The sequence below is a fragment of the Lontra canadensis genome, unplaced genomic scaffold, assembly GCF_010015895.1.
Source record: "Lontra canadensis isolate GAN:19392208 unplaced genomic scaffold, GSC_riverotter_1.0 scaffold7, whole genome shotgun sequence".
Classification (NCBI taxonomy): Eukaryota; Metazoa; Chordata; class Mammalia; order Carnivora; family Mustelidae; genus Lontra; species Lontra canadensis.
Genome location: NW_022631001.1, coordinates 35,593,742 through 36,170,457, shown reverse-complemented (window position 1 = coordinate 36,170,457; position 576,716 = coordinate 35,593,742). Strand labels below are relative to the sequence as shown.

At 46.0% G+C, this 576,716-nt stretch overlaps 3 protein-coding genes across 17 annotated transcripts in view; all 3 read right to left on the bottom strand.

Moving 5' to 3' along the window:
• The window catches only part of ARNTL (aryl hydrocarbon receptor nuclear translocator like), a 103,699-nt gene extending 77,703 nt beyond the window's left edge, over window positions 1–25,996 (bottom strand). For 4 of the 5 annotated variants that reach the window (XM_032853517.1, XM_032853511.1, XM_032853512.1 and 1 more), the window contains exon 1: window positions 25,871–25,996. The gene's annotated coding sequence lies outside the window, so the exon portion shown is untranslated. The remainder of the gene's footprint in view (window positions 1–25,870) is intronic. The other variant, XM_032853510.1, reaches the window with a different exon arrangement.
• A 231,592-nt stretch (window positions 25,997–257,588) lies between these two features.
• Window positions 257,589–259,417, bottom strand: RASSF10 (Ras association domain family member 10). The gene has a single exon (XM_032853509.1). It carries the CDS (start codon window positions 259,187–259,189, stop codon window positions 257,693–257,695), a length of 1,497 nt encoding a protein of 498 aa, XP_032709400.1. The 5' UTR covers window positions 259,190–259,417; the 3' UTR covers window positions 257,589–257,692.
• Window positions 259,418–312,389: 52,972 nt separating this feature from the next.
• TEAD1 (TEA domain transcription factor 1) lies at window positions 312,390–565,803 on the bottom strand. 11 transcript variants are annotated; one of them, XM_032853499.1, is made up of 15 exons: window positions 565,416–565,482; window positions 564,621–564,767; window positions 481,043–481,298; window positions 382,239–382,303; window positions 379,778–379,840; window positions 379,626–379,688; window positions 366,560–366,571; window positions 365,600–365,734; window positions 364,393–364,439; window positions 363,579–363,640; window positions 362,319–362,443; window positions 345,764–345,937; window positions 323,838–323,978; window positions 319,282–319,434; window positions 312,390–312,869 (listed from the first exon to the last, which is right to left on the bottom strand). In XM_032853499.1, the coding sequence occupies exons 3-15, from the start codon at window positions 481,197–481,199 to the stop codon at window positions 312,756–312,758; spliced, it is 1,311 nt and encodes a 436-aa protein (XP_032709390.1). In that variant the 5' UTR covers window positions 481,200–481,298; window positions 564,621–564,767; window positions 565,416–565,482; the 3' UTR covers window positions 312,390–312,755. The 11 variants fall into 11 exon arrangements, with proteins under 11 accessions (XP_032709390.1, XP_032709396.1, XP_032709389.1 ...); XM_032853505.1 differs by lacking the exon at window positions 564,621–564,767 and having other exon boundaries at window positions 565,416–565,803; XM_032853498.1 differs by lacking the exons at window positions 564,621–564,767; window positions 565,416–565,482 and adding an exon at window positions 496,835–496,938.
• Between the last annotated feature and the right edge of the window lie 10,913 nt (window positions 565,804–576,716).

The following is a 576,716-nucleotide window of genomic DNA, read 5'->3' as shown; positions in this document are numbered from 1 at the left end:
CGCACTTTCTGCCACTCTCCTCCCCATACTCCAGCCATGCTGGCCACCTTGACACTGTGGTTCCCACTCCCTGATGCCCTTTCCCCAGTGACACACACGACTTACTTCTTCACTTTGTTCACTATGACATACGCTCTGCTACAAGTTCACGAAAACCCATTTCCTTTCTCTTGGGGGCACATGGCTAGACCCTAGTTCCCAACAGCCTCCCCCGCAGGTAGAAGCAAACACGTGACTGAGTTCTGACTAATGGGTGAGAGAGACACAGACTTCTTCCAGATGGACCCATAAAAACGCCCTGACAAGACCCTCTCTGTTCTTACTTATCCTCCAGCTGAATGGGAAGCAATCTAAGGGCCTTGAAGAAGGCAGAGACATAAGATACAAGGGGCGGGGGGTGTCCCTCAATAATCACAAGGAAGGAGCAGCCACACCAGACTCTTTCTGTACGAGGGAAATAAAGTTTTACCGGAAACGAAGAAATGAAGTCTTCTTGAGTTGATACTCTGGGATTTGGGGCTGTTTGATACCTCACCTAATAGTTTGGTCTCCTCCTCAATGAGACTTTCTTTAACTACTCTAAAATTCTCCCAACGCGTCTTAGACAACCAACCTCTTCGCTTATCTCTCACCATAGTCTTTATTATCATACTGGGTAGTGTACATTTTATTTATTATTTTTCTCCATCTCCCAATTTTGAATGTGAGCCAAAGGCAGGAAATTTTTGTGCTTTTTTTCCACCCTTTGCTGTATCCCCTGGGTCTAGAACAGTGCTTTACCATGTTGTAGACAATCACTTGATGTTGAATGAACAAATACATGAACGTATGAATGAAGTACCTGGGCTCCAAGCTCAGAAACGCCTCAGGTGAGGCCCAGCTCTGCCACCGATTAGCTGTGTGACCCAGGACAAGCTGTTCTACCTCTTTAATATGCATTTTTTCATCTGTAAAGTGGGGCAAGTAATAGTACTTTCTTTATATAGAGACTGGGAATAATTGAGATCATGAATATAAATCCCTTAGCACAGGGCCGGGTAACAGCTCAGTCTCCGTAAATGCTGATTGCTACTCTTATCAGCTCAAGAGGACAGGACTGGGTGTCAGGCCCTCACAAGGTCATTGGTAGGAGTTGAATGGATATATACATGCGCAAACTCTTCTGGGAGAAATCGTGACAAACACCGAGGCAGTGAGATTTAAGAGCTGCCTAAAAGTTCCCAGTAAATTGCCAACGATCAGAAAAACATGACAACTGGTGTCAGGGGTGATGAAAAGTGTGTGCAGAGTCTGCGGAGAAGTGCGACTATGGAAAGAACACCACCCAAATGATGAGAGATCACTTTGTGCCTTTTAAGAGACAATTTTCACAGCAAAGCTCAGAGAAAAGAGAGGCCTCTTGCATCATGGGGACAAGGTAATAAGGTTATAAAAATGGAACTCAAATAAACCACACACAGGGACCACATGGGCCCAATTTTCCAGAAAAAAACAGCAATTGCTACTGCATTCAGATAAGGGAGTCACACTTGGGCCTTGGCATTGCCAAGAGCTTTCAAATACCATTAGGCTGCAGAAAAGCTACTGGGTTTGCCAGATTAGCAGAGCCAGCTCTCACCTGCCCCTCTCTGTTTCTACTGACACGAGGACACAGACAATGATACCCAACGCCCGTGCCCACTTCCCCACCTTCAACACACAGAACCATCCAGAATGGACAGCACATCGCCATCTGCAGCTGGCTGCCCTCTCCAGAGGCCCGCCCAGCTCTCCCCTTGCCTCAGACTTGCTCTTAAACCTCACCTCCTGGAGCGATGCTGGCCCTTGTGCTGGGCCCTCTTGACAAACCCCCTCCTTGAAGCTCTTTTCTTCCTGTGGCTCCTCTCGCTCTCAGCAAACTCCCCCACCCTCACCCCTGCAATCCCTCTCATCTCCACCCTGAGCAATCTTCCACCTGTGTACCCCTGATCACTGGCACTCCAAACCTCTGGTTCTAGTGTCTGCTTTCCCCCTCTATCAGAGGCAGGACAGCTTTGGGGTTAGAAGCAGAGATTCTGGAGCCAAATCAACCGGGTCTGATCTTCGCTCTACCGCAGCATGGTCTTGGGCAGCTAAAGAATTCCTTTATGTCTATTTCTTCATCTGTGAAATGGAGGCAATGATAGTACCTGCCTTGGGTCACTGTAGAGATTAGATGTGTTAATAGATAGAAAGTGCTTAGAACCATGCCCGGCATCTGATACAGACCCGAACACAACAGTTTCAGCCAAACCCTAGACATATTCTCCATGTCCTTCCACTTACATCCCCTCTATCCACCTTTTAGCTTTGCTGGCAACGTCCAGTCCCCATATCAGCCAGTCCTTTAAGGTGCTGACAAAAGCATCTCCTCCACAACCCCTTCCTTGACCCTCCATCTACCACCCTTCCCGGCCTTTCCCACACTAGCCTCCAGAGGAGGTGGAACTCAGCCCTTCCCTAGCAGGGTGAGGCTGACTGCCCTGAACCCTCTCCTTAGCTGCCCTTGAAGGATCCTCAGTTTCGACTTCTTTTATCCTTCCCACTCCCAGTTCATGAGCTCCTCAGAAATAAGTGTGGTGCACTGGGTTTTTTCTTCCCCAATTTTTATTCCCCGCAACCTTGTGTGCTGGGAAGACTCAGCTGACATCTGCTGGATTAGGTTGAAACGGTCCACGTACTCATCAACCAGACACTGAAATGGCAACAACAGATCATCGGGGCCCAGGAAGCCTTCCCCGCCACCCCAAAGCCACACGGATTCCAGGCTAAAAAGAGCACTGGGAACCACGTTAGTGACGCTTGTTTGTTGGTTTCATTCTGGTTGTTTCCTTATGACCAACAGAAAACCAAACCCTCTCGGCAAGCTTGCACCTGCTTCCACTGCTGAGAGCACTTCCTGTCGGGCTCACTCTGGCTTAAGGAGACGTGTTTGTTTGTTTGTTTGTGAAAATCCCATTTACTTTTTCTTGTTTTAGGGCATTTCTTGAAAACGTCATTAGGAAGGGATCACTGTTTATTTTATTCTACTGTTTTAATCACAGCATCAAAGCTATAGGGATACGGAATTCCTCAATTTAAGCAGACAGATTACTCCTTAAGACAATGTACTGGCTCACCTCGACACTTAGGAACAAACAGGTCAGGTATTAATTGCAAATACGTAGCCTTTCTCTTCTGTCTCATCGCACATCGCTGTTGCCCTACTTCTTTGTTCATGGAAAACACAACAAAAACATTCCTGGCATTGAAAAGTAAAATTCAAATATATCTTCACAACATTTTTCTTGAAAAAAGGAATTCCGATTCTTTATCTGATCTTGGGCCATTGCCACTAACTAGATGAATGCCAACCTAATAAAATGATTCTGGAATACACAAAGACGGCTAATGCAGCATTAGCCGAAAGAACAAAAATTAAAAGCAACCTAAACGCCGCATAACAAATTCACGGTTTATTAAAAGCATTCCCTTGATAGAATATTACACAGCCATCTTAAATGAGCATGATAAAAAAAAATGAGGGAGCCACGTGCAGCAGGCTGAGGATACAATCTTGAGAGTCAAGGGAGTGCAAACATGCAGGCATATATGCTGATGCCCCAGGGGGCACATCAGGCCCAGACTTTGAAGTCAGATGCAAAGGAAGATAGGAGAAAGGTTAAGAGGAAATCTCACACAAGGCCAGAGAGAAAGGTTGCAGCCAGACAAATGAGGCCCCTGGGCATAGGGCATGGTTAGGAGAGCAGAACAGGAAATGGGAAAGGCTCCACGAAGCCAAGGTCATTTTAGGAATTCCATCCCAAAGCAGGTGCGGGGGATGGGAAAAGAACCCTCCCTAGTTCTGCAGAAGGAATCAGTCCCTGGATGAGAGAACAATGTTCGAACCCCAAGACAAAGTCACGACTAGTCCTCTCCACCCTGCGGACTCCCACCTGATGGCTCAGCCCCACCCAGGCCTCCAGGGCTAATCCTGACCCCAGGCAGGAGGGATTTAAGAGGCTCTAGCTTACCACCCAGGGACTTGGCGTGGTGCTAAACTGGCAGATAAAGAAAACAAACCCCTAAGAGAATGGGTATCTTGACCACGGGCCCGCAGAGAGTTATGGGCTGTGCTCACACTTGAACCTGAGTTTGCCAATCTCTCGGTTTAAGGTCTGCTGAAGAGCACGCTGTAATTTTTTGTTGTTGTTGTTGTTTTTTGTGTGTGTGTGTGTTACCAATAAAGGTTTTATTTTGCTTGCAGTAGCTTTTTGTTAATTGCACAAAATCATGTTTTTGCCATTTAAACATTATCACACAATCCTATTCCGAAGGACAAATGTTCATTAAAAACAAAAAATTAAAATTCACAACCTTAATTACCTAGATTAGTCATTTAAAGGAGGTTTAAAGGAAAAAAAAAAAGGGTCATGGAAGAGGGGCTTTCTTACAAGCTTTTTCACAAGTGTCACATTTTCTCCTAAAAGGGAAGGATTTCAAAATAAAGGTGAAATAGCTTAAACAGAAATACTCATAAAAAGAAACTTTACAGAATTGTCAACAATATTAAGACAACATTGACTAACCAGGTTCATTACAGTATTCTGAAACATTTCATTACAGTATTTACAAAACTGACTGAGGAGTCGGGTTGGTCGGCCCAGCACAAAGCGTAGGCACCTGGCTGACTCCAGAGAAACAGTGATTTATGAACTGGTGAGACCACCCAGCGCAGGGCAGAAAAATCCAGTGACCCGGGGACACCAACAGTTCCCCTCGAGGAGATAAAGCTCGCTCCTGCACCTAGTCCATGGTGAAGCACCACTTCTAACTCCTCAGTCCCTGTACTTTGTTGTCTCAGCTAAAGCTCTGCTGTCCTGTGGGTGCCAATGCTTGTCCCTAATGGTACGGCCTCTGGCACTGGTATGCCACCTGTGGTCTCACAAGACAACTCCCTCCAGACAGGAGACAATGACTCCAAAGCTCTTCCCCACTTCCCCTGACACCCTTGATTCTTAGACCTATCCCATCAGAATCCCTAATCTGGACTCTTCCTGCCAAGTACAAGAGGTCAAACTCATTGCCCCGGCATTTACGGTCCTCCCTCACAAGGCCCAAATCACCTACCAGCTCACACCTCCCAAGGCACACTGTTGTCCCCGGACTGGCCAGGGACTACTCTCCAAAAGCCGTACTCTCCCAACACCAGGCTCCCTAGGAGCCAGTGCAAGCTCTCTCTGCTTCTCCCCTGCCTCCTCCAAACTCACCAGTGCTGCTCACATGGTCCCCAGGGGAACTAGTGTAAATTGAATCACACTGTCTCCTTGGGGCCGGAACAGCCAAAGGGCCAGACTCTCATGTGTGGAACTAGCAAGTCACCCAGCCACCATCATTCAAAGGACGAGGCACAGGAGATCCTCTGCTCCCCCAGATTTGTTCTAAAGATATTATTAGAGATTTCATCACTTAAGTGGTTGTCAAACTCTTGGTGCCCCTTGGGAGGGGGAGCACATATGAGGCAGCGATGCTGGAGCCACGACCACACGTAAGGGCTTGCTGAGTCCCTTGCGTCTGTCATGGCTGCCAGCAGCAGACACTTCCTGAGCGCCTACTCCATGCCGCCCCACAGGTGTGGGGTCCTTAACACACAAATCCCAACAAGCCCGCCTTCACACCACAGGACTCTGGGCTCATACAGGGAGAAGAGTGAGACAAGTCCCACTAATGCCACAGAGGGAAGGACAGTGAAGAGCAGAGGAGGCCATGATGCAATCTGGCCTGAGGACGGCGGTCTCTTCCCCTAAAGATGGTCAACACCAACCATGAAAACAACTGCTGCTGGGACTCACTGGGTGTTTCCTACGTGCTAAGCCAATATACCAGACCCTTCACTTGCTTTAGTGCAAATTTAGTCACACATTCAATAGCCAGCCCCTGCTCTCCGCCAAGCACGGTCTGAGGCTCTGGGGAGACAGCAGCGAGTGAACTAAAGGCTAGTCTCCTCTCTCGCAGCTTGCAGCTTACCTTCTGTCGACTAAGAGACCAAGAAACCAAACAAGTAAGTGAAATGTAGACTATGTTAGATGATGGTAAGAGCCGAGGGGGAAAATAAATCAAAGGGGAAACAGGAAAACATCTGGGAGGCAGTGGGCTGAATCGTACAACATTAAACAGGGTGACATTTGAGGAAAGAACTGAAGGAAGTGAGGGACCACGCCACACCAATAATCTGGAGGAAGAGCATTCAGGGCCGAGGGAGCCGTCAGAGGAAAGGGCCTGAGCCCGAAACAGGCCTGGCAGGTTTGCAGAACAGCAAGGTCTCCAGTGTGGCCAGAGTGGAACTAGAGAGGCGCAGCCAAGATTGTGCATCCGGCCACATGTGTTGTGCACTGCATAACTTGGGGGCAGGGTGGCCACCCACATGCTCCACAGTGAGCTCGGCACGACTCAGCTTGCTTGGTTACATACCAGGCCCTGGGGTGGGAGATGAGGTCAGAGGGGCACTGGGCAGCCTTGTGGGCCACACGGAGGATTTAGTTTTTTCTTTGAGTGAGACAGGAAGCTACTGTCGAGAGGGTTCTGAGTCAGGGTATGACTCGAATGGACCCCTCCTCACGGGGTCGCTGGGCAGAGAGTGTACAGGGCAGGGCAAGGTTGGAAGCAGGAGACCAAGGCAGAGGCTTGCACTGATCATAGTCTAGTGCATCTCGTGTTTCCTTCCCAGTCCCATGAGGTGGTTCTACGATCACTCCTTCATAAAGGAAGAAATGGAGGCTCAAGAGAGATCTGGTAACTTACCCAAGGTTACTGGGTGAGGCAGTGGCAGAACCAGCAGGATTGGGAAGCAGGGGAAGAGAACATTCCAGGTGCAGTGAGCATCACCAGCCATGAAGCAGGAGCTCAGCAGGGCCTGGCACACTTAGGGCAGGCTCGTGGTGCAGGGAATCTAGAGCCCCAGGGCAAAGGGCAAGGGCAGCCAGTGAAGGTCTGTCAGTGCCCTGTCTGCTCACACAGACGCCTCCCCGCAGTGTCCGAGCCAGCCTGGCTGCCTGGCCCAGAGCCCCCAGCTCCTAACCCATCCCTCTGCTCCATGCTTATCCTTCCCATGTCAGCCCACAGGCAGCCAGGAGAACCTTTAAAACACAGAAATCATGTGTTATTTTCTTGCTCTCAATGCTCCAGTGGCTTCCCATCATACCAGACACACAGGAGACCCTCAATGAACAGTGAACAGAGATGGCTCCCTCATTCCCGTAGACTCGCGCAGGCTGGTCCTGCTTCAGACCAAGGGAAAGCACGCCTTCTCTGTGCCCTCCTTAGCAGAGGGAGGCAAAGCCATGCCCAGGGGCCAGGGGGGCCTGCCAGCCACTAGTGACCGGGTCAATGAAGCCAGGCCGCTGTGCTAACCAGATGAAACACAGGAGCAGAGAGGATAGCCATTCAGACCACCCCAGAGGCAACTTTGAGATTAAACTTGGTTTAAATAAAACTGCTTATTTCAAAGCAACCTGGACTCACTCCACCGTGCTAGGGCCAAGTGAAGGAGGCCCGCAGATGACCTGGGCCATCATGACTGTAACAGGTGCACTCCAGACAGGAGCCTTGGCCCTGAGGCCTCAAAGCTCCAGTCCTCGGTGAGGACACTGTGTAAGAGAACCCGGGGGCCTCAGAACCACGGGCACTAGGTGGGCAACGGAAGGCCCTCCTCACTGAGTCTGTGTCTTTAAGGGGTGGATCCAACAACTGCCTCCTCCGAATGCCACAAACCCTGAACCCCAAAGCTCTCCCAGGACCAGGGAGACTATGAAATGAAGGTTGAAACAAAACTTTACAAAGTTCAGCCAGTCGATATTGGGACAAAAGGATATATGGCCCCAAAGATCATGACTACTCCCGGGGTTTAAATCCAAGTCCTGTGAGGGCTATCTTCATGCTGAAGACCTTCACTATCTATAGAACTATAGAAACATGCATACACACACATGCATTTATGCAGATATATTTTTAAAGGAATGGGAACACCACGAAAAGGATGAGAATAGTAACAAGCTTCCCCACTCCCCAAGAAAATTGATTTAGTAACAAAGAGCCTTCCTGTCGGCCCTGGTAGGAGTGTTAGATAATCACAGCATGAATGACTTCTTCTCTGGTTCAACATCACAGCTCATGGGTGGGAGAGCAGTTGAGGGGAGCTCTGGAAGCCAAAGTGGGTCCCAGACCCCTCTGGGAGGCAGGGAACTGGAAGCTTCCCATACTGCATCAAACCAGTATGAGGAAAGCTTCAAAGGCTTTGTTCTTTGAAGCGGAAGATGGGAGGAGAAGGGTCAGAAAACACAGTCACTAAGGTCTGCAGGAGGAAGGGTGTTGAGTTTCCACAGGAGTGAGGGTCGTGTTTGTCCTGGTTTTTCAGAAAGCCGGGGCACAAAGAGCAGGACAAATTGCCCATCTGACAGAGAAGAATAATAGAAAAGAAGACTCAATAAGGAAGCTCAGGAAAATCACTCACAACTACCCAACTTCTAGCTTTTCTGGGCAGCTGAAAGGGAAGCAGAGAGTGATGGCCAAAGGCCCTGTGAGCGTGGGTGATCGAGAGCTGCGGGAAGGGCCATGTCACCCAACATGGCCTAAATCCACACAAGGCCAGACTCTGAGCCCTCAGGAAAGGACCAGGGGTGGATAGAGGATGGGGTGGCAGGGAGGAGCTCATTAAAACAACAACAACAACAACAACAGAAAATCCTGGCCCTTAAAGGAACAGTAGTCCAGCATCCTGCTGGAGGGACACGGAGAGGCTGGTCCTCACCAGAATTTGCAAATAAGGGCGAAAACACAACGCTTGGCCTGGGACAGATGGGGACTGCTTTATGTGGACTGGCTCATCGCTCTGTGGGAAAGGAGGATGTGTGCCTGCAGCCCAGAGATGGGCAAGTGGAATGACCCAGAGGGTCAGCCCCGGGCTTGGGCATTGTTTGCTCTCCCTGCGGGTCTGCAGGCCCACACCTGGCCCCAGGCAGACTCAGCTTCCCTGAGATACCTCCCGATCTCTTCCCTCCTCCCCATCTCCTCTCCCCCGACGAAGCACCAGGGACATAGAAGGTGCCAGGCCTTGGAATCATCCCAACCCCAGCCTGCCTGTTCCACTACAAAAGGGAACAGGTAACCATCTCTGATGCCATTCTTACAATCCGTAATGAGCTTCATATATTTCTCTGCAAACCATTTCTCTCACCCACGGGAATGAAAGCTCCATAACGGCAGAGGGCAGGTGTGCCTTGCTCATCACTGTACCCCCTGACAGCATCTAGAACGGTGACAGCCACATCACAGGACAGCAACAGATCAATGCAGGGCTTCCGACACCAAGCTGTCATCTGCGGGAGCTGTGCCAGAGCGGGCCCTGCCACGGTCGGGCCAAGTGCTCGCTGGATGGCCCAGTGGCTTCTCCAAGGTTCTGCAGCCAGCTCAGTATTCCCACCCTTCCCCTACGGTCCTCAGCCCTCCTCTTCATTCTGTCCCAGGAGCACAGCTCAGGGCACTCTCCTGGGCAATGACAAGGGCAAGGAACACGTGTGATGGGGAAGAGAACAATTACTTCTCTTCAGTCTGCAAACGTGGTGGTGGGAAGAAACCACGACCAAATCTATAGTCACAAACAGATGGCGGGGAACAGGCATGGAGGACATAGGAATTGCAGGGCCTGAGAGAAAAAAGGACAGGGTCCCCCAGTCCCAGGAAGATGGAGTTGGGGGTCCCTGAGGAGCACAGGAGTATAAGAGAAAGGAAAACAGTCCCACGGTGGGTGGGAAAGCTGCAAAGTTCATTTCCATAATACAGGCTGGTCAAATTCCAGGAGCGGAGTTCCTCAGGACCTCTTTCCTGACATATTACAAAACAATTGCTTTCTGTGTTGATTTCCACAGGGAAAACATCCTCCTTCTAACAAATCCCTTAACTTGCAGAAAATCACCTGACTAGGTCTAAGTTAACATGAGAGCTTATAGTACAGGCCAGGTTGCCAAGAATAAAAATTCTTGATTTGGCTGGAGAGTATTAATTTACGAGACCCATTTTTAACTAGCCATTTATGATTATAAGAGTAACACAAGCTCACTATTGAAAAATAGAAAACCACAGAGAAGGCGATGAGAATAAAAATCACCTTGAATTTACGAGATGAGAACCACTGTTAACTTTTTGGTGCTTTTCCCTCCTTCTATGCATGAAGCCTTCAACAGAGGCAGGAGCATACTGTGAATGTAAGCTCAAGTCCTGCTTTTTCCTAGTAAAGTCCATTTAAAAATACTCCACTGCATTCCAAGAAAGAAGGTCACTCTTAGTGAATAAACAAATTAAATAACAAAATGAATCAAAGTTAAAAATTTTTTTTGATTATCCACTGAGCCCCCATTTCTCCAGCAAGAGAAAAAAAAACAAAACAAAACAAATCATTCTGACCAGGATAGAAACACCCATAGGATGGAAACCATAAGCTTATCTTTGTAATTGCTTACCTCTATCATATTTTCAGTAAACATTTATTGTTTTGAACAAGCCACATTTTTTTTTTTTTTCAAATTAACAGGGGAATTTTACAACCCCATCTTATGACTTTGAAGCAAGAGGTTAAGTTCTGACAGCCTTGGAAGGCTTCGTCTTCCAATCTGCAGGCAGGCCAGACTATTTAAAAATGATCAGTTCGGGGCACCTGGGTGGCCCAGTTGGTTAAGCAACTATCTTCGGCTCAGGTCATGATCCTGGAGTCCCGGGATTGAGTCCCTCATCGGGCTCCCAGCTCCATGGGGAGTCTGCTTCTCCCGCTGACCTCTCTTCTCTCATGCTCTCTCATTCCCTCTCTCTCAAATAAATAAATAAAATCTTTAAAAAATAAATAAATTAATTAATTAAATAAAAATAAAAATGATCAGTTCTCATTCATGGACCATGACATCCAACTGTAAGTCCTAGCCTGTTTTGTTGTATTCAATCACTTTCTCAGTGGAATAAGCAGATGGCCTCACCATAGATGTATTATGTGTCTTGCACTACCAGATTGGGAGCTGCCCTGAAGGCTGCCCACATCCCGGTAGGGCACCTGGTTGTACACGGAGGTCCAGACTGTGGCCAGTAGAGAGCAGAAGAACCGCTCTGCCCAGCAGAGAAGACCACCCGGGATCAAGATCTCTGCACAATGCACTTTCTTTCCCACCTCTCACATTTCACACATTCATTCACATTTCACACCAGTATGTCCATGCCAGCCCTTAGAGCAGGTGCTGGGGACACAGGTGAGTAACAATGACGCAAGGCCGGTTTCCACGGAGCTGCAGTTTGCAGAGCCCTCCCCAGTTCCATTACTCTCACCCTAAGCCTGGACGACAGGAAAGGCCATCACCGTTATTCCCATATTGTAGATGGCAAAGCAAACGTTTTTCAAAGTATTTTGCCCCGTGTTCTAAAGCAGAAGAGGCTGGACTCAAACCTAGGTCTTCTGGCTCCTAGCTCAGTTCCCTGTCTACTATACCACTTACACTGATGAATCTTCCTCTAACAGACGACGGAAGTCTTTCAGATTATTCATATTCCTTCTGGCACCTTGGCTTTACCTGGCTGCCTAGTTTCTGAGCCATGAGTTGCCCTGAGTTCCAGATGGCCGCACATGTCCTGATTTCTCTGTGCCTGCCTAGGTTCTGACCCTGGGCTCAGGCATCTCCCCAGCTCTCAGGAGAGCTTCCAAACTCTACTGAATCCTTCCCAGGGATACTGCAAGGCAGCACACCGCAAGCTTCTCCTAACGTTCAATCTCCTCTCCACTATTAAAAATAGATTTTGCTGGACTCATGACCTCCCACTTAAAGATATTTCTCAGCCTCCTTTTGTAGTTAATGAAGCCATATAACTAAGTTCTGGCCCCTAGGATAAAAGAATGTGCTACTGCCAGGTCTTGATCTTAAAATGACACCCCCCCTTACCCCCAGGAGATGTTCAAATTAGAAGCTTCCCCCTTCAACCACCAAGTGGAAACCACGTGATGAAGACGGAAGGCCGGAACCACTACCTACTATGGACTAGTTTCAGCCGTTGTGGCTGTGGATCTCTTTAATACAGGAACTTACTTGGTATCCCAACCAAAAAGGCTTGAGTGACAACAGTTGTACATTCTCCAAGTAAAGCCCCTGGCCACCAACTAAATACTTCAAAGAGGAGGTTCAAAACTACATAAGGAAGTGTTCCATTCAGGTTTATTTAAGGGAAAAATTCTAAAAAGTACAAATACCAGGACCTCAAAGATGATTTATGTTCAGATCCCTGGAAAAACTGAAAGAGCCCACAGAAGCAAATCAGCCCCCTCCAATAACAGGAGGGGAGAGCACTGTAAGTGATAAGCACGACCAGTCCTCTCTCCTACAGCGGCTCACTCCATTCCTGGAAAAGGCACCAAGAGCCGAAATGATGTGAGCCAAGGCTAATTTCTCCATGGAAACAATGTGATAACAGGAGCTTGTGTTCCTAACCGAGAACTCGATGGTCAACTTTTAAAAGACATTACATAAATTCCATGTTTGATCATCTATTAAAGCCTTTGGACTCCTTTTTTTTTTTAAGATTATATATATATAATATATATATGTATATATATATTATATATATATATTTATATGAGAGAGAGATAGCATGTGGGCGAGGGATAGTGGGCAGAGGGAGAGAGAGAAGCAGACTCTCCACTGAGCAGGGGGCCTGATGTGGGGCTTGATTCCAGGACCCTGGAAAGACCTGGGCCAAAGGCAGATGCTTAACGGAATGATCAGCCTGGCTCACTGAAGCCTTTGGGCTTTTAAAACTAGAAGGGCTTTTGGTCTAATAGTCTGCCACAAAAGATATAGGTGTATTCTATGCCAAAGAAAGCAAGTGCAAATCAACTAACCCAACACAACCATCAATTACGTGACCTTTTATTTATTCTGATTCGCTAACAGTGTATAGCACAAAACACTTCACTTTAGTAATTACTGCGGACTTCTGAATACAGTAAGTCAGATCAATTAACATCTTTCACAGAGAAAGCAAAGAGAAACTTGAGAACAGAGTAAAAGTTACAGTCAGTAAAGCAATGTGTTAAGTCCTGGCTGCCACCGACTAGCTTTGGGACCCGGGGCAGTAGTTTAAACTCTCCAGATACTTCATAGCCTACAAAATGAGTCTTTATAACACCTCTTCTCATGGGGCCATGGTGAAGACTAAACAAGACAATGCATGTAAAAGCTACTTCATAAAACACACACAGAGGTAAACGGTACTATCAGAATCATGACATTTGCAAAGACTTTGGTGAGGAGATTTTGACAAGCCATCATAATGAATGCTGAGTGGACTACAAGCTACCTGGCCACTTTCTGAAAAACTGACCCAGAACAATCCTTTTCCCTGCCTTTTGCTGCACTTTAAATTCCCACATGCATGAGAGGGCAAGAGTTCGTCAATCTGCTACCTTCAGGGCCGGCATCCATTTGTTCGTGAGCTGTAAGCAGCCAGCGAGAGCTGCTCAATGTCAGCCATGGCTATGAAGGAAAGAGGAGCCACAGTGAGGCCACTGTGTAATGTGTCATTTATTGACCAAAAATGCCTTCTGAAGATCTGTGCTGTCAGAAACCTCAAAATCAGGGGCAGGAAGCATGTGAAGTACCAAGGAAAAAGGAGAAAGAAGATGATATCGGTTGAGAGTGCAGGCTCCAGAGACTGTCCTGGGTTTGAATCACAGCTTTCCCACCCACTGTATGTTATCTGAAGCATCTCTGGGTCTCAGTCTCCCTAATCAGAAAATGAGACTGACAGTGTCCACCCCACACGGTTACTTATTAAATGGGCAAAGGCATATAAGCACTTTGCACAGTTCTTGGCAGATGGCAAATGCTGAAATGTTAAGTAATAATGATGATGATGATGATAATACCATGTGAAACTAACAAAAATTAAGATCTGGCACATCTCCAATCAAGACTTTTCTACAGGTTTTAGAATCAGGTATTACCTGGACAGCATGCTGGCTCACCCATTAGTCCCTAGACTAATCAAGGTTCTTCTGGATTTCTGCCTCATGCCCCAGGATAGGTGAAACATCCCAGCATACCCAACTGGCTGTCTAGATCCTGACACTTGTTTTCTGGCTCACAGCTGCCCATCGCTATCCTGAGAGGTGTGTGCAGAGAACCGATTAAGGTGAGTATCTGCGCCTAACCCTTCCAGCCATGCGCAGGCTGTGGCTCCGCATCTCTTTTTTTTTTTAAGATTTTATTTATTTATTTGACAGAGATCACAAATAGGCAGAGAGGCAGGCAGAGAGAGAGAGGAGGAAGCAGGCTCCGTGCGGAGCAGAGAGCCCGATGTGGGGCTCGATCCCAGGACCCTGGGACCAAGACCTGAGCCGAAGGCAGAGGCTTTAAGCCACTGAGCCACCCAGGCACCCCGCTCCGCATCTCTAAGGGTGAAATATATCTCCACCTTCAAAATACGGCCCTACCCAGCAAAGTGAGGCCCGTCAGCACCCATCTGGTGGACAGCGCCGCATCCCTAAACATGCCCTGGAGGCGGGAGAACTCCCTTCATTGCCCTCCAGGCTATCTCTGCAAGGCCAGTACTCCTTCACAGTGAAAAATACAGCTGCAGCTCCCTGGGCTCCCTTGAGCCCTGGAGCAACTTTACAGCTTTCAAAACCTTTATTCCTTCCTTATCTCATTCCAGCATCAGAACAACACTGTAAGGGGCTGGGCAGGAACTGTTACACCTGTTCCACGGATAAGGAATCTATCAGCCCGTTTGAGACATTTAAGTAATTTGGCTCAGGCTCTCTGGTGCTTGAGTAGCAGAAGCAGCCCAGAATGCAAGTTATCTGGTTCCTCATCTGGTTCTCTTTCCAGAAAATGTGGGTATTTGTTTTTAAACATTCAACTTTCATAATGGTGCTTTGCTTCTGGAGAATTCATTAACCAAGGCAGCTCGGTCACAGTACAGTGAAGATTCACATACTTGAAAGACACTCACACAGGCAGATGTTCCCTGCACTCTAGAAATCTAAAGGGTGACGGAAAACAGCCATGCCAATTAACATAACTGACAATTCCAGCTCTGGCTCCCGCTAACTGTCTGGATTCAGCTAGCAGCCTCCTATCAGGTCCCTGCTGTGGCTAGTCCTTCTCCGCTCTGATCCAACTGAAACACTAACACTGGACTGACGCTTCAGGATAATTATTTCACATCACTGAAATAGTAATCAGAACCACAGTAAAAACCAATTCTAGTGGTTCTCCCTCCACTGCTGACCAGTCTCTACCTCACCAGGTAAACTTTGACTTGCCACTTAACCTCAGAGTTTCCTAATCTACAAAATGAAGGAGTGGGCTAAATAGAGCCTTGTCTATTTCCAACTCATGACTCCAACACCCCCAACCAAATCCAAATCCTGCATGTGGAAGACACTGGGAGACAGCAGAGTCCAATGGTCAAGAGCTTCCAGGGCCCAGTTTTAAAGCTTTGATCCTCTGCTTTTTAGCTATGCTGACCTTAGGGAGGTCACTGGATCACTCTGTGCTTCAAAATCCTCATCTCTAAAATGATGCTAATAATCATAATACCCCTTCATGGGGTTTTACAACACATTAAATCAGATCATGCATGTGAAATGCTAAGGACATCATAAGACATGATGTGCTTCGTGTTTAGGCATTGACTGATCTTCCAAACTTAAATTTCCACCACTTTTTGAGAACCCTCCATTCTACGCAAGTCTCTGTTCCTGTATACAGGTTGGTCATTCCTACCTCTATGCTTTTAATTGTGCTATGTTCCCACCCATCTACCCCCTGGAAATACCTGCTACCCCCTGTCTGTGACTCTAAATCCTACCCATCCCTAAAGGTCTGGACTAAAGCTGATCATTTCCATGAGGCCGCCTTCTTCCCATGACAACTCACAAAGAGCTCTCTGGTCTCTGAATTCCTGCGGTACTTACAAATAGTCTAGACTACTTCACTGCATTATACATGGCCTTGGGTATCTTCCATCAACAGATGAAACTGCAGGCTCCTTGGCTATAACAACTCATTCTTCTTTAAAAATTTTCAAGATTTGGGGCACCTGGGTGGCTCAGTGGGTTAAAGCCTCTGCCTTTGGCTCAGGTCATGATCCCAGGGTCCTGGGATCGAGCCCCGCATCGGGCTCTCTGCTCTGCTCTACAGAGAGCCTGCTTCCTCCTCTCTCTCTGCCTGCCTCTCTGCCTACTTGTGATCTCTGTCTGTCAAATAAATAAATAAAATCTTAAAAAAAATTTTTTTTCAAGATTTTATTTTTGAAGTAATCTCTACACCCAACATGGGGCTTGAACGTGTAACCCCAAGATCAAGAGTCACATGCTCTTGAGTCACCCAGGAGCCCCTACAACTCTTTCTGCTTTCTTCCCTCTGGGTTTAGCCTAAGTGCCTGGCATCTGGCCCCTCAGATACATGTTGACTAAATAAATAAATGTGTAGTACTTATGCCCAAAGAAATACACAGTAAGTTTTCTTTCCATCAATGTGGCTCAGCTATTGATTTGTTGTACTTTGAGGCCAATTAAAGATAACATAAAGATGAACATTAGCCAGGCAAGGACAACCATGGCCAGTTAAGTCCTGATCATCAATCAAAGATACTAGTATCTGACCAGGCTGAAGAAAAAGAAAAGCACAGATGTCCAAGGAAGTGGTCACCTAAACTCTGAAGTACACTGTGAGACCAAGCTCACGAGGCCTAGACAGGGAAGGAAAGTTGAGGTTTTCCCAGGCTGAACTCATTCATTTGGTAAGTACTTATTAAGCGACTACTCTGTGTAGACACTGTCATAGTTGTGAGGATACAGCCAAGAACAAAAGAGACACAATTCCTGTTCAGAGTCTAGCATCTACGGAGGAAGGCTAGGTATCATACCACCTTCCAGCTGCAAAACGAAATCCAGCAGAAACTTCTTGCCCCAACTCCTTGCTATGCCTTCATGTAAGGAAAAAAGAAAAAGACAAAAAACAACATCTCATTCACAACTGACCACACAGAAGCCATGCTGAAAGTGCTGTTTCAATCCCAAGAAGGCTCCCCTTCTCGAATCTGGGGGGGGATGTCTGCAGCAAAGTGCCTGCGCCCTGGGCCATGTGAGCTCTAACACCCTGTGTCCCAGAGTCCTTTAAAAGGCAAACTTGTCAAATAGCAAATGTGGCTCATGACACCAAAGTGAAACAGAAAGGGGCAAGGAGGAAGGGAGGGATGGTCGTTAGCTAGCTTTCACCACCGTAAAACCTGAGGCTCTTTTCTCCTTTGGAGCAGAAACCTCTTCTATCATCGAAAGCCTTAAAAAAAATTTTTTTTTTCCTCCAGCAGGATACTGAAAATAGCTTTGCATTTAACATTTAAAATTGTTTTTGATCCCACACTCTTTCAGCTCTGCTCTCCTGCAAATTCATTCCATTCCCTAAGGGCACTTAGAAGTATAATTCATAAGTAACAAACCATAGTCACCATTTTTATCCCTAAGAGTTAAAAAGAAAAACCAGTTTACATAATTATATGGAAGATAAGTTGGCCAAGAACACAGGAATCTTATCTGGACCGAAAGTTCTAGGACAAAATTTCTTTCCACTCATTAAGAAAGATAGCAGATCAGCATGAGGGTGCAGACGGAGTGGGCTTTCTAACTGCGGAGCACCATACCCGGAACTTCTGGAGCTCCTCATTATTTGAGTACATCTACTTCTTCAAGAAGAAAGTGGAGGCAGCCATTTGAGGGTAGGTTGGAGCAATGAAATATGTGTTTTCCCACGGTGGTGAGAAAACAGGCTTTTATATTCAAGAAGGACCTGAGAAGTCAAAGCTCAGGGAGGGCAGCTTCCTCCAAGTTATTCAGCAAGTCAGGGGTGGGGCCGAGACTGGGCCCCTGGTGCTCCCAGCTCCCAGGGCAGGGCTCTCCCCACACTCTGCATGCCACGGGCTCATTTATAACATGGGGAGCTAAATCTTGAAGGCACGATGGGAAGAATTCCTTTCATAAAACTTTTTTTGGCAGACTGGAAAAACAGGAAGAGATGGGTCCCATTGATGCTAACAGTAAATGACCTAGAATGCCACATCTAGATGAGGGGGTCCAGCTGCAGAAGGCGTAATTAATGCCGTGAATACTTTAGCGCTAAACAGCATGGCTTCAACCACAGTCAGCACGAAATGACGTTTTGTGGGCTTGCCTGGGAATTAAGCCATCAGTCGGTTCATCTTTTTCTATAGAAAAATTCATCCCAGGTTTCAAGTGCCTTACAAATGAACCTTTGAAGCAGACCTGCTTAGAAGATGGCTGCACATGTGAAACCGATTTCTGAGGGCTGAAGCCCTGCACCAAACACAATGAAAACAGCAATCGCTGATGAAACGTGCTAGGGGCACATTTATGAGAAAACCCTTTGAACTGTTAATTTATGTGCGATATAAAGTTTTATTAAAAGCCTTCTGTGCAAAGTCTAGTTAACTGCTCTTTATACAAGATATAACTAAGGCCCAACGCTCCCATCCTGTATGTGAGTATTTACAGGGATTTTTCTGGCACTGGGCTCAGGTTACAGGGAGGATAAAATATCTGCATATAAGGAACATATAAACTGGTTACCAGGCCTTTACCTTCCTCAGAAACAAGCTCCTTCCAACCTCAGGGCCTTTGCACTTGTTGTTCCCACTTTTGGGGACACTTTCCCCGGATCTTCCTGCAGTTGAGCTTCAATGTCACCTCTTCAGAAAGGCCTCCCCAGGGGACCCAGCTAAAGCAACCTCCCTCTCACCATTCATTGTCACTGTTGTTTTACTCTATGCAATTGCTTTCCTTGCATCGAGAGCATCGACACTATCGGAAGAGAATGTCTTCAACTGTTCATGATCTCTCTCTAGCTGGGACTCTTGTTTTGTTCCCTGCGGTATCTCCAGCGCCTGTTAACGGTGCTGTGTACACAGTAAGCACCCAATCCACTACACTGAAGGACTGAATGAGTACAGTTGGAGAATGGGAAGTGAGAACAAGATACTTACTTGGGAAATGATTAAAAAATGAGAGAACTGGCCATCCCGATTAGCTACAATGTGATAATTTGCTAATTATGAAGCACACTGCTTCTGAGCAAATGGCTGGCAATCGAAAGTGACAAAGAGAGACAGAGTGCATATGTGAAGGGGGCAAATGTCACCAGAGGCGGCTTCACCAAGCAAGAAGTGCAATTTGAGGCAGGCTAGGACAAAGGTGACAGGCCCCTTGGGTCAAGGGGGAGAGGTGAGCAAGACAGACAGCAGGGAGCTGTAAGGCCTGCACGCGGCTGAGGCAGGGGAGGGCAGAGCTAAGCAGCACAGAACCTCCAACCTCCGGCTCAGTCTGGCAATGGGGGTTGGGGTGGAGAAGCAGGGCCACTGAGGGGGAATAGGGTCCGACTCTGGAGAGCCTGGAGCACTGAACATGGGGGCATCAACCACAGGCCGCTGGCAACAGGGCTGTTTCTGGAAGGCAAAGTTGGCCCCGTTGTATGGAAAGAACTGAAGGAGGCAGAGAACAGAAAACAGAAGATACCCTCACTGGTCTAAGTATAAGGGGCAAAAAGAGCTTCTTCCCTCTGCTTGGATATGAGAATAACATAAGTAAGCAAGATGTCAAGGAACTCCCTCCACCCCCCCCCCCTTGAAAAAGACAATTTCCAGAATCTTTCACAATAGCATTCCATGGCAGATTCAGGTCAACTTCCCATACATCCTACACTTGGATCACTCAAGGACGATAACAGAGGTTCCAAACAATAGCTCTGAGGGCAGAGCATGTCTTTCCAGGCCTTCCAAATCCAAGGTTAATTACATTCAGTATAGCCTGTGTTTATTATCTTTCTATTCTTTGGGGGAAAAAAAAGAGTGGTATCTAATTCCACTGTGCCGTATATATTTGAACATTATATAACACATTTTTATGTAACAGGTTCTTGACATAAGACAATGTTTCTCTTACTATCTAAATGTATTCAGAAAACAACTGGTATTAAAATATATATATATACACCAAGGCTGTTGATGCCTGCTTTGGGTTAAAAAGCTGGGGAGAAGAAGAAGAAGGTGAGAGACATTGAAAAGGTCTCCTCCCCAGTGAGGAGCTCTGCAGATGGCTAGAGGGAGGCAAGGGGTACCAAGCTCCGTTGGAAGGTTCATCCAATGCCCAGAGCTGCCCAGGGAGGGGCTGGCTGAGCCTGGCAAGGCCCATGTCAGAGCAATGCCGCAGAAGGGCATGAGGAAGCAAGAGAGACAGACATGCGTAACACGATGTGAGAAGAATGCTCGTGAACTCTTGGAACTGCTCCTCGGGTGAGATCGGAATGGGCATCGTGTCCTGCCTCAGAGGACTTCAGTCGTGATAAAGAGAAGGTGTGTGACCACACGCATCAACAGTAAGATGGGTTAGCAACCCCCGTGGGCCTGCTTGCCTTCCAGCATGGTGTTGGGCACCGCACACATAGCGTTTCAGGTAGTGGCTCCTCCCTGGCCCCCGTCCCCACCAGCAGACCCTGGCAACAGTGCTTAGAGAATAGACTCTGGAGTCCTCGGGCATAGATCCTGCCCACCCCACACCAGCTGAGTGACCTCGGGCAGTCTCCAAAACCACATCACTTGTGGGGAAAAAAAAAAAAGGTAATTACAGTACCTACCTCATGGGGTTGTGATGAAGGTTAAACAGGTTAATAAACATAAGGTGACTAACATCTTCGCGGGCACACAGACAGTGTTCAATAAACATTAGCCACTAATGCCACCAGTACTATTATTTCTGTTTTGCAAATGAGGTTAAGTGAGACTCAAGCTAATTAAGTGGCCCAGGTCACACATTTCAAACAGCAGTTGAAGGCACAAATATACGCAAACGTTTTACTTAGTATACGTACAACATCCAACGGGTATTGTATTAATCAGAATAGGAAATCAGGCAGACCTCCATCCCCTTCTTTAACCTGGCTGGATGAACATGAGTTTATACTATTTAAAAGTACAGCCCGTATGAACGTAAAAATCATTTCTCATCATATGCCAGCACTCAACGTTCTCCTAAAGCAAAGATGACTAAAGCTTATCCAATCTTATCCCCCCCAACCACTTTAAGTCCCAAACTCAAACCTCTCTTCCCTGTAGACCTAACTGTTCATGGCCATGTCCAACGTGCATCTCTGATGCAACCCATTCCAACTCCTCCTCCTCAAAGATCACTAACTGATCAGATTGGAAAAGCACATCCTGAAGGCTCCCTGTGCCTGTGATTTGGGGAAAGCAAGATGAACTCCCCGCAAAGTACTTGGCCCGAGCAAGCAGGGGAGACAGTCCCAGAGACAGCCCAGCCCAATATAGATGCAGCAGTACTACGAATTCAAGCTAAACCAAGGGCCAGGGGGCAATGCTGCCAGGTGTCATGGAGGGGGAAGAAAAACACAATGAAGAAATCGTTCCTGGAGGACCACGCACCTGAGCTGGGTCTTAGAGAAGAGTAAGATTTTGATATGAGAAAGCTGGAAGATGGAATGGGCCAAGGGCTGGTCCAGGAAACAGACAGCTTTTCAGTTTGACTAGATAGTCCCTTGCACGTGGACAGGCAGGCTGGGTACGGAGAGGTGAGAAGGAGCAGAAGTACCAAGACCTAACATTCACTGAATGCTCACTATGTGCCATGAAGGGCTTCATGTATTTTTTAATAGTTTTAACTCATTTAATCTACACCACAGAGATCCCAGTCTTATAACTGAGGTTACCAAGACACAGCGAGCAAAGCAACTTGACTACACGTCATAAAGCTGGTAAGGAACAGTTAGGATGTGCGATCTGCTCCAAAGTCTGCACTTTTCACTGCGCCAACAAACTGCCTCTCAGGACAGCTCAGCGGTGAGGGGGCACAGGCACGGGTGTGTTATGAGGATGAAATGAGACAGTGCTTGCAAGCAGTTTGCAACCCAGAACTCCAAAGTCACGAATGCCGGCTCTCGGCTGCCGTTAACAACTACAATGAACCTGCCGGCAGCTGAAGCAGGAGAAACAGATTAGGATTGAAAATGGGCCAGGACAAAAAACTACCTTTATGCTATGCAGGAAGGGAACCAAGAAAGCATCATGACCCAAAGGCTGAAGAAGAAGGGAATTTCAAGAAGGATGGAAAGAAAGTAGGGGAACAGCTGCACGGGGGCCAGGAACGACCATTCTGGACTAAGAACAGGCCCCTGGAATTCAAGACGGAAAGTTGGCGGAGATGTTTGAGAACTATAGAGAAGGTGGTAGATGAGAGCAGGCAGAGGGAGGGAGCTAGGGACAGCGCAGACGAGAAAGTGGAAGAGGTGAACGTATACAGCCCTGTGAGAGGCCTCTGGGCAGGGAAGAGAGAGGCATACAGATTCAGGGGTACCATGTACAGACAAGTCAAAGCTGCCTGCTGCATCGCAGGCCTGCAGAAGGGCGATGTCCTCCCCTTCCATCCTTCCTCTACTAAATTGAGATGAAGGTATCTCTGGGTTTGTGAGGAGGCTGAGGACAAACAGCCTGGAGCATTTTCAGGGGGGCAGGACCACGGCAGCACTGGGAGGGAGTGGCAGCAGGCCCTAAGGGAGGGCTTCCTGTATGCCAGGCATTTGACAAGCATCATCTCTCTTGACCCCGAAACAGACTCTGTGAGGCAGGCACTGTCACTGCACCACAGAGGAGGAGCCTGCGGTCAGAGGGATCAAGCCATTGTCTAATCAGAACCCAAGTCTCAGGTCCTGCCACTGGAGGCTCAAGTCCCAGGCTCCTGCCCAAAGGGAAGGTCCGTGGAAAAGAAACAGATGCAAGATCCAGTTGCTTTTTCTGAACTGGAAAGAAAGGAGGAGACCTGGGGGTGGGAAGGTGAAGACAGGACATTCTGAGCCGGAAGGAAGAGATGCTGAGGGGGGCTGAGCAGGTCTTGTTCTGAGAGAGGAAGAGGAGAAAAGCCAGGGTGGCTGTTTGGGGTAAATCTGGGGGTCGTGACAAAGTGGCGAAGTGGCAATGAGGTGAGAAAAGACTGCAGAAGGGTGACTAACGTGCCTGTGTTACTGGGCGACTCACTAAACCTCAAGGTCTAGAGATGAGTTTTACTTCCCTGCAAGTACCAACCATGATGCTAACTAAAATCCCTCCGTACCTGTAACATGGGAAGGGGCAGAAATTGCTTCTTTTGAGACTCTCTCTTACCACCCTCAGAGCTGATGTTGCAATCACAAACAGAAGACAGCTCACAGAAGGAAAGCAACTCTTACACCAAAGAGAGATATGAAATATTTAGTTTCTATAGATTTTCATGCAGTTGTGTTAACACGGCCAAGTCTTTCCATGGGGCTTGTTCACTGTTTAGTATATAAATTGCACAAAGATGGTTGGCATGGAAGGAAAAAAATCTGAAAACACGGCCACTTCCCTTTCTTCCGTGTGGTAGGCAAACCTCTTCTGCAGAAGGCAGACAAACTCCTGAGTCGTCATCATTTTCTAAATCATTCGAAATGGAGTCTTTAAAACCCCATCTGTTGTTCTGTTTAAGTTTCCTATGAAAATAGGACTTCAGCTCAGATGTTCTGGAGGGAAATTAACAACCTGAACTCAAATGTATTAAATATTTAAAGATGCAGAGAATTCTAGAGCAGAAGGAACCTTTCAGATCACCTAGTTCAACTGCCTTACTTTCCACTTGGGGCATATAGAACCCAGAGAGGCTCAGTGACTCACTCCCAGTGGCACAGCCATGAACACCAAAGTCTGGGCCAGAACCAGCAAGTTCTAACTCTCAGGCTAATGCTCTTCCACCACCTGTTCCTTTCTCTCTCCCTCTTTTTAAACTTTAGGAGTTGGAATAAGGCACAGATTTAACCATAGTTTAAATTATTATTATTATTCACTGGCTACCATCAAAACCAAAATATCTCCACAGATCCCGCTTCAGATGATACAGGCAATTTTGAAGGCTTCTAAATAGGTTCAAAAAGCTGTTTTAAAGGCTTATCAGTAACGCAAACTCAGTAACAGATCATGGACCAAAAGATTCAATTTTGTGTTTTTAAAAAATATTTTGGAGTTTCATTGATATGGAAATTTAATTTAACAGCAGTGACTCCCCCCCCCCCACCTCGCAAGCACAAAGAGCATGAGATTATTCAAAACTGCTCAGGAGCAGCAATGATTATTTTAAGCTCATGATTCAACCAGTACATTAATTAAAAACTCCACCAACCCAAATTGACAGATCCTGATATCAATGGGACCAGAAGAATTAAAATAATAGTTGTCATATAAAAATAGATTAAAACGGGGAACAGCAGCAGATGTCAGAAGGACAAGCCTGCGTTGTGGGAAATGAGATGCAGCTAAGGGGCAGCTTTTGTGGATTTCTTAAAGAACGAAGACCCTGGAAATACAGGTACACTCAAGAAATGCTTCCTCACAAATACCGAATCTTATTTCTGGAAGCTGGGTGAGAAAACTTGGCTAATAATTCCATGCCGAGGAACAGCTCTGTAAGCAGGGAGAAGAGACTGGCAAGCGCCAAAGTGCCCAGACAAGGCTACTGGACCGGGAAGGGGCCAAGGGGCTGAAGCGGAGGGGGGAAAGGGGGATAGGGAATGTGGGGCGAGGGGTGCCAGCCTGGTCCCTCATCGGCCAGCACCTACAGTGACATCCGACGCCAATGCCCAGTGCAACCCTTTCTTCTCCTGCACCCACCCTCCGACACCTGCCTGCGCTCCACAGCCCGCTCTCAAGACCCCTCGGTCGTTGAGAGGGGGTGGTTGTCTCAAGCCCCGCAAGGTCAGCATTAATTTCTGCTCTTCCACTTCTATCTCCGAGCAAACGAGAGCACTCCTGGCTGTCAACGCCCGGCAACCGCGAGCGGGAACCTTTCTTTTCTGATATCTGTCAAACCCGGTGCTAGAGCCAGCCTCGCTGCGCCCTCCGCGGGGCTCCAGGGCTTCTAGGGCGGGCGGTGGGCCCACATCTGGACGCCGGGCGACATCCCCGTGCCGTCGGGCACCTGCTCAAAGACCCAGGGAGGATGCTCCCGGGGCCGCCGAGGACCCAGACGGCGCAGGCCGGACGAAAGTTCGAGTCCTGCGGTCTACCCCATTACGGGCCCCGGATTCCCGGGTGCAGCGCTAAGGCCCGCGACAGGGCCGAAGGGGCGAGCAGAGTCGCACTCCCCAAGCCCGACGGAGACGCCCTCCTGCCCCCTCCCAGCCCCACAGGCTCCCTAAAGGGAAGTGGAGGAGATGGGGTGGAAGGGCAGAAGAGGCATTGCTTGCCCAACGCCCTTGGAGTGCAGCCGTCAAGAATGGTCCTCTCGAGGGTCCCCCCAGCTCCCAGGGATACATCCTAGGACTCGCCCTGAGCCGGATCATCGCTCCCAAAGGGTGGAGCTGGCCCTTTAAGAGGAAGCTGGCTGCTTCCTCCCCCCGTCAGGTAGCGATGCCCGCGGAGGGGAGGTGGGTACTCCCGCGGACACTTTCCCGGTCCCTTTAAGGGCGCCTGCGGCACCTCTGCCCGCCCTATCCTGCACCGCCAGCCCCCGCGAGAGAGGATGGGGGCGGCCGGGCGCGGCGCCTTTAAGGGGCGCAGCCTCCCCGCGGCTCTGGTGGGGGCAGGGAGCGGGCACGGGCCCTTTAAGGCCGGCAGCGGGCACGTCGGGCAGGGTTCCCCGGCGGCCGGGCTGCGCCCCGGGCGGCGGCGGGGGCGCCGCGCCTGCCAGGGTGCTAACGGCCCCCGACGGGGTGCCCGAGGCCGCGCCGCTGGCTGCGGCCAGCCCAACACTCACCGTGGCTCGCGGGAGCGCCCGCGTCCGCGCCCCCACTCGGATCCCGCGGCGGCGGCGGCGGTGAGTCCGGCGCGGGTAAACAGGCACCTCCGTCCCTGACCTACTTTCTGCCTTCCCTAAATGTCGCACCACTAACCTACTTTCCGACCAATCCGCTCCCCGCCGGCCCAGGCCCGGCCCCCCGCCCACCAATCGCTGTGCCCAACCCCCCCTTCCCCGCCCACCAATGGAGGAGCCCCGGAGCCCGGATACCTGCCTCTTTCCACCAGCCAATCCGAGCGCCCGAAGGGAGCCGGTCTCGGCGGTCGCCTCCAGCCAATCCGTGCGCCGCTTGGCGGCCCGCTGCCCAGTGGTGTAGCAGCTAGAGCGGCCGCTGACCAATGGCGAGGCGGCGGGGGCCGGTTTACCTGCTCCTTTCCCCCCACCAATCGCTGGGCACACAGAAGCGCACGCCCCGATGAGAGGACCAATCGGCGCTCGTTCCCTGGATTTCCTCGCCCCTGCCCTCTCCCCTCCCCTTAGGTCTCCCGCTCGCGGTGGCCACTGCGGGTGCAGACGCCGCACTCCTGGCGGCCGGCTGGGTTGCCCCTCTTCTCGGGGTCCCCGGCTTTCTCCGGCTCACCGGTCTCACCCCTCCTCCTCCCCTTCCTCCCTCGGGCACCCTGACAAAAAGCAGCGTTGCCTCCCTCGCCTCCCTCCAACTCCATCTAGGAAAGCAATTTTAGGAACGCCGAGTGCCAGACCCTTCATGAAACAGCCGGGCTTGCCAAAGTCCAAACGGGAGAACGCGCACTTCGTGTTTCTAGAAGGCTGCCCCATCCAAGTTTCTTACGTTCCTGTCGTTCGACTTGACCTCCAGGCGTCCCGCTGCAGCTGTCATTCTCGCGGCTGAAAAGACAACTCGAGCCCGCGTTGACTCCACTGCACTTCCTTCCCGCGGCGGGGGTTTGACCACCTACTGTTCCGCCGACTCTGTCCCGGCAGCCGCGGACTCTGCCGCGGAGAGCTGTCCAGGGAGTGAGACGGAGGGAAACAAATAGTTACCAAAAAATAAGTATTTCATAACAGAACACATCTTGGGTGCTGAGAAGACAGCGAACCCGTCTTATTTTTGTGTCTCAGGCACTTAGCAGAGGGCCTTTAGCACAAAGATCTCTTAATCTTCTAGATGTGAACCTCCCTGAACAGGAGGGCGAGGGCGGCGTCTTCTTTTTTTCTCCTACTCACCCGGCTCCCCTGGATCTCCTGATGGGAGTGAGATGGAGGGGCGGGGGCAGGTGTCTGACCCCAGCAAGTGCTTGGGATGTGTTTATTGAGTGGATACAGCAACAAATGGAATGAAATCTCTTCACTCAATTCTGTGATCCAGACTAGCCCCTAAGATTCTAGAATTCTAGCCTCTTTCCTTGAACACACACAGACACTGCGTTTTAATCCTGGTGAAACCCTTCCTGTCCCCAGCTCATTGCGAGGCACAGAGTGGTGGCTCAGTGCGCACTTGTGGCCTGAATGTTGACTGTTCTCGAGCTCAACCAACATCATGGGTAGCTTACTACTTTCCCTAAATTGATATGCTAGTGGAATCATTGCTGTCTACTTTGTCCCTGCCCTGATTTCACAAGGAAACCACTCTATATAAGTGGCCTTTTAGCAATACATTTCACCAGATTTGTGGGCAAGATAAAGAAATCTAGGCCTGGGTTCTAGTATAATTAATGGGACCAATAAATTCTTAAGTAATCCTAGCCAATAGATGCCTAGTTAATGAATCTATGTTGACCTGAAGGAAGGTTGGGGGAGGGATCAATATTTGTGCTTCCTCAAATATGCTAAATGCTTTCTCACATCTTCTCTCTTAATCCTCACAACCCCAAGTTACAGATAAGGAAACCCAAACTCAAAACTTCAACCAGCTAGTCCAATCGCACACAGTAGGTGGCAGAGCCATAATTCAAACCAGGTTTATTTGACTTCAAAACCTTCATTCCATACCACTTACCAACAGAATGATAGAAGGCTTTCTCTGGGGTTTAGACTTGGGACTTTTATCAGTGTTCTGGATGAAAACCCAGAGGACTTACATCACATTTCTAGATGACACAAAACCAGGAGGGGAAGAAATGCCATTACATAGCATAAGCCAAATGCCATTTGGGAGCAGTGGGCTAGCTCTTCAAGGGATTTTAAATGTGGGGGTCCCACCATGGGAAACTAAGTGCTGAAACGCAAGGAATCTTAACAGATGCATATAAGAGCAAAACTAAAGGGTCTCAAGTGACAGACAATTCGATCTGAGTCCTCAGTATGGCTGCCCAAATAGATGAATGCTGTCTTAGGCTACATCGATAGAAGTCTGACATATAAAGCAAGTTGCGTGTTACAGTACGACCCAGTGTTGGTCGTGACATACATAGAGTATTGTCTCCAATTAAGGCTTTGCAAAGGAAAAGTAAACACATGCACAAGGAGAGGAACCAGGATGTCAAGAGGCTGGAAACTACATCATATGAGGAAAGATTAAAAGAAGTAGGTTTTGCCCCAGGGGGTACAAGGTAACTGTCTTCATATATTTGAAGGGCTGTCAAATAGAAGAGAAATTAGACTCGTCCTTCAGGGACCTAAAGGATGGAAGGGGAACCTGCAGATAGAACCTCTAGAATGAAACAATATGAAGAGTTTTCTAACAACTACAACTTCCTCTGCCTTGATAAGTAGAATTTCCTGTCACAGAAAGTGTCTACATAAGAACTGGATGACCAGAGGCGCCTGAGTGGTTCAGTGAGTTAAGTGTCTGCCTTCAGCTCAGGTCATGGTCCCAGGGTCATGTCCTGGGATCGAGCCCCACCTTGGGCTCCCTGCTTATCAAGAAGCCTGATTCTCCCTTTCCCCATTCCCCACTTGTGCTCTCTCTCTCTCTTTCAAATAAATAAATAAATTTTAACAGAAAAAGAAGAAGAGGAGGAAGAGGGGGAAGGAGAAAAAAGAAGAGGAGGAGGAGGAGGAGAGGAAGAAGAAGGAGAAGAGGAGGAGGGCAGGGGAGGAGAAGGAGAAGAAGAATTGGAGGACCACGTGGTGGGAAGGGGCCTGGAACAGGTGTTCTTTTAGGACTCTGCCTCTCTGAAATGACATGGTTTTACCTTCATACCTTGGTTCTCCTCTCTTCACGTTCATCACCCGGACTTTTGCTACCCTCAGTGACCAAGCTACTGTAAACTCCATCTTTCACTGGTACCCACTTCCTCTTTATTTTCTACCTTCCAGAATACTGGTTTTTAATTCTCTGGGCACTGTTAAGGTCAAAGTATTGTCCTCAAACTAAAATTCACTGGGGATGAATAAAAGAATAAAATCACATAGATAAAAGGAAGGGAAAGGGAACATTTATTGAGCACCTACTGTATATCAGATGCTTTAAATACATTATCTAATATACTATGCTCATTCATTTCTAGCAGTTGATATGCTCACTCTCCACACTTGCTAGCTGAATGAATTTTAGCAAGCAAAACTAGTTTCCTCATCTGTAATATGGGGTTAATCTAGTATCTACTTCACAAGATTGCTGTGAGAGTTAAACGAGACAATAGATAGAAAGCCTTTGGCATAGTACCTGGCACACAGTAAGTATTCAACACATACAAGGTTAGCAATTCTATAGAAGAGGTATTTACTGCACGGACTTTATAGATAAAGTCAGTGAGGATAAAGAAGTGTAATCCACAGTCGTTTCCCAAACTCTGATCCAATGGTCAGGTCCATTAGAATTCACTGAGGAGTTTTTCTTTTTATTTTAATACAGATTCTTAAGTCCTAATTTGGAAGATTCTGATTCAAAAATCTTTGGTATCTGAGAGGCAGTCCAATTTGGGAACTGCTAGTCTAATGGAATAAGCCCAGACCCCAAGTTAAACAAACATGAAATCAAATTTCAGGACTGCTGGACTAAATGGAGCCAATGACAGGACCTGGAAGTTAGGTAGTTGTGTTCTCTTTGGAAAGAAGCTGGGAAGTCCTGGGATCGATATGTTAAAATTCTTGCAGAAAGCCAGGGAGGAATGTGTTGCTACAAATAACAGTAATAACAATATTTACTACAGGTTTCCAATGTGTAAAGTGCTATTCTAAGAGCTTTATATGCATCAACTCTTTAATTCTCACAAACCCCTAAAAGGTAGATACTTTTATTATTCCTATTTTACAGATGGGAAAAACTGAGGCAGAGAGGTCCTGAGATCTCAAGCCAATCAGGCATCATGAACCCAGTGCTCACACTCTTATCTACTTTAAATAAAATTGTCTCTTCCTTTAGACAATTCCTTTGGAAAACGAAGAAACTTCATATTTTAGAGACACAGATTTCGGCTCAGGGGTATCGCCTTACATTTAGGGAATGCAAGAAACAGAAGCCTCTTCAACAAACTGAAGCCCAAAAGGGGAGGTTTATTGGGAGGAGACAAGAATCTGTCATCATGGTAAGAAGCACAGCTAGTCCTCCAAAAGGACCAGAACTGAGGTGCCATTGGCACAAAGCAGTTCCCATCTCCTCCTCTCTCCAGAATCATGTGTCCCCGGGACTTGTCTTCCCTCTGCTTCTGTGCTTTATGATTCTTTCTCTGTAGCTCTTCACCCTCCACGCCATTTACACATGGCCCCTCATGAATGCTTTCAACCGCTGGGTGAGAAAGAGAGAGCAGGAGAGGTTCAGACAGGTCATTCTTGAAGTCTAGGGTATAGGCTGAGCAAGATTCCCCAGAGGTGCCTACTGCCGTGATCAAAGAGTCAGAACAGGAGAAAATAGAGTCAGAAGAGCAAAGGAAGTGAGAAGTGAACAACTGGGTTTGGGAGACTTCCGAGAAAGTCTCAGCAACAAGTTTAGAAGATCAGGGAAACTTACACTTGAGACAAAGGTTTTGGTTAGAACACCAAAGTGTTTGACTATAAGAAAGCTCTTTTACTAAAACTGCTTCTACCAGAAGATCTGCCATAGGAAATTAGGGAAATCACAGGCGGGAAGGAGTGGAGACAACATGGTGCCAGGCAGTACAGATCATGTTTTGAAGACATTTGTTATTTTAGGGGAAATTAGAAAAAAAAAAAAATCATAGCTCTCTCTTTGCAGCTGACCCAACTACAAGTGGTTTATGTTTATATGTGTAGGTGTGATTTTGTTTTCTTAAACAAGTTTGACTATGTGGGCATACAAAAAAGGAACTTCTAAAAATCAGGCAGCCTGATTTTTAGAATCAGTCATCCTGGTGGGCTGACCAGTGTTTATAACTTCCAGTTGCTTTTGAAAAGATCTTCCTTGGCTCTTTTTTGAATGGGATGGTCATAGTAGCCCAGAAAGGGAGAGCAGTAATACCTCATTTGGAATGTGTCTTAGACCATGTAATTGGGCTTTAGCCTAGATCCTGCTTGTGGACATCGCCAGATTCCAGAGATCTTGGTGCTTAAATGTTAAAGGGGCTTTTCCACTTGGCTGAGGGGTGTTTGTTAGAGGGAGACAAAACACCAATGACCACATCACTTCTCGACAGAAACCCTGAAGAAAGACACTGTCTTCAAAAAACTGGCATAATTTTTGCCCTCCTTTCTAGAATGAGCAGCACTAAAATTCAATCTCTGGATAATATATATATATATACATATATATGTGTATATATATGAATGTGTGTATCTATATATATGTATGTATGTATCTCCATTTGCATTAGTAAAGCAAAGTGAAGTGTTAAGTCATTTAAGAAATGCATTAACTAAAAAAAAGTTACAATATGCTTTTGAAAAAGAAAATGAGATGGATTTGGGGAAATTGAAACATATTATCAAAGCATGCTATAAGACCGTAGTAATTAGAATAGTCTGGTATTGGTTTAGAAACAGATCAAGAGGGGCACCTGGGTGCCTCAGTGGATTAAGCAGATGCCTTAAGCTCAGGTCAAGATCTCTAGATCTCTCTCCCTTTCTCAAATAAATAGTTAAAAAAAGAAGAAGAAGAAACAGATCAAGAAATGAATGAAAAAGGATAGCATCTAGAAATAGAAGCAAAAATCACAAAAATTGAGTATAATATAAAGGTGACTTAAATTTTTGAGAAAAAATGTAGAGTTTTCAATAAATGCTATTAAAACAACCAGCAAGCCATATGGAAACATAAAGTTTGCTCTCTATCCTAACCTTACGCTAAAATGCAACCATTATTCAGGATTTAAATGTAAAGAGTGAAATCTATCAAAACACTGGAAGAAAATAAGGGTAAAATTTTTACAAACTCGAAAGACCTAAGCATAACACAAAATCCAGAGACCACAAAAATAAAGGTGGATTACACAAACGCACACACACTCACCACGAACAAAAGAAAGGGTCAACCCAGCAAACAGGTCCACAGCATGCTATTAAAGAATGCATCATACACATTCCAATTAAAAGGTCAGAAGTTGGGTAATGAGATATAAGCAATGTTTCTAGGGACATTATTTAAACCTGTCATTTGTAATAGGAAATTTTAGAAAAATCACTGTGTGGGGGGGCTTGTTTTTTTTTTGTTTTTGTTTTTAGGGGGAAGTTGTGGAGGGGCAGAGGGACAGGGAGAGATAGGGGGAGAGAGAATCTTAAGCAGATTCCACACCTAGTATGCAGCCCTACTCGGGGCTCAACCTCACAACCCTGAGATCATGACCTGAGCTGAAAATCAAGAGTCTGTTGCTTAACCGACTAAGCCACCCAGGCACCCCCCAAGAATTGTTCTTTTTAAAGCATTACTCCTTGTGAAGTTTTATTTCATTGGCCCTCTCTTTGGTTTTTTTGGTTGCTGTTGCTGCTGTTGTTTTGAAATAAAAGTCAATAATCCCCCAAGATTATCCCAAGCAACAGAGCCCGTTTCTGGGTTCTTTACTTCAGTCATGTAACAGCTACTGATTCAAAACCTCCCTGAGGATAACTCCCATTTGTACAAGGATGTGTGTGCATTACAAGAATGATTGCTGCTTAAATTTCTCCTTTCTCTTTGCAATTAAAAAAAAAAAAAAAGACAAAACATCCATTGCCTTTTTTTTCAGATGATAAAACTAATACATTTTTGTGACAAAAATTTGGAGAACACATGAAGAAAATAATCTATAATCTCATTAAGCAGATATAACTCATTAAAATACTGGTATATTTCTTTGCCATATGTTCTTTGTAATTCTATTGTGACCTAATTTTTATCACACTGTATTTTTTATCATCATCCTGCTTTCTAAAATTGATCTTTTGTGAACATCCCTCCATGCCATTCAGCCTTCTACAGCATAATGTCTTAATGGCTATGGTATATTCCATTGAATGGAAGCATCATACATCGTTATGCAAAACTCTCATTTCTAATTGTTCTTCACTATAAACAGTTTTGGATAGACTATAGGCTTCTGAGATGGGCCCACAGCTTTCCTACCCTATAGCATCATCATACCAGCTTTCAAAGAATCAATCAGTATAGAAAAAGAAAAAAACTGACATATTTTTCCTTGATGGCGGTTATGTTTTCTCCTCCTGCCATTGTTTCTTCCTCTCTCTGCCATAAATCTTATGTTAAAGACACAAGAAAATTTATGTGCAGTCCAATTAAAAACAAAACTGGAAATGACTCTAGCTTGATAAGCAGTCTTTGTGAAATTTATTACCCTAATTCTGTGTTTCAAAGGGCACTCCAGCTATCGAAAGGATTGATTTTCAGAAGAACTTACTGTAAATAAAGATATCCAAACCTTGGGTACAAACAGAGTCATTGAGTTTTGATAGTATCATTATTTTTTCCTTTGTGCTGTGTCTTTCCCTTTATTCCTCTACTGCTAAATAATTTCCCTGTGCATTTGTACATTGGCCAAAGAGAGGCAAGGAAATATAATCAAATGCTGTTTCTTCCTAGCCCTTGGGAGATCGGATAGGTGGCAAAGTTGAAACTCATCAGCAAAACAAAGCTGTACAGTGACCCGGTGCTTGTAAATCTCCCTCACTCTCAATGCCTTTGTCCACATTAAGCTGGCTCACACCTGCTTCTCTGCTTAAAGGTCACTTCCTCAGGGAAGCCTTCCCTGACCTCCCAGCCATAAAAAGCACCCGGTATTTCCTCTCTCAAAGTGCGATCACACTTGGGATAATTTCTTGTCTTTCCATGGACTCTGTGAGCCCGATGCCATGCCTCTACGGTTCACTAACCTCTCCCACAGCTATCAAAGCAGCAGCACATTTGCAAAAATGAACACTGTTTGGATGAATGCATGAACAACAATGAAGAGATGTAAAAGTGAGCTGTATTTTTCCCATGCACATCTACGTGTCCTTTCACAGACAAATGTAATGTAGGAGTCACTCCCTCCAGTGACCACCCCACACCAAAGAAAACTTCCCAGACCACCCTTTCTGAAATAGCAGCCTCCTTCCAGTTCTGGCATGAAGAAGTCGCAAGGAGGAAAGGCACAGCATAGGGATCAGGGTCAATGGCACTGGAATAGTGTTGTACGGTGACAGATGGCACCCGCCCTTGTGGTGAGCTTAGCATAAGGTATAAATGTGTTCAATCACTCTGTCGTACACCTGAAACGAAGGCAACTGTGTGTATCAACTAGCTTTCAATACAAAAATACATAAAATATAGCATTTTTAACCCCCAGCACTGTCCTTCTCTACCCCCTTATCTTCTTTACTTTTTTAAAAAAATAATACTTACCACTACCTGACATTGTGTTATGCACTTAGTTATGGTATGTTCTCTGCAGTGAGGTCTGTGAATGAAGGGGCCCTTTTGCTGCTCTTTCTTCTACACCTAGAAGAGTCCCTAATAAATGTCAGCAGAATGAATGAATAAATGAGTGGGTGGGATTTCACAGTGTAGCCCTACTGGGCCATTGTGGCTTCTGAATGGCCATGGATTTCAGTAAAATTCATTACATTATAAGGCAGGGACAGATGAATATGCACATTTTTTTCATTTTTTTTCTTTTAATCAGTTCACTGTTCTGCCATGTATTAGCCATTTCTACAGTTTAGCTACCAAAATTTTTGTTCTATCACCTGATAGCAAATTGATATTATGTTCAAATAAAGTATTTCATAGAGTATAAAAAGAAACCACAGCATGGGGCACAGTATGTTGAGAGACAGACTCTTGATTTCAGCTCAGGTCATGATCTCAGGGTCATGGGATTGAGCCCTGCGTCATCGAGCTCCATACTCAGTGCAGAGTCTGCTTGGGATTCTCTTTCTCCCTCTCCCTCTGCACACCCCCACCCTCCCCATTCATGCTCTCTCTCACTCTTTCTAAAATGAATAAATAAGTCTTTTTTTTTTTTTTTTTTTTTTAAGAAACAACAAGAAACTTGTCTGAACGTTATGGGGATGTTTTTCCTTTGGGTTGTATTTTTACTTTTTTTTCACTTTTTACTTTTTTATTTTTACTGTTTTACTTTTTGTCAGTCGAGCAAGAAGGGGTAAGACATTGATTTGCCTTTGAGAAAATATGTTATTTTATCACATGGATAAGCTATTGTGCCCTCCTTTAAAATGTGAAGTACTAAGTTAGAACATAAATACAAAAAAAAAAAAAGGCAAAGAAAATAATGTTATAATCAATATAATGTGAAAAGTTAGACCCCCATCACATACAGAGCAATTAAAATGTTGCAAGGAAGATGTATGCATATGGACAAATTTGCAAGTGTTCATACAGATATGTCTATAATTTTATTGAAGAGTTTATGGGACAAACTTTCTGCAAAGTTGTTTATAATAATAAAAATGATTTTAAAAGGAAACCAGGAGAACTAAGTGTTCCAGAACATTTCATGTTTTCTCTAGCACCATTTCATGTTATTCTGGTTTTCTCTCCTTAAACTCACCAGTTATCCAAATTGCACAGCCTTTGAGATAACTTGCCCTGGCTGAGCTGGGATCCCTGGAAAATTCCAACACGATCTGCTCTTAGGTGTTAGAGCCCCCCTTTTGTCTCAATAAATGAACTGAGAAATACCAAGAGTCACATTTTGAATTGCCAGTTCCAAGATGAAATTGAAAATAACTTACAGTGTATTTGTGGGGTTTAGCATGATTTTTATTTGCCGATATTCTCCAGCCTGAAGCCCTACTCTGGGGAAGACACTATACAGTGCGGAAACTAAGAGACCTGCTAAAGGACTAAGGGACGTCCACACTATAAGACCACAATCCCCACCCCTCACACAAGGTCATTGCCTTCTCCAGGGGTCCCAGTCTGGGGCCCAAAAAAGAAGTTATATTTTTTCCCAGAGGCCATGGTCTCAGAGACTTCATGCTTCCTGGGGACATCAAGTTTTAGAAAAGGAAGGTGACTAGCTCTACTCATATAGCCCATACCTTATTTACTCTTCCACTCCCTTCCCCTATCATGGGTGCCATATTGGCATCTTGAAGGATTGGCCATAATCCCTGGCTCATTAACCAGCTTAGGAGTTAACCTTTCCAGGTAGGTGAAGCTAAAAGAGTTGGCAACCTCCCTGTTAAAATCATATTTCCTCCCCCACCCCTGCCTAATCCTGGGACCTAATGATATATCTGATAAACAACAATTTCATTGTAACCAGGGGGAAAGAATACATTAAGACATTCAGTCTATTTAATACTTCAACCCAGGTTTTAAGCATCCAACTGTGTTCATTCACAAGGCATTAAATATTTTCATATTCCACAAATGGGGCTTTTTGACAATGATGAATGAATGAAGTACAATGCAACTATTTTTAGCACGGTAATTGTAGTTAAAAGGCAGTGGTATGATAATCTTGCCCAAGCATGTCTGAGATCTCCCTTCCATTTTCTCAAAACAATGCTTGATATGTGTGGTTGCAGAGACTTGCTGCTTGTTTTCCTTCTGGTGAAGAATAGGTAACTCTTGACATTCCTCTAAAGCAAAGGGAATGGCATGTCTGAAATTGTGGTTTTGGCCAGACAGAACCTTCCTTTTCTCTATTTCCTCATTTGCTCTTTCTGGGGGGTGAAATTTCTTCTCCACATACGGTGGTACGTTACCATGAACCAAATCAGTTTCGTAGGAAAGTAATTATACTACATATCTGTACATTTTTTTTTCTAAGAAGAGACAGGAAGCATACCTAATAACATTAATGAACACTTTTGCAGGGGTTTCTACATAGTTTCTGTGTATTGACTTAAGCCAACACAATCAACACAACAACTCTAGAGGTAAGTTTCTATTTTATCTTCATGTGATAGGTGAGGAAATTGATGCATTGAGAGGTTAAGTAACTTGCCCAAGGTTCTTAGCAAGCAAATGGCAGAGCCAGAATTAAAAACTGGGCGTCCGGCTCCAGACTCTGACCTCAGTCTGTGTACTGCACTCATAACAGTGTCCCTGGCATCTGAGCCTTACCTCTACTTGATGGGTGAGGCCACTGAGACTTGGAGAGGTAAAGTTATTTGCCCAACGTTGCAAAACTGATGAGCAGCTAACCTAGATTTCAACGCAAGCTTCAGGTCTCTTTGGCTCCAGTGTCTGTGTTCTTTCCAACCCCAAAATAACGCTGCCCTGATACTTTTTATTCCTATTGTCCTTTCAAGTATATCATGGCCTAACTAGACTCGTGTGGGCTGGTGTGAAAATCCAGTCATCACCAAGAACTTTCTTTTCCCCTTAGAAATGTTTTCAAACTTCCAAAGAATCATCTTAAAAATGTCTAGTTGCCATTCATTACCTCTACAAGTTAGGGATTAATCAAGATTAGAAAATAAAATCGAACTCTAAAATGTTAGACAGCACAGTATTTTTGAAAGGTAAACGACTATACCACTTGGTTTCTCATTCTGCTAAGGACCTACCAGGTTGGTTGAACTAGCAAAATACATTTTCTCTAAAACAAAATGAAGACTATAAGAACAAAACACGTAGGTAAGGCTTTAATTTTTTTCTTGATCAGTTACTAACCACGCGTCTACACTGTGCTTATCCTCTGCAAAGCAAGTAGTAAGAGCCCATTAACTGCAATGCAGAAAGCTTCTCTTTTCTCTTTCTTTTTTTGAGATTCCCTCTCCAAGTTTTTGTTTGCAGGGAAGTCCTTGGTGCACACTTGAACACGCTGGGGAGACCGCACTAGATGAGCTTGCCTCAAGAATGAATCTAAAGATAAAAGCTCCTTGAAAAACAAGCAGTCAAACCTGATTATCATAGAACCCCATAGCATAACACATCGCTGATATTTTTTTACACATGAAGACCCACAGGGCCTCGTGTATGTTTTTATTTCTGTTTCAGCAAATTTTAAGCTGAACTGTGACTTCCATGTTCAGAATTAATGAGGCTTTTGCTGTGCTTTGAAATTTGCTGTCAGCCACTTCCTGTGTATTACTGGTTTTGAGACCAATTCGGCCAACGGCAAGTAAGTCCTGCTTGCTCTCTCTCCCGCCCAGGTCCTTAGAACCTGATTTACTGAACAGTGGCCTTCCTGTCCCAAAGTGCTGCACAGTAAAATGGACTGCCCTTCAAAACAGCTACAGACCTTACAACAGACACATTGGAAGTGTTGGTTGAAAGAAGATGCTTAGGAATCCCTTGGTACAGGAATGGCTCTTACAGTGAAACATTGAAATGAGCTATATGTGTAGCTCAGCATTTATTTCACAGAATGTAGAGGAAAAAATTGTTGGACTTTAGATATAAGAATGCCTGGTACTTTGTTAAAGTTAAAACCATTTCAAATACACACACACACACGTAGGTATACACATAAACACATGGATGTCAATGGAAATATTTACTTTCTGTAGCTACATTGTCCAACAGAAAATTGCCATTCTCTCTCTCCCTCATTATTGTTGACACGCTTCTTAAAAGAAGTGATCTATATTTGTGGCCTCCTGTACTTCACTTCAAAATCCTTCCTTATCTTCCTACAGACCCATTTTTCTGACTGACATCCTAAAGTCAAATGGCTTTTCCTCTGTCTTCGGTCTCTTTGACTTGAGAGCCACGCAAATGAACAGAGTTTAATGTTGGAAAAATAATCATCAAAGTTGATTTGACATATATTAAATGATTGATAGGCAACATAGTATTTTACAGCGAGCTCCCAGCGAACACCGTAAAGAAGTTTAACTGAGTGTTACTGTTCCCAGCCCAATCAATTTTTATTTTTCAGTTGTTCTTTCTGCTTTATTGGATCAACGATTGAATTTTATTTTATTTTATTTTATTTTATATTGTCCAGGCACCACGCACCATGCTACACACTTGGTACATATTATTTTATTTAGTCCTCACATACATGCTAAGATTATTGTCCTTATTTTACCAGTGATGAAACAGAGGCCCAAGAATGATTAAGCAACTTACCCAAGATTATAGGGCTAACCGTGGAACAAAGATCTGAACCCACCTTGGTTAGACAAGAAAGTACTTGTTCCCAGTTCTCGAGATCTACACATCCTATCAGTCACGATCATCTTTTTCTGGGGGCTCGGACATTTACACACTCATTGTGCATACGCATGTACCCGATGCATGGGCCTGGCACTCAGTCAACATTTAAGTGTTAAGATTCCAAGATAAAGAAAATATTCCAAGATAAAGACACAGTCCCATCGATCAAGACATTCATGGTGCAGTGGGGAATACAGGGCAGTAAATAACTACACAGTGCCACAGGACAGTCACCACACTAGAGACGTAAGAGGTGCCATGAAAGTGGGGTCGACAAAATCCACCTGGGGAAGTGAGGAAAGTTGTTGGAAAAGGGCTTTGGTTCCAAGAGAGATTTGAAGAGCACAGAGCAGTTTGAGGGCAGAGAGGAAACAGGCGAGGCTCGATGGCTTCTGGGCTCTGGGCTCTGGGATGTGACATTCCTATGCCTTCAGGCCCCTCTGTCCTCCTGAAATCTCTGGACTTAGGGTACTTAACTGGGATACCTCTCAGCTCGTCCTCATCAAGAACAGCTTGGTGTAGAGGTAAAGGTATCAGGTTCTTTTGACTTAATACTCTTTTAATGCTCTATCCCTGTTCCTCCTTAATACTCTAGTCCAGTTATTTTCAAAGCGGGGTTCCTGGACCAGCAGTAGCACCTGGGAATTTGTTAGAAATGCAAATTCCTAAGAAACAAAAATGAGCAAAGGGACAAAAAAAAGAGAGAGAGAGAGACAAACCAAGAAACAGACTCTTAACTATAAGGAACAAACCGGGGGGGCGGGGGGATGGATGAAATGGGTGATGGGGATTAAGGAGGGCGTTTGTGATGAGCTCCAGGAGTTGTGTATGTAAGTGATGAATCAATATATTGTACCCCTGAAACTGATATTATACTGTACATTAACTAACCGGAATTTAAATAAAAACTTAAAAAATGCAAATTCCTAGACCCCACTCCAGATTTACCACATCAGAAACTCTGCAAGTGAGCCCAGAAATCTGGTTTCACAAGCCCTCCAGGACATTCTGAAACACACTGGAGTTTGGGAACTGCGGCTGTATACTTACTGTCCTCTCTCTGCTTTAGCACAGCGGGGCCGAGTTCTCCGAGGAGCTGGGAAGTGGGGTACATCTCTTCTGTTCACGCCTGGACACCTAGTACTTGCACCAGCATTGGACACAGAGTAGGTGTTCAAGAAAACATTTGTGGAAAGGAAGAATGAATGAATGATTACAAAATGAATTCCACAAGCAAACAGAAAGCTACAAGTACTGATACTTTTAGAAGAGCTCATATAATTTCACTGAATTTTAAGTGTCTGGTTAGAATGGAAGGAAGCAGACTGTGGGAGGTCTTGGGAGGGAAAGAGAATGAACGTTTGCTCAGCACTGTCTCTGTGCTGGGGGCTTTTCAGAGGCTTTCCAATAACTCTCAGCGACCCCAGGAAGGAGCCGTTGTTGTCTTTGCCTGGAAGACTAGAAACTGATGCTCAGAGAGGCAATGTTCCCAGAGGCACAGAGCTGGTGGTGGGTGGTACGCAGCCAGCGCGCCATGACTCTCTCTCCTCTCCATGGCCCCTCTATAGTCCACCAGGAGCAGCCAAGGAGTAGACACAGGGAAACAGAAAGCCCTGGGGGGGAAGACAAACTCCATGAACCACTTTGCCCAGCATCTTCGCCATCACCGCTACACATTTGTCCAGGACGCTGAGCTAAGCAGAGGCTTTAAGCTGTTAGGGACTGGTTCTTAGGCATTCTGTACCATTTTTGGTCATCTTCAGGACTCTCGTCCCCTCCACTGGCAGCGACATCATACCATCTCTCATCTTCTCCCGGCTAAATGTGCCTTTTCAGCCACCTTCCCTGACCCTGCGAGGAGAGGTCAGTTCACCAAGCCTCTCCGTGTCCGGGCTAGAGGACGCCTCCCTGGCTGGGGTCCCGTCCAGTGCAGCCTCCACTCCTGATGCTGTCCTACGTGAATTTCAGCTGCAGCTTTACAATCAGACTCCCCCCAGAACCTAGAGACTCTGGTTCCCACCAGTGGGTCCTCTTTTCCCTCTACCCATTAGAGACTTCTTCCTTTCAGAGAGCCTCAATGACATTTCATGAGTCTCCAGGCCCGGCCAGGCCCCGAGCTCCCCTACAGTATCTATCTACCAGTTAGCTGTTTTGCTCAGGTGTTCACTTTAAATACAGCGTGTTTGAACCGAACTCATCAATTCATTCTCTAACGCTGTGCTTCATCCCAAACTGCCACTGTCTCTGTTGTTGATTCCACATCCAATCAATCACTCGTCAGGCTTTTCAATGACCCACTTGAGTACTTAACCCCTCCCTTCCTTTGTAGCCTCTCTCTTCCCCTCTCCCTCCCTCTGTCCCTTCCTTCCCTTTCTCTCCTCTTCCTCTTTCCACAAGTAGGTCCTCAGCCCTCGCTCTGTGCCAGCTCAGGCCTTGTCTTCACCTTCCTGGTGCCTCCGTTCTAGGAGAGCAAGAAAGCCGACAAGCAAGCCAATCAACGAATTGTAGCTTGTGATAAGTACAGTAAAATAAATAATAGGGCGCTGTGTAGTGTGTGGTGATGGGAGAGACCAGGAAAGGCTTCCTGGGGAGGTGACATTTAAGCCGAGACTTGTGAGGAGCAGTGAGCCGGGGAGGCTGGGGTGAGGCACCTGTTGGGACCGGAGCTAAGTGAACGGGTTGGGGGAGGTGGAGCAGCCAGGAGCAGGCAGGGGCAGGCCATGTGGGGCCCAGAGGACAAGTAAGGAGCTCAACTTCACTCAAAGTGCCGTGGAAGCCCTCAGGAAGATTCATGGAGGGGTGGCCCAGACTAATGGACACCAAGAGAAGGTATGGAGCGCACAGGGATCTTTCCAGCTGCTACCTCTAAACGTCTTTCTGATAGAACATCCTTCTAATGAGCACCGATGCTCTTTGTCCCACCAAAATGGTGAGAGTTACATTCTGTACCATTCAGTCGCAATGTTTCAGAAAGAGGGGGTCTTGGGTATTTGTAATGAGTGACATCATCGTCAACAACAATGATATTAGTAAAGCTTATTGACGGTCACTTTGTGCACTCAATTGGAGTACTCACATATATCATACGTTTTAATGCTCAACAGTACTTGAAGGGGTATATAGTTACCTTCAATTCACAGGTAAAGACAGAGAGGTTCATTAACTTGCCCAAAGTCACATAGCTGTTAGGACAAAAAAAGAATAAAGAGATCATCTTTGAGCAAACATGGTAAGGCTTTGACTGTTTTCTCCTTCCTGTTTTCCCAACTCCTTTTGGGAAACTCAAATCACTCAAAGCTATACAAAGTAGGAAGTTAAAGCTCCCCAAAATCCTGCCCCATCATGTGACTTTGAACTTTCTTTGCAGTTTTGCTCCAGAAATGCTGAAATGTTTCGCATTGGCAGTGCTGAAAGGCTCTCAAATACCATGCCCTGTGAAGGGGCTGGTCCTCCTGGAAGCTGGTGCAGAGACAAGGCGATGCAGAGCCACTTTCTTACCATCTCTGCTACAGGAAGTGGACGCCAGACTGTTCTGTCTCCAAAAGGAGCCGCACCCACTGGGGGTCAAAGAGCTTTAGCCAGTTTCTATCACTGCTTCGAAGGACAGGCCAAAAACAGCAGGAAAAGGACAACGAGAGGTTACCTACACCCACAACCAAAAAAGAATTCAGAGGCCAAGTCTGGTTGTTCATTTCAAATTTTCACGTCTCCTTAAGACAGATCATGTGCGTTTCCTCTGTCATGAAAACGACAACTTCAGCAGGAAAACTAATCACCCCCGAGTAATATTCTGGTGTCATTTTTATCATTCTGAATAAAAGATGGAGGTGTTCAAATTTCTAAACCCCGCTGGACAGAAGGCAGTTTTCCTAGCAGGGCGAGGCCATGCTAACTGTTGAATAGGAAAACCAATTAGCATCCTGTGTGAATTATCTTGTCTTTTTTTTTTTTTTTTTAGACCGGAAATCGAATGGGAAGGGTTCCCTCCTGTTCCAAGTGAGTTCCAGAAGAATTACTCATGCTCCTTAACCTATGAGTCAGACAGGAATCTAGGAGAGTGTTTCCAAAACAGGCCGACAATAAGATAAACAAAGCAATTGATATGTGACAGTGTGGAGAAGCTGGGTGGCAACTGGCCAAAGCAAGGGACGGGGTCTAGTGCAAGAGTACAGCAAGCAAACCCGGGATGGCCGAGTTGCCCAAGACACGCTCCGGAGTACTGGAGCTCTGCAGGCCAGCTCAGAGCATTTCCTGAAAGTGAGCGTCCACCCAGAGATCTGTCTCCAGAGCCTTGCTTCGATTTCATTGACTTTGTATATGGAATTAGAGCATCTTCCCCTCAAATGACTCTAGGGGCTGACCACTATCACCCAGCACCTCCTGGCTCTCTAAAAGCTTTGGCTAGCCATGCGTTTTGACATTTCACAACACAGGATATTAATCATTTTGGGACTCTGGGCCTGTTCCCAGTGTCCATGTTTGCCACTGTTGATCTATAGCCCAAAAAATAGCTCCTCAATGAACAGAGGCTTCCCTGGATCGAAATATAAATTAACCGAGAATGCTCAGCTTAGGAAATAACCCAGCACCGAGCTGGATTCTCTCTTGGGAATGGGAAAAAAAAAGAAAGCCTTCTCCCTGCTCCCTCCAGGAGGGGGTCTGAAGCCAGATCTCGGTTGGGCCTGCCTGAGGCTGTGAAGGGCCTACAGGTGTCCCTGAAACAGAGGCGGAGTGGTAGCTGCCACCTTTTAAGGATCCTGCCCCTGGGCCCGAGTCCTGTCATCTGCAGAGAAAACAGCAGGGTGGGTGTGCTGGAGGAAGAGCAAGGCCTGACAGGTGTTTTTCTTCATCCCTCGTCGAACCCACAGAGGCAGGCTGGGCTGTGGGGCGGGGGAGGCATCCATCTTCCACAAGAAGTCAATGATCTTCCCGAACACTGCCCAGATCACCTCCCGCTTCCTAGAAACTCTGAGAGAACTGTCTCCCCACACACAGCGTCAGCAGAAATTCCACAGTTCCTCACTGCTGTTCATGGCCCTTCCCTCCCTGACTCCCTGCTTACTGGCCATCCCTCCTGGGTCTTCCCACATTTGCCTACTAGTTAGTTCCTAACCCCACTGTGTGCTGTCAGCTCAGGTTTCTCCTTCCGCCTGGAATGCCGTCCTCTTGCTGACTACTTCCTGCCCAGCCCTCCAGCATCCCCTCTGCTGGCAGGAAGGCTCCCCTCCCCAAGTTCGTTGCTCCCAGCCTGGCTCACTACAGGCAGGCTCTCTTCTGAGGGGGATTAGCTGCTGGGGGATTGTGCCTTGCGCGTCTTCCCTGTGAAGACTGTGAGCTCCCTCAGGGCAGGCACTGGGTTTGCTCCTTCCATCTTGGGCTCTTGCAAAATCAACCACGTCTCACTGAAGCAAGATGAGTTTTCCGTATCAGTTACCGTTATTCTTCGCTTTTCAGAGAATGGCCAGCAGTTTAAAAGAAGCATGCCCAACAGCGGTGAGGCTCTATGCTTTTCTTCCTTACAGCTTTCTGCAATTTCAATTTGACTTTCAGTAACATTTGGCTTGCACCCCAAGACTTATGGTCTTCAGTTTTCGAGGGTAATGGCTTCGGGGTGCACTGATTTCTGTGATTAATTAAGATAGGGACAAATGGCAAACACATATCCCACTCCAAATCCTCCTCTCACACACACATACGCAGTCCACAGACAGAAACTCCGAACAGTATGTGAGGACGGCTGATGGTACAAAATTCAGCGTATAATAAAAATTTTAAATGTCACTTAATACAGAAAGCTGTTTAGTTAATAGGTGTTTAGAGGAAGGCACAGTGGGTTCTCGGCAGGGTTAGGGGCCATAAAGGGCTACCAAAGGGGGCAAATGCATATTGATATTGTGGAAAAGTCTCACTGGCTTGTCTTTCAGTGTGAAGCAAGCTTTTTCTCTCTCAGTGTTTGTACAGGCTGCTCTCTCTGCCTAGAAAGCCTTTCCCCTTCACCTCCAGCCCCTCTGTTAAGTGCCTTCACCCTTCAAGTGTCAGCTCACACAGTACTGTCGCAGAGGGGCCTAGACTCAATGTCCTGGTACTCTCCCTTCCCCTGTTGTTCGTATTTTCCTCAAAGGCCCTGCTGCTGCTGCTGCTGCTGCTGCTGCTGCTGCTGCTGCTCCTGCTGGAGATGATTTTACATCTGCTTCTCCTGTTAGACTGAAAGCAACCTGAAAGGAAGAGGATCTGTGTGGTTTTATTTATTAATTTATCCACAACACAGAGTACGGGTTCAATAAATACGTCTGGGTAAATGAGGGTAGTCTAAGCCAATGTTCCACTTGGCAGCTAGAGGGAATTGGCTGGTTTCTCGGATCAGCACCTTTCCTTGCCCACTCAGCTCCCTGCCCGCCCACCCCCACTCCCCTGAACCTGCTTCCCAGAAGTTCACCTCCCTTATCACCTTCCCCACTCAATACATTCCTCCTCACTTCCGGACACCTTCTCATACTCCCCCCTCCATTGCAACACTCTCCCTAGGCTGTCTCGGTGACTCCTGCTTCTGGGCTCCCCCAAACACTTTGACTTTCTTCCGCAGTTTCTCATCTTCATTTCTTTCTTTCTTATTACAAAAACTAGAAGGTACTTTTAGAAAACCTTGAGCAAACATCAAAGAGGGGTGTAGCGTCAAAAGCGAAACTCTCCCTTCCCCTTCTCAGCTTTCCAGTTGACCTTTGGTACCACGGAGTTCTGTCCTCTGCATTTACAAGCACATTTTACATCTTCTCTCTTAAATAAATTAAAAAAAAAAAAGGGGGGGGGACCATTGTATACTTTTAGGAAGTAAAAAACAGATCAGACAATACTGAGTCATGACATTTTTCAATGACTATGTGTTATTTTTCTTTCCACATGAGAATAGAGGGGCCTTGCTTTTTCCACGGCTGAGGGTTAGTCCATGTGTGCCTATACTTGCATTGTAAAAAATCAGTTTCTTCACAACTGTTTAGGTGCTTTCTATTTTTGTGAATTGCCAGCAGTCCTGAGTACGTCCCCTTACACATCTGAGTGGCTATTTCTCTGGACCACATTCCTAAGAGTGGAGTTGCTGCATCCAATGGCCTCCCATTGGGGGTTTTGACGGCTATCGCCCGACTGTCTGCTGAAGAAGCAGTGCCCCATGCGTGGCGTGTGATGCGCGAGCATGTCGGGCTCTCACAGCCATGCCTAGCTATTGTGTCGGTGCTTTACCTTTCTTCTCTCACTGCTCCAACTTTTCCTGTCCTCAGCTGTTGAAGTTGAATAGATTTTCCCTGCCTCCGTGCCGTTCACCCCTACACTATTGTTTATATCCTTTGCTCCTCTGCTGATTAGATGGTTCAATTTCATTTTTTACTCATTTCTGCTGGGTGTTCTTTTTTTTTTTTTAATTATAGTGAAATGTACACAGCACAAAATGTGCCATCTGAACCAGTCTGAAGGGTCTCGCTCAGGGGCATCAAGTGCATGCTCTTTGTCACGCATCCATTCCCACCACCCAACTCCGGGGCTCTTCATCTTGCAAAACTGAATTCTCCCTTTCCCCCAACTCCCAGCCCTGGGCAACCACCCTTCTCTTTTCTGTCTCTATGAATTTGATGACTCTCTGGCTTTTAAAATCGTATGCATATAGGGGCACTTGGGTGGTTCAGTCGGTTAAGCTTCCAACTCTTGGATTCAGCTCAGGTCATGATCTCATGAGTCGTGAGATCGAGTCCCAAATCGGGCTTCATGCTCAGCTGGGAGTCTGTTTGACATTCTCCCTCTCCCTCTGCCCTCTCCATTCTCTCTCTCTCTCTCAAATAAATAAAATAAGTAGCAGGCATATAAACTTCTGTTTGTTGTAGAGGTTCAAAATGTTTTTTCCAAAAACCTTAGCTTGCCTTTTAACTATAACGTCTCTTGTCACATAGAAGGTGGTCCTTTTCTTAAGGTTCACATTTTTATGTCTATAAATACGATCATCTTTTGCTTTATGGCTTGTAAGTTTTATGTTTTGCTTTGTAGAATCTCCTCAGCCTCAAATAATCAAAGTGTTTTCCTGATTTCTTCCAGTAATAAAATTACCGCAGTCACTGCCTCCTTCGCCCTTTGCTGTTAGGTCTCACCCCTTCTTGTCCCTCCCTCATCACCATATTTAAATTGAATTCTTAAAGCCATGGTAATCTAGGCCCTTGGTTCTTGGCTCTCCTTCATCTCAGCCTGCCATATTCCGCCGCAGCCTTGGACCGTGCCAATGCCCTGCTTATTCTTGAAAACGTCACCTTGACTCTTGCCACTCTATGTTTTTGCTCTTCCTCCCACATCTTTTGCTACTCTTTTAGCTTATTCATTCAAAATGTTTTTATTGAGTATCTGCTATGGACCACAGCTGTTAGGTGCTGGGGACACAGTTGTGAACAACACAGGCATTGTCATGGACCTCTGGTTCCTTACGGCTTAAGAGGGCAGATATAAGACAGTCGTATATATTCTCTATATCAGCCACCTGTTGTGCATGTGTATGTGCGTGCACACACATTTACATATTTGCAGAGTGTTATGAAAGTAAATAACAGGGAGGAAGGGGAGAGAGGAAGTCAAGGAAAGACAACTTGAGGAAGTGATTTTTAAGCTGAGCTCTGCAGGATGAGAAAGGGCTAGCTGGCTGAGGAGTGGAGAGTTTGGAGGGGGAGCTTCCAGGAAAAGGAACGAAAACTGGGAAGACACTGAGGTTAGTAGGAGCTTGGCAAATTCAAGAAATCAAAAGAGGGCCAGTGTAGCTGGAGTGCAGGCAGCAAGGTGGGAGATGAGGTCAAAATCATGAATAAAGAACTAGGTCATACCAGGTCTTATGGACACGTGGAGAGGGCTGGAGATTTCTTCCCAAGAGCAATGAGCAGCTATTAACAACCTCTCTTCTCCTGCCTGTTTCCCCACTTTGGATACCCATCGTAGATGAGTCTTTGGTGCTCTGCCCTCCTCTTGGCTCATTCAGTCTTATGGCTAAGTAATCATCTCTCTGTGGCTTACTCCTGAATCCTAATAACCTCCTGGATTCTAGTCCTTTTCCCACCGACCTCCTAGGGTTATTACTAAGGTGTCTTGATGGGTTCATGTATGTAAATGTTGAAAACTGTCCCCAGTTTCCTTTCCAAAATCTTTCCTTCTCCTGTATTTCCCATCTTGATCAACAGCAGTTCCCATGCACCCCCATTTTCCCAGATTGGAAACGTGTGTCTCCTTGACTACCTCTCCCCTTATTTACTCAATCATTTATTCTGAGGATACAGCAGGGACCACTGGTGAAACTTGCATTCCATGGAGACGACCAACAGGAAACACCTATGTGTATTATAATGTCAGTAAATGATAAGTGCTATAATAAAAGCAAAGCACAGAGAAAGTGATGGGGTGGGAACGCTGCTTATTTTCATCAGAGAAGCTCTCTTTGAGAAGGTAGATTTGAGCAGAGGAAATAGCAAATGCAAGGGCCAGAGGTGGGAGCAGGCTTGCAACGCTGCAAAAAAGATCATAGCTGGAATGCATCAAATGACAGGTTGAAAGTAGTGAGAAGAAGCCTGAGAAGAGGCACTTAGAGACTACAGACTTCAGGAAGGTATGGAAAGGGGATTGGAACTTAATTCTAAGTGAGGCGAGAAACCTTCAGAGGGTTTGACATGATCCTATATGTAAAGATCAGAGATCTGTCTGGTGCTATGTGAAGAACAGACTGCGGGGGCAGAGGGAAGACCACACAGTCATCCAAGTCCTTGCCACACTCGCAGGGTTTTGCCCACACCCATCCCCCTCCCCTATCCTCACAGCTACTGCCCTAAACTAACCCCTTCCCTCTCATACCTGAACCACCCCTGGGGCCGCATTAATGATCTTCCTGCATCCTTCTGGATTTCTCCTCCAGTTGCACACATCTGAACAAGCCCTTTCTTTGTTCAAGTCTTCAGTTGCTCCCTACCCCATACAAATGGAAGTACAACTTCTTTAGCCTTGGGTTCAAGGCCACTCCTTTGTTCCCACTGTATTTCCCACTCCTTCTTTCACACAGGCCAAGCTCAAGTCACTTCACTACTCAGTTCCCCATAGAAGCTTCTTGCCTTCCATGTCCAAGCTTTAGCCCAACCAGTTGCATCTCCCCATAAAGCATTCTCTCACCATCCTCCATCTCTGTAAGACCCAGACTTCCTGAACCTTTCCCGATGGCCCAGGCAAAGGGGATTCTTCTTGCCTTTGGACTTTTACACTTTTCCAATGACACTAATCACTCTCTAAATGGCTATAATTCTTTATTATACACATCTTATCTTTCTCATGAAATTATAAGTTTCCAGGGGTCAGGATCCAAGTGTACTTTGTATCCACACTGCCCAGTCCAATGTGCATGGGGAGACACCCCAGGCATTCGTCAAATGGATGGACTGCTGGCTCTAGAGTGTTTAAGCTATCTATTTGGGGAGACAACCAAGTCCGAAGTTCATTCAAATGAATAATACAAGACTGTATAAAATGGGAGGGATACCTCAGGTAACACGCTCTACGGACTGTAGGGATTCAGAGGGGCAATCTCTAGAAGATGGCTTGGTCAGGGAAGGGCTGGTAACAGCTGATGTTTCTGGGATGCTTGCCATGTGCTGGGCTCTCTAGGCCGAACACTTTCCTGCATTGTCTAACTCCTCTCCACTACCCTATGCTACTGATATCCCTACACACTGATACGATACCCCCCTCCAGACGAGGTAGCAAGGTGAAGTGATTTTTCTCAAAGTCACACTGTTACTAAATCTATAGACGTGGGACCTGAACCCATGCCTATCTGATTGGTTAGCCTGTATCAATCCCTCTAGTAGTCTGCCTTTGGAAAGTCTCTGCGGTGAAGACAGGGTTTGCGTTTTATCTCCTGCCTCATTGCAAAATGGCTCTGAATGCGTTAAATCTGAGCTGAGCTGTGCCAGAGGAGATGACGAGGATCTGCAGATGAAGTAGGTGGTTCGGGTTAGGGAAATAGCTACTTGTAGGCTATCAGGCAGACTCGTTCCTGGATGGAAGCAGAGTGTGTTGACTACATTGGAGGATGTATCTGGAGTCTTGTTGGAGGCTAATGTGTGGAAGGTGTTGAGTGCCAAGGAGGATTGTTGAATGTTAATGACTTAGGACACCAGGAGATGTTGAGGGTTTATGAGTAGGCCAGGGTAGAACTCCATTCAGAGAACATTCATTGGTATAGATTTTGCACTAAGCTGATGAATGGAAAAGTACGATTCACTGAGTAAACACTTGCTCTCAAAGAGTTGATCATCTTTTGGGAGATACAGCCCGTAGGAGGCAAACAAAGCACAGTGGGGGCAGAGCTAGGAGAGAGGGTTTGTAAGAAGGAGCGGGAGAACCTCCTAAGGTTGTGGCATTTGAACCAAGCCTTGCAGACAAGTGAGGGTGGAGAACAGTAATGGTGACTGCTTCTGGATCAGGGGAAGGGGGCGAGAGTGGGTTTTATAGAAGGTTCCCCGGTAATCATACATAGGCCGGGTCATAACACATATGTCTAACACATTTCTGAGGGGGAGATGCAGTTAAGGCTAAAAATCCCTCTGCACAGGCAGCAACACCCGTGAAAAAGACTCAAGAGTCTCAGCAGTGAGCAAGTTCAGTAAGAGAAAGGGATTGCTTGCCTGTCAAAGGAGCTGAAGTCATCAGGAGCTTCCTTAAAAGATGGTCCCGGCTGCACCACTGGCTCCCAGACTCTAGCCCGAGAATTGTGTTAATTCTGGGGGCCACCTGCTAGAGCAGCAATTCACAGTCAGGGGTGATGTTGACCTTTAGGAGACATTTGGCCATATCTCGAGACATTTTTGGTTGTCACACTGGGAGGGGCTGCTACTGACATCTAGTGTAGAATCTAGGGGTGCTGCTAAGCATCCTACACTACCCAGGATGCCCCCCCCATTCTCTGCAACAAAGAATTACCCAGACCAAATGTCAGCACCACCAAGCTTGAGAAACCCTGACCCAGAGGATGGAGCATCCACAGCTGGGTTGAGGTTCTGACAACAGTGTCCTTTGAAGCAGTTGAAGTAACTGGGAATGTGCATCCTGGAGATTTAGGCACCTGATAAATATCTTAGAAAGGCAGGTTGTTCAGAGCAACCACCCCCGCTTCTATCATCACTCACCCCGACTACTGCTATCGGAGTCCAACCAGACCCAATGTTTGGAAGATTAAGACAGTCATCATAATAGCAAATGCTTACATAGCATTTACTGCATTTCAGGTGCTAAGGAAAGAGCTGCACCTATGCCAACGCACTGAATGGTCCCAGCAAACCCAGCTCAGCCAGTTTTCAAGTGGGGAGACTGAGACACAGAGAGGAAGGTAAGTCACTTGCCTAAGATCACAAATCTTAGCGGGTAACAGAGCCAGAATCTGAACCCCGGCAGCTGTGCCCTGAAGCACTGTGTGGTATTTGTGATGCTGCTTTGGAGAGAGCTGCGTTTGCAAGACACAGATCCAAGCTCCAATCCCAGCGTTACCACTTACGAGCTGTGGAACCACGGGCAGTTTCTACCCCCTCATCGCAGGGACAGTAAGATGATAAATGGCAACTAGCTCTTCCACAACAACTCCAGGAGGTACGTGTTTAATGCCCTCGTTTTACATAAGCTTGCATTATGTGGCTTTGAGAGGTCGAGTGACTTGCTCAGGGTCACCCAGCTCGAAAGTGGGGAGTCAGGATTTAAACTCACATATATTTGATCCCAGAGCCAATTTTTGACGACCAAGCCATATACTCAGAAGCTGAGGGTGAGGGCAGCCGGACAGAGCATATGAAAATTTCCTGGAACGTAGAAAGCAATTAACAAGAGCTACTTGTTATTATCATAGCAATCCTAGCTTTGATCTTCGTGACCAGCTCACTCAGGTATGCATGGCAGCCCGGAATTCTGGCCAAGAGAGCAAGATCAGCAGAAGATGAATGATATGTGGCTTATGTGCAGATCACAAGCCCGCAGCCGGCTATCCCATAAGCCTGAGCTTCGGTCTCTCCGGTAAGGTGGTGTCACTTTTGATCCATTTGTCCTGCTCTCTGCACAGTCTACTATTCATAGAACAGGAGTGGGAGGAGCAGGGACAGCGTGAGGCTAATTTAATGTCAAGGTTCCATAGCCCATACACTTCATAGATTCCACTTAGTCATTAAAAAAAAAAAAAAAAAAAGAATGTGGTGCCTTGTGCAAAACCGGAAAAGCCACCCCACACTCACATCCAGCACTGGAAATAGAACCACAGCTCACCTGATGGTTTAATTCCACCCAGGAAGGATTTCATTTCCAAACAATTGCCTGATTTCATTGTAGGGAATGCTGTGTGAGCGTTTTCCACAGAGAGGGGGTGGCCTCTGCCTCGCTGGAGGGCTGGTAGCACATGGAATCTGCCAGCAGTGGATTCTTAAACATGGAATCCTGGCCAAAGGGACACCAGACAGGAAGGGACGGGAGAATTACTTGAGTGACAGACATGCGCACAAATGGCCAGGGGAGCCCTGGGCCATGGACCACCAACTGCCTAGTTGGGGGAGAGTGGTCAGAGAAACTCTCACAGTGGGGGATATTTGAGTTGGGTCTTGAGGGATACATAGGGATTTGCCAGCGTGAGAAAGGGGGACGGTATATTGACACAAGAGACCAACAGTCCTGTGAAAGCTCTGTGACCTGGGAGAACATAGCCACTCCTATGCTATGTGGCTGGTTGTGGCAAGAGTTCAGGGAGAGAGGGGCATGGAGTGAAGGAGATGAGGCTGGAAATGTGGACTTGAGTCGGCTCATAAAAGGCCTGTAGGTCTACAATGGCTTCTGGACAGCTTGGTGTAGTGGAAAAGATTTCTGGCTGTGCCGTAGGAGGAGAAAAAAACAGGGGTTTGGAGTGTGTCAAACCTGGTTTTGAATCCAAGTTCCATTATTTACTGGCTACATGACTGAGATCACATTACCTTACCTCTGAGTCCCAGCATCCACGTTTGCAAGATGGGGACACGAAGCCCACCTCCCAGAGGTGTCATTAGGATGAAACAAGGTAAAGGGCAAACTCCTGACACAGTCAGAGCACACCACAGGCTCTTGGTGAGCATTATTTCCCCCTTTCCTGGACAGGGAAGAGTTTCAACTAGATCTCTGTTTTAGAATGGTACCTCCAATGCATTGTTCTAGGGGGAAACTGACAGCAGAGAGAAGACTCAGCTTTGAAGGTGGAGTTTTAACAGCTTCAGTTTCAGGGCTACATCCTCATTATAGGTACCAGATTCTGGGGCTACAGACTCTGGTTCCACTATCTGAATCTGTCTTTAAGAAGACTGGATAATGGGGCACCTGGGTGGCTCAGTGGGTTAAAGCTTCTGCCTTCGGCTCGGGTCATGATCCCGGGGTCCTGGGATCAAGCCCTGCATCGGGCTCTCTGCTCAGCAGGGAGCCTGCTTCCACCTCTCTCTCTGCCTGCCTCTCTGCCTACTTGTGATCTCTGTCTGTCAAATAAATAAATAAAATTAAAAAAAAAAAAAAGCCTCTGCCTTCGGCTCAGGTCATGATCCCAGGGTGGTAGGATCGAGCCCCAAATCAGGTTCTCTGCTCTGCAGAGAGCCTGCCTCTTTGCGTACTTGTGATATCTGTCAAATAAATTAAAAAAAGAGAAGAAGACTGGATAATGGGCTGGTTTAGCGGCTTCAGTTTCCTAATGTTGTTTGAAGGGACACCATTCAAGCAAGCTTCACTTTATTTGGCCACAGACAAGCTGTCCTGCCTCTTTCTTCATTTCATTTATTCATTCATTCATCTGGCAAATATTTACTAGTGGCCCACCTGCATGGGTGTTGGGGATACAACGTCCTCTCTCCCATCTGTGTGGTTATATAAGGTCAGAACTTGAGGAAACAGATCCCTGAATCTAGACCACTGTCTCTTCCTCTTATGGACCATTCTAAGAGCCAAAAGGTCTGCCAACTATGGGTCTGCTGAGCCATCCATTTTCCATGGTGTGCTAGGTCTGCTCTCTCCAGAAGGAAAGAAGGATCCCGGCCCCTTTCTGACTCTCTGACTCCCTCTGGGGGAGTGTCAGGCAGTCAGCTGGGAATCGAGGCTGCTCCTACCTAAACCCTCCTGAGTTCCACCTACCAGCTATCTCCTTATTTCACTCAGTATAAATTATTCATCAGGACAGGATGGGGACCAATGGTGTTGAAGCCATGCCCCATAGGGGTAATGAGGTTGAAACTAGCAGAAAGTTTTTGTTTTTGTCTTTAGATTTTATATATTTATTTGTCAGAGAGAGAGAGAGAGAAAGAGAGAAGGAGAGAGAGAGAACAACATACACAAGCAGGGGTAGCAGCAGGCAGAAGGGGAAGCAGACTCCCTGCTGAGCAAGGACCCTGATATGGGACTGAGTCCTAGGACCCTGGGATCATGACCTGAGCCGAAGGCAGATGCTTAACCAACTGAGCCACCCAGGCATCCTGAAACCAGAAAAAAGTTTAAAGCTTATTTTTCAGGGAACAGTTTCCCCCAATCAGTTATTGTGTCTTTTCAGACCTCACTAATAAACCCACTGGCTGTCTCTGCAGAAGCTTGGGCTCAGGGTCAACAGATACATTTCCAGCCTAGGAAAAAGCAAGGCCCTGTATTCCTTACCTGATCATGAGCCAGAGACCCCATCCAGTTTATACCAGCTCTCAGAACATGCCCAGAGCCCCTTCCCCTTGTCCTGAGATAACCTCCTGATGTCAGGGGCTGAACCTTGCCTCTTTCTGACGCTGTCTCCTCCCGCCCCCCCCCGGAAGTGAACATGTGATGTATGTTACATTATGTTTGCTCATTGCGCATCCTCTTTTCCTCATGAATAGTCATAAGTTCCCCTGCCCTTTTCATCAATACATGTCAGCTCCTAATGTGAATTTCCCCTTTAAAGCCCCCTGCTTGATCTTTAACCTGGAATCTCAGAGATGGTCTTTGCAGGTTGTTGTAGTCGGGCATCCTCTCCCCAGGTTGCTGACCTCCTGAATAAAGCAACCTTCCTTTCCAGCCAACACTTGGTGAGCGGCTGAGCTCGGGTGCTGAGCTCGGGTGCTGAGCTCGGGTTTCTGCAACACTGTAGCCTTCTAGTTTAGAGTTATCTTCTTCTGCAACCCCATCTCCTTCACAATCCAGCTCAGTGCTCGTTTCTGCCAGAGACTGCTTCTTGCCTGTCCCTCCAGAGAGCCAACCACTCCCTCCACCCGTGGGGTCACCTCTGTATTCCAAGGCCTCTCAATGCGTTTCCGTGTTGTGTTATACTTGATGGAATTCTGTGTCTTCCTTGCCTGCAGGGACCCTTTACACACAAGGGCACAGACCCTGCCATGCACAGTGCCCAGCACATGACAGACAATTGCATATGGGATTTTTATAGCTCAATTAAGTAAGGAAATGGAAGGGAGGGGAATAGATATCCCAAAATAGAAGAAAAGGAAGTAAGTCCGACCAAATCTGTCTCCTCCACAAAAAGTCAACAAAACTTCATTGCCAGGAGCTTCATTGTCCACCAGGGCTGCAGACGGGGCCCCGAGAACAACAGCCTTTTCCCTCAAGGAGTATTCCTTAAGAATGTGGGCCTTGGAGCCAACCCACGTGGGTTGGAAAGCCAGGCCTGCCACTTGCTTTGTGACCTTAGACAAATGACTTAACTTGACCACACCTTGGGTTTTCATCTGTAAGACCAAGGTAATGCCAGACTTCAATCACCAAGTTTTGCCGTGAGGACAGATGAAAAACTCCTCGTCCGGCACCTAGAGCAGTGTCCGGCACCATGAGCACGGGATAAACATCAGCTCCTATTAACGAGTGCGCCATCAGGCAAGCTTGAAGCTTGAGTGTCATCACTGAGCCAGCACGATTTCCTTAATAGAATCTGCATGCTCGTCTGCAGAAGGGCCCAAGATCTGCTGGTAGATGCTTTGATGAGATGCTCAAGGATGGAGCATTGCTGCTGACGCATGATTGGGAAAGAACAGATTTGGTGGTCGAAATGCTTTTTAGCCAGCTCTGGAGTTTTTGTGGGTGACTCAAGGCAATGCCTTGCTGGGAACACCACCAAGGAACTGGTGGTCTGTGACGAGAAGAGGTCAGACTGTTCTTGCCCATGCCCCCCGCCCCCCAAGGGAAAAGAGCTTTGTAAGGCAAGTGAGTTTTCAAAGCCGAGCTTTGGATCTCCCTTTTTGCTGTGTGTGATGCAACACTTTCCTCGGCCTTCCCATAAGGTCCTCATGGAGTCCCTTTCATGCTGACTGCTGCTGGAGTTGGCTTCCCTTCTACCCTGCCCAGAATGTGGGTTCTGGCCTCAAGGTCATTGGTGAGAGCAGTGGTGCCCCCAGGGGGCCAGCCAAATTGGGACAGATAACTGCAACCCAGTGTGAGAAGTTCCACGAGAAAGATGCTTTGGGTACCCTGAGGTAGAAGAAGCAAAAGAAGCCTGGGGAGCAGCGGGAAAGGATCCCAGATTGCACTTGCTGACTGTATAGTTCAACAGTGAGATAGAGTCAAGTTCTAGTGCCTTACACCCACCCCTCCAGCATGTCCGCTTTAGATAAACTAATGCTAAACACTGTATATCTCTGCAAAGTTCCCGTCACCTCTCATGTTATATCCAGTCATGCTCTTTCAAGCGGGGACAGGGAAGGAACACAGCACCTGCCCATCGAGTTGGCATGGATAGCTCCATGTGTCTGAAATGCCAACAAGGGCCAAAACCACAGCCCTGGAAAACGTCCAGAAGCCTCCATGATATTATACACTAGGTCAAGGATTTGGATGCCCTAACTCCAATCTGAGTTCAGACCTCTAAGCCCAGTGACTTCTAAACATTGTTCAGTTTTTCCTTTTGTGGCTGACAAGCTTTGAGCGCTTACTACCCGCCAGTTGCCACGCTACATGCGCTCCTGGTGCCACGTCTGTTCCTCCTCCCTGAAACCTAATGGTTCAGTGAAATGATCAACAATCTGCTACAGATTAGAAAATTGAGGCTGAGGGAGGTTAATTGACCAGTACAAGGTCACACAGCTTCTAAGTGGTAGAGTTGGGTTTTGCACCCAGCCAGGTCTCTTGGAATCCAAGACCTAAGATCTTAATCACCATGTTAATTGGTTGGGAAGGGACACAATGTTATCCAGATCAATCAGTTGTATGCCTAGAGGGTACAAGTTGCATTGGGAAGTGCTTGAGACTTGCCTTGTCAGAGACACCACTGCTGTGCCTCACTGGGCAAGTTACTAAACCTTCCTGGGCCCCAGTTTTCTTTTCCAAGAAAAGGGTAGGAAGGACAGGGAGGGGAGGGCAGGGGAAGAGAAGAGAGGGGAAGAGAGAAGAGCAGAGAGGAGGAGAGGGGAAAGGAGGGGAAGAGAGAGGAGGGTAGGGAGGGAAAGGGTATGGAGGGGAGGGGGGAAAAGGGTAAGGATGGGAGGATGAGGGAGGGAAGGGAAGGGAAGGGGAGAGGAGGGATAGGAAGGGAGGGGGGAAGAGTAAACCCCTCTATCTTCCTCATAGGTTTGTTTTAAGGAACTACTGTAAGTAAAAGCCTAATATAAGGAGTGGAACAGAAGGAAAGGCACCACTTTGTCCTTCTAAACAGACAGCAGGCATATCCTAGTCATCCTTTATGGGGTAGCTAATTTCTGGTACATCTAGCCAAATGTGATTAACAAGGAAAAGTTTAATATAGAACCACTCCCTTTTCTGACTCACTAAAAAAATGAGATAATCTTGAATATTGCATTAAAATAAAGAATTTAAAAGTTGAATTTGATTTTTGGCTGCTCTATGCTGAGCATTTTCATATGCATTTAATCTCCAGTTATACAGAATGAGGCTCCCAGATGGTTAAGTAATTTGCCTCCAAACACACAGCTAGTAAGTAGTGAGGATTCGAACCCAGCACTGCCTGGTTTTACCTGTAGGCACTTTTCCACACAGCAAGGGCTTTAGCGCAGATTCATTTGAATAGAGAAGCAAACAATTCTGTCTTCATAGGACGCCTATGAAGTCACCATAACATCCTGGGAACACTCCCAAAATGGAAGAGTTTCCTCTGCCACGTCCAAGTCTAAAACCTTAGTAAAATCCAACCTCAGCCAAACAAATTAACCAACCTCAAAATGTATAAAGAGCCAACAGACGATAAAGATATAGAAGGCATATATAACTTTCAAAGCCATGAAGTAAAGGAGGAATTCAATTTTTAAAAATTAAGGACTAGGTGCCTTGGTGGTTCAGTTGCTTAAGCGTCATGATTTCAGGGTCCTGGGATTGAGCCCCGAGTCAGGCTGTCTGCTCAGTGGGAAGTCTGCTTCTCCCTCTCCGTCTATACTCAAGCTCTCTCTCTCTCCTTCTCTCTCAAATAAATAAATAAATAAAAACTTTAAAAATAATCTCTCAAAAAATTAAAATAAAAATAATTATAATAATTAAGAACACTATAGTGTGAAACTTACTCAAAACAATGGCATGAGGGGCACCAAGGTGGCTTAGTTGGTTAAGCGTCTGCCTTTGGCTCAGATCATGATCCCAGGGTCTTGGGGTCCAGCGGACACCGCAGCTGCGTGGGTAGTCCTGCTCAGCGGGGAGTCTCCTCCTCCCTCCCCTCCCTGCTCATGCTCTCTCACTATCTCTGTTAGTATCTCCGTCTGTCTCTCTCTCTCAAATAAAATATTTAAAAAAAACCCAAAACAAAACCAACCAACCAACCAAACAAACAAAAACCAGTGACATGAAATTAAAAGGTAGATAACAAACTGAAAAAATATCTATACCAAAGATGATTAAATATTGAAGCACGTGATATACATATATGAAGAAGTATTAAATTTTAAAAGAAAGAGACCAAGACCTCAGTAGATCAGTAACCTAAGGACACAAAAAATTTATCTAGAAAACAAACAAATACTAAACACTTTATCCTGGTTAACATTTTCCTGAGTAGTAATCAAAGAATTACAGTTTAAAATAATCTTTATCGTCATAAGAACATGTAACAGTGCTATAGTTCTTAATATTTACTAAGTACGTCACATCTGTAACTTCATTTAATCCTGAAAACTGCCTCAGGAGACGGTGCTATTTCCATTTCACAGGTGAGGAAATTGAGGCCCCTGGAGGTCTAAAAACTTGCTCAACTCAGAGTGAAGTCTACTTCTGTTTAAGAAGTTCACCCGCTGGGGGTGCCTGGGTGGCTCAGTGGGTTAAGCCTCTGCCTTCAGCTCAGGTCATGATCCCAGAGTCCTGGGATCGAGTCCCGCATTGGGCTCAGCAGGGAGCCTGCTTTCCACCCTCCCCCCCACCCCCGCCTGCCTCTCTGCCTACTTGTGATCTCTATCAAATAAATTAAAAAAAAAATCTTAAAAAAAAAAAAAAAAGAAGAAAGAAGCTCACCCACTGACATGTAGATTGGGGGAAATAATTCAACAGAAGCAGAAATCTCTATGAAGGCAGTTGTTCACCTAACTGCTATCCAGCCCCGCCCTGTCCAATATAAAAGTATTACACACCACATATGTAATTTAAAATTTTCTAGGAAACGGGACACCTGGGGCCTCAGTTGGTTGAGCATCTGACTCTTGATTTCAACTCAAATCATGATCTCAGGGTCGTGAGATCGAGCCCCATGTCGGGCACCATTCTGAATGTGAGGCCTGTTTGGGATTCTCTCTCCCTTTCCCACTGCCCCTCCCCACAACTCCCCACCCCCACACTGCTCGCATGTGCATCTTGCTCTTGCTCTCTAAAAAAAAAATAAAAATAAGATTTTCTAGGAACCATTTAAAAAGATTTTTTAACGTGAAATTAATTTTAATAATTTACTTTCTTTAATCCAATATATCCAATAATATAATTTCAGCTCAATAATCAATAGAAACATTTACATTACTTTTCCAGTCATAAGTCTTAGAAATCTGGTGCATATTTTATACTCAAATCACATCTCAACCCAGGCAAAACATACTTCAAGTGCTCAATAGTTATGTGTGGCCAGTGGTTACCTATTGGATAGCACAGATCTAGAATAGCAGAATATAGAAAATACCCATTAGTGGGGAGAATGGTTTAGAAAAGTACAGTGGATCAGTCTCTGGAATTGTATAAGGTCACTGCCAACAGTAATAATAAAAGCCACAAAGAAATATATAAAATGCTTATGCTTTGTTAAGTACAAAAAAAATCTAAGAATACAAAATATTAGGTTATTAGATATTTAAAATGTGTCTCAATGCAGGCCACAGATGAAAGAGAATGTGCAAATGTTAAAATAGTTGTGTTAGCATGCTGGGATTTAAGGTTGGTTTCTTCGTCAAATTTCCTTTTCCTTTAAATAGGCATTCAACATTTATTTCTAGTAAGAAACTTTCCTAAACAGAAAAAAGACAGGGAAGGAATCTTTCATACGAAAACACAAATATTTGGATGTATTTCATATTTTCATAAACCAGATATCCTCATAAATTCCACACACTAGCTATCATATGGGTTTATTCTTGATAAACCCCAGTATTTTTTGACATGGGCGTTGGATTTTGAGATTGCTGGTCTCTTTCTTCTGTTTATGTTAATGTTCATAAAAGAGCTGAGTTACTAAAAAAAAAAAAAAAAGGAAAGAAAGTTCATTTACAAACCTTTGAATAATACACTATCTGGACAACATGATGCTAGGACCATTGTTTACATCTAATACACCTCTTTTAATAATACGTTCTCCTCTTTGACCTATGAGCTATCCTCAAAGCTCACCAAAAGCCAGGCCATTTTCCTGTGGATTTCTAGAGTTAGAAAGGAATAAATAAAACCCCAGCTCCTGCAGAAAAATATAGAAATTTTGATTTCAGTTTTCATGAACATGCCTAGCTCAGAAGTAGAGTCCGGAAAGAAATGTGTGAGTTAGATGAAAAAGGATGACTGGAATCACAAAAGTGATTCCAGGATGGAATCCAGATTCATCCTGAATTCAAAAAGATTCCAGAAATGGATGGGTTTGATAAAGAAGGATGACTAGCATCACAGATGGTCCTGATCCTGAACTTGGAGAGGCAGCCTCCTCCAGGCAGAGGACAGGAGTTTGGGGTCAGAGAAGACAATTCTGGCTCTGCCTTCCTCTGCTCTGGAGAACCGCATCTTTTTTCCAAATCTGTAGAATCAGAGGTCATAATCTCAGCCCTCTAGGTAGAGAGGTAAATAAGAGAACCCACTTCTCTAAAGATCTGGGATTCTCAGAAATCATTAATTGCAGCCTCTTATTTTAGCAGTGTGGCGTAAACAGGCTCAGAAACCAGCCAGTTTGCCTTGCTGGGTTCTTTGAGCACAAAGCCCGGGAGTCCAGGCTCTGACATCAGGACACTGAATTACAGTGTCAGCTTCCCCAGCTTCTGACGTTTTGACCTTGAGCAAGTCATTTATGCTGTCTCAGTCACCACCCCTGTAAAGTAAGGACAATCATTGTGCCTAATTTAAGATAGATTGTGGCGATTAAAAAAAGTCCAACTCAGTAAAGTGTCTGGCATATTGTAAACTCTCGGTGTTACCTATTAGTAGTAGTACTGTCTGAAACTTTCTTTGAATGCTTTCCGTGTTTGCAAACCGATTCTTATGATCAGCCTTATTTTGTCATCAGCATTCAATATGCTTTGCTCCTCAACTGGTAGAATCTTTCCTTTACAGTGTAAATGCTAAGGAATTAAATTTTGATATTTCTAGAAAATAAAATAAAGTGGGGGGGGAGGGTAGAAGACCACCACTAGAGGGAGTATTGGCAAAATTTTATCTCAGTTTCTGAGGCAGGGCGGTTCTGAAGTGGGAGATGCACCCTTGGAAGGAAGGGAGGGAGGAGATCGGGTGTTCAGATGGGCTTGGAGGTGTGGTCCTGATGAAGAAGAGTGCGCACAAAGTGAGCAGGAAGGCAGTGCTGCACCCTGGTAATAACCATCATTTATTGAGTACCTACTGTATGCTAAGCCCTCATTCTTACTAGCTTGTTTCTGGAAAATGGGAGTAATAATAGTACCTCCTTTATCAGCGCAGTTGTGAGCACTTGAAGAAATACTATGAATCAAATATTCTTGACACAGAGTATAAAATTAGTTGTTACTCTTAGATGGAAACCCTCATGTTTCAGATGAGGAAGGCTAAGTAGGTAATCCTGCCTCAAACCAGGGAGCTACCAAGTGGCAGAGATAGACTGCGGTCTGATTCTGAAACTCTTAATTCTGTAGAGCTCACGGCCCTCCTCCCGCCCCACCCAGCCCCACCCCTCTATCTCACAGCAATGTCAGCCTGGGCTCTGCCGTCACACGGACTGGACTGGAGCCCTCATTCTGCCTCCTGCTGCTTCTGTGACCTGGGCAAGTCACATCACCCCTCTACAACTCCATTAGCTCATCTGTGAGGCAGGAGGTTCTTTAGCTCACAGGGATTTTATGGGGATTTGATAAGGTTTTCTACTCTAAGCAGAGTGCTCAGCCGGGTGCTTGGCACGGGAAAAGCACTAAGTGGATAATAAGTTATTATTGTGAAGTGGGCACCAGGGCTCTTCCCAACCAGAGCACCACACCACTGGTATTTCCATGCTTAACCTTTATTCTGGAACAGTCTGTGACAAAGGAAACATCTCGAAAGCCTCAGCTTTGACAGCTCGCTCCCTCTTTGTAATATGCCATTTTCTTAATTCAGCGCTGTGTGAATCAACGTGGCCATCTCTTCTGGCCTCTACATTCATTGATGGCGTCAGCTGGCAATGAAATGCCAGGGCACTGGGATCCAACCATCCCCCTGCTGTTTGCTGGCTTTCCCTGGGTGAATGGTAACATTTTCAAGTGGATAAAAATCTCCAGCCGACGTCGCTCTCCTCCTCCAGAGCAGATTTATTACCGAGAGCTTGGCATTTGTCAGTGTCACATTCATATGCATTCTTAGGTGTCTATACATATATAGGCATAATTTAAACCTCCAGTGAACAAAGGCTATTTTTCTAGCTTGGAGACCTTCCAAAAGATCTTTGCATTTCGTCTATTTTTAAATGTTTGTGTGATTTAAAAGCATGGTAACATCAAAGGATACAGAGGAGGGCTGGAAACTCAGCTTCCAGCAACTGATCACGTGCCACAGGCCCTTTTATAGCCAATATTTACCTAACCGTGGGGTGGGTAGGCGTTATTCTCGGTCTACAGGGGAGGAAACTGAGGGTCCGCGAGATGGGCTGTTTGCTCCAAGTGGCACATGCTCAAGTCCCGCGCACTGAGAACGAGGAGGGCGGCGTGCCCACCAGTCCGGTTCCATATTCCATGCTCCTGCCGTTTGATACAGCTGCCTCTGCAGGGAAACACTCACTCGGGATCTTAAAAGCTGTTTCCTGAGCATCTACTGTGTGGCACTTTGCGAGGCTCAGGTCAGATCGCCGTGGGAAAAAGTAAGCACAAATTCTTGCCTTCAGGGAGCTTACATTCGAGTGGACAACAACACAGATGAGTCCTGGGACTTGGTTTTGTCTTCACTCGATGACACGGAGATAGAGGAACAAGGCAGAATGTAACCATTCTGAGGGCTGGTTTCTGTTCTTTCCCAGATCATACAGGCAGAGGACGTGGGTACAGGGCAGGATTTGGGGGAAAGACCGAGGAGAGTGAGGGGTATGTAAAGCGGTACCAGTACCTGCCCAGCCTCTGTTCCTTCCCCTGTAATACTTAGCTTGATCCCTTTGGGAGCTTGGGGTTTTGACAGCAGGCATTGCTCCTCTAACACAAATAGAGATTAGGTAAGTGGGGCAAGGTGTTGTTGGGATGGGGACAATAGAGAAGGAGTTCCAGAATGCTGGGAGCAGGTGCTCAGAAAAGCAACAGTGGCCACACTGTGACCACACACACTCTTTTCCTCACAATTTCAGAGGGGAATCAATGGGAAAATAATGATTTCTCCTCCTGATTATCTTTTCAAAAGCACTGTCATCAGCTACTGTCCATTCAACAATTCCTCTGGGTCAGGCACTGTCCTACAGTCTTTGTGCGTGTTGTTAAATTTAATTCAAAACAAAAAAAGAGAGGAGGAAAGAAACTGAGATTCAGAGAGGCTAGTGGATGGAGAAATTGAGATCTGAAGCTGAATTTGTCCAGCTCTAAAGCTTTTGTCCTTCCCCCCGACAGACAGCTGCCTCTGTGGTTCCCCACAAAGCTTTAAGGAGAATGTGGGATTCATCTGTGATTTGCACTGCGTCTTTTATATCCTTGCCCACCACCCGGGAGCTTGTCAGAAATGCAGAGTCTCAGGACCCAATGAACCTGAATTTGCTTTTTAGTGGGACTCCTGGGCACATTCAAGTCTAAGAAGCGCTCCCCTAGACCTCTTGCCAAAAGATATGACAGAGACCCTCTGAAAGGTAGTGGATAGTTACTTCTCTCTGGTTCCCAATACCATTATTTCTAGAATTGAACTGATGACTGCTGTTCAGTTTAATCACGAAGTGACAGTTTTAAAACCTGTTTGGGTGCCTCTTCAATCAAATTGGAATGGAAGAAGTGCTGAGTGATTGAAGAAGTTAGTTTTAGAAGGAGGATTTCTGTTTCAAGGATATTTCTATAGTCTTTCTAGGGAAGAGGTGCTCATCGTTAATGACTTTTTTCCCAGTGGGGATTCAGATCGTACAGACAGCGGAGGATGAATAGGATGTGGGGGTGCGGCCCACTAACCTGGATATAGGACAAGATGCATCTTTGCTCTCACTCTATGGTCTCATGCAAATCGTCAAAGTCTCTCTATTTATCTAGTGATCTCAGTCTGGAGTATCCAGAGTGATAGCTGGGTGTTTTCATGCCATTATAATGATGATTACGGAAACTTGTTTTTAAGGCAGGAAAATTATGTGGGTTAATATTCAAAGACCTCAAAAAATCATAGGACTTTACAAATTATTTGTTAGACCCTTCCAACAACCAATAACCCAATCAACCAAACCATTAAAAAATATTTATTGGGGAAGTTGCCACGTGTCTTGGAGAACAAAGGGATTAATACTCCTGGTGCAGAAAATAGTAATTATGAATCACTTTCTTCCTGCTCTCTGTTCCACAAGAACTAAGCACAGTAATGAGTGTAAGAAGCCGAGATGACAGGCCCTGGGCACGGGGGACTAGGTGGGTGGCAGGGAGAGGACTGTGGTTCTCTTTCCATTTTCCTATTCACCCTGAGCCTGACCCCTTGCCAGGCATCCAGAGCAGAATCTCCAAAAGCCTACTGAGCATCTAGCCTGGGAACAGAGTTCAGGCACCATGCTCGCTCCTTCTCTCTCACTTTCGTCTCTGATCCCAGATTCCTAACCACTCGACCTTGGGAATATCTTTACCTGCCCTCCGCATTCCATTCGTGAGCCCAAGCCCTCTGGAGGCTTCCTAACATCCAGAACAAATCAGGTTCCCCAAACAACCTTTAATGGCTCCCATTGGCTTAGAAGAAAATCCCACCTCCTTAGTCTGGCATCAGTGACCCTCTGTGATGTGGCCGCACACTGCCTTTCTAGCATGTTGTTTCCCTCTTTTCCCAGTCTTCAGCCAGAATGCTGGCCCCACGCTGTGCATGTGCGCCGCCCCCGACACCCTGGCCCGTGCCTTGGTCTAGTCATTGTACTTGGGCTGCTCCTTCCGGGCCACTCTCCAGCTCTCAAAAATCATCCCTCTCCTTCAAGTAGTTTAACCCTTCAAGTCCTTGAGGACTGTCTTAGTTTCTACTTATTACTTGTCAGAGTCTGGGCATTTGGGCTTATCAAGATGTTTTCTTCCTTTGTTGGGTTGTGGTCATGTTATAACCATCTTTGTGTCCTCAGAGGCTAATCCAGGGCCTGCTTCTTAAAGGAAGGAGGTGGGTGAACGAGGGCCAGTACCCACAGATGCTAAAAGGATATACTTAGTTTGAAGAAGTGTTGGAGGGTCTCTTCTTACTAAGGCCGAATAGCTCTATCGCTGACCAGCTGGGTGATAAGGGGGAAATGAATTAACTTTTCTGTGCCTCTGTTCTCTTTGATAAACTGGAAATGACAGTAATGTCTGCTTCTCAGGGTTGCTGCATGGGTGCAAATGAATGTCAGTTCAGGGGCATGTACTTGCTGCTGTCTCAACATTGCCACTTCTGCGATCTTTGCCCTTTCTTCTCCCCGTTCCCCCACCCCTTTTCACTCGACTTCTCCCACATCCCTATTGAGATGTCAATAACTACAGCAAGACAAGTCACATCTATTGAGCTTTAGTTATATGCTGGAAGCTATATGAGATGTCTCTCAGGCACGATCTTACTCAATCCCCGCAGTGACCCTTTGAGACAGGTGTTGTTGTTGTTGTTATTATTATTATTGTATTTTTAAAAATTTTTTAAATTTTGGGGCTGCCTGGGTGGCTCAGTGGGTTAAGCCTCTGCCTTCGGCTCGGGTCGTGATCTCGGGGTCCTGGGATCGAGTCCCACATCGGGTTCTCTGCTAGGCAGGGAGCCTGCTTCTTCCTCTCTCTCTACTTGTGATCTCTCTCTCTGTCAGATAAATAAAATCTTAAAAAATTTTTTTTTTAAATTTTTATCTTGTTTTTATTTTTGTCTTATTTTTATTATTGATATTATTATTATTCCCATTTTACAGATGAGGAAACAGGACAGAATAAATTCAGTAAATTGTCCAACACCACCCAGCTGATGAGTCACAAGATGGGGATTCAAACACGGCTCTAAGTCTGGCCCCATGTTCTTCATACTATACTAAATGCCCTTGGTACCCATGCCAAGCACATTCTGGAATATGCAAAAACAGACACACAAAACCAAAAATGCAAAAAACTAAACCATGTTTAAAACAAGTGCTTAGTAACTTGATAAGCCTTGTAAGTCTCCTCCACCATTCCTCCTTTCCCTCCTGGGGTGGGGGGTTCTAGGGAAAATAAAAGAAGATCATCGCTCCCTGGTTTGCCCAGTGGTTGGGACTGCGCAACTCTGCTGTAGTTAACTGAGCTCATTAGAAACCCACGGAAGTGAATTAAAGAAACATGACTTGTACCAGCCTACCTAGCCACATTTTAGGATCCTGGGGCATATGGGCACAAGCTCATTTAAAAAGCATTTTTAACAAAAGCACACAACAGAAATGTTCAGCATATGTTAGAGTAGGTAGAGATTCATGGACTCCTAAATCGACTTGCTTTTTATAGCCGCTCAGAGAGGGGCAAATTAGTGCAAGCCATTTTTCCATCAGCGCACATGAAGGAGAGGCTGGGTGGGTCAAGGAACAGGTGGAGATGCCAGAATAAGTTTTGTGCCTCGGAGGGTCCCAAGCCTCTGGTACCCCCCCGCCAAAAACAATCTACCACTCCCTACCCTCCCTCCCTCCCACACAACATGAAATATACCCTTACATGCTCATTCTCTCCAAGGCAGTGCCAACTCTAAGAAACTCCCCCAAAACGTGGTTTTTTTTTTTTTTTAAGAGATGACATAAATAATACATCTCAATTAGAAAAGAGGCTTAGGGGAAAAAAAAATGATCCTCACTCCCACTTTTCCTAAAGAAAACATTTTGGTGTCTATCCTTCCAGGGTTTCTTTGGGTTGTTGATAATATATATGATATTATATAGACACACATATATATACATACGTATATACACATTTATACACATGTGCATATATGTACGGACATTTCGTGTTTACTTCCTTTACCAAACCATGATTATATTCAATGTATTGTAATTTGCCCCCCCCTTGTAATATCACCATTTCAAATCCATAGTGCACGGTACATCATTATTATATAAATAAATATATTTATTTTAGTTCTATGGTATTCTGTGGTAAGGTTTATCGTAATTTATTTAACCACCCAGTGTTGTTGGATGTTTAAGTTGCCTAACCAGGTGCTGTTGGCGACAACACCTCCAAAAGCACCCACATACATCCTGTCCCAAGCACCTGTCCCATTATTCCTTAAAACAAATTCCCTAGGCACTGTATCTTAAAAACAAATTACTCATTACCGTTGGGTGTTGTAATCACTCCTTAATTGCCTGGTCTGAATTCACCCTAAGGCTCCTTTCTTTATAACTGTTATGAGCCCTGACAAAAAAGGGGGTTTGTTGGAGGTGGGAGGGTGTTAAGGAGAAGAGGGGGACAGGAGAAAGAATGGCTTGGGGATCTAAGACATTACCAAAGAGGAGTAGGACTTGGTGCCGTGGGACTAATTAGAATTAAAAGGTCAGACTGAAGATGTTGGATTAAAAGCAAAACAATGCAAACTAAGAGCCAGAAAGCAGAGATGGAAAAGGCTCCCACGTTTGCCTCCCTGCTCTGCAATTTCACCAACACTGAATCCCTGGCATAAAATCATGGAATGGCCACCTATCTTGGCCTTTTGGAAAATATTTGGGCAGTTGAGACCCATGAAGGTATTCATACTAATTGATTCAGTAGTAGTACTTCTGGAAATAGTACCAAGGAATGAGCACCAAAGAAAGTGAAAGCCATGTGTACAAAGTTGAAGAAATGTCTTTATGTACAAACTTACTTAAAGGAACAGGAACTTTAATTCAGTGAAAAGAGTCAACAGTTAACTAAATTATGGTTCAGCTACTGGATAGGGTAGCATACAGCTATTTGGTACTAGCTGTGTGATCTCAGGCAAATTATTGAACCCCTCCTATCTAGTAAATGGGGGTACTCATATTCATTATTACAGGCTTGTTGCCAAGATTAAGCCAGATAAATTTCAAGGCCCCTACAATGGTACTTGGAACGTAACAGGCGCTGAATACATAGCAGCTAAATATGTAAAGAATACATTGCGCTTTTGGAAATGAACATGATATAAACCAAAAGGTGCCCACGAAAGCAGACAAATACTGCTTTGTCATGGGGAACCCCGGGATCTGGAATTGTGTATCTCTGTGTCTCAGTGTGGACTTGGTGGCTCTTCTGTTTCTCGACTGGAGACCCAGTCTTGTCAATGCTTGGGGATGTCAGGCCCCAAGGATCTGTCCTTACTCCAAAATAACAGAAGTCTGAAGGGGGCACTAGAGTTGCAATGTACTGACTTACTTGGAGAAATATACATGTCATGTGGAACAGAGATTTCTGTCCCAGCGTGGGATGCTTTCTCTTCCTAGAGGCAAAGAGCAGAGTGAGGCCCAGCAGAAGCAGAAGCCATGATGTGAGCTGAATCACAGGGAGCTTTAAACCCTAATGAGAGGAACAACCCAAGTGTCCATCAGTGGAGGAATGAACAAACAAAATGTGGTTTACACACACAGTGGAATACCGTCCAGCCTTAAAAAGGAGGGAAGGGGCACCTGGGTGGCTCAGTGTTAAGCCTCTGCCTTTGGCTTGGGTCATGATCCCAGGGTCCTGGGATGGAGCCCCACATCCAGCTCTCTGCTCAGCAGGGAGCCTGCTTCCCCCTCTCTCTCTGCCTGCCTCTCTGCCTACTTGTGATCTCTGTCAAATAGACAAAATCTTAAAAAAAAAAGAAAAGAAAAAGAAAAAGAAAGGAGGGGAATCCTGATTCACGCCAAAACACAGATGAACTTGAAAACATGCTAAGTGAAATAAAGGAGACACAAAATGAAAAACATCGTAGAAGTCCACTTACATGAGGCAAATTCATAGAAATACAAAGTAGAATAGAGGATACCAGGGGCTAAAGGGGAAAAGGAACAGGGAGTTATTGTTGAATGGGTCCAGGGCAACCATTGGGGAGGATGGGAAAGTTCCGGAGCTGGATGGTGGGGACAGTTGCACAGCAATGGGGAAGTGCCTAATGCCACTGAGCTGGACACAGAGAAGGGCTAAGATGGTATGTTTTGTATAGATTTAATCACTAAAAACAAACGAATAAAACCTCCAAATCGAACGAGAGAGGAAATACAGCATGGGGGTTGAGAGTGTGGGCTCAGCTGCGCGGCTGTCTGGGCTCACCTTCTGCCTCTGCCTCTTTGCTAGCCATGTGTCATTGGGCAAAGTACTGATACTCCCCCTTATATTTGTGAAATGGGGAATACCTACTTCCTAGAGTTGTCATGAAGATTGCAATGAGTAGACCTAGGTAAATTTCCTTGTCTTAGACTATAACTGGGCACCTAGTGAGTCCTATGTAATTCCAAAAAAAAAAAAATAATAATAAAGTAAAATAACTTTCCTGGTTCCTTTTGAGAGTGTTACTATGAAAATCAGAAAAATTCAGTCACTGAGACTGGAGCATTCTTTGTGTGGGGAATCTACAAGGAGTCAGTCAGTCCTTAATTTGGTTTGTAAACATAGAACCAGAAGAAAAGGGTCAGAGAAATTATGTATCCATTAGTATCCAGCTAAGATACCCTGATATCATCACAGACATTGTTCTGCCAGAAAAACTGGAAACACTCAAAATCCATTGACCGGGCTCTGTGTCTTCTACAAGGGGGCTGGTCACAGTGGCTGGGGCTTTTTTGTGCCACTGCCCTTTGTCTGACCTTCCCAGGCTGACCGGTTCCTCTCCAAAGCAGGTGGACACCCCGTGTCCTTTGGGTGACCTGCCTCTCTGTGGCCTTCATGGAACACATACTATCTTTAGGCTTGACTTCCCCGAGAGACTTCCATCACTCTGGAAGGAGACGCAGAACACTGACAGCAGCCCGCTTACAGCACTGTGGATGAAATATTTGAGTTCTGTCACTAGAGCTATCACGGCTGTAAAAATCTTAAAAACAGATTTTACATCAGTCCTCGTTGCCCAGTATTTTCCCCTTTGTAAGCGATTTTCAGCTGGATGTATCTGGTTGCTCTGTGCACTGTGTGCAGCAGGAATAACGAACGTGAAAGGGATGCTGGTTCATGCCACTGGGTCCCATATTTGGTCCAGCCCATTACCCATCTCTGGGTTGTCCTCAAACACTCAGTGAACATAATGAGGGGCTTGATGTGGTGTCTGAATGTATGATGAGCCCCATTCATTTGCTTTTACACTCCAGTAAACAGCTGCTGAACTCTCTCTGTGTGGTTTATTCTTAGTGTTCTACAGATTCAACTAACTCAAAAGCCAGCAATGCTGTGTTCGCATCCTGTGTCTGCACATCCACAGCCTCCTGGGCCAGGAGCTGCTGCGTTTCATCTTTGGGTGGAGAGGGGGATTCCCGAATGTGGCTCCATCTGAATGAATGGTTGTTATATCTAACCTCACCCTAAACAGGGGCTGTGAAGGACTGAGTTGGAGCCTAGGCTGAGCTCTACGTCTTGCCCTTGGCTGGATGGGAGAGGGAGGCACCAGCCTCGCCCGGGCTCCCGTAAAGCATGGATTAGCAGACCGTGTCTGTCTGTGATTTATGTCTGTCCAGTCTATCTGAGACAGGGTGCATGGGCCAACCTCTCTGTGTCTGTGTGTCTGAGGGTTTGTTTTTATTTTTTTTTCCAGAGCAGCAGGAGGCTGGAAGTGCTGGGGAATGAACACTCCTGGGAGCAGCTATCAAGCAAGGATTCTTGGCAACTGGGGCATAAATATCTCAGCTCCCTCCCCACTTTGGAGGCATACTTATGAGGCTTGTGTTTTCTATTGTTTCCTGGATTCTTTTTCCTGTAGAATGAAGCTCTAGTTGCCTGTGGAGGTCGCTGGCTGGATATGCACTCCCTATGGGCTGCCCTTGTCCTTGCTGTGCTGCTTCCCATTCCCCACCACTGGCCCCAGAACCTCCCATATAGACCCACTGTAGCTGAGTCCCTGTCTCACAGTCCACTTTGGGAGAACCTATGACAAGATGCATCAAGAAAAGAGCACAAGATTTAAAAGTAGGAGTCCTGGGCTTTGTCCTGGCTCTGTCACATGTCACATGACTTTAGGTAACTGACCTCAATTTCTCTGAGTTATAAGTCCCTTACTTATAAAAACTGGAGCATAATAACACCTGCTTCATTCACTGGGCCATTTGTAAAGCCCAGTTGAGAACATATAAGAGGAGAAACTGCATAGGATAAAGTTCCTTAAAGATGGTCATCATATTGTTTTATGTGGCCCCTCTCCTTCCCCTATTGTCTGCAAAGTGCCCCCCAATATTTCTCTATGCTCTTCTTATCCGTATTCATGCTAATAACCTGTGCACAAATCATGATGAGAAACTCCAGCTTTTCAGTATTTTTGCAGCTAATTCCTTATGATTCTTTTTACCCCTTTCTTATTATGAAAATTTTCACCAATAGACCAATAAAGCTTAGAATTGGATTCAATAACTATAAACATTGAGCCATATTTGCATCACCTGTTGGTTTACCTATATCTGTAATCTATCCTGCATAATTTTCAAAATCAATATCTAGACTCCATGATGATTTATCTCTAAGTACTTCAGTCTACACTTCCAACTTCCCACAATATCCTTCATGCACATAAGCAGTTTAACCTTAAATGTTTAGTATCATCTAACATATCACTTATATTCAAATACTCCAATGGTCAATTGTATCAGCAATGCTTTTTATACCATCTTTTTAACAAGATTTTTTATTTATTTGAAAGAGAGAAAGAAAGAGAGTACATAAGTAGGGGAGGGGCAGGCAAAGGGAGAGGGAGAAGCAGGCTCCCCAGCGAGCAGGAAGCCTGACGTGGGGCTCCATCGATCCCAGGACCCTGGGATCATGACCTGAACCAAAGGCAGATGCTTAACCGACTGAGCCCCCCAGGTCCCCCAGCATCCTTTTTTTAAAAGCCAGGATTTGCTCTAGGTTCATTGCAGAGTATCTATGCTTAGAAAAAACCATGCTGGCTCTGATTGTGTGTGTGTGTGTGTGTGTATGCGTGTGTGCACATGTGTGCAAGAGTGAATGTGTGAGGACGAAGTATGCATGGGGTTGTCTGTCCCTGAGCATCCTTATTCAATGAAACCAGATCAGTGTTGTGGCTCTTTGGGCCTTGGGTGACAATGGGACAAACCTGAGTCTTGTCAAGACATTGGATCTTGCCTGGTGAGGTGGCCCCTGCCAGCAGCGGAGGGTTCCAAGAAGGTGGCCCCTGCCAAGTCCACCCGGCCACCATGTCAGGGCTGAGCTACCCACCGCTCGGCCACCCTCGGTGATCACCAGCCACTCACAGAGAACCGCTGCGAGCGACATCAGCTGTCAGCTGAGGAAGAAGGCATCCTGCCCAGTGATGTAGTGAAAGATAGTTTTTCTCCTTTTGGGGGAAAAAAATCCAACTATTTGGCAGGTAGCATGCCTATTGAGACGAGTCAGCGTGGGCTGTTATTCCAAATTGCCAACGTTCTCCTGTCCTTTCCTGTCTTCAAGGAGATGGTGAGATAATGGAGACAAATGATGAGGGAATTGTGAGGACAAGCAAGAGAATGGACCAGAATAACAGTAAAGAGTTATAAAGTCCTGGATACATACTTATTAAAAAATGAAAAATGAATGAATAATAGAAGCAAGCATTGGTAGAAGGCCTCCACAGCAGCATGCTGAGATAAGTGTTACATTTCCCTTTTACAAATTAGGAACCTGGGGTTGCCAGCTGGCTCAGGACCATGGTGGTGGTGGAGCTGTGATTTGAACCTGTGTCTCTCAGATTGAGCCTCTATGCTCTTTAAGCAGAGCCCCCAGCGGTAAGTGCTGTGCTAGCCTGTACCATAAGCATCTCCAGCCACAGATGTCACTGCTGCCTCTTGTCAGCACCCAGCACAGTCCACACTGCACAATGTAGGAGTTCGGGTAGTGTTTGTTGAATGAAGGTCTAACCCGAGATATGCATACAAAAGGTGAAGATTAGCTAGATTCTTAAGGCCTCCATTAATTTTAGTGACTCAGAAGTCTCTACCCAGTTCCTCTTTCTTTGCCCTCCGTGTCATTGTCTCTGAGTACTCTCCTACTTCCCCCAATTCTTCCCCAGCCCAAAGCAGCATCTTCTTTGCTGCTATTTTCTGCTAAAATGTAATACATGCCAAATACACTAGGTACTCGTATCCCTAGTTCTCCCTTACCTTTTTCCCCCAACAAGCCTTTCGCAACAAAATGCCTCCTTGCAGAAATTAGACAGAAGTGTTCTTTGCAGGGTCCAGAAGCTATGTTCTTGGTTATTTATTCGCCCAGGAGGACCCTTCAGAGACTTACCCAGGAAGAATAAAATGGAAGATGCTGTTATCTCAGATCTGGAAAAGCCACCGTAAGAACCAAATCTCTCCCAAGGAGTGAATCAGAACCCAAACTCTGCTTCATACTTAAGATCCTATAAATTCTGCTTTCCCAATGAGTGAAAGATTAGCACAATTCATGAAAGTAAAATTGGAAAGAGTAACAGCAGACAATTCGCTCTCATTCCCCTTGGGAGGTGGAGAGGGAACTTTGAATGTCAGCCCTCTTAAGTTTGGTGACCCAGAGGCTGTTTCGAGCCCTCTCCCACTCCCCATGCTCATCTACTTCCACCTGAACTCAGGCTGAGACATGAGTGACAAAAGGTGCTTGGTGGGGAGGCAGGAGTCTAGGCTTCAAGGCTGGGCTTAGCACTTGTCTGGGAACATGGCAGGAAACCACAGGTATGGAGAGAGGACTACTTTGTAAGCAGAAGCATGAGGTGCTTGGCCCCTGCCTTTGTGAGCTTACAGGCTCTTGGAGACTTTTGGAAGAGATAGGAATCACCAGACAACTATACCACCATGGTGCTCCTAAGATTTGGAAGTCAAGAGGGCCATAGGAGGACATTAGGGAGGGCTTCCCAGAGGAAGCAGCATCTTACATGGCAGTCGAAAGATAAATAAGCATTAACTGGACCAAGCTAGAGGAGTGGAGCAAAGTGGAAGAATGTTCCAGGGGGAAAGAATAACATGATGGAGAAGGGCTGGAACCTAAACCGTGAGGCAGTAAGGAACATGTGATAAAGCTGGAATGGAGAGAAGGGGCCTGAACAGTGGCCCGTGGGCTGGAGGCTAGAGGCTTGGAGGGCTGTTGGAGGCTGACAAGTGTGTGCTTTTGACGACAGAGATAAGGAAGGAGATGTAGGGCAGCTGAGTTCTGCATGTGTAAGGGGGCTGTTTAGCTCTCCTCGGCACCCGCTCCCACCAGGCCAGTGGTCTCCATCTAGAGCCCCACAACCATCTTAGCCTCCTGCTCAGATCCGACGTAGTGGATTCTTCCATGTGTTTCTGTAGTGTTCTGCAGATAATGCCATCGTGACCTGCTTCACTGTCTCTGCACTTATGCATCCTTCATTCTTTTACTCACTCAGCAAATGTTTATTAAGCAGCTTCTATACACCAGCCACTGTGCTAAGGGCTGGATAGAGCGATGAACCCGACAAAGTCCCTACTCTCGAGGAGCTCAAATTCTTTTCTGTGTGAGTGTGTGAATGTGTGTGTATGTGTGTGTGTACCCAGTATATAAATAAACATACAATTTAATGTCAGAGGGAAGAGAAAACAAAGCTTGAGACAAAGCAGGGTGCTGTTTGAGCTAGGTTGGTCAAGTGACCTTTGAGCAGAGATTTGAATGAAATGGAGGAGTAAGCCAGGCTGACATCCGGGCGAGGCATGTTGTTGGCAGAGGACACGGTATGCAAATGCCCTGTGGCATTTATGAGGGATATATGAGGAGTAGCAGGAAGTGAAGGAGGCTGACAAGGACTGGATGAAAAGGAACCTATCAGAGTCAAGGTCAGAGAAGGAGCAGAGAGAGGGGCATAGCGTCCTGGTTCTTCAGGAACAGAATAAGGGTTCTGGAATGATTCTGCATGGGCAGAGAAGTGTTAGATGTATTTTGTGCAGAGGAGTAACATAATCTGCTTTGTTAAAAGCGTCAGGCTGACTTCTGTGGTGAGAACAGACTGTAGGGACAAGGGTCAAGGCAACACTGCAGATGGACTTGATGGCAGGACCCGGGTGGTAGCTGTGCGGTGGTGAGGAAAGGACGAATTTGTGACATGTTTTCAAGGTAGAGCCAGGAGGATTTCCTGACAGATTGGATGTGGGGAGAGAGAAAATCAGTCAGTCGAAGGAGACTGCAAGAAATTGCAAAACTGCATCTTAATGATCCTCTCACATGCCACTCACCACCTCCTTCTAGAACAGTGGTCCTTAGTTGCCCCTCCCCGCCCCCACTTCTCTTAAATTCTGGATGCCTTTGAGAATCTGGTAAGGGCTATGGATTTTCCCCCTGAAAAATTTGCCATGTGCTTATACATAAACAATTTCGTCTATAATTTCAGATAGTCACAGACATTACGAATCTATTCCATCCCCAACCCCGGAATCTAGGTGTGAGAGTCCTGCCCCTTCACTGTGGGCTCCTTGGAGCCGGCTGCCCCCAATGACCTTCCTTTCCTGAACAGAGTCACCTGAAGATAGCCGTAGCTCAGTAAACGTGTTACAATAAACACGTGAAAAACAGAGCTGTCCTGGTGATAAGGAAGCATGTCCCATTCACACCCCTTCTAGTAATCGGGACTATTATTATACTAGAACAATAACCCAACCCAACCAACCAACCAACCAACCAATAAAAAGCTGGGGAAAGGTGAGAAGGAGAGACTAGAAAAGGGAATTACAGCAGAAAAGCATTTTTTTTTTTAAATGTTCTTTTCAAAAAGCGTTGGTGGAGATACACCAGCGAAGAAAACATGTGAGTAAAAATGTAATCACTCCGCTGGTAACGTTGGGACATTTCCCACCTCAGCTGTGGGCAGAGGGAGGAGCCTGCTTCAGAATTTCTGCACAAGGAGAGAGAGAGCCTGCTTGCCACTGAGCCCCAGGCCAGGCACAAGGAGGGAGAAGCACTTTATCCTGAGCAAACTCAGCTCAGAGCCCTTGGGTGGTGGGGGGGGGGGGTAGGGGAGTAGGGGAAGGGCTGACAGAGAAAGGCCTGATGGGATCCTATAACAAAAGAGTTAGACACCATAACAATAAAGTGACATGAAAGTGTCTCTGAATGGTGCAAATTGGGTTCATTTTTCTGAATCTGCCACGGAACATAACTGATGATTTCCGTTCAGCGGATGTGCGTTGAGTTCCCCCGTTACAGGTGGAAAACGGAAAATGGGAAGCTTGGGGAAACGAACACCCCAAAGCGGAGGAGTAAGAAGCAAGACCAGATGTTGCCGAGTCCAAGTTTCAATTCTCCCATTCAGAAGGCGGCTTTCTGAAACGCCTGCAAGCTCAGCCGGGAGGAAAACAATTAGCCCTCTTTTGTCCTGTGAGTCAGAGGGAGGTTGGAAAGGGCTGTCTGCTCCCCCTTCCCTCCAGCTGACACATCTCCCAGAAGAATGCCACGGGAGCCCCAGCCCTGGGGGAGAGCCAGGCTGGGGTGGGAGGCTGCCGGGGAGCTGGTTCGGCTGCCTGGGTCCCGCCGCTGAGGTCTCTTTGCACCTGGTTCCTTAGCTCCTGCTTGAGGAGCCAGCCTAGCTAGAACACTGCGGCCATTTGGGGACAAAGAATGTTCTCATGGTGCCCTTCCCCGGGAGGAGGTGTCTGGCCCGGCGGAAACATAGCGATCTGAGCAGATGAAATCCACATCTTGTTCATTTTACTACCTTTGCCCCAGGGCTCGAAGACTGGTTATAATTTTGGTTTTCATTTTCCAGACATGTTTGCTTCTCCTCTAAGTGTGAAAGGGCAGCATGGACTTTCTAAAGGATGTGAGGCAAAGAGCAGGAGAAGGAGGAGGGGCGCTCTGAAGAGAAAACTACCTACATCTCGAGTGTGTCTCTTCTGAGCTAAGATTCTTAGACCAAAGAGAGCAGAGCTCCCAGACAGGGTAAAAATCCTAAGAGGCTCTTGACAGAAAATATGCCGACACTTGTCATCTACCCAATGGCTCCTAATCCTCTTCCATGAACTGAAATCCCCTTGAATTGGATTATAAAATTCCTCGTGGTGGAAGGCACTTCACTTAAAAATGCAAAGCCCTTGATTGAGAAAGAAAACAAACACTAATTTGAAATTTTTTGCCTCCAGGAAGAAGGGGGCAGACGTGTTGCAGGAGCCTGGCTCCCACCTTTTGACCTCTGGGTTCCCCGATGTGTAAGGGCACACACCTCTCAGGATGGAGATCATCCCTCCCTCCACCCTCTTCAACTCAGTCACATTTCCACGGGAGCTGCTACTTGGACTTGTTTTAAAAAAATTATTTTAAGCATTCGGCAGAGGGAAAAGAAAACCCAGTTTAGAAGCCAAAGGGCCCTTTCGAGTGACCCATTAATTGGATCAAAGCTTCCCTCAATGCGGGGATAATTGCTTGTAACTGGCTGAAGTCTCTGACCTGGAATCTGGACTGACAAATGTGAGATGGCAAGTCAGGGAGAAGACTGGAGATAAAGCACCAGCTGCAAATGACCGGGGGCAGAGGCGAGGGCACTTGCTGGGGAAACAGTTCTCCCTACTGGTTGCAGCTCAGGTTACTCCCTTATGGACTCTCTGATCTTTTCCTGGACCTTTCTGTCCTCGCCAATGACTCAATCCTGCACTCTTTCGTCTCTCGCTCATAGCTCGGCAGGAGCGTGTCTCGGGATTTTGAACACGATTCCAGGGTTAGAGGTGAGCCTGGGGCTCTGCTGTGGCTGGGGGTGGGACGTGGGGTCTAGGAAGAGCCTGGCCTCTGTAAGGGGCAGAAGGGAGCCCCTTGCCTCCCATGCCAGCACCAGGGTACTGCCTGTGGGGTGCTGTTAAGCATCTCAGCGCCCCACCCTGGGGACGGAGACCCATGGCTGTTCAGTCACTGTGAGCTTAAGGTCGTGCAAGTTTTATAAAGGGCTACCAATCATGTCCCTGCTTGGGTCAGTGTGCTTAGCATCTGCAAAACTGTGGCTGCCTCCCAGGAGCCTTGGAATTACAAAGAAGCAAGAATGTGAACGTCAAGGAGCAGATGGATGGGTCAAAGGGTCCCACTCACACTTTATTTCCTGTGAAGCTCCCTGCCAAATACTACCCAGCCTTACCCACGGCTTCCAGACCTCAGCTTGGCCCCCAGCTCTGGCAGGGCCAGAGTGGAAATCACTAACTCATAGTGACACAGCTTTCTCTTGCTTTATCTGACAAGGGATGAAAAAGTCTCTTCCTGTTTCTCAAAAAATTTCAAAGTCAAGCAAACAAAGAGGGACTTCCAACAGAGGATTTGCTGTCCTTACTGGGTCTCTTCTCTCAAACCCTATCCGCAGCCCTCCTCTGGGGAGAGCACATAGACCTGTTTGAGATGCCTAAGGAGCCACCTTCTCGTGTGTCCCCTGCAAGAAGGAAAACACTATATGGCAGAGCCAGGAGACTCTGGATCCTAGCCTGGGGACATGCCCAAGAGTTGCCAACTCAATTGGGACAAAATGGATGAAGAACAGGGGTTTAATTTCAATTTATTCATTTATTTTTTAAATTTCTCACATTCTTTTGTGCTCATGATGCAAACTTTGAAAGATCCTAAAGAGTAGACAGTGAAAATTAGGTCTTTTTCCCCTTTCCTGGGCACTAGTCTCTGTGGAGGCAACAGTGTATGGGAGAGATTATGACTAGGAACCAGGAGTCAGGCACTCAGCTCAGAGGCCAGTGGAAGCACCTGGAAGGGTGTGAGGAGGGAGGGTTGGCCATTGGGAAGGAATAGAAGCCGCTGGTATGACGTGACTGTGGAGGAAGAATGGGCAGGACTTGGGTGTTGATTGGAATTGAGGAGCAGGAGCTGGGTGCAAAGTCAGAAACGGGGATCCTGTGACTAGAGTCATCTGTGGAAGGCAGATGAGAAGGCTGGCCGAAAAGACAGTGGAGGGATGGAGCAAGGCCCAAGTTGGGGTTCTGAGAAGTGCAAAGGAGGCAGAGGAAAACCTTACCAACGTGGGGTTTGGTTTTCAAAGAGCAGGTGGAGTTTTGCTGGGTTTTGAAGGTCAAATAGGGTTTATCTGTGGGTGGACAAGAGAGGGAGCCATTCTAGAAACGAGAACTGCATGCAGGGTTAAAGGTCAGAAGGTCCAACTGAGGGATAATAAGGGTGGGCTGCCATATCAGAGAATTCCAAAAAATAGACTTGGACCAGATTACAGACAACTTGGAAAATGGTCCCAAGGAACTGGACTTGAGATGAGACCAATAAACAAATTTGAGAAGATAAGGAAAGTAAAAGAAGGGGCTTCTAAAGAGGTTTTACATGTGTCCCACTCACGTCTTCTTCGGGCATCTCCTTGGTGAAGTTTCTTCATCCTTCTCTCCAAAAGTTAAACCTTAATCCTGTGCTGTGTATGAACTTCTGCTTTTCTACCAATCCCCCCGTGTTGTCATTAGTCATTTGTATGCCTGCCTTTCTGTTAGATTGTCTTTCTTATGTCTCATTCTTGTATTTCTGGAATCTCCAAGAGCAGCAATAATATTAATTAATATATTATTATATTATCAAGTAGACTGGCTTATGTATCTTACAATGTTATCTCAAGAAGGCTCTTCAAAGCCCTATGAAGTCGGTAGCTACTAGTAACCCCATTTTAGAGATGAGGAAACTAAGGCACAGGGAAGTTACTTGTCCAGGGTCACATTGCTGGTAGCTAGGGGCCAGGATTTGAGTCTGAGTGGTTAAACTGCACAGCCTGCACTCTGCATTATTTTCATAAAGGTAATAACACATAGGAGACATTTGGAAAGGACCAGACATGGAGCAAATTGTTTTACATGTAATAGATCATATAATCCCTCTCATTACTATTCCCTTTTGGCTGATGACAAACTGGGTTCTTGTTTTAATTTTTAAAAATTTTTTATTTAAATTCAATTTAGTTAACATGTAGTGTATTATTAGTTTCAGAGGTAGAGTTTAGTGATTCATCAGTTGCATACAACACCCAGGGCTCATTACAACAAGCACCCTCCATAACGCCCATCACTCAGTTACCTCATCCCCCCACCCACTGCATTTGGTTTTCAAAGATTTTTTTATTTTTATCTTTAAGTAATCTCTGCATCCAGCTCCAACCTGAAACTCACAACCCTGAGATCAAGAGTTGCACGCTCTTCTGACTGAGTCACTGCAGTGTCATGGGGAACTGTTTTTTTTTTTTTTTTAAGATTTTATTTATTTATTTGACAGAGAGATCACAAGCAGGCAGAGAGGCAGGCAGAGAGAGAGGAGGAAGCAGGCTCCCTGCTGAGCAGAGAGCCCAATTCGGGGCTCGATCCCAGGACTCTGAGATCATGACCTGAGCCGAAGGCAGCGGCTTAACCCACTGAGCCACCCAGGTGCCTCGGGGAACTGGGTTTTAAGCCATGTCTAAGTCATGGAGGAAGAAAGCAAAGGGCCTGGACCCATGTCCCCAAACTCTTAGATACGTTCTATACTCCCTCCCAGCACGCGGTGTGTGCTCATTTGGTATTTATGGAATAAATAAATGGCTGAAGTAGAGGAAGGAGGAAAGAAGGGAGGGAGGAAAGGAAGAAGAAATGAAGGGAAGAAAAAGGAAAGAAAGGCATGAAGGAAATAGCGGAAAATAAATCCAACAAGATGTAGCAATCATATGTTTATAAAAAATTAAAAAAAAAAGATGTAGCAATCAGCTATCTCGTGAGCTTGGCTGGCACCGGTGATGCAAAGATTACATTATGTAAATATTTTGAAAGAGGACTCTGAGAGTAAAACCTCTAAATCAAAGGAAGCTTCATGAATGGGAAACTCCACCACAACACAAGCTGATGGGGAAATCCTTGAGAGTAGAAAGGGCTTCTTGGAGCGCAGGTATAGAAGCCAGGGATGGCTTTCCTCCCGGAAGTCCCGACACACTTCCTTGGAATAGCAAACTGTGACGAATATGCGTTCCTTAAAATCAGCCACACTCAAGAGGTACCTTCTTTTGAAGTACTTGACGGTGTTGAGTTGTTTGTAAGGGACACCAAACGTCTCCTCTATTATTCCCTGACCCAAACTGACTGACAAGATGAATGAGAACTCAAATTGATTTCTTTCTTGCAGAAGGATAGTATTTGATTTTATAGACTTGTGTATGTGTATGTGTGTGTGTGTGCGTGTGTGTGTGTCCTGGGTTTCTCTACTGCTGTGTGCCCCAGGAAGGGGATGTGAGGGCGATCTGGGTGTGACATCTGTCACCCCACTGATCGTCACAGGTGATTCGGCTGATCTGGCTGGCCAGGCAGGGGTCCCCTTTCTCCCTCACTGCTCCATGTGAGTCCCTCCCAAAGCGGCATGCTCTTTTGGAGAGGATGACCTTTGCCAATAGGGGAGGACTGCTCTTCCGTCAAGGGTATACAAGTAGCTGTGCTCCCCAGCGAGAACCTCCAAACAGGTTCATTTGTAGGAGAATCTAGGGTAGTCAGGCTTCCAAGACTCGAGACACATCCAAATGAGGCACTGCATGTGGCAGTCTGCCTTTCTTAAAAAAAAAAAAAAAAAAAGGAAGGAACGGCATTTCTGCAGGGTAGCCCAGCCTGCTGGAGGTACTTTTCTTAGGGGAATCAAGCCAGGCCCGGTGGATTTCTCTACCACAGACAGGAAGTCCTCAGTTGAGCATACTGATAGAAACCATATTTTCCAAACCCCAAACAGGGTCACAGCATCAGACCGAGCACTGAGTTTTGCTTTATGAATGTAGTCATATGAATGTCTCACCATGGCACAAAAATGACATCATCTGTCATTACCCCTTTTACGAATTGTCTTTATGGAAGGTAAAATGGCCAGATGTCAGGACCACCCAGGGCTAAGGGGACAAGGGATCCTTGTCCCCGCCCACCCCCAACCCCAGAGCCCGTGGTCTTTGAGGACAGCAAGGTGCAGTCACAGGGATGGGGCCTCTCTGCCCCACAGACACAGTGGGCCTTGGGGACACGGCATGGCTCACGATTCCTGTGGTTAATGAGCTCACCCTTGAGCCGCCGGCTGGTCTGCTCCTAGCTAGCTGCCAGCCTCTCAGCGGGGGCCGTGAGTCAGCCCTGGGCTGTCACACTATCCAGAGGGGACACAGATCTCGGGAGCCTCCCCAGACCCAGAGCTGCAGCAGGAAGCCTGCTCAGTCTCAGTGCCCGGGGAAGCGCCTCCAGGTGGACTGGAATTCAGAGCATTGTTGAGAAACCCCTTGTCACACCCACAGCCAGCCTGTCCCTGCTCTACAAGGGGACTCTGCCCACACAGAGTGTCTCTGAAGCGCTTCAGAGATATTACTGAATTAATCTCCTTTGTCCTCCACATAATTCCAGTGGAATTAGTCAGCTTTAATGGGTAGCATCTCATTCTACCTCCCTTTCTGCTTAGACGTATAGCACCGGCGTCTTCCTCCAAGCCCTTGTCTGGCTGCTCCTGGTCTGTGGCTGTTGGGCTGTGCAGTTAACTGGGGCAGAGCCACAATGGTTGAGGGGGTGGGAGTGGGGGGACAAGGGAAAGGGATATGACGGAGGCCTAGTAAGACATGGGGGTGGGAGCCTCCTCATGTTTTAGCCCATGGAATCTTCCTCATGGTCCTCCAAGGTAGGAATTACTATCCACTTTCTAGAAGAAGAAACTGAGGGTCAAGCAAGTTCATAATTTGCTCAAGGTCACAAAGCTGGTAAGGGGCAGAGCACTGACTCAAAGCGGAGTCCGTGTGATTCTATTAACCAGCCTGCAGGAGGCTTGTTTGGAGGAATCTATATTCCTCACATTGTTCTTGCTTATTATAAAAAAAAAAAAAAATTCCTCCCCAAACCCCTCACTTTAGGAAACCTCCTGGACCACATGACCCTGTTCCCAGGCATGGGGTGATTCTCGGTAATATGATGATACAGTGTTGCAAACTGCAGACAGGGTGGGGTCACTCACTTGACCGGCGGGGATGATACAGAGATCCTACAGAAAGCCCGAGGTCAGGCACTGGCCTGCCTTCCAGCGCTCTGAGTAAAAAGAACAGTCACTTACCAGGTTTGTCTGGCTACCGGCCCCCTCACTCCCCACTTCCCCACCCTCCTCACTTAGGTCTCCTACCCCGGCCCCCAGCTTCTCCACTCTGTGCTCTCTCCCCCACAGTCTCTCTACTGGAGCTTTCTAAACCAGCATGGACTCAACACAGCACCATCTTCCTTTTAAAGGCTGCCATGTGACCCAGCGATTCCACTCTGGGTAGACACCCAGAGGAAAAGCAATCAGGATCCTGAAGAGCTGTCTGCACTCCCATGTTCGGTACTCACAACAGCCAAGACCTGGGAACAACCCAAATGTCCATCAGTAGGTCAGTGGGTAAAGGAAATGCCATATGTACAGACAGCCGAGCACCAACCGGCCCGGAGGAAGAAGGGAATTCTGGCCTTTGGGACCATACTATGCTAAGGGAACTAAGCCAAGCAGAGAAAGACAAACACCGTATGAGCTCACTTATATGTGGAATCTGAAATAGCGAGACTCACAGAGTAGAGTGGTGGTGGCCAGGGGTCTGGCGGGAGCGGGGGAAGGAGGAGGGTGGGGGCAGCGTGGGGCGATGTTGGTCGAAGAGGACAAACCTTCAGTTACAAGATGAGTAAGTCCTGGAGATCAACCGTGCACCGTGGTGACCACGGTTAGCGGTTCTATATTATACCCTTGAAATTTCTTAAGAGGGTAGATCTTGGGTATTCCCGCCAAGGGGAAAGAAGAGGGTAAGTATGTGAGGAGATGGGGTGTGAATGGGCTTGGTTGCGGTGATCATTTCACAACGCGCATCCGAACATCACATCGCACAACTGAAACATACTCGGGTTTTTGTCAGCTCTCTGTCCATAAACCTTCTCTGGCTCTCAAACCATCTTCAGGCGTTTCCCCTCCAGGCACCAGATTAAAGCCACTGCAGAATGGGCCCCCATCCCTGACCAGGCAGCACGAATTCAGGCCTCTAAGCCTTTGTTGGTGTTATTCCTTCTACCGAGAAAGGCCTTCCCTCCCATTCTGAACGGTGACCTCCTTCAGAGCTAGTTCAAACACGACTTCCTACGAGGAGATGTGCGCTCCCCGTAACCCACTGTGGGGTCCTGACCGTGCTCCCGTCACCCCGCATTAGTGTCCGTCTTCTCCCAGAGGCCCTCAGCCTTCAACCCCAGGGCAGGGTTCGCTGGGGTGTTGCACGGGGAACCCAACAGGGTAGCAAGTCATCGGCGCTATTAATAGTAAAAGCACCAGAGTTTTTGAACGAGCTGCTTTTGTTATAAATTGGAGTGGATTCAAGGTTATTCTTACAACAATATCATTTTCACTTACTTGCATGTTTTCCAGAGTAGACAAGAAAGGGGTGGGGTTGCACCAGCATCAGCTTTGCTGATAACTGTTCCAAGTGTTGGAGAAAAAAAAAATTGAGAAAGGGTCACCCAATCTGAAGGTGCCTTATTGGGCTGCGGCAAACCCGTGAAGCATGCACTGTGCGTGTCTGCACGTGGAATTAGTTACTTAAGGATGTGTATGTGGGTAGACACATGCAGGTATTGGGGGCAGGGTGCTCTATTTATTCACGCTAAAAAATACTCCTGGGTAAGAGCAACAATTATTTCCACCAGGTTGAAGGTTAACTGTGATCAAGATGGAACAACATAGAAAATACGTGACATAATGTGCAAAGGTAAAAAAAATGAAAATCTCCAACTATGTGTACATTACAGGTACACAAAAAGTCAATGCAAATCTGGCAGGGAGGCAAGCTAAGAAACTGGTGAGCTGGGATTTGTGAGGTGATAGGGTTTAAGGTGAAGTTTTTTCTTATCATGTTTTGACCAGTATCTTTATCTTGAAGATCCATCTCCTGACTACGCCGTGTGGTCAGCAATGCTGCGGCTGTTACTAGCCCATCTAGCTTGATGTTTCTAGAGTTGTGGGGGGTGGGGAAGTAAGAGACCACCCCACCTGAAGTCAGTAGATCTTGTGCCCACTCTCCTCAAAAAGGTCACTGATACAAACTCCTCCATGCTATCTATCCCACTTTTAGTCAGTAACCTAAGTAATGCAGCCATTCTTTTACTAACGCTCCATTCTTTCCGCCATGTCTTGGGCCTCCTTGCCTTTGACCCAGCTCCTGACCTCCCAAACGCTCATCACCGAGCCCTCTGCAATTGCTTGTTCCACAGCCACCAAATCCCAGGAGATCTCCCACTTTTCCTCCAGTGCTCCTCCCCATTCCCTCATAATGCCAGCCAGCTTGTCCTGAGGACACCACATACATTGTACCCCTCACCAGTCATGGTTGTTCATCTTCCACACCCAGTCCCAGGGCTGGAAGGTGTTGTCACTGTCCTTGTTCCCAAATGCCATTCCCACAATATTGTTTCTCTGCCCCTTGAGGTCCATGCCTTTGAGCAACACTGCTTCCGGGATTCCCCACCATGTTGCCTCCATCTTCCAGCTGCCATCGTCCCTTTCATCCACTGAAGATGTGGGCACCTGCCTTACTGCCTGCTTTTACTCTCGCATCTCTGCTGTAGACCTGGTTGATGTCAGCATCTGTGTGGATGGCTCATCCACCACTGTGGCCCCATCTGTGTCTTCCCCTTCCCACTTAAGCTTCTCCCAAGAGTTGTCGCTACTACTGTCTCCATTACTCTCATTCCCCTCTCTCCCCTCAGCCATCCCAAACAGGATGTTGGCCCTGCATGCCAACAAAGCAGCTCCAGTTTTGGTCACCCATGACCCTTATGTCCTCAAATCCAAGGGACATCTGTCCAGCCTCATTTTACTTGCCCTCTCAGCAGTGACTGACATGGTTGACAATTCACTTCTTCTGGAAACACCCTTCCCTTGGCTTTGAAGATAAACTATTCTCCTGGTATCTCCACATCCTCTGCCAGTCTACCCCTCTCATTCTCACTATCAGGTGCTGATGTCCCTCTCCCCTTCGCTCTCCACAATCTCTTCCTAGGTGATCGTGTCCTTACCCACAGCTTCAACTCCATGTGGGGAACATGGATATGTCCATCTTCACCCTCAGCCTCTCCTTTGAATTCCTGGCCCACAGAACCAATTCTTGACTTGATAGTTCCATGTGGAAGTCTCCAAGGCAAATTAAACAGGTCCCAAGCCAAATCCTGTCTCTCCAACATGTCTGGTCCTTTTGGTGTTCTCTCACTGTCCACCTAGTTGTACAAGCCAGAACCCTGAGAGTCATTCTTGGTATTTCCTTCTCTTATACACCTTATCTGCAATTTATCGGCAAGGGGTATTTCTTCTCCTTTGTCAAAGTTTCTCAAATCCATCTACTGCTCTTGATCTCCAACTCAGTGCCGTAGTTCAAGTCCAGAGTACCATTTGCAACACCCATCACTGTAGCTTGGGCTATCCTATATTGAATATGAGTCTCTCCAATCATCTTCACAGAGCACCTATAGACGTCTTTGTGAAATAGTCATCTACGTTACCTCTGCTTAAAACACATAATGACTTTCCACCTTTTTAGGAAATGACAACATCATTAATGTGGCCTACAGGTTTCCTTTCACTTTTCCCTTCATTTCATTCATTCTTTCCTTCTAGCCTTCTTTCCCTTCCCCCATTCTCCCCTGTTCCCCTTCACCCCAGGGCCTTTGCACAGCAGATCCCCTTTCCCTGAACGTTCTCCATACCCTTGGCTTAATTAACTTCTACTTACACTTCACATATTATTAGTGCAGACATCAGTTCCTGGGGGAAATCTCCCCTGACCTCCCAACAAGGGCAAATTTCCCTTTAATAAAGTTTCATAACATCATGCATGTACTTCTTCATGGCACTAATAGCAATAGACATAGACAGTTACGCATGGCATGATTTGAGTAGTGTCTCTCTCTCACTCTCATTAAAGTTTTGCGGGGGGAAGGAATGTCTGATTTTGATCAACATTAGATCTCTAGCACATAATATAGAACAGGAGCACTCCATGTAAAATAACAGCTTTAATCATGATTTTTTATAGCCTTATTCTTTTACATAGCAGTTATAACCACTTGCCACACATGTATTTATTTGTTTCTCATGTACTAGATTGAAAGTTCCACAAGTGCAGAGAATTTGTTACGTATTTATTCCTAACACCTGACACAGTGCCTAGCATGGGGCAGTCACTCCACCAGTATTTTTGCATAAACACTAAGTGCTTAATAAATGTTTGTTGAAGAATAAATGTACTCTTGGGGCGCCTGGGTGGCTCAGTGGGTTAAAGCCTCTGCCTTCGGCTTGGGTCATGATCTCGGGGTCCTGGGATCGAGCCCCGCATCGGGCTCTCTGCTCGGCAGGGAGTCTGCTTCCCCCGCTCTCTATGCCTGCTTCTCTGCCTGCTTGTGAACTCTGTCTGTCAAATAAATAAATAAAATCTTAAAAAAAAAAAGAATAAATGTACTCTGCACAATAACAAAATAACCACCTTCCTCAGCAACAGTATGGTATTCAATTAGCCCATCTAGTTATTATGTCCTTGCATGCCTATATTTGCCATAAATAAATCCACTACATAAAATTATAATGATAACTACCAAATTTACCAAAATAGCTACCCTATCCTAATTAAGATATTAATTGAAAATTTACTATATTCAGCAGTAACTTGTTTATTTGCTTATCTACCATTAAAATAATTGCCTCCAGAAAAGGAAATTCAGATAATGATAAACATCCCATTCATAATTGCAGAGTAATATTTTAAGTAACTATTGAGTTATTGCTTGTCTCCAGGGTGTGTTCTCCTTTTCACAGGCACTACCAAATTTCCCTTCCAAAGGGGTTTACTAATATTCACAGCCACTGGTGGACATGGAAATGCGCGTTTCTCCCCAACAAAGGATGGGTTTTTAAAGAACAAAAGTGGCCATAGTGAGGAGTGGTTTGAAGCAGGTGGAACACGGGCGGCAAAGCCAGCAATCTAAGAGCTGAAATCCTAGAGGAGGCCACTGATACCTGCCTTTTTGTCTTGTGCCACAGCAGAGCAGGGAAAAGAGGCTAAGGATAAGGCTCCCACCCTCCCAGATTCTCCAAAACCTTACCTTACCTCTTCCTTTGGCGGTGGTTGAAGAAATATGGGTCACTTGCGCCACCTGCTGTCCAGATTGGGGAATGGCTTGCCGACGTCCATGCCTCCGGAGGATTTTTGTTTCAATTTCTACCCAGTTTCCTCCCCGTGCGTGACTTTTCTCCTTTCCTCCAAGAGCACACCTTCTGTGATATGGATGGAACAAGGGCCTAGCCTGGGAGGTTGCCTTTGGGAAAACGGGCCCAGAGCTTCCACCCGTTGTTCTTATTTCTGGCAGTGTTTTAGGTGATTGTTTCCATTCAGCTCTCTGTTAGGCTCTGAGCAGGCCCTCAGGAACAAAGATGAATGAGATGAGATTTCTCTCCCCAAGGATGTCATAGTCTAGTGGGAGTGTCAGGCACGCAAACGAATAATTAAAATGCCGGTGTCATGGCAGAGACAATTCGAGCTGCAGGGAAACGTAAAGCACCCCGCAGAATCCACGGAATCAGGAGGGCTTTCAGAGAAGGGACGAGATGTACCTGCTCTCTGAGCGCCGGGCGGAGGCTCACAGGTGGGAAAGATTACTGTTTGGGGCAGACCAAACTGGCAGGGGCGCCTGGGCGGCGCAGCCGGTTAAGCCCCCAACTCTTGGTATTCGCTTGGCTCTGGAGACGGAGGCCCATGTTGGGCACTGCGTTCCGCATGGAGTCTGCTCACGATTCTATCTTCCTCTGCCCCTCCTGCTCCTGCTTTCCTGCTCTCTTTCTAAAATACCTAAATCTTAAAACAGAACAAAACAAAACAAAACCCAAACCTGGCAAGTTGCAAAACTGGGGCAGTCGAATATCTACAGACTGTTCTGGGAGCAGCAAAAAGTTGATAACTACTATGAGTAGTTTGTTATAGAGATTTTTAGGCTTTTGGTTTGTTTTTAAGACTTTATTTATTAATTTGTCAGAGAGAGAGAGAGTGAGCACAAGCGGGGGGAGCAGCGGCCGGCAGAGGGAGAAGCAGGCTCCCTGCTGAGCAAGGAGCCTGATGCAGGACTCGATCCCAGGACCCTGGGATCATGACCTGAGCTGAAGGCCGACAAACGACTGAGCCACCTGGGCGTCCCCTTTCGAGCTTTCTGAGATGACATGTTATGTGTATATTTGTGGATGGATATTCATATGTGTCTATGACTTCTTTCCTTTCTCTAAACATTATATTTTTAGACATCTCTCCATGTTGGCGAATCAAGACCTACCTTATTCTTTTCTCTTCTGCATGGTGTTCATTTGTGTTGGTCCATCTTATCCCTCTTTAGTGGACATTGAGGTGGTTTGCAGTTTTTCACTTGGTATATCTCTTTATGGACATGTGCAAGGATTTCCTAGGAGGGAAGTTGCTGAGTCAAAGGGTAACTACACTTAAACTTTTAGCTGATATTACTTAATGACCTTTGAAAATGCTTCTACGGATGTATACTCCTCTTAGAGTAGCTAAGGTTAGTCATGTAAGCTAGTGAGTCCTTCGAATCTTTCTGGTTTAATCCATGTGCATGTTTTGCTCCCTATAAGAATGATCCTCGCAATAATCCTACAGGTGTGGAGTGATCTGTTTTTCACGTGGCGATAGCCGTCATCCTCTAACACTACTAGTATGTATAGAAGATGATGAACCGAAGCTCAGAGGAGCTGGGGTCTTGCCCGCAGTGCCCCAGGTAGTGAGGACCAGAACTAGAACTCAGACCTCCAGAATCCTAAAGCTCTCTCTACTACCCTGTTGCTAGGCAACACTTCTTCCTTTTGATTCTTGTGCCAATGCTACTTGTTGCCATGGTGCTGCTGGGACAGGGAGCAGTACATTGTCATTAAGCAGTGAGTTAGAATCTTAGCTCCTAGCAGGCAAAGGTCTTTATGCCCCTCTGTATGGGTGGCCAGAGAGGGGCCACTGGACTTAGCTGGCTCATTGTCATGTGTGTTTCATTGGGGGCCGATGTCTGTCTTCACCTCTGTCTGCCAGGAATGCCTGGGCAGGAGTGCTATGTCGCCACGAATCAGCATCCAAGTCCAGTGTGTGCCTTCCCTCCTCAGTCTAGAAGGAATAGGGGTGACCTTGGTAAATAGCACCTTGCTGTCATCGAACCTGGGTTCAAATCCTGTCTCTGCCACTTTGCTGGGAGTGACTTACATTTCCTGATTTTCGGTTTTCTCATCTGGAGGGAGACCAGTTGTGCTCACCTCATCATGTTCTAGATGTGGATTGAATGAGCTCAGGGACATCAGTTACTTAGCCAAATGTCCAACATTCACCAGCGTTTATTAAGCATTCAGTACTATGTAGCTAATGCAAGTACCGTTATGTTTATCACCCACCCACCCAGTCCTCTTGGGAGGCTTTGCAGCAGTCAAATGGGTTCCAAAACATCTCGAGTATTCCATCACTCAATACCGAGTGCAGGAGTACAAAAGCTCGTCGTGTTCTCGTCTTTAAGAACGCTCATAAACAGGTTTTCAAAAGATTTCATGGAGTGAAGTTCTGTGCCTCAGAAACGCATTATTGGCCCCAGGAATGAGTCATCTGTAGTAGGAGGAAAAGTGAAACTGTTTTCCAAAGACGGCACAATGGAAATTGCACAATTCAAATGACTGCAATTGCCTTTACAGCTGAATCCAGGGAAATTTTTTCTTTCATTCACTTGACTTTTTGAACGCCTATTATGTCAGGCTCCATGCAAAGGGTGGAAAGATGAATAGAACATGGCCCTTGCCCCAGGGAGCTCGCAGATTAGCAGGGGAGACAGGCATTTAAAATAATTATAGCAATGTGATAGCTGCCGGTGATGGGGTCTGGGGCTGGTGCTGCGGGGTGTCTGGGGCTGGTGCCACAGGGGCCCAGAGCAGGGAGCCCTTACGGGTGGGCTGGGGGAGTGTCAGGAAAACCTCCCCAGAGCTGGAAGTGGCTGAGCAGGCAGACAGGGGGCAAAGGCACTCAGTGGGGGAACACGAAGGGGAGGCAGGGGAGAGAGTGGCGTGTTCAGATGCGGCCACAGGCTGCATGCAGGGTGTGCTGGGGACAGACGTGCAAGAGGCAAGCGTCTTCACCTCATGTCTGTGCCGTGGACAGGCTTCCCGCAGCACGGAACTCCCACTGCCTAGACGCTCTCCTTGCCCACTCCCCTTCTTGTAGTGCTCACGGCTCTAGATCTGAGCCCCCTGTTTTAACCTCTGCTGGTGCACCCCCTCCCATTAGCACAGAACCCAATTCTGGTTCCGAATATGAATGTTCACCCCCAGGGCAGCCAGGAGGCGTTGTCTCCACGACGAATAGTGCTGATTGCCTTTCCGTAGCTGTGTCCGGGGGACCTAGCTTCGCTTTGAGACCTCTGATGAGGGAACGACCTCGTGTTTTCAGGTGAGGCAGAGCAAATGGCATTGTCGGCCTATGGCTGGCCTGGGAGGGAAAGACACCGGCCATCCACACCTGTGGCTTCCAGGGGGGTCCCAGCTGCACCTGGGGGCGAGGTGCCATTTTTGGTTCTTCCACCCCTCGTGAGGAGGAGATACCAAGTTGCCTTTCATCAGTTCTCCTGAGACATCGAATCAGCCAGCAAGTCCACAACGTTGTCCTTGCTGGCGCGGGGCTCCTCCTTGGAGTGACCCCGTCTTCTCTGTGGGCGCAGCTCCAGGAAGGATTCTGGACACAGCCTCCGTGAACTGTCTCAGACCGACAAGAAGGACGGAGGCCAGTGTGTGGCTGCTGGCCACCCGGATGCCACCCGAACGAATCTGCCCTGGCAGCCCCAGACCGTGCATCACAGAACTCGCAGGAACACTGTGCCCAGGGACTAGGGTGCCAAGGTCACCTGCTGGAGTGGTGCGACGCAGCCTCTCTGCCCCAAGGTCTGGGGCTGGCCCCCAGCAGGGCTGGGAAGGTACATATGCGTGTGCGTGTGGACAGAGCGGGGAGAGGAGCAGAAGACTACAGGGGCACCACATATGCCCCCTCCCCCCTTGCCACTGATGGTGCCTGCATGGTCAGTGGAGGGCTTTGGGACATCAAGGACTGTTGTGAGCAGACTTCATGTTCTAATACCTGCATTTCCAGCCCACTGGGGATTGCTTTCAAATTCTGTTGAGTCTGGATGGACTCAGCGCATGAAGTTTATCACAATCAGCCTTGTATTTAACCTTGCTGGATGGAGGCTCGGCTCTCGTCTCCCTCCTGGAGCTCCTAGTCTAGAACAAGATGAGAGGAACTGAGGAACTCCCCTACCCTTCCCTCACTATGCACAGAAATGCTTACTGCTAGTAACCTACTATCAGTGGATAGTGTTGGTGAACCCTAAGCTCCCACTGTCTTACGCTTTGGAAAGCGCCCAGTCAGGCAAATGTGTGGTAGGGGAGTGAAAAGAAGCCCAGGAGTCCTGTTGCACAGATTCGAAGGAGATCAGGGAAACTCTGTGGTAGCCCCTCTGCCGCCTACCGTTGGATCGTGGGCCAATGGCGAGAGTGTCCCTATTCTCAAACAGATCTAACAATAGTGCCTATTTTAAGGTTGTTTCCAAAATTACTGAGATAAAACACACGTAAAATACTTAGCACTCTACCTTGCATAAGTCAGCTCTCGGGAATATTAGCTATGATGGTAATGCTTTACTTGTATGGACAAAGCATTTCTAAGAAGGTGAGCATTTAGAAGAAGGGAGTCAAACACAAACACAGTCTGGGGCAGTGGCCGTCACTACCAAGCACAATCTGGGCTAGGTGCTGACTAACTAGATACACCCCTCAGCCCCATCTTTGATTTTTAAAACGTGCAGATTGCAGTGAATCCAGTGAAGACTTCTTCAAAAAAAAAAAAAGCCAGGAGTGGAGTGATTGTGGTCGGCATTTCTCAACCATCAGAGAAATAATGGGTCAAACCAAACCTTGCTTTTCCATTCAAGTCCTGAGTTAAGGTCAGCGGCCCCACGGTGACCAGCCAGCCAGGGCGGGTCCACAGGAGAACATCGGTCTTTGCATGCACTCTTTTCTTCTTGGGAAGACCCAACAGCCGTGGAAATTCTGACCATAAATTTAGCCCTGCACTGAAAGGACAGAAGGAAAACGGGAAGGTATACCCTATTTCCTGTCTGAGATCTAAGCAAAGGGCTTTTATTTTAAGATCCTGAAGGTCAAGAAAGCTTTCTTTGCACCACTCCTGGGTTGGAAGGGTTGGAAGTTGAGTTCTTCCTACTCCCAGGACAGTTATGCTCGATTGTCTATTGGCAGCTGACCACATTTTAGCAGTTCCCCATTTTAGCTAGTCTACCCTATTGTGTGAGGACGGGAAGCCTAGGTCCTAGAATATTCCAGAATCCCCTGCCAGGGTTCTGTGTCCGATTCCGCTCATCAGAGGTACTTGCGCAAGATTTGGAATGTGGAAAGTAGGTGGAGGCCATTGTGCTGTTCCTCTGGCAGTGACAAGCAGGCGTGTGGCTTTTGCAGATGTGAGGCATTTCAGAGATCCAGGCTTGCCTCTGGGGATCACTGACCCTGGGGCTGCAGCCAGCTGGATGATTGCTGGTTTCCTCTGCCTGCTGCGATTTCCTGCTTCTGAGACCCAGAAGGAAGTCTCTGAGCCAGCCATGGCTTCCCCTGACTTTTGATCCTTTGGTCCTTTGTCGACTGTTCCGCAAGCATCAAATTCTCTGGACAGAATCCCTTCTGCTTAAAATATCCAGAAAGATATTTCTGGTTCCCTAACCAGTAGAAAGTGACTAGCTTGAAATGTCTTATTGGCTAGGCTGAGAATTTAGGATTTAGGGTTTTCTTCCCCCCTGCATTATTGAGTGCTTGCTAAAGAAGTTCAGGCAAATGAATAATCCTTGAGACTTATTTCTGCTCCAATGACCTAAACGTGTGCTTTATTCCCAGGAAGTAAAAACAGAAACCCAAAGATAGATCCTCAGGCTTTCTATCAATTTAAAAACATGTTTTAAATCTGTAAATACCTATTAGGAAACTAATCCTCCATGAGTTACTATGATTTGATAATCATCGCATCCAACCCACCACTAATACCCTTTTGGGAAAAAGCCTAATTTAATTTTATGCATAAAGACCATTATAAATGCATTACCAGGTACAGAAATGAAAGAAAAAGCACACCCTGAAAAATCACGTTGTTTTGATTTTCTTGTTCCTGCTCGTCTTATCCACAGGCATACGTAATTTTACGTATTACTAACGGTCACGCTAACTCTTGTGAAAACACAATTTATGATCCATGTTTTGCACTTAAGAGTGCATTAATAAAATTTCCATCTTGTTATACAGACTTCCTGTCATGTTTAATTACTTCGTTACCTTTAGTTGAGTGAATTGATCATAATTTACTAACCTTTTCCCCCATGGCTGAATATTTAGGCAGGTTCTAATTATTTTGTTAGTATGCTTACTGCTTCAATGAACATATTTTTGCTTCTGTTGATTAATCTTCTCAGGAAAAATTCCCACGAGTGGAATTTCCAGGCCAGGAAACCTCATTTACACGTCTGGAACGGATTCCCACTCTCATCTCACCTCATCGCCCTAGATTTTATGCTCAATTAGTTATCTGAATAGGCCAGAAGGAAAATGGGAGGAGTTGGAGAGCCTGGAGTTCTTTTAAAGCCAAGCAGAGACTGGGAAGAGACTCCAGGATCCGGAAAGATACAGACGTCACTGCAGTCTCTGAATTAGTCAGAAGCAGCGACAAACAGCCCCAAACATTTTACATAATGAATATGTTAATTTCTCACGGAGCGATAGGCGGGGCCAGGGACTTCCAGAGTTACGCAGGCTGTTCTTCCTACACCCTGCCAGGGCGGTTGGCACCCTCTTCGCGCAGCCAGCAGATGGAGCAAGAGAGCGAGAATCACGTAGGGGAGTGTTCAGAGGCCGCACCTGGGAGTGGTCTCCGTTCTGTTCACATTTCCATTGCGCCAGTCACAAGGCTTCACTTAACTGCAAGGTAGGCTGGGAAATGTAGTTCCGGTGTACGCCCAGGAGGAAGCAGGGAGTGCAGATACTGACGTGTAGGAGCGGTCTCTGCCATAGCCTTTTTCAAACTTTAGCCAAACAAGCCTGAGTACAGAAAGGGTCCGGCACCAGAGAGCTGTGCACACGCTTTACACGCAGGATAATGAAACAGAATGTTCCTATCCAGAGGCTGGCAGGGCGGTGCTTTTTTTGTTGTTGTTGCTGGTGGTGGGTTTTTTTTTTTTTTTTAATGAATAAATTGATTTTATCCTCCTTTTTAAAAAGCTTTATTTCATCAAGTCTTTTTATTAGTTTCAGGTACAATACACAGTTCAATACATTATCCAGAGCTCATCACAGCAAGTGCCCTCCTTCATCCCCATCACCTGTTTCACCCATCTTCCCACCACCCTCCCCTCTGGTGACCATCAGTTTGTTCTCTACAGTTTAGAGTCTATTTCTTGTTTTGTTTTTCTCTCTCTTTTTTCCCTATGCTCGTTTGGTTTCTTAAATTCCACATATGAGTGAAATCATATGGTATTTGTCTTTCTCTGACTGACTGATTTCACTTAGCATTATACTCTCTAGCTCCATCCATGTTGGTATAAATGGCAAGATTTCACTCTTTTTTATGGTTATGTTCCATTGTATATTCTTTTTTATGGTTGAGTAATGTTCCATTGTATATGTATGTATATCTATCTATCTATCTATATATATAGATATATCTATATATCTCTATCTATAGATATATATCTCATATCCTCTTTATCCATTTATCTATTGATGGACACTTAGGTTGCTTCCATAGTTTGACTATTGTCAATAATGCTGCAATAAACATAAGGGTGCATATAATCCTTTCAAATTAGTGTTTTTGTGGTTTTTGGGTAAATACCCAGTAGTATGATTACCGGATTGTAGGGTAGTTCTATTTTTAACTTTTAAAGGAAAATCCAGGCACGCTGTTTCCACAGTTTGCATTCCCACCAACAGCATACAAGGGTTCTGCTATCTGCACATCTTTTCCAATACTTGTTGTTTCTTATGTTGTTGACTTTAGCCATTCTGACAGGTGTGAGGGGATAGCTCATTGTAGTTTTGATTTGCATTTCCCTGGTGATGAGTGATGTTGAGTATCTTCTCATGAGTCTGTCGGCCACCTGTATGTCTTCTTTGGAGAAATGTCTGTTCATGTCTTCTGCCCATTTTTAAATTGGGTTATTTATTTTTTGGCTGTTGAGTTGCAGTGATATATATATATAGTTATTTATCAGATATGTCATTTGCAAATATCCTCTCCCATTCCATAGGTTGTCTTTTAGTTTTGTTGGTTGTTTCCATCACTGTGCAGAGCCTTTTACTTTGATGTAGTCCCAATAGTTTATTTTCGCTTTTGCTTCCCTTGCCTCAGGAGACATATCTAGAAAAATGTTGCTATAACCAACGTCAGAGAAATTACTGCCTGGGCTCTCTTCCAGGATCTTTATGATTTCAGGTCTCACCTTTAGGTCTTTAATCCATTTTGAGTTCATGTTTGTGTATGGTGTAAGAAAGTTGTCCAGTTTCATTCCTCTGCATATAGGTGTCGACTTTCCCAACACCATTTGTTGAAAAGACCGCCATTTTCCCATTACATATTTTTGTCTCTTTTGTTGACAGATGCTGGTGGTTTTAAGCAATGGCTACAGGGTCACACAGATCCTATGATTTTTTTTCCCCCCATAGTCAACACAGGAAGAGGAACAAAGGAGTCACTTTTGACTCTTCCCTGGATTTCAGGGGAAGCAGACACTAGTAATATTATTCACTAACCTCCTACTCTTTTTCCTTCCCTCACTACAGCCTGGTTCCTTCAGCTCTTAAACTTCATCAGCTCATTCTGGCTCCAGGTCTTTGGTCCCATGTTTCCAGTGTCCTCATCTCAGACCTTCCTTCTTTATTTATTCGATATTTACTAACTGCTGGTCTTTGTGTTAAGAACTTTATAAATGCAATGGGAAGAAAAACATATTGCTGTAGTTTGAGCTTGTCATCCTAAAATGGTGCCAGAGACCCACTAAGAATTTAACTTAGTTAACTTAAAAAGTAAACACTTTTTGTTCTGGATGCATCTTAACGGGTTCGTTTGGCTATAAAGGCAGAAGCTTTGCAGAGCAGAATCAAACGGGAAGAGCTTTAGCAACAAATAGAAACTGGGTGGGGTTGGGAGAGAAAGAAAGAATTGCTCTGGGAAAAGGAAAGAGTGTAAGGAGAACTTGGAGCTGTTTTTTGGTGGGTCCTCAAGAAGTTACTGGAGATAAATGTTTCTGTCCTGGCTGTGATTTAAAATTACCTGGGGTGGGTGGGGAGTGTGCCTGGGTGGCTCAGTGGGTTAAAGTCTTTGCCTTCGGCTCAGATCATAATCTCAGGGTCCTGGGATCGAGCCCAGCATCGGGGTCTCTGCTTAGCAGGGAGCCTGCTTCCTCCTCTCTCTCCACCTGCCTCTCTGCCTGCTTGTGATCTCTGTCTGTCAAATAAATAAAATCTTAAAAAATAAACCTTTAAAAAAATAAAAAAATTACCTGGGGGACTGTGACTTCTAAGGCTTTAAAACATAAATTAGAAAACTTGAAATCTACTGAACTTACAGAAAATTACACAAATCATATATGTGTGCAGCCTGATGGGTGTTCACAAAGTCAGCACACCTATGTAGTCATCACTCAGATAAAGAGCAGAAATATTACCAGTATCCAGAAGTCACCTTCCTGTCCCCTCTTAGCACAACCCTATTCCTCCAAGATAGCCACTATTCCCACCTCTAACACCATAGTTCAGTTTTGCCTGCTTTTGAGTTTTATAAAAATGAAATAGTAAACTATGTATATATTCTTATTGGGCTTCTTTTTTTCAATATTACTTTTTGCAAGATTCAGCCACATTGATGCAAGTAGCATTTTTAATGCATGTACAGCATGACTCTAGCAAGAATCTCTAGTATGGATATTCCTCAATATTTTCGTCCACATTTGTGTCGTTTCTAATGTTGGCTATTTTTCATATTGCTGTTTGAATACTTTTTAAAAATGCTTAAATTGCAGAAAAATATATATAACCTAGAAATTGCCAGTGTAACCATTCGAGGCATATAATTCAGCGGCATTAATGACATTCACTGTCTACTATCTACTTCCAGAACATTCTTTCTTTATAACGACTTTATTGAGATTAATTCACATACCATACAATTAGCCTATTTAAAGTGCGAACTTCAGTCGTTTTCAGAGTATTCACAGAGTTGTGAATCATCCCCACAACCAATTTTAGAACATTTTTATCACCCCCAAAAGCAGTCACTCTCCGTTTCTGCCTATCACCCCCTCCACCCACCCACATATCTGCCCGAGGCCACCACTAACCTACTCCTCTTCTCTATAGATGTATAAATGTTTCTATTTTGGACATTTCCTATAAATAGAATTATATATGGTTAGGTCCTTTGTGACTGGCTTCTTTCATTTCATGGAACGTTCTCAGGCTCACCCATGCTGTAGCGTGCCTCCGTACTGCCTTCCTTTTTATCACTGAATCATATTCCATTGGATAGATAGAAACTCTGTATTTATTCGTCCGTCAGTTGATAGACATTTTACAGATGTAGATGATAGGATCTCGAAAGTCAGTTTGTTCTATAATAATAGATTTTAAAAAAACAGCCCTGCCCCCACCCCACCATATTCACACCTGTCCCCAGAGATCTGCAGAGGGAGAATATCCTCGGAAGAAGTCAGGCTGGGGGCACTTTGAAGACTAAATTTGGAGCCCTGTAGGGAGCTGTAGCTTCTTTAGTGAGGGTCTGTGGTCGGCCTCAGGGAGTCGGCTGGAAGTGCGGTCAGCGTCTCTGCGTGTTTCCCTTACCCCTCACTATTGCCATGAGCTTGTTCCATCAGCCATGCTATGAGGTCACGGCAAATGCTCTCCATGCAGGCAAGCCAAAATCTTCTTAAATGTCACCCAGGAGAAGGACATCTGTCTATGACTCACAGCCTTGCCGACCTCCATCCTAATGGCCCCTGCAGACACCCCTGTGGTACCTGCAGGCCCTTTAAAATCAAGGGTGGGTTTCTTAACAGGCCAAAGGGTGGTTGTAGCTTGGAAAAAACCTGAAACCCAGCACACATACTTGGGGGAGATGAGACGGCAGAGGACCACATTCCCATTATATAGATGGGAAAACTGACGTTTAGCGTGGTTAAAGGATTAGATCGAAATCACAGGGATAAAAAGTGATGGATCGGTTGCTTTGAGTACCAACCCTATGTCTTCCTTCCTATCCACCACGCCACCTGACGAGTTAGTGGTACAGGTAGAGGAAGGCCCCTATACTCTAAATTTTTCACACAGCCCAGTGCAAATCTACTTTAAACCCATCTCCACACTGCTGTATGCTTTTTTTTTTTTTAAGATTTTATTCATTTATTTGACAGAGAGATCACAAGTAGGTAGAAAGGCGGGCAGAGAAATAGAGAGGTTTGGGAAGCAGGCTCCCTGCTGAGCAGAGAGCCCGATGTGGGGCTTGATCCCAGGACCCTGAGATCATGACCTGAGCCAAAGGCAGAGGCGTAACCCACTGAGCCACCCAGGCGCGCCCGCTGTGTGCTTTTTGAGGCTGACCTTTGTGGATTGCATCAGAGGGCTCCTTGGGTTTCTGGCTTCTAGTTGTGCTTGGCCAGTGCCAGAGGCCAGATGGCAGGAAGGGAGCGAGGATGGGTTACTCATTCCCTTGAGTCCCCTTCTGCCAGGTGTGGACTGGCTAAATCTCTAGGCGGATAGCTACAGCTCTGCTCCTATGTCCCTTTCCTACAGTATTCTCTCTGGGTCTGCAACCGTCTCCCTTCCCTTGTCCCTTCAGCTTGTGGTAGCAATGCTCCCTTCCCCACCACTCCAGGACGCTTCACCATGTTTGTGGTTTCCGTTAACTCTCCTCAATAAGCCCTTCCCTCACTCTCTTTATTCAGCCTGCTGGGTGGAGGGTAACATCCGCTCTTTCTTGGGACCTGAACATCCTACCCATAGCCTCCGTGCTCAGTCAACTTGGCCGGGCCCTGGGATTGGGCCAGATTGAAAACTAGAGGAAGAAAAGAAAGGGAGGGACCAGATTTCTAACCGGGACACAGAATTTGCTCTGCTGGGAGCAACGCTGTCCAAAAGCCTGACCAGCAGCTCCTCGGTGGGTCTCCAGCCCCACCACCCGGTCCCAGTCCTCGCTCTACACCTTTCTGTCCTCACACAGCTGCAGCCTCACCCACCCCTGCTAGCACCGGCCTAGACCTGGGGAGTCCCTGCTGTTCCTGCTCAGCAGGTGTGGGAGGGGGACAGATGACACAGGAGGACCTAAGGTCTGGTTGGAACCTGGGGTTGGGTGGGTTTTTCCAGAAACTCTCTGCATATATTTTGGTCACAACCGTGTGGTATTTTGGATACTTTCAATCAAGAATAACGTTCAATAGTAAATGAATTTTGTGGGTGGTTGGGACCTAACATTGTTCCCAGGATGACATGTTCCGAATACAGGCCAACCAAGTACCAAAGACAAAAAAACGTCCTCATTTACCAGGTGAAGACAGAACACAGGTAACTGACGTCCTTGTCATTTACACCAACTCAACGCGGGATCCTCAAGTTTCCTAAATCACATCAAAGCTGCCCCGATCCTTCTCTCTCTCCCTCTCTCCCTTCTGAGGAGACCTCCCAGCCACTCTTTGACAGCCACTTAGGGACGAGTGGCATGGGCCCATCGGTCAGATGATGAACTGTGCCCTAGTGGCCTTGGTCAGACTTTGCTGCTTCTCCTCTGGCGATCTAGCAGTGGAAGTGCATTGCTTGGAGGCTGCCTGGTTTCTATCTTCTCTGGTTCTGTTGAACTCCTCCAGCAACACCAGTCCCGGGAAGTTAAACATTCACACAGTGTGACGTCAGATGTGCCTTCTAAGTGGCCCCGGCTCCGTGATGCTATTCATGGACAGCACTTTGGGCCCGTGGTCTGCCCACCCAGCTGACTGGGGAGGGGTATACAGGACTAGAAGGCAGGATTGCAAAGTCCCAAAGCTGCTTCGAGTCAGCATTTGAATGGCCGTCTTGTCGTTCGTGTAGGTTGTGATGAATTTTGTGTTTGAACGTGTGTCTGAAAGGGCTCTCAGAAATGAGGATGGGTATCTATAAATATATAGATATATCTGCTTCATAAATTGTCAGGTTATAAGCAAGTTGGAGGCACTGTGGCACAGAGGAAAAACTGTTAGCTTTGGCACCAGACAGCCAGGATTATGATCTAGAACTTTAACTGGTCTGCTATGTGTCCCTGGCAAGGTTACTTAACCTCTCTGAGCATGTTTCCTCAACTGTGAAGTAGAAATAACGACACTTTACTTATGTCATGAGGCTATAGGAAGTTTGAATTCATCAAGCACGTAAAGCATCTACACATTGCCTGGCATTGTTGAAGGTGTTTGTAAATGGTAGACAGTACAGTCAGGATGTCCGCTAAAACATAAAATCAATCTGCGGATATTGGCTACGTTGACTATGAAGAACAGTAGAGGGCAGACTTTACAAGGTTATTTGCTGTCTTTCAACTCCCGTTCCAAGAGGCAAGCCAGAATTCCAGAAATGACTTTCTTAAATGCTTTGGCTGAAAGATGCCTCTATCGCTACTTATAATTTCTTCACAGACCCTGGGGCTGTCTTGTTTTGCAAGGATCCCAAAGGGGAACATGGGGCAATATTTAACCAACAACTTTGATCACCAGGACATGTCCGCCTGGTCTCCAGATTCCAGTGGAGCATTTTTGACGGGTTACTCCGACCATTTTTCTGCCTTTCATAGATTTAATGATAAACCGAGGAAATAAAAGATGCCGACCTCATTTCAAATTGCATCATGTCAAAATAGCGTGAAGTTTGTGACTAGAATCCTCATGGGATACGGAAAGCCAACTGGCTGTGGACTGGAGATCAGGGTCCATTTAGTTCACAATTAGGATTGTGGTGGGCGTGAATTCCATTCCATGATGAGAGAATAAATGGGTATTTAATAAATATATGTGGAAATCGGGAGACGTTCTGAAGTGTGAACGTTTGTTTCATTCTATGCTGCCGCCCTCAGTGCCTGGGGAAATTAGCCTCACTCATCCTTCATAGCATAAGTGATTCGGTCGCTTGACATTTTTAATAATTTGGAGATGAAAAAATGGCATCTCGAGTTGCTTGCAACTGATGTTTCTTTGGTTCCCAGAGATGAACATTTCTCCCCTCCCTGCAGATTCGAACATTTTTGAATACTAACCACATGCTATGTGATATGCTAGGAAAATGACAGGCAGAGAGATTGGGTCATGTATGTTTTCCAAGAATGATAGCAATGATTACAATGAACCTCTTGCAGAAGTTAAGGAAAACAAACAAACAAACAAACCATCAGTACCCTAATAGAAGATTGAGCCAAAGATATGGTCATCGACCAAAGATTGATCTAGATATGATCAGGTGTTTCTCCTTTTGTTCTATGATAAACAATGTTGTTACAGGACAGAAAGGCTAAATTGCATTTTTATGTATGATTCTATCCCCCCAAGTCATGTAATCCAACACTGCACACCCCGCCTCTCTCTCTTCCCTACTTCTCCCCTACCCCCCCATCCCCCACCCCACTCCCTGCTCCAGCAGCAGGTGCAGAGGCTGGACGTTTTGCTTTGCTGAGCTGGGAACTATGAACCTGAAGGTATGAGCAGTTTCCTAAGCAGGTGGTTGGAGTTGCCCCAAAGGCACAAATTTCAGAGAAAGGGTTTGTGAGAGAAGAAAACAAGAGAGTTGAGTTTTGGAAAGATGGAGAAAGAGGATTAGAGAGGTTTTGAAGAGAGTTTTGATGTCTAAACCAGGGCTACACACACTGGTTGTGGGCTATTTGTTGTCTGTCTGTGCTGCATTAATTGCAACAATCTTGAGCAAGCATTTAGAAACTTGTATGGAAATTTGACATTGCTGCGAGACCCAGTGTCTCGTTGAGCAGAGAACAGGGTAAGCCACATGCTAGTCTCTTGCAGAAGGGCCACATGACAGTGCTCAATATTCCAAGGTTATCTTATCAACTGTAACTCAAAAGTGCATAAAAATTGGAGAAAAATGAAAGATTATAAAAACGAGCTCTTAGTGTTTCTGAACTATTAGAAGTAATTTGGGCCAACTTTTTTTTTTTTTTAAAGATTTTATTTTATTTATTTGTCAGGGACAGAGGGAGAGAGAGCGAGCAAGCACAGGCAGACTGAGAGGCAGGCAGAGGCAGAGGGAGAAGCAGGCTCCCTGCCGAGCCAGGAGCCCGATGTGGGACTCGATCCCAGGACGCTGGGATCATGACCTGAGCCGAAGGCAGCTGCTAAACCAACTGAGCCACCCAGGCGTCCCAATTTGGGCCAACTTTTAAAAGATGTGAATTGGGTAACCAGATTTGCGTATTCATCTGATATTTTGACAATTTCGGTCATCATGATACTCTCATGCAGGGAGATAATGCAGCAAATTTTTTTCAATGGTAGATCAGAGTAAGGGGCATTAAAAAAAAAGAAGCTTAGAAGAACAGTTTCCACTGATTGTTAGGGCATGTTTCATGTAATAACACTGATCCACCAAGGGCTGATCTGTTACTGCACATTTGTGAAAAGTTATCACTTGAATACTTGTCAAATATGAAAGTATGTTTCCAAATGTTACTTTCTATCAAGTGAAAGCCTATGCAAAGGCAATGCACAGATTTATTATATGCTTTTTATCAAACTGTAATTTAAATTTAACCTCAACTCTAAAGGATATTTCATTGGAGATGGCAACTGTTGAAGGACTGAAGATGAATTTTGAAAATACATCTTTGCTTACCTAATTTTGCGTGAAGTTAGAAACGAGTATAAGGTGCTCCCTCAAACCGCCTTACATTTCTTCCCCCATATTGTCAGCAGACCCCTGGCAGAATGATTTCTCTATTACGAGTGCTAGAAAAACAAAATATAGAAAGAGTTTAGGTACACATTATCCCCTTGTGAAATGTGTTCTCAATCTAACCTAGATCAAATAAATTAATGAAGAAGAAGAAAGTTCATTTTTTACATTAAAAAAGCAAATATTTACACTGTTACATTGTTCATTTAAGGTGTGAGTATAGAAGATTAATAGGAGTAAAAATATGGGTAAGATTGCTATTTTACTTACAATTGCTCATTTAGTTACAATTACGGAATGACTAAACTTCCAAGAGTAAATGATTTTTTTTGTTAATCCCTAAATGCACAATTTCAATGTTGCAAAATTCTTGTGGTTTTTCCTTATTGCCCGTGTTACTTTAGTTCTGATGATATTTATTGAAATTTAGTGTTTGTTGAATCTAATAATAAAAATTAGACTTGTATGATATGGATTTTTAAATTTCATTTTTCTAATTGCTCATTTTTATTGCATTTTAACCAAAGTGTCAGTCCATGAGGTACTGGAGATTTTAAAACCCTGGTCCTTCAGTACAAATGGTTCGAGAAGCCTCCATGACACTACTCATGAGGGTCTTCATGAGAAAGCTCAATAGAGAGCGCCAGTGAGAGCCTGCGTTAGCAATCAAGGCTTCGGGAAGGCACTTATATTTAATTTCTGCACAAAGGAGAAGCAGCCAGGTTTAAAAGCGGCATCACACATATTGCCATTCTAACTTCAGACTACAGTTAGTATTAATTCTTCAGAATGCATCCAAGGAGTGGAAGGCTAATACATTACATAAATCAATTTCAAAGTCGGAAATTTCAAAGTAGAAATTTCCAGAACGAACTCCTGTGCTAACTGCCTGCCTTCCTGGCTCTCTTTGGGTCTCTGCTGGCTGCTACCCTCCCCCTCCCAAGCACCCTTGTAGCACCACAACCCCCCGCAACCCCCACTGCCAGCACCCAAGTCTTCTGCACAGACCAGCGCTGATGCTCTCTTTTGCCTTTGGCGACCTCTCCTCCCACTCCTGACTCCTCATATTTTTTTTTTAAGATTTTATTTATTTATTTGACACAGAGAGAAAGAGAGATCACAAGTAGGCAGAGAGGCAGGCAGAGAGAGAGAGGGAAGCAAGCTCCCTGCTGAGCAGAGAGCCCCATGTGGGGCTCGATCCCAGGACCCTGAGATCATGACCTGAGCCGAAGGCAGAGGCTTAACCCACTGAGCCACTCAGGCGCCCCCTGACTCCTCATTTTTAATCTCCTTCACCCTCTGCCTCTTTTCTCTCTACCTTCTCAGAAGGTATTCTCTCCCGGCTCCTCTTTCCCATCCCCTCCTCAGGAGCTCATTCAAACTCACAGGTCCCAGTGCCCGCTCCTCACATTCATCTAGGTCTCATAGCAGCAGACCCAAGGTTTCCAAAATTCTGATTTTCATTTCACAGATCAAATTTTGATAACGATTTTTTAAATTAGTTGGTTTTCTTGAAGTGAGAGGCTCACCGTAGTCATGAATTTTCAAGAAATTGCAGAATACCTCGCTCTGAATAACAATAGTTTGTCAAGACTTCAAGTGGTTCTTCATGGAACAACCAGCTCATAGAGATCTTCCGACAAGTCGAGCCATTGTACGTGTGTCCTTTTCCCGGGTGTGCAGCGTCCTTATGCGCCTTCTTCAGCAGGGTCATGGCTGAAAATAATCTGCTTTGTCTTTACATTTAGCTTCAAATATTCCTAGTCTTTGGGCCTTAAACTGCGGTGACTTTATTTTCTGAATCTCAAATCAGAATCCATGGTTTGAAAAAGGATTCTTTGTTTATTTTAAAGATTTTGTTTTTTTATTTGTTAGAGAGAGAGAGAGAGCTGAAGCAGGGGGAGTGCCAACTGAGGGAGAGAAGCTGGGTCTCCGCTGAGCAACGAGCCTAAAGTGGGGCTCAATCCCAGGACCCTGGAATCAGGACCTGAGGCAAAGGCGGGTGCCCCTTGAAAAAGGATTTGTATGCCAATTTGAGGTACAAGAGGCACGCCAAATGGTATGTGTTTCTATGGCTTTGATAGTGTGACTGACCATACAACATTTGAAATTGGAACTCTTAAAAATCCCCGACAGAAGCTACCAATGATGCTGGCCAGAGCCGAGTGCCTCCAGGAAGGTAATGGCAAGTGATGGGACCACGTTGGTGTCCCACTTGAAAATGGGGATGCAACTCCTTGAATGTCAGATCTAGCATCATTTAATTTAAGCTGACATTCCATAATGGGGCTGCTTAGAACTGCCTCATCAACTTTCTCAACAGGCACAGAAATACCAAGTCAAAGAACAGTCTGGTAGAGACCACACCTGCTCTACTCCTTTGCATACACAGGTGATGAACACTTGTACTAGAAATACTGGTAGACTGTGTGTTTGAGAGGTGGATCTGATATGATCATGTGATCACAGGTACCACCTGTTGGGGAGACAAGACTCATAATTAATCCATGACTGGGGGACAGGTAAAAAAATGCGGGCATTGTCGAGGGAGGGAACTGATTACAGTCCTTATGCCTCGCCCAGCTGGATGCATGAAAACACAGGCACGCCCCAACATATGGTTACTAGCTTGAGGGAAGGGAGAGGATTACAAGATACAAACGATAAATGGACTCCACAGCTTCCCTGCGTGGTCAGTATGGGAGGAGCTTAATTTTTAAGTTTTCTTAAAAATGTTCATGGTGAGGGGCACCTGGGTGGCTCAGTGGGTTAAAGCCTCTGCCTTCGCTTCGGCTCAGGTCATGATCCCAGGGTCCTGGGATTGAGCCCTGCATCGGCTCTCTGTTCAGCGGGGAGCCTGCTTCCCTTCCTCTCTCTCTGTCTGCCTCTCTGCCTACTTGTGATCTCTGTCAAATAAATAAATAAAATCTTTAAAAAAAAATGTTCATGGTGAAAGGGGTCTTTTATCTTTAGTACCAATTTTGTCTTTGGGACGTTTGAGGATCTGGCCAAACATGCCACTGCTTTATTCCCTCAAACAGGAATCATGAATATTTCTACCTATTTGCCTTCTTTCTTCTTTTTTTTTCTTAAAGATTTTATTTTTAAGTAATCGCTACACCTAATGCGGGGCTCAAACTTATAACCCTGAGATCAAGAGTCATGTGTCCTACCGACTGAGCCAGTAGAGCTCCCCTGCCTTTTTTCAATATATGTATATTAATTGATGTTTGATGACAGCTTGGAGATAATATATGTGATAATATATATTTATATATTATTATGATTATATATTAAATAGATAATTGTATATTATATATAATTTATAATGATATATAAATACATTTATATAAATATTTATATATTTATATTTATATAAATAACATTTATATAAATATATATACCAATATATTTGGTATATTCTAATGTCAAGTGACATTTAGTGGGCTACTATGTGTTACCCATTTTAAGTGTACTGCTTATGTTAACTCATTGAAGTCTTGCAAAATCCTACAAAATAGGAACTATTACAGAGGATAAAACTAAAGCAGGGGGTAATGAAGGGACCCATCCAAGGGCATGCCACTATAATATGGCATTGCTGAGCCTACCTGACTGTTTGATTCCAAAGCCTGTGTTCATCCCCATTTTGCTTTACTGTAGGTAACATGGGAAGAATGTAAGACAAGATAAGACCCATGTCTATAGCCAGCTCCATGGTGGAACTAATGTGTGACTTTGGAAAGGCATATAATCCTTTGGTGGTAAATTTTCTCATTTCTAAAACATATAATACCTGCCCTACTTAACTCTTGTGGTCGGTGAGGATAAAAAGACTATGACCTCCTTGAGAGAAGGAACTGTAGGATTTATAACTGTAATTTGAGCCCAACCACAGTACTTAATGAGAATATTTTAATGATGACACACAAACATCAATGAATGAATGAGTGAGCCAGTGATTATATGAAATGATGGATGTGAAGACACCTTGAAAAACTGTAGACCATATTATATGGGCTTGTTCTTAACTTGTCTATGAAGTCCTGCATGAATATTTTTTCATGAAGTAATTTGTTAAACTTTTTAATTTGAGGTCATTGTAGATTCATATGCAATTGTAAGAAACAAAGCAGAAACCATCCCATGGTTTTCCTCAATGGTAACATCTTGCAAAAATTATAGTATGATGACACAACCAGGATATTAACATTGATACAGTCAAGATACGGAACATTCCATCCCTACAAGGATACTTTATGATGCCCTTTTAAGACACATCTACTTCTCTTCTGTTCCCATACCTCCTTGGCAACTATGAATCTGTTCTCTATTTCTGTCATTTTGTCATGTCAATAATTTTATATAAATGGAATCCTACAATATGTAGCCTTTTGAGATTGCCTTTTTCAGGCATAATTCTCTGGATTATATCTTGAGATTTTAATATAAATTTCCTAACGGCTAATAATGTTGAATATCTTTTCATGTATTTACTTTCCATTTGTCTCGTCCTCAGTGAAATGTCCCTTCATGTTTTTTGTGCATTTTCCAGGAGGATTTTCTTTAACTGTTGAGTTTTGGGTGTTCTTTATATATTTTAGACTAGCCCCTTATCAGATATGTGGTTTGTAAATATTTCCTCCCAGTCTGTAACTTGTGTTTTCATCCTCTTCAGAGGGGCTTTTCTAGCATAGAAGTTCTTAATTTAAATGAAATTGGTTTTTTTAAGATAAGAAATTTGTGTTGTTTTAAGCCACTTAATTTGTAGTGGTTTGTCACAGAGGCAAAAGAAAATGAATACAACATTTTCCCATCTTTTTACTTTCAATCTGTTTATATCATTCTTTGAAGTGAGTTATTTTTAGGAAGCATATAGTTGAGCAATGTTTTTAAATCTATTCTGCTAAATCTTTATCTTTTAATTGTTGTATTCAGACTATTTATCTTTAATGTTATTATTAATATGTTAGGGCTTAAGTCTGCCTTTTTATTTTTTATTTTCTGTTTATTCTGTTTTTCCATTTTTTGTTTTCTTTTCCTTTCTTCCTATGGATTACTTTGATATTTCTTTAAATTCCATTTTATTTGTACTATTTTGGTCTGCACCTGCTTGATAGCTTTTTTTTTTTTTAAGGATTTTATTCATTTATGTGACAGAGAGAAATCAAGAGAGCACAAAGAGGGGGAGGTGCAAAGGGAGAGAAAGAAGCAGACTCCCTCCTGAGCAGGGAGCCCAATATGGGGCTCGATCCCAGGACCCTGAGATCATGACCTAAGTCAAAGACAGATGCTTAACTGACTGAGCCACCCAGGCACCCCGGTTTGACAGCTTTTTTAGTGGTTCTAAGTATAACATTACATATATAACCTATGGGAGTCTACTGTGTCATTATTTTACCAGTTTGAGTGAAATATAGAAACCTAACTTCCTTTTACCTTCCTCTGTTTATAATATCATTGCTTTAAATATTTCCTCTAGTATAATTAGGACTATATCAGACAGTGTTATGATTTTGCTTCAACGATCAAAGATAATTTGGCAAACTAAAGAGGAAATGCCAAGTTTATTGTATTTACCTGTATTTTGCTTACATATTTATCCAAAATACAGAGAAAAATCATATTCTTTCTTCCTTTTTGATGTTCAAAGATTCTTCTATTATTCTTTCCTTTCTGTTTAGAGAATTTCCTTTAGCCATTCTTTGGGATAAGTGTGCTGGTGACACATTTGTTAGTTTTCCTTCAACTGAGAATGTGTTGATTTTCCCTTCATTTCTAAAGGATATTTTTGCTGGGTATAGGATTCTGGATTGACAGTTCTTTTCTGCCAGCACTTGAAAAATACTGTGCTCTTTTATTTTAGCCTTCATAGTTTCTGATGAGAAAGTCACTGTTATTTGAATTCTTTTTCTCTTATTGATAAGATTCTATTTTTCTCTCCCTGTTTTCAGAAGTTTTTCTTTGTCTTGAACTTTCAGCAGTTTGACTATTATGTGCCTTGCTTTGAGTTTTTTCCCCCCAGAAGTTTACCCTAGTGGGGTTCACTAAGTTTCTTGCATCTATGGGTTTACGACTTTTGCCAAATTTTTGACGTTTTCAGCCATTATTTCTTGGAGTAACTTTCATTCCTATCCTCCTTCATCTCTTCTTATCTAATAACAAAACTGTTCAAGTTTTTTTATAATGCCACAGGCCCCTATGGGTATGCTAGAAAGGACATTCAGTAATTGATTTTGTCATTTCAAAATCTTTCACAGATTTTCCTGACAGTTTATTTTAACAAATAGTCCCCTCCTATGACAGCCCCTCTGCTAGGTACAGAGCTGCAAAAATGCACAAGACACACTCTGCATGTAGAAAGCCTATAGTCTCCTGGGAGAGTCAGACACAGGAACAAAATATCCTTATTACTTATCTGCTAAAAAATGGTATTCATTTAAACCAGGGATGGGCAAAGTTTTTCCATAAAGAGACAAATAGTATTTTAGGCTTTGTAAGCCAAGTGGTCTCTGTGATGACTATTAATTTCTGGCATTGTCATGTGAAAGCAACCATAGATAATAGATAAGGGAGTGTGTATGTGTATGTGTGTGTGTGCTCTGATAAAAACTTTATTGGAAAAAGAAAAGACAGTTGGCTTTTTTAGTCTACTGACTGAAGCTTGTTGATCCTTGATCTAGTCTTTATTTTATTCCCTTTATGTCTTTCTATGCAGAAGAAGGTGGTTATAAAAATTCAATGAGTTAATATTTGTAAAGTGCTCAGAACAAGGTCCCACATATATCACACTGAAGTTTGTATGATGTTGGTGTTTAGCTCTTGTCTCCCATCCAGCCCCCTGCTCCAGTCACATGGCAGACCTGAGGGTTAGGTGTAGGTCACGATGAATATATGCTCAAAGACTGAAAGGGGAACCATTATCAATGGGTGTGTTTATTATTTAGCTGGTCACTTCAACAATAACCTAAATAAAGAGCTTACCAAGTTCATTGCCACCTAGAGTGTCCATGATTCTGTGAGCATCCCTCTGCTTTCATCTTTCCCAGAGAGGAGTGAGGTTGGGGAAAGAGAATTTGTCCTGGAGTAAGAATCTGTCCTCCACCCATTTAGCTTCACCTCATTGACTGATATATCCTTGTGTTTAAATTGAGAATGATGGTCCAACCTTCATGGGATGATTTCAGGAATTAAATAAGACGATGTGTACGACTAGTACTTTGCAAACCACAAAGTACTTTGCAACTGCTGGTAATTATTGGCATTATTAGGCTATACAGACTCTCATTCATTCATGAGTTCCTTTCCCACAAAGTTTCCAGCCTCTGTGGTAGGAAGGGTGGCACTTACAGAGGCACTAAAGATCTGATACCCAAGGAGGGAAATGGAGTCGTTACTTAGCAAGCCTTTGTTGCACTAAATGGTACCTCTGTGGCTTTCCGAACTTTACATGCTTCAGTGTAGTCTTGTCCCGGTGTGTTATAGAATTGTCTGCTAAGTGATAGCAATTGAAAGAAGGCTGAGTTTGCAATGTGACTGAAGGACAGCTGCTTCAGCAGTGTGGCTGATTCTTACAGTCTGGGACCTAAAACAGGAATCCTATTCAGTTCAATGCAACTCAATTCAACTCAATTCAACTCAATTCAACTCAACTCAACCCAACCCAACCCAATCTAGTCCAATCCAGTCCAATCCAGTCCGATCTTATCCAATCCAATTTGATTTAATAAACTGAGCTTTGCTATTTGCCAGGCTGTGTGCCAGGAGCAAATGGAAAAAAAAAATGAATATGACACTGGTGCTGCCATCTCGGAAATAATGAACTCCAAGTTATAGTGTGAGAGGAGCTAGGCTAGGGGAAACCTTAGAGTGGGAAAGAAGACAAGGTTTCTTCTTCAGGGGATTTGTTGTCACCTCAGGAGCAGGACAGCAGGAGAGGTTTCCAAGGGTGATGAGAAATAAGACTGTCTTGCTGTTTTTCAGAGTCACATTCCTAGGGGTGGGTCACTACCAGCAGGGACTCTGACATTAACAGGAACCTAGAGAGGGTTCTTTTTTTTTTTTTTTTTTTTTTTCCCCATTCCAATATGTCTCCACCTTTCTAATGACTATTTTTGTTTCTTCAAATTGAGATGCTGGCCTGATTTTAAAAACACTTATTTTTAACAGCTTCATAAATGGGAGCTTTATGAGGTGAGTTTTGCTGACCATTTCCTTGTTTGAAAAGTAGAAGGAAGCAAGAAGGTTTACTGGTCCAAGATTTACTTCTGCCAAGAAAAGTTGTCAAAATGCTTTAAATTGGGGGGAAAAAGATTACTGGTTGTCCTGTCTAGTGCATCCTTTGGGCAGACCTACTTTTTGTTATATTTAAGCCAATTTACAAATCTTTAGGTCATAGAAAAGTAAAGGTGAATGATTCTTATCTAAAATGCAAGTGATTGTGTGGGTGGAGTAGTAATATTCCTGATTGCCTGCCTATGTGATTCTTTGAATTCTCCTTTGAGCCACTTGCCATATCTTACCCTTATTAATTAGCGAATTAAATGAAACCTTTAAGATGTGTTCATCTTATGTTTGTATGAGTCATGATTTTATCTTTTAATATTTATTTATTTATTTTAGAGATTTTATTTATTAAGAGAGAGCACAAACTGGGGGAGAGAAAGAGGGGGAAGTAGACTCCCCGCTGAGCAGGGAGCTCCATGTGGGGCTCGATCCCAGGACCCTGAGATCATGACCTGAGCCTAAGACAGCTGGCACCCAGGCACCCCTAAGAAATTACCTTTTAGCATATTTTACCTGGGAAAGAACTGGCTGGTGATTTGGAGGGGTAGGAACAGAAGGAAATGGAGATGTGTTCAGTGCCTATTAGATACCAAACCTTTACGTGATTATTTTGTTAAATCTTCACAAGTCTTACATCTTTGTGTTCTGCTTTTTTAAAAAACCAAGCTCTCATATTTGTCATGTTAACCACGCTTACATTGGTGTGATGATAGGCCGTGTAATGGGGTGAATTCTCTTCCCTTAAAATTCATATGTTGACATTCTAACCACCTATATGTCAGGGTGGGACTTTATTTGGAGATAGAGTCTTACAGAGGGAATCCAGTTGTTTTTTTTTTTAAGATTTTATTTATTTATTTATTTGACAGACAGAGATCACAAGTAGGCAGAGAGGCAGGCAGAGAGAGAGGAGGAAGCAGGGTCCCTGCTGAGCAGAGGGCCCAATGTGGGGCTTGATCCCAGGACCCTGACATCATGACCTGAGCCGAAGGCAGAGGCTTTAACCCACTGAGCCACCCAGGCGCCCAATGCCTGTTGTTTTAAGTCACCCAGCTTGTGGTTCTTTGTTACACAGTAAAACCACAGCAAACCAATATAGGCCATTTACAAATTCTTTCTATTTTTCTATTTTTAAGAATCATTTATATTTAATTATAGGTGCGAGGGACCATCCCGGGCAGTGAGGCCCGGTCCCCACCATCAGTTCCCAAGCTCGCAGTGAGATCTCAGGCGTCACCAGTCTAAGTGTCGGGCAGACACTCGACCTCAGCAGTGGGGATTCACAGGCAGGGGACTGGCACATGTGCCCCTTAGAGGAGGGACTGAAGAGTGAGGACGTGCCACCTCCTTCTCACCAGATTCGGGTGACAGGAACACAGCCCCATATCCTGGTTATCACCAGCCAACAGGGCACACGTTATCTTCTGCCTTTCTTAAGTTCACTGGCATTTGCTTGATCAAAATGAAATAGCGTTACTCTTTCCTCCTGGAACGCCCCCAAAAGAAGAACACCTTTGAGGCAAGTTGTTGTTTTATTCTAACTGTTCCAGGGAAGCACTGGAGGTTCAAGCAGCAGAGTGCCCTGAGCTGGGTGACGTTTCTCAGGGGCCAGTCGGTGTGTGGGGGATGTGGGAGGAAAGAGCGGAAGAGGGGACCAAGTGGAAAAGGATGCTGGCCTAGATCCCGAGGCAGCAGTAGAAATGGTAAGAAATATCAGGGTTGGGATATTTAAAGGGAGAATGGGTGGGACTTGCTGGAGAATTGGAAGTGGCAGGAGAGGGAAAGGAAAATCAAGGATGGCTCCGTGTTGGTTGTTTTTTTTTTTTTCCCCCTGATAAACTGGATGGATAGACAACCAGGAAGGGGGGGGGAGCTTTGAGAGGGCTTCCTTTTTATGTCTCCCATAAATGTCAATGCTGGGAAGCCACCCATTCTTGCCCTGGTCTTTGGGAAAGCAAATTTCAAGCCATTCATAGGAGACTAAGCCTCTTTCTTCCTTCAGATAAACAATGTAATTATATGCTAATTGGGAACAAGTACTGTATAGCCTGCCAAGGGAGCTGCCAATCTCCTAGATGGGAATGGATGGAGGGCGGGATGGGGGCTTAGAGATGTGGGTTCTGAGGAGAAGGGATAGTCCTTCAGTCCACCTGTCTGGAAGAAGTGTTACACGTCCAGAAGGACTGGCAGGTTGATAGGAAGCTTTTTAGCCAGTGAAAGCCTCTGGAACAAAGATGGGTACCTTCGGTCAGGGAGCTCCAGGCTTAGAATCCCAGGGGCTGGAACTGCGTCCTGGCTCTCCTTGCTCTCAGGAGGCAGTTCCCAACTAGATCTCTTGCTGACACCCAATTCCAGTCTGCATTTGGGACTACAATCTTCATCCTTCCATCCCCAGGGCCTACCCAATGCTTCACGTAAGGAGGCATTCAATAAACTTTGTCAAATAAATGAGGCATAGATGCTTTGGAAGTAATTATTTCTTTTTCTCATCAGGGCTAAAAAGTTGGCAAATCAGTGGATACTGTAGAGATGGTGTACCTTGATTTCAACAACGCATTTGTTGATATTTTGAGATTTTTATGGAGAGATCTGGAAATAAATTTGGGTTGGATGATAAGATAGTCTACTGAGGAGTTAATTTCTGCTGACTTATTATACAAAAGGGAGACATATCTGAATTACTGTCATACATGGGAGGCTATCAAGTGACCTCCATATACCTCTGAGTTAACCCCTGTCCTGCCCAACATTTTTAGAAATGACTTGGATAGGTCGAAAATTAAACCTCGATAAATTTGCAGCTATTTTAAAATTGAGAAGCCAAGTAAATGCCATGGAGACAAGAGTCAAGATTCAAAAAGTATCTCAATGGATTTTGATTCTGTATGAAGACTACTAAGGTTATATATGATCCGAGTAAAACTCTTTGTAATGTAGCAAACACGTGAATTCAGCAAGAAGGGAAGGAAGGACTCGTGGATCTTCAGCAGTTCATGGAGAGAGAACGGTTCCTTCTGGAAGATTTGGCGGTACCATGCTTCAGGGAATGAGAGAGTGGATGTTCAGGTGACCCATTCTTGACAGAAGCCTCTCAAGACTCAAGCCCATGAAGGTTCTCTTATTCTGGCAACATTCATGATGCCCACAGCCGGTGTTTTGTCCACCACAGGGCCTGGGAAGCCATGGCTGACCCAAAAACCCAGGTGTAATTCTTGGCACTGCCGTCGGGAGCCCGGGTTTCTGGACACACCTTCTCTGAGGGGCTCACTTCCTGCCTTGCTTGACCCTGGAGAACGACTCTCAGAGGCAGACTGCCCTCTGCAGGGGTCGCTGGAGCTCTTCCGTTTCCATCAGACCCTTCCACGCACGAATCAAAACTCAGCTCCCTCCAGGTGCAGAGGAAAGGTTATCTCAAGGGACAACCCTGTGAAGTTTCTATGTTAATCACTTTGAGTTTATAAAAGCAAACAGGCCTGGCCTCTGGGACAAGGAAAACTGGAAGACCTGCTGCTCCTCTCTGAGGTGAGCGACTGTGAGGTGTCGCAACAGACCCAAACCCCTTCTGGGAAAGGGCGCGCTGTTTACCTTCGCAGCCCGGCAGGCAGCCCGCGCCACGGTGAGGGCTCAGTGAGGGCTCCACGCCCTTCCCTGCCGCCTCCCTCCACCCGAGTGTCAGGTTCCAGCCTGCAGAGCCAGAGTGGGTGGCTGGACAGGAAGGAAACACTACCTTTCATGGGGTCAGCGCAGGCTTCTGGCCAGCAGGGTAGCCCCGGACGGCCTTTGAGGCTTGCTTCCGTAGTCTCTCTGGCCAGATGGCAGGGCCGGGGGAAGGCACTGCCTTCCGGTGTATGGATGCTCTTGTCAGTCAAGGCCAAAGAGACTGACCCCCTCACCCCCCCACCGGAGTTTCTGGTGAAAGGCACTTTTCAGGCCTGGGGCATTCACATTCTGAGTGTGGCTCCAGTCTGACAGGAAGGGCCTCCTCCCTCTGAAGTTGGAGCAAATATCACTGGGAACCAAACCCATGGGGGGCTGGGCTGGAATGAGGGTCGAGAAGAGAAGAAAGTCACGGTCGTGTATATTCTCCACCACTGCCCCCCACAAGCGGCTGACTCATCCATAGGACACTTTGCTGGAATTCCCTCGTTTCACTCACAAAGATTTGCATGACCCTGAACAAAAAGAAAAAAGTAAAGAAGCAAAACAAACAAACAAAAAAAGGAAAATAAGAGAAAACAGTACTTTGGTCCATTTTCCTCTTTGGGAAGTTAGCTCTAGTTACACAAACTAGAAAGCTCTGTCTTCGCTGTGCCCACATAATGGGCAGAAAGTGAACCAGACAACTCTCTCTCTCTCTCTCTCTCTCCGACTCTGTGCGTGTGTGTGAATGAATTCCAGCAGGCCAATAGCCAATTCTGTTTTGTTGTTTTGGTAGAAAGAAAAGAAAATGCCTAATGTATGAACCTGAATTAATTACAAATGCCTATGTATTCCTGAATACAGATCTCAGAACCAGACAGGCTTGGAAATTCCACTCAGGAGACTTGGCAGCTCCATGACTTTGGCTAAGTCCCATAATCTCTCAGAGGATCAGGTGGGAATTCTTCACCTGAAAATTGGACTAACAAGCCAGGTTCCTAGCCAATGATGAAGATTGGATGAAATAGCGTGTGTAAAATATCCTAGCTCAGTGACCCAGGGAGGTGAGTCTGGAGAGAGATGCTGGGACTGGAAGCTGTAGGAAGTTATCTTGCCTTTATCCTGAAAACAACGGGAAATCAAAGAAGTTCTATACGAGGTGAAGACTCAGGGCTGTGGCATGGAGAAGGCAGTGTCAGCAGTTGCCAAGGTCAAGGTCAGAGGCAAGGAGATGAGCTGGATGTTGCAGTAGTCCAAAGGACTCCAGACAGCCTCTGGGCTTTGACCCTCCATGATTTCCTGGCTTTTAAAACTGAACTTGTCTCAAATTCTGTGAAAGTGTTTTGATCCTCAGTTTCCTAAAATTGGGCTCACCGTGGTTAGGTTTACTCTTCGGATCAAATTCCAGCTTTGGTTTTATCTGGTTAAATTGCTATTTATTGAGTTCCTCTCATGAGCTAAGAACTGTGCAGCCTGAGTGTAGAGTTTAAGAGTACAGAGTCGGCAAGATGGCTGGTAGGACCTGAGATAGAAGGGTTCTAGGGCCTCGTGGTCCAGGGTGCCAGGACTATTGAGCATGTCTGCTGTAGGCAAGGGCAGTGTTGGCTGCACATTAGTGCCATTTTTGCCATCTTTGGTCCAGTGGCTCCCAGCCCCTATATCCACACACCCCACCCCCACCCCCCAATCCTGTCCCTGCTCCAACTCTAGTACTTTCAGACAGCTCCCACTAGTCTGGGCACAGAAGCTGACACCTGCAGCTGTTTCCTGCCTAGAAACTATGGGAAAAGAAGCTTTCTTTTACCTGTGGGGCTGCTCTGCTCAGGTATCAAGTCCACTGACAGGGGCCTCTTGGCTGAGAGAACATGTCTGATAATGAGCAAGAAGGAAGGCAGAGTTGAACAGGAGTCCTAGTTTGTAGCCCCCCATCTCACAATGCTGGAAGCTCTTGTCTGGGTCGGGACGCAGGGATGTGTGCTCACGAACGGGGTAAATGACTACATCCTGGAGGACCTGAAGCTCAACTCAGTCACCACACACACAGAGTTTAGCAATGATTGGAGCAAGCTAGCTGACTTATGAACTTACAACTAACATGGATTTATGGACCCGGTAACTATTTCTTGGCAGATTTTCAGAAAACGTGGGGAAAGGGAACCCAAAGGCTTAACTTAGTATCATGCCAGATGGGTGCTTGACTTAGTGCTTTTGGGGAATCTGAAAGAGAAGGGTGATATAAACCTCTGGTCTGGGGCAGCTAAAAGTGGTGTGCCTTCCCATGCTCTTTCTTTCCCATCCACAGGGCTGGAAGCAAAGGGCTTCGGGAAGGCAAAGTTAGAAGACAGAAGCCTTTTGGTTTCCTGAGTCATCCTTTGGAGAGGAGCTCCTTGGGAGTCATCCAACCCACATCAAATTGTGAGGAGAAACATTTTGTATGCCATATCCCTGAATGTTTGAGGCTTATTTTCTCGGTTAGCTTATCCTATATTGATCAATACGTTTACAAAGAACATGGAGAAATTGCTAAACTTCCATTGCCCTAGGGTTTAGAAAAGATTATCTATATACCGCCCATTAGAAAAATCTCTACCACTTACTCACTCATGCACTATTTATTTTACTGATGATAATGCAAGGTTAAGCCAGGCCAAGAGTTTGGTGAGATGAACACTTTCACACACTGCTTACATTGTAAATTTCTGGAAGGTTCTGGAAAGCAAGTTGGTAATATTTATCCGTCCACTTAAAATATTCATACCCTTTGAGCAAGTAATTCTACTGGTAGGAATCTAGCTAAAGGAAACTATGAAAGATGTATGAAAAATGTGTGTAAATAATAATGTGCAAACCATTTATGGTCATCATGGAGAAAATGTAAATTTTCAATCTTATCAGAACGGTGGGAAATTGTGGTACTTACATAAAATGGGATATTATATGTCAATTACATTTGTGCTTATGAAGCCATCTTAACAGTGTGGGGGAAATATTTATGTTATATGTTAGTGAAATATCAGGGAAACTACTATTCTGTGTAAATATATTTATAGGAAAAGCATAGAAGAAAATGCACCCAGCTTAACAGTTATAGTGGTTTCTGTCTTACCTATAGGATTATATGGCGTTTCTGTTTTTTTCTGTATACTTTCCTGTACTTCCCAGTTTTAAAGAATGTCAATATATTATTTTTTTTATAATGGAGGAAAAAGTCACCAAAAACTATTCTAAAATGTTACACCAAAGTGTTCTCCAATGGGGGAAGGTGCCATTGGGCTTCTCAAAGCTGAGGTTGCACTTCTTGAGATAAATTCAGGAGATGGTCTTTACCCAGGTGTCTAAGTGGAACCCTTATCCTATGGCCACTAAATGGTTCATCAGGAAAGCCTCAGGGCCACTACTGAGTGTTTAAGCATGCACTAAAGCCAGGAATCGGGGTAAATGATTTCTGCAAGTTGGGGAGAATCTTGCCCATGAGGCTTAACCCCCACCTAACCTCTGACCTGTGCTGTGGGAAGAGAGACAGAGGGAGAGAAAGGAGTGCTCAGGGGAATAAAGGTGGGTGAGTGCGGTAAAGAGCAGCAGCAAAAGGGAAAAAGTACAGAAAGAAAGAGCAAGAAGGCAGCAGAGTTTGGAGGGGAAAAATATACTTAACTTCTGACATTGCAGATAGATGCCAGTAGGGAACCTGGGACAGAATAACCAGAGCTGTTGAATGACAGGTAGAAGGTGCTTGAAGAATTGCAAATAAAGACTGAGAATTCCCTGTAATTATTTCAAAACCCTGATAGACCTCTAGAGAGAGGTATGCATTTTGCTCTAATGGATCCAGGTTAGGATTACAAAATAATAATTTAAAAAGAGATGAGCATCTGACCATCCAAATATGACCAAAATGAAGATATTCCCTGATCCTAGAAAGGGCAGATTGGATATTAATATCACATCAATGTTGTGTGCTTTTCATTACTTGTTTTAATGTTCCCATGTGGTTCCAGAGATGTGAAAGGAATATTTGATACAGAAAACATTGGATGCAGGCTTTTTCCATAACTAACATTCTTAGTACAGCATGGTGAATTGGAGGAGTGGGGGAAACACATGGAGTCAAGAGCTTCATCCATTCCTTACTCATTCATTCATTCATTTACTGGTTCATTCAGTTCATGTATGCTGAGAATCAGTTGAAATGTACAGGTCATTGGAGACACAGAGATGAATGTTCTCTTCTTTTTAATGAGCCCAGGGTCTAATGGGTAAGGTGATTGTGCAAATAACCCAGTTATTACATAGTGTGAGAATTGCTGTAATGATAGAATGCATAAAGTGTGGAGAGCACACCCTTAATGGGATAGCATATTCATGGACCCAGAGGAGTTTCTGGGTAAAGGGAGTAGGAAGGGAATTTCAGGCAATGGCAGGAGCATGCCAGGCAAAGTGGGAGAGGGGAGAGGCAGAGCATGTTTGGGGGATCAAGAGATGTTGTGGCTGAAGTTTAGGTGTGAGGAGTGACAGCCTCTGACTCTGGAGCTAGACTGGGAATGATCTCCCGCATACAATGGCAGTTCTCAGCCTTGGTTGAGCATTGACTGGGAAGTTCCAAAAATATCAATGTCTGAACCTCACCTAGAAAGTCTGATTTCACTGGTCATGTGAGTGGCTTGAACACTGGGACCTTAAAAGCTCTGCAGATGACTCTAATGTGCAGCTAGGCTTGGGAACCCTTACTCAAGGAGGTGGAAAGTCTTAGAATAACTAGTGCATTTTTCATAATATTAGTTTGGCATCAATACAGAGTCCAGAGACTGGTAGCAAAAAGGCACATTAGAGACTGAGTATCAATGTCAGGTAAGGGAGGATGAAGGTCTTTTTTTTTTTTTTTTTAAAGATTTACCTATTTATTTTAGAGAGAATGAGTGAGCAAGATTACACACAAGCAGGGGGAGGAGCAAAGGGAGATAGGCAAGCAGACTCTGTGCTGAGTGAGGAACCTGACACAGGGCTTGATCCCACGACCCTGAGACATGACCTGAGCCAAAATCAAGAGTCAGACGCTCAACTGACTGAGCCACCCAGGCACCCCAAGAGGATGAAGGTCTTAAACATGAGGCAGAAGGAAAGGAACAGATCTGAAAGCTATCAGGAAGGGATAATTGGTGGGCTAGAGTGGGAGGAGGGGGAAAGAACAAAATCAGGTATTCTGATTTTCCAGGTGATGGCTGGTACCTTCACTGAGATAGGAGAGAAAATGCATGTGGAGGCATTTGGGAAGCAGGAGTGGATGTGGGAAGTTCAGTCTGTCTCTTGTTGAGTTGGAGGCGGCTATGCTTTCCATCGCTTTATAGGCTTTTCGGGTTGGGTGGCTACTGAGGATCAGATAGCTCAATATGCATTTCAATCTTCTTCTAGATGCTTTCTGATAATGCAGAGCTGGAAAGGAAAAGAATCTTGTATTTGCCAGACTCCAAAACAGCTCAGGTTCTGCAGGAGATCTGAGGCTCTGCCAATCTGGAGTATCTCCCCATGAGAATCAACAGGTCGGGGGAGACGTCGTAAAGCGGAAGCCGTGGTTTTGCTGCTTCACGATCTGCTGACAAGCACACTTATGTGGGCATTTGGGCTTTGGGGTTTTCTCTGGTATTTGAACACAGGGCACAACTACTTGCCTCTTATCTATAAAAGAAAGGGGGGCACTTATCACTCCCTCCTCCCCAAATCTTACCGCAGGGCTTTGCCCTAGAGTGAAAAATCCTCCTGGGCTCCAAACAGACAGACAATTTAAATCTTGGTATTTACGAAGCCTCCTTTCATTGAGACACCATTGATTGGTCCTGGGGCTCTTTCCTTGCCTAACACATATTTCCACAGAGAGAAGTGTGGCTTTAGAAAAATAGACGTTGGTACATGTGGGGATGCTGTAAGTTCAGATATATTGTAGACTGAGGTGGAGGGGAGATCATTTTCATTTAACCATGTCTGTCAATCATCTCCCAAGTATTGTCAAGGAACAGCTTATTTTGTTTGGGTACAGCAGAGTGGATGGGTGAGAAGCACTGAAAGCAGCTGGGCCTCGTTTTCTTGTATCAAAAAACTCAGAGCAAAGCTCTGCTCATTCTCTCTCTGTCTCTGTTTCTCTCCCTGATAGAATTAGAAGACTCAGCATTCCTAAAAAGCGTGCTAGGAAATACTAATCCCGCAGGAGTTGTGCCTCTTTGCATTTTCTCCATTTGCAGGAAGGGCACAGAGTGTGGGGAGAACTTTCATTCACTTAGTTTTGATCCATGTCTTCTTGCATATTTTGGATTTCAAGGAAAAGGACACTTCCCATTTACCTCCCAAAAAACCAACTGTACTTTTCTTTAACAGTAAAAATGGCTATCAGGCCTTTGTCTGTAGTGTCATTTGCGAATATCTTCTCCCATTCTGTGGGTTGCCTCTTTGTTTTGTTGACTGTTTCCTTTGCTGTGCAGAAGCTTTTGATCTTGATGAAGTTCCAAAAGTTCATTTTCGCTTTTGTTCCCTTTGCCTTTGGAGACATGTCTTGAAAGAAGTTGCTGTGGCCAATGTCGAAGAGGTTACTGCCTATGTTCTCCTCTAGGATTTTGATAGATTCCTGCCTCATGTTGAGATCTTTTATCCATTTTAAGTTTATCTTTCTGTATGGTGTAAGAGAATGGTAGAGTTTCATTCTTCTATACATAGCTGTCCAATTTTCCCAGCACCATTTATTGAAGAGACTGTCTTTTTTCCACTGTACATTTTTTCCTGCTTTGTCGAAGATTATTTGACCATAGAGTTGTGGATCCAAATCTGGGCTCTCTACTCTGTTCCACTGGTCTATGTGTCTGTTTCTGTGCCAGTACCATGCTGTCCTGGTGATCACAGCTTTGTAGTAAAGCTTGAAATCAGGCAACGTGATGTCCCCAGTTTGTTTTTCTTTTTCAACATTTCTTTAGCAATTTGGGGTCTCTTCTGGTTCCATACAAATACTAGGATTGTTTGTTCCAGCTCTTTGAAAAATGCCAGTGGAATTTTGATTGGGATGGCATTGAAAGTATAGATTGCTCTAGGCAGTATAGATATTTTAACAATGTTTATTCTTCCGATCCATAAAGAACTCCTCAAACTCAACACACACAAAACAGATAATCACGTCAAAAAATGGGCAGAAGACATGAACAGACACTTCTCCAAAGAAGATATACAAATGGCTAACAGACATATGAAAAAAATGTTCATCATCATTAGCCATCAGGGAGATACAAATCAAAACCACATTGAGATACCACCTTACACCAGTTAGAATGGCCAAAATCAACAAGACAGGAAACAACAAGTGTTGGAAAGGATGTGGAGAAAGGGTAACAGTCTTACACTCTTGGTGGGAATGCAAGTTGGTGCAGCCACTTTAGAAAACAGTGTGGAGATTCCTTAAGAAATTAAAAATAGAGGGACGCCTGGGTGGCTCAGTTGGTTAAGCAGCTGCCTTCGGCTCAGGTCATGATCCCAGCGTCCTGGGATCGAGTCCCACATCGGGCTCCTTGCTCGGCAGGGAGCCTGCTTCTCCCTCTGCCTCTGCCTGCCATTCTGTCTGCCTGTGCTCGCTCTCTCTCTCTCTCTCTGGCAAATAAATAAATAAAATCTTTAAAAAAAAAAAAAAAAAGAAATTAAAAATAGAGCTTCCCTATGACCCAGCAATTGCACTATGAGCATTTACCCCAAAGATACAGATGTAGTGAAGAGAAGGGCCATCTGTACCCAAGTGTTCATAGCAGCAATGGCCACAGTCACCAAACTGTGGAAAGAGCCAAGAGCCCTTCAACAGATAAATGGATGAAGATATGGTCCATATATACAATGGAGTATTATGCTTCCATCAGAAAGGATGAATACCCAACTTTTGTATCAACATGGACAGGACTGGAGGAGATTTTGCTGAGTGAAATAAGTCAAGCAGAGAGAGTCAATTATCATATGGTTTCACTTAATTGTGGAGCATAAGGAATAACACGGAGGACATGGGGAGATGGAGAGAAGTGAGTTGGGGGGAATCAGAGGGGGAGATGAACCATGAGAGACTGAGGACTCTGAGGAACTAAGGGTTTTGGAGGGGAGGAAGGTGGAGAGTTGGGTGAGCCTGGTGGTGGGTATTAAGGAGGTCACATATTGCATGGAGCACTGGGTGTGGTACATAAATAACGAATCCTGGAACACTGAAAAAAATAATAATATTACAAAAAAATAAAAGTTAAAATGGCACATGAGAGGTAAGGAGAATTTCATATTTTTCTGAACTCTTAGCCTCCTTTTTATTTACTTTTACAAAAAGGAGATTATTGGATAATACATTTAACACAATGGTCACAGGAAATAAAATAAAATCCTCAATCTATATGCTTAGTTTTGTTGCAGAAAGAGTATTGAGTTGTCAGTAAAAAGTTGTAGATTAAAACAATGTATTAGGCTAAATTACAGTATGTGAAATGGAGTGGAAGTCAAAATTCAAGATTTTCTGGGTGTTGAGTATTAGGCAAGTGAAACGAGTTGCATATGTGTTTTTTAAAATAGATGGCGGTGGGAATTAAGGTCTATGACACTTCCGTTCTACTGGCTACATTACAAAGAATTATGTGTCAGCTTGATTTTTAAAATGAATATTTACAATGAATCATAAGTTACCTTATTTACAGCTATTTAACTCAGGATGAAATATTTCAGATGTCAACTTAAAAATGTACACATAGATACTGAGTTTCCCGAAGTTCTTTTGGAAGGTATGAAGATAAAAGAAAAGTGTGAGGGCCACTTATCCAGGGAAAAGTCCACGGAGTTTCACGGTAACTTCCACACCCCCCTCCTCCACCCCGGCTGCCCCCACCCCCCCGTGTTGTATGGAGCCTGAGTGGGATCACAGAATGCACAGTTAAATTTAACACTGGCTGGGGTGCCTGGGTGGCTCAGTCCATTAAGCATCTGCCTTCAGCTTAGGTCATGATCCCAGGGTCCTAGGATCGAGTCCCCCATCGGGCTCCCAGCTCAGCGGGGAGCCGTCCTCTCCGTCTCCCTCTGCCTGCCACTCCTCCTGCTTGCAGTCTGTCTCTGTGTCAAATAAATAAATAAAAACCTTAAAGAAAAACAAACACCAGTGGAAGGATCAGTGTTCAGATCCATCTGAGACTAAAACAGGAGAGATCCAGGTCCTTGGCTGTTTGCATTATTCATGCCTACGGTCCCCTCTGGCAGGCTGATCCAGACAAAAACTAAAAGTGTGGGCATGTCTTGCTGGGATGCGTCACACACATGTCACTCCACCATTTACACGACTGACTTTACAGCCATTTATAACTTTCATTTACAAGCAGGAACATGCTAGTGTGTGTATTAATTGCTTTTTGAGTAAGTGTGAAGGAGATGGCACAGAGAAAGTGGAAAAGGGGTCACTGGGGTGTTTTTCTTCCCCTTCCTTCTCGCCCGGTCCGCATCTCAGAGTGGCCTTACTTGACCTGTGCTCTTCGGGCCACACCTGGCTCTGGTGAATTCCGATTTTAAAACCCTGAAGGTTTCACTCCCTGAGGGTTTTAGAGTGATCTCTGGGCCACTTCTGGGCTCAGATGGTCTGTCCACAATATAGAAACCCCTGTGAGATCCTGCCATCTTCCAGTCTTTGTTGGGGAGCCCACGCCCTCCGGGCAGCTTCCCCAGATGTCGGCACCTTGGCAACACCCTGGTTTGAACACGATTTTAACAGCGACTAATTCCCTCGGCTGTGGCACTACCGCAAATGGCTCACCATTGACAGACAAGTTTCAACAGTCGCGGAACCAGATGAGACTATTTTCCCCGAACAATAGCTTTGTAGCAGAAGGCAGCCAGGGCGTGTCAGGGGACAGCGGGGAGTGAGGCAGGCAGCAAATTGAAGGTGGGATGGATTAGTGCTTGACTTTCGGAGATGATTACCTATTTAAATCTTGATTACTCTCTGAAGGGAAGGGGCCGCTTGCAACTCCCTGCAGATGATTTTTGGTACCTTTGTAATGTATTCAGGGACAAGGGCTGCCAGGAAAGTGGCGCAGATTGTTAGAGGAGTCCTGTCTCAGTTCCCACCCAAGCTTGGAGGAGGGTGGGGGAAAGCACCAGCTACGGGCCCTGCTGGACACAGTCAGGTCCAAGGCAGCAAATTCATCATTGTTTTTCCATCACTCCATCCTCCCCACCCCCTGCCACCCACCCACTGAATCATCAGATGTCCTGCTGCCCCCTTGGGCATGCTGGTGGTTCCTTCCTTCAGGATTCTGCTCCATGGCGGGGTTCGGGGGTGAGAGGCTACCAAGGGACTGTGTGCCCGAGGCTGGAACGTTCAGACTCTGTGATGTCAATGTCAAAAACATGTGGTGTTGCTCAAACACCTGTCATTGCCTTATAGCCTGTAATAAACCAACTCCCCAGGTCTTTTACTCTAGTTGGAAGCTCAGCTTAGGTTCCTTCTAACCACACGGAAGCACAGACCACATGTACGCAGCGGCACTCACAGAAAGTCCACCTTTGCTTGCAGTCATTTCCAAGGATAAATATTGCTTCTTAAAACTCTGCTTTGTGGCAGGTTCTTTAAACAGATCAGCGTGAATCCTCATCTTCGGGCTTCTGAGCAAAGAGTCTTGTTCCCTTTTCTCCAGAAGCAGCAGCAGCTGAGCTCCAGAGAGATTAGTTCATTTTCCCCACACGAGAGGCTTCTAGGATGAAGAACCCGGCCTGCCTGACCCTGGAGTCTGGGTCGTCCCATCACATCTTGCTGCCATTCATGTCTCTCTTCCTGTGCTTGGATAATAGATCCACAGTCCCGATCGTGTGCCTTGTGTTTTTGTAGACGGGCATCTCTGAGCTTTTCCAGTAGTAGAGTCCTTTACGTCCTTGAAGCCAGCGGCTCTAGGCTGTAGATTCTCTCAGTTCCCCTTTTCTGGAATTTTCCCAGCTTTGCCAAGTGTTCCTTGAATTTCAATGGTGAGGCCTGAAACCAGTGCCTCAGAGGCCTAAGTCCTTTTGTTTGGTGCAGGGACACAGAGACATTGCTCTCTTGGTTCTTAAATTCCAACACTGACCACTAAATTCCAACATTTCTGAGCTGGAAAGAGGCTTAGAAAACATCTACCCAGGGGGCCTCAAATTTAAGTGTGTATCAGAACCACCTGCCGCACTTGCACGTTATCTATGTATTGCTGTGTAACAGATTACCCCCAGACGTAGCAGCTTAAAACAACAAAAATGTATTAACTCACACAGTTTCTGAGGGCCAGGAACCCAGGAGTGGCTTATCAGTAGAGTTCTGGGTCAAGATCCCTGATGAGACTACAATCAAGCTGTTTTTTGGAGGGACGAGTGTTCATCTGAAGGCTTGACTAAGGCTGACTTCCATGGCTAGCAGTGAGGTCTCTTTTATCCACCATGTGAGCCTCTCCTAAAGCTGTCCGAATGTCCTAAAAACCTGGCATCTGGCTATCTGGAAGCCAGTGATCCAAGAAAGATCAAGAGTACAGTCAAGAGGGAAGCCACAATGTATTGTGTAATATGCTCTTGGAAGAGACTTACCATCACCCTCATGTCTTTTAGTCATCAGACAGACCAAGTCTAGTTCAAGGGAGGACAAGACTACACAAGGGTGTGAATTCCAGAAAGTGGGGATCGTTGGGGACCATCTTGGGGTTTAGATGTCACAGCTTATTGAAACAGATTTCTGGGCCCCATCCCTAGAGTTTCTGATCTAGTTGGTTTGGAGTGGGGCCCAAGACTTTTCTAACAAGTTCCCAGGTCATGCTGTTGCTACTCATCTAGGACACATACTTTGAGAACCACAGATCTGTCCCTGATTCTGATTTTGTAGATGATGAGGTTGAGTCTCACAGAGATGGAGGAAAGTAAGGAGCAAGGAAGTAAACCAATAATTAATTACTGAATACCAGCTACGTGTCAAGCCCTAGGCAGGAGCCTTTGCATACATTTTCTTGCTTAATAGGACCAGCCCTGTGCATTGCTCACCATTTCATGATGAGGAAGACGTAACAGAGAAAGTAAGCAGTGTGCCCAATTTTATACATCTAGTTCATGCACAAGGACAGGACTGGGACCCAGATCCCCTGCCTTTCAAGTCAGAGTGGTTTGTACAACTGAAGAGCCCCCAATCTACTATCCTCATGTAAGTGGAATCATTTTTCCTGAAAATGCATTAGGTGCCTTACTAGGACCCTATCACAGGGCACTGGGGAATCACCCTATAAACTGTACCCATTACACTTGCAGCTCATAGACTAAAAATTACCCTTAGTTTCATTTGAAGACTCAGAGATTCAATATTCTTGGTGCTTCTTGAGTCTCCAAGACCATGTCCAAGCCACCCTGGCTCCAGCAGGGATACCCAGGGGACACGGACAATGACAGAATGATAGCAATTACCTGCAGGCTGAAACTTCAGTCCCCTCGAGCGCTGAGTTGGGTAGAAGTCACAGTTCCAACATAACCTTGGGCAGATCTCTTAAAAGCCTTGTGCCTTCGGTTTATCATGTGTAAAATGGGAAGTATAGTAATTGAATTTTTTGCCCCCCCTTTCTGAAGCTATTGTGAGGTTCAAATGAAATAAAATATGAAATGTCCTTCACAAATTGCTAAATGCCTTGCACAGAGGAGATCCTAGTCCTGGTACCATGCTCATCCGTTTCAGATCTGCTGAGTTGTCCCTGGTTCTCATCTCCTTTTTTTTTTTTTTTTTTTAGCTTTTATTTATTCATGTGACAGCGAGTGAGGAGCACAAGCAAGGGGAGCAGCAGGCAGAGGGAGAAGCAGTTCCCTATTGAGCATGGAGCCCGATGCAAGGCTCGATCCGAGGATCCTGAGATCATGACCTGAGCTGAAGGCAGATGCTCAACTGACTGAGCCACCCAGGTGCCCCAGCATCTCCTATTTTTAAGAATTGGATGCTGGGCTTGATTAAAAGCCCTTTAAGCATCTATTGCTATTTCTCCAGGCAGAATCAGCTGCTGGGTAAGAATTTTAAAAAATATAAAAGAGGGAAAAAGCCAACTCTTACTATATGCAAGCCCCTGGGCCAGATGCTTATAAAGAGTCTGTAAGGGGGATATCAATATCTCTGTTTTATATGTAGAAATGGAGGAAAAGAAACAGAAGGTCATTGCTGCAAGTAAAAGAAGGGGGCACTTGACAAGTTACTCAGCACTGGGCCTGGCTCAGAGAAAATATTCCATGAACAGAAACTTCTTAATAGTGAGTGGATGCCTCTGTTGGCAATGATCGGGCCCACCCTCCCATCAGACTAGGTGGGCTTGCTGGACTCAGATGGAGAGCAGCCACCCGAGAAGGGCTTCCAAATCCTTTCTTCTCAGCCTGGAGCCCGGTAGGAATGATTTTCTCTAGGAGAGGGTGAGATTTCTATTAAGTCTCTCATTGCTGAATTTTCCTTAATTATAGACCGAATGGGGAGCAGAATTTCCCAATGCTGACCATTTGTTGGCATTTTAGAACACCTAGAAAGTGCAATGGTCACTAGGAGGCAGCATGGGTTAACTAAGAACCAAAGTGTGTGGGGGAAGAATTATTAGTTGTGTAAATTACAAAAGTGCCATAAATGCCGTATCCCTTGATTTCCACAAGAAATTGGAGGCAGATGGAGAAAAAAATCGCTGGACACAGGGGGCCTCAAACAGCTGGTTGAAAATTATGCCCAAGAAAATACAGATTTAGTAACATGCCTTAAAGACTCCACTCTTGATCCTGTTCTCCATAACAGTTTCCTTGGTGCTTGGCCTGAGGTTAATGACCTGCTTATCACATTCAGAGACTTAGGTCCTCTGTGTGGATCAACAAGTAGTATCTACACACGGTATCATAAAGACAGAATGGAGAACAGCGTCAGGTTTGTCTCCAGCTCAGACATCCCTAGGATATCCAGAGGTTTTGACTGCTGCGTTTCCAGAGGGATAGCGACATCGTAATATACAGAAAATGGACACTGAAAATTTTAGAGACGTGAACGCTGGGAATTGCTGTAGGACCGGGGCTATTCAGTGTGGAGGAGAAAAGGATTTGGGGTGGAGGAAGATGGCATTTCTGCTCACAGGGCTGCTGGGAGGGTTAGAGCCCCTCATGCCCCGCCCCCCCCCCCACACACACACCAAGTACATAGGTCAGTATGGCCTGCTTTACTGCTCTCATTTCTGGATCTACTTTCTCAACCTCATCTTTTTTTCTTTTTTTTGTATCCTCCTTTTAGTTAAACACTTTTATTGCAGTACACACCTGCAGTCAAGAGCATACATTATGAGCACAGCTTGATGGAATTTTACATAGGTGTATACGTATGTAACCCCTGCCCGGATCAAGTTTTAGAACAGGTTCCCTTGTTCCCCAGAAGTAACCACTATCCTGATCTCTGACCATAGATTTGTTTTATTTCTAACGAATCGTATAGGATAAATTCTTTTTATTTTGGCTTTTGTGACCTACGTCATTCTGAAAGTTTCATCTGTATCTTTGGGGAAGAGGTAGTTCATGATTTGTCATTTCTGCGTAGTATTTTGTTTGTATGAATGTACTATAATTTATTCAGTCCACAGTTGGTTGACATTTGAGTTGTTTGCAGTTTTGGGCTATTTTGATGTGCCTTATTTTAAGCTATATTAACTTGTTATAAATATTTATAGTTTATTTTAGAATTTATAACTTCATATAAACATTTATAATTTAGTTTAAGTGTATTTGATATTTATAGCAAAATACTTACGAGCTGTGCTAAAGTATTAGCCCTACCCTGGGTTCCTCTGCAGGCAGGAACCAGCAGTTAATGTATTTCCTGGCATATAATAGGTACTCAGCAAACATCTGATGAGTTTGATACATTGTTGGTTAATTGTTTAGAGCCAATGATTAGAAGTTACAGAGATAAGCATTTTATTCCCTATGAAGAATTTTCTTCTTTTTCTTTCTTCCTCCCTTCCTTCCTTTCTCTTTTTCTTTCTCCCTTTCTTTCCTTCCTTCCTTCCTTCTTTCTTTCTTTTAAAGATTTTTATTTATTTATTGGAGAGAAAGAAAGAGACAGAGATCTCAAGAGAGAGCAGGAGCAGGGAGGAGAGGGAGAAGCAGGGCTTGATCCAGGGACCCTGGGATCGTGACCTGAGCTGAAGGCAGATGCTTAACCAACTGAGCCACCCAGGCGCCCCATGAAGAATTTTCTTAATATTTGCCCTGTTGAACCCCGAAAGTGATGAAACATAAAAGTTCCCCTGTTTTTTGAAAGTGTGAAAGCAGGACATAGGGTCCTTCACCAGGGGACCTGGAGTAAGGGACACTTGTAGGGGCTCTGCCCGCATCTCCCTGGATCCCCTTTGTCATTTGTTGGGCCTCGCTCCCAGCATCTGTGTTCTTCTGTTTCTAAGGATCAGCAGAACCATTATGGGAGCCCAGCTCCCTTGATGTGCTTTCAGATAACCTCAGAGTTGTCTCCGAGGGCCCCCTATGGCATCAGGCTGAGGCTGACTTGGTCTCAAGTCCTGCCCTGGGGTGTCCTCTTTCCCTTCCCTTCCTTACTCCTCTTATTCATTCTCTTACTGCTTTGTCTCGGGGGTGCTTCCTGAATATAGCACTGGGACAGGAATCTTTGTCTCAGGGTCTGTTTCTAAAGAACCTAAGCCAAGGCATTTGGTGATGAATGAATTGATCTGATCAGTTCTGATGGATGACAACTCAGTCCAACTAGTAGGGAAATAGACTGACGAAGCAATTCCACTGTATCGGTCTTGCAAAAATGTAGATGATTATTTGCTTCCAGGCCTTTTGGTTAGGATTAGGTGTAGTATCAAAAACCTAGATGAAGCACAGTCCTTTCCTTTCACCTCAAGTCAGGACTCACTGTTAAAACCTGGAGGGGCTGGTCACTAGGCAACGCTGGGATCTCAGCTGTGGATGGATCAGCCTGCGGAGAAGGAAAGAAAGCCGGGGCAAGAATATGACAATGTAGGGACGACCCTCCAAGAGGATGTAATCAACAGTCCAAATTACAGGGTCCAAATCAGGTGTCCAATGCAGACTCCGTCATTTATCTCCCAGGGTAATACTCAGAGTCCATCGGAAATAACCTCAAGGCGCATTGAGTTTAGATCAGCAATCTAGCGAAGGGCTGGTTGCCATCATCCAAGGCAAAAACTGGACAAGTCTAATGCTAGGCATAAAGGCCAGGACCGGGGGGATCATGCGACTTCAGGGACCCAGAGTACCCCACTGTAGACTTGCGAGCAAAGCAAAAATTCAAGCTTCTCATGTTGGTGGATTTCAGCTAGACTCTGCTCTAGTAAGAGTTGGACCTAGGGAGCAGAAAACAGGTCGGGGGTGGGGGGACTCTGTGCTGGGACTCACTTGTACGTGCTGGGCACAGTGTGAGGCACTTCTCATACATAATCTTTCACCTTCTCAACAACTCTATGAATAAGCATTATTAACCTCATTTTTCAAACTCAGAGAATGAGGCTCAGAGAGGTTAAATCAAGTGCCCTGGGTCACTGGTTAGGGCGGAATTCACACACATCAAACAATAGCTAATTGAACAATGCCCTCTGCGGTCTGGGCCAGGGGTGTGTTGCAAATGATAATTGCCACAGGGGTGTAAACAGAAGAGGCAGAGGTGCCAAACCAGCTTTGTAATAAATGAAAAAATATCAATCATCCCCATGTGTCGCCCCTTAATGCCAGCTTATTGGGAAATAGGGCATTACTCCTCTCAAAGCATTCTTCTAGACCTGTATCTTCCAGAAACTTTCCTTAATTATTCACATAAACTCCTCAGCTGGCTGGAGGCAGGGGAGGAGGAAGCAAATTCTTTCTGTCCTTTTCTCTGTGTTGCATTATTCAACCCTCTCTATGCCAGTGAGGAAGGTATTCATCTTTTTATTTAAGAGATGGGGCTGATGGAGACACCTGGGTGGCTCAGTCGGTTGAGTGTCTGCTTCGGCTCAGGTCATGATCCTACAGTGCTGGGATCGAGTCCCACACTGGGCTCCTTGATCAGCAGGGAGTCTGTTTGTCCCTCTCCCCTTTCTTGTGCATGCTCTCTCTCTATCCCTGATCACAAAAAAAAAGAGAAAGAGAGAGAGAAAAAGATGGGGCTGATGAACATCAGAGAACTTAAAATTTCCCCAAATCTCAGCCTGTAAATAATTCTATTTTCTCTGAGCTAGAGTCTGTATGGGTTTTTCCTCACATGTGCCTTCCTCTTTACGACATTCTTGAAACTCTCGTGGAATTTATTGATAAGTGCCTGAATGGTTGTTTGAGCTCTGTAACTGCTTGTCTACAAATGGAAAGAGGTTAATCTCGGTTCTGGACATGAATGCTTGTTTTTGCTGTATGTTTCCTCCACAGACCACAGCTCCATGGTTATCATTTGGGTCCTTGGTGGGTGTAGACAACCAAACAAGAAAACTTAGGCTGCAGAGTCTGCTTTCAAACTGAGGATATCCAGATGGATGGTTTATACTTATGAAATACAGGTATTTCCAAAGTCCCCTGTTGTACGTGTGTATTACTCTGTCCATCCAGCCTTCCTCCCTTCTTCTAGAAATAGCCCTCCTTCATTTGGAAAACTTCAACCCCATCAGGCCAACAGGATTTTGGAGGAGACTGCCACCCTCCCCTTGGCCATGGAAGTTAGTCCACGGAATGGGCACGTGACCCAAACCAGACCAATCAAAACAGTCCACAGCAATTTTTTTGAACAGGTGCTAAGAAAACTTTTCCTGCGATGGCGAGGCAGAGAAGATGTGAGACTGCAACTTTGAGGACCACAGGTCCATCTTTGGAGAGAAAGCCCGTTTGAGAGGCTGAGGCTGACACGTAGAGAGAAGCCGAGATCAGGAGAGTGCACGCTTGCATGAGCGATGGACTGTCAATGAAGTCCATGTCCTGGTTCTCTGATTTGGCTCACCCCATGGTTATGTGACCCAAAAAAGTCCCCTTGTTGCCTGAGCAAGTCTGAGTCACGTTTCTGTTACTGGCAGCCAAGTCTGGTGTCACACACCCCATCTTTTCCCCCTATTGCTTGTTCTCAGCCGAAGACCAAGACAGCACGTGACTCTGAAATAAGTGGTGTTGATTTCAGTTGGAACTGTGGGATTGCTGCGTCCTCTGAGGCTAGAATGCATCCGGGTTGGCTCTGGACAGCCTGGGTTTGTGCCAGCTTCCCTGGAGGAATTATTAGCAGGGGTCCCTTTCAGCTCATAAGGGCCTGACTTAGATGATCACCATATAGTTTCATATTTCAGGCTCATCTCAACCCTTCCCTTTCTTCTAAGTCTTTTCTGACACCCATCCCCACCTTGAGCCATCATCTTCCTTTAAGTGGGAGACAGAGACAAAGCACACTTCCCCATAGCCCAGTGGAGTTCTGTGCAGCACTGTGCACACTGTATTGGTTATACTGTATTGGTTTATGCCTTAAGTCAAGTAATTAAACAGACTTACTGAAAAGCAATCAATTTGATTGATTTGCGTTAATCAGGATCTGGATTTTTAGTTTTCCAAGTTTAAAGGGCACCCAACATTTATGGGATGGATGATGATGACAGAAACGTTGACTATGCACTTCTATTTAATTCCCATGGGTAAGTCTTATCCCCATTTTTACAGATTAGGGAATTGATGGAGAAAGAAGGGAATGCGTGTCCCTGAACCGGAGCTCACCGCCACACTGCTGACGCCCATACCGTGTGGTGGGCTCACTCCTTCCGAGTGCTATGCTGCCCTACAAAGATGGAAAGCTCGACACTACACTTGCCACACTCTTTCCTAACTAGCATCTTGGGTATGATGTAGACCTCTATCTGATGCCGGGTTATCCTGAACTGAATTAATTCCATAGAGTGAGTGGCAGGAGCAAAGCATCCATTTTGCTGGTGCAGCTCTTGGAAAAAGTATGATAGCCCTGGAGGCAGCAGATAAAGATGCCCACTTTTGCAGAAATGACCCCCTGATAGTGGTGGGAGCCGAAGGCTGCTTGAGACCCCTGGTCTACAGTGTGGCTTTGGGTGTCATTCGTGGAAGCTCAACGTGGAGTCAATTTCTTCAGTTCTGCCATTGATTCTGTAAAGTTAGTACCAGGACAGTCAGGTGTAGGTGGAATTCTTTCTTCAAGTGAGCACTATTACATACAATAGTGATGTAATACATCATGTCTGCTCACCCTGGGGTGGCATGACTGTTAAGTTCAGGGGAGCAAGATGGGTTGATTTCACTTCTCCCTATATATATCCTTTAGTTCTCTTCTTCCCTCTAGTAGTAGAAACAGAGGCTGAGGATTCTCTTCTATGCTTCTGGCCCCTCATTTTAAAATACAGAGTTTAATACCTGCTCACTTCCTTTTGCTATTTCCTGGGGAAGACATGGTCACTGCCCAATGTGCTTCAGATGGAGCCATATGGAGGAAGAACCAGCATAATCATGACCCATGTTATATTAGTGGAACCACGAGAAAATCATTTGGAGCTTTCTGTCATTGATATACATGTTAGGGTAGAACTTTTTTTCCCTCTCTCCTTTCTATCAGGGCCAAGTAAAGGCGTATGTTGTCTATTTCCTTGTAATGATTCTTAGATGATCATTTTCCTTAGTATAATCACAGCTTGGTTCCATATTCTTACAACTGGGCATTTTTCTTTTCTTTTTGGAGGGAGGTGACTTGGAGTCATAGAGAAATATTAATCATTTGGTGTAGTTTTCTTGATTAAAGGAATTGTAAATGGCTATTTGAAAAACTCAAGGAAGGCTCATTCTTGGATTAATATCAGATAGAAGTGGTGTCTGTAATTCATCTTACAGAGCAATTGGCTATTCTTTTAAAAGTTCAAATGCAGTAAAACAAGGAAAATGAGAATAATCATCTGTTAAGCCTCCATTGGCAAAATGTCTCAGGGAATGGGTTATCCAACCATTAGGGTAAGAAGGAGGACCTTTCTTACTAATTTGTATAGTGTAATTTTGGCAGGCTCAGGAAAGACCCATACATCCAAAGAAATTCCACCCCTCTGGTTCACCAACTGCCTGAATTTCTTTAGGAAGGTGTAATGGTTAATTTTATGGGTCTTGACCAAGCCATGGGGTGCCCAGATATTTGGTCCAACATTATTCTGGGTGTTTCTATGAGAGTATTTTTGGATAGAGTAACAGTTGAATTGGTACACTGAGTAAAGCAGATTGTCCCCCACCTACACCCTAATGTAGGTGGGCCTCATCCCATAAGTTAAAGGCCGGACAAAAGTCTGACCCTCCCCAGAGAGGAAATTCTTCCTGCCTGACTGCCTTCAAGCTAGGACATGGTCTCCTTTTCCCTGCCTTCAAACCACACTGTTGGCTCTCCTGCATCTCCAGCTTGATGAGGCATCCAGCAGATCTTGGGAATTCCTCAGCCTGCCTAATCATGTGAGCCAATTCCTTACAATGTGTACATATAAAATATCTATATGTTTATCCTCTTGGTTCTGCTTCTCTAGAAAACCCTAATTAACACAAAAGGCACCCTCAAAATACCCACATATCCCAGAGGTGAAACGGGACTCATACACACATTGGCACACTAAGGAGTGAGTGACTAATCTCCCCATCATTCATCTGCTAGCACACGCTTGAGCAAAGGAGAGGATAGAGAAGGAGCTAGCCACCCAAACCAAGGGTCAGAGAAAACACCCGTGGAGGAGAGATACTCAGCAGAGCAACCAGAAGGTTCATTTGGTCATAAAATAGATCGAAGGTTTTTTAGCAGAAACTAGGCAAATGGTAGAGGGGTAGGAAGACATTTCCATTTGGGGGACATGGCTGAGGCAGTCTGGATAAGAGAGGGCCACAGTTTCAAGTGTGCCTTGAGACGCTTCACCCCATTACTAATGAAGCGGAATTTTCCACAACGTCCATGACCCCCCTGGGCCAAAGTGAAGTACAGGTTCTGAGAGTCAGAAGTCCAGAGAAGCAGGCTTGCACAGGAGGCAGGTGACACAACACCCATTTTCCAGACCTGTCCCTGTCACTCCCCAGTGATCACTTTCCTCTCTCTGTGCCTCAGTTTCCCCATCTGTAAAACACACTGGTCTGACTTATGGCTCTTATGTTTTAGTGCTTGTTGGGCATTTTCTATAGGTTAAAAAAAAAAAAAAACAAAAAACGAGCCTAGCTATGGGTCCCTGTTTGAAGCAGAGACAAAAAAAAAAGATTCATGTTCCAGAGCCAAAACCAATCTGTGCTGTAGTCACCAGGATAGAGATATTCTGGAATCAAAGGCCATGGAAGGGCAGATTTCTGCTAAAATTAAAAGGGGAGTTGGAGGATGACCAAAGCCTTTTTTGGCTAACTTGTCTTCACTCTGAAAATGTTTCCAACAGCTGTGTTGAGGAGGTTTTCATCTCCTCCCCTGGCCAGGTGCCTCTCCCATTTTCCAGAAGAGAATTTGGTTTGAGACACAAATGGAAGGCAGGCCCTTCCTCTATCTTGGGAGCCTGTCTTGGATCTCAAGGTGCCTGGCTTCAGGAGAGGCGACAGGTGAGAGCAGGTGCTCCTGAGTGAAGCTCAGAAGCAGATAGGCTGTGTGGCTTTAGGACAAGTTTCATTTACGATGGAGGCTGGTGTTACTGACAGCTCCCCTCTAAGGTCGGGAGCAGAGAATATTCTCAACAACACTCTTTTTCAAAGGAAACTGGGTAATAGTATGGGTTCCTTTCTGTTGTTTTTTTTTTAAGAAAAGATGTGGGTATCCTGGTGTTGTTATCTTGGTAATGATAAATTGCTTAGCTCTGGGAATGGGACCCACCCAAGGAAGGGGAGGGGTCCCCTTTGAATACGGTTATTAGAGGGCATTTTTTCCCTGCCCTGACTTCCCTCCCCTGCCAACTCCCCACCTCAAGCTTGTCACACATTCTTGGGTTTGTGACTCCCTTCCACCTCCCAGGGTGTGGCGTGACCTCCTCCAGAAGCTTATGTTGACCCATGCTGTTGGGTTGGATGCCTAGGTCAGACGCTGAGCTCCATCCAGATCCCCTTTACTATTTTTCTGTGTCCCTCCCTGGCTTCCTGGCTTCCTGGCTTCCTTGTTTTCCCCTTTGGAATGTTTGGCTTTCTGCAGCCTGTACCTGTGACTTTTCTCTAGAAGAACTTGCCCTGAGTCCACTAGCACCTGCATGTATAGAGTGTCTGGGGATGGCTGTCCCTCCCCTCACAGTCCTCCTTAGCCTACGACTGGCTCCATAGGAGTCTCAAAGTCCAGGTTCTTCCCCCTCTACTGGGACAAAACTGAGGCCTGGCCTACACTTCAGAATTCCCCTGTGGGGTCAGATGGAAGCTTCTAGAAGCAAAACTTGTGCTACCGATCTCAACCCAAGCTTGTTGGGTCTCTTCCCCTGTCCTGCTTCTTCACTATCTTACCAGTTCCTCCTGAGAGCATTTCTTGAAACATCAGGAACGTATCAGACTCACCACTCTCTCTGGGGGACCAAACCTAAGATGGCACCCCCCTGTGTGCTCCCTCTGGGCATGCCCCCCCCTTTGAATACTAGCCCGCACTGGACGGGGAGCTTTCTGAAGGCAGGGACTGCGTTTTGTCCACAGCTGTACCTCAGGACCAATTCAAGGGAGCCTGTGAATGAATGAATGAACGAACTACGAACTAGTTACAGGAATCAATCCCAATGGAAGGCTGAACCCAGGAAAATATCTGGGCAACTATAGAGAAGAGCCAGTCCTAAACAGAAACTGAGCTTCCTGATAGTGGAGTGAGAGTGGTAGGGGACCCCAGCCCCTGGCCCTGGGCCCCGAATGACGCCTTCATCCTCGTGTCCTGCTCATGCACCTTCTGCAGTGCACTTGTGGCCTCTGGCTGTGGATACAGTTTCCCCAACAGCCCTCGCAGAAATGGGCAGGGGCCTGTGTGATTCCACTGTTTCTTAGTTTTCCCTCCCTCTGCAGCATCTGCACCCAGACTCTCGCATTCCAGCCCAGGGTCTACAGCCATCTCCTTGCTGCGAGCTCACTGTTGGACACCAACCCGCCTCCGAATTCCACCGTGAGCCCTGTGTCCTCCACAGTAGGTCTGCTCACTGTTGCCCCCTGCGTCCCCAGCCTCTAGACCATCCCCATCAGGGGCCCTTTCCAGATGGCAGGACCTGGAGCTGGACTCTAATCATGACCCCCCCCACCACCGCCCCACCGTGGCCCAGTCCTCCATCCCCACCCAGGGCCAGCACAGCACGGAATGTGGTTGTGACAGAGAAGCCGAGTCTGTTCTGTGCAGGCCCGGACATGTCGCCAGGGGTTCTCTTGACACGAAGGACAGCCCCTAGGTTTCCCAGAAGGAACCGCGAGGAAGGCCTGGACCTGAGACGTGGCCCAGGGGGAGGTTTGAGCAGACCCGAGGGCCCTCACATGCTTAGTCATCTGGGGTTCTAGAAGAGGCTTGGCTACAGGTTGAATTTATCCTGAGGAAGGATACCAAGGCCCCACTTCTCCAAGGTATTTGGGGACAGCAGTAAGGCTCAGGAAGAACAAGAAACATGTACAGGAAATGAAAAACCGTGAGAGGAAGCCCCGTCTGCTGGAAGTGAGGCCTGCAGACTGGGAAGCGGCACTAGGAGGGGACGGAGGCCCTGGGAAGGGCTATTCATTGCAGGAAAGAGGAGCCCAAGTCAGGTACTGAAAAAAGTGCTTGAAAACTAACCTTGTAGACTTGTATTCCCTCCTCCTTGCGCGAGTGGCAGACGCCATCCTTCCATCAAAGGTTTGCCAGCCAGTGGTGGGCTCTTGGGAGACCGGCCCTGTGGGAAATGATGGTGACCTTGGCTGGGTGAGCAGAGGGTAGGGGAGCTGATATGATTTGCCACCAGGAGATCTGGGGAGTCCTTCACCCCACCAGGACAGACACGTCTCACGGCCAGTGTCCTCTGTCTGTGTCTCTGCCTCACCGCCCATTCTGGATCCTCACGTCCACACGGCCAGCAGACTCCAGATGACCTTGCCTTCTTTCTCTTGAGCACTGGACCTGGGTTGAGCATCTTCCTTGCCTTCGGGGCTGGGGAGACAGCAGCGAACAAGCCAGGTGAGTGCGGCCCTGGTGGAGGGCACACTCTCGGGGGAGGGCCCTGACACACGTGGAGCAGGTCAGGAGCCAGAAGCCCGCAGCGGGAGGGGAAAGGCTGCTGCCCATCATGTGTGGGTGAGGGCACTGTAATTTTAAAGACAAAGCTCAGGGAAAACCTTGCATTTGGGATTTTAATCAAGCTCCTCTCTATGCCAGACATGACGCTAACCACGGCGTAGGTCAGTTCCAAATAAAAGGCAGTAATTTCCACTCTTATAAAGCTTACAGTCCTGTCCTTTTCTGCCCCCCTCGAATCCTCATTTCAGCTACGCTGCTGGTTGTCCTATTGGGCTTCAAAACCTTCCGTGACACTTCAGGGCCTTGGGGATCAAATCTTGGGTCCTGGGTGGGTTTCCACGCTTCCGTCCCTGTCCCACCGCACTTCCGGCTGGTGTCGGTCACAGCCTGTGTATGTCGGTCGTCCCGCCACCAGAATTCATAGCATGCCACTTGACTCTCAAAAGTGTCTCACTCTGGGCAATACAGCCTCACTGTGTTGTAACACACGCCCAGTGCTCCAGCTCTGTACAAACACGTTCGGCTTCCAGCGTCCACACTGTGCACGCTCCCCCCTGGGCTGAGGTTACCTTCTCCTGCCCCCGTCAGACAAACTTCTTCTCCTTATCCCTAAATCCCAGCCGGCGTGTTGCATTCTGTCTGTTTTCCGGGCTCTCTCCCCACCCGAGCCCGCTACTCAACAGCAGGGCTCCTTCCATCCTCGGGTGGCTTCTGTTGCCAGAAGAGTGAACTCTCCACCCCTGGGCCACAGCTGGGGCCTGCAGCCCATCCCGCCCTGCTTGCTCCGGCCCCTCACGGTGTCTGGGCCACAGCAAGTACCAAGTAAGGGTTGATTAGGCTGAACGCAATGTACTCCTGTGCCAGTGGCTTAAAGATTTTGATGCTTTGAAGGAAACCATTAGAACCCGAAGATGGGATCCACCATGATTTTTTTTTTTCAGTCTGTCACATAATTTTTTAAACATAGTGTGAAATTGGTGCTCTGAGTGTGGTATCCCTTGCTGACCTCCCTTTAATTTTCCAGCTGCCAGGTGCTCGCTCACCTGGACTCCGTGATGGCCCGCCCTTCCGGCTCCCTGCCCCCTTACGCACCCCAGGGGGAGAGCCACTGTGGGATGGGTTTGAGTCCTGGGGGTGGGAGAGTGAAGAAGGGAATATTCTCAGTTTATGAGGACCGGGACTGAAGGGAAGGGACGCTGGATGACGGGGAGACAGCCCGGAAAACAGAGTAGGAGCAAGAAAATAGGCATCCCTTATCCCAAGCTGACCTGGGAAGTTTCTAGTAAGGGAAAACATGGAAGCACACCATTTTGGCATCTATGTTGATGCCAAATTCTATGTTATCGGTCCTGTGCCAGGGAGGACCACGGAGGAAGTTTAACCAGTATTTTTAAAGTTAGGAGGTCGTTGGTTGGAGGGAAGGTGTGGGGCAATGGAATGAGCACACGTGCCGTGGAAATCCCGGCTTTCCGTCCATGCAGGTGCTGCCGTATTCACTTATTCAGTCAGACTCACACAGCCAATCCGGGTTGCCCGTCTTGGGCCTGGTACTGTGTTAGGTGTTCAAAATACAACTCATGAAAAGAACAAAAGACCTAGTCCATGCCAGTCCCGTGAGGACGTCAGAAGATAATCAAATGCTCATAAGATTAAAAATGCCCATTTGAAATGGTGGTGGCAAGTGCTCTGAAGGCAGCATACACGGGACTCCAAGGGCAAGGGATGGTGCTGGGAGCAAGTCAGCCTTGCTGGGGATGGGGGGAGGGAAGGTGAAGGGTGAGTTGTGAGCTTAAGGGGCAACAGTTGTGAACTGAGATCCGGCTGATGCCTAGAAGCTGGGCCTGCCTTGGCTCCCCGGGGAGAAGTCCTGTGCCAGGGAGAAGCCTAGAGCAGTCCTGCTGGTCTAGAGCCCAGAGGATGGAGGGAGAGGAGGACAAGAGGAGGGGAGGGGAGGAGGAGAGAGAATGGGCAGATCGGGGACCACAGGGCAACTGGTCTTTGTGCAAAGAGTGTCGGATGACCAGGAAGGGTTTCTTAGGAGTGAGTATGGGGGTAAAGAGTATATATGTGTTACCTGATCATACATGTACTTTGAAAACTTCTTTCTAGCTGCTGATGGAAAGATTTAGGCATTGAGAGATCATTTGGAGAGCCATTGTCTGAAGCCAGGCCAGTGACGGGTGGGAACTTGCACTGAGGAGGGGGCCGCGCCGTTTTCCATAACCTCTCTGAGTCTCAGTGTGTAATTCTATAAAAGAGACAAAAAGTAGTAAAGCTCAGGGTAAGTAAAGTGGCAAAGTGTCTAGTTCACAGGGAATGCTCAAGAGATGTGCGGTTGCCTTCCCCGCTGACATGAGGCCGGCAGCAGACACTTGGCCGGGGTTCCTGGGCCTGTGAGGCTCTGCTTTCTTAAAAGATTTTTGTTTATTCACAGAAATCACCCTGTGTTTGCACAGGGAAATGGGGACAGGAAACCGCCCAAGACAAATTATAGAGAAGTTCCTTTCTGGAATATTTTAGAAGTATGAAAGGAGAGGACAGACTATATAGATCCCAGGAATGTTTCTCTCTCTCTCTCTCTCTCTCTCTCACACACACACACACACACACACACACACCCACATGGTGAGCTTCCTTAGGTAAAAAATGACATAGGTCTTAGCACAATAGAGAAGCCAGTGCCCTTGGTTAAGGAGGCTCTTGACTCCTGGGAGTGTTGCTGTAGCTGAACCTTCCTCGGAAAGCCCTACTTGTCTCTTGTAGCTAATCAAGTAATGGAAGGTGTAGGTGACCATGATCAGGTAACCCAGATAAAGGCCTCTTGTGTTCATCCCGGGGCACATCATATCAGGTGATCAGCTCTTCCAACGGAAATAGAGAGTAGTCGCCCCCCTCCAGCAGAGAGGGAAAGAAAGTCTCCCCCCATTTCATGTGGTCAGCTAGAACAAAGGCTCCGTCACTGTCTGATTTACAAAGTGCACCGCTAAGAGAGACCCACATGTTTGCTTGAGTCTGATGGCACTGTTGTAAGCACCGTCAGAAATGCTTCTGGCAAAAAGGAAAATGTCATTTTATTGTTTTCTCCTCTCAAAGAAACAACTAACAAAGGAAAGCTCACCCTGAAACACTGAAAGCACATCATTCATTCCTGAAGACAAATTTGGGCAAGACCATTTTGCAAAACTTGCTGTGACGTAAGTGATTTGTGTCTTACAAGCTTGCAACCAACCAGGAAGGTCACACTTCTTTTTAGTACCCAAATCATGATGGCATTGACCCGAGCAGCTGGGTCAGTGCTAAACAGCTTTCCTCAAAGTGTCCCTTGGTTATTTCAGGAGCTCCCAACGGGTGCTCCCTGTCCGGTCTCTCGGCTCTGACACCTTGCTGAGGGCCCTCTTCCTTCTCACCCGGTTGGCTTCCCATTCGTTCAGAAGCTGCCCTGCTGTTCCTGCTGGTCCGGAGGATGCCAACAACCCTAGAGAGAGGGCTCCTCCATGGAGTGGCCAGGAAATTCCTGGATGGTTCTGAGCAGAGGAGCACAGGCTGCCCTTCAGCACGATCAAGTTGTTGCTGTGCCAAAAACAAACAGTAGGGGGCACAAGAGTATATATATGTATATACATATGTACACATATACAATGTATATATATACACACATATATTTTTAAAGATTTTATTTATTTGACAGAGAGAGGGAGAGCATGTGTGCTTGCATGTGCACACAAGCACGGGGAGAGGCAGGTGGAGGGAGAAGGCAAAGGCAGAGGGAGAAAAAGCCTCCCAGCTGAGCATGGGACCAGATTCAGGGCTCGATCCAGGACCCCAGAATCATGACGTGAGCTGAAGGCAGATGCTTCACTGACTGAGCCACCCAGCCGCCCTGATTCTTGATATATTTTTAAGGTAGAACTGATAGGATTGCCTAATCAAAATGTAAGAGAAGGAGAGGAGTTGAGGATAATTCCAATGTCCTTGACTAACAGCCAACATGGATGGAGATGCCATTACTTCCTCTGAGCAGAGAATTTGCTCCCTCTGTGTTGCCTGCCTGACAGAGCCCTAAGATTGTCACTTCTAGTTATTAAGCCCAGTTCTAGGAACAATAAAAGCTGTTTTCTACCTTTTTCGTGGAAGACTGTATTTACTTATAGCAAACAGATGTCACTTGTCACCCAAAAAACATTTTTTTAAAGATAATATTTCTTAAGCAATTTTACAGGAAAAATTTCTATTCTTTTTAAAGTCTTGGTATAACTGACATATAAGCAGGCAAAATTTTTGATCATAAACTAGTATCTTGAAAAATAAACTATTAAAAGGTGAAAAAACCCCACTCTACATAAGAATGAAGAAGTATGCATCTACACAGTTCTGGCTCAATGAGAAAATCAAAAGGGACATTTTTATTGCTAATGATCAAAGAAGACCAATGACCCAGCAAAGGCTGTCCTCAGAGGAAAATTTATAGCCTGTCATGCTCTTGCAGTTGCAGAGAGAGACTAAAAAGACAACTAAGGACTTGTCTTAAGGAAGTAGTGAAATAAAAAACCAAAGGAAATGAGGAAGAGGAGATTTAGGAAAACAAAATCTAAATTTAATTCAATGAGTTTATTAAAATTTGTTGTATTGATTTGTTACAATTTAATTAAATGTAGCATTTATTTAAAAGCATAAATAAACATAAAGCTGGTTCCCTGAAATAGCTAAACCCTTAAGAAACCTCAATAAGTAAAAGGAGAAAAAAAAAGGGAGATTCCACCATGTGGTAATACATCTAAGGATTTAGAGGGAGAGGATGGCTTCCTGGCACATGATCTGAAAGGAAGAAGGAAACTTGAACAGACAAGTTACTGTCACTTTGAAAGGTTGACTGAGATGTCTAGTCAAGGGAGGCCTGGGTAGCTCAGTGGGCTAAGCATCCGACTCTTGATTTCGGCTCTGGTCCTGATCTGAGGGTCATGAGATTGAGCCCCACATCGGGCTTTGCGGTCAGCATGGAGTCAGCTTGAGATTCTCTCTTCTCTCTCTGCCCATCCCGCTCATGCTCTCTCCCTCTCTCTCTTTCAAATAAATAAATAAATCTTAAAAAAAAAAAAAAAAGAGAGAGAGAGAGAGAGAGAGAGAGAGATGTACAACCAAAAGCATTCCCAGGGCCAGAGGTATTCACAGGTTAGTAACAGACCAATCTGTTCCATTTCCCTGCCTAATATTTCAGCCACATGACTCTATAGCAAATAAGAGCTACATGGCCACACTATATGAAGTCCATTGACTGGTTTTCCATTTTAAAAAATCAACCCATAGGCCAAGCAAGCTCAGTTATAATTGTCATAACATATACAAATATTATGACTCTTTTGACATAAATAAATGATAGTCATCAGAAGAACTCAAACTAAGGCTATCACAAAGATCACCAAAAAAGGAAAAAGGGAACAGAAAAAGTAAGTGGAAAGTGGTGTATGTGTGCTAATTTTACCATATTTCCTACTGAGGGGTCAACAGATACTGTCTCGGATAAATCATGAAATAAAGGTCTAAGTATTAGAAGTGAACATTAGTTGGTAAACACCAGAAAAACTCAAAATAGAGTTCATACCAGTCATTTCTGGAAAGGGGAAATTAGGTATAAAAGAGATATGGCACTCTAATTTTATTTTGCAATCTTATATTCTGTTTGCATTTTAAAAGTCAATTCTTACAGGTGTGCCTGGGTGGCTCAGTGGGTTAAGCCTCTGCCTTCAGCTTAGGTCATGATCTCAGGGTCCTGGGATCAAGCCCCACAACAGACTCTCTGCTCAACAGGGAACCTGCTCCCCGCCCCCCGCCCCACCTCTCTGCTTACTTGTGATCACTCTCTGTCAAATAAATAAATAAAAATAAAATCTTTAAAAAAATTTTTTAAAAAGTCAGTTCTTATAAATAGCAACATTCATATACATGTACATAAAAACGGGAGAAAAGAGCCAACGCAACAGGTACTCTTTGGGGAAGGAGAAGAGAGGAAAGCCCCTGGGTGCAGCTTAGCCAAGGAAAGGATTTCATGGGAAGACATCTGAGGAAGTTTTTGGTTGTTTGTAGTGGGGTGTGCCCCATGAGTCACTCTTCATCACTCCCACGCAGTCTGCTGTGCTTCTGGAGGGATCAGAGGTCTAGAGCTATTGAATGGGCACCCAGGTGGCCTTGGGGTAAACACAGACAGCATGTGTGGACTCTGGATCCTTAAGACAAAAAGAGAGCCTACACTCTGGCCACACCACGATGGACCCAACAGTTTCCATCTTGAGGAGTTCAGTCCATGGGAAGAGCCAGATATGCAAACAGAGCTCTTTTGGGGCTATTTGCAGATGGAAGCAGACTGCTTGATGAGCACAGGAAAGGAAACTCCTCATGAGTCAGGGGGTCGCTTTGGAGAAGGTGACCTGTGAGTTACATGTTCAACCTGAAGGTTGAGGAAGGAGCTTGCTGAGAGAGAGAGAGAGAAAGGGCCTTCCTGGCAGAGGAAGAGGAGGGGGGCCTGATAGGATAAGGCTATTCTTGGAATGGTGGGTGGTTGGCATGGCTAACCAGAGGTTGTGTGGGGTGGGGAGATTGACAGGAGATAAAGCTACAATGATAGGCAAAGTCACATCATGAAGCTGCTTGTGTAGAAGCAAAACTTTACTCCGTGGGTGATGACGGAGCATCCTTAAAGGGCTGGAAGTGGGGAAATGAGCAGATTTACATTTTAGAAAGATCACTCGGACTGGAGGCTGGGAGATTGGCTGAGATTGTGACTACTAGAGAAGACACGATGAGAGGAGTCTGTCATGTGGGAGGTGTGAACCTCAGTGCTAGCCAACAGCACATAGAGTGCCATCTAGAGACTGACCAGGGTCCAGTGCCATGTCCCTTGGTGCCACAGTCCCAGGTGTGGTTTAGGCGATTGTGGCATCAGTGATTCCGGTAGTAATGGCTATCCCAACAGAGTGGACACCATCCTGGAGAATCTAGAGGGGACACTGCCGAAAACCAGGCAGGCAGGAGCCTCAGCTAGAACAAGGCTACCACAGGCAATGAAAGCCCTGACGGTGGTTAACTTTGCCCCCCTTTTTTCTAAACCACAATTTGAATCAGTGCTGAGGCCAGATGGAGTCATGTGGCTGTCTCAGGCAGGTCCAATTTGCTTTAATACATATTCCATATTCATTTAATGGGGGGTGGAAATAGAGAAAACAGATTTTCAATAAAAATGTAATGTGGATCCTATGGGGGAAAAAGGCTCCTCTGTATTTGCAATACAAAGCATTGCTACATATTAAATAAACAATATTTCATTATAATTTATCTGAGTTTTTGTGTCACTCATAGCTAGATGGCATCAGGTTATTCGACAGAGAGGGAGGTAATTTATGATAATATAGTCACACCAATTCTCCCTCCTGCCCCTGGGTTTTGAATAAATTGCTTTTCAATCCCTTCTTCATTACTGACTAGCTGTATAGTAAGCCATAAGTTACTTAACTGCCGGAGGCTCATCTTTCTATAATCTGGAAAGCAGCAGTATTACTATATTCCTCTTAGGATCACTCTGAGGATTAGCTAAGCTTACTGTGTGAAGGTTCCAGGAACATAGTAACTACACAATAAACAGCAGCTGCCTTACTTTCCCAGCATCATGTTATTGTAGGAGACCAGATATGGTCGATTGGCTCAACCCAGTGAGATGACATCCCTCACCCCCGTGTCCTCAGAAAAATCAGGAAAAGATTTATTCAGGCTGCACATATTGAAAATGTGCCATCTGATAAATTTTGACCTTTGCATGTCCCTGTGATCACTACGTCACTACAAGCAAGAGAGTGAATATATCCATCCTCTTTCCTGCTGGCCTTAGGAATCGCCCCCTTCTGCCTCTCTCCACTACTCCCACCCTCCTGTTCCCAGGCAACCACTAATATGCTTTCTTTCACTACCCAGATTGTTTTCTTCTTACTGAGTTTTGAAAGTTCTTTACATATTCTAGAAACAAGTCCTTCAGCTGTGATATAATTTGTGAGTGTTTTTTTTTTTTCCTTTCCCAGTTTGTGTCTTTGGTTTGAGTTTGTCTGATATTTTCTCATGATCAAACTGGAATTATAGGACTTAAGGGCAACACGGAATATCACAGAGAATATGGAATATCTCATGGCATCTTATTGCGGTACCTGCTACAGAGACGACTTACACTGGTGATATTGACCTAGATCACTTGGTCGAGGTTGTATCTGCCAGATTCCTCTACCCTAAAGTTACTTTTAACCCAGTTCTTTGGAAGTTGATAAATTAAGTTTCACCTTCTGGAAGGGAAAATATGTACATATATTATTTAGATTCTTCTGTAAGGAAGTTCATCTCTCTTCCCTATTTGTTTATTCACTTATTTATATGTTTTGCATTCTTTTTTAAAAATTTTATTTATTTATTTATTTGACAGACAGAGATCACAAGTAGGCTTAGAGGCAGGCAGAGAGAGGCGTGGGGGGAAGCAGGCTCCCCACCCAGCAGAGAGCCCGATGCAGGGCTCAATCCCAGGACCCTGAGATCATGATCTGAGCCGAAGACAGGCTTAACCTACTGAGCTGAGCAGGCGCCCCTATATTTTGCATTCTTTTGATATGTTCCCATCCTTTTATATTTTTACTTCATTATTTTCCTCTGCATTATAAAGTCGCTCCAAGCTCATCTTGTATTGTTTCTGACCCAGTGCTAGAGTTCGCTATTTCTCAAGGGTCTTTTCTTCCTTGTGTCAGAGAATGGTATTTAGAAATGAAGATTTCAGGATAGTGGCTGTGCTCCTTGCCGGTGGGACTACTGTTGCGAGGCATGGGAGGTATTGCTTACTTCCTTTGGAAGTTCCTATATATTTCAGAGGGAGATTGAGCAATTTACAATTAACCAGTCATATAAAAGAGTTCTACTAAAAGTATGATCCATGAACCATCAGCATCAGTATCACTTATTAATTTGTTAGAAACACAAATCTTGAGACTTACCTCCGACTTACTGAATCAGAAACTGAGGGTTGGGCCCAAGACTCTGCGTTTTAATAAGCACTGGAGATGATTCTTTTGCATATTACAATTTGAGAACCCCTGATGTAAGAAGTGGTCTGTAGAAATTGGAGTTAACCGGGGCACCTGGGTGGCTCAGTGGATTAAAGCCTCTGCCTTCCGCTCTGGTCATGATCCCAGGGACCTCGGATCGAGCCCCACATCGGGCCCTCTGCTAAGCAGGGAGCCTGCTTCCTGCTCTCTCTCTCTCTGCCTGCCTCTCTGCCTACTTGTGATCTCTCTCTGTCGAATAAATAAATAAAATCTTTAAGAAGAAAAAAAAAAAAAGAAATTGGAGTTAACCATTGTGTTTTGCACTTATTCCAATACCTCCTACAGGGGGCGCTCCAGACAATTGTCAACCTGCCTGGCTGCTTAATCTAGCTTCAATCTCAGCCCTTGGATTCTTACTACTGTGATGACGAGGGCATCTCACACAGGGAAAGATATACAGGCCACATAGAAGAGGCAAAAACAAGAACAACAACAACAAAAAAACAATTTTCAACCAAATGCCAGAAAACCAAACGTAGTAGCATATAAAAAGGACAATAAACCATGACCAAGTGGGATTTATCCCAGGAATGTATGGTTGGTTTAGTATCTGAAAATCAATTAACTTCATACAATATTAATGGAATAAAGGACAAAACCACATGATTATGCCAATAGATACAGAAAAGCATTTGACAAATTCAGTACCTCTCCATAATAAAAACACTTAAACTAGGAATAGAAGGGAACTTCCTGACCTAGCAAAGAGTGCCTATAAAAAACTCACAAATAACATCATACTTAATGGTAAAGGAATGACTGTTTTCTTTTTAATTTATAGACTTATTGTGAAGATTGAATGAGCGATAACGTGCATATAGTGCCCACAACGGAACTAGGCATATATGGTTATAGTTACAGAAATATTTAGTGTAGATAGAAGTGCCTGGGTGGCTCAGTTGGTTAAGTGTCTCACTCTTGATATCAGTTCATGATCTTGGGGTCTTGAGATCAAGCCCTGTGACAGCTCTGCCTTGAGTGAGGGGTCTGCTTAAAATTCTCTCTTTCCCTCTCCCTCTGCCCCCTGCCCCAGCCCACTTGCATTTGCTCTCTCTCTCTCTCTCTCTCAAAAAAAAAAAAAAATTTGGTTAGTTTTTCTTTCTTTCTTTCTTTCTTTCTTTCTTTCTTCCTTCCTTTTTCTCTAAGATTTTATTTTCAAGTAATCTGTATGCCCAGTGTGGGGCTCGAACTCACAACCCTGAGATCGAGAGTCACATGGCTCCTGAATGAGCCAAACAGATGCCCCTAGTGTAGTTTCTTAACATAGTTTCAACTTACTGTAGTTTCTGACACTTATTTTTTTTTAAAGACTTTACTTATTTATTTGACAGACAGAGATCACAAGTAGGCAGAGAGACAGGCAGGGAGAGAGGAGGAAGCAGGCTCGCTGCTGAGCAGAGAGCCCGATGCGGGCTCGATCCCAGGACCCTGGGATCATGACCTGAGCCGAAGGCAGAGGCTTAACCCACTGAGCCACCCAGGCGCCCCAGTTTCTGACACTGATTAAGGGCATGATTAATATTAGCTGTTATTTTTAATGTTATTTCAAAGGAGTCTTACCATCTTGAGGTGAGAGAGATGGCATATCGAAGTTTCTACATGTGAAAGGAATCCCTGAGCGACATGGCAGGTGCTATGAGTGTTAAAATTCCATTTGGAATTTTGATATAAAGGTAATGCTGATTTTTGGCCAGATCCATACTGTGGGGGAATACTCCATGGCCAGTTTGTCCTGGTACCCTGGTACCATTGAGGTGGGGCAGGTTTGGGACAGGGAACAGCAACAGCACGAGTCCTATAATCAGGAGAAGCTACCTTCAGGGAGTGAGGCGTTAACCAGCCCCCTCACCTAGATAGAGGGTCTGATTCCTCCCTAGCCCAATCCCAGCTCTGAGTTTTAAGTGTTCTTTTCCCAACACAGCTGGCAGCAGCTGTCTTCATATGCCCTGGGCCCCCTCTCCAGTGATAGCCCCTTCCACAGGGCCACTGTCTGCTGAGAGGCACTCAGAGTCCCCGTCTGTAAGACACAACTATTCGATACGCTTTTGAACAGACCAGAGGCTAGGTTTTGTTTTATTTTGTTAATGGCATGCCAAGCTGTCACCTAGAGCATAGTGAAGGGTATGAACATACCCATAAATTATCTAGTATTCAAAGGTAATTTTGATATTCCTATCAGGAGGCTCTTTATGCTCAAATGAGCATGCGGTATTTTGCAAAGGTAAGCATTCCGAGGGAGCAGTTAATGATTTGAAACAAGGTGCTTGGGTGAGTGAAAACAGCAACTGATAGATCCTAGGAGTAGTTCAGCATGGGACATGAATTTACAGTCGCTATTGGAAGGGGGGGTTGCTTGGGAACTATTCAAAACTTAAGTGTGACCCACTGGATATTTCACAATTCAGAAGTGGCTCATGTGGTGGTCATGCGGTACAAAGGGGATCCTAGGGATTTCTGTGTCTCTGGTGGGGGGCAGGGTTGCCCCTGGGCAGCAATGTTATTATGAGGTTGGAGTGGTGGGGTGAGGACAATACTGGATCACAACTATTAAGGGAATGGAACCACACGGAAATTCTTCCAGGGCGTGGGGAAAGGGGGCATTTAATCTCAGACCCATCTCCTTTTGTGACTTTCTCTACTCCTTCTGGCTGGACCTGCTGATGGTTCTAACTACAGACTCGAGCCTGGCCAAAATTCTGAACCAATCTCAACAGGCAAAGGCAAGGCCTCTCAGTCCTTCATCTTTTTATCCTTTCATTTACTTAGCACACACATGGCGACGGGCATTGTTCAAGGCACGAAGGGATACAGAAGATAGAATAGAAGGCATGATCCCTCCTTAGAAGTAGCTCACTGCCTAGGGTTGGAAATGGATGCATAAATCCCCCTAATCTTCGATTTGTTCTTTTAGGTCCTGCCCTGCCCTACAGTTAGTCTCTACCTGACTCTGGCTTGCTCAACAAATCCAGCCCTATGACTCCCCATTCCAGCCTAATGCAACCAGGAAGTGATGGTGCCTCGTGCCTAGCTTCCAAGTTACAGGACTGTCGCACACACAGCAAAGTGAAGGAAGAAGGTCAGAAGGATGAAGGAGGTAGGACCTAGTGAGAAGGCAAGGTTGACAAGAGATAGGAATAGACAGGAATAGAACATTTGACATAAAACATTGGACAGGACAAGGAGGAAGGGGGTCATGCAGCTGGTCTACCCACTTCTGCATCTCTATCAGCTAAAGCTTAACATGTTAGCTTTGTTATAAAAAAGGAGTTTTGTATGATTCCCAGTATTTTATAGTGGTCAGGATGAGTGATTTAAAGTCAGTCCAACCTGAATTCAAGACATCACTTTTCTTAGGCTCAGGTAAAAGGAGCCCTTGCACAGTCCCCACACCTCTAGACCAACCCCCCCCAACACATACAGAAACACATTTTGGGTGACTTTCCTAAAATTTTCTAAGTGCCTCTCTGGTGTTTGGGACCACACAGAACCAGCAGTACTGTCCAGGTGGGATGCTCTGATCCCAGATGGGACCTGAGTGGGTTTTGTCCTTGTTTCTCCCACTGGGAGCTATCTCTGACCCTCTACCCCACACATGGAGTCAACCAGATGTCCCTTTCCTTTTTCCAGGAAAGCTGCCTGGCAATCCAATTACTTCTGCTGGCTAACATGGTATTTCTTTCATATGAGATTGAGCTGCCTCAACAGTACAAATGTGCTTATTTTGGTATCTCACTCCTGTATCATAAAGGATTATTCATGGCTTTGGGCTAGCAATGTCCACTGCTGGCCTTGGGCTTGCACTGTGTGTGTGCCTGTGCTTAGACTCACCTGTCCATGTTCCGACCACAAGGCTGACTCCAGGCTACAGAGCCACAGGTGGTGGGGGTGGTAGCGGCCTTCCCTGACCCTGTGCACACATCCTCAGTCTTCACACTATGTGCAAAAACAGACATTTATGTCCTGGGTGGGACTTGAACTATATTGGACCATGCAGATATCCCTGTGCAGAAAGGACTTTTCTTGCTATGCCAGGATCACCCACCTATCTTGGGAGAAACTATCTTGGCTCTATGATTCCTCCTCTCCTGTTCTAATCCATACATTGGTTCTGAGAGAGAGAGAGAGAGGGAGAGGTTGGGGGAGAGACAATGGATTTTTATAAGAAAACAAGGAATCAGACTTGTTTTCTTTGAAGAAGAGAAGGCAAATGGGTGGTTTAATTCTTGCTTTCAAGTACAGGCAATGATTTCATGCAGGGGATATAGATAAATTATTCTTTATATCTGAAAAGACTAACAAAAGGGACTGAAATTAAAATAGAGCCAGAGAGATTTCAGAATGATAAAGGGTAACCTGAGCGAGTCTCCCCTACCCCTCCAGCCGCCCCCCCCCCCGCCCCCGACTTCGGAGGGAATTAAACAAACACTCCCTCAACCCTTGTTCTTTGTGAGGGTTTTTTTGTTTTTGTTTTTGTTTTTGTTTTTGTTTTTGTTTTTGTTTGCGGGGTGGGGGAGGGGGAGTGAGATGCAGTCGTGGTCCCAGCCCTTTCTACCCAGATGTTCAGCTTCAGCGGAAATGTGGTGTCTCACCAGTGGCCCTGAAGAGGTGAAAGTCTTGACCCTGGGAGCACACAGAAAGAGCTAGGATCTTCAGGGAACAACCGGGGCAGCAGAGAAGCGCACCTGGGCTAATGTCTCCCCTTCCCTCACTGTAAAAAGGGATCACAAACTTACTTTTTGCTCTTTTATGTCTAGAAGTTGAGATTTATATGCAAAAAGAAGTTCCTTGCAGGATTCAGAGTCTGAGGACCCCAGCCCACAACAGCTGAATTTCTGTACATCATTTTCTGGACACTGCAAAGAGTCCCACCATTTCCCAAATATGCCCTGCTCCTTAACATCTTCTTTGCTTAAAATGAGTTTCCTGGGGTGCCTGGGTGGCTCAGTCGGTTAAAGCTTCTGCCTTCAGCTCGGGTCATGATCCCAGGGTCCTGGGATCGAGCCCCATATCGGGCTCTCTGCTCAGCAGGGAGCCTGCTTCCTCCTCTCTCTCTCTCTCTCTGCCTGCCTCTCTGCCTTCTGTCTGTCAAATAAATAAATAAAATCTTTAAAAAAAAATGAGTTTCCCTAAGCTGCCCCTTCTTTCTTCTGGCCAGTTCCTACTCATCCTTTAAGACCCGACTTAAATAATGTCATTGCCTTCGGGAAATACCCCTCCCTGCCTCGGGCTGAGTCAAACTGGGTCCTGTTTCTGTGTTGCTGAGTTTCTTCGTCCACACTACTGTCTCCCTTCTGGACTGAGCTCGTTGTGGACAAGAGTTCTGTTTCCGTCTGTCAGCTGGTCAGTCAATAAGCAAATGATTGGTGGGCACCCACTCTGTCCCAGGTACTATGCTAGGCGCTGAAGATAGACCCATGAACAAGACAGATGGAATTACTCCAGTCCAGGAGCCACTAACAGAAAAAGACAGTTTGATGAGTAAAAGTCACGTGGATGAAGATGGTAAGGAAATGGGTCCTAGACAGAATGAACAGCATATTTAAGTATGGGTGGCCGGATAGGTTGGGCTGGTACCTTTAAGGAAGAGAAAGAAGTGCGGTACTGCTGGAGAATACTATTAGCAAGAGACTGGTGAGAGATGGGGACAGAGGGGGGACCAAGGGATACATTACTCTGCACCTCTTGAGCCCTTTAGGGGAGCGAAACTCCATCCTATTAGCAAGGAGGAAATGTCTGAAGGGTTTTAAGGAGAGAAGAGGCGTCTGCTATTTGCACACTGAAAGACGATCCCAGCTGCAATTTGAGCAACAGCTAGACAGGAGGTGTTGCTGGAGGCAGATGCAGCAGTTAGGAAGCGTTCTGTTGAAATAATGGCTTGCTCCAACGCGGTAACAGAGGAAGAGGACAAGTGGGTTGTTGGCAAGGTGTCCTGCAGGTGTAGCAAACAGAGTTTAGTGGTTTATAGTTGGTTTACAGGTGGCGTGTGGAGGTGTTGATGGAGGGGAGGACACGATGGAAGCTTCCAGGATTGTTTCCTGGACAGTGTTTAATGGGGTGGTGTTCATTTCCTAGGGCTGCTATCACAAAATCTCACAAGCTGGATGGCTTAGGACACCAGGGGTTTATTGTCTCCGTTCTGGAGGCCGGAAGTCTGAAATCAAAGTGTCGGCAGTGCTATGCACCTTCTGGAGGCTCTGTGGAAGGATCTGTCCCAGGCTTCTTCCCTGGCTTCTGGTAGCTGTAGGTGTTCCCTGACTGATAGATGGCTGCCTGTTTCCTCTGTCTCTTCTCGTGGTGCTCTTCCCATGTCTGCGTATCGAAATTTCCCCTTTTTATAAGGACATCGGTCCTATTGGAATAGGCCCACTCTAGTATAACTTCATCTTGATTAATTACATCTGTAATTAACCTACTTCCAAATATAGTCACGTTATGAGGTCCTGGGGATTAGGATTTCAACATATGAATTGCAGGGGGCACAATTCCACCCCTGAAGAGGGGTAGTATCATTCACTAAGACAAAGAGCTCATGTGGTAAAACGGGTTTGGTGGTAAAGAGATGCAGCCTTGAACTTGGGGCACGTTGCATCCAGTGGCCCTATGGAAAATTAACGAGGAGGTGCCCAGAAAACTATTTGGTGCTTAGGAGAAGAGGGGTATGGGCTGGGCTAGGCATATAGATTTGAGTGTTCAGCATATAAGGGGATAAGATGGTAAACCTTTGAGGAGAGTCAGACCACGTGGGAAAAATGACCAGCTTATCTTTCCACCCCAGCACCTAGCTGAGCCCCTCCATTGCTTCAAATGTTGAATGAATACGTGCGTGATGAGATAAAAATGTTCCATCAAATCTCCATTCATTGGAGATCAGAAGGCTTTGCCTGGCTGGCGGCTCACCCTGCTGCAGCTCTGTGACAGGAAGGGAATGCACTTTGTGGGAATGAGAAACAAGCATTCTTAGGTTTCACCTTACATTCTCCCCCAGCCTAATTTAGTAAATGTGTCACCAGTGTCATACCCAGCATCTCCCAGGGAAAGCCAGGAGGTTGGGGTGAGGGATCTGAGGGTTGAGCTCATCTAACTTGTAGGAACGGAGCGGCAGAAAGGTGAATGAGTTAGACTGTGCTTTGCAGCAACATTTATACCCTTCTTACTTGAAAATCTTGCTCTTTGCCATCAGCCCAGCTCTTACCAAACCAAATTTGGTACTCGAGTTTCCAAATAAAGCCTTTTCCTACACCACCTCCTTTCCCCCCAAATCCCGAGACTGAATGGTAATTTGATCTTGGGGGACTCTGGGCCCCACTGGCTCTCCCACCTGGCTGTGCTGGGACAGGCGCTGCAGGGGGGCTGTGGGGCACTGTCACCAGCTGCTGGGCGGTTGGTGGATCCAGCCTTCTTTGTACCCGTTGCCTGGTGACATCCAGAGGCCCCTATCTCAGAGCCACACGCTGGCCTGCTATTGGTCCAGTGGTGGCATTTGTTGACAATAGACACTTCCCTGGCCCTGGACTGGTTGGGAGCTTGAGTTTCAGGCTACAATGCTTGTCCAAATGCTGTTCCTTAACTCATTACATCCCCTGCTGGGAGGGCTGGGCTGCAGCCGTGGGGCCACCGCAGGTGTGCCCACCCAGCGCTGTGACAGTGTTCTTTGCATGGGGGGCATGCAGCTGGACTGGGGTTCTTTGCTGCCCTGCTTCTATGGCAGGACAGGGTTTTTCTCCCTTCTCATCTCTGCTTGGATTTTTCCAGACGATAGTTTAAACAAACAGATTTTGTCGGCCTAACCACATGGGAGTTGAGCTAGGAAAGGCAGTCACTAGCAGCCACAGGAAGGTTTGTGTGGGTGCTGTATGCCACAGAGTCAGAAAGCCCTGGCTCCTATGGAGGAAATCTATACCTTCCGGGGTCGGAGGTGGGGTCAGCCAGGTGGAGAGAGGTGAGAAGACCGAGGTGACTATGGAGGAAGTAAAAGGGCAGGAAACGAGACAGAAAAGGGATTCTGGAGGCCTCTGAGATGGACCCTGTTGGATCCATGAGTAAATTCAAGGCCCAGAAGGGTGATGCCATTTATGGAGGCCAGTTCTCTGATTGGGTGAGCACCCGGGAGAGTCTGGATTCCTCCCCACCTTTTGCCCCAGTCACCCTTTAGAAAATGGGTCAACTAAAGGTCAGGATGGAGATAAACTTGGTTAGGGAAGCTGCAGTGAGGACCAGAGGTTGCCCAGTTAATGGGAGTTCTGTATGGTTCCTCACAGTGCTTATCTTTATCTTTTAAACCTGGTCTTGGCTGGAGGAATGTGGAGGCGCAACCTCCTAGCTAAGCCCTGACTCCCACTCCCACACCCCCATGCCTCTCTGCTCTCCCAGCTTAACAAGACCTTTCACCTTCCGGTGGGAAAAGCAGAGGATCTTGCCAGGACCAAGCAGGGCTATGTGTCAGGTATGAGGCAACACTAAGAAACAAGAGGAAGGAGAAGTCCTTCCTTCCTTCTGTTGACCCTTGTAGCCAACTGCCCAACCCTGACCTACACTCCAAAAGGAGGCTCCAAGAGGATCTTGGGATGGAAGAGGACATCCTGGGAGTTCCAAGCTGTGTCTTCCAGATTAACTGATCTCTGTTGACAGTGGCATGCACTCTAAAGCAAGTAGGGTTTGGAGCTGGGGCACAAATGCCAGGACCCCATGGCCATGAGACATGTGTACAAGTCACACTTGTGTTTCCTGCTAGGGCCTGCTGGAGCCCAGGTCCTGGTTTTCTCACTGAAGGACACCACTGGGCTGGATGCAGTGAAAGGACTCCCCCCTCCACGACCACCAGGACTGTGGACCATTTTGTGCAGCTCCTGTCATTTCCTGAGGTCATTTTTCTGCCAGCAATAGCTACTCTTCGGGGTTTGTAGTATGGCGCTCCCTTTCTGTACATCTAAGAACCAGGAAAACAAGGAACTGTTTAGGCCCAATGCAGGTTCAAGGTGCCTGCTGAGAACACAGTGGTACTTTTCCACCATCAGTTTCCTTACCCACGTGGATTAAGAACTGGCGAGAAATATCTCCTAAAGACCATACATCTAGGTTTTAGTTCTATTTCTTGGGTTTTTTGTTTTGTTTTGTTTTCAGAAAGAGCTGGCCAGCTCTAACTTAATCATCACCTAACAATTTATGGGTGTTTGGTTTGCTTTTGCTTGTCGGCATTCTTGAGAACAGAAGTGTTGGGGTAAGAAATATGGTAAGAGAGTCGCTCCGGTACTGAAAGTGGAGAGAAGGTGAACGTCAGGCAGCGTTCACCTGGGATCTTGAAATCAATGAATTCTGAGAAAGATTCTGAAACAACATTTCTAAGAGAGTGTATTGGTTGGCTAGGGCTATTTTAACAATGTACCAGAAATGGGATGGCATCAAGGACTGAAATTTATTGTCTCCTATTACTGGGGGCTAGAAGTCTGAGATCTGGGTGGTGGCAGGGTGGGCTCCTTCTAGGGGTTCTGAGGGAGAATCTATTCCCTGCCTTTCTCCCGGCTTCTGGTGGATTCCTGGAGAAACATGACCCCTATCTCTGCCTTCATTTTCATGGGATATTCTCCCTGTGTGTGTGCCTGTGTGCAAATTTCCCTTCTTTATGAGGACTCCAGTCATATGGGATTAGGGGCTCACCTTCCTCCACTCTACTCATCCTAATTACAGTCACAGTGATTTCAAATAAGGTCACATTCTAAGGTTCTGGAAGTTAAGACTTCAGCATGTGATTCTGGGGGGAATACAACCAGAACAGAGCCTCAGAGTATTTGGTAGAAAACCAGCCATCTCTAGAAGCATTGGTGCCTCTCAATCTAACTGGATTTGCTCCTTCACAGGGTCGAAGATGAGTGACCAGATCTACCCAGAAGTGTGGGCAGGGCCCAGGACCCAGTCGCCCTGATGGCCACACCAACGGAGAATGACTTTCTCCGATATCATGTAAGGGCTGACTTCTCGTTTGTTCTGGGGGCCCTCATTCACAAGTGAAACAGTTTGGCAAAGAAATTAGTCCCCACATGGGTTTGACAAGGGCCTGGTGGGCAAGGAGCTACCAGAGTTTCTAGTATGGCTGTCATTATATACACCGGGAGGGTGTTCTCAGAATCATTTTTAACGAAATCTCTAAAGCTTGGAAAACAATCTCCTATCACTTCCCTTGTCATCATACTACTTCCTTTTAATTTCCAAACCTCATTTGCACCTCTTCCCACAGAGTCTGTCTGAATGAAAGCAAATCTCAGTTTTCGCCAGGAATAACAGTGCAAGCAGAGTGTGGGTGGCAGGGCCCTAACCGCCCAAGCTTGGGCCTCCATTTCCCGCCATTGTTCCCAGAGTCAGGTTCCCAAACACTCATTTGAGCTGTCCTGGGGGGAGTTTTTCCAGATAAAAATGGCCTGGTTGGCTGCCAGTGATTTCAGGCAGGTTCACAGCCCCAAACCTGTTTTATCTTTCATGCTTATCGCTTACCATCAGCTGCCAGGAGACAGACAATGGGAGCAAAGAGGCATTTTGGCTGAGCCAGGTCTTAGATAGTCCCAAGGGTTTTAGAGGCCTCCAGACAACCAGATCAGGCAGTCTGACCGGGTCCCTCTGGGGTCCGCTGCTAGGAATCCTCTCCTGTTAAAGCAGCATGGGTTCAGTGCAGTCCCATGGCCTTCTAGCATTTCCTTGTGGCCCATGATGGCAGAAATGGATCTCTCTGTGTATGGATTTGTCCTCTCCTCAGACCTGCTGTTTCAGGAAGCCTAGGAGGACAGTGAGTGTTCAAAGATCCAGGGAAGAAGGAGTTCCAAAGGACCTTCCAGAAAGTTGGGCTGCATTTCCTTCCTTTCTTCCTTCCTTCCTTCCTTTTTCTTTCTTCCTTCCTTCCTTTCTTTCTTTCCTTCTTTCTTTCTTTCTTTCTTTCTTTCTTTCTTTCTTTCTTTCTTTCTTTCTTTCCCTTTCTTTCTTTCTTTCTTTCTTTCTTCTTTTTTGGTTTTGTTTGGTTTTCCCCCTGAAAATTTCATTTAACTTAAAAAGAAAAATAGCCCTGATGGTAAAATTAGTGACATCTGAATTTTAAACTCAAAACTCTGGATTGTACTGTCAATTCCCTGTTTTTGATATTGTACTACAGTTATGCAAGCGCACATTTTGGGCAACTTCCTGTGAATCTGTAATTATTTTAAAGTAAAAAAAAAAAATTCCTTAAAAAGTAATACTTATGGTTTTCCAAAACCCAGTCAATACACCCTGTCTTTGAAAAGCCACGAGCTTCCTTACCAGCTGAGAGCGCAGGATTTCGGCCAGACAGACTTCAGTTCAAACGCAGCTTGCACGCCTACAAGCTGTGTGATTTTGGGCAAGTAACTTAATCCTTCTGAGCTTGTTTCCTTATCTAGAAGATAAATCTGAGCGCTTCCCTGACGGGGTGAGGGTGGGGACTGAATGAGGTAACTCATGGAAAACACCTAATGGGGTGAGTGGTAAAACTTAATAAATGTCCCTTTTAAAACAGTAATCTGTTGAATGCAGGAGCCATGCATGTGTTTTTAGCAAGACCAGAAAGTCATGTGTGTGGCTCAAAGAATTTTTCTAGAGGCCTCAATGGGGAGTCAAGAGGGTCCACACCTGGACATGATTCAAGCACGAGTCAAATGCCTATGGAAGAATTATTTGAATTCTGTCCTAATTTTTTTTTTCCCTGTAATTTGTCCGGAGTTCCAAGTTTCCTAATGTGGAACTAGATGAAACAATTAACATCATAGAATAAGCACATTCCATTTCCACTGCAAATAGGGGTTGGCCACAACCTACCAGCCAGGTGCCTAAGGCTGGGTGGGCCAGGGAGCAGCGGGGGCTAGAAGGTGTTAGGCCCTGTTGGTGCCTAACTCCTGTGTGAGAGCTAATGAAGGGACACACATGTTTGTGAAATATGCCAGGTACCAGCCCTCCAGGAAGAGAAGGGCTGTCTGGTCCAGGAGAAGCCTCTTGAGCACTTATCAGCACCTCCCAGAGATTTAAGAATAGGTCCTAAAGCCAGCTCTTGGCACACCTTTTCTATTCCACTTCCCTGTCCCAAACCCTATGCTTCAGAGATCCTGGTTACCCATCATTTCTCAGACCCACTGGGGTTTCTCCAGCCTGGTGGTCTATCCACGCTGGAAGTCCCTCCCTCCACCTGCTCCTTTATTCTCCTTCACCTTGGATGGTTCCACCCACCCATCTGTCAAAGCCCCCATCAAATGCTTTATCTTCCTAGAAGCCTTCTCTGCACCACCATTCAGAGGTCGTCCCTCCTCCATGAAATAATGCTGGCCCCTTGTTTGTCTGCTTCTCACAGGCTTGACCACATTCATTCAACGAAAATCTACTGTGTTCAGCACACCAAGTCCTTTGCTGGTATCCAGAGAAGTGGCAGTGGGAAACGGAAGTATATGCTGGGGGCTGGGGGGTGCAGGGTGGGATGGTGTTGAACACACGGTCACACAAATAAATGTATTTGCATACTGTGTTAAGTGCTCTAGGGAATAAGGGGATTATGAAAAAACTGCGATGTGTGTTTAAAGGGCAAAGGCCTTTCTGAGAAATGAACATTTAAACTGAGGCCAGATGGATCCATTGGAGTTGTCCATGACCTCTGTGAAGAGGGCAGGTAGGAGCCTTTCATGAAGGACAGTAGATAAGTAGCCCAGCTGGAGAAGGATGAGGTGTTTGAAGAACTGAAAGGATGCCAGTGAGGAAGACGAGGGAGTGAGGGGTAGGATGTCCAATCATGGAGGATTATGAGGTCATGCACGGTAAGCATTTTGAAAAATGTCCCAAGTATGATAGAAGCTATTTTATTTTATTTTATTTTTTATTTTTTAAAAAGATTTTATTTATTTATTTTTGACAGATAGAGATCTCAAGAAGGCTGAGAGGCAGGCAGAGAGAGAGAGAGGAGGAGGAAGCAGGCCCCCGGCTGAGGAGAGAGCCCGATGCAGGGCTTGATCCCAGGACTCTGGGATCATGACCCAAGCCAAAGGCAAAGGCTTTAACCCACTGAGCCACCCAGGTACCCCAGATAGAAGCTATTTTAAAGGCTTTGACACAAATAAGTCATGTGGTCCAATATGTAATTTTATTTATTTTTAAAGATTTTATTTACCTGACAGAGAGAGCACAAGCAGGGGGAGCAGTAGAGAGGGAGAAGCAGAAGCCAGAATACAAGAGTGGCTGACAAGAAGAGAATGTACCCTTTCTGTATGAATGATGGTGTTGAATGTAGGGACTGTAAACAGAGAGGAAAGATCCTAGATCTGTTGGGAGGTCTGGCGTTTTATTGGTTGTGGAGACTGAGGGAGAAGGGGGAGGTATTGCAGGTTACTCCCAGAACGGACATCTGAGTGGATAATGTGGCCACCCAATGAAAAGAGCCATGCTGGAAGAACAGATTAAGGTGAACACATGTCTGAGGTTCAGTTTTAGACATAACATTGCCTATAGAGATATCAAGTAGACAGCTGGATAGATTAATCTTGACTTCAGAAGACAGGTCAGGCTGGAAACATACATTTGGAAAGCCATCAACATACAGATTTAAGCCATGTGAGTGAAGGAGATTGCTTGGACCAAGGTGTAGAAAGGAATAAGAAGAGACAGGAAGAGGAGAGGAGGGAAAGCAAGGAAGAACATATAGGATCAAGCTTCTGAGAACCGAAGGATCTAGTTTGTATTAGAATCATCTGCTCCTTTGATCTTACCTCTACCTCCTTCTCACAGGGAGAACAGAGCCTTTGGCTTGTTGCAAGAGCTGATGATTAAAATTACTCTAGCCTGCCCTCAAGGAGCCTGCAGTCTAGGAGAAGAGATATGACACACCCAAATGGCTGGGTCATGAGAGTGATGACTCTATGGCCTGTTTTAGGTTTTTAAGACTGTCAGCAGGACAGCAGACAGTTGTCTCACAGACATTTTTTCCATCTCCATAATGGAGTTCCTACCTCGCACTGTGTTTATATCGTACACTTGCTGTTGTGAAGCCCTTCACAACACCGACTTTCATATGATTACACATCTTGTATGTTCCTCAAATCTAGTGCGCTCATTCCTGGGAGAGATATCATTGCCTTCTTATTTCGTACCTTGGGTTTCTGCCATCACCTCCTTAGAGCTTCCTGCCTCAAGTCTCTCCCCAGTTGAGCCCATTCTTCACATTGTAGCCAGAGGGATGCTGAACTGCAAATCTGGGGCTGATCCCGTGTTTAAAACCCTCAATAGCATACCACGAACCCCAGGATAAATCTAACTTCTAAGCCCAGTTTTCCAGATTCTCACTTTATATCTTGTACATTCCATGCTTTAGCAACATTTTCTGTCCCGGCAAGAGAGGGCTGCTTACGACGATCTACTTCCACACACTCAGCCATTCCCCAGGTCCAGGCCCCTGTTCTGCCCTTGAAAACATGCTTTCTTCCCACCTTCGGCTGACCAACTTCTACTCACCCATAAATACTGAACCAGGACAGAGATCACATAGGAAACCTCTCGGACCTGCACTTACCCTACTGTATGACCACTATCTCCTCAGGAGCCGGTTTCCACCAGTAGAACTGAAACTCTTGAAGGCCACCCAGGTGTCTTCTTCATTCTGTACCTCCAGCACCTACCACAGTTTCAGGAAAATAACACTCGGTAGATACTTGTTGAAATAAAATAAATGAGTGGATAAAGAAAGTACTGGGATATAGTAAGTGCCAAATGAGTAGTTCAGAAAATAAGCATCAGAGAAAGGAGGAAGTGGTCACTTCCGGTGGAGAGAGTCCCAGAAAGCTTCACAGATAAGAATTTCTGCTGGAGCTTGCAGGATGAGATAACACATGTGTTGAAGAAGGGTGAAATCAGTCTGATTTGGCTAGGTGGAAAGAAGTGGGGAGGACATTCTATGGAGGCAGGAGGTGGGGGCAAAGGTTTCTAGGTGGCAAAACACCAGGCAAGTTTAGGGAACAATCAAGCGACCAGTTTGACTGGAATAAAAGATTTGCAGCTGGGAAGACAAGTAGGTTTGAAACACAGGGGCAGGCAAGGGACAGTGCAGAGTGGTCTCATACTTTTGTCCAGAGCAGTCCACATACAAGAGCCATGACGCTATCTCCCCTTGTCCTTCCCAGCAAGAAGGTATAAATTTGAACTTGATTAAGGGGTCTTTGGACAACACAAGCAAAACAAACGTTCGGGGCTATGAGATAGGGTCAGAGTGGGTGAGGTGCGGGATTAGGTAATTATTGGTGCCTCTATAGCGTGAACAATAGGCCAACATACCTGACCGGCTTTTATTTTCCTTCGTCTCTTCGGTTTTGCCTGAACCAGAGAGCAGCTGAACTGACCTAGGAAAATAGTTATTTTAAGCAGGAAATGCGGCAGGGAGGAGAATGGGAAATCCTAAAATCATGCCAGGAGAGGAAGCAGTCAATTCTGGTCAGGCTGAGAAGAAGGGGCCTGCTTGGCCCACTGGGCTCCTGGCCTGGTCTTGGGAACTGCCTACTTGTGAGGCATTCGACAGGGCAGGACAGCGATAGCTGGGTGCATGCTGTGGGGGCCAACACCAGTGGTATGCTGTGTTTGGAGAAGGAAAGCAGAGAATGTATTTGGGGAGCACACAGGAGAGCTCTGTCCCCTCACCAACTCCACCTGCATCCTGTGTGTGAGTCAAAGGGGAGAGCACAAAACAGTTTGGAAAGGGAGTCCCCGGGCAGCAGCTAGTCCACTTCCCTGCTATCTATTGGCTATATGGTCTTCACAAGCCCCTGAAAGTCCCTAAGATGTGTCTTCTTTCCCTTCTATCGTTCTCATGAGGGTGGTGGGTTAAGGCTTTTCTCCAGATATCAAGTTCTATGACTCTCCCGTGATTTGGCTCTAAAAAACAGAACCAGTTAAGATGTATCAAGAGAGAAACAGATCTGCTATAAGGTAATGGCAATAGTGGAGGCTGGCGAGTCCAATACCGCAGGGCAGGTCAACAGGCTAGAGATGCAGGGGAGTTGATGTTGCAGTCTGAAGGCTGTCCCCTGTAGAACCAGGAAGAGATGGTGTTGTTGCAGCTGCAGTCTGAAGCAGACTGCTGGAGCCTTCTGTCTGGCTTGGGGGAGGCCGATCTTTTTGTTGTATTCAGGCCTTCAACTGGTTAAACAAGATCCAACCCCACGAGGGAAACAATTTGCTTTACTCAAGATCCACTGATTTAAATATTAATCTCATCTCAAAACACCTTCATAGAAACACCCAGAATAGGCTTTGACCAAGTATCTGGGCATCCATGGCTCAGCTGAGTTGACACATGAAATTAAACCATTATACCAAATTATCCAGCTTTAGAGTCCTATGCCAGATCTCACTCATCCTTCTGACAAGGAGAACAAAGGCAAAAGAAATGTAGGTAAAATGATATATCCTTACAATTTGCAGCCTTTTGACAAATACTTGAGACGGGCAGAGTATGACGTTCCTCAAGGAGCTCACAACTGTCTTCATTTTAATGTCTTGCTAGAGGCAAAAAGCAACACTAGCTTGAAAATAGCCAGACCTCTAAGTCTTCTTTAACATATGGACATCCTTTTGGAAACTCCATATATTAAAGAAGACTTAGGGGTCTTCTCTAAGACCTCTATACCCCACCCAACTTAATTGTATATAATCAAATGCTTCTCACAATCCCAGTGCAACTCTTTCCACCCATGGGTCCTGGCCCAGAGCTTCAATAAAAACACCTTTCCGAACTAAAAATGTCTCAAAATTACTTTCTTGATCCCTCGCTTGGGCCCACATCACCTCACTTTGACGCAGCCACAAAAGCGCCATCCCCCATACATGCCCTATATTTTCTCTTTTCCTTGGTTCACATGTTGCCTCTCACCCCAAATATTCTTCTCCATCTATCTTAGTTCCAGTTCTTGAAATCCTACATTTCCTTTACAAGTAGCTCAATTACCACGTCCTCTTGGGAGTGCTATCCCATTCTAATACGAAACCTCAGATAATTCCACAACCTCCATGTATATCTTGGTTTCATTTTCTGTGAAATAGGGACGATTGCTAATGCAGTAAGGACTGCATAAGCGAATACACATCAGCTAGTTAGAACGGTGCCTCACTGTCTTTCAGTGTTGACTTTACCTTACTTATTATTCTTCTACCTGTCCCTTATTTCCTGCTGAAGATGTGGAAAGAACGGTAATGTGGCTGGGAATTTAGCAGTTATCATAAAGTTAAATTGCTTTGAAAGTGGACATTTATACATAGATGTTTCTTTTTTTCCTTCCTTTTGTTTTTAACTCAGTGGTCTCGAACTTCCAATGGTTATAAGAATGACTGCCCAGGGTTGTAAACACACAACAATGTCTGCTCTATTTACAGCTTTTGAAGAATAATTGTGACCATATGTGATTTCTGTTTTATGCACTGACTCTGTGTCAGATTTAAACAGTGACGCTGCTTTTGTGGATATGGATCTAACTACGAAATCCTTTCTCCATGTGTTATTGACGAAGCCCTGGGTGGGAAGTGGCCGGCAACATGGCTGCCCTCGGCAAGGCTGAGCTGCTCTTAGTTCGCTCACACTGCCTTTACTTTCAAAGCTGGTCCTCAGCTCTGAAATGCTCCAAGTGCAAACCTTAAAGGGTGGCTTTCTGGGCACAATTACTAGTTTTTTAGCAACTGTATTTCAACAGCCTGTAAGCCATTCACTATTGTGGGGAAATGTAAATGAGGGTCTCTGAGCCTACAAGAGACAAATGCCTAATCAAGTGGGTGTCACCCAGGCTGGAAAGCCAGAGATGCAAATGGCCAACTTGAAACAAAGGAGCACCTATAGTTGTGCCTAGATGTCCCCTGTGGACCATATGGGGAAAAAAATGGCCTGGAAGGACCCTAGATATACACAGAGTCAGAAGCGGGGGAGGGGAGGGGAGCCCCATCCTTGGAGGTTAAAATTCCCACATGCTTTTATTTGCTACATTTAGGGAGATAGTGGAGACTGTCTGGCCCATTGGAGAACAAAAACTTCTTAATAGTCGGTATCTGTGTTATTTCCCTATGTTTGCAACTTGTTTTCCCTCCGGCTGAGCTCCTGCTAGGCTTGTGGACCTGTCTTTAAGGGGCGCCAAGAGAGAGCACTGGGGTGTCTGCCTCTCTCCTCATCAGGCTCAGGTGGGGAAGAACAGGGCCTTACGGTACCCAGCAAGTACAGGCAGCAACTCAAAGGCCTAGTCTGAAATCCTGTGAGGTGCTGTAAACTAGCAGGGAGAGTTTAACTAGCAGGCCTGGGGCTGAAAAGTCCCCAGTTCCAAGCGGTATGAATGAAGTCCTCTGCGAGGCTCCCCAAAGCCACTGCAAGTTTAACATTAAACTTGAAATATGTGTCCTTTGGGCTCCCATATCCCCTCCTGAACTTCTTCTTCTTCTTTTTTTTTTTTTTTAAGATTTTATTTATTTGAGACAGAGAGAGAGAGAGCATGAGGGGGAAGGGCAAAGGGAGAGGGAGTAGCAGACTCCCTACTGAGTGGGGAGTCCCAAGCAGGGCTGGACCCCAGGACCCTGAGATCATGATCTGAGCTGAAGGCAGATGCTTAACAGACAGAGCCACCCAGGTGCCCCTTAAACTTATTTTTGTAAACACGCGTTTGATGTCCCCCTTTTTCTAAGTTAATGGAGGGCAGGAAACATCCTTGGTTATGTTGTTCCTTGCAGGATCTGTCTTTCATAGGGTGTTGCCCACAGAAGGCACACTTTATTGTCTACTGCTGTGTAACAAACTACCTCCAAACTTAGCAGCTTGAAACAACAGCACTTTATTTGTTCTCTTGGTTCTGCCGTCAGGGCTGCGTTTGGCTGAGTAATTTGCTCCATATGGCATTAGCTCAGACACTAGTTAGGCTGCATTCAGCTGGCCATTTTGGTTCTGCTGGAAGGTCCTAGAAGGCTTTGTTCAAATGTCTGGCACTTAGGGGCTCCTCCACATGACCACATGCTCTCTCTCTCTCTCTCTGTTCATTTGGTAGTCAAGCTGCAGTTTCTTTACAGTCTAGTGGTGGCTTCCAAGAGCAAAGTAAAAATGGCTATATTAGATACGTACGTTTAGATACATCACATGTGTCATTTCAACATGTTATCAGCCAAAAGCGGTCAATGAGATATTTTACACTCTCTTTTAAATTTTTGTGCTAAATTTCAAAACTTTGGTGTGGCTTTTATACTTACAACACATCTCAGTTTAGACTTAGCCACATTTTGGAAGCTTAAGACCGACATGTGACTACCATACAGGACATGTGACAACTATACGGGAGAGTGAAGAGCTAGACAATTCCTTAATTTTCCTTAGCTCTAAAGCAAAGATGATAAAGTAGAACAGGCAAGCACTTATATGAGGTATATATTTTAGTGCTACTGTGAGTATAAATGGAGCAGAATACACTAAACACTCAGCAAGTACCTTGCATGCAATAAGAGCTTATTTAATGTTTGTCTTAGTCCCTTTGGGCTGTTATTACAAAGGACCATAGATTGGGTGGCTTATAAACAGAAATTTATTTTGTATCATCTGGAGGCAGGAAGTCCAAGGTCAAGGTGCTGGCAGATTCAGTGTCTGATGAAGGCCCACTTTCTCGTTCACTGACAACAGTCTTTTGCTGCATATTTCCAAGGTAGAAGGGGATGAGGTTGTTTTCTAGGGCTTTTCATGTGGGCACTAGTCTCATTTACAAGTCCCCACCACCATGACCTAATCGCTTCCCAAAGGCCCCAACTCCTAATACTTTGGAGATTAGGTTCAACGTATAAACCCCAGAGAGCATGAACATCCAGGCTGATATTAGTCCCATTTCATTGTTTATGAGTATTTCATTGCCAGCCATGGAGAGTCTCTCAAGTTTGCTCAATCAAGGTTTCATGTTACTTGAGTTGGAGAGTTGGAGAGTATTTATGATTTGCTTTTTACCTGGTGCTCTTAACCAGGTTTTCCCATTCTTCTCATTTCTCAGATTTTCTCAAAATTTCTGTATCTCTCTGCTTATCTGCTCTGCTTTCTTCTCCCCACTCACTGGCATCCTTTGCCTGCTCGTGGTTCATCATAGCTTCCCTAGCCTTTCTTGCCAGGACATGACCTTTTGATCAACTATGACTGACTGATAACTGGTTTGGGTTCTCCATATTTCCCAATTCAAATTCCCAGGAGAGGTAATCTGATTGGCTTTGTTCATCTATACATGCCAATTCATGTCCCATATCACCTAAAAATTGGCTGCCTGGAGTTCAGGTGCCCATCCTTATTCTAATCAGCTGTGGCCAAGGATGCCACAGGATGTCTTCTTGTGGCACTTCATATGGTCACCTGGAAATCAGGCATGGTGGGTGGGGTAGTTTTCCATAGTGGGGGTGTGGGCAGACAGGCACTGATTGATATCACGACACACTGTTTCTCTCTGTCGCTTGGATTTCCCAGTTGAACTCATCAGTCTGATGTCACCTGACAGAAGGAAGGTTTCTTCTCTTTCCTTGCTACTGTCCTCGACCTCTGGGAGAGTGTCGCCTGAAAGCAATGCATATTACTGGAGTTTGTAGGATCCCTGCTTGCTGAGGAAGTCTGGTTAGGTGCAAAGCCGTTCTAACCTTCCTTCCAGTGGGAGGGTGACACATGGAGTCTTTCTTTTGTAGTTCCTGAGGAACCCATTCTTGGTCCATACACAGCATAACTGATTGCTTCTAGTGTTTACTTTGCCTACATCCCTGTAAATCAGTGTTTTTCTAGGTGGAATTTGTCATGTGGCCCTCTTGCTTTAGAATCAGTTGAGAATGCTCGTCTCAACCACCGACCTATGGATGAGAAGCCTGGGGAATGTGGCTAAGGAATCTGCATGTTTATTATCTCCGTAGGTAAGTTCAATGACCATGAGTTTGAGAAGCATTGCATTGAGCCACCCTATGCACCTCATCTATCTCTAATTATCCTGCTCCATTCCCTAGATTTCAAGAAAACCCCTTAGGATGCTTGATTCGTGGAATCAAGAATTTTTCTAGAACTTTCCAGATAGTCTAAGGCCCATCCAAGTATCCTCAGAGGCGGATATGATCAAACATGAAGGTCCTGGCCACCATCCATTCTGACCCAAACCCCCAGATCCAATCAGACAGCACCTAAACTTTGCCCCTGACTTGACATTTCCCATGGGACAGCAAAGGGATTTACCTGGGAGCTCTTGTGTAATAAATCAGCAGAAATCTCGAGGCACCACCCTGGATAGAGGCCCTCCTGGCTGGCTGCCGGAGTCATAGCTCCATGGGATAAGCCCAAAGAAGCCCCAGGCGGGTAGAAAGCAGTGCGTGTGGGGCTGCCTCTCTGGAGAATCACAATGAAGCCAGTGTTTGCATTAGAGCCAGACAATGACTCTGATTCAAAGGACAGGATGCCAAGGCTGAAGGGTGCTCTGGGTAAGGGGGGGGGGACCTGGGCCCCTTTCTTGGCTCTGTCTCTGCCTGGAAATGATTCCACTTTTGTTTTTAATCCTATGTCTTTGTTTGTTTGTTTGTTTCCCATATCTTTAGGAGCTCAAATAAATGGCCATCCATTTCTTCCAGGGTGATCAAATATTTTTCATATTTGACCCAAGCATTTAGACACTGTGTACCCCAGCCAGTCCTTGCTGTATAGAAGCAAGAGATATGCATTCTCCAGATTCTGGAGAAAGTGAAATAATCTCCTTAACAATGGCTCGGAATTGACTTTCAGCTTCTCTCTGCAGCCAAAGCTGAGCTCTTTTGCAATCAATGTACCACTGCAGGCAGCGTATCATATTTCAGCTCTGGTCACTCCAGATAGTTTAATTTCTACTCTAGGACAGAAACCACCATTTGATTCATGGGCATTTAATTGATTCTGTGCTTCAGAGAGAGCTTGTCCCCTAAGCATCCAATTTAACGGTGTCCAGAAAGTCTTCGAAGTAGGTCAAACGCACCGATATGGTTTCCTGCATGGTGCCTTGCTTATTCATTGAACAGAAAAACTACTATCCTCTCCCTTTCCAGCCTGAAAGTGGGTGAGTTATATTTAAGTCTCCAGCCTCATCCTGAATATATCTCACTCTAAAGGCTAACCAAAGAGGGAAAAATTAACACAGACCAATGAAAATCAATTTAACTGAAGAGGAAAAAAATGGCCCAATATTCTGGAGTAAAATATAGAATTTTCTCCTTCTGATGTTGATTTTTTTGGTAGGGAAAAAAATATTTTTAGAAACTACTTGCCTTGTGTTTTCAGTAACTGTTGCTGAAATTCTCCTACTAAATAGGAACAAGACTTATTGAGAATACAGTGGGCCAAATTAGAAATGACTCCATGGAATTGAAAATGTAGTACAGACCAGCATCCATTTTGGGTGCTGAAAAGTAATAAATATGGTGCTGCAAAAAAAAAGTGTATTAATGAGAGGAGACACTGAAGAACTTATACTGGAAGGCAGAAGAAATGTAAATACAAAAAATCAAAATGGATAATTATATTTTAAATTGTTTAGTTAAAATTACTGGAAATGGGGAAACATTGATCAAGGAACACTTAATTTCTCATTCCATATAAAGAGGAGTCAACTGTGAATGTTCACTTTTTAGTAAAACAATAAAAATTCTCTTCTGGTGTCTGTTATCAACTTGCTCTCATTCTGCAAGGCTGCAAAGAAGCCGGGAATGACAGTTCCTAGGATCACCTCTCCATACGGCTCCGGGCTAGAGTTGGTCCAGGAGAGACACTCTCCTGAAGACTGGTTCATTGTTCTCCTGAGATGGCTGTGACCACAAACTAAAGATTTCACAGAAGCTTCAGACCTTCTGGCTCAGATCAGTTTGGGGGATTCTCTGACCAATATAGTCCTGTCCTTCCAAAGTTTTGTGGGCCCCTGGAGTAAACTTCCATTCCTGGAATACCTAGACATTTGTTTTTCCTGCCTGAGGCCTGCCTATACATTTGAATTTAAGAATTACTTCCAAATTTAGCCACCCCTCATAGAATTTTAAAGCAGGACGTCTAACTTCCAAATTATTGCAGAAGATAAAAGCAAACAAAATACTACCCATTTAGTAAAGGACAAAATAGAGAGGAGACATAATGTAAGGCATGAAGCAAGATGACAGGAGTAATACCCTGAAGAACCATTGTGTCAACAAATGTCAACACTTTTAAACCCCTTTAAAAATAGGCAAAGGCTTAGGTTAGAGTAAGGCAACAAAGCAATCCAGTAACTGCTCACCAAAGAGGTCTAAAATGACACTGAAAGGTTGAAAAGGATGGGGTGGGGCTTTGTCAGGCCAATGCAAACAAAAAGAAAACAAGAAAGGATTTAAGGTAGTCAAGATTAAACAGAATAATTTAAATTTTAAAAACATTTACACAACTCATTCACAAATACATTCTCGTAAAAAGTTCAAACAATACAGAAGTCAGCAGAGATAAAGGGAAGCACACAGAACATTTTGTGCTTATCCTTGTAGTCTTCTATCACCTCTCTATTGATCATCTATTATCTTCGCATCTGTCTGTGCGTAGTAGTAATGTCTTTGTTTTATTTTTTTAAAGATTTTATTTTTTTTAATTTTAATTTTTAATTTTTTAAAATTTTTTATTTTTTTAATTTTTTAAAATTAACATATAATGTATTATTTGTTTCAGGGGCATAGGTCTGTGATTCATCAGTCTTATACAATTCACAGTGCTCACCATAGCACATATTCTCCCAATGTCCGTCACCCAGCCACCCTATCCCTCCCAACCCCCTCCACTCCAGCAACCCTCAGTTTGTTTCCTGAGACCAAGAGTCTTTTAAGTTTTGTCTCCCTCTCTGGTTTCATCTTGTTTCATTTTTCCCTTCCTTCCCCTATGATCCCCTGTCTTGTTTCTCAAATTTCTCAAATCAGTGAGATCATATGATAATCGTGCCTCTCTGACTGACTTATTTTGCTCAACATAATACCCTCTAGTTCCATCTACATTGTTGCAAATGGCAAGATTTCAGGGTTTTTTGATGGCTGCATAATATTCCATTGTATGTATGTATGTGTGTGTATATATATATATATATATATATATATACACACATACCACATCTTCTTTATCCATTCATCTGTTGATGGACATCTAGGCTCTTTCCATAGTTTGGCTATTGTGGACATTGCTGCTATAAACGTTCGGGTGCACGTGCCCCTTCGGATCACTACCTTCGTATCTTCAGTGTAAATAACCAGGAGTGCAATTGCTGAGTTGTAGGGAAGCTCTATTTTCAACTTTTTGAGGAACCTCCATACTGTTTTCTAGAGTGGGTGCACCAGCTTGCATTCCCACCAACGGTGTAGGAGGGTTCCCCTTTCTCTGCATCCTCGCCAACACCTGTCATTTCCTGACTTGTTAATTTTAGCCATTCTGACTGGTGTGAGGTGGTATCCTACTGTGGTTTTGATTTGTATTTCTCTGATGTTGAGTGATGTTGACCACTTTTTCATGTCTGTTGGCCATTTGGATATCTAAAAATATTATATTTAAGTAATCTCTACACCCAATGTGGGGCTCAAACTCACAACCCTGAGATCAAGAGTTGAATGCTCCACCCATGGAACCAGCCAGGTGCCCCAGATGCATCTATTTTTTGGAAGTACCATTTCTGGGGCACCTGAAGGCTTAGTTGGTTAAGTGTCTGACTCTTGATTTCAGCTCAGGTCAGATCTCAGTGTTGTGAGATTGGCCTGTATTGGGTTCTGTGCTGGGCGTGGAGCCTGCTTAAGATTCTCTCTCTCCTTCCCTCTCCCTCTGCCCCTCCCCATCCCCAAAATAAATAAATAAGTAATAAAAGTAACCATCATTTTCTATATATCAAAGGAAAAAGAAGTCCTTTAAATTATGACATGCCAGAAGTTGTGAGATGCATTCTAATTTCACATAGTAAAAAATATCTAATTCTTACAATAGATTTATTCTAATATATTCATTTTTTATAAGAATGGACTTATTTTACATAATTTCTCTCTCTCTGCATATATATATAACTTCTGTGATTTTTTTAAAGATTGTATTTATTTATTTGACAGAGAGAGAGATCACAAGTAGGTCGAGAGGCAGGCAGAGAGAGAGGGGGAAGCAGGCTCCCCGCTGAGCAGAGAGCCTGATGAGGGGCTCAATCCCAGGACCCTGAGATCATGACCTGAGCCAAAGGCAGAGGCTAAATACACTCAGCCACCCAGGTGCCCCAACTTCTGTGATTTTTTTTCTTCTTCTAATGATATAGCTTGGGAGATTTTTCTACTTCAGATCACAATTACCCAATTAAAAATGCCATAGAATATTTCATAATTGCAATGTACCATCATTTATTAACTTTTCTTCTAAATGTTAGTATTAATATTTAGCTTATTTCCCCTTTTTTCCCAATGACAATTCTACAATGACCACCTTCATACACTCCTGTGGCGCCTTTGTGTGCACATTTTTCTAGAATAGGTAAGTTGCACTCTTCTGAGCACAAGCACCTTTAAAACTTCGGTAGATGTTAGCAGATTGTCTTCAACAAGACCTATACCAATTTACATTCCCATCAATACTTGCTTCCTCATCAAAATGGACATTATTGTCATCATTTAAATTTTTGTCAGCTCGGTAAGCTGTTTTCCTGTTGACTCTCTTGATTACCAAAGAGGTCAGCCACCTTACCATGTGTATCATCTCTCACATTCCTTCTTCCGTGAAGCAACTTTTTAGTATCGTTTGCTCATTTTTCTATAGGAGTTTTTCTTTAACTTTTCCTATGATTTGTGGATCTTCTTAGGGCTATGGATAACGGTCCATTGATCTGTTATGAATCTTGCAAATATTTTCTCCCCTTCTGCTGCTTCTATTTTCATTTTTTTAAAAGATTTTATTTATTTGTATGACAGACAGAGATCACAGGTAGGCAGAGAGGCAGGCAGAGAGGAAGGGGGAAGCAGGATCCCTGCTGAGCAGAGAGCCCGATGTGGGGCTCGATCCCAGGACCCTGGGATCATGACCTGAGCTGAAGGCAGAGGCTTTAACCCACTGAGCCACCCAGGCGCCCCTCTATTTTCATTTTGTTATGATGAAGTTAGGTGGATTTTTAATCAATTACGTTGATCTTTCTTTCACAGATTTTAGGGTTTGTGTTCTGATGAAAAATTACTTCTTAATTCTAAGTTACTTAAAGTGTTCTCCTATGCGCTCTCTCAATAAGGAACTGTATTATTTCACTTAAGATGTCCAGAACGGGGGCGCCTGGGTGGCTCAGTGGGTTAAGCCGCTGCCTTCGGCTCAGGTCATGATCTCAGGGTCCTGGGATCGAGCCCCGCATTGGGCTCTCTGCACAGCAGGAAGCCTGCTTCCCTTCCTCTCTCTCTGCCTGCCTCTCTACCTACTTGTGATCTCTCTCTGTCATATAAATAAATAAAATCTTTAAAAAAAAAAAAAAAGATGTCCAGAAGGAAGGTGGATTTTAGCATGGTATGAACAGTGATCCATGAGGTTTTCCTGAGCTTGACTTCATTGCATCCCATCTTTGGTTCTGTCTTTATCTTTGGCTGCTAGCAAGATGGTGAGAGCAGGCACAGACTTCATACAGAAAGTTCACAGAAAATCCAGAGGAACGAAAGGGGCTGTATTTTCCTGTTTCTCTTCCTTAGAAACATGAAAAAATTTTCCCAAAGCTCCAACATACTTCCCTTCGTGTCTTGGCTCCATTACTGCCCAAGGAAATGTGATTACCATGATTGCCTTAAACCAATCCTTTGGGGTAAATAGATTGGAAGGGGGGGGGTTCAAATATGATCATCGCCACAACTACTTTATTAAAATTTTAATGCCAAACCTCTACCTGAAATTAATTTGCATATGGTGCTAGGTAAGGACCTAATCTAATCTTAGCTGCTTAATTAAGATCTAATTCTTTTAGTACCATTTATTGATAATGCCATTGTTTTGTTGTTGATTTAAAATACCACTTTTAATACACATGGACACATGGGCACATATAAACATGGGCACAGAGGTTATGGGGATCTCTGGAGTCTCTTCTCTTCTGGGTCACTATATGTTTATTTCTACACCAAAGTCACCAAATCCATTGTGTTTTGCTATGTGGGAAAATAGCCCCACTCACATTCTTGTGTTTGTTTTTCAAAAAAATTTGTCTTTTTCACATAATTTCTTGAGGCATTATTAAATCAGCTTCAGGGTAAAAGAATAATCTTCTGTAATTTTAAATAGGATCCCATAAAGTATCTATCATTTTGGGAGAGGATCACTACCTTCACAACATGGAGCCTCCCAATCCAAGGATTCGTGGGTCATTTTTTAATATCTCAGAACAATTGTCTCTTTATATTAGGTTATAACAGTTGGTTTCAGGGGTATTAGTCTGTGTGGGCTGCCATAACAAAATACTATAGACTAGGTGGCTTAAATGAAAAAAATGTATTTCTCATAGTTCTGGAGGCTACTAGAGTCTGTAATCAAGGTGCCAACCCATTCAGTTCCTGGTAAGGACTATCTTCCTGGTTTGCCGTTGGCTGCCTTTCCACTGTGTCCTCATTTGGCAGAGAGAGAGAGAGAGAGAGAGAGAGAGAGAGATAGATATCTTTCTCTTTTTATAATGCCACAGTCTCACTGGATTAGGGCCACACCCTTATGACGCATTTAACCTTAATTACCTCCCAAAGAACCTATGTCAGATACAGTCACAGTGGGATTTAGAGCTTCCACGTATGAATTGGGGGGAGGGGTGACTAGGGGAGACACAATTTAGTCCATAGCATCTGAAGCTATTGTGAACAGAGTAGAAACTGGCAGAGTAGTATTAAGAGGAGGCATGGCAGAGAATAAAGCTGATCTCTGCCCCTACCCTATTACTCAATAAAGATTTCAAAGTTTTACATTTTAATGTAGCCAGATTTATCAGTCTTTTCCTCATGGTAAGTCTTGTCAAGAAATTCTTCCCCACCCCAAGGACATGAAGGGATTCTCACATGTTTTAATGTGTTTTACCTTGGGTCTTTAGTCCTTCTAGAAATTACTTTGGTAGTCTAATTTCTTTTTTTACATTTAGAAATCCAGTGGCCCCGACCCCATTGACTACTCTGCTACATCCCCTCCGTTGTGTTACGCTAGACTCTTCCCACTTGTAGTTTAGTGTCCAGGCTCTATACTCTTCCTCCAATCAGTTGGTCTCTTCCTGGATCTAGAGGGAACTTGCCCCTTAACAAGGAAGGAAGTCTGCTCATGCGTATGTTTGACAGAGAATAGTGGGGCTCCATCCTGAGGAAGAGTTTCAGGTCTGAAAGGTTTACTTGGCTAACAAAAGGCTATCCTTTTTCAAGTTCATAAGGGCCACAAGTGCCAAGAACTATCACTCCAATGCCATAAAAACCTTGATTTAACAACATCCTGATCTCTTGCAAGGAAATGATGTGAGCAAACAAATCAAACTCATTCTTTTGAGGCTTTGTATCCAGAAGTATAATCACAGTTGTCTTGCAATGGTCCAAGCGAGGTGAGTTTGAGGGCAACGGAGAGGGTCCTTTTCATTCCAAGGCACATGTTTACGGGTGGTCAGACTGTTTCTGATTTCCCCTCACCTTTCAGCTTTTCTGTATTTTCTAAATTCTATGTAGTGTGCATGGGATGTTTTTACTTGTGTACCTGTAAGAAGTGCATTCAGCTACAAGAAGGGAAAACCTGACTAACAGTGGCTTGAGCAAGTCAGGAAGTCATTGGGTAGAGAGCCTGGGGCTGAGCCAGGGCCCCATGCTGCCAGAGACTCACCCCTGCTGTCCTAGACATCGCCTTCATCTTCACCTGTGTATCCTCACTGTCACTGGGCGGCCGCTGCTCCTCCACGCTTCCTGCTCCTATTGATAGGAAGAAAAAAGGAAAGGGAAAGTAGGACAATTTTCTTAGGAAAACAGAAGCTTTTTCAGAAATCTATTGTGGTAGTCTGCTAATGTCTCATTGGCCACGACTGCCCCTAAGTTCAAGGGAGTCTGGGAAGGTGAGAACTTTTATAAGGACACATTGTTGCATGGAATATTGTAAAGCAGGGGTTGGCAAAGGATGGCCATTGGGCCAAATCTGGACTGATGTGGTTTTTTTTCTGTAAATAACCCCCCCCTTTTTTTTTGGTAAATAAAATCTTATTAGAACACAGCCACACCCATTCATTTATATAATGTCTGTGGCTGGTTTTGCTACATCAGCAGAATTGAACAGGGGCAACAGATCATATGGCCACAAAGTGGGAAGTGTTTGCCAACTGGCCCTCTCCGGAGGAAGTTTGTGGACCCCCTAATCTGAGAGAGAAGGGAAAGCAGGCAGATGTTGGAAGGCAGCTGGTAAGTAAGAAAAAAAAAATCCAACATGTTGTTGGCAGCCAGTAACCCATAAAGAATGACTCATGCCCTGAGGAGGGCAAGTTGTTTTAATGAACACATACCACCAAGGAAAGGACGGATGTTCAAAACCAAAAACCAAAGTTAGAAAAGAACTTACTGGAACAAATACATTTCTGTACAGTGTCAAGGCCCTCCCCAGCACCAGCCCTGATGTCTGAGGGCAATGGTTTCGTCTCCAACCCTGCTATTTTTTCATCATTTTTTTCTCATTAGGACAGAAGAGAAATCTCCTCAGGTTTCAGAAGTCCCTCCTTGGGTTCATGTGCAGAAAAGCAGTAAGGTGAGAAGGCTGTGTGAGGTGATCTCCCCTTCTCTGTCCTCACCCTGCAATGAGAGGGAAGCGTGACTGCCCTGGGAGTCACGCTGAGAGGAAATAGCTCTCATCATATCTGAAAGAGCGTGGTGCCGAAGAGGAGATCACAGGAGCCTGAAGAATGGGCGCCCTGAGGTTCACACAAGCTGCCGTGGCCACTGGTGTCTTTGCTGAGGTTTCCTTATAACTGTTGCACAAACCAACAGATGGCGTGACACTCTAGACTTGCCTGACTGGGAAGGGTCAGCCTGAGTCATCCGGCAAATGAATGCTGCTGATCTTCCTTGATCCCAAATGAGAAAAGTAAGTCCATCTTGAGATAACGAGGACAAAAAATTCTCATGACAGTCTCCGGGTAAGCTTGACTTGGTGATGAGAATGGAGTAACTCACTTCCAGGCCACCGTGGCTCGGTTCTTTCTGTAGTGACCATGCATCTGCAGTGACTATCAGGGCAGCTCTTCACAGTTCACGCTCCCAATGTCTGATGTAGTGTTTTAAGACCGCAGCCAACCACAGGCCCATGGCTTATGAGGAATCCTCCTTCCTCATGGCTGTCAGAGGAATCCACTCCCAAATGCCAGTCTGAGGAGGCCTCACAGACAAGGTGCTGCTCCAGCTGAGGTGTTGTTGTTGTTGTTGTTGTTGTTGTTGTTTTAAATATTTCACTTATTTATTTGAGACAGAGAAAGAAAGAGAGAGAGAGAGATCACAGAGGGAGAGGGAGAAGCAGACTCCCTGCTGAGCATAGAGCTTGATGTGGGCTCGATCCCAGGACCCCAAGATCATGACCCGAGCCAAAGGCCTATGCTTAACCTCCTGAACCACCCAGGGGCCCTCCAGCTGAGTTTTTGAAGGGCCAGGAATGCACAGAGAGAGGAAATGAGTTTACACTGAGAGAAGTGACACTTGAAGCTCCCCACCCCCCAGGCATGAAACAGCAAGGAGCTCCATCAGGGAGGAGCAGAAAGGGGCTGGAGAGGCTGGTCTGGGCCACATCAAGCAGAGTCCTGTGAGCTTCCCCCAAGACTCCAAACCTTGTCTTAAAGCTGAAGAGAACCACTGAAAGTTTGTGAGCAGCACAGCAATATGGGGTTATTGGAATTTAAGAACGGTCCTGCTGGTTGCAGAAGAGACAGCAGCAGATTGGAGGGGATACTGGAGGCCAAAACCTTTAATGACAATAATCCGGAGGAGAAATCTGAGTGAGGGATGGTGAGGAGCGTCTGACTGGAGAGATCTGGAGGAGGTAGAAGCTACAGGAATTGCTGTCTTTTTTGGATCGTAGAGTTGAGGAAGGTGCTCCGAAGGAGTCTGGCTTGGGTCACTAGGTAGACAATGCTGCCCTTCATCAGCACAGGCCCTGGGGAAAGCAGCAGGTGTGGGCAGAAAGATGGCGGGTTGGTTTTTGGTATCCTTTTGCCATCAACCTTCTCAAGCTGTTGGAATGGGGTGGGACTTGTTCTATCCCCTGCTTTTTACCAAATGCCAAATTCTTTATCTTCTAGTATCCATCGTTGCTTTGAGAAGTTTTACGCTCCTCTCATTTTTATCCCTTTGTCTAGGACTGTTTAATTTCTTCAGAAGTTTTTCACAATGTCTTAGGTGTGGGGTTCTGGTTTTCATCTTGTTCGGAACTCATAGTTCTAAGACTCAGGACTACCTTTAACTGTAGAAAATATTCTTGTACTGTTTCTGTGAATTAATATTTATTCTCTGGAGTTTTGAAGACTTAGAATATTTTAAAAAAGAATTTAAAATTTCCCCTTGGGAATTTGTTATATTGACTACATGTTTGAGATGATAATATTTTAGGTATGTCAGATGAAATAACATATATTATTAAAATTAGTTTGACCTGATTTCTTTTTTGATGTAGCTATCAGAAAAGGCAAAATTAATATGTGTCTTACAGTATATACCTATTGCACAACATTCTTCTTGATAAAAATTACAAGATGGGGAAAAGTCTGTTTTCTAACAGTATTAGGAAATGGGATATGTTTATGGTTTAATATTACCTGCAGGTCAGCATGCAAACTTGAAAGGGGCAAACCAGCCTCATGAGCTTCCTGATGAGATACATGATGTCTCCCAGGAAGTACTGGTGCCCAACATAATGTGGCCAGACTCTGATCAGGGGGAAAATCAGATAACACTAAACCGAGGGACAGTCTAGCCTGTACTTTCCAAATATATTGATGCCATAAAAGACAAAGAAAGGTTAAGAAATCAGAAAGTATGCACACACTGAAGTATTTAGAGACTGAGAATCACAGGGTCTGTAACTTACTCTCAACTAGCTCAGCACGAGTTTTTGTAGCTATGGAGAGAAAGAGCAAGGGGGAATTCACTGAATTCTTTTAACATCTTTTCCATAAATTTGAGAAATTTTGGAGTAGAATATTAAATTATTTTTTTAAAAGATTGTATTTATTTATTTGAGAGAGAGAGAGGGAGAGCATGAGTGGAGGGGAGGGGCAGAAGGAAAGGGAGAAGTAATCTCCCAATGAGCAAGGAAACTGGCATGCAACCGGATCCCAGGACCCTGGGATCATGACCTGAGCTGAAGGCAGACGGTTAACTGACTGAGCCACCCAGGAGCCCCAATATTAAATGATTCTTAATGATAAAATTTTTTTAAAAGCTTATGAGAGGCAGCACTGTGGAAAGTGCCAGAAAGTTCTTGTTCTTACAGAGGGCCCCATCCTACCCTCTTCTGGTTGTGCCCCTCTCCACAGGGCTGGGAAACTACGGGGCCAGTGGGATGCATCTGCCCAGAACCCACCAAGCCCATTCTAGAGCCTCCAAGAACCCAGACCCTTGCAATTCCCTGCCATGTGACCCCAAACCACTTGTGGACTTGTGTCACTGTTGCCTGGACCCATTTTCCTGAGAGTGGACCACACGGAAGGAGCACACAACCCAAGCCTCGAGGGATAGATGTTCTCAGGGAGTGTCGTGTGAAGCTTGGACAAGCAGGCCAGCGTGCCTACACCCACTCAAGGGATGCTCCTGGCTGTTCAGGATGCGGTGGGGGTGGCGGGGGAGGGCTAGGGGTAGGGTGGGAGGTGGAGCTGGGGAGAGAAGGCAGTCATTTGCAACTGCTGTTCAGTGTAGAACTCCAAGGAGTCTGAAAAGTCTAAATTCAGGCCTGGCCTTGTAAGTCATTGTGAAGGTCTGCTTGTTTAAGTCAGATAAGAAACCCATTTTTGTATAGTTGGCCAGCTCGATGTGATGTATCACTTTAAAGCATTTAACCGTATGGTATATGGGGCTGCATTCGTGCTCTTGCCCCAGGCCCTGCCATGCTGGGGATGTGACCGGGGCCGAGAGGCCTAGAGAAGCCTATGGCACAGGCTCACCATTGCTGCCACCTCTTGGTTTTCATTAAAGGGGGTGGGGGTGGAGGGACATCTCCTGACCCGATGGGAAGACCAGACCCTACACCAATATGGGAAGATGGACAGGAACCTGGAGTGAACACATGGGGAGACTGAGAGAACTCAAGAAGACCCTTGAGCGATAGCACCTGAGGGAAAACACACACACTGTTTAGGAAAATCTCTCACAGGTATGGACGGGTCCCACTGAGAAGGAAGCACTGTTTACTGTGGCAAGGATCAGATGGCCAGGCCCCACAGGGTGTGGATTATCTGGAAAACTCTTGAGGAGGACCTCCAGTCCTTTAAGTCTCATATCCCAAAGGGGGTTGTAGGTGGGATTAGTATCCTTGATCCCAGGAGTGGGACCAGGAACCCCAGCCTGGGCTCTACCAAGCAGTCTCCTTGGACACTTAGCAGTGCTGGCCGCCAGGAAGGCCTCAACGGGCAACCCTGGGGTGCTGGAAAGGCTCCAGCCTGGAGGTTCTGACCAGGTTAACACCCTCAGGAAGGCCCACACATCCAAGAGCTGACATTTCTCACTCCTCACTTGGCCAGCTGCTTCTCATTACCCGGGTCTGAGCTCCAATGACATCCTCTCAGAGGCTGCCCCGACCACCCCGTTACGCACCCCTCCCCCCAGGGATGTTTTCATTCACCCTCTTCCATGGTCTTCATGGCACTTCATGGTACTTCCGGGGGCATCTTGTGTATTTCTTTGTTCTCTTGCTTCTTATCAGGCTTCCTCTGAAACTAGAACTTTTTGGGAACAAGGAGTTTTACCTGTTTCACTTATCACTGTAGCTTAGTCTAATTCTTGAGAAAGTGCAGACATTCACAATAAACATTTGTTTTAAAACGCAAAAAAAAAAAGAAAAAAAGAAAAAGTTTCTCTAAAGTTTCTCTATGTAGGAAGCATAAATAGCAAACCTCATAGGGTCATAGAACATAAGAGCTCAAAGAGAGGACAGCAAGCCAGAAATTAATATGCGCATTTTTATGCTAAAAAGTCAATGTATTCACTTTCTACTGCTGTATAACAAATTACCAGAAACTTGATGGCTTCAAGCAACCCAAATTTATTACCTCAGTTTCCATGGAGTCTGGCATGTTTTGGCTAAGTCCCCTGCCCAGAGTCTCATAATGGAATGAATCAGCCTTATCTGGAAGCTTGACTGGGGAAAGGTGTATTTTCACGCTCTCCCTGGTTGTTGATAGAGTTCAGTTCCTTGTGGTTGTAGGACTGAGGTCCCTGGTGTCTCACTAACTGTGAAACAGCAGTGCTGTTAGCTGCTGGAAGCTACTCTCAGCTTCTGGTCACGTGCACCCTCCACCTCAGCTATGGAGAACACACACACAATCCTTTCCATGCTTTGAATCTCTCACATTTCCCTCTGCTACCAGCCAGAGAAAATGCTTTATTTTCAAGGGACTCAGCTAGTGACATCAGGCCCACCTGGATAATCTCCTTATTTTAAGGTTAATTAAGTAACAAGCTAAACCCAGGAATAAAATCTATCACCTTCACATTCCTGGGAATTATTTAGAACACATGCACTAGGGCCAGGAAACCTCTGGGGACATCCTAGAAATCTATCATGGGCAAGTTCATTTTCCTGTCTACTTTATTGCATATTAATTTGTTTTGATAAATGTTTATGTATATTTGTTTTTAAGTACAAATATATATGTTATATGTTTATATATTTTATTTATAAATTATATATAATATCAAATTATAGTTAATATGTTATATCAAAAATTATATATTATAAATATATTTACTATGCAACTATTACATATACAAATACATAAATATGTATATATCAGAAAAATAAATATCCAAATACATATTTACATATCATTTGTATAAAATAATATTTAACTAGAATTTACGGTGCTGGGAAAATGTAGGATGGCTCCTGTGGTGTGACCTACTGTCTGTCCCCCACTGCATAGCCACTCTGAAAAGTTTAGATAGAATGGGTCCATCACAGGAGTACTTTGAGCATCCCATGAGACAAAGAGTGAGAGAGAAAGGAGAGCAGCCTGTAGCAGGTGTTCTATCTATTTTTACTGAAGTTGAATCAATAGACTTAGCCTCCATCACTGCAGAGTGCCCTAGACTGGGGTGGCTGGTGGCAGGATGCTGGGCCAAGGCACAGGCTGAAGGAGGGAGTTTCTGCCACTATATAGGGTAGGGAAAGCCATCTGAACTTCTGACCTGGAGTCAGACAGACATGAACTTTAATCCCATCTCCCCCACTTGCCAGCTCTGCAACCTTGGGTAATTCATTTAATTTGAGTTTTGGCTTCCCCATCCTAAAATGGGAACAATTAGACTTACCTGTTAAGTTTGCTATATCAAATAAAATAATGACTGAGGAAGTTTTCAGGGCTCAGATTAAAGTTGGTACTCTGTAAATGCTTGTGGATTCCAAATCTGGCATTTTCCCCACTGAGCTTAGCTTCTGGGTTAGGGCATTATGCCTCCATGGGACTTCTATTATAAGGCCAGTATGTTCCCAGAAGGGTAAGACCTTACTTTGGCTCTGTGTTTGGCACCTGCTGGACAAAGAGAAACTCTTTTGTCCTGAGCAGTCAGCCCTGGTGAGAGGAAGGAGGTACTGGCAGAGAGCTGGTAGCAGAGGAGATGGCCCCCAGGGCAGAGAAGGCTCAGGGGTGAGGAGCAGGGACATGCAAGGAAATCTCGATCAAGCGTGGCCATTCTTGGGGCTCAGGTCTTAGTGAGCAAATTCAGCAGTCCCTGGGGGCCCTGGAGGCTGCAGGAATCTCTACACACACCCTTCCTAAGAGAGTGTGGGGTCAATGCCCCGTAGGCCAGAAGCACATTCTGGCATCCCAAATGTCCAGTCATTCCACTCAACAGTCCCCCTTCCCTTGCCCTAATTCCCTCCCCATCCACTCACTGTCTGCCATCCTAGCAGATTCACTATGACCTACAAATCCAGCTGCCTGCCTTTGGGGAGCTCTCACAATACTTATAAATATTTGTAACCTAAAGTGACCCATTTTTCCAGAGGTACCTGTGCAAAGTGCTCACCCCCAGCCTGGGGTGGGGGTGAATTTGGGAGGGGACTTCCAGGGCCTCTTGAAGGCTGAGGGGTTTGGATAGCTATGGAGTTGGGGGAGGACTTCTAGAGGGAGTATGGGTTGTCTACAAACATCCTGGCCCTTCTTCTGGGCCCATGGTCCAATTGCATCTCCCTGCTATTGCTACAGAACCAGGGCGAGAAAGATGGGGCAAAGAGATAGGAGGGAAGAGGGTATGGGAGAAGAAGGAAATATCTAGAAGCTTCTTCTCAGTCTTCTTATATAGACTATGCTGTGAAGGATGAAAATGTCTGTGAGTATGGTGCTGGTGATGTGTGGAGGTAGCCTGGTGTATGTGTGTGTGCATGCATGCGTGTGTGTGCATGCATGCATGTGTGTGCACACACTAGAGAGGGGGAAAGGATGAGAGAAATTGGTTAGAGAGTCATCAAAAGTGGGTCAAGCAAGAACCAGGCTGACTAGCAGGCAGGGAACCAGGAGTTTCTTCATTCTGAGATAAGTCAAGACATCTGTCCTGTTCAGGCCACTGTGGGTGCCAGTACAAGGTCTGGGTCTAGGTGTTTTTGCTCAAGCTTTTATGTTTAACCACCTCCTGCCTGATGAAAGTCCAAACTCCAACTAGGGAAGATTTACAAGGTGCCTACACTCCCCTACAGAGGCATTTTTGCTAGAATAGGGCTGGTTGAGTTATGGAGCCAAAGGGGTTTAAGACTCCCCAGACTGGTAGGATGTAATAGACTTTCTTGGTACTTTTGATTCCACCAATGCCACCAAACACCTCTCTTGTTGGTAACAGACTCTCAGAAAGAAGAAGGGACAACCCTCACCCCGTTACACAAGACTCACAGAGAATTAGTAGCCCAATAGGAATCCTCAGGGACCAACCCTAATGTTGTTTGGAATAGGAAACAGGTCCCACGTAGAGCAATTGTCCCAACACCTTGCTCACCTGCATGTGTTCTGACCTGAATAGCACAGTCTATAATTAACCATGCTGAATGTATTGGCATTAGCAAATCAGCTAATCAAGTCATAGGGTGATTAGTTATAAAACAAAAAAAATCCCAGGCTTGCAAATTCTTTAGCTTCTTATTGTAGCTTTCACTCCTACAGTTGCCCGATCTAGGTGTTTTAACTTGCCCTCCAACCGACCTAGAGAGGAGACTTGTGTGGGTGATCCAACAAGGAGGAGGAAGGGGAAAGGAAAGTGGAAGAGAGGGTAGGAGGAAAAGGTATGACCAGAGGTTACTTGTGTTTATGAGCAATCAGGATGTTGCATAAGTTGTGAGGAATTGTGGGATGGGAAACCTAGTCTCTAATCAGCATAAAAGAGTGAAGGAGGGGAAGGAAAGAGGATCCCAAAGGATCTGGCACTGGGACACCTGAAAGGTCTTATGTTTTCCTCTAATTCTTACATCCTGCTCTGAATTTGAAGCTTTCTTGTGACCTTGACAATAAGGAGAAGAGGGGAAGGAAGGAGCCCAGACTGGGCAAAGAATGTAAAGAGGACAACCTGGAAAGTGACCTGCCCTCCTAAGCAGCCCAGAAGAAAGCAGCTGAGCAATGCAGGTGTGTACCCCCCCCACCCCGACATCCTGGATGGAAGCTTATTAAAGAGGGAGAAACTGGGCTGCCAGCCCTGGGCATGGAGGAGCTATTTGGAGCCCCAGAGGAAGTGTTAGAGTCTGTTTTGTATGATGAAGGAAGCTATCTTCAACTCCAGCTCCAAGAAGGAAGTGACCCTTCACAATTAAAGAGGGGCAAACCAGCACATCTGGGTGGCTCAGTCAAGTGTCCACCTCTTGGTTTCAGCTCAGTCCATGATCTCAGGGTCATGAGATTGAGCTCTGTGTCAGGCTCCGTGCTCAGCATGGAGCCTGCTTGAGTTTCTTTCCCCTCCTCTCTCCCTCCCCCTCAGCTCCCCCTACCTCACGCTCTCCCTAAAATAAAGAAAGTTAATCTTAAAAAAAGAGAGTAAACCTCCTACTCATTGCCATTTTGTATCCCACAACACAGTCCACAGAGAAAATGGGAGACTCAAAGCCAGCATAGAGCTAGCAAGAGATAGCAACACACAGCCGTCTTGAGCATAACAAGCAATAATCAAGAGTACTCTTCCAGTCAGACTAAGTTTCTGAAGCATCAACTGATCATGCACATGCTTCAAACTAAGTGAGTCAAGAGTGGTGGAAGGCATATAGGAGAGGGTGAACGCCTCCTTCTCCCATGGAGCCTCAGGATACCCCAGCAATGGGCAGCTGAGCACTCTCATCTCCCTCTTGCAGGTCCAGACCATGTAGTAATCCTAACCCAGACAAGACAAGACAGAGGTCATTGTCCTTGGCCCCCTTATCCATGATCTTGTGACTTGGTGACAGTTGGACCCCATCTACAGTACCACTCTTCTCCTCCTGACATCATACATTCCTGCCTTCAGGCAATTCCATACCTTTGGGCTGCCATGTTGAAGCAGTCCACAAGACTGACTTCATCTTCTTCCCTCCCAAAGTCCTGGATCAATTACACTGCCTGCTACTCCATTTCCTACCCTGAACCCCAGACTCTGCATATGCTCTCCCATCTCTTCTCAGGGCTGGGTTCTGATATTTTGCCTCCCTAGGGTTCAGCCACTACCTGGGTCCCCACTGTTCTCCATCTCCTCTGCTCTGGGTGCTTACCATTCCTCAATGCTATGTCTGTGAAAGAGAAGAGCACCCTCAGACCCAAGTTTGTCCAGGGGATTTTTTCCTCATTTAACCATTCTGGAACCAAAACCTTGCTTCTTAAATTCAGGTAAGGAATCCATTTCGGCACTCACATTTAACAATATAGAATGTTGGAAACAAGACTTGAAATGTCAGGAAGAGAACACTGACATTTCTGAGAATGACTGCATTCCTGGTCTCTAAGGAGAAATACAGCTAAGAACATAAAGGACACAGAGTAGCCTGGGTTTCTCATTTCATTGGCAGTTGATAGACTTTTGGCCTTTGGCCTTATATTGGGACGTCCTCCCAGTGAATTCTGATGTGATGAGGGTGCCCTACCTGGTTTTCATTTCAACTCCATCCCCTTCTGGACCTGCCTGGGCCTTGGGGTTTGGATAATATATTTTGAGGATACATTCAACCATGTATTCATTGATCCATTCACTCAATATATAATCCCAACCACCTGAGATGTATGAGAGCCCAGCCTGGGGCTTGCCTCAATGGCAGCAGTACATGGTGGCCACAGCGCAAACTTATGTTTGGGTTCAAATTCTAAAATTTGTACTCATGAGTTGTGTAATTTTGAGCCATTAACTTTCTGAGCCTCAGTTTCCTCATGAGTAAAAAGGACACATGACAATAGTACTTGATTCAGCGGGTTTTGTTAGGCTTGGTATATAGTGATGGCTCAGTATTTTTTGGTTATTATTTTGTTTTATGCTGATTCCACTTGGGTTACCAGCCACTCCCCATCACAAAGCAGTCCTATAAGTCTCAGGCAATAAGGCAAGAAGAATGAAAAGTCTGGCTTCTCTGTGTCAACTGAAACAGCCTGGGCTGTGTTCTATCAGAAACAGAGCGACATGGGTGCCTGGGTGGCTCAGTGGGTTGGGCGTCTGCCTTTGGCTCAGGTCATGATCCCAGGGGCCTGGGATCGAGTCCTGCTTTGGGCTCCCTGCTCAGTGGGAAGCCTGCTTCTCCCTCTCCAGCTTCCCTCTGCTTGTGTTCCCTCTCTTGCTATCTCTCTCTGCCAAATAATAAATAAGATCTTTTAAAAATTTAAAAAAAAAAGAAAGAAGTAGAGGGACTTCATCATTTAGGTAGGGATGAAGTAGGATTTCAGAGGAACTTCCTTTGGAAAGCAGACAAAAGCCTGCTCATTATCTAATATCCTTCTCCCCAGCTTCTCAAGTTGGGCATCCCCATGCTCCCTTAGTTCAGGAACTCATTCAAAATGAATCAGGACATCTACCAGTGGCATCTAGCCCTATGACTTGCAGGGCTGAGGATGTAGTTTTTGGGTTTTTGTTTTGTTTTGTTTTGAAGTAGGCCACGCCCAGTGTGGAGCCCAAGTTGGGGCCTAAACTCAAGACCCCAAGATCAAGATTGAGCTGAAATCAAGAGTCAGACACTTAACCAACTTAACCAGGTGCCCCAGGATGTATTTGTTAACTCAGCTTTGTAGAAGGATCTCTCATGCCCCGTGCTCCAGGTCTCCTGTAGTGCTAATAGACCCAACAACCACTGGATTGGAGATTGTACTGGGCATCTGCGTATCCTCCCTTCCCTATCACATCACAGCCACCCATTCGTCTTCCTGTGTTGGCCCATTCCAAAGACTGGGCCTCTGCCTGTTTCTTCTCCTTCATGCAGGGCCATACCTCCTTCCTGGGCCAGCTCCCTGCTCCACATCTCAGCCAGTGGCCAATGCCGTAGTTCCTGACCTAGATTCGGAGTCTTCCTTCTCAAGGCTGTAGTCTCTTTCCCACCCTTCCCACTGCTTCATTTGCATATCCTTGGCTCCTCTGGTTAGATCTGCCCCTGCTCCCTGGCTGAATTTGCAAATTGTCTCTTTACCACCATATTCCTTCCATTACTCTTAGGGCTAATTAAACCTCTTGGGTTTAGATTCCTGTGTCTCTCTATCAGGCCAGTTCCTCTAATCCTTAGGCCACCCTGTCCAGACACAGGGGCTTTGGAGAATTCAGAACTGGCTAGTGGTGTGACCTTGGGAAATTTAAAACGTCTATGCTCCAGTTTTCTCAAGTGTAAAGTGGGAAAAGGAGATGTCCCTCATGGGTCTATTGGGAGGTAATACAGGTAGAACTCAGTACAATGCCTCCAACAGGCTAAGCCATCCACAAAAGACACCACGAAAGTATTTGAAGCAATGGGATGAAAAGGCATCTGTCCATTTCAGAAGATGTAGTTTTGCCCTGACATATTCCTCGTTGCTCCCTTCTCTATGCAGTGCACACTGTCCGCGACTAGTATTCCGGACCCAAGGGGGAGTCTGTAGGGCTCCATGGTGAGCAGAACAGAATCTGTTGTGCTCTCAGGTACTGGGCAGGGTGGTCTGGTGGTCCAGCCACCTCTTGGTCCCCGAAGATGCAGATGCTGCTCAGGACTCCAGCAAAGGTGCTGGGCATGAGCACAACCCAGGGAAGAGGACAAGAGAAGGACAGAGGATAGAAGGGGAAAGAGGACTCAAGAAACGAGAATGGGGACACACAGGGACTTGCAAATAGGGCAGAGACAAACCTCAAGGCTCTTTTGTGTTAGGCTAAGGGGATGTGGCAGCACAGAAACGCCAAGCTGCTTCTCCATCCGTTCTGTTGTACAGGTTCAAGCCCTGTGGGAGGGACAGGGCTGGGCAGATGGCCCTATTACTGCTACCCGCTCAGCACTTGGCCAAGCTCTCATCAGCCCCTCCAGGCTTCACAAGGTTCTCATTACTTCCCACCAGAAACACATTTCACAGATGGGGATCGTGATAAGAGCAATTATCTTTGGCCTGTGTTAAAACTGCCTCTGTCCCAGCCTCTCAAATCACAATGCTCCCCCTCGTTCTGAGGAAGATGAGAAGAAGGGATCTGTCTGGTCAGGAAGGTCAGGACAAAAAGGGTCACAAAAGAAGTGCCCAATATGTCTTTTCTCTTGTCTTGAGGTAGCCTAAGCATGGCCATAAAGACAGGCAGGAGAGGACCCAGCCCTGTTTCGGCTAGAAACTGGAAGATTCCAGTTCATGGGCTGGCTCTGCCTCCAGTTCCTCATGTGAGACATTAAACTCAAGGAGACATGAACACACCCATCATCACCATCAGCAACACCATGCAACAGCATTGGGATTGTCCCCACGTCTCACCTGCCACTCTGAGCCTTTGGGCCTGCGTCAGCCTGGACACGAGATGACCAGCAGCCTCATGTGGGGCAGCTGCGCAAGCGTGCCGGCAGCTGTGAATGTGCGAAGCCTCAGACGCACGCTCACCCGCCTCGCCCACCGGAGGGCCAGGGCAGCTTCTGTGGGCCTCACCTGTGTTTCCCCAGGAACACCCCCTCTCCAGGAATATAAGCTCCCCCAGGGTGCAGAGTTTTGTTTTGTTCCCTGCTTTTGCACGGTATGGGCCATAGAGATGACCATCAATGAATGAGTATCTGATGAATGAATGAATTCATCTATTTCACGTGGCCAGGCCCCGTAAGTGTCAGCCTGGAGCCATGCTCTTCACAGAACTTGGCCTCCCGTCTACTCCAACTGGACATACTCGGTGTCTGCTTAATATCCTCCTCAATCTTCAAGATTAATTAAGTAAACAGAGAAGTCACCATAAGAGTTTCTTAAAAAAAAAAAAGATTGTGCCCAGACCCCACTTCCAGAAATTTGGTTGAGTGTAAGACCTTAGCATGGGTCCATTTTTGAGATAACAATGAAACATCGGTGATTCTAATATACGGGTGAGGCTAAAAACCACTGCTCTAGACAGAGGGAAAGATCATTCCCCAAGGGCAAGAGGAGAATGGGGTAGGGACACTGGACAAGGCAGGGTTGGGGAAGCCGGGGGAGGGCGAGCTTAACTGGATTCCCGCAGAGTGGTAGTTCTTTAAGTTAATCAAAAGTCAAAGTCAAAATAGGGGCTTTTTCTTCCCAAGCAGGAACCCGAGCCACCTAAACCGGCCGCACGAGGGCCCATTGCCTTTCCTCCCGAAGATACCAAAAAGACACCAATGTTCTCAGACCCTACTTAGTTGTTTACTCAGGACTGCTTGTAATCCACCCTGCCCACCTGTGGCTCCCAACCAGGGACCATAATACTGATTGAGTTCATCTGGCTGAGGTCCTCCTCATTAACAACACCTAGAGGGATTCTTTACCAAGGACCACGAATGAGAGACAACAAAATTCTGTTGCTAAAGAAAAAACCCACACTGTGGTATAAGCTGTGTATGCTCTGTACAGTGTTTATAAACATTGGACACCGCCAGACACACACCCCGCCCCCAACGATAAGATATAACTATGGTGTGGATCTGGTGTTCACGCCTGTAAACCAGTTCATTGAATGGGCTGAATTCCATGATTGTATTAACAGGAAAGAGTATTGTTTTTTTGTTTTTCTCTTACCACTGTCTCCAGCCGCACTGCCTCCCTTCAGGGCTTTCTGGTCACTTCTGCGAATGTAAAGGATCTACTCCGATTTCAAACATAAAACAATCATACACCGACTTCAAGGCAACTCCCTCCTACTTTTCTGTCTCTAAAATGTGGGCTTGGGATGCCTGGGAGGCTCAGTCAGTTAAACTTCAGACTGTTGGTTTCAGCAGGGTCGTGAGATCTTGGGTCCTGAGATCGAGCCTTGCATTGGGCTCTGTGCTGAGTTCGGAGTCTGCTGGAGATTGTTTCCTTCTCCCTCACCATCTGGCCCTCCCCCTGCTTGAACATGCATGCGCTTGCGCATGCTCTCTTACTCTCAAGTATATAAATAAAATCTTTAAAAAATAAAATATGACCTGGGCTCGGGGATGAGCAGTTGGGGAGGAGAGATGCTGTGTTTTTTTTTTCACTCTTTCTCTACTTCCTTCCCACTTCCTGCTGCACATTCCTCTGGGGTTGGGCAGGGGAAGACAGTGTCTTTATGCTTACCTGTCCTGCAGGTGCTTCCTCTCTCTTGAGTGCCCGCACCCTCTGGGAGCCGTAGGCGTTCGGGGCTGGTCCCACTGCAGGTTCTCCTGTGGGGGATGCACTCCTTCTGCAGCATCTTGCAACCTCCTTAGCAACATTCTGCGACAACCTGCTCTGCGGCCTTTTCCTATCACCTCTATGCTGGCAGGTCACCCTCTTCTGGGACAGTCCCAACCCCATGTTTCCAGCCTAATCTTTCCCAGTGTCTGTTTATCCCAAAGGAAAATCATACTTCCTTTTCACACCCTTAGCTGGTGTTTTTCTGCTCACTCTCTTTACCCTGTCTTAGTGGGTGACTTCAGCACCCCCTTACCTTCCAGATCTAGCTGGGGGCAAGGCTGAGAGGAGGCACCCATCTCTATGATCAAATATACCTCTAGACTCCAAGGAAACAAACATGACTTTCATGTCTTTCTCGCGATAGGACCACACTTTCTGCAGCTCATCAGGACCGTGAATTATGAGCCTTCTTTCTTTCTTTTTCTTTTTTTTTTTTTTTCCAATTTGTTTCATCAATGCCCTGTCACTTGGTTTGGGGTAATGGGAACAAGAAGAGAAACAGGATAGCATTCCCACCTCAACTGGCAACTCCTTACCTCGGTGACTCTCCTCAAGAGCCCCCCTCAAATTTCTTGCTTTTCTATAAACCTGGCTAGGTTAATAGCCGCTAAAGCTTTCTGTTAACCCTTGAGAAGTCCCGCATGGGTACGTCCAGCACGTCTCTCCAGAGAACGCGGTACTTCTCACCTCTGTCAACACGTTAGGATTTCCGTGCCAACATTGTGGGCCAATAGGAAGAGTTCCATTTAATATCATTTTATGTTACCAAATCCAGCTCCCTGAGGCCCTAACAGGGGAAAGCTGGTGGTGGTATCAGCGCTGCCCCACCCAGGCCTTCCTCCAAGATTATACGCTGCTTGTGCTGTGTCTGAGGACACGCATCAGAAACCCAGAGATCTGCGTCCCTGACAGCCACTGCTGGTCTGCTCCACGATGGGCACCATGCTGACCTGAGAGCTGCTGTCCAGACTTCTCAACCACATAGAGTGGTGTGATTCTATCGCTCTTGTTCAAACATTGCTTGTCTGATTGCTAATTGGCCCTTCATAGATATGTTAGATTTGCAGCTTTCTCTTTATAATAGGCCTTAATAGATCCTCTTGGATTTAGCCAAAAGAAAAAAAAAGAGAGAGAGAAAGAAAAGAAAGAGAGATGTCTTGAACTGAATGCTGCCTAGAATCCTTTCGCCAACTACTCAGAAACCTGTGTCTCTGTCACCTACCCAAGCGTCGACCAGCCGCAGCACCTGTGTGGCCCACTTCCTGTCTCATTGGAGTTCTGATGATAGTGTTTCATGCTTCCTTTTGGGTGGGTTACATACGTTTTGTTTTTCTGTCTCTTTTTGTCCTCCCCATTCTCTTCAAGGGTGACTATCTCTGTTTTTCTTTCCTTCTTCCCATCTAGGCTGGTGTCCTTTGCAACCAAAGATGTTTCTGAGCCTTGGCTATGAGCTCAAAGTGGTTACAGCAGTAGGTCCCAATTCCTCTATGGTTTGGCTCCCTCTGGCTGGATTGGGTGCCCTGTGCCCAGCTTTGGGCCACTCATTTGCTGTAATCACTTTGGCAAAGGTTGCTGATGTCCTCTACTCTCCTCTCCTTCCCATCCCCACGGGTGCCAGCCAAATTCCAGCTGCAGCACCTGGCCCTTGCACCTGGAGGCTTGCTCCAGTGGCTGAGCACACCTGGAGCAGGTCAGGTGCTGGGGATGAACACCCTCCCTCTCCCCTGGGAGTGGCTCTCGCCCTGTCACGGATGGGAACCCATTTCCCTTGCTCCCTTCTATAGCTGACGCCCAGATGCCTAGCCTACACTAGATCTCAAGAGTTGCTCAGCGGGAGGAAGCTTCAGTTGCCCCACCTTGACTGGCTGCCATCCCTTCCCTGTCCAACTTTTCTTACCATCTCCCTCCATCTCCGCCACCCAACCAGCTCTCACAGTAGTATCTCAGGAGGGGATTCCTGGGCAATCCAGACTAAGAAAGTATCCGAGCCAGGAGTGAAAATATGAGCAGATCAAAGGACCACCAGACTCTGACAAGACCAAGGAGACAAGGTGTAGGTCAAGTGTGGACCGCATCAATCAGTAGAAGACTGTGTGTCAACGGGACATCTTTAACAGAGCAAACCTAGAAGCAGGCACCCACGAAAGGGTCCTCTTCCTCCTCCTCCTTTGTTCACTCTCTCACCTCCTGCCCTTCTTTGTCCACCTGCCTTCAGAGCACGACCCCAGACTCTGTAACTCAGCCCATCCCCCTTCCCTTCACAGCTCCCACCGCCAGCTGCCCTGGAAGCAGGTGTCTGTCTCCTTTCTCTGCCCTGCAGACAGCCCTCAGGAGCAGCCGACATGCCATCGTCAGAGAGCATGCCCCGAAGTGCCAGCCATTGTCTCAGGTCTGCTGGAAGGAAGTCAGGTAAATGATTCACTGATGAAAGAATCTGGTCTTAGGAAATAAATCCAAAGTCAAACTTGGCATTTTTTTTTCTTTTAGATGATGGGAAATCTCTTATCTCTCGGTCAGCTGTGTCGAGAAAGTGGCTAGCTCATTACTTAAAATTGGCAAAAGAGAGTTAAGGGCTTTAGCTGGAAGCCAGCAGAAGTGCATCCTACAACAGAGATGGGGCAGGAGAACGGACGCTGTCCTTCCTCCAAGCCTGTCGGCATCCCATGGGCTACTCTTTACCTCACTGTATGAGTTTGTGCAGAAACCTTAGGCATTCTAAGAGGCCCTCTGATTGGGGTAGAGGTGGCCTGATCAAATCACAGCCATTGAGAGCCACTACTACTGACTGCATGACATTGCAGCCCTTGGGGGATGGGAAGAAGGAAAGGTGGAAGTTTTCCTGTGACACCTCAGCCACGGATAGCTCCCCATGGAGCAGCTGGTGTGGGACATCCACCCACTGTGTGTTGCTTTCCGGGAAGGGGGGCTTAACTGTGGCTTCCACTCCTGCTCCCAGAATGAGCCTGGGCCTTGGGGGCTGTCGTGAGAGGGGCCCTGCCCAGCATGCCTCCGGGCCCCATCCTCATGGGGTGGTTCTGTCCTCCGAGCCCAGGAGCTGGAGGGATGCATTGCCTGCGTGTTTTGTTGACACACTCAAATCTCCACTGGGCAGAATGATTTATATGTACATCTTCATTGAGGGTAATTATTTTTTAGCACCTTGCTGAGCATGCTGGGTGATCTCATCATGGGGAAGAGCCCAGGAGTGCCTGTCTCACTTGGAACAAAAGTGTGAAAGAGCCTCCCTTCTCCCGTCTCATTCAGAAATTGTCTTTCTCTGGCACCTTCATGCAGAGATGAGAAGCCTGTTTTCTGTTCTCCTTAGAGACACTGGTTTGCCCAAAAAAGTGATCAAGGATGATATTTAAAAAGTACCTCCCCGGGGTACCTGTGTGGCTCAGTCGGTTGAGTGTCTGACTCTTGGTTTAGGCTCAGGTCATGGTCTCAGGGTCTTGGGATTGAGCCCTGTGTGGGGCTCTGTGCTCAGCGTGGAGTCTGTTTCTCTCCTTCTCCTTCTCCCTTTGCCCCTCCCCCACCAAGATAAATAAATAAATAGATCTTTTAAAAAAAGGGACCTCTTTTTTGGAAACACGTTTTCTTTTTTAAAGAAAAAGGAAAAAAAAATTCAGCTCTCCTGTTTTTAAAATCAAAGCAAGTAGCATAAAACTTTATTCAGTACGTAAGCCTAATGGTAGATATGTTTTAGATTTCCAGAGATATAGTTGAGTTGGGGAGGAGGAAAAAGGAAAAATGGAGACATAAGAACAGAATAGGTCCTGACAACGAAGAATCCACGAGAAAAGGGAAACAGAGAGACAGAGGGAAGGAGAAGAAAGAGGCAGCAGGCAGGGAAATGGTGATGGGCAGGTGGAAAGTAAGCGCAAGGGGGGAGGAGAGAGGGCACCTCCCCCTCCCAAAGCCCCCTGGGTCTCCTTTCCCCAACATCAGTTTCTCCAACTAGGGCCTCTTCTGGCTCCTTCCACCTCCTTGACAGCGCCCATCATTCCTCACTCAACCCACACCTCAGTTTGGATCCCCTCCCCCTGAGCCTGCTCCTTCCACGGGCCACAGGGGCTTCCTTCTTGAATCCAGGCCAGATCTGCCAGGCTGGCCCCTTTCCACGTCCTGACTCCGAGACTTTGTGCCATGAAGACTTCATGCTGTGCAGCCTGCTGATGGGATACAGACGTCCAGCCGGGGCTGGGTGCGCTGGCAGCTCCATGGCCGGCAGACCCCTCTCCCTCTTGCAGTTTCCACGTCCAGAAACTGGCAGTAATAATCCTACCTAGCCTGCTCCCAGCCCTGGATGCGGAGTTTTGGGGGATGTGTGTAGGTCTGCACGCACACGTCTACATGTGATAAGAGATCAGGAACATGAAGGCTCACAGTGAACTTGAAAATGATACCCAAATCAGAGTTCTTGCTTTCTTGTGGTCCTCCTGTCGCTTCTCTCGATCCCCGCTGCTCCCCCTTCTTTATCCCTCCCCTAGGAACAGATCTTGCCCAAAGCTTGTCATTGCTCTTTCCAATTCCTACCTTCTCCTCACTTCCTGGTTTCCCACGGACTCAAGTGCTGCCCCCTGGACGGCTGCCAGGATGCCCTCTGTCTGCACAGAGCTGCGGGCCCAGCATACCCACCAAGGCCGGCAGAGCCCCTTCTCCTGGGGGAGCGGGAGAAGTGCTGTCCCTGTGGCTAGACAGACCTGGGAACGTTCCTCGCAGAGCTGTGCCCTGTGGCCCTACAGGAATCTTCCTTCATGTTGCTCCACCATGAAATCAGAATCATAAAACCCAGCAGAGAAATAGGATGAGGCACCCAGGGATGAAATATTAAATGACTGAACCCTGAGGTAAGGCCACGAGGGCTCGTCGGGGCTACAGATTCTGCACTCTCTCAAGCACTGGTGACTGTGGGGCAGCAGGAGGACGAGGCTGCCAGGGGCAGGGAACCAGCAGGCAAAAGGGCATAGAGCCCAAGAGCGCAGACCCGAGCCAAGTCGTGGCCTTACCGCTTACTCGCTGTGCTGCTTTGGGAAAGTTACTTAATTTCTCTGTGCCTCAGGTTTTTGGGGCTTTTGTGGCTTTTTTTTGTGTTTTGTCTGTAACATGAGATATCGTGAGGCTAAATCATCAGATAAGTCAGATAAATTCATGCAGGCTGCTCACAGCAGTGTCTGGCCTGAAGAAAGCACCAGGTCGGTTTATTTTATTTAACAAGCGCTATGTCAGCGAAGAGTGTCATGGTCCATCCAAGTCTGCGTGTTCATTTCTTACTCCGGAGGCTCTGGGGACTCTGCGGCAGCTCAAAAACAAGGGGCCTGAGGATAGTCCCTGCTGTGCCTCGTGCCAAGTCTTGCTTCACCTTTCTCCACGCTGGAATCATCTCTCTGAAGTGAAACCAGGTGTCTGGTACTCTTCACCCCACCCCCTGCCTTGAAGCCCTGGTGGGAGCCGCCCAGGCTGGTGACATCACCAGGAGGGACAGACATGCTGGTACGGGCAAGGCAATGATGTCAACGGAGGGATGAAATGTGCCTTCAGGTCCTTGTTTCCCCTGCCAGGTAATTTGGGCACGTGGCATTGCAGGTCACTCCTGGCCAGGCAGGAGCGGGGAGGGGAAGTGGGACTGGGGAAATAAAGGTGGTGTTGTGGGGGCTCAGGCCCGGTGTAGGGGCAGACTTTATCCTCAGGGCAGGGAGGAGAGAGACAAGCTGAGTTCTATTGAAGAGAAATCTCTCTGGTTCTTGGCTGGAAATGGGGCTTAAGGCAGGGCAAGAAGGGAAGTGAGGAGAGCAGGTCCACAGTTGTCATGGACAGAAGGGACAGAGAACTGAGTCTAGACGGTGGCCATGGGGAAGGAGCGGAAGGACCAGGGAAGTCCAACCGTAAAGGAAGAAGTGGTCAGACTATGTGACCACTTAGGGTGCCATCAGTGGGGAGGAGCAGAGAATCCTGGGTGACAGGTGGTCTCCAGATAATAGATGAGGAAAGCTTTATTGACTGTGACAAGCTCTGTGCCATCAAAGGTGTCATTTCACATAGGAAGGCCCCATGAAGAAAAGGGAAAAATTGTAGTGTTTGTTGCTTCCTTTAAACATAGACTGTACCCCACACTGGGAGCTGGCAGATCCAGAGAGCAGGGAGATAGGGCCCTGATTTGGAGGTGCTCACATTCGAGCTGGGGAGACAGGCTCTCTGGGCATGCTTCTTGCCTCAGCCAGGCTGGGTCACAAACCAGGGAGGACCCTGAGCTGCCCCCAGGGCAGGAACCTCCAGGCCAGCCTCAGTCGCCACCTGCTGTACATCACCCCCCCCACACTTCCCCAGAGCATCGGGGTGACATGTAGCTTCAAATCTCAGTTACTGACTTATCAAGACATTCGTTAGCTGGTTGCTTCATCTGTCAAATGGAGATGATGATAAGAGGAGAAATCAGTTAAGAAATACATGTACATTTCCAAGTACAATGTTGGCACGTAGTAAGTGTTCAATTAAATGAGGCACTCTATCATTATGACTGCTTATTATGATCCTTATCACATCCCCATCTGGTCTTTTCTTCCCTTGCCTTCAATACCTCCAACATTTCCCCATCCCTCACCTCCCCCAAAGAGTCATCTAAGAGAGTTAATCCCCTTCCACAAACACCTGAGGACTCAGAGGAGGTCTGAACAAACCGCCCAGGTTCAAGGTGAATCTACTTCCTTCTTTGAGTGGATCTGTCGAGAAAGGAGGCAGAATCAGGCAGGAGAGAGAAGCTCCCGGGTACTGGGGCCTCTACTCAACACAAGAACATCACCCCACCAGCTGGTGGAGTCCTCACAGCCCCAGGAGGAGGTATTGTTGCCACATTTTATAGAAAATGTGAAATGAGGTAGAAAGAGGTCAGGTGGTATGACTGAAGGTCACAGAAACAACCACGGAAATTAGGATCAAATAGGGGGCTGACCCAAAAATCTGGGTCCTTACTTCTAACCCCATGACCTCATAAAACCTCCCATTCCTGGCTGACAGGAGCGGCCATCCCTTTGATTAATAGCTCAGAGAAGAGAAGTAAGTCATTCAGTTCCATATGGCCTTCCAGATGGAGTCACCAAGGAACAAAGTGTGTTTTAGATCTAGAGAACCCAGACTGGCTGGGTGCATGCTCCATTCCTTCTGGGTAGGGCCTGGACACAACGATGCAAGGCTGCTAAAGGAGTCAGGCTGGGGGTGTGGGTGAGCAGCCACTTGTTGGGCCGGATCTCCAGTACATCTGGGGCTTCAGCCCAGGCCAAGCCATAGGCAGGCCATGAAGCAGGGGCCATTGCAAGCCATAAGCCGTCATAAGGGCACAGAGAGCACACACACTGTCCTGACTGGTGGGAGACACGACCTCATCTGCTCCAATTCTTCTTAGTTCCCAGCCATGGGGGGAGGCCTCCCCCATTACCAGAGCCTGCACTCCTGCCTGCAGTTTTGACATCCTGTCCTGTCTATGATCTCATTCAACCACAGGTGGAGGAGGAGCCAAGGGTCCTGGGTTCGAATCCAAGCTCTGCCACCTATTAGCTGTGGGCAGTGAGTCATTTACTCCTCCCACTACAGCCTTGTAAGATTTTCGCCAAGTAGGTGAGGAAACTGGGCTCACAGAGGGCACCAGGGTAAATGCCAGCAAAGGTTGAACATCCAGGTTTGTGTGATTGCACGTCCAAGGCTCTTTCTAGAAGAAAGAACCTCTGCTCCATGGAGAAATGGAACTCAATAAGCAGAGCATCTTGGCTTCTTCTCCTCCAACCTGGAACAAAACCAAGCAACTGAACTCAACCACCAGACCCTTTAACTTGTTCGGCAGAAGGACAAATTCCTGTCTATCCCATTCAGGTGCCATCAGAGAAGACTCCTCTGCCTGTATGAGATTGTACCTCCAGTGTGAGACCCCATGCCAGCTTCTGGACAGCACAGATTAGCTATGGGAAGGCCTCAGCTTTGGGACATGCAGCCTCTTTCTGGGGTGCCAGTGCTGATCAGGAATTCAAGATGGCGGCACGTGAACAGTGGGACTGAGGCAATCCATGTGCCACTGAGGATGATCCCAGTAGGGCACTTCATGGCTGAGGACCACATGCAAGGCCCATAGAAATGGGAAGGCTTCACCTCTGAGAAATTCCTGCCTTGTTTTCTGTACTCATAAAAGAATCAAGTCAGGGTGACTTCTGGAGACCAGGCTACTGACCAGTACTTTGTGAAGTTGTGTTCCTAGGTTGGACCCCCTGGCTTATCTTTTTAGGTCTTCTTTTTCTAGGAGGGGATGGAGCCACATTTTGTATTACCTGGTCACAGAGCCCAAAGAGAAGTAGCTTCTTATTCATTCATTCATTCATTCTTCCCCCTGCCAGGGACTGGGGATACTATGTAACAGGACAGAACATGGCCTCTGTCCTTCCAGGCTTTGTGAAGTGACTGAGATTTGGGTCAGGTAGACCAGGACTCTGCTCCCAGCCTCCGCATTTACTCCCTGGATGATTTTACCTGTCCTTAAACCCTCTGAACCTCAGTTCCCTTCGGTGTCAGATCAATGTAATGATGCCTTCCTCCTGTGATTCAAGTGAGTGAAAGGATTTAATCAAGAAAATGCAAAAACCATAGAGATCATATCAATTTTGGTTATGACTGTGAATAGTGTCACTCTTATTATTATAGCTGCACTTTTCCACTCAGGGGGTTTTCTCTGCCTGACCTGTTGATTATGCCAGCATCTGGGTAAAATTTACTCTGACAGCAGGCTCTGACGATATTGATTGATCTACTCCAGATCACTAGCTGGCTTTTTTTTAAGTATTAAAATTCATGTACTATAAAATTTGCCCATTGAGAGTATACACTTCAATGGTTTTTAGTCTATTCACAGGGCTGTAGAACCATCACCAAAATCTAATTTTAGAACGTTTTCATTCCTCCTAAAAGAAACCTCACAAAAGCCGTTAGCAGTCACTTCCATTCCCTCCCATCAACCCACCATGAGCAACCAGGAATCTTCCTGTCTCCACAGATTTGTCTATTCTGGATAAATATATATGGAATTGCCATGTAAATGGAATCATATAAATGGAATTGTCTTTCGTGGCTGGCTTCTTTTACTTAGCATAGTGCTTTCTGAGTTCTTGTTGTAGCATGTATCAATAGGTCCTTTCTTTTATTGCTAAATAATACTCCATTTCATAGATAAAGCAAATTTTACTTGGTAATCACCCGTGAAGAGACATTGGGTTATTTCCACCCGATATGTTGGGTTATTTTGGCTGTTCAGAAAAATGCTACCATGCACATTAGAGTATAAGGTCCTACGTAGACCTATGTTTTCCTTTCTCTTGGGTATATACCAGGGCAGGGAACTGCTGGTTCTGTGTTTAACTGAGGAACTACCAGACTGTTTTTTGAAGGAGCTGTGCCATTTTACACTCCCACCAGCAGTGTTCGAGGCTCCAATTGGTCCACACCCTCACCAACACTTATTTCTATCTTTTTGCTTAAAGTTATCCTGGTAGATGAGAAGAGATATCACCTTACAGCTGTGATTTGCATTTCACTAATGACCAATGATGTTGCACATCTTTTCATATGCTTATTGGCCATCTGTGTATCTTGGAGAAATGTCTATTCAAATCCTTTGCCCGATTGGGTCATTTGTCTTTTTATTATGAGTGGAGAGTTCTTTATGTGTTTTGGATATAAGCCCGTTATTAAATATATGATTTGCAAATATTTTTCTCCCACTCTGTGACTTGTCTTTTTATTTTCTTGATGGTGTTGTTTGTAGCACCAAACTTTTAAATTGCGATGAAGTCAATTTCTCTGTTTTTCCTTTTGTTGCTTATGCTTTTGGTGTCATGTAGGGGCTACTTAAATGGGTTCTGCCTTTTAAAACTTTGTGTACCTATTATTTAGACAAGACATTGATACTAAATATCCAGCGCTATTTCCAAATCAGGGGAAAAAATCAATGAATCATCATTATAATCTTAAGCAAGATATAATAATTCAATAAGCCCCATTGAAACCATCTTGCTGTGGAAGAGATGGGGGAAGGATGGCATTTTTAAGGTAGCAGGATGGTAGTTCAGGTGGGCTAGCAATGCCCCTGCTCTCCTCACCACCACCAATGCAAGATATTTGCAGGGGGGCTTTAAGGGAGAAAAAAGTGAAAAATGTCCTGAGATGGAGATATGAAGAAGGAAAGCAAAGTTCTTACATGTGCTGCATTTGCATCCAAGGACCAAGCAAAGCCAAGTCTGGATTCCTAGACCCCCCAGGAGGGCCTGTGGGGACGAGGAAGCTTTTCAAGATGGCTGACAGAACACCAGGGCCTTTGAACATTCTCTTCCCTCTGCCTGGAAGTTTCCTTGCCCCCAGTCCCTCCCCCAGTCAACTCCTATACCTTTTTTCACTCCTATTTCATTTGTTGGTTCCTCAGGAAAACCTTCCCTTACCCCATCCACCCTTCCCCCTCTAAGATCAGGTGCCCCCTGAATACATTTCATAGCTACTCATACTTCTCCTTTGTGATACTTTTCATAATTTTTAATTATGTATTCATTCTAAATACATATTTCATCACCTGTCTCTTTAATAGGCTGCAAACTCCATTAGCACTGGGCTAGTATTTGTTTTGCTCACATTTATAAGCTTATCACAAAGTGTGACACCTAGTAGATTCTTATTAAATATTTGTAGAATGAATGAATGAATGATTATAGAAACTGGAACTCCCTCCCAAATGGCCCATTTTTTTTCCAGTGGGGTTGTTTTCAGGGTAATCTCAGAAGGTCAGTCCCCTCCTGTAGACAGGGCAGGAGAAAAGCCTCCTTTCTGTCTGGGAGGTGGTTTCAGTAGTACAGGACCCACTCCACTGCGAGACTGACAGGATCCTCGGGATGGGCAGGGAGAACATGGAAGCATGGCCGATCTCTCCTTGTCTTCACTCTGCTGCCCCTCGTGCTGGTTTCACTCTCCAGGTGGTCATCTCCCTCAGGTGGTCCCACAGCGACAGGTTAGCAGGTGGAAGGAGGACTTCTTCCTAACAGAGCCAATCAGAGTCCCAGAACTGGGTCTCACCAGACCACCACGAGTGTAGGCCCATCTCTAAATCAATCCCTTGGAATAAAAGAATGAACGACGCAGGTTGGCCTGGCCTGAGTCCTAGGCCTGCTTGGGAACCAGGAGGAAGACCGTGCACTGACAGTGGGAGCAGGGGGCACTGCCCCAGAGGAAAAGAGAGGTATTATAATCAACTGCAGGGGGAGTGAAGGTGGGAGACACAGCGGGTGGTTGTTCCCTGCAGTGATTACCTGAAGCACACACCTGCCCAGGCCCTCACATGTGGCCGCCGCCCACATCTCTAAAATGATTCCCTGCCATCCTCACGCCCGCACAGTTCCTGCCTTCCACCCTCCATGGGGAGCAAAGGGGCGTCCCTCCATCTTCCGTGAGGGGCAATGCAGAACTCCCTCCTGTGTGGCGGCTGCAGGCTGGCATTCCTCCCGGTCCTCACAGAGCTGGGCACCCCTTCCTCCAGGCTCCCTGTTCCCCCTGAGAACACTGGGAGCCGTCTCCTGCGCCTGCACCCTTACCCCCTCCTGGTCCTGACCCCGCAGAAGACCTCCTGGCGAGTACTAGTTGCTTGGGGAATGCTGGTTGGATTAATTAACTTGCCAGGCAAAGGGAGGCATTGAAGAATGTCCTGAGGCCGGGTTCCTCTGGCTATAATTTTAGTGCAGACTGGCTTAATCCAGGGCATTGGCATTGGATTTGTGGGGGGGGGAGAAAACAGGCTCTACTTGTTTTCCTCTGATTCACTGAAGAGAAAAGCGATTTCCTTTTTCTTTTCAGTTACTGTGTACTCTCCCCTCTCACTCCAAGATCCTATATGTTCCCCCGAGAGACCCCCACATCTGTCAGCAGGCAGTTCCCAGGCCCAGCTGGCTCACCACTCCAGGGGCTTGCTCCCGGCCTCAGGCACCAGCGCAGGGCTTAAAGCCCATGCTGTGGGCCTGCTGGGGACCTGGAGATGCTGTCCCCTGCTTCCAGGGTGGCCCGGATGTCTGTCTGCCACATTTCTGTTCACACAGCATCTGTCAGTCAGTCTGTCAGTCTGTCTGTCTCCAGGTCTGAAGCTGCCTGCTGCCAGGAGCGGCCCCTATACCTACCCCCTCCCCCCACCGGTCCTGCCCCTCCCCACCAGGTATTACAGAGGATGGTGAGAACACTTGTAGCTCTCACCCAGGCTGCATGGAAGTAGCTATTACTATTTTACCAGAGATGGAAACAGAGTCTCAAGATGGCAAAACAACTTGCCTGGTGTTGCTTTTGTCTACATAGCTAGACATTACACTTCACATTACCTAACCGCACATTAACTAGACTTTGGAGAAATGGTGGGTGGGGATAGCCGTGTCTGGTGGGCTCGTGGATCTCTGCCTGAGACAGCACAGACCACCCACCACCAGCAGCAATAATGACACCCCACTCCTCTGACTTCTCTGCCTCATCCTCATTGTTCATTCTCGAATATTTATTTTCTAGGCACTGTTCTAAGCTCCAGGATACAGCCATCAACAAGGCAGGCATCAGACCTTACCTTCCAGGAGGTATGACAGACGATAAATACAGAAATAAGTACATAATATAGTTTTAGATACTTGACAAGTGCTAGGGAAAAAAAAATCAGGGATTGTGACGATTCTAGATCTTAAATTGGTTGGCGGATTCGTAAGTGTTTATTATGTTATGCTTCAGAACTTACCTGTTCTTTCCGTATATTCTTTGCATCTTCTTTGCATTTGAAATGATATCATTTAAAAGTTCTGTTTATAAAAAGATTGGGGTTAAGGGCACAGAGAGTGATCGTGATGGGGGGTGGGGGGGTTTCAGATGAAGTCACTGGGGAAGGCCTCTCTTCTGACATTTATTTCAGCTGAAATCAGGAGAGGGATCCTGAAGAGCGCAGGTCCCAGGGAGGAACCCTGAGGCATCAGGTGCGGAGGGCAAAGCCCCTACCAGAATGACCAGGGCAGTTCTAGAAACACAGAGGCTGGTGAGCCTGGAGCCCAGGAACTGAGAGCTCTGGACAAAAGGAAGAAAGGAGGTGAGCTATGTAGAAAGGACGGACCGTGGGCATAGGGCATATGGACGTTATTCTGAATGTAATGGGAAGCGGGTTTCATTTTTAAAAGATTAGTCTCTCCAGAGCACCAAGGAAAATCACAGAGGCTCCCCTTAACCCTCCGCTCTTCCCCTCTCTCCTCAAGAGGTCGGGACTTACGTGGCGATGCCCTGCCCCTCTTTCGAGACTCATCAACTCCCAGAGTGTGAGTTCTGTTTTTATAGTGCAAGGAAGCAGAACAAGGAAAGGTTTAACTTTATGCTGCATTTACAGGTGACAATTAAATCCATGTTGCTAGTAAGTTCCAAGTTCAAGTATGTCTGTGAAATGAGGCTCTAGTCATTTGAGTTATATTGACTGTCAGTGTCTTTGCCAAACCATTTTGCCCCATTGGTTAGGATAATAACCTCACTCCTGCCATCTTTGACCCAGCAATTCTTCAGACATGTCTGCTTGGCCCCAGCATTTGGGGAAGAGAAGAGAATGGTGGGTAGTGAATAGAGTCTGGGTATATAATCTGGAGAACTGGCTTTAGCATATACTGTGCCTCTTATTAGCTGAGTGACTTTGGACAAGCCACTTAGTCTACTCTGAACTCATTCTCTCATCTATAAAACCAGAATAAATCCTTTCTCATGGAAATAAAACATGGGGAAAACGCTTAGCACAGTGACTGGGATGAAAGAGGAGATCCGTAAAAATTAGTTGAGTTCAATTTTCATTACATTCATAAATTAAACATTTTAAATCTATTAAATAAATGTGACCCACATTAATGTTGCCTCATTGATCACTCAGTATTCTGCTTTGCTTTGTTTTTTTCAGTGACTGCACATACTCATTACAGAGTATTTGTAAAATACTAAAGAGCATAAAGAAGGAAATTCAAACCATAATTCTACCACTCAGAGCTAATTACACTAAAAATACCCATGTGTTTTCTTCTAGGCATTTTTCTCTATACATATTTTCATATTTGGATAGTACTGTTTATTCTATCTTATATCTGGCTCTTTTCATCAAGTACTTCATTTTATCCATTTCCTAAGTCACTAAAATATTCTTTGAAAACCCGAGAAGTAGGCAAACAGAAAGATCTCTGCTCTGTGGGAATGAATGGCAGGGGTTAAAGGCGGCCCTATCAGCAGCAGATCTCAGCCACTTGGGGGAGGCACAGGGGTAGCTCCCCCCAGCGGGACTGGGTGGAGACAGTCGAGAAGATTCTGATTCAGAGTGGTTTTGGAGATGGATCTGATATGAGCGGTCAGAGAGACATTACAGGTAAGTGAAGAGTGAGGCAGTTTCCTGAGACGGGGAACAGCAGGAGCCATAGATCTGGGAGAATGTCCTCTGCTGTTTGGGACCGCCCAGCTTTTTGGGTCTTCCAGAAGACTTGGATGGTGGGAGCACTTCTGGCTAAGTGCTCAGAAGCAGCTGACACACGATCCTTGAGATATTGTAAGATGTTAGACCAAAAAGCACCTGTGGACAATTCAAAGACGCTCCACTGACTGCCAGGTTATATTCAGAAACTCGGGTTCACCTTTTCTGAAGAAGCAACACACAGACACATTTCTCAGCAGTTAAAGGCTGACACAGCGTGTGCTCCTCATTCCTCAAATAATCGTCAACTGCTTCCTAAGTGCCTGATGCTGTTCTGAACACTGGGCACACAGCAGTGATCAGTTAGAATTCCCTGCCCTTATGGAGCTTATATTCTCGCAGGCAAATCAATAAGTAATACATAATATGTTCAACTGTGGGAAGCGCTATGGGAAAGAATAAAATAGAGAAAGGGGCTCGGGTGTGGAGGGGGTGAGATCGCAATTTTAATTAGCGTGGTGAAGAAGGCCTCACCAATAAAGTGATGTCTGAGCCACATGGGGATGAGAGTCAAAGGCATGATCAATTACCAGGGCTCCTTGGACCTTCTGCAGTGACTGATATAGAAAATAAGTTCTGATGGTCTCAAGGCAGACAATGCAGGTAAAGCTGCAATGTTGGAACCAGGCAAGCTGTATGAACGAGGGTTTTTCAAGAGAAACAGAACCAATAGGCTATAGCCTATTTTATTTTTATCTGTCTCTCCATACAGACACGTGTGCACATACACATGAAGAGATTTATTATAAGGTATCGACTCATTTGATTATGGAAGCCGAGAAGGCCCATAACCTGCTGTCTGCAGACTGGAGACTCAAGAAAGCCAGAAAGCCAATGGTAGAGCTCCCAGTCTAAGTCTGCAGGCCTGAAAACCAGGAGTGTTGAAGGCAGATCTCTGGTACAGCTCAAGCAGTGAGGCAGAGAGCAATGTCAACTTTTCTCCACCTTTTTGTTCTATTCGAGATTCTCAAGGTATTGGATAAAGCCAAGACACAGTGGGGAGGGCTATCTGCTCTACTCAGTCTACAAAAGCAAATGCTAATTTCTTCCAAAAACACCCTCACAGATACGCCCAGAAGTAATGTTTAACAAGCTGTCTGGGCATCTCGTGATCTCGTCAAGTTGACATATAAAATTAATTATCACACCAGAGTAGGGAAGAGGGGGTGTTGGGAGCACGCAGATCTCCTGACTGCTCTCTGGACTCCTGAGGATGGTGGTACAGAGGGCTGAAGGAAGTCCTCTGAGAACAAGTGTTCCTATAGGGTGCTCTCTTGATTTCTGCTGATGGCAGCCTCAGAGGCTGGGGGAGAGCATCTTTCTTGTGCAGAGGTCTGCAGAGAGAACTCAGGGTGGGAATCTGAGTGAGAATGCTATTGTATTGGATGTTGCGAATTTTATCGTGTTGGGTGCAGAATATTTTTATATTCCTGTGAATATTTTTGAGCTTTGTTTTAGGATTCAGTTAAGTTACTTGGAAACAGGTTGATCCTTTCAGGTCTTGCTTTTATGATTCATTAGAGGGGTTCAGAGCAATATCCAGTCTGGGGATAATCTCCATAACTGAGGCAAGACCTTCTGGAATATTCTACTCAATGCCCCATGAATTACAAGTTTTCCCTGTGTGGCTTATGGAAGCAGGACAATTTCTGTCCCTAGATGTATACTAGGAACTATTCCTTTAATCTTTTTGAATGCTTCTCTGACATTTAATATTTCTCTCACACATATGTGCTCATCATACCCTGCTAAAAACTCGAGAGACCCTCTATGTGGATCCCAAGGTCTTTTTCTCTATGCAGCATTCTCCTGTTTGGTACTTTCCCTGATGCCTATCTTAGCTATCTTCATCTCCCAACTCAGGGAGTCAGCTTAGCTGGGCTTAGCTTGGGATCCCCCTGCTTGAGCTATGGCCTAGAAACTCTCAAGTAAACATGGGCAACTGTAGGGCTCACTGTTTGTTCCTTGTATCTCTGGGACCATTGTCTTTCTTTGTCTGCTATCCATATCTCGACAATTTTTGTTTTCTATATTTCATCTTTTCTTAGGTGTTTCAGGCTGGAGGGTATATCCAGTCCCCATGATTAGCCATTTGGGTCTAAAGTGGAGTCTCTCTCCATTTTATTTCCCTTTCTCTACAATGAGATTTGTGTTGGAAGATTCCTTAGAAATTACCCATATGGTATCAAAAGGCTCATGTCATTCTCCATTGACACAGATCGCTTTAATAATATGACAGCATTTGATTTAAGAAATAAAATAAACAAATGAAAAAACTCTCTTGACTATTCTGGGAGCCTGAGGAATTTTTAAAAAGGTCCAACACTTGGCTATGGACCTCCAAAAACGCACACTCTCACGGAGCCATGGGTATACTAATAAATGGCCCTAGCAAGACTAACTACTCAGTCATCAAAGTGTTGGGAAGTTAATGTAGCACCTCTCCCTGCAGCCTGTGGGCTGAGAGAAGGGTAGGGTGGGGACAGAAAGGGGCACACAACTGAGCATATTCTTCCTGAAATTGGAGATTTCAAAAGACTGATAAATGGAGAAGCATAAATTTTCTGTAATGCTTATCTTCAAAGATTTAGAGCTGTAGCTTGAAAGACACTAATATAGATGTAATCTTAGTTTCAAATGGTCCAAGGTGGCAGCTGGGTTTGGAGAACATGAGATTAAAGTCTTCCCGGGGCCCATGACAGTGCCATCAACATTCTTGCCTACGGGCAGCTAGAGAGCTAGTGGTTAGGGTGGTTCATGGAGTGGCAGGTGGCAACTTGGAACATGTGTGGGCGTTTGGCTTTTAGGGAAGGCAGCCTTGGGGTGAAATCCCAACATTGCCATTTACTGTTTCTGTGAGCAGGGGCCCATCAGTAGTTCTCAAGCTCAGTTCCCCCAGGCTGTATTTCTCTATGACGGCTGAAATCACTACATCTCAAGTAATACAGGTACATCAGTAATCTCTCCCTTTTAGAAATCCCAATCAAACCATCTACCTTCTGTTAGCAGCCCTGTCCCACACTGTAGTATAGCATTGTTTAGCTTTCAGTGTTCTTATTTGAAAAAAAAAAAAAATTCATGGGCTTGGCAGGCTCAGGCATCTTAGATAAATTTGTGTGTTCTGCAATCTCTGCAAACTTTTCTTTGCAGACTTGGTTTGGGTTACTTCTAGTGATGGTGACTCTCATGTGAGCCATTTCCATCTTCCTAATTACACTTTGGGAGATGACTGTTTCCAAAGGGCAGGTCTTCATTAGAGTGCTGTGTCACATTGCTTTGGGAATTATTTGCTATTTTTAGTGAGTGCTCCAGTAGAAGACAAAACCCTTAAAAGCTAGGACTAAATAGTATCCACCTTGATACTACCAACACCTGCTATATCGAAGAAAGGGTAGTAAGACCCCTTTGAATGAATGGACTAATGGAAGAGCAAATGGACGTATCTGGTAAGGATATACCTGAAATGGATCGGAGGTTGAAGACTAGCTAACTAAGAACCCTACTGAGAAGAATAATTTAAGTGAGGCTAGTCAGAACCCAAAGAACACATAAGGCATCCGTTCTGGAAAGCAGCTCTGAAAGAAATAGATGGTAGCATGAAAGGAGCATAGATTTCACTATCAGATTGACTTCGGTTCAAATCCTAGCTCATATGTGGTTAAATGTGGGACCCTGGACATGTTGTTAAAGCATCTGAGCTTTCTTTGTATTTAAAAAGTAAAAAGGGAGAAAAAATAACAATAGTAATAGTAAAAACAACATAGTAATTATCAATGCTCTTCACCATATATTTTTGGTTCACAGTACATGGTTCTCTTCACCATATATTTTGGTACTGGGTGAGGCGACATTTCCCTTCTCCCTTGATTTCAGGCATGGTCATACAGCTGACTTGGGCCAATGAAATATGGAATCTTTTAAGCTAGTATAAGATTTGCCACTGTTTCTTCCTCTTACCCTAAAGACTGGGAACTTTTTGGAGGTGACCTCTTCATTGCCTAGGTCTCTGAGTGGATATGAAGTGTAACAGATCCCTCCACTGACCTAAAAAAAAAACAACCTTTTGTTGTTTTGAGCAACTACAATTGGGGGTTTGTTTGCTACTACAGCTTAACCAAACTCAGTCTTACTGATAGAACTATTCATAGGTTGTTGAGATAAGTGAGAGATCTTTAAAATGTCCATGTCAGGGGTGCCTGGGTGTCTCGGTTAAGCATTTGCCTTCAGCTCAGGTTATGATCCCAGAATCCTGGGATCAAACCCCAAGTCTGTCTCCCTGCTCAGCAGGGAGTCTGCTTCTCTCTCTCCCTCTACTCCTCCTCCTGCTTGTGCTCGCTCTCTCAAACAAATAAATAAACAAAATCTTAAAAAAAAATAAAATGTCTGTGTCCATTTTTAAGTCTTTGTGGGCTTGACCTGGCTGAGTTGAAAAATGTAAAAAAGTCACAAATTATTTAGTTTGGATATGGGAATCGTTTTTGCTGAGGCAATAGCACCGTGAACCCTATCGATAAGAGAACTCCCAATCTCAACAATTCTCAATTAACTGAGCTGCTTACAGCCTTATTGGCAAGAACACACACGCGCGCGCGCGTACACACACACACACACACACACACATGCATATATTAAGTAAAGTGCAAGCCAGTATGTATCAAAGAGTAGATACCTAGTGCCAGCAATCAGCTTCCAGCAAGATCTAATTAAGTGTGAACTGTGTGGCCAAGGGACCTAGTGCAGCGAGAGGCCAGTTGTAGCTGGAGGAAATGGGAAGGGAGGTGGAGCAAAGTTTTGAAGGCAGGTAGGCTACAAACAGATGGAGGATAGAAAAGACTCTGAGTTTCTAAAAACCATAAGACGTAAGACACGTTTTAGACATAAGACTTGTCTAAAACATCAAAGCCTTCCTCTTCTCACTGCAATCTTTTGATTAGAAGTTGTATCTGCATAGGAAAGCTGCATTTTTACTATTCTTTCCAGGGAATATGATATCACCAAAACAGTTCCTAGCACATATCAGAGACTCAACAAATATTTGTTCGTTAAATGTATGAATTTCTGGGCTTTACAGAAAGACCAGACCTGGGTTCAGATCTCAGCAGTCTTTCTTACTCTATGAACTTGTAAAGGCTGTGTGTCATCCCTGTGGTTTACTTTCCATACCAGAGCATACTTTTATGTTTGAATATATCACGGCTTTCATGGTGGGGGCTCAGTAAAGAGACCCGGGACGAGCATCTTCTGTTGCAACACAGTTCTCTTGACGATCACAGTTGACACCTTTCATAAAGTGAATGTGCGTTCTTGGCACAAAGGGAGTTTTGATATATAACTATCATAAAATATGCTGATAACATCATGATGCCTACAGCATCTTCCTTTTATTGGACATTTTCTTTAGGATCAGTTTCAAAATCTGGACTCACTGAGTCAAAGATAATGAACATATCCACGGAAAACTCAGCATCTCAGAGGGGTGGTCTGGGAGGCAGTCCCAGCCAGCGGCAGGACAGAGCGTAATTAGAAGAGCCCAACTCAGCTGACGAACTTCGATGGGACGGAAAGTTCTGCTGGGGCTTGTCCGCCGATTCTGCTTTGCAAAGTGGTTTTCTGGTAAAAACTCTTTCCCAGTCCTAAATTAATCTCCATTCTTTCATCCCGCCGCTTTCTCTCACCTCCCAAACCTACCCCCATCACCTCTGGAGCTGCTTCAGTCCCGGATTAGTGAGCGATACCATCTGAGGTTGGTACGGCTGGCTGGGGTGTTGACTAATTATTTCCTGGGCGGTGTGTGGGCCCGTCCTCACTCCTCAGAGGCCTGAGTTCCTTTTGATATCTTTCTGCTCTAAAACTTTCCAGTGTGCTTATCAGGCAAATTATGGATACTGACTCAAGTTCCAGCAAAAAAGGGTAAAATCCACAGTGCTGCATCAAGGGATGGCATTTCCAAGAGTTAGACATAAGCGCACAGGACTCTTCTTGAAACCAAATCGTGTGTGCATGCGTGTGTGTACATGTGTGTTTCTCTCAGGGCTTTTACTTCCCAGAATATTCAGGTCATTTACCAGTATTTCACTTCCAAAAGCATGATCTTCTCCTCCCTCATATTTGATCTCTCCCAGAGCTCCCTCATTGGTGAGCGGTACCAACCATCCCTCTACTTGGGCAGAGGTAGACAGCTGGGAGCTGTGCTTCATGCCTCCCTTCCCCTCAACGCTTCCATCCTCTCCTCATTCGATCTCTCAAATCTGTAGCATTTCATCTACTAACCCATCCCTGAACCAGGCCATGTTCTCTCTCTCCATTGCCGCCACACAGGTTCAAGCCACCATCACCTCTCCCCTGGAACCTGTGATCACTGGGGTCCCTGTAATGTCTTGTGATAGAAGAGAAGACGCACAGCTCAGATCCCCTTCAAGGAAAGACTTACTGACCAGCTGTGGGGTGTGTAGAGAGCAGACGGCTTCTCACGATTCCTGCAGAGTCTGCCTCAGCTGCAGACAGCCACCTTGCCTGGGGTCATCCTTTCCCAGAGCATCCCATACAGGTGACTGGCCACTGTGGGAAGTACGAATGTCTGGTCCTTTCAGCCAGCGGTGGCACAGCTGTTGTTGACAACACTGCAGAGCCCTCCAGTAGTTTGGCTGAGCCCTAGTCAGCTGAGGCTCTGTCACGCTGTCTCCTCCTGGAGGACTCAGCCTGTCTCCACTCTTGTACACGGCAGCCACGGGGATGTGTGGGCAGTGTGAGTTGAATGACAGCAGGTAACCTCCTCAGTACTGCCCCATTGCCTTAAGGCTAAAGCTCTGAATCCTGAACATGGGTATGGGACCCTTCCTACTCTCTCTCATCTCACATTCCTCCCTTGCTCACTTAACAGCTCAGCCACACGGGCTGTGAAAGTTCCCTGGGGCTGTTGTAACCGTGTACCACATTGCTGGGGCCTTACCCAACAGAACCTCATTGTCTCGCAGTCCTGGGGGCTGGACGTCCGCAAACATGGCCAGCCTTCTCCCCCAGCCTGTGAGAGAACCCTTCCTTGCCCTCTGCCTAGCTTTTGGTGGTTTGCTGGCTGCTTGGCCCTCCTTGGCTTCCAGAGGCTTCCATCAGCACGTGGTGCTCTCGCTGGGTCTCTATCTTCGCATGACCACCTTCTTCTAAAGCCAGAAGTCCCCTTGCATTCAGGGCCTTCCTGTACTTCAGGATAACCGCTTCTTAACTAACTCTCTGCAACAATGCTATTTCTAAACAAGGTCATATTCTGAGGTACCTGGCATTAGAACCTCAGCATAACTTTATTTTTTTTCCCAATATACCTTTTTTGAGGGGACACGGTTTAGTCCATAACAGTGGTGTTCATTCGGTCCCTGAAAGAAGCCACGCTGATCCTGTTTCAGGCCTTTTGTATGTCCTGTCCACAGCTACTGGTCTCCTACCCAAGCCTGTCGTCCTACTTTTTATTATTATTATTATTATTATTACTGCATTATGTTAGTCACCATACAATACATCATTAGTTTCTGATGTAGTGTTCCATGATTCATTTTTTATGTATAACAGTGCTCCATGCAGTATGTCCCCTCCTAAATACCCACCACCAGGCTCACCCATTCCCCCATCCCCTTCCTCTCTAAAACCCTCAGTTTGTTTCTCAGAGTCCACAGTCTCTCATGGTTTGTCTCCCCCTCTGATTTCCCCCAATTCACTTTTCCCTTCCTTCTCCTAATGTCCTCCATGCTATTCCTTATGCTCCACAAGTAAGTGAAACCACATGATAATTGACTTTCTCTGCTTGACTTATTTCACACAGCATAATCTCCTCCAGTCCTGTCCATTTTGATACAAAAGTTGGGTATTCATCCTTTCTGATGGAGGCATAATACTCCATAGTATATATGGACCACATCTTCCTTATCCTTTTGTCTGTTGATGGGCATCTTGGCTCTTCCCAGTTTGGCTATTGTGGACATTTCTGCTATGAACATTGGGGTGCATATGGCCCTTCTTTTCACTACCCAGTAGTGCAATTGCAGGGTCATAGAGTAGCTCTATTTTTAATTTCTTAAGGAATCTCCACACTGTTTTCCAAAGTGGCCGCACCAACTTGCATTCCCGCCAACAGTGTAAGAGGGTCCCCTTTCTCCACATCCTCTCCAATACTTGTTGTTTCCTGCCTTGTTAATTTTTGCCATCCTAACTGGCATCCTCTTGATCCCAGCTGAAAACTCACTCTCCTTAGGCAGACTTTTGTATTTCACCTCCCTCTGCAAGCTAGGTCAGCTCTTTCCACTTAAAGCACTTTGTATTTTTTTTTTTTCCACAGTGTTTATGACATCACACATTTGTTTGAGTAAATATCTTGACAATGGCTGTCTGCTCCACTCAGCCCATGAGAAGGGAGACTGTGTTTGTCTTGCACATTATGTATTTCCAATGCTGAGCATTGTGTCTACACATAGTAGACACACCACACACATGTATGAACTCAGTGATTAGATTTTCTCTTTCCTTATAGTTTTAAGTCTCAAGTGTCCTTATTTCCTGGAGATATGGTACTGCATGCATCCAGTCAAGACAACATCTTGCGAGGAAATGGGGAAGATGAAGAGAGTAAGTCCCAGCTAATGGTGCTTGAAGTTGACCCCTAAAGATACTGCCATGAATGAGAACATAGTCCTAGCAGACAAAGCCCTCTTCCAGGGGCCCATTGAAAATCTGCTACCCAACATGGAAAATGGGCAAGAACTACACGACCCTGCTGAGCTGTGAACTTTCCTGAAACCAGGACCCTGCAGAAACCCAGGCTCCTGCCAGGAAGCTTAATGAGTGACAAGGGACAATATACTGTTCCCTAAGTTTTCCACCTAGGGGAGAGAGGGTGCCTCATTCGTGCAGGTGACATTTGGAAAGTTAGAGCAGTGGAAATGGTCCAAATACATGAAAATGACTATTAGAGAAGGTCGAGGTTGGGGGAGGTGGAGAAGAGAGTTCCAGGTAAGATGTTATTAAAATATATCTATTAAATAAAGGATGATGGCTGGTCAGCTGGTTATTTATTGAGTAGAGGAGCAAGTAATTCTTACTTGATGAGGACCATTTTAGCTCTTTATGTGCTATGCCTTCTGCAGCTTCTTTTTTTTCCCCTTGAAGATCCCCTTTGGGTGAAGTACCACTCCCTCTTGTCTTTCCACTCAGTGGTTCTTATCTCCTTTTGTGGTCAGCTACAACTGCTGTCATCCCATCCTTTGTGGGCACCAAATTTCTCAGGCTGACTGGGACAAAGACATTTTCTAGTTTCTAGTATTCCCATCAGACAGTCTGCAGGGTGCCCTAGTGGAAGGACCTTTCCAGAGAAGCAGGTCTAAGAAGAGTTAATCATATTTTGAATTCTTTAAAATTGTTCTTTCTTACCTTCCCAAGTACGTGACCTTTATCATAAAATGCTTCCAGAAGACTAGATACCGAAACAGAGAGAATGTAAAAAGAATTACCAAGGTAGTAATCAGTTCCAGCAATCACAATTTAGGTAGCAGGATAATAGCTTTACAACTAAGGCTACTGTCTTATTTGGTTTTCCAAATTGTTTTGTCTCTCTCCCTAGGTATCAGCACCTCAGAGAGATGGAGAAGAGATGGAAGCCGGCTGCACTCCATGCTGGAAGAAATGGAGCAGAGAAGCAAAAGACAAGCCCTCCACTTTCTAGTCCAGGAAATAGCAGGATAGAGAAGGAGCATATGGAGGTAGCAGAACCAAATCTGTTTGTCTAGCCTGTTACCTCCTGGGGGACTTAGGAGAGCCATGTATTAGCTAAGTCTAAGAGAGCCAAAAAGACTAGAAGCTCTGTTCTGCAACCCACTGAAGAATGGAAGGAAGAGGCTAATTCCCAGGCTGTCCACACTGAGCCAGGGGACCGACCTCTCACCCCGATGGCCCAGCACAGTCAGGGAGAGGCAGACCCTATGGTTCAATTTGCCCAAGTCATTGCTGTCCCCATTGTGGTATTCAGGTTTCAGAAATACCTGAGAGTCCAGTGGAGGAGTTTTCCAGAAGGATCACCATGGCAAGGATGAGGGATCCCGGTACTCAGGCTACCAAGGGACACACTCAAGCCAAAGCCAAATGGAAATCTCATCAGAGGACTTTGCAATGCTCGTGAGAGCCAAGGCAAGGAGGAGTCAGCCAGAGGGTGCTAGAAGGCCCTGACTAAGCTGAGCCCAAGGGAGGTGAGGGGGATGTGACCCTGAATCTTCCCTATGGCCATGAGGTTGCATAAACCACCACCACCTCTCACAGATACATCTGGACACATCTTTGGGTACAAAAGACACAGAGGAAGAATTTCATCTGAGGGACTGAGCAATTTTATCCCAAAGAGGTTAATCTAAATAAACTTTAATTTTAGGTAATATTGAGTTATGCTTAAATTTGAACGTTTACATTTTCTTATTGCTCCCCAGTTGGCTGTGGGCTTGAAGCAGGAAAGTCCATTGTAGATATAAGAAAAATAAAGGATATTTTCTCTGTGCATCCAAGTTAGAGTGCAGAGTTAACATTCTGCCTCTAACACACAGGAATAAAAGAGCCATGAAATCACTTGTCAAATATTTCAGTAATGTTTAAAAAACCAAGCAACCAATTTCTGCTGGGTTGGATGGGTCACATTCCGAAAGCCCCCACAAATAGGGCTGACTGCAGTTTTCACAACAGCAGAGAATATAGGAGAAAATTCAAGGAATGACCTAGATGGTAGGTTCCTCCAGCAATTGCTCCGTTCTCCACTTTAGAGAGAGGAACCCATACGCCACCTTCAGTCAGAAACACCGTCTAAGCAGTAGCTAAACTGTCCACCCACAGTAGGAACCAGGTCACTTCCATGGACATAGGACCTGCTCATTCACTCCCCCTCCTTGGCAATATCTGTGGGGGTTATGCCAGAAAAATAGTTTGTTTAAAATGACCAAGCCCACTTTGTGTGATAAACTATACACACATTACATTACAAAACTGTTAACTTAAGCATATATTTATAGTAGGAAAACATAGTATACAATTAACTCAACCACATGGGTCACCGTGTTTGCTACCTCTTCCCCACCCCCACATAAGGACAAACCATGGTGACTTTGGCAGTCTTCCCTGTTTCTGTTCTATATACCTTTCTTGGAATCCTTGTGATTCCTCCATGGATTTCTTGCATGTTATGCTGGGCTGCGTTCCACCATGATCCTGTCTGGGTCCCGAAGGCCTGTCCTTTCATCGTATGAACACCAAGACAATCATAATCAGTGAGCTCTGTGTCCTTCCACCTGCAAAGTCTTCAACTTCCATAACTCTGGCCACCCCTGGTTTTATTTCTATTTGTACAACACACTGATGTGTAAGCTGTGGTACTTACCTGGTCAGGTGCCTATTGCTAAAGGTCAGTGAAGGTCCTCTTGTCATCGATGCCGAATACAACCTTCTTTCAAACTCCTGAAAGAGGGGTGCCTGGGTGGCTCAGTGGGTTAAAGCCTCTGCCTTTGGCCCAGGTCATGATCCCAGGGTCCTGGGATCAAGCCCCGCATTGGGCTCTCTGCTCAGCGGGGAGCCTGCTTCCTCCTCTCTCTGCCTGCCTCTCCGCCTACTTGTGATTTCTGTTAAATAAATAAATAAAATCTTAAAAAAAAACAAAACAAAACAAAAAACAAACTCCTGAAAGAAAGAGGAGAACTCCCAGGTGAGATGCCTCCACTCCCCCATCCCATTACTCCGAAATTTTTACTCTGAATAGTGTCTCTGTCCCACCAATAAGTGTCCTGCTAGATACAGCACGGGGACTTAAAGTTGCCCACTTGCTCCTTCAGTGTGTTTTCCTGCTTAGTCTGTAATTCTCCCTGCATATGTAGACGAAGCCCCCATTCTTACACTTGCATACTTACCCCATGCTTATTATTTGCATTGTTGAGTACCTGATAGAGTCATTAGAAAGCTCTACAAGAATACAACCCAACTAAAGGGAAAATTCCTCAGGGACAGGAATGTTGCTTTATACTTTCTTCAGTTCCCTCAGCGCCAAGCAAAAAAGTCATTACTTTGATCTAAGATCACTTCACATTCAGCTAATATTTGATAGCTAACCAGTGTTTACCAAATGTTCCAACAGGCCTGAGTCTTTCTAACACGTTATCTTATTTAGCCTTCACCATAACCTTGTGAATTATGGACTATCTCATATCCCAAAACACTGATTGAGAGACATCAAGCAACGTGCCCTATGACTCAGCTAGAAATCCCAGAATTGGAACACACTCTCCTCCCGCTTCCGACTAGGGTGCTCTTTCCTATATTGCACCTGTTTCTCCAACGTTAGTTCTTGCCTTAAAAAAGAGGGACTCCAAGTTCAGCAGACTTGCCCATTCAAGAGAAAGCCCTTGATGAGGAGAAGTAAGAACTTGGTTTCATGGAGCAGGGCCCAAAGGTGCGGGCTCATGAGAGGCACGATCCCAGCAGGTTCCAAGGTGTTACAGAATTAGCCACAGAGTAATATCTGATGCATGTGTAAGAGCCATCTGGGCTCATCTCACTGCTCCTGCCAGAGGTGGGATGGAGAGAGATGGGAACTAGCCTGGTGGGGTCCTCTTACCCACAGGCAGAGGCCAAGGCTTTAGCATTAGCCCTTTCCATTAAGAGAATGATATGGAATTCAGTCTCCTACCATAAGGAGGGAGGTTGTAGTGGAGGTGAACAAGCAACATTTCTGCACCCTGCCTATCCCTGACCATGATCATGCAGAAACCTACCATCCCTTGAGCAATCAATGGGGCCAACCAGGCTGAGCAGGAGTTGACAGGGCCAAAGATTGCTAGGACCCAAGTAGGTCTATCCTCTCCCACTAGCCTATGAGCTCCACGAGAGGTAGGACTTTGAATGTCTTGTTCACTGCTGTACCTGAGTGCCTTGAACTATGCCTGGCATATAGTAGGCAGCCAATAGATATTGTTAAATGCATGACTGGATGGTTGAGCATAGCACACCAAGAGACATGGTGTGTCTTGTGTTTACAGAATCCTGTCTGCATGGGAAACCTACACATAGGCCTTCTTTTTAAAAAGGCTTCCCCTTATGCCTTGCCAGTCCCAATTCCTTCTTCAACACATACCGTTTCCTGAAAAAACATCTCTGAATGATTGCTACGCATTGGCCTTAAGCTGGCACGTTCTTTCCCAAAGGCAAGAAAAACTGGTCTATCGAGTTTCTCAGCGTGAATAGAAGCAACTGTCGATAGCCTCAGAACCATGGCTCTCTCCCCAGCTCTGAGGCCCCTCTGCCTGGCCCCCCCCCCCCCCCCCCCCCCCCCGCCCCTCCCCCCACCCTGCACTGGAGCTGGAGACACAGAAGCCACACCAAGGTCAGGTGTCCCAGACTCAAGCTGCCTGAGGCAAGTCCCTCCATGGGGCTGGGCCTGGCCCCCAAGCACATCTAAGAGAAGTCACAACCTGCTCTGGATTCTGCCATTCTCATATATGCTCCTTTCTTCATGGTTCTTTATCTGAGGGAGTCTGTGGTAGGTGGCCAAGGGTCTCCCTGGATATTTGAGCATGGAAAAGTCTCTTTACTTGGCTAAGCCTGTTTTCTTATTTATAAAATTGTAATAACAATAGTATTTGCCTTACAGGATCTTAGGAGAACTAAATAAGAGAATACACATAAAGTGTTTAGTACAGTGAGTGCTTGGCACATAGTAAGAGCTCAATAAATGATAGCCATTATTATTCCTGTTTGTAATGGTTTGTCTCAGTGCTTTCATTGTAACAAATAAACAAGCACAATTCACGATCTGAGATAAAAGGAAAAAGCTCATTCATCCTTACTAAAGCACACAACAAAACTGTGTCAGGCTCTAGATGGGTCTAGATGGGACAGGGAAGGAAGATGGGACTCAGGACACCTGAGCTAAGTCTTTAAGTCTCTGGTCTTCACTTATGTTGATCCCTGGAATGAATCACACATACTTTTGGTTTGCCTGTCTCACTTTTTGTCTCTAAAACTCAGACAAATGTAACCTCCAGGATGCTTTTCCTGCCTGCATGCATCCAAGGCTAGATTCCTCAGGAGACAAATTTTGAGATTAACCTGTAGGAAATTCATAATGCAGTGCTCTTGGGATTGACACCAGTGGAAGCAAGGAGTAGAAAGCAAATTGGGTAGAGGGACAGGTTGGGCAGCAATGCAGTTCCAGCAGAAGCCTCAGCAACCCCACAGAGCTGTTCCAAATTGCAGTGAGGGGGCCAAGACTTTGTGTTCCCAAGTTGGATTAGCCATTGGGTGCAGGCTGCCTCTGGAAGGTGAAACCTTGGGCAAGATAGTTTCCTTCAGCCAAGATAATTCCCAAAGAGGGCTGTCAGCTAAAGGTGATCTTCTAGAAGACGGTGCAACTGGGGGAATGCATCCTTCCTCCTGAAAGGGATTTTTGATTGTTCAACATAGCATCCACCAACATCCTCTAAACTAGATATATCAGTAATAAAGAGATACCAGTTTCCAGCTGTTTGACCCCTATCTCTCAACTAGTATATGACATAGATGAGAAAAGAGGAAATGAATTTTTAGGCTCCTGAACTGTCAACCCCATTACAATCTGTACTATCCAGAATAGGAGGGTCTCCTCTTCTAGTACACAGCTCTGAGTCCTTTCTTAATTGCTAAGCATTTCTGCCATCAAGGCTAGAAGTCAACAAATGTAGAGGGATTTATGATAAATGAAGTGAGTCAAAAAAGGCAAACTAGTAATTATGGAACAATGGAGGAGGGAGGAGGCAGGGATTGAGTTTATCTCCAGATTGGCCTGGGTCTAGTTCAAGACAATTTTTGATGTTTCTGTGGCTTTTTTGAAGAGAGAAGGGTGTAGACAGATTTCAACTTCACCTGAAAGAGCAGGGAGTTGTTTCTTGGGGCAGTCAAGGGTATCCACCTCCATGATCGGTTGGCACCATCTCTCTGAACAAAATGTAGCTGGTGGTTCTGCTGTCTGTTGGCGTGCTCCAACAAGGACAAACCTGAGACATATTGAGCATAAATGCCTATTTGAATGAGTTCTGGTATCACATGGAGGATTTGCAAACATGTCTTCAATTAAAGGCTACTCTCAGAAAATTACATTCGCCTTTCCACCCTAGAAAGAAAATTCCCCCAGATCCAACTCAAAGCTGAGAACTGAACTTGTACTTCAGGCTTATAAGAGATTTTGATCAAAGGTTTCAGAGTCTCCAGGATATTTTTCAGATTTCTCCTTATGCCCATTAAAAACTTCTATGAATTTTAAGAATTATAAATAAATCCTAAACGTTTTCATAGGTTTGTTTATTGTAATGGCACAGGTGAAGTAATTCTGCTGCTATTGTATATGCGTCATAAAGTTGAGAAGTGAGGGAACAGATTGGTGTTTTCACTACAGAAGAAAGAACATACAAATATGAATGGATACACATGTGAGGTGATAGATGCCGGAAATCCTTTCCTGATGTGTATACATATGTCAAATCAGCAGGCTGTACATTTTAAATATCTTAAAATTTAGTCAATTAAGCCTTGATAAAGCCAAGAAAGAGAGAAGGCTTGGGGTGTATCATAAGGACACAAGAGCCAGAGTAGAGAAACTCCCACTCCCGCTAAATAAGTGAAGTACAGGAAGGAATAACAAAGCTTTGGAAAACACAGGATTTCATATGTTCTGACCTTTAGTGGACAGATACATAAATAAATGGAGAAGGCAGAGCTCTTACTGGAGAACCAGGTGGTAAATATGGAGGGAGGGCTGTAGTTGGAAAATGCTCACTTTGCAACTGCCCATGATAAAGAAAGGATTAGGCAAGAGCCATCAATGGGAGCAAAATCTTGGGGAAATTTTGACCAACAGCAGAATATCTGTGCTATCTGAAAGCATTTTCCTCAGAGATGTTCCTTAGTTGCAAGGAAGAAAAAAATAGTAATTGTAGAGGGGAGACTTGAACAACACTTCCACCAGATGATCAAAGTTAACATCACCAAGAAGGACAGATGGACATCATGAGAAGGACATGGTACCATCTAAGCAGTGTCTTGTCCAACCATGGGCAACTGCAGTCTCGTCACGAGGAAACATCAGATAAAGCTAACGTGAGGGCTGTCTGATTAATACCAAGGGGAGAAGTGTTTCTTCAAAAATTCCAATATCATTAACAACGAAGAAAAGCTATGGATAAAGACCAAAGACCAAAGACAGACGATAACAAACATGAGGGACAATGCGCAGACAATGGAACTCTCCTTCATGGTAGGTAAAATGTAAAATGGAGCAGTTGCTTCGGAAAACAGCCTGGCAGTCCCTCAGATTGTAAATATTGATTTACCATGTCACAAAGTTCCCCTTCTACACGTATAACCGAAAGTAATGAAAACATGTGTCCATATAAAAACTTGCACATGAACGTCAATAGCAGCATTATTCATAATAGCCAAAAAGTGAATAACGGGCAAATGACCGTGAACAAGTGAGCAGATACACAAAAAGGGGTATATCCATACAATGAGAGAGAACAAAGACACATGGGGTGCCTTGGATGACCTCTGAGAACATTATGCCAAGGGAAAGAAACAGGTCATAAAAGTCCACTTACTATATGATTCCCTTTACACGACAACTCCAGAACAGGCAAATCTCTAGGGACAGAAGGTGCGTTGGTGATTGCCTAGGACTAGGGGAGAAGTGGGGGTGATGGCTAACAGGTGAAGAGTTTATCTGGGGGGAATAAAAATGTCTTAACTTAGGTGGTGGTGGTGGTTGCCCAATTCTGAGAATATACTAAAAACAACTGAACTGTATGCTTTAAGTTGATGAATTTTATAGTATGTGGATTATACCTCAATAAAAATGGTTTTTTAAAAGTTTGGTGGTTTTTTTTTTAAGGTAAAATTACCTGGGTAGCAACAAACTTTAGCAGGATGATTTAGCTCTATAAAGAGCAATTTTTTAAAATAAAGAAATAACACACACATAAGAATGGATTGGGAAGCATGGAGGCCATTTGTGAACTTGGGAGGGGCAGTTCTGGCGGAGAAACAGAGGCAGAAAGCGGAAGGGACTGGGTCAGGAGAACGGGAAGTGAGGAAGCAGGCAGAGTACACTGTGGTGCAGATAATTCTTTCAAGAAGCTTCCATGTGGAGGGAAGTTGAGGGATGGCATGAGAGCTACAAAGGCTTGTGGGGCTGGAGTGTTGAGTGCTGATGGGAAGGGTCTGGTGGAAAAGCCCCAGTGGGAGTAGCAGGAACTGAGAGAAGATGATCCATACAGCATACACACAGATCCAAGAGAAGTTATAGGACCCAGAATCCACATGATACCGAGAAGTGCACTTTCTCCATTGAAGAGGAAAAAGAACAGGCTAGAAGCTGGTGTAGACAGGGCCATGGCTTGGCCATGGTAAGATGAGGAAGTTCCCAATGGCTGGCTTCTAACTGTGGAGAAGGAGGGAAGATGAGAGGTCTGAGAAGATTTCATATCCAAGTCAGTTCCATAGGAGCTGTGTGATCTTGGCAAATGTAGTGAGCGTCTCTGAGCCACCCGCCTCCTTTGTAAAGTGACTAACACCTTAGAGTGTCCGTGTAAGGATAAAAATGAGATAACTGATAAAACATAGAACAAAGTGACTTTCACACACTGTATCCTTGGTTACAGCTATGCCTGGGATACTGAGTAGATGCTCAGTAAATATTTGCTTTCTACCTTCAGATCGAATTCCTCTCTACCGAGGAGCTATCAGGCTAGGGATTTTCACCAGTGTCCCTTCCCTATTCCTCGAAGCCACAACGGAAGGGGGTGGAAAATTTCTTGAAGCTGGAAGAGGTCAAGTCATCCAGCTGCCAGTGAAAAATGTGAACCTCCAAGCCAACCCTTCATTCCAATGTCAGTGTCTTTCCACTACCTCCCAGCCACCTTGTTTGTCTTTTGTCTTTTGTGTGGTTCCCCCACTCCACAGGCTGGTCTCTAAGCCAGTTTCTGAGATCCTCCTGAAGGACCGGGGTGGGGGTGGGTAAGCATGAAGCTTGGTGGTCTGTTCGCCCCTCCTAATTGCTCCCCCAACCAGCATTGCTCTCCTTCTTCCGCCCTGCCCACTCCCTTACTGATGAAAGCATCTAGTATTCAGAGAAAAAGGTTTCAAGGCTTCGTGCTAGTTATTTTCAGACCCCAATGTATAAAGAGAATAAATGATCAACTAAAGGCTAGTAAAGGATCACTGAGCAAGCCAAGTTCACCATCCAGTTTTGGCGTGATTGAAAAGCCCCAGAGGGTTGAGTTGCCCAAATTGACAGAGAAGTAACCAGAGAAGGAAGAGTAGCAAGATCAAGGGAAAAAACTGAATCTTCTGCTTTATAAGTTCTGCCTTTTTTAATTTCTTAACATTTTAATGAAAAATTTGGAACATGCAATTACAGTGGTATAATTGTGTAATGACCTAGTAGAAAAACCAGTATAATGAACCCGTATACCCAGCAATTAGCAAGATTTTGCTGTATTGGCTACATATATCTTATTTTTAAGCAATTCTTGACTTCCTGTTATTTCACTCCCCACCCCAGTACGCATTTTTTAAAAGGGTTTTTTGTTTCATTTTGTTTTGTTTTTACCTAAACACAGGACCGTTTTTACTTAAACACAGGACCCTTTTTACACCAGCAAGCTTGACAGCAATCTCTTGATATCACCTAACACCAAATCTATATTCAAATTTCTCTGTCTTGGTTTTTTTCCTTCTTGGTATTTTTTTCTTTTAACAATCAGTATGTTTGAATCACAATTCCAAACCCACACTGTACATTTGGTTATTAGAGCTATTAAACGTTTTCAAGCTGGGGAGTTTCTCTTTCCCAAGGGTCTCCTTGATTTTTGATGTCCACGCTTTGAGAGAACTGGAGCCACTGCCCACTAGGTCCATCTAGAGCCACAGCTGACACATAGAGCTTTAAAACGCGATAAGAGCATTCTTTATTGCAAAAACTCCCACTGTTTGCATCTCTTGCAATGGTTCCTAGCCAGCTCTGGAGCTGGAATAAATTCTTTCCCTCACCTGCCCCTCCTTCTCCATTTCTCCTCCATTCTCCTCCTGAGAATGTCCCCCTATTCTTAATTAGTCTATTTGTTTCCTTGTGGTGAAAATTAACTTGCTCATTCCCGGCACCTAACCTGCTCACCCCACCCCCACGTGAACTAGAAGTTGGCATTCAACATTTGACTCCTAGGGTTTTGAGCGATGATTCTTTGAGTTGGTGCTGTGTGTGTCACAAAGGACCGTATCAGGGGCAACAGTGCTGACGGTCCCACTCTTGCCCACGCTGAAGTTGATCAGCGTGATTGGGCTAGGTGGTTGGCCTTGTCCTTTCTTGGAGAATAGCAACCATGAAACTTATTACCGAAAGTCTAATCAGGAGTATCCTTTAGGAGTGGTGCCGTGGGTTGGGCATCTGATTCTTGGTTTCTGCTCAGGTCATGATCTCAGGGTTGTGGGATTGAGCCCCACCTTCGGTTCTGCACTCAGCATGGAGTCTGCTTGAGATTCTCTCTCCTCTTCTCCCTCTGCCCCTCCTGCTGGTTCTCTCTCTCTTTCTCTCTCTCTCAAAATAAATAAATAAATCATAAGAAAAAAAAAAGAGTATTCTTTGATTCATTTAGGAACCATTACCTGAGTCCCAACTGTGTACCAAGCCACTCCATTGAGGAGATACAGAAATAAATTAGAAAATACTCCCCCTCCCCACCGCTCACCCCCGACCAAGAAAACTCACTGGGATGAGGGAGGAAAATACAAATTGCTTTGGCCCACCCCATGAGTGGCTTCCTCTTCTTAAACCTATAAACACTTGCAAAACACAGCCCAGGGGGCCAGCAAGCACTAACATTATCTTCCAAGACATCACCTTGCTTGGAGCCTGCCCGCTTCCCAGACTCCTGGTCATGATGAACTTCCCCCTATGGGGACTGGAAGATTTCTCTAAGAGCCACAAGGTGCCCAAGCCACCCTTGCTGAATGCTGAAAAGTTTGACTTCATATCTCAATAGGCTATTGGGGTTTTGGCTTTGTATGTCATGTTTTTAAAAGTGAAACATCTCACCTCCCATGGTGTGAAAAGGTCTTGAATGAAGTTGCTTTAAAATGTCTATGTCTTAAGTGCCACAAAGCTGCTCGGGAATAGGGAGACTTAAGTCTGTACTTGGCAAAAGGAGAATTCTAGAATTGGGTCAACTCAGCTTTTATGTGCTGTCCAAATGCCTCGCTTTTCCATGGCTCTCACTCTGCTCAAAGCCTTCCACAAGACTTCCCTGCTGGATTCAAGAGTAGTTTGTATTCGGCTCTTGTGTGGGGGAAAAAACGAAAACTGGGAGTCTAACTCACTGCTAGGGCCCAGAGCTCAGAGAAGGTCTGTCAAGGGTATTCTGGGGCTCTGCATCCGTGAAAAGAGGCTCTGCTGAGTCACCTGGGGCCTGGTACACTTCTTGGGTGAAGGGAGTAGGAGCAGCTGAAAGCTTCCTTGTTTCCACAGCATCATGAACACTCTACTCGGGGTCACTTTTTTCTCTGAGTATTTTTATTGTGGACACATAGAGTTTTAAAACGTGATGAGAGCATTCTTTATTGCAAAAACTCCCTCTGTTTGCATTTCTAGCAATGGTTCCTAGCCAGCTCTGGAGCTGGAACAAATTCTTTCCCTCACCTGCCCCTCCTTCTCCATTTCTCCTCCTGAATGCTGTGCCAGCCCTGGAGACTGAAGCAACATATGACACATCCTCCCCACATGTTGACAGAGGAGGCTGCAGTCTCTCTCTGGCGGCCCCACCCACCGCCTTGGGGACCTTCTCCAAGGAGAGTTCACCTGGACCTTGCCAGGGGTCAGAGCCTCCCCCACAGGTCAGCCTGATCAGAGTTCCCTTGAACAAGTTCCCTTGACAACTGCCCTGGAGCCTGAAGAAAACAAAGGTGGGGATTTGCCTTCCTCACCTACGCTGGAGCCCAACCAGCCACCAAAGGCCGGTGGTTCCCATATTGGTTGCGTCACCCTGTCACCTCGTTTCACACAGTCTCTTTCTTCTGTTTTGTTGGCTTACATAACTTTGGCTCATGTACCACATAACTCACTGGGAGGACTCTGAACTTGTGTGTTTGGGGATTTATGAGAAGATTCTGAAGAACATCCAAAGGAAGGGAAAGGAAAAGTCCCAATTGTTGGGGGCACAGGGTTAAGGTAAGAGCCCGATGGTTTAGCATATGTGTGGGTATCTGCCTTACGCTGTAGAAGCAAATGGCATGTATCCCTCCAATTTCACTGAAGGAATAGACAGTTGAAGGGGGGAAATCATCAGAGTCATGGAAGGTCTTGTCCACCTGCTGGTCTCTTTTTTAGTATCTCTTATAATAAGACATTTTGAGTTACTTGCAGGTTCTTACAACAAGGCCATAAACTAATACTTTATTTAAACAAATTTTTAAACTCTTACGAGTCAAACATTCTCCCGCTGAATCATATGTATATCTTTGCATTAAGGAACAAGAAGCAAAAGAGGGAAAGGACCTATAAATCTAAGGCATTACTGAGGACCTTCCATGTAGTCAATCCTTTTCTAGAGAGGCAGGATGGTCTAGCTCTCTCTACTGAACCTGGATTCAGATCCTAAGCCAGACACATGTCCATCCTCTACAGGTGAGCCTTGGAGATGCCATCTCCTCACGCATAAATTAAGGAAGATGACAGAACTCATAAAGATATGAAGAGACTTTGAAAAGAGAGCATGGAGGCACCTGGTTGGCTCAGTTGGTTAAGTGTCTGACTCTTGATTTCAGCTGGTGTCACTATCTCAGGGTCATGGGTTTGAGACCCACCTCAGTCTTGCTTGAGATTCTCTTCCACTCCCTCTATCCATACCCCCTCCCTACCCCACTCCCACTCATGAGGTAGAGAGAGAACATGAGTGTAATATTAGCCCATAGTGGGTGCTCATTACACATTAGTCTTCTTTTCTATCTCGCTGAAAATTTGGAAGCTTTTTTAGAACTCATTACATCAGTACAACTTGAGAACATGAGCACTGAAGTCCACTCCCTGAGCTTTGGTCTTGCTTCCCTCTCTTCTAAGCCCTGTGACCTTGAACATGTTAATGAACATGTTCCCAGTTCCCCATCCGGAAAGCAGGGACAGTGGCAATACCTATTTCACAGGGCTGTTGTGAAGCTTGAGACTGCAGTCCATGGTACATAGTAAGTGCCCCATATTTATTAGCTGAGACTTTGCAGAGGCAGAGAAGTGGGAGTTGGAGCAAAATTACACTTTCTATTTGACTTTGTCATTAGGAAAAAACTTTCTCAACTGGGAAAAAGAAAAGTGGTGTCGCTTTGCCCTAAGAGGACAAAAGTCACCCATGAAGGAGCTACTTGAGTTGAAATGTGCTATCAGGAAGCCTTACTTTTGATGGAGTGTGGAAAGTTCTGTACAGCAGGCAACCTGTGAAATGAAATAGATTATGTTTCTGTGAACTCTTCTACTCCAAGCAGGTTAGTGCCACTGGGGGCTCTCCAGGGACAATGCATGCTTTTGTTGGGGACTGACATTTAAAAGTGTTTGATTGTTCAGTACATGTTGTTTGAAGAGTTGCTTTACTAAAATTTAATGGCAAATTCCACATTGGATTTCCTGCCAAGAAATCTATCAAGCTTTGTTTGAGACTGAAAGCGCTCAGAAGTTGTTGTTGTTGTTGTTGGTGTTTTTTTTCCCTTAAAGCTGGGAGGTGCTGGGTGTACATTAAAAAGGAAAAGAAGAAAAAAAGGAGGAGGAGGAGAGAAGTCCTGTGAATGCAGGATGAGTGTTTGATGTAAGAGCTGGCTGGTCGGCTCCAGAGTCAAGCAATTAAGAAAGGTTTAAAAGGGCCAAGATGAAGAGGGCCAAGGCGAGCAAACAGCTCCATCAGCGCCCAACCCAGAAAACAGCCCCGGCTGTGCTCTGAGCTTCTCATTCAACAGCTTTGTTCCTGTTCTGAGCTGACGTGATGAGACAGCAGCATCGCGTGCATTCTTACTAGAACATAACGTTGCATAACACCTGCTCCTCAAGGCCAGCTGTGGGCATTGCGGGTTAATATCCAAGACTGGCATTCCAGAGTTAGGCTTGGGAAGTAAACGTCTAGTGGTTCTCATACCAGTGCTCACAGATGGCCCCTGATCGAAGAGCTTCAGGCTTACGTCCCTCAGGTTGTAGAAATCACCCTATATTCATGTTGGAATAAGGCAGGTTAAAAATAAAATTGTCCACTAATAGAGGACTTTTTAAAGATGGTAAGTATCATACATATAATATGAAGTGACAGTGGCAAAAGGGCATATGTAACTCCAGGAAGCAGTTTAGGTGAATTTTAAAATAAGACTGTATTACATATTATTTACCGAAGCAAACATGTGTCAGCAAGTCCAAAAATGTGCTCGGAAATGCGGGCATACCAACCTCAAGACAGTTCATTAGCTCTGGAGAAGGATGAAGGGATGAAGGACGGGGGGCAGAGGGTCTTAGTTGTATCTGAACTAGTTTCTTTTCTTCAAGTCCAAAATAAAGGGATCTGAGTCTAATATGTCAAAATATGAATGTCTATTAAACCTAGATGATGGGTGCATGGATATCTGTTATATATTTTGTACTTTTCCATTTTCCATAATTAAAAAGTTTAAGTTAGAAAACAGTGGTCTATCCCTATGGGTATACCCATGGAGAAATATCATGTAGCCATTAAAAAGAATTTACAAATTGTATAGGTTGTCAGAGAAATATGTGCAGGTGGTGTTTTAGATCAAAATAACAGGTTGTTGTACATTATGACTGCCTAACCTACTTTTGCTTAATAAAATCTACATACACACAGTCAAGTTTAAACCTTTCCGCTGGGCTATACTCATACTCAGTGCCTGCAGTCTCCATTTGGATGTCACTCAAGCAATCAAAAAAATGAGTGGGTCTATAACCAACCTCTTGATCTTTCCCTCCAGACATTGTCATCTCCTTCTCTTCCCCATCTCAGTACGTGACACCATCAGCCATTGGTTGCTCTGGTGGAAATCCCAGGAGTCACCGACAAGTTCTCACTGGCCCTCAAGTCCTATGGGTCCCACCTGCCCACTCTCTAATTCTCAGCTCTCCCCTACACCCCCAGTCCCTTGTCCCTCAGTCCCTGGTGGGAGCCCACGGGGCTCTCCCAATCAGTTCTCCAGGCCTTGATGGCCGCTCTCTATAATCCATTCTCCATCTAACAGCCAGTGGTCCCATAAATCACCCCCTATCTAAAACCCAGGGGTGCTTCCATTGCTCTCAACTCCTTCATTACAAGCTGGGATCTCCCACCTTCTCCTGCCTCATTGGGTTCCATCTCCCCCTCCACCCCTGCAGTCCAGCTGTTTGGGAGTACATCCGTGCTCCTTTGATTCCTTCTCCTTTTGTAATCAGAAATAACCCGCTAATGAAATTAAAATGTCCACACTGAAAGAAGATCAGATCAACTTAGTTAACTTATTTGTTTTATCTGTTTAATATGCTATTTATTTCCTTCATTCAACAAGCACTTATTGAATACCAACTGTGTTCCTGGACCTGCAGTCGATGTTATATTGTCTTTGTTCAATTTCCACATCTCGAGCCAATTGCCTTCAAGGTTTATGTAAGAGCTTTCATTTTGATTATGATTTCCTTGGTACAGGAACACCTGTACGGAGCCTAGCTCTGCTCTGCGATGCTCTGTGATGATCAGGCAAATAAATGCAAACACACAACAGAGAAACCCAATTACAATAAGCTACCCCCTTGGGGGGACAAGAGTTAAGTGGTTCCCATTGCCATCCTTTTCTTCTCACTAGAGACAAGTGCAAGCCGAGAACACAAGTGATTTTCACTATGTTCCCACTGACCACTGTTTCTGAGATTTCTGCATCAACCCTGTTGCTAACTCTGCCCTGCTGCTAACTTCTTTTGTCTAGAGGGTTTGCTGGGCGCCTCACTGAGGAGCTTTGGGGTTGGAGCCCAGCGTGAGAAACACAGTTTCTGGGACACACAGATAGTGCCCAGCGCGATGTGCACCTTGCCTGTGAGAACTTTCTTGTCTCCTTGTGCACAGTTCAGATAAATGACTCATTTCAAAATCCTCAGGGCAGAATCTGCAAGGAAAACATGTGCTTATAAGACCTGAATTCTCTAGGTTGGTTATTAATAATGAACTCAAGCCAGTTTCCATTTTGTTACCCAAAAAGACCTGAGTGTACAAGAAAAATACTCAGTGGACATCTAATTATGACATGAGTGGAGGAAGCTAGTCTAGCACAGTGTTTAAAGCATGGGTGTAGAGTCAGAGAATGCTTGCTCAATATGCTCTTTCCTTCATGCCCTGCCCTTGGTTTCCAGACAAACTCCTACTCATCCATCAACACCCACCTTAAAGATCACTTCTGGAAAATCTCCCCACTGCAATCCATCTGAGTAGGCAGTTCTTTTTTTCTAGGTTCCCAGAGCGTGTCTATCATGTCTAGGTTACATGTTGCCTTACAATTATTTGTTTGCTTATATATGTCTCTCCCATTGAATAACAAGTTCCTCCAAGGCCAGAACTTAAACCTTACTTGGTTTAGCATTGAGGTCTGTCCTTCATAAGAGTGGTCAAATACAAGTACTCTGTAGTCATTCAGACCCAGGTTCAAATCCTGGTCCACTTCTTACTAGCTATGTGAAGTTACATAATGTCCATACACCTCAGTCTCCTCATCGAAGAGACATTTACACATACGTTGTTGAGAACGTTAGATTAGGCACTGCGCATCAATGTTTGACAGGATAACTGAGCCTGCTGAACAATTTTTAACCCTCATTTTTATGATTAACTGCACCCATGTTTGCCAGCCAAACTAAGAAATGAACGACCCAAACTTCTGATCATGGCCCCTTTATGCCAACCAAAGGAGGCATCATGGAGGAAGTGTAGGAGGAGATGTCCTTTACATAGTGTTCACTTTTCCATAAAAATAGAACTAAAAACACATGGGTATTTCACATGGTCACTTGTGAAGGATGCCTGCTGGGAAGAAAATGGTCTAACCTTTCCAAAAATGGCTCCTTGAGTTATGGTAAAAAATGAAACTCAATTTAAATGCTGAAGGTCTTATAATGTGTATTTCATAGTCTACCTGTTTGGGCAAGCGATTTGCTCTGGGAGCCTGCAAGAGACAGCTTAATTAGCGGTCATTAGAATAGATGCAGCTGATTACACATCACTTGAAAGCAATTCAGGTCTTTTTTTTTTTTTTTTTTCACTTTGTAATCTACTCTTATCCTTCCCTGGCAACTTTTCCTCTTACTTCTGATTGAAGTTTAAGAGATAGACATGTTTTCATAAAAATTTATAGCCTGTTATTCTGCCTCAGGCCCTTCATCTTTTCTTAATTATGATACTAGCAGCATCGATGCCTGGAGGACCTACTGTATGCTGCCCACAGTAGGTCTGAGTGCCAGACATAATCTTACCTCTCGTTTCCCAGCAGCTTATCACTGTCTAACAGCAGATAACTTGTACCTTCTCTATGTCACTATTGATCATCTGTCTCTCCTCCCTTCCCACCCCTCGCCTCCTAGGACAGTAAGAGCCCAAGGTCAGGGAGCTTTGAATTGTTTCCTGACATAACTTAAGAAATTGGAACAATGCCTGGCATATAGCAGCTGCTCAATAAACATTAGGTGAATGAACACATCTTCCCACAACCCTGAGGTGCCTAGTATCACCTTCATTTGGAGGCTAGGAAATCTGAGGCCCAAAAACTGAAAATGAAGAGCCCAGCATCACACAGCTCATAAGTAGCAGCTTATATGTGAGCCCGAGATTCCAGTATGTCTGACTCTAAATTCTATACTTTGTCCAGTAGGGAATGTTTTGTTGGAATGGGCTGTCTTCTGGAACACAGGCATCCCCTGGGTCTGGGCTGGCTTGAGACGGGATTTAAGACCAGGAGGGCAAGCGATGGTGTTGTCAGGTCTAGGCAGGGAGACAAGGTCAGAGTGCTGGCCACAAGGAGGGGGCTTGGAGCCAGGGTGGCAGACCACAACACCGAGAGAACTTTCTAGTCTTCCCAGAAGCCCATTTTACTGGGTGTCAAAAGTTCATACAATCTCCTCTGCCCCTTACAGACCTCCTAAACTTTCTCTGAAGGTTCATGACGTGTGAGCAGAGATTCTGGTTCTTTGGAGAAAGGTGCTCTTAAATGCCAGTATTATTAAGTATTATTATAATGATCATTTACTGCTGTTCATTCCCTTTGAGATTCTGCACAAGGCCCCTTGGTTCTTGGACCTCTCTAGTCAAAAACAAAACCTATTTCACCCCCAGTTCCTTTCCTTTTGTATATGGAGAGTTAAGAAAATATTGGGCGAGTTCCATATTGCCATTCTGGATGTGGATTTTGATAAACGAGCCAAATAAGAGACCAGGACCTATTATGGGAGGTTTAATACCCTCTCCTCTTCACATGTTGCTGGTTGGGCAAACCTCTTAATTCCATAGCTTCAACTGCTGGTCACATGTAGATGGCTGGCCAATCAGTATCACCCTTCCCCTGTTCGCCTTCCAAACTCCAAACCGGTTTTTGCACCTGCCTTCCACACACCTCCACCGGGATGCCTGAAAAACATCTCATACCCAGCATGTCCAAAGACCAACTCATCATCTCAGCCCCAGTCTATACACACCTCTCCACACTTTGTCCATATGAATGGTATCCGTCATCTTTTACTCCTGTTCGATTCTCTTATCCTCACTGTCTACCTCCAGGCATCCAACTCTGGATTTCTGATCTGGAAATGCCCCACATCTGTTTCCTCTTCTTCGTTTCTATAAATACTGTGCTAGTTCTGACCCCAAGCCATCGCTTACCTCCTCCCTGGTCTTTCTGTGCATGGTTTCTTCCCTTCACATGGGGCCACCACAGCTGACTTTTGACATGACAAATCTGATGATGGTAAACGCTCCAATTCTAGGATCTTCAGAGCTGGCCCCAAGTTCATGCTAATATCATGTGCCCCATCATGTCTTACGGTGCTCTCCCCACCAACTTCATGCCTACCCTACACTGCACACTGTGGTGGGCTTATTTCTCCATGCCTTCGTACTCTCTCTTCTCCCTGTCTAAAATGCCTTTCCCCCTCTTTGCTGCCCATCCATTTCATATACAGCTTTTAGGTGTCTTCTCCTCTGCTTTTCCAAATCCATCTGCTAACACTCTCCTCTTCTGTAGCCCTCTGTAAATGCCCTCCTAAATTAGTAAGTGTTATCCAGAACCAATGGGAGATCTATCTGGGAAGAGATTTATTAGAAGGAATTGGCTCACATTATATGGAGGCTGAGAGGTCCCACAGTCTGCTGTCTGCTTGCTGAGGATTTAAAAAGCCAGCTAGTGTGACTCACTCTGAGTCTGAAAGCCTGAGAATAAGGAACAACGAGGACAGAATGAGAGAGATGTCCCAGGTTAAGCAATCACGCAGGAAGGGATGAATTCTTTCTTCCTCCAACTTGTTGTTTTATTCAGGCACTCAAAAGACTGAATGATGCCCACCCACACTGGGAAGGGCAGTCTGCTTTACTGAGTGCACCAACTGAATGCTAATTTCATCTGGAAATATCCTCCTCACAGACACACCCAGAAATAACATTTAGCCAAATACCTGGGCAGCTTGCGTTCCAGTCAAGTTGACACATAAAATTAACCATCACACCTCTCAAAAACAATTCTAGTAATAGCAGTCCTATAGCACAAGCTTTACAACAGGCACTTTTCTGGCCTCTTTATATACTCATCTAATCTTTGCAACAACCAGAGGGCAATTATTATCTTAATCCTCATTTTATAGATCAAGAGCCTGAGATCAGAGTTAAGTCACTCATCCAAGGTCAGCCGGCTAGGGAACAGAATTGCCCATTCTGATAGAGACAGTCTGTGCAGAAGGGAGTGAACCACTCCCCTTTCTGTCCCCCACTGAGAGGTTTATGTCCCTGTCTAGACTGTAAGTTTCTTGGTCTCCCCAACACAAAACCTGGATAATTATCATTAACACCTATTCCTCAGGCTTTGGGGAAGCAGTACCAAGCTTAGAAAGTGGATATAGATGTAGATGACAAAATGCTAATTGAACAGTAAGCTATTAGGATTATCACCCTCAACCACTGCAGCAAGTCTCCTGACCATCATTGATCCTCCCAACCCATCCTCCTCTTTGCCATGAGGTTAGTCTTCTAGAACAGAACATTTATTTATTTATTTATTTATTTATTTATTTATTTATTTGAGAGAGAGAACACAAGCGGTGGGGGTGAGGGGCAGGGGGGGAAAGGGTGGGGGGGAGGGAGAGGGATGGGGAAAGAATCTCTAGCAGACTCCACTGAGCAAGGAGCTGAACATGGGGCTTGATCTCAGGACCTTGGGATCATGATGTGAGCAGAAATCAAGAGTCCATCACTTAACCACCTCAGCCACCCAGGTGTCCCATTCAAGCTCTTTATCTAGAAATATCGGCCTTTCCTTACCTGGCCCTGCAGTATTTTCTCTACTATTCCCTTGCAGGCAACTTACACTCTGCATTTAAAATCAGTAGTCATTTTCTGAACACACCCATGACCCAGTTCCTCCCATGTTTTTGCCCACTCTGTTCCTATAGTCTGAAACTCCCTCTCTCTTTACCTACTGAACGAACAGCTACTCATCCAGTAAGACTCTACTTTATGGTACCACTCTGTGAAGCCATTCCTAACATCCTCGGACAGGATTAGGCCCATTTCCTTTATGCTGCCACAGCCCCTGGGACACAGTGTGTCACCTATCACCCCACCAAAAAGGAAGTATCACAATTCAATGCCATTCAACTAATTTCTACAGCCAGGTGTCAGCTGGGTCTCCCTCTTTCACAGATCCACAAGTCCCTGAGGGCTGCCATAACAAAGCTGGACCAAAGGCGTGGCTTAAAACAACAAAAACGACACCATGATTTCAGACATCTGGCCTCCAGAACTTTGAGATGGTAGTTTTTGTTGGATTAGTTGTTGAAAATATTGAAGGCATGCAGTTATGGGGACCAGGCACTGGAACTGACATAGTTTAAACACAGGGGAGGAGATAGGGAGAAACAGCAGGAAGTAAGCCACAAGGGTCACAGAGATGGAAGAGGAAGGAAGGACCCTCCCCTAGACCTATCAGAGGGATACCAGTTCTGGTGTCCACTGGCACTCCCTGATGTTCTGTGGCTTGTGGATGCATTGCTCTGATCACATGGCCAGCCTCCATGGTCCTGACAGCAGCTCCCTTCTGCACACGCCTGTCTCCATCCAACTTTCTCCTTCTTATAGGAACACCTTTTTATAGGGTGGGTTAGTGCCCAGCCTAATGATCTCACTTTAACTTCATTACATCTGCAAAGACTGTATTTTCAAATAAGGTTACATTCTGAAATACTAGGGGTTGGGACTTCAACTTATATTTTTTGAGGGGACATAATTCACCTCATAATAATGGGAAATTGTGCTCCATCCAGAAACTTGGATTTTCGACCCTCAGGCAGTCTGAAGTCTTCCACAGAAGCTCTGTGATCCTTGTGGCTTACTTCCTGCTGTTTCTCCCTATCTCCTCTCCTGTGTTTAAACTATGTCAGTTCCAGTGCATGGCCCCCATAAATGCGTGCCTTCAATATTTTCAACAACTAATACAACAAGATCAGGAATTCCAAGTATTTAGCAACTTCCCTTCAGATGAAGAGCTGGGTACGAGGAAAGATCTCATCAAGCACCTGTCATGTTTTCCACTCCAGCTCTTTCCAGAACCTTGGCCAACTGCCAACCCAGGACCTTTCCAAGAGACCTTCTTCATTGCCTCCAGCTCTCTGGGAGACACTGTCCAGTTCTCACTCCCACTCCTGTGTGGACTACTTCGCTCACTGGAACCAGCCCTGGCAAACCAGCCTGGCTTCCCCGATTACCCCACTCCAGGATTCTAGCAAAGGAAAATTGTCTCCACTTGTTGCATTTTTATTGATCACTGATATGCTGGCATTAAGTTAGATGCTGGCAGTACAACAGACCGCAAATAGATGTATCTTCTGTCTACATGGGGGTAGAGTCTGGTGGAGAAGACAGATATTAAGAGAATGGTTACAAATGCAATGAGTATGAAGACAGAAGGGCATGTAGAACAATAATAACAGTGCTACAGCTTTCTAATGAGGATACACTGTGTGCCCAGCACTGTTCTAGACCCTGAGACATTATCATGGAGCTTACATTCTAATGGGAGACACAGATAAGTAAGAATGTCGGGTAGTAGTAAATGCTAACATGGAAAATCAATCAGGATAAGGGGATAAAGCAGTCTGGGGTTGTGTCGGTTAGGATGAGGTTCAACTGCACAGAACAGGCAAAATAAATAAGGATGACTTAATAAGAGGTTGGTTTCTCTGAAATGAAGAAATACAGAGGTAGGCAGTCCAGTGCTTTTAGGATAGTTGCCAGCCTCCCTTGTTCTTTTTTGTCATTTTTAACTGTCTTTATCTTCAGGATTCGCTCATCATTCAAAATGGCCGTGTGAGCTCCATCCATCACATCTGAGGCCCAGAAATGAAGCTGGTGAGCAAGAGGGAGGGCAAATAGAAGGGCTAACCCTAACTATCAGCTAAGTCACCTCTTTTAAGGCAATTTGCCAGAAACCTCACCCAACCTGTTCCTCTTACATTTTAATAGCCACCCCTAAATGTAAGGGAGCCTGGCAAGTGCAACCCATCGGCTGTGTACGATGCTTTCTGGAATACAACGAGAGTTGATTCATAAGGAAGAAGGAGAAATGGTTTTGGATAGACAACTCACCATATCTACTGGGGTCTATCAAAGACTTTCCAGAAAAAGGAAGTAAAAGCCAAAAATGAGTAAGAGTGCCCAGGCCAGGAGGACATCAAAGGGAAGAACACTGCTGCAGGGAGAGGAACAACAGCCCTGATGCTTGGGCTGGGTCCAAGTTTATCTTTGTTCTGCAGTGTCCAGCTCAGAACTGGGCACAGTGCTCATGTCAAGAAATATTTTTTGAGTAAATACTGCCCTCCGATTGAGTGCTTATGTCCCCCAACATGTAATTTCTGCTACAAGGGGAATGCCCCCGCCAACAGAGACCCTCAATTATTTCCATTTTGCCTCCAGCAAAGCAGATGACCTTGGTCTAGGTACTGACAGGGCTGTGCACACAAGTACCTAGAAATCAAAATAGGAAGCATGTATTGCAGTAAAACCTGACCATAACTTCCTAATGAACCAGGAACAGTGCTTCACAGACCAACGCACCTCACATATTAAGTACCCTTTGTTGTTTATAGCTATAGAATCTTCTGAGGTTGGATTTAAGGTAAGGGAATAAGAAAAAACCTGCCCAGCCCTTCCTGTTGATGAAATTCCAATGGAGCCTGGTTCTCAGGTTCAGTGATTCTTGAGCCAAGTCTGGAAACACTAACACTGGGCCGATCTCTATTCTGCTGGCAGACCTGGAAAGCTTGGATGGAGTAGCACAGAGGGCAGACCTAATGAATATGCTTTGCTCAGAGCCTGGCACGTGGTAGATCTTCAATAAATATCAGCTCCCTGAATGGCTATGGCATTTGAGAAAAGGTGTGTAGAAGTATGACATTTGATTAAGTCAAAAAGGGTAAACAGAGGTTCTTGCAAGGGTGGGAAGAAGGGATAGACATGTGGGATGAAAGGAACAGTGTCTGCAAAGGGAGACAGGTGTGAACAGCAAAACTCAAGCAGTTCAATGAGTCCCAGGGGAGGGAGGAAGTAAGAGAGCAGGCTAGTAAGGTGCCTTGTGTAGGGCAGGGCTAAGATGTTTGCACTTTCTCCAGTGGGTAAAAGAGAACTTTGGAAGAATTCTGAGCAGGGAAGGGACATGATCAGAGTCACGAGGTCACTCACCCCTCTCTTCCCCAATCACTGCTCCAATGCAAGCCTTCCCTATAATCACAGTATTGCTTCCATTGATTTACCTTTCTCTGTTCCTTCATCCCAAGACATTTCCTCTCACTAACCCAACTCCTGACCCTGTTATGGATATATCAACATCCACACAGGCATATCTCCCAACACCTTTGGCCTCCCAGCTTTGATGACCTTGGCCTTGGGCCATTCTCTTTAGCCATCTACTCCCAGATCCACATCATGGACCTTCTCCACCTTGAGAAGATCAAAGGCCAGTTTTTCCCTTCCTTTGACATCCTTTGAGCAGCTAGAGGAATCTAATCACACCATTCTCCTGCTTAATACTCCCAAGGCATTGCTTCCCAAGGCACTGATTCCCAAGGCATTGCTAATAAGAATCCAAACTCCTTCCTGTGTCTTTCTGGACTCCGCATGTTCCAGCCCCTGCCTACTTCCCCAATCACATCTTGGGCCACTCTCCTCCTCACCTTCCATTCTTCCTTCCTTAGACTACACTCACACCTCTACCCTCATCATATCTGACTTCTCAAATAAATTCTCATCCCTTACTGTCCCCACTTTCCATTTCCCACTCATACCTCAAGCCACAAAATGTGGCTTGATCTCCCATCAATCTACTGTTGCTCCTCTCTCCAAGGTTATATTTATAAAATGCCAAATCACATGGGTCCATGTGGCCACACTTGTCTTGAAACTCACTTGTGCCAAACATGGTCTCCACAAGGTTACTTTCTTTTCTCAATTCTGTGTTATTTCTTAATCTTTGTGAATTTCTCTTCCTCTGTCTACTATTTCAATATTGGTCTTGTCCAGAGCTCTGTCTTCAGTCCCCTTATATTCCCAATCTGCACTCTTCCTTAAGCATCTAATCCCTGTCTATGGCTTCTGTTTCCCCCCTCAGATGAACCCACAGGCACCTCAACTCAGTTGAGTGCAAACTGAGTTCACTACTTCCCATTCCCACCTTTTTCAGGACCCATTTCACACCATTCAAGGAAATCACCCACCCTTATCCTTCCATTTGCCCAAGCTGGAAACTTGGGAGTCATTTTAGGTTACTCTTACTCCCTCATTCTCTACCAGTGAAATCACCACATGTGAATGAGTTGAGCTTCTTCTTTTTTTCTTTTTTCCCCAAATTTTATTTAAATTCAATTAATTAACATAGCATATTATTAGTTTTAGAGGTAGAGTTCAGTTATGTGTCAGTTCTATAAAACACCCAGTGCTCATTACATCACATGCTCTCCTTAATACCCATCAACCAGTTACCCCGTCGCCCCACACATCTCCCCTCCAGCAACCCTCAGTTTGTTTCCTATAGTTAAGAGTCTCTTATGGTTTGTCTTCCTCTCTGATTTTGTCTTATTTTATTTTTTCCTCCCTTCCTCTAGTGAGTCTAGTTTCTAAATGTGTCAGATCTCTGCTTTTTTCCCCATCACTAATTCAGTTTCTCCTCATTTTTCTTTCAAACTGTTAACCTGCCTGATTGCTGTGTTCCTTGCTTTTGTTTTTAATTTCTCATCTTCACTGGACTGTGAGGGACCATGTCTTAATAAATTTCTTATCCTCTGGGTCTGCCATAGTGCTGGCACATAGTATGTACTTATAGGAGGTGTTTCTGACTGTATGAATGGAGTGCATGAATGTGTGACTACAAAAGGAACAAATGGGACGAGGCACTTGACACTGTCCAGGTCAAAATAGTATGTTTACAATATTAAAATTCACAGGTCACTGGGGCGCAAGGGTGGCTCAGTTGGTTGAACAACCAGTTCTTGATTTGGCTCAGGTCCTGATCTCAGGGTTATGAGATAGAGCCCCATGTCAGGCTCCATGCTCAGCAGGAAGTCAGCCTGAGACTCGCTCTCCCTCTGCCCTTCCCCCAAAATCTTTAAAATTCACAGATCACTTGAACAACAACCCTCTGAAGTGCTTATTATTATTCCTTAACCTCTCTGGTTAAATGATTTGACCAAAACCATAGAATTAGTGAGTCACAGACTTAGAGGAAAAGCCTAGATTTGAACCTGTGGGTCCAAATCTTAAACTTTCCACCAAATTATAGAGCTTTGCTCTGTGATTGCATTCTTTTTAGGTCCTTCCCTAAAGCTGATATTAGCCAAATTGATTATCCTCTCTGCTTGGCAGCATTGTTTCTAAATGACATGTTTTTGCCCTCAGAAAATGAAATGTGCTCATTTTTTCAAAGCACAACAGTTTGTCTTCATTGTTGCTGTTCCAGAGAATGTGTGATCATGTACAATTTCAGGCAGAGATGTTAGGCTTGGTATATATATTCAAAATTGAGTACCACTCACCAAAGGCAGGAATATTTACACATTCTCCTGTGGCTTGAGACCATCACTTCCTTGGTGGTCCTGGCATCACGTAGAAAAGCTGAAATAGATAGAACATGACCCAAATAGAGTTAATATCCTGCACCATATTTCCCCAAGCCTCCCTGTCCTCCCATATTCCCTATCTCAGTGAATAGCCATCCATTTCTCAGCCCAGAAACCTGGTCAACATCTGAGTCCTCCTAAGTCCTTCCTTTGTGCATTTAACCAAGCACCAAGCCAATCCATTCCACCTCCTTGGTGTCCTGTGAGTCTGTTATGTCTCCATCCCAATAACGACAGCCCTCACTTGGGCATCTACCTGGATGTTACCTGCATGAGGAATTAGTCCCCTGACACCTCTGCCCACTTCCAGTTTTGCACACACCAAGCCACCATCCGCACACCAGCCCAACTCATGATTCAGGCAGGCAAATCTGCTTGGTCAGGTTTCTGCCTTTAAACTTCCAGTGTCTTCCCATTTGCCTCGAGATTAAGTCTGAAGTCTTCATCATGGCACACAAGGCCCACATGACTGCCACCAATCTCCCCACTTTCTACCTCTCAATTCTGAGCTTGTTTTCTCTTCCTCTGCATGTTGCACTTACTGGTCCTTCCCTCCCCCACTTCAACTTGGCCACCTCCAACCAGCCCTTCAAATCACAGCTTAGGCTTCAACTTCTCCCAGTATCAGTGGCTCCCACAATCTGGGTTAGATACCTTCTTCTCCCACGGAAGCCATAACACCTTCCCACACACTATTGTGGTATCTATTTGTTTTTCTAGCCTTCAACACCACACTTCTTACTCGGTGACCTCTGTGACAGCCTGGGATGTATCTTGTTCATCTCTCTGCCTCTAGTTCCTAAGCCAGTGGAGGCCCATAAGCGTGTTGAATAAATGAGTTTCTGTCCTCACCTCTCCCAACTCCTCCTTTCCTAGCACGACAATGGAGGAGACACAAGTAAAATACCCAATATGGTCAGTGTTATAAGAACCATGACAGAGTTGTGTAATAAGGTACCCTGGGAGCAAGGAGAAGGGAGCCACAGCAGCTTCTGATGTCTCAGTGGAAGGCATGGCAGACAAAGGTCTGAAATGTTAACTTTCTGAAAAGCAGCAAATGGAAAGAAAATCCAAACTTCCAGCCCTGAAGATCAGCTGAAGAATAATGCATAACTCCAGACCAGTGGTCCCTATTCTTTTTCCATATAAGAATCCCTTCTAATATTAAAAAGCTTAGATGTAAAAACATGTAACTGCAGTTGATGTAAAAAATCCTAAAACTCCTCTAAGTTCGGTAAGGATTTAAGACTCTGACTGCATGCATTACAATGGCATTTACAAAAATTCCCAAACTAGCAGTACCTTCATGTGAAAGGTACCCACAGACTGTGCCTACCATACGAATTTGTGGACCTCCTGTAAAAACTTCACAGCCCCCCCAGGAGCCCACAATTTCAACCCAAATGATGCTAATGCCAGCCCTTTATGCCCCCAGCTACCACTTCCCCCTGGATTTGGACCGACTCAAGAAACTCACGGACATGGAAGTTTCTTGAGTGGTTTGAAAATGGAGACTTAACTGACAACACCTTTATAACTAAGTATTTCTATTCAGGCATTAACAGGCTAATTCAAACTATAAGAATTTGTATTTTAACCCAGAATGAGCAGATTAAATACTTTCCTTTAAGCAACTAATCATGGGGTCATGCAACTGGAAAGCCTGCTTTGCTGCCACACGATGAGATGAGAAGACCATCTTTTCCAGAGACTGTGGATCACCTTGCTAAGCCCTCAAGGCATGGGCCTTTGGTTGGCTGGGGCTCACACTGAGCTAACTTCACTTGCTCAAATCCACCCTTTGCTCGCACATTTCTAGGTCCGGTTTTCAGCAGCCATGTTCAACCAAAACACAGTAAATAATCCCCCCACAGTGCTTTGCTCACACCTTAATTATGACATCTTATTCATTGTTTTTTTTTAAAGGATTTTATTTTATTCATTTATTGTTAGAGAGAGAGAGAGACAGTGTGAACAATGTGAGTGGCAGAAGGAGAGGGAGAAGGAGAGAAGCGTCTCCCCACTGAGTGTGTAGCCTGCCATGGGGCTCAAACTCACAACCCTGAGATCATGACCTGAGCTGAAACCAAGAATCTGACGCTTCACAGACTGACCCACGCACGTGCCCCTCGTTCCTTTTTTTTTTTTTAGAGTAACTTAAGTTATATGTCCTTATCTAAAATTCAAATGATCCACAAGTTTATATTTAAAAAAAAAATAGTTTCCCACATCACTGCTTGGTCCCTTTCCCCAAATACAACCAGAGATAATAGTATAACACTGTCTTTTGTTCTGTTTGCTTTATTAAAAAGAAAAATACATAAACCATACCATACATATTGCTCTACAACCCAATTTTTCCCTTTTTTACTTAAAAAAAAAAAAAGAAAAGATTTTATTTATTTATTTTGAGAGAGAATGAGAACATAAGCTGGGGAGGAGCAGAAGGAGAGAGAGACTCTCAAGCAGGCTCCCCAGTGAGTGCAGAGCCCAACTTGGGGCTTGATCTCATGACCATGAGATCATGACCCAAGCCTAAATCAAGAGTCCAATGCTCAAACTGACTGAGCCACCCTGGTGCCCCTTTTGGTACTTTTTATTATGGAAATCTTCAAATCAATGCATAAATACAGAGAGCAGCATAATGAATTCCATGTACCTATCACCAAGCTTCAACAAACATCCACAATTTGTTAATTTTGTGTTATTTAACTCTTCTCCACATCAAAAGGTTTTTCTTGTTTGTTTGTTTTCTGGAATATCCTAGCAATTCCAAGACATCATATTACTTCACCATAGTATTCTATTATGTATTTCTAACACATAAATTCTTTTAAAAACATAACCATTATGCCATTATCTCAAAACAATAATCTCTTATAATTGCCTTTTATATTTTTCTTGATTGTCATTAAATTTTTTTTAACTTTTGGTTTATTTGAATTAACATCTAAATAAAGTCCATAACTAGTTGATAGGTCTCAGTTCCTTTAATTCATAAAAGTTACAATAATTATATCTCCACTCCCTCTTTTAGGCTATTTAAACATGGGCTTTTGTCCTGTAGAATTTCCCACAATCTGGATTTGGCTGATTACACACTCAGAATATCATTCCACGTTCTGTTCTCCCTGTTTCCTGTAACCTCCTCAATAGAACTAAACTCTGGTTAGATTCAGATGCCATGATTTGGAATATTTGATAGGTGGGGCTGAGTGCTTCCTATTTTATCAGACGGGGAAGCACATTGTAACTGAATGTTCCATGGATGTCAGTGTCACCAGCTCATCATCCAATACAACTTCCCATTAACCTGACACCTGCTCATTTTAGTATCTATCAGTGACCACTATCTAGATACATTCATTCTTTAGGGCTTGGGTACATACAGGCAATCATTCCTTCGCATCTGTCAGTTAAAATTCTTCTATAAAGAACAAGTTCCCCTCCTCGATCAACTTGATGACTTAGAAACATGGTGTGTGCAAACAAGAATAAATTTTCTCTCTATTCCCAGTTTCCAGAATGACGACTTGGCATCATAGCAATTTCCAAAGGCGATTAAGGGGTTAATTTCTTTTTTTGCAGTATCATGGTGAACCCCTAGATTTCTATATTTTTCAATCCATTGCAGTTGTTATTCTCATTGAGACTCATTTTTCTCATCTTTAGTCATTGGAGCCCCTCCAGATTGCCCCTGAATTTAAGATAAAACAACTAAGTCTTTACAGTTCCTTACTTTCCGCTACACAAGAGGTGGCAAGCCCATCTTACTTATTTCTTGCTGTGGATTTAGACTCAGTGACTACTTCAAGGAGCCCTTATCTTCTTAATAGAAAATGGTATTTAGACACCATGATATAGGTGCTAGTGGGTACGCAGTGCTACTAGGTGGTAATTGATTCCAGACCTTTTCAGTGGACAAAGCTAGGAAATGTGTAATTTTTACAGTAATAAAAATAAGTAAGGAGGTTATACTATTTCCACTGATTTGCTTCTTTAACAATATATTAGATATCTTATCATGTCAGTGATGCAGACCCACATTATTTTAGTTACTGTTTATTATCAATAATATGATTATAATGTAGTATAATCAGTTTCCTATTTAGGATGGTTTCTAATTTTTCACTATTACAAATGTTGTTGTAATTAACATCATGAACTTGCATCCTTGCCCACTTGTGCAAATATTCTGTAGATACCTAAAAGTGGAATGACTGTCTGAAAAGTATGAATCCAAAGGGCTTCATCAATTTAAAATCCCAATATTAGCATCATAGAGAGTATTTTTAGTGACTTAACACTACTTGCTTTACCGATCCCTGCTTTTGAAGGCCTAAATCCTAGGCCTGGTACATAGTAGGCACTTAATAATTAGGTACTGACCCAGACTGAGAGAGTCAAGACCCACAGAAGAATATGAAAAACAGAACAAGTCTAGGCTAATGCCTCTGTAACAACTTCAAGGGACACCTGGGGAAGTTCTATGCCTCTTGTACAAGAAGAATGACATGAAGCAGGCATAAGCCCAACCCACAGACTGGAGCCAAGTTGACTGAGTCTAGCCTGGATCAACTAACCCCCATCTGACTCACAGAAGCATGAGAAAGAATAAATTATGATCTTAAGCCACATGAACTTAGGGATTTGCTGTACTTTATTATACCTTATTCTTGGGTAGAATGACTCAACATCATAAAGATGTCAATTCTACTAAAAAAAAGTATGCCCATTTAATACAATCCCAACAAAATATATTGAGAATGGTTATTGTTAGCTAAATGAGATTTTGTATAATTGAAATTGTAGATGACACCAAAATGAAAAGGGAGAGAGACCAGAGAAGTGAGAGTAGTGTGTTAAAGCTCTTGTCTTGCTCAGGAAAAAGAAGCATAAGTATGGCTCCTAGTAAGTGTGGAGAAACAGAAAAACTAAATTAAATGTACAATTCTCAAACCAGCCAGAGAAAATTCTATCCATTCAATAAAAGAAGGGGAGGGAAATCCTGATAAGTGACATAGTGGGAACTGCGGGGTAAGGACCAATGACCTCCAAAAAGTCACTCATCAATAAAAACAATAAGAATACTGGCAAAAAATTGTCAAAGAGTTAAATATAAGAGTTCAAATTCTAAAACTCTTCAAAGAAAACACAGAAGAAAAGCTTCATGACCTTGGATTTGTAAGGATTTTTCAGATATAACACCAAAAGTACAGGCAACTAAAGAAAAAAATAGATAGGCTGGAGTTCAGGAACAAAAAACTTTTGTGCATCATAGACACTATGAACAAAGGCAACCAGTGGAATGAAAAAAAATATTTGCAAATCATGTATCTGATAAGGGATTAATAGTCAGAATACATAAAGAACTCTAACAACTCAACAACAAGAACAAGAACAACAAAAAATTTAATCCAATTGGGCAAAGGGCTTGAGAAGACATTTCTCCAAAGAAGATAACAAGTTGCCACGAGCTCGAGGGAGGAGAGAATAGGGAGTTATTCTTGAATAGATACAGAGTTTCTCTTTGGGATGATCAAAAAGTTCTGGAAAGGGATAGCAGTGACGTCTGTACAACACTGTGAATGTAATTCATGCCAATGAATTGTATACTTAACAAGTGTTAAATGATAAATTTCATGTTGTCTATATTTTACCATAGTAAAAAAAATTAAAAGGAACAAAATATATTTACTCTTTTACTTCTACTAGAAAAGCTTAAAAGTGATCACCAACCCAGTGGCAACGAACATCCTTAGTACCCAGACTGTGGTTTCTAAATATCGCTTGCCATTGAAAAAAATCAAGACTCTGTGTAGTTAAGCCTGATTTCAGGTCTGGGACAGTAAAGGTACAGTACCAGCCTGCAACATCTTGACACATAAGAGCAAAGGAAGCTCTCAAAGACTATGAAAAATATCTAGGAAAAGGATCCAAAAGCCAACCTGAAGAAGTTCCACCTGGCCAAAGATGGGACACTATTTACAGTGGTTTGAGACACATAAAATATTTTAAATTTCATTATGATCCCCCAAAAGATGAACAAAGAAGAATAAAACCCACTAGTCACCTTGGAGAGTGCTAGTGATCAACTACATTATTTTGAACACTAGTTAAGAATCTTGCTTTTATTCTATATTTCAGGATTATCAGGATTTAAACTGCCCTTTGGAGTGACACTTGATAAAGGGAAGAGTATATAGAAGTACTCCAGTTAATCGATGATGAAGAAATGAGAGAAGGAGGAGGAAGGGAGGGGAGGAAAAAGTAAGAGAGAAAGAAAATGTATGAGGTTAATCGAAGAAAATATAGAAGCCTATCTTTGTGACTTAATTTCTTAAATAAGAACTGTAAACCAGGGACGCCTGGGTGGCTCAGTCAGTTAAGCGGCTGACTTCGCCTCTGGTCATGATCTCAGGGTCCTGGGATTGAGCCCCACATTGGGCTCCTTGCTCAGTGGGAAGCCTGGTTCTCCCTCTCCCTCTGCCTGCTACTCCCGCTGCTTGTGCTCTCTCTCTGTCAAATAAATACATAAAATCTTTTTAAAAATTTAAAAACTAATTCTCTTAGAAAACAAAAAAAGTACCTTAAACCACAAACCATAGGGGGATGTGGGAATACTACATTTAACTACATTATAATTAGACATTTTCATCAATAGTTACCATAGACACAGTCAAGATAGAGTCAAATTAGAATAAGATATTTATAGCTGCTTTATAGTTAACAAGATATTAATGTTCAGAACATGTAGGAATTTCTGCAAATTCCTCCCAGAAAAGGTAGACCCTAAGGAAAAATGGTAGATAACAACAGGCAATAAACAGAAGGAGAACCCAAAGGATAATAAGCATATGAAAGTTAATTTCACTAGAATTCAAAGAAATGCAAATTAAAGCAAATTTTTAAAAAGTAAAAAGCTGGCCAATATCAAGTACTGGAGAGGCTGTGGGGAAAATGTGGAATCTTCACGGCCAGGAAGAGCCTAACTTGGCACAGCCATTGGGAGAGCTCAAAATTCTGGGTTTTAAACCTCAAAGTCTCACACAGGGCCCCCGAGGTGTGCTTGTGTTCATTGTAACACTGTTTGAGAAAGTAAGTATTTGGTAACAACCTAGGTTTCCTTTGCAAAGAAATGTAGACATTAGCTATGGAATACCATGCAGATCAGAAAATAATGAACCAGATTTATGAACCAGATTTATGAACCAGAGTGCAGCGTGCTCCCACAGACATCGTGTTGTGCAAAAAAAAAAAAAAAACATCGTGTTGTGGAAAAAAAAAAAAAAAAGAAAGAAATATAGTGAGCTTTATGGTCCAATAAAGGTCATGTATATTAGATATAAGCACACAATCATTTCATTGTACTTTTCTTTAAAAGATTTTGTTTGAGAGATAGTGTACATGCATGAACAGGGTGGGGACGGCATAGAGGGAGAAGCAGACTTCCCACTGAGCAGGGAGCCCGATGCGGGGCTTGATTCCAGGACGCTGGGATCATGACCTGAGCCAAAGGCAGATGCTTAACCAACTGAGCCACCCAGGAGCCCTTCATTCTACTTTTGAAGTTACATATACACACATGAGCAAAGGTATTGTGCTAGCACACTGCTCAACTTCAGGGTTACCATTTACACAGTTTCCCATGGGGATGGTGCCCTCTGGAGCATGATTGCAGACCACAAAGTGAATAGCGCCCCCTGGAGGTGTGCAACAGGACAGCCCTGAATATGTAAGGTGGTTCGGAAGGTCATGGATTAAATACACTAGAATAACAGTTGCTGGTGGGAGGAAGAAGCGAAATCGGGGTGGAACTGGGGGACGAAGGGAATCATGAAGTTGAAGAGGAAAAGGGCTTTGCACAACCAGAGGGTGGCGGTGTGACCTGAAGGAAGAGATGGGATCCGTTTGCTTCGGTGGTTTGACGGCAGGGGAGGGTCTTGAGCTAGATAAGCAACAACCCGATAAATTCCACTAAGAAAGGTGGATTTCATCCTGAAAGCTATGGGGAATCCTGGAGGGGTCTGAGACAGAAAAAAATTGTGAAGGGAATGGGGGAGAGGGGCAGAGGCTGGGGCAGCGGTCCTTCAAAGCCATCCACGTGTTCAGGGGGAGTGAGTGTGGCCACAAAGTCCCCAAATCAAGTGTACGTGCCTAAGTCCACAGGACAGGAGTCCTCAGAACGCCCAACATTCTCTCCCTTGACACCCCCACCCTAGTCCTCAGGTGTCCAGAGGTTCAACCAGAAATGAGGTATGGTTAAAAATGCCCGGGGGGACTGAGTCGGGGGGAACTGGGTGGGGGAGGACAGTTTCAGCACAGCCATGGGACCACCTTCCAGATGTGATTGAGAACAGCACACTGCCCCGATGGCGGAGGAGTCCCCATTTCTGACTAGTCACCTGTGCCCTTAGGGCATTCAGCCGAAAATTCCATGCCAATACATAGGGTGTTCATTTGGGGGGAGAATTTTTTTTCCACTGGCAAGGACTTCACCTCTGACAGAAAGATGCCCAGATATTTACACAGGAATTTCTCCTCCTTTATCTTTTCCTAAATCCCCACCTAGTAGATGTTTACTGGTTCCATGATTTTGAGAAAGTCACTCCACCATCCTGGTGGAAATAGTCGGACAAGACTTGGTCAACTCTGAGGCCATTCTGGGGCCAACACTCTAGCACGTGTGAGGAATCTCTTCTCCTGAGACGCCGAACTCTTCATGGGTATGACCTGCCCGGTGTACAGAGCAAAATTGGCACAGGTCTTCTAGTCAGGCTAGGGTTTAAGTCCTGCTTCTGCTTCTTACCAGCTAGATGGTCTTAGTGTCTTTGTCTGTAAAAACTGGAGGTTAGAGAATTCTCTCTCACAAGACAAATGCAGAGGAAATTCACGGGACGATACTCAGCACAAGGATCTGGCATTTGGAAAATACTCAGCAAAAAGAGTTTTTCCTCATCCTCCTTTCTTTTTGTGTAGGACAATCCATTTCCCAAACATTTCCACATGGGAAATTTTACAAATTTTCATGGCCAAATTTTCCCTTTCTAAGAATTTAAAGATAAATGGTGAGTGCTGTGAAGTGTGTAAACCTGGCGATTCACAGACCTGTACCCCTGGGGAAAAAAATATATGTTTATAAAAAATTTTAAAAAATGTAAAAAAAAAAAAAAAAAGCTGAAAACCATGACAAAAAAAAAAAAAAAAGAATTTAAAGATAAGCTCAGGTGTCATGTCATAGGTAGAAAGAAATTCCCAGAAAAAAGCAAAACTGTTCTTTAGAGGCTGTTAATAGTGGGCTGATGTATTTATTTTATTTTGGTATAATTTTTAATAGGAGTGGGTAGGGAGAAGCACAAAATCAAATACATGTTAAAACATCACCTTCTAAGAATAACCTTTTCTCATGGACTCAAGATGAAAAAAAAGTTAATGAATATTTGCTTTCTGTAAATCTGTCTCTCTTACGTGTTAATTCTCCTACTCTTGCTCATGGGGAGTTTTTGGCCCTCCTGCCCAGACCAATTGTTGGCCAGCTCTGATATGAGACAAGATCGCTATTACAAAGCAGGTGCTCAGGGAAGACAAGGAAAACAGGAAGGAGAGAAAGCATCATATCCTCTTCCCACTTCTGGTCAGACGATGCATATTTCTGTTGTAAGGGTATTTTAAGCCAGCGGTTGCCAGCCCTGCATTCCTGGAGCCCCAAAGTACTAATTAATTAATTCTAGTTAAAATGTTTTCTTAACAAAATGTACTATCTAATGAAAGCCAAGGTGTGGGGAAATAGGCCCCATCACCCACAGCAGGTTGTTATTAGAACAAATCTTTCTAAAAGCAATTTGGCAATTAAGTATCAAGTCCTTAAATGTTTGTGCTCTTTGACCTGGAAAGTCTCTTTCTGTTTTAACTAGGGAAAAGGGACACATGCCCAAAGCAGCCTATCACAGTGTTGTGCTATAATAGTAAAATATATATATTTTATATATTATATATATATAATATATATATATATATATTTTTTTTTTTTCAGGAACAACCTACTGACATGAGAACAGTTATATGCACAATGGAACATCCAACAGAGGGATGGAGCCTTTACATGGTCAGAACCTGAGCCTAAAAGCATCCATACAACCTCATTTCAATTATTTTCTTAAAATAAGAAGTGAAATATGAAATCTTCATAATTCAAAAGGTCAGGAAGGAAAATATGCCAAATATTGACAGTGATAGTAAGCTTTTGGTGATGGGATTTTGAGGGACTTTTCTTTCCTTTTTTACTTCTGCTATTCTCAGGTTCGTCCCAAGGACCACAGTATGTAACTTCTCTAATTAGCCAATCATCGTCCTCACCTTTTATAAGCGAACACAGAGATAACAGATGAAATCGCTCTGGTTTGGGAGAAGACTGGGAAGGGGCTACTTAAGATCAAAGCCAAGATACAGGCTATCAGTTCCCAGCAAGGATGGGGCCTCGTCCCGTCCTCCACGAGTTGGCTGGTTCTTCCCCAGGATCTCCGTTCTGCTCAGACACCAGAACAGGGGGCACTTCTCCCAGGGGCTCTGACATCCTTAGTGCTGATATTTCACCTCAATGTGGTCGTTCTCATTCTTAGTGCCAGGATGATTATTTTTTAAGTGAAATAACTTTTTTTCAGCATCTAGCACCTATGAGGCACTTTCTAGGCACAGGCGCTGTGTCGGTCCTTTTTATGTCCATACTCCACCCTCTCTCAGACTTGCGAAAGCTCTTAGTAAAAGGAACTATTGTCTCTTTTCTATTTTGGCACCCCCCCTCCCCCCTCCTTTCTCCTACCCACACAGAGAGTGCCTTCTGGGGACATAATTGATTTGGATGAAAGGTGAAATGGGCAGACTGGGCTGCCCTCTGCTACAAACAGAGCCTCCACACTGCCTGAAGAGTTGACTGGAGAAGTATCTTCAGGTGGACAGGACAGAAAGGTTCTAGAAGGAGGGCACTAGAGAATCCCACAGGCCTTCTCCCTGTGATGTGGCTTAATTTGCTTTACAGGCTTCAGGCGTATTTGCTGATGTCAGCGGCCTGTCAGAGTTTAAAATAATAATAGTGAATAAGAAAACAGCCCTTTTCTGCCAGGCAGTCCTGTTCTGCCAACTTCTGTGTTCCCTTTTGAGTTAATAAACATCTAAGAACCACCTCCCTACCACTCTAGGGGACTGGGGGGCAAAAAACCACAATAATTTTAAAAACCACCAGGTCAGCCCATTGCCAGCATAAACCATTCAGACAAGTAGCGTTTGTCACACTCTAATGAGGATTTTACCTCTGCCTCAAAAGGGAAGCTATCATTAGGTTTTGTGTTTACCAAATCAAATGATCGTCTAGGGACAGTGGCTTTCTTTCGGTCCCCTTCTCATTTTAATCATGCTCAAGACCAAACGCATAGACATTTTCTGCATCTGACGAGACTAAAAAACCATAATTATGCCAGCTAATGTCTTTTGAAAACATCAATTAAGAAAACGGCCATTTCATTCTCATTTTACTTGAAAATCTGAAATATCCACGTGTGTTGCAATAGTGCGGGGATGGGAGGGCTGTCTCCAAAAAGGAGACGGTTTAATTGGTTTAAGGGGGTGAGGTGGGCAGGTCCCCGCTGGCAACAAGTAGACAGAGAAGCCCTCCAAGGAAAAGAAACTTCTCGATAAAGCAAGACATTTTAAGTTTTCACTTGTGGTGTTGAAACTGGAGCCTGCCTCTCCATTGTTAGGTGGATACCGGGCTTCTGGAGAAGGCTGGCCCCACACACACCCCATTGTTAGGACCTCCTCAGGAGAGATTAGATCCCACATTCCTCAGAAGTATGGAGCTCCAGAGGGAACGCTGCCAACAGGCTCCTTCCACAGGGCAACAGCCAGCTAAAACTGATCACTTCTGTTGAAATAACTGGAACAATTACACTGCGTCCCCACAGGGGCTCGGTCACCAGCTAGCAAGAGAGAGGTGTCACACTTGTATCTCCGGGCATGTTCAAAGGTATGAACCAGGCAAGAGTAATTCAAGTCATCCTTATGCTCCACTTTCCTATGTATTTATCTACGGCTGCGTGCCCCGGTTAATCAAATTACTCACCCAAGGTGTACTATTAGACTGTTCTATTTTATGTTTTCTTTCCGGGAGCCTTATCTGGTAAACCTTGATGTTTGCACTTTCCACTTAGGCTTGGACAAGTAACTACTGAATCTTTGACCAAAGCTACTGAAGTTGGACTTGGGTTGGGGTAAAATACCTTGAGGTCATCGTTGGTTTGAATCATATAGCTTGGTTCAGAAGCCTAACACTAACAAAGATCTTTGCTTTCAAGTCTCAGTTTCAACCAGAGTACTCATTAAATAGCAACTTCAGTCGCACTTCGCTTGAATTCTGCTACCCCCCCCCCCTTTTTTTTTCTTCTTGGAGTAACAGTGATTTCGTACATGAAGGGACAGCAGAAGTGGAAAGAAAGGACAGTGCAGGTCCCTTTGCAGCAGCAAATCCCAAGGAGCCTCGATTAAACTGTAACCAGGGATTGTGTCTGCCAGGCTTCTCTCAAAAGCGTTATGTTTGGCTTTTGTAATAATAAGAGGTTATTTTAGGGAAGGGATTCTATCTGAACACACACTGTATTTGCAGAGAGGAAATGCAGCATTAGGCGGCCACACAGCTCAGCCTCTGAAATAAAGTAAGACAAGCAGTTTAGCAGATGGGCAATTCCCCAATCTGCAGAAATGTAAAGAGCCAGGATTTGGGTGCCTGTGGGTTTTATCAGAGATGTAAGTAAGGCTGAGACCAACACCAGTGCTCCTCTTTGGCTAGTTTTAACACGTTCACAGTCACAATTAACATTCAAGGAATTTCCTTTTCATCCAAGAGTTTCTTTTAAAAGCACTTTGCACCACAAACTGAAGTTCTAGCTGCCATCAGTCCTTCCCATACAGAAGATTGCTGAAATCTTCATAATACTTTTTTTTTCTTTTTTCTTTTTTTTGAAAATGGGTTCGGATCACGTCAGTTTCCCTGGGGCTTTTGTTTTCCAGTACGGGAGGTTCTCACCACCTTCCTCCCTCCTTCCCCTGAAAGAGCTTGGAACGGAGACCTGGCCTCCCTTTTCCCGCACCCCTCAGTACTCTCTGGGGAACCAGAGGCGCGCAGGACAGGCGTCCCCAGCACCCCCCCCCCGGCTCCCCCCTCCCCGGGCCAGTGGGAGCGCTGCTCCGCGGCAGGGGTCCCCGGCCCACCCCCAACCTGGTTTCAAGTCCCTGAGCCGGCCATGCCAGTGCTTTCTGCGAGGAAGTGGGGAGGGTCGTCCCCCTGTCCCACCCTGCTCCCCTTACACAAGAGATTCGCACACTGGCACCGAGTCCGAGTCCTGGCTGTGCATAGAGCTCAGCCCGGTATCCGAGTCCTCGTCGTTGCCGGGACAGCTCTTGGCCAGCCCGCGGGCCTGATCCACCCACACCTCCGCGCGGCCCTGAGGCCGGGATTCCCGGGAGGGATCGCCAGAGTCGAGAGTCCCGTCGGGCGCTACCGTCAGCTCCAACGTGTGCAAAGTCTGGAGAAGGCCCTGCAGCTCGCGCTCCTTGGTGTCCCACTGCTGCTGGCTGTAATCCAAATCCGACTTGACAGCCTCCAGGTCCGTGTTGAGCCGGAGCCCGATGTAGAGGCTGGTGCTGAGCTGCGTCCTGACCCGCTCCTGCTCCAGCAGCAGCTCACCGTCGTGGCTGCCATCAAGATCCAGGGGTTCCTCCCGCGCCGCGAGCTCCTCCTGGCGCCTCCGCATCCACCTCTGGTTCAGCTCCTCCTGAATCTCGGCCGAGAGGCGCTCGAGCAACTCCTCCTGCTGGGCTCGCTGCTCCTGCAGGCGCAGCAGGTCGTCGCACCGCCGGGCCAGCTCCTCCAGCGCGGCCGCCTGCGCCTCGCCGTCCAGGGGAGCCGCGGCCGCCTCCGGCTCCTCTCCCGGGCTGGGCCCGTCCACCTCGATGCCTGCGCCCACCAAGTAAGTGTCCTGCACGTAGTTGACTCCATGTCGCCGCATGCGGTCCAGGTGCACCTTGGCCTCATAGCGATCGATCTCGCGATCCAGTTCCCGGAGCCGCTGCACCTGCTGGCGGATGGTGTGGTCCTGGGAGAGCACCAAATGCACCAGCGTCTCCATGCGCTCCACGGATGCGCGCTCGGCAGCCCGCGGCGAAGACGAACAGGATGAAGCGGTGGACGACGACGTGGACGAACAGGGTGACGACGGCTGCTGCTGGCGCCGCCGGTTGAGCTTGGCCAGCTTGCGGAAGGCCTTGCGAACCACCCGCCGCTGTTTCTCCTGGGTCATGGCCAGGCTGGGCCGCGCCGGGATCCCCCGAGCCGAGCAGGGGCGCTCCCGACTGAGCACAACGCGTGCCTCGGCGCTGCGGGGGCCCGCGTTGGGTAGCGACGCCTCGCTGCGCACCAGCACAAAGCGCACGTTCTCTTGCTCGTCGCCCCAGGCGGCCCAGAGACGCAAGATGCGCGTCTTGTTGGGCAGGATACGCTCAAAGCCCCGCCACTTCTCCACGATGCAATAGCACTGCGGGGGTCCGCACAGCATGCCTTGCGGCAGCGCCTCGTCGTCGTCCTCGTCGTCCTCGTCCAGGAGTTCCCGCAGCTCCTCCCGGCCTGGCGAGTCGCTGGCCGCCCCTCGCCGCCGGCCCCGCCGCTGCTTCCGCGGCCGCCGGCAGCCGTCCTCCAACAGCACCCGCACCACGTCGGAGCAGGTGGTGCGGCGAGAGAGACCAGACACCAGCTTCTCCTCCTGGCAGATCCACACCGATATCTTCTTCTCCGAAGGATCCATGGCGCAACCGGGACGCAGGTGGCGGGTCGGTCTGGGCCCCGGCGGGGTGGCAGAGGGGGAAGGTGGGGGACGGGCAGCCAAGCAGCTCTGCGACGGTTTAGGAGCCTAGGAGCCTCGAACCGTCGGCACAGGCCCTTCTCGCCGATTGCGCACGGACTCCGTGGCAGCGCTCGGCCCGGACGGCGGGCTTTTCTCCCTGGGCTGTGCGCCCGGGATCCGGCTCTTTCGGCTCTGCCCAAGATTCCCGGGGCCTCCAGGTTTTGCTCCTCCCCACGTGGCTCCTCCCCTGCCCGCCCCCAGCGCCCAGAACCCAGGCCGGAGCGCGGGAGGGGCAGCGCCCAGACCCGCCCCTCGCAGCCTCGCCGCGCGGCGAGCGCACAGTGCAACCCCTTTCTCCCGCTGCCGGAGGCGGGGATCTCGGCCCCTTCAGGGGACGCGCCGCCCTGTTTCGCGTCCGCACGACGGCGGTCTCGGAGACCTTTCTGCTCAAGAGCTGGAGCCCGTGCCTGAGGGCGGGGGAAATCAGCGCTGCGTCTCCCTCTGCCCACTGGCTTCCCTCCTTTGCGTGTAGAGCTAGCTGTACGCACCTTGACTTTCTCGCCTTTCCCGGCCCTCGGTCCTTCAAAGCCGCGCTGTCCGGGAAGTGCCTTTTGCGCGGACCAGAAAACCAAGATGCACAGCGTCTCTAACTGAGCCTCTCCCACCGCAGCGCGTGACCTCCAGCTGGGAGCTGTAAGCGCCGCGTCTAACGCGAAAGGCCTCCAGCCCTCCTCATCAGGAAGCAATATTTACATATTTAAGAAGTAGATAGCCCTGTGTTCCATGAGCCAGTGTAGAGGTGGAGAGGTCTACGCGTTGAGTGGGATCTTCAGAGGCCGCTCCACGTTCCCTGCAGGGTCAATGTCGGTGGCTCCCTATATAGCCTTGGCTTCGCACACCCTTCTTGGCCAGAGGCACCTAATTCTAGCAGGATTTCGGGGCCTAAACCCCAGTGACAAGCTCTTTTCCGCCTTCCACCTTCATAGGAGAACACTACTAGTCAGGACTGTGACAGTTTCTGCCATATCCAGTATTCATATGTGGTCCAGAAAAGAAATAAGTTTCACAGCCCCAGAAATCCAAGACCACGGCATAAATGAACTTTTTTTCATCCTCACGTGTTGGTGAGGATCTGCAAGACTTGCCCTCTGCCCATGTAAGCACAGGTCTGATAAGGTCACTCCCTTACTTTAAGACCTTGGATGGCTGCCATTGCCCCTGGAATAAAGCACTTTTCTTCATTCACTCATTCACTCAGTAAGTACTCATTGAGGAAGCACCAGCTCCAGATACAAATGCTAGCCATTTGGAACTGAACTTATCACCGTCTTGGCCAGCAAGGAGCTCACAATGTACTGAAGACCCCAGCCGAGTCAACGTGTCCAACACAGGGTCTCCTGTGCTGTGATAAGGGAGGTATGAGTTGCTGGGAGAATGCTGGAGTAGTATCCACTGAGCCTAGGAAAGGCAAGGAAGACTTCCCAGGGGAGGTGGCATCTTACCCAAGGCCAAAAGCCCCATTTGGGTCAGCCAAAGGAAAAACAGAAGGAAGAGGCAGGCAGCATTCCAGGCAGAAGGAGCTGTAGTGTGGAAAGTCAAGAAATCGAGAGCATGACAGTTACTCAAGCTACAGGGAGCTGAAGTGAGAGGAGTGTGGAAGAGTGAGGTCAGATGAGTGAGCAGAAGCTGGGTCTGGAAGGGTCTTTAATACCTCGCTTGGGTATTTGAACCTACTCTAAGTGCAGTGAGAAGTGACAGAGTGTGGATTCTGAGTTCAGACTGTCTGAACTCTGACCCCTGAAAATCTGCCCCCTGTCACTTACTAGCTTGGTAACCTTAGGAAAAGTATTTTGCCTTTCTGAGCCTCAGTTTCTTCACCTGTGAAATGGTGATAATAAAAGACCCATCTAATAGGACTCTTACAAGGATCAAATGCTGAGACCTGGCAAGTCTGCCAAGGAAGTTTTGTTGGACGGTTAGAAACAAGGGGGTGCGTTGGTTTTCTAGGGCTATGGAACAAATCACCATAAATTTAGTGGCCTGAACTAACACGCACTTATGAGTTCGTAGTTCTGGAAGTCCGGAGGTCCAGTGTGGCACGGCTGGCTTCTCTGCTCAGGGTGTCCCAAGGCTATAGGCAGGCTGTTGGCTGGGTTGTGTTCTCTTGTGGGGGATTTGGGAGGGAACTCACTTGCAAGTTCACTTCGGTTGTTGGTAGAATGCAGTTCCTTGCAGTTGGAGGAGGGAGGTCCCTGGTTCCTTGCTGGCTGGCTGCTGGAGCTTGCTCTCCACTCCCAGAAGCTTTTCTTAGGTCCTTTCCACACGACCCACTTCATTTCCAAGCTGGCAACAGCATGTTGAATCCTTCGAAAACTCCCAGGCTTTGAGCATCTGTGACTTGCCCTTTACTCGCTGGAGAAACTCCCTGCTTTTAAAGGGCTCACTTCATTAGGTGGATTCACTGGGCTTATTTCTGTTTTAAGGTCAACTGATTAGTTAGCCTTAACTCTATCTGCGGAATTCCTTGTCCTATGCAACATAACGTAGTCCCCGGAGTAACATCAGAGGGGTGGAGATCATAGGGCCATCTTAGACTTCTGCCTACCACAGAATGTAACACCATCATCTGAGTTTGAAAACTCACTCTGTTTGCATTGGAGGTGATAGTGGGGGTAGGGGAGATGAGAGGCAAGGAGGCCCTTTAGAGAACCTGTCCCCTTCCTCCCAGGAGGGGATGGTGGCCTGCACCGAGTGAAGGGGCAGTGAGAGGACTGGACAAAATTGAGCACTGTCAGGGAGGCGGGCCTTGGTAACAGATCAAGGTAGATTTCCCTCTTCCTCGCATGGTCTCGAAGGTCTCTGATAGTCTGGCCCAGCCCACTCCCCCATTCCTCTCTCACAGGTTTGGATATCCCCTCCTCCTTACCCCTTCCCATGTGATGGTTAGAGCTTTGTTATCAGCTGTGATCCTGATTGGATATGAAGCTCTACAAAGGTAGGGATCATATCTGTTTCGCTCATTTTTGAATCCTCTGCAATTAGTACAATGCATGGCACATTCTAGGTTTACCCAGTAGCTGTCAAATAAATACATGCATGAGCAAATGAGTGGATCCTACATTCTAACAAGTCAGCACCTTCCAGATCACCTGACTCCAAATATGTCCATACAGCTGCTTGCCACACAGCTCTACTGAAGTGTCCCCCCACAAACACCCCAAACATTTGTGAAAAAAGATAAGCTGAACCCAAACCTTTCTTCCCGAACCTGCTCTGCCTCCAGAACCTCTGTCTCAGAGAATGAATAGCCCCACCATTCAGCACCGTGAGATCTGAAACTGAGGAACACCCTCCATCACCCACCACTCACCTCCTTTCCTACAAGATATTGAAGTTCTATGAGGGCACGGATTTTGTCTGCTTTGTTTTCTGCACGCAGTAGGCACTTGGCAAATGTTTGTGGAATGGATGGATGAATGAATGATCGCCTTAGATCAGACCCTCTGTACTTCTTCTCTGGAACCTGCACTTTCTTCACTAGTTTCCTTGTCTCTGGTCTTGCCTTTCTCCCATACCCCCTACTGACGAATGTTGGATGGCCCCCACTAACCCCAGCAGAGTCTTGGGATCTGATGTCCGCTCTACCCCCAGCCCATCCATTCTGCACAACCCCCTTGTTCAGGCCGTCCTCTCTGACCCCGCTGGCTAATTCCTTCCCACCCTCCAAGTTTCAGCTGAATGATCACCTCCTCCCAAAAGTCAACAACATCCTCTCCAGGAAATAATCCAAGCAAAACTGTGCTTTGGGATGATTAATTCACATCAGTAGGTGGGAATAATTGAAGTTATGATACACTTTTGTAGGAAGAAGGCGGGGCTGCAAAGGAGGGTAAAGAGTGGACTTAACACTCAGACTGTGGTCCCCTAAACACCTTCATAATCACAGAGAAGATGCCTCCCCGCACATCTTGGACCTTCTGTCTTAATCCTCAGGGTTGCGCTTTCCAGCACGGAAGCTGCCAGACGTAGGTGGCTGCCCAGCCCTTGGAATGTGGTTATCTGAACCGAGATGGGCTGTGAGTGTAAAATACACACTAGATGTCAAAGACTCAGTCCAAAAAAGTTTTAATATCTCATTAAAAATATGCTATATTGACTACCTGTTAAAATGACACTGTCTCAGAAACGTTAGGTTAAATCCTTAAGATTAGTTTCCTTGTTTCTTTTTACTGACTCTTCAGTGTAGCTTCCAGAAATTTAAAAGTGCCCAGGTAGCTCACGTTGTGTTTCCATTGGGCAAAGCTGTCTCTGGAAAGGCCCCGAAACTTGGAGCAGAATGCGTGAGCCTCTCCAGGTGGCGTTACCCTAAGTGTCCCAAACAAGTGAGTATATGTCGTGGGTTATGGCCGTCTCCAGAGAAGGCCATTGCATACCTTCTCTGGATTGGCAGTTGGAATATTTCTTTTTGCTTTATGATGGCCCCTAGGAAAGCTTCTTGCTGCCGCAGAAGCCAGTCCCCTTAGGCAGCCGAAGAAGCCCATTCTTGAGTCTGCCCTGCAGCTGGACCCCATTGAAAGCACACACTGTTGCTTTCTGGACAGCTGCTCAGCATCCCGGCTCATCGACCAGCCCTAACGGAAGAAGTGGCGATTCAGGCAGTGCTCTGAGCCAGAAAAGACACAGGCTTCATAACAGAAGAAAACGTACAAAAAGATATTTATGACCTGGGGGAGGCATTCCTAAAAAGGACACTAAAAAAGCAAAATTCATAAAAGAAGGGGTCTATAAATATGACCACATCCAAATCTGAAGCTTCTGCTTGAAAAAAATACACGAGGACATCATAAAGAACCGAGTAAGTGGCCAAAGAAACATGAAAAAATGGCCAAGCAGACCAGATATTGGAAAGATGCAAATTTCAGTAAAATGAGATGCCCTTTCTTTGTTGGCAGATCAGCAAAATTTTTTAAATTGGCAATAACACTATTGGCAAAGACAAGAGGTACATTCTCTTATACACCACTGGTGTAAATCAGTACACCTATTTTTGAGACAATGTGGTAATATCGATTAAAAAGAAAAAATAGGCATACCCTGTGTCCCAGCGATTCCGCTTTATATTATCTAAGAGAAACGTACGTACGTTCAGGAGGCAGGCACGGGGGTGGGCGCTATACCATTTTTGTTTAAGAAAAACCATGAAGACAATTCAAGTGTCCACCAATAACAGATTGGCTGAAGGGACTGGGAGACACCCATAGTTCGGAAGGCTTGGCAACAGCTAGCACCAGTAAAATAGAAATTTATGCACAGACAATAACATATCTCCAGGATGCATTGTTCTGTGCAAAAGGGAAGTTTCAGAGTGATGTATATGCTGGATCCCATTTCTATTTGAAGACCATGCACATGAAGCACATAGACACATACATAAAACCACCCTGTATGTTTCCCAAGGGTGCAGGTATCTGTACGTGCAGCGTAGAGCTAGGTGTCGAAGGGTACTTACTCACCACCTGCAAGTGGTAGTTCTGTCCTGGAAGAATCAGATATTTGCAGAGGAAGAGGATCAAAGAGGGATTTAGCTTCATCCGTAATGATTCTACAAGAATAATTCAGTCACACATTACCTAATTATGTGATTACAATGTATGAATTTTAAAAAGTGAAAGGCTCAGGTTGGATCAGTGAGTTCTGGTTCCCCTGTAGACCTTTTCTTCACCCGCCAGTGTCTCCTTGCTGTGGATGCAGCCCCGGAAAAGGGGGCTTCTCTGTTCCCTGTAATCTGAAGGAAGTTATATAACCCACTTCTTTATCTCAAGAGTTGTGAAGATCAAACATACTTCTGGGGGCGCCTGGGTGGCTCAGTCAGTTAAGTGTCTGCCTGATTCAGCTCAGGTCACCATCCCAGGGTGATGGGATTGAGCCCCGTGTCCTTGGGCTCCCTGCTCAGTGGGGAGTTGCTTCTCCCTCTCCCCCTATTCAGGCACCCTCTCTCTGTCTCAAATAAATAAATAAAATCTTAAAAAAAAAAAAAAAAGATTAAGTGTACTGTTGGCTGAGGAGGAGTCCAGTCGAGCACCTGGTTTAAAAAATGTGCTTCACCCTTGATCTTTTTTTTGTCTTCTATGCAAGCTGCTTCTTCTTCTTCTTCTTCTTGAAGATTTTATTTATTTGACAGAGAAAGAGAGAGAGACAGCCTAGAGAGGGAACACAAGCAGGGGGAATGGGAGAGGGAGAAGCAGGCTCCCTGCCCAATGTGAGGCTCGATCCCAGGATCCAGGATCCCAGGACCCCAGGACCACACCCTGAGCCTAAGGCAGATGCTTAATAACTGAGCCACCCATGGGCCCTTCTAGGCAAGCTTCTAAGAAGACAACACAGTAGAACTTCTCGCAGTTCTCACAGTGGTGGCAGAGCCCTTTGCTAAGTGTCCTCATGTTGGATCTCAGGGGTGGTGTGTCATTTGACTCTGGTTTTTAATCATTTATCTTCCTTACACCTAAGAGAGGTGAGACATGGCTCACTCATCCATGAGAAACTGAGACCAAGGGGGCAGGGACTGGGCAGTTCCCCAGCTCACAAAGCTTTGTAGGAGCTGGAATTTTGTCTGGAATTTCTACCTGCCCAATCTGTCAGTCACGGTTCATGGCAGCCAGGGAGCACCCCAAACAGGAACTTCCGCCCTTAATTACACTGAGCTGTGCAGAAGTGCAACCGGACCTTACTGCCTGAATCAGTTCCTCTTAATGATTAACCACAGAAAAGAATCTGGCAGATTGTGTTTACAGAAATGTGTGGTCACTCTCAAATGCATTGAGGGGAGTCTGGGAACTGCTACGCTCCACCAATGGAACCCATTCCTCACCAGACTGAGCTGGAGCAGAGAAGCCGGGTGTCATCCTCAGGGACATGAGGTCAAGCAGCCACCTGCTCAGAATTGCCTATGGTGTTTACTAAAATGCAGATTTCTGGGCCTCTCTCTACTCCTATTGAATTGGCCTCTCTGGAGGTAGGCCCAGGAATTTGCATTTAAAGCTATTCCTCCAGGGCATCTGGGTAGCTCAATGGTTAAGCATCTGCCTTCAGCTCAGGTCATGGGATCAAGCCCCCTGCTTCTTCCTCTGCCTGCCAGTCCCCCTGCTTGTGGTCTCTCTTGCTCTTTCTCTCATAAATAAGTAAGATCTTAAAAACAACAACAACAACAACAACAACAACAACAAAACTATCCTCCCTGGGGATTCTTTTTTTTTTTTTTTTGAGATTTTACTTATTTATTTGACAGAGAGAAGACACAGCGAGAGAAGAGGGAACATAAGCACGGGGAGTGGGAGAGGAAGAAGCAGACTTCCTGCTGAGCAGGGAGCCCAATGTGAGGCTTGATCCCAGGACCCTGGGATCAAGACCCAAGCTGAAGGCAGGCACTTAACGACTGAGCCACCCAGGTGCGCCATCCCTGTGGATTCTTATACATACTAAAAGTTGACCTCGACTGCACTAGGAGGAAAAACACAGAGACAAGAATGTGCTTAGCAAGAATGCTCTTTAGCCATCTTGGCTCCATAGATAGTAACGATATATAAAGGACATACATACACAATAGCATGTTGGCAACATATGACAGATGGGAAAGATGCCCCTGGGAAGAGGGAGAAAGGAAGAAACAGGACAGGGTGGGGGAGGAGCCACTCATTCCCTGTACCCTGCAGTCTTGTATCTTTGGTGAAAGCCATGTTATCTGCAGTTGGAAGCCTAGGTTACAAGGTGATAACATAGAAATGTTTAGGTTAGAGAGTCTAAAGTAGCAATGACTTCAGTCATCTGAAAGACATTCTGGTAGATATTTAGCAGTCTCAGTTTTTGTTCCAACAAAACCCACCTAGTTCCTGATTCACAAATCATCCTGGAAATATATGACTTACAGTCAGAATAGAAGTCTCTGGAACAAAACAAGCATGGTTCGCTCAATGGTCTATGACATCACCTTTGAAGACTATGTCAAAAGGGGTTTTGTTTGATTAATTTTCATTATCTGTTGTTACCCAATTAATGAAAGATGATACTATTAATGAGTGTGTGAACGAGACAGTGTCTTCGTTGCCACATCGGAAACATTCCCCAGCCTTTTCACGGTAGAATCGCCCTGACCCAAAGTGTGGCCTTTCTTCATTGTAGAGAGAGACACACTCTTTCTCTCCAACCATCCCTACACCAATTATTATGTGTCAGCCGCTCACCACCCAGGACACAATATGAAGCCTGTGCTTGAGTTACTGCCATTTTATGTGAGCAAAATGCTGGCTTTCTTTTTTCAGTGAAGTCGATTGAGTTGGGAGAAGTTTCAATACCACAGTTCTTGGTTTGAAAGCATGATTGTTTTAGTAGCTGACATCAATGGCGAGGAACTCGCCAGCTCCCTTTAAGAAATAATGTTTAGAAGAAGTTACAATTTGATTAAATGGACACTTGGATACAAATAACTGTCAGACAATGAAACTGTCTTCACAAGGAGATGTTCTTTTCCCCACTGAGGAAGAAATAGAGACATGTTTCCATTGTCACTGTGGCCCTGTCGGGATTGAAAAGGAAGGCTGAGGGACAGATAAGTAAAAATAGGTTACATCTCAGTAACCCAGCAGTCTCTCCCTGCTGGCTGAAGAAGTTCCTCTTTGTCTCACTCCTGAAGCACAGCGTTGTTTTCTTGGATCTGTGCTCCGGGTTAAACCTGGATTAAACTATGGATCCCTTACCTTTGATTCTGTGATTGTAAGACCTACACAGATGCAGACCTAGAACACAATTGAACTGTTAATAGCTTAAATCTCTGTGAACAGGAAAGAAGCCATTTGATCTTCCGAAAGATTGTCTGGTTGCTTTCTCTTTTCTATCTATTGTTAAGCTATAAAATGAAATCCCTGAATTCCCAGTGAGTATTTACTACCTTCGAGGATACACTAAAGAATTTCACAAAACTGTGTCGTGAAAAGTATTTTATCCATATGATTCAGAAATTTCATTTCTCGATTGTGTAGATCCAAAAGGATTGAAGACAGGTCTTGAAAAGATCTATATACACCCATGTTCATAGCAGCTTTATTTATAATAACCAAAACGTGGAAGTAACCCAAATGTCCACTGGCAGATAACGGATAAACCAAATGTAGTATATACCTACAGTTCAGCCTTTTTAAAAATTTTTATTTATTTATTTATTTTTTATAAACATATATTTTTTTCCCCAGGGGTACAGGTCTGTGAATCGCCAGGTTTACACACTTCACCGCACTCACCATAGCACATACCCTCCCCAATGTCCATAATAACCCCACCCCTCCTCTCCCAACCCCCCTCCCCCCAGCAACCCTCAGTTTGTTTTGTGAGATTAAGAGTCACTTATGGTTTAGCTCCCTCCCAATCCCATCTTGCTTCATTTACTCTTCTCCTATCCCCTTAACCCCCATGTTGCATCTCCTCTCCCTCATATCAGGGAGATCATATGATAGTTGTCTTTCTCCGATTGACTTATTTCGCTAAGCATGATACCCTCTAGTTCCATCCACGTCGTCGCAAATGGCAAGATTTCATTTCTTTTGATGGCTGCATAGTATTCCATTGTGTATGTATACCACATCTTCTTTATCCATTCGTCTGTTGATGGACATCTAGGTTCTTTCCATAGTTTGGCTATTGTAGACATTGCTGCTATAAACATTCGGGTGCATGTGCCCCTTAACGCTGACATGCTACAGCATGGATGGATTTTATGAATACTAAGTGAAATAAGCCAGCCATAAAAAAGAAATACTGTAAATGATTCCACTTATACAAGGAACCCAGAGTAGTCAGATTCATAGATAGTAGAAGGGTGCTTACCAAGGGGCTGTGTGGGGGGTATGGGGATGGAGTTTCATTTTGCAAGATGTAAAGAGTTCTGGAGATGAACAGTGGTGAGAATTGCCGCACAGTGTGAATGCATCCAATGCCACTGGGATGTACTCTTAAAAATAGTGAAAATAAGGAGGAGTGCCTGTCTGTTGAGCATCTGACTCTTGATTTTGGCTCAGGTCATGGTCTCAGTGTGGTGAGATCAAGCCCCTCGTCAGGCTCCAGTCTCGGTGTGGAGTCTGCTTGAGATTCTTTCTCTCTCTCTCCCTGTGCCTCGACCCCTCCCCTGCTCTCAATCTCTCTCTCTCTCTCTAGAAATAAATAAAATCTTCAAAAAATTAGCTAAGAATGTAAATTTTATGTTAGGTACATGTTACCAGAACTTAAAAGAATCATTTTCCTAAGTATTTCAGATTTTTATGTCAAAGCTCTTAAGAGAAACCTCCACTTTTTCAAAATGTAAAATGCTTTCCACACGACTTTCAAAATAAATGCAATATTTTGTTAATTCCCTGGGTGTTTCAGGAAACTAAAATTCTCATCACCCTTTATTTGAAAAAAAGCCTTTGTCTTCCTATTGCTGCCATGCCCTTTCCCCTGGCTTGTATAGTCAGATTTTTTAGCCATTTGTGGTCATCTGTGGCTTCATTGGTCTGATCTTTATCAGAAACTGGGGTAATGGTTGTAAGCTCTGGGGAGCTTGAAAAATGATAGCTGGGTGTTGATCAATCCTTATGCTGAGAAGCCTGTAACTGTAAAGCATATTCTTAATAAAAATTAATGTTCTATCTAGTGCACAGAGCTGTGCACAAAATAAATAGCACAAGGCCTGCAGAAGTGCCTGGAAATGGTTGACATGTTATCCTGTAGATATCTGCTTATTAAGCAGTAGCAAGAAACAGAGCTGGATGGATGGACCCAAAGCCATTACTTTTATCCCTGCTTCCTGGAGCACTAGGTTTCTAAGCAGGTATCTTAGAGCAACAGAAGACAAGGCTCTAAATTCCCACTCCTAGGTCACCGAGTGAAGCTCCATTTGTGTATATGTTGTGTATACGTTGTATACACAAATGTTTGAAATCCACTGACCATGAAAGTGTGTTGCTTGACTGTGCACCTTTCTCTCCTTCCTGCTTCCCCACCATTCCGGTTCCACGTGGGAACGCACGCAGTTTTCGGGATGCTGAATCCACCCTCAGCCGTATGGACCTAGTACCACATGATCTAGGCTTGCCCAATCAGCACATTCCATCGCCTGTGGCAGTGATTGGTCCAGGGTAGGGCATGTGACCTCAGGAGGCGTGGTTAGAGGACATCTCAGGACCTCTGCTCATAACGCTCATTGGCACAAAGAGCTTCTCTTTGCGCTGTCCCTGAGTGAGGGCTTGTAGCCCCAGGGAACAGCTGGAAACCCTTTTACCACCAGAGAGATGGCCGAGGGGCTCACCAAGAAAGGAGAGCCAAGAAATGGCGGCTGGGGTTGGGGAGAGGGGGGATATTAGTAGTCCATTAAGGTGTTTGAGCTAGACCCGAAGCTCTTCAGATCTTTTGGGGCTTTTTCAATGACATGAGCCAGTAATTTCCCTTTATAATTTAAGCCAGTATGAGGCACCTCTTCTGCTACTTGGAACCCAAAATATCCCGATACGTCATCCACCCATGTGAGCTGGCCCCTTCATTTTGCAGAGCGGGAAACGAAGTCCTTCCAATGCTACGTGGTTAGTTAGGAGGCATGACAGTCCCAGTCCCAGGCCTATGTAAATGTCACCCTCTGGAGTGACTCATTTAGGAAGAACCGGTTCACATACCACTGCACAGGTTGATTCAGAGGGTCTTTCTGTCAGAGCATACAGTGTGGCACAGAAACGGCAGTGACAAATGGTCAACTTCTCTTTCTGAGGAGATAGGGTACCAGGAAAGAAGAGAAGTTATCAAACTGCAGAAACAGAAGCCACGTTCTAGCGGCTGCTTTGAAGACACGATCATTGTGCATATACCTTAGCGGTGTGGTAGCCAAAGCCCCCAGAAGTGATGTGCCAGATGATGGCCAAGATGGTGGCCCTCACATGGGGTTATTCAAGATATTCAAAAGGCAAGAGGCTGAATCTGGTGACAAATCATTCCATGGGAAAACAAAGGAAAATGAGGAAGTGATGTAGTGGAAATTAGTGCAAATTAGGGATTTAGAAGAGCTGAGCCATATTTGTCTCATTTCCTTATCTGAGGAATATCTATGACTTTCAGTTGTCTAGGAATGAATCTTTGTTTATAAAAGGCAAGGAGGCAGATTTAGGGTTCAGTGAGAGGTGGGGGTATTTGGGGGCTGAAGAAAGCCAGTGTGTGAATGAAAGACTTCACCAGAGGAGACAAGAGGCATTGTCCAAGGAACAGCACTGCGGGTGCCCTGGGAGGCTGAGATGTTAGAACTTCTCCATTGGAGCAGACTGTGGGTTTATCTGAACATGAGGGAAGGGGGCCATGTTCAAGAATGCACACCAGTGGGTTTGAAGACACACTTTAGACAAATTAAAGACTAGATATTTGCAGAGAGTTTAGTATGATCTCTGGATCCCGGAGCTCTGATTCCCAGCTCTGGTTGCATCCAGAATCACCTGGGAGTTTTCAGACCTAACAATGCACAGACCCCTCTCCTAAAGGTTTGGTTCAATTGTCAACTCAGGTGTCAGTATTTTCAAAAAGACCTCCCAGTGGCTCTAAGGTGTCACCAACATTAAAAATCTGACTCTATGGGGGTGCCTGGGTGGCTCAGTGGTTTAGCCTCTGCCTTCATCTCAGGTCATGATCCCAGGGTCCTGGGATCAAACCCCACATCGGGCTCTCTGCTCAGCAGGGAGCCTGCTTCCCCCTGCCTGTCTACTTGTGATCTCCATCTGTCAAATAAATAAATAAAGTCTTTAAAAAAAAATCCGACTCTATGAATAAGTCAACATAGATAAATCTTCAGGTTCCCATGGTTGAACTATGAAATTTTGAAGGAACTCAATAGAGGTATTTGGAGATTATTCATGCATACCATGTGCCTCCCCAATTTCTGACCCGGCCCTAGTCTCAGGGCCTGGCAGATTGCCGGGGTGACTTCCATCCATGAATGGGTCCCTCGAGGGGCTGGGAAGTGTATCCAGGAAGCTGTACTGGGTCAGCCCTGAATAAGGATGAAATCTCCGCACCTGAGTGGCCTGATACTGTGGGGCAGGAGAAACCACACTGGGGGCGGGGAGCTGGGGCCATGTGAAGAGCAAATGTTAGTTGTCCAAGTCCTGCCTTTCACTCTTCACTATGCGACTCCCCCAGCCTGTAATCCTGGACAGTGGCTTCACCTCTCTGGGTCAGAGCTCTGTCACCTGCCGACTTTAGTCTTAAAGTTGCCGCTACACTCGTGACTCTCTGATTCTAACTCCATTTCTGAGGACCCTGCCAATTTGAGGTCTCGGGGTCACTTGAGTTTCTGGCTTTGGGGGCAAAAGGGTGAGGGAAGAGGAAAGTGTAATATGGAAGAAGGCTGAAAAGGGGACAAAGGTTATTTGAGCTTTTAAGAGACTTCAACAAAGTTCTATACCCATGGTATTAAAGCGATTCTAAATTGTATTTGGTTCTGGATAGAGAATGGAATTAAACTGAAGAAGAAACAGTGAAACTGAATGAGCACTTCTCTGGTTAAAAAAAAAAAAAAAACAATGTAATAATGACAATAGTAATAATGGTTATTTATTTAGCACGTGGCAGTTTACAAAGTACTTTCACATATTAATAACTACTATATAGTACTTTACAGTAAAAGATACTTTTCAGGGTTATTTTTTTTTAAAGATTTTATTTATTTATTTGACAGACAGAGATCACAAGTAGGCAGAGAGGCAGGCAGAGAGAGAGGAGGAAGCAGGCTCCCCGCCAAGCAGGGAGCCCAATGCGGGGCTCGATCCCAGGACCCTGGGATCATGACCTGAGACGAAGGCAGAGGCTTTAACCCACTGAGCCACCCAGGCGCCCCACTTTTCAGGGTTTTTAACCCATTGTTGTAGGAGCTGGTACTGGCCTGAAGGGTAAACAGTAATACAGTTTTATGCATCTGCCTAACAAAATGCAACTATCCTTTGTACAAACAAAGACACACTTACCTCTCCCAGAGGATAAAGAAACAAAACTCTAAAAGTAAAGGTGCCCACCCCTGGATGACAGGCACAGTATGTATCCTGGGTGACGTGAATATCAGTCCCATCCGAATGTTCTGCAGCCAAAGACTAAACTTTAAGTTTCACTACTACCACCAATACATAGTAAGGATTTTATTTGTTTATTTTATTTGAGAGAGAGAGAGAGAGAGAGAGAGCGCATAAGCAGGGAGAGGGGCCGAGGGAGAGGGAGAAAATCCTAAGCAGAGTCCACGCCCAGCTCAGGGCCTGATGCAGGGCTCGATCTCATGAACCCCAGATCATGACCTGAGTGAAACCAGGAGTCAAACGCTCAAAGAACTGAGCCACCCAGTGCCCCCTACATTATAAATATAAGGGAAGGAAGAGAGAGAAAGAGAGAGGAAAGAAATAAGGGTGTGTATGTATAGATGTGTACCTAGCATGTAAGGAAGAAATCGTGCATAGTGGTGACAGTCCTTGTTTCTGTAGCTGGTAACTAGGCAGAATTGATATTTATAACTTCCTTCCTCTGCTGTGCACTCCATGTTTCCTTCCTGTGCCCCCAGGCGGGATATTAGCTGGTGTGGGTTCTTTACGTGGTAGAGTGGTCTCAACTTTTCCTTTCTACAGGGTCTGAATCTTCAGTGGTTCTGCCTGTTTTTCCACTAAGTATTGCTTTTGGACGTGGAGGTACTAAGAGGTGCCCCAAGAATCCCAGGGTTTCAGACATGGTTCTCTCTGCCTCACTGTTATAGCAGCCAACCAACTTCTCCTTAGTTCCTAGAACCCACCACCCCAGCAGGGAGAGTTACTCCTTTCTTTGCCTTTCAGTTTAGTGACCCGATGAGCCCATGATGGTTGACTTCAATGGAACCTGTTGTATCTCTTGGTGGAAGCATTCTTTCCTGGGGTACTCAGACCTCCAAAACAGCAGAACAAAGTTCTGTAAGTGCTCCTACCCCTGGATACTTGGACCTGTGTATTTTATCTGTGGGGAGAACAAAAAGATATATTGGTTGCTGATTCAGTGTATGCCACACCCTGTAAAATGGAACCCTAAACTTTCACGATGGTGTTTCCCATTTGTTGCCAGAGATAGGTTTTCAGTAAGCTGTTCCACCATCTAACCGGCCTGCTGCTCCTTATGAGGTAAGAACAGTAGACCCCATGAGCACAGGTCACTTCTTTTGCTGTGAAATGTGTTCCTTGATCAGAAGGAATGATGTGGGGAAAACCATGACAGTGAATAATGTATTCTGTAAGTCTATGGAGTGAAGATTTATAGCTTAGTATTGGCTATAATTTTAACAACTGGAAGGCATCACCACTGCTGGGCCTGAAAGGGCAAGGGGAAGAAACAGTGTTTCTGGGCGAGGTGAGAGCTAGAGACAGGGAGGAGACAAGCCCCACCCACCCCAGTAGGAGCTGTGGCCATGGAGGGACCCAGCTATTGCCAGAGGTACAGCACCTAAACAGAGAGGAAGCAGGAAAAAAAATACTCCAACCTCATCTTCTCCTGCCCCTTGATCTCTAGCCAGTGCTTCCCTTTGTCTAAACCCAAAGGAAACCAGAAAGCAAAAGGCTGCAGTGATGCCTTCCAAAGGAGTTAGGCATCCAGGGCCCAGAGCAGGGCAAAGAAAGGCAAATAGTGGACTTTGAGTGATGGGGGTAGGGGCGTGTGTAACCAACACATAGAAAGAATTATTTAGGCAAAAGAAATCTGGAAGGGATCTCTTGCAGTGTTGAAGTCCTACATAGAAAATGGAATGCTTTAGGATCCTAGTTAGTATGCTCATTTCTTCTTTTGGTGGTAATAAATTATCAGAGAGATGGCATGGCATAGAGTCTGGCATGAAAATAGAGCTCAATCATTGGTCATTAACGACAAGACTGTAATTTAAGTAAGGAAGAAGAAACATGCATATCCAAAAAATAAGATAATAATGATATGAAATGACACTGTGGTTCTAAGGAGGCAGGTTCTCCCTGTCTTCTCAATACGAGTGTCCTATGCACCCAAGATAGTTTATCTTGAGCAGTGGGCAATCACTCAAGGCTGATACATGAATAATAAAAGTGGCATGAAAACAATTCTAAAGTGAGAGGGAAGAGGTCTGGAGCAGCTGACCACACATGGGCTGGAGTTAACAAACATGCCAAACCTGGAATTTCAATCCAAGGAGGTACACATCATGTCCCTCACATCCTTGGGATGTGGGGGAATGGAATTACAGCTTAATATTATTAGAGAAGTCTGAGCCTGTTCAAGGTGAAAGAGTGAAGGAAGGGGACGGACAGAGAGCCCCTGCAAGTGAAAATCTGAACACACCTGTTTCTGAGAGTGAGTACCCAGATGGAGGAGCCAGGTAAGAGCATGGGAGGGCTATGTGGGGGTACCTTGGGACCACCGGCTTGAGGAGGCTGTGAAATGAGATTGCCTTAATGATAGCTAATATCTATTAAATGTTTACTATAAACCAGCTGGTTTCCACAAACCATCTTTTTTAGATCCAACCTCAACCTCATAAGACTAATACTATCATGCATATTTTAGAGATGTGGAAATCAGGGCTTAGAGAGGCTGAGTAACTTACTTGTGACAACACAAGCTAATATATGGTGGAAGCAGGATTTGAACCTGGCTCTTTTTAAGTCTATGCTCTTAATTACTTCTTGCGATAACCAGAGTACAAGATGTTCCCCAATGATCCTGGCCTCCTGGTACTCATACTCTGTGTTTTTCCCCTCACCACTGTTTGTGTGACCAAGAGAATACAATAAAAGTAGAGGCATCTGGCTGACTCGGTTGGTGGAGCACGTGACTTCTGATCTTGGGATTGTGAGTTCAAGCCCCATGTTGGGCATAAAGATTACATTAAATTTTTTTTTTTAAAAATTATATGATAAAAGTAATGGTATGACACCTCCAAGTCTAGATCATAAAATGCATTGCAGTTTCTGCCTCTTTCCCTTGAATCACTCACTCTGGGGAAGGCAGCTGCCATGTTGTGACAAAAGGCCCAGCTGATGAGGAACTGAGACTTCCAACCAACACTGAGCAAGGAGGTAAGGCTTTGTGCTAAGCCATATGGGTGAGCTTGGAAGTCAATCTTCCAGCCCCAGTCAAGCCTTCAGATGATGGTATCTGTGATGTCATGCAACCTTATGAAATACTGTAACCCAGAGCCACCCAGCCAAACCACTCCCAAATTTCTGCCCCACAGAAACTGTGAGCTAATAAATGCCTGTTGTTTTAAGCCACTACATTTTTAGGCAATTCGTTACACAGAAATAGGTGATTCATATAAGATTATAGTAGCAACACTAGCTCAGAAGCCTCCTATCTTTCTCAAAATTCTGAAGTTTCTCATCGGGCCTTGAGAGACAAGTAGGAATTCATCTGGAAAGAAGGGCCACCAACAGTGTGTGCAAAAATTAGAACAATGCAGCACTTGAGAACTTGTGAATAGTGTGGTTCCACCCATGAAAAGAATATGTTTAGGGTCAGAAAGCCATGGGTGGGTAGGCTGTCAGGGGCTAGATTATGAGGGTGTTGTTTATGTCATCATAAGATGTCTGGACTCTATCCTATAGGTAATAAGGAGCTGCTGACCAATAACATTAACGGGCCAAGGCATTGAGAAGGATAGATTTTTTTTTTTAATGATGTAAGGAAAATATATGACCCAATTTTTAAAAGAGCAAAGATCTAAAGTTATTTCACTAAAGAATACACAGGGATGACAGGCAAATAGGCATATGAAAAAAATAAGCTGCATTAGCCACTAGGGAAATGCAAATTAAAATCACAGTTAGGTGCCAATACACACCTATTAGATGACCGAAGTTTTTAGAAAGTGTTTTAAAGTCTGAAATGCAAGTGCTGGCAATAATGTGGAGAAATCGGCAGTCTCCTACAGCAACTGCACTCACAGGTATTTACCCAAGGTAAATGAGAAGTTATGCTCACACAAAACCCTGCACATAATGTATATAATGGCTTTATTCATAATCACCAAAAACAGGAAGCAGCCCCTGTGTCCTTCATCTGAGGCACAGATAAAGCAACAGCAGTAGTTCTGTGCACACAGAGACAAAGAAGAGGAATGTACGGATTCCCACAACAGTAGGGTCAAGAACCAAATGAAGTCCAATTAATATGGTTTATAGATCTGAAGTTGCCAAATGATCCTGTCTTTTTTGAAAAATCCGTATTTAACTCCTTAATAGACATGATGACTATGTATTTATTCTCGCACGGTTGTCCTACGACTGGTAGACACAATCCATGTTTGATGAGTGGGGCACAAGTTCTAGAGCTGCTCTTCCCCATTTCTGACATACAGCATAAAATGCAATACAAATGCTTAGGATTTTCTGTCATTCCAGTATGTATCTATATAATCAATATGTGGTTTGCCGGGTGTGTACATGTGAGTGTGCACTGAAATGATTTCTGGAAGCATTCCTTTATCACTGTAGGTGAACAACCACAAATGCAAAGGATTTGTATTCAATCAGACCTAATAATGGCTTATGTGTTTTCCTTAGTTTTTGAATATTGACTACTCTCAGTTGTTAAAATTTCTTTATCATATATCCCAAGTTCTGCTCATGATGCTACACATAAGAAAAACCAGAAGTCATTTGAAATCTAATATTTACTCCACAATTCCCTCCCTCTCTGCCCCCCCTACAAAATGATAGGAGACCAGAGGGATACTTATTAGGAGGCTTACTACACTCTCCTGGTGGGAGATGCGGGCAGCCTGGAGCTGGGCAGGGATGTGGGGGGTGGGGAGAGGAAGTAACAATACGGAATGAAATCGGCAGAAAAACTGGGGGCTCTATGGAAGGCTTGTGTGGAACAGAGATAGAGGGTAGTCCTGGCACCACAGACACCAATTTGTTAATCCTTTTATTCTCGAGATAGAAGAAAAGACCTGGAATGAATACTCCAGAAGAATCTATAAAGAAAATCCATAAAGAAAATAGTTTTTTTTTTTTTTCTTTTCTGCACAGGGGGGATGTTTAAGCTCTCCTCACTATGGGTTTTCAAGTATGAAAGACTTCTTGCACGCTGTCGAGGTCAGTGGACGGCAGAGACCAGGATAAGAGGGAAGGGGCTCAGCCTACAACAGAGCTCGGGCTTCACCTGAGGTTTCTGTACCCTGAGGGCTGCCAGGCACCTGGAGAGGAGAAGGAGTTTCTGGAAAGCTACAGCAACACAGACACGGTGGCCTCTTGGGGAGAACAACTGTCCGAAGGAGGCTCCCCTTGGGTCCCTCCACCACTCTGGTGTCTGGGGTCTGTAGGTAGACAGAGCTCTCCCCAATCTTGGACTTGGACTTGGAGGGGAGCCATCCTCTGGCCACCGCCAGCAGAAGGCTGTTCCCACACCAGGGCTGCCTCCTGTGATTCCCAGCGCTCTTTTGCCTTCTCAAGTTCCTTTGTCAACAGTCTCCAGGAAGCGTTCCAGGCTGCTGCAGGGCGGAGATGAATGCAAGCTCCCTCTTTATTTGTGCCTGCTTAACCATTGCCTTGATCACCACTCCAGCGCTGTCTTTGTTTTGAAAGGTTACCTGTGGGAAAACTGCCCTTTCTGTGTTGAAATTCACAGCGAGGCAGAGGGAGTCCATTGATAAGCGGAACCTTAAAACTCACTTTGAGCAAGAACTTTGCCCCAGCCTGTGTGAGTGAGCCATGGGGGAGTCAGATGGAGTGATAGCAGCTATCATCACAGGGTAAGACATTTCTAAAAACATTCTGACACCTCTGTATGCTCACTCCCCTCCCCCTGGGCCTGTAAGACAGACTCAGCTGCCAAAATAGTCAGCTCAAAAGAAACTGAAGCTTAAAAAGAAAAGAAAACCTTTTGGATTCAGCAGAGGTGGTGCGGCAGGTGTAAAACACAGGGGGAAGGTAGGATGGGCCCCCTCGCCTCTCCCTCTAGATCTTTTTCCATAGCGTTGATCACTTGACATTTATTGTATCTATGTATGTGTCTCTATCGTTGTCTGTCTCCTCTCCTAAAATGAGAACTCCTTGGGAGCAGAGCTACATTCAGTCCCGTTCATCACTGCATCTCTGGAGCCTTGATCGGAAGCAGGCATTCAGTAACTATCCATTGACTGCATGGGCGAATGAATGAAGGTGACCCCAAAGGTGGACTTGGGAAAGTGAGCCTGGACAGAGGTTTTCTGCCTCGGCTCCATCCGGCCCATGTCGCTGGGATGCATTTACCTCATTTTGTCATCGCAGGTAAAGACGCATCTGGGAAACAAACATCCCTGAGAACCATAGCCATCTGGAGCTGCTGGCTAGGGGTTAACAGCCATTCCTATCTGACCCAGATACCAGCCCTAGGGCTTCCCAAGGACAGGGCACTATGATCCCCAGCACTGAAGACAAGGGCATTCAAAGCAAGGGGATATTTGAGAGTAGGATGGCCTTGATGAGTCCACGCGGGCCTGGGCTGAGGACCAGAGGGGAAAGCGCCAGCCGTCAGAGCAGGCTGGTGGAGGAGTGCCCAGTGGGAACTGTACCTACTTATTCATGAGTGCTTCCGACCATTGGGCTCGAGCCTGGGAAAGAAAATACAATTTGTTTCTCCTTCTCCGTCTTCTACATTAAGGGATGTAGAAGTCCCAGGCTCTGCAGTCCTGGAACTTGGGTCAGATGGAGCTTCTTCATTCATTTCCTTACAAACTCATTTAGCCAATGGTTACTGAGCACAAATGAGTGCTGGAAAATGTGACTTTGTGTCCTCAAGAGGTTTAACTTGTGAATTCCAAAAGCTTTTGTGATCTACTGGGTAAAACTTGGCCTTCTAAGAAGATGACATTCTGACAGTTGAATCTCTCATTCAAGTTCCTGTGTGGAACACTTGCCATCGTAAGACTGGGATTTGCCTGCCTTACCTTACACTGTTAACAACTCCTTTCCCAGGCTGGTTGCATGCTCGTTGTGGAGAGGCTACAGGCTAAGCACCCCAGGACACATCCTCGCCACTTGGGGGTCTCATTTTGCTGCCTTTGTAGTTGCTTTGTTTGTTCGTCTCTGCCATTTCCTGTGTGATTGTTTCCTTGGCTGTTCTAGCATTTTGACTGTGGGCTGACATTGAGGGAAGTTTATGGGATTTCCATGTAGCCTGGGTTGTAAGTGTGTCTTCAGAGTGGTTTTTGCACTTGCACTTGCTTTTGCCATCCTTATACCAGCTCAGGATGCTCCTTGTGTTGGATTACTAGGGACTCTCTGGCACTCAGATGATATAAATTTGAGCCTCAAACCCTGGTGCGTATAACCCTTTAGTACAATTGGTTTCTGGTTACAATTTCTCAAAAGGCATTTTTTTTTTTCCTTACCCAAAGCCCATTACAGGGAGGCTGAATTTTCCAGAATGTGCCCTTAAAAGATATTGGATCTCTGTGGGATCCTCATCCAGAGCCTTGTCTTGGTCCCTGAATGGGCAGTGGAACCCAAACTTGACAACTCTACCTCCAAGGATTGCTAAAGTATCAGATACCACTTGAAACTCCTTTTTTTTTTTTTTTTTTAATTTTTTGGCTTTCACTTCATTTCTGGTCCTTCGTTTTTCCTTTTGCAAAAGTATATTGCAGAAATGGGTATCTATATCCAACCCATGACGGTGCTCTAATCATTCATAATTCTCAATAGACGTACTGTTTCAAAACTCAATCAATAGATTCTCAAAATGTACTATGTATAAGGGTCCCTATGGGACACACAGAGGGAAAAAATACTGAGCCACACACTCTCAGGAAGTTGCATGTAGGTTGTCTTATCTGATTCTCACAGCAATCTTATGAGATCATTGTTATCCCCATTTCACAGATGAGGAAACAGAGGCAGATCCAGTGCCTTGCTCAGAGTCACATACCTAGTCAATAGGAGAATCAGCATTAAACTCATATCTGTCTGACTGCAAAGTCTATGCTCTCCCATTATGTCAGGCTGAGGGCTCATAAGAGAGAAAATAGGCCCAGAAAATGGCTAAATATGATATAAAACTAGAAAAATAAAACACTAAAAACCACATTGCAAGAGTTGTTCCAAGGAGGTTAGGACATAATTGCTGGTGGTATGGGGGTGGAGGGCTATGCCTTCAGAGAGGCCCTAGCAGGCTGGCAGGGGAAGACACTGTCTCAGTGGAGAAATGGAAAAGCACGTTCCTGACAAAGGGGAGAGCAAAGAAGAGGCCCGGAGGTGAAAAAGCACATACCTGTTGTGGTCTCCCTGAGCAGACAGTGCATAGTTGTGCAGAAGGATGGCTGGGTTGTAAGACAGCAGACATTTGAGGACAAGTATGGAGGGTCTTGATTGCTAACAGATTTGGACCATATTGGGCAGGTAATAAAGAGCCTTTGAAGGCTTTTAGCTGGAGAAGAGGTAGCTAAGGCAGTGGTTGAGGACCATGTAAGGGGAAGTCATGTACAAGACTGGCTGGGAAGGAATGGAGAAAGGAGAGAAACTAGTGGGTCTGGATTAATAGGGAACAGTGAAAAGCAAATGGAAAGGATGGATAAATGGGCATTTCTCCCACTAAGGGTGCCAAGGCCAGTTGTTCTCAATTAAGCACCAATTCAATGGGAATTTGAGCTATTATCAGGGTATATAGCACTGCCACGTTCTGTGGGCTCAGCCCCAGCCAGACCACTGCAGCTGAGTCCCTGGGGTCAGAGCTGGTCCAGTGAGCAATTAGCCAAAGTTACCGGGAGAAATGTCAGTGTAGGCTACATCCTGGGAATCACACACTGAATGTCAATGCTGGGAACTTCTGAGTTCGACCTCTAAGTTTATGGGTGAGTATGACCCAGGGATAGAAGGCAAAGAAAAAAAGTACAAAAAGAGGTACTGACATAAACAAATCAGTCTAGAAGCCATAAGTGGAAACTGAGGCTTGTTTTAATTGGTCTTAGGTTGCCTAGGACATTGGGTGTCTGTTTAGTTGAAAGATATAAGGCCAGAGTGAGCCGCTCTAACACATGAACTAGACGGGAATATAGAGAACGCATCCCCTTCTCTAAACTTCCATGTCTCTGTCATGGCCATTGCTGCAACACATTGTGGTTGCCCAGCTCTATATCTGCCTTCCTCACTAGACTATGTGCTCTCTGCGGCAGGGTCTGGGTCCTATTTATCTATATTCCTGGCACCTGGCACAAAGGCTAGCACAGAGTAGATGCCCAAGTAAGAGTTAACGATGGTTTGGACCAGGGTAGGAGCAGAGGTTCTGGGGAGGACTGGTCAGTTTTTAAATACATTTTGAAGGTAAAACCAAATGCAGTTTCCTCACTGTGTAGATGTGGAATATGCAAGCAAGAGTGGAGTAAAGAATGAAACACGGTTTTTGGCTTAGGAAACAGGAAGGATAAAGTTAGAATCATCTAAGATGGAGAAAGCCACAAGTAGAACAGGTTTCGGTGAAAAAATCAGGGGGCAAGTTTGCGCATGCCGATTTCGCGTGTCCATCAGACATCCAAGTAGAGATGTCAAGTGATGGCTGGTTATTCAAGTTTGAAATCTGAGAGAGGTTTGGACCAAAACTATAAATTTGGGAGTCATCTGCATCAAGATGATATGAAAACACTTGAACATGGGCATTATCACCAGAGGAGTGTAGACAGAGAAAGAAGAGGTCCAAGGTCTGAGCTCTGGAATACAGCCACACTGAAAATCCAGGGAGAAGAGAACACACTAGCAAGTAAGACTGATACAGAGCAACCCAGGAGATTGAGGAACATAAGACAATCCCATTAAACAAACTAACAACAACAACAACAACAATGAAAACAAATGAGAGGAAGGGGAGTCCTGAGTCTAGTTGAGAAAGCACATCAAGGAGAAGGGAGACATCAAGTGTGTCAAATGCTGCTACTGAGTCAAGTAAGATGAAGAGTGAGAGCTGGCCGTTGAGTTTGTTTTGTTTTTGTTTATTTTTTAAAAAGATCTTACCTATTAGAGAGAGAGAGAACAAGAGAGCGAGAGTGAGAGAGTATAAGCAGAGAGGGGCAGAGGGAGAGGGAGAAGCAGACTCCATGCTGAGCAGGGCTCAACGCCAGGACCCTGGGATCATGACCCAAGCCAAAGGCAGACACTTAACCAACTGAATCACCCAGGTACCCCTGCCTACTGGGTTTGGCCCATGGAGGAACACGTGGTCTTGTGTGGAAGAGAGATGTGGAACAAAGCCCCTGTCATGTGGAGAATGCTTGTCACCATGAGGAGACTCAGGTGGTTTGGGGGGGCCCAACACCTGGGTGGGGAGAGTGAGAGAGAACAGGAGGAGTGGTGTTAGAGGACAAGTATGGACATCTCATTACAGTAGTGCTGGAAGGAGAAGCAAAAAGATGGGGCCATAGCTGGTGGGGGAAATGGGGTCAAGAGGTGGCATCTGTTTGTTCATTTGTTCATCTGTTTGTTAAGATGAAAAAAATCCCATGCTGTTTTCATACTGATCCAGTACAACTGAAAAAGGTTATGTTCTTAGACCTGAGGTCAGATCTCCAGTCCCCCTTTTTCTAGTAATGACTCTGTTATGAACTGAATATTGTGTACCTCCCAGACTGGCATGTAGAAACTCTGTCCCCACTGTGATGGAACTAGGAGGTGGGGCCTTTGGGAAGTGATTCGCATTAGATGAGGTCCTCAGGGTAGAGTCCCCCATGATCGGGATCCGTGTTCTTACAAGAGTCCTTAGAGAGCTTGCTTCCTCTCTCTGCTCTCCGGAAGGGAAGACATGGTGAGAAGTCAGAAGTCCGCAACCCAGTCGAGGGCTCTCACTGGAACCAGTTCACAGAGACCCCCAGCCTCCCAAACCACGAGGAAGAAGTTTCTGTTGTTTCAGGCCCCCAGTCTGTGGCATTTGTTACAGCAGCACGAACAGACTAAGACGGACTCTCCTGAGGCTTTTCCACTTTCTGAGCTCCTGGAGGGTGAAGACTAAACGTCTTTCCCCAGTTCCTGACAACAGATAAATAGTAGACATGCCTCACTGTTTATCGAGTAAATGCCTGTGCCTAAAATACTCTAACTTTCTTAGGCCACAGGTCCATCTGTTAAATGAAGGTAATAGCACCAGCATCAGAGGGCTGAATAAAAGAAGGCATATGCCTCGCACAGAAATGGACCTGGTACTTAGTAGATGCTTAGTGAATGTGACTTATATTATTAGTTCAGTGCCTTCATTTCACAGAGCAGGCATCTGAGGCCCAGAAAATAGTTGGCTCAAGATGGCACAGCGAGTGGCAGAGCTAACAGTCTTCAGATTCACAGTCCTTAACTCTTCCCGCATTAACCAGAGGAATCCCCCACAATGCACAAAGAAATGGATGTGACTGTGTTCGGGTTGGACCGAAGAGAAACCCAGATCCTAGGACTTTGTGGCAGCTCTGCAATCCCCCTATGCCTGCATGAACCAACACAGGCCTCCCTGCCTAATTTTTCCAGCATTTTCAGCCAAGGCTAGCCTCACACAATGCTCTGTATTTTTCTCATAGCTTTTTCTTGTTTTATCAGAATTCTGGTTTAAACGTGTTGGGTGGCAATTCTTGTTCTTCTCTTCAGGCCCAAGTCAAGGGACAAAGCTATGCTACATACCTGCTTTGTTCATTAGTAGTCATGATATAATTATCAACCCAGATAGCTGTTACCATTCGTTACCAGGAAATAATACAGATGTAGACCCAAAATATGTTTCTAGGCAATATTAATATAAAATTTAATGACCTTGGAAACAGCCTCTCTCACCATACTTGCAAGAGATGAATAGCGTGTCCTTGCCAGGATGAATGAAGAATGTTTACTTTCGTCAACCTTTATTAGGGGAGTACTATATGCTGCTACGCCTTTAACAAGACAGTAAATCTCCAGCCCAGTTTATAGTCTGTCTTTCATCCAAAGACCTCAAAGTAACTTTGCTAACACTGTGTCATTATTCATCATCCAACTTGCCCAGAGAGGCAAGAGGTAGTTGTTTCAGAGGGAGAAACTGAGGATTTGAGAAGGTTCTATGATTTGACTACTTAGGGTCATGAGCAGGGTCAGAGGAAAGAGCTGGGCACAGAGCCCAGATTCCTTTCTCTCAGACCAAGGACACAGCCTTCCCCCAGAGCTCTCTAAACTTTTTTTTTTTTAAATAGAAAATACAATTTTCTACCTTGATCTATTAAGCAGAAATGAACTGTAAACTCTTCTTCAATCACTTGGGGGGAGGGGAAACAAAGCTTATTTTTGAAGTTACTTCAAGTCATAAAATGCTTGATTCACTATTCCAAATAATCACATTGAAATAAGTAAATAACTTTGTAATCATAATGATAGCTTGGCTTTAAATGGTGCCTGCACTCTGCAAAGCACCACAGTCCACAGGCTTGTGAATCCCTTCAGTCGCTGGGGCGGCCCCTCTTAGGGACTTCAGGCATCCCACCCGCCTGTCCTCCCCTTCCCTGCTTCCTCTGCTCACACTCCCTTCCCTCAAACTCTTTCTTCTTAGGCACCCAGAGCTCTCAAGGTAAGAGGAGCTCCTTGCTTTTGCTGGATATGAAAAAGAGACTTCCAGGCCCTCAGGAATAGGCTTGGAATTCTGGAATAGAATGGGATTCTCCAAGAGTTTCTTAGTAGGAGTGAGTCTAGAGCTGGTCTTGCTTGGAGGTAAAGGATCAAAGTTACAAAGACTGACAGGAGTTAGCAGTCCTCTAAAGATCCCTTCACCTGCCCCCCCCCCACCGTATATTTACACTGGGATTTTATAACTTGTCTGGCCAAGAGAAGGAAAGGCGGTTGAGAACTCTATTCTTCCTCCACCTCTCCCTTAACGTGCTGAGGGACTTTGAAGGTCATACGTTCCAGGTTGCCATGACAGAAATCTAAGCGTGTGGCACTGGCTTAGCAGCCAGTCTGGCAATCCATGACACACAGTGGCAGAAACTGAGGGAAGCTGGGCCTGCAGACTTGAAAAGCAGACCACAAGCCAGCCGAATTTAGAAGTGGGAGGCAGGGGCTGGCCAACTTTTGATAAAGACCCAGGTGATGAATATGTTCAGCTTTACAGGCCTTGTGGTTTCTTTTGTAACTACTCAGCTCTACCAGTGTAGCATGAAACCAGTCATAGAGAATATGTAAACAAGTGAGCACAGCTATGTTCCAATAAACTTTATTTACAAAAACAGGAAGTGTGTTAAATACGGCCTATTTGCCAACTCCTGGTCTAAGGAAAAAGTATGGATAAGAGAATGTTAAGTTTGCATTGTCTTTGTAACTGAAGTTAAAGAAAAAGGTCAAAATTTGGGAACTCAACTTGCCATAACATTTAAGTGGGCTAGGAATGCTGTCTGGCCCCCAAAGCCCATCAGGAGAAGGAAGATAAATGAACAAGGAGGAAGCTTCTGGAGAGCAGGGCAGGGGCAGGGATGAGAGAGTTAACAACTGAATAAAACCCTGAAAAGAATGAAGCACAAGCTAGGTGGATCCATGGGGGAGGAACAGAATTACAAGCAAGTACAAAGGCCCTGAGGCAGGAGTGTGCCTCAGACCTTCAAGAAACCACACAGATGTCAGTGCGGCTGAAGCAGAGGAAATGCGGGGTGCAGGGGTGGTAAGAGATGCCATCAGAGAGGGAGAGCAGATGGGCATGGGGATCCTAGAGGATAAATCACAGAGGAACTTGCAAGTAATTTTGAAGATGGTGACTCTTCTCAGTGAGTTGGGAAGCCATAGAGGGTGTTGAGAGTGTGAATAGGAACACTCTCTGACTTATGTTTTTAAGTGGATCATTCTGGTTGCTGGGTTATTAAAAAAAAAAAAAAGTGTGGGGGGGTGGGCAGGAGTGGGAAGGGTGTAAGCAAGAAAACAGCCAGGAGTCTACTGCAGTTCTCCCAGCAAGGGATCATTCACTCATTCGCTCCCTCATTCCTTCCTTCATTCATGGAACAAGCATTTCTTGGCGACCCCTTGAGAAGACATCACCACAGATAACGTTTCCTGTGTCACACAGATAGGGTGGGAGATTTCCCTTAAACAACAATATTGTATTCATGCTATGAGGAAAAAAGGTTAAAAATGATAATATGTTGTGAGTTGAGATGTAAAGGTTTGAAAGATTATGAGAAAGTTTTTCATTTTTAACCTTTGAGGAAATTTTTTTTAAAGATTTACTTATTTAGGGGCACCTGGGTGGTTCAGTGGATAAAGCCTCTGCCTTCGGCTCAGGTCATGATCTCAGGGTCCTGGGATCAAGCCCCACATTGGGCTCTCTGCTCGGTGGGGGGCCTGCTTCCCCCTCTCTCTCTGCCTGCCTCTCTGCCTACTTGTGATCTCTCTCTCTGTCAAATAAATAAATAAAATATATATTTTTTTAATTTACTTATTTATTTTAGAGAGAGAGAGAGTAGGGAGAGGGGTAGAGGGAGAGGGAGAAAGAGAATCCCAAGCAGATTCCACACCGAATGTGGAGCCTGCTGCAGGGTTCAATCCCATGACCCCAAACCAAGAATGGGACACTTAACTGACCTTGCCACTCAGGTGCCCCACTTTTGAGGAGACTTTTAATAAAACTTTTAGTTTATGAATTTGGGGGATGAAAAATAATTTATGTAAGCTCAGATGACATCTTTCTTATGTTACTTGTTATATTATACACTAAGAAATTTTTTTTAAAGATCTTATTTATTTATTTGTCAGAGAGAAAGCGAGCGCACAAGCAGGCAGAGCAGCAGGCAGAGGCGGAGAGAGAAGCAGGCTCCCTGCTGAGCAGGGAGCCAGATGCGGGACTCAATCCCAGGACCCTGGGATCATGACCTGAGACGAAGGCATCGGCTTAACCAACTCAGCCACCCAGGTGTCCCTATAGTAAGAAATTTTTAATGTAAATCTCTCTCTCCCCTACCAGGAAGTCAAAGCTGTAAACAAATGTAATGTGTGATTTTAGATTGGACCCTGAATGGGAAAAAAAAATCTACAAAAGCCATTATTAAAACAACTAACAATATTGCAACATGGATTATATATTATAGTAATGTAGTGATATCACATTTCCTGATTTTTATCATTATGCCATGTTTATATAAGATAATAATATCCATGTTCTTGGGAAAGATACACTGCAGTATTAAATCTAAAGGTGCACAGTGCATAGAGAAGGGGTATAATGTATGCAACTAATTCTCAAATGGTTCAGAAAAAATATGTACAATGTACATATTTGTGTGTATGCACATAGGGATTGTATATGTGTGCGTCTGTATATGTAGGAATGTGTATTATGTACGTATATACATATGTGTGTGTGTATATATATATATGAATGAATATAACAAAATATTAACAATTAGTGCTTCTAGATAAAAGCATACAAGGGCTGGGGTGCCTGGGTGGCATAGTCGGTTAAGCATCTGTCTCTTGGTTTTGGCTCAGGTCGTGATCTCAGGGTTGTGAAATCGAGCCCCACGTCAGGTTTGGCTCCCAGCATGGAGTCTGCCTCAGACTCTCTCTCCCTCTCCCTCTGCAACCCCCTCCACCTCTCTCTTTCTCTCTCTCTCTAATAAATAAATCTTTAAAAACAAGTATACAACAAGGGCTTTATATATTATTCTTGAAATTCCTATGCAAAATGTGAAAATTTCCCCCAATTTTTAAAAACATGTTATAATCACTACAAAGTCAAGTTTACCCCCCAAAAGTTAAGCTAGTTAAGCTGTAGAGTCCCCCCTTCCAAAGGAAGAAGTAGAAATATTTCTACCCCCACAGGACATCACAATGTTCATACGAAAGGAAGGATTATGAGTCTCTTCTGCTTGAATGATTCTTTTTCCAACTGATAAAACTTTTTCTCTCCCCACTGGGTCCCAGCGTCTCCTAATCATCTCATCTCAGCCACATGACATCGCTCAAATTGGGCTGCAAATTTGGCTGCACCTTAGAATCACCTGAAAAGCTTGAAAAATGATTGTTGCTGGGGGTCCTACCTCCAGAGAGTCTGAATCATTGAGTACTGGGTGTGGGTGGCCTGGGCATCAGGATTTAAAAACAAAACAAAACAAAACACCCCCCCCGACCCCCCAAAAAACCTAACTCCTTCATGTGATTCTTTTCATGCAGCCAGTTTGGAGAACCCACTAAGCTACACCATGTTACTGCCTGCTCTGAGCTGAGCTCGAAGCCTGGCGGGATCCCAGATGTGCTATCATCTCCCTGGTCTCTGGCTCAGTTCTATGGCTTCATTCATAGAACTTTGCAGTCCCATCTGGGACACAGGACTGCAAGGGGCTTGGAGGTGTCCATCCTGGAGGGCCTCTGGCACCACCAAGATGCTCATCTTTTCCAGGGTTTCTTTTGCCTTTTTTAAAAAATATTTTATTTATTTATTAAATAAAGGGAGAGAGCACACCCGCTGGGGGAGGGGTAGAAGCAGAGGCAGAGGGAGGAGCAGACTCCAACCCTGAGTGGGGAGCTGGACATGGGCTCAATCCCAGGACCCTGAGATCACAACCTGAGCCAAAGTCAGACGCTTTAAGCAACTGAGCCACCCAGGCGCCCCTGTTTCAGGGTTTCTACAGTCACGCTGAGCACCTGGGGAGTAGGTGAGGGTTGTTGGGCGTTACTATGGGAAGGTGATGGGCGGCAAGAGCGACCAGGGGAGGGGGAGTCCGGAGGATGTTTTCAAGACCTTTTCTTTCTGTTGGCATCCCTATTTCATCCTGAAAGCCTAGGTCTGTTTCTCTAACAGACACTCGCCAACCACGGAGGATCACAGTACAGGTCCCTGACCAATACACCAAGTGGGCAAGTGAGTGATTCCCAAAGAGGAGGTATGTTCTTTGTTCCCTCTACCCAGTAAGCCACCCTCGTTCTGCATCCTCGTAAAGAAAGTTCTCTTTGCAGCCTTGGAATGCCTGCTCAGAACAGCCTCTGGTATCACCCTGCACAGGTACTTTTCATCTCTAACTCCCCTGCTCCCCTATTAAAAGATACATTTTCAAAGCCATGGGAGCCAGTTACTCATTCAAATGCTGTTCACAAATGACGGGACTCGCGTGTGTAATAGGGAGTTACTCAGCTTGGAAAATTTGCCCGGAAGAGTTAAAATTTCTGCTTCATTGGAAAGGGGGGTGGGGAATGTCCTGGCAGGAGGAATTTTCAGCCCCCAGAATTTTACATCTGATCTCCCTCCCCTGCATCTGAGCTGGAAGGCGAGATGAGGCGTGAGATTGCAGGAGAGGGCGGGCTGGGGACAGTTTGGGGGCCTGCAGGTGTGCGGCTGCACGAGGGCTGGTCCCCCACCCAGGCGGGCAGACACCGGCCAGGACTTGCTGGAGCCCCTGGCAGGGGAGTTGCCTTGTAAATTATTCTCTGGAGGATCCTTCCGTGTTGGATGGGATCACCAAGGGCAGAGTGAGGAGCTGCTGCAGCCACGGTTTCAGGTGGGAGGCTTCTTGGAGAAAGTCCGTCGAGGAAAGGCTGAGCCTGGGCAGTGATGACTGGCCATAACCTCCCAGCAAACTGGGAGGGTCTACACCTACACTTTCTCACTGTTCGAACTGTCTCCAAAGCAGCCAAGAGCCAGGACACTGCACCCCTCCCCACCTCTATTTTAATGATTGATTTTCTTTTAATAAAGATTTCCTGGAGTTCTATAGTATGAGGACACGACACTGAAGCCCTATAGGGAGACAGCCCTACGTGGGAGAGGGGATGCAATGACCAAGGCGGGGGTCTCCTGAGTCCAGAGGCAGAGAGCTGGGAAGGCAGACCTGTGCAGGAGTGCTGCTCAGACCTCACTGGGAGCCTCAAAGAGGGTTGTGGGTAATGTAAGGGGGAAGGGAAAGCAGCCTAATGAGAAAGATCAGGAAGAGAAGAGTCAAGGGTCAAGCTCTCAAATTCTTCTTTAGTAATGGTGAAAACAGCAGGCTCTCCTCCCGGGAAATTCAGTCCCCCTTAATGTCCCATCATGGATTTGACCTCATCAGCATCCCCCCACCCCAAGCCCTCCGGGACCACCCATCGACAGAGACTCACAGATGATAGCTTGAGAGCTAATGCATTCAAGACCCAGTCCCGTCCTTTAACATATCTCACCTCCCCATCTAGACTATCTACACCCTCATTCCCTCTGGTCCCAACAACCCGCCTTGCTCTGCATAAATCCCCTGTCAATGCTTTTGTCTTGGATCCAGTTGATGCTGATCTACATTTTTGTGATAATATTTTAATAACATTTGTATTTGCCTGTTGATTTGCATACCAAGCGTCACCCTGACGCGGGCTGGAGGCAGCTTCTAAAGTTTCAATGTGGTAATGACTTTAACAAATCTGGCTTTCCTCCCTGCTTCAAAATAGCTATGCTAGGATCCACGAAACGTAGATGATTTTTTTAGTTTAATTGTGAAAACGCATACATAGTGCCTTTGAAATCTGGCTCCCTGTTTTAAAATACGCACATTTACTTACCATCCCAAGATGCATCAGATGGTATGGGCATGCCGGCCATCTACCCGTCAGAGCTCTGAGACATCCCAGGCTCTCCCACAAGTGTGCCCTGGAGTTTGGATCTGGAGTTTGGGATGTCCAGAGGTGTGACCTCCTTGATTTTCTTCCTTTGGTTGAATGAAGAGGAAAGAAGAGGTGCAAAGATAGTATTGGAGAGAGAGGTCTGGTTCAACTCGGTGGGGTACCTGAGCAGGAGGGATCTTCCTGGTATCCTGCCAGCCCAGAACCTTCCTCAGCCGCACATGCCCATGAGGGACCTGCAGTCCTTTGCTGAAAGGCCTCTTGGCCACAGCCCAGCTCAACAGGTGAGGGTCCAACTTTGTCCTTGGAGGGTAGGTTGTGTAGGGTACCCCGCTTCTATGCCCTTGTGCTGTGGGGACCTGGAAGACCCCCCTTTCCACATCACACAGGTGGCTTTTGGGCTTACAACAGCTCTGGCTTCTCTCGTGTTGCCTCAGGGGCCACTTCATCCCTGGGGGTGGGGGTGGGGAGCCAAGAGTGGGCCTTCTCTTTCTGTGGGGGACTCAGGGCCAGAGCGGCTCCCTCCTCACTCAAAGGGCCACAGAGAGGGCAATGGGCACCAAAAGAGGTGTTTTCTTATTTTATTTTTGTTGTTTGTAAATTTAAAATGTATACCTTTCTTCTGGAAACTTCTGAGAGGCCTTACAGAAAGCAGGACTCAGGACAAAGTATGTAAACGTCATAGGAAGAGGCTTCCTCGGTTGGAGCAGAGAATTTGCTATGGGCACAGAGGGCCAGAAGGACATAGGAGCTCTCATCATTACAGAACAGAACCAACACTGGGGATCTGTTGCCCTCGTTCCTTTTCACTGCACTGTAACGGTCAATGTCGTCACCTCTGTCTCACAGACACCATACGGTTCAGAGAAATGCAAGGAATTGTCCAAAGACCCACAGCTAGTCAGGGGTAAAAGCAGGTTCGGAATCCAGACAGCGCAGGTCTAGAGAAGGCTGCAGAGTCCTCAGAGGAAGCTACTCACGGCGATCCAGTTCTACGGAGCTGCTAGAAATTGTTCGAGAATGTGGAAGAGCGCCCAGGCTTTCCTTAGGCCTGAATCACGGCCGCGAGCCTCCTTGGACCAACAGGGCTCCACCAGAGGGCAGGGAGGGCTGGCGGCTTACTGTGCAAAAAAAGGGTGGGGTGGGGGAGAGGTTTAAAAAGTCCTTTCTTGGCTTGGTGGGAGATAGTCCAGGTCACAGTCCTCAGGCGGATGTGAGTTTTCCTGTTTGCTGGCCTCCAGGCGGGAGCCAGCACTGGGGCTCAGCCGCAGGGAACTTCTTTCCACCTGACAAAGCAAAAGCCAAAAGAAAGGTTCTTTCCTTTTTTTTTTTTTTTTTTTATTTTCTTCTTTTGTAGAGGCAGAAAGAACTTGGAAAAGAGTTTGCCTTTTTGAAACCAGGTAGATGAGGGTTCACACCTACATCTCCCCACTTCCCAGCTGTGTCCCCCAGGACAGGTGACCTCAGGTTAACATTTTCGAACTGTTTCCCATGGGCGACCGGCTGATGAAATGTCAGCCCTTGCTGGCGCGCTCTGAGGATTCGTGGCAGCCCGGGGGAGAGCCCTGGGCTGACCCCACAGCGTGGCTGTGAGCAGGAGCCCCATGGTGGGGGGCTTGGACTCCCCAGGAAAAGGAGCGGCCCTGATTCACATGCCCCACACCGCCTTGCCGGGGGTGGAGCTCGGGAGCACAGAGTTTCTGGTTTTCAATGAAAAAAAACGAAATAAAACAAAACAAAACAGATAACCAGCCAACAGCACCCCGCACCCCTGTCGCGTCGCCTGCCCACCTGCCCCACGAACCTCCGGAAGCGTGGACTTCGATCCCCGTCCTTCCGGGCACGAAGGCCTGGAAGCGGCACTTTACTGCCCTCTGCTGTCCATCTGGAAAACTCCCAGCGTGCGACCCGCCGCTTGGCGCGCGGGAAAAATCCCCAAGGAGCTAGGCCCCCAGCACTCGCCCCACCCTTCTGAAAGGTGCACCCCAAAGACGAGGATAGCACCAGGACCAGCTCTATCATCTGAGGGGGCCAGTGGAAATGCAGGGCACCATGTTAGAAAGTGTATTAGGGATTTCAAGACGGCAACAACAGAGCCAAATGACCTTAACGTTTGAGGGCGGTGCCCTCTCCCACGGCACCGGTCCCCTGCCCCAGGAGGTGGCTTCCCCTCATTACTCCCTGCTCCTGACATTGAACTTCTGCGCCTATGGCATAGTCTCAGTAGGTCTTTGAGGACCGGAAACTGAGTAGAACATGTCTGGGGAGAAGAGGTGGGAAGAGCCCCCCTCCCCCGCCCCCCCAAAGCTAGACTGGTGAGGGGTGTTTCTCTTGGCTCTCAGGCAGCCACATATCTCTTCTCTCCCCTGCGCGCTGCTGGAGTGTGAGGAAGCCAGGAAACTAGAGCATACCTTGTCCTGGCCTTGGGGACCCATTAAGATTCAGGAACTGGACAGATGGAGAGTCACATATCAACATCATTACAGAACAGGCTATACTGGAGGACAGAGCTTACCTGTAACTGAAGTGTGTGTCCAAATCCACCCTCAAACTCCACCAGCAGACATCCACCCAAATGAGACTAAGAAGCTATTGCTGTCTCCCACTCACCAGGGAATTCACTATACCTCCATGGGCACAAGTAAGGAGTAGAGCAAGGTGCCACAAGTGATTAGAAGAAGCCCTCTCTATGGAAACCAGAGCAGTGGAGGGGAAGTGTGTCTCCCGTATTAGTTAGGGAATGGCTAGGAAAATAGAAACCACTTCGAGTATTTACAATGAAGGGAATTGGAGGCCGGGAACTGATTTCACGGGTGGTAGAGGTGCTGAGAAGTTAAAGCACAAGATCAACAGGAAGATGAAGTGACTCCCCCTTTTCGGATGGAGGGATGAAGGGATAAGCTGGTGTTGGCTGGTGGGAGGGGACAGAACACTGGGTCCCTTAGAGCTGGAGCCATGGAGGAACTATGGCCGAGGCTCTTCCTGAAATGGAAAAGTAGAGAGTGATGGCCTGGCTTCCCCTCTGTCTAGAACCTTCCATTGGCCACACTGGGGTGAGAGGCATCCTGCGTCAGGTGCCTGATGCAGGAGCTAGGCCCACAGGGATCCATTCCCCTGCATTTCCCCTGCCATTCTAGAGCACAGGCAGGCCGTGGACAGAATGCTGTCTTGACAGTTATAAATTGAAATGAGTACCCATTACCTGTTGGATAAGAGGTAAATTCTGCCCCATGCCACGAAAGGTCTCTCACAGGTCAGACCACTTTACGAACCACATGTCCTCCTACCCCCTTTTCCTTGTTCTGTCAGCTTACTTCATAATTCTAGGCTCTTAGTCTTGCTTCCTCTCCTGGTATGTCCTTTGCCAACACCATTCCCTTCTCTCTACTCCTCCTTTCCCCTACTCCGCCCACAGTCCTGCCTTCTCCTCCCTCCATGCTTCTCCTACTTTCCCTTCCCCTTTTCCCTGTTTCCATCCTTTCCTTTTGCATACTTTCCCCTTCCTTCTGTCTTTCTTTCCTGCCTATTAATGAGCAGATTGAAGTCAAGGTCTTTGCATTTATTAGTTGTTATTGTTTTCTAATAGATAGTTCTTAAAAATCAAATGTTAAAGCATACTGTAACCATTAACCTCCACCCCCCACCACCGCCACTCCTAGGAGACCCCAAATCCAGAGGCAGCCGATGGAAACAGGGCCAGACATTCTTTACCAAGCCACAGGATGGCATCTTGATTTCTCAGTAGGACTGGGAAACCCATGCAAAAGCTCAAAACCTACTCACCCAAAAAAAAAAAAAAAAAAAAAAAAAGCCTCTTGATATTTGCCCTTAGGACATCAGTCAGCCTTCTGTTTGCAGTAATGATTTCCCCAAATCTTACTGGATGGACATCACACAAAATGGAAGTCCTGAAAGCACTGGAGAGTGAAGGGAAGCAGGTAGATTTTGGTGGGAAGTCCATGGAGGGAGAGAGAAGTTAGAGGAAGTGAGCTCACTGTTTCTTCCGGTTCTAGCCAGGGCCGGGTGCAGATGTGTCATGCAGGCCAGTGTTGGTGCTGGCGGAAAAGGAACTATCTTTTTGGCCTATGAGAATAGAAGCAGCTACAGCTGCCAAAGGGAGGAGAGGGAGTCCTGGAGGGGAAAGAGCGGGAGAGGGGATCCCCCCTTTCTATCTGGTTCCATGTCTGGCCCACCCCTGGACCACACTTACAGAGCATCTCAGCTAAAGGCAAAAGAAGGGGCTGGGGGTTGCTGTCTAAGATGAAGCTTTAAGTTAGAGTCCAATCAAGGAAAGCACTTATTAAAACAAAATGAAATGGTGCCTGTTAGAAAAAAAAAAAAAAAAAAAACAGAACTTAGAGCTCCCATGATTTACATTAATAATATATACAATCCAAATTACCCAATATAGGAAATGCAGGAAAAATGGGATATACTCTCGAGTGAAAAGATATTATGTGAAAGGAATCAAACATGAAGAACTATATGCAGGATGATTCTTTAAATTTTAGAAAAGGCAATGGTACAGGGAGAGAAAGCAAATCTGTGTCGGTCAGAGGCTGAGTCGGGGAGGGTATTGGTTGCAGAGGGATATGAGAAACTTTTGGTGAGTGAGGGATATGTTCTATATCTTGATTGGGATGGTGGTTATACAACTATATATAGTTGTCCTAATGCACCGCATTCTACACCTAAAATGAGTGGATTTTACTGTATTGTAAATTGTATCTCAATAAAATTGGGGAAAAAGTAAACAAACAAATCACAGCCAGTGGGCTCTGTCTCCCAGCTGTAAGATATTGGTCCATATTTTCAAGTGTCCTTTCTATTCATATCATGGTCCATTGTATCAATGAACCATAATTCATTTTTAATTCTACTGTTGCTGGGTATTTGCATATTTCTTCCTCTTCCTCCTCCTCCTCCTCCCTCCTTCTTCACTTTTCTGATTGCACGCATGGGGCTACATGCAACACTTTTGCAAGTATTTATTATAAACCAAGGTATCAGTTTTGTTGGGTTGTAGATGATACATGCTAACCTTTCTTAAGTAATGCTGGGTTGTTTTCTAAAATGGTTTTACCAATTTATATATCTATGAGCATGTCTGAAAGCTTCATTGCTCTATATTTTGCCCATACTTGGTATTATCAGATTTGAAAATTTTAAATCTGCTGGGTACATCTTATTTTAACTTGCATTTTCTTATTAATAATGGAGATGAATATCTTTCCAGATGTTTATTAGCCACGCAGATTTCTTTGGGGGAGGAAGAGACCAAGTCTTTCTCCATTTTTGACTGGGTTATTTTACATACTGATTCATGATGTCCTTTGTATATTATTTGTATGTTAGTATCCCTTGTTGTCATACATATTACAAATATCTTATAGTTTATGACAGCTATTTTCACTATATAATTAACAGAATTTATGAATTATAGTCTATCAATTTTTCCCCTTTAGGTCTTTTTTAAAAATCTCTTTTAAAAAGTTCTTGCCTAATAAAAAGTTTTGAAAATATTCTATGTGTGCTTCTAAAAACTTTATAGTTTTGCCTTTCTCATGTACATCTTTAACTTACCTTTAATTGATTTCAGGGCATGCAGTGAAGTCATGATACATTTTCACTTTTCCCGATGGTTAAGCAATTTTTCTATCAGCATTTATTGAATAGTCTCTTCTTAACCCCACTGATCCGTAGTGCCATTTCTGTCACATATCCAGGCTTTATAGATGCTCAGATCTTTTTCTGATCTCCCAATTCTATTGCACTAGTGAATGTATCTAATCCTGCATTATTAGCACACAGTTTTATTTAGGGCTTTATGATGAATGCCAATGTCCTGGTAGGGTTAGTTTCCTATATCAGTCGCAGAATCAGGACACAGACATCACAGCAGCTACTTTAACAGGGGAAAATGTAATATAAAGAACTGTTAACTAGGAGAAAGTGCTTAACCCCTACAAGGGGTAAAGGAAGACTCAAAGTTTTCGAGTCAGATGTAGCAGGCAGCCACTACCTCCATGATGAGGAAGAGGGAAAAAAGAAGGAACTAGACCTTTGGAAAATCACACGCCTTTCCAACCAAAAGTCTGGGGTTTATGCAGCCTGCTTGTTGCAAAGAAACTTGACCAGGTGTATGGCCCAGAGTGATGTGTAGAAATGGTTCACTGTTGCCCTTGGGTATGGAGCTAGTCTGTAGAAACTGCCTACTTAGCAGATATAGTTGCCAGAGGGCACAGTCAGAGCCATTGTAGACATGGCCTCTTGGAGCCCCACAGAAGTGCCCGCAGTGGGGGAAAGGGTGGACCAAGGGCCCAGCTGGGTCTGTTTCACCAGGGCGGCTAGGGTTCTGTGCTGAATAATTAATGGCGGAGGACTGAGCGCAGAAAGGGACTGCCTTCCTGCCACTGCTGCGTAACTCCAGCACCCTCTATTGGCAAAGCAAAACACTGCTATCTGGCAAGGATGAAGTGTTAGCGTCCAGTGGCACACTCACAAAGGCCGAGAAGGCCGATTTGGAGATAAGAGAAAATGAATTGATTAGTGGCACAGTCTTCTAACTAGTTCTTATCTTCGAAAGTTTCCTAACGATCTTTTGTCCCTTGCATTGCCATTCGCCTAAGTGGGGGAGTGGAGGGAATTGAATTTTTACTTGGACTTCAATCTATAGATTTACTTGCTGGAACCGACAGCTTTACACAATTGATTCTTCCAGTTCGTGAACATTTGGATCTCTTCATTTATTTAGGTCTTCCTTAAAGCTTTCCAATAGCATTTTTATCATTTTCTCTATAAAGAGCTCCTACGGCTTCTGTTAGGTTCATACTTTAGTACTTCATGTTTTTAAAGCAATTGGTATATTTAAATTTTTCTATTTCTTAGTATTATACAAAAAAATGCAATTTATTTTTGGTATGTTGTTTTGTACCCTGCAACATGTTAAACTTACTCCTAAATTCTAGTCATATATCTATATATTCTCTTGGATTTTCTGCATGTACAAGTTTATTTTCTAAGAATAATGGCATAGTAGATTCCCTTTCTTATGTATTTCTTATTCTTGCCTTATTATACTGTCTAGAACCTCATATGTCGAGTGAAAGTGGTAGATACAGGCATCTTTGCCTCATTCCCAACATCAAAAAAATGCTACTGCCGTTAGCTCATTACCTTATAGGTCCCTTTCATCAGTTCAGAAAGGTTTCTTCTAGTCCTAATTTGCTAAGAAGCTTTTAAAAAATTGTGAATGGACAATGAACTCTATCAGACACATCTATCTTCATCTATTGAGATGATCTGTTGATGTGAATCATGTGGGTTATTTTCTAAGGTAAACCAACCTTGCATTCCTGGGATGAATCCCATCTTGTCATCATGCATTATGCTTTAGGTACATTGCTAAACTCAAAATTGATAATATTTTGTCAAATTTATGCTCCCAAGTGAGATTAACCTAAAATTTTCCTTCTTCATATTGTTCTTGTTGGTATTCTAGGCTTATAACATCAGTTGGGGAGTATATGTAGAATCAAGCTTTATATACCTTCTCAGATATACCCTTGACTGCCTCCTTTCCCTGCCTTGACTGGCATCCCACACATGCCAGTTTTCCCCTCCACTTTTGGACTTTAATGAAACATGACCATGAGATATGGGATCTGAATTCCTGAATAGCTCCTAAGAGGTAGATGATGCTACCCACAGGGCCATGCAATTGTATCCCTGATGACCAGTAAGAATTGGGAGATGGAAGTTACCTGATAGCCAAATTACTTCCTCTTCCCTCTCTCACTGACTACTTCAAGATATTGCTCTTCCCAGAAACCTTTCTAGTAAAATTCACAAAACAGTCTCATATGTTGAATGATCTAGTATGTCTGTTTCAACTCATTGTGAAGTGACAGTAATACATTAATGCATCACATTGCACTTATAAGATTTCCCTTGCTTTACCTCCTCTCATCTACTCTGCTGAGTTTGCATTTCCCAAATAAAGTTTTAGTATCTTAATCCTTGCCTCAGGCTCTGCTTTCTAGAAGACCTAAGTTAAGACCAGAGAGTATCCTTTGTTCTATGCACTGGAGTATTTTGTGTAAGACTGTAGGATTTCGTTTCTTTGAAGTTTGATAATGCTCCTTAGTAAACTATTTAGGTGTGGGTTTTCTGTTGGGAACCAGTATTTCATTTTCTTTATGGGTTGTAAGACTACTCTCTTCAGAATTTCTTCTTCTTGTGAGGCAATTTGTGTAAGTTCTAGTTTTCTAAGAACTCATCACTTTTATCTATCCTTACACATTTATTGGCATAGACTTTATATTTTTATCTATTTCATTGCACTTTTATTGGTATCTGTAAGATCTGTAGTGATGTTCCTATTTTCATGGTTGTTACTGGTTTTTATTAGGTTGGTTCTCTCTCCCTCTCCTTTCCTTATTGACCATGCTAAGGGCTTAGAGATTTTATTAGTATTTTTTTTTTAAGATTATTTATTTATTTGACAGAGGTCACAAGTAGGCAGAGAGGCAGGCAGAGAGGGGGGGAACCAGGCTCCCTTCTGAGCAGAGACCCCCCCCCCCCCAATGAGAGGCTTGATCCCAAGACCCTGAGATCATGACCTGAGCCGATGGCAGAGGCTTAACCCATTGAGCACCCAGGTGCCCCTTTATTAGTATTTTTGAAGAACCAACTTTTGATATTGTTGATCTCTATCATGTTTGTTTTCTATTTAATTAGTTTGCCCTTATATTTATTAGTTCCTTCCATTTTTTTAACTTCATGAATGCCTAGCTCATTAGTTTTTAGTCTTTCTTCTTTTTAAAAATATTTTATTTATTTATTTGACAGAGAGAGAGCATAAGCAGGGGGAGTGGCAGGCAGAGAGAGAGGGACGGAGCAGTCTCCCCACTAAGAAGAGCCTGACATGGGACTTCACCTCAGGACCCTGGGATCATGACCTGAGACAAAGGCAGATGCTTAACCAACTGAGCCACCCAGGCGCCCCATCTTCCTTCTTCTCTAATATGCATGTTCCTGAGCATGTGGGTCACATGCCCCCCATATACTGCTCTGCTTTTCTACATTATTTAGGTGGTACTTTATTATATAGTTTTAAGTATTTCTGAATTTCCATGACTTAAATTTTCTCATGTGTTAATTAGAAATGTTTAATAATTCCCAAATATGTGGGTCTTTTCTAAAGATCCTTTTTATATTGATTTCTAACTTAATTGCCTGTGGCCAGAGAATATTGTATACTGCAGCAACCCTTTGAAATGTATTGACACTTGCTTCACTTGCCAAGAACATGGTTTTCATACCGTTCTCTATGTGACTGAAAAATTATGAATGACAGTGTCGTGATGATGGAGTGTATATGCACCCCTACGTAATCAAGACTTCAACTTCCCACCGTTCCCTGATATTTGTCTTCTTGTTCCATCAATTACCGAAAGATGACTCTGGATATTTTTTTCCTTTGTGGTTCTCTCGTTTTTGTTTTATTTTAAGACTGTTTTATGCAGCACATACCAAAGTACAATATTTCATCTTCATAGCAAACATTGTATCTTATTTAGTGAAATCTTTAAGATTTAATCTTAATGTCTACTAAGGCTCCCAAATAAACTGCACTTAAGAATTTTTTCAAGATCCACTTGTGGGGCAACCTAAATGAAGACATTTGGTCCCCTGGAATGTCGCAGCTCCACAATAGCTAAGACTGCACCTCTGATAAACTGGCACTGGACCTACAAGGAAGGGAAAGCACTAACTCATGCAAGCCCTGGCATGGGAGGGTGGTATTAACTTGTAATTGTGGAATAGGCTGATTGCTGCTAAGTGCCATCAGCGCAAAGAAAGAAGAAAATGTCGCGCTCAACTCAGGGCATTGTGTAAAAGCTCTTCCTGGCAGCATTTGAAAAAATCCTTAGCTCATGCAGCTGGACGACAGACTGCTGGAAACCAAGCCAGAAATTACAAATAAAGCTGAATTCACAGCCTTCACAAGTCTATGTTACAGTCAAGCCCTCAAAGTAAGTAGCAGCACCTGAAACATGGGGTGGGGACATCAGGTTGGAAACACTGAGACTTTGAACCCAATTCCTCCGATCCTCTGGGCTACTAAGTCCCTCGCTCTTGCTGGGACAGCAATCTACCCTGCATGGAGACCATGTTAAGGGCTCAACTGAAATGGATGCCTCAAAAGATAAAGTATTTGCCGTCTCAAGATCTGCCCCACCTCATCAATCACTAGAGTAAAGCCTCAGCATGTCCAGTTGGGGGAAATTTGGTCTGTAATGTGGGAGGAAATGGCTTACCACCAAGAGTGCAGGATTTGGCTAGTCTGTGCTTTTCCTCCCTGCAGAAACTGGCAGAACATGCCTGGAAATGAATCTTGAGGACATGAGACTGAGCTAGGTTAAGGGGTTTATTGGTAGAGGCCACACTCTTCTACCATTCAGAATTTAATATCCTGGCAAGAACATCTAGAGATGATCCTGGTTCAGCTGGGCGGTTCCTTGAAGGTTGGAGGGAACAATGGTGTAGAGGAAATGCAGAGGTGCTAGAACTGCCTTGGTACTGAGGCAGAGCTCAGAAAGTTAAAAGAGGCAACAACTGGGAGTGGGGGGCATGGGATGGTAGTTATAATTTAAGATCTGAATATCTGCCACTTGTCTATGTGCCCCAGAAGGCCAAGACAACAGTCCTTTCACTGAAATAGTAAATGCTCTAGAGAATAGGGCATAAGCATTGCTAAGAAACTCAGTGGCAGCCTGCAGGCCAAGGTTGATAGCAGGAGATACTGACAAAGAATTGGCTTCCCTTGTTTGAATGGAGAGATGATTCTGGGACAGCAGAGATCAAGTGGCAGTGATTAGCTGTCAGAAGCAAAGGAGTAGTTACTATAATAGGCAGCAATGGATGGAAACCAAGAAGCCTGGTTCCACAGGGGATCTGTGAAGATGGCTAGTGGACCATGGCAAGATAGGGACAAGACAGGTGGGCAGCCATCAAAGGTGTTGCTTGACTGTATTGCTCATAAAATAGCAAGATTAGGTGAGATGTCAGGTGCTGCAATGAAAAATCACTATCCATATCCTTTCCAGATCTAAGCCTGTTCTTAGACCCATTGATAAAGGGAAGGCTGGGATATTTGAGGAAGAATGCCATGATGCCACAAAGGAGCATCCCATAAAGGACATCAAAGGAATAGACAGCCATTTGCCAGAAAACCTACACACTGGGGAATAGGAAACAAAGACATCTTTTTAGGACCTTGGTTTTTTGGCTTAGAATGGGAGTTGGCAAAACATTTTTACTATGAAGAGCCAGGTAGCCATTATTTCAGGCTTTGTGAGCTAGAGGGTGTTACAACTAATCAACTATGTCACTGTAGCATGAAAGCAGCCATGACACCAAGTAAACAGCAGGGGTAGAAGTGTGTTTTAATAAAACTTTATATGCAAAAAGAAACAGCAGGCCAGATTTGGCCCACAGACTATAATTTCAAAACCCCTGGCCTTGAATGCAGTCAGTTTTCATAAAAATTCAATGTGTGCTTGGAAATAATGTATAGGCTCCCGATTGCTGTGTTCATTACTCTGTAGTTTATAAACTAGAACAGCACATTAAATTATGCTGTTCAAATCCCCTACGTCTGACCGGTGTTTGTGTGTGTTTGGTCTGCTGTATCTATAAATAACCCAATGAGTTTAGTTGTTCAAAAACTTCCTACTATGGAATTTCAAATTTCACTTTATAAGTTTGAACCTATGATATTAGGTGCATACAAGTTTAGAGTCTCTATTTTTCCTGGGTGATTAAAACTTATATCACCTTGAAATAATCCCCATGAACTCTAGTAATAATTTTCTCCTCAAGCTATACTGGTGTGAAAAGAATATAGCTACATCAGCTTTTGTTTTACAGTATATTTTTCATCCTTTGTTTTCAACCTTTCTATGCCTTTACATTCTAGTTGGTTCCTTATCAGCACAGAACACAACTTAAAAGTCTGAGCATCTTGGGAGCCAAAGCAAATAGGAGAATGTTTCCTTTAAATTAAAAAAAAAAGGGGGGGGGGCAGTCAGGTTGCTGGCAGCCAATTTGCTAGTTAAAACAACCTAGCTACATCTGACATATAGGATATTAAACAGAACAAGTGTCTTTAAAGGTAGTTTCAATACCCCTAAGGCTTCACAGGCTTACACATTGTTTTGTTTTGTTTTGTTTTAATTGGAATTTTATCAGTTGCTCACTGATGACTTAACAACGCAGCTCTCCGTAAGTAGTAGCTATGTTGATTAGTCTACTGCCAACAGCGAGGCAAACAGAAATGATCAGGGGTTCACAGCAAAGTTGCCTGACCCCTCAACTTACTAGAGGCCTTTATTTATCCTCCCTTTTGCTCTTTAAATCCCTTTACTCAGTGGTATTTACCGAATGTGTCTCCATCTTTGCTGAACTTAAGTTAACTGGAACCACAGGCGCGAACAAAAGATGTTTTTAATGTATCAGAGCACCTTGTTTTGGAGGAGGAGGGGCAGGGCAAGAGGTGGCACAGAGCCCGTGGTCGAGCTAGAACCGCAGGGCAGGAGGCATTTCTAGCTCTGGATTCCTGTCACTAGCTTTCATAACTTTAACAAGGGCTCAGCTTCTCGGGCCTCAATTTCTTTATGGAAAAACAGGAAATGACTCCTTTATTCAAGAGAACGTGGTTTGGGGAAAATAGTGACTCTAACAGTGCTCGGAACACATTAGGGCCTCAACAGGGTGTTCCATAGTTCCCTTCCCTCTACTCTGAGCAACTCCGTGGATAACAGCATTCCTCTTGACTTGCAGTATGCTGAGAATGGCTCTTTTCAAAGGAGATGGGATATTATTTCTTCTCTGTTCCCACTCCTACCAGTGAGAGACTCTTGGGATTTGAAGCATACTTTACCTCAGATTTCAAATAAACCAATGGGGCAGGGGAGAACTTACGTGGGGGTTGGTGGTGGTATGCAAGGCAGGGGAGGGAGGTTAGGGGGGAGGGGTGAGTCCAGGCCTGAGCATCAGGGTGACCTATTTAAGGCTCCACCACTCACCAGTCATGACTGCGGATGGATCTATCTTTTCTGAGCCTGGGGTGGGGATAATAACCTCACTGACTTTGGAACTAAGGTGAGAATGAAAGGAAACAATATATCCACGTTGTATCAACACACCTGCCCAATGCCCAGAACAAGGTACACACCTAATGTATCAAAGGCTTTCTTACGGAGGGCTATGCCGCACCCACCCAAATCATGAACCCCACAGTTCCCCCACAACGCACAATCACGTCATTTTCAACAACAGACACTTCTGCAGATAAAAAAGGTAACCCACACTTTCATTTTCTTTATTTTTCATTGATACCGTATGAATACAAAGTTTCTAGAAAGCTACAAAATGTCTACCACTTTATCAAGAAGGCATCAAAATGTGTCACTTTGCAAAGACATGAAAACACCTGCAGGAACTGACACAAAAATAGCATTTTTAGAGTGATGAAATAATTGCACTTAACTGTCATGGATATTAAAGTTATCACACATATGTACCGCGAAAGCTAGAATACATTTTTTTTTTTTACAAAGCACTTTATAAAAAAATTCTCTGCACACAAACCCTATAATTTTCATATAACTATCATACTAAAGATAAATTCACTTTAAAGCCAACACTTAGAACATTTTTAAACAAAATGGTACCAGTACCTAAACACAGACATTAATACAAGAATACTGTACTGCCAAGAGGTTTAACCAAATGCCTTTTTGAAAGTTTCTGCAAATAGTTTAAGAAAACATGTGTGAGAATTTGCCCCCCACCCCCATCTCTCCAATCTATCGAGAGGAACCTTATCACCCAGGGGCACATTCCGGAGCCCCCTCCCAGCTGCAGTACAATATCAAAGCGACCACTGACCAGATGAAGCGCTTACGTCACAAGCCCATAGTATACACGGGACACAAAGACACTGACTGTGAGAATCCCATTAAAGTCATTTAGAACGTGAACAAACACATGTGGCAAAACCAATTTACATAAAATTTAAGCATATTAAAGAATTAAAGGCTATTCGGGTTTCTTTTTTTAAACGTTACAAAATTTTTTTTGTTGTTTTTCAGGCACGTACTGTTTTTGTTTTCTTTCTTTCTTTTCTTTCTTTTTTTTTTTTTTTTCCTTATCTGCAGGCTAGAGCCTATAGACAAAGGCCTACAGAAGTGAATCTTTCAAGGAGGTAACAGGGAGATGTATTTTTTTTTTTTTAAAGAAGTGCAGTTAATATCTAATTTACATAGTCAAACTAATCACAGAAAATGACTGATCCAAAATAATAATAATAATAGTAGTAGTACTAAAATAAGAGACCGGTTTCCAATTGATTTACACCTAGATTTTGTCAGCCTCTCTCAGAGACAGGGGAAGGGAAAACCGTCTCATAATGGAAGGCAGACAAGAGCCTACCTGAGAGAGGTTGGCATCGCCTGGAATCTGACCCCATTTAATGAGGAACAGAGGGAACGTAACTTCCATTTCAAACAAACGAAAATGATGTAGTGTGGTGTATGACCGACTCACTGCAAATTCACAAAGAATAAAACAAGCTACAGCCTTAGGAAGTAGGACAATAAATACCAATATTTCATCTTAGTTAATGGTGCATGACTTCAGCGAAACTATCCTTGCAAATGCAGTAAATTTTAAACACAAGACTTTCACTCTTCACAACAGAAGCAATGAGTTTATGAGAGGAAACTATTGCCAAACCAACAAAGCGCAGTAACAGTTGAAAAGAGAAGCAGGAAAACAAGCATTTGAAGAGTTCCTTTCCAGGGGTGACACAAGTACGGACAGGGAGGGACGAACTCAAGCGGCTGACTAGCGCTCATGTTAGCTCACTTTACTTTTCATCATTTGACAGGTTTTGTTTGTTTGTTTTTTTCTTGTAGAAATTTCTATAAATACTCACAACTTGGTGTGGATAGAAATCACTCCTGAAATTTCAGAGCCCAGACAGGATAATCTTAAAGACACCAAGGAGAGACAAAGAACATACGCATTAAGAGTTCAGAGGCTAACTTTCAAAGATGTCTGGGGTCATTTGGAAGTCTATATGGGTAAAGACCATTTTTTTTTTTTTCTCCTCCTGGCTTTTGTTTGGCTGGTGTTCTTGCCTTCTGGTCCTTTCCACGCCTCTTCCTTACCTCTATCAGTTTTCCCGATCTATACAAGGTTTGAATAAAAGCCGACACGGACTCTAAAGGGTTGCCCTTTGAGGGCTGGAACATTCTTTGAAAATGCCAAATTGTGAATGGTGCTCTTTGGAAGTTTCTCATCGCACATTCGTACACAACACTCAGAGTCAACATTTTCGCCGTAAGAAGAACACTTCAATTGTAATGACCCTAATTCATTTTTGTTCTGCACTCGCATCTCAGTTCGAGGCTTCCAACTTCCAGAGTGGTGTCACTGCGTAGACCAGAGAAGTGCGCGCTGTCGTCGGAATGGAAAAGAAAGCCTGCACAGAGACTGCACATGCACACGAGGGGAAGGACAGATCTGTCCACCGGCCGCAAGTCTGTCGTCTGTGTGGCAGTCCCCTGGCGCGGACGCAGGGCCGGGTGATGGGCGGAGAGGACGCCCGGGGTCGCGGACACACACACACACACACACACAACAGTTCCTGGGGTCCCTCCTGCTGCTGCTACTGTGGGACGGTGGTGGCGGCAGGCAGGGTCCGCGTCGCGCCCTTGTGGACAGAGGCCTGTGGTTGGTTACTCATCCTGGTAAACCAAAGGCATTATGGTGATCTCAGAATATTTTTGGTCTCTCTACAAATTATCGTTATATGGCAGCACTTTTCTAAGCTGGAATCTCAAACCAAAGGCACTTCCATGCTAGAGCGCAGAAGATTCATAAATAGCTAAGTATTTGGTCGTGAATTTAAAAGGCAACTTTAAAAGTACAATTTGTTTCTCAGAGTAAACTACGAAGTTGGAAAACCTTCCGTTTTGGTATATACATTTGAGAGTGCGGTTGAAGAACCGCCTCGTGTTCAGTTTCCGATTTTAGACCGAGTGGTCAGTGTCCTATAGAACTGGAGAAAAAAAGGGCTTACGAAAGAGAAATGCGAACAATTTTTGCCTGTGTGGTTTCAAATACGGGGCCAATTTGTGAATGGATGCGGAGGGCTGGGGACGACTAGGTATCACTAAGGCACTGCTTACTGGAACGCTTTGGCAGCTCTGAATTTAAAACTCCCTAAAAAAAGGAACAGTAGTAAGAGAAATGCTTCCAGCTTACAAAAGGGCTCACAGTTCCGAGGCAGCCTTCGGCACTGCACACCCTACACACAATGTCTCAAAGATTTAAGGCTTTTCAGAAATGACACGTGCAGGGCTTTGCCACAGAAATGTCAACAGAAAGAAAGAAGCGATGCAGACATATGCTCTCGCTGTCACGGGTGTGAACGCCAACACACGGGATCGGTTCTACCCTTCGTGAGGACAGGTGTAGTGTACCAGACAGAGCATACACGAACTTAGACAGATCCTATGTACCTGGTTTGTAAGACTGACTGTCATCTCAGCCGGTTTAAATAATTTAAGGTTGTACAAAAAACAGACTGCTAAAGCCACTACAGTATCGAGACCTAGAGAAGACTTGGGTTAAAGTCACTTGGGGACTTTTAACACCAAGTGCTGGGAACAGGGGCTGCTTTTTGGCTGGTCTGAGTGTGGGACATGGCGGCTGGGTTGCGTAGCAGGTAAAAATTGGACTCGAGATTCTGTGGCAGGTGAATTGTCCTCAGGGTAAGTGAAAAGGCTCATCAGCTTTTGTATCTGCTTGTGGCTGCCTCGTGTAGCTCCAATCAGACCAGAGGCTCCATGGGGGAAGCGGCGTCAGCATCGGGTCGATGCCGTGCTCTGGCTGAGGAGGGGGAGGGTTCTTAGTCCCCCCCATCCTCCGCACTAAGCCTGTGCACATCTTCGTAGGGATCACTGAGGCATGAGCACCGAAGAGGAACCACCTTCACTGGAAGAGGCCAAGGATTAAGTGGCGAGGTCCCAGAGCCGCACCCTGATTCCATCACTAACCAGCTGGGTGACTCTGGGCAAGTCACCTCCCCTCTGGGTCTCAACTTTCTCATCTGCTAAATGAAGGAGAGAGTAGGTTGTGCTCTCTTTTAGCTCAGTAAGCAAAAAAAATCTATCACCCCCTGCTTCCAGAACTGGTCCCTCTCTCCTCCAACCTTAAAGATGCAGTGTTCCAAAGGCTTCCATAAATTCTAAAAACAGCACTGAGTGTAGGGCAGAAAGCAGAAGACCAGAGGAAGCTTACCGAAATGAGGAAAGCTTCAATTGTGAGACCCAGAGAATAATGAACACAGCTGGGATGTCTTTTAAAGCTGGTAAACTGAGGAATGAAGATCAGATCACAGATGCACCTTACAGAGGTTCGAGCTGATCATGGGGATGGGGGTGACCTGTAATTCCCAACATCCCCAATGATGAATGAAGGAAGCCTCTGTAGCAAGACAGACTCTGCCGTGGGAGATGCCCTGAAGGGGAAGAGACCTGGACGTAATGTCATTTGAGGAACCTTCCTACCTGCCTCTTCATGACCTGAAACAAAGCTCCTGGGACAGCAGCTTTCTCAGGGTGAGATTAGAAGGGAAAAAGAAGATCTCCAATATGGTATTTGTGACCTGTAGGATCTAGGGCAGGGGTTCTCCACTGAGGGTCATACTGGGCTCCACAGAACATGTGGCAATGTCTGGAGATACTCTGGGTCGTGGCGATGGCAGGGAGAGCATGGGGAAGGCCAGGGACATGGTGCAGGACAAAGAACTGTTCTCAACTTGCCAACAGTATCAAGGCTGAGAGTCCCTGACTGAAGAGTAACACAGACCTTCTGGGATTCTGGAACCTGTTCTGGAGAAGTCCTGACCATCATTTTAAGGCTCTTACTAAGATGGAAACGAATGCCCACAGACCAGAGTCCAGTTTTTTAGCTCCCTCCTGGGTTGGCTGTGAGAGATGGGCCTCCATGATCCCCAGGAAAGTATGAGATGCCCCTGACTCAAGGCTGGTGATGCAGGGTCGCCAGGAGACCTGGTACCCAAAAGCTGTAAGGACAGGGGCCTGGAAAGGCTTTTTTATGGTTGGGGAAGCTTGCCAGCTCAAGGGAGAAGACTACGACAAAGGATGAAAGACTACAGACAGACTTGCATTAGGCACCGCCACAGAAACCCCACTCCAGCACCTAACTTGGCAGATACAGAGATGGCCAAGGGTTTGGGTAACTGGATCCATGGTTAAGATAGGGAAAATATCTGCCCTAGAGAAAGTTTTAGAACAAGATGAGAAGAAAAATTTTAAGGCTCCTAGAAATGTTTTTAAGAGCAAAAAGCTATCCTCCAGGTTGTTCATGCAAATGCCCCAAACTCTGCTCCGAAGGCATCTGGGGGAGGAGGGCACAGCCTGCCTCCATGAGCTCAGCAGGCCGGGGTGTGCCCTTCCCTCAGCCAGCAGAACCACCCTCCAGCTGCTCTTCTGGGGTCTATTTGTGCTTTGAAAAGTAAATCCCAAAAGGCCTCCTGGCAGACAGAAGAGCCCCATTCCTGTGTGGGAATGGGAATCAGATACTCCTCTCGCTGAAGTTCTGGGCTGGCTCTGGACATAGAAGATCCTTTACACCCCCTTCATAGGGTCCTGGCCCTGGGAGAGTGGGGTTTCCACTGAGGAAAGATGTGGGAGACAGAAGCAAAAGGAACATTCCTAGGAGGGCTGCCCAAGAGAAGTCATTAAGTATGATGACTACGGCAGAAGCTTCGGTGCCTGCACGGAAGGCCAGATGAAAGGGCAGACCACTAGGGCAATCCTTCAAAGGCCCCTTAGAATCAGAGAATAAATGGTAGTTTTTTCACGGAGGGAAGACAGACATCAGCCTACTGGTTTATATGAGAGGTGTGCGTTCCAAATGGGAGAAGTTTTGCACTTTTTTCACTGGTCTTCCCAGGAACCGGTGGCATGAGTCTCGGAGAGACTTGGTCCAGTAGCTTGTTGGCCACAAGCCAGCCACAGCAGACCCTCTAACCAATATCCAAGCAGGATCAGAGCAGGTGGAGGGACAGGGAAACGGATAAGTTACTAGGATGTGAAAGAACAAGGTATTTCTTTTCTGGCTTGATGAAAAAGCCACGACAGGTTTTACAACTTAAAAAACTTATTTCACATTCTATTGTGTGAAATCTATTCCTGGCGATTATAAGAATGTCACTTTCCTCTGGGAAGCTGGGGAGTGTAACCCTGTCTCCTTCCCAGTGAAGAACTTACAGAAATAACCCAAGACACACGGCCACTTCGAACCAACTCTGCCTGGGCAATGCTTTGGAATATCTGGGTTGGAAAGTTGAATTTCGCCTGGGAGGAGAACCTCCCAGATGAGTCTGTTGGAAAAAAAAAAAAAAAAAAAAAGTCAGAGAGAACGCTGGGCCTCTCCAACCTCAGTCAAACAAGTACTGTGACTATCGAGAGATACTGAGGAAACAGATGTCCTTTGAGAAGGTATCTAGATCTAGGGACACAGACTGAAATATATGTGTACACGTACATATCAGCACCTAGCAAACCGGTGACATTAAAGAGATGTTCATTAAATATATCTGATAACTGTATGTGTATATATGTGGATGTGTACACAAACACACATGGACACACACATTATGGCAGGTTACTACGCACACTGGTTCACCAGAAAGAATTTATCCATAGGCTGCAAAGGATGCTTGCAATTTTCTGGGGAGCAGAGATGCTAAAACTGATGAGCCTTTTTCTTGTTTGGTTGGTGAAATTTCTCCCAGCCACAGGATTTTTCTCTACTTTGCAGCTCACAGTGCAGTATTCATGCCAATTTTCAATTTTTGTTATTAAATTTCAGTGATTCAAACATTTACTCATCTTGGTAAAAAATTTGGTTGTCCATATAAAATATAACTGCACACACAAGACTATAAACATTTGTACGTTTAGGTTTTCAGTATTTATCTACTTATTGCAAAAAGAGCCATCCTTTTTTTTTTTCTTCATTAAATAATCATCACATTAGTACAATACAATTTTATATTTTTTAAATATACTATATATGTTAAGGATAAGGGGTGAAGTTTTCTTCCTTTGTAATACCTGTTCAAGAGTTTAATGGATTAAGAGATTAGTTTTCACCTTGAGAAAAAAAAAAAAAAAGTACAAATTTGTCTCATTAGAATATTTCTACCAAGCATTTAAGGCTATATTTAACATTTGGCTTCAAAAAGAAAGAAAAGTTTCATTTAAAAAATAATTTAGTGAATTACATTCTTTCATAACTTCCACCCTAATTAGTTACAAAGATAAGTCTAAAGATTCTTAGTTTTGTGTACTAATTTACATTTATATTTAAAGATTAATTTTACTTGTATCTTAAAACAAGAATTTTATGTTGGAAAAAAAACAAAACAAAACCAGAACTAAATACATTTGTATAAAGGCTGTAAATGCCCCATGGCAAATGTTCTGTTTCAATTTTTTTTTTCCTACCACAATTAGAGACAGGTCTCTGCAGACAGAGACCCGGGTTCTTAAGGTTCACCTTTCCCGAGGAATTGTGTGCTGCGGATGTGAAGAACACATAGAAACCACTCAGATTTCTCTTTTTACAACTGTACCAGAACTTCACAGCTACAATGATAGATGAACACATGAAAAAAAAAAAATAATGACTTCACTCAAACAGGATTTAGAAAAGTCAGGGTGACCTCAGGGCCAGGGCACCCCCCTGTGTGGTGAGGTTTACAGTCAGTCATTCAATAATGGAGAGTGTGTGTGTGTGTGTGCACGTATGTGTGTGTGTGTGTATATACAGATATCTATATATATAAATAACCATGTTCAGTCCTTTACAAGCCTGTAAATATGATGTTGTGCTCCATGTTCACTATTTGAAACTTCAAATACACAGGCCATGCACAGGAGAGTTTCTTGTGTATCCCTGTTTGTTACCACCTGTTAAAAAAAAGAAAAAGTATATACTTACATATACACAGACACATAGAGGGAGAGAAAAACCCCCACATAGCAAACACGGTCCATCTGTGCCATGGCAACTAGGGTTTGCTTGGAGAGGGACGGCCTCAAGTTCAGCAGGGAGACTACTGCACACGTCCCAGCCTCATGCTGCCCCCCTCCAGTATCAACTCAGGATAATTAGGGATCTGACTTGAATCCTAGCTGAATCCTAGCTGAACTTAGTTACCATGTATTTACCATGTATAAGACATACCTTATGGACAGGGTCTCACCCCTAATTTGAGCCCACAAGAATTAGTTCGGGTTTTTTAGGAGGGTTGATTTCTTTACAACAAAGACCATTTTCTAGAATTCTATCCCACTAGACAGTCGTTTACCTTAGGAATTGCTTCCTATCTTATTTTTAAACTTTTACTAGATTTGTTTCACAACAGCTCACGAGAGATGCGAGCTCCACGAATACTAGCTCAGCACTGTTAACCAGCTGTGCTGGGACTCAGTACCCTAGACGCTGAGTAAGGCACAGTAGTAGAATCACATCAAATGATCCCGCTTTCCATGCACACAGGCTTTACCTTTCAAAACGTACTCTGAAACATTCATCTGCTTCCCCTCTTGGTTCAAGTCACTGGACTCCAGCTCTCTCCTCCTTGTGCCCGTGGCCTTAGCCTGCGTTCTTCCCTTGAGTGACCAGATCTGACCCAGGTCCCTGTGGCCCCTCCCCACAGGACCCTGCCTGCTTCCCAGAGCCGTTCTCAGAAGGAACTTTCCAAAAAAAGCAAATCTAGCCCACTTCCCCACAGTTTCAGTGATGCTGTTGTGTGTGTGTTTTGTCTGAAGACAGCTCAGTGTCTTCAAACACTGTGAATCTGAGGGCCTAGTCCAGCATGTCACTCCCCCCCGCCCCCGCACTATGGGCCGCTTCACCCATTCCATTTCCCTTACTCTCAAGGCATCCGAGTGTATGGCCCCTGACTGAAGAATACAAACTCACACACTTTTAACTGTCCCATCAGGGCACACAGTACAGTCTGTAAGTACACATAGATTTGTGTTTGTTTGTTGTTTTTTTTTTTTAACATCCATGTCATTCAGTGGGCTCTAAGTTCCTGAAGAACGGGGACCGTGTTTCCTAGTAACTAGCTTGGCACAAAACAGTTGTTTAATAAAAATGTGTGTGGAGGGGGGAGCCTGGGTGGCTCAGTGGGTTAAAGCCTCTGCCTTTGGCTCAGGTCACGATCCCAGGGTCCTGGGATTGAGCCCCACAGCAGGCTCTCTGCTCAGCAGGGGGCCTGCTTCTTCGTCTCTCTCTGCCTGCCTCTCTGCCTACATGTGATCTCTGTCTGTCAAATAAAAAAAAAAAAAAAAAATCTTAAAAAAAAAGTGTGGTAGGAATGAAGAGCGACATAATAGTCAACATACATTAACTACGTAGCGTACACCCGCTCGGTACCAACTGCTTCACACACTGTCTGGTATAATAGCACAACTTCATGAGTGGGTGCCCGGTCACCTCCCTCTGACAGCAAGTGAGGCCAGGGAGTGGCCCAAAGGGTACACAACTGTCACCGAAGAAACGTATCTCTGACTTCGAAGACCTTCTTCCCTAACCATGAAGCCATGCTGCTCTAGACAAATGAATGGATAAAGTAAGAGATTATTGACATTTTTTTTTCCTGGGTAATAAAGATTTGACTGAATACTGGTTCCCACCTCCTTCCTTCCTAGTCTTACTTCCTGCCCCTTCCCTCACAAATAGAAGACTCTAAGCATGCAGGCCTTCCATCCTGGAAATCTCTCTGTCCCTATTTATATGCAAAGAAATGCCATGCCTTGGGGCGCCTGGGTGGCTCAGTCAGTTAAGCGTCTGCCTTCAGCTCAGGTCATGATCCTGGGGTCCTGGGATCAAGTCCTGCATCGGGTTCCCTGCTTAGCAGAAAGCCTGCTTCTCCCTCTCCCACTCCCCCTGCTTGTGTTTTCTCTCTCACTGTGTCCCTTACAAATAAATAAATAAAATCCTTAAAAAGATAAAATAAGAAATGCCACATCCTGCTGTTCTTACCTCTGCAACAGTCCTTGATCCCATGCCCTCTACCACTGCCATGGCCCAGGGTACCAGCAAAGCACCTGGCCTCCCCCACAGGAGCCACCCTGCCCCTTCCTACTCCCGGTACACAGCAGCCACAAGGACCCTGTGAACAATACAACTCTGACAAGAATGCCCTCTTGCTTAACAACCCCCAGGGCCTGTATTCAACTTCCAAACTCTCCAGCCAGTAAGGCCCAGGAGCTCCGGCCCCATCTGGCTGCTCCTACCCAGCCAGCTCCCTGCTCCTTGCTTTCCTCTCTCTTTTTCCACACCAGCCACACCAGCCTATTTCTAGTCCTCCCACCTGTCTGCCCACCTGTGGTACTTTTCTCTACCCTCTTTGCCCAGTCATCTGGCAGGGATGCCTCCTCTATCTCTGCCTGAGGGAAGCCTTCTCTGACCTCCCTCCTCAGGTCAAATACTCCTGGCATCCGCTCTCTGGACACCATGTACCGCCCTCTGCCAGCTACCAGCCTCCATGTGGTTTACATCCATTTTGCGATTGCTTGAGGAGCGCCTGCCTCCCTCAGGGGCTTCCAAGATGGCTGTCCCCCACCCCCATCTAGTTTACATCTCAGCCCCTGACATGTAAGTACACACCCATGAGACAGCGCTTTTCTTGGTAAATCTGAAACATGTCTGTTTACCCATCAAGGCAACTTAAGCACCAGCTGTTTACATGCCTTGAGGACGCCCCATTCAATACTCTGTACGCCCAGGTGTCTGTTTCCCAAGGATACCACAGGCAAGCACTGTATGAATGTACTGTAACCACTTCTTCACCTGCCTCTTTCCCTGGAGCAGGCCAAGATTTGCTCTGGAATAGGCACTGTTTTGCCCGCACTGCACTCTGACAGCGATTATAATCTCTCCACAGTTTAGCTGAATGAAAGCAAATATTCTCAACAACCTCTGAGGTGGGGCATCTAGACGAGAGCATTTTGTTTATAAGTGGAGGAGGGAACTGAGTTTAGAGACGTTCAGCGACTTATCCAAACCAATGTCATTAAGTAGAGCTGCATCTTAAACCCCAGTCTTCTGACTGCGTGATCATGAAATAGCCGCAAAGTAGCTTTCCTATCCTTCTAAGTCTTTGTTTATGTCTGTCACCAGCTCTGTGACCTCAGAGAGGCCTAACACTCCTTACCCATAAAATGGGAATAAATATGACCTCATAGTCTGCAGTGAGAATTTCATAATATCACATTTACAAAGGATTTAGCACTGTGCCTGGAGCCTCCATGATCTGCCTTACCGTCTTGCAAACTCTCTAGGAAAGACTATGTTCTATTTATCTTTTTTAGCCTCCAGGCCCAGCACGAGGCTCGAACTCGTGACCCTGAGACCAAGAGTTCCCTGCTCTACCGACTGAGCCAGCCAGGTGCCCTGAATATGTCCTAGACTTCATGATTAAGATTCAAAAGGAGGAAAGAAAAAAATGTTTCTAGCAACCTGTATGTATGTGTGTGTGAATGCAATTCCAAAGACAACGGGAACACTTGGCCTGTAATTCGGTGACAGTCTTCCTTCAGTCTGTCTGGATATTGTCACTCAGGCTCTGCATTTACAGGTTCACCTCAATTTCTGTATCATCCTGTTGAAATCAAAGACTTTAGCTCACCGGCCAGCAGGGTCTGGAACTGGTCTTGCTGACACAGGCTTTGTAATCCAATACCTAGTAAAATGCCTGCAACTACGTCCAGCAGCTGTCATCCTGGCTGTGTTCCTACATCTCCCCCTGCCGCCCCCGAGGAAGAGCTGAAAAGAACTCTCTTTCCTTTCTCAATGAGTTGATTTCATTCCATAATCCAGGAGTGCTGGTATAATTTCAGCTTTTCTAAATGCTAAATTTCTAGCAAATATTTACTGAGAGCTACTAATTCATCACAGCAAAGGAATTTTTCTAGTTGCTTAATGATAAATTCTGGAATTAAAGTAATGCTCTCTCTGGATAGCCAGGCTGCTTGAAGTCACATGTTCAAGGAGAACTACTGATTTGGTCTCATGGATTTTGTGGCTAAACAGATGCTTTCAATTTCTTCCCGGCCTTCTTTTCCTCAGCTGTGCTCTGTGAGGCAGGGGTAGGGATGGAGGGCATAGTCCTTAAAATGCTGACACAGACTCAGAACTGGTTTGTAAGGACAGCTCAGACTGCTTCCAAGAGGGATGGGCTGGCCATTCACTCAGAGAGTTTGGGTGAATTCCTAAGGCTATTAACTGTCCACACCAAGGTACGACACACTCACCTTCTGCCCATCTGAGCACAAAGTCCCCTGTTCCTAACTAGCAACAGAAACCAGCCGTAGGTCAGGGACCCGCCAGCACCCCAAACCAGGATCTGCTCCGTTTTCACTAACAACCATTATAGAACAGGATACTAATCAATAACATTCTTGGTAAACAATACTAACTAACTAAACAATAACCTGTTCTTGGTAAAGAACAGGTTTTCCAAAGTTTCCCCCCAGATTGCTAGTCTCCTATGGACATGCCAGAGAATCCACCGGGATTCTCTCTCAGGAATAAATGAAAATTACAAGCACAATTATCTGTCAGCCAACTGTATGCCCATCACGCGTCTGTGGACTTGAGACTCCCCGCAGCTCACTGCCATCCCCCTGAGCCGCAGGTCTCAACTACCTGGGGAGCCATTAAAATAAAACAATGGCCATGCTGGGTGGGCCCTACCCGCCTCCCCCGAAGTTTTAAAAGCTTCCTGTGTGGGGATACCTGGGTGGCTCAGTCAGTTAAGCCGCTGCCTTCGGCTCAGGTCAGGATCCCAGGGTCCTGGGATCGAGTCCCACATCGGGCTCTCTGCTCAGTGGGAAACCTGCTTCTCTCTCTGCCTCTGCCTGCCACTTTGCCTGCTTGTGCTCTCTCTGACAAATAAATAAAATCTTAAAAAAAAAAAAAAAAAGCTTCCTGTGTGAATCTGATATGCATTAGGATTTTAATTTTTTTAAGTTTTGTTTATTCAGTTTTTATACTGTTGTGAGGAAACTGGGTCCCTCTGGCTCTGGAAAGTTAAATACGAAGGAATTTTATGAGCCGGACAGCCCACTGGTACCTCGAAATTGACCATGGAGGATGTATTTATACCACGGAAATGGGCAAATGCTAATAAATCAGGGTTTGGGGGGTGGTGGGGATAGTTGGGGTTTTTTTTTTTGCTTGTTTTTTTTTAAAAGTAGCACACCACTGATGGTGAACTCTAGTCGCCATGGGTCCAAAACCTCTGGGTAAAGAACTTCTGCTCTAAGTATTCTAGTTCTTAATCCTAGTAACAGCGTAACAAAGCAGGGCTTCAGAGGGCTGAGTATGTGACCGTGATACTGTCTTGTGCCCCTTTGAGCAATCCTGTTTCTAAGTTTTGTTTTGGAATTTTTCCTTCACTTAAGTCAAGGAATATTAATTTTTTTTTCAAAAATGAGCCTAATAAAACCCCTTACTGCATATTTTGTAGGCAGATTTTTGAGGACATTGCTGTTCTTATCACCTTCTTCCCAAGTATCCAAATGGAGCCCCGATGAGAAATTTGTTTTAAAGTTAAACATGAGGGGATCCTCCCTTACTCTCCAGCACTGACCAGGGGCACAGGAAACTTCTCCCATCATGGACTCTGGACACCAACCACTGCTTTTACTTTCCCTTTAGCTGTCCAAGCTTTGACCATACTCTTCAGCCTATGGGGACTATTTTCCGGTCATGACATTCTAATTTCCATTTCTTGTGGTGCCAAGGGTTTGTATTTTGCGATCATAGTGCGCATTACTTCTTATAGGGCCTTGCAATCCTTGGTGAAATGAGTCAAGGTGTATTTGAAGTACGAACCCACTGACTCAGTTTTTGTCTCATCTGCAATCTGCCTACTCGGCGGCTGGGACTCACGCGGGGCTGACACTGGAATGACCTAGAGAACGGTAAGTATTCACGCTCGGCTTCTCTCCTCAGAGGTCCTGATTTCGTCGATCTAGGATGCAGCCTTGGTGTCAGGCTTTTAAAAGTTTTAAAGTATTTTAAGAATTTCCCCATGCCTTTCTAACGTGCAGCTGAACTGACCCACCTGAATTCCAGTTTTCCTGAGCTTCAAAGAGCTTATGAGCCTCGCCAGATGAGACCCTGTCTCTTCTAGAGACTTGAGCCCAAGCAGAGCCCGAGCTTTTGCCCTGGGTGCTGTGGATTCAAATGGTGACCATCCCACAGCCTGCTCAGCACCCCTACACCCCTCCACCTTCCTGCCCCCTTCCCCTCCCGCGTCGGACTGCATCAGCCACAAGAAGAAAGAGGCAAAACAGTTACCAATAAGATCGTGAAGTTTTCCAAAACACTGTTCATCATGTATTTCTCTGGTAAGTGTTTGAGCTTGTGGATGAAGTTGATCATATATTCACACATTGGGGACCGGTTTATTCGGTACACAAATCGGCCGTTCTCAAACCTTGCATACTCCGTCTGTGAGGGGAGAAAGGAGTTGAGCACGTTTACACTTTGGACTTCAAGATACATGAAAACGCTGTTGCTGCCTTCAAAAGCATTTTTCTTTTCCTTTTTCAACAGAAGTCATCTGCTAGATGCTGTTGTACTAGTTACACAGTGTACTTATTTTAAAAGAAATCCTATCTCCAAACTTAATGCCATACTCAGAAATCCATTACTTTTCTGGGAACTTGAAAAAAAAACAAAAAACAGTGGAAACAGGATAGCTTTAGAGAAGGGTTGTCTAGGTCAGAAAGAAAAGAAAGCAAAGGTCAGAAAGAAATATAATCACCTACTTAGTGATTTTCTGCCTGGAAATCTGGGGGAGCAAGGCCCAGCCAATTACAACTCTTCAAAGAGCCCAGAGAAAATCCTCCCCCACTGTTATAAGGCCTCACAGACCAACGACTTTGGCAGCTAATTTCTCTACCTCAGGAAAAACTACTTCACACTGATCACGAACTCTTGACTGTGAGTGATTTATGTTTTTAATAAACATGGAAAAGAAAGAAAATACGGGTATGGAAGATCCCACGGAAACACTCAGAAATAAGAGACACATCCCTAGACAGTCTTGGATCAAAGAAGAATTAAAAAGGAAATTACAAACTATCTCAAAAGTAATGAAAAGGGAAACACTTGACATCAAAACTTAGGGGACCTGATGAAGCTCTACTTGGAGGAAACTTAACGAAGCAGTTTCATGAGTTCACAATTAAAGGTAAAAAAATTATAGAACTAAACCATGTCTGAAATTAAAAAAAAAAAAGAAACAACAACAAAAAACCCACAAAATAAACCCAAGCCACAAAGAAACCAAAGGAAACCAGGAATAGGAAATTAATAAAGATAAAAGCTCAAATAGATGTTAACAGAGATAAAAAATGTGGGCAGAATAAATTAAAAAACTGGTTTCTTTAAAAAGTCAAAACAAAATCAAGCCTTCACAAGCTTAACTGAGAAAAGAGACAAAACCACAATTACGGGAGAGATCGGAAGATCTGTAAAAGGTTACCTCGTGTAACTGTAAGGCAATAAAGCCTAGAGGAGAGGATGACTTCCCAGCAAAGTATGAATTACTAATATTGAACCACGAAGGAGAAAACTCCAGTAGGTCCCTTATGGTGGAGGTGACCAAAAAATTGTTGAGAGACTCACCACGGAGAAAGGTACAAAGACCAAATTGTTTCACTGCTGAGTTTTATGCAAATCTAAAAGAATAATTACTCTTATTGTTATGCAAACAATGCCAGGCCGCAGAAATAGGCAGGTGTCCCAATTCTTTTTATGAAACTAAGGGACATAAAGAGATTAGAAAGAGGAGTGTCCTAGTATCACTTAGGAGATGCTAAAATCTTATGTAGAACAGCCAAGAGAAGAGTCACCGCGTCCAAAGCAGGACTTTCTTCAGGAATGTTGTGGTGGCTCCTACATGGGATGGGTACAAACTCATGATGCCCACAACTTGGAGAAAAATCATGTAAGAGATGCTGAAAAGGCATTTGATAAAATATTGCAGCTGTTACTAATAAAAACCCTAGGTACAACGGGAAGAGAAAGAAAGCACCTAAATACAAAATAAAGACCACTTACACAATCCAACAGTGAACGTATATAACCCGAAATGGTAAAACACCAGAAACAACTCTATGGGCAGCAGTCACCACTCACCGGCCTACTTCTTTTTATGACAATGTTGGAGGTTTTAGCAAATGGAAAGAAGGTGAGAAAATAAGCAAAACAGAAAAGGTGGCAAAAACATCGGAAAAGAGAAGATGAAATAAAGCCTTCTGTTTTTGCTGCTGCTATGAAAATACACATAGAAAATCCAAGAATCCAAGGGGAGAAAAAACTACTGGAGATAATAAATAAGAGAATATGGCAAGATGGCCAGGTAAAACATAGATAAGCAAAAACCAAGAGCTTTCCTCTCTTCTTGTAATTAAAACCCAGAAATAAGAAATTGCATTAACGAATTATATACTATTTAGGAATACATTTAACAAAAAAGGGATAAACCTATACGTAAAAACTATAAAATCTTATTAAGATAAATGAGATAGAAATGCAAATAGGTTCTCAACTGGAAACATTTAGTATTGGTATCAATTTATCCCAAAATAATGTCTAAATCTAGTACAATTGTACTAGATTGATCAAGCGAGGATTTCGGTTTTCTTTACTGTTGTTGTTTTTTTTTTTTAAGTGATCTCATTTTTTTGAAGAAGAAATGCTGTTTACTAGCCTAGAAAATATATGGAAAACAACAGCCAGATTGACTTGAGCCTGCAGAGCAATGTGCTATAAAGCCACTGTAATCAAATCAACATGGCACTGGGACGCTGTTGAGATAAACAGAGGGGGAATCAGGGAGACTTTAGGAATGGCTCCAGGGATGTGCGGTGACTTAAAGGACACAGATCTCAGATCTACTCAGTGGGAAAAGAATGAATCACGTAATAAATGGTTTTGACACAAACGCTTGTGTACTTGGAAGAAAACGGTAGCAGATGCCCATCTCACACCAAACGGGGAAGTACATTCTAAGTGAATTAAAAGCTTATAAACTCCACCTGCCACACTCACACCACCTTCTCCATGAAAATTCCTGGGCCTTCATCAGCCAAAGGCAATCTTTGCCTGCTCCCTGAACTTACAGAAGACTTTGGGTCTGTTACTGGAGGACACGACGGGGGCGGGGAGAAGAGTTTAGAATCTGGGACACTGAGTCACTTGTCCGGTTTGTCTTGTCCAGGCAGGAGGTCCAGCTCAGGTGAGGCCTGACAGTGGGGCTACCCAGCAGCCATGCCGACCTGGAAAATTCTACATTCCCAACCACTGAGTGGTAACTGTGCTCCCTCCTCCTCCAAGGATCTGGGAGGTCATCTGGGCTGCAGGCCTCACGAGCCTGTCAATGATTACATGGCCACCTTCTTGCCTACCCCCTCCTTGGGCTTCCCAGACATGCACTGAGCTGGCTCCCCTCCTCTCACACCCATTTTTGTCCTCTGCCGCTGTCTCCCTTTTTGCTCACTCCAGGGCCGGCTACTGCTCCCCAAATTGAAACCCTTATTCTCTGCTGCTATTTGCTCTCTGCACCTAGTTCTCCATTTCCAAAGTCTCAGTGATCCTGAACGCTCAGGATTTCCCATCAGTATTCTCAGGCTTCACCTGTCTTCCAAACTCTCATCTTGCATCTGGAATCATCCCGATTGTGTGCTCCTGAGGACCCTCCTTTCTTATCTCTGTTGGTGGCAGCACTGTCCTTGCAAACACAAAACGTGGGACCTCTGACTCTTCCTCCTTGTGGGTTTTTAATATCCAGTGAGTTTCTAAGTTCTATTCAGAATATCTTACTGGATTCCCTCTGCTACCATTTCAGTGGAAGCCCAGGATGCCTCGGGTCCCGTCAACCATCTAGTCAACTCTCTTCTATCCTCTCTGGCTCACTGTCACCCCCTCAACACCATTCTAGGGAGGCCCAGTCTGTGCTCAGGAAGCTACAAGGGCCACGACATCCCAGGTCCTCACTGTTCGGCCCCAAGTCTTAACGCCCTCATGCTCGCTCCCGCTCTCCTGCCCATCGCCTCTGCTCTCTCCCATGCCCTGGCATGAAGTCTGCCACACTGAGCCTAGGCTCTGGGACCTGCGAGCTCCAGGACCACCGTGAACCAAAGCTGCTTGCTGCACATGGACTGACTAGAGGACGGGCAGAAGACACTGAAAAATTCAACTTTACATGGAATGTCAACTGTAAGACATCAGTCACACAAAGCAACCGCCCTGGTAAAAAAAAAAAAAACAAAAAAAAAAACACACTTTTTTGACAGGGAGGGAGGCCATGAAATATAAAAAGCTGTAAACAGGTATTTGACCCCAGTATGTGCTGTCATCTGTTTAAAAGGATTAAAGGAGTGGAAAGGGCAAAAGCACCACCACCATGTGAGATGTCTGAGCTTTACAGAAGGCAGGTGGCTTATCAGCTGAATTCCACCCCGGTTGTAACCTACAATATCTAGAAGTGCCCTTGGACCTGGGGTGGGAAGGACACCATCCAATGGATGGCAGGGCCTGTCTGCCCCGCTTCCACACTGCCCCCACACCCCACAACACCTCGGGGGGGGGGGGACTGAATGCTGCTGGCCACACAAGGCGGGTAACCGCGGTCAGGGAGGGCTGGGGTAGACCTTCCTCTCCCTATCTTCTTCCAGGTGCTTTCAGATCGTTCTGTCTTTTTAGAGGTAACAGGGGAAAGAGGTGGGAGAAAGGGAGAGGAGCAGATGCCAGAGGAAGTAAAACTCTCCGCCCCAATGTCAAGCCGACAGGAAGGCAACAGTCTGCCCTTGAATGAAGATTCCGCTGGACAGATGCCTACTTACCTCTACTTTTTCTACTACTTGCTTCCCAAAGGAGCACACTTTGGTGGAACAGGTGACTGTCATATTTTCAGAACTCTCATACTGACTGGTTACACCGTAAAAAGCCCCGGCATCGTCCTGAATACTGCAGTTTAGGTCGGCCTGTTGGGAAGGAAACGGAGGTTATCCTCTCATGGCCAGAGGCATGGCAATAAGCAGGACCGGGGACCGGAAGGCTGGGAGACCTCTGACCACTTGGGCTGAGTGGAGGGTGGGTGTGGCTCGAGGAGGTGGGGAAGTGACGCTCATCCAGAAACAAGTTCCATGGCCTGCTGGGTCAGTGTTTGAAGAGCTTGCTAACTCCAGCAGTCGCCCTGGCACAAAGGCCAAGCGACACACATCTATTTCAATTTGCTTTCTTGTGTTCAGTGTAGACTAGTACTGTATCCTTGTTATAAAGATCCGTGAGGCCTCTGAGATGTGTGCAGAAAGGAGTGCAGAATGGACTTCACAGTCACTAATCTGCAGATATACTTAAAGATTTTGTTTATTTATTTATTTATTTATTTGAGAGGGTGGGGGAGAATAGTGGAGGGAGGGGGAGAGAATCTCAAGCAGACTCCGAGATAAGCACAGAGCCTGACACTAGGTTCAATCCCAGGACCCTGAGATCACGACCTGAGCCGAAATCAAGAGTCGGACGCTTACCTGACTGGGCCCCCCAGGCACCCTAATCTGTACATATATTTAAAAGAACAGATCTATAGCTGACTGGCCACTTATTAATAGATGTGAAAACAAACTTTATTACAAATTACAGCATCCAGAAGGGAAATGGCTCCTAGAAAAAACTGGTTTATAAAGATGCTAAATAATTACTATTTCCCACTCATTTAAGGTATTTGATGATTACCTACTATGTGAGGTTCATGCTAGACACTATACAGAACTACAGACAGGAGCTGTGCACATAAAACAGCTGTAAGAGACAGAAACAGTACCACATCAAAGGTGCTCAGAGTCCAGACAATGGAAGGCATGACTTTTAGCCAGGGGTATCGCTTATGGGATGGTTATGATGTGCAGAGATGGGTTGAGGAGACACTGGGGGCAGAAGGGACCTCGGGTGCCTCCTTCTGCAAGGACTAAGGCCACTGGGAAAAGTGAGTTTGGAAATGCAGCCAAGACTCGAGTTATGAAGGGCTGAAAAAGGGGTGTGGATCGCATGCTGCAGGAAGTAGGGACCCTTAGAAAGTTCTGGCACAAGGAGGTGATGTGATCGGAGCTGTGTTTCAGGGGCAGACGTCTCAATGTGGTGTAGTGTCCACTGCAGAGGGAGGCTGGGAGGCCACAGCAGTGGCCAGACCACTGATGGATGGTTCCCTCCTCTCCAGTACCTCCTGATCTGCTCTTCCCCACGAGGCACTGGTATGGGGCCGGGGGTCCCAGACTGAGCAAGACCTGGGCCGGTCCTTACTGCCGAAGGCTTGCAATTGAGTGGGGAAGACATCACCATTTGGACGAGCTATCCTGAAAGAGGCACAGAGGGCCACGAGAACCAACCTCAGGGTTCAGGTAGTTTCCAAGGATGAGGCAGCTCAGATCCAAAGGAAGAAGCACTGACCGGGGCAGGTGGATGTGCCCTGAGTGTGCACAAAGGGCACATAACTAGAAACCAGGCCAAGAAAAGGTTGGGATCGAGGGAGCGGGGAGAGAGGGTGGTAGGAGGGTTTGGGTCTTAGATCCTAAAACCAAGGAGCTTTAAGTGCACAGGAGGGACCCAGTGACAGGTTATGGCTGGATCTGCGTTCCTAAGAGGAACTGTGGGCACGGCACGGAGACGACTCTGAAAGAGTGAAAGCACAGGCAAGGGACAGATCAGAAGGTTGACGGTGCAGTCTGGACAAGGACTATGGGGACTGGAGAGGGACGGGGGACCTGCCGCACAATTGTCTGGAACATTCCACCAGCTGATCTTAAAACCTTGCCGTGCACTAGCCACTAGGTAGGCCTGAGTCATCCTAGATGTATCTGTAATAAGGGTCTACATCTGAATTTCCTTCTTGAATTGAGTATCAAGAAAATGTCCCTTTCCCGAGGCAAAACTTCGTATTTTCTGGCTTCAAATAAAAAGAACCATAGGCTTTATATTCCCCCTTTTTCCCTTCATGCCAAGAAATTCAAAGCTAAATTCAGTGCCCAACTACAGTAATTACCTATCCCAAGGTATTTCTAATAGCTACTAACAACCAGTGTAGGGCTCCTTTTACTGGATTATGATCTGCTTTTACTTGTCCTTGTCCACTTTTCTATTGCCCGTAAAGGTAGTAACACTCCCTGACATTCTGCCTTTGGGAATTATATGGAGCACAAATTCTAAATAAATATAAATACCCAGGTGGACATGTTTCTCACATTCAAGGGTTTGAGGTCAGCTCCACGAAGAGCAGAGTAGCAAGCAGTGGTGAGTCCGAGCCTGACTGCGGTCTGCACCTGTGCTCCCTGGGGTCTGCTGAGCCCCAGCCGCCAGGGGAGAAAGTCACCATGGGTCCTCAGCACCCAGGAGCTCTGACCCAGCATCACACCCAACTTTCCAGGGCAGCCGCCACCGGGCATGTACTGGGGGTGGACCTTCAATGGGCGCCCGGGGTGGCGGAGTCAGTGAAGCATCCGACTCGGTTTCAGCTCCGCTGGTGAGCTCAGGGTCATGGCACTGAGCCCTGTGTTAGGCTCTGTGCTCAGCGCTGAGTTTGCTTAAGAGTCTCTCTCTTGTCTCTCTCTGAGCTCCGCCCCACCCTCAGCTCCTCTCTAAGAAATAAATCTTAGAAAAAAAAAGAGAGTAGGCTTTCAAGAACCACTGTTTTGGGGGTGCCTGGGTGGCTCAGTGGGTTAAGCCTCTGCCTTCGGCTCAGGTCATAATCTCAGGGTCCTGGGATCGAGCCCCACATCGGGCTCTCTGCTCAGCGGGGAGCCTGCTTCCCTCTCTCTGCCTGCCTCTCTGCCTACTTGTGATCTCTGTCTGCCAAATAAATCAATAAAATCTTTAAAAAAAGAACCACTTTTTCTGCTTCATTCCACCACCAGCTGGCAACACAGGCTCTGAGAAACAGCTCAGGTACTTTTCAGGAGTGAGATTTATGCTCGTATAATTCCGGTATAGCTTGTGCCAATAAGTTTTTGTTTTTATTTTCTTAAAAAACCAAGAGCACACACGTGGTAAGCAAAAAAAAAAAAAAGGCAAACTGGAAAAGAGTGTACATTTTATTTGTACTCCCAAACTTGCTAACCTCCCTACTGGTGACCCGTGTTAACTGTCTCCCAAGTGCCCTTTAGGAGTTTGTTAGCATTTATACATATAAGCATAACAGATCCCCTCTTTTTTTGCACAAAAAGTACTCTCTGAAACCTTGCTTTAAAATATAATATATAAATATAAATAAATCTCTCTCTCTCTCTCTCTCTATATATATATATAGCTACATCCCAGAACTCATACAGAACTGATATGGAATATCAGTTTTAAAAAGAAAAGCCATTTAAAAACGTAGGCAGCTCCACATTTTAGTGGCTGTATACCCTCCCATGACACAGATGCACCCTCAAATAATTCCTACATGTTCTACTGATGAACATTTTGGTGCTTCTCAACACGGATGCAATAGTGAGTTTAGGTGCAGCAGGAAAGGTACACTAGAAATTCCTTTCCCTTTCTTTCAAACTTAAAAAGTTGCCAGCATTGAAAGGGCTTTAGAAGGCCATAAACAAACAGTGACTATTTAAACAAACTCATTATTTATTTATTTATTTATTTTTTTAATCTTATTTACTTATTTTTAAAGATTTTATTTATTTATTTGACAGAGAGAGCGAGAGAGCCTAAGTAGGCAGAGAGGCAATGGAGGCAGAAGCAGGCTCCCTGCTGAGCAGAGAGCCCGATTTGGGGCTCGATCCCAGGACCCTGAGATCATGACCCGAGCCGAAGTCAGAGGCTTAACCCACTGAGCCACGCAGGTGCCTCTCATTTTTTTTTTTTTTAAGATTTTTATTCATTCATTTGTCAGAGAGAGCGCACGCACACAAGTGGGGGAATGGCAGGCAGAGGGAGAAGCAGGCTCCCCGCTGAGCAAGAAGCCTGATGCAGGACTCGATCCCAAGACCCCAGGATCATGACCTGAGCCAAAGGCAGATGCTTAACCGACTGAGCCACCCAGGTGTCCCTAACAAACTTACTATTTTTGACACAACCAAGTTGTTTTGCAAGCCTGGTAACCAGTCAAAAGCAGTCTGGTGTTTTTGGTGTGAGGGGGGTGGGAAGGAGCATGGGATGAGGGGTCAGCAGGGGAGGCCACAGAACAGGTTATTTCTTTTCAACTAATCCAGCCCCACTTGCATCAGTAATAGAACCAGGAGGGAGGTTTCTTCAGAACGGCGCCTCAGGTCCCTAGGCACAGCGCTTTCTTTTCCACCCTTTGTTCAAATGCTCCATTTTTTACTTTCTTCACTTCGGTGTTACGACCAACGACAACTAACTCAGACACTTAAAATCTGAAGCAAGCATGGAAGTAAACAGACAAAATCATCCAATCTTCTACACAATTGGAAAACGTGAATGAAGTTTAGGAATGGCATTCGCCGTAAAGTGATGTTAGCGCAATCGCTGGAAATGTCCAGCCTCCCACGCTCCCATCCCTCTGGGTTTCCAGGCCTCAGTGACGTGGCCAAAGCAGCTGTCCCATGGCAGTGGCACAGTGTGTAGACACCATGAGACTGGATTCATTTTTAAGACCTTCTTTTCCCTATTCGACAAAATTATGTACAGTAATAACCAGCGCTCTATTTCATGGTTTTGAACTTTAAACACAAAAACTCCCAAAGTGGTAATAGAATGACAGGACTGCAGTAACCTAAGCTCTGTTTTCCCATCTTCCTAATGACGGGGCCACCACGGCAGATCCCCCCATGTACTGTTTAACCGCGGGAAGTTCAGGGGCTGCAGCTCCCGGGATTCCAGGAACAGACCCAAGGCCAAGCCCACGTGTGTTCTTGAAGAGTAACACACATAGTGGCTAAGGAACAGAAGTGTGCTAATCTGAAGCAGATATATGTGCATATATGAAATAAAAATGTTAACTTCAACTGTTCAGGACTCGGGTCAACAAGATCTTTTCTTTTCAGGAGGATTTTGTCAATGGCATTGTCTAGAACTGTGGGCCTGTGGTGATAATAAAAATGAGAATGATTTTTAGATGGCTTTGCTGTCCAAACTTTTCTAAGAACCATGGACGTCCTTACTGCCTGCACCGGGCAGACCATCGCCACCGTCTTACCTTCAGTTCACTACTGTCCCTTAGAATTCCCCAAATCATTTTCATTAGTCTTAAATGGGAATGGATGACCTGTGGTTTTAATGACAGGAAGTATCAAAAATGAAGCGATGAGGGGTGCCTGGGTGGCTCAGTGGGTTAAGCCTCTGCTTTCAGCTCAGGTCATGGTCTCAGGTCCTGGGATCGAGCCACGCACCAGGCTCTCTGCTCAGCAGGGAGGCTGCTCTCCCCGCCCCCCTGCCTACTTGTGATCTCTGTCAAATAAATAAATCTTTTTTAAAAAATGAAGCAATTAAAATGTACACATTACGAGCACCTGCTCAGAAATTAGCGCAACAAATGATGAGTTCTGAAGTTATGGAAGTTAATTTTCTTTTATGTTAAATTATATGACATGCGTTTAGAGAAATGCACAGCCCGTAAGTTTGCAATTCGATTAATATTCATAAAGTGAACACACCCATGTAACCAGCGCCCAGATGACAAAAAAGAAGAGAAGCCCTCCCACCTAGGCTCTCTTCCCGTTTGGTCACCCCCATACCTCCCTGGGGTGATCCTGAGGCTAAACATTGTACGTTAGTTCTGTCCAGTGTTTTGAACGTAAAATCAATGGAATCACGGAGTATGGACTCCTTTGTCTTTGGTTTCACATGCTCAGCGTTGTAGCGTGAAGATTTGCCTACGCTGCTGTAAGTAGGTCCTTCACCCGTTACGGAAGAGTGTTCCACTCACTGACTTAAGAATACCAGGATCTATGCATTCTACTACCGATGGGCACTAGGGATGTATCCAAATCAGACCAATCATGAAGAATGCTACTCTGTAGGGGCTCCTGGGTGGCTCAGTCGGTTGAGCGTCTGACTCTTGGTTTTGGCTCAGGTCATGATCTCAAGATCGTGAGATCAAGCCCTGTATTAGGCTCCACGCTGGGGGCGGAGGTTGCTTCCAATCTCCCCCCTCCCTTTGCCCCCACCCCCAAAAGAGTGCCATTCCGTACGTCCTTGCATTGACTTCTGATACACATGTGTATGCAGTTCTGCTGGGTGTTCCCCGGAGTGGAAGGGCTGGTGCATGAAGACCATGCACATTTTAGCTCCCATTTTGATAAGACGAACAGAGAGTTCTTGCATTATCTTATTTTCTTAACAGTTGAGAAACTTTAATTATTAGTATAAATTTAACAGGTTAGTTTTTAAAAAGGCTTCTCAACGGACAGTAAATAACCAATTTGCTACTACAACTGCTTGGAAATTACTCTTGAACAGGGAAAAAAAATCATGTGGCCATCCAACCGTATCACAGCTGTTCTCCGGGAATTTTCTAGGAGGAGGTATTGATGGGAAAGATCTGTCAGCTGAGGATGTTACGATCATCCCAGAAAGAAATGCATTCTCTGAGCTCCCATGGAGCAAAGGTAATATGAAAGGAAGAACTGCCAGCGCTGACTCAACAACAAAGGAGGCAAACTCTGTGATGAGCCTGAGATTTGCACCGAGTTCATTACCCCCACTCTGGACTCATTTCCCCCCACTGAAAACTCAGGACAAACCTCTTTCATATAGTTCTGAAGGCAAGAAAGTAAGAAGGAATGTACTGGTATCAGAGATACAAACTATTTCTTCCTCATCAGCTTTTATCTGACCACAGGCTAGTTTCTAAAAGTAAATTAATATAAAAATCCAAGAGACAGCAAAACCCAGCAAACTTATCTTCCCAACAAGTCCCAAATTCAAACCGTATCCTGTCCTTTCCTTTGGGGACCAGACAGCCTAAAATGGTAATGGGCCAGGCTCTGAAGTGTTAAACACACACACGCACACACACACACACACGCAAACGTGGCTGGGGACGGGGAGTCCAAACAGTCCCCTCCAAGCAGTCTTGGCCCATTCTGCCTTAGAACAAAGACCCTATATATGGACTGGGTTTAGAAGCCAGCTCGTTCTACTACCTACTACCAGATGCAGGAATCCTTTCTATACAGCATACTGACTTGTGCTGCCTTCAGGCTAAGTATCTTTAGATACAGGAAAACCACGGCTTTAAGAAACTACTATGTGCCAGGCAGACGTGTTAAGCTCCTTCTCCTGTCGTATTAGTTTTCTATCGACTGCTTTAACGAAGGACCACAAATTAAGTGACTTAAAAACAACACAAACTGATGATCTTACACCTGGTGCGGGAGAGGCTTTGACACTGGTCTGCCCAGGTTGAGGTCAGGGTCCTGGGAGTGCTGTGAGACTCTCTGGAAGCTTGGTGGGGTGGGGGGTCTGGAGGTCACACACATTCCTTCTCTCTGGGCCCCTTCCCCCATTTTCAAAGCCTGTAACACGAGGCTGGGTCCTTCTCTGGCTGTCCATTGTCTTCTCTCCCGGGCCCCTATGCAACGTGGCATAGTCAGAGATCTGGCGGCCAAGATCGTGGTTGGGACTCTGTTACCACACCCCTCAAGTTGCAACTGGCTTCCCCTGTAATTTGCACCTAGAGCTCTGCCTTCTGGAATCACACAGACCCCAGTATACCTCTGTTGGACAACTCGCAATTTTCATTCATTTCCCCCTTACTCTTACCTGTCCTCTTCCCTTTCTCACCAACAAGGATTCAAGTTCTACATTTCTCTTGACTAAACCCCATCCTGATTTCAGACCTCCCTTCTAGCTAGGCCGGGTATTTGTGTATTCTGACTTTTCGTCTGTCCTTATTGTCTCCCAGTCCTTTGACCGACCACACGGACAGGAGTGAGTTCCTAGAATCTCTCTTTCTCTTTATGTACAGATGAGACCTGTTTCGAGAAGCCACCAGGATGATGGGAAGAGATCACACACAGGAGACACAGTGCTAGCTGGGAACAATGCTGACAGCTGCTCCTAGTAACGGGGTGATTTAAAACGCACCCCAGGATACGAAAAGAGCCCCGAGTCACATGGACAGAGGTGTGACCCCATAAGATTGGTGGTTCATAATCAACAAAAACAGTGTCCGCAGAGCCCATCCAAGCCTCAGTCCACAAGGATCAAGGTGTGCAAACAGCTACAAGGGCGGCTTATTCCAAAGAACAAAATCAGCACTTTTCCTCATCTGTGAGTTTATTATGATCAGTCTTAAGTTTTGTGTATAACTTTTCCAACTAGCAAAAATTACCATCTTTCCCACAAAGAGATGATTAGAGAGGTTACAGAATTCTTTCTGGAAATTAAAAAAAGGCAATCGTTAATACATGTGTGTTGAATCAATTAAAGGCTTCAGGGTCTACTTGTGGGCAAGTCCTGGAAAGCAATACAAGGTCAAAGTAGAAGCGGTCCCAGTGCCAGGCAGAGAAAGAGGACTGCATCAGACAGCAAAGAACCAAGAACAACAACAAGAAAAAGAAACATCAGTTCTTCCCAAAACTTTCCCTCGATCTTCCTTGTCTCACACTCATTAAATGCAGCGAAAACATGTAAGTGACCAGGAAAGACTCTGGATCCGTTTTTCCTCTATTACCTCTCATTCCATTGGCCCGTTTATTCCTGTGTCTGTTCCACTGCTTAATTTTGCGTTTCTGGAATTTGAAATAAAAAAGCAATATACTTTAAAGAAATGATCCTTCCCATTTCATGGGTGAGGAAAAATGAGGCCGAGCCCTGTTAAGCAGGATGCAGAGTCCTCAGAGGGGAGGTCGGCCAGGGGGGTGGTTCCTGCAGAGGCCCAGAGCTCTGGAAACCGGGCTCCAGGAGGCTGAAGGACCCCGCCAGGAGCGCTCCAGCTGCCAAGCCAAGAACTCAAGTGCGCGGCTCACGCAGAATCAGTGCTGGGCTGTTGACAGACACTCTGCCACAGGCTTCCGAGGGAGAAAGCCTGCTAGCCTGGAGAGTCAGCAGATAACCCCACAGGGAGAGGAGAAGGTAGGCAGGGGGCACCGAGTTGGGGAAAGAGGAGGCAGCTGGACACTCCCTTCCCACGCAGGCCTCCCTCCACCCCGAGGGCTTGGAGGAGCTGGGTGGGAATGGCTTGGCTGCAGAAATGAAAACATCAAGAGGACTGTCCCATACAAAAGACAGTCTAATAGGCACTGATGGATGCAAGGAGACGCTGGCATTTTCAAACCACCACTTTGAACCTCTCCTCTTCATCCTCTCTGAGCTATGATCAAAGGACCAAGATTTCAAATTGTGAAGCAATTTTTTCCAATGGCAGCATCTGGCTCCTTGGCAGGCGGCACTGGGAGCTGGGCCCTGTTGTGGGCGGCCGTCCAGGCCTGCCACATGGCTAGGCTCGGCCAGGCAGGGCACCACGTGGGCCTGCAGCTGCTCCCGCAGGCTCCAAAGGACAATCGCTCCGCACTGGGCAGTAAGCCGGCGGGCAGACGTAGCCCGGGAGGCAGTGCTTGGGGGTGGGGGTGGGGGGCTGGAGGACTCTGGCTGTTCCAAACCTTCCGGCCGGGACTCATTTGCATGCATCTCCCCCTGCCCCCGGCCCAGACACCTGAAGCCAGCCCCCCTGGCATCAGACGACTGGGGTGAGGGGTTTCGCTGGATGACCATGGGACAACTCAACAAGGCAATCTGCACTGGGGAAGAGTGAGGAAGCAAGTCCTTGAATGCGTTCACTTCCGACCATTGTGCCCTTGCCCAGCACAACGGGACAGCAGCTGGAGGGCTCTTGCCACAGCTGTTTTAAATAAGAATGGGAATAAACTCAGCCTCGCTCTTCAAGTTACTTTCCACTAATTATGGCACATATTTACATCTGCAAAACAGAAGATTAAAAAAAAAAAACACCAAGAGCCCCTTTATTGTGCAGATTGGCACCCCTATTTGAATTTCATAAACATTTAGTACTTCAAAGAATCTTAAAAGCTTGCTTTAATGACAATATGCACTGCCTGAAAGGCGGGCTGTTTGCATTGCAAATTCCTATGAATACCGGCATTCGTTTAAAAAAAAATTCAATTAATATCACCCACACAACTTCAGGTAACTGCCACTGGTGACGTCACACGGTAGCTGGGAAGAAAGAGCCAAGGTCTCAGCCCCCAAGTACAAAGCAGCTGCTGCACAGGGCAGTTCTTGCCAATGGGGGCTCCCAGCTGAGCTGGCCCTGCACACATCACTTCATCAGGTGTTCCCACCCCCGCCAGACCCCACCCTTTCTGAGTCGGAAACAGGACCTTTCTCTGGTCTGGAGTTCTTGTGCAAAAGTCCTACGTAGAATGACAACAGATCAGTTAACAGGTGTAGAGTTACCAGATAAAATTCCGGCCACCCAGCGACATTTGATTTTTAGATAAACAACAAACTTTTTTTTATTATCTGTGTATCCCAAAGACAGCATGGGACATGTGTGCACTAAAAAAGTGTATGTTGTTTGCCTGAAATTCAAATGGAACTGGGTGGCCTGTATTTTTATTTGCTCAATCTGGCACCTCTACCAACAAATCATGTTTAGCAAAAAGAGTAACAAAACTTGGGACCTACTCTCAAATCTCTATAAGAGATTTGTGCAAAAACTTGAAGAAGACATTTTCTGTGCAGGATAGTTGAAGAAAAAATGAAGTTGCCAAATAATACCCAGAGCATGGTGCGCAGAACAAAGGCAAAAGAAAAAAAAAATCAAATTTCCCTATAACTTACAGCCCATTGACAAGTCCTTGAGACAAGGAAAGTGATCTTCCTCTAGAAACTTAACTGCCTCAATGTTAATACTTTGCTAAGAGCAAAAGGCATCTTAACTTTCTCCCAAACTCCAGGATCCTGTAAATTTACTTCATAACACGTAAAAATTCCTTTGGGAACTTCCTTTATCTCTACCCTCTTTCCCCACCCCCAAAATATATGTTAGCAATCATCCTCCAAGCATTCGGCCCAGGGATATACATCTGGAGGGTCTGGTGACTAAGGTTTTATTAGACAGTAAGAAATGACCTTTTCCTAACAACAGCTAACCCCTCTAGGACCTGGAAACCTTCTAAAATTCCTTAGAGACTTTCCCTATCCCTAACCCCTCCCAAGTTGAAAGTATTTAATAGGTCACCCCCTCAAAACCCCAATGCAACCTTTTGTGATCATGGGTCCCATCTCCATGCTTTAACAAAACCACCCTACTTGGGGCTCCTGGGTGGCTCAGCTGATGTCCGACTCTTGATTTTAGGTCAGGTCAGGATTGCAGGGCTGTGGGATCAAGCCCCACATCAGCTTTATGCTCAGCAAGGGGTCTGTTTGAGATTCTCTCTGCCTCTGCCCCTCCCCCTGCCTGTGCACCTGCACACCCAGACATGTGCTCTCTCAAATAAATAAAATCTTTTTTAAAAACCCACTCTGTTTGCACCCAAGACGTCTCAAGAATTCTTTCTTGGCTGTTCCCTCCAAACCCCAACATTTTCACATCGGGGCTTAACTCTGTTTAGTAAAATCAAATGATGTACCATGTTTGCAGATGCACGTAAGAAGTCCAGAAGGATACATGGCTGTAGGAAAATCTCCCTTTTCCTCCTACGGTCTTTTGATCTCCTTGGACTATTTGTAATAAACTTACATTGCTTTTGTAAATGTAAAAAGAAAATTAAAATGGGGTGGGTGGGGAGGATGTACTTTTGGCTCTCCACCTGCACAGGGAGGAGGGATTTCATATATCACCAAGGGCCTAGGTCTACTTTTAGACAATTGACCAAGACCCCCAAGGGGTTTATGACTATGTCCAGATAATCCACTTATTCCCTGCAAAACTGGGTCTGGACATAAGAACCACCCAAATAGTGCTACCTTGTTTCTTTCCTTCTGCGGCTTTCTTGAGGTATGGTTACAGAGAAGCTAATCATGCCGCCATCAAAGGGCAAATAATGGGGAGTACAAATGCCTCATCATGTGTTTGCTTGCCCCTGGACCTCTGGTTAGCAAGGACAGTGGCTTAGCATCTCAGCCTGTAACCACGGCAGGGAGCAAAGTTAAACATCTCTAGGCAGGAAAAGACAGAACCCTGACCTGGGCTTTGTTAGCAACCACTGAGCCAAATGACCCAGGACAGAAAGCATTAGAGGAACAGCTGTCAGATGGAGTCTCCTCCCAAGAGGTTCAGGGAACTTCCAATTTACATTCCGCCTAGATATGTGTAAGCGTTCAAGTTAAAAAAAAAACTCCCACTTACTAGGCTGTCCTATTCTGCCTTTTGTCTTCAGCTGGATTCAGTAAGTCTTTTAAATAAAGTGATGGCCATGGAGATCAATGTTTCTACCTCAACTGGTATCATTCTCCAAGTTCTGTAAAGCCCAGTGGCCATGGGGACCTTCCAGTGCCTCCCAGTATTATTCCTTGTCTCTGGACAAATGTCTACTTCCCTTGAACTCCTTCCTACTCCCCTTCCACTGACCAAATTCTTTCAAAAGTCTGCTCAAATGCCAGGTCTTTGTAAGGCCTTCTGGAATGTTCTAAAGCCAAACGGGTTCCTTCTACCTCTGGGCTCCCCACCTTTCCGTCAGCGCTCCTATTCCACGGTGCTGTCACTTAACCTGCCTGTGCGTCTGCCATCCCATACCAGACCCTAAGGTGTGCCTTTTACTTGGGTCTATTTTCCCAGCTCTGGCTCTCTAGGATCAAAGCAGAGTTCACTGAATGTTGACTGAATGACTCACTAATGACGTGTATGCTTCTCACTAACTCAAATGACCAACTATTTCTATAAGAACCTAATGAACTCCAGAGACAGCCTGGAAAAGCTTGAGTGTGAATCAAGGGGTCCCCCTGGCTTCAGTACATCCCTTCAGAAGCATCACTCAATCAGCTACCAGACGCTTCCTCTATCAGCATGCACTGTCCAAGCCGGCTCCCTGGCAGGTATGTCCCGGCACCTGATGTACAGCAATTTCTCCAGCTGAACGGAATAAAACAAGATGACTTTTCAGCCAACAGACTTTTTGAAAAGAACTGTGAAAAAAATCTGCTATGTACGCCACACTGCCGGATACACAAAAGCTACAGATGGGATCCCTGCTCCCTGGGGTAGGCCGACAAAGAAGTTTAGGAGGCAGGGCTGGGAAAACAGGAAGGAAGCAGTAATAGACAGCCGTCAAAGCAGAAAATGCTAACAAGCTTTAGATTATTTTTCTTATGAAATCAAACCAAAATGGATGCATGTGCAGGTTTACTGACTCTCCCCGCCCACAGCCCCCCTACCCTCTACCCAATGTATCAGAACCTGCCTGTAAGAGAGGGTTTTTAAAAAGCAGACCATGGGTGAAGATGCTCATACAACCCAGAATACTTACTATGTATTAGCCTCAGAAATACCTCTGAACACAGTGGTTTGACTGGCTAATTTTCCTTCCACCTGTCTCATGCCACCGCTCATTACCGGTCTTGGAATTTCAGGACTTAATGCTATTTTGAGATGAGACCAAACTACAGAGACGAGGAAGGTTTGTTGAACTGAAAGGCCCTTTCCCTGCTGATAGCAGTTTAAGACATGCAGAGCCAACTGTTCCATTTTGCAGACTTCCTTTTCCATGAATAGCAATGGGTGGGTTTAGTTCCAAATGATAGACTCAAGTCTACAAGTCCAATCAAAATCATGTGAATCCAATTAGACACAGGCTGCCGCTCTGGAGGGGGCCATTCTGGTGGCTTCCATGTGCACCCAGTGTCTCCTTATATAATGCCCAGTTGTTTTATTTATAGTGCCTGTCATTTTGTCCAACAAATGTGATTTTATCAAGATAAAAGATCTTCTAAAGGCTGCCTTCTATCCAGGTAACTCCCCTTCCCTCTCTCTGTTTTATTAAATCTTCTCATACCTACTCTGGTTAGTAAAATTAACCTTTCTTTTTTTTCCCCCAGAAAAACAGATTAAGAAAGTTGAACGATATAAATATATTTACCATTAATTGGTAAATAGGCTGAATGATCATTAATTCAAAGAATTTTAAACTATTTTTTTTTTTTAAGATTTTATTTATTTGACAGACAGAGATCACAAGTAGGCAGAGAGGCAGGCAGAGAGAGAGGAAGGGAAGCAGGCTCCCCGCTGAGCTGAGAGCCCGATGCGGGGCTCAATCCCAGGACCCTGGGGCCATGACCTGAGCCGAAGGCAGAGGCTTTAACCCACTGAGCCACCCAGGCACCCCTAATTCAAAGAAACTTTATGAATGACCACAGGGTAACATCAAAAACCCTGTTTTCTAAAAATATCACTACTGTAATAGTAACTTGAGAAAAAAAAGGAAACATTATATAAATGTGTTTAAAATTTTTCTTTAACCACAGGAGCCATATCCATGCAATTTCATTTTCATATTACTTACTATTCCAATCAAGGTTTAAGACTAAATCTTCATCCTATAATTATTCTTCTAAATCGCTTTTGGCTATGAGGTTATAAGTAACACGTGGTTTCCTTTGAAGCAGCATCCCCAAGCTCGACACTTTTGAACACCCTAGTAGGACAGAGAGTAGAATTTTGAGGCCCCTTCAAAAATATTAGCTTCACTGTGTTTCTTATTTGGTTAAACCCATAATTCTGTTCATTTCCTCCAGTAAACCATATGTAGCTGGAAATGAGCTTCTTTTAAAGGCAGCTGCAGTGGGACTTGGGTTTCTGTCCTTCAGGATTCGTGAAGGAATCACACTCACACCTGGTCTAGCTTTGGGAATTCCATGGCCAATTTCAAGACAGTTGGCATTTTATCTTGAATTAGCTGCTTCATCCACCATACCACTAGCAACCCATCTGCAGGAGTCTCAGTGCTGAAATGGAGCATGAGTCTGCCCGTGTGCGGGTGGACTTCTTCTGTTCCTAAGGCCTCCGGAGCACCTGACTGATCACTGTTTCATAAGGGAAGAAAGGAAGTCTGGTTTTCTGACAGTGCAAGGGTCTGCCTCATTTATCACAAATCTGGTTCCACACTCCTCCTGGATCATAACTTCAATGCTAGGGGCCAGGTGGCTCAGTCGGTTAAGCATCTGTCTGCCTTCACCTCAAGTCAGAATCTCAGGGTCCTGGGATCCAGCCCCATATCAGGCTGACTGCTCAGTGGGGAGTCTGCTTCTCCCTCTGCCATTCCCCCTGCTTGTGCTCTCTCTGTTAAATAAATAAATAAAATTTTAAATAAAAATAAGTTCAATGCTAGCATCAAACTATGATTTTTCTGAGATGTTTTAGGTAGGGATTCAAATTTAAGCTAAAACGCGCACTCGTCCTCTATAGTACTAGGAGTGTACTATAGAGGACGAGTGCGCGTTTTAGCTTAAATAAATTTTAGCTTAAATTAAATAACATGACTCAACTACGGCGATGGGGGTGCTGGTGAAGATGCCTTCAATGCTGGCTCAGGTCCCCAAGGGCAGGAGATGAAAACCCCATCTCTGGAGGGGCAGGTAAGGCACTTAGGGTGTCATCTCTAAGAAGCATCCTCATTTTAGAACTGGTGAGATGGGAACCCGTATAGGTCTTAGAATTGAGGGAGAACAGCACGTTCATCCTCGTTAATAGTTTCTGTAGAGAATGAGGAAGGATTAAAGCCTCTGAGTAGAAAGACAGACAAAGAGGCAAAGTGACAAGAGGAAGTTGTTTTATTTTAAACTGTGCCAGGCCAGCCCGACGCGGATGCCTGCTCTGCCCACCTTAGAAAAGCACATTCTGACGGTCTCAGGATCCCACCTGAGTTTGCTGGAAGGAGCCGTCTCTTCACCACAGCCCCCACACAAATGCGCACCAGAGCATCCCAAGGGGCCCGGACTTCAGCAAGAAACCGGTCTGCTTCCCCTTGGTTACCATCACTGGTTTCCAGCCAGATCAGGTCAGGGGAGGGGGCTGTGCTCCCTGCAGAGGCCACAAGCACATTTCATGGAGAGGGCATGGATTCCCAAGTCCGCCCAGCACTGACGGGCCGTGTGACTTTGTGGAAGTCACTCTTCCCCTCTGTGAGGCTGTTTCTTCCTGCGGAAAGTGGGAATAATCACACGTGCCTCACAAGGATTCAGTAATATCAAGGACGTGATTATGTCTGGCTCAGAAAAGACTCATTAAGCCGCGTTCAACTGCTTTTCAAGAGAGAAGCCCCTTCCCTCCCATTCCCTCAAAATCTTTTCCTCTCTTTGTCATTAAATACGGTATAGGATTAAAATGCACAAGAGTGAATGAAAAGTAGGCAGGAAGGAGGAGAAAGGAAATAAATAGGAGATGGTCATGAAAAGGAAAAGAAAAAGAATAAAAATAGAGAAGGCAAAATGCAAATGAAGTCATGGTACAGTAAGAAGAATCCAGATCCTCCCTTAAAACCACTGACTGCTGCCTACCACTGACACGACCAAACCCGGATCCTTTGGCTTTCCTAATTTTCCCACCCACCCACGCGTTCCATACACGTGAAGACCCTGCAAGGTGCTGCAAATCACCTCAAGGTCTTGAAGGCTCCCAAACTCCCCCGAATGGGCCTCACCTGCCCCTTGTGTCTTGGTGCTCGCGCTGGCCAGCCCCTTACCTACCATGCTCACTCCTATCTCTCCCTACCCGAACACTGGCAGCCATATAGCCAAAGAAGGTGGTTGGTAAGTGACCGTTAACATCTCACTGGTGGCAAGGTAAAATGGTAGAAACCACTTAAGGAAACAGGTTGGCAGTTTCTTAAGTTAAATGGGGAATTACCACGTGACCCAGCAATTCTACTCTTGTGGGAAAAATGCCAAGAAAAATGCTGCAAATGAAACCGTAGGTCCACACACAGACTTGTACACAAAGACTTCAGAGCAGCATTACTTGATCAAAGCCTCAAGTGGACAAACAGTCCACTAGTGAATGGATGAGCAAAACTGTGGTATGTCCGTATGACGGGCTGGTCCTAGGCGAAAGAGAAGAGCTAACCAGTGGCACGCTGTGACATAAATGCCCCTCAAAAGGAATGCAAGGGAAGAAGCCAGGTACAAATAACCACACCCTGAAGAAGTCTATTCACATGAAATATCCAGAAAAGGTCAATCTGTACAGACAGAAAGTAGATTAGTAGTTGTCCGGGACTGGGAGTGGGAACAGGGATTGCTTGCAAACAGGCACAACGGATCTTTTTTGGAATGACACAAATATTCTAAATTTGATTATAGTGATGGTTATACAACTCTATAAATTTTTCTAAAAATCACTGAATTTTTTTTTTTTTAAGATTTTATTTATCTATTTGACAGAGAGAGAGACAGAGAGAGAAGGAACACAAGCAAGGGGAATGGTAAAGGGAGAAGCACGCTTCCTGACACGAGGCTCAATCCCAGGACACCAGGATCCTGCCTGGGCCACCCAGGTGCCCCTAAAATTACTGAATTTTAAGGTGCAAATTTTATGGTTTGCAAATTATGGTTTGCAAGGCTCTTACTAAAAAAAAAAAAGTATCTCACCAGATACATAGCCATCGACAGGGGCCTTTGTGTGTCCCCCATTATTAAGGCATGAGAGAGGATAAGGCTAACAGGGTAGGGGGCACCAACTGGCATCCTTGCCTCTGCCTGTCATTTCCATCTTGGGGCCTGAGTCCGTGGAGGCCAGTTGGGATCCCCCACCCTAAGAACAGCAGAGTGACTGCTACCTGGTGCCAGCATGCCGTTTACCTCGAGATACAGACACTCACTCGGGGTTGCACTTAGTACTTCCTCCACAGCAAACTCCTGACTTGTCTACCCCGACTGAGCCCAGGCTGCACGTGGCTGCTGTTCTGAAAACAGTTTTGGGGAGCAATCCTATGGGCAAAGCAAGAGTCAGCCTGATTTTGACAACCTAGAGACTCCAGGCACTTTGAGACAGAGGGCAAAAGGTGGGGAGGATAAGGATCGGGTGTAGGATCTCTGTTGAAATTTACTAAATTCACACAAAACCAAGAAAATCTGCTAAGCAAATTGCTGATACACAAAATATTTCAAACGAAGTGTCGGACCTGCTTAAGAAACATCCGTTTCTGATATCCAAGGATAGATATTCTAAGTATAATTTATTCTCACTGAGGTATTAGAGGAAGCCAATGAGACTTCAAATTGCCACAAATTATAAACCGAATTCAAATGGCCTTTCCTCATCTAACATTATTGAGACCGAATGTCTTTATAAGGTTAAGTACTGCTTATAATTATACAGAAGGTGTGAAGTCTTCCAACACAATTCATAGAAGTGCTCAATTTTAATCCTGCAAATGTTAATTTAATAAATTTATATCTAATCTCAGAGCAACTGTTTCCAAATGTGGCCCTTTCACACCAGGCATCACACTCTACACATCCTCAATCTAGACCTCATTACTTGGGGACCCATGACCAAAGGGCCCCATCCCTGAAAACATTTATTAAAATCATCCCAAGCCAAATGGGAAATTTTGGCAGCAAAAACAAGACCAACTTTCTAAAGACTTTCCATTCCACTTTATATCCAAATAACATGCCCATTATAAGAAATCTTATTATTAAAAACCAATACCAGGGACACCTGGGTGGCTCAGTTGGTTAAGCAGCTGCCTTCGGCTCAGGTCATGATCCCAGCGTCCTGGGATCAAGTCCCGCATCAGGCTCCTTGCTCGGCGGGGAGCCTGCTTCTCCCTCTGCCTCTGCCTGCCATTCTGTCTGCCTGTGCTCGCTCTCTCTCCCTCTCTCTCTGACAAATAAATAAAATCTTAAAAAAAAAATAAATAAAAACCAGTACCGTTTCATTTGAAAATACTGAAAATAGTTTCTTTTCATCATATCCAACCATTTCTGATTAATTACAATTAACCTGAGTAGAACGGCTTCTTTTTCTATCCTTCACAACAGTGGCTTTCAAACTTTTTCATCTCAGGACCCCTTTCTGCTCTTAAAAATCCACTGAGGACCTCAAAGAGCTTTTGTTTCTGCAGGTTATATCTATCTAGACTTTCTGTATTGGAAATTAAACAGAGAGCATTTTAAACATATTTATTTCCTACTTAAAAAAATAAACTACATCTTCTTTTTTTTTAATTAGACATACCTAGGCTGTCAAAAACAAAAGAAAAATTGGAAGAGTAGTACTGTTCTACCCTTTGGAGATATATTTAATGTGTGCCTTTCAGGAAAACACCTGGATTCTCACACATGCTTCTTAGTGTCATGATGCATTGTTTTGGTTGAAGTACACGAAGATAATCCAGCCTGACATAAATCAGGAGCTAGAAAAGGCAAGAGTATTTTCATAGGCTCTTTAGATAACTGTGGTCATTTTTCTTTGATACTACACTAAGACAAATCGGCTGAGTGTTGGGGCACCTGCATAGCTCAGTCGGTCAAGCATCTGCCTTCGGCTCAGGTCATGATCCCGGGGTCCTGGGATCGAGTCCCGCATCGGGCTCCTTGCTCAGTGGGCGTCTGCTTCTCTCTCTCTCTCTCTCTCTCTCTCTCGCCCTCTGCCTCTCCCCCTGCTCCTGCTCTCTCTCAAATAAATAAATAAAAATCTTTCTAAAAAGTTAGCTGCAGTGTGGAATCTGAAACTGTATCAATGAACTTTACAAATACTATTACATGAAAAACCACAGGTTTATCTTACATAATACCAAAATAATAATAATAATAATAATAACTTTTGTTAATATGGCTGTGGATGCCACTAGAAAAGGCTGTTAAGTATTGAGAAGCTGTCAAGTTCATGGAGGTGGACAGGAGCTTTCCAAAATTCTTATTTTTACTAGAAAGCTGGAATCTTCTCTTAAGAGAAGTCAGTTCCTTTTCGAGAAGGGGTAGGCCAGCAGGCTTAAGGCATTTGTTTGCAATGTCGTCTCTAGGTGCAAGACATATAAAACTTATAAAGGACGTTCTTGGTGTAACTAGTTCTCTCTCTCTCTTTCTTTAAATCGTGTGTGTGCACCCACTGATTAAGCCAAAGTCTCAGGGGTTTCACCCTCAAGCGTGTGTATCGGCAGTTGGCACAGGCCAAATCATGTCTCAGTGTCGTAGTGAAAATTGCTCCGGCCTTCTCAGCCCCTTGCAAGGCTACTGGTGAACTCCCTAGCGGTCCCCAGGCCGTACTTTGAAAACTGCCGTGTTACCACATAATAACTGACCTCCAACCACCATTCAAATCATGAGGGTCAGCACCCAATTTAGAAAGGTATTACTGCTTGTTCAGGTTATCCACATGTATGACGCATCCCAAGAACCTTAATGTAAGTAGAAGGCTAGTTCCACAACCCAAATTCAATACAGAACCATGAAAAATGGAATCTAGTTACCACGTAAGGATACAAGACACTAAACATACTAGATTTACTAGGGAAGTTCTCCAAGAAATTTAAAACATGTATTTTTCCTTAATTTATCCACTTGTTTCCCCATTTGTTGGGGAAGTTGGCTCAGTATTGGAGAAGTGAAGTGTCTTCTGTGGACAGATCCTCCCCACCCTTCCCAGTAGCTGGGGTTCACAGTGTGTGAAGCAGCCAGGAAAGACAGCAGAGGCACTACCACCAAACCTAATCTAATTACAAGGCCCAGGGCCCATTTCAGAGTCTCTGTTTTCTTAGCTGGACCTGAGGCCAATTCCACTTACCACTGTGAGGACCGGAGAAGTGCGTGGAAGTGGAAAGCCTGGGCACGGCCCCTAACCCCCAGCAGGCATTCAGTAAGTGGGAGCCACTCTTATGAGTAGGGTACCCTGGAGGCAGGACGGGTCCAGAGGAGAGCAGGAAACACATCCAAGTGATCATGACCCAGCATGGGAACTGATTAATTATAAAATACACTGGGAGTAAGATGAAAATTGATGGTCTGTGTAAGGGGGGGAAGGTGCCATGATATGGGAGCCACCATCCCAAAGGGGGGAGGAGCTGACCCCAAGGGAGAAAAGAAACAGTAAGAGGTCCATCAGACACACAGAGCAGCTGGGCACAAGGCAGCTGGTGAGGAAAACACTCTGCCACCTGCTCACTTGGGACCTTGAATGCCACGCTCAGGTGTATAAACACTGGAAGAGCTTTTCTTTTTATTTTTCTAGAGACTGAAGCCTTATGAAGGGTCGTTGCTAAAAGGTCCTCTGGTGTCTGGCTGCCTTGGTGTCTTCACCTCCCATACACACAAATCACACTCTCACCTGTGACCTATTGGCTCTCCCCTGGCCTGAGGGTGACTAGTGGAGAAAGAAGAGAAAAGCTCCTCTCAGAGGCCGTGGGACAGCAGCAAGCCCCCGCAGCTGGGGAAATCTGCCCTTGCTGTTTTAAAGCCCAAATAAAGCACATACTGGGTAAAGAAGCCATTTTGTATTCTCTCTACCACTTACAAAATCTGGAAGCGTGAAACCTTATCTCCATCGCAGCCCCAGTCCACCTCAGGTCCTGGGCTCCAGTGGAATTTCTAGGTGGCTTCTCTTAATGGAGTGAGAACAGAAGGAGGGTCTGCCCTGTTTTCCATCACAACCGCAGCCATCTGTGAAGTCTCCAGCCATTGCCTGAGCGAGCCCAGAAGCCCAGAGAGGCCTCCCGTCTCTCCTGCTCTCGGGCAGGGACACCACATTCTGCCTGGGTGTGTCTGGACCCGAGGGGGGACCACAAGGCCAGCCTGGGTACAGCCCCCCAGGTGCAGTCAGCAAACACCCCACAACCAGCCGCGCTGCTCCGCACTCACCTACAGGAGGCGCCCATCTGGACGAAACCCACCGCCACCACAGCAATGTCTTACTCACCCAGAATTTTACGAGGAAGAAGGCATTTTGGGGGCCTTTTCCAAACAGTTCCTTTAAGCCACCCTTCTTTTCAGGAAATTTGTCATAGATCTGACGAATGTCCACTGATTCGAGCAATGGGTCACTGTAAGAGTGGTTGGCATGCCCAATGTGCACGAAGAGGTGTTTGTTGTACTGTAAGAAACCAACAGAAACATTCCCATTACAAACCCTCTGGTCAACCTGGGGCACATCCGTCTTGAGGTGGATGAGGGGCAGCAATCTCGAAATCCCGGACTTACACCTTAAATGCCTACAGTCTGTGCCTTTGAAAAGATGAAGATGTTAAGAAAAACCATTATAGAGTTAAAAGCATCATTGTCTTTTATTGACAGGGGTATCTACTTTGGCTCAAAAAGGATTTTCATAGAGTAGTAAATACAACTGAATTTACCTGACTACCAAACCAAGAAACTCTTCTATTCACCCAGTTTCGCCGGACTCAACTGAAAATGACAGCAAAACTCTTTGGAGCCCAATATTCACAGCTCAGCCCAACAAGGAGTATGTGTGTGGTCAGTCAACGAACATCGTCATCCAGATTGTACTTCTTGCTCCGGCTCGCCCAGCAACAGCACGGGCGCAGTGCTCTGGGCAATGGTAGCCACCTACTTCCTTCAACAGGAGTCAGAGTGCTGATCCTCTCTCTCACCAGTCCCCTTAGTAACCAGTGTAGAGCTCCTGCATAGGGGCTGGTCAGTACATGGCTGTCAGTGCCAAGTTAGGGTCAGGAGAAGAGATCATGGAGAGGATTCAAGGTCACATGGGGCTGTTAATCAGAGAACACAGGTCACTCATTCGCAAACCAACCAACCAATCAACCAAAACCCGGTTAAGTCATATAACTTATGAAAGAGACCCTTTTTTCTCCTTGCTTTGGTATAAAACATGGTTAACTAGACCACAAAGCAGTTATCCAAACCAATGGTTCTCAAGGAACATTTAAAAAATCACGAATCCCTGGGGCCATTCAGACTACAGGGGAATCCTAGAAAATGGGGCCAGGCATCAGTAATTTTTAATGGGCATAAAAGGAATTCCAGTATGCAGCCAGGTTTGAGAACTGCTGGCCTAAACTTTCTACTCCAGACCCTCCATGCCTGCCTGTCAGGCTAAGAAGATTATACCACCAACCTAATGAGACACAAGGACATCTGAGAGTTGTGGGGAGCTCAGAACCCAAAAGGGCTCATGTGAGACATTCCATGTCCCTACTTACCTGGCAGTCCCTATTTGGTTTTCAAGTTTAAGTGGCTATTTCTGCAACTAGAGTCCTTCAGAGTACTAATGTCACTAGAAATGAGAAGTCGCAAGTAAAAGGCGGCTTGCTCAAAGCCGCCTACCAGGAGTGTACTGTGTCCTGGGTAAGAGTTTGGGGTTTGGACACAAACTCTTCATATAAAGAGCTAACGAGAGTTCACAGGTTCAATGAACAGCAGATGATAAATGTTGGCTATTATTATTGCTTTGTAAAACCCCCCTTCTTTCAGCATAGTTAAAAAACATTTCTTGGGCTCCTGGATGCCTCAGTCAGTCGTTAAGTGTCTGCCTTCAGCTCAGGTCATGATCCCAGGGTCCTCGGACTGAGCCCCGCATCAGGCTCCCTGCTCAGTGGGGAGCCTGTTGCTGCTGCTCTCCTGCTCCTGCTCTTTCTCTCTCTCTGGCAAATAAATAAGTGAAAATTTTTTTTTTAAAAAGTTCTTAACTTGGTATAACCCGAAGTTTCCACTCATTGTGGTCACAAAAGCCTCTAGATGTATCCTGAAGAAATGCTGGTTTAAATCCATGACTTGCTACATAGGCACGAGATCTCTGGCCACAGGGCCAATGGGCAGGAGGCTTGAAATCCCATCCAATGTTAGTTGTCCATGGTACCAGACACCCGGGGATGGTGGCCAGAGCCTGGCATCTTCTGGGAGAGGGCTGAGCCCCTCTCCTGCTCAACCATCAGAGTGATATTTCTACCAGAGCTTCAAAATCTCTAAGAGGTATCAGGTGAAATGGAAAAGGGGAACCTGTGAAGCTCTGGCACGGATCCAGCCCCTGCCCAGCTAGCTGCTAGTTTCCAGGGGAGATGAAGGGCTGGGAACCACTCTGCAGGGACAGAGTCTGCCTGTAAGGGAAGAGAATTTTTAAAATAAAGTCAAAGCCATTGCCAGGTTGGGGAGCTGAGATTATGGGGTACAATGGAAGGTCCCTGATCTTTTTATAAATGTTTCCAAATGTTGCTGTCACATCATCTTTTCAATTATAAGCCAACGAAAGCCCACAGAAATGCATGAGGCACTCCTGCTAACGAGTTTCCATTCTCATTAGTGGGCAGGAGAAAAAACAACACCGGCCAAGTTGGGGACACAGATGTTGGTGTAAAGGCAGCCGGAGAGGCAAAGATGAACGAGTAGTGTGTGCCCGTGTCTAGCTCCCTTGCCCCTTCTCTGCTTCCCTACCATTCTGAGAGCTGCAGGCAGAAGGCGTTGTTCTTTCATCATCCAGATGACGGGCCTTCTGCATGTCCATCCACCCAACACTTATTACCAACCTCTGCCGGCAGCAAGCTCCCAGTGCCACCCAACCCTGTCTGGGAGGTTCCATTTCCGTCCTGTGCCACCTGCAGGCAGGGAGTTTATGGCCTGGGAGTCAACATGAGCAGAGCTATGGGGCCACCTGTGGCCCGTCTGTCTGTTGACTATCACGCTCTCAGGTCCTCCTCCTTGACAGCTGCCGACGGGCAGGCAGAGCTGGGGATGGAGGGGAGAAGCCGAGACTTGTGGTCTTTTCTGCTCCCGACATCCAAAGGCCCCTGCAGTGTCCTGCTGGAATGCAGGACCTCTACGGGTCAAGAGGACAGAAAGGCAAAGGGCGGGCAGTATTTACCCCACCTTACCTGGGGCCTGAAGATATGGCTGAAAACCAAAGTGCTGAGTGCCAGGCACAAATGCACTGGAGCCGGAGGGGAACTTGCAATCTCAGTTTTGCTCATATGAGCAATGGGGACACAGGATGTACAATTCACAACAGGACTTGAGGGGGAGGGAATAAGGCATGGAGGGTGCTCGGCGGAGGGCCTGGCATCTAAGAAGTGTTGGATGAATCGTAGCTGCTAAGGTTACTACTGTCATGGTTTATTATTATGTGAGATTACTAGATGCTGGGGGAGAAGAGAACTTCCTGCGTTAGCTACCCCTCCCGCCTAGCAAAGAAAACACAAACACAAGTAAGCCAGGAGCTAGAAGCAAGTTGTGAAGCCATGTGACTGTTCAAAGCCTTGGTTCTGACCCTCTCCTAACAAGCTTCTCGGGCTGTGGGCCTCTCCTGGGCCCGAAGGAAGGAGAAGAGCCGTGCCCACTCACGGCTCTGTGTAATGTGCTTTCGATCTACGTGACCTCGGGTAATCCTGGCCTTGCAATGACACCGTAGGGACATTTTACTGAAGTCATTACACATGGGGAAATGGAAGTTCAGAAATGTACAGAGTTGCCTGAGGTCACACTTCCGGGAATAGTCCTGGAGTTAAGAATAAAACTTGGACCTGTCAGCGACCCAGCCTGTGCATCTGCCGCAAACGTCAACCACACTGTCTACGGCAGAAAGTGCCTTGACCCTTCTCACTCAGATCCACGTTTTCTGAAAGCTGATTTGAGAAAAAAAAGGGGGAGGGAATTAACTAGCATTTCCAAAATTCTAAGAAGTTAGATTAGAATTTAGGATAAACATAAGGATTCAGAGATGCAGTCGACAGGAGTCTTCAAAGGTTTCTATTTTGAGGAAGTTACCTTTGTGCCCAAGTGGCTGAAATGAACTGAGAAGGGCAGGCTGTCTTTGCCAAAGGAAACCGGGCACTGCCTCCCTGAGGCTGGTGACGTGAAACCAAACCCTGACTGCTGGCATCTGGGTGCCTTTATTCCTGCCAAGAGGTGACTTTGTTTCTAAGAATACAAAGGACTAAAAAAGGTATCCTGGAGACCACAGCAGTGAGACAAACAGCTCTCCCTCTCCCCTTAATTCAACCTGGGTAGGTCAGGAATCCTTCTGTCCCCAAATCCAGAAGACCGAGAAGAAGAAATTCACCCGATATTTTTGGGTTTAAGTTTTGGTAAAATCAAAACTCGGAAGAAACCATCTGGTAAGGCTCTAACTACTTTCCATCCTGTCAGTCCTCCTTATAAAGGAAGAAGGCTAGGGTGCGTACCTTATTTCCCTCTCTCCTTCCCAAATACATCCCATTTTCTTTTCAGCAATGCTGGTTTCCCCAAAACCAAAGGTGAAGCACAAAACCAAAGAAGGGCAATTCTATTTTACAGGGCAGGAAACAAATGTTTGCAAAACAACACCAACAGCAACAACTAAAATCCCAAGTGTTGGGGACAATATATAAGCAGAAACAGAGTGAATGTCAAGAAGTCCTGTGTACGAAAGCCCAAGACTACATTTCTTGTTCTGATTTCCAAAACACAGCTTAACATTGGTTTGCTCAATTACAAAAAGAAGTCTCTTTAGGCACTCAGGAGATATGTTGACTATTAACATATCAATGACAACAACAAAAAAGGTACTCACTGTGCTTGTTTCTTTTATGGATTTCAGTAGAAAGAACCAGCATTCCTGACACATTCTATGCTAGGCACAGGGACTCCATGACCTAATAGTACAAAATCCCTCTCTTCAAAGAACCTACAGAGTTGAATGTATGGAGCTAGCTTACTGCCTCTACAGTCAGAATCACATATTTGCCCATGTAAATATAATGTTCTCAATGATTCCCACAAATTAGATTGGGAATAACGACAGTCAACATCCCCTCTCCTACACATCACGTGACTTAAGGCAGCATTCGCCTGCTCTTTTCATAAGAATGGCTGTATTCTCCACACTAAACATACAGTGGTATCCGTGAGCAAGGAGCACCCGTGTGGAACTCATTTGAAAATGTTCCTCAAGTTTCACAAGTCTAAGGTGGAAATCATGATGAGCACCAAGTTCCCCACTGCATCTGAGAGTAGAACACAGATTTGTAAGTTTCAGAAAATTTTCCTTCTTGCAACTCTTAAAAGCTAGGCACAGCAGGGTGTTTTCACAAAATGAGGGACTATGTGGCAAGAGGGAGATGGGGCCCTAATCCAGAAGAGGGAGCGAAGAATGCACCAGCCCAGTAGCTGGGTGGCTGACCTGGACGGCAGCCAGTCCAGGGTGCATGAGAAGCTGGGGGCTTCTGGAGGGGTGTCACCAAAGGGACAATAACCTGAAAGATTCTGAGTTGTCCGACCATTTGGAGAAGGGTATGAGAACTCTGTTAGAAACGTTAGAGATGAATTTGTATAGGTACGTAAAAACCAGACAAAAAAAGAGGCAATAACCAACCCTAGGAAAAAAAGTTTTACAATCCAGGAAATGGTTCTAATACATCACACATGAACCATGCTGTATGTGACATTTACAGGCTTGTAATACAAACACTGAGTGTTAATTAAACCAAAAATTGTGATATAACCAGACTGGGGAATAGGAAGGGAAGAGAACAAGTTCTCAATTTATTTAGAGAGCTAAGTCCTGGTCTTCCACAGTAAGAAGTCAACAGAAGCTGTCTGAAATTAATGGGCTGAAATACACAGCGTGAACATGGTTTTTTGGAAATATGGAGATAATATAGGAAGAAATGGCTGAAAAAGCTGTTAAGTAGCTGTCCCTAAGGAGTAGGACCGGGAGGTGAGGAGACCTGGGGCAGAGGACTGCTGCTTTTCTTTACCGGCCGTGAGTCTGGTTCAATTTGGTTTATATACAAAGCGCATGTATGACTTTATTAAATTAAATAAACAGCCAACTGAAAACGACGCTGGAACATCACGGAGTTTTTTGAGGAAGAGAAACAACTATAAAGGGAAACAAAAATATTGAGAGTTGTGCTTCAGGATGTTTATTCTAGCTGGTCACAAGTTCCCTTGGCTGGAGAGGAACTTGGTCAGATCACAGCGTCTTCCTATGGCTCAAATACTCAGGACGGCTGAGCAGAAGCCGGGGTTCTTGTCTGCCTGCAGGTTCACCAAAACACCCAACACCCCCCAGCGAAACCCCACCAGGATGAAGACTGTCCCGCAGCTCAATCTTAATACTCAGATTTCTTTTCTGACTTGGGAAAATGCTCATTTGCTTTTTTCATGGTTATAATCCCTGCAGTCATTCCTCACAGCAGTTGTAAACAGCGACAAAGGGGAATGTAATCCTTAAAACTCAAAAAGTTACTCGCGCTGGGCTATTTAGCTACCCTGGGGGTTTAACGAAGGACTTTTCCAAATCTGTAAGGTCACTTTCTTTCCTGTTCCCACTTCTCCTCCCCTCCCTGCTGCTTGGGGAGGCTGCAGAGAGGGTGAGGACCACTGGAACTCTGGAGTCAGCTGGGGTCCAAGTCTGAGTCCTGGTGCAGGGGCCACTTCCTAGTGGGGTCATCTAATATGGGCAAGTTCAGGGGCGCCTGGGTGGCTCAGTTGGTCAGCTCGGGTCATGATCCCAAGGTCCTAGAACTAAGCCCTGCTTTGGCTCCCTGCTCAGAGGGAAGCCTGCTTCTCCTATTCCCACCCCCCTGCTTGTGTTCCCTCTCTCGCAGTCTCTCTGTCAGATAAATAAATAAAATCTTAAAAGATAAAACAAAATAAATAAAGTAAATAAAATGGGCAAGTTCAGTGTCCTGGGGCAGCTTCCATGTCCATAATGCAGAGGTAATCCTAGTACCTATCTTGAAGGAGTGGTACAAACATAAAGTGAGATAACGTGTAGAAAATACATGACGCTGTGCTTGCACATAATTTGTTACTATTATTGCCAAGTAATCATGATTACTTCTTTACTTCAGACGAAGATCATGTGAAATTAAGATTATCCTGCTGACAGCCACGAAATGGAAAATACCAAAACTTAAAGCAGAGATTAAAAGGAACACGTGAGACACACAGGGTGATTCCTACTCATTTGCTACTGTAACGTGAGGCGGGGGTGATGTGCACCCAGAGCCTGGAGTGATCTGGCTCCCCAATTTCCCTCAGACACGTCAATGCCCGCTCCCTGAAGCACGGAGAGCCTGCCCTTGAAAGTGCCCGTCACCACCGAGGAGACACACTGGAACAGCCCAACTCCCAAAAGCGGCCACTGGGTTTTCTTTGCTTTCTTTCCTCTTTTTCGAAAGCATGGCTAATAGGTTCTATTCCAGAGACCCCTGGTGAGGCAGCTCGCTGTCTGTGAAAAAGGACAGAGAAACCCAGACAAATCTGGTCCTTGGCACGGGCGCCACTTCCTCAGACTAGAGCTGCACTACCCCGTCCGACATGAAGGTGGCGGTCTTCTCCCAAACTTGTTTCAAAAATTCCAAGTATCTGAAGAACGCAGTAAAACCCTGAAAAATGACTGCTGTCAAATAATACCAAGAGGAAAAATTATAATCCACTTAGGAATTTTAAGAAACCAAGACAAATAACTCATGTCAAGGGGGGCTAATGTACAAGTGGGAACAGAACGGGGATGGACAGATCACCTGCATTTGTGTCCTGTCCCTCTCCTTTGTGTTCTGTCCACACCCCTCCAGGACAGCCTGGGCAGCCTGTGATAACCCCTGGGGCCATGCAGGGACAGAAAGTGGCTGTGGGGCCAAGCCAAGGAGAGGGACCTGCACATTCAGTGCTGGGGCCAGGGAGGGGCAGGGGGAAGCTGGGCGAGTGGTGGGATGCGGCTGGGCTGGGCTCCAACTCCAGCAGGGCCTCTCCTCATCGAACTGCTCCAAGGCACCAGCCCTCTTCTGGCTACTTGGCACCCGGGCACTGCTTCATCCCCTCCCCTGTGCTCCTCTCAAAAATAAACAGCATCGAGAGCAAAGAGTAGAATACGGAGCAAAAATCAGTCCTTCCTGCCGGGATCTCATACCAGGAGGACCTACCTCAGCCCTGCCTCCCACTTCCACCATCACCTTCGTAGAGGGGCTGTCTTCCCCCACCAGGGTGCGGCTGTAAGAGCCCACGGGCCACGTGCATGGACAGCAAGTGGGAAGGCAGGCGTGCGGGGGTGCCAACCTGCCAAGGAGAACAGATGGAGCCTGGCCGGGCCTCTGTGAAATGTCCATAAAACCCAGATTTCCAGATACTTTCAATTGCCTCGTCCCCCTGATGGCAAGGAAAACGCAGGGTGAGTGCCCAGAGCGGCTCAGACACTACAGTAAACCACGCACCGATGGGAGAGAAGCAGCAGCGAGGATGGCTCGGCCACTGCACAGGGCAGAGCGGTGAAAACCACACCACACCACAGTGCACCAGCCCCCCAGTCCCCAAATGCTGCACAGTTGGTGTCCTACCCGAAAACTCGGCGGGCCGGGGCAGGGGGGGGCCACATAAACGCTGGGCACAGCCCACCATCAGACCTCCGCTGTAGGCTTCCTTGGAGACCTGGGAAGGCCGGAGGTGCTTTCTGACCATTCATTCTAAGCACAGGTGTGTTCATTACCGACACAGGGAGCGGAAGCCAGGTTTGCTGCTGTTTCTGGGGTGTGCAGCCCGCGGCAAGCTGCTTAACCTTCCTGGGTCCTGGCTTCCTCATCTGACCATGGGGCTGTCACCTGGCCTCCACGGGTCCACAGGAAGTTCCAACGACTGAGCAAACACGACAGTCCTGTGTGAGCCCCAACGTGCCGCACAGGTGCTGGCACAAAATGAGATCCACCCGCAAGCCATAAATGGGGGGGTGGTGGTGGAGAAGGGGCCTCTTTCCAAAGGACCAGAAACCAGATCTGCCCAGACAGCCATCTCCCCAGGAATGCATGAAAGCTCCGCCGCCAGTGGCCACAGCAGCTGGTTTTGGAGGCTTCTCCAAACCCTGTCCTTCTCCGCCCGGTCACAACACTGGCAAGGGCTCCCCTGGCCCTCTGGAGTTTCCACCTTGCTGCTGACTGTACTCCAGTATTTCTCCAATCTAGTCCCCACTCAAACTGCCTGCCCTTCATTCTGCCACAGGCCTCATGGATTTCAGACTTCCTGAGAGCTGCGCTGGTCACATTTTCCCAACCAAAACCAGGTTCTGTGATCTAACAAAGGAATTTCGGTTGATCTGTGACTTTAGGCCTTGGAAAGGAGCTATAAAAATACGAAAATTAAATCATTCATGGGGTCACACTGACCAACCGCCTTTCTGTTAAAGAAAAAGGGGATCTGCAGGACGTGTCTGCGGAAGTGCAGGGTGTCCTCCCTCAGAGGCCCGCCCTCGCCTTCCCCAGAGGGGAGGTGCTGGGGAAACGTCCTTCTTCTTGGATGATCCTTCCATGCCTGGTCCCCTCCATGTCACACTGTGAGAGAATCCACGATAAAGCACTTGCTTAGTAAGGGAGACCTCCCGAAACGCTGGTTATTGCTGCCACCTCCCCTCCAGCTCCTCAAACCACGGGTGCTGGATTCAGACAAACTTCCAATCTCCAGCTCTGCCGTCGATGAGCTGATTCCCAGGCTCAGTTACTTAAAACTCTCTGAGCCCGTTTCTAATACCCATTTCAGCAGGTTTATTTTGACGATGAGAGGCAAGAGCATGATCACAAGGCAATCCTGCTTACTCTCTGCTCCACGGCTCCTCAAATGACAGCACCGTCTCTGGTCCCCAAAACAGTCATCTCCACTATGCTCTTCCTCCCACAGCTAATCAGACCAAGGCCTTTGATGCCTCTCCCCTCGGACACTCCCTATTTTCTGTACCCCTTGGGCCTGGCCAGGCCGCTGCCCTGGTTTGGTTCTTGCCACCCAACACCTGGACCGGAAGGTCACTGCCCTACCCTAGCCACTCTCTGACCTGCTGCCACTATCAGCTTCCTAAAACACAATCAGACCACAGCTTCTCTTTCAAAAGGGGAATGAGATTCATGTTTTGCTACATATGTATTAAAACCGCTGGAAAGATTCATAAGAGGGGTGTCTGCATGGTTCAGTCCATTACGCAGCTGCCTTCAGCTGGGGCCACGATCCCACGGTCCTAGGATCGAGTCCCATATCGGGTTCCCTGCTTGGTGAGGAGTCTGCTTCTCCCTCTGCCTCTGCTGCTCCCCTGCTTGTGCTCTTTCTCACTCAAAAAAAAAAAAAAAAAAAAAAAGAAACCAAAACCAAAAAACCCCCCACAAGAATCTAGCAACAGTGGTTAGAAGGAAGGGAAGTCTCTCTCCATTCTTTTATGCTTATCAACTTTGGATTGTGTGAATTTATTACACATTCAAATCATTAATTAAAAAAAAATTATTCTGGTTTCCACCTGAATTTCAATACGGTCCAAATCACCCAGTGAGCATATCCTCTCAAGCCTGGTTTCTTCCATGTCTCTGGCCCAATTTTCAGCTACCTTACTACAAGATGTTCAGGCCACAAATACACTCGTGGAGTCTTCAACATGGTCCAGGGATGCCACTCTAATGGTCAGTGCCACACACGGAGACCATTAGAGCCCTCATACAGACCGGAGTCAGGCTGAGCACCTCTGCCCCAAATCTCACACTGCTATTAGGGGATCAGTCTTCTGGAACCACTGGAACAAACATGCTGCCTGCCGCTACAGCACGATGGGGGGACATGTTCTAAAGTCCAGGTGGAAACCCTCCTCGCTTCTTTGCCCCAAGCCCCGAGAAGAATCACAGCCCCAGACGCTGGAAAAGGAGCTCAGGGAAAGTCCAGCCCGACCCTCTACCCAAGGTGAAAGGCACTGTGACAGCCAGCCCGGGCTTAGAGAGCTCATATGTTGGAAGGCAGCTGTCTTTCTGTTTGAAGAATTTCTTTATTCCTTCAAAAGTACAGGGAGGTGGTTAAGAACAGAGTGGAGCCAAACCTTGGCACGGCCACTTCCTGGCGATGGCTCTTGGTAACGCACCCTCGTGTTTCTGAGCCTCTGTTCCACTACTGACAGACTGCAGAGCAGCACAGTATCCACGTCATCGTGCTTGGCATAGCGTGCTTGTCACACAGCTCAGGAAGTGCTGGCGGCTGTCATTACTGCTACAATATATAAAGGTATTTCCTCGAGTGAGTGCTGCTGTGCCTTCCCTGTTCAGGTTGTTCCTGTACCCACCACAGCATGCACCTCCCTTTTCTGCAAGACCCTGCTGTTTCAAAATCTAGAGAGAAGCACCTCCGTGTCCCTCCCTCTCCGTTCCAGTTTTCCCTTCTCCGGCTGTAGGAACTCCAACCTAAGGCAAGGCACACATACTCTTCTTGCTCACAGTGCTGCTCGTGCTGACATCTAGAACACCACAGGAATGAAAGGAGCAACCCTGTGCCTGGGAAGCCTGAGCCAGGGTTGGGGGGTGGGGGTGCCACAGCTATGGAGTGGGTCGGGGCTGGGCTGCGGGAGGGCTGGACGCACCTGCCACACACCCCCGGGGTAGGGGCGGAGGAATCCTGCTAGGCTTCATCAGGAAAACCACTCCCCCTGCACACACAGAGAGCCCAGATTTTCACTGGCCTAAAGGAGCCGCTGCCTCACTTGGCAAGGTGCTTTTAAATGGCCCACCCTGGGTGGGGGATCGTCCACTCAACACTTGAAGTCCTTGGATATGTAACACTGAAATTGTGTAGAAAAGTGTATTTTCAAGCATTACTAACCACTTCCAAAATAGTCTCTGTTGTTTAGAGTCTTCCTTCCTTTCTTCACCCTCTGCTGTTTTTCTCTTAGCTTCAAGTGGAGCCAGAGGTAACAGAGGGACCGATTTGCTGGTTTTCCACCAATATAAACAACCACTGATTTGGGGGAAACGCTGCCGCCCGGTTGGTACACGATGAGAAACCAGCAGGGGGCGCTCATCCCCAGACGACTCTTCTCCACGCCTTGCAGACTCCCAAACAAGCTCCTCAGATAGGAGCGGATCCTGCAGCCTTCTGGTCATCCTGTCAGGCTGCGCAGTCAGCAGACCTGGGCCGCCATCCCACTTTCAGTGGCTGCTGACTAGCAACCCCGGGGGCAGGCTGTGTCCCGGGATGAAAGAAAATGATGCACACTGCCGGCTGTCGCCACTGCTATCGGGCAGGTCTACTGGCGTTAGCACCGGCAGGGACAGTGGAGTCGGGGCCAAGTCTTCTGTGGTGGCAGTGGGCACACGCGTCGTAAACTGAAGAGGGATTTTCCAGAACGGCTGGTACCAAGGAGGCCACCCTAGCCTAGGGACTAGGAGAACCAGGTCCTACACAAGTGTGTGTTCGAGCCCGGGCCCCAGAACTAGCTTACAGCTTAGACGAGCCATTGCTCCAAACCTCTTCCATGAGAAGAAAATCACCACAAAAAGAAAAAATCACCTACCTCACCAAAGTGTGATAAAGATAAAAGATATCGTTAATGAAAACTGGCACAGCACCCAGCCCGTTAATATGTTTGTTCGGAGTTTGTCACCATGACCCATGACCTCACTGACTCTGAAGAGCCCAAGCCCTTAGAAGGAGGTAGGGGGAAATGTGTGTGTGTCTGTATGTACACAAAGATTTGTGTACATACACAACACAAAGTTTAAATTGTTTGGGGACCTTTAATTATTTGTCGCTTTGCTGGCTTCCTTATTGAATTAACAAGCTTAAGGTCTGATGCTGTATTTTCAATACTGTACATCGAACTTTGTTAAAAGGTATCAGTGGAATGTACTTCAGATGGCTTTAAATTCTCCTGTTGCATTAAAGTCTGAGAAGCCATACAAAGTCTGACAGCCTAAAGAATCCATCCACAAGCTCCAAGTTTTTCAGTGTGACCTTGGTCCTGAGGCGTCATTAAACACTCACTCTTACCGCACCCTGTGTTTGCAAAACAAAGCGCCCATTGTGGGATCTGAGAAGCTACTGCTTGGAACCCTGTCATTGTGCTTGAAATAATTTTGTGAATTATTAATTTCGATGAATCCCCTTTCGAGTAATCACCTTTTTTTCCCAAGGTTCTCTCCATTTCCTCCTTCCACAAGAGCCATCCTTTAGGCCCTTACATTTCTACTGAAATAAATTGCTATGCCATTATTCACAATCCCCCGTGTATTCATTTGCACACATTAAATTCATTTGTGTAATTCTGCCAAATAAGTGTTTATAACACAGGAATGTGAGAAGCCACATAAAAAATGACATGCATATTATAATGTAACAATATAATGTCACAACAGTGACAGACCTCTGGTTAGCATGGTCTAATAGACCTAACTGGGTGGCTCATCAGTTAAGTGTCTGCCTTCAGTTCAGGTCATAATCCTAGGGTCCTGGGATTGAGCCCCACATTGGGCTCCTTGCTTAGCGGGGAGTCTGCTTCTTCCACTCCCCCTCCTCTCTGCTTGTGCTGTTTCTCAATCTCAAATAAACAAATAAATAAAATTTAAAAAAAATCAAATCAAATCACGATACCTAAGTCATGATCCCAGGATCCTGGGATCGAGTCCCACATCTGGCTCCCTGCTTCTCCCTCTCCCCCTTCTCTCTGCTTGGGCTCTATCTCAAATAAATAAAATTTTTAAAAAATGAAGTGAAATCATGATATAAGCCAAAAACCATCAACATATATATTAGAAGGTATGCTTACTTTCTGAGATTATATATTTTTAATCTAAAGAGCAAGTGATTTTCAAACGGTGAGGAAGGGCCGTTACTCCACAGAAGCACTCAACGTCACCTTACGTAACGCGTGTGCCCCTCTCACGTCCTCTGGAACACGGGTTCAGGGAGAATGAGGCTTAGCTCCCTAACACCTGGAAGAGTGGCTGCCATGTAGGAAATGTTTAAAATTACTTGTTTGGATGAATTCCAATTTCTTTCAGTCCCCAACTCATGCCCCTGCTGAAGTATAATTATGTTCTCAAGAGGCCCAAAGGTGTTGACTCACAGCAGGTCTTGCGTTTACTTCGGGGCCTCTGGAGGCTGGTACTCAAGTTCAATCTTGAGAGCCAAACCTTTCCATTAATCAGTAGAAGGCCACATCCAGCCAAACCAGTCCGATCATCATGCGGACTCCTAAAAAATATGGCTGAAGCATGAAGGCTCTCAGGCCTCTGTTCCAAGAGGGTTGGGGGGGCCCTGTCCTTACGAAACTATTCACCAACTTTCTTACTGCTTTCTACACTAAGTCATCCCCTCCGGAATGTTCTTCTCCCTTATTCTTCCCCCACCTTCCAGGGGAAGGGCGACTTCCTCAAGGAAGCCCACCCTGTCCCGTTAATCACTCACAGTGCTCACTGCACTCCCTTTGCAGACGTCCCCATGCTTCACAGTGACTTCGTGTGTGTCTTCCCGGCAGACATTACACCGCACATGGGCAGACACAGTGCCCTCAGTGCCGTGCTGGGCTCCCCCCGGGACAGCGCCATACACGCAGGTGCATGTGTTCCTAAGCATTTACGGATTGGGCTGAATGAACCCAGTCGTTCTCAATGTGAAGCCCAAAAAATTAAACCCTCGTTCTCCTGGAGCCCGTGTTCCAGAGGAGAAGATGTGAAAAGTGCACACATGCAACAGCAGAAAAAGGAACTGGGCATTCCTGGCCCTAACAGGTCCATAACTGGAGAGGACAGCACAAGAGGGGGCTGCCACAGGCTTTTTAATCAATCAATCAATCAATTTTTTTTTTTTTTTGGTGTAAAATATTCTATCATCTTTTAACCAGAGAAACAACTACCACCTTGGGACTTTTCCTTTCCAGTGCCTTGGAGCTCTGTTCTTTAAAAAACGGTCAAAAGCAAAGAGAGAGACTGGGTCACACAGGAGATACCTAGACTGGAGAGAGAGAGAATTTCAAAACTGGCAGTGGTTTGTAGTAGTGAAAAGAGTATAATGAAATAGATTTGGGCTCCTGATCCCTCTGCTTATTCACTAAACATCCTAAACTGTTTAATGCATCTGGGCCTCAGTTTCTTTATCAGTGTAATAGAAAGTGAATCTACTCATGGAGCACTAGAAAGACAGAATGAAATAGTTAACCAGCGCGTACTCTGTAAGCATCGAGGTGTCCTACCAACACTAGTTATGCAAAGTGAAAACCATCGTGGGGCTGAAATCCAGTCTTCGGCCAAAGTATCCCCTATGCTTTCCAGAAAGAACAAGAAACAAAGAATTAGGAGGGTAATCTTTTTTGTTTTTATCTCAGCACCTCTCAAGAAGGATTTGATGCCATCACCATCACCCTTCTTAAAAAACCACTCGGCCACAGGAGAAGAGAGATCCAGCTGGCCTTTCCCTCCCTTACCCCAATAAGCTGCCTCAGTGGGCCTAATGACCTACTTTCCATCTCTTTCTTCATTTTTTTTTCTCCGAATTTCAGAACACGCTCTATTTTTCTACCAACTCCCAGATGTTCACAATTCATCAACAGAAACGTCAGAAATGTCCATGGAGTCTCCACTCTGGTGATGGCTTGTGGCATCCCCTGAGTCAGAGGCCGTCCGCGGAGCTATATAGTACAAAGACCCCAGAGAGGTCACCTCCGCCTGTTCAGTATGTGGGTATTTTACAACAGACGGTGAACTCATCCGTGACGCCTTCTTCTGACGACAGCACGACCACAGGGCAGGGAACACACAGAGAGCCTGGGACCTCTGTGCGTTGAGAGCCGCTGAGATCAGGCTGGTGGGGTGAGAAGGAGCACGTGGAAAGGAGTTGGGGAGGATCCAGAAGACAAACTTCTGCTTCCTGCCTTTTTGCCTCGGGCTCACCCACACACAGACGCGACAGTCAGACGCACAGACGCGACAGTCAGACGCACAGACGCCAAGGAGTGGGAGTGAAGAAAGGGTCTGGCGACTGTTGGGTGGGAAGGAAGGGGGGGCTCACATATGTATGGGAAGTAATGGGCCAGACCGAGAGACAGTGGCGTGATGGGCACTAGATGGGGCAGGGAAGACGGCAAAGAAGAAAAATGACAGAGTCCAGGTGCCAACGGGACTGGTGCTTCGCGTCGTAACGCACTGCTTTCTGTATTGTACTAGAACACCAGCTTGCTACTTCTCCGTAAGAAGAGAACCACTCACTGTCTTGAGAAAGGACAGACTTGCAAACGCAGTACCGAGTAACAGCTAACTGCTTAGGCTTGAGTTTTAAAGACGTGAATTTGAATCGCCAATCTACTAGATAGTAACTGTGTGACTTCAGAGAAATTCCTGAACCTCTGTTTCCTCATCTGTCCCACAGCACCAAACCTTATGGAGTTTTGGGGGGAGTAAAACGTGGCCATTTACAGAAATAGCTTGGCATGGTGCCAGCCACATGTCAGGGTTCAAGAGCTGTCACCTGCTGTTCCATTTTCCTAAACACAAGAAGAGCCTATTCAAGTCTTTCCCTTCAAGCTCCAGCATTCCCTGGAGTCTGGGGTCCAAAGCGCTCATAAATACTCGGCTCCACAATTCTACCTACTTGTCCACAGAAATACCTTTTTATGTACGTGAAAGTCTGGCTCTTCTGACCCAGGCTGTTTGGCAGGCATAGGGGAGAGGGAAAGGAGAAGGAAGGCACAAGAGTGTGAAGGGGAACAAGAATGGGACTCAAGGCACACCTCGCAGCACACTCACCGAGTCCGGGTCTCGCTGCTGTTCGAGGAAGGCTGAGAATTCCACCAGGCGAAGTTTGGTTGTGCCAATGGAGCGGCCCTGCCAGGCAGGGACCGAGGGAGCTGCGGCTGATGCAGGCTCGAACCCTGGAAGACCAATCAGTACCTTTAAGGCAGGCCCCGTGAGCCTTCCCTCGGCCCGAGGCCAGGGCTGGGGCCGGGTCCTGCAAAACAGCCCTCCCCCATCCCCCACCCCACAGCAGAGTCTAGGGGCAGAAGGAAGTCAGGCCGTTGGGGGGATTCTGGCCAAGGACCCCAGAGGCACAACGCTAGGTGGCTCTTCACGTCAACATGGGTCCAGGTTAAGGGCTGGAGCACACGCCACCCCGGACAAGGGGACAGGCTGGGCGCGGGCTGAAGAGCCTGGAGAGAATCCTGCAAGGACCCCAAGAAACTTCTGGGGACTGCCCACCTCCTTCCTTCAGACTGCGGTAACCAGCACTACAGAATTATCCCTCAGGATGCCCCGTGGCACTGAGACAGAGTGCAACTCGTGAACCCGCGTCCCATCGGGGGACTCGGTAACAGGCAGCAGCTGAACGGACTGACCCCACGTGCACACAGGAGCCTTGGGAGCAGGTGGGCCGGCCAGATTCCGGTTGCCAGCTGAGGCTTCTCTGGAAGCTCTTCGTTAAAGAGAGGGAACAGGGAACTGAAACCTACTCATAGAATAAAGGGTGGCTAATCCCCTCTCTGCCCTCGAGATCTGAATTGTCCAATTCAGCCTGTTCATGACGAGGAAGGAACCACAGCAACTTCCCCTTCCAAGGGTGACCCAGGGTCCTCAGTGAAAGTGATCGGGTTTCCCTTTTCTTTCTTTCCTTTTTTTAAAATTGAGATATAATTGAGATATCCACATCTTTTTTTTTTCTCCTTTTTAAGTAAACCTATTTTTCCTTTTTAAGGAAACTCTACGCCCAGTATGGGACTTGAACTCACGACCCCAAGATCCAAAGTGGCCTGCGCTATGGACTGAGCCAGGTGGGCGCCGCTGGCTTCTGTTTTCTTTAAAACCCCATCTGAATAAAATCCTGGGAAGTGACTGGGGGCACTGAACATGTCTGTGACCATTCCGAGTCCCAGGCATAAGGCGGGTAGGGGCGAGGAGAGGGTGCCCAAGGCACTGCTGGAACCAGGGACAGGCCTCTGTGGAGTGAAGTGATGGGCCCAGCTGCCAGCTGCCCAGGACCGTCCTCCGAGGCGGAGTCCCTTGGAGACTCACCTGGAATGGGGGCTGTGACCGCTGGCTGGATGGGGTAGGCCTGTTGCACGAAGGGCTTGACGCTAGGGGTGGAGGGTGGAGAGTCAGAAGTCAAGAGACTATAGCAGTGGCTACTCCCCAGGTCAGGCCTTGGCCAAGGCTAGGGAACCAACCTGCACCCCGTATCTGCCACCCCCACATCAGCCTGATTCCCATATGCTGTGACATCTAATTGAACCTCTCATCTCACCCCTGCAGCGACCACGATCAGGGCTCTCCATGCCCAGGCAAGGTTCGGGCCATGCTCAGGCTCCCCTTCTCTTAGCTAAACAGCTGAAGTTCTTTAGAGAACAGGTAGGCAGGACTTTCTTTCTGCTTTTATCTCTAGATGACCTTCAGCCTCCAGTTTACGAGGCCTGTTTCCCTTGCCCTCAAGGCAGCAGCAGGTTGTCTGTTAGCTGCCCTCATCCCCCGCAAGGCCAGATGGGCTGGGCCCCAGGAGTGCCTGCACTGTCCACTCTCAGACAGGCACTTTTCAGGAAGCCCCAGGTTCTGCCCTCCAAAGCCACAAAGGCCCAGGGCCCCCATGCCTGTTTCCAGAGGGACGGGCACTAATGCTTAGGGCACCAGCGAGCCACTTATGCCTCTCCTAGAGCAACCCAAGTCTCTCTCCTGCTCCTGGCCTCAGCGGATAATGGGAGAGGACTGTGGGATTCTCAGGTTTAATGTCTTTTCTCCTGTAAGTCCCCAGGTGGTCTGGCCCTGGGGAAACGCACCCCCAGGCTGCGCTGTGACCAGACCCTTGTTGTCCCTGCAGGCCCCTCCCTGGACTTACTCTTGTGAGGATCCTGGCTGCCCTGTTTGGATCATTCCTGGCCAGAACTGGAAGGCAAAGGCAAGAGGCATCAGGATTATGAGTTCCCAGGAAAGCACTGCTAGGGACATCTATAGATCGCACCCCCTGCTAACGACAGCGGGCTCAGATCGTCTGTCCGCCACAGAGTGACCCTCTCTAGACTCAGATGTGGTCATCGACATGCACAGGAGAGCACCCTGCATCCTTGGCCTAGCAGTCCTGGCGCTCCTCCTCCAGACTAGTTGCCCTGAGGGCAGGGACCAGACAGCAGCTCTCCCCTGTTCGCCTGACAGCTAGCAGAGATCTGGGCCCATGACAGGGGCTTACAACTATTTCATCCGACTGCTTTCTACACATGCACCCACCCACCCATCCTTCTCTTCTTCCCTCCATTTGCAAATGCTCCTTGTGTGACAATTCTGCCTCCACAGCTCACAGCACCAAGGGCCTGGCCGGCAGAGGACAAGCTCTGAACCAGAGGCCGAGAGCTCCAAGAAGCAATGCGGACACTGCCTTTGCTGTGCGCCTCCTGGAGGCTTCAGGTGCCTGCTGCCCCCTGCTGGACCGGCAGCCTGTGTACAAGGAGTTGCAAAGGGAGTCACAGGCGCCGCCCCCCCCCACTTTGAGTCTTGATGGCACCAGCCAAGATCACACCACCTAACTCGCTTTGTTACTCACTAATCTCATTATCTGCAAGATGGCAAGAGCAAGAACAATGAGAGGCGTTTAAGATTATTGAGAAGATGAATGAGATCATAACATTAACTTCTCAGCCCTTGCTAGGTGCAAACTGAAAACGGCAATACAGTACTTTGCCCCTTTAGGGGTTAGTTCCCTTAAAGGGACCCTGAGGACACAGGAAAAGAGAGCAAGGGCCATTAAAAAAAAAAAAAGGCAGAGCAGGTGACAACCCAGAAGGGCACCAACAAAGTGATACCCAATTCCATATCTGCGGGGACCCAGGATCCCCGCCTCCAGCTTGATCTCCCCACCCCCTCCCTCCCCCTTTCTCTCTCCAGCTCCCTCCCTTCCTCTCCCCACAGTGCAAGGGGCAGCATCAGCAGACCACAGGTGGTCCTCCCCTCCCTCACACCAGGCCCAAGAATAAGCGCCAGGAGGATGGCTTCCCGCCCATCACTCACCCCCACTAACCGCGCCTCCCGGCTGGGGGGGTAGGGTGACTTACCCCCGGTGCCCCCGGAAAGGCGGGGCGTGGAATCCCAGGCAGCCCCAGCTTGTTGTGAATGGCAGTGGCCGAGACGATCTGTGCCGAGGACATGGCGGCCATGTGCTGCAGGGCCTTATCCTTGGCCGTCTGATCCTTGAAGGTGACAGTGACACACAGACTTAATACGTAACACGTGGCTACTGGGTAGCTTCAACAGGCACAGCCACGAGCACATGGACTAAATACACAGCCACAGAAGAGGCCGGAGAAGCAAACATGCACGGATAAATAAACACAGCCAGAAGGCTAAAACACACTCAACCTACCGGAACTCTGAACCTGTAAGGAGACTACCCAGCGGCAAGGTTTTTTTTAAAAAAATGTTTTAATCCATTTTTTCAACAGAATGGGAAGCCTCTGAGAAGAGTGGTCAACGTATTTATTTTTCCAGCTTCCAAAGGGAGATTTCTCCAATGACTTAACACACTCAAGGGAAGGGGGGGTTGCAGGGGAAGCTCTGCATTGAAGCATACAGATGGAAAGAGGGAGACGGGAGGGGGTGGTGATGGATCTGGGGTAGGACCGTCCACAGGGTGCGGGCAGGCACCACCTTGAGTGCTGTCACGGGTCCACACTCCCAGGAGCTGCTGGAGGCATGCGAGGCCTGGGAGCCCTGGTAGACACCTGGTGGGGAGGCTCAGAAGCGGCAGGTCGGGTGAGGGGCCGTGACGGGACCAAGCAGCATGCTGGCGGGGGGGGGAGGTGCATGCTTTCTCAGGTACCCCCACCCACCATGGGTCTAAGGCTACACAGGTTCTCTCCAGAGCCGAGGACATAGGGCACGCTACCGGGCGAATGGCTTCTCCCTTCCTGAATGGGTCTTTTTCAGAAAAGCCAAGGCTGGTAACACAAAGCTAGCCAAAAAGTCTGCCAAGCACAGCTAAAATACAGAATACTCGATGTGGTGAAAATACTTACCATGCTTGTTACCTGGATACAACAATAAACAGTTTGTTAAAAGAATTGCGGACAAAGGCAGGGGTATTTTTCTTTTTCACTTAAAAAATATACATATTTACACAAACACACGATATGGGGTACAACAGAATGCACAGGACTATGGGTATTCTTCACGTTTTAGCAGGAATGTATGACCCAGATAACCATCTAGAAAGGCAATTGCCAACCAGTCCACCCATTGCGAAAACTACCCCCACCCCCTTCAAGCTGGCTCTGCGGCTTCCTTTAATGTAGAGGGAGAAACGGTCAGTCCCCCCCGGAGTGTGACCAATCCCGATGGTGCAGGGAGAGTTTCGCGCTTGGGAAACATGTCAAGGAGCCTGGCTGCTCCCAGAAGGGTTGATACAATCTCTACCAGACCCAGACTCCATTGGAACAGGAACAAAATGGTGGCACCAATGCAAAGAGAGCGGCCGCCAGAGCTGCCACTCAGAGTCAGCCAGCGCGTGAAGGTCAAGGGAAAGTTCAGGCTAAGACACAGTCGAGAGCTGGCTTCAGTGTGTACAGATTCACCCAAAGGTGACTCAAAAGCATGCAGAGCTACCAGAGGCTGGGCCAAAAGGAGAAATGGGGGGAAAAGTCCCAGTCTACAAAATAACTACTAGGGGCTTCTAAAAAAGATCAAATTAGGTGCTCCCAAGGTAGAGATACCACTTGGTGCTGTAACTGCCAGGAACACCGTGTAGGTTTTCAAAAAGCTTATATGGCCCCTTGGAAAAGAGCCTAGCACTTGCATAGAATTGTACATTTTATTCATTTCTCTGGCTCTCAACCGAGAAACCAATGGGCCTCATGGAACAGCTTTTGGGAGTTGTCCAAGGTCACTGGGATCGTCCTGAAGGGCATGTGCTGCAGCAGAAGGACAGGGTGAGGGCCCAGCCTGCAGGATCCCCTGTCCCCAACAGAGTGGCTCCAGGCAATGGTGTGGGGCTTTGCTGCCTCGAGTCAGACGGCACTCCCTGAGCAGACCCCCGGCTTGCTCATCTGAAAACTCTACCTACAGCTAGCTTCCTCAGTTAAAGTTTTGGGGTTTTGCTTCTTTTTTTAAAGAGCTGAATCATTTCAGATACTGAGATGCCCCCGAAAGACAAATCTTGATGTCAGTGGAATAAACGGAGCAGGTGTGCAAATGTCCTGAAGCCCCACAGAGCCTGACACACACAGCGATCTCAGTGCCAGTCAGTCTAGTCCTTACTGATCCCGTGGCCGCACCTGTCACCTGCCCCATCATCTCCGCAGAGGGGGATCCAGGCCCTGATGTACAGAAAACCCGGCTCCAGTCACACAGCACCCTGCTCAGTCAGGAGTGCCTGGACATCAATACAAACGCCCTGAGGGGTTCTTTTGGGATCCCTCACCTTGTACTCCAGCCCCCAACCCACCTAACCCTGAATGAGAGGTTATAAATGCCCTCACAATGACTTCTGAGCTAACATGCTGTCCCAGGTCTAAACACGGTCTACCACAAGGAACGGTCTACCACAAGGAACATGCCCTATAGCTTCAGGATAGGCTAGGGGAGCGGGGATAGTGGGAGCCCAGACCTCTTGCTGGTCTGGCAGATGCAAGTTGAGGACTAACTAGGAAGAGAGCTGAGGGCTTGGCTCTATTCCAGAAGTCTGTCACAGGTCCCCGTGTTTGTGAAACGCTGATGGCGGGGGTGACTCAGCGCCCCCAAACACAGTGTGTGCCTCAGCACCCTTGGGGGGGAGGGACTCGAGAACAGGAAGTTGGGGTCCAAATGGAAATGAGTCCCTCAGATCTCCACAGCCTGCTTTTATTCTATCAGGTGCTGGCGATGTTCCCCTAGGCTGGGCTGATGGAAAAGTTCTCGAAGATGCTCATGAAAGTTTGACCCCCCCCCTTTTTTTTTTTTTAACAAGAAATCAGTCAATGAGGAAAGGAGAAAAGTCCCCAGCTTTTGCTCTTTAGGTTACATAGCTTCAGGACAGGGCCATTTCCTTTTGCTAAATAAAGTAAGGTTGGACTCTTAAGCCCTAGCATTCCAGGAGGTACCTGAATGAAACAAATGCTCCAAAGCAGGAGAGCAAATCAACTGTTCCCATCTCCCCAACTTGCTCCACTCCCGTCAAGGGGAGTCCGGAGACGCGGCTTCACACCTGCCTCACCCTGACGTTATGGGTTGTCTTACCTTGGGCTAGTCACTGAACCCTCTAATCTTCTTCATCTATGAAATGAAGAGTTGCCCTTTTTATTGCCCTAAAGCTCTTCTGGCTCTGAACGTAAAAGCTGTTACGAAGTGTATGTTCCATTTATAAGCAAATACAGCTTAATACACATAGCCAGGAAGTACTGGTGAAAAGACAGCAAGATGTTAAAATTTGGGCAGCTCTTGGCTGTCTACCCTAACAGAGAGAAAGCCAAGTGGGGAGAGGAAATTTTATCTCAAGTAGGTAGACGTTCTTTCTGCACTTGACCTAGCTGAGAATAGGTAATTTTCTGCAAATGGACTAAAATGTCTATACCCGTGATTTCCTACCTTTTGAAGTGGAATCTCTCTACCATCTCCCTTAATAACATCTCCCCCTTTATCCAAAATACATATTTGAAAATTAAAAGGATTAAATTTTTTTTTGTTTGTTTAAAATCTAAAGCAACGCTGCAGATAGTAAGGCCTGCCACTGATATCTGCAGGTCAGAACCGGCGGTAGACCCACTTAATCTGAAATGGGAGAACGGAAGGATGCCGAGCTGAGAGACTTCAATGGAAGGGCCTCTAATTTGTCATTTTCAGCCAGAGATACATGCCTGGCTTTGAAGAAATTGTAACTCTAAGTGTCAGACCCGAGAAAATTGCTTCTCTGCGTCACCTGGTCTAAGACTTTGAGACATGCCACACCATCCTCACCACTCACCCCAGAATCAAGGGGGGTAAGGGAAGGGGTTGTTAATCTACCCAAATAACTGATGCTACTGTGGTGAGTTAAAAAATCTAGGCTACATTTGTACACCAGGATAATTTTATCCTACAAGGTCTTTAAACCAACATTCCTGAAATGCAGATGAGTTTACAAAGGCTGAGCACACCGTCTTATCTTGGAAAACTGTTCTGAAGTCAATACTGAGTTACTCTTAGATATACTCTTAGAAATACTCTCAGGGTGTGTGTGTCTCTACACAAGCACGCACCCACAAAAACGCTGTGTCCCAGCAAAAAGCCTGGACAACTCACACAGAGTCCTTGTTACTGATCTGAAGTCCCTCCGTCCCTCAGATGACAAAGAATGAGGCCACAAAAAGCTGACTGTTTGGTGAGTGGGGAAAGAAAAGGCAAATCTCCTTTTTCCTAAGGAACCCTAAGTCAAGCCCATGACCTGAAGTGTGGAAAAGTATTTACGGAACAGGAAACATGGGGGGGTTGCTGAGAACAAATGGCCTGTCTGAGCGGAGAATCAGAGCAGATAAAGCACCGTAACGGGGACACAGGTCTCAGGGCCCGCTCGCCTTTCTTCCCTGTCCAATTTCTGGCATGCCATGCCGTCAATGGCCTCACCACCTCAGCCACACGGGGTCCAGCAGGCTGTATGCATAAACTCCTCAGCCTGAAGCCTTTCAAACGGTTATAGTCTCTTAGAAAACAGCCTTTCACATGTCACGAAGCAGAGCATGGCGGCTGCTCTGCTTCCGGGCTCCGCAGACTGCCTCCTTGTTACGGTTTCAGTGTGCCTCATGTTTGGGAAGTATCTACATGACATGTGACAGGAAGGCAGCCGCATCAGAAACGCACATGGCTAGAGCAGTGTGCAGCTCCAACTCCAGGACGTTTCACGGATCAGCCTCCAGAAGGGACGAGAGTCTTACTCCCACGTCCCTCTGCCTCCTCAGTGTTCAGTTATCTCTAGGAACCAACTACCTCGTCATCTTCCGGCACTAATCATCAACCAATTTTAAAGATGCTATGAAAAGGGTTATGAGCTTGTGCGTGCCATATGATAGCTGTTACACAGTTAATAAACAGCTTACAAAATCAACCTACTCTGAAGACCTTGCTCAGGAAGCATCACTTTAAAATGTAAGGACTCCAGCCCACTTCATTCACAGAGAAGCCCACCAACACATGAGGAGGAATCCGTAACATTTTAAAAAGACCAGGGATTCAAAAACTCTGCATAGCCCTTACATGCTTTTCCCCAAATATACTTTTCCCAGCACTGCAAATATATAACACAAGAGAGGAAAGATAGCAATTTGCTTGCAAAATCACTTTTTTCAAAAACAGACAGAACAAAGAACACTCTTCTAGAAAGTCATCTCGCAGATGCTGTTTCTTGTCTTGCGCTGTGGGGGTTCACATGACCTCTGCAATTATTAGCGCTGGTCCCTGAGCAGACAGACATCACAAAACTCTGTGATGGTTTGGGAGAAAAGATGGAGGGCACTTGAATTTTTCTAGCCATGATCTCTCATTTGCTTATTATTAGAGAAAGCAGGAGTAAATACAAAAGGGGGCTATTCCGGTCAGGCAACGGCTATTGCCAAGAAGGGAAGGCACATTCACACTTCTCCTGACTTCCCATGTAATGAGTAGCAATTAATTCATCTTATTGTATTTCCAAATGCCAAAGACTCCATTCACATCAAAGAAAAAATTTTCAAGGCTTTTACCATTGTTCATTTTTAAATGTACTAAGCTATATTTAGTATTTTATAATTGTCAACAGTGTTTCCTTTAATTCCGATGTGGGGCTCAGCATTGTTAAAAAGATTATAGATGAGGACCCAGGTGATTTGTAGGTGTGCCTGAGGACTCTCCCAGGAAGCCTGGCACTCAGGTCAGCTACTAGGTCTGGGTGCTAGGGGTCGGGAGCGGGGAACACCCTTCTGATCACAGGCCCTTTTCCCCTGGGAGGCAACAGCAAGGGGCAAGAAGTCAATCTCCCGAGAAGCCAGAGGAACCCACGCCTACAGCAGGCTCAAGTTTGCCTCCAGACTGAGTATCAGCTCCCACCGCTCATTTGCCCTGTTTAATGCAAACATGCATGAAGAGGGGGCTCCGCTGAGGGAGACAACGTGGAAGCACCCTAAGTCAGGGAAATGAGCCCCCATCCTTGACCAGCATTCTTTGGGGAGACAGCATGCCACTATGCTGAGAGTTCGGGCTTTGGTGCCAGCTGGCCGTGGGATCAAATTCAGACTTGTGACCTTGGGTGAGTCACCTGGCCGTTCTAAGCATTGGCCTCCACATTTCTAAAATGAGGACAAGAACACCCACCTTCAGGCCTGCTTTGGGAACTGTGTTAAGCACTCCACAGGGTGCCCGCAGCCTTGCCATTCAGGGAACTTGGGAGTCTAACAGGGCCCAAGTCACCAGAAAGCCTTAGGAGCCCCGGTCCCCATTCCATAAACTTTCAGCACCATGTTCCTCTCAGGTACTGTCTACACTGGAGGCCTGCTAACAATGGGATGTCTCTAGGAAGGAACACAAGGAGAGAATGGGGCTGTTCCTGTTGCCCTGAAAAAGCAAACCAAGTTCTGGCTCAGTTCATACAGAAAGGGAAACGCATTCAGTCCTCCAGTTTACACCGGGAGCCCTGCATCACCACACCCCTGGTGAGCGGTTCTAATTCCATCACACCCAAGCACGAGAAATTACCGGTCTCTAGTCTCAGCTTTAACTCACTTAAATTAGAAACAAGGTAGGGAAAATATCGCTGGGGAGAGAGGGTGCATGCCACGAATGCAAAAGAACCCCGTGAAGGTCAGCAGACGCCAGGAGAGGCAGCACGTCATTTCCCGAATGCCACAGCCAGGCCCAGCGTCTGGTGCTGGTGCGAAGCCCAAGGAGGGGGTCGTCTCAGGCTTCTTGGGCCCAGTGACCATGGACAGCCAATGCCTGAAGGAACAGAGGGGCTCAGGAGGCTGTGGGGGGCACCCGTGGATGAAGCAAAGCATGTCTCCCATGTGGACGGGCCCATTCCTGGCTGGAACCAGTGGTGATACCACTGGGAAGGGGCAGTGTGGATGGTGGCAATGCCCCAGCAAAGTTCCTGAACTCTTTGGGAGAATTAAATCAGCAGTCTGAACTTTAAGCTCTCTGCTTATTGGAAGGAATGGCAGACTGGAAAGAATGGCTTGTTCAGAAATCAAATCACAAAAGGCCAGCAGGGTGAGAATGAGGAAAACAGCCCCGGAGAGCACATGTAGCTCGTAAATTAGTCACCAACGACTGGACACAAGCGGACCATCTCAGGCCTCTCCTGGCATGACGCAATGTCAGCAAGTGCGGGCTTTTTCTCAGCGCGAGCCCAGAGCTTGACACAAACACGTCTGCTGCCCGAGATGTATTCCCGCTGAGATTAGGGCAGAATGAAGACCTCCTTTTCTCGGGGTCCCATCTGGACCTATATACTCCCCAAAACGCACTCCACACAAGTGGTCTAGTCCATCCTCTCAGGAGGATGGCGGTCCACAGCGTGGCGGCGGCCTGCAGGGCACCCTTCTGCTGCTGCTGTGAGGAAAGGGAGGCCTCTGGGCAGGGACAGAACCACTCACAAGGCAACTGAACAAAAAGAGATAGACACTCAGAGAGGGAAACTCAAAGTAGGAGCTCTGCGTAGCACAGAAAGACTGCTTCCTGTGTGGACAACACATCTGCATTCGTTCTAGGGGCTGGGATATTAAATCCCCAGTGCTTAAAAAAAATAGGTAAGAAGAGCTAATGGCCTCTTGGTCCATTAACGGTGAGTGAAATCATTCAAAGGCAGGAATAATTTCTAGAGTTGCAGCCCAGTGTTCAGACCATACCACACACTGTCTTCTTGGACTGCTGGGCCGGAGATGGCAGCGAGGGGAGAGACAAGGGGAAGCGAAACTGCTACGGGGTACACCACTGCAGACATAGCTGGTGACACAGGGGCCAAAGCAGGGAAGTATGCATCCCTGGAATTCCTAAACGCCCGTTGCACAGACCCAGAGGTGACCGGCACCCTGTAGCCGCACAGCTGCATCTTCTACCTTAGAACCAGAACCGGGCCTAGTTACGAAGCCCCGAGTCACCGAAGACTGACCTCGTGCCTGCAGAGCAGTGGGCCACAAGGATTCTGTCGGAGTAGGGGCCACAACATGGCACGCCCAACATCAAGACAGGATGCCCTCAAAGCTAAGCTTTATTTCCGACCAGCAGTTAGCACCCTCATGTGTCTCTTAAGGCACTTTGGTCAGGAAGATTAAAGCAAAAAACCTGCAAAATCTATGTTTAATGTCCAAATTTCTAGCCTGCTGGCCACAAATGCCTTGCATTTCCTTATCCCATCTTAGAAGGCTCTTGAATCTCAACTGCACTCTGGGGACCCCTTCACCCCTTCTCCCTATTCTACTGTCCCAGTTTCTCTGCTCCTAGTTCTTCATCTCTTTGCACCAGGCCTCGACCACTTCACTGTTCCCTCCATCTGCTTGCCCCTGGCGTCCCTCCCTTATGGTTATAGTTTGTGTCCAAGGTCAGCCCAAGTTGTTGGTCAAGTCTATCTTGGCTTAGGCTGCTATACATCGTAGAGAAAGTCTCATGTTGGTAGCAATGGCTTTAGCACAAACTCAGAGTAAATGATGAATTAAAAACCTAGATTCATTTCAGGACAGCGCAAAAGGAGAAAACAGTTTTCGCTGGATTTATTTTCTTAGGGAAATAAGTGGTAAGGAAAGATACTGTTGGTGGGGAGTGGGGAGAAGAGGGAGATTGAGACTAGCTGGGGAAGGGAGTTGGGGAGAGGAAATTAGGAAAAGTAAGAATAATGGTTTGCCATTTGATTCATTCCACTGAAAAAAATTTATTAAAGGAAAAATGTCCTAATGAACATGATCATTTCTGCTTGGTATGAACATAAATATAGCACTTCTCTGCACTTTTTAACTTCGTTGTATTTAAAATGTAGCAACCCAAATTCAGAGTTCATTTTGATGTAATTTTGATAGTGAATGGCTATGACTTTAAGAACACCCGACCTTCGAAAACCTAGTTGCATGCTGCTACTGAAAAGTTTTGGTGTACACTTTTCAGACTCAGTACACGTTTCAGACTCAGTAAGGACAGGAGTTTGAAACATAATCTATTCTTCAAAAACACTGAGGAAGGAAAAGTTCACAGCAGCCCCAGCGCACTGGTGTGGGAACCAGCCGTGGAGGGGGGAAGCGCTAATGTGAGCCACTGAGCTGGGCCCCGGGAAGGCGGGGGGTGGGGGGGGCGTGTGGCTGCCCTGTCTAGGCCCTCACTGCTCTCTCAGACGACACCACCCCCTGAATTAGGCTCCCTGCCTCCAGCTCTGCCTCCCTCTTGGCCATCCCTCTGAAAACAGTGGGAGAGAGCTTTCCAAAGCTTAAGTCTGAGTGCTTCCTACACGCCCCCCAAGGCCGGGAGGTGACTCTCACCCTCCCATAGATGACCCAGGACCTTCCTGTTAAGTTCCTCCAGTCTCGTTCCCATCCCATGCCTCCAAGTAATGGTGTTCTTGGTGATTCCCCAAACACCCCCATATCTCGGGGGAACTGTCTTCCTGAATGCCCAGTTATGGCACCCCCTCCAATGAGGCTTCCCTTACTTCTCCCACACTCAGAATCACCCACTCTTTTCCACTGCAGTCCCCCAGCTGTGGGACAATCTACTGGAAGCCTCGTATTTCTCCCAAATGTGGCCAAAAGCAACAGAAAAGCTTAGTGGTCCTCAAGAACAGACACTCTGCATATTTGACTCTCTAAGCCCAATATCTGCTCAAGGGTCTAGAACACACTGGATTCTCGAGAAGTTTGCTGGAGTGAATTAATCATTTTTGTGCTTTATAAAGCTTGAATCTTTGTGGAAATCTTAAACTTCCCCCCAAAACAAAGTTTGTTATAAAAATTAAAATTAGGGGCGCCTGGGTGGTACAGTCGGTTAAGCATCTGCCTTCAGCTCAGTTATGATCCCACAGTCCTGGGATCAAGTCCCACGTCGGGCTCTCTGCTCAATAGGGGGTCTGTTTCTCCCTCTCCCTCTGCGCTCTATCTCAAATAAATAAATAAAATCTTTTTTAAAAAAAGTTAAAATTAAAGCCCACACATTTGGGGGCAAATCTGGCTCACAAACAAGCACTCTGAGAACCGCTTCTGCAATTAGCAGAAGCCTAAAGCTGACCTTTGCAACTTATTTTAAATAGATTTTCAAGGGCTGGACTGTGACACGGGAATGACCACTCTCTCCGTGAGTGTGTTTTCTTCAGAGGAATATGGTAGAGCTTGCTGCAGGGCACACGCTGTCCTGTAGAGGCTGCAGGAACAGCTGAGAGGAAGTCACCTCCTTGTCCCTTTGCCTCAAGCAGGGTGGTTTTCAAACCTTATTCAGTGGAACAGCCAAAGAGGCCATTGCTAAAGATAAAAGAGCATGAGCTTCAATCAAAACAGCATTTACTCATTTGGGGGTGCCTGGGTAGCACAGTCTGTTAGGTGTCTGACTCTTGGTTTCGGCTCAGGTCCTATCTCAGGGTTGTGAGATCAAGCCCTGTGCCAGGCTCCAAATTCTACTTGGAGTTCACTTCTGATTTCCTCTCTCTCTCCCTCAGGCCTTCCAGCTCCTGCTCTATCAAATAAATAAATCTTAAAAAAAAAAAAAAAAAGAATAGTGTTTACTCATTTATATATTAAATGTTTTGACTAAGATTTCAGTCTGAAGTATGAGTTTGTGGCTTAAAAAAGGCTGGAAAGTGACTAGCCTCAAGGACTCTAGCACACCCTTCCCCGGGAATGGACGGGGCAGGGGGGGTTCCTAGGCATTTGGGCTCATGTGGAGGCCACACTTGGCAGCAGTCCTAGCTCTGAGCAAACCACCTTTTTCCAACTCCAAAGGAGGACCAAGAGATGAAGCTTGGCTTCATTTTTCAAAGGAGGGCTACAGGCCTCCATCCACCACCAGAGAATAGAAATCCTTGACTTGGAAGCATACGGTCAAGTGACCAGTGGCAGGCTGAGGCTGGCAGGCAGGGACAGGTCCTGAAGTGGCCAGTCAGCGGCCACCTTCCCTCCAGGAGGCCTTGCCACATCTTCTCAGGCAAACCACATCTCTGTTAAATCTCGATACTTCCTGCCCCCCTCCACCGCCCACCCAGAAGCTACTCTCATCGCCTGCTGGGATGACTTCCACCTTCTGTGGCAACTTTATCTCGTTAGTTCGTGTGGGAGGCCAGGATGACATGGCTATCAGCCTGACCCCACAACGAACTCAACCGGGAGACTCAGCCCTGCCTCCCACAGATGCGCTGTTAGACTCCAGAGCTGAATGAGGGAGCACAGAGAAATGTGCGCCATCAACCTCTCCTACAAGACCACCTCCCGGGTACAGCTGGTCAGGAAGGTTAGGGAAGGTGTCTCTAACATCAAACACCCATGGGCAGTGAAGGCGGCACCCTCTCTGCACACAGGCGACAGCTGGTCCCATGCTCCTGGACTGTCCTAACGTCCTCTGATTGGTGACACAGCAGCTCTGTGGCTAGGACCTCACTGCCCTGAGTTACGGGTGACTGCCACAGGGTCAGGCACACACGAAGCCCACACCTGGACCAAGGGCTCTAAGTTAAAAATTCACCTTGCTTCTAAAAGGTGGGCACCGAGGAAAAGGTCAGTAGCAAGAGCTACATGCCCAGCTCCAAGGGACACGAGGGGTGACACAGGGCTGTGCAGGCACAAGGCCTTCTGCTTAAAAACCGTCTCCCACCTCCACTGGACACAGCCCCGCCTGAGAGAGCAGTGGCTTATGATTCAGAAAGATCTGAGTTCAAATCCTGACAGTGATGTGTGCTAGGCTTGGGGAGCTCCGGGCACATCAATTAAACTCCTGGAGCCCTGGTTTCCTCAGTGTTACTCCTTAAACTCTCAATAATGGAACTGCCTTGGCAGCGAGCTCAGTGGAGAGACCGTCCAAGAGACCCTCAGCACACTTGACTCCTGTCTTTGCATTCCCATCACCACGCGGCACGTCCCTAGGATTCCCTCCACGTTTGTTCTTGGCTCTGTCTGCTAACACTTACCATCCCACAGTGCCCTGTACTTCCAATTCCCATTTCCACGGCCAGCTCTGTGAATAGGGGGTTGACTGTTCAATGCCCACCATGATGAACGCCATGCCCAGAACGCTCAACTAGTATTAGCTGACGGGAAGAACAAAGGCCTCCCTTCTTCCAAGAATAATGTGGCAGGGAGGAAGGCAAGTAAATGCAAGAAGATGCAGGTGGCGCTCAGAGCTGAAAGGCAGAGCTGGTTGCCACCCGACCACCCCTGTTTCTGCCTCCTCCTTGGGTCTGCCCCCAAGCAGACTGGGCCAGGGCTGAAAGGAAGGGGAGAGTCACCTTCTCTTATTTTGGAAGAACATAGATATAGCCGTGTGTTTGGGGGTACACGAATGTATAAAGTAACGGTAAACTGTTTCCACCGAGGAAGACTCTTCAGGTTCCCAAATGAGAAAAAGTGCCCTTCCCGCATCCCATGGGGATTCCCTTCTGGACAGGAGAGCTTTGTTTGTCATGTACAGGGCTTCTGGTCCAGGGCAGTGGGCCCGGGGCGGGGGGTTAGGGGTAGGGGCAGCAGGAACCACGCGGATGGTAGAGAAATAGAGCAATTCATAACATTGCAGATGGGAACACAAAATCGATGTCTGTCAACTTCTTTTGTACATCATTAATTCGTTAGCGCAGAGAAACCAGAAACAGAGTCAGAACTTGAGCAAACACTGGGGTAGTTGCATCCACATAGAGAGGACGGCACCCTTGGTTAAAAAGCAGGATCTATGAGGTTATCTTAGTCTTCCAACTAACTGCTCAGCCAGTGCAGCTAAAAGCCAGCCACCATCAGCCACACGTGCGAGCGAGCGAGCATGCTGCCCACTGCAGAGGGCCACCAAATGCTCCTTCCTGGTCACTAGTGCTGTTCCACAGCCAGCCTTGTTTGCATAAAAGAAAAAAAAAATTGGGGAGGACTTTGGGAAGGATCCCACTGTCGACCGTTCGGTGCTGTGAAATCACACTTTGTTCTTTAGGTTTAGTACAAAAACAAATTTAATTAATGTATGGGGAAAATCAGAACAGAACCACCACGAGAAAGGTAAGTGGGAAAGGAAATGATATGGGCTACAAACTCATTTTTATTAGAAAGTAAAGCACTTCTGTGCAAACTATAATCCCTCCATATTTCTAAAATAGGGCATTATGGGAAAAAAAAAGTCATTTATGTTTTACTGTAAATCTTGGAAGGGGAGAAAATAAGGAGAACTTGCATTTAAAAACTCTCATTGCCTCTGTTTATTCCGGCAAAATATATTTTCAGAGACTGGAAAATCAGACACACGTAAAGAACAATTAAATTCACGTATAAATGGAATTGCAAACATGGATTTCATTAAGAGCTTTCCCATCTCTAAGATCTTTTTTTTAAGGCCTCACCTCAATTTATTTTTTTTTTTAAGTAACAGAGCCTTACACTTAAAAAACAGTATTGAGCAATATGGAAGAAATCTGGCAGAAAATCCTGTGTTGAAAGAACACATGAAAAATTACATGAAAAAGACGTGTCTTTCATAAGTATTCTTTAAAATACATTAAGAGCGTAAAATAACTTCTAACTATTCTTTTAAAGTAATTTCATGGTAACTACTCTGGAAGTTGATTCTTATTTTATTTATTTGCTATTTCTACAATAACTTGGTGTCTCTGGACCTTTTCTCCCCCCCTCTCATAGCCCAGGGCTGTTTGGTGGACATTTGAAGGTTAAAAAAAAAATCATGTTTCTGTGCTGAAAAGTTATCAAGACCAGCTCTCTGCTGCATTTGCATTGTTATTAGGGACACACACACACACACACACACACACACACTGAGCTTAATGTGAGGCTAGTACAGAAAGAGAGATTAGACACAAAGAAATGTAAACAGCTCTCACATGCGAGGAAACTAGGTTACGAGAATCCCAGCACCAGGCATTCACCAGTCACCATGGAAAACAGGAAGTGAGATGCATAGCAACCACAAGCCAAAAAGCAGGAAAGCGCATACCTTTAGCTTGGAATGAAAATCACGAGATTTCCTTCTGGCAAGAACCTGAATGTGACTAGACACCTGCAGGGTAGGGGAAGGGAGGAAAACAAAGGAAAAGCCTGTAACCATGGAGATGAAAAGCCCCCTACAACTGGGCAAGCCAGACGTACCTTAATGGCGGCTTGAATTTCTCGAACTTTCTTTCTTGCTAAGACCTGTATATGACTAGACACCTACATTGTTCGGGTTTATGAGGGGAAACAAAACAAAACAAAACAAAACAAAAAAAGGAAATCAAATATAAAATCGCTACTCCTTGGGAGGGTTCTGGGGTGGGGGGTTGAGGGGGGAGGTTATTTGCATCTCAACAAAGCTCTGCAGTTAGGAATACACAGTCCCAGCCAGACACCAAGCCCCCAGCGCTGTTCTAAGCTTTTCAGACTGGGTCATCACTGCAGTGACTTGATTCAGGATGAAAGTTAGGCTGCTCTTAGTTTTCTCACCAGGGAGAAATCACGGGCACAGGATGAGAGGGGGAGAGTGGAGTTGTTTTCTTTATGAAATTTAAAAGGTGGGGCTAGAGGCAAATGAAAATATTTATAGCTTCTCAGTATCAGGAGGGAAAATCCCTTCTCAATTTAGAAGAGACTATCCATAAATTAGCACATTCTGCAGAATCAAAAAAGCTGAAGCTGTCTGTTATATTCTGATCTCATTAAGAGCTCTGGATTCTGTAGCAAATGTTAAAATAATACTGACATGTAAATTAGATCTCAAAGAGAAATGGAAAGACCCAGTTAGCAGAGCAATTTTTTTTTTTTTTGCCCTTATAAATATCTTTAATCCTTCCACTCTTCTGGATATTGACTGGGCGCCAAGTGGATTTGCATATTATTACAAAGCAAAAAGTGTGAATACAGCCAGCCAGCCATCCTGTTAAAAATCTGGGTGGAAAACCACACGATTTGCTGAACAACAAATTCACATTGGAGAGGTATCACCCACGGCTGCCTAAAAACATCCCCAGGACGCCGGGTGTGGAAAGCCAGCCAAGCCCAGCTTCTGAAACACGACCATTCCACTGGGTAAACAAATTTGCATCTCTTTCAGTGGGACTTGGTTAAATTTAGAAGAGTCCCCCAGTGAAGGGCTTGGGCACATGACCAGAGCTCCTAGACCAGCAGACAGCTCAGGTCCAAGGCTTTCAGCGTGTTGGGAATTAGATCTGTCTGTTTCAGAAATTCAGAAACTTCCATTTAAAAGTTCAGCGACTCAGACTGAGAAAGGTGGTTATTTTATTTCAAATACTCTGCTGACTCTAAAATCAGGATTTAGGGTAATAAAAGATCCTTTTATCTTTCAGTTTCAATGATTTTTTTTTTCCAATTTGTTTTTTTGTTTGTTTTTTGTTTTTTTTAAGTACAGAGAAGCAGGAACTCCCCCATCCTCTTCACCCCTCCATCCGGCTCCTGCTTTCACTGGCTCCTGCTTTCACTTGTTCTCTTCCGAGTTCTGTTCTCACGTGATTCTCTGACTTGCTGAGGGCCTCTGTCCACTGCTGGGGCGGGGGGGTGGGGGACGGGGGACATCCACTGAACAGACAATGCCCCTGCCTCTGTGCACTGGCAGGAGGCCACAGCCCTCTGTGCTGACTCAGCAGCCAGGCTCCTGGCGGGGGCACATGGAAGCATTCCTGGGGAAAAGCTCTCCCCGCTGTAAACACTCGTGAAAACAATTCATCATGGAGCAGAGAACTAGAATCTGCTGCTCACGCTTAGCGAGACCACAGCTGAGCTCGCCTTTTGATACGATGATCTTTTTTAAAAAAATCCATGCCAGACAGAGCCGCATAGGTCAACGTCCAAAAATAATTTTGTTCTGTTAATAACTCACCCGTGAGGCTGGTCTGATTCCACCCACCCCGGCCCCTCTTCCTTCCTTTTTCTATTTTTCGTTAAACCCGAATTTCTCGTCCATTTCAGTTCTGAACTGGGTCGGGGGGTCTGGGCTGCTTTCCATCAGAAGGAACAAGGAGAGCCAGAGCCCTGACAAAGGGCAGAGCAAAATTCCTGACACTGCTCTGCCCAAAGGTTTTTTAAGTTGTAACTTCATTTCCATCACAGCAGCTACTGACCAAAGGCCATAAGCATAAGAAGCAACCGGTCCCTGGGCGCGCACCGTTCAGTATTATGTTTAGGCCAGGACTCACGGCTGCTGGGGTTACTGTCCCATCGAAATGTTGACTCACGGGTAATGGTTCCAGGATTTTACAATGCGCAAAGTCTCCAAGTTTCACGACCTCCGAACATACAGTCGCGCCCGCAGCTGTCGCGGTGTTTACAGATGCGCAGTTCGGGAAAGAACTGGAGGTATTAAAATATAGTAAAGGAGCAGTGTCTACACTGTCCTTGGAGGAGACGCTTTCCCAGGTTGTGAGACCACACAGTGAGGGGTCACTGAAATGATGAACAGTGAAAACTGAGCCAATGGAAAACACCTACAACACTGACGTCCTTATAGGGGACTCCAACTGGGGGCTCCTAGGAGCCAAAGCACAGACAGCCACTGCAGCCAAAATGCCTCGTTGGGGCCATTCGCTGACATGCACAGTGTCCAGGCTGGTTAGTTTACCTGTTTCCTGGTCCTCGTTTTGCCTGTCCTGAGTTTGATGTATCTGGCTATCAATTCATTCCTACCTGAAAGAAAGAAGAATTTACAATAAGATGGGTTACCTTAAAAAACAAAACAAAACAAAAAAAAAACCCACAAAAATGAAACCAAAAAACAGCCTCTGAAAGCAAAAAAAGAATTTAGAATCAGGACTCCTTAAGCGGGAGCTGCACACCTATTAATGCTAGAAAAAGAAAACAGTACAATTGTTTGCAACAATACTTACCAAGGGAAATTTAGCATGAAGGGCATTTAATGATGAACTAGGATTAACAACTGAGGATAGAAATGTGTCTCTTGGTTTCTTTACAGGCTCGTACCTAAAGGGGTGCTCAACTTGTACGAGCAACTGGTGGGGGGGCCACAAACCCGTTTCCATCCTAAGTTTTCATGCCCGCTCCTCCTCACCCAGCCTTCTAGTTATCTCCCGTTAGAGCCAGTAGAACCACTGGGGAATGAACTGCTCCTACCATGAAAGGAGACACTCCCCACAGGTTGTCACTGTGCTAGTAACTAACTATACACAAGGTCATGTTCATGAAAGAGAAAAAGAAAAAAAATGACTTAACCTCCTCAAAACTTCATAACCTGTAGGGGAAACAATATGACCCTACCCGGCCAGGACAAACAAATCACCTGACTTTGAAGAACTATACAATGTGATGGGAAAAAGCCCCAGAGCTAAGTGGGGATGGGTACGACTGATACTACATGAGCTTTGGGGCTCACTGTAGGGTTTGTCTGTGCTCTCCTACGTCCCAGACAAAGCTGATACCTGAAGATGGCAAGAGCTTTGTTTCTGCCCCGAAGCCTCCCCAGCACCCAGCACACTGCTGGGCACTCAGAAAGAGCAAATGAGGAAATAACACAGCTTCTGGTCAAAGGGAAGGACCACCCCCCCACCCCGATCTCCCCTGGCAGAACTAGTGGCATTACTGATGACTGACCCAAGAGTATGGAAATTTCACCTGATGATTCTAAAGACTCCCTCAGCACTGCCTAGATGGTTCCCGTCATCAAGGCTCTGCCGGCCTGCCCGTGGTAGGACCACGAAGGACAGGATCACAACGGGAAGGCAGAAGAATCATGGAATCCTGGGGCTGGGAAGTGCCTCCAGGTCATCCACTCCCACTAGTAGAAGCCTCAATCTTAGAAGCCTAATCAAGCACTTCTAGAATTATGGAAGCAGTTCATTTTACCTTAAAACATTTTTAAGGGGAAAAAAAAGGATGCTTCTTATTTGGGGCTTCTTCTTATAACTTTCATCCCCCAGATTCTTTCTTTTTTTAAAGATTTTATTTAATTATTAGAGAGAGCGCGAGGGTGGGAACACAAGCAGGGGGAGTGGAAGAGGGAAAAGCAGGCTTCCGGCTGAATGGGGAGCCCGATGCAGGGCTCTATCCCAGGAGCCTGGGATCATGACCTGAGCTGAAGGCAGATGCTAAACCGACTGAGCAACCCAGGTGCCCCTCTCCTTGTTCCTCTTAACAAGAACAAGGCTCTGCACATGACTGACTTTCAGATATTAATGACAGCTTTCAGGTCTTCCTGGAGTGGTACTCAGGCCAAACCTCCTCTGTTCCTGTTACCTGTGACAGCTTTGGAACACTACCGTATCCATCCAGGGGACCATCCTTTGTCTAGTTTCTTCTCATAGCCTCTCAGAGCCCAGAACTACAGTGGTGTTCCTCCTATGACAAGTCCATAGCAGAAGTCTATCACCTCCCTCATCCTAAATACTCTACCTCTGTTAATGTGACGTAACGCTGCATTTGATTTTGGGGAACCATAATCAACTGTCAAATTTGTATCATTTGAACTCCTAGACGTCTTTTTCATATAGACTACTCCTCTGATAGATCCCTACCTCTGTGCCCAGTATTTTCATGCAGAGCTGGGATTTTTCTGATCCAAATACAGAACTTTACACTTATTTCCACTGCATTTCATCCTGTTAGATTAAGCCTATCATTGCAGCCTGTCAGGATCCTCTCGGATCCTGATGCTTGTCTGAACTTACCCTTTCACCACAGGAAAAGGACCTCTAAATTCAGGTTAAAGAACTGCTTCTCCAAGCATTCTCTCTCAAACTTCTGAGAACTACCAATATCCCCTCTAGTGTCATTGGGGTCTACTTCTCCATCTCTCAGATGGTTGTACAGATTTTGCAATTTGTCTCAAAGGCTCACCGACAGCCGAGCCCAGCCAGGAGTACCTAATTACCAGAAGCCAGACCTGAACGACAACGTCTGCAGACTAGCCAAGCACCCTCCAGCTCAGGGCCTCCCTGTGCGTCCTGTTCAGGGCTGTCTGAGTGGCCAGCACGAAATAAATCCAGGGTTCTGCATTACGTGCAATTTCATTTGAACCTTATCCAGATGGCAAAAACGTCCCCTGCCCCCCTACTCTTTCTCCGTGATAAGAAGACAAGGTTGTGTGATGTGTGTGACACATAACTGTAACTGATTGCTTAGTACAACTCCACCTGAATGAATGGTGAGATCAACACCCAGGACAGCCACATGGGACTGCGCACACCCTGGGGTCTATGCATATGACACCCCTTGGGGTTAGTGTCAAGGAAAACTCTAATTAAAGCACTTCCAAAAATTACTACAACTACAGCATGCCCTCACCCGGCACCTGTCACGTGCTGAGCACGAGATCACAGCCACCATTTCACTGAAACTTGTCGTGACTCTCTTTCCCCATTCTTAACCTTTCAAGACCCTGTTCCTTCTTCCATATCACATCTGAAACCACGAAGGGTAATTAACTTGGGGTTTCCGTGTTTCTCGCCTCAGTACAGAAATCCGCTGATTCGCATTTTAAATTCAAACTCAACTAACTCTCAGCATCTACCTGATTGAACAAGTGTTTGTTCATCACTTTAGTTCACATGAATTTTCTAATCACCGTGAGGGCGGCTTCATGTACAGAAATGCTATTTGGGCTTACCAGGTTTTAAAAATGTGTATTTTATTCATTTACTTAAAAAAACAAGTTTAAACACCCTAACTCATCCTTAGGTTTTAAGCATGACTTCTATAACTTTTATAATCACTTTCTTTTTTGTTTTTTCCCCTAAGATTTATTTATTTATTTGTTTGAGAGAGAGAGAGAGAGAGAGAGAGAGAGAAAGAGAAAGAGAATGTGTGTGTGAGCATTGCCGGGGGGTGGGGGGCAGAGGGAGAGAGTGAATCTCAAGCAGACTCCACACTGAGCGGGGAGTCAGATATGGGGCTCGATTTCAGGACACTGAGCGGAAATCAAGAGTCAGACCGAGCCACCCAGGTGCCTCTATAATCCTATCAAAGGGCCATTCAAATAATGGTTTGGTCCATCTTACAAAGCCATTAAACTCCTTTAAACATTTAAAATTACATATTTAATTTAGAATACATTTAATTCTTTTAATTATTAGAATTGTTTGACCTAACTTCTAAAACCTTTCCTTAAACAACTCTTAGAAACCTAATAAATTATCTTAAACACTCTAATACTGCTTATGAATCTAGTAAGACTTCAACCTTCCCCAAAATCAAGTCTAAATCAGCTACTTGATTTCCCATTTTAATTTGGAAAAACAGGCTAACCTGTTGCATGGGCCAAATTATTTTAAATAATTACTTGAAACATCAAATATGTCTAGATCCTCTAAGTCCAATATTAACACTATGACTTTGCTTCAATTAAAAACTTCTATTTTCAATTCTAAATCTTCCCAGAATTAAAATATGCCTACCCATTATGGAAACAAGTATGGCATTCCAAATGATTTAGGACTATCTTCTTGGCACTTGGGGTTTGTACATATTTTGGGGAAATCAACTAGGTTCTGAATGGATTTTTGTCAGTGACCTTGATAGAACATTCTGAGTCCAATTTCTGTGCATTTCTATAGCACGGCTTCCCATATGGGGTGAATCCACATGGTCCAGAGCCCTGGAATTGAACTGTGGTCCTATGGTGCAGAAGTCCTTTACCAAGGACTGGGAGCTCAGGGCACCAGTTATCACTGACGTAACTCAACTGGCAGCCTTGGCTCCGCACAGCATTGTCTTTTCTTATAGGCATGACTTTTTTATAGAGTGTTGGGTATTAGAAGTATTAACCCTAATTCCTGTACTCTCCCTTCTAAAACACACACACAGAGGCGCCAGGGTGGCTCAGTCGTTCTGCATCCGACTCTTGGTTTCAGCTCAGGTTGTGATCTCAGGATCCTGAGAACTGAGCCCTGCATCTGGCTTTTGTGCTCAGCATGGAGTCAGCTTGGGACTCACTCTCGCTCTTCCTCTGCCCCTCCCCTGCTCATGCTCTCACGCTCTCTAAAATAAATAAGTAAAATCTTTACAAAATAAAACACGCACATAGAGAGTGGGGCTTGATCCAGTCAACTTTACATTACAAACGTGACTTTCAGCAAAGGTAACTGCAAAGTTAGATATGACATTCCAAACTAATTCTACTGTCAAGTGGGGACCATGTCCTTTATCCCTTACATGATGCCTGCCTGGTGCATCAGGGATATAAAGAGAAGATACCTGCTTGTCCACAGGGAGGTCACTGCCCAACACAGAGGTGAAAGAGCAAACCAGCTCTCCAGGTCCCACCACGACGAATGCCATGAAAGAGGACCTGATAACACGCACACGTTACTGGCCACAAGTAACTGAGAAAGTCTAGAAAGTCTTCTTCCCCAAAGTCCTGAACATAACCTAGGCCCTGAAGGACTGATGGCATTTTCTCCAACATTTTATTATGAAAAATTTCAGACATAACGTAAGTTTCTTTACAGAAAGAATTCCACAGTGCACACTACAGACCCACATCATGGATCCTACCATTCACTTTGTCTATACTCACTAGGACACGTCCTTCTATTCCTCTACCCGTCTGCCAAGCTGTCTCATTTTACTGTTGCTGTTGCGTTCCATGTCGCTGTGGTGGTCACAGGCATGGGGACACTCAGACTTCAGTATGCATATCATTAACTAAAGCGATCAGGCGGATTTTGACAGGCAGCACAGAGGGGTGTGGGTGGAAGGCCATTCTAGATGGAAGAGCAGCCCTTCCTTACACCTATGAGCAGGAATCTGGCACCTGCTGACGCGCAGGCTCCCGTGACTGCTGCACACTTCCTTTCTGAGCCCACGAGTTTCCAGATTCTATGGTTGGCATGCACATGTGCACTCCTTCTTACTTCTCTATACATACTTGGAATAGCCTATAGAGCTGAGTGGCAATGCCACGGTCCAGCACCAAGTGTCAGTACACTACGGCTTCCCTGCGGCATCAAATGGCCTTTGGAAACACACATCCTGATGCTTCTGTCTGAGGCTCTGCAGCTGCGGGCAGTCTGGCTGTTCCCATAGGCAGGAGGCAGAAGCAAAGACAGACAGAGCCCCCTCATGCCGCTTTTACACTGGGATCCGTACCCTGGCACTGCAACCCGGCTCTCATTTCATCTCTTTCTCTTAAAGAACTTAGCACTGTTGGAAATGAACCATAGCGGCTCCTCCTGCATCCCTGATTGCCATGAAACCTCCCGCTAAAGGGACGGAGGAGAGGGAGACCCCGGCAAGGGAAAGGCGTGGAGTTTGCACTGGGCTTGCCTTGCCTACAGGGAAGACTGGTTAGCGCTGTTGTGGCCTGGGTGTGTGATGGGATGTGGCCTCAAGGTCATGTTTGAGGCACAGCAAATGCAGGGTCTGTGGCTAGAAATTGTAGCCCAGAGATTCGGGGCTTTCAGAGCGAAAGAGCCACTTTGTAATTGAATGGAGGCAGGGAGCCACAAAGGAAGAAGTAACAACTGGAACCTCCTCTTCCTGGCCATAGCCCAATGCAGAGGCAAAGTCAGGCCAGGGAAGGGCTGAACCGCCCTGGGGGCGGGGGGAGCTCTCACTGATGCACACTGGGCCTCCCTTGGCTGTGAGGGATACCTGATGGCGCCTCCCGTCTTTTAACCATGTAAAGAATGAGAATCAGAAAGTAAGCTCAAACTTCTCTTGATTGCTAGAACAAAGCTGCATCAAATAGGGACTGATACCCTGGTTGTAACCTTCCGGTCTTCCACATACCCTCCTGAACCCCGACTCAGCCCAAGGGCCCTGCCAGACTACCAGAAGCTTCCTTGGTAACTCCTTGAGCTTTCTGAGCTTCGTACCTGCCTGAAAAACTGCTTTCATGTCCCACACCGCTCCAGGCCATTTCTGCACACCTTCCAAATGTCTTGTCCTTCAGGAGCCTTTGAGAAGGAAGGGGTCTCCCCTTTCCGTAAACATCCCCAGCCTCTGACTTGGGCTGCTTTGCTGCTGGCTTACATCCTTCCCACCTTATACGCAATCGTTTCGGTACATGTCACAGCTCCAACCAGACGATGGAATCTCGGAGAATAAGGAGCATCGACATTCATGTTTCCTGTTTCTCCCTTCCAGGCAGCCCAATGTTTGTGGCATGAGTCACTGGCAGGGGCAGAAGGAGGGCTCCTCCTTCCCTATAACCCAGTTTGACATTGGATCATCGACATAAAGTGAGAACAGAAAAGGAAAAGATGACCCAGTGAAAAGAAGCAAAGAAGATGCCTTCCTCCAGGTGACAACACCGCCGGGACACAGCTCTGTCCTCCAACACAGCAGCAGCACCCAACAGAAAGCATGGTTATGGAGTACTTTCTCAGCACGGTTCTCTAGGTGGTGGTCAAATACTCTCTAGCCATCAACGCTTTTTTTTTTTTTTTAATCAGCTGAGCTTCATTTAAAGGAAAAAATATCTTGAATGATGAAAGCCAACAGCGAAAAGCACAGGTGTAGGGGACAATGTGTGAGCGAAACGTCATTGGCCAGAGAGGAGTCTACAGAGCAGGAATGTTTAATGACCCTGTCCTGCCCCATATATAGGGAGTTTGTATCACTGGAGCCCACCATAGGGGGCAGCAGAGAGTACAAACTCACCAGGAAGGAGCTGGTAATTCCCCTTTTCTCCAATCCCGCTGCCACTGTATATGCAAGAATGGGGGCGGGGAGGAGGAGAGGAGGAAATCTACCAAAGCTCATCTGTCACCCTCTAGTCAGACAAGGGACAAAACCTACAAGATCACAAGCAACATGCCAGAAGCAGGAGGGCATAAAGATGCCATTTCGCCTTCAAGGAACCTACACCGGGGAAAGACTGACCTGTAAGAATGGGGTCCAGTCACTGTGTCCTACCCCAGGCCTGCATCCCAGGGGCCACGTCCCATTTCTCTGACTGCTCACATGATAAATGCCTGCCGCTCCCACTTCCAGACAGCAAGTCCCACAGGAGCATGGAGCACACACTGGGTTTTGTTCATCACTGTACACCCCCCGGGGTCAAGAACACAGCAGGCCCTCGGGAAATACAAGCTGATGGAATGCATGACCAAATGACAGGGATGGAGACCAGAGTGGGTGGGACAGGGGTACAAAAGCTAAGAGTGGGGATAAAGGGGGATTCACCCCCCACCCAACAGCCAAAAAGAAAAGAAAAGCACCTGAACCAACCCCAGAGTCCTGCCTATGAGGAAGTTTAGACACCAGTGTCTCAGTTAATCCCCAATATAAATCACTGACCAGGGACACCTGGGTGGCTCAGTGGGTTAAGCCTCTGCCTTTGGCTCAGGTCATGATCCAAGGGTCCTGGGATGGAGTCCCACATCAGGCTCTCCGCTCAGCAGGGAGCCTGCTTCTCCCTCCCACTCTGCCTGCCTCTCTGCCTACTTGTGATCTCTCTCTCTCTCACAAATAAATAAATTTAAAATCTTAAAAAAAAAAAAAAATCACTGACCAAAAAATTGGCACCCATATGGAAAATCACCAGAAAGGGGCCAGACAACCTGTTCTGGGTCATCAGGGGCTGGTACTTCATGTTCCCAATCTAAAGGTTTACAGAATGGACTGATGGCCTTCAGGAGGTGAACACCAGCAGGTCCCCTAAAAGAACCTGCGTCTGCGTTCACCCAGGAGCTCAAAGGACTAGCTTTATAAGAAAGAATATGCAGAGGAAGGCTGTGTTAATTCTGGTTTGTTGGAACTTATCCCTCACATCCCTTCAGGATGCATGGTCATAATGAAAACCCTGCTTCGGGGAGTTCCCATCGGCCAACGGCAGCTGATAACGTGATAGGGCATGGGCCCCATAAAACACCACGCGTTCCTTCATCTCAGTGGGATGGCTTACAAACTCCACGTCCACCCTAGACCACCAGGGTCAAAAAGAGACAAGCAAGTAAACCTGTCCAATGCTTCTTATGAGATACAATCCTGCTATGCTGGAGAGAAATTCTTTCTGTTGTCATTGCTTCTAGGAGGAAAATAAATATGAATGAAGTCAGTTTTTCGAATGGTTTGTTCTGTAGGAAGCAGTAAGAGATGCTAGAGCATCACTTTTTTACTTCTCTAATGGGTAACTTCACGGGCCTTGATTAGTTTATGCCTCTGGCTGTTGTTCTTTGCAGTCCCTCCTATACACAGCTACCGACAGAGCATAGCCTGGCTTTGCCACTCTACTGCCCCATGACCTTCAACGCCCCACTGCCCACGGTCTAAAGGTCAACCTGCTTTAGCATGGTGTTCAGTGCTGTCCCAACACCTGGCCCGAAAGCTCTGTTTTCATGCCATACCTCATCCATCCTTACCTGAATCCATCTTACCGCCATCAAAATGCATGTGGGGCTTTCAATCCCCCGAACTATCCTGCCATCCTGAGGTTTTGCTCAGAGTTGCAATACCTCTTATAACAATCAGGCGAAATCCTTCTAGACCCAGGAAAAAGGGTATCTCCCCCACGAACCCCGCTCCCCCCACTTAAACATGTACTAGACAGGGAGCGTGTGAAGAAGAATGACAGCCAGGGAGCCTGGAGCCCCGAGCCCACCTCACAGACCAGTGGTTGGCAGAGACCACAACATGACAAAGCAAACTGACCGTAGAAGCCAGGGCGAGTTACAAACGAATCGCTTAGCATGGCTTGACTCTGAAAGGAGCAGAGACTCACCCTTCTGCCCTGCTCTGACTGCACTGTGGCTCTGCTGAGACTTCCTTGTGTAACCGACTGTGAGCTCCTTAAGGGTAGGGTATCTGTGTTCAGCATCTTTGTATTCTGTACACACAAGGTGTGTATGGGATTTAACGGAACCTATGCTTCTTGCTCCCTAAACAACACCCCCCACCCAGGCTGCCAGGGAAGTTATCGTTCACCTTTTGGGCATTTGCCTTTTCTTTTACACCCACATCTGATTATGTTGCTTTCTTGCATCATTAGATCCTTGGTCACTGTAAGAAAAACACACTCCTTCGTCCAGTACCCAGGCCTAACAGTCCATTCCTGTAGAGGGCTCCTCTATTCTGGTACGAGAAGCTTCACAGAGTTCCCCAAGTCCTTGTCATGCTTTTCCATACCCCCATGCCACTGTACACACCATATGTCCTTAAATGTCCTTTCCCTTCTCCTTTGTGTACAAACTCCCCTCATCCCTGTAAGCCCCAACTCAAATATCTCCTCCCATAAGTCTTCTGGGAGCCAACCAAACAGAGTTAGTCATCTTCTCCTTTGTACCCTTGTGTACCCAGCATATACCCTGTGGTGGTGGTGGTGGGGGGGGTCATTCATCCTCCACTGAGAACTGTGCCTGCTCCATGGAAATAAACATCTAGTTCTAACTGTACACCAGGCATCTGTTAAGGGATACTCAATAAATGCTTTCAACAATGAACTGATGAGTGAGCTCTCCTATACACAGGAAAAATTATCTAGAAAAAGATCGTACACAGTGGTCAGCACCGGCAGTATCACCTGAAAACTGTAAGCCCTTCTACAGTTAAGGCCAATTTCAGGGACAGGCAGCACAATTATCCAGACTTTCGTTCTGCTCTCGTAACTTGGCACCAGGGAGACCAACCCTCCTTACCCCCTTCTACCCGCGCCGACCTCCACATGCCACAGGCCTATGGACCTGATCCAAAAAAAAGCTAATCTCAACATCAATTCAGGAGAGTCTTGTTAATGAAAAACTTTGCTAAGAACACTCTGTTTATTTATTAATTATCTGGCCTTTAAAGAAGTGTGAAATCCACACATTCAAAGTGCCAGAAACTGTGGGTCTTTGCTGGAGAACGTTGAACGGTGGGCGATGCTGCAGACTGGTTTCTGTTTTGGATTCAGAAGTAGGGCTGCCTACACCTTCGTCTTCCTGGTGAAGATGTACTTATCAGCTGTGGGAATGCGGGCAACTTGCTTAACGTCTCTAGACCTTTTAGTTCCTCGCCTGTGAAATGGGAATAAAGAACCTACCCTGGGGGACTGCCATATCCACCAGGGAAGTTCTAATAATATAAATAAATAATAAATAATTTAGGAAGCTTATAATAATAAATAATAATAGGATAAATAATATAGGAAGCCTCTGGCACCTCGAAGTGATTTTAAATGTTCCTGGGGCTATTACATAATGTCACTGCACTTGGTTTATATACTCTCATTGCTTGAACTGGTAATATATATAAGGTTTCTGTCCAGAACACCACACGACATGGCATCTTATATAAACCCCCCATGCTCCTACTCTCAGGGTTATTGAAACCGAACAGCTTTTCCATGCTACACTGAAAACGTTCTCAGAATCTTTGCAGCACCCTCAACTTTCAAAATGGTATGGCCACAGAAATGGTTTCCAAGTAAAAGGAGCCCTTTCCTGTGATATCTTCACATTAAAAGGGCATCATACAAGCTACTTACTTGTTACAATAACCTTCTAATTCAGAATAGATTCTTCATTGAATGAGATAGCAGGAATTAGGTTTTGGCCAAGGGCTAAGTGTGGCGAAAATTCTCATAATTTGTGGCAGATTGTAAAATTATCTTTATGAATAGGCCAGCCACGCGTCCCCCACTGGATTTCCAGAATTCAGTTCTTACTATAAAAACAACTCTCGCTAGAAGAAGAAAGCCAGATCTTCCGTGGCTCCCGCAGCAGCTGCTGGACAAAGTTGAGTTACCCACGTGTTCCATCAACATGACACTCACACGCGGATGAGCGACTGCTGAGGAAACAGGCTAAAAAAAAAAAACCCAGAGGATTCTAAGTGCCCGGGCACTTGGTCATTCTTTTAATATGGAAACCACGATCATCAAGGATATTCTTTACAGTGTGTGCCAACTAAACAGATTGAAACTTGAGGGTTAAGTGCAATGAGAACCCCACTGTGTGGCAGGCAGATGCGCAGCAAGACGGGAGGGAGGTGGACAACGGCGTGTGCTGAAGATCCCCTTGCGTGAGCACCAGGGAAAGCCCTGTGCTTGGACCCGCAGACACTTAGCCTTGCTTCACCCCTCCCCCTGCCACAACTCCCAGTTTATGAATGCAGCCTGGGCCTCAACCCGCGAAGACACCCACCCAAGTTACCAAACGGGTAAGTGGTATATAGCTGGGAACTCCACCCAGCTTTGACTTGCAAGCTCATCATGCCTTAACTCCAGACCAACTGCACCGAAGACAGTCTCGACTCAACACAACTTCTCTCGAGGTCATTACCAAGTGCTTCCTGAGAACAGAATCTCACGAGGAGCGGGCACAACCCAACCACGAAGTGGACTGAACTGTATGGAGACGTTCCGTTCTCCATTCACCACCTACAACACAGGCTGTAGCTCAACTCCACTCTGCATTCAAGGCCTTCATAATCCGGCTCCAGTATGTCCCCCTGCTCAGCACCACCCACTGAATATTTTCTTTTTTTTTTTTTTTTAAAGATTTTATTTATTTATTTGACAAACAGAGTAGGCAGAGAGGCGGGGGGGGGGGGGGGGGGCGGAGGCGGGGACAGGCTCCCCGCTGAGCAGAAAGCTGATGTGGGGCTCAATCCCAGGATCCCGAGATCATGACCTGAGCCAAAGGCAGAGGCTTAACCCAAGGAGCCACCCCGACACTCCTGAATATTTTCTATATATAAAAATCATCGCATGAAGCACTGCAGGAGATACACACTGAAATAATATGTATTACGCGCCCTCGAGGTGCTTAGAGTATGGGAGGGAAACTGAGGCAAGACCCCCCAGGACAGAAATGAAGGCAGAGTACTACAAGGATGAGAGAAACAACTGAAGAACAGTCTGAGCAATGAGTAAATAAATAAAAATCCAGAGATGTTTCCTCCCGTGGTTGCCACGCTCTCGGTCATTCACCCAACTACCCTGGCCACATCTGACAGGTCCCCAAACCACGAGCAGCCAAGGGCAACAACACACAGGCCAGTCATTAAGAGGAGAACAGTGGAGAACACTGGGCTCTCTGAGATCCGGATGGAGCAAACCACACGACCCCTCTCAGCGGAGTTTCAGATTAGGAGAGCTAACTGCTTTTTATTCTCCTTTTAAAACTGCACATTACTTGGGGGATAGATATGGAATATATTCTCTCTGTAAAAATTAAAATGTTATACACACAAACCCACTTTGCCAGGGGCGGGGGTGGGGGGATTATTCCCTGTCATCCTCTGCACATATCGTCCCATCATGTTGGCTTCTATCCCCTCCGTGGGAACAACCCACCGCTCCCATCCCTGCCCTCTGGGTCCCGCCCAAATCTGCTGAACACTTGCTTCAGAGTTGCCAAAGCCCCGGTCAAATGGCACTTTCCAGTTTCCCGCCGGTGAGCCCCCCCTGCCCTCTCTGCTCATCAGACTTCCTGTGTGCGGACAGCACAGGGTTTGCCATACTGCCCTCCTGCTGTGGGTGCCTTCCTTCACCTTCTTGGACAAATTATGAGCTTCTTGAAGGCAGGGGACACATCCTGCCCCCCGGGGCCCCGAACCCCCAGCTCCCAGGGCAGGACTGAGAATGTGCTACTTAATGATAACATCGCTGCTGATTTTAGCCACCTCCTGAAAGGGAAAATATTTGAAGAACTGACATCATGGCACACAGGAGGTGGTGGATGGATGTTTTCTTTGAAGAGGCAGGAAGAGAGGGAGGAAGACAGAACTGGCAGGACAGAAATTAAAAAAAAAAAAAAAAAAAATCATCACTGTGCTCTCATACCCGGGATATAAAGAAGAACACGATGGGGCTCAGGCCTTCTAGGAACCCACGAACCTTTCCTCTTCCTAAGCCCCAAGAAATGTATGAAGTACCCATCATAACGGAGATATGGGGTGGGTAAGGGGAAGGGGAATCATTATTTTATTCCCTAACAGAAAGAACCTGGAAAACGCAGAGCCCTTCCTTCTTCACAATGACCATGTTTATAATTCTTGTGATCTTCACCCATTTCAGATTTACCATCTTGCCTCAATCCACCACCTGCACAGAGGGTAACACTCAGCATCGGACAGAGAAAAAAAAACAACACATATTCTAAGAGACATCTCAACTCTTCCACAAGTAGAACAGGTAAGAAGGAACTGGGTAAAATGCAGATGAACCAGCGGAGCATATTCTGGATAACCACAGTGTTTTTAAAAGACAAGGAACACACACACACAGTCAACACGGATTCACCTGCAAGCTCATGTAACACACACGTTTGGGTTTTTTTTGTTTTGTTTTGTTTTTTTTAAAGAAAAGGCAAAGCCCAAACTACTTATCCTTGCACGACTCTAGCCCTGAAGGCTGCTTTGCAAAGATATCTCCGAGTGAAATTATCCAGCAAACCCTTGTGTGGATAGAAGGTTCCACAAGTCAACAACCGCTTAAGCAGTTTAAACCAACAAGCAAGATGCCCTCTATTTAAATGCTATGAGCGAATCTATTTTAAGCCTTGAAAAATCCTCTGGGCAGGTGTTTAAGCTGTGTACAGACTGAGCCTGTGGAGACTCCGGGGGTGGGGGAGGGTGGGCTCCACTCTCCATGCAGGCAACATTTTGTTCAGACAGTCTTCCTGCAGCAGGTCATGTGACAAAGGCCAAATAAACAGCATCTGGGGATTTTCAATTACAGACCTTCGCCCAGCATGCCTGCACTGTAATCTCTACCAGATGAGGCTCAGGCCTCCCTATTTTCAATAATTCACACACTGTGTACACATAACATGACAATAAGGGCATTCATGGAGCGGCCTGATTCGCAGATCAAAGCTAGCAAAGGGCCAGCTGTAAGCATGCTCTGCTGTGGGATGATTCGTGCTTTTCACAGGCTTGGAAAGACGCGCCGCAGGACCTGGCAAGCCGGCCTCTTTCCAGTGTGGTGTGCTGAGCAAACTCCGGGCGGGAACCGGGCACAGTCTCCTTGGGACGGCCAAACAGGCGACCAGTTCCGTGCGCATTTGCAAGGACTGGGCAGCTTCAAACTCCAGTCTACTGGACAAGCCGCCCCTCGCTGGGGCTCGCCGGGGCCAGTGCAAGCGCCAGGCGAAAGCTCCACGGCTCCCGGGAGAGGGCAGCAGCTCTGGAAAACAAACCCGTCCTAAGAAGACAGTGAGGTTCCTGCACTTAATAAGCCCTCGGCCAGGTGCCTGAGTTTCCAAACCACTTAGTGTCCCACACAGACGAACGAGGAGGGCACAAACGACGTGGAGGTGTATTTTTCATGGCTGTCGGGAGAGCTCCAGGCCTGGGAAATGAAAGCGGACACTCTGCTGTTATTCCCGAAATCACTACATGTTAACTCAATTAACTCGGGTGGGTGCAGACGACCGCGTGTAGGCACTGTGGGCGTGCGAGCATGCGTGTGAGTGCTTGAAAAGCATTGGGAATTCTCAAGTCCACAACATTCGGAATGCCTAGCGCCCTGCACAGGAGAGCTGCGACTGGAGGAAATGAGGACGCTGCTTCCTCACAGAAAGATTTCATACCCATCAATCAGGGCAGGAACCCAGAGAAAGCTGTAATGGTGACTTCCTCAGCGGCAAACACACGCTGCTCACCAGCTGTGGGCTGTGCATCCTTACCCCCTTCTCGCGCTCATTCAGAATGGTTTCCTCTTAATCACAATAATCCCAAAAGTGCTAAAACATATCAATCGTTGGGTAAGCCCTGCCTACAAAGGGCCAGCCGGCTGGCTTTTATGGCCTTGTCCAACAGCAGCTGATACTTCATTCAGTGACAAATCCAATTTAGCAATGACAAGAGGTTTAGCATCCCTGAAAAAATATTGGGGTTGATCTGGCACTCTGAAGTCAGCAAATGCTGCACTGCCATATTGTTGCAGAGATCATTCTGCTGTCATATTTGGATGTCTACAACCGACTGTCTCGCACCTTCTCTACACTTGCCCTCCACGATCTAATGATAGTGGTGGTTGGTGGTGGCGGGGGCAACAATTTAATTCCTGGATAAAAAATACAGGCTACAATCACATTTGGAAATTGACTCCATGTGATTTTACCATCCCCACCCCAACACACACACACACACACACACACACACACACACACACACACGAATAATTGGCTCTACTCTTCAAATGGGAATTTCTAGCATGCTGAAGGAAAAAATCTGTAGAGTGAAATTGATTTTACTCCAATGTTTGGGATCTAAGTCAGCTTGGAAGGGCAGAAGGAGATAAACAACATGTAAACACTTTATCTTTGGATTGAAGTCTGTCATATTAAAAAGTACTGCAGGACTAATGTAAGGACCTTGTAATTAAATTCTTCACATTCATTTTTAAACATCAGAATGTTAAACCAAAGAAAAGCTTTGAGCCATGATGGAGGGAAGCATGTAAGATGCAGAAAGAAAAATTAGCTTCTGAATATTTAACACACTCAAAAAATATATAAATAGATTTACAGATAATTATACAAATTCAAGTTAAAAGAATTTCCAAAGAAAATAACGTGGATTATTTAGCTTTTAAAGGGACAGACAACCAACAAAATGCCATTTTTAAGCAACACCACAAGGTAATTTGCAAAATAAAATAAAAGGGAAATGATCTAATAGGAACATGGGCTGGTTATTCCTTTAATATTAGGCTTTGTAGTCAACAGTTGGTTATTCATTCCAGCTTTAACGATACCAAAAAGTGACCACAGAAACATCTGGTTAAAAAAAATAAAAAAATAAAAAAGTTTTCTGTGCCATGAGACATTCGCAATTGTGGCTGGCAAGATATCGACGATGGAATATTCCATACATGGAGTTCTTGTTTCATGTGGTTTTAAAACTTTATTCTTTTCTCTGGGATTTTTTTTTTTTAAGCATAAACTGAAAATTAAAACAAAAACAAACACCCCAAGCCTGCAGACTAGAGAAGACATTTAGCTTCTGTGAATAACTATCCATTAGATTAATATTTTGTCAATGTCGCTTGTCACAACAAAAGCAGCGGCATTTATAATTCACGCTAAGACTGGTTTAATTAAAATTCAAAAAACCACGACAAAGCTATATCGAATTTCATTTGCCACACTGTAATTACTTACTTTGTAGCTGACTATAAACAATATTTTATTACATCCACAAAAATGCACTTAAAAACTAACAGCAGAGACAATGGAAGAACTGAGGGAGCAAGTCCCGTCACTTCTACTTTGAACACGGAGTGACTTCCTAACTTCAATGGGACAGAAGAAAATGGGGACCCATTTTTCCCAACTGGAGGGGACCTATGGGTCTGCCTCCATTACCTTCCTTTAGAGCAGGGCTCAGGTTCCCCAAGAACACAGACTTGGCAGACCGAGATCCATGCACCTCTCCCCCAAGACCAAGAAAGAGTCTCTCTTGGCTCAGACTCAACAATGAGACAATAGAGGCTGTCAGGCATGATGAATGACTTAAAGGCTTAAAAACCACCATTTGCATCCTCCCAGATAAACAATTAGCTTTAAAAAAAAAAAAAATTGGAAGCAACTTCCAATACTGTTAATATATATGCCTGGTAGGGGAGAGCTAGTTTAGTGAAATTAGACTTACTTTAAGAACATTTGCCTGAGACATTTTCTGAAAGTGTTTTACTGAAGCGGGAAGAAAGAAACCTTTCATTTTGGATGAAAGACAAAGTTTAGAATTGTAAAAGTTAAGAAAGGCTTAGAAACATCTAACTCTCCTAAAACCGCTATCAAGGTTTTCAGTGTATTTGATTACTGATTTTTTCCATTCCCTCTTTCCTTATTTTAAATCCACATAATTCTTAAAGGAGGCATAATAAAAAAAAATTCACTTATTGAACAAGTCAGGCAGGCATAAACACGATCTAAGCATGAAAGGAAAAGGGAACGGCCTTCACACACGCTTGCCAGATAAAAATCAGTGTTCTAAAACTGCATACAGGCAATTTTCTGAAGCTTGTGAGGCTCCAGGAATGAATGCCTGAGAAATGACAGAGAAATATTCTAAAAGTCAACCTGCATTTTTCTAGAATGAATTTACAGGACAGGGCAAGAGTACCTCTGGGAGTTCACCAAGCCTCCATTAATAAATGAGGGACCAATGCAGTTTCTATGACAACTGGGACTCCAACTCTCCAGCCAGCTTAGCGCATAACCACCAAAGGTTTTTTCCTCAAATCTCAACTTCCCGTTTCGAGGTGCTGACAAAACCAAACACACTTTTAAGCCTGGGGAAATGGTGCAGGGGGTTTTAAAAAGGGTTCTCGTAATGCTGGCTTGGTCAGGGGTGGTGTGGCCAGCATCAGAGAACTCTGAAACTCTATCTTGCTACGGAGACGCTTGGAACACAATGTTAAAGGGAGTTAAGGGCCCCCTGAGAATGTTCTGTGAGTTAAATGTATTTGCTGTAATATTATAATGTGTTATGACAAGTTATATATCATTATAATAGGCTCCCATGATTAACATTAGTCTCACTGGTTCTTCTTTGCTCTATAGAAAAGATTTGAGGAATTCAGAATCAGCTTGCTCACCAGAATTCGGCACCCGGGGAAAACCAGCTACATTTCTTTAACATATGTAACCTGGAGGCTTATGCTTCATGAGGTCATGACACATTTTCAAATGAGAGCTTTCCAGATCCCTCCACAGAAATAGGAGAGTGTGGAAAAGTACAGCTTCTAAAACTCTGCCACTGACAAGTCACTGATTTTAGGCAAAGTTATTAACCTTTTTGAGCCTCAGTTTCCCCAAAGGTCTAGTACCCTGTAATGCTTTGATACCACAATGATGAGATCTAGCTACTTTTATATTCCTTCTGAACACAAGCAGTTAGAGAACATCAGAAAGCACTGCTGTCCTCAAGAAAGCACTGCTGTCCTCCAGTCCTCCACTTTCTGCTTCCCTCTGAATAATGAAAGAGGGGCGTCTCCAACATCCAAACCAAAGGAAGATGGCATACTTCCCAGTAAATGCACATAGACACAAGAAGGACAGCTCCTATGAGAGCAGAACAGGTCAGGGGTGGGTGGGGGTGGGGTGCTGGGATTAGACGATTCTTGGAAAAGCCCAAGAGAATTATAAACCAGCCCTTCCAAAAACAACGCAAAGCTCGCATTCCCCATAGAGTGAGTTTCCCTTAGGGAAAAATGACGGAAAAGAGTTCAGTACAGTCTGTATGTTAAGGTAGGGAACACACTTCTTAAGCAGCACCCATCCCCTTCTCAAGAGCTGTGCTAAGAGCAGAGAGATACTCTCTAAAGCCAATGGCTTCTGAGCACCCATTACAGGCCAAAGGTAGCCCTTCTCATCTCTCTACGTAATGGTGGATAAGAGATGCAGTCCGGGATGGGGCACAGGGGAGGGGGCACAGGGGAGGGGCCACCCGAGGTAGTGATATACATGTTTAAGCGTTTCCTTAATTCTGTCCCCCGTTTTTTTTTCCTTCCACATATGAAGAGTCTAGAAGATTGAAATCCCTCTCTGGCATCTTCCCATACCTGGCCTGGCCTTTAGCATGTTCTCATGCTAAAAGGTGTTAGCAGACAGTAACAAATTCCTGACAGCCACGGCTGCTAACTTGAGAAGAGAGAAAGTATTCCAGCAGTCCATTTCAATTTGCAGACAAGTCTGGCTCAGCAACAAAGCAGCTGAAGGACAGGGAGGGCAAATTTCCAGGACAACCCTCCCCTCCCCCGAAGCCATGAAGTTGCTACGGGGGTTGGGGGGGGGAGGAATCAACGGTCCACCCCACGCATTATCTAATTCCGTTCCTCTCACGAGGTCACACGCAGGCAGCCACCTATGACCTCCCTTAACATGAAGTCTCCAATGTGAACAGGGCCCCTCTCTGCTTGAGAGGCGACGTGGAGGGAGCTGGGCATGTCTGTGGACACAACACTCCCAAACTATTTGAAGAGCACACTGAGGGGAGTCCCAAGACATCATCTTAGCCTAGACCCAGGCATCAGGAGCCAGGAGATGGTAGTCATTCTGCTATGAAAATTAAAGTAAGTAAAAGTTGAGAAAGACTGTTACTCAGAAACCATCATCCCCATTATATGAATTTTGACTGACCGTCCTCTGCAATTTAATTACAGTCCTTTCAGTGTGAGTGAGCAACTGGGAGTATTTATTTAGCTTGGTTTATGAAGGGAGTAGCTAGAAGAACAGCAGAAGCCGAGCCAAGCTGGCCGCCCTGATTGCACCCTGTGGACAAAGGCAAAGTGCCATTACTTGTGCTCAAGGCGAGCGAGAGCTTTAAACATCCTACCTGGGCTCTGGAAGGGAAATGTAGCTCCGGAATGAAGATGAGACGGAGGGGGCTAATTGGAGGCAGGAAGGGAGGCAAGGGGAACAGAATTTGCGGAGAAGGATCTTGCTGAAGAAGCAAGAGAAGGGACTGGACCAAGGGCTGCTGCTACCAGTCTTCTTGACCGTACCCGGTACAGATGGAAGGACAGACTTCGACAGCAGTGGACCGTCTGGGCTTCAAGACGGTACTGCCTCTTGGAAACAAAGAATACAGGAAAAACAGGGCACTGGAGCAGGGGAGGCAACCAGTTTCACTGGGGCATTTGAATTTGAGGGCACTAAAGGACGTCTATGTGGAGGTATCCGACAAGCAGCCAGATATGCAAGGGTGGGGATTAAGAGATTCAGGCGGAGGTCCAACGGTCAGCTTGTTGCTGATAACTAACCCGGAGAGCTACCAATCACACCCAGAGTGCAAAAGGAAAATGGAGCTGGGGAGAGCAGAGGCTTGAACAGAGGAAAGGGAGCAGCAGAGGAGGCTGAGAAATAGAAAAAAGAAACAGACATGGTCAAGTCATATCACAGACATGGTCAAGTATAACATAGGTCAGATAAAGTTTCAAAAAGAGCTTCAAAAGTCCCCCATTTAAAATGCTGGAAGAAAGCCCAAGTAGGATGAGAGCTACAAAAGTGTATCATGGGACACATTAAAGTACATCTCTTAAATGCTACAATGAACAGGCCCACGGACAGAACTAGTTGTGGTTGCACGGGCTGCCCACTGTCAGTCTGATAGAGGCTGAGTCTTGTTTGAGACAAGGCTTCACCAGTGGGGTTCCGAGGATCAGAGGCCCCTTTGGAAGTCCCGTGACTCATACGGTTGCACATGCTGGACTCCGGTCACTGACCCAAGACATGGAGGGAACGAATGGAAACGAAATCCAGGAGCAGTTACCGAATGGTGTGTGGTCTGGGAAGGAGTGTGGACAAAGCAGGCCTATGTCCAGCAGCCCTCTGGGAGCGTAAGTAAGGGAGGTGAGGCAGCCAGGCCTACATCCCCAGACCTGAACGGAGACGGAGTGTGATGCCACTCTCTGCCGCCACCAGTCTGGCGAAGATCACAAGAGATGATGGTGAAGACATTCTGTGAGTGTCAGCTGGCTACTTGGAATCTACCCCAAAAAGCACTGCATATTTTATTAGTATTTGTAGAGCGTGTGCTACAAGTGCTTTAAATTAGTGGAAACTTTCATCAACACGTGTGTGTGTGTGTGTGCATGAGGGAGTTTGTGTGTTCATGTGCATGTGTGTCTGGAACTGTCAGCATACGACTGGCTAACCACCCTCAAGTCTAGTCACGGCTTCCACAGGTTCCACCAAAAGGGGCAGCAGGTTCCAAGTCAGCTAGAGATGTCGGCGAATTCGTACCAGTGAGTTTCCCAGGGGTGACGCAACCAACTCCCACAAGTCAGAAACCCCACAGTCACGCCTGGCTTCCTCTTCTGCCTCTCCATCCTTACACGATCCATACACAAACATTTCAACGGCGCACACACCTGTCCCCTCACACCCATCCACACCTCCAGCCTTCACCCTGCCTTTTCCGAGGCCTCTCCATTTCCTTAGGAAGTAGCCTCCCACCTGCTTCCTGATCTTCCATTTCCCCCACTCTCACCCTTCCTTTGAGGCTACCACCGGAGTGATCTTCCTGTAATCAAACTACGAAGTCTCCGCCAGCTGTCTTCAGTGCCTCCTTCCCATCCCTGGGCCTTGTATCCACGCAGTTCCTTGCACCTAGAACGCCAGCTCATAACCGCCCTCGACATCCACCATTTGTTTCCAAACCTCCTTCTGTAGCACTGTCCAGGGTACAGGGCGTCAGGGGCTTTTTCCCATCTCTCCTCCATCCCCAGCTCCCAGGGTATCGTTCAGCACAGGCAAGATGCTCAATTAACATTGCCTGAATGAATGGATCAGCAATACACACAGTGGGCATCATACTTCTTTCTGAAGCTTAGGACTTGAAAAAGGTTTTTTTTTTGGTCGTTGTTTTAATAAATAAGTTGGAAGGAAAACATTATTTTAGAAAAAGAATATATTATTTGGAATTTTCCAAATCTATGAAAAAGACTTGCTCGGAGGTCTTTCATGATTTCTTTGTGTGGTAATATGTTTTCTGTCAAGAGGAATTTATGAGCCTGTTTCTCCACTTGGAACCACACAGTTTCTGCTGAGAAACCCTTTCATGCCATGTGTGTGGTTTCTAGTCTACTCAAGTCTCTTAATTATGAAATATTATCACTAAAACCAACAACAACAACAACAAAAAACAATGAAAATATTTGTCACCCTATTGCCTGGACTCTCAGAAGAATGGTCTTAGAGACTTGAAGAAAATCAGAGATGTTTGGCTCCAGAAGACACCTGAGGAATAACTTCACCTAAGAATTTCAACCTTTTTTTGCAGGTGAGAAAATTAAAGCAAGGAGATGGACATGCCCATGGCCACACCACTCCTTGAGAGAAGCACGGAAGAACTGAGGCCTTCCGACTCTGAGGCAATATTCAATTGAGATCCCCTCGACAGCAAACATTTGTTTCTGTATTGACTTTTTACTTGAAGGTTAAATTTTCTCTTTCAAGGGCATCTCATCACTAGCATTTAGGAAATGCATCACGTAGGCCCTAAACATTGCTTCCGGCAGGATTTAAATCTGAAATTCTTCTTTATTAGAAAGAAAAACCTAATCCGAATATTTGTGGAATTACATCCCAGAGTCTATTCTGATCACTGTTACATAATCAAAAAGTCAAGGCTGCTCTCCCCTCAAAGCATCAGAGCCCTTGAACACCATGTGGCATCGTCCACATTTGACAGTATCCAAAGGCAATCCATTGTTCCATGTAGCCCTCCGCCGTGGCATGCTGCCACGCATTCCTCTCAAACATACCCCGTTTCACTAAAGGAGCCCCCATCACCATGGAACACTTCCATTATTTGGATTTGTAGGGATATGCTGCATGTCGGGAGGCAACAGTATTGCTTTCAAAATCCCACAGGTTCTGAAATTCCTCTGAAATGAAAGAATGAAATATTTTCTCAACCAGATGGATGATACAGCAGAGGTATAAAGGAGGTGAAATGACTCATGTTGAGCAAATCCACAATATGTTCTCAAACATCAAGGATGAGGAGGTGAAGCTGGCCGGTGAGTCCCTGCTTTACCCCGGGAGGAGTCATCTACAGCCAGGGTGTCCTTGGGCCCATCCCTCCCACCCCGCCCCTCACACCCAGCCCACCCTGCATGGGCACCTCCGATGTTCTTCTCCGCTGAGGGAGGCATTCTGGTCCTCCATCCATCATTTCAGCCTTCAGAAGCTGGAGTCTTCTCTCCAACTATGCTGCTTCTCTGAATCATTCATTCTCTGAACCATTTTCTACGAATCATTCCTTCATCCACAAAATGTCCACATCACTTCAATTTTGGCTACTGAGATATGCAGAGTACCAAGATCTGAGCTGTATCATGCAACCCTCTGCCCTAAAAATCTTCCCGTGTAACTTCTAATGGCATCTACATTTACCCTTGATGATTTTGAGCTTCCTTTACGTCTCCCTTCCAACTTTCTTCTTTCCAGAGAGAAGGGCAAATGTCTTCAGTCTGTCCTTACCCAAGGGCAATCCCAGGATCACTGTCATTGCCAGGAACTGTGCTTGTCTCTTCATGACCTCCTGCAAGAGCAGCTTAACACTGGGCCTGGCATTCCAGGGGCCAACAGAAAATGGCAGGATTAAATACTCATATAAAAACACCGGCACCGGATCTTATATAAAAAGGCAGACTGTTTAGAAAAAGGAGCCCCAGCCTAGGTGTAGGGAACGCCTCATTCAAATTTCAGTTTGAACTCATGTGAACTTCAGTTTTCTTCCAGGTAAAGAGAGTCTAAAACTCCCTGATAGGACTACCGTGAGGATCACTAAAGAACATTCTATAAGATCAGTGGGCACAGTATCTGACAGATCGCAGACACAATGTACCCACTGGCTGAGTCCAAAATTAGGTCTAAATAAATTTATTTCTCATTGCCATTATGATTTCTCATTCACATCATTTTCAGTGCAGTCTGAATGCAATTACTGCCCTCAGTCAAACAGAAACTAACCCATGTGCTTCCAGCATTCATTGTCGCCAGTTAGACCAGGGAAGGGCGAGCTTGCCTTCCCCCATATAGCACCCCCACCCCAACAGAGAGATGGTCACAGAAAGAAACAGAAGTGATCTGATAAAATGAGAAAAGGTTCTCCTCAGGGGTAGTCAAGTCAACGCAATGAGAAATACCCGTAACCCTCCCAGATCCCAAGAGAACATGTGGCTGTTGGGGGAATGCATGGATATTCTGATCCAACCCTTCTGGCCAACAGTTTGATAATATGTATGAAAAAAAAAGCCTTAAAATGACCTTTGCTCCTAAGGTAATTTAGGGACATAATCTGGAATCCCAGGGGAAGACATTTGCTAAGAGGTGTCTGTCACAGTTATCTTAGTGGGGGGAAATAAGAGAAACAAACTCAAGCAATTATTAAATTCTCTCCGGACAGAACATTAAATAGGCATAATAGGGAAGGTTTATGCCTTACCTGAAGAAAGCACAATAAAACACACATGGAGGATGACTGCAACTTTGTAAACCAAAAATAAACTCATATGAAGGAAATACACAGAATGCGAACAGTGGTAAGCTCTGGGTGCTAGTCGTCATGGATGGGTTTCTTCCCCTTCTTTATTTTCCTACTTTGTTTTTGGGGAATCCATCTCACCCCACCGTGTCCACCTGCTGAACACAATGCCTGCATGGGATAGCACCTGCTAGTGGTGGGGTGGTGGGGGCTGGGAGCGCAGACCGGAAACCCAACGAGAGCAGCACAGACTACGCGTAGGGAGAAGGTTACTTGGTCAATCCCACTGCGTAACCCGGACTCTCCATGGATAAAATCCCACTTTCACAACGCGCACAGCTCACAAGTCCAAGGACAAGGTACACTGAGTTCGATAGAGCTGATACAATTCAAGACTATAATTCGTGTGTACGTGCATTCAAAATCAAGACTGAAAAAAAGCTAAGTTATTTCTAAATCCAGTCACACTGAATTATCTGCCGCATTCTCTTTCCTGTCCTCTGGGCTTTCAAACAGGGAGCCTGAGACACTTCTCCCCTCCTTCTCTGCCTGGCCAACTGCCACTTCTACGTCAATTCCCATCTTAGACAGCCCTTGACAATGAACATGGTTTATAGACTAAACTGTGGGTCCCACCCACCCCCAAATTTGTAAGCTGAAGCCCTAACCCCCACCATGACTGGGTTTGGAGACAGGACCTCTAAAGAGGTAATCACAGTTAAATGAGGTCAGAAGGATAAGGCCCTGATCCAATATGATGGGTGTCCTTCTAAGAAGAGGAAGGGACCAAAGAGATTTGTGTGCACAGAGGTAAGGCCAAAGAAGGACAGTGAGAAGAGAGACCACAGGAGAAACCAAATGCGCTGACACTGTGATCTTAGACTTTCAGCCTCCAAAACTGTGAGAAAAATCAACTTATGAGAAAAGTCCGTTTTTGCTTTTGAGCCACCCAGTCTGTTGTCTTTTGTTACAGCGGCCTTAGCAAAAGAATGTAATGCCTATGTGGCCAAAGACACTCTCAACTTAATGAGGGCAATAGCCACATCTGTCCTGTCCACTACTGAGGGCTCAAGTCCTGACATGAGGGAAGGGCCCAATGAGAAACCAATACATCTGCAAAAATGACATAACAAATATGAAATGTGCGATGCCTGGGTGGCTCAGTGGGTTAAGCGTCTGCCTTCGGCTCAGGTCATGATCCCAAGGTCCCTGGATCAAGTCCCACATTGGGCTCCCTGCTCAGCGGACAGTCTGCTTCTCTCTCTCCCTTTGCCCCCAACCCTGCTTGTGCTCTCTCTCTCTCACTTGCTCACTCTTGCTCTCTCTCTCAAATAAATAAATAAAATATTTTTAAAAATACAGGTGGAATGTTTACAGAAATTAAGATTAACATCAAACACACAGCCTTAGAGTGTGATGGAAGGGAATGGCTTCTTTTCACAGTAAGGGCGACACAAGCAAAGGGAGGGACGAGAAAGTAACCAACCATGTCGGTCCCTTTTTGTTCTAAGCAGATTTTAAAATATGATTGCAGTGTCAACTTGTGGACATTATAAATAGTTAATTTCCAGATAATTATTGAGGGAGAGTAAGTTCATTAAGTTGTTTGCCTTTATGCACTAGGGTATATGTGAGTGTGACTGGTTTGAGAGAGAGTCACTATGGGACTCTAATTAACTTGGGCTTAGTTGCTGAACATAAAAAAAGCAAGCATTACAGCTGAGTTAGTTGTATTTAAGGAAACTGCATTTCATAATACAACACTTTTTTAAAAATATTTTATTTATTTGAGAGAGACAGAATGAGAGAGCATGAGGGGGGAGGGGGGGGGGGGGGGGGAAGCCCCCCCCCCCAACTGAGCAGGGAGCTCAAAGTGGGACTCAATCCCAGGACCCTGGGATCATGACCTGAGTGAGCCAAAGGTAGATGCTTAACCCACTGAGCCACCCAGGTGTGCAATATACTTTTCAAAGGTCATCTTTGCCAGAGGAAAAATAGACCTGCTTTTTCTTCTTGTGACAAATGGTGCCTTTACTCTCCACCATTCCCCTCACACTGTCTGCAAGATGGTGAAGATTTCTCAGAATGACCTTTTAGGCAGAGAAAAGAGTAGGGGAAGTACCCCGCCTAAGAATGGGTAGTTTTCCATGGCTTGAAATCAGAAACTGAAAGTTGGGATTAACTGCCCCTGAAAAGCCAGTGTGCAGAGTTACATTTCCAGCTGGTCCACAAAATCTTGTTGAGCTCATAAGCCCAAGACGAGTCCACAAAAATCTATCCAACCCATAACCGTGAGACTACAAACAGTGACCACCTGGTCCTTCCTTTCCAAGGCACTGAAAGGAAAAGGGGGCTTCATCCACTGTTCCTCTACCTAGGAGGAAGCAATGGGGTTGTTTTTTTTTTTTTTTCCTAGTTCTCCTCCCTAACCCCCCACTTTTACTTCTTTGCCATATCCTATTACCTCTTCCTCCCAGTGCCAAGCACTGTAGCCCTCAAGCCAGTAGGTTCAAAAATTAGGAAGTCACCTCTCTGCTCCAACATAAAATAGCATTCCTGCAATGCCGGGATCCCAGCTAGGGGTCACAAGGAATCAATCTCATGGACCTCATTTACACTATACTCAGCGCCCTTTCTTTGTCCTTGCAGGTACAGTGACATTTTAAAAGATTATTACGACTCTCAAATAAAACTCCAACTGCGCATTAAGGCATTCAGCCATCTATCCATCCATCCAACAACTAAAAACCTACTCTGTGCCTATGCTTTCATTTGGAAAGGTGTGGTGTTAGTCAAGTCCACAGATAAGTACCAGCCTTACTTTCCCAAAGACGAGGTCTCTGAGTTTGCCTCTTTGTAGAGGAAGTCTCATTGCTAAACCTGCAGGTAAGAGAAAATGCAAGACACAGAAGCCAAGGTTTGTTTGTATAAATTTTACCATCTAAAATCTCACTGCCAAGCACGTCTGTTCTCCTATGAAGAAGAAAATGTTTTGTTAAGTATGAAATGCTAGAGCTAGATTGGGAGCCCAACCCCAATTCAGTGGAGATAAAATTCTCTCTATATGCTGCTTTCTAGTGTAAGAAAACAAACAAAATTAGCTATTACATATATTCACTGCTGGCACATCCCCTCCTCCCTCCCTCTGCTACGCTCTGAGCTACATGATATGATGCTCTGAGTCCTACAGAAGTGACCTGTGATCTCACAGAGACAATGACCATCTGATGCAACTAGAGGCAAGGTTTTAAAAAAAAACAAAAAAAAAAAAAAACACAAAAACTCTATAGACACACCTCTATTTAACTCACCATCCTCTGAACTCTCAGAAGGAAAAATCAAAACATTTTTAATCAGTCACGGGTATCGTGTATTGAGTGCCTACTGTGTACCAGCCACTAGGCAACGCAGTTTTCCCCAGTATCACAGAGGTTCTATAGGACAGCTGCTCTCATCACTCCCAGTTCACAGACGAGGACGCGGAGCCTCTCACCAGCTAGAGAGCTCCCTCAGAGCATACCGCGAATCAACAGCAGAGCTGGGGTTTGAGCCCAGGTCTGCCGGAGTGCGCTGCCCTTAAAAGGAGGTTGCATTGGACGTGCGCAAGTCCAAAGCTTCCGTGGATATCTGTTCCAGCCACTGTCCAGCCTAAGTCACAGATGACCCAGATAGAATGAATCATCTAAGTAAATCAAATGCTAGAAAATTCTGCCTGTGAATTCCGCCTACCTCCTATCTCACCCTCTCCTCTCCGAATGGGAACACAGTGATTTCTTTCACACCTCCAAGGGTCCGTTTGACACCCAACTGTAATTACCCCCAACGCTGGCTGCCAGTCACTTGTTGACACTGGCTATAAGACATATTGGTTGACGTCCAATTTTATCCATGTCTTCTTTCCTCCATTCGAACTTCAAACTCTCATTCCTCAAGATGTAATACTGCAACTCAACTCCACACATGGTAAGTCTCTACATAATTGTATGTGTCAAGTACACAGATAATGGCCCCAGCTCAAGGGTCAGCTGCAACTCCGGCTGGGGAAACATGGCACCAAATGTGTAAGCCAAAGGAGGAAGGAGGAAGGACTCCTCTGGTGGGAGAAATTCTAAAATGCCTAAATCATCAGAGACCTCGGAAACGTGGAGTGATTCTGTGTAGCTCCAAGAACGAGGGAATCAACAGTGGTGACAGGCTGTGGCTGTTTTTATTTTGACCATGAAACACTCTACCCCGCAGGAAAAAGAGAACCAAAACTTTCTGGCAGCACAGCGCAGGAGCATTTTAAGTTTCAGGAAGATGAGACAACGTATGCTAACATTCTGGGGGCTTGACTGGCTCTCTATCCAAGAGGCACGACAAAGTCCCCCATCTTCAGATTTCATGTGCCCGGTCTATTAGGCTACGAATGATGAATGTCAAAAAGCACTGTTTATCTTTCTCCTTTCTCATTCTCTTAATTCAGATACAGCGCTTTCTTGCCCTGACATCTATTAGATACAAGCTGTACCCTGTATTCAAACATTTTAACCCCAGAAGGCAAGGGGAGAGGCAGACCTGCATTTCAGCAAAGCTTTACGGGTCGAAATGCAATGTTCATAATTAAGATGATCTGAATTCCCCCCAAACCCCCTCCACCAATTCATTGATAAAGTCTTGATTAAAAATACAGACATTTTGTCATCCTTACTACATTTACCTCATCTCAACACTCTCCTGACTGGGTGAAAGCTAATGCTGCTTCTTCTGTCTGGTCAATTATTGCATGGACACAAGGGACCAATTAATGCCATCCATAAAAGCCTGAATCATTCTGTCAATTAACGAGAACTAACTATGTCATCAGATATATTACTGGTGAGCAAGTCTATTTGGTTGCAATATGTCTTGAAGGAGAGCAGTATCAAATGAATCACAATTGACTTGGACAACTGCTAGCATAATTTCAGAAGATGAAAAGACAGATGTGGTAGTTATTAGTGGTCCCCTGAGGAATTACAGCCAAGCAATTGTAATGTGCTAAGACCGCACTAGCAGGTGCCTGCAGTACAAATCAGACAGAGGGTTAAATCAATATTTTCAATTTCTTAGGATCAATCTGGTGTTTGAACGAGATGGAAACTTGTTAGCGATTGGCAGGATGTGTAAATGAAAAGTCAAACTTCTTATTATTTGTTAAAGAGGAATGAGTGTACTGAAATCATGCCCTTGGCACAAGGTAATGCTTTCATGATCCAGTAGCTGGGGCATTCACTGAGAATCAAGTGGTTTTTAAATTTTAATAGAGTGCAAAAGGTTAGCTTTATAAAGGTTGGACATTCAAGATCTTTAAAAATGATTGAAGTGTCAATAGGAAAGTTTTGAGCTGTGACAACAGTATAGTTATTAATGATTAGTGCAAGGACCAAAAGGAAACCCTAAACTCAATGTAAAGAGGGAGAACATAAGGTCTTACTAAGAGTGTACAGATTAAACGGGCCTTGGGAACATGACTGCTTTTCTCTTCTTTTACTACGAAGCAGTCTCCCCGGGAAGACCATTTACCAAAAATTTGGAGTATTTTCCCCCCGTCGTTCATCTATATGGAATTTATAACCCTCGCTGTATCTCTGACACTGCTCCATCCTGGTTTCTGTTACTTGGCTCACTGTTGATTCAGGGATAGACAATCCTTCATATGCCCTCAAATTATGAAGCTTCAACACAGAGAGAGCTCAGAACTGCAAACAAGTAAAACTTGTCCTAATGCATTCTGTGTGTACATAGTAACCAGCTTAATCATTACTAGGGGGCAGTGTGGTTCACAGGAAAGAGTCAGAGAGATGTGGGTGGGAATCTGGCACCTGAGGCTTCCTCGCTGTGTGCCTCTGGGCGAGTCACATGACTATTCTAGAATCACTTATCCCATATGCCGTAAAGGGGGGCAGAGGAGGCCTCCTTCCTCCTCTACCTGCTGGAAGCAGTAAATCCCCAGCCTGGCATATCCATTAGAAATACAAATGTTTCTTTCCTATTTAAAACAAAGTGGCATACTTCAATAAGAAGTACCAAGTACAATTTGAAGGTTAAATATATAAAGCCAATTTAAGTAGTTACACACAAACTTTCCAGAATCAATTAAAAAAACTAATCCAAACACGTATTTCTTGACTCTATAAAAGCAAATTTTTTTGAGACACAAAGATAATGAGGCAGAGCATCTGCCCTCAAGGAGTTCGAGGGGAATATGCACCCAATTAATGGTGAACAGAGCAGATCTAAGATCCGCTCAGGTCACTGGGGGGATTCGAGGTGGCGGAGGGCCGGGAGAGGGCCTGCAGGGAAGTCCACGGAAGGAGCCGTGTGTGAGACAGCCCCTGAAGAGAGCCCAAATGCAGATGGGACCAGCAAGGGAGTTGGGGGGAGAGAGGGCGGAGAGAGAGGGAGGGGAGGGGGAGAGACAGACGAGGCAGACCTCTTGGAGTGGGGGCTGAGGAAGTCCCGTGGCTGAAGCGTAGCTGAGGGGAGGGATTTCAGGCAGAGAGGGCTTCATGTGCGAGAGACTCCCTCTGTAGACCTGAATGGCAGGAGCTGGCCTTCACAACGGGGAGGAGGCGGGAGAGGAGAGGCGGCCACCTTCCTACCATCAGCTCAGGGGTGGGGGGCCCCGGGTCAGATGACAGGGCCGCAGCATGAGGCTCAGACAGAGAAACAGTGGAGGCAAGAAGACCATCGGTGGGTGTGGAAGGTGGCTTGCCCCCTCTCCCTCTGGCTCTGGCTTTTTTCACTTTTACAGTGGTCACCTAGAGGAACTAAAATGTGTGTTTGTGTGATGTAATTATAATCGGTATTTAATATATATACTATTCATTTATAATTAATGTGCAAAAACGTGTGTGTGTCTATATGTGTGTGTATATTACACACAGGCTACCAGATTTTTTTTTTTTTTTAAAGAATGGACACATTCTAGGTCTTGTTTATTAAACACACACCAGCAGCGGACACCGAAGAGCATGTGGGGCTGGGCTGTATCGCACAGAAGGCAGCTCTCCCACGTCAAACGAGGCTCTGCGACCTCGGGCACCACGGCCTGCCCACCTCTGAGAATGAGGCTCTCCAGGCCAGGCTGTAACTGGGGGAAGCCTTCCCTTCGGTGACTTGTGAAGAGGACAGACAGATCAATACTCGGGCTGCCAAAATGGGGGACCAGGTTTGGGCTGAGTCCTCTTTAGGGCCCAGAACTCAGGGCTGTGGTGCCCTGGAGAGTTGCAGCCAACTGCCCAGGCAGCCCAACAAATGAGGCAAGCCGACCAAGGGAAGCTGCCCACTTCCTGCCAAGACAATACAGGCAGACACAATACAAGCAGTGAAATAAGAGGATGAGCAGTGCTCATTTCACCAAGGGACTCAGAAATTAAAATTATAATAGAAAAAATTCACGTCTTAGAATTCAGTCTACATTTCTTTTTATTAGAGGCGTGCTCAAGAACTCACTGGGAAAAAACACGCATCTTGGAATCTGCAGACACGAAAGAATACTTTGACTCCCTGAAACACAACAGGGTCTTCCTACCTCTGTATCCCTTGCTCACCCCCACTTTGTCCATCAGAACACTCCCACACCCCCAGCAGCCTTTGTGAATCCCTGGAGGGCACGCTGTCCTCTGGCCTTCCCGACCCAAATGAGGTGAGGCAGTGAGGCCCAGCTCGGTCTCCAGCATGTTCTTTTCTCCTTATGTGGTCCCTGTCACTCTCAACCACCTCATCTTTTTTTCAGTTCCTTCCTTCAATGGTAGCAAGGCCAAGCCCCTCCATTTCCTAACAACACAGGGGTCTCTCCCACCCCCCAAAGTCCTTCCTTGGATGCTCCCCGGTCCTCCAAGTCTTGAACCTTTTCTCTCTCAATCTCTCTCCACTCCCAAGGTACAACTCATCAAACTTCTCTGACCTTGCCCTCTTTGACAGACAGCTACAAACGCTCCCCCTGACCAACCTTTTCATTAAAAAGCCCTTCAGTGTCTTGTGGTGAGTGTCACAGAGGGAAAAAAAAGCTGGCCTCAACAGTCTCATGATGGCAACACGTGTACGTCCCGTCCTGCCTTCCCTATCCCCTAAATGATCACAGGTAAGGCGCCCAGCACTGTCTTCACGGTGTGGCACGTGCTCAATATACTCTAAGTCTTATAGCTTTTGTGATGAGTGTCCCACAGACACCCAAGTTCATGCCTCATCTGTACAACTCTGGTAAGGGGCCAGCAGAACACCACAGTGGCGGATCCTCCATCTCCCACACTGAGGCAGAGAAAGGCTCGCGTGCAGAAGTTGCTCAATAAATAGGCAGATAAAGGAAGAAAACCGCTCGTCTCGAGGATCAGTACAAGCACGTGCAGTCACTGTTCCAAGCAGGCAAGAATAAGGAAGAAATCAAGATCCTTTCCTTGAGTTCAGTTTTTCTTCTAAAGACAAATATGAGAGTCAGCAATGTTGTGTGCCTGAATCACAGCTGGCGCGAACTGCGGTGGTGGACCCAGCTGCTCCCCAGGGCACACCCCGGGGGCCCCTGGTGACCTCAGGCACAGCAACAGGCACTGCCAATGGGCTGGGGGGTGGTGGTAAAGGATGCTTACACAAGGGAGGGAAAAGTCGAGTGGGCTCACCTGCTCATTCTTTTTTCTCATATATTTTCTGAAACTCTTGTCTTGGGCCAGGCACCACGAAAGGCTCTTAGGATTCAAGCGGACCCGTAGGTCGGTCTCTGCCATGCAAAACTGTGTGGTCGATTGGGGCAAAGTGCACTGGGTCACCCTGCCTGCTGCACTTGGGGTCTAGGGGGAACTCCTCCGATGTGGGGGCCTCCACACCCACCATCCCTGCATGCATTCAGCAGGTCGGAGAGCTAAAACCACAGAAAAAGCAGCTGGAAAGGAGGAGCAGAAAAGAAATTTTTTTTCTTTTTCTTCTTTTTTGGGGTCAATTTTCTTTCCAAATCCTTACCAGCTGAAAACAGGGACTCTAGGCTTCATAAACATCATCATTTGCAGAAATAGTTTGTGGGATGGATATAACAGAATTTAATTTATGTGCACGCAGACTCGTTCCCAGAAAGGGTTTGAGGCAGGCTCCGAACAAAATGCTTAGCGACACAACTATGAGACAGAGTAAAACTAAGACGGAGTAAGATTACCCAGAAAAACCCAAAGCAAGTTCTCGCCTGGAAAGTCTGTGCTGAGGGACACCGGGGGAAAGAACTGTGAGTGGAGAAACTATTCACTCAGATTTTTGGTTAGCCTGTACTTAAAAAAAAAAAAAAGAAAGAAAGAAAGAAAGAAAAGAAAAATATCATTCGGCTAAAAAAAAAAAAAAAAATCAAATCACAGTGCCATGGGGTGGCTATGTGTATTTTCCTGGCTTCAGTTTGGTGAAAAGAAAAGCTATACCTTTAAGAAATCCAACTCACAAATGCCAGCTTTTGAAACCAAGGTTCGGCAAAGAAGAGCCAATAAAAAGGCTGTAACTTGACACCAGCCCACGCGGCACAAAAAGAAAGGAGAGAGGTCGGCCTGGGCGCCCTCGGACACGCCCTTCTAGCTCCGTTCTAGAACAGCAGCGCCCAGTCTGCAAGACAAGAAGCTAATTGACTCCGCTGTCTGCTGCATAAGCTATAAAGTGTGGACAGAAAGAACAATATGAACATACAGCACCCTCAGTTACGTAAAAAGGCCCGCTGTCGGACGCCGCACTGCGCACCAAACAAGCAGGACGACTGTTCTGGCGGCCAGCGCCGGGCAAGAAGGAATAATTACCGTTCTTGTCAATTAAATGTCTACCAGGAAGGGAGCTCCGTCCCGCAGCAACGGCCCAGCAGCGACCTTGGGCCTCGAGACTCAAGCCGGGAGTTTTTTAAGATCTTTATTGACAGTCGTGATGCAAGCAAATGCGTTCTTTAGCCGCCGCAGAACCCACCACTCACTCTACTGTGACCGTTTTTTATTCGCTGAAACACACACGCACCACAGTCCTCTTCTAAAGTTTCACCAACTGCTACTTTCCATTACCAGGAAATGTCATTTTATTTTTTCATTGGCTAGGATTAGGACTCCTGCCAAAAGAGGAGGAATGGTGACCAAAGCATCCATCTGAGCTGTTCTGGCACAAAGAAGGCAAAACACAATGTCAAGTCTACATGCGGATGTCCAGAGAGTTGGCGGGGGGGGGGGGGGGGGGGGGTCAGAAGTAAAAATACCTTTGGTCCTAGGATTTTTTTCATTCACCAACATAATGAATGCAAAAAACTTTTTTCTTCTCCCAGCAAAACTGGAACGAAGCAAGCAGGCTGTGTGGTCTGTCACTAGGACAAAACCTATTGATCTGGCCCTTCTCTGATGCAGGAGACAGTCTGCACCAAGTACCATAAAGCTTATGGCCTAGAGTCAGTGGATCTGAGTGCAAATCTATGCTCTCCCGTAAGAGCTACCGTCGTTTTTAGCAAGGCACTAACTTTTCTGGGCCTTAATTCTTCTATTTGTAAAATGCAGACAATAAACATCGTCTTCTCAGAGCCTTCCCCCACCAAGCACTGTTGCGAGAATGAAATGAGAGGTCTCTGAACACCATCTGACACTAGTAAGATTCCAGAACTTTGTCTGTTTGGAAACTCAAGAAAACACCAGGCACAATCTCGGCATCTCACGATGGCTTACTGCTTGCTGAGCGCGGAGGCAGGTGTCTAGAGATGCAGAGAAGTAAAAGGTACAGTTCTTGGCTGTGAAGAGCTCGCAGGCTAGTGAGAGGCAGGTTTCTAAGTTTAGGGCTAACATGAGACTGGGCATGGTTCACTGGAGATAATAAATTCTAAATGCTTCTCCCTCACCTCACTTAATTCTTCTGCATTCAAGAAAATCCACTGGGTTCTATCCAAAAAGCATACGTCCCTAAGAACAAAAGTAATAGAATTGACGAGTGGCATTTCACCAGCACCCAGAGGTATTCTCAGAGACAGAAAGTTGAGACAAATTCCCTCTTGCCCTTTAGTTAGTTACTCTATGAATTCAGACCACAGGGAGCACAGCAGCCCCAAAGGAAATCACGTCTGGAATGACAAAAAGACTGTGCTCCCAACCTTTCAAATGAGAAGTATTTTAGGAAGCAACCTCTGCGTGCACTGCCTGGGAAAACCTTGTTCGGGAAGCTTCAAGAGTCCGACTTCCAAGCCCAGGGACCTAAAATCCGATCTGTAACAACACTAATTAATAATGGGTTCCTATATTCTAGGTACAAGGATAAACCCTTACACACATTACATCATTTGATGTTCAAAGCAACACTAAGGGAAAAGTAATTTTCCTGTCTGTCTTACAGATAAAATTAAGGTCTTGAGGAAGCTAAAGTAACTGGCCCAAGAGTTTGCACAGCTGGTAAAAAAAAAAAAAGACCATGACCTGACACCAAGCAGGTTGGTTTCAAATTCCGTGCAAGTTCTTATCACACCATAGAATATATTAGTCTGGTCTGCGTGCATTTCCTACTCCAATGTTCTTCTCTTGAAAACTGTTCACTCACACTATTTTCTCTGCAGAAGGACAACATCCACTATGGATTTCCTCCTCTGCAGGCCCCATTGGACCCACAGTTGATACGGAAAAGTGTAATCCAAAGTACAAAGCCCCACAACAACCTGATGTTCTTCTCCAAGGGAGTATTTCTCCTGAAAAGTTTGGGAAGTTAGGGGAAGACAGGACAAAGATCTAGAATAGCCCAGAGAGTTTTAATTCCGGGTGGTTGGCTAATAATTTTTAAAAATTCAACCTTACTCTGAACAAGAAAATATAGTTACCTAATGTGTTCACTTTTCAACCGCTGAATAAAGAAAGAATTTTAAAACAACAATCTTTAATGCTAACAAAGGTATTACTGAGATGGTCCCATATGCCCTGCCATCCAACCTTCTAGAAAGCAGTCTGGCAAGCTGTGCTTCTGGTTTCATATCTGAGAACTCTTTGCCTAACCCAAGGTCATAAGGATTGTTTACTATGCTTTTTTTTTTTCCTGGAAGATTTAGCTTCAGCTTTTATATTTAGGTCTAGGTCCCATTTTGAGGTAATTTCTGTGCACAATGTGACATAAGGGCTTAAATTTATCATTTTGTGTATGTGGACATCCAATTGTCCTAGTACTATTTGTTGAAAATTCTATCTTTTCTTTATTAAATTGCTTTGGGTTTCTTTAAAAAAAAAATGCTTTGGGATCTTTGTAGGAAAAAAAATAACAATTGACAATAGATGTAATGGTTAATTTCTAGACTCTCAACTCAGTACCATTAAATTCATCCTTACATCAATAACAACACACAGTCTTGACTCCTCTAGCTTTGTGGTAAATTTTGAGACCAAAAAGTTTAAGTCTCCTACCATCTTCAAAACTATGTTTTTTATTCTGGGCACTCTCCATTTCTGTGTAAAAAGTTTGGAATAGGCTGTCAATTTCTAACTCCCCACACCCCTCCCGCAAAAAGGCATGCTGGGATTTTTACAGGGATTATCCTGAATCTCTACACCAACGTGGGAAGAATTAATAACACTGCATCTTCCAATCCATGAACACGGACTACCACCCCATTTATTTAGATCTTCTTTCATTTTTCTCAGCAATATTTTATAGTTTCCAGTGTACAAGTCTTATAATCCTCTTGTGAAATTTATTTCTAAGAATTTTATTTTTTGATGCTATTTTGAATGGGACTGTGTTATTACTCTTTGCTAGTATATACAACTGATTTTTGTGTATTGGCGGGTACCCTGAAAACTGGCCGAACTTAATGGTTCTGGCAGGTTTACCATACCACGCGGTAGGGAATAGTGTGTGTGTGTGTGTGTGTGTGTGTGTGTGTGTGTGTTCCTTAAGACTTTCTACATACAGGCTTAATTTGTCCGCAGATAAAGACAGCTTCTTCACTTCTTTATGTATAATCTCAATGTCTCTAATGCCTTAGCGTGCAGTACAGTTTTGAACAGAAGCAGCAGGAGCAGACAACCCTGCTCTTAGGAGGAAGAGTTGGCATCATTTGCACAAAGTAGTCTACTCCAGCTTTCCTGAGGACCTTACAAAAGAGAGCTGGATAAATATTTTCTTATGCTGATGACCCGTGATCACATACAAATGAAAAACATACTTACAACTTAAAAAAAAAAAAATCAACGTGTGTTTTAAATTAAGAACAGAGAACCAAAAATGTCACCTAATAGATAAATCATAAAAAGTTACTAAAAGTGGTGTCACGCACTGATGGCATACAGTGGGGAGAAGGTGACCCAGGAAAGGGCAAACAGAGAGCCACTGCCAGCCCCCCAAGGCAGCATGGATCTCAAGGCCAGGGACCTGCCCCACCAACTGCTTCCACCCTGCACTTTGGTGCCCAGGCCTGGGGGCAGGGGTGGGGGGTAAGGGGACTTAGCTATCTGGCCACAGCCCTCCCCTCCATCTTAAAGCCAGCTGGTAGTGATCTCTGCAGGGCTCTGGCAGAGGAGGAAGCCTCCAGTGGGCTCCCCTGCACCAATTTTCACACATAAGATCTCTTATCTTAACAAAGCAGGCAGACTTCTTTACAACCCAAAACCAAAAAACAAAACTTGCTTCCAGGACAGAAATCCTGTGCAGGATTGTTTGCAAGGATGCACTGGCCCCAGAGACCTTGTTTTCTCCGAAAGGTAAAAGTGCAGATAGCCCACCAGGAGGCACAGATGGGTGCTCAGAATCCCACTGCTGGAGGAAACGGGCTCTGACACACTCATGCACTACCGTGGGCATGACTGCCGGCCTTGCCCACCGCACCAGCCTGCACGCTCAGACCGGTCAGGCCTGCAGACAATGGCTGAATGCCGACTGCATGCAGAACCCAGGACCCACAGTGTGCCCTTGGTTATTTGTAACTTGCCTGTTTCATCACACAGTGCAATCAATCTGACAGGTGAGTCAACAAGCTAGACATTCGTTACAGGTAGGGATCTCGCAGGAAATAAATTTCAAAATAAATGCTCACTCAAAGGACTTAAAATCTTGCTGGAATGAGAGAGGAAAAAACAAAACGTGTGGGCAGAACTAAAGCTCATTTCCCTAATTGTATAGAAGTTCTCCTTTTCCAGTATCTCAGACAGGTGGAAAGCCATCATCATTTAGTCTCCCCAAGAATCAGAAGAAATATGCATTCAGGGTGGGGGGCAGGTGGGCCTCCGTTTGCTGAAGGGAAAACTGTCCATACTTCGGGGCTCCTCTGGGGCCCCTGGCTCACTACACGTTATCACACTTTCCACTGTAACCCTGCAGTTCCCATCCCCCGTTCTCACACTCTGCACCCCAACTGCACCTGGCCCTCTCCGCCGCATCACCCCTGTGCTGGTACCTCGGAAGTGCCAAGCGAACGCTTCCCTTTCCTTCTCTCTGCTAACGGTACTTTGGACAATAAAACCGACTCTGGACGAATCCCATCACGGCTTGTGCTTTTGTCATGTAACACTAGTGCGTGACAATGAGAGGTGTCCGTGCCACAGCCGTGCACCCCTCCCCATGCAGAGCACGATCGGCTATCAGAACGAACCGGAGGGAGAATCGATTATCTGTGTCCAGGAAGCGCCTGCCCCCCTTCCCTTCCTGCTCTTCCAGATACAGAAAGCATCTCCGGATGGAAACACAAAGAGCCCAGGGTCTCCTAGATGGGCCCCAGCAGCCCACTGAGCGGCAGCCTGGGCAGTCTCGACACCTGCCCTGGAAAAGAACCTTCAGATGTCTGCTCTGGGCAGGTGCTTCTCATAGAATGACTTCCTTTAAGCCTCAGCACAACCTTGGGAGGCAGGCCCCACAGATAAAATGGAAGCATTTTATAGGCAAGGATATCGGAGCTCAGAAGTCAAGAAAACTGCCCAGGAGCACGCAGCAGCCAAGTGCCTACAGTCTGGCTTTTCATTTAGAAATGACCCTGAGGCTTCACACACACATCCCACAAGGTCTTATTATACAGTCATTAAACATTTCCTAAAGAGCTCAGACAGCAAGTGAGGGAGAACCAGGCCAGCGACACTCTCTTCCTCACTGCTACTATCAAAGATGAGAAGTGCTAGGGGAATGGAAATGACAAAACGAGTGAAAATTTGACACATGCAAAAAAAGGGGGGGAGGCTGGACAATTACCTATTAAGAATGCTGTCTTGAAAAGTAAAAACTACAAATTAAACGGGAGCTAGGTTTAAATTGCTTTTTTAGTTCACTCGTTATGTAGTCCGTACAACATGTAATCAGGACATGTTCTGAAGATTACCCCAATAAGCTTCTGAAAAGAGCACAGTCATTAAATAAAATCATGAGGTAATTGCATGGTTCTTACAGCTGGGCGTTACTAATATGGATGCTAATTTTATCTGTGCAACAACACTGATATAAGAATGAGGGAGCTCCTAAAAAGCAGGCTCCCTTTAGCAGAGCTCCACTGTGCACCCCTCTGCAAGGCAGCATGTTTGGGGAAAACTTGCTGGCCCCTGCTTAGCTGCAAACCAAGTGCCCGTGCACACAATCACCATCCCAGCCTGGGTCCTGAGAAGAAGCACTGCCTCCTCCAGCCACACGCCTTCCACTTCCTAGTTCTGGGACTCGCTGCCCATGTCTCTCAGTTTCCCCCAATCCATGAAACCAGAACATGGCAGTACCCACCTCGTCAGGTAGCTGTGAGGATTAAAACAAGCCCACCTAGATAAAGAGTTGTAAAAATGTTATTATGACAGAATTTATGTACATTGTTTTCTCAGTGTACATGCTGGAACTAAATGTTTGTGTCGCCCACCCGCCCCCAATCCGTGTTGAATCCTGATCCTCAACTTCATGGTATTTGGAGGTGGGGCCTTTGGAGAGTGATCAGATCGTGAGGGCAGACCCCTCATACATGGGATCAGTGCTGTCCTAAGGGGCTGAAGTGATCAGAGGGCTCCCGTTCTGCCATGGAGGACATACGGCAAGAAGATAGTCCCCTCGTCACAGGACACCAAATCTGCCAGTGCACTGGTCTTAGTGACCTCTAGCCTCCAGAACTGTGACAAGTTAAGTCCCTGTTGTATAAAAAGTCACCGGGTCTGTGGGGTTTCATCACAACGGCACAAACAGACCAAGGCAGCACACACAAAAAACATTCAATTCTTATGTCCAAGAGAATTCCCTCGATTACAGAGGGAACTGCTACCATTTCACTTGTCTCTTCTGAGCTGCCTACTTCTGTCATCACACGTCACTGAATGAACCACTTGAACAGCAAAGCGGGAAACGACCGGGGCGGGGGCCGTCACCCGAGCAGAGAGCAGCGGATCTGTGAATCGAGGGCTCCCTGGCCTCGGCCGCCCCCTGGCCCTGTGCTACCTCCAGGCACACGGGAAACTGGGATTTCCAGTTCTGTGAGTCAGGCCCAGCAAGACGCGCGGGATCGGTGCTCCCCCACTCCCTGCCAGGATGCCCACGCCGTTCATTCGCTGTGATGACATGGTCTGACACACCACACAAAAGCAAGGCACTCCCAACTGCGTTTCCAGCCCACATGGACAAGTGGAATCCAAAGAGATAAGCTATGAATGAAATGAGACGCGGCCTACGGTCCTTTCAGAGGCAGCCCCGTGAGTTCCTCACAAGACAGGAGGCAAGCTGCTTCAGCCCCAAGATGTTCTAACCACCCCAGGGCCACGGAGACGAGGTTCTGAATCTCCACGGGCATGCTGCGGACGTTGCTGGGGAAGGCCTCAGTCACGGTCCCATTTTACTGAGGAAACTGAGCTCTGCAAGAAATGAACTTTCCTCTGTCCCATGACGACATGACACAATTATAAATAAAAGTTCTCTCTCACAGGCGGATACAGCTTTGACAACGTCCCAACGCTTTCATCAGCATCATTTCACGGGACCCGATCATGCCTTTTTGTGAAGTATGAAGACTCAGAAAGGTTTCAGGACTAGGCCAAGGTCATGGGGCAAGAAAGTAAGTGGCGGGACTGGGGCCAGAGCTCCAAACTGTGTGTGTTCACAGTAAGGAATGATGAATCACTGGTCTGCCAGTGCCACATGCGACTGAAGTGCCGCGTGTTAAAGTGTACACCTCCCCTTGACAGCTCATCACGCCTGGGCCCTGAAGACAGTCATCCCACCAGGACCCTGGCTTTGCATGGCCACAGGGAAGTGGACAGAATGCAGAACAAGGGGCTCTGCCTCTAGAAGTCCCAAAAGCAGCAGGAGTTCAGTTCCCCACATTTGAGAGCAGACAGGGTAGGGGAGAGACCAAAGCACACGGAGAGGTACAGCGTCCCCTAACGGCTGCAAACACTTGCCCTGGTGTCCAGTCCTTTCTGCCTTCAACCTCAGACAGACGGGGGCACAGCATACCTTTCTGGGTTCTTGGTTAGATTTTCACATTCACATGAGCCTGCTGTCTTACAGTAACCATTCACATCTGACTTCTTTAAAGCAATGCACATCCCTGGCCCACCAAAATCAGTGTAACAATGAACTTATTTTAATTTGGGAAACCTGCACTTACAGTCCCATGGCCCCTTCAAGCCAAGGGATTTCATTTCTCGGGGTTCCCTTCTGGTTTAGTCCTGTCCCCTGTAACCGGAGCCACAATCCCAAACTAGGCGACTGTGTACCCCACTTTTTTCCTGTCATCCCATTTCCTGTCTCACGCCGAGCACGCCTGATGACCCTGGCGAGCTCCTGCTCCAAAGGCCTCTTGTAGGGTGTTCCGATTTCATCACCCATGCAGACAATTGATCTCAAAGAAGCTCCGAGACACGTCTGACTTGTAGCTCCGAAGGTCTGAGATCATGGTTTGGGTGAGAAGGAGCACGCTCTGGGGGCGGGAGGAGAGGAAGAAAGGAAACACAACTGTGCCTTTCTTCTCCGGAGACAAAGTGCTATTAGACAGGAAGGCTCTGGACGCCCCCGAGGAGGGGTGGGGGCAGGGGGCGCCTGTGGCTCTCCAGCAGCATGGCCCTGGCTTGCCCCAGGATGAAGCCGCTCTCCAGGCCCCACAACAGCAGTGCCCTGTGGGTTACAGGAAATTACTCTCGGGCACGGGCCCAGAGCAGATTTCGTTCAAACTGGATCACGTCAGACTCCAAACACACTTCCCCAACTTAAAATCTTTGCCATCCGGCTCTGCACTGATGGAGAAGTTTATATGCCACAACCTGGCACACACAGTCCCTCCAAAGCCCTGACACTCTGTCCCCTTGGCCTTCAACCTCCTCCCCTCACTATGCAGGCCCCACACTCCAACCACCATAGTCTTGGCCACCTGGCTACGACGCTTGCTCAGTTCCCCCACCTTGATCCTAGGACTATGGAGAAACTGCCCCCCCCCATCCTCAAGAAGTTCACAGTCAGGGTGAGAAAGCCAAGGTTCTGAGCGTTATGGTTTATCGTAAGAAAATCAATACGCCATTTAGTTGTCTGTAAAACACAGTGACGTGGTTTTCATTCATCATCTCCAGAGGTTTAAACTGCGCCCATGTATTACAAAATAGGACTGCTTCTCAAACCTCTTCCACTGTTTAACGGAACATACACACATAAAAGTAAAACCTACGTGGGCTGCTGAAATGAAGGATCGTAAAGTGAAGACTCGTAGTGGTGACTTGTTTTTTGTTTTTTTTTTTTTTAATTACCGACGACAGAAACTCCCTCCACACGGGCCGATTGGGGTTTCCTGCTGCTAAGGACACTGCGACCATGCAGCCAGCGCCCACTGAGAGGGCACGGGGACGACCCTGGAGCACAATCCATTCTCACAACTGGCCGGTTGGCCATCTGCCTCATCTCAGCACCCCACTGTCTGGACTGCGGTCAATATATATACATTCCAGGTTTCCCAGGGCAGCCCCAATTCCAAAATTCTGGTTCTCGGTCTCCATAAACCATCAAAAGTGCCCCAACTTCATTCCTACAGATCCCTAGACTTCCTGTTAAGCCAGAAACAACATGGAAAGGCAAAACAATCTTGAGCATACCAGAAGCCCCGATCTGGGGTTCCAACTGTAGCGGTCGTTCCTCCAGCCTACTTTCTGGAGTTCTCTCACAAACCTCAGAGGACTTGGTCACCTCTCTATGGGTCCCCGGCCAGTCCTAAGCTGACTCACATAGATTTTCTCATTTCCACCACTGAGCGTGATAAAGGTTACAAGTATTTCCGGTACGAGTATAAATTGCCTCTGTAAACCCCAGCTTGGGAGTGCCTTGGGACAATTTCACACTACTCTGGTTCAATGTCTCCCTGTTGCCCTCTAAGCTTGAGAAACCCATTGATATTGTATCTCCTTTGACAGCGAAGGCAATTAGGAGAGTTCCGTGTGAGGGAAGAGGGGAGAGCCAAGGAGGGCGCGGACAGAGGGCAGTTGTGAGGACCGGACTTGCCTGACCCTCCAGACTCAAAGGGCTTTCATCTTCCCGAGGAGCCGGGAGCCCCAACGCTGGGTCATCAGCACCATCACCAAATCTCCAAACTAGACGTGTCCTCAGAGGGGCCCCAAAGCACTATTTCCTCAACTTTCCGTTTCTGACTCTGAGGAAAAAAACAAATCCTGTGTCCTTTGAAAGAGCTTAATGACATGTGGCCGTGTGAGAGAATGGCTCAAAACACATCCTCTCTTTATACAAATGGGAACGGTGGAACCACGGCCCATGCATGGGACCCCAAATTTAATAGCGGCGGGACAAGTGCCGCACAGCATCGTGGGGACAAAGAGTCAGCACTTGGTTTCAGGCTCTCAGGAATTCAGAACAAAGGTTAAAAAATAAAAGGTGTTTAATGGTTATTAGGTGCAACCACCCGCATATGTGAAAAGTAATGAGAGCCTGTCTTCCAATTTCCTATAGGTTGTCTGCCAAATTCCTGCCTCCTTCACAAGAAGACAGAATCAGCAGTGTTTTCTTTGCCATACAGATAGACCCCATGTCACTATAAACAAACGCGGCTTTCTTTGCAGCTAATAACCACAATGTGTGGGTAAGAAACCTCTCCAGTATAAACCCGTGGGGACAAGGCTGCATTGTGGGCATTAAATAATTATAACAATCTGACATGAGTCAGAGGATTGTTTTTCAATGGCCCTGTGCACTTCAAACTTTCAAGTCAACCCCAAACTCTCTTTCCTGGCACTCTGTCCCTGTGCTGGCCTATTGTGAAACAACCCTCATTCTTTACAGTTTGGTCCCACTGCAAGGAGCTGGCAACGTGGGCACTCATGAAATATTAACACGTTACATTGATTTTTTTTTTATAAGTGTGGCCAACAGTGGATCAATTATATTACTATGAAAAGCTTTTCATAATGCACTTGGGGGGCATCAGGATCTCATTTCGAGACAGTACATGGATGATGAAGTCGACAGTTTTGAAGAGGACAGTGCTCACATGCACAGAATACATTAAATGTGATGGACGGAGTAATAATTCACTGTCCACAAAAAAAAAGGAAAATGTTTCAATCTGGTAAAATGATAAAAATAGGGTACACTGTATCAACAAGTTGGGAATTAAATCCACGGCTGTCTCTCTGTCGACAAGAATAGAGAAATCCCAAATGTTGGCAGGATATATACCCCCCCTTCTGGCTGACCACCAAATGTTTATCCCCACCTCTCTCAAAAGTAAAATTTGTGAACTTCTAGATAATAGAAGAATGATCTCAACCTGTCCTTGTTCTGAAGCACCTTTTATTTCAAGAACATCAGCCGCTGGCCAGAGAGAACAAGTGTCTCCTGGCTTGTGTGTGCCCATGGAGCACATGACTCGATTCTCGTTGATCTGACAGCTGGTGACCAGGACAGACGTCTCTGTAGCTGTGCAGTGTACATAAACTTCACATAGGATGCCCCACCGAAGGGGATCATTTCAAAGAGCATTTGGTTGCGGGGGGGGGGGGGCGCTCCCCAGCAATTCTCAGATCTTGAATTCCACACTGAAATGCTGCAGAGTGAGCTGTGCCCAACTTTGCTCCCTCCACTAAACCATGAGAACATATCAAGAGCAAGAACCAAGGCTTCGTCATCTTGTTACCCCCTTTTCTGGCACTGGAGATGTGCACAAAAGATGTGGTAAATGAGAGGCGCCTGGGTGGCTCAGTCGGGTGAGCATCTGACTCTTGATTTCCGGTCATGATCTCAGGGTCCTGGGACTCAGCCCCATGTTGGTCTTGGTGCTTGGCGTGGTGTCTGCTTGAGACGCTCTCTCCCTCTCTCTCTCTCTCTCTCTCTCTCTCTACCACTCCCTGCACGCTCTCCAAATCAATCAATCAATCCATCAATGCTGAATGAATAGCCACAGGATCTGGTTTCTCCCTCCCACTCTGGGAGTCCTGCATCTGACTTGTGCATAGAGGCTGAATTTATCCTCTTTCTTGCACGGACCCACTGCATCGCCAGGAGAGAAAAGTCACCCAAAGGGCTACCTTCCAGATCTCCCAGATTAGGGGTCCAATGTAGAAATGCCCCCTAATAAGCTGACAAATGCTTTCTGTTACTTTGGGCTTCTACGCATTAGGAATACCAAAAAGGGTTTGCATGTGTTACATGGTAGAGCCAACCCTGAAATCCCCTGGAAAATAAATATGCAGAAGAAAAGAGGCTCTCAGGGGCAAACGATTGACAACCTTGGCTCCAGTGTCCTAAAAACTGAACCAGGGTTGGAATGCCTTTCCAAAACCCTACAGGGGCTTTCCAGAGGGCTGGGTGGGAAAGAGGTCACACAGTCACTAGAATGACAGAGGGTGACAGTAAGGTGGGCAGTCTGAGTTCTATCCAGCCCCAGGTGCAACATGGTTGCAAGGGTATTAACACTGGTTTTTAAAAAACAAACAAACAAAAAAAAACAGAAACAAAAAAAACCCCTCAAGAGCAGGCCTGGTGTGACTGTGGAAGGCTCCCGAAGACACTTGGCCTCAGTCTGATAGCGGCTCCCGACAAAGACAGGACAGGACGGTCACCGGCTTGCCCAGCCTCAACAGAGGCCCCGCCGGGGCTCCTAAGAACCCTCCATCTTCTGAAAAGCGAGAAGGACTTCGGTCAGGGCCAAATCAAAACTGAAGTGCTATAAAAAGCAATTTGAAAAAGATTAGGTTTATGTCATATTTATGATCCCAACTTGCTGCCTGCCTGCCTTCCCCTGAGCCAGTGAAGTAACAGCAAAGAATCCTTCAACCTTTAAGTCAGGCGACAAGGCTTAATGCGTTGGTGTGGCCGGCACCTGCTCTCTCCTGTGCCACCGTGCTAAATGCAGCTGTCCCTCCGTGGGCTCTGTCTCTGCACCGAAGAGCATGGAGGCCACATGTACACGTGCACTTAGCACGCACGCGTGCACACACACATATGCACACACACGCCCGAAAACTGCCCGATCCCTGTGCTTCCGCCGAGATTAAAGCTTAGTCCAGTCATCACCCAGTCATTAAAACTACTTACCACCTGGTTACGTTCAGCTCAATTTTTCACCTAGAACACCTGTTACCAGGGACAGGGCCTCACATCCACACTAAAGTTTTAATTAAGGAAGAAAGTCAGTACACATGCAGCCACACACGTGTGTTTCACATTTTTGCAGCACAGGCTCATGACATTTCTGGAGCTTCTTTTCTTCTCCAGACTCCCGTGTTTAATATCCGTATTTTCTGCATTCTTTTAAACGCTGTATTAAGTAGGAATGAAACATTTTGAAGAACACACACCACATGGGAATTGTTGGGGGGTGGGGGCACAGAACGCTGTTTCTTCCAGAGGCAGCTGGGAGAGGGAGGGAGGAAAGGAGGGAGGAGGGAAGGAAGAAGGCTTCCGGCCCCAGCAGGCCTGTCTTCCAGCTCACTGGGATAGACACGGGTTCCATTTGAAAACTCAGTCTCCCTGAGATTTGGGGACAGGGGATCTGCAGCCCAGAGAATGAAACCTACTCTTATCTCTAACACAAAACCGGCTTTGATGTTGGACAGCTTGCTTGCCTCTTTCCCTTTTCAACTGTGGTTTATCAGCAGCAATATCTCCATTAAGCACTTAGTCAGCAGCCATTAGGGGGCCCAGTCCTACACTGGGTGCCCGTTCCTGAGTAATAAAAGGAAAAAGCGTGTGCCTTGTGTGAGCACGGCGGGAGCGTTCCGTGGTGGGTGGGTGGGCGGACACACACACAGACAGTGCTCTGGGTCCGTTAGAGGGCGGTGGGAGCAGAGAGAATTCCAGGCTCCCTCCCCCCGTGCCCTTCCCCCTGCAGGCACACGCGTTCTCCAGCGCTGTTGCTTTATTCACAGGCTTGACTTCTCCATCACTTCTGGTCGGGACCTCCCCTCCGCTGCACTGGGGAGCCTTGACAAGGGCAGGCCCCTCAGGTTCCCTGAAGCTGGAAGTACCCTCCTTGGCCCAGCCCCAAAAGCCCCCTCCTTCACACCAGCTCTCCAGCCAGGCCAGCAGGGGCTCAAGGGTGGGAGTGGCGGGGCAGGGGGGCAAGCACACCAACTCCACCGCTTCAGGGCTGGCCAGAGCCCTCACACAAGCTCCCATTCGTCCCTAGAACATTCGTCCCCTCCTAAGGTGCCTGCTGGCTGCATACACATCCTGCTTCCAAGTGAAGAGGAACTAGCACTCAACACAGGGACAGTGGCCCAGGACACTGCCTCTGAAGACAGAGCTCCTATGCACTCCCAGGGCACCCAGGGCACCCTGCGGCCTCAGGACGGGCCCCAAAAGCCAGAGCGTGGTCTCCAACCTCTGCCAGGCAGCCTCCTTCCACCAAGAGCAAACAACGACACTCACTGTCAGCTCGACTCCCCATACGTCAGTCCCGGTGACCAGCAAGGGTGGCGGGCAGCAAGCAGCAGGCACAAGGGCATGAGAAACAGCTTCCAGAACAGTGTGTTTGTGTCCAACTGTTGAGAACCGGGAGGCACTGCCAATGGGGAAAGAATCACCTTCCTTGTAACACTTCAAGCCTTCAGACGCGTGGTTAGCACCTTTCAGCCTTGTCCAAGAGAGCCGGACCCAGGCCGAACCCCACCCTATCTCCCCCACCATGGCCATGGGCTCTGACTCAAGGCTCTGCCTGCAGGACAAGGGGACACCGGCACCCCCGCTAACGCCAAACACAACATGGACACCCCAGATGAACCTGTGGTTGGGCCTCATCTCCTCAAAGCCTTACACAAGCTTGCGAAGGAGGTGCACACTGAGGCTCAGAGAAGTTAAGTAGTTCACGCAAAGTCACACAGCTCTTCTCTTGTCAGAGGCCTCCAAGGTCCTCATGTCTCACTTCCAGAAATGGAAAGCATAGCTCTTGGCTTTAACATTACACTGTTTATTAAAAGGATCGCTCTAACGAGTGGAAAACACACATACATGCACACACACATGCACACGCACATGCACACACACGCACGCTATGGGAATTAGCACAATTCTCCCAGGCCAGACTTGGGACGCACAGTCCACACGGGCAGCCGAAGGGCAAAAGTGCCCCTTGGTGCTCCCCTCACCTCAGCGGCTCCTCCCTTCCTCCTCCCCTCTAGAAGCTCTCTTAAGGGACGCTCCTTCGATAGTAGATTGAAAGATTATCGTTTCTACTATTTTACAGGGGGAAAAACACACAGCCAACAAGCTTCCCTGGCCTCATTCCACATCGCAAGCATCTAAGGTGGTGCCAGACACCCGGGGAGCCCCCACCTGCCCCCACCACCTCTGCAGCTCCGACGCCCTCAGATCAGGGAACATCTTCACCAGGACGGAACTCCCAGCCCCGGGCCGGGCCGGCTCTAGCCGTCTGGCCTAGGGGCTCCTCCACGGCCATGTCTGTCCAGCAGAGCCCCCGACACAGGTTCGGTGGGATCATTCAGACAGCAGGTCTTCTGCCCCGCTCAGACGGACCTCACGCCCTGCCTCTTGGTTCAGAAGATCATGGAAACCAGCTCTTTCCTTTATACCAGCTGCCACACTGGCCCTTTCTTCCAGCCTGGCTGCGTGCCTTCCCAAGTACCCTTCTATCACTTTATGGCCATGTTCACAATCTCACCAGGCAGAAAGACGACCTGCTCTGAAACCTGTTAGGGCTGATTCTCCGGCTTGGTGTTCCTTAACCCAGAAAAGCACTCAGCCACCACCTCCCCAAAGAGACCGAATTCAGTGATGACACACAGCTGATCCTCTCTGGTCCTGAATCTAAAGGCTTCATGCTTACCAAGAGGAATCCAGAAAAACTGTAGGCCTCCGGTACTCCAAGATTAAGCTTCCCCCCCCCGATAAGTTTCACTAGTTTCATACTAGACAGTATATTTGAAAGACTGGCTAACAGTAGTAATTCAGAATTCTCCTTAAAATTTTTCATTAAGAACTTGTGCCAATGTGAATCTGTCCCTCTGTTATCACTGACCACATTCAGGACACCTCTGTTGTCCGTAAGAGGCAATAAATACCTCTATCAGTCCATCTCCCCAAGGACCAACAGATAGGAAGTATTCTTTTAACTGCCACCCTTTTAGGATTCTAATTTTGAAAGGATACCAAATAGAGATTATCCTTGCGTGAGGACGTACCCTTCCACCCTTCTCCCCAGTCATCTCTCTGTAAACCCCTGAAATCCTGCCTGTCACTCACATCCATTCCCACGTGCCCATACCGGGAAGCCATCACTGAGTAAGTGGTGGCAAGAGGGCCATTCCCCTACCTTCTCTGTAAACCCAGGAAGCAATTTTCTCAGTCCACAACCACAAGCCCAAAGCCGCAAGCTCAAAAGCCCACGTGCATTGTAAGATAGTGTTTCTGAGCACGGCCCCGGCCCTGCGGTTAGCTCTGGCCGGCGTCTAACTGCTGTGGGATAGATGGTCTCTCCAATCATACATGTCGGTCAGTATCATACCCCATGGGGAGCTTTGAGGGGCTCTTCTCAGTAGAGGCAAGAGCTTCACAAAGAAAAAGAAAAAAAAGAAGTAGAGATCTCTTTGTTTTTGTTACAAACGTACAAATACATTTGTAATAAACCAGACTCCCCAAACAGGATAGAAATTGGACCTCCCCACCTCCCACCCCCACCCACACACAGTCCATGACAACTGAGTACCTACACCTCTGTCCTAGGAACTTTATTTTAAAAACAGACTTTAGGGAAGTTTTAGGTTCACAGCAATACTGAGCAGAAGGTACAGAGGTGACCACCCATGGACTCTGTGTCCCCACATATGCCTAACTCCCGCACTGTCAACATCCCGCAACAGAGCAGCACGTCTGCTAGAAAACTGATGCATCTACATTGACACATGATTATTATCCAAATTCCAGCGTTCACATGAGGGTTCACTCTTGCTACTGGACATATTATGGATTTGGGCAAATTATGACACATACCTATCCTGGGATCTTTGGTAAACACCACTGTGAGCAAGGCCACTCCCTACTACCAGTCCAAGACTGCTCTCTTCCAACCCACTCTTCCTCTCCAGTTCCCTGGGCTTCTGGATCCCACCTCAAGGCTGCCTTTCTCCAGAATCACAGACACTCATCTCTGGCCTTGGCCTCCCTGGCACAAGGTAGAAGCCACGCTCTGAATACACCTGCCGTGGCTAAAGGGACGGAGGGTCCCTTGCCCATGAGTGCAGATGCTGGGCCACAATGTGGACTTGGATAGATCTTACTGGAAAGTCTTGAACAAATTCTCAATAGGAAGAGCCCTCATTTCAGGTTACTAGATTCCAAGAAACAATTAAAACTGGCTTTTAAGCAAAGAACTGGGGAAGGGGGATTAGTGGCTCTTTCAAATAAGAAGTCTTGTTCTAGCAGCTGCAGATGACATCATCACAAATCTGTTCCCTACTGGGTTAGCTACTGGTTCCCACAGTACGAGTCCAGGCCTCGCGTAGGTTCCTTAGAAGAAAAATGCTACCACAGTTACAGACCTCAAGGCCTCACACACCATCCGGAGAATGTGAAATACTCAACCAAAATCGTCAGGGAAAGAAACATTTACTTTTCCAGAAGCCCAGAAAAAGACAAAACAAAACAAAAACACCTCATCTACTTTATCAAGTCTGACTGGACAACCAGTCACCGTGTACTGAAGTTGTTTATTTGGCTTATGTCAATCATGGCCAACCTCCATGGCTGTGAGTGGGGTTAATCCCTCCCAAATCATAAAAAGGATGAGGAAGAAAGCTAGCCTGTGTGTTTTGGGTAGGAAGAGCAGAATGGATGCTAGGAGGCTTCCACAAAGTGTCTCTACAGCCTTTTAAGGAGCTTCAGTAACCCTGGGCCACCTCTGTCCAAAGGACTCCCAGACTCACAGCTGGAGATGAAAGTGGAAACCATCTCACCAGAGCAAGGAAAGAAGTTCTTAAACTTCTTTAAAGAATTGCACGCAGCCACTAGATAAGGAAGAATCAGTAGCCCAAAGAAATGCCTCTCAGGGCCAGGGTAAAAGAGGCAGTTTCTTTAGGGGCACAGACCTATCTGAAACCACTGTGACCAAAAGCTCTGGGAGGAAGGTCATGAGAAACCTCCACGGTGTATAAATGGGTTCCTGAACCCAAATCTCCATGTGGACAAGGAGTTCCCATGCCATCAACAAGCAACTCGACACCAGGGATGCATCTAAGAATTCCACTCAGCCCTGACGCCAGTCTACTCAGAGACAGCGTCAGGTTCCCCAGGTCAGTGGTCCAGTCCCACAAAATGGACCCCCAGTTCAGACACCAATCACACGCCCAGATGTGTTACCTGTGCTTCTGACTGACTGACCCCCTCTTCAGGTGTGATGAATTTGCTAGAGCAGTTCACAGAACCCAGAACCACACCTGATGTACTAGCTTATTTATTTTTACTACAAAGAACAGAACTCAGGAACCAGTGGATGGAACAGATGCATAGGGCAAGGTATGGAGAAAGGGGATGAAGCTCCCACACCTTTGCAGAATGCACCGTTTTCCCTAATCTCTACATGTTCACCAGTCTGGAAACTCTTGGAACTCTTGTCCTTTTGAGCCTTCGTGGAGGCATCTCATTACACAGCCATGGTGTTGTTGTTTTTTTTTTTTTTTTAATTTAAATTCAATTTATGTGCCTGCTTCAGCAGCACATATATTTAAATTCAATTTAGCTAAAGTATAGTGTATTATTAGTTTCAGGGGTAGAATTTAGTGATTCACCAGTCACATATAATACCTAGTGCTCATTACAAATGCCCTCCTTAATGCCCATCACCCAGTTACCCCATCCCCCCCACCCACCTCCCTACACAATCGTGACTGATTAAATCATTGGCCAATTAAAAACTGATTCAACCTCTAGGCCCTCGTCCCTCCCAGAGGTGGTGGGGGACAGGATGCGACTGAACGTTCCAAACCTCTAATCACCTGGTTGGTTCTCCTGGCAACCAGCCCCAACCCATCCTTAGGTGGGGCCCAAATGTCTCTTCATTAACATAGCTAGAGACACCTTTGTCAACTCTCAAGAGGAAACTCCAAGGGTTTGAGGAGCTGTGAGTCAGGAACTGTGGAAGGAGACCAAATACACACAAGAAACACATTTTGGTCATCTGAGTGAGTAAATATATATCTTCCTTATAAATCACAATAGTGCAGTAATGTCTTCTACTGTACTCACCAGCGTGAAAGATGGAGCACCGGGCATCAACCCACTGCTGGTGACACTGACAGACCCAGGGAGGTACAGCACTGCTCCTGGGCACACCAGTAAGCACCAGAAATCCCGGGTCTACAAAGACGTTGAGAAGACTCAGAGGAACATGGAGAGGGAGGAAAAATGCCTCAGCCAGAGAGGTCAAGACAAAAGCTTCCCTCAGCTCTCCTGTGGGAACAACAAGCCCAGAGTTCTCCCAGCACACCCCTAGTTTGAGAAAATAGGAAAATGTCTCTAAATTCAATCTGGCCATGTTCCTAGGCTTAAACCCCAACAGAGAAAATGTTCCAGCTTCCATACATTTGTCTCTAAATTCCCAAGTGCCTTCACTTCTAAAAGCCTTCACCTGGTAGCAGTTACTTAGGATTACCAGAAGAGTTCTTTCTTTTCTTTCTTCCTTTTATCACTGGTCTAAGGAAGACGCCTTCACGCCTCAGGGACACTTTCGTAACAACATGGCTGACTTACCAGGCACAGGGCTGGGAGCTCACAAGGCAAAGCCCAGCTCCTCATGGCTGAAGCTGAAGCAGAAGCTGAAGCGGAGGGTTTTCTTCAACCTCTCCTGCATACAGAAGTTAGCGGCTGCCCACAGGTGTCCAGTGGTAAAGCACAGGAAGTCGGATTTCGGCAGTCTTGAGGCTTAAGTGCAGTCCTGCCACTTTATACCTGCTGCAAAGAAGAACACTATCCCTGGAAGTGAAGAAAGGCTGTGCCCAATGTCCCAGCTGTGTCTAAAGCTGCCAGTGGGGGGGGGGGGGGGGGGTGGTTCCTGTGGCCAGATTGAGAAATATGGTCTTTGAAGATCTGGGGGATGTGAGCGGAACGGGAGGGCCAGGCAAGCGAGGCCCTTGTCTCCCTTCTTACAAAGGGCAAAACTGAGGCTTACATAAGACCAAGGCACAGGAGAGGCGCATTCACAGGAGCTGCCAGAAGTAAGTAAAGTAGCAACTGCTTCAGAAAAGAGGCTGGACTCCTGCAACCCCCACCAGACAAGGCTCCAGGGCAGAGCTGAAGACACAGCAATGGTAGAAGTCTGTCACCCTGTTCCATGTGCAATCCCAGAGTTCCTCTAGGCACTACTGTATGAGCCTGCTATGCCCTGTAACTTCCCGGACGATGTCTGAGACCAGTATTTGATTATTCCTGAGAGAGACTATTTAATAAGCATAAATCACTAAGAAGAATGATAGCTACAAGTTACTTGGGAAGTGGGATGAATTGGGCATTTAGAAACAAAAACAATTCTCCTTCTCCTCCTTTCCCCATATTTTCTGAGGCTGTGCATTGTATTCACTTGAGAAAGAAACTTCTAGTTTTCTCTCCATCCTCTTCCGTTTTCTACTCAAAGAGGAAAAATCGTATCTTTCAAAACCACAGTGTGGATAAGCACTAAATCACATCTAGGGCTCTGGCTACTTAGGACTCTTTGCGGACGGAAGAGGACTACAGTCTGCTCTCGAGGACGGTGGGGAGGGACGGAGCATCCAAACGCACCACTGAGCCCTCAGCAGCTGTCCCGGACACTTCAGAGTATTACCTATTTCATCTAAACAGGTAAAATTCCCCAAAAAGGCAGATTACCCACAACGGGCTTCTCCTTGCAGCCCTGTGGAGTTTTCACAGGTTCTCATGGAAAAAGGTTCTTTTACCATCAATTGTTGCCTTTCTGGAAACCCTCAAACCTTCTTCACACGAGTGAGTCAGTGATGATTAGTTTCCATTTATTAATCTGTGAATGAGCTATTATTATTCACAGTTTCCTACAGGCTAAGCTCTAGAGCTGCATTTTCTAATCCACAGCCACCTTCTGATCGAGGCACTATTATTCAACCCACTCTACAGATGGGAAAACTAAAACTTGAAGAGGGGTTAACTACCTTGCTCAAGGTCACACAGGTAGTCATGAAAGGGCAGAGCAGAGAATAGGAACCCATCCAACCACAACATGATACTACACAGTCTTCAACGATGTGTTTTGGACAAAGACATTTTAAGGCAACCTATGAAGACATAGTCTTCATAAACCATGTCTTGAGCTGACAAAAACTTAACTATACCCCTGTATACACTAAAGGCTGATCAGCTACGCTTTGCTTGAAAAATGACTAATACCAAAAATTCTCTTATTCTGACCAACTGAATGTGCATACCAACATTAGCGCTTCCAAACACCTTTATTTAAAAAAGAGAGAGGAAAAAAAAAGAGAAAGAGAGAGTTTTCACATTTGGGGATTTTATTGTGAAAACTCGCATAACATTTCTTTCTGTTCTGTTATGCTCAGTATTTCCACATCATTCTTTAAAACAACCTGCAGTGCAATTTGGTTCCCCCAGGAAAATGTTATTATATTTGATTCTTACTGCAACTCACTTATTACTAGCTACATTTTTTAACCCCCAGCCTCCCCCCCGGCAAAGAGCCTCAGGACTTTGCCTACGGGAGCCAACCTACCAATTGGTTTGATTGTTGGGCACGACCTGCAAGTCTTACAGGCAATTTCACAGTTGCAAGGATTTCACAGTACACATCCGCACATCCACAAACTAAAAAATATAAGAGAATTCAGATCTGACCTGACGATCTCACTTATTTTTTTAACTCAACTCTCAGACTACAATCTTGAGATCATTTATAAGGTTAAATGGCAAAAGTGACTTAGGCCAACCTGACTACTCAGTTGTAATCCGTCAGTAAGAAGCTGGTCATGTTGTCACCCACGTTCAGTACTGTCCTTACACCAAGGCCAGAGGGCCCGGCTGGAGCTGTAGGCTGAGAAGGCTCTGCTCTGGTCCTCCAAGTCAGCCATACTCTTCCTCTCCGGGGACAATCTGTAAAGGTCATGGAGACAGCCTACTCAGGCTTACCTTTTGGACCATGGAGCAAGGACCTGTGGCTTCATCATTCCCAGACCAAGATCCCCATTCCAAATCCTGGGCCTTCACAGACCACTTCCCTGAATCTGGTCTCAAAAAGGCACCTGGGTCACTAGCGTGTGTACCCTTGGAAGGGGATGACCAAGGTGCGGCTGTTGAGGGAGCAGGGAGTGGAGGAGGGGTTTGCCTGTGCTGTCTGGGGTATCCACACAGCCAGGGGTGGGACACGAAGGGGGCAGGCCCCAAATTTTGTGGTTCCCAGTTACTATCAAGGTATACTTATCAAAGTAGGAGATTAGAAAATAGTAAATAATTCAAGTTTTATTTCCTTGATTTCTAACTTTTAAATATTTAGCCATAGGGAATAGGAGCTTCCTATGAAGCTTCCTACTTCTACTCTTGCTTCAGGTTCCAAAAATTTAGGGGCAGGTCTGGTCACATTCAAGCATGAGAGTGCTACCACTGTAAAGAGACTAATGAGAGGCTCACACACACCCTTGAAATTCATAAGTTTGTCGATTCAGGCATTAAAACACGGTCAGCAGAATTCCTAGTGGAAGAATGTAAGAAACTCCATAAACTAATCAACCTAAAGAAACACCAAACAGAGCTGTGAAGCTAACTTAATCTGAATAGATCAATTATTCGGACAGCGCAGGTGAATCAATGATTCAACAAGTTTCTGCAACTAATCTTTATCTCATCACTCAACGTAGGCGTTAGTCTGTGATAGTCTGACTATGTTAATCAGACATAGTCTCAATTGCTAAGACTCCCTGGGTTTCTGAAAACGATGATAAATAACTATCGAAAGCAAAAAGATCACCATTCCATCTACCATGCATAGAAATCCACACCATCTTTAGGACTGAGCGTTTTGAAAATAAACAGGACAAACTCACTATGGAGAGACCCAAGACTCCACCTTGAATGGTTCTACATGAAAGGCTGTTTTATATAATCCCTGCGATGCTTTTAAAATGGCCTGGATAAAAAAATAATAAAATAAAATAAAATAAAATGGCCAGGATATGTGTTATGCGATCTTCCCTCCTAGGCTCAAAAAGGAAAGAAGATCCCCCTCCGTGGCATATAATTATGACATAACGACTGTCACGAACTGGCCCTGTGCTATGATTCTGAGGGAAAGGATCCTCCTGCAATAAACAGTGTCCGTCATGGAAACTGTAGTTACAAATGTCCAGTGTCTCTCGGGGCCTGTTGGTTAAGTGTCTGCCTTTGGCTCCGGTCATCATCTCAGGATCCTGGGGTCAAGCCCCATGTTGGGCTCACTGTTCAACGGGGAATCTGTTTCTCCTTCTCCCTCTGTCCTTCTGTCCTGCTCATGTCCCCTCTCTTTTTCAAATAAATAAAATCTTTTTAAAAAATCCCCAATGTCTCTCAATGGATCACATTCAGCTGCCTCCCAAAAGAGATAAACAAGCAATTTAAAAAAAAAAAAAAAAAAGAGGACTCTTGTTAATGATGATGGCCATCTTCCTTCACCACTAGCATCTGTCTCCTGGGCAGATAAGAGACCTGCTCTAGGACAACATTTTTACGACTAGAAATTTTAAAGGAGATTCACTTTATCATTTGATCTGCACAGCAAACCACCAAGGAGTCATCTGACCCCTCCCTGAACACTTCTCATCAAATTCTAAAACAGAAGCCTAAGTCTACCTTTGCAGGACAATTAGAAAATGGTTTTTAAGGGGGAGGGGGTTAGAGGGGGAGGAAGAGAGAGGATCTTAAACAGGCTTCATGCCCAGCAGGAGCAGGGCTCTAACTTACCACCCCAAGATCATGACCTGAGCTGAAATCGAGTTAGATGCTTCACCAACTGAACCACCCAGGCACCCCTAGAAAATAGTATTTTTAGAACTAAGCCAAAATTTGACCACTTCCATTATACTTAGAGCCTACAGGACAAAACTGCTTCCTCTTGATGCATGAGCGTCTTTCACGTATTTGAAAACTACTCTCCTGTCTTTAAGAGACTTTTTCTAAGCTAGGCCAAATACCCCCACCATCCCTTCAACGATTCTGGGCTGTATGTGGTTTCTTCTTCTCTTTACCGTCTTCTGAACAAGGTCTGCCATGTCTACACTTCTCTGAAGGCAGCGTGCTTTTATGCCCAACCCTTGGAAAGGGACCTGGCACTGAGTCCACAGGAAGGAGGGGCCGAGGGGGGGAAGGGAGGAAGACAGGAAGAAAGCAGAACACCCGACTCCAAGCATCATCTCATAGGATGACCATCCTCTTCTCTTCTCACAACAAAGCCTGAGACAACATTCACTTCTGCAAAGGTCATGTTTATGAACTTACTGTCTTCTCACAGTCAACAAAACTCACAAAGTACTGCCAAGTCACATGACTACCCTCCACGCTGGGACCTCTGGGCACTTTTACCCCCTCTAAAATATCCTCTTGCTTACATGGACTCACTTGCCAGCATGGGCAGAGTTTCTGGACTCTGAATCAGGCCCACACCAAGCATGCTCACCCTCTCCAAGCTTCACGCCACCCCCACCAAGACATCATACATATGTTGGCCAGGACGCAACATCCGGCAGACACCCGCTCATCACCGAGGCTTTAAACCAATTGCACTTCAGAAGCGGAGTCCCTGCATTTAGCACACAGGATACATCTCTATTTTTGACAAAGTAGATACGATTAAAAAACCATCCAAAATGCTTCATTTATCCTCCACATCAACTGCAGTTTGCCACTCTGTGGGCCAAGCTTTTCAGAGACAGACACTCCCTGGGATGAGCTGTTCTTAGTGAACCCATGCTAGGTCCACGTGATCACCATGAGGGAAAAGCCGTGCTACTCTTCAGCCCACAGTTACAGGAGTTCATCAGTGGCCCACACAATACTCTGCTGAGCTGAATTCAAAACCATACGACACCATATACTTCCTCCCACCAAGCTCCCCTAAAAAGGTCTGAAGGACAGAAATGTCATAAGGCGCAGTCTTTCCAGATTCACTAGTGAAGAGAATGACATTTCCTTAGGTACCTAAGCTCTGGTACATGTGCCCTAAAAATAAAATTCCGCTGGGCTTCATGATCTTTCTAGACGTCACTCAGGCACGATTCCAAGCACGCACCACCATATTCTAGCCATCCCCCCTGGGCAGTAGTCTCCCAGAAAACTGCAATGTGTGATACACATACCTCCTCACCGGGCCCTTTACCAAGGATGGGCAAATCCTGAGTCAGAAGGCCCTGTGTCTACAAAGCTGCTTGACTTCAAGGCAAGAGCTTGTGCCACGTAAACCAAAGACCTGGGCTGCCATTCCACAATCCTGGGCCAGCAAGAGCTCCTCAAAAAACACTGATTTCTCCTGTCCTCAACATACTCACAGTAGAACAGTATTGCTGTGAGGGGTACAGAAGACCCCACTCTGAAAGACTTGGCTCCATGACGGGGGCAGGGCAGCACTCAGGAAGGGGGCTCTTCCTCCCCACCCACTCCCCAGCTTCCCGTCATGGGTGTGCACTGAAGCTCCTCAACATCCCAACACGATGGCCCACGCGGTGGCACTCAGTCAACAAAAGGCATGAATATTATTATCTTTGCCCCGCAGCTGATGAAAAGCCAGAGTTCCCCTTCCTTTTCACCAACTGACTTCACCTCAGCCACAGGTAAGGAGGAGAAGCCTTTCCTTAGGAGGACTACAAACAAAGCTGCCCTGACTAACTCACGGGCCGCCTCCTAATCCTTCATCCAAGGACCTTCAGAAATGCCAAGACCCTCAGGGAAGTGAGATTCCCTCGAACGTACTGAGAGCACCCGGGGTTTCGAGATGACTAATAACAGACACGTACTGTAAACAGGGAATATTAAAAAGAGCTCAGGAAGCCTCTCAGGGAAATGGTGGGGGGTGAGGGGAAGTCCTCCTCATTCAGGGCCTGGTGGAGAGAGTGGCAGGTTTCTGGCAAACCGAAAAAGCACAGGTGAAAATGCTAGGCCCTCGCCAGCTCCTGTTTTCACAGACTCCGGGGCCCACATCTGTCGTGTTAGGGAGAAGGCTCCCTGGCTTCTGGCTACCATGGTGTTTTTTCTATCTTGACAATTCACTTCTCCGACAGGCACGCCGCCAACTCAAATGAGACTCGGAGCAGTGAAAAGCCCTTCAGGTAAACAGTGTGATAAGCTAAACTGAAAAACTAGACAATGTTTTTGGACTATGAGGTAGTTGCTATGGAGACAGTTGCTAATTAACTGCTTTCAACCAGGAGAACAAAGGGCTCGGGGCAGGCAGGCCTCTGTATCTCAGAGTGAGCAATGCTCCCAGCCTTGCGCAATCGGCACATCGCTCATATCTGGAATACCTGCGACCCGGCGGGGGCTGTCACAGGACTGAGGAAATGACAAAAGTGCATTCTCTTCATCTTGACCAGGGGGAACAGCACCTGGCCACCAGTCCCTCCTGGGGAGGCAGGCTGCGGGGCGAAATGGAGAGTCACAGGCACCGCCGTGACCCCCACCATGTGCTGGGCCCTTCCATGAAGACTATCTCCCTCCCTCCGCGTCCAGAGACAGAACTCCACCGTGTGGAGGAAGCGTCGATGGAGGAGGTGGAGGGGAACACATGAATGTTTTCAAGGATACACTGTATCTCATACACCATGATAAAGAAAACAAAACTCATTAATTCAAAGGGGAAACAGATCAATCTACCCCTTCTTTAAGATGATCTCCTGCCTGTGGGGGGGGGAAAGTGACTGGTTATTTCTCAAGAAGAAACAACAAAACCCATAATCGTTTCCTATTTCTGAGACCGACCACACATTGTGGACACTCAACAAATAATAACAAAAACAAAGCAAACAAAAAACACTTAATTGTAATTTGCTCATCATGGATGGAATCTCTCTACCATCCAGTGGGCTGCCTCACACATGGTCTCATCCCTGGAGGTTAACATGGGTGTGGAGACTGAAATGATCCGTTCTGAAGGGCTGACCTTTGAGCGACATCCAGTTAAAGCCAAAGATGTATGTTCCCTTCACGAATATTTAAAGTCAAGCACGCAACACGGGGAGGGCCAAGTGTCACCGCCCCTACTTACTCCACAGCAACCCCAGAGGGCCCACTTGAGCCCTCTGCCTAATTTCAGCTCACACCAAATGTATCTACATTAAGTAAATGTCAACCTCAACCAAGCTACTGTGGGACCCGTTCTGCCTCCCCAGAACAGAAATCAAATGGTTTTTTGTTTTTTTTCCCTCCTAGTCAGAAGCACAGATTAATAGAGCGTGTAAGCCACCCACCTTCATTATCTGAGGCCAAATGTGGATTAAGGCACATTGTGATTCTGAATGAAATACAATAGTATGATTCTCAGGGTGGCTCTGTGGGGAGAAGGCACAGAAATGCCTCAGGGAAGTCCAGTGATGTGGACCCCCCGCCCGGAATCCATTGAGTGTGAGCTCTGGAAGCAAAGAGGCCTAGATCCAAACCATGGCGACTTGTCTAGCTGTTCAACAGGGACCATGTCTGAGCTTCCATCTGTATATCCTGCAAAGGAAGGACACTAAAACCTACCTCAGAAAGTTACTCAGAGAATTCAGAGAACTGAGGTGTTGACTACTGTCCCTAGCCTCTGGCAGACATTCAAGACACAGCAGCTGTTAATTAAAGCCTCCATGAAGTCACTCCTTTCCTTAAAGATGGGGTAAAACTATGGGAGGCTCTAGTTTCTATCCCTTTACCCCAATTGATGAAAAGAGAAAAGGAGAGGCCTTCCAGGCTGAGCATAGACCTCCCTCTCCCCCGGAACCCAGGTCTCTCCCCAGTGGCCCTTTCACACCAGACACCAACTAGAACTTAAAAGTTTCACTAAAGGTCAAATTGCAGGTATTAGACCTAATGGTCAAATCAGACATCTCTGGGACAAACTCAGTCTTTTCTTGTGAAACCAAGGAGTTAAATTCTTGCTTGGCAGATGGCAGCCTTTGAATAAAGTTCTAGCCCACCCTCCTCCCTGCCTGGGTTAAATTCCATCAGCCACTGCCCAAGGGCACCTTACCTCTTCTTAATTCATCAGCCCCCTGCCTTTGCCCCTTCCAGTAAGACTTCCAGCAAATTCCATCGATCCATCCATCTATCCACTCAACAGAATTTATCAGCCACCAGCTCTGTGCCAGGCACCAGGCTGACACTAAGAAACAGGGCTGTAACTCACTCCAGAACAAGGGTTCTTAGGCCAGTGTGGGACACAGCCATCTGCACAGGGTCCTTATCAACCTGTACAGTTAGTCCTGTGCTGGGAGAAGTGCACAGTCCGGTGGGGCACTGACTGGGGAAACGGGGGATAGATGCCCACGGTTTTTCCAGAGGAGAAGACCATGGCTCCCGGGGCTCTTCTTCCTTTTTGGACTTCTGTTCACTCTCATCACATTCCCTACCATCCCCATCTACAAGCTGAACACGGAGGTCAAGGAGGAATACCACAGGGCAATGAAGGAGGTGGGGTTGAGGGTCAGGGAGAGGAAAGCTGACTTTACGCAACACATTCGGGAACATTCCCTCATGGACGCCCAGCTCTACAGCATGGCTTACTGCCTCCCACCACATCCTTAGGCCCTGGGCCCATCTGCAGCGAGGCAGGGACATCGCGCTATTTCCTGGCAGTCAGTCTCCTGCTCTGGTCTGGGAGCTCTCCGAGAGAGAGACCTTATCTGATTTGTATTTCCACCTGGAGCTCCTACCATAGTACATGGCCATTGCTGCTCCACAAGACTGAGGCCTTGAGCATGTGGGTGACCGATGCAAGATTACAAAGCTAGGCAGCGGTGGAACTGGACAGGAACCCAGAACTCGGACTCATTCATTCAGGATGGGGTTGACAGCAGCGTTTTTGGAGAGGACATTATTTAGCTCTGGAAGTATAGGAGGTAATCATCTTCAGATGTGGGCATTTACATACAACTGAGTTCTCCAGCTTCCAGTATCTCCTTAAAAGTCTCTCACCCAATTTTGCAGGCCTGTGCAGTTAAACTGAGAGCACTCCCTTATTAGAAAGCGTATTTAATTATTAGCCTTAGGCATGTATTCCCCTAGGGAGCCTGAGTCCAGAGATAGCAAGAAAAACCCTGCAAAATTTTCAGTCTTTAGTCACCAAAGAAAAATAGGTAATAAATAAATAGATAAATAAAAAAATGCCTCGTGGCCTCTGATAATCTCCCCTCTTTCAGAAAGACTGTATTCTCAAATCCCTACTTTGACCACCTACCATGCAGCCTTGGGATATGGGTAAAAAGACATTTTTGGTCCAGGTTAAAAGAGAAAAGCACACTGAGAAAAACTGAGATAACAGGACCTCCCAAGTTACAAGCCGCAGTTGGTGTGGGGAGAGTGACGGATTAGGAGGACCCGGGTTCAAATCCCAGCGTCCTAATCCTGTTCAAGTCACAGCCCCGTGTCTTGGTCTCTCTAATCCACTTACTTCACTCGTTAAATAGAAATGAATAATAACTCTACTTGCCAGGGCTTTTGGACGAAGGGAGATATCACGTGCATAAAGCCCTTATAAACTGTAAAGCACCGTCAGGGATTTTTTTCAGTAGGTGTTGAACTACAGACACACCGCTGCCAACTTCAAGAGAGAAACAGAGTGTGGCCATGACCATAAAAAGGAACCAGAATGACTGACAGGGATAAAAGGGGCAGAACTGGGCCTCTGACTGGGGTAAACGGACATTTAGTCACCTTGACAGTTACTGGAAAAATAGTCACTATTAAGAGTCTTTTTAAAAATCATGGCCCTGCACTTGAGTGTGTAACACCGTTCACCAGCCCCTCAAACAGCTCCGGGCCCAGATTCCTTATCTGTGAAATAAGGATAATGAGAGTATCCATGTCATGGTGCTGTTGTGACAGTTAAATGAGTTAGTTAATAGCCATTAACACACGCAGACCAATGCCTGGTGTATTTTTCTTTCTGTCTTTAAAGATTTTAAAATCATCTCTGTACCCAGCATGGGGCTTGAACCTACAACCCTGAGATCCAGAGCTGTATACTCCATGACAGCGCCAGGCGTCTCTAATCTGATAGCCAAGGTGGGCAGGTAGACGAACCAAACACACACCAGAAAAATCTGGATTCTTCACTCTTCCGCCACATCTATTCGGTCAGATTTCAACCCCCTCACAGAGGACAGAGGCCTGGTGTGACACCTCAGACTTCACCTGATGGAGTGAACAGATACCAAATATTCAAATCTCTCTACTTTAATACTGGACCAGTGAGCGGAATGCCAGATTTTTTTTTTTCTTTTTCAGGTGGAAAGGTAGGGGAGAAAGGGGCAAACCAACCCACAGACGGAGCCTAGATCGGCACTACTCCTGCTTCCCTCATCGGTGGGACAGCACCGCCTTGAGACGTCCACCATAAATCACTACCTCCACAGAAGCTCGTGTTCCTTTTACGGAAACAGAGCATTCACGGTTTTGTAACATTCGTACCAAAGAAGGAGAAACAAGCACTGGTCCAATGCCAAACTCAACTGTAAATACAAAGTGTTTTTTTAATTGGTAATTACAGATGAGGACTTTACACTTTTGGCATACAGATCATAGTCATGCTTGGTTTACATATTTAAATAAATATACCCACCACAGGCTCCAATTTCCTCCCTGCACTTATTTGACCGTGAGGCACCGAGTTCCCACTCTGCGCAGAGGAGGGCCCTGCTGTGTGTGTTGCAGGGGGTGAGGGAGGTACGTGGGCAGACACCCGATCCCAGACATCCCTCGAAGAACACAATAGAACACACCACTCGGGCCCTGCCCATAGGGTGCTTTCAGTCTAACTGGGGAAACAGAACACTAGTCCTATTACAAGTGAAATCACATAAAAAGGTGCTCAAGAAGATGAGTACTCCTCAGGTCTGAAGGGAAGAGAGAGAAATCAAGGGAGGATGGAGTGGTCCAGAAAGACCTGGAGGATATGAAACTGGAACCAGGGGTCTTGAAAGACTGGAAAAGCATGGCTAGGCAGGGGGAGACAGACTGTCTAGAGGACGGGCACACATCGTCTCCAGTGAGCAGTCGGCAGACTTCCACAAGGCTTCTCGTGTGCCAATCGCAGAGTGTGGGTGCGGAAGGCAAGTGGGGGGAAAAGGAAGAGTGTGGGGAGAGCTGAGGCCACCAAGATGACAGTGGAAGATAAAAGTGGGAACAGAGGTAGAGTTTACATTTTACGCAACAAAAAAAGGTCATTTACATACATACACACACACACACACACACAGACATATACATATAGAGGAGGGAGAAGGAAGAGATGATGGAGAAGGAGGAGGAGGACAAGAGTTGCAATTTCTATGGTAGTCACAGAAAGCATGGTTATTAGAGGCTCATCGGGTATGAGGCAATTGGGAATAGGTGGCAGGAATGCTAAGGAAGACAGGCAAGGGAAAGATGTCCCCGAGGGGCATGGAGCAGTCACCCACAGAGTAATCAAATGGTAGGGGTAACTAGGAGCTTTCGAAGAAAAGGAGTGTGGAAAAATGGGAGACTGCACACCATGACACAAAAAAGACAGTTGGAAAACAAGTTAAGAAAAGTTGGCGGTTCCATTTTGAGTGTGTGGAGCGCTCCGCAGACCAAAGGACATCCACCTGGCAGGGAAACAGCAGTCCTTTGCATAAAGACAGTAATAAAGCTGGCTGAGTGGAGGAAAATCTTGGAAAGAGGAGAATAAAACCCTGAAGATAACCAGTTAGTGGAGTTAAGAGAAAGAAAAGCCAGTGAAAGAAGACCGAGAAAGCACTGGAGACATAAGGACGACACAGTGGAATCTGAGGAAGGAGAGGCGGTCAGGATGAGCAGGCAGGCATCACAGACGCAGAATGTGGCACAAAAGTCAGCAAGTCCAGGGAATGACCAAAGGATGCCAGCACTGCCCATGAAGAGGTTCCCACCATCTCTGAGAGCCCTGCTCAGAGGACTGAAGGCATGCTAAAGCAAAACCCCAAATTGAATTGGGCTCTCTCCCCACACTCTGGAACTTTCCAAAGATCAGTCAGGGGAAGAAGGCATGATGAGACCGAGTTTGAGGAGAAAACAGGAGCAAAGTGCTCTGAACATGGTCACCTTCCTTCTCCAGGCCTACTATGGTGAAGGATTAAAGCCTAAGGGGTCACCCCCAGAACACCAAATTCTCCTCTCATCCTGAAAGCAATACCTACCTCAGAAAGAAACGTCTAGGTAGTGAGAATTATTCACACTTTAGTCTCAAAACTTCCAATAACTCACTCATGTTTCCTGACGTATGGAGACTTAATAAACATCTGAAGTGTTTACGGCAGCCCTCCGCCTCTGCAACTTTCCCTTGTACCCCAAAGCAATACAGGGACTTCTCTGTAAATGACAAAACTCAGTCAGACAAACTATGCTGGTTTTGTACGTCTTTTTGTGATTTAATTCAACAAATGCTGACTGCCTGCTATATGGCGAGCTCATTACCATCTCCTTGCTCCCCACGAGCTCCCAGTCCCAGTAAGTAGGTTGCTACTTTTCACTTAGTGTGTCTAAGAGGTAAAGTCAGAAAAAGAAAAACAGTGTGATTTGCTTTGCGCCGATATTTTGCCTTCCCTGAATGAGATACATCCCCTTCCCACCCAGTTTCTGTCTTGTTATGAAAATCAGACAACCCCACACAGAACTCTCCACTCGAGTACAGAGGATTCTTCACAGTCTTCCAGAAATGAGCACCTCCAGCCCCCAGTGGTGATTCAAACAGCCTAGGGTGAGGCTGTTGTCATTGTTTGTGTTTGCGTGCTTGTTTGAAAGCTTCGCAAATAATTCTAACATGCGGTCAGCGCGGAAAAGCAACGTACCCCTCCCCCCGCAAGCTGGTGCTTCATGGATCTGTGTGTGGACACAAGCGCCCTGGGGATGTTCACCGCTCGCTCTGACTCAGCAGGTCTGGGGCAGGGCCTAAGAATCCACATTTCCAACCCGCTTCCAAGAGGGCGTGATGCCGCTGGTCCATGGACCGCAGCTGGAGAAGCAACAGTGGAGAGTCAAGGCCTCTGTGCTCTCCAAGGAACTGTGATGTAGCCAAGGTTAGTGGAAAGGGAATTAATTTGCTTCAGGGTCAAACTGACCTGGTTACACTCCTGACCCCAACACCTCCCAAGTGTGACTGTGACCAAATTACTGATACTCTTCAGACGGGGGTCCTTGTATACAACGAGAGCACTGTGGATTGACTTGTGTCCCCGCGAAAAGTTATGAAGTCCTAACCCTCAGCACCAGAATCTGACCTCACTTGGAAAGAGGATGGGTGCTGAGGTCATTAGCTGAGGTCACACCAGAGTAGAGTAAGCCCTTAACGAAAGGTGGCTGGTGTCCCTGTAAGAAGATAGAGCAAAGACACTTGGAGCAAAGACCGTGTGACAAGACAAGGGAGGCAGAGACCAAATGATGCAAGCTTCGAGACAAGGGAGGCCAAGGTCTGCTGGGGACCCCAGAAACTGGGGGAAGGCACAGGACCCATTCTGCCCTAGAGCCTCAAGGGAGCTTGGCCATACCGACCCCTGACTTTACACATCTAGCCTCCAAACAGAGGGACAATCAATTCCTGTGGTTGGAAGCCACCCTGCTTGTCGTCCTCTGTCACCGCAGGCCTGGCAAACTGATACAAAGCAGCACCACCACCCCCCTCCCAGGGCCACTGGGAGACAGAATCTGGTTTTCAGGAAAGGTGCCTGCACGGCTCAGTAGCACAGGCCAGACCTCCTTTCCTAGTCAGAAGTTGGAGCAGAGAGCACCAAGATGAGCATTCTCCTTTCAAGGTAAAGTAACTGGCCAGAGACGAGTTCCAGAACCTAGCCTCTCAGCCAGCTTTCCCAGGCTGGAGCCTTGGTGGCGGGGCCTCCTTAGGTATCAGCCGCTCCCTGTGGGCTGCAGAAGCGGCTCTGGCTCTGTCACGAGTGGGAACAGTTACAGGCCTGGCTGGGTCCTGGAGGCCCACTCTGGCCCAGGAGGTCCTGCCAGCCAGCAGGTGGGCCACACAGCAGGGAGGCTCAAGGTCAGAGGGCTCTCCTGGGAAGGAACAATCAGCTCCGTGGCAGTATCAGCCCGGGCCCAAGCCCAGAGAGGACCTGTTCCACGTCCCCGAGGGAGGATTCTGAGTCCCAAATTAGGCAGGAGACTCCCAACTTGGTATACCTTGATTAACTCAAAGAGGTGTTTTTCATGGTTTTACATTGGTACAGAAAAGTAATATACAGAGAATGTTTAAAAGTCAATTCTGGGGGCATCTGGGTGGCTCAGTGGGTTAAAGCCTCTGCCTTCAGCTCAGGTCATGATCCCAGAGTCCTGGGATCGAGCCCCGCATCGGGCTCTCTGCTCAGCGGGGAGCCTGCTTCCTCCTCTCTTTCTCTCTCTGCCTGCCTCTCTGCCTACCTGTGATCTCTATCTGTCAAATAAATAAATAAAATCTTAAAAAAAAAAAAAGTTAATTCTGACTCTTCAAGGAGCCCCTGATCCTGTATAAATGGCCATGCCCCTCCCCACCCCCACCCTGGTCCCATTCAGCTGCTCAGATAGAATCACAAAGGGGCCACTATACACATGAGTGTACAGAGATGCATGTGGCACAGCTCGTGGTCTGGTAGAAGGAGAAAAAACAGTCGACCAGCAATTACTGGATGCTTAGGACATGCCAAGTGGATCACTTATTATTACTCATTTTACCAACACAGCAAACCCAGGAAACGGAGACTAAGCAACATCACATAATCTTCAGGGTCACACAGCTGGTAAATTGAAGAGGTGGGATTTGAACTACTGATTCCATGCCCTTACCACCAACCCACAGCTGTTTCCCATCAGATTTGGCAAACGCAAACAAAATGAAGATGAGCTGGGGTAGACCAAAGGACACGGCCATTTTCCTCCAGAGCCCTAAGAATGAAAGCTGGGCTTCTTCCCCCATCCTATACAGCCATCCCAAACCAATTCTTCAAAGCAGTGCCCCACGCGTATACCTGGGATATCCTTAAGGGCTATCCTGTGTCCTGATTTTGCCAGTGAGCAGGGCTTCCGCACAGTTCAGTGAAATCACAATGAGAAATGAAGCTGCAGATGGTGGGCGGTCAGCAAGACTCCCATCTCCCCCCCTGCAGCACAGAGAGCCCCTGGGCTTGAAGAAAGGAGTCAGGCAGGACAGTTCTCTTTGCATTCATACGCCACATCCTGCACGCCTTTTTCCTAACAAAGTTTTACCTTGGCGTATCAGTGGGCACCTAAAAATGCTTTAAAAAGAGCAGAGCGTGGGCCAGGGGGTGGGTGTGAAATGTCAAATTCAAATTTATCTGCAACATGCATGAAAAGGGTCAACGTCCTACAAACTAATAAGGAAACAACACTGTAAGAGAAAAATTGGGGAAAATACTAAATAGATAATTCATGAAAAATACGAACATACTGTAAACATACACAATTATTTAAGCTCATCTGTAACAAAAGTACAACTTGAATGAACAATAAGGTATTTTCTAGCTATCAAAATGGCAAAGCCGGGGCACCTGGGTGGCTCAGTGGATTAAGCCTCTGCCTTCAGCTAGAACATGATCTCAGGGTCCTGGGATCGAGTTCCCAAGGCGGGCTCTCTGCTCAGCAAGGAGCCTGCTTCCCTCTCTCTCTCTTGCCTGCCTCTCTGCCTACTTGTGATCTCACTCTCTGTTAAATAAATAAATCTTTAAAAAAAAAAAATAGCAAAGCCATTTGAAAAATTAAACACCCAGCACCAATCATGGACTGAAGAAGTGAGCATTCCATTACTTTTCTAGTGAGGTGGACACAGGTGATTTGGAAATATTACCCCATAGCTCTTAAAGAAAACAATCTACCCTTTAACCATGCCATTCCACTTCTTGGAATTGCTCCTAAAGAAATAATCACATATATTACTCCAGAGCATTTACTTTGGTTACCTGTAGAAGGACAAAACTACTTTAACTGCTATTTAAAAAAAAAAAAAAAAAAAGGCAAATGGTTGAATAGTGTACTTGCACAGATACACACACATATTCTAGGTAATTTTTTTAAATAACTTTACAGATTTTTTTCAATGATATGCAAAAATCTAAATTAGGATCTCAGTGTTCAATTACATAAAATAAAATGTATACAGGCACAGAAAAAAGCTGACCAAATATAGAGCAAAATGTTAAATCCATTAATTTCCAGATGATAGGAATGTGGTTTTTGGTTTTCATGTTTTTCTGTTATTTCTAATGCTAAATAAAGCCAGAAGAAAAACAATAAATGAGTTCATACCTTAAATCTAGACATCCCAATTATAACTTCTACCACACAAGATAACTAACTACGTATGAGCTAAATGGAACTAATACTTAAGCATTGACCATGTTCCTGGCATGACAGCAGACCCTGTGCTGAACAGCTAATTTAATCCTCACAGCTACCATATGTGTTCAGTGTAACTGCCCCTGTTTTAAAGATAAAGAGAGACTGGGGAGCTTGCCCAGAGTGGCTCAGCTAACAGCTGGCTGTGCATATCCAGGCCTGCTGCTCTAAAACCAGGACACCGTTTAACAGAACAACACACTGCGGGTTCCCGAGCACAACTCCGTGTCTGTTTCAGTGCCCGCCACAAGGACATGAATACACACAGGCTTACAGCAAAGAGGGCAAATTAAAGAAAATATCAGCAAGTTTTCCCATTTGCCTGTACTTTGGTGTCTGGGCCAAAACTTTCTCCATAGTACTATACAGAACACTTTAAACTTTTCCCCTTTCCTTTCCTGGTTACTTTTGTAATACCCTCAGAACTACCCTCTCTCCCCAAAGATGTGGAGTCAAAGACAGCTGTTTGGAGAAAAAAGGCCCAGGGCAGAGAAATACTATTTACCTACCAAACAAAGCCTGATAGAAATCTCCCTTAAAAATACTCGCTCACTTTTGTCCAATTTCTGTACTTGCCAAACAACTTTCTAATCAGTGAGGTGATCTCAAAGTGTCCCCATGCACCTGGAGGGCTGCCCCGAGCACCTGCTCCACACCCATCACCCTGCAGCCCAATCTCCCAGAAGGGGCACCTCTAAACGCCCCTCCCACCACCTATCCGGATCCTGAGTTTCCAGGAACAGCAGAGACCATGTCTAGCTTGTTTGCTCCTTTGGAATTCCTGTTATTCCTTTAGCTTTCGGTTTCTCTAATTACACGCTGTGGTTCATGCAGAAATTGCCGTTTGACTTGCTCTGTGTAGAATACACATTTCACGTATGTCCTCCAAATAAATAGGGCTGCTTGCCTTGTGCTTGCTATTCTCTGCCTACGGTTATCTTGCTTTATTCTGCCTGTTATTAAGGAAACATTCTCCCCTACTCCATTATAGTTTTATTACAGGAGGAGCCTGCCTCTTTAATGCAAGGAAGTAACTGCTTACAGAAGTGGTTAAATTGGTCTCAAATTTCAGTCAAGAAGCCCTTTCCTTGAGGATGATAATCATGGACTCCTACACTTCATAGATGCATCTAAGATGTGCGTCCGCCCCCATCACGCCCACTCACCTATAACCCATCACTGGTCAGGGCCAGGAAAAAAGCCTGCTGATCAGGTATCCTAGTCACCAGAAACCTCTACAAGAAGGGCCTGCCCACTCCTGAAACTGACAAGCCTTATCAGTACCTTCCAGAGATATCCCATCACTGCCAGAACCTTCCATCAGACCAGGAACCCATCTTCAAAAGCCTGATGTGTTGAGAGCAACTCACATCACAACAAGAAGGGTTGCTGATTACAAGGAATGCAGGAGACCGAAGTCTGACAGACACCAGATACCTTCAGTTGATAAGGGTTTCCACAGAAGCTCTACCAGAGACTCCTTGAATTTGTGTTCTTAAAACACAGACCAAACTTAAGCTGTTCTCAGAGAGTTACAGAGAGGGAGGCCTAAGCCATGCCCACAGAACAGACCCAACAGGACAGGAGCCATCCTCAGATGCTACAGCATGTCCCAACACCCAGTCCATTTCAGAAATCAAGGCATTCACACACGGCCTATAAGAATAATTTGTTATAGTTGGGATTGGGAGGGAGACAAACCACAAGTGACTCTTAATCTCACAAAACAAACTGAGGGTTGCTGGGGGGAGGGGGGTTGGGGGGGGTTATGGACATTGGGTAGGGTATGTGCTATGGTGAGTGCTGTGAAATTTGTAAACATGGAGATTCACAGACCTGTACCCCTGGGGGGAAAAAAAAATATATATATATATGTTTATAAAAAAAAAAAAAAAAAGAATAATTTGTTATACAGCAGTGTCCACAATAGCCAAACTGTGGGAAGAGCCCAGATGTCCATCAACGGATGAATGGATAAAGTGGGAATATTACACAGCCATTAAAAAAATGAAATCTTGAGATTTGCAACAATGTGGAGGGAACTATAGGGTATTATGCTAACCGAAATAAGTCAGAGAAAGACAATTATCATATGCTCTCACTCATGTGAAATTTAAGAAACAAAACAGGATCATAGGAGCAGAGGAAAAAAAATAAAACAAGACAAAATCAGAGAGGAAGACAAACCATGAGACTCTTAATCATAAGAAACAAACTGAAGGTTGCTGGGGGTGTGGGCTGGGGAGACGGCGTCACTGGGTGATGGACATTAAGGAGGGCAGGGGTTGAAATGAGCACCGGGTGTTAGATAAGACTGAAGAATCACTGACCTGTACCTCTGAAACAAATAATACATTATATGCTAATTAACTGAATTTAAATTTAAAAAAATAAAAGCAAAAAAGAGTAATAATGCTGTTATAGATGTGTGCATACAAATCTCTGTGTGGACAGTTTGTCTTCATTTCTCTTGGACAGATACCTAGAAGTGGAATTTCCCCGCGTTCAACACTCTGAGGAACCGTCAGACTGTTTTCCAAAGAGGCGGCGCCATGTTACATTCCCACGGGCGAAGGGATGAGGGCACCAACTGTTCCGCTCCTTGCCAACACTTGCATCTGTCTTCTTGACTGCAGTCATCCTAGCAGAGATGAGGCACTATCTTGTTGTGGCTTTAATTTGCCTTTCCCTAATGGCTAGTGACGTGGAGCTTCTTTTCATGTGTTTTTTACTATTTATATAACCTTCCTTGAAGAGCTGTCTGTTCAGGTCCACAGGCAAAATGAGCAAGTTTGAATTAATGAGTTAACGAAGTTAGAGTTAATGAAGATAGACAAAGGAGTTTCTTTTTAGGTCCTGAGTTGCCTGAGACACTTTTTAACTATGGGGACATGAAAGGAGCAGAACCTAAGGGAAAACCAGAGTGTCCTCACCTTGTTCCCATTTGCCACAGTTTAATCAAAGCCCGTGAACTGCCTCTCCTCAGCACAACCCAGAAGTGTGGGCAATGCCAGCCTCATCTTACCATTTAAATTATGTTTACTGAGCACGGACTCTGTCCAGGGGACACGGAGATGAACATGATCCATGAGGAGCCCCCCCCAAAATTCCCTGGAAACGCATCCCAAGAGGTAAGCTGACTTGCACAAGCTCCCTTAACCCAGGTGGCAGAGTCCACATCCTCTTGGTGCCCAAGCTCTAGCATCACAGTCCCTTCAGGCCGGGGGAAAACAGAATCTCGGGTTCTGCTTTGAAGAGAGGTCCACCAAGGCAGGGAGGGCACAGCAGGGGTAGAGAGGTGCCACACTGGGCCCCGGGGCAGGAGCCCTGAGGAGGTAACGATCTGAGACCTGTGGGTGCACACACACTCGGCCTCCACCTGCAATGGAAACAGTCGCCAGCAGTGATGGATTTAAATAGCAGAGCAAGAGCTTCAACAGCCTTGGTCTGACGGAGGCTGAAAAGCAGCTGGAGGCCGCCCCCCCCAGGGGTGCATCTGCTCCTGCGAGTCCACTGGGTGGGGGCCGTGTCTGCACACCAGCTGAGACCCCAGCAGGCCCAACTACGAGGGTAGTGCCTGCCCCAGGCCCAGCTGAGGCCTGCGGCACTCCCCAAGCCGGCCCAGGGCATCCTGAAGCCACGTGCTCCTCGCAGCACAGGGCCGCGCCACAGAAGAGCAGCCCGGGAGACCCTCGGCGCCCGGCTGTTGGAGCTAATTATCAACCTGGCTGAACGGCCATCTGGAGGGCCATGTCAAGTGCGATGGCACATTCGGCAGGAGTCTGAGAGCCCAGCTCCCTCCTACTGTGAGCCAAACTCCCCCGTATGCTCCCTCTCTCTCAAGGCATTCAGAGATGCTAGCTGCCCTCCCAAAACGTGAACTTGGGTGGCCTTGGAAATCATTAAATAACATGAATGGTATGGTCTCTGTCAGCAATGCCAGTAAGAATGACACAGGCTGCCACTCACCAAAAGCTTACTAGGTGCTGGTCCTGCCCACAGACCCCACACAAGTCGCCTCGCTGAAGTGGCACGGAAGGCCACAGGAAGGAGGTAGGTTTCAAGCCCCCACTTTACAGAGAGAAAAATAAGGCTTGAGATACCAAGGTCCTACAGCTAGAGAGGACAATGCTACATCCTTCTAGCCCCACAGTGAACGTACTTCTATACTGTAATTCCAAGTTGGGGTGGCAAAAATCTCAAGTTATCCTGCTTGGGGGGCTCAATTATAAACAACGTGGTTTACATTGGATTCTAGCCACTGCTTAAGGAAACAGCTAAAATTGCTACAATAGGCTTGATCTAAAACGCCCCTCTTTTTAACCACACAATTTACACATCTGTGTTTTACCACTCATTACACTTTATCTGATTTTTTTAGAGTGGTCAGCTCTGAGATTCTGCATTTTTAGCGCCCATCACATGACCCAGCCCACGACGGCCCCTCAAAAAAGTCTGCATAGCTCTTACTTTAAATATCAACTTGGTCTTGATATATTCTTCACAACTGGCAAAGTAGTCCATTTTCACATTTGCGAAACCTGTCTATACTACACATTTTCAAAAAGTGTTTCTTTTTGCATCTTCTCAAATAAATTTTAGGGATATATGTAAAAATTTAAATACTTGTTAATATTATTCACCACAGTTAGTTCAGTCACCAAAGTTAATTTGCCAGTATGCTGTCTCTGAGTCAACAGACTTGTTAAAGATATTAAGACGACACTGGCTACCCCTTTTAGAATTATAACTCCCGTCACCAAAATTAGCTGATGTTTAAAATGATCTTATTTACTTAAAACTCAAGCTTTCACAGCCTCAGTATTTCTCTCCAAAGAATATAAATATTTTACAAAAATAAATTGCATAATGCCTTAATTTTTAAGTGCTTTCACAGTATGTGTGAAATGTGTCTAGGTTGTTTGGGTTTTTTTTTTTTTCCATTTTAAAATCAGACTTCAGCCAGGTAAAGCAGAAGAAAGCTGCATATTAATTATGGCCAGCTCATAATTAATGGCTAGCTGCCCGCCCAAAAACTCAGAGTTTTCATAGACTGAAAACAAAAGACATGCTTTCGAGTTCTTGAAGATCTCAAAAAGTTTCAACTTAATTAGTCCAGGGAGAAAGGACTTCCTTCAACACCAACAAAAAACTGACGTATTTTAGGCTGTGGAACCTCAGATGTGTAAACTGTGTCCAGCAAGGGCCTTATTAAAGCTTAGTAAGTAACATTACAGGACTATCCTTCAAGCCAGGTTCATCACACAGCAGTTGGCAAAAATGTATCACTAATTACAACACATCCTTCCCCTTGTTTAGGAGGAAGGTTTCATTCAAATGGAGAAGAAAGAAAGGAGAAAAGAAAGCCAAGATCCTATAAAGCACACCTGCATCCCCATAGCAATGTCGGTTTATTCCAAATGGCATACAGGTTTCCAATCCCACCCCCCACCTCTACAGGCAGGGTGACGGAACAGGACCCCAGGCCAGCTTCTGGTCTGTTCTCCACCAACTGTGAGCAACCCTACTAAAGCCTCATTGGATCCATCAAACACCATGCATTAACTGTACTGGAATCACAACAAACCCCTCCTGGGATTACACCTCCCTCCTGCTCAATACCATCCAAAGGCCTCCAGGTCAGAGTGAAACCAAAGTCCCTACAGAGGCCTCCAGGACCCGGATGGCTCCGCTCCTACTCTCCCCGCCCTTGCTGACTCGGCTCTGGCCACATCGGTCCTCACGGCCCCGCAGGTGCACTAGGCACACCAGCACTTGATGTGGACACTGCCCTAGGCCTGGGGTGCTCTTCCCCAGACATCTGCTTGGCCTTGTCACTCAACCCCTTCCCTTCTTCCCATGCAAAGCCCCGCCCCACAACCCCACCTGTCCCCCTTCCTCGCCTGTTTCCCTCTCTACCACTTTGACCATCTAACGTACTTATTTATCATCCTTAGTGTCTATCACACCCATGAGATGCAAGCTCCCTGAGGCCACAAACTCTTGTTGGCTTTTGCTCACTAAATATCCTATATATTTCCTATATCCTATGTCCAATATATTATAATATCTACTATAGTGGCATCTGATACACAAGTTGGGACTCGATAAATTCATTATCTGGTGAATGAAGGCAGCACCGTGAACAATTACACGATGTTCCAGAAGAAAGCAAACTCTGGCCAGGCACGACTAACTAGGGTTGTCCTATCAAATAAATACAATCATGGCATGGGATATACTGATACTAAAACATTACTCCTTACCTACAATTCAAATTGAACAGGGTACTCTGAGTTTCTATTTGCTAAATCTGGCAACCTTACTTTTCCCTCTAAAACAGTCAAATCCAGGCCATCCGGGTCACCTGGGGAAGGCAGAGTTCAAGGACACAGTCAGAAGACCAAGTAAAAAGCTATTTCCTCTCCCCAGACCTTCTCCTGAGGCCCCATGGTATGTGGGTGCTGCCAGCTTTGGGCAGAGAAGCGGGCCCATGCAGGCTAAGAAGGCCACCAGATAAAAAGCTTTCATCACCTCCACGACTTTCTAAAGGAACACCTTCTTGTCCTAAATCCCCATATGGCCTGGTCTCAGAGAGGCCCAGATGCTCGAGTTCCCTCCCACCCTCCTCCTGTAACTGTGGAAACCATACAGACATGGCATAAACAAGTCACTTATTCCCCTGCTCCCCTCACACTCCCGTCAGGAGCCCAGAAGGCAGTAAATGGGTCTCGCGCTCTACAGAGGGCCACGGACTCTCGGAGTGGGAGGTTTCTCTCATTACATGGACGCACCATCAGGCCCCCTCATGCTGCACGTGAAAGAAGACTAAATGTATGTGAAAAACAACTTCATGCTTACAATAAACCCAAGTAAGTGAATGAGGACATACCCACACTATCTACTGGAAATCTACTAAAAGATGAAAAGGTTCCTGGATTGAGGTTCTTGATAGTCACGGATTTTCCGGTATATGTTCCTCTCTTTTCTTCCAGTCTTCCCTTGTGCTGGGCCTTCCCAAGTGGGAGATCCCTGAGGCTTCCATGATGTAGACCAAATCTCCAAGGACCAAGATCTAGAAGTCCCTGGCATGCAAAGTCACCATAGGTCATGGGATCAGGGGACTTGGTGGGGGGCTGTTAGGGGGACACGTAAGAACTGAGCCAACAGTGAAAGCACAGGGAGGAAGATCATATACCCAGGTTTGCCTGGGAAGGTCCCAGTGGATTTGTTTTCCTGGTGTCATTCTTAATCCTGCCCCACTTGATTCTCTTAAGTGTTTTCTCTTGGACATTAAAATACATGGTCATCCTAGGCACAAGCCAAACAGAATGACCTCTGTGTCCTGGAACCCAGGATCTGTGGGACAGGAGGGGATAGCCTGTAGGAGCAGCTGTGACCAAGCCATCGGGCCAGCTCACCCCCAAAAATGAAACTGGGAAAAGAGCATCTACGGGCAGCAGCCTCCAGTATAAAAACCAAGGAGACCAGAACCTTCCAGCTCCAGGTTCTAAAAGAGCAGCTGGAAAAGGCACTTGCAGTTCCCCAGCCCGCACGGAGCACATGCAGGTCCACACGTCCCCCACACGTCCCTCACCATCCGTGGGCACAGGCCACCAGAAGCCTAGTTCTGGCTCAGGAACATACTCACATTAGGGTGTTAAATGACTGAGACATCCCTCTTTGATCTGACACAGAGAGAGGGCAGGCCCTGCTTCTGATGACAGGTCCCACCTCTTGTCCCTGGGTTTTCCAGGCTGGCTCCAAGACAGCTAGCTAATCCCCCCAGGCTCACCCTCAACCCCAACGTGCCTGCCTGGGACTGCAGGCAGCTTCTCCCTTCTACCCCTGGCCCATTGCAGGAGCTTCAGCTAATGGGGGGGGGGGGTGTATGGAGGGGAGGGACAGGAAGGGCTGATGCCTTACAACTCAAACTCCCAAAGGGGGCCCAAGCAACACCCTCCGGGAGCCTAGGAGGAAGGAAATCACACATCAGACCCAGACCAGATTTGGTTTAAGAAAAAGGAAGGAGCTAAACTAGGATCCGGATCTCACCCATTAATTCACCCTAGGGAGCCAGAGTAGAACATGTCTACAGACCCGGCACCCCAGTAACCTACAGGAAAAGTACCCATGCTTCCATCAACACACCAAGGGGGCAAACTTAAGTATTTCAGCATTCCACGCACAATAAACATGCAGGCAATTGGGCTCCTTGGCTCCAGCATCTGTAAGGTTTCATGTGACACATGGGATGCTTACTAAGAAGATGAGCACACAAGTGGGGGCTTGAGATAATGACTCTGGCTGCTTCGAATGGCTCTCACACCTAAACCTTCCTTTCTTTTTTCCTTTTTTTTCCCTGTCTCCCAGACAAGCTCATTCACTTTGAAGGCTTTAACACCAAACCTTGAGATGTTATCTTCCAAACTGTTCTCAACCCAGGATGCTGAGTTTCTAAGTACCTGTTGATCCTCTCCCCATGGAGAGCCCCAAAGCCCTGCCCGTTCCACACAGCTCAAACTCATGATTCCAATTCTACCCCATGGAATCTGTTCTTAGGTGTCTGGAAACACACTGATGTCCACACACGTGAAACACCTCCAACCCTTCTCTTGCCAGCAAGCCCTAGCAAGCCCGCTGATCTTTCCCATATGGAAGGGAAATGCCTGATCACAGGCATTTACATAATACATATATGTATTATATAGTACATAAATACACACATATACACATATATATAAATAAACAAATATAATACATAATATAGTAACCTCACCCACCTTCCCATCCTAGCCTGTCCCTGCCACTCCCACAGCCCCTGAAGAGGTGAATGAAGCCTTCCTCCTTTCCTATGGGAGTCCTGCAGTGACCTCGACCTCCCTGTGGGTCAGACATCAGGCTTCCAGAATAATTCTCCTTAACACTATCCAAATACCCTAAAAATGATGGCTCCTGCCCCTCTTCAGGAATGTGCTACTCACACACAGCAGAGCTGATCTTCAGGGTTCAAATGCAATCACCTGGCACATCCCCCAAACTCATCCTCCCTCTCCCAGCAGTAGCCCCCCCATCCACCCTTCTCGGCACCCCACACTCCAGCCCTACCAGACTCCTTAGTGTTCCTGAAGACACGTGTTTTCACACCTCTCCCTCCCTCTATGCTGTCCATCCCTGGCAGGCAGTCCGCCTAGTGGTTAAGATGAAGGGCAAACTATGGCAGCAGTCAGGTGGACACGGGGCACTCTGAGCCCTGGCTCTCCCGCTCAGTGCCACGGGAGCCGGGATGCCAGTGTGTGCGGCTGAACATCTGAAAAGCAGCTCACTTGGTTTTGCCCAACATGGAAATAGGAAATTCTCTCCACAGGTAAACCCTTGGAAAACCCCCTGGAAACAATTCTGTGAGCCATGTTAGGAAACAAGCGCATCTTAGCAGAGAGCCTTCCTGCCTAGTTGGCTCACATCTTCCAAGTCCTAGGTAAGCAGCACGGGGCATCTACGGGCGCTGACTGCAAAGCTTTCGCAGGAACTGGCTTCCAGGGTATGAGGACTGAGCTCTGCCTGTCTCTTTTTGAGGGCTTCCAACACTGAGGCCCAAAGACATCCTGCCAAGCGCAGAACTATTCACCACTGGCTGACCGGAAAACAGAGGTTCTCCAGACAACGCCTAGAAAAATATATAGCACAGGGGTGCCTGGGTGCTCAGTTCGTGAAGCGTCTGCCTCCAGCTCAGGTCACGATCCTGGGTTGTGAGATCAAACCCTGCATCAGGCTCCCTGCTCAGTGGGGAGTCTGCTTCTCTCTCTCTCTCCCTCAGCCCCTCCCTTCTGCTCGAGCTCTTGCTCTCTCTCTCTCTCTCAAACTAAAACCCTGGTCTCTGTCACACATACTATAATTTAAAGAGAAAACACACCCATCTGGCTTAGTGACTCCTGGACACAGGACACCCAGGCCTTTACCACACAAATGGTGACTGTACTCTTGTGAAGAACATGTGGGTTTAGTGACATATGAATCCTGAGGCCTAAGTTCTATCACGTTTTCAGGTAACTCAATTCGGATTTACCTCACACTTTTGGGGTACCTGTTACAGGCCAGGCATTTGCACCATATAATTTCCCTGAACCTTCACATTCGCTCTCCTCAATCAGCATTCAGCTCCTAGCCTCGAGCTGCCCGAGTCCTCCACCCTCTCTCTCACCCAGTGTCTGAATTAACTGGTATGTTCACCTACTTTCTCACCATCGTCCTCTCCTTCTATCTCTACTACTATAAAAATGAAGGAAGAGATTGTTATTACAATGGTAGCTAACATTTACTGACCATTTTCAAACCACTTTCAACAAGCCAAGTAGGATGCTAACTATATATACATTGACGAACCAGCTTTACTGAGATATAATTCATAGGCAATACAATTTGCCGATCCAGTGATTGTACAATTCAATGATTTTTAGTATATTGACAGTATGTGTACGTGTATGTATACACACACACATATATGATAGATAGTCATCATTCCAGAAAGAAACCCCATACTCATTTGAAATTATTCCCCAGTATCTCTCAAATCCTCCAGTCCTGGGTAACCACTCCTCTCTTTCCTGTCTTTATAGACTGGCCTATTCTGGGTATCTCACAGAAATGTATACAGTTTTGTGACTGTGCTCTGTCACAGAGTATAAGATTTTCAAGAGTTGTTTGTGTCGCCATATGCATTAACAGTTCATTCCCTCTTATCAACAAGTGATAATCCATTGATCGGATATAATTCTATGTTGAACCTTTTGAGTAACTTTTTAGACTGCTCTCCAGAGTGGCTGTGTCATTTTCTATTCCCACCACGAGTACATAAGGATTCCCACTTCTCCACATCCATAGCAATGCTTATCGTGAGTCTTTCTGACCACAGCCATCCTAGTGGATATGAAGTGGTATCTCACTGTGGTTTTAATCTGCGTTTCCAAGATGCCAAATGATGTTGAGCATCTTGACAATGTGCAACTGGTCCCCAGTATATCTTCTTAGAAGAAATATTTATAGATTATTTGCCTACCTTTTAATTGGGTTACTTACCTTTTTATCAGAGTTGTCTGAGTTCTTTAAATATTCTAGATATAAGTCCTACATCAGATTTATGACTTGAAAATATTTTTCTCCTCCTTCCCAGGTTGTCATTTTATTTTCATCATGGTATCCTTTGAAGCACAAAAGTTTGTAATTTTGATGAAGTATCAATTTATCTATTTTTATTACTTATGCTTCAGGTGTCATATCCAAGAAGGCTTTACCTGAGTCCAGAAAAGCTTATTCCTATATTTTCTCCCGGAGTTTTATAGCTTTAGCTCTCTTCTAAGTTTATGTCTAAGATCCGTTTCTAATTCATCATGATGCAGGATGTGAGTCCAACCTCACTCTTTACAAGCAGATATATCCAATAATCTCAGCATTATTTGTTGAAAAAAACTATTGCTTCCCCTTTTGAATTGTCTTGGCACATCTCTTAAAAATCAATAGGCCTTAAGTGTGAGGGTTTGTTTCTGGACTCTTGCTTCTATCCCACAGAGACATGTCTACCTTGATAAAAGTACCACACTGTCTCGATTCAGACTGTATCTTTGTACTAAGTTGTGAAATCAGGAAGTGTTGAGTCCTCCAACTTTGTTCTTCTTCTTCAAGTACATCCTGGCTATTTTGAGTCCCCTTAATTTCTATGAATTTTAGGATCAGATCATCAATTTTCAGCTAAGAATTCAGCTGGGGTCTTGACAGGGATTACCCTGAATCTGTAGATCAATTTGGGGATGACTATCCTCATGATAGTATTAAGTCTTCCAATCTGTAGGGGCACCTGGTGGCTCAGTGGGTTAAAGCCTCTGCCTTCGGCTCAGGTCATGATCCCAGAGTCCTGGGATCAAGCCCTGCATCGGGCTTTCTGCTCAGCGGGGAGACTGCTTCCTCCTCTCTCTCTCTCTCTCTCTCTGCCTGCCTCTCTGCCTACCTGTGATCTTTGTCTGTCAAAAAAAAAAAAAAAAAAAAAAAAAAAGGTCTTCCAATCTGTGAACATAGACTGTCTTTTGATTCATTTTAGGTCTTTCAAAAAAAATTTTTTTTGAAGATTTTATTCATTTACTTGACACAGAGAGACAGAGAGGCACACAGAGAGAGGGAGAAGCAGGCTCCCCTCTGAGCAGAGAGCCCGATGCAGGGCTCCATCCCAGGACCCTGAGATCATGACCTGAGCCGAAGGCAGAGTCTTAACCCACTGAGCCACCCAGGCACCCCTAAAATTACCTTTAACAATGTTTTATAGTTCAGGGAGTGAAAGTTTTACACTTGTCTAGTTTCACTTATTCTTGAGATATGTTGTTCTTTTCATGCTGTTATAAATGCAACTCATTTCTTAATTCCATCTTTAGACTGTTCATTATAAATAAAGAGAAATATAATTAACCTGGTGTATTGATCTTATTACTTGCAACCTTACCAAAATCTTTTATCGGCTCTAATAGTTTTTTTTTATATATACATATAGATGATGAAAAGGAGATGATCTTACTTCTTCCTTTTAATTTAGATGCCTTTTGCTTCATTTTCTTGACTAACTGCTCTGGCTAGAACCTCTAACAAAATGTTGAATAGAAGAAGTAAAAACAGACATCCTTGTCTTGTTCCTGATCTTAGGAAGAACGCATTCAGTATTTTACTATTAAGTTGGCTGCAGATTTTCATAAATGCCTTTTACCAGGTGAGGAAGTCCTCTTCAGTGCCTAGCTTGTTAGGTATAGAAATTCATTTCTTTCTATCGAAGGATTGGATTTTTTCAAATGCTTTTTCTGCATCTGTTGAGATAATAATGTGATTTTTGTTCTTTACTCTATTGATAAAGTGTATTATACTAATTACTTTCAGACTGTAAACCAACCTTGCATTCCTGGAATAAATCTACTTGGCCATCACATGTAATCCTTTTTATATGTTGCAGTATTCGGTCTACCAATATTTTTTGAGAACTTCTGCATCTATATTCATAACAGGTTCTGGTCAGTGGTTTTCTTGTTATGTCTTTGCCTGATTTTGCTGTCAAGGTAATACTTCCTTCCCTCAAAGAATGAGCTGGGCATGTGAAGCATCTGAACACATTATCTCATTCAATCCTCACATCAACCTTGCAGTATGGGCACTGATATTAGCCCCACTTATCAGATGTGGAAACGGAAGTTCAAGTATTAACCTGCCTGTGGTTTCCTATCCAGTGAAGAGGCAGAGCCAGGACTGAAACCCAGACATCCCTCACCCCTGACTCCATGCCCTTAATAATCATGATAAACTTACTCCTATGGGCTGACTGACAAACTCCCACATAAATCAGAGGCTAACAAGATTCTTGGTAGGTTCAATCTACCCTAACCAGATTTTGTGACCCGGTCACAAAGGTCTGGTACCTTGCCTTAACTTAACATCCTTCTAAACTCCACAGTGATAGTTTACTTATAGTTTTCATTGTTCCACTTAAGTGAATCATTCAGGATCACCAATGGCATCTTAGAATAATTTGTGGAAGTAACGTTCAGACAGCTAAAACCAAATCCGAAGTCAACCTGAAAAAAAAAAAATAGTGCACACACAGGTGCACACACAGACCATTTAGGGACATCGCCGATAAGCTTACAAATATTTTGTATTGGGTATATACCGGGGCGGGAGGGGTGTACTGTCAAACACTAACTTTCTAGGATTGCATTTTACTACATTAGAAAAATCAAATCAGGATGGGAGGAGGGTAGGTTCAGTTACTGGAATAACCAAATCAGTCTCAGCAATCCCTTCTAGCTTCTGAATGCCCCCCATTTGGGCAGAATCATTGTGATATGGATATAAACCTGTAAACTAAGAAAAAGTGTTCTCATTCCCACCTCGGGCACAGGGTCAATATGGGTGGAATAGAAAAACACAGACATGGGGATGGGGTGCTATGGGTCCCACCCTAAGTTCTGCTTTGCCAGGAGGCACCTCAAAATTGGATGTCCTCATGAAAAGCCTCCTGGGCTCTGTGCCTCAGTTCTCAGTTTCTTATCTATGAAATCTAGTGGCTGCCCTCATCCTTTCATTAGAATGTTGTACATGTGATAACAGTGACAAGAACGCATCTTCCGGAGATGGAAGATGGAATTACTATTGCCATCAATTTTCACCAACTGGAATATTTTCTGAGGGCTTCATGTGTGCCAGGCATGATGCTAAGGGCTGGAGATGCAGGCGTGCCAGTGACACCGCACCTGGCCTCCAAGGAGGAGATGCAGACACACGTGTAAACAGAGCCTAGAAAGGCTTTGACACAGGGTTAAATAACTTACTAAACACACACAAGCCCCACACCAAAGAAAGAGCAGCCAGCTGTGCCTATGGAGATCAAGCAAGGGTTCAGAAAAGAGGGGGGTCTTTTTAACAGGGTCTTAGGAGAACCTATAGGAGTTTACCAGGCAGAAAATAGGCTGAAGAGTAACCCAGACACCAGGAAAGCAGACAGTCCCCTTCTCGTTGTGTGCCTGCAACCAGCCCCCTCTCCCACATGAGGCAGGCTGCAGAGAGGGAAAGCGCAGGCAGAGACCCACAGGCTACCATTCTGTCCCAACTCAGAGACCAAAGAAGAGCACAGGTTAAGAGTCAGGCAACCGGAGCCACACTGACAGGGGTTCAGACCCGAGATCCAGACGTGACTAGCTGTGTCACCCCGAGCCATTCTTTCCCCTTCTGGGGCCGTGGTTTCCTCATCTGTGATAGGGCAATAATCACAGGACCTATTCATGGGACTTGTAAGGAATGAGGCTTGCATGAGTCGATGTGCAGGGTCTGGGGCAGTCCCTGGCACATGGCTAGCACTGGATAAATGTTCAGTACCGTTACAGTGACTTCCCGTCATCCTGTCTGCCCGGGCCAGTCCGCACCTCGCTCTAAGACCCATCCATCTCAAAAGTCCCCTAACCCAGTGCAGGCGGTCATCCCACCTGGCAATCTCCTTCACCTGACAACTGTTCGTGGCTGCTGTCTCAGGACACACAGGCACTGAGAGAATGCTTCCTAAGACACGTGGCTTACGATCCCGGTAACCCAAATAGCATCTTCCATAATCGGGATCGTATGGCCACTGCGTTCCGTGCGTTGCCGTGAGACAGCAAATACAAAGGCACATGGAAGTGCAGGGACGGCAGGAACAGTTGAACAAACATGCAATCCAATACCTCACATCTGGCATGTCCTCAGCCCCGGTACCTACTCACCATCAAATATGTTTAAGGCTGTGGCTACTTTATAGGCACAAATGTCTTTATCAGGGCATTAATGTGCACCGAACCTCTCTCAATAAAAGCGGTCATAAACAACAGTGTCTTCTAAGCTGTCACGGAAGCTACTCTGTTTGTAATAGAACCATTCATCTCAGAGACAGTTGCCAAAGCCCGTCTCAACACAATAGCAAGCCAGTCACACAGCCAGATCCAGGGAAGAGGACAGACACAGAGTAATTGGGACCTTTCTAAAAGGCTGGGGAAAAAAACTCAGCTTATTAACATATGTTAAATATTACTCCGGACGCTGCAAAGCCCTGGGGTGATCAATTACATTTCGCTCAGACCATTCTCTCATAAGGTAGCCGGAAAGTTCCTCTGGCCTTTGCAGAAGGAACGATGTCTATGGAAATTTTCAGCTAATGACCAATTCCACTGCCTGTGAAGAAAAGCTGTAAGGCTATAAAAAAATTTTTTTTAATAAATTGGATGTCCTCAGCAGCAGGTTTCACTGTCACACCTTTCAGACTGTGCTCTAAAAAAGCTAAGGGAAAGGGGAGTACACTGATACAGAAAGAGGCTTTAAAGAAATAATATCTCTATAGGCTTTGAAGTGTGAATATGATTTTATTATTTACCTAGATTTGAAGCATTTGAGAGAAGAGAAGGTGGGCAGACAGAATGCACCAAAGGTAAATATCAAGCCAATGAAACCTACCTGTTATTAATTCAAATGATCATATCAAATGAGAATTTATAGCACAACACAGTCACAGGAGTATTTTCAGAGTCTAAAAGCCACCCACCTCTGCCCAGAGGCAATGCAAGAACAAGACTATCTGCTAGAAATCTGTTACAAAAAATAACATGATCACCAAAAACAATTTTTTTAAAGGGAGCCCTTCCCACAACTCCCTCCACCCCCCAGCATAAAGTGTCCACTACTCTTGCCAAGTACAAGTTAAATGATGAACACCGGCTCAGTAGGGAATGAGGTGTGTTCAGTCCTGTGAATACTGGTGAGCCCCTTTGCTGTGAGCATGGAAACATTACAAGAATGGGTGACGCTTTCCTCTCTCTCTCTCTCTCTCTCTCTCTCTCCCATCGCCATTTTACCACCATCCGTGACTGTCAGAATAATGCCACTGTTAGTCTGGACAGCTGACTGACAGATCCAACTGGCCAGGGCACCTGTTGAACTCCCAGACCCATGTCCTCAAGTCTATAGTAAGAACACCCTGTCCTGCTTCCTGGGCCCAGCACTGCCACTCTCTGACCACGTGTCCCCCAAGCCTGTTGCCCCGGACACCCATCCGTGTTAGGAAGAGCTCAGGGGCACCAGCTTGCCTCCCAGCACCACCCTCCAGCCCACCAAGACCCTGCAATGCCCCGCCCCCATCCCCAACTGAACCCCCACCAAACAACACACCAAAGGGGACCTAGGCAATAGGGTTTGCTTCTAACTCCTGATATTCCACATCTTCCTTTAATGAGTATTCCCTATTCAGAAGCAGAGGAAAAAACTTAACTAGATATAATTCTTTTTCCCTCCAATTCCAAAACCAACATAGGTTCACTATTAAACTCCATTAATACAGACATATATAATAGCAAAGGAGTGAGTCTCCAATAATCCAACCCCCTGTGGCGACCACTGTGCCTATGTTGTAAATTCCTGCATTTTTTCCTATGATCCTGACTGCACAATACATTCATATATTTAAATTTAGAGTTGGAACATTCTTTATGACAGCACCTTTACTAAAGAAATCAGCCAAACACAGGCATAATAATCATAATTAAAATGACGCCTGGGTGGCTCAGTGGGTTAAGCCTCTGCCTTCGGCTCAGGTCATGATCTCAGGGTCCTGGGATCGAGCCCCGCATCGGGCTCTCTGCTCAGCGGAGAGCCTGCTTCCCTTCCTCTCTCTCTGCCTGCTTCTCTGCCTACTTGTAATCTCTGTCAAATAAATAAATACAATCTTAAAAAAAAAAAGAAAATAAAGAACACCTTAAGCACTATCAGTGGAGTGGGATACAAATTAGTAACAGTAAGAACTTGGAGACAAGCTCTGGAGTGAAAGGCAAGGCAAGAGCCACAGGAGTGAGGAAGTGGAAGTCTGTGGGGGAAGATGAGAATACCAAAGGCCATCCAAGCCAGCATCCCCTTATAGGCTGGGGAGCAGGGGCTGCCCAACCTCTGCAGTGAGACAGGCTCTCATTGGTCACCCCCATTGCATGTGACTCTGATCCAGACAAGTCTGCCCCACTCTCTTTTCCAACCCCTTCTTCGGCAGAAACCCTGAAGGGGGAAGGGGAGGGAGAGAGAGGGCTTGTGAAGCTGGTTCAATCCCTCCCTTAACCAAAATCAGAACACCCCTCTACCTAGGCCAGGGAAACTTAATCCCGCATGACAGCTCCAAAATATTCTTTCCTACCTTTCCAACAGGCCCTAAGAGGACATAACCTCACAAAAGTATTATTTTTAGAACCCAGTTCAAAACACTTCCTCATACATAACTGCATTTCTCTCAGCATTGCTGAGAGGTAAGAAGAAAGATGTCGATTTCTTCATCCCATTCTACAGATGATGGCAACAAAGCACAAAGAGCCTGTATGACTGTGTACAAAGATACACCACAAATCGGTAGAGCCTGGGAACAGCCAAAGAAATTGGGAGGATGAGGTAGGAAACATTAGCATTTTCTTGTGATCCCAAAGGTTCCTTCTATCCTCCTGCTCTGCTACCTGCTTTTTCCTAGGCCCACACCATTCCATTCACATCCATGGGGTCATGTCCTCAAAGAAATTCTCCCAATATCTGGCTACTCTGATACACTTATTCACAAATTCACACTTCACAACTGTGCACGTCCACACCAAAGTGATTAATGAACCCAACACTGACAACGCTCATCGTGTTTTACTTCCTCTTCTCCAATGGCCATCACCCATGCTCCTATCAGTTGACCCTATTTGTGGCCACACCTTGAAACTCATCACTTGAAATCTCTGCACGTCTCATCTCAGATACTGCCTCTCCCATGCATGACCACAACCTCCTGTCCTGCCTCCTCTCCTAACTCAGCAGAGCCTCTGGGCAGCACAGCTCATGATTTCGCTCCCCCCAGCTCCACGTTGTCTCCTTCCCAACCTAGACTGGTACAACCAGGCTATAACTAGTACCTTGGTGTCTCAGGTCCCAAGCTTTGACAACTGTCAAAATATGAACAAACAGTCCCGGTGAAAAAAAATGTACATATCACAGAGTCGTGCCAATGGGCTTCTCAAGAGGAAACACTCTCCACCCATACAAAAATTAATTCAAAATGGATTACAGACGTAAATGTAAAACATAAAACTATACACCATTTTGAACAAAACATAGGAGAAAATCTTCAGGATCAAGAGCTAGGCAATGAGTTCTTAGGACATCAAAAGTACAACTACAAAAGGGAAAATTAATAAACTGGATCTTGTCAAAATTAAAAAACTTTTACTCTGTGGGATCCCATGTGAAGAAAATGAAAAGAAAAGCTACAGACCAGGAGCAAATATTTACAAACCACATATCCAGCAAAGGACTTGTATCTAGAATAAAGAACTCCCAAAACTCAACAGTAAAAATATAAATAAGCCAATTAGACAATGGACAAAGGACAGGAACAAACAGTTCACCAACCAGAATATACAGATGGCCAATGAGCACATGGAAAGATGTTCAACATCATTACTCATCGGGGAAATGCAAATCAAAACCACACAAGGTATCACCACACACCTATCAGAATGGCTAAAGTCAACAACAGTGACACAACCAAATGCTGGTGAGAATGCAGACAACCTAGATCACAGGTGAAAACATGAAATGGTATAGCTGTTCTAGAAAACAGGTAAACTAGCTTTAAAAAAATGCAGAAAGGCACAACTACCACCCCTGGCCATTTTATCCCACAGAAATGAAAACTCACATTCACAAAAAACCTGTATATAAACAGTCATAGCAGCGTTAGCTGTGATAACCAAAAACTAGAACCAGTCCAGATGGTCTTAGACAGACACACCACAGAACACACTCAACAATAAAAAGGAACAAGATACTGATACATACTAACAACCGGATGTATCTCCAGGGAATTCTGCTGAATGGAAAAAGCCAATCTGAAAAGGTTATATCCAGTATGATTCCATTAGGTACCATGTTTGACATGGCAACATTTTAGAAATTTAGGACTGATTAATGGTTGTCAGGAATTAAAGTGGGGAGGCAGAGTTAGGTGTGGTCATAAAAGAGCAACCCCAGATGGGGCGCATGGGTCATTCAGTCAGTCGAGCATCCAACTCGATTTCAGCTCAGGTCATGATCTTAGGGTCGTGAGATCAGGCCCCACATCAGGCTCCATGCTCTGCATGGAGACTGCTTGGGATTTTTGTCCTTCCGTCTCCTTCTCCCCACTCCCTTTGAAAAGAAAGAAAGAGAGAGAGAGAAGGGAAGGAACGAACGAACGAACGAAGGAACAAAGGAAAGAAAAGAAAAAGGGCAGCCCCAGGGATCCTTGTGGTATTGGGACTGTCCAGTTTCCTCACCATGGTAGTGGATACACTAACCTACACACATGGTAACACTGTACAGCTTAAAACACACACATAAACACCACACATACACAAGTACAACGGGGAATGGGGAAATCTGAATGAGATCAGTGGATTATATAATGAATTACACATCAACGTTAATATCCTCGCTCTGATAAAATGTAATAGTTTTTCAAAATCTAACCATGGAGGGAAATGGACAAAGTGTACAAAGGAAAGCTGTATTATGTCTTACAATGGCATGTGAATTTACAATATCCCAATACAAATTTCAATTAAAAAAAGAAAATAAGAAAAAAAAAGAAGAAAAGGAAACTCTCCAGGTTCTCTCAGGGCCTCAATTTTACTCAGCAACCCACACCCCAATCTCTACTAAGCCTGCTCTACCTTTCAAGAGGCCACAACCTGCCCCAGCCCCAATCTGGTGCTGCAAGGTGCCTCTGGGAAAAGAAAGCTCTACACCCTTCAAAGTCAAGTCTGGGTTTTCTGTCAACAGACAGGTCCTCACCTCATCGTTTTTCTTCCCTGCTCACCAACGGCCTTTCCCCTGCCCAAGGGGAAGTTTTCCTTTAACTGTTCGTGTCCTTCAAGATACCATCTCATGGCTCCTCCTGTGCAGGGCCAAACCTCTCCAAACACTGGGCCATGGTCATGTTCCATCTTGGTACAGGGGAGACACCAACTGAATAAAGTAGTTTACCGCCTGGACCCAAGCTCTGTAAAGGACTGTTTCAAAGGTGACATCTCATTCTCGGCTCATTTCTTTCTTTCAGCCACTCTAAAAATGTGCTCCTGGCCTCCTGGCCCTAGGCTGCAGCCCCCTAGCCCTGTGGTCCTCAAGCTGGTCTATCATCCGGCTACCCAGGGAGCTTCAGAATACAGATTCCCAGGCCCTACTCCCAGAGGTTCTGATTCACACGGTATGAATCAGTTTTTGTTTTCTTTTCTTTTTAAGCTTCTCAAGTGCTTCAGCTGCTGCTGGTCAGGCTGGGGAACCACCGAGGGGTCTCCCTTTTCCTTACAAAGGTGATCTCTTCATTGCCCCACTGCTAGAGGCAGCTCATTCAAAATCCATGGCCGCTTCACCGTGACCCACAGTGAGCCTGCGCCCCACGGGCTGTCCCCGCCCCCGCTCTCACAGCTCCGGGGACCGCTTCTCTGATGGTGAGCCCCCATACAGCCTTGGTGGCCACCCAGTACCCTGAAGCACATGACAAAACTCAACCCTTCATTCCTCCCCTCTCTAAAAACCTGCTTCTCCCGTCTGCACTCCCCACACTTCAGCCTCCGGGCCACCCCCGCCACCACCCAAAGCAGAACCCTAACACCATTCAACTCCTCGTTGTCTTTCACAAATCCCATCGGGTTAGCCAGTCCTGTTGGTTCCACATCTGAAACTTGCCCGCCCACATGCCGGTACCCGGTCCAGGCCTCCTCTTCTCCCCCCTGGGCTCCTTCAACAGTCATCTAACCTGCCCACACGCCTGCAGAGCCAGCTTTAGAAACACAGGCTGAGCCACATCATCTCCCTGGGGAAAATGTCATGGCTTCCCTTTGTCCTCAGAATGAGCACCAGACACCACAGTGTGGCATTCAAGGTCCTCTATGACGCAGAGGTGGGCCATGTTTCCAGGTTGGCCCACCATCGCCCTCCTGGATACACTCTCGTTTCTCAGAGCACCAGAGCTGTGCCCTTTGTGTGCTGGAATCCTGGAACCACACCACACACAAACACGCCTCTTCCTGCCAGAAGAGCCTCGACTTTCCATGGGTTCTCGAAGGGGTCTCTAATCCAAAGTAGGTGAAAAACAAACATGAAGTGGCCTTTCCCCATTCCAGGTTAGCTCAGAGAAGTCGGCCTCTCCCGTGTGTTCCCCAGTCAGGAATAACCACTCTCCGTGGCCCTACCATTAAGCTCTAGCTATTTCTAGTGAAGAACAGATTTCCTTCCGTACCAGTATGTACAGCTGACCCTTGAACAGCACAGAGGTTGGGGCGCTGACTCCCTGCAGAGTCAAAAATCCAAGTGTAACTTTTGACTTCCCTCAAACTTAACTACTAATAAGAGCCTAATGTTGACCAGAAGCCTTACCAATAACAAGCAGTCGATGAACACATATTTTGCGTTATATGTACTATATACTGCAATCTTCCAATAAAGTAAAGTACAGAAAATTATTTATTTTTCAAATCACAAGAAAATACATTTACCATACTGCACTGTGCATACACCTGCATAGAAGTGGATCTGCAAAGTTCAAACCCATGTTGTTCAAGGATCAACTGTTGTTAATTGTATAAACTGGCTTGCTTTCGGACTGTCAGCTCCACCACTTCTTGACTGTGTGACCTTGAGCAATTAACTTGACCTTGGGCCTTAGTTTCCTCAGCTATAAAATGGGGATATTTGCAGGACCTACACCCTTGGGTTGTCATGAGGAACAAGTAAGACAACACATTCTAAAGCAAAAAAAGCCCACAGTAAGTGGTCACATGGGTCAGCTGTGTTAAAGATTTTACATCTGCAAAGATTCACAATGCATGGTGCAGGCTGGCAGTAAAGGACTTCTGAATCCACGTCTTCCTGAATCCCAGGGCTCATCCAGTGCGGTGGGAAAGCTGTTAGAAAGCATAACTTGGTAATACTTCAATGTTCTTTTCCTTTGTTTTCCCTTATGACCAATTCTGGAGCCATCCTACATTTTACCCAGACTGTACAAGGGCTCATACCTTGTGCATAAACCTTTGCACGTTCCCCCACCCCACCCCACCCCCATTAACCTTCCCGGTCAAAACGCTGATGACGCTGGCTTTGCTTTCTCACAGGAACCAAACTATTTCAAACCCCCCATTCCTCATTTGTTCTGAGGAGTCCAGAATTAACCCTCATTCTACTACTGTGCCTACCGGGCAGAGATCCTTGCTACCTCCTGAACGAACATCTGTCAACACAGGTAAAAAACCCAGACTTCTTCCTTCTCAATCTAGGAAGACCATTAAATGTACAAAATCTTTCTCCTGTTTTTTCCCAGCTTTCTCCCTTTTTTTCTAGCCAGTGCCTCCAACAGTACATGCCCTTTCTTTGTTTTGAGCATTATTCTGATATGCACATATTTGACAAACATTACTGATACCTTCTGTGTCTGACCAGACAGACAGGGTGGGGTCCTTGCCTTATGGGGCTTCTGGTCTGTTCAAAGGGCAGAAGTTCTTTGGGCTTCACATTTGCAGCCAACTTGCTTGAAATAATACCCCGAATCACAGGTCAGACAGAAGGAGGAAATCAAAGATGCCACATGATGGCCAGATGCAGAAAAACAAGTTCACCTCAGGCCCCACGCTTCACTTTTCCAAGTGGCCTGGAGATCGCATAGGGCTTGGATTTTATACCCATGTCCACCTCAGGGTTTCTGGGGCCTCCAGACATAGGCCACCTTCTTGGTCTTGAAAAGAGATGCTCCTCATTTCCCTAAGCAGTTCTCTAAGCCAGGAGGAGCCTGGGGACCAGAGATTTCAGTCTCTGCCCAACTGACCAAAGCTCACTTGTGCCTGCTTGTGTGCACCCATGCTGATGTCCACAGCCACCACCTCACTACAATGGCCCCCTTCCCACTTTCGTCAGTGCTTCTAAGAAGTAGGCAGAGGGGCCATTCCAAGTCCAGTGCTCTCCCAGCGGGCAGGGCTGAGGTCAGCAACTGGAGAGGACCGGCCCAGAGACCTCTTCTTTCTCACTCCCCCACCCAAATTTATTCAGTCATCATAGCCCTTCTCTCCAGGGCTAAACAGTAGGCCTAGCATCCCGGCAAGAAAGGGGCCATCCTTGGAGCTGTCCCCAGGCAAGGACCTTGAAGACATTTGCTCATAAAAGGAGAAAACCACTGCTCAGCAACTGCTCTGACCAGGCGACCTGTAGGATCCCGAGGCACCAGAATCTTCCAGACAGCTTCCTGGCCACCATCAGGGCCAGCCTTGTGATCTAGGATCCTCCCTGCTGTGTTATTTGAGAAGCTTTCTTCCTGCCAGCATTGGGCCAGGTGCCCTGGACACTGGTGGCCAAGAACAGGCTTCAAAAGGCTAAGTGGAAGGTGACCATCTTCAAAGGGCCCTCAGACTTCCCAGAAAGCTCTGGCACACAGCCCTGACCTGAGGTCAGAGCTTCCTGCAAATGAACTTACGACGGCTCCATGAGGGCAGGGACTGTGTCTGTCTGGTTCATGGGTGTATCCCCTACAGCCCCTAGCAATGGGCTGGAATACAGGTGGTGCTCAATACTGATTCACCATTAACATAGAATGACCTCCACCAGGGAAAAAAGGGAGGAAGGCCTGTGGAAAGAGCCCAGGTTAGAGGGCCAGACTGACCTGGATCTGAACCCTTCCAGCTCCTCCATTTATACTCTGAGCTCATGGGCATCCTCATCTACACAGCGGGGGTGAGAATACTCGCCTCAAAATGTTGTTGGGGGAAAAAAACAAAGTTGTTGGGAGAAGTGGACGGAAATCCTAGGTAAAGCCTGTAGCCCAGGTCATGGCCAAGAGCACTTTCTGCTTCCAGTTCAGAAACTCTTTTCACAGCTCACACCCGAAGCCCGACGCTGTCCAAACGTGGTAGGAGGAATTCCAGAGCACAGTGAGTTTATTTAACTCTTCAACAATCCCAAGAAGTAGGATCTACTTAAATCCTTCTTGCAGTGGTGGGAAACAGAGGCACGAGGACGAAAAGCAACTTGCCCCAAGTCTGGAATCTAGAAGTGGTAGGGGCACGCCTCCTAGCAATTCTAAAGCCCCAAATTTTAAGTGCTACATTTTTCTGTCTCTAAAGTCACTGTTCAGGGAATATTTGCTCTTATCCCTGCCCTGGTGTGATTGTGGGCGATACCTGACCACACTGCCAGACCAGAATTTTCAGCTACAAGAGAAAAATGCATCTGGGTATCCCCGCGGTTCATGGCTTTTGTTTTAAACTAATGACCTCTTCCTATGAAATTCAATCTCCAGCAAGTTTGCTGATCAAAAACTTTTCTCCCCTCCTGTCCTCCTGCTATCTCGTCTCCAACTACCTATCAGAAAAAGACACACAGCTATGTAAAAATAGGAAAAAGGAAAGGAAAGCACAGAGAGAGAGAGAGAGAGAGAGAGCGTGAGCTTGCACACCCTCAGGAACAGAGAAGTCTCACTCACTCTCCTAACTATCCCTCAGGACAGCTGCCCACACAGAAGGGCCCCGGGCAGAAGCAGTCTGTCCACACAGAGGCCAACAACATCAAGGCTAAGTGTCCCCATGCACCCAAGGAGCAGAGAGAGAGTTAAGCCTCTCTTCCAATGGCCCAGACCTCCTCATAAAGACAGCTTCCCATTTCTTCCTCTCTATAGGACTGCATCTGCCCTACCGCCAAGCACGGAGAAAACGTCATTACCAAAATAAATCAGCGCTGCACCGGACCTTGCTTCTCAACTGGCTCAGGATTCGTGACATCACAACGCACTCTACAAAATGCTCAGAAATATCGGAAACCCCGAACTAACCCCCCTTCAGTCAAAAATGCTTGGGATTTCACTAAAAGGCATTAAATTATTTTGATTTTACCCTCCAGAATCTAAAATGCTTTCCGTGTTTTCACTTTCAAAATGCTGAGAAGAAAAAGTATGCTCGTCGGACCTCAGGAAACCAGCTCCTGGTCTGGTTTGCGTCCTGGTTCCTGGATGGCAAGCTGGGGAGCCGGCCAGAAGCCAGGGAACAGAAGCTCTCACTCCACACTGCTCACTGACTCAGGCCCCAAGAAGCGGGGGTTTCCCCATGGGGGCTCCCAAGGCAAACTTCTCCCCCCACCACCACGGTCACAGACAGGTCATCAGCAGCTCCCAGCATCTGGGCAGTCCTCCCAAGGGCCTAGTCTTCAGCTCCCGAATCCCTGGAAACACCATGTCTCCCTTCTGAATCAGCAGAAGCAGCACAACTCCTCCATGGGGGTCAATGAGACAGGACTCCATGGGGGCCAATGCTGAGGGCAGCATTCCTCCCCAAGGCAGCTGCTTGGAGATGGCACGGCCTCAAGGGCCCTACAGCAAATCCATTTACTGCACACCCACACCCCCAATCTGGACCCATGACCCTGCAGCTGTAACTCCTAACACTGCTTGCTCTGAAGACCACCCCATTTACAATCAGGTTGGTCATTAACACCCTAAGTCAATGGAATGCTGATTTAGGGAGAAAAAGAATTCATCTATTAAGAACAAGTGCTCTCAGGAAGCACTCAGAACCGGACTGCCAGGGGCATTCAAGACATGGTCCCACAGCCAGCACTGCATCAGTCAACACACTCATCACTCTTGTTGAGGTACAAGTCACAAAAATCCCAGCATCCCAAAACACACGGGTCCCGAGGACCCATGGACGTTAACTACCTGACTCTTCAGGGGAGAAAAAGGAGATGCAGGCCAAGGGTAAGACGGTTCACCGTGGGTAAAGGGCTCAAATCCCGAGCTTCTCAGTGATCTTCCCATATTTAGCCTAGTGTCCCTGACACCCAATGACCAACAAGAGCCCTTACACACTTATTTCCACAAAAAAAGCTACTTCTGGGATGTTACAGGCAGATGGGCTAAGCCCACCACGGCTGTGGAAATCAACAAAGAAGAAAACCAAGCAGGAGTCGACAAAAATTAACTTTTGCTCTGAATCCCATTCTCAGCGCGAAACCTCCTTCCTCCAGTGAAAGTGCCTTGCCAGGATTCCTGACGTGAGAAACGAGGGGCAGGAGTTACCCCTGACAGGGGTGTCCGACACAGGCCGGTATTTTATTTTATTTTATTTTATTTTTTTTTTTTTTTTTAATTTAAAGTTTTCTTTTTTTTTTATATTTATTTATTTACTTATTTGACAGAGATCACAAGTAGGCAGAGAAGCAGGCAGAGAGAGAGGGGGAAGCAGGCTCCCTGCTGAGCAGAGAGCCCGATGTGGGGCTCGATCCCAGGACCCTGAGATCATGACCTGAGCTGAAGGCAGAGGCTTTAACCCACTGAGCCACACAGGCGCCCCCAGCCTGGTATTTTAGACCACAACTGCTGGGCAAACAAATGGGAGCTGTACCAGGTAGAGCGGCCTTAAGCCAGCTTCGAAAGCAGGAGTGAAGTCGGCCCCAAAGAAGGCTCAGAAATTAAAGTATTTTCCTCTGCCCTTAAAATGGGGGGGGGGCACCTGTGGCAGTGGCGAGGGCACGGGTGCCTCTTTAGATAAAAAGGTTAAGACCTCGCAGGCTAATAACCAGGCTGGGGAAGGGCAGCCCAACAAAGAGAGAGACACACACACACACACACACACACACACACACACACACACACACGACCAGAGGCCCTGTAACTTTCTGCCCATAGGAGCAGACATGGTCACCCTGAGTCCATGTCACCCACGGACACAAGAAGCTTCTCTGGCTCCAGATGATCACACAGGAGCCTAAAACAAACGAAGGCCAGGGCTCTCTCCCCCGCAAGTGTGTGACACTCACAGGCTGCAGACTCAATGCCATGGAAAGCAGCATTTCCCTTGTTTCCATTACGTCATCCACACTGGAAAAGGGGGGGCGGGGAGGGGGACACAGCTGGGAGCAGCTGTACCACCATCTGCTCACTCCTCGCTCCTGGGCTGTGTGTGCTAGCTGAGCAGCAGCCCCGCTCCAGCCCCGGAGAGAGGAGGCACGGTGTTAAAGGTACAACACCTGATTACGGAAAAGCTTTCCAAATTATTTAGAGATAAATCACTTTCAGGATAAGTTAACAACCTGGGGAAGGTTGCTGAGCCTGTCCTCTTTGAGTTTTGGTTATTTGTTTGCATCTCTTTAGACTCAGCTACGGGGCAAACTCTGTCGGCTCAACGTGCCCCATTAGACAAGCAGAACGTACGAGCAACCAGCTGCCATCTGCTCCCCAGAGGCGGCAGCCAGAATAGTACAGGTCTGCAGCTGGAAGCGTTCAGGGGAGGAGCGGGGAACATTCAAACCCAGGACACAGGCGCCAGGCCGGTGACTGCTACTTGCTTATGGGCACCCTGAGCCATTCAGCTGACCAGTCCTATCTTCTGGGGCACTCCCAAAGTTCCCTCCAAAGCACTCTGCCAGGCATGCCCTCATAGAAGGGGAGGCTGGTGAGAGCGCCTGGGGGTGAACCACTTGGCTGGCCCCTCGACTACAGACAGGCAACGAGGCAGTAAAATGGGAGTCTGGAGGTCTGATCAAGCTATGCACGCATCTCATCTGGCCAACATAGGGCTGTATTTAAAAAGCAAAAGTGCTGGCTTTTAAAAATGAGTGATTTCATATACAAATATCTGTATTGCTAGCTCTTCCTGGGAGTGAGGAGAAAATGAAGAGATTTGTCAACACAGGCCCCAATTCCACATGGCACCGGTGACCAGGAGCTACTGAGATGGGGCATGTACTCTGAAGAATGGGTCCGCATATGCCACTGCAACTAAATCCCTACCTGGACCCTGAGAGCTTTGCTGTCATGCTGTTGATATGTAGAAGAAGAAAACCTCAGAGAATGATTTCCCGATGGTCCTTTGTTGACTCTTCCGGTTAGTTGAGATTCAGTCCCTTGGGTGGCCAACTGAAATTCTACAAAGAGCATTCCACCCAATACAATGAATGGATCTCAGGAGAAGGCTAACTGCCACCATTCCTTATCACAAAAGCACATCATAGCATCGCAAAGGAACATTGCGGACTGCTTACCATACATCTTGCCTTCATCTGATAAGATGATTTTCCTCCTCCCACAGGGTGGGTAGATAGCCAAGGCTTCCTGAAAGCTCTGCTCGATGTCGGGGCTCCAGACCCCTTCTGCGTCATTGTCGATTGGCTTATCCGCAGAGTCGCTCATTCTTTCCATGTTTTCGGCAGGGCTCTCACTGCCGCTCCAGCTGCTGGGCTCAATTTTGGCGGTTGGATTTTCCAAGCCGAAGCCTGGAGCCTTTTCAAGAAAATAAACCTAAGATAGAAATGAAAAGATAGGGTAAGGAGGAGGTAATGACCAACAACACCACTCTTCCTCGTTCCAGTACCTACTCTTCCGGCTCCAGCTTTGCTTGGACAAGAGTTCCTAGAGGAGAATACAGGATTTGGGGAGCCAAGTGGCTTTTGTTCTTCACGTACCGCATCAACCACGCATACAGAAATGCAACGGCAGGCAGAAACTGGATCATCTCCACAGGCGTGAGAATGGGGCCCCCCTGGAGTTGCAAGTTCACTGTGAATCCCGCAGAAATGCTGACCAGATGCCTACAAGCTATCAGGAGCACTTTGTGCAAGGATAATCCCATGTCCACGGCAAAACCAGTTGTTTCAAAGAAAAGGAAGCAAAACAAAAGATGTCTGCCTCGCCATGGCAATGGGCACAGTAACTTGAAAACGTCAAATGGTCCAATATTTGTCGATGAGATCACCGAAATGCAAGATGGCGGCAGGCTGCGGGAAGGACGGGATTCTTCTGTTGTCACAAATACTCGTTCCACTGAACCGGCGACACCAGGGGCCCTGTACCTGCTAGTGGACAGCATTCCGCAACAGGGGTCCTCTTCTACACGCGCACTTCACTTGGCCACTCTCCACTTCTAGACTGTAACCTTGAAGCTGGGACCCAGTTGCCCCCATTTCTGCCTTCCAGGCAACCGACGACAAGTGGCCGGTGCACCGGCAGAAATGTTCTACGCCTACACGGGGCACTCCGTCCGGGAGCCTAACTTGGAATTTCTGATCACATGAAAACCGTAGGGAGTCTTTCATTTCTTTCTCTGTAGCCCTGAAGATTACAGAACCGAGAGAAATTTTTCTCAAAGATTTATTCCCCTTAAATTATGCATGTAACCTATGGCCATAATGGGATAAGCTTTCCCAACAAATGTCAAACCGGCACAAACACCAGCACAAACACCAACATGAAACTGATCTAATCCAGTACCCCCTGCAGTCTGCACACTAACATATCAATATTCCTTTGTTGAAAAAGCATCAGGTCACTAATTCAAAGGCTTCCCCAAAAAGGGAGAAGAAATGCTCCTGGGGATGGATCGAAGATGGGGAGGGTCCGGGCTTGAGTGGGAGAGTGTAGTGTAACCACCATCCTAGCCTGCTTCCCCGCCTCAAGTCCACACAACATTACAACAGAGGTGGGTAGGAGGGAGGGAAGCAGACGCCAGAGGCCCCGCCGGGCACCAGGGACTTCTCTCGGCTCCAGAACAGTCACCGGAGAGCAAGCAACCCGTCTTCTCTCCTTCTGTCTCCCAACGGCCTCCCTCCCACCTCCCTCCCCCAGCTGTGTCTATCAACGGATCCCAGCTGCGGAAACTGCGGAAACTCGGGGGCCGAGAACATTACACAATTAATGGTGTAACTAGTGGGTGCTTTTGGCTTCGTACCCTGACAGCTTTTTGGATCTAGCAGCACCTGGATAAAAGGAACCTTCGGGTTGTCTGCCTTTTAAATGTTGCCACGGATCCATCATTCAAAGAACTTGTCAGCAAAATATTTACTACTCCTTACCAACACATGTACATTAACACAGGACTCTACAAACTGCCAAACGTTGAGAGGTATCAATTATGCCACAAGAAAGGGTTTTGTGATTGACCTGCCCATGAACTCCACCAAGCCTCCAGTGTGGGTCTTTTCAATTCTCAAATTATTACTGGGGGGGTTGGGGGGGCGGGGGGGGACGGATTTAGGAGCCTCCTAAAAATTCAAGCTGAACTGTACCATTCTACCCTACAGTCTGTTCCGCCTCCAAAGCAGTTTCTTGGAGAAAATATGAGAGGATGAGCAAACGCTTTGAGGCAGTGGGTAATCTACCTTCTGCCTCTCTACCTGACCCAAATACAGAACAAAACAAAACAAATGGCCCCCATGGAAGCCCAGGCCTGTCCCTGAGCTCTGGGAGGCTCTCAGCAGTATGAACTCACTGCGGGGAGCCACACTGTAGGACGAACAATGATGTGCCAAGCATGCAACCACGACAGCAGAGGGACACAGTCCTGGGTAGTGAAGGCCAGCTGAGGAACGGTGGGATCTCTATTTGCGTACGAACATTCCCATGGAAGGAAGATCCTCGGACCCCACGCCAGAACACACCAGCAACCCCTGACCCTATGCTTAACATGCCTGCTTCCTCTCCCATCAGTTGGTCCTACGGTCTATGCTGGAACATGACCAGCGGCAAGGAACCCGCTACCTCCCCAGCACCATTTCCCTCGTACCGGCATGCTTTAATCCTTCTGTCTAGGAGGCTAACACCCACATCCCGGTTAACTTCCAACTATCCATCCCTTAAAAGTCTATCCATCCCTTCTGGGAGCAAATCCAATCCCCACACACCCATTCAGGTATGACAGGAACAGCCCCGGATTGTGATCCAGACTAGACAGAATTCACATCGTTTCTCTGCCCAGAGCTCATTAAATGCATCCCAGTTTGTCCAGAACCCTCCATAAAGGGACACTCAGAGAGGGACCCAGGATCTATAAAACCTCCAAGCTCCTAAGTGTTGTTCCTGAAATTCCTCTCTTGTGCAACTGTCTTGGGAGCTAAAAACATGAGTTTATATTTATTCCCATTAAATTCCATTACTTTTACCCTTAGGCCTTGACTCCAAGCTAGTAAGATCTTTCTGAATCATTAACTGCCAAGCTTAGAACAACCACTGAGAGTTGTCATGGGGGGGAGGGTGTAAACCCATTCTAGAGAAGTTCCAGAAAAGATTCTGACTCAACATACGGAAAAATGTCCAGCTAGCTGAACTTTCACAAGGGGTGCAGTGCCTTAAAGACAGACAGAGTCCTGCGAACAACCCTTTCGAGTTACTGTACAGAAAAAAATCACTAGTCCTTGGTTAGGGAATGCAGTAGTAGTGAGCATTAACTGATTCATCCTTTTTATTTTTTTAAAGATTTTATTTATTTGAGAGAGGGTGAGTGTGTGTATGTGTGTGTGTGAGAGAGAGAGAGAGAGAGAGCACAAGCAGGGTGAGGGGCAGAGGGAGAAGAAGGATCTCTGCTAAGCTGGGAGGCCGATGCAAGGCTTGATCCCGAGACTCTGAAATCATGACCTGATCTGAAGGCAGACACCCAACCGACTGAGCCACCCAGGCGCCGATGGATCCATCCATCTCAGTTAAGTATAGGCACTGTTCTAAACATGCTCATGTTTTTATTCATTTCCTGCAAAGAGGAGAACTCTGCGTCCAAGCTCTTGCAGGCTGGTCAGCTGGAGCCCAGCAGGATGAAATTACCAACTCTGGACAAGGGCCAGCACAGAGCCCCAGACGCTGCCACACACATAATCCTCAGAGTCACACAGGCCCTCGGTTTTACAACCCAATTGTAAGATGAGGCTCTGTATGGGCAGAGAGTTTCCGATCACAAGACTGGGGCTGGCTGAGAAATGCTCCCCATACTGGATACCAAAATAACCATTCTGGTTCATTCTATCCCTCTGGTCCCTTTCAGCCCAGTTCAAAATCCACCTCATCCTGGAAACATGTACCCAGTGACTCTCAGAGTATCAGCCACACATTAGGAATATCCTAAACACATGTATAATGGGTAATCTACCAACCAATCTACCAGGCTTCAGAACGTAGAGAGCAACAAGCACCTGCTTGTTACCAATAATAAGGGCTAACTGAACGAGGCGGGCACAGAACATTCGTGCCTGCAGAGCTAAGGTCCGTACCTCCTCATATATCCTTTGAGCAAGGGAGTCAACTTACACTTGATGCAGTGGATGAAGAAGAAACAGAGTATTGGGGCCAGTGGACATAGCATGTGGTGTCAAGACTCAACTTGACTTGGCTTCCAAACCTAGCTCACTCACTAGCCTTGACACCCAGGCTAAATTAGGGAATCTCGCAGAAGCTCAGGTTTTAACTTATAGAGGGAGATAAATTCAATTCGATTCCAACACAGGAAAGTCACTAAGGGGTAGAGGGACTCTCCCCTCACAGGACTGCCGCAGAGATTCAGCGAGATATACTGTGTACCATTAGTCCCTGGGTGCCTCCATTTCCATCATTAACACCTTTCCAAAGGCTCATTTTTTTCCCTAAAATCCTCCTTTGCTACACTGTAATAAATTCCAGAAAGAAATGTTACCAGTGACCCAAGCATTCCTAACTGCCCTAACAGGTTGACTCCCTAAATGGATCACTCTTTCACAATTACCCACTGACACCTGAAGAGAGGTGACATGATTACAGTGAAATGACATATGTGTATTTGTCCAATACACATTCGGATATAAAAGTCTGGGGGAAGAAGGGGCCAAGACAGTCCAACATAGGTGCTTCTGACACCAACTCCATGCAAGGGACATACTCACAAGGGGTGTGACACAGGGCACAGGAATCTGCTTCTCCCTTCAACTTAATTCCTGTGGGTCTCTCATAATGTAAGCATCTCACCCACTTATAGGTGATTTAAGAGCTCTTAAATAAAAGGGTGAGCTTTAACTAACCTCATGATTAATGAAACGCCACTGAACATGAGGGTCACAAAAAACCCATACAGATTCTTTTAGCCAATGTCTCAACAGTCTAGGAGACATTCAGAAAAGGGCTGGATTAGGCATTAGGACTCTGTCTCTACCTGAGTAGCCCAGGACCACACAGCACTTATAGACCCCCACGTGCCTCAGTTTCCATCATTAAACTGAAGGAGGCCAACTAAGTCATTCATCGTCACCTTGTTTTCTTTCCCATACACTCTACCTACAATAAAGCTTAGTAAGGTGATTTGTTACTGCACCCCATATGTACCCCAATCTCATTGAGGGCAAGGACCACAGCATCCCCAGTGCTGGCAGAGTCCCTGGAACCATATTCGGTGAAAGAAAGAACAAACCAACAACCAGATGACATGAACGTTCTCTGACATCAGTGCACGCGAACTTACCACCCAAGCTTCCCATGAGAAGGGCAAGAGTTTCAGCCCCTTTCCCATCCCTCACCCTGACTCTGGTCAAGGTTCTAATGAGAAGATCCCCAAAGAAGATTACCAAATTAGGAAGACGTAAGCGGACAGACTTAAGCCTGGCAGAGTTTGGACAACCAAGAGTTGGCTATCTAATCCAATTTTTTAATTTAGTAATCACAATTACAACCAACAGTCTTTCTGTGTTAAAGACACAATTATGGGGGCGCCTGGGTGGCTCAGTCGGCTAATCAAGTCGACTCTTGCTTTCAGTTCGGGTCATGATCTGGGGGTCACGGCATTGAGCCCTGTGTCAGGCTCCTCACTCGGCCAGGAGTCTGCTGGAGAGTCCCTCTCCTCTCTCTCCCTCCCCCTCTGCTCTTCCCCGCCCCATGTGTCACGCACACATGCTCACACGCTCTCTCTCTCTCTCTCTCAAATAAATCTTTAAAAGAAAAAGACATAAACATGGTTTGGGCACTCTAGGAGCTAAGTTTCTGCTTCGACAAACATATGTTATTTTGAGTGGAATGGTAATTTTTGAGATACAATATTTTACCTTCTCTCTTTTTTCTTGTGGCCCCTAGAGAAAACAGAATCAGAAGATGACAGCTATAAGAAAAGCTATACACAGGCTATAAGGGAAGCAAAGTGGTGAGGGTGTGAAGGCCAGAAACCAAAGTGATGGCCAAGGAAGAAATGTGAAGAGGGGAAAAATGGTAACAAAGCAAATCTGAGGGAGCAGGTGAATGAATAAGGCAACATAGGTCATGACACTAAACGGAAAGCTAGGAAAGGTTTCTGCAAGCTCAGAAGAACGTGGACATAGCAACAGTACGAGCCATTTAAAGAAACAATCACGGGGTGCCTGGGTGGCTCAGTGGGTTAAAGCCTCTGCCTTCGGCTCAGGTCATGATCCCAGGGTCCTGGGATCGAGCCCCACATCGGGCTCTCTGCTCAGCGGGAAGCCTGCCTCCTCCTCCTCTCTCTCTCTCTCTCTGCCTACTTGTGATCTCTGTCTGTCAAATAAATAAATAAAATCTTTAAAAAAAAAAGAAACAATCACATGGTTGAAATTATATTTGTAGTAGACGACTCAACCACACATTTGATGTTAGCTCTAAGGTCACTCTGATTTTAGTGAAAGCCAAACTTTTCTTATAAGAAAAAAGCTGCCCTCCAATAAAAAGACTAGGGAAACGATGCTTTACTTCCAAAGTGAACTAGTACATCAAATCCAGATTCAACCTTCTCCAAATAAACCATGTTTCCAGCATAAAGCCGGAAGCTCTCACGGAAAGCATCTTTAATCATCGCACAACTCCCACTGGGTATTTTTTCTACCTTATGAGGTAAAGACCTAAATAAGTTGCCAAAGTCAGATACTAACCAAAATTTGAATCCAGGAGTCATTTTGTCAGCTAGAATACACCATCCATGGATCAGCAGACTCAAATACACTCTCACTAGACAGTGAGCTGGAGGCTGGATTTCAAAGGGAGAGAATGTAGGCAGAGCTGAACATTCAGCTCAGTCTACAACTGACACCCTCAAGCTCAGTCTAATTAATTCCTAATGAATAGTGATGATACTGACTCACCTCCCCGGGTAGTTGGGAGGAATGTCAGGCACTAATGATAGTTCATCGCTTTTGCATATGTAAAGTGGGACAAGTTATTAGTTCCCTATCATTTCAGACACTAGCCAAACCTGCCTAGGACTGGCCTGAGAAATACAGGACCGACCGCCTGGATTTGAGAGGCAGCCCCCAGAGAAATGGGACTGCAGAATGTAAGGCACTGTCAGCACAGAATGTTCAGGGAATGCCAACACTGAGAACTGAGGCCACGTCTGCCATCAAGCTGGTAGCAGTCAGTGAGCCTTGGTGTCATAAATTCCAACTGCCAACAGGTTCTAATTTCAGCAGGAAGGAGTGGATAATTACTCCTTCTCATTTTCCAAAATCACTTCCATATCAACAGGATCCAACAACAAGCCAACACCTCGTCACCAAGACCCAGATGCTGAGCACCCCGTGAGAGGACTTTGGCATTACCCTCCTGAGATTCCCTGATGAATACTCCTGCTTCATCAGCGCTAAGTACTTGCCCAGGTGACAGTTCAAGAAAGGCTCTGACTGATTTCATGCTACGCAGCTCTGTATTACCAGCCTTGAGGGGAATCACCTTCCCGACCCCCTTAAGGAATCTGTTAGCCACTCAGAACACAAATTTCTGCCTCTTCTTTCTGCCACCATCACCACAAATCAAAGTAATCACTGCTCTCTTTCATTGGAAGACACTTGCAAAAGAACTAGGCCACAGACTCAGGTCCAGGCAGGCTATCCAATCTGACCATTCCCAAGTGAAGACTGATAGATATCCAGACAGTACACTCATCCAAGAAGCTTGAACTGGATGGCATGACCTGCAGCCTGGGTCACATACCCCCGGGAGGCAGACCACTGAACACATTTCAAAGCCAGAAAGAGAAGTTTCTTTCCAGCTCGAAGAGAAAAAGAAATGCCACAAGAGTTGGCCTAAGTAGCTGTCAGGCGGCTCAAATGGAAAACCTGCAGGATCTTTCCTATGATAACAGTCAAAGAAAAGCCCAAAACTAACCCCACTCAATTCTAGCAGGTCTGTAGAGTGAACATGTATTTAAGGGAGACTCCCCAATCATAATGCTTATTCAAAACAAAGAAAACAAACACCATGAAAAGAATACTCCTTAATCACTAAGTCATGGATAATGTTACTTTCTTAGTCAGTGAGGTTCACCATCAGATTATCGTGATGCCTTCTCATTTTAGCTGACAATGAGTACAAATTTAAAAACCAAGAGTAAAGAGTTTTTATTTTCAAAGATACCAACACAACAGATAAATACAAACACTACACTTGGCCAAACCCTACGACAAACATTTCAAAAGGGTCTGTCTCAACCCCCTGCCGAGGAAGAGTGCCTACAAAGGAGCCTCATACAGTCAGAGTGCTGTATGGGTGGCAAGTCTGTAGGTCATGACTGGGGTGTCATCCTTCTTACAAAAGGCCATGGGGACTCACTCTGTTACAAAGCTTGTTGCCAGCCAACTTAATGATATGTTAGTTCAGGGCTGACACCGAGTCCCAACAGCTGAGCTGCCCAGATGCAGTTCCTCTGGCTGATCTGGAGGTCGGATTCTATGTCATCAGGGACAGCCCTCCCTAGTCCACACACAGAAATGGTCCCAAGCCACCTTCTCTAGCTCCTATGACTTTGGGTGCTTCCCTCACACTGGCCATGCCTGCGTCTACGCTGGACTATTGACACAGCATGCAGGGGACAGAAGCAATAGGTAAATCTACGGCTCACTTCAGACTGGGTCATCAGTCAATCAACAAGGGCAACCGAAGCAAGCTGGCATTTGAAAGTGCTGAACTGGGAAGTCCAAGCTCTGCTCCAGTTCTCTGACTGGGAACACTGGCATTCAAACGCTGTCTTTAGACCCAACAGACCCGCATGAATGTCATCGGCACTGGCATTAGAAGATCCACAATCAGGGGACCTGAGTGGCTCAGACGGTTCGGCACCTGACTCCTGATTTCAGCTCAGGTCGTGAGCTTGGGGTCATGAGATGAGATGGGAGCCTCTCAGCAGGGAGCCTGCCTGAGATTCCCTCTCCATCTCCCTCTGCCTCCCCCCACTCCTCTAGCACTCCCTCTCTCTCCCCCGAAGTAAATAAATAAAATCTTAAAAAAAAAAAAAAAAGTAGAGGGAAAGAAAAGAAATAAAATCTTAAAAAAAAAAAAAAGTGGAGGAAAAGAAGAACCACCACCAAAATCTAGACTCCCATGTGTCCAGGAGGAAAAAAAAACTACTCTTTCCTGTCACCTTGGGGTAACCAAGGACGTAATTTATCACAGTGCATTTTGTTCCTTTCCAGCCTCTCAACCACCAAACATCAGGATAGCGCTTTTTTGGGTCTGGCCATTTTTAAGGCATCCAAGCATACATATCCTCATCGCAAATCACACATGAGTATCTCCACCCCCAAAACATGATCTTAAACCTCCCTGGAAGCAGAAATGGAGCCCCTGAGCCCTCTAGGACCTCGGACAGTGGCAGGTGGTATCAGGAGACTGGATGAAAGTGAGCATCACAGAACAGCGGCTACAACTAACCCTTCTGATTCTACAGTAATCTTAGAGAAAAAGTTTATTCCAGAGCCCTCAATAATTCACTTCTTCTGAATTATGCTTTTATGCGATGCCATCGGCATACAAGGAAACATCCCATGAATTAGTCACTGGATTAACTCTGGGACATTGAAAATGGCCTTTGTCTTATTTCAGAGTGCTCTTCACAAAGATCCCAAAGAAAGTTCGATAACAAGACACCGTATGTGTTTTCATTTTTTGTTTGTTTTTTTTTTAACCTGTGGTCAACTGTCTAGGCCCTGGCTTTACTCACTGGCCACCAAGTGCTCTGAGCCACACTGTCAGGCCCCACGGAGAAAGCAAGGAGGTTATTTTCAGCAAGTTTGGCTTTATTCCCAAATCCACGTTAGATCCCTACCTCCACCTCCATCCCCTTCTTCTCTCCTGAGGTTCCCTACTTTTAATTTATGCTATTTTACAGCCTTGCAAGCTGCCTTAAATTTATTCTGAAACAAAAGAGGGAAACTGGGGCGCCTGGATGGCTCAGTGGGTTAAACCTCTGCCTTCGGCTCAGGTCATGATCTCAGGGTCCTGGGATCGAGCCCCACATCAGGCTCTCTGCTCAGCAGGGAGCCTGCTTCCTCCACTCTCTCTCTGCCTGTCCCTCTGCCTACTTGTGATCTCTCTCGCTTCCTCCTCTCTCTCTGTCTCTCTGCCTACTTGTGATCTCTCTCTCTGTCAAATAAATAAAATCTTAAAAAAAAAAAAAAAGAGGGAAACCATTTCTGTTTTCTAATCATCTACTCCTATGTCCGCCACCATGTGCTAGGCACTAGAGAAATGGAGAGAAATAAGTATGTCGTCCTCCCTGTCCTCAAGGAGCAGCATTCCGGCAGGGAGACAGATCACACGGGCCGTGCCACCCCACGCCACGACAATAGTCCGGGGTTGTTTCACACCGTGGCCGACACGCACACACCAGCAACGCACGGAGCATGCCCGCAGCTCCTGAAGGTGTGTGTGCAACTATCTGGGGGCAGGAAGGATGAAGGACAGATAATTTTATAAATCTGAAATCAGAATGTTTTCATCAGAAGCACTTACAGCATGGTCCAAGGCCAGCGCAGTCCTCTAGATAAAGTCACGCATGACAACAGGACAGGACCCTAAGCATTCCAACTTCAGAGACAGGTTTTAGAGACGGTGTAGATGCGCTGCTTTCTTACACAGGCCAGAGCCACCGGATGAACTCCACTCAGCGCCCTGTCGCTCAGCTCCTCAATTACTGTTCATTGACCTTTGACCAAAAAGCACCCATCCTTATTCCCCTGGTCCCCAAAGATGGCTGCATGCTGATGGCACAGTCAGCCCCAACCCAGCACGGGGACTGGACCCCTGTGCTCTCACGGAGACACAGAAGTCTAAGAACTGCCCACGAGCGAACCCGGGCCGACAGCGACATGTCCAAGCGTGTAAGCTGACCCAAAACAGACCCTGCTTGTTCCCGAATATCCACTGGTTTCCAGTGTTATGGCTGTCATGGAGTCCCGACTCTTCAAATGAGAAACGCAACCTGCCATTTAATGAAGACACAACCACAGAGCAGTTGAAAAACAGGTCCTCCATTGGGAGGGATGCAAATTCAGAGACCAATGAGAGCCTCTCACCCTAGCCCCCAGCCCGCTCCTCCGAATTTATACCCAGTTCAACTTCGGGGAGAGCATGCATCTCGGCACTTTGGCTAGGAACTGGCCAGGGTAAGAGAGTATTGTTTCCGCCTTTAGACAATAAGGCATTCCTGCCCAAATAAATAAACAAACACATACATGTGCACCTACTATGTGCACAGCACCAGCTCTAAGCAGGCCACAAACACTTGGGAGGCACACAGTGGGGCAAGACCCCTAGGCAAAGAGAAGAACTTTCGGCAAGGCTGAGGCACCCACTTCAGGAATCAGGCCTCCCTGTGCCTTCACTTTGGCAGGCACCAGAGTGCTCCGAAGGAGGGCAGACCACCAGACTGCTCCCTTGCCCTCGCACCGCACCAGCAAAAGAGCCCAGTATCAAGAAAGAAAGGCAAAAGGCCACAACTTGATTCCATCGACATTTCCGCAGCTCCCCAACACACACACACACACACACACACACACACACACGGAGAGCCTCTTCAGGTGGGTCTCCAACACAATCTGCTAACCCCAGAAGAACAAGGAAGGCCAAACCTTCAATCCGTCTCTCACTCATCCAACTGGAATCCATGCTGATTCCCCCTGTGTAATCCCACCAATGTGCTCGCTTTTGCCCAGGCTCTCCCTTTGTGGATATTCCTGGTGTTGATTCCCCATTAGTCCTACTGACTTGACTCTACATGTAGAATTCAACTTGAAGGACAAACAGGCCCAAAAGGACACCAAACAACCCCAAAGCCACACACTAGACACACCTGGCAGTGACACCTTCAAAGCCGCTTCTCTGCACTGAGGATCCTTCCCTGAAAGCATTCATGGAAAACCAAAAAGGATTTCCGAGGTCCTGGGTGTGGAGACCCAATTCACATAGTGCCCTCGGAGAGATTCTGCTACTCAGGGAACCTAGCTGGAGCAGCACCCCGGCTCCACCCAGCCCTTCCGATGCAACTCAATCCCGAGAATGTCCACTTGACCCCCCATCCCTCAGCCACATGCCCTCCCACGCCTCTCCATGCCCCTCCACCCCCAAGGACTCTACTCCTGACTCCCAAGCAGGACCTTCCACCCTTCTCAGAGCTGGGCAGTTGCCGGTGTCCCCATACCACCCCCACACCCCACAACCAAATCCTGCCCAGTTCCCAGCTCCGGATGGAGGCTGGGTGACACAGGTGGCCTCTTGAAAGTATCCCAGCTCTGATGCTAAAAGTGTGAATCAGAGTCCCCCGGAGAGGTATTTTTGGCAAGTCTCTCTTGTGCTTTTCTTTGGCCAGAAGAGTTTTCCTAAAATGCAATTATGACTTTTATCATCTGCTCCTTAAAATCTTCCAGCAGATCCCCACCCACTACAGGACCCAACTGCCTGCCAGGGGCACCCATGGCCTTGACTACCTAACTGCAGCCTGTTCTCAGACGCCTGTCCAGTCCCCTGCATTCCAACCACGTGACCACTCCATGGCGCCCAGACACAGCAGGCTGCCTGCTTCACCCTTCAGCCGTCTCGGTCCCTCTGCTCAGATGCTCCCCTCGTCAGCCACTCTGCCCAACGAATACCTATCTGTCCTTTCAAGACCAACACCATCAACCTCTCTCTGGGAAGCCTGAGCAGCTTCCTCCACCCAGAGATGTCACTTCTGTGTCCCTGAAGCACCTCAAACAAACTTCCAACACCACACATGCACGCCTCACCATTGAGTCCTCATAAGAAACGGTCTCCCAGCTCGTCAGTTAGTTCCCTAGCCATCCTAGAACATCCCTCAACACCAGACAAGTTGCTGGAACTTCAAAAACTGTTTGCTACCTGTTCTCCTTCGCGGGTATCCCTACAGTTTCAGGGACTATGCCCTAAATCTGCAGAGCCTATATGGCAAAGCCATGAAATGTTATGTGTGTGTATGTGTGCATGTGTGTGTCTGTGTGTCTGTGTATATATATAGATATATATATATATATGCTATCTAGGGTTCTGGAATACCAAAGAGTTTGAATTTTTAGTTCCCCACTTATTAGCTATGTCTCAGTGCACCCCTCCCACCTTGGTGCAAATGAGAATTAATATTAGCTACTTGTTATAAAGACTATGAGATGGGGCGCCTGGGTGGCTCAGTGAGTTAAGCCTCTGCTTTCAGCTCAGGTCATGATCCCAGGGTCCTGGGATGGAGCCCCGCATCAAGCTCTCTGCTCAGCGGGGAGCCTGCTTTCCCCTCTCTCTCTGCCTGCCTCTCTGCCTACTTGTGATCTGTCTGTCAAATAAATTAAAAAAAAAAAAAACTTTATAAAACTAAAAATAAAAGTAAAAAAATAAAAAAGATACCAGATGATCCATGTAAAGTACAGGTGTCTCAATTATTAGCAGTAATTACGTGCATTTTTTACCATTATCTGTACGCTTATAGATGAGTGGGTATGAGTGCACACACACCTTAGAACTGTGCCTGACACATTATAGGTCCTCAAAATAATTGCTGAACAAATGTGTACAGCTATAATTACTAATTACTGCTTATGTATCTGCCTTTCCTGCTACATTGCAAGTTTTTCAGAAGGCAGGGACTCTATCCCATTCATTTCTGTACCTTTTCCCCACCTCAGCTCCATAAATAATTGTCTGATTTAGTTTAACATAAAATATTAACACAAGTTTATGACAATATATTAAGATATTCATCCTTGTCGAAGGAATCACAAAGACGGCCTCAGGCACACTCTAGACCAAACCCACAGAACAAAATTAAAAAGTCACTGGCTTAAAAACCTTCCTCTAATCTGCAAACACCGTTACTAGCTGGCCTCTAGGCTCAACATCAACTCTGTGGGCCCCCACTTCAAGGTCCGGCCTGTTATCTAATAAGCCACCACCTGAGGTCTTAAGTGATGACATACACACTCCCTGGTCTGTGGCATCCCCGCCCTGGTCCCCAGCCACAGCCCCCACCACCACCACCACCCGGAGACATGGGCCCCAGCCTCCTTAGCTCACAGCCAGTCCTCCCCCTGGGGCCTGGGGGCAGCAGGAGGCCGGCCGACGTGTCAGGTTACCACAAAATCACAGCGGGCCTGCACAGTCAGTGAACCAGCGAAGGGCAGAAAGAGAAGTCCAGGAGAAAAAACTAGACACTCGAGTCTGAGTCAAAGAGGAACAGGGGTTTAAGAAATATACTTTAAATTCACAACTACGCTCTTAACGTCACCACTATAGCCTCTACAATAACTCATTCATTTAGTGCCCCGCCCCCCGGAGTAGCTTATGTTTATATTATACTTAACTGCTTTGAATGTGCTTTTAAAAACATCATTTTTAAGGCCAGAGCGGAAGATGGGGGTTTTTTGTTTTGTTTTGGTTTGGCTTTTTTTGTACCTTGCTTATTTAGTTTGCTTATTTCATAAAAGTCAGATTTGGGTCAATGAAGGTTTTAACAAGTATTCCCATTCAACAAGTCCCTGATATTACTCAGCTTTAATTTTCTCCAAACTAAATCCAAACATGACAGAGCTCATTAGCTCGGCTGAAGGAGAGGCAGACCTTCAAGAAAGAAAAGGCTAATAAAAAGCACTCACACATTTTTTTTTTTCTTTTTCCTAAAATGAAATCAAAGGTCACTCCCGTGCTACCCTCGTGCAGGAACCCTGGCGGCTTGATGTGGGCTGACCCAGCCCACGGACTTCAAACAAAGTTAACTTCAATCACTGCAGCCAGTTAACAGGTTATTGATTCTCCAGCCACTGTTCTTTCATCTGGGTTCACTCCGCAGACCAGGCCTCTTTAATGGGCTCCTAGCAACTGTTTTAATAAGAGGGTAGGTAGAGACCCAGCTCCAAGAAATGCCCTTCTCTGGCTGGGCAGGTAAACCCCGAGACTGGATTCGGTTTCCCATTCAGTTTCCCACTGATAACCCGGCAGGTTAGATTCCCTGGAGGTGTTGAAAGGGAGGCAGATTTAGTAACAGAAAGAAAGAAAGAAAGAAAGAGCAGATTTAGAAACAGAAAGAAAGAAAGAAAGAAAGAAAAAAAAAAAGAAAGAAAAAAAAAAAAAAGAAAGAGGAAGGAAGGAAGGAAGGGAAAGGAAAGGAAGGAAGGAAGAAGAAAAAAAGAAAGAGAGAGAAAGAAGGAAGGAAGGAAAGGAAAGGAAGGAAGAAGAAAAAAAGAAAGAAAGAAAGAAATCCCAAATGGCAGGGGGGGGGGGGGGGAGGAAAAAAAAAAAATTCTCTGCGATCTTCCTTAAAAAAAAGTTCTTAAAAAAAAAAAAAAAAAGACTCTACTGCAACTTCTTAAAGGGAAAGGCGGCAGGGGACTTTCAAATGATGATCTTAGTGACAACCAGACCAGCTGGTAAACATGCAGACAGGCAGATTCTGCGTTTCATTTCTTTTGACTTTTAAGAAATAATCCTCTCCTGATCCCATCAATAAGAATTTCAGAGAAGGAACCTATTACCTACCAGCAGACTCTGAGTTCTGCAAGTGGAGAAGCACACACATCAACAGTGAAATTACCAGCAGTTTCATCCTGTCTTTAAAAATGGTCTAATTCCTGGAAGAGAGGATCCCATGTGCACGCTCCTCCTTGGGCTGTCAGAATTCACACAGTTCATACAGGACACATCACACCGTGCAATTATCAATTGGCATTGCCACTGCTAAAAGATCTTTAATCCTGATTTTTTTTCTTAAAAAAAACAACACCATAAAAGCTCTCCTTATTAGCCCAGCTCTCTCTGCCTGTTCAGTGTGCCTGGTCACTTACAGGAGAAGGAGAAAACCCCGGAGGCGCGGCTCATCTTTCCCCAGCTGTGTCTCCCAGGGAGCTGTTCGTGTGTCTCCGCAGTGCGATGCCACACCACCATGCTGGCGGACAGGGTTTAAAATTAGCCGAGCCACGGGTAACCTTCGGACAAGGTCAGCCAGCAGAGCAGTGCCTGGCTCAGGGAGGGACATTAATGAGAAGCCAAGGAGAGCTCTTCCCTGAGCCCATGCGGGCCCCTCAGAGCCCTCACCCTCTAGAATCCTGGAGGAGCCAGGGACGCCTCCTGGGCCTGAGGAGGCTGACCTCGGCTCTTATTTTTAACCCACCAAGTCAGCAGCTTCCTTCGCAGGCGATCGACACAAGCTCTGCGTGTGTTTCTCCAAGTCTGAATTCAGCATAACTCAGCCGCTGGTTATACGTTCATTTTTAAAACCCTTAAACTGGATTTTAAGAACGTCATGCCTACGGAACACTTCTAAATGTAAAGTTCATAGCCACAGAGGACCACAAGAGTGGCACCTACAGAAACCTACGCAGGAGGACAGGCACTGTACTCAAGGTCCTCCACCAAACCACAGGCAGTGCTGACCATGCTTTCTGATTACTTTCTAGCACTAATACCATTATTCTTACTGATACTATTTATTATTGTTAATCCCTATAGTTTTGGGGTTCTGTTCTAACATCTCACATTCAGCATTACCCAGAGTCCCAAAACAGTCTTTGCATTTGTGGTTTTTAAGAGGTATCTTATTTCACGTCATGGATACCTGCTATTTTGACTATTTCCCCATGTGTGCACATGTACATCCTGCCCAACCGTTCAATGACAGCAAACATCCTTGTAATCATCTCCTAAGGACAGACTCCTGGAGTCCACAAGGGCCAGAAAAAAACTGAAGCCACTGGTGCAGACTGGGAACCCTTGAAGACAGGGACTGCCTGTCACACTGTAGTGTTTTCTAAAGAAAGGAAGGTGTTTTGGCGTTTTCCAAATAGACCAGCCTAAGTTCTAATGCGGCGCTTTCCAAGCACGTCCCGGGGATGATCATCAGGCCAGCACAACGGAAGTCCCCTGGGCAGTGGGACAGAGAATGCCACAAGCAAATGACGCATCTCACACCTCTGAACACGGGTCAAAGGCGATTCGGATGCTACTGGCACCATCCACACTGCCCCCACCAGCTCCCCGCTGGTGCAGCCACACCGGTTGTTCAACATACTGAAATTCGTTCACACGAGTTGAAGAAGTCAGTGGCACAAGCCCACTAAATGCTCCTGTCCCCTCGGCTCCCACTCCCCTCCCGGAGTCCCAGCCTCCTCCCTATCAGAGTAAAGGTCAGTGCCTGGCACACAGGGGGCCTCCAGGGGTTTCCCTTGGGTTGATGTCTGTATGGTTCAGTAAACATCTGAAATGTCCCTCCTGTTCACGGACAACCTACAACTCAAGATTTGCTTTTAAAACTTTGTTCATCCTCTCTTCCAACCAGCTCCTCAGAGACTACTGGTTAAAAAACTGAATCATCACCACTTCAGCACTGTTTCTTAAATTCATTAAGTTCCCTAATATTTTAAACTGAAATGGATAATTAATTAGAAGCACTTACCAAGATGCCTAGCAGGGAGTTGTTCCCACTAAGTTATTCTCTCCCAGGCCCAGGGAGTTGGGTTAGACTAAGATGGACATTATAAGCATAAGATCCATACGCTGGGTATCACACCCGTGATAGTGGGTCCCCAAGGAGCAAAGCTATCTGCTTAAATCACATGAGACTTTAAGGAACTCTCAGGTCATCAACTATAATTCGCAGGACACTAAAGCAAAAATATAAAAATGCTAAAATGAGAGGGAAGTAGAAGAGTCAAGTACAGTCTAACCTGTTTGCCCATTGCCCTGGCATCAGCTTACCTCAAACACCAGTAAACGCAACCTTCTGGAGCTGGGAGCATTGCTACGCTGCTGGGAGCACCATCTCTACCTCATCTCTCTTTGCTAAGCTGAATTATTTTCTGTGTAAGGGAATAGATAACTAGCAAGTGGACAGAATTTCATTTCCTCTGAACGTTTTCGTCTCTCTTCTACTACGGATGCCAGGGCAGGAACACCAGCCAGGAAAGGGAAGAACACCACACCAGAAGCCTGTAAATCAGACTTTGAAAACCAAAAAGGAGCTAACCTGGATGCATTACAGCCCCGCCCAGCCCAGCCCAGCTCGGGTGTTTCTCCAAGCTGCTGGGACGGTGACCCACACTGGAATCAGCTCAAAGACAATGTCCATCCAGGTCTCCACTGCAGAAGACTATATGCCAAATTTCAGGTCACTGTGGGAGCTATTTTTGACTCCCAATACCAAATACAGCAGGAAAAGTATAAGGAAATACCTTGTAGTAGTAAGTAACTGAAGATAATAATCACAGCTAAGATTTACTTAACACTACTGTGTGTGAGGTACAAGGATAAAGACTTTGCTTTTACCATTTCTCCCCATCCTCATCACAACTATCCTAAGTAGAGATGTAATATTACTATCCCTGTTATTCACATAATGAAGAAAACGAAGTTTACAAACATTAAGTCATTTATTCACTTGTCAAACAGAGATATTCAAACCCAGACCCATCTCACCTTGAGCCCAAAGGCTGTTTCTGTGACACAGTGAACCTCCCCTCATTGGAGGCAAGCAAGGAACAGCTAAGAGATCTCGTAACAGGGTCTCGGGAACTGGAGTGGGAAGAGGATGTCAGGGAAGATGCACTCCGACCTCTGATGCATGACAGATGAAAACAGACTGCCTGCTGTATGCCGGCTCTGTCCTGGGTGCTTAGAACACAGGAGGTATAGGAGACCCCCAGGAATGAAGCTAGCACACTGTTAGAGTGGCTCGATTTTTCTCACAACAAAGGCAACTAAAAAGCAAGGCCATCAGAGAGTCCAGACACCCATCCCAGGGAGCCCGGCAGAGCTGGTACATGGCGAGCACGTATCCTTCTCCCTCCCAGAACACACCTGCGAGGCTGCAGACCTCCCACCTTCTGCAGCGCGAGGAAAGGGTTCTGGCCCTTCTCTTTCTAAATTCCCTGCACCTCAGCTTTTTGCCAACACAAAGATGATACTTACAGTAAATAAACAATTCAAATTTGTATTAGAATGTATTAAGAACAAAACCAGAAAAGGGGATGAATGAACAAGTCACACGGGAGAGTAAGTATGGGACTTTGCCCCTTGCAAGAAGAGGGAAAGGACAAAATCAAGCAAGCTGAATCCGTGACTTTAGGGCTCTTCATCAGCAAACGTCTAAAGACGGTGGGCACATCTGCAGTGAACAGGACACAAGGACTATGCCAGCGCTGCTGTAGGTGAAGGTCCAGATGGCTATACTTAACAACAGCCTCAAAGGCTTACATCCTGGGACTTGGTAATCCTTACCCTAGAAATCTACTGAGAAGAGAATTCCACGAAGAAAAACATTCGAATCACAAAGATACACATTCCAGAATCATCCCTAATACCATGAACAGCAGAATAACTAAGAAATTCACAGTATGTGAATGCAAAGGAAATCTGTCTCCATTTATAAGAAAAAATGAAAAAGAACAGACTGACACATTAGGGAAAGCTTCTCAAAGAATCCAGATTTTAAAAAGCAAAATACAAAATTATATATATATATTTTAAAATATACATTTGTATGTATATGTGTAAGTATATATGAAACTGTATGCATAGATGTATTCAGACATATTAAAAATATATTTATATGTGTTACGTAGACATAAAACTGTGTGTGTGTATATCTGTAATTTAGTTTTATGCCCGTATCTACTGAAATTTTTTTAGAAGAGTTATTCTCTTAGGAGGATGACATTACAGGTTTTTGTCTTATACCTTTTTTTCATGTTCTATTGTTTCTGTAATTTTTAAGAAAGGACTCCAATTTCTTTCAAGAAAATTTAAATAATCAGCTACAACTTGAGACATTCAAGCACATGAATGCAAAAGGAAAGCTTTAGAGGTCGGACGTGTGGGGATACTTGAATCCTCTCTATCATCAGGACCCACCAGGAAGGAGCCCATCTCCACTCTCTGTGTCTAGTCACAAGCTTCAAACACAGACATACAGATGATCATGTGTTTCAGGGAGACCCGAGGACTTGATGTCCCCCTTACCTTTATGGCAGCAATCACAGTAGAACACTTAAGGAGTGTGGGATTCTGGACCTGGCCCCACTAGATGCACTTTATATGGCCATTCATCTACTCCTTGTAACAATCCTATAGGGAAAGTACTATCATGACTCCCACTTTGAAATGAGGAAACCCGACCTCGCTCAGACTGGCGGCAAAGCCAAGATCGGAACACAAACTAACCTTGGAGTCTACAGTGATAAGAACCAACCCGGACTGTGGAGACAAGTCGCCCACCAGGTGCTCTGCCGGTACGTCTTATCCAAAACGTCTTTCCTCCCCTCAGCCACCTACAAGGCACCCACACACACTTCAGAGGCCAATTCAACTGCCACCTCTTCAGCAAGGCCTTCCTCGGAGCTCCCTCACAGCGTAACAGGCACGGGGTTTCAGCTGCCCACGAAAACAGTTACGGAGACGGGGAACAATGATGGCAGCAGAACCAAGTGAATGTCCTTAAGGTCCCGAGCTGCACGCTTCAAAATGGTGAGGACAGTAAATTTTTGCTTATGTGCATTTTACCACAATTACAATTATAGGTAAGTAGGTAGGTACACAGAGAGGTAGGCAGACAAATAAAATGGGACTTCTAAGCAAAGAAATCAGGTCACAAGAACATGCCTTCAGGGGAACCCGAACACGACTTTGGACACTGGAACATTCACACCCCAGACACTGCACACATCACGCAGACGTCACATGAGTCTTTCCAAGACTCTTCCCCTTTCAGCAGGATTACCCCTCCCTCCAGGAGCCTTCCTGGATCCCCAAGTGCAGTCTGGGGGAGGCTGCTCACATGTGCCCACAGTATCATACCCTCGTCCCGGAGAACCCTTAGAAGTGCCCATCGACAGATCTGTGCCCCATGTAAAGCTCCTGCTGAAGGCAGCATCCTTATCTTATTTGAGTGTGTCCCCAGGACCTGGCTCAACACTTATCACCTTTAATAAACACTGAATCAGTTAATTAACTGCTGGAAAAAGGAGGGGTTGGAATACTACTCTGATTTTCCAAGCTCACATACAGGGTTGTCGTGAAGCATGATTAAGAAGACAAGTCAAGGCTCGCAGAAAACCCAAAGATTCAGTCTAAAACTAAAAGGAAGAGGGCCCACTAGCAGAGATTCCCAGAGGCCTCCTGCCACCTCTATCAGATACGAGGCATTTATGTGCAAACAGGTGATTTTCAGCACCTGCAGCTCCCGTGGGTTAAAGTCCATGCCCATCTCGCAACGCCCTGGGCTGAGACTCAGGTGCCAGGTGCAGGACAAAGGCTTAGGTCACCTCTTCAAACTCTCTTGAGGTCAAGTTTAAATGGCAGCTCGATTAATTTGTCCGGCACCTATTCTTTGGGCTAAAATCAGAAAACATTCTTTAAGGCTGCTAAATCTTTATTATCCTGAGGGGTCAGCTCAGAAGGCCAGGGGCGGTAATTGCTCGTTCTTTGCATAGTGCATTTCCCATCCTTCAAGGCAGCTGGTACGACCACAGTACTTTTTCTTGCATGTTCTAGCGCCGTTTTGCTCGTCACACCTCCAAGTCTACTCACAGCCCGTGTCCCACAGAGGAGAACAAATTCTTGAATTTGCTTCTGAGCAAAGTACATTTCCTTTTTTTCCTCCCTCTCCAACCACCGAGCAAACTGCAGGAGTGAAAAGCACAAGGCAGGCTCATCCGTGCCAGAGCCCTGCAAGCCAGCCGGCCACCGGAGGACACAGAACCCCCGCTGAAGAGCGTGACTGGAGTTCAGCTTTAGGGAAACCCAGCGCGGGACATTCTTACATTCGGGTGACTCACCGCTTCAAACAGGTCATGCTGAAATGTCAAGGAAAGTAAACGCAAAACCTAAGAAACACAGCTGCTTGTGCCTCGTGTGGAAACCCTTGGCCAGCAGGCAAAATCCATGCCCGAACCTTAGAAGAGAACCTTAGAAAGAAATAACCATAGGTAAAGGACATTTGGGGATCCGAGACAGAGAGGCCGAGACGAGGGGCATTTTTAAAAGGAGATAACGGTTATCCCTTTTATTTAATTTTTTGGTTTAGTCTTTCATTTATTTAGTCAAACCGTCCTCATTATAGAAGTTCAGTGAATTACGGAGATACAGATGTGTCAACATACAGCCTGACTCTGGGGAGTGGAACCTGTGCGGGGTGAGAAAGGACATGGCTGTAATAAGTCCCCGAGCAAGTCCTTTTCCTTCCCACCCTGGGCCTCGGTTTCCTCATCTGTCAACAAGGGAGCTGAACCAGGACTTTTACTGGGAGTTCTCATGTGTAATATTCTTTCTACTCCATTCAGCTATCTACCAGAACAAGCAGACTTCTGGCCCATGCATGACGGACTGTCCAAAACAGGAATCTTTTTAAAGTGCCGTAAATAGAGGAGCCTGGGTGGCTCAGTCCTTGAGCATCTGCCTTTGGCAAAGGTCATGGTCCCAGGGTCCCGGGATCATGCCCCTCATTGGGCTCCCTGCTCAGGCGGAAGCCTGCTTCCCCCACTCCCTCCCCCCTCCCCGCTTGTGTCCTGTGTGTGTGTGTGTGTGTGTGTGTGTGTGTGAGAAATAAATAAATAAGTCTTAAAAATTGAAAATAAAAAAAAGTGCCATAAATATTAAAGACCATATTTTATATATATACATATACTGGCCATATTATATATGTACATATACATATATATATAGAGAGAGAGAGAGAGAAACCGTATTATATATGTTCCAACACCATTCTTTGAAGACGCAGACTATTTCTGTATAACAGAATAATAAAAGATAGTGATTAGAGGGGCGCCTCAGTGGTTCGGTTAGGTGTCTGACTTGATTTAGGTTCAAATCATGATCTCAGGGTGGAGACTGAGCCCCATGCAGGGCTCTGCACCGAGGCTGGAGTCTGCTTAAGATTCTCTGTCCCTCTCCTTCTGCCCCTTCCCCTCACACTGTGGGAGTACTCCACTCTCCCTCTGTCTGTCTGTCTCTGTCAGGGAAGGGGGGCGGAGATGGTCATTATCATTTTTAATGGCACTTTTGAGATGCTTGGGTGGCTCAGGTCATGATCCCAGGGTCCTGGAACTGAGACGGGCATCGGGGGTCCCTGCTCCAGGGAGTCTGCTTCTCCCTCCCTATGCCCCTCCCCCACAACTCATGCCTCCCTGCGCAAATGCTCGCATAAATAAATAAACAAACAGGCACATTTTTCAAGTGGATCTTTTGGGGCGCCTGGATGGTTCAGATGGTTATGCATCTGCCTTCAACTCAGGTCAAGATCTCCAGGTCCTGGGATCCAGCCCCATGTCAGGCTCCCTCTGTCCCTCCCCTTTTCCTCCTTGTCCTTGTACACGCACTCTTTCAAATGAATAAATAAAATCTTTAAAAGAAAAAAAAAAAGAGAGAAGGAAGCTTCATTTGGCTATCTCAAATAAGTATTCCTTCCTTTTTTTTTCCCTCCTTCATGTTTACCTATGGTATTTCTTTAAAAATGTTATCAAAATCAAGGTTCCAGCTGAAATCCATCATATTGCATAGGACCATCAAATCTGACAAAAATTCTATATTTAATTAATACTTCAAGCATCATCCAATGAGCTTTGAAGATTACACCTACATCTGAAACAGAATACAGTAAACATTCATAGGCACAGACTAATTTTAGATTTAAGAATCACTGATAAACTCTATGTTCAAAGGAAGAATCACCTCTCACTTTACAATAACTAGTGGAATTCAACACGATCTCTAAAATCCTAAATATTTCCAATTTTCATATTCCTTCTTTAAACTGAATTCATTTTTATTTTAACTTACACCGCTACCATGCAAACCTGTCTTTCCTGAATAGTTTGTTCTAGGTGGGGCAGTGAAAAAAAAGGGGGGCTAGAAAACAAACAAGCTCTATGGTCTAATAGACTATAAACATGTTCACGTATTCTGGTTTTGACTGGAAATATTAAAGGAGAGGAAGAAAAAAAGGATGCACTTGGGATTTCAGGACACTGTGTGGTGATTCACAGAGAGACATCTGAGAGGCAAACTATTTGCCAGAGTAAACCAATATCACAATCATATGAACACTTTAAAGGAGATTTCTGTTCACAATTCACACACACTGAGGGAGTACCTGAAGGACAGCCTCACTGACTTCTCTACATGCCGATATAAAGCATGGCAAGCTTCTGTCGGGCTGACTGAGACCCCCAAGTGTGAGGTACGGACTGCTCATAATTTCGTTGGGTGTCCTAAAACACATGCAAGCATTTATTCAATCAGCCTTCAACACGCACGCAGCAACTCAGGCCAGGTTCTGTGCTGGAGACACGAAGATGTTACGCACCATGCTCCTGCCTCAAAGACCTCACAGTCCAGTGAGAGGCAGATGTGCCAGCTGCAACCCCAGAATCCAGAACACTGCGTGGCACACAACAGGTGCCCAAAAGATATAAAGTAAGTTAGGAGGCAGGGAGGGCAGACAGAGGCCTGCCCAGAGAGCTGTAGCACAGCAGGGAGCCTGGCTTCAAATGCACACCTACAGCTCTGCAGCCATCACCAGGCCACATGCTCAATGCTGCCACGCCTCATCACCCTGGTGTGTCCCTCCTTCGGTGGTGATGAGATACCACACATAGAAATGCCTGGAATGGCAAAGATGAGGAAGGACAGAACTTGGTCTGGGACAAGGACCAGGCAGGACAGAACCCCCCCACAGTATGGTAAGATCTTTTTTCCTACTTCTTCCTCTCCCTTTTGTAATCTTTCCTATAGAAAGCCCCTTCCCCAGTATGGACCCAGCAAGACTCAGAGTAAAGGAACCAAAACCAATGCAGGGCAGGGGCTGCAGAAGGAAGAGGCTACCATCCTTTGGAATGAAAACCCTCATCGGTTCTACAGTGGAAAAGGGGGAAAGGACTCCCAAGGCAGATACCCAAAGCACTTCGATTTCTGCTCTTTTGCTGGTTAGCCTCCTTCTCCACACAACTCTTGACAATTAGCAGGGGTTATCCCCCTCCCCCCATCTCATCTGAATGTCCTTAACTAAATTAAAGTGCCTGTAGCATGTTAACAATCGATCAACATAGAAGAGAGGCTAAACCAAGCTTAAATATCTTAGCTCTTTTCCTGTTTTAAAATAATGTAGGTGTGTGTGTGCGTATTTCTGCATATCCAGTTGTGAATGCACGTTTGGCTGTGTATGTATGTACATTCACACATATGCATGTATTATTTAAGTAGGTATGCATCTCTGTATAAATATAAACTAGGCTTCTCAGGGTTGAGGGAAATGTGAGACCACTTGTATGGCGAGGGAGGCAGGCCAGGTAAATTGTGTGTCCACCTCAAACACCTGCTAGCTCACCTTGCACAAATAAATAAGGTTGCAACCAATGAAGAAACCCTTAAGTTTCCAAGACAACCACAGGGGGAATGCTGGAAGGGCTCAAACTCCCTATGACTGGACCCAGCCCCTAAAGAACCCCTCTTCTCTCTTTTCCTGGAGAAAAGCTTCCCTTTTAGTAAACAAGAACCTTTGTCCTAACCCAGATCCCCAAACTTCCTGAGGGGTGGGAAGCAGGGGCCTCAGAGCTGCCTTCATGCCTGGAAAAGACCACAGCCCCAACAGGGAAACTAGAACAGTCAGGCTCCTGCTGCTTACCTCTCTTGAGGTTAAGAGATGCTGCAAAGTTGACGGTCATCCAATTTCATGGGCCTTTAGCTAGAAGCAGCTGTGTCCCAAGCCCAGTGCTGAGATTACTTCTCATACTTCATTGTGTTTCACGACAACCCAAAAAGGCAAGTGGAGTGGTATTACCCCCCTCTCCCAGGAGGGGGGTCTGCAACTCAGACATACTGATGGGCCCAAGAAAGGCCCCAAAGTAGGTAAATGTAGGAGCCATCACACTGTCTCACACTGCGTATCGGGCTTCAAGAGTACTGGCTGTAGGAGATGCATCTCAGCTCCTGGGTTCTGGTTTCAGTTCAGTCTCTCATCTAAGGGTAATCAATCCTGAGTAGGTCTTGACTTTAGGAGCCTTAAACTCTGACAGGATAAAAAAGAGAGGGCACCTTTGGTTCTACACCTCACAGAACAGAGTCCGATAAGAACCCTCTACACAATCAGTAGTCAATACAATTCTCAAAGGCTAGGTCAGGTGGTTTCCTGCCCTCAGCAATCCCACCAAACATCATCTCCCCTGCCATCCCTCGGGTCCCAACTCAAGTTTTCACTGCCTCAGGCATTCACATCCACGGTGCAAGACATCAAGATCCATCTCAACAATTCACTCAAGCCAAAAGAGCCAACCCCCCAGGCAACCTCAGCAAAGGTCTGAACTTATCTTCATTACACCTGTTTCTTGGGTTTTGTCTCTTCAACCTCGCCTGGGGACCCAGCCCAGACTTCTCGGTGCTCATGACTGTGATACCACAACCATGCCCCATTCTTCCCCGGAGTTAAATCAAAACACGTATTTACAAGGCAACATTTTCTGGGTATCCACTAGGTCACATATAATATGGAAGTAGAAACTGGGTTTTTCCAGAGAAATAACAGGATAATGGTCTCGGCCCCAAGGAACTCACTATCTAGTAAGGAAGATGGACATGTAAAGGATTGCTGGGATTTGCTGAATCATTTGACACCGGAATTTGCCAGTGCCTGGGAGCTGGAAGGGACAGTGACTATGAAGAATGACAAGAGTCTGCTCCTGATACTATCTTAAAGGATATAATGACCGGCTGACTTTAACGAGGTGGAAATTTAATAAGGATAAATGTCAAGCCATGCACTTAGGTCCAAAAAAAAAAAAAAAAAACAAACCCCAACTCACAAGTATAGGGTAGAGAAAATCACATGAGAAAGTCTTAAGGGATTGGGTTGCCCACAAGCTCAATGACTCAGTGTGATGAGGGCTGCCATAAAACCTAATGCAGTATCAGCCTGCCCTGATTAGAAATGCTGCATTCAGAGTAAGAAAAGTGAGATCTCAACTCTGGACCCCAGAGACTATAGAGGGATGAATGGTCACAAGTGAGCACACTTCCGAGAGTGGTCAGGAGTGTGGAGCCACATCCCCAGTGGGATGAAGACAAGGAGGCTGGGGAATGGATAACTTAGGGGGCCACAAGAGGCACCTTCAAACCAGTCTTGGGCTTGACCATCCCATTTCCAGAGACACAGTATACCTAAACTAGAAAGGCACTGAGGTTAACCTAGAAGAATCTTTATTACAGCATGGCTTGTAACTGCCCCAAACCGAGAGGGCATGGGCAAACTGTCTGGCAAGAGGGAACAAATTACATATCTCATTATGACATGTTCCCAACTGCAATGTCAAATGTTTATTGGTACGAAAGACGGTAATAAAATTCTATTTACAAGACAAAGAAAATTATAAATTATTATGCTTAAAATATTATTCATTCTGTAGAAACAACAACACATACACACATAACACAGCGGCGTTAGCACCTGTCTGGAGGGCTATGTGGTGTGATGCCAACAACACAGAGTGTGAGATTATCCACAGGTTTATTTTTTTTTTAAGATTTTACTTATTTATTTGGCAGAGAGAGATCACAAGTAGGCAGAGAGGCAGGGAGAGGGAGAGAGAGAAGCAGGCTCCCGCTGAGCAGAGAGCCCAAGGTGGGGCTCAATCCCAGGACCTTGAGATCATGACCTGAGCCAAAGGCAGAAAGGCAGATGCTCAACCAACTGAGCCACTCAGGCACCCCTACCGACAGGTTTAAATTCTCCTTTTCCTTCTCTGTATTTTGCATCTCCATGCTTTCGGTTCCATAATAAACATATATTGAAAATCTGATACAAAAAAAGAAAATCTAAATGGGTTAGCATATGAAAAGAGCAATGAGGTTCATGCTGTCTGGCTCCAGCATGAGAGGGGTTAGGATTAGTGGGTAAGGACTCAGGAGACCCCATCTGAGCTCAATGTTGGGAGAATGGCCTGTTAGTGAAATGAATGGCCTTTGGTCGTAGAGTGAGCTCCCCATCAAAAGAAATATGCCTCCAGGAGGCATTAAGGCTCTTTGGGAAGGCGCTGTAGGAGAAGCCTCCAGGAGCACACGGAGGGTTCGTTCCTCCTAAATGACCTCAAGTTTCCCTCTAATCTGTATGCTCCCACGTCTTTGACAGATGCTTGAGCCATCCACGCTCCAGAATGCACAATGCCTCTGTTTCTCTCCTGTAAGCTCAAATTGTCCACCAAGCTTCTAGGATCTACCTCTCTGCTCTCTCACCAAACCAGAGCCAAGCAGAGTCCACTTAAAAGGACATTCAACAGGGAACCAAACTGCTCGTATCCCAGTGGTACCAATGGAAAGAAGAATACGGCCTTGAACGAGTCACTTAAACTCTAGAAGCCTCAGTTTCCACACCTGCCAAATGGCAGTAAAATGCGTAGATCACAAGAGGTTCTGCCAACACTGCAACAAAGAGCCTGTGGGATGGCTCTGTAAACAATAAAGTGCTATCTGTACAAGGGAGAGATGATGTGTTCTGTCCTGAGAGCACTTAAAGCTCAAGCTGGACGGCCAACTGACAGGGCGAGCTACAGGCATCCCCCTCCCCCAGAAGCAGACACCACTCTAACGCCGAGACCCTGTGACCCTGCCGCCCTGTGGTTCGAGCAGCCCTCCGCACGGCAAAGCCCTCCAGTCCTTCCACTTCCCCTGACCACGTCTCATCCCACAGAACATTATAAGGAACTATTTTTTTCCCCAGCTTCTGGGGATGAGTCTTGATTATTCACTATGACTACACCTTTCTTATAAGAGGAGGATTGAGGCGTCTCTGCCTTCACCCACGATCCCTAGTGCTGCTGGGAACTCAGGAAAGACTTAGTGATGATCCGACCAAACCCTCAGTGAACCCTGCTACTTAGAGTGTAGCCTGTGGCTCAGCACCACAGGCAATGGCTCAGAACATGTTAGTTATGCAGGTTAGCAGGGCCCTGTCCCGGGCCCTGTCCCAGAGCCACTACATCCAAATCTGCATTTTGAACAAGATCCCCAGGTGATTCACACGCTAACATGGGGAATGCCTCTGCTGCTGGTCCACACACAGTGAGGGAAAGACCCGGGCACGCTCATCCCACAAGAGCTCCAGGGCCCAGAAAAGGGCCTCATTCATTCATTTACTCGTGTATGCAGTCATTCGCCTGTTCAACACCTATAGATGAAATTCCTCCATCATGGCAGACACTTGTCTAGGCACCAAGTTCTATTCTGACCAGCTCTAACAGAATGGTAAGGCTCCTCCCAATACTGGAGAGAACTTCCCATTACAGCTGTCTGCGCACAAAACAGCAGCTTCAGGGGCGCCTGGGTGGCTCAGTTGGTTAAACCTCTGCCTTCAGCTCAGATCATGATCTCAGGGTCCTGGGATCGAGTCCTGTATCCAAGCCCTGCATCTGGCTCTCTGCTCAGCAGGGAGCCTGCTTCCCCCTCTCTCTCTGCCTGCCTCTCTCTGCCTATTTGTGATCTCTGTCAAATAAATGAATAAAAAAAAAAAAAAAAAGGCAGCTTCAGTCCCTCTGAGTGCTAGCTCCTCCAACCCTGGCCCAGCTCTTCAAATGCTCCTCAGGGGTCAGGGCTGGTACCTCTTCACAAACCACCGAGAAGCCACCCACACCATGGCCACAGCCCAGGGACCTGGGCAGAGCCCCTTTTTATTTCTACAGGTGCTACATTCCAAACATATTTCTTCTTATGAAGCATGGCAGGAATTCTACACTTAGGGAAGAGAAGAGGTTAAAGGAGGACCTCCTTTTTCCCAGAGGAGAGAGGAGACTCTCAGAGAGGTTTACATTTTTTAAATGTATTTATTTTATCAGCCACATGCTTACAAGTCAAACATCCCCTCAAAGACATTTTGCAGACAAGACATTCTGGGAACACACTGGAGGCAGCTTATTTCTGAGTGGCTATTACAAGACTAGCCCAAAGGGATGCATATCAGATGCTATCTCCCGCTAAAATGTCTGCCTGCCTGCCTGCCACCCGTATGCCGGGTCAGAGCCACTTCATGCCCCTCAAATACCCCCTGCTTGGTCCCGCCAAACTGCCCCTGCCCCACTGGTCCTCGGAGAGCCTGGCAAATTAGCCCAGGTCACTCCTGATGGAGGAAGGCTGTTTGCTCCAGGTGTACTACACAGTTTTGGGGTGGAGTGGGGAGGGGGCAGCTGGCGCGGTCTGTAAATGGACAATGAAAAGCGTCATTAAGGGGCGCCTGGGTGGCTCGGTGGATTGGGCAGCTGCCTTCAGCTCAGGTCATGATCTCAGTGTCCTGGGATCGAGCCCCGCATCGGGCTCTCTGCTCGGCGGAGAGCCTGCTTCCTCCTCTCTCTGCCTACTTGTGATCTCTCTGTCAAATAAATAAATAAAATCTTTAAAAAAAAAAAAGTGTCATTAATGTATACACGGGTGCAACCTTCACCTGGAATACTGTCACAGTTCTGGAAACTGCAGAGGCTGGTAGGATCCCAGGCAAACAGAGCTCCTTGATTTCCCTGCCCAAGGGGGGCATTGTAAGAAAATGTGCTGTCTCTTACATCTGCCTCTGAGCTCCCTCCTTCGCTATCTCTCATCAAGTCATCCTCTGACTCACAGGACTGAGCAGTTAGGAATGCTTATGGTGTCTCCCACAGTTCCCTCCCCTGGGCCAGGTAGCTGTCTCCTTACCAACCATGAGCATTTTGAAGGCAGGGGCCGTGCCCCGCCCAGCACAGCCTCTCTGGAGCCCAGCAGATACCCCACACATCCAGGTTTCCGTAAATAGTGACAGAAGGTCAATGCATTCAACAAGCATTTAATGAGTGCTGAGTTTTAAGATTACAATCCAGGCATCCCCTACCTTCCGAAAGTTCGAGTTATGCCACTTCGCTCTCAGGAAAAGATCTACTGAGTACAGTAACAGTTTTTCTCATGAAAGTGAAAATTCTCTTTGGATTTCTTTCCACTGGTTGGAGAAAACAGATGTTGATGTAGGTCTTTCCTAAAAGCAAAGCAGCAAAACATGAACTTCTGGAAACCGGGAAATACTCTGCTTTATGCCATTTCTGCCTACCAAAAAAATTCACAGAAACACTCTACTTTTAGATGGTGAGAGGGGGTAAAATCTGAAGATAACAAAAAAGAAAGAAATGGGAGAGCCCTTAATGGCCTTTTGAGACAAAATAAAACGAGAAACAAGGACTATGAAAGCCAGGATGGAAACTCCAGGGTGAGGGAGGGAGGGAATTCCTGGGGCCAAGCAAGCCAAGGACAACAGACATAGAATTTTCTTATATGCGACATCTCATACAGATCCAGCCCCAGTCTGTAATTCCTTGTGTAGAGAATGCATTTCCTACACACCAGCCTCTTACTCTGCAATCAGCCAATTTTTTTTAATCTTTTAAACTATCGGTATAGTGTATGGTATCCATCATCTCCATCCTAACCTGTTTCCTTACAAGGAGACCACAGCTCGTAACGAGATGTGCTTTTCATGGGCATTCTGACTTCATTCTCTCCCCAGGTGTCAGGGCCACATGAGAAAGAAGGGCAGGGAGGTTAAGGACTACCCCCCCCTTGCCCATGATGCCCTAGGACCTGAAGTCTCAACACTGCCCCTCCCAGGCCTCTCTTGGCAGCCAGCATCGCAGTCCAAAAGAAAGGTCACACCATAGGGCGCCTGGGTGGCTCAGTGGGTTAAAGCCTCTGCCTTCGGCTCAGGTCATGATCTCAGGATCCCCCGCGTTTCGCTCTCTGCTCAACAGGGAGCCTGCTTCCTCCACTCTCTCTGCCAGCCTCTCTGCCTGCTTGTGATCTCTGTCTGTCAAATAAATTCAAAAAAAAAAAAAAAAAATCTTAAAAAATAAAAAAAAGTCACACCAGCCACATGTCACGGTACATTTCCAAGTCACTTCATTAAAAAAGGTAAAAATTAATTTCAATAACTTGTTTTATGAACCCAACACATCTAAATAGGATTTCAACCTGTAACCAATTATTTAAAAAAACCACTGAGATTTTACATTCTCCTTCCATACTAAGTCTTCGAAGGCCAGTGGTCACCATATACACTTCAGGGTCATCTCAATTCAGAGGCCACCTGCCGAGTACTGAACAGCACAGGGGGCAGGCGGTGACCATGCTTCCCCGCGAGGGCCTCAAATGAGCATTTCCTCTACACGCCTGCTGTCTCCAAACACACAGAGCCCCGTTCCTGGCACTGACTGCCACTGGGTCAGAGAATGGGGAGCCCCAGTGCATGACATTCAAGGACAGTCAGTTCTACCCCTTAAGTCTCACCAGAAGCACTGCTCTGTCAAGGAAGCCTTCCCTATGCCCTCAACAGTCTGCGTGCCTCCTCTGTGCCCTGGGCACGCTGGCTTCACACACCGTGGCCCTAGCGCCCACACTGGAGGGCCTGCTTGGCCATGTCCTCCACCACTGTCTGTTCCCTAAAGACAGGACTCTGTCGGCCTTGTTCACAGCCCCATGCCTTATCTCCCAGTCCAGCACAGACTCCATAAACATTTGCCAGATGCATGGACGGATGGCCGGATAAATGAATGGAATTCCTCCCAACAGAGCCTCTCTCTCCAGGCCAGCTCTTCCTCGTCTGTAGAAGCCCCGAGCTTCCTTCCAGCTCTGCAAGTCAACCGTGATTCATGTGGCCCTCGCCATTCTGTATGGCCCTCCACCACACAACCAGCTCAGCCAGCCATCTGTCACCGGAGGGAACACTTCTTAGGGACACTGTAGTTTCTTGCTCTGCGAAATGGGGCAACATAAATTGCTTTCAGGTCTTCTGAAAGTATCCTAAGAGCCTCCTGTTATTCCACAGAAGTAAAGACATACACAGAGTCTCTCATATAATTCTTACATACCCTCCCCTGGCCAATCGGTTATGTATTTCTTACACAGAATATTTTCAATTTTGTCCTTAATGAATCAATGTCGTATCACAAGGTCAGGTTTTCATCTCTAAAGTCCTGTTTTGTTTTGTTTTTAAAGATTTTATTTATTTGCCAGAGAGAGAGAGAGAGAGCAAGAGGGTGAGCACAAGCAGGGAGAAGAGCAGACAGAGGCAGAAGCAGGCTCCCTGCTGAGCAAGGAGCCAGACGTGGGACTTTATCCCAGGACCCCGGGATCATGACGTGAGCTGGAGGCAGACGCTTAATGGACTGAGCCACCCAGGCATCCCTAAAGTCCTGGTTTTCATTTTCACTTTTCATTTTCACCACTACCTTTCTGCCAGCCAGCTGCTTGATCATCGAGTTATTTAACCTGTACGCACCTGTATCTCCACATCCATAAAATGGGGATAACGATATAACCAACCCGGAACTGTTGTTAACACCAGAAAGCCTTCTACACTCTACAGGGCCAAACACATGTTAACTACTAGGTAAACCATTTCTTTTGAAGGATGTCAGAGTCAAGCGACAGAGTCAGCCACAACTAACACAGCCACAGCCAGGACCCCGGCCTGGGGACTCAGGCAAACACCAGAGGGATCTCGAGGGCCACCAGCAAACAGGCCCGGAACCCACCGCCTCCCAGAGCCCAGCCTCCAAGGTGCTGCCTGGGGAGGTCGGGCAGGAAGCAGCCCAGAAGGGCCTGCTTCCCCGAGGAGCACGAAGCAGAAACTTTCTGTCTTAAAAGGGCAAGGTCCCCACTGAGCAAGTCAGGCCTCAGTCAGGCCGCGCCAGGGAGCTGGAAGAATGGCTTCATCCATCCTGTCTCTCATTCCGCAGCGTTCGGAGGCACCTGAACTTGCCCCAACCGGTGATGCCCGTTTCAAACAGGAACGAGGTGTGCATGTACGTGCGAGCACACATATGTGCGTGTGTATGTCCGTGTGTCTGTGTGTGTGTGTGTGTGTGTGTGTGTGGTGTACACGCATTTTATTATTTCACAAGAGAGCACTCTGCAGTCCGAGAATGAGTCATCAGTAATCCTTGTCGATTTGCCAGCAGCCTGCCCCTCTTCATTACCGACAGCAAGATAAAAGCCCTCGCACTACATTAGCGGGCATACGCCTCCACAGACAGTACAAATAAATTAATTGTGCCTCATCTCAAACAGCCCAAGAGGTGTGCGGGAGGGGAAAATGCACTCCGTCTAGTTTCATTAACAAATAAAACTGAAACAGAGCCGCCACCGTTCTCTTCTGTCTGTCCGTACACTTGGGTTCTGCCCCAACATCTCGCAGCTGCCCATCTGGGGTAGCATCACCCCAGGAGAGAGCCCGGACCCTAACAAACCGTGTCTCCAGCCCAAGAGAGCAAGAGTCGAGCCCCTGAGTCCTACCATGGTCCTGGTGGGGGGGGGGGGGGGGGGGTGGGGGGGGGGGCCTCGGGGGGGCCCGGTAGGGGGGGGATGTGGGGACAAGACTGGGCGGGCCAAACCCCAGGGCCGGTGCCAAAGGGAAGGGGGGGGGCAGTACAGTCATTCACCCCAGGCCAGTAAACAAACCAGTTCAGCGGCAGTTGGTATGTGCGCAGTGAAGGAGTCTGTCATCAAGCAAACTCTGTCCTGCTAAGGGTGGTGAGCATTCCAGAAAGAACAAAGTTATTTGAGACCAACCTGAAAAACAAGTTGGACTCCCCGTCACCACAAGCTACGATTACACCCTCAAACACACCTTTCTTCGATCCTGAGACATTTGCCTCTGCAGAGCAGTTAAAGGCAATTTGTTACAATGCTGTGATTTTCTTTATGCTGTGTCCGTACTACGTAATTTAGGCAAGCTGCATTTTATGTGCTGAAGGGGGCATGGCTGAAAAGCTGATCCTTTCATGTTTTATCTCCAAAGAGACAAAACCAGTGCTTCCAGGGGAGGAGGGGGACAGGAAATGGGGGGGGGGTGGATGGAAAGAACAAAGCACACTCTGAGAAGAGGAAAAGCCCCTCTACTCTCCAAATATCACCCCATTAACTAGTGACCTGCAAGGAAGTTAGATCACAAACAGCTAATCCAACCGTAAAATATGCCCAAAGTCTTTATTATACAGAGAGGCTCTGGGTTTGGTTTGCTTTAGTTTGTTTTTATTTTTTTTTTCCAAACTGAAAAATGCAAGAAATCTGAAAAATTCTTAGCAGAAAATCTGACCTCAAACAGCTAAGCCTTGCCTCTAACAAAACAAATTACACAAAATCTTAAAAAATAGTAATAAAGCCATACGCTACTATAACTGAAGAAATGCCAAAGGAACAATGAAGCACCACTGAGCCAGACCTTTGTGAAATTGCCAGTACCCACTGCAGGTACCTTGTTGCACTGCTTGTGGCTCTGGGAACTGGTTCTGCCCACCTGGACAGCAATGGAGCAACAGCTATCGAGAGCCAAAAACATGTTTGTGCCCTTTAACCCAGAAACCCTGCTCTTGGGAATTCACCCGAAGGAAATCACCTACAATAAGGATGAAGCTGTATTTCCAAGTATTATGTATAATAGCACAAAACCATAGGGGAAAAAAATATCTAAATGTCCAGTAATAGATGAATGCTTAAATAAATTCAGTCTGTGAGATGATAGATTATAATACCATTAAAAATCATCTTGAAGACTGTAACCATTTGGAAAACATGTGCTTAAGGTTTACTGAAGAGAGCAGAATACAAAATTGGGTCCACATATGATTACAGCTATACAGAAATATGCCTGCATTCAGACAAGGGCTAAAAGAAAAATGAAAACAGTTGTGTTAGGATGGCGAGCTTGTGGGTGAACTTTTTTCTTTTGTTTCATTTCCTTTATTGTGGTTACAGCATTCTATTTTGTGAAATAAAGAGAAATCATGGGGTATATATGCAGCTCGACTCAGACTCTCAAGGATGAATGAGGAATCTGGGAAACGAAGAAGCTCGTTTTTGGCCTGGGATAATACAGAGTCTCCATCCCATGCTCCGCCTGGGGCCCTCCAATCACATCGCTTAGCCCGCAAGGCAGGCTGTCCAGGAAAGGTACGCGCAGAGAAGCCACACGTCCTATCCAAGGCTGTCTGATGCTACCAGATGTCAGACAGAGGATGAGACTCCAGACTGCTCTGCTCAAAAGCCTTTGCCCATCTTGTCTACCATGGCCTCTAATTCCAAGGTCCCTCCCTTCTCTGGGAAGCAATCTCCTCTTCAATAAAACAAAGAGACGAACGCTTACTTTCAGTACCATGTGACTGACCACCTACATCCGTTCACAGACCCCCTACATCCAGCTCACCTACAAAGCAGGTTAGAGCCCCAACCCAAACCTAGCGAATCAGAGGGTCTGGGACTGAAGTACCTGAATGTGAATTTCACCAGCCACCTAGGCAATTCTGTAGGCCTGGGGATAACAGAGAACCACTAGTCTAAGAATCGTGCAAACACCTGCCACGTCCAAACACCCAAACTCAAATGTCCATCTCTCCCCAACACAAAAAAAAAAAAAAAAAAAATGTCAGCTGTGGGGGAAAAAACACATCAAAGCATATATGTGCTCAAATGAGCATTTAACCTCAGATTTCAAGTGTTAGATAAAACACAAGAGAATGACCTGTGTTTCTCTGACACATTTTTTTCTGGCAAAACAATTCTTGAGCAAGCAGACAGGATCTGATTTCACATGCCCTGTGTTTTGCATCATGCTGGAAACATAGTAAATGTTCGACATGCTTGCTGAAAACATGAGTGAATGAACACAGAAGCAGGTAGTACGTCATGTCGGTGTCCCACTGTATTTAGTATCTGTCCACGCTGTGTAAGCTTCACCACACGGTGATGGGCATAGATTCCTCCCTCGTGCTCTGCACAGTGCCACCATGGCCCCAGCCACTCGAATCAGGCCTGCGGTCCTATGCCCTTGTAGACAGCAGCTGAAGAAATGAACAGCAGGCACCAGCAAGAGGCAGACCAAAAAAAAAACGGTGAATGCTCCTGGATCCAGTAGTCTCGATCCTAAATGGATGCTGTTCCAACAGGAGAAGGGAACGAGGAGCAAGAAACAGGAAGCTACTTACCTGAGCGCACCCAACGCCCAGGGCTGGGTGCCTCCACACTCACGCATCCTCAAGGACACCTCATAACTCCATAGAGTAGACTAGTAACAACAAGCTAGGACTGAACGGTTGGCCCCAAGACACGGGCGATAAGGAAGAGACCCCAAGACACAAGACACGGGCAATAAGGGATTCAAAACCATATTCTTTACAGTCTAAGGAGAGGAGAGTCAAACACAGAAAACAAGAGAATGAAAGAAAAGTAAGTCTACAGTAATGTCCCATCGAGGAGCCACGGTCCCAAGGAAAGCCAAAGATTCCAGATGCTTCCAGAGGAGACAACAGGCTGGCCTCAGCCAGGGTGTGCGCAGGGGGTGCCCCTGTCATCAACTGCCTCTTTAAGCCTGCGGACTCCGAGAGTGAGCCCCAGGTAGCCTTCGTGGGGCCCATCTCTCTCCCCTTAAGCAGTATTGGCAGCACCCACACCGCCCCAGGACACTTCAGAATCCACCAGACGGATGTCACCCTCCAACCCCTGCAGCACTCTGTCAGACAGCATCGCTGAGCACCCCTGGGACTCAAAGGCGGACTCTGAAATCAAGATGGCCTGGATCCAAATCCTGCCTTTACCATTTGCTGACCTCAAGACTTTCATCTCTTGAGCCTCAGCATCCTCAGCCGGAAAGGGGGTAACGGAAAGTTTCCCTCACTGAGTCGTTCTGAGGATTAACTAAGAGGACCCCTTAATGGACCTCTCGCAGGGCGGGTACACAGTAAAGGTCCAGAAAGGGCTTCCTGCGGGAACAGCTACCCCAAGCATTGGAAAATCCTATCTGAACACGACAGGCTTTCCTGGTTCACAAGCACACAGACCACCTGGAGGGTCTGCCTTCTCTACTAGCGCTTTCCCATTCCACATAAAAAGCTTCATGTATTAACACTGGGTATACACTTGTCATTTTTAATAGGGACGGAGTTAGTACCTAGTCCTCTCCCCAGGGATCTAACTTTTTAATGATTTCCACATTAGATTTAACATTAAATGCAAATTGATCCATAAAGTCATCTAATTAGAAATTAAGCAGGCCATAGACATTGCCTAGGATTTAATTAGGAGAGCAACATGATCTGATGAGAACGGCCCCTCACCAGGAGGAGAAGCTGGGGTCAGAGCTCCGCCTCAGCCAATTACTGCCTGAGATGAAGGCTGCTTAGCCTGTCTGGGCCCCTGCAAAATGAGGAAGCGAGATTTCAAAGATCCTTTCCAGTCAAAGAAAAGAAATCTATAATTCAAATCACTTCAGTAACCACTTAAGGAGCAACCGGCTCAGGAAATGCAAAGACTCGGTCACGCCTTTAGGAGTTTTCAGATTATAGAAACCACAGCCTGAACCGTCTACCAGGACACCCTGGCTTGTGAAGTGGAAGGGTTCAAATTTCCATCGTAGGCCGTGCTACCTGGCACGCAGTCCTCCCTCCCAGCGTGCCCTCACCTCTCTGGGGAGCCTCTATCCTCTGTTTATTTCCCAAGGCATAATTTTCAAGTTGCAGAGTCTCAGAGCTCTCAGCTCAAGACTGGGAGAGCTGGTCGAGCTCTGTGCAATCCAAACCAACACCCCGCCCCACCTCCAACCCAGAGCTTCTCCCAGATCAAATTCTGAAAAGACTGCTAAGATTTATCTCAGCACTACTTGTCCTTTTCAGCGCAAAAGAATCCTTGTGCCTCGTCTCTGAGCTGAAAAAGGGGGAAGCGGGAGAGGAGACGAGATGGGCTGAGGAGCCATTTGGAATGAGCAGTGTCACACAGGGTCCCAGAGCGCGAGGGGTACATGCAGTGTGGCTGGAGGCTACCACTGCCTGGGTTCAGCAAGGCCTGAGGCAGTCTTGGCAGCGGAGGGAGGTAGTGGGACGAAGTCTTACCTTCGTTCATGTGAGCGGTGTCTGCTGACACTCTCTTCACATGCCACTGTGGGACAGGGACATCTCCAGAACAAGCCACGCAGTCCCCCCTCCTCTTCTTCCTCTGGGCAGAGTGGGAGACCCCCGGGGACCTACATCACTCCCCAGACTGCTCTCATTTTACCGTGTTCAGAGTCAGCAAACATGGGGGGCTGCCCTCAGAGAGACCTGAGGAGAGAGCTCGGCGTGATCCAGGCCAGGATGCAGCTGTCCCCAGCCCTCCAAGTCTCAGAAAGCAACTACACCACTCAGAAGTGGCTGTTCAGATGACGCTCAGACCCCCCAAGAACATCTTCGGACTCCCAAGAACACCCCAGAGCAAAGCTTTCAAACTCTTGAAAGTTAAGAGAGCTGCCCTTAATTGAACATAATGATACGTGTAAGGCATATGGAAGTAAAATTCATACTCCTCAACCCAAATTCAGGTAGAGGAAGATACTTAAATAAGGTAACATTAGTGCAGAGGATAATGGGATTTGATGAAATGTCTCCCTTCTTAAAAAGCTTGCATGGCCATAAAACAGATGTAAAAAAAAAATCTGACTGTAGACTGGCCTTGGACTGTACTTGAGAAACCTACGGGGATAAGATAAGAGTGTAATTTAGAGAAGACAAAAAAAGAAAAGAAACAGGATTCAAAAAATACCCCTACACAAAATCAAAATATTATTCTTACACAACTCTACACATGAATTATGTTGATAATTCTACCTGAAAATCAAGTGGGAGAACATCAAAATCTTTACAGAAGAACCACATGGCTCTATAAACCTGACCCCAAAGCCCCTGACCCACAACAGTAGCGGGGTGGGGGGGACCGCTGCTGCACAAGGACCATGAGGAAGAGGATGGTAACAGCACTGGTGCCTTCCCTCTGGAGAGGAACTGTATATACAGAGTGATCACTTCCAATTTCTTCTTTGATGCGGGGGGGTGGGGGGGATGGGGGGCAAGAGACGACTGCTTATCTCTGTTTCATACTCTGAGAGGGGACAAGTAACAGGTGCAGCATCTCAGCCCTAGGTCATGCTGGGGCCAAGCATCACAAAAAACCCACAGGATTTCTCTTTCCCAAGGATGTTCCTGCGGCTCCGCATGCAATGCTGAGAGGGGACCATAGTAGTGAGCTTATCTTGAACTAGGACTATGAGAGCCGAGCTTACCCCATGTCACACAGCATGCAGCTAGGGGAAAAGAAAGCCACTTCTTCCTCCTTTATCTCAGTAAAGATGCATACGAGCTAGGCATGGTTCTAAACACTTGATATACATTAACTCATTTCACTCTTGCAACAGCCCTATGAGGCAGGTACTCCTATTACTATCCCCACGGCACAATTCTGGAAACAGCAAGGTTAAGTAACTTGCCCAAAAACAAAGAGCTGGAAGCCAGCAGTGGACCAGGAGCCAGACAATGGGAGCCCAGATGCTGTTCATTGCCTCGAAAGATGTCCGTATTTGAGTAGATTCAAGCCTGCCATGGACTTGTGGAGAGGAGTGAGGTACAGAACCCTCCCAGTGGACTGATAATATCACACAAAGCCTCTTCGACTTACAGATGCTTCCAACTTCCAGAAACATGCAGGTCACCTCCCCCCATCCACCTCCCCTTATTGGGTTACTGCTGGAGGATCGTGTATTAAGGCAAACACCACTGTGACATAACCTAATAACCACCCCATCTCCCAGCATTCAGCAAGGAGGAGTGCTACAGGGCACACGTGCAAACTTGATTCTCGGGCTAGGAGTGATTTCTGCGGGAAGTGTAATTCCATTGTCCACCTCACCCAGCACATCTTACATCCATAAAACACGAAACCTCCATCAGTCAGGACATTTAGGGATGAAAGGCCCTGCCTCCTGACCCATGTGGCAGGTGCAGCTAGACCCCAACTGGTGACAGAAAGTCAAACCTAATCTGATCCATTTGGAAACGTAGTACCAAAGGCACACACATAGCTGTATACAGGAGGGAGCGTGATCACAGAGACCTGTGACTGTCCCACATCCGGTTCTGATGCTTACTGATTAGCTCAAAGTTCCTCCCGATACTGGAGCTGGAGATACTATAAACTGCGTTCATGAGAATACCGACCATATACATGGGCAGACTTGACTGGCAATGGCCCATCTAAAGATTCACAGACTCACTCAGAAACCATTCTGTATAGCCCACTATGGGATGTGGGTCTGCACATCCACTGCAGAAAGCTGAAAGACAAACCCCCTGCTTCAGATCCCAGCCTGGCTGGTCACCTTGGAGCAACAGAAGGTGTGATTCAGGGCAAGAAGACATTTGGCTCCTAAGTAGGGAGCTGAGGGCTCTGCTGCTGACTTGGAACAGAGTTGGCCAATGAGAACGGACAGGCCCATTTTGACCCACCAGTTCTTTTTGTATGGCCCAAGAGTTAAGAACAGCCTTTATATCTTGATACGGTTAACCAAAAAAAAAAAAAAAAAAAAAAAAAAAAAGAAAGAAAGAAAGAAAAAGAAAAGAATAATAAACTACAGGCACCTGGGTGGCTCAGTCGCTAAAGCATCTGACTCTTGATCTCAGCTCAGGTCTTGCTCTCACGGTGGCGAGTTCAAGCCCCACACTGGGCTCCACACTGGGCATGGAGCCTACTTAAAAAATAATAATAATAACCACCACTCACATTTTAGTGTCCATAAAAAAATTTTACTGGAATATGTCCACTGGTTTGCATAGTGTCTGCTGTCTACGGCTATGGTCACGCTACCGCTGCAGAGCTGAGTTGTGGTGGTGTGGAGATCATGGGGCTGTGAAGTCAAAAATATTATCGGGGCTCTTACAGAAAAAAGTCTGCTGACCTGCGACTTAAAAGCACTGCTAGGGGCGCCTGGGTGGATCAGTGGGTTAAAAGCCTCTGCCTTCGGCTCAGGTCATGATTCCAGGGTCCTGGGATCGAGCCCTGCATCATACTCTCTGCTCTGCAGGGAGCCTGCTTCCCTTCCTCTGTCTGCCTCTCTGCCTACTTGTGATTGCTCTGTCAAATAAATAAATAAAATCTTAAAAAAAAAAAAAAAAAAAGCACTGCCAGGAACAAGACCTTGAGAAAACATAAAAGGAGCTCAGGAGGGAAACACAAATGGTCACTTCCCAACCACCATCTGACATCCAGGGATTCGGGAGTAGCGAAAACAGACCATCTGCACCACAGGGGAAGAGACGTCAGGAGGAGATGGGTAGTCCAAGGGCTATGAAAAAACCCTGTGCTTTTCTAGCCCCCCTCTCTACTTCAGAGATACCCACTTTGTCTAAAAGAGAAAATGAGGCTAGATGGGGGTCCAGGGGTTCAGTGTGGCCTACTGCTCCAACGTGGCGGAGAAGGGAGGCAGACAGAAAGACTCAGCTGAAGTTCTCAGCAGAGCTGAGCTCACCCTCGGTCTTTCCAGCCCTCAGCAGGAAGCTGACAGCCAGGAGATGAGGATCCGGTCGGTCCTCAGTCCTCAGTCGCTCGGCTATGACTTCTTTGGGACGTTTCTATGTGCAAAAGAGGCAAACGACAGTCTCGGTTTTGAAGGGAGGGTCCGTAGGGTGAACTAGGAATTGAGCTCAATATTCCTTTGTCAACATTTTAAAACAACAAATGACAGAGGATGATCCTTATCTTCCTGTCCCCATATACCTCACCAGCTCTGTTTATCTGGGAACTCCTAGAGCGGGGGGGTTGCCAGATTTAGCAAATAAAAATTCAGGATCCCCAGTTAAATGTGAATTTCAGATAAATGACAAATTTTTTTATTGTAACTGTCCTACACGTTGTTGCCTTTGGACAAATAATGAGAAAGACACTTAAAAAGGTACTGATAATTTTACTGATACTCAAATTTTACTGATACTCATTTTACTGATACTCAAATTTAACAGGGCATCCCATATTTTAGCTGACAACTAAAATCCAAATCACGGACAGGAGATGACTTGTCGCCTCCAACCTCTGCCAGTGAAGATCCTGTCTCAGAGAGCCCTGCTTGCACTCACAGGGTGGTGGCTCCCCAGGGTGGTGGCGGCCTGCTTCCAGAAACAGGCTTCTCAGGAGCACAGCACCTGTGTCCTGAACCTGATGGAAAGCAACAATCCCTGAGCCATTTTCCCAGCCACCATCTGAGCCCTAGACACATGTCCTCCCACCCTCTTCAGCCCCTGGGCTCTACTGTGTTCTGTGATCCCTTAAATAGCCCTTCCCAACTGGAAAAGGTGTCTTCTCTCCCTCACGCCTATTGTGCTGGTTGCACTATGCACTAGCCCGCAAAGTGTTTCTTCCAACCCTGGGCTTTGTCTCTGACGAAGGAATGACTCCAGAAAGTGCATTTAAAGGAATCTAGGAGAGGAAGGTCTTGAAATCATACTGTGTTAGATGGTCCTCAACAGGAGCCCAGAAACATTAACTAAGGACAACCAAGCCCCCAACCCAGAGGTAAGCTCTATATGGGCAAGGATTTTTGTCTGTTTTACTCCCATCCATGCCCCTCGTACCTAGGATGGTACCTGGCACCTTCTGGCACTCAATGGATAACTGGGGTTGTTATCAGCTCAACGGTGTCCCCCAAAATTCACATCCTGAGCCCCTAACCACAAGCACTTCAGAACGTGATGGGTGTTTCCAGACAGGGTCTTTAAAGAGAGAACTCAGGTAAAATGAACTGGGAAGGCGAGTCTTAACCCAGCATGACTGGAGGCCTTCTAAGAGGAGAAGATGTGCACACACAGAGCAGACAGAACCCATGAGGACACAGTGAGAAGGCGGCCATCGGCAAGCCAAGGAGAGAGGCCCCAGAAGAAACCAAACCTGCCAACAGTGTCACCTTGGACCTGCAGCCTCAAAAACTAGGGAAACATAAATTTCTGTTGTTTAAGCCACCCAATCTAGGGAATTTTGTGATAACTGCCCTGGAAAAGTACTACTGGGATGAATGAATAAATGAATGAATGAAAGTGGGAGAAGTCTACATGGGTCTGGGTTCTCCATTCTCCCTTGGGTACCTAGGCCAGCACATGATGTGCTCTTGTTTATGACAATAAAGCAGCCAGCCTCTCCCCAAAGCACCATTGGAGGCTAACCAGGCCAAAGCTGCTGAGGACACAGATATGGGCCCAGCTTCTAGCATTCCACTCCCCAGACCTTCCCACTTCCAGGACTGGCTGCTCAAGAGGCTTCTGTTCCCTTCACCAGGGAACAGCAGGTGAACAGCCCTTAGAGGTGATTACTTCAGAGTTTTTCCCTGGCTACTGCACTGTGCGTTCCATCCTTACAGACAGAAGAGTGTCTAGAAACAAATACTTCCAGACATTAGTGTAATGATGTGATGCCTGGAGCAGCTGCAGCCATTTGCTGACCATGAGCTAGGGACCTGACATGCAGAGGATGGTATGGTGAAAAAAATGGAAAGAACCAGGTTCTCGGCTAGGTCACCGAGTGGCTGAGCTAATCAACCCCAGGATAACCTGCTCTCTGGACTTGTAATCTTGGGGGACAGAAGATCTCCTTATTATAAAGCCTTATGGGTTTTTCTGTCACTTGCAACTAAAAGCCTCCAGCTATAAATGCATGAACTGGAATGCTGCCAGTACTGCCTTTCCGGTTTTACCAGGTAAAACCTGTAGCTCCTGACTTTTTCAAGTTTGGAAACCCTTTTTAACATCAAAACATTCTACAGATGACCCATCTGGTAGCAGTAGTAATTTTAGTTCCCAATATCTAAAGGCCAACAGATGACCACAACTCCCAGTAATTTTTTTTTTTTTTTTAGATTTTATTTATTTATTTGACAGAGAGGGAGCATAGTGGCAGGCAGAGGGAGAGGAAGAAGCAGGCTCCCCGCTGAGCAGAGAGATGGATGTGGGGGCTCGATCTCGGGACCCTGAGATCATGACCTGAGGTGAAGGCAGATGCTTAACCAACTGGGCCATCCCGGAGGGCGCCCCTTCAGTAATGTTTAAGTGAATCTGCATTTTAGACAACACATCTAAAAACCCTGGGGCATGTTAGACAACGCACACCACATTAAATGAGGATGTAGACGATCCCTGGTGTGCATATGGGTTTGAGGGCCCTCAACATTAAGCACACCCTTCCCCTCAACCCCTAAGAAATATCTGGCCTCCAGCTGAAAATTCTCTTGACTACACAAAGGCCAAAGACCTTTCCAATTCAGTCTGTGTCAAAGCTGGCACTTCTCATCAATTCGGGTTCAAGTTCTATGTAAGACTCACCCCCTCCCGTGAAGGATTCCCAGTTGGCACCCCTCAACAGCTGTCAGTTCAGAACTGCCCTCTGACGCTTGCGTCATCGACCCCACGCCCACTGGATCTGACCGATTCTCACCCAGAGAAAAACTTGGACTCTCATTTTACTTTTCCCCTAGTACTCCCACATGACGGACACAGTTCCCAAGGGCAGAAAAGATAGCAGGGGTCATGGTAATACTAACAGCGCTGAGGTGGTGGCAGTGGCAGGATTTTGGCAAGTAACGAATTCTAGCCAACGCGCCAAGTACTTGACCTGCATTATTTCAGTTCATCTTTCAACGCAACCTTGGACACAAGTATGTTATTATTCCCATTTTACCAAATGAGGATGGTGACTTGGGAGTTCCGTAGCCAGCCTAGTGCCACACAGCAAGTTACGCGGCAGGGCTCAGGCGTCAGCCACACGCAAGCATTAACTGAAGCTGTGTGCATGCAGAGAAGTGAACGGGACCCGGAGCAGGAGGCAGCGGCAGCCAGGCTCCAGACGCGCGATGGTCAGACTGGTGGGAGGAGACCTGAGAGCCCCCTGGCTTTTTTACAGCTAAGAAGAGGTGTCTGCTCCGACAAGGAGCTCAAATTATTAGATGGGTGGAAGGAGGGAGGAATGGTGGATGGATAGACGGATGGAAGGACGGGTGGGTGGGTGGGTGGGAGATTTTTAAGGAGGAACAGTGTGATTCCATGAAGAAATAAGAAGACTGCTCTTATCGGGTTACTATACAGAATGTCCCTCAAAAGACACAGACTGCCCAAGCGGCTCTGGAAACAGACACTCCACCTTTAGCCCAGAGTATGGTAATTACGCATTCAGGCCTAGCACTGGGCTAAGGGCCCTTGGTGGGGAAAAAGGTAGGGAGGACCTCAGAAGAGAGGACGGTTTGGTGCGCTCAACCCTGGGGACAGAAGATTAGCAAGTCTGGTGCTGCCTAACCAGGAGTCAGGGACCAAGGCTCAGAATGATGACTGTAGGAGTAGAACCTTCCCACCGGCCCCATGCTTGCTTCATTGTTACCGTGGTTAACTGGTTACCTTGCTGTCTTTGTTACTTTACCTTTATTACTTTGTTACCCTTGCTTCTTACCAGTTTCCTAGTAGTGATGCTCAGGAAAACCTGAGAGAGTAAAGGACCTATCTGCAGTCTTCAGGGACAAGGAGGAAGGGACATGGGAAGCTGCATCTTGTGCCCTCCCTCAGAAAGCAGTAAGCAGACACAAAAGGACTAAAGTGTGTATTGCAGAGGACTGGTCAAGCCGTCAGACCTCAGCTCTGCTAGCCAGGCCCTCTGCGCAAAGGGTCCATCTGGTTCCTGGGGAGGGTCGTGATACGCAATACTCCAGAGGACAGGGAGAAGCTAAGCTGGGCAAAACCCCAGCTGTGGCCTTAAGCGGCATGGAACAAACATGGACTCCAGTGAACAAATATTATTTCATAACTGCATCACTCTCTCCCAGTTCCTGCTCTAGACATGATCTCTGTTGCTTACAATTCTTAGTCCTGTTCATTCTACCACCTCTTTCTCCCTTCCATCCTCTGACGTGGCCTGACCATCTCCTCCCGAGATCACAGCCTAAGACTCCCGCCAGCTGGAGCCTCTGCCTGCAACGCCACAGCCTTCCCTGCTGCTCCCACCCACCCTCTCCCCTGCACAGCCTCACTGCACCTCCCCATCCTTACTCATGTGCAACAAATGCTTGCAGGCACGGTCTCAACTCTTCCTCACGGCACTGATCGTGACCTTCGAGACATGTCTGCTTCGCTCTCCCGCTGCACAGAAGATCCCCGAGAGCAGGTTCTCATCTGCCTTGTCCACCACTCTGGCCCCTGGTGCCTAGAACAGCGCTTGGCCCGACCAGGCTCTTACTCCCCCCTGACAGGCTGCACGACCAAAATCACTGCATTCTCGTGGTAGGCACTGGGCTGCCCTCGTGAGTTAGCAGCCGTCATCCAGTTTACGCTCACTTCCCCTGGGACCACCACACTCCTCACTTGGCAGTGCACTCTCCCAAGAACAAGGAACCGAGTCCCATTCAGCCTTGTGACCCAAAGAGCTGGCACGTGGTGGAGACCCAGCAATGGTTGCCACATTATCTCCATGAAGCATCCACACAAAACTCCATCTTGTTTTTAAATTAATTACTACCACTTTATTATTTCTCTGCTTATTACTGTTGCCTAAGTTTAACCAGGGGTGGGGGACAGACATGTTACAGTGCCGAAGTTTTAAAAGTTATAAAAGCTCCCTTTTGAAAAGGAAAAAAGGGGGCCAAGCTGGTTGTAAAATTTAAATATCTCATTTTTCTGGTTCGTCATTTATGAACAAACAATACAGAAATGTATTGGGCAGAAAATGAGAGTCCTCCCGTGATCCTAAATAAACGATCACTATTAGCACCTGACGCAGATTCTTTCCCCACATTAATGCTATAAAAACATGATATAAGGTGTACTCATTTTATACACACACACACACACACACACACACACACTGAAGATAGGATCATGGGACCTACAGATCTGCAACCCTCACATATTCCCTCTGCCATCTCTTCATCACGGAACGTTAAGTCCACCTCCTCACTTTTGATGGCTTCCTAATATTCAGAATATGGTTTTACTGAAGTTCACGTAACTATTCCTTTATCAGTGAATTTTTTAAAGTCCCAGTTCGTCCCTATACCAAACAGTATGGTGAGGGCCACTCCTGTACACACAGCACAGCTTTTTCCCTAAAGTCACTTCTGTTAAGTAGAACTGCCGATCCCAGAGTACATAAATGTGACACTTAAATCCCTATTGTCAAAACGGCCTCCCGAAAAGCTACATTATTTAGACTCCGGTCCACAGTACATAAAATTTTCTTCCAGCCTCACCGCAGTCAAGAACATTTGGAACACCAGAGTCATAAACCTTCAGCAGGACGGTCTCTGACCCACGAAACCGTCCGCGGAGCTAATCCACACTCACCTCACTCACTCTGCACCTTCAAGAAAAGCAGGCACGTTTCTACTCTTGCGCAGGGTTCAAAAGCCTTACTGGGTCAACCATGGGCTCCAACAGTGCCACATGGAACTGCATAGACGCCAAGGGAACAACTACTCCACAGGGAGGTCCTCTGCTCTGGGCTCCAACCGCAAAGCAAAACGATCCCAGATAGGAACCCCCCATCAACCCCGTGAGCCCCAGCTCCCGCAGACAGACTCCGGAAGAAGTGGCTGCTGGAGCCGAGGTGTACATCCCTGCTCACCGTTCCTGTCCTCTAAGGGACACTGGGAACAGTGAGAGCAGAGCCAGGACCAAGGGCACAGACTGGAACAAAAGGAAGTTATTTTTGTTTTGTTTTGTTTTTAAAGATTTTATTTATTTATTTGACAGACAGATCACAAGTAGGCAGAGTGGCAGGCAGAGAAAGGGGGGAAGCAGGCTCCCCAATGAGTGAAGAGCCCGATGCTGGGCTCGATCCCAGGACCCTGGGATCATGACCTGAGACGAAGGCAAAGGCTTCAACCCACTGAGCCACCCAGGCGCCCCCAAAAGGAAGTTTTTTTTAAATTAAAACCCAATGCCACCAACCAGTGCAGCCTACACTTCATGTTGCCAGTATCCTTGGGGTAAATCTGTTCTTCGTTAATACAGTTTCAGTATGAAGATGGATCAGCACTCTGGAGCAGTGAAACTTGTCAGTCTTCTCAAGAGTATTTCTACAACTCTTCCCTGTCTTCTTCAACAGAGGCGGATGCCTGGGAAGGATCTCAGCCGCATCTCGACCACGAGTGTGTGCCCCCACCGTGCAGGCTAGGGTGCTGACCCCTCGAAGCAACGGGGCAGCGAGGCTCAAGAAGCCCAGCTCGACAAGCTTTGTCAATGTGCCTACTGCCGTGCTTCCCTCTCCCACTCTTCAGCTCTCACCTGCTCTCTCTCTAGCAGGTGCTCCTGACTACCTCAGAACCATAAATGGCCCCCTCTAGCCATTTTTGCTGTAAGGAGAAATTAAACAGATTAGGAACGCAAATACATTAAGAGTAAACAAGCAGGGGGGAAAAGAAAGAACAAACAAGTAGAGGGACCCCTGGGTGGCTCAGCCCATTAAGCGGCTGCTTCATTCAGGCTCAGGTCATGATCCCAGAGTCCTGGGATCCAGCCCCACAATGGGCTCCCTGCTCAGCAGGGAGTCTGCTTCTCCCTCTGCCTCTTCCCCTCCCCCTGCTTGTGCACACTTTCTCTCCCTAATAAATAAGACCTTAAAAAAAAAAAAAAGGAACAAACAAGTAGAGCACAGAGAAAATCACCTATGAGTGATGTAGTTAAGCTGAGAAGGTCGCCTGTGAGTGAAGTCCTTAAGTTCCGGTGTATACTTTATGAAAACTTACTCAAATGTCACCATTATATCTGAATACGTGCCTTAAAACAGCTTGCAGATAGCTCCACCATGTCCTTGGGTAGAGGGATTTTGTTTTTGACAGAGGCAGGCAGCTGGCTGGCCACCAAAGCAAAAGCATAAGGAGGAGTGAAAGGGGTGATGCTGGGTCTCAGTCCAGTATTTTCAAAAGAACAAACACATCAACTGCTTTCCTCCACAAACCATAAGACAAACATCCAGTCACACAAGTACAGCAGCACGAGTAAACAAGTCTTCTGCTGGCATTATGCTTCTGCTAAGGAAAAAGGGCCACAAACATTATTTCTTTCCCAGACTTAAACTTTCTGGAAAATCTCCAACTAGCCAATGATTTGGAGACAGTTTCATAAATCAAAACCCTCCTCCTAGACACAGCAACTGAGATCCACAAGTGCAACAACTCTCGTGGTGAAGATTCCTGGGGTCAAGGTCAAGAGAGGAACTTGGGCCAGTCACATGCCCTTTCTTAGAGCATGTTTCTTAGTGCATATTTCTTAGAGCAAACCATTTCTTGGTTTTCCCATCAGAGTAACATGGCGATGAAGGAGATGGTCACAGAGAAGGTGAGGAGATACAAGGGTGACCACTGCTCCTCTGACCGGTGTGAGCCAGGCTGACCCTCCAGCTCAAGCCTGGAGTGTTCAGGAACTGCAGGCCACGTGCATCAAAAGCATCACCTCTGCTCTGGCTACCCCAGAGCACCTGCAGAGTCCCTGAAGCAGCCAGGAAAGGGGCTCCGTGACAAGCTTCCAAGTCGACACGCACACTGCAGCCCAGAAGCTCCGCTGCCTCGTTGAGAAACAGCCACCATGATGGTCTGAACAGCAGAACCATCCAATCAGAGGAAACCTCACATGTAATAAACCAGATACGCAATAAAACAGATAAAAGGTGGGATTAGAATTTCTTAAGTTACAGTGCTTACTTACTATAAACACAAGGAAACTGTTCTCATGAATACAGGTTTAAATCACAAATGAAGCTCCTAAAAGGTTTCTCTTTTATTTTGCCTACAATACACCAAAAACCTTGATTCGTAAATAGTTGCAAATGTTGTCTATTTTAACCTTTCACTCACAGCCTCAGAAACCCATTCAATTAAACTAACCCAGGAACCTGAAGGTTAAGGCAACAGGAAATTTTTATTCTAAAGTTGGGTAACAGTTCTTATCAGAAAATGTTCAATTCGGAGGGAGCTGAAGTACTTGCACTGGCCAGTTTAAGCTTTTATTTCAGAAGGAAAACACTTAAAATGTATCTCCTATGATATAATTCAATGTTCAGTGACGTCAGCTCTAAAAATCCCTCGATACTTGGTACCAGGCTCTGACAGATATTTATGTAATACTTCAAAAGAGTCAAATTTATTTTGTTTCGCACACTGAGTTCAAACGAAGTTTCGATTTCATCACTGACACTCCATCAACCTTTGTAAATAAGCATGGTGAGAACACAAGCCCGTATTGCCTAATGGAGCTCATTCGATTTATTTTAAAAGTTTCAGCAAGATACACAAGGGGCAGAAGTGAGATTCTATTTGAGAGATTCAGGCAATGGAGTTCATCAGCCAATGTAAAAAAATGATTTATCACCTCATTTGATATATTTTAGCTAAAATGTCCCTTGAGTAGTCCAAAACTGCAGTATAAAAAAGTACACCCCTAAGAATTGTTATTACTCTAAATAACTCGTAAAAGACACCCTAGTATAATGTACACATCATATATTACACATACAGCACCATTCTAAAAGGCCATCTACTTGATGAGCAGAATTTACCTACAGGACATACAACTTCCGGTAGCAGCTGGTCTAGAACCCAGCATCTCAGCAATTTGTGCTGCCTTGTTCTCACAATCTAAGGCAAGATTTTTCTTCATTTCTGTACATGTCAAGTGTTTCAAAGAATTGGTCCTTCTCATCATTTGCTTGGACAGACACATACAAATGTAAGCAAAATGCTGACAACCGCCATCCTCCACTCTTCTTCCATCAAGGGGGATCGCAAGGGCAGGTAGAATCCAGCCCTGGGACTTTGGTTAACCTGGGTGGACATGCAGGTTCTTCCCTGTGTTTCCTCATGTTCCAATGACACGAACTATTTCCACAGATGCTTGTGAGGGGAGGATTTTGAAGCTAAGAGTACACTGTCCATGCCTGATTGAAACTGGGCAGTGTAACTCTAGGATTCCAAAGAACAGGGAAGGAAACACAGGTTCTGGGAAAGTGTGAGAAGATACAGAAAACCTGCTGGTCTCAAGAGCAGAAATGACTCCATGGAAGAAATGTGGATGCCCAGAGAGCTTCGTCCGCTCGGTTCCCGCCTCAGCCCTTGAGCCGAACACCAAGTTCAGCTTCAAAAGCATCAGAGAAGTTTAGTCCTTTCCGCCTCTCCTTCCCCGAAGATGGAGGCTCTTTCCATTCAGTCAGTCAGTCAGTCCATCACTCCACAGGTACCCACCGGTTATCTACTCTGCAAGGCAAACGGCTGGGCGTACACACGGTGTATGGGTTGGTTAGCACAAGTATTCTATTTCATCTTGGACAGCTCTGCAGTGTCCTCAAAGAGAACCTGCAGAAAATGGAAATGAGTGACCACCACCAGAACCAGGTCGCCTGCTCATAAAACAGTTCCAGTGCTTGGCAAATGTTAGCTATTACTATCACACCCAAGCATTTTGACTTGTGAAAGCGTGTGTGTACCAGGCGGGATACCAAGTTCCTGTCCTCGAGAGGGTTCAGAGAGAGGAGAGAAGGGGGTCAATCCAAGAGAGATCAGTGTGATCGGTGGGGGACAAAGGAAGAGGAGGGAAGGCTCAGATATAGCACCCTGTAGGAGCCGGGAAGGTTTCTGCGAAATGATGTACGTTTTTCTCTTTAGAAACCAGAGCGGGACACGGGCAAGAGCGTACCGCAGGCAGACGCAGGTGGGAGAGGAGGCAGGGAGGCAGCAGGGAGTACCAGGACGTTCTCATCCACACGATGCAGGCCACCTCGTTTCAGACACCTCCGTCACCCGTAACTTCCCAGAGTGGCTCCTCTGGCAAATTCCACATACCAAACTGAAGGCTGATACACTGCCATCTGCCTGTGCTTGGTAGGAGGCCTATCCAGTCCACACATGACCTTCCTCTGGTCTCGGTACGTGGAGGGGGAATCCCAAAACAAACCGACCACAAAGCCGACGCAGCCATAATAGAGGATAAATATAATGCGTGTCTGACTCGCCAGTAGCCAGGCTCCTCTAACATATCTCTTCGCATGCTCTAAAAGCCATGCAGGGTTTTAAAAACACATCCACAATCAAAACCACAATGGGCTATCACCTCATGCCAGTGAGAATGGCCAACATCAAGCAGTCAAGAAACAGCAAGTGTTGGCGAGGATGTGGAGAAATGGGAGTCCGTGCGCTGTGTCACTGGGAATGCAGGCTGGTGCAGCCACTGTGGAAGACAGGATGGAGGTTCCTGGAAGAGCTGAAAATAGAGCTACCCTACAATCCAGTAATTCCACTCCTGGGTACTTACGGAAGAAAATGAAAACTCTAATTCTTAAAGCCACCCACACCCCTGTGTCTATTGCCACATTATTTACAACAGCTAAGATGTGGACGCAAGCTGAACACCCACTGACAGATGACAGATGGATGCTGTGGTGTGGGGATACAACAGAATATTACCCGGCCATAAAAAAAGAACGGAATCTTGCCATTTGGGACAACACGGAAGGACCTAGAGAATATTATGCTAAGCGAACTAAGAGACAAAGGTAAACACTGTGTGATTTCATTTATATCTCAAACGTAAAAGAAAAAAACAAAACAAAAAGGCAGACAGAAATTCATCAATACAGAGAACAAACTGGTTGGCACCAGACACAGCGGGGGGGCGGGGGGATGAAACAGGTGAAGGGTTAATTAAGAAACATAAACTTCCACTTATAAAATAAGTAAATCATGCGAATGAAAACTGCAGCATGGGAAACCCAGCCAATGGTATTGCAGTAACGTCGCATGATGACAGATGGTGATGGTACACATCATGGGGAGCATTTCATAACATACATGATTACTGAATTACCACGCTGAATACCTGAAGCTAATACAATATTGTATTTCAACTGTATTTCAAAATAAATGTTTTAAACAATAATTAAAATGGTCCTCACCAAATAACAATCCTTAAAATACAATAAAAGAAAAAATATGGTAAGGTAAAAGAAAAGCACATTGAGAGCCACTCTGCTTTCAGAGATTTGGAGGTTTAGCTCGTTTGTTTAGAAGATGGCTATGTAAATTTGCACCATCCCAGACGCCTCGGTCTGAAAACGAGAGGAAGCCTCTCCGGCTGCACCTGGGAAGAAGCTTAACAAAAAGAGCCCCCAGAGCCCATGCAGCAGACGGCTACTCCTGCAGCTCACACTGGGTACCACCCACCCCGCTGTCCAAGGGATGCAGTGACTGGGTTCCAGCGGCCCCACATTCGCCCACTCCACAGATATACTCTGAATGCCAGCCGTACGCAGAGCACTGTGCAGATACGAAGGTGTGCGAGCCACAGTCCGCACCGAGAGAGCTTACAGCTCAGGAGGCAGGACGGACATCAACAAAGAATGGTAAAGCCTGCTCGACGGTAAGGATGCCATTAAGAAGACACTGATGGGCCACAGGAAGTCAACATCCTCTTCTGATAAAGGAAGAAGGGGCTGGGAGAAGACTTCCTGAAGGAGGTGGCTACAGAGAAAACAAGGACTTGGCAGACAAACAACAAAGACGGTCCTCTTCTCTGAGCGTGCGCGATGCACCACTTCCATCTTACAACACCGGCAGGCGAGGCAATGGTTTCTCCGCGGACTGGGCAGGGAAACCCTGGCTCAACCAGCAGGAGTGACTTGCACGAGCCATACACAACCTCAGCGGCACAGCCAAGCACCAAAGTCCTCATTCTCTCAGGGAAGCCTTCCGAGTACAGGGAATGGTATGGGGATGGCACATATGGGAAATGACAATATCCCATCTGTAGGACACCAGGCTGGAAGGACACACGGAGACCGCACTCCTGGGCCCTCAAGGGGACATGTCCACTGGCTGCGTGATGAAGCAGATAGGGAAGACAAGCCTCTTGAGAAATCAGTCTGGGATCAGGTGTAGTGGCTAAAAGCCACAAAAGCCAGACAGTCTGGGTTTGAATCCCAGCTCTGAAACCTACTAGCTGCACTTTCTGGACAAGGTTTGTCATGTCTCTGTGCCTCTGCTTCTATTATATGAGGGAAGGGTGTGATAATACTCCCTGCACCTACTTCACAGAAATACTCTGAAAATTAAATCAATTGCAAAGCACTAAGTATAATGCTGGTCATAAGAACTACAACAGACAAATGCCTGGGTAATAATGATGATGGTATAGCAACTCTATTAACCACAGCAGACTCCTGAGTTGGAAGACTCGGCTGGAAGACTCCTGAGTTGGAAGAGAAATCCAGACAAGAGAAGATGGTCGTACCTTCAGAGGGAATGGAAAGAAGTTACCGATATGCAAGATCATTCTCAGAAGGGGAAGAGAGACATTTCATCGAGGCTTGCAGCCTGGGAGAAAGACGGCGCTGGCTGGAGGTTGCCACTCAGCCATATGAGCACCTGACAAAGACGCAGGATTCCTCCTGGACTCTGCCCCTTACACATCCAGGGCACTTCTCTGAGCTTCAAATCTTCCTTCTCTAAAATGAAGCTTACTAGCCTTACACTTTCTACACTCAGCATTGTTCCAAGGATCAAAGAGGACATTAAGGCACAAAGCATTGTTGAGACGGACAGCATGAAGCAGAAGAGGGAGCTGTGACTGGGGACCTGTCTGGGGAATGGCCAGAAGGAGAGGGAAACTACTTAACCCGTCTGTGATGTTCCCAGAGTTTAAGACTGAGGGTCAGCTCCAACACTGGGACCCTACACAGCTGCAAGCTGGTACCAACCATGGCACACACAGTTAAGTAGAAAACACAAAGGGTCTGGTTCAAGGGGCAGACCAGAAGGCAGCCTTCCAATGCTGGCAGCAGAACCCGCCATTCCAGGGCATACCAGGGAGAAAGGAGAAAGAAGTCCAAAGTGTGGCTCCACCTCCAGGTCTCCAGTTAGGGAGCCCGGGAGCAGATCAAAAGAAGGGTTCTGGGGCCAGCCAGAGAGAGATGGGGGTGAGGACACCAGCCTTCAAGAGCTCCTATGGGCAACCCTGCGACAGGTCACATTTCCTGCATTATATGGTCAGTCACTGGAATTTCATCTTGTTTATATTCAGTGTTGTCTACATGGTCCAGGGGACCAAAAGGACAAGCAGCTCACATTCCCTATGTAAGCTGTCTTTATTTCAACTTTGATGATACCAAACTCAGGACCCGCACCCCCAAGTCTCTTCTCTGGCAGACCCTCCCCCTCTCCAACACATCCCTTACAACAGGAGACTGGAATCATCTCCTTAACACAGCTCTCTCTCTCACATTACCCTGGCTCCTTGATGATCCTTGAATTAACCTGGCGATCTCATTCTCTGACTCCTCAGCACCCCACACAGATGCTGGCATACAATGAATTCAAAGTTCACACCATCTTTTGGAACTCAAAAAAGATAGGCAGAACTCCCAGGCACCACTCGCTCCAATTGTTCAAATTTCCCCTTTAGCCTAAAACAACTTTCAACATGGCGGCACCTCATTTATTCAAACCTCCCTGCTTGGTCTTTCCATACATCCAATTTCCCAGATCAAAAGCAGATTTAGGTTTGGGATCTTCGTTGTACTTTGTCTGATACAGGTTCTAGGCAAGTAAAAGCCCTTACCACTCCAAAATAGAGTTACTAAATTAAAACACTCCAAAATAGTGCCTTCTCCTTTCAACCAACTTTTTCTGCCGACGTTCAACAGTTTTAGAGTTGATAAATCAGAGGAAGCTTTTATTTAAAGAAGCGGGGGGGAATCTAAGTAAACTGTTCCCAATGTTCTCTAAGAATGTGGACTCGAAGAACACAATCTGTCCCACACAAAGATAAATGCAGTTTTATTAAAGAAAACACGATGGGCTTACATACACTCTTCAAATAGTGTACAGGGTACACACGAAGAAGCAAACACAAATTCAAAAGGGGTGGGACAACAGGGGCCCAGGTGGAGACTGCTATGGTTTTGCTCCAAAGCTGAACGGGAAGGCGGGCCTGGCCAGAGACCGATTCCTCGCTCAGTCCTTCCCAGCGTAACCTCTCCCACAGACCCTCAAACAGAGCTCAAAAAGGTGACTGAAGAGGAGGGCAGTGCAGCTACAATGACCACTTTTGAATATTTTTATTGAAGAAACAATCGGCTGAACTACTTATAAACTGCAAGACCAACTCCCTCGACACCAAATTTGTTGAAGACTTCAAATGCTACAGGAGTTTCAATTTATCCCGAACATAGACCTGAAATCACAGACTAAGAAGCAAAAGCAGCAGTGTTTTAAGTGACTGACCAACCCCATCCAAGTATCCCACCCTTCTCACCTCAGGGTGACGGGAAATAATGACAGTAGAGAAACACAGTTTCTAGAAATTCTCCCATCACAGAAGGGAAAGTTTTTTATGACCAGTGTGACTTTTAAGAATGCTAGCAGAAACTAAAATATACGCAGAACTTCTTTCCACTGCACTCCACGGATAAAATGTCACTTTTTTAGTCATGTAAAAACATATTGGAGATTAACAGTTTGGTGCCCCTCGCTACTTAAGCGTTCTTCCAAGCACCTGGATGTTAATATTATTAAAAAGAGTGAGTGAAGATTCTGTCCCTGTCTGTAAGGAGCTCACAAGTCAGGTAACTGTGCCTAAAATGAAAGGCTCTACTAACTGGGTGATACTCTTTTCTCTAAGGGACTTTCAGAAACAGAAAAAAGACCCAAAGTTCTGTGCAGTAATCTACTCTTTTCCCTAGTTTGAAAAAGGATTTAACATAAACAGATAATTCTAAAAGGGAGATGCTGCTACATTCGAAGTGGCAGAATCTGAGTCAGAGCATGATTCACCAAGAAAATGACCTGCTCGGTGACAAGGCCTGTGCAAGACACGGGTGGTCACCAACCCCCACTCTCCATAATGAATTCATACCACCTTGTCAGCTCTCCTATGTGAAAACACTCCCAGGCCTGTCCTCCTTTCAGTGACAGATAACTAATGCTTCCCCCAAGACCACACATTCACTTTATATATGACATACATAATTTCTCAAATGGTCGCCTGAACTCAAACTGGGATTCAAATCCACACAATTCTACACAAAGCTAATCTTCAACGGGCGAGAAGCTCTCGGTACTGGGATTTCTTTCATTCCAACTCACGTAACAAGTATTTATGAAGCACCAACTGCCAGAAATTTCCTAAACACTGAGCAATTACGCTGGACAAAAACGGACATGGAACCTTCCCTTGTGGGGCTTACAATCTAAGGGGTAAGTCATATAATCAACGAACTAATTTTACTGAGAGAAATGAACAGGACGTAGTGATTCAGATTAAGAAGGAGCTGGGCGGAGGAGAAAGAGAACAGACACCTACTGAGTAGGACAATGAGGTTAGGGAGAGTCTCTCTAAAGATAACCCCATGGGGTGCCTGGGTGGCTCAGTGGGTTAAAGCCTCTGCCTTTGGCTCAGGTCATGATCCCAGGATCCTGGGATGGAGCCCTACAACGGGCTCTCTGCTCAGCAGGGAGCCTGCTTCCTCCTCTCTCTCTTCCTGCCTCTCTGTCTATCAAATAAATAAACAGGGACGCCTGGGTGGCTCAGTTGGTTGGACGACTGCCTTCGGCTCAGGTCATGACCCCGGAGTCCCGGGATCGAGTCCCGTATCGGGCTCCCAGCTCCACGGGGAGTCTGCTTCTCTCTCTGATCTTCTCCTCGCTCATGCTCTCTCTCACTGTGTCTCTCTCAAATAAATAAATAAATAAATAAATAAAAACTTTAAAAAAAAAAAAAAAGATAACCCCATAGAAGATAAATTCTGAAAACTTTCAGGGGCGCCTGGGTGGCTCAGTTGGTTAAGCCACTGCCTTCAGCTCAGGTCATGGTCCTGGAGTCCGGGAACGAGTCCCACATCATGCTTCCAGCTCCATGGGGAGTCTGCTTCTCCCTCTGACCTGCTCTCTCACTCTGTCTCTCTCTCTCTCTTTCAAATAAATAAATAAAGTCTTTAAAAAAAAAAAAAAAACTTTCAGAATACCTGTTACAAAGGCTAGCATGACAATTACTGGAAAATGTTCTGAGTAACTACTATATATAATTTAGAAAAGACAAAAATATGGTCGAAAATAAATGAGGCTAAACTCATCTATAAGCATAATAGAACCCAATAAAAATAGATTCTGAAAATTTTTTGGAATTAGACAAAGTATTTCTAAAATTAAATAGATCTAAATAACCAAACTGGTAAGAACAGGCAGGGTGAAAAAAATCTTAAAATGTAGAGTAAAGAGAAATGAGTAGCTGTACTAGATATTAAAAAAACCCATTACAGAGCTATAGTAATTAAGGCTCCAGGTAGGTAATAAAACATGTACGAATTCAGTGTATGGATCCGTGGAGAAAATTCAATGAACAGTGTTGGAAAAAGCCAAGCATTAGGTATGAAAGTCTGGATTCCCTACCTCACTCTTTATACACCAAAAAAATTCTAGACACAGTCAACTCTGTAAAGTACATTATGACCTCCCTTTTTTTTAAAGTGTAAGATTCTCTTATAGTCCACATGCAAATGAAAAAACTAGAAAACATAAAGGAAGAGTTGATAAATCAGACTTAAAATCAATTTCTGAATGGAAAGGTTATATGACAAGGAAACTCAAAAGACACGTGACAACCCTATGAAGTATAATTACCCCATCCCACAGTCCCCTGAAATTTCCATATTAGCTGTGCTTCTCTTAATGGTACTGTGCTTACTTTCACCTGCAATCTTGTTAAAATGAATTCTAATTCAGCAGGCCTGGAGATGAGGGGGGAGGGGTATCTCAGATTCAGGAAGTCTAACAAGCTCCCCGGAGATGTTAAGTAGCTATATTTTATGGAACTTTCCTAGTTAAAGAAACCTGGAGCCAGAATTAAGAAGGACTCAGATACCTTAACAAGAATCTCCTGGGAAGGTTTCAGACCCCCCCCCCCCCCCCGCCCAAGCATCACCATTGGCCAGTCTGACTTAGAAGATCCAGCTGAATAGCAACAATCAGTATTTTAGAAAAAAAAACAAAACAAAAAACAAACAAACAAACAAAAAAAACCAAGAACAACAACAAAAGCAATTTAAAAAACCCTCCCTGCCTGACAAAGACACTAGGCCTGGTCTGCAATCCAGTGGGCAGGTATCTGAGTCCATTCCTGCTTTTTCTTAGCTCTGAACACTGCAGAGACCTGTCTAAACTGGTAGCTTCAAACTATTCCTTTCCTGTCCCCAGACCCCACCTGCCTGCCCTCCCCAACCCCCAGGTCACCCTTCCATAGCCCTGTCCTAACACATCCTTCCCCCCACCCCCTCACCCCCACCCAGAGCCAGCAGGATGGAGAGTGCAAGCAAAGGAGGCTTCCTGCACGATTCAACAGTATCCTGGGGACAGTTTCCTGGGGACAGTTTCCGTGCTGGCCGCTCTCCGCCCTTTCCCGCCCCCCCCCCCCCCCCCCCATGCTCACTGGCTGTGTGATCCTAGGCAAGCCTCCTCATCTCCAAGACCCCATTTCCTCATCTGTGAAAGGCAAATTGTCATGAGGGCTAAGAGAGTTAGCCTACTGAAAGAAGCGTGTGACCTGTAAAGCATCAGATGAACGTTCTTTTTTATTAGACCCTTGGGAACGCACTTCCATAAATCCACGCTCCTCACAGCCACCAAGTTTCCCCTCTCCATGGCCTCTCAATTTACAGGAGAAAGAAAACCCTCCAGCTTTCCACTTTCTATTTCCACTTTCTAACTATACAGACAAAACTTTACCAACTAAATGAGTAGAACATAACATGTCATATCAAGCCTAAACTAAAAACGGCTTCAACTTTGTAAAACGAGCCAGCAAACACTCCATGTACGTCTGCTACAATGTGCCTGACAAGGACTTTCCAAAACAAACTCTACCTTCTTTAACAGCTTCTACTTTGTTATTTCCGAATGTTAAGTCTCATCCAAATCTTCCTCCCTCCTCATTGCCGCTGCCTGCCCACCGCACCCGCCCCCACCCCCAAATCTGGGGAACAGTGGAGGAAGCAGGGTTCAGTTTCTGCCACCACCCCCGAGGGCACACATCTTACTGGTCTCCTCAAGAAGGCAGCTGCCATTTAATCCATTTGCTAATCCAATGAGTTTGGAAGATTCCCTGGGAGGAAGCTTGAAGCACGTGCACAATATACACACAGGATTTCTCATCAGGAAGCATTCGCCGAAGGCCACGGAGAGCATGCTTTCCACATTGATCAGAGATGGGACGGGAGGAAGCGAGGGGTGGTGCCACCAGGCAGGACACTCAGGTTCAATGACACACCTGGCTTGCCTCCTTCCAGGTGCTCAGCCAACCAAATCATCCCAGCGCCCTGGGGCATGACGGGGGGAAATTCCTCACCAGCCAAGTCTGAAGGAAGCACCATACAAACCTAAATCCTCAAGGCCAATCCGGTGGCAGCAGAGCCTAGGTGAGGCCTTGAAATCGTCCAGTCAGAGACACACATCAGGCAGGTCACCCGGACCGTTCCTACCTCGCCCGCTGAATACCCAGAGAACCAGGTAAGGCTTCCTTCGACCGAATCCACCCTGGGGCACGGGGTCCAGAACAGCAGCCCTGCGTGACTGGGGCTCCTCCAGAACACCCACACAGGGCCTATTTCCCAGCAAACTAGTTGGCCAGACACCATTTGGTTTCAATTAACAGTTACACACACCGCGAACCTAAGGGGTGGGGAAAGGGACAGGGGAGCCTGGGTTCATTATAAGGCCAAGGGGTCTATCAGAAGACCCCGACTCAAGAACTGCAGCCAACCCTTATGGGAAATGGAAACCAAGAAATGGAAAACCATCCACAAATGAGACTTTTCCCAAGGTGTCTCATCTCCTGCTCTGCACAGCTGCTTTGTTCTTTTCTCTCTGCCAAGTAGTCTTGTTCCATGGTTCTCTCTACCCACGAGTCAACAATCTCCCCGGTGAGATTTTCCCTGAACATAATGTGAGCATCAGGGATGAGTGAGGATTGCCATTCCCATTCCAAAATATTCAGGAGATAGTTCAACTCCTGAACTATGAGATGTCCATTCCCGCCCCCCAACACCCCCACCTCCTTCCCCCCTCCTCGCCGCCCTTGACCAGAACATCACAGAGGAGGTGGGCAAACTGGTCTAACTGTAGAAGATATCTACCTGCCCGGTACTGTTATAAAAAATAATGATACTAATGATAGCTGAGTCAACTCTGACCTTTGTTAAAGCCACAAGGTACCATCTTGTCTTCTTAATCCTCACTCCAAGGGAGCACAGCTGTACAGCCAGATCCTCAAATAACAGATAAATGTCTTTTCTGTAGCTCGCTTGTTGGTTGCTTGGGTCAAGGGAAAAAAAGCATTTTGTTGTTATCAAATGGGAATTCATTTCTGGTTCTTCCTTCTCGGCAGGAATCTTGCCTGGAAACAGGCAAAAGCTGGCCAATACATGAAAACGTCCTTGAGATCATGAATGCAAAAGGTGGGAGAGAGATGCAGCCATCGCCGGGAGACACAGAACACACGTAACACAGAGCAGAAGCTTTCTGGAGCAAATGTACTAAGAGTAATTTTCCACAGGAAGAGAGGGTTCGGTGTAAAGGTTAAAGCAAGGCTCCCTCCTTCCACACAAAAGCCACTGGGTTTCTCATAAAGTAGCCCCAAAGAGTCCATCAGTCGGGGTCTCTTTCACCTAGGGCAACAAACACATTCCTCACCGATCACAGGCTGCTCTGTGTGGTTGCTAATAAGATAATCTGTTACAGGAGGCTTACAAATCCATTTACATTGATTTTAATTAATGAATCAATCCCTGGCGCCTTGAACAACTTGGTCCAGGGAAGGTAAGCAATCCAGCTTCAGCCGGTACTCCCAGCCTGAAATCTACATTAAAAAGAAGTTAACTCTCAGATCAATGAAGGACTAATAATGTATTAACGGTTTGTATCTCTGACGGCATAAGGAAAAGTCTCCTCCAAGTTTAGACAGTAACTCTTCACACTTCAATAAGAGGAATATATTTTCAGTGATTTCCTAACAAACTCACCTAGGACTAAGGGTCTTGTTTTGTTCTGTTTACAAGCCTTAAATCTGGAGAACCCAAGTCTGATATCATGACTCTCAAACCTCTAAAATTGAAATGAGCCTAACTTTCTCAACAGCTCATCCGAACCTCTCAGTCTAGACGGAGGGTGAACAGAGAAATTACCTAGACACAAAACACAAATGATTTCAAGTAAGAACAAAGTGGCGCTCACCAGCCTATCTGTGCTCTGAATCAGCCCGGCTTCATTAACAAGGCAGGCAAACTTTTGCATTTGCTTTTATTTTATCCTTTACAAAGGCTGAAACAGAATTGGACCTTTCTGAGTCATTGCCAGCTATGAATTAGAAGCAAGCTTAACTTAAGAGACAGCATCCTGACATGACTGCCCATCACTTCACTTTTCCTCCTCCTTTTTCCTTATCTCTTTCATAGGGTTTGCCTTCCCACTCTATTTTTAGACTTCTATCAGAACTTCCAGTGATTCCATACATACCCAGTGGGGAAAAAAAGTCCAAGTTCAGTCCCATTTTCTCACAGCCAGCTAACACCAATTAGCGTAGGAAAAGAACAGAGGAGTGGATAAATGAAAACGCATCACACTCGATTTCAATTTTTTTTTTCAAAATCGAAAAAGTCCATGAAACCACAAGCAAAGCCTAAAGCGACAGTGAACAGGGGCTCCACGGGGAGAGACACCAACCTCTGTCGGCTCTGACAGAGGAACACAGACAAGTCCGAGGCTGCTCATTAAAGAGGAGACACTTGAGGTTCAGTGGACCCACTACACTGGGAGATCAGCACTTCATGCTTCTCCCTTACTTTTTCAAGTATTAAATAAAATAGTTACACCAAGCTGATTTTGAAGTCAGTAAGACTGGCCTGAAACGCTGCAAAAGGAATTAAAAGAACAGAAAAGAAAAGAAAAAAAAAGACCCTGCTTATAAGGAAGTAAATTTGCAAGGCAACAGTAAGAGACAAGCCAGAGCTCAGCGGGCTGGCATGGGTGTGTTCTCTCCTCTCCTCTCCTCTCTTTCTCACTCTCTCTCTTTCCCTCTCTCCTCTCTCTCATTCTCTCCCCTCCCTCCCTCCCTCTCCCCTCCCTCTCTCTTAACCAAGAGAACAAAAGAAGTTGATACTTCTTCAGCTGTGCATATGGGCTCCAGAGCTTTCTGCCTCCTGCCTGTGTCCATGCCCACACACTGGGGGATTCACTGGAACGTCAAAGCTCCCTGCCACATTCACCTTGCATTTGCTGGGGCCGTTCGAGGGACCCAGCCCACCGCCTTCCTGGGAGTAGTGTGCAGAGCTGCACGGCTGAGCAGGGTATGCCAGTGCAGCCTCACATTCAGATCAAGACCACAAATTATAAACAGTTTCAGTAAATTGACTCGAGTGCCTTTGTTCCTCAGACATACATCTTCCTACCGCTTACAAAGGCAGGCAGCAGAACCTAACCACCAATGCGACTCCAGCCAGGACCGGGAAAGGAAGTTATTGAAGCCTGGATTTCCTGCTTTTGCTTGTAGCCAAGAACTATGAGGCTTGTAGTGGTTTCAGGAACTGACTCATCTAATGATTCATGGATAAGATACTGCTTTTAATATGTTTCTGACCCTAAGACTCAGAAGGACTTCAAACCCAACCTGAACTTAGGCTTCACTCTTACTTGCAAATGAATATTCACAGCAAAATAAAAAACAGGATGGCAACGGTTAATAAAATCAAACAGCATGCCAACGGCAGGAAAAGGGATATGTGGACACCCCATTTGAAGCCATGATCAAAAGCCTGGTCTATGGGCTGTGACTTGACCGCATTCAAACTTCCCAAAAGTGGGTAACAGGTGGGATAAGGTTTATTTTTAGATGTCATTCCCCTCGATGTAAAAATAGATTTAGCACAGCAATATTTTAATTCAGGCATATCTGGGGTTGTGCTTCTAAATACCCAAGATGTGAAGAAGCATGTGGCTCTAGATTGAACTGTTAGAGTTGCAAACCAGGGAGAGTTCAGAGTTAGCCCACCAATGAGTAGTGGGCACTGAAAGACGCCCAGTGGAACTCATTCTCTTAAATCACCCTCTCCAGAACACTGCACTTCAGGACTTCCACTGTCCTCCACCTCGAACATTACTCGCTCCATCCCACCACACACATGCACACATGCTCGCACAAGCGGATGAATGGGGATAGGCACACATGCACACACGCGCCCAGTACTGAAGAGCAAAGCTCTCTAAATGCACTCTAAAAGTAAAGAGTCAGGAGCCGGCACCTCTGGCTGCTTCCCACGAGGTCCCCACAGATCTGCCCATCAAGGAGCCCTTCTCAAGCCTCCCCTGCCCACCCTTCCTTGGACTTCCCCTTCCCCCCAGCGGAGGGCATCAAACACAGGACCAGCTCCAGGGATGGCTTTCCAAGTGTTTATGGGTTTCAACACACGCCCAGAGCACAGAGGAAAAGGAAAACAACAATGGAGGCTGCTTGGGGTGTGGGGAGTGGAGGAAACAGTGAGAACAGTGGACCAGGCGAGGCCAAAGCGCAGGGGCTGGCTGGCAGGCACTGCTCGGTGGGGCTCCTCTAGCAGATTTACTGACATGACGTCAGTGGCCCCGGTCCAGCTTTTTCTTTGGTAGCTTTTACCACTTGCCTCCTGAAGCCTCCACTGTGTCAGGGAGCCACAGGACCACAATGAAAATTCCCTTTGTGAAACTGAATTTACCTCGGGGCACAGAGGCCCGGCCTGCCTGTGAATTACAGGGCTCCTTGCCCTTTCTCTGTGCCCATGGAGGAAAGGGGAGGGGATGAACCCCTACAATGCTATGCTTTGCTTTAATACAGAGGAACCATTAAAAGAAGCACACTGCCTTTAAAAAGAAAGAGAGAGAGAAAGAAAGAAAGAAAAAATAAAATGCAGGGAGGGCAGGCCGTCAGTTACTAAGTGAGTATCCAAAATTTCACAGGCCAGGATGCTTGATAATTTCTCAGGGATGTCATGAATGATGATAATCTCAGGACTCCTCACTCATTCTGTTGTGAGGCCGTTTTGGCTGGGTTGTGAACGCACTTGGCTTTGTTTCATCAACAAAACAAAAAAATTATTACTGAAGCCGAAACTCCAGGCCTGAATGGACCCTCTGAGGAGAGCCATATAGCTTCTTCCTTAAAATGAGCTTTTAATTTTTTTTTTTTTTAGTCATTACTTGTTCCCTAAGTGCATATTCTGCAATGAACCACCATGGGTATCAAAACAATTTCCAAGAAACAAAGATAGGAATTACTAAAAATACCTCTAACAGCAGACCTGTTAAAGAGAAAAGAACTTATTTTAGGCTTAGAGGCTTACTATGGTGTTCCCACAACAGCACCACACTTGCTGTGCTCTAAGGACTCCACAGCGCAAATCTGCCTAAAACCACAAAGCTTTAATGTTGTTTTTTTTGCTTATAAAAATAATGTATTAGTGATAAATTCTTTAAATGATTGAGAGATTAAATATATTCTATCTTAAACACTTCAAGAGAGGAAGTACAGAACTTAATTCAAGGAGTATTTATTCAAACAGATGTGTGTAAATGACCCCAACCATCTCCTCAAAACATAGCCTGCCATAGGAATGGCTCAGAGAGGCAATAAGACCAGGAATTTCTCACCTTCTGGTTATTTAAACAAGTAGCAGAACAAACTACTAGGTAGACATGACCGATGGCACTGACTGAAGTCTTCGGAGAAACCTAAATTAATGTGAGCTTTGGCCTTCACCATGAGTGTCAAACCACGAACTATCCCTGTGGAATTCTTTGGCTTGGCCTTTTTTCTTAGGAGAGAAAAGGACAAGATGACAAGCAAGGGCACGGAAGTGGCGAATGACAGCCAAGGAAGCCAACACGGCACCAGAGCACAAGAAAAGGACTTATCGTGGGTCAGCAACAAGTTGACCTGGAAGGTAGGATCCATTTCTGAACAAGGTGGAGGGGTGTGGGAGGTGGGGGTTAGGCAGAGAGCCTAGTGCTCACACTTAGCCTTGAGATACCATTTGCCACTACAAGGAACCAAAAACCCAGCAGAAATGGTTCATTCTAAGTCAAGAATACACAGGAAGAGACTGGGTAGCAGGAAACTATCAAAAACTATCCAGGTCACATCAAAAGGGCAAAGGAGCCCACTGAAGAAACTCCTCATGGCCAAAGATGGTACAATTGAGTATCAATAAGAGGAACTATAATGTATTCAAAACATCCAATAATTTAAAATCTATGATCTCATGATACTCAAAACAAAAAAACAAAACCAAAACCAGCCTCTCCTGTACAAACTATACACCAAGTTAACCAAATAACCAATGAGCACATTTCTCTCTAAGATTCTACCAGCTAATAAATGGAGAAAGATCAAGAGGACTGGAATATTACCAGTGTACAGAGCCCGTAAGAAATAACACATTAAGGGCCGAGAGCATAAACCAATGGCTGTTAATATCACAAAGAGAGAGACAATGGTGCATTATGATTACATGCCTCTTGTGGAAATACTAGTTATGAAATATTCCTCTCAAACAAAAACACCAACCCACCAACAAAAACATTAAACCTGAACCAGGTCGAGCTTGTAGATGTAAATTCCCATTTGTGGGAATTACAGAGGACAGTGGAACACGATCCGTGGCACCCTGAGGATGCAAAATCCAGAAAGAAGGGAACTCAAGAGAGACACAGTGAGGCTTTTATAACAAACCAACTGCAAAGGGAAAATAGAGGGAAGAGAGGTCTCTAAAGAGTTTTGAGAGACACAGTCACCAAACAGAATCTTGTCCGGACCTGGATTCCAACAAACCCAACTGTGGGAAAACAATGACGAGACAATCAAGGAAATCTGAATGGTTACTTCTATAGATATTTTATATTAAGGAATTATTATTAAAATGTTATGATACTGATATTACAGTTAGTATTTTTTTAAAGAGTCATAGTTTTTAAGCACTTACTGGAAGCTTTACAGATGAAATGGTATGACATCTGGGATTGCTTCAGAACAAAAATCCAGTGGGAGACGAGCCAGGGGTTTAGAAGAAACAAAAATGGCCAGGAGTTGATGACCCTTGCTGAGGGATGACGGGACATGGGAAGTCCACTGCCCTCTATTGTACTGAATTTTTTCATAATAAAAATGTTGACGATCTCAAATAAAATCTAAGATACTTTTCTTGTCCCCCTCCCTCACACAGAGAGACAGATGCTACAGGAAGAAGTCCTTGGCATTCTAATTTAAGCTACTGGGTGACAGTGATCACCCAGAGGTGGTGACTACCTAGTGATGGTGACTTATGGGACACTACCTTCTCTGCCAGCACTGTGCTAGCCCTTGCTCTAATCCAGGAGGAAGGCACAACCAGGTCCATTTTATAGGTAAGGAAACTGAAGTTCAAAAGGTTAAAGAGGTTGCCCAAGGTCAAAGAGATAAGTAGAAGAAATGTGTGTAATTCTACAAGTTCATAAACATGAGAATGAGAATTCATTCTGTCTTTTCAAAAGAGTAACAACTCTTGAGAGTGCTCTTAAATCCAGAAGCCTTAAGATGCTCTCCAGTATTAAAGGCCGCAGATTCAAAAAGTGGTGCTTTTCTGATGACCTTTTTTGGTGAAACTCAGAAAACTATAGGGCAGTCTCTCTCTAAGATCTCACAGTGATAAAAGCAGAGAATAAAAGGGGGAAGAGTCCGGCCACACACATGTGTGCATATGTGTGTCTTGTGTGTAAAAATGTGAAAGCAAAAGGGAAATTGTCTGAAGAGAGAAAAACAACAGAGCAGGAAATCCGGAAAGAGTGGAAGCTGGAAAAAAGCTTAAAACTAAACTCAATAGAGGAAGATGGAAAAGCAAATAAATGAGCTCCCGTCAGACGGGGCCATTCTGCCTGGGACAAAGCCCTCAGAAACAGGGAGGGGTGGCATGAGCTGGAGGCAGAAAAAAACAGGGAATACGGAACCAGCTGGGGGAGACAACATGGCAAAGCTCACTGTGGGCCATTCACCATTATTTCATCATTTTCACTTTATCATATTACTATTGTATTTTTCAGATGAGGAAACAAAATAATTTACTTGAGATCACGTGCCCAGTAAAAGCAAGACTGGAGCTATGGAACCAGGGTCTGATGTCAAAGCCAGGCTTTTAGGCTACTTTGCTAAATATACCAAACACTACAAAGAACTGTACAAAAGTCAGGGCAAGCAAGGCCAAAATGGCCAAGAGCAGAAGTACCCAAAAGGCACCGGGAAAAGTATGAAGAAGGAAGCAAACCAGTAGACTGGGAAGGAGGGAAAGACAAGAGCACATGTCCCAGAAACTGGCCAATCAGTGGCTCCAACTTACCCTTTTGGACCAGAGTCACCAGAACCAGGGAACAGGAGGAAGAGTATCAACCAGCCCACTCTCATTAAAAACCAGCCAAGATGCCTAAGATGGGTAGCAACCCCATTAGCACTCCCATTTTGAAAACCCTAATGTCTTTTTCAGAGGCTCTGAGCAAGCCCATTAGGCCTTTCTTCCCCTCAGCCCCCTCCACTGCGCACCCTGTATCACAGCCTAAGGCGTTATTTTCCACCAGGTTACCTGGGCGGTCACCTGGGCAGGGGAGGGAGGGAATTAATCCCATCTTCCCAGGTTCCCAAGCACGTACTATCTAGGAGTGAAGTCAAGGTCATCTGCTTAAAGCCTACCCCAGCATGAGGCCATTTCCATCTCTAGGCCTTCCTGGGGGGGGCGGGGGGGGGGGGAGCCTAGCTTATTCTGACAGTCTGCCAACAGAGCGCATTCCAGAGAAAAACCAGAGAAACTGGCAGGTCCAGTCCCAGGCTTTCAAAAAGCATCACCCTCCCTACACATACATACATACACACCACACACACACACACACACACACACACACACACAACCCACACCCCTAAATGGATCATCCACCCAGGCTTCCAACCATACCAGCTTCATCTCCACATACACCATACTACATGCATAAAGGAGGTGGCATCAGTCCAGCCCCCAGGAGCCTTACCCTCTCATTTTCAATGGCCAGTATACCCAGTCTGAGAGGGGCAAAGTACTGGGTCCCCTCGGTCTTTAGACGGCTGAAAACAAGGGGGCAGAGATGCCTCTTGCCCCTTCTCAAGAAGACAAAATGAAAGTGAGACAATCCCCTGATTGAAAGCTTGACCGAGTCACACCCAAGTTTTTAGGACCTTAGCCACAGGCTTGTTTCGAAGTCAGAGTAAAAGAGATCACCAAGAACACAAAACAAAGTTACTGTGTACCGTTTCTACACAAATATACCAAATAAGGGGAAGCTGACCTTGGCTTCAATGTTGTAATCTATCTCAACTCCATTCAAATGCCATAATAATAAAACTTGATAGGTGACTTAATTCACCATCTTCTTGGCCTGGCAGCTGTGGAGCCACCGGAACTGGCTTCAAATGCTGATCCTGGGACGCATTAACACCGGCGGTGTGACCTCTCTGAGCTCCACTTCCTTCAACCACAAATGGAACTCTTAGGTTTAGATGAAATAATGCTGAAGAATGGGCTTAAGACAGAACCTGGGCAGTCTCCCTTACTTACCAAGTAGCCCGGGGATGGGTACGGCCAGAAGTGAGTGATGGAGGGGACTCCGCACTACTGCTCCTCCTCCCTAAACCCTGTCTGTGGGAGGGGAGTGTGGGACAGGGGAAGGAAGGACCCCGACAAAGATGCAGTTCTCCAGGCATTTCTGCCTTGGCTCTCACATTTTACCTCTTTAATCTAAAGGTCAGCTCAAAAGCGGACTGGGGGACAGGGGGCCCAGCATCACCTTCCCTGAGGGAAAGGAAAGCTTTTCAAGTGACTTGCCTGCCCAAGGGCACAGGGAAAACCAAAAACCAGTGCCAGGGGCTGTCCAGCCAAGCCTTCTCTTCTACACAGCTGCCAGGTGGAGGGACCCGGACCCTGGCCTCTGGAGGACCCTCCAGAGGGGCCTTCTCCCTGTGAACTGCCCCAAAGAAGAAACAGTCCTCAGAGCTCAACAACAATGGCCAGACCTGGAAGACACTGCAGGGCACTGAACACCTGCCCGAGGTTACTGCATGAAGCACGGGATACAGTAACTAAATAAATAATGGTGTCGAAACCACCACCTGGAGCTGAGCAGGGTTGTTACAATTACTTTCAGTTTTAAGCAAAGCACTAAAATTCCTTGAATTCCACTCTACTTTCTCTGCCTAATAGATTTAGGTTCGTCATAGGACATGATCCCACGGTGTCCCGAAGAACAAGGAGAACCAAGCCTGAAACCGAAGACTGTCAAGAGCACTGAGACCACAAGTCCTAAAACATAATCTGAAATCCCCGAATTTCACACAATAGAAACCTTTCAGAATTCCACTGGGAAAAACTTCTCAATTAAACTTTGCTAGTTTAAAACGGAAATGAACCAATGCTGAATCATTCCGATGAATGGACACTTAAAAAAAAAAATACATTATGAATTGATCTGCCAGAAGAGCAGAGGGCTTGAAGCAATTTGGTTATAAGTAGCACAGGTTTAGAGGAAAAGCTCCTCGGAGGAGGCTCTGCTCTCAGAAACAGCCTGGGGACACACCTTCCAGAATCAGGAGCTCAAGCCCCAGCCACAAAGACCGCCTGCCCAAAGATTTTCCCTCCATCTGCTTAAGTAAAGGAGGTCATCCAGTTTCCTCAATAGTTTCCTAATAGTACAATGACTGTATAGTTTATCGTCCAAGCCAGGGCACTGGAGAGGAAAGGGGGTGCTATTAGCTGCTGTTCAGATAACAAGGAGCAGGACGGGAAAGGCAAGCATTCACACAGTCAAAAGGAATGGAAGAGGACGACCCTTTACAAAATACCAGTGGATAAAAGCTGCCACAAACAGTTATTATGCGGAAGACAGGGAGCATCTGGGAGGACACAGGAGCAAGACCAAGCTACAATTAAGCTACGATTAAGAAAAAACTGGCCAGAGCAGAAGCTGAAACCTGGGGTATACATTAGCCTGACTCGGGGTTCTTTTCTTTCCCCTCTTAAGTCAATTTACAAAGCAGATTCGATACTGGACTTGGGGCCACAGGTGCCTTCCGGGTCTCTTCACCACTTCGTCTCCCAGTTTTTCCTTGTTGGTATTTATTGAGGTCTAGGATGGCTTAAGTGTAAGCCATATGGGCAGTTAACATAGTCAGCATTCATCACTGAGGGGCAAGTCATTCTGCATTACTGAAGTCCCTCTTTTTTTTTTTTAAGATTTTATTTATTCGACAGACAGAGATCACAAGTAGGCAGAGAGGCAGGCAGAGAGGGAGGAAGCAGGCTCCCCGCTGAGCAGAGAGCCCGATGTGGGGCTAGATCCCAGGACCCTGAGACCATGACCTGAGCTGAAGGCAGAGGCTTTATTAACCCACTGAGTCACCCAGGCTCCCCTGAAGTCCCTCTTTCTAAAAGTAAAAGCAATCTTCTGCCTTAGACACTTTTAATGGGTACCTCACTAAAAGCAGGAAACAAGCAGAAATGTAAACCTGTATTAGGACATCACTCTGCATATCAACCTTAATCATCTGACCAGCAAAACAAATGTTTGGGGGGGGGGTGTCACGGTGCGTACGATGTTCAGTGTGATTCACTGGATCCGGTGCTACACTGATTCTATGAGATACAAGTCACATACCATAAAATCTACCCTTTAAAATTATATAATTCAGTGGCTTTTAGGAGTCCCAGGTTGTGAGTGGTTTTAAACTGTGCCTCTCTCCACTCCTCAAGGCTCAGCCTGCCTACCTCCAAAAGTCCCCATCCCTCCCGCCATGTCCACTCATTTCTCTTAACATCTTTCATCTTAACTCTTAATTTAAAGGCTAGGAAACCAGATTCACTCACACACAGTTCTGTGGAACCTGGTTAAGAGACCAGCAGAGAGGTCCATAAAATGCAGGTGGTCCCCAGCCCTGGCTCACACAAAGCAGCCCTGCCTGCTCAGACCTGTCCCTGGGAGTGGCCCCAGTCGAAAAATGTGGGGACATGGACACACCCTGTTCAAATGTAGCTGACCAGCTTTGGGCAGACGACTCTGAAAACACAGGTTACAACCCACCAGCCTCCAGAAGAGACCCAGCTCATCTATCCTGGGTCTACCTGGGTGCTAACCCAAAAAGACGCTCATCTTGGATTAACCAACAACCTCTTCACTATGCAAACACACTAGCAAAAGAATGGATGGGCTGCCATTCACACAAGTGTGAATCATTTGAAATATATTTAAGGTCCACAGAAAGGAGTCTAATACCAGGGCCAAAGATTTCATCTCAGAGCTTGCAGCACTGAGATGACCAGGATGGCCTGGGGGGTCTAGCAGCTGTCACACCTGTAGCTTACTGAGCTAGCTCTTACCTAAACTTTCCCACAACAGTTCAGAGTAGGTAGCATCGGCTCCATTTTCCAGATGTGGAAACATCTGGAAAGAGAAGTTAAGCAGCCTGCACCCAAACAGGTATTAAAAAGTGCACTGGGGGTGCAGGGGGGTGGGGGTGGCTAGCTGACTCAGTAGGTAGAGCATGCACTCTTGACTTCAGGGTCCTAAGTTCAAGCCCCAGTGGGACCTACTCTAAAAAAATAAGTTAAATAAAATACTAAAGAAAGTTTAAAAAAATAAAATAATACCAAAGAAAGTAAAAAAGTAAAATAAAATAAAAGTGCAAAGGCAAGTGGGTGGCTCAGTTAGGTGTCCGCCTCTCGATCTCAGCTCAGGTCTTGATGGCAGGGTTTTGAGTTCAAACCCTGCATTGGGCTCCATGCTGGGGACAGACCCTACTTTAAAAAATTAACTTAAAAAACAAAAGTGCAATGGGGGCAGCAAAAGTAGGGGGAGAGATAACTCTCTTATTTCCTCACACCAGAAGCTTGATCCAACCTCAAACTCCCGGGATGGTTCCTTAATGTTTCCCCAGCAGCTCGAGGGCCCCAAGGATAGTTTCTCTGTGAAAAGATGAGTTGCATACAACCATCTTAGAGAACTTTTAGAACCCAATCCCAAAGTTAGGAGTGTGGCTTCCAAGCAAGAATCTAAGGAAGAAGGGCACCTGGGTGGCTCAATCGGTTGCACAGTGCCTTCAGATAGGGTCATGATCTCAGGGTCCTGGGATCAAGCCAAGTCAGACTCCCTGCTCACGGGGAGTCTGCTTCTCCCTCTGCCTCTGCCTCTCCCCTCAGTTTTCCTTACTCTCTCAAACAGATAAAATCTTTAAAAAAAAAAAAAAAAAAAAAGGCAGCAATCTTTAAAAAAAAAAAAAAGAATTTAAGGGAATAGGTTTCCTTTCTGGTGGAAAAGGTGCACCATGCTACCCACCTTTGGAAGCATTTCCATTTAATTCATACAATCACTCGGCAGAGAATGACCTCACATATTATATAGTTACTGATGGGTTTCCTCCATCACTTATGAATAGAGGAATTATGGTACAAAGTGATTAATGGTCCCGGACTTCATGGAACACCTCAGCCACTCACGAATTTGAATCCATCTGTCTGAAGACCTGAAGCCCAGCTCTTCTAAGTAACTCTCCCTCAGCCTTGGGTGTCCCTCAAGAGTCACTGTCCAGGCTGACCTGGCAGGAAATCTGTGAAGACCTGGCATTCAAGGTAACATCTGAAATTCTATTTACTGGGGCACCTGGTGGCTCAGTCGGTTAAGCGTCTGCCTTCAGCTCAAGTCCTGGGATCAAGTCCACATCAGGCTCCCTGTTCAGCAGGGAACTGCTTCTCCCTCTCCCTCTGCCCTTTCCCCCTACCTGTTTGTTCTATCTCACATACACACAAATAAATAACATTTTTAAAAGAAAGAAAAGTAAAGAAATTGCTATTTCCTGAGCGTGTATTATATGTCAGGCATACAGGAGGCATTCTACTGAACTTCAAAGATGAGGACACCAAGGCTCAGAGGGCAATTTGTCCAAGGCCACAAAACCAGAAACTGACTGAGCCATGAGTCCAACTAAGGAGTGTCCTACTCCAAACCAGTCTTTAAAACTACAGTATTATCCTGCCTTTTTCCAAACCAGAATCAGAAAACCACCCCCCTCCACCTTATCAACCAGTTCCTTCTGCTTCTTTCAATTAATTGCTCACATCCAAGTTTCAGATCTATAGGTTCTGATCTACAGGAGCTCATGACCAGCAATAAACCTTTTCCATAGCTGTTTTGAGGGTTGAGGTCACTGCTCTAGAGTGTTTCTGGGGTAGGGGTGGGGGGGTCATTTGTTTTTGTTTTTAATTTTTATTTATGTTTTTAATTTCTTTTCAGTGTTCCAGAATTCATTGTTTATGTACCACACCCAGTGCCCTCCATAATAGCCACCACCAGGCAGTCATTTTTTTTTTTTTAATGACTTAGTTCCCCACTACACCCAAAATGGCATCTGGCAAAAAATAAATAAATAAATAAACCCTTTCCCTATGACTGAACTCCAACACCAGTTTCTCTGCAAAGTTTTCCTTAATCCCTATCCCTGAGCAACACAGCTGTTTGGCTATAACCAAGAGCACTTAGACAACAGTCTTAATTTTCCCTTTATTCTGATGCTACACAAGGAAATTCATGCTCCTAAAAACAACACATGCTTAAAAAAATAAAAGTCCCTTCCCAAACCACTCCCTCAAAACAACCCCTGTCAATAAAGTAAAATCGCACAAATTTTTTTGGATAGAGATGCAAACATGGTTCTCCAACGTCCCATCAACTCTGAACACACCAATGGTTGTAAAATGCAACATGATTTTGTTTCTAAAAACTATTGCTGTGAAACAAACCATGCCAGGATGCTGCTCCATCACTCAAAAAATCTAATTTCATACACAAGTTACCTTTTTTTTTTTTTAAGCAAACGTCAGTCTTGCACCTAAAAAGGAAAACAATAAGCAAAATAAATTGGGTAAGGTATACCCAAAACAACTTCTCAGAGCCAGATCAACACTGTGCTTTTCTATATACTCTCACCCTGGTTCCAAGAGCCCTGTCAGCAATCAAGAGAATCCTCAGGAACGCCCCAGATCAGGCCCAGGGATTCTCTTCCTCTCCTGCACATGTTCCAGACTGTGACCACTGCCCAGCCAGCCACGATGGCAGGACATGTCCCAACTTCAAATATACAAAAAGTTGCATCTCAGAATGCACGGAAGTACAAAACATACAGCCTCCCCACTGGACGTTGATGACCTCTTCACAGGCCGATTTCCCTTGTCGAACTACGAACTTCGCAGGGGTGTTCACTGATCACCATTCTATGACCACCTTTGGTCTATCACCAAATCCCTAGCACCAGGTAGCACCTGTACATGTTTGAACAACCAGAGGCAAGCAGCAATTCTACAAAAAACCGGGAGCATCTGGATTTCAAAGTGCCCGTGGTGCAAGGAAGAGGGAGGAAAGGGATGAAAAGCAGCAGGCTCTTCTCCCAGACGCCATCAGGATCACCCCTCCCATCCCCCCACCCTGCTACATCAAGGGGTACCACCTGCAGGGCTCTGTGAGCAGCCTCACTACCCAGGAAGTGAAACCACCTCTGTAAGCAGCCAGACAAGAATTAGTCCCTCAAACCCCTTGCCGGCAAGCCTGACACACACCTCACCTCTATAATCTACATCTGGAATCAACGGCTATGCTCCCAAGATGTGACAGATGATTGCCAAACAGGGGGAAGATGACTCTGTTCATTTTATTGCTTTTCCTGCAATAGAAAGGTACAACCTTCTCTGTGTATGGCTGTATTTTTAAAACCAACCAAGTCCATCTTAAGTGAATTCCATAAAGATGTGGTATTTGTTCACAAATACAGGGGGAGAAAAATCCCACTCGGAGTTAGGAGGGATGGCCAAATTTAGACTGACTGGCTCTGAAGAGGTAGAGTATTATCTAGAGCAAGGGTTCCCGACCACAGGCGGACACCACCACCGACCTCTTAAAAATACGGAAACTCTGCACGCGGCCCAGCCCTCCTAAATCTCCAGGGGTAACGTCCAGGCTGTTGAAAGATCTGTGGAGGCTGCAGTGCAGGTGCTCAGATGGGAACACGGGTGCAGCCGAGGCTCCCCTGGGCAGGCGTGGGAAGTAGCTGACCTGGATTTGAGTCAGAATCATCCTGAATTAGCCACACAAAAGGGTCTGTGTACAGTGCATTACAAACCCGTAAGTCAAAATGTGGGGAAAGTGAGGTGCCTGGAAAGGTGCGCGAGAACACCCAGGCACGGTGGGCTGGGAAAGGGACAGCCGGTCTGACCCTGGCTGCTTCCCCCAGGGCCTGGCAGGAACTGGAGACACGTGGATTTGCTGACAGGGATTCACACATCCGATAAGCCCGTCATCAAATTCCCAGGAGCCACCTACTGTGTGCAGACTCCCTGAGCTGGCTCTGGCCACTTGGGAAAGAGTCCCTCCGTTGGTTCCCACCAGAATGGTTTTCCTTCAGCTTCACCAGACACCTGAGTAGAAGTGTTCTAGAAGCATGTCCCTCTTTAACAATCCAAGTCATAAAGGAAGATGCTTCCTGCCTCCACATCACAGAGGACTCTTGCCCTGGTTTCCAGTTATACAGACATCAATCAATTTTATATTTTATGATTAAGGTAAAACACAAAGGTGAAAGGAAATTAGGGAGGTATTTTGAAAGCACAACAAAACTAGAAACCTTTTATCAAAATAAGAATGAACAATAGCAGCCTTATCTTATCTCTCCAGTGTTTAAAACAAAGGCAGATTTTGAATTACGGGAATTTCTCAGTTCTGCCTCTGTATATTAAAAAAAAAAAAAAATTGCTATCAGGTAGCTTGTTTTCTGTTTTTGTTCTCTATGAAAATACTTGCTGAGGTCTTTGCTGAGCATTCCAGATTTCAGGACAGGGCTGCCCGTCCCCTCAGCTGATGGGGCTCTTTCTAACTCTACCCACCACGGTCTCCCAAAGGCTTTGAGTTGAAAAGGCAGCCCAGGAGAATGGGTTGAAAGAGATTCCACCAAAGGAAGCATGGCTCACAATGGTTTCAATGGTTTACAATCAGTTAGCCCCCAGGACATCCCCAGCCGCAGTGATGGGTGATCTGAAAATGAAGCATATCAAAATGCTATTGATAAGCTAAATTACCAGACAGCTTATCTGAGGCCCACATCCGCCATATGGTGCCCCAACTTCTGCCGCCTGTTGCGGCCACAACAATAGGCACGCCTACCCAGAGCACCGGCCGACAGAAACCCAGCAGCAGCGGCATGTGGGGCGGCTGCTGTGTTTACATTTTATTTTGTGCTATTAGCCTTGTGGCTCCCCCCCGCCCCCGATCCCGGGAGGGACTTGAAACACAACACACCTTCCACGCGCTAACTACAGGACACACACATGCCCGTGATATGCGCGTGTGTGTGTGTGTGTGTGTGTGTGTGTGCGCGCGCGCGCGCGCGCGCGCGCGCGTGCGCGAGGGCAGGTATGCATCAGGTGAACAGAGAAAACCAGATGTCAGCTCAGGCAAGGGAGCTGCCTGGTGGGGGAGGGCGGGTCTAGCCGGCTCCCAGCGAGAGCGGCAAGCAGACAATGCGCTTTTCTCCAAACACTTGGGCGGGCGGGCCTCGGGGAGTGGCTATTTAAAACACTTGGCTCCTTTTATTTCACCACGGTGGAAGTGAATTCGGCTCTTGAGTGCCAGAGCAAATGAAGTCATTTGGTTTCTGCGGGCTCTCTTTGCATTTCAGCAGAAGTCAGACCGGACGAAAGTCGGAAGGTCCAGCTGAAGTTATTCTTTCTTCCAGTTAAAACTGATTCCACAGAGGATTTGGCTCCTGGGCTTCATTAACTTTTTTTTTCTTGGAAAAGGCACGAAGGTCGGAGAAAATTTAAAGGACAGAAGGCAGTGGCATGAATGCTGTCAAAGACGACTCCTGTCACAGAGTGCCATCAAGTCAAGATGTAAAGACGAACAAATGAGGAGATCACCTTCTAAAGGCTTGGTTGGTATCCCAAGATTAATGGTGGGTTGTCCTGAATAAATTCATAAGGTTTCTGCATTTATTGCTTTCTATTCTACACTCTAAAGAGGATCCTGTCTTTACGTAGATTGTATCATTAATGGTAATAAAATATTCATTTACTTAGTTTACTATTAGGGAAAAGATTCTGGTTTTCAAAGAGAACTCAGCAACACAGAGCATCTGGTTGTGCAAAAATGTACAAGATGCAGGTTTGGATACAGTGCAAAGCAAAAAAAAAAGTCAATCTAACATTCAGATCTAGTTAACTATCATAAAAAGGCATTCATTTCACCCCCCTCATTACCAACACCTTAGCAGACAATATTCTTGGATGAACTTTTCAAATTTTCTTAAACATTCTCAGTTAAAAAAAAAAAAAAAAAAAAAACCTCCTTTCAAGTTAAATTGAGATTGCACTTGAACTCCATCCAAGAGCGGAGCTGAACTGAATTATGATAATTAGAAAGCTGTGCCTATAAAAAAGCAGCGCAGTTCATGCATTTTTTTTCAAAGTTCATGCCAGAGAATATAAGTTCAATATGTTCTCACATAATTAACATTTCCCACCATTAGCAGCAGTTTTTCAGTTTATATATCAGTAAAAACAACAGCACTCGTCATTGTTGTATATTCCCAGTCAATAGTGTTTCAGTCACTGTACACATCTAAATCTGTCAGATGCCTAAAAGCAACCAGAATTCCCCACTGGAGACGATGGTGGTGCTTAACTTGTTCATTAGTAAGCCACTTTTTTTCTTTTAAACCCATTTTCCAATGCTGGGCCCTGTTCTTCAAACTATAACTGCTAATGAAATCCTAGGGCAGAGCCTTAAAAACTAACATGAAAAAGAGCAGAAAGCATTACATCAGGATAGTAAATATTGATGGGGATGGTAAATAGGGGGGCGGGGGGGCAGAATACAGCCAGGATGGAGACTTCCCTTGGCTTGCCACAAGAGTAGGAAAGACAGCCTCTAAGATACCCCTCCCCCTTCCAATCAGAAGAGAGGCCAGTGGTTTCACAGTTAGCTAGGACTCCCAGGCTATGGAAACTATTTTCTGAGAATCCTCCCAACCATGCAAAAAGCCAGTGGACAGAACTTAAGAGCAGAGTGGGACCCACCCTGTAAGAAATACCATCCTCGAAACCCACCCTTCAGGGCATCCCATTTGCTTTCACTAAAATGAAAATACATATTCCAAAATTCTTAGTCGGCACCAGGAGAGGAGAGAGGAATCTCTCTGAGGAGGTGGCTGAATTTCAACTCTTATTTCAACTCTTAAGTTCCGACATGGGACAGGGTCAAAGAAGCTGATGATGAGGACTTTTACAGGCTGGGGACTCTCAGTACGTCACAGCTTTGAGACAAAATACAAACACACACACAAACACTCAGATATTTAGATCCAAATATTCCAGCATTCCACAAATTATCCCAGCAGAGGGAAGGCCCAAACTTCCCACATCTCGGAAGTATGCAGTCATTGCAGTGCAAGGGGGACTAAGCTTGTATTTGTCAAAACGCCCAACCCTGAAACATTAAGGGCTTAGCACGGACCTGAATTACTTGATTTTATCACCTTTGTGAAGGTGAAAGAATAAAATATATCACTGATACTGTTCAAACATGATTTGGGATCTCATTTAAATACCACAGCGTCATCTGCGGCTTCTACAGATAAAATAAGAAAAAATAAGAAAAAGTACCCGGCAGCCAACAGTCAGTCCCCAACAGCCCAGCAGCAGAGCCCAAGTTTGTCAAAGGGCAAGAAGCTTACAGTACTTTTTTTTTTTTTTGCTGAGGTCAGAAGTAGGACACTAGCCCTTGCTGCCGTTGCAGTCCCTGACCACTAAGGAGGAAGTGCAGTACGCACCTTTATGGACAGAAAGGTGGGCTCTGATTTCCCTGCACCACCACCAAGAGAGCCGGACACCTGCTCTGGCCCGTTGTCCTCAGTCTTTGGAAAAAACAGACCTACAAAGTTTTACCACTAAACGGATCCAACCCCTAGGCCCAGCCTTCACTCAGCAGCGTTTTTACTCTTTCGCAAGTTTTTACTCTTATTGGGAATAAGACAACGTGCCTAAAATACAAGCTTAAAAATGCTATCTACCTACTGTCTGCACATGAACACGGTCATTTTTACACACGCTGGCTCCTACACGCAGTCATTTGCACCAACCTTTGGAGCGATAAAGCACCACGATTTTCATTTGCAGGCAGTATAATTATGCTCACAATTAACACATAATAGTACATGAGATTAGAGGAAAAAAAAAGTAATCCCACAGATGCAGAGGCTCTGGTGTGACCACCCCACACGAGAGATCAACCCGTTCTAAAACAAGGAACCTTAAAAATACTGTTCATGGCACAGCTCATTTCTTCAAAGGCCTAGCTAACATCTGAGCTCTGCATTCTCCAAATGCTCCTGGTACATACTTTTCCACTGAAGATAAAACAGATATGATCTGGAAACGGACGATCCACGGCAAGTATATTCTTCTCAGATTTTCCCACTGAGAAATGCCCTCCAATACCGCTGAGCTGCAGTGTCAGAACTCAAAACTGTTACTGAAGGACTTTAGCACAAGCAGCAAAAAAACCAAACACCCTTTTCATTATGACTTGCTTGTCCTTGTTCTTAATACGAGGAGACATTAGTCCTCCAAAGTGAGAGTCTGAATACGTAATTCCTGCTGTAAGAGAGGTAGAGGGAAAAGGGAAGAAGCTGAAAGAAGCTGACGTCCCCCAATGTCGCTCTTCCCCTTCCCCCCCCCCCCCCCCCCCGCCCTCCACCCCGCCCAAAACCTGCCCTGACATATAATTAGTTTGCTGCTGGGGCCTAGGCACACATCGTACCACAATGCAAGGAAGCACCTCTCCGCCTCTCCGTGAGAAATTTGCTTCAATCTGGCTCAAACTAAACTAGGTTGCCCTCCCTCTTTAAATTAAATCTCATTAAGTACATATAGTGGTGAGTCCTGGTTTATGTTTTGGGAAAAGGAAAAAGAAAAACACACACACACAAAAAAAAAAAAAAAAAAAAAAAAAAAACTCCATCAATCTCTCAAGCATGGTCTCTGAATGGAGTTCTATTTGTTACTTCATGAAAGATCACTTGAGAGGAGGAATCTATACAAAGATTCTTTCCTCTGTTTTTTTCAAATCTTACTGTCAAGGCAAAGTGTCACACTGGTTTTGTCTCAAAATTGTAAAAAAAAAAAAAATTATTCTAATATTGCCCTAAAACTGCAGGCCAAATAATAAGTAAAAATAAAATGGTCTACATTGGCACTTTTATACCATCAGCAAGAATTCAGTAATGAATACAGCTTATCAGCTCATTTTTTATGCTAACAACAAATAAAAGAATTACAAACTCTGTTTAAAATCTGAAACCTAAGAGCTCAATACCAAGTTGTACATACAAAGAAATACTAAACAAAAATATCTGTGACCATTTATGGAAATAGTGAGATTAGAAAAGTAAGCCTCCCCCTCCAAAATAATCAACGATTCAAAACCTCACTGTTGACAAAGGTTCAACTAAATCCATTTGTCTTTCCTGAGTCACTTTGTAATTAGTTCTACTATTTCCTTCTGAAGAAGAAAGATTCTTAAGCAAAGTTGGATCTGAGCCTGGCCCCGAAGATCCTTATATTTACAAAAGGGCACAGATCCGATAGTGAAAGGACGAAGCTCGGGCACAGCCTAAGATATGTTCCCTAAGCACTGCCTCAGAGTACCCTGGCAGAGAAGCCCCGGGCAGGACACACCAGTAAAGGCCACTGCAGACTGCAGAGAAAGGAGCCCACTCACTGCCTGCTCTGACAATGCAGGCAGATCCCAGGCTCCTAAAAGGGATCTGTCTACTCAGGTAACCACCTGCAGGAACCCAGCACACCACAAGCGAGCAGACCACCAAAACTTCCAGAAACAATCAAGGAGGGTGGGGAGGAAGAAACAAGCGGTTGCCCTGAAATGTTTAAGTGATCTGCTCCTTTGCAGTATCTGTAGCATTTAAAATTTTCTTGTTTAACCATTTTGAAATCTGATAGGTTTTGCAGACCTTTCTGTCCCAGGACCTGGGCTCCCTCCAAAGCACTGTTTTTAAAACAGGCCTTTTTACATTACCCGCTCCTGGAACATCATCTGTCTCTAAGTTTCCAGAGCTTACTGAGGTCAATTTTCATTTCTGCAAATCACAGGCAGCCACTTGCTTCTGAGAAGTTAACAAGCCTCCTGAGAAATGCTGGTGGCTGCTATTTCATTGTTTCATAAATGTTTTTATACAGTGACACCATTCAACTTTAAATAAATCTTTAAAAAGAAAGACAATTAAAAAGCAAAGAAAATTATGATCTGGATTTTATTTATTTTTGTGGGAGAAGAATAAGGGAAGTGTGAGCCCTCCATTGTTTTCAACTCATTTAAAATGTTGCTTCAGTTTAAAAAAAAAAAAAAAAGAAATACACACACACACACACACACACACACACACACACAAATGCATTTTAGAAAAAAGAAACTCCTGGAAGTTGAACTTTCTTGAAAGCGGGCCTCTGGACTTTTGAAAACAGTGTTGCTGCTACGAACAAAGACTAGAAGTACACCCAGATTTTCTCCTCTCCTGGGGATCATTTCTCTTCCAATAAACAAACAAATCCCCCAGTATTTCCTACCGAAGGGAAGTTTTCCAGGGAGAGTCTCCTCCAGGGTTTGGTGGTAACTGCGACTCAGTCTTTTTTGGACACAATGTTTCTGCTGACTCCTGAAAATTTTCCACTTGAATGTGCAATGAAGTGGCGGCGGCGGCAGCAGCAACAGTCCTGGAGAAGCGGCAAAGGCGACCGTGCCTTCTTTCATCTTTGAGAAGGAGCGAACCCCCGCCAGCAGCACGAGTCGGCGCGGACCCCGGGCAGGCCTCGGGGGGCCCGGGCGCCCGGGGGCCCCATGGGGGCGGCGGCGGAGGGGGGGGCCGGCTCCGGGCTCCGAGGCGGCGCCGGCGGCTCTCCCCGCCCGCGCCCGCTCCGAACTTCTGACTTCCCAGAGCAAATCGTGATAACCGGCTGAGCTTGTGAGGGTGTGTGCGTGTGTGCGCGTGCGGGCGAGCGGGCAGGCGCGGGAGACGCGGGAGGCGCGGGAGACGCGGGGGGCGCGGGGGACGCGGGGGGCGCGGGGGGCGCGGCGCGGCCGGCCGGGCGCCTCCAGGGCCGCCGCCGGGGGCCGCCTGTTGCCGCGCGGGCTCCGCAGCGCGCGGCCCAACTTGGCGTCCCAGCAACTCGCGAGGCGGCGCCCGGCCGCTCACCTTGAAGGGGGCGCGGGGGCCCGGCCCCGGCCCTCCGCGTAACCGCCCGCCACACACAAAGCGGAGCCCGCAGAGAAAGAGCGGCCCGAGCCGGACGCGCCGCCGGCCCCCCGCCCCCGGGCGCCCGGTGCGCCGCCCGCACCCAGCATCACCCCGCGCGCCAACTTACCTCGGCGAAGGGAGCCGCCGCAGCGCCCGGCGAGTCCGAGGCAAACTTCGGCGCCGCTTCCCCCGCCCGCAGCTCGGTGCCCGGCTCCCTCCCCGGCTCCCGGTCCCCGGGCCGGGCCACCCTACCCCTGCCTAGCACCGCTCCTGCCCCGGGGCCGGCTGGGCGCACTGGGCTACTGCCCGCGGCTCCGGGCAAAGGCGGACGGGGTGGGGGGGCTTCACTGCATGGCCTGTCCCCGGACGCGGCCGCCCCGGGCCCGGGCCCCGCCGCGCGGACTGGCCCGCAGGGTGGAAGCGAGTCTGCAAAGTGCTTGGTGGGCGCCCGCGGCGGGCGGCGGGGCCGCGGCGGCGGCTGCAGAGGCTCGGCTCGGCTCGGGCGGCGCGGCGCGGCGCGAGCGATGCTAAGAATGTTCGGAATGAGGACAGGAATGAAATGAACGCCAGGACCGAACTCGCTCCGGAGGGGTGGGGCCTCGGTGACGTCATGCGGCCTGCCGCCCGGGGCCGGGGGCGGGGCCTGCCGCCGCCGGTGACGTCATGGGGATTCGGGGCGGGCCCGGCTGGGCCGACTTTGCCGTTGGGGCACGGGCTCCCCCCGCTGGGACGGCAGGGCGGAGTCTCGCGCCCACGGGGGAGCGGGGCGCGCGCGGGAGCCGCCCTGCCCACCCCCCCCTGCCCTGTCTCCCGGCGCGGGCCCGGGCTTTGTCCCGAGCTGGGCGGGGCGGCGGGCGACTTCGAGGTGCTTGCGTCCGCGCGGAGAACTCTGGAAGCCTGGGTTTCCTCCTCCGGGCGGGCGCCGACCCCGGAGCTGCGCGCGCCGCGCCCTCCCTGCCTCAGTTTCCCTCTTACGGGACGCGGAAGCTCGGCCGACCCCTTAGAGCGCTCCAGGACTCGCGGAAGTCTGCAAGTTCGGGGAAGAGAAGTTTCTTTTCTGATAATTCAGGTGGTGGTTCTCCGGCGCGGTGGAAGCCTTCCCGGGGCCGGATTCCCAGCCTGCCATTTCTTCCCCTCTCGCACTTCATAAAAGTTCGCGGCGCCGCTCATTCAAGTGGAAGTCGGCCCTTTTGTTGGGAAGGGAAACCAATCTGCCCTCCTAGCACCGTGTTCTCCAGCTTGCTCAAGAAGTTGAGTTCACTCATTCCTGTGGGTTGTACTTTTCGAAAGTAATGGGTTAGGTAAAAACTCCCCGAATTTTAAAATGCTACATCAGGCAACTTCAGGACGCCCCTTTTGTGTGTGCGGATCAATTTCTCTTCCATTCTAAAAAAAAAAATAGTTTTATCGCCACCTTTGGAAGAGGGGAAGTGACACATTAGACCCAGTGGGTAAATCAGAAAATAGCTGGGTAAAGTCAGCCCTCTATGGCAGAACTTGTCTAACGTTTTCGGTGACTGTCTTGTGCCAGTTTCACTAAGATCGAAGTAGCAAAAGCAATTTCTGTGCTGTTGACCTCTTTCCTAGGCACTTTGCTCTCCTTTCCAGTTGGGGCCCCAAGATAAATAATGGCGCCTATTTTATTGTCCCTAAATCTCCTAAATATGGTTAATTGAGGGAAGCAGAATGTGACTTGCTATGACACATTTTGTACAAAACGTAACTTGTACTAATGTTTTTTAATTGAAATTTTTCTTGTGATCATTGAAGATTCACATGTTGTAAAAAATAATAGGACAAAGAAATATTTTGTTCACTTTGCCCAGTTCTTCCCAATGGTAATGTCCTCCAAAACTGTAATATAGCACAGTCGGGATATTGACATCGATTCAGTCCACCCATCTTATTGACGTTTCCACCTTAATTGTGCTCATTTGTGTGTGCCTGCATTTCTATACAAATTTCTCACGTGTGTATGTATCCATTACCACAGGTAGGTACTAATGTTTTTTTTTTTTTTAAATAAAGGATACTAATGCATTTTATCTCTAGTTTGCATGCAATAATAAGGTGATACGATGAGGTTTACAGTAATGACCCCAGCCACCATTGCATTGATTTTTGGAAACGTATTAGAAAAACATAATTAATTTGGCATTAAAACTGCTGGGCATATCCCTCTCCAAATATCATCTTCTAAAAGTATGAGAGTCCAATGGCACTGCAAGCCAGACAGTAGGGTTGCTAAATCACAGTTTGTTGGCCCAGTGTACCTGAACATTTTTCAGACTCCAGCTCCCATCTCACAGCCACCCAGCAATACAAAATATCCTATTTCTTACTGAATTGAGGAAAAATACCTTGGCCTGTGATTCAGAGCTCTTCATGACCAGTATTTTCTGCAGCTTTTCCCACTTGATAGGATGTTTCTTGAGACTTATCTTAAAAACCTCTTCTAGAAAGACTACTCAACTAGATATTTCCTCCTTAGGACCCTCAAAAGTCCTTGCTCCAGACTCTCTATTATATTCTGTAGTTACCGGTGTGCTGGGATAACCCCTACATCTGAGTCCAAGTGGACTGGGTTTCATTTAGCTAAGTGTATACCTCCCAAGACGTACACGTAAATGGGAATAACTTCTGTGGTCTCTCCGCACATTTTCACACTCCTCAGCTACCCCTCAGATGGTACAGAGGACCTATGGATGTCAGGGCCCAGCAGCTGTTCACCTCCAGCATCTGAGGGCAGGAACAGTAGCTGCCACCTGCTAAAGTGACAGCAACTAGCATGTAGTACACCCAAACTCAGTCCTTGGCACTTTGCATTTACCGTTTCAATACTCATGGCACCCATACAAGATAATGATTCGTAGCTCAGTTTATACAGGTGAGGAACTAAGGTATGGGAATATTAACAATTTACCCGATGACCCACAGTCCAGAGAGAGCAGAGTATACAGGGTAGACCTGAATTCCTTCTGACTTCAGCCCATGTTCATAATCACTGACCTCTATTCCCCCAAAACTATAACAGATCTTTAATAAAGCAATTGGATGCCAGGCACTTTTTTAAGTACTTTCCACTAATTACCTCATTTAATCACCCACCGTCACCCTATGAGATGAGGTTTCTACCTTCAAGATGAGCAAACTGAGGACAGATAGAAAGTACAGAGTGAGGATTCAAACCCAGGCAGTCCAGCTCCATATTTCATGCTCTTAACCTTCCACTTAGCTGCCCAAATAGCTGCAGTACTATACTGACAGCAAAAGATCAACCATGTGCAGGGGTGATATACCCCGAGATGTAACAATGATATGTATCACCTCTGATGTAAGAGAGTTTGTTACTTCAAAGTCTTACCCAAGGAAGAACCTAACTTGTAACACGTAAAAGAAACAATGATCCAGTTAATGGTAACGCTTCATGATGAGATGGAACTCAGTCAGCCTGAAGCTAGGAAGGAGAGTGGGCAGGTTAGAACTTACTCTAAGGAAGCACCTGGCTCAGGAAGATACTGCTTTAGAAAATAAGTAAAGATGTGTATTAACACTAATGATAGAGTTTGTCTCATTTCTAATGAAGTGGAGTAACTTAGAGCAGTGTGAATGGGTATAACCTCTGGGAAAGTTTGGTATTAACGAATGAAGTCAAAGATATGCACGCTCTATGATCCAGAAGTTCTTCTTAGGAATATAGCCAAGAGAAGTTCAGGTACATCAGGGACACACATGCAAGAATGTTTGGGGGGGGCAGTATTTTTATTAACCCGAAACAGGAGGGACACCTGGATGGTTCACTTGGTAGAGCATCTGACTCTTGATCTCGGGATTATGAGTTCCAGCCCCATGTTAGGCGTAGGGAATACTTAAAAGCAATAAAAATACATAGAAATATTTTTTTTTAAATAGAGGATCACAAAACTTAAAAAAAAAAAAACACACACACACACACAACCGAACAAGAAATGACCCATATGTCCACTAATAGCAGAAAAAGTGCATGGATTGTGATATAATCATACAATGGAATAGTATACAGGGTTGACAACAAATGAGGTCCATGCAACAACGTAGATGAATGCTAAAAATATAACATTGAGTGAAAGAAGCATGAAATAAAAGAATCCACATAGTGCAATTATATTTATATGAAGTTCAAAAACAAGCAAAATTTAACAGCGTTATTTGATGTATACTTAGGTATATACTGAGGTGGTAAAATGGGAAATTAAAAAAAGTAGAAAAATATCAATTACCAATAAATCTGGGATAGTGCTTACCAGTAGGAATTGGGAATTGGGACAAGGAAGAGAAACATGTGGGGTGTTTGAAATGCAGACAGTGTTATATTTTTGTCTGCTTATATGGATATTTACTATAATGACCCATTAAACTTTGCATAGACGTCCCCCTTTATCTGAGGGGATGCATTCTAAGACTCCAGTGGATGCCTGAAGTTGTGGATAGTGCTAAACCCTATATACATTATATTTGTTCCTATGCGTACTTACCTATGATCAAGTTTGGTTTATAAATTAGGCAAAATAAGGGATTCACAATAGTAATAAAATAGAACAATTATAACAATCCACTGTAATAAAAGTTATATGAATGTGGTCTCTCTCGCTCTCTCAATATCTAGTGTGGCACTCACCCCTCTTCCTGTGATGATAGAGGGTAAAATACAATGTGATGAGATGAAGCAAGGTGAATGGCACAGGCATTGGGACATAGTACTAGGCTACTACTGACCTGATGATGATGGGATGGTCTACTTCAGGACCACAGATGAACTTGAGTAACTGAACCAGACAGAGAAACCATGGATGGGGGCTGGGTGAGCAGGGGGGTGGGGGGAGATACTGTATTTATTTTAGATACTCTTTTCTATACATCTATTGTATTTCACAATTTTTTTAAGTTAAATATTAAAGAGACCCAGTATTATTCTGATGCCTCCCATGTGCCCAGGGCTTGAGCTGGTTCTGAATCCTATCACTCCCCCCCCTTTTCATAATCCTTTTATTGTACACCATTTCCTCTCAGCCAGATCATGACCTTCACTCTCTATGGGATCCTTTCCATCAGGATGTAAACAGACAGAGGTCTCCGTCTCATCTTAAAAACAACAAACCCCAACTCATCTGAAGCTTTTGCCTTCTCTTCCCTTTCTCAACTGAACTTCAGAAAAGAGTTGTTGGACCTCATTTCCTCCATGTCTTTATCTCCCACTATTCTCGACCCTCTCCATTCAGGCTTTTGTCTTCATCACTTCTTCCCTCAAAACAGATGTTTTTCTAGCCCTCCGTTTAGTTAGTTCAGTGGGCCTTTCATTGACCCCATCTTGGATTATCTGACATGGTTGATTATCACCTCTCTAAAACAGTCTCTCTCTCTGGCCCAATTTCCTAGTTTCCCCTACTCCTCTGCTAGATCTCATTGTCCTTCGCTGACCCATTCTCCTCCAGCTAGCTGTTAAATTGTGTGATTCCAAACGCTATGCTTTCTTCTATTCTTACTTTATATCCTATCTCCAGCTGATTCTAATTTACTCCAGTGGTTTCAATCACTATGTGTTTGCTCTTGTCTTTCAAACATGCACGTGTAATCCATATCTCTCCTTGAAACTCTAGATGTATATAACTAATGTCCTATTGGACAACACCATCTGGGCATCTCAGAAGCATGTCAAACAATCTGTCCAAAACCATGGTCTTCCGCTATGAGTATGATCCTCATCCGGTGTTTTCCATCTCTAGGAAAAGCACCAGAAACCAAGTTATCAGGCTTGATGCAACTCTACCTGCTAAAAAAACTCTTCAAGAGTATCCTACCACATTTAGAAAAAGTCATTCCTAATGGTTCTGCGTGATCTAACCCCTCCCTGCCTTTTCAGCCATCTTGTCCCTCTCCCATCTAACTGTGTGCTCCTAGCACCATGGGTAACTTTTAGTCCTCAAACTGATCATTTGCCCAAAGGGCCCTTATTTGTGTTAGGACAGCTCCTTGGAATATCTTCCCCTTCCCCTACGGTCTGTTAATTGTTTCTGCTGTTTTGCTTGATACCCCAGATTTAATCACATTTTTAAACATTGTATTAGTTATCTAATGCTGGGTAACAAATATCTCCAAAACTTAATGTCTTAAGCCAGTAAGAATCATTTATTGTCTCTCATCATTTCTGTGGGTCAGGCATTTGGGAATGGCTGAGCTAGGTGGGTCTGGCTTGTGGTCTTTCATGAGACTGTAGTCATGTCAGCTGAGAACTGAGTTACCTGAAGGTTTGATTGGGACTGGAGTTTCCCTTTCAAGACTGTTCACTCATATGGCTGGCAAGTTGGTGTTGACTGTTAGTAAGAGGACTCAGTTTCTCTATACATATATCTCTCCATATTGCTTGGTTCTCCACACAACATGGTGACTTGAATTCAAAGCTAAACATTAAGAAAGTAGGAAGAAATGGAGGGGAGGTAGGGGGAAGGAAAGAGAGACAAAGAAGCTTTTTCTTTTTTATGAACTAGCTTCAAAAACCAAACAGCATCCCTTCTACCATATTCTATTCATTAGAAGTGAGTCACTAAGATTGGCCCACATCCAATGGGAGAAGAATTAGATACTACCTTTTAGAGGGAGAGTGTCAAAAAGTCTGCAAACATATTTTAGAAATCACATCACCTGTATTATTCCTTCCTGGACTTATCACAGTCTGTAATTTGGTATAACATAATTATATTATAAAGACATAGTGTATACTTCCACAATTATTTGATTAATGACTATCTTCATACACGAAAACATAAGGCAGTGAAATAACCCAGTGGAACAAGAATCATACCTGCTTTGCCTACCATTTTATTCCTAGTACCTAGCACATTAGCTGGTAATCAATGTAGAATAAATATGGGGGGCACCTGGACAGCTCAGTCAGTTAAGCCCCAACTCTTGGTTTCTGCTCAGGTCATGATCTCAGGGCCATGAGATCAAGCCCCACATCAAGGTCTATGCTCAGCACAGAGTCTGCTTAAGACTCTCTCCCTCTGCCCCTCCCCTCACCCTACATGCTCGATCACTTTCAAATAAATAAGTCCTTTTTAAAAAAGAATAAATATGAATGTTATTAATTACATGTAACCCCTGCAACAGCCCTTTCAGGTAGGTAGCATTCTTTCCATTTTATAGATGCGGAATTAAAATGGTTAGATAACATGTTTAAGGACCAGATTTTGAATCTAGGTTTCTGTTGCTAAGCTGGAACTCCTTCTTAGGACTTCTAGACATCCTCCTAGGACCACAGAAGCTACTTTGGCCTGAGTGAAATGATCCCCTCAGTTTCCACATTTCATCATCCAGAAGCCTTGGGATAGCTCATTCCACTTCCCAGGTGTATGGATTCAAGGGCAGACCTATCCTTAAAGACCTGTCCTGCCCAGAATCTGGTCATGAAAAAGAAATTTTCCAAAATAACTGATCCTTGGGGTGCCTGGGTGGCTCAGTGGGTTAAAGCCTCTGCCTCCAGCTCAGGTCATGATCCCAGGGTCCTGGGATTGAGCCCCACATCGGGCTCTCTGTTCAGCAGGGAGCCTGCTTCCTCCTCTCTCTCTGACTGCCTCTCTGCCTACTTGTGATCTCTGTCTGTCAAATAAATAAATAAAATCTTAAAAAAAAAAAAAACCTGATCCTTATGAGTTTATCAGGAGCAAAAAGAAGGGAATGTGAAGTTTCTGAAACTTCAAACCTACTCTTGGGGAAGGTCAACCAGAGTAGATCCTGAAAAAAACTAGTGCTTCTCAATAGCAAAATCTCCTATCTGACCCCTCTCCTCCACTCCTGTCTTATCTCCTTCACTAAGAAGGAAGGGACAGTTCAGTAGCTGCTCTCTCTGGTGAGGTCATTTGTGGCTTTTTAAATTAACTAAAATGAAATAAAAATTTTAAATTCAGTCCCTAATCACACTAGCCACATTTCATGTGCTCAAAGCCACCAGGTGACTGGTGGCTATCATAATAGGAAGTGCAAATATAGAACATTTGTATGATTATAGAAAATTCTACCAAACAGTGCTGCCAGAGAAACTGGGGAATCCTAGCCCTGGAGAATTCCAAGGCCATAGAAGAAGACAAAACCATGGCTGGAGGGATTTATCCACCCCAAAGAGAGCCCCAACTCATGAGTGAGAAATGTTTCCTAATCATGGGTCTCTGGGCGTGGATATGCCTCTGCAGGTCTAGACTATGATCAGGCTTTCTGCCTCTTCCCTGTCCATCCTCTGAGCTACCCTTCTCATTTTATTTATTTATTTTTAAAGATTCTATTTACTTACTTGTCAGAGAGAGAGAGAGAAAGAGTACAAGCTGGGGGAGTGGTAGGCAAAGGGAGAAGCAAGCTCCCAGCTGAGCAAGGAGCACAATGTGGGAATCAATGTCATGATCTCAGGATCATGGCCTGAGCCGAAGGCAGACGCTTAACCAACTGAGCCACCCAGGCATCCCTACCAATCTCATTTTAAATAACCACCATCACTCTCCAAAACAGACCACTTCTTGCCTACTGCCCTGAATCCACCTAGCCAAGGCCTAACCCAGGACAACACATCTTTAACATTTTTCTCTGCTCCAAACCACTCCATCTCCATACTTAGGCAGTCTCCAAACGTCCTTTCTCAGAGTATGTGATTCCCCTCCTTCTCAAAGATAAGCCCTCCCCCAACTTCTTCATTAACATGTGCGCTCTGGATTCAGGTCCCCTTCACCTCACTGAAGAACTCACTTTGCTAATTATTCTTTCTCCTTTCATTGTCTTCCATCTTTCCCTCAACCAGCACTGCCTTTCTAGCCTTCAAGTAGGCATGGCTTCCCCAGTGTTATCAATAATTTTGATTGGCCCTTTAGGATCATCCCATCTTCCCCTTCCTTTGCCTACCCCTTTCCTTTTCTAGGGAGTTTTCTGCAAAAAAAGACTCTTCATTCTCATTTCCCACCTAGGGCCTGGCTCTCATCCAATGAAGTTGCTTCCCAATTAATAAAATTTGTTCTGGATGTGGTATTGAAGAGTTTTGACAATCAGTCCCTGGCCTATTTTTTTTTGAACCAATCTTTATTTTATTTTATTTTATTTTATTTTATTTTATTTTATTTGTTTTCTATGAAATAAGCTCTATGCCAAATGTGAGACTTGAACTCAAAACCCTGAGGATCAAGAGTCCTCAATACAAGTTCTACCAGTTGAGCCAGTCAGCCCCCCCCCACCGCCTAACTTCTTACCCATTTTTTCCTGTCACCTTCTAATCATACTCACCTCTTCAGACATGTCTAAAATATTCCTGCCATTGTATCTTTATTATTATATTTCTCTTGCCAGAAATACTTGCTCCATATACACTCCTCCACCAATGGGGGCTGAGGTCCTCCTTCCTGATGACGTCTTTCTGACAATAAAGGCCCATCATGCTTGCCTGACTGCTGTCACTGAGCACAGGCTGCCTGATGCTACTGCGTATTGTTGTACAGACATTTCTCTCCTCTCCGCAGTTGTATTTCAGAATATTTCCTGGCAAGGAGTTAGCACTCACATCTTTGCACTCCGAGTTTTTAGAAAAATGCAGAATTGTGTGCACAGTGGATATTCAAATGATTGACTCATTCCTAGACATATCCCATCATCAATTCAAAAGGGGCCAGTGGCAAACCATGCAGCACTAGTTCAAATAACCTCTTGAAAAGACTATCACAAAACAGGGACTGTGACAGTAATTAGCTATGTAATTGCCCTGAGGATGAAGTTGATGCATTAAAAAATAATATACCTCTTTGGACAAGCCTGGGAAGACAGGTGTGAATGGATGCTGGGAATCCCAGCGCTACACAGCTGGCAAGCATCAGTGTAATTATTGATACATTTTGGTGGGTGAGAAAAAAATCTGTGCTGTTTTGTTTTGTTTTGTTTCCTGTCTGGTGGTGGGTGTAGGGCAGGGAGGGAGTGCGGGTTGGGAGGGGAAGGGCAAGGAGGCAGGCACGGAGAGGGGATAAGGAGGAAAAGTACAAGCTATGGAGGCAGGCAAAATTTATCTTGAATCTCAGCCTCATGGCTGACTTGATGTATAAAAGTGGGTAAGTGATCTCTTTTTATGTTGTGGCAGAATATTATTGGTCTGAGGATAGGTTTGTGATACAGATATGAACAGCATGATATCGTGTTTATAATTTTTTATGTATATGTGAATGTATACAATATATGCACAAAAAAAGACCAAAAAGCTACATGCCAAAATATTACACACTAGATTTTCTTTTTTTTATTTAGTCTATTCTCTGTTTCTTAAGTTTAAAGGACTGTGACTTTTATGAAGAAACTCTGTTTTAAAAATTATCTGAGTTAAAGAACTGCAATATAATATTTTAGGTAGTTGGAATTATTTCTCTGGGTTGAACAGAATGTATTTTTTTTTCAATAATCTCAAATATTCAGAAACGATGAGAGAAAGTTGCTGACATGACACCCCTTCACCCCCAAATTCTTTAGTGTCTTTCCTCCAAACAAGAATGTGTGACCACCTAAATTGGGAAATTGACACTTCTAAGCTTCAAACTGAATTCAGGTTTTCCCAATTATCTAATATGGAGCTAAGGACCCCACCCCAAATCATGTGTTGCATGTGGTTGTCCTGTGTCTTTCATCTCCTTTAATATGAGTCCTTTCCTCAGCATTTTCTTAACTTCCATGATTTTAATCATTTTGAAGACTGCAGGTTATTTTGTCCCTTCCTTTGGGTTTGTGGTTGCCAGACTCCCAAATGGCTCGCAATGCTTCTTGCCCTCCGGTATTCGTGTTAAGTCCCCTCCACGTTGACTCAGGAATGACCAGTGTGACCAGTGGAATGCTATAAAAGTGTTGTGTACCTAGTGGCTAGGTCATAAGAGACACTGTGGTTTCTGCCTTGCCGTCTTGGATTGCTTGCTTCCGGGGAAGCCAGCCATTGCATCATGGGAATGTTCAAACAGCCCTGCAGAGAAACCTACATAGAGATGAACTAAAGCATTCCGTCAGTGGCCACATGAACTTGCCAGCCATATGAATACGCCACCTTGGAAGTGAGATTTCCGGCAGCCTCACAGCACAGCACAAGCCAGAGCTCCCTAGCCAAGTTTCTCCTAAATTCCTGACCTATAAAACTGAAAGATAATAAATATTGTTTTAATCCACAAAGTTTAAGGGTAATTTTGTACAGAGCAGTACCCAACTAATAAAGGTTTGTCTGTTTACTCATGATTAGATATAAGCTTCCCATTTGGGACAGACATATGACAGTAGTCATGCTGTGTTCTCATTGCATCCTCTTATGTCCTGCCTGATCACAATTTGTCATGTTATGGGTGTTGTTAACTTTGATCACTGTTAAACCACCTCTCTTTGTTAATAAGTAATTTAT

Coding starts and splice junctions, on each gene's coding strand:
- RASSF10 (XM_032853509.1), bottom strand. CDS start 259,189: ATGGATCCTTCGGAGAAGAAGATATCGGTGTGGATCTGCCAGGAGGAG.
- TEAD1 (XM_032853505.1), bottom strand. CDS start 481,199: ATGGAAAGAATGAGCGACTCTGCGGATAAGCCAATCGACAATGACGCA. Junction 363,641..364,392: donor CAGCCAGGATCCTCACAAGA/GTAAGTCCAGGG, acceptor CTCCACCCCTAG/CGTCAAGCCCTTCGTGCAAC. Junction 319,435..323,837: donor AAGTAGTAGAAAAAGTAGAG/GTAAGTAGGCAT, acceptor CTCCCCTCACAG/ACGGAGTATGCAAGGTTTGA.